Source organism: Rhinatrema bivittatum, chromosome 9 (assembly GCF_901001135.1).
Source record: "Rhinatrema bivittatum chromosome 9, aRhiBiv1.1, whole genome shotgun sequence".
Lineage (NCBI taxonomy): Eukaryota > Metazoa > Chordata > Amphibia > Gymnophiona > Rhinatrematidae > Rhinatrema > Rhinatrema bivittatum.
This window is the reverse complement of record NC_042623.1, coordinates 151,393,786-151,970,501: the sequence shown is the minus strand read 5'-3', so window position 1 is coordinate 151,970,501 and position 576,716 is coordinate 151,393,786. Positions and strand designations below refer to the sequence as shown.

The 576,716-nt window shown below is 42.9% G+C and overlaps 4 protein-coding genes and 1 long non-coding RNA gene across 7 annotated transcripts; 4 read left to right on the top strand and 1 right to left on the bottom strand.

Moving 5' to 3' along the window:
• Nucleotides 1-6,887: 6,887 nt before the first annotated feature.
• Nucleotides 6,888-43,513, bottom strand: LOC115099579 (guanylate cyclase soluble subunit beta-2-like). The gene is made up of 16 exons (XM_029617312.1): nt 43,432-43,513; nt 43,028-43,188; nt 42,130-42,229; nt 40,968-41,188; nt 39,969-39,976; nt 31,824-31,974; nt 29,119-29,230; nt 26,835-26,938; nt 24,687-24,903; nt 19,556-19,876; nt 16,645-16,793; nt 14,927-15,073; nt 14,484-14,638; nt 13,543-13,757; nt 13,332-13,454; nt 6,888-7,027 (listed from the first exon to the last, which is right to left on the bottom strand). Exons 1-16 carry the CDS (start codon nt 43,496-43,498, stop codon nt 6,888-6,890), a joined length of 2,391 nt encoding a protein of 796 aa, XP_029473172.1. The 5' UTR covers nt 43,499-43,513.
• Nucleotides 43,514-103,746: 60,233 nt separating this feature from the next.
• On the top strand, nt 103,747-337,531 carry CUL3 (cullin 3). The gene is made up of 16 exons (XM_029615271.1): nt 103,747-104,312; nt 128,553-128,750; nt 157,321-157,434; nt 205,164-205,324; nt 231,763-231,877; nt 236,553-236,781; nt 244,298-244,443; nt 244,929-245,105; nt 271,041-271,211; nt 278,266-278,373; nt 281,006-281,130; nt 281,731-281,827; nt 301,965-302,099; nt 323,069-323,255; nt 333,868-334,013; nt 335,694-337,531. The coding sequence occupies exons 1-16, from the start codon at nt 104,247-104,249 to the stop codon at nt 335,823-335,825; spliced, it is 2,307 nt and encodes a 768-aa protein (XP_029471131.1). The 5' UTR covers nt 103,747-104,246; the 3' UTR covers nt 335,826-337,531.
• Nucleotides 337,532-386,931: 49,400 nt separating this feature from the next.
• On the top strand, nt 386,932-442,697 carry FAM124B (family with sequence similarity 124 member B). Of its 2 annotated transcripts, none has more exons than XM_029616990.1 (4): nt 386,932-387,006; nt 402,549-402,580; nt 429,748-430,490; nt 440,723-442,697. In XM_029616990.1, the coding sequence occupies exons 2-4, from the start codon at nt 402,565-402,567 to the stop codon at nt 441,410-441,412; spliced, it is 1,449 nt and encodes a 482-aa protein (XP_029472850.1). In that variant the 5' UTR covers nt 386,932-387,006; nt 402,549-402,564; the 3' UTR covers nt 441,413-442,697. The 2 variants fall into 2 exon arrangements, with proteins under 2 accessions (XP_029472850.1, XP_029472851.1); XM_029616991.1 differs by lacking the exon at nt 386,932-387,006 and adding an exon at nt 387,009-387,109.
• Nucleotides 442,698-444,392: 1,695 nt separating this feature from the next.
• LOC115099404 lies at nt 444,393-447,218 on the top strand. The gene is made up of 2 exons (XR_003858767.1): nt 444,393-445,508; nt 445,709-447,218. It is a non-coding gene; the product is annotated as an uncharacterized LOC115099404 (long non-coding RNA).
• Nucleotides 447,219-457,660: 10,442 nt separating this feature from the next.
• LOC115099499 (tripartite motif-containing protein 42-like) lies at nt 457,661-547,815 on the top strand. 2 transcript variants are annotated; one of them, XM_029617172.1, is made up of 6 exons: nt 457,661-458,068; nt 485,577-486,277; nt 534,752-535,893; nt 541,025-541,258; nt 545,998-546,194; nt 547,512-547,605. In XM_029617172.1, the coding sequence occupies exons 1-6, from the start codon at nt 457,851-457,853 to the stop codon at nt 547,519-547,521; spliced, it is 2,502 nt and encodes an 833-aa protein (XP_029473032.1). In that variant the 5' UTR covers nt 457,661-457,850; the 3' UTR covers nt 547,522-547,605. The 2 variants fall into 2 exon arrangements, with proteins under 2 accessions (XP_029473032.1, XP_029473034.1); XM_029617174.1 differs by lacking the exon at nt 545,998-546,194 and having other exon boundaries at nt 547,512-547,815.
• The last annotated feature ends 28,901 nt before the right edge of the window (nt 547,816-576,716 follow it).

Here is a 576,716-nt window from a genome sequence, read left to right as displayed (position 1 = left end):
AGTAACAACCCAACCCAGCTAACCCGCGCCCCGTGCCAACACTGAAATTGGCAGAAACTCCCTCCCCCCCCCAGCAAAAACACAAGAGGTTATTTTTACAAAATATATTCAAGGAGGTCCTTATTCAGAGGCATTTAGCCCGGTAACTCAGAAGTTATCTGGCTAAATGAATATTTGGGCACTTATTTGGCTACATTTTAGCCAAACCCACCATGGGGTTTGCCTTTGAAACGAGCTTGCATTGTCATGAGTACATTGTACCTGTGGATCTGCAAGCTCCATCCAGGGTTTAAAAATTGCCCTAAGAAGTTGTAAAATAAAAAGGAGAAAATACATAATAGTGCTAGTAACATTAATTAAAATAACAGGGTACAGACAAGGAGAATAACTAGGACAATTACCAAGTTTTGTTGCTATTCTGTATTGCCCCAGGTCAGCTACATTTCCAGCCTGGTAGCAGGGTGCAACAGTTTGCTGGTATGGCCCCACCTGCCTCACTCCCCACCATGCCTCCCATCCCCTCCCTCTCTTGGCTCCCACCCTCCTCTCTCCCTGTACCCCCAATCCTTCCCTCTCCGCATGCCACCTCCACCCACCAGTACCCCAGTGCTCACTCAGCAGCAGCATCAAGAGCTTGCCCCCACACCCACGCTCAGCAGTAGGTGCAGCTTCCTCCCACTTCATCCCCCCCCCCCCCTTGTGCTCAGCAATAGGAGCTTTATCACTGTGCACCAAACCCCTTCTCCCTTCGCTTCCCATGCAGTATGACCTCCCTTTCCCAATGCAAAAAAGCCTAGCTCACAATCCAAAATTGAAAAATTGACCTTTCCCTTGGTCTTTCCTCACCCACCGAACTCATCTTTCCCCATTTGCGAGTCCCAAATGTTTAAATGGAGTAGAAGTGATCCCCAAGCGCTTCTGTCCCACCTACCAGTATTTCAAAAATGGCCCTGGCTGACTCTGTGGTTGGTGCCATTTTATCATAAGGAGGTCCATTCTATCTTCAAATACCGGCAGGCAGAGCAGACACATCAAGTAATATTCAATAATTAAAGCTAATAAGGAGAAAAAAATCCCCTGAATTCCAGTCTCCCTGAGATTGTTATGGATTAGTTGAGAAAGGGGGAGCATGCACAAACTTTCTCCTCTCTTTCTCATGCACACACTCTCGTTAACACACATGTTCATTTTCTCACATACATGCATGCTCGCTCACACAGACACAGACTCCGTCCCTCACACATACACAGAGGCTCTCTCTCACAAACACATACACACACACAAACATGCATGCCCCCTCTCTCACACATATACACACACACACACACAGATAGGCTCTCTCTCTCCCCCCTTACACAAACATATTCTGACCCTCACACACATATACACACAAGCTCTCCCTCACACACATATATCCATGAAGTTAGCATGGGGCACATTTAAAACTAATCGGAGAAAGTTCTTTTTTACTCAACGCACAATTAAACTCTGGAATTTGTTGTCAGAGAATGTGGTTCGTGCAGTTAGTATAGCTGTGTTTAAAAAAGGATTGGATAAGTTCTTGGAGGAGAAGTCCATTACCTGCTATTAAGTTCACTTAGAGAATAGCCACTGCCATTAGCAATGGTTACATGGAATAGACTTAGTTTTTGGGTACTTGCCAGGTTCTTATGCCCTGGATTGGCCACTGTTGGAAACAGGATGCTGGGCTTGATGGACCCTTGGTCTGACCCAGTATGGCATTTTCTTATGTTCTTATGTTCTTATGCACAGGCTCTCTCTCCAAGCCTTCGACCACCGGCGAGAAGGGCTCTACCTACAGCTACCTCCAGTGGTTGAAGAAGATTTCTTCTTCAACCACTGGAGTTGAAAAGTTAAAGCTCCGGAAAGAAGCAGGGCACTGAGGAAGAGATGTGGGGACATGAGCCCCATGTGCTCATAGCTAGCAATGCTGCTGCACTCCATGCAGATTACCCAATGTTTTGTTACCATCTTATTGTCTCCAGTTAATCTTTGTGTTTATCCCACGCTCTTTAAAATTCTGTTACAGTTTTTGTCTCTGCCACCTGCTCGGGGTGGGCATTCAAGGCATCCACCACCCTTTCTGTGAAAAAATATTTCTTGATGTTCCTGAGTCTTCTTCAACGGAGCTTCATCTCATGACCCCACTTTTACATCTTTCTTTCTGTTGATAAAGGTTTGCTTCATAAATTCTTAATACCTTTCAGGTATTTAAATGTCTCTGTCATATCTCTCCTTTCTCTCCTCTCTTCTAGGTATACATATCTATGTCTTTAAGTCTAATTTCATGTAGCTTTTTGTGTGGCACCATTTTGATTGCCTTTCTCTGGACTGCCTCTCGTCTATCCTTTTTGAGATATGGCCTCCAGAAATGAACACACAGTATTCTAAATGAGGTCTCAACAGTGACCCATTCAGAGGTATTATTACCTATTTTTTTTTCTAATAGCTATGCATCTTCCCATGCACCCTAGCATCTCTCCAGCTCTGGCTACCAACTTATCACACTGTTTTGCCTCTATCTCTCCAAGGTCCTTCTCCTGGTCAGTGCACATCAGATTTTCACACACACACACACACACACACACACACACTCTTTGGGGCAAATTTTAAAAGCCCTATGCACGCCGCGCCTATTTTGCATAGGCGCGGCGACATGCGCAAGCCCCAGGACGTGCGTATGTCCCGGGGCTTGAAAAAGGAGCAGGGTGGGGGCGGTCCAAGGCGGGGGCATGGCCAGAGGCCTCCATAGGGCCGCTAGGCCAGGGGATCGCGCACTGACCCGGATTTTATAACATCACGCGGTTGCCCGCACATGTTATAAAACCGGGCGTAGATTTGTGCACGCTGGGTTGCACGCACAAATCTACACCCGTGCGTAGGTACTAAAATCTGGCCCATTGTGTATCATGCCCTAAGATTTTACACCCCAAATGCATGACTGCACCTTTTTGCATTGAATTGTAATTATCAAAAATTTGACCATTCTTCAATCTTTCTTATATTAATTTTCATTCTGTCTACTCCCTCCTGGATGTAGTGGATGTCCACTGCGTTGAGAAACTTTGTATCATCTACAAAAACAAGCATTTCCTTCTAACTCCTCCGCAATGTCATTCAAAAGTTATTGAATGGAGCCAACCTCCAGACCAATCCCTGAGGCACTCCACTAATCCCCTTTCTTTCCTCAGAGTGAATTCCATTTACCACTACCTTATGTACTAAATAACAGAGTTTACAATATCACACATTAAAAGCACCAATAATGTGTATAAGATCAATAATGCACATCAACACTTTTAATGCACAATATTTAGCTTTTGTGAAACTTTGCATGAAATCTATGCAAAATAGGCAATGAGCTTAATAATTATGTAAATCAGCTCATTATCTATGAAAACATAGATAAATATCACATGTTAAAAAGTGAAAACATAAATACACAGCCCATTACTGTGAGAAACTTAAATACACCTCTGGAAAGTGTAATTATTTTCCATTAATGTTAACATTAGCATGCTACTGTTAACTCATATTTAATGTAGAATTGATTTGCATGTAATTTTTATCATGGGCCATTAATGTACAATAACAAACATTTCATCACATTTTAGTACATCTGCTTCCAAGTTTTTTTTCTTTAGACTATATTTTCTCTTATTTTATTTGTACAGGTGGATAATATGGATTGGTGGTTCTGTGCTAACTGTGTTTTGCAAAATACTACAGTAGGAATTTAACATTGTAGATATTAGCTCACAGTTTTCCCAAATATTCATCTTTATTTCAACTTCTTTTGTATTGCTTTAACATTTTTTTGACCAGCTATTGCATTAGAAACAGTTGAGAATCTACAATGGTAACACTTGCTCTTTGATTTGGGTATACCAGGTCTCCTTGCGTGGATCACTGTAAAGAAACATTATTAACAAATATTTATACAAGAATCCAGAGGGAAGACAATGAAGTGATGTTTTAATATATGCAGATTGAAACTATATGTATATACCAAATGCATCAATGCTATATTTCCAGTACCTTTTTTAAAAGTGTTTGAGCTAGTAATCTATTGTTTAAAGAACTGTACATTATCACAGTGTTATCCCTGGGGGAAAAAAACTGCTTTATATATTTTAAAACCATACATTTTGTAGAATATGGAGCATGGGAGTAAAATAGTAGAAAGATCTTCTGGACACAATCAATGTGTGCATTTAATATGACCTCATCTTAATCTAGAGCAGGGGGTGGTAGGTTTTGAGATGTTTTCCTAGCGTGCATTGCACATGTAACATTCAGTTGGTTTATTTGAGCTGATCCCTTTTCCAGCGCACGTTCGTGGTTGGACAGAAGGTGAAGAGAAGGGGAGTGGGGAGAATCTGGATGAAAGTGATGTTTCTACAACTGTAATGCTTTGGCTTTCGCTCTTTCATCAGTTGGCGAGTGCTGGTAGAGATGCCCTTTCTTGAGGAAGAGAAGACTGAGAAATGAATCTGATTACATAAACTACACAGGATGATCTTCTTCTCCGAGACACACCTCTTACCTTTGCTATTAATAGTGACATAGTTTAAACTTGGGACTCTAAAAGAGATAAAGCTTTTTTTTTAAGGCCCAATGCAGAACCTTTTTGAGGACAAGAAAGGGCTCATTCTGAACTCTCTTTCAAATGCACCGCAGCAAAAGGTACTTCTTATCAGTGGGGGTGTTTTTTTTCCCTTCTCAAAGGGGAAAGTGTTCTTCCTATGCTACAGATTAGAATACTTTGCTGCTGTGTTGATTTGGTTTATACTGAAAGTAAAGTTCATTGACAATTTTAGAGCATTTATAAAGTGCACTGTTTTTTTTCTGTCCTCTTTTTCTGGCTGTTGAAGGTTAGGCAATCATGACCCCATCGTGGTGCCTATGATCTTTTCTAGCCCGAATACTGCAGCAGTTTTCTGTTGTTTTCTGCAGCCCACATCACCTGCAGGTACCAGCCAGGCCTGACTCTGCTTAACTGCCAAGATTTAATAAGTACAGGCTCTCCCAAGACAGTGCTAAAGGGAAGGAGGAGAGGGAGTGAGAGGCAGGCAGAATGCTGTAAAAGATATTAATGGGCATACAGGCTATGATTACTTTTTGACTGAGGATCCCTATATAGCAATGATGAGCTGTAAAAAGTCCAGAATTTTATAAAACACTGCATTTTATCTAAAAAAAAATTAACAAAAATGAGGGTCAGTGTTAATGTTGAAGCTTAGGCTTTTGTACACATAGTAAAGGTTACTGACCCAGAAGCAAGGAGCTATGATTAGAGTAGGGGAGAAAGTGGAGGATTTCATAAAGAATTTATAGCATGAATAGGTCTGGTCTTATCCCAATAGCTACTCTTCCATTGCTGGTTTAATAAAGGATACTGTCTTTATATTTGAAGCATCTGTCTTATTGCAGAGGATAAAAAAAAAAAAATGAATAGCAGCAGTCTGTTAGCCAAACATTTCTGTGGCTTACTTGGAATGTCATCCTTGCTAATGGCAAAGAGTTACAGTACATCAAACATGTGACATGACTTTAAAGTTTGCAACTCTTCTTGTTTCCTATAATAATGAATATTTATATGAACGTTAAAGATCTGTGAAAATAATTTTACTACATATTTATATATATACAGAGATATAAACATGCATTTAAAAGAATGAGTGTTTCCTGTACAAAATCATTATTACTATTATGAAAAGGCAGTAGTTCAGTATAATTGCTTTATTCCTGCTGAAAAGTCAAAGTTCTAACATAGTGTCTTAGAACTAGTGATAAGACTGTAGGGGTTCATATGCAACTCACAAGTTATCCAGCTAAATGCCGACTTTTGAATATTCCAGCCACTTAGCCAGCTAAAGTTTGGTCAGACAACGCATTATCCAGCTGGTTAACAGGGGAATGCTGGGGGTGTTCCAGGGAAGAGTTGTTAGCCAAAATAAGTTATCCAGGTAACTCTGATAATCAGTGCTAATCATATAACTTATCCGGCTAACTCCAGTCATGCCAAAGAGCAGGCCTAATGTTAGGCAGATAAACTTATTTGGCTATCTTTAAGATAGTTGGATATGTTCAAAGGTGTGGATGTACCACTTAATGTCTAGTCTCCAATACCAAAAAACCGTCGCCCAGCTGCATATTTCACAGCAACAGTTTTTTTTTTCTTTTTATATATATTTTCCTATTTCTTTGTGGGACCTTCAAGAGTACAGTTTGTAATATTCGCAAACCATGTTCACTGTAAGTCCAACTTTACTTTATTATTTATTATTTCATTTTTGCTGTGAAATATACAACTGGACGATGGATTTTTGGAATTGGAGGCTGGTTGGTAAGTCCCCAGATTACAGATTTTTTTGGGCATGTAGTTTGTGATTTTTTTTGACCAATTAATATCCAGCCAAAGTTAGCCAGAAAAAAATGTATCTGGCTGACTTTGCTGGCCAGCCAGTGGGTGAAAATGGACCACTTAGAGGTCTAAATTCAGACACAGTCTGGATTAACAAAGTTAGCCGGATAAACTTATCCGGCTAACTTTGGAGGCATATTCAACAATACAGCCACGCTATTGAATATAGCCAGCTAACTTTAGAACAGCTCTTTGATTTGACCAGACTTGGCTGGCTAACTCAACTCCTCCCAGTTATTCCTCTGGACCGCCTCTAACTTATTCAGCTAAATTCTAGCCACCTAACTTATTAGCAGGCTAGAATTTAGCCAGATAAAGGCTGAATATAGACAGGTAAATCATTTAGATGGATAGCTATTACATTATCCGTCTAAATTGCTTTTGAATATGGACCTCTTAAAGTTAGGGCTCCAAAGGATTATTTTTAAACTCAAAAATATTAAAATAAATTACAAAAATTTGATCTGACTTTTCTGTTTTGCACTTCTTCAGTTTGTTCCCGTGTAAGCTGATAAGGATTGTCTCCAGTCTTCTGGTCACTATGGAGACTGCCATAGCTTTCAGAATCCCGTGTTTTACCTGTAAAGAAATGGTCTTAATGACAGCACATATGCCAAGGTGTATTTACAGTATCATATGCACCAGATTCTATACATAGAAATAGGTAAAATATGGAATAAAACACATTACTGACCAAAAATATGCATAAATACATAGAATACTATGGTATATTATGGGCAATTTTCGGATGCCATTTATTTGGGTAAATTGGCTGTTTGAAAAATGCCTACCCCAGGGAAGAATCAGCAACTTTTACCCAGGCAGAAACTAAGTGGGCTGAGGGGTGTGGTTAAGTTGGAGGGAGGGAAACAACATTCATAGATTAGATTTTTAAATCCATGTATGTTGTTTTGAAGGGAAAAAAGGTCTGCAGAAAAAGCAGGCACAAATCTCTACAGATACTTTCCCTTTGAAAATAGTCCTATGAAGAAGTTTGCTTGGCCTTTCCCTTTGAGAATTGATACATAATCCATGGGTAAAACTATCCTCAGACTTTGCATTTATGCATCTACTTTTGAAAATTGCCCCGAATGCCACAAACTATGTTGTATGGGAGGGGGGCTGTCATGATTTTGGCTGCTAAGCAGCTCCTGCCCGCCAGCAGGGGCCCTCAGTGGGCCATGCTCTGCCCTGCTCTAGATGCTGTCAAAGGTTGCATGACCCAGCAAGGCCAGGCCTATAAGAACCTTGCTCATGGATTCCTCAGTGCCTCATCAATCATCTTGGCTTCTTGCTCTGGCCAACCTTGTGCTTGTTCTTGTTACCGTGTGGCCTTTCTGGCTTTCTTGCCTTGACTTGCTTCTGCGTGGCCTTAGTGGTTTTCATGTCTGGACCTGTCGTGTCTCTGTGAATTTCCCTAGTTCCTGTCTGGGCCTCCTTGTCTTGCCATTGGTTCCTGTATGCCTGTGTTTGTATATACCTTGCCCTGTTCTTATGTTCCTATGCTGTCCTTGTCTTGTCCTGTCAGGGCCTTCCTGTGGCACTTCTGCTTCTTTTGGGTCTCCCAGTGGCCCTTCTTGCCTGTGGATCTAGATCTCCCAGTGGCCTAGTGCATGTGTGTATTTTTGCCTTGTCCATGTGTCCAGTGTGGCCTGTTTTGGCATTTTGTCTTGTTCTGTTTGCTCCTCTGTTCCTTGCTTGCCCTGTCTCCTGTGCCTCTCCCAGTGGCCCTCCTGTTTCTTGTGGGTCTTCCAGTGGGCCTTCCAGTATCCTATCTAGGTCTCCTGGTGGCCTAGCATTTGCATGCCTTGTTCCTGAGCCTTGCCTAGGCTTCCCAGTGGCCTACCCTGTTTTTGTGTTCACTGTCTTGCTCTTGTCTTATCCAGAACTCCTGATGGCCTATCTAGCCTGTCTGAACCCTGCCTTGTAGCCCTGTCACAATTTAGTCCATGTTTTACCCTGTTTCTGCTTGTATGTTTTATCCTGTTCCTGCCTTGTCTCTCCATGCTCCTGCCTTGCCTCTCCATCCAACCTTGTTCTCCTGTTCTGCTTTTGCCTTGCCTTCCCAGAGAGCTTTCCTCAGACTGATCTTTGTTGCTGACCCAGACTGTCTTTGGCCCTTGATCTCTGCCTGCTCTGGCCTCTGCCCGAACACCAACCTTGTTTGAACACAGCCTTCCCTGACCTCAGCATGACATGCACCCTGCCAGAGAAGTCCTGCTGACTGCCAAGAACTATGGGCTCAACCCAAGGGGGGGGGGGGGGGGTGTGATGGACCAGGCATAAATAATCTACCCTGTTCTGTCATAGAGCTCAGTATCGCTCCTGCTGGGGGAATACCCATATCCAGCATGCTTGACCATGACAGAAACTAAATTTAAAAAAATCAATAAGATACAGGAAAGATATGAGCCGGTCAGATAAAACCATTCTATAGTTCTGAACCTGGTCCTCAAATATCTCCTGTTCAGTTGGCTTTTTGGCATAGTCACAAAGAATATATTATGAAATTGATTGCATTACAATGGAGGCAGTGTGCACAAATCTATCTCATTCATATTCATTGTGTCTATCCTGAAACCCAGATGGACTAAGGGGTCCTTGTGAACTGAGTTGAGAACCAATGCCTTTGTTCTGATAATAAGAACATAAGAACATGCCATACTGGGTCAGACCAAGGGTCCATCAAGCCCAGCATCCTGTTTCCAACAGTGGCCAATCCAGGCCATAAGAACCCTGGCAAGTTACCCAAAACTAAGTCTGTCCCCATGTTACTGTGCTAGTAATAGCAGTGGCTATTTTCTAAGTCAACTTAATTAATAGCAGGTTATGGACTTCTTCTCCAGAGACCAATTCTTGGAATAGGTTACTCAGGGTAGTCAAGATTAAGATTCCAATGTACTAAAATATCCCTACATTCACAAAGGCAACTTTGCATGCTAATGTTGCTGCACACACATGTTAAGTGGGGTAAACATGCACTAATGGTCCATTTACAAGCAAATTTTTAAACGGCCATCCATATTTTCAGAAGGGCCTGGCCATGCACGTAACCCCCGTTACACACTGAAGTGCTGGGCCCTCAAAAGGGGCAGGCCAGGGTATGGTCTGGGCAGGGAGGGGGATGGGTGGGGCGGGACAGAGGCCGACCGGGACAGCAGAAACTACTTGTTCTCCGGAGGAGCAGTAAGTAGTATAAATAAAAAAATTGACAATAGTTAGCTTAGGTTTAGGGAGGCAGGGAGAAGAGAAGAGGGAAGAAGATTAGGTAGGGGGAAAGGGAAATTCCCTCCCAGTCCGTTCCATAATTGAGTGGACTGAGAGGGAACTGGGGGAGACCCAATTGCGTCACCCGTGCCTTATTTTGTGAAAATTCCCCCCGTGCGGGCGTTGTGCACACATGTGCACACGGATTTAAAAATCCGGTGCTCGGGCCCAAGGCCATCAGATTGTATAACATAATCAGGCGCGCATATGTATAAAATTGGTGCATCCATATTCACACACCGGGAACCACATGCACATGGACAGCTGCATGCTGCTTTTAAAATCGACCCCCCCTAAGCCTGCAAAGTTTTATTTTTTGTATAGAGCTATTTAAGCTTGCAAACTTCTTTTTACACATTTTAATGCAATTCACTGATAAAGAGTAGCTGCAATGTAAAATTCTGCAGAGCAGCTATTATGAATGCATCATCAAATCATGTGCAAAATATGCTTCACAAATGCGATTGTTGAAAACAGGTGTTTTAGTGTGCCCTTGTCCTCAGTCTGACCCCAGACGGATCCAGGCCCGAACCGAGGGTTGATGGCGTGTTCCAGCATAGCAGACGGTCTTACCCTCTGCCAGGCCTGCATGCTCCAAGGCCAACAATATGATGTTGGAAGTTGAATGGTCCTCCAACCATTCCGAGCCTTTCGGACCTGCCGCTTGGATCAGCATGGAGCAGCAGGCCTGGCCCGAGGATGAGGGCAGACGGGCCCTTGACATGAAGACATGACACCAAGGTTGATGCAATGGCATCAAAGATGAGATAGTTGAAGACATGACACCAGGGTTGTTGAAGACATGACACCAAGGTTGATGCAACGGCATCACAGATGAGGGCTAGAACAAGACATGACACCAAGATAGTTGAAGACATGACACCAAGGCTGATGCGAAGACATCACGGACCAGGGTTGATACAACGGCATCCCAGACCAGGGTCGATGTGACGACATCAGAGACAAGGAACTTGACGAAGACCAGACGAGATGAGAAATTGGGCGGAAGGACATTGGCACTGTCTCTCAGGGCGCTCTACTCAGCCCACCTTCATGGGCGGACCCAATGGGCTGGTCACGGACCACCCTGTCCCACTGCGCGCCCTACACAGCCCGAGGAGGCTGGTCACGGACCACGCGGAGAGCGGGGCAAGCGCAGGGAGAATCCAGCTGAGGCAGAAACTTCGACGACGGAGCCATAAGTCATCCGGAGCTCCGCAAAGGCTGGCAGGACATGACGGCTCAGGAGCACAGGAACGAATTCCACCTGCAGGCACTCCACGCTCGGGGAAAGACGTCATCCAAGGGAGCAGGGGCCTGACAGGACCAGAGGCTCAGGAGCGCTGAAGACAACAGGAGCAGGACATCAAGGAACCTGGGACAATCAGGAAGCAGAATTTCAAGATGAGACACCAGGACACCTGGACGGGGACCTCAGGCACGAAGACTTGACATGAACATGACATGAAGACGAAACGATGAGGAGCTCCACAAAGAAAACCTACAGAGCTCTGGCAGGCAGGAGCCTCCAGAGTGAAGTAACTCCGATGCAAGGCAAGGAACAATGACGAGACCAGTCCTTTTATAGGGCTGAACAGGAAATTAGTCCATAGGTGGGGCCCAACACACTTCCTGTGGCTGGTCCTTTAAATATTGAAGAGAAGTGCGGCTGCGCGCCTAGGAGGAACAGGAAGAAGCTGTGCAGGACTGCGGATAGCAGCCTGCACCGACGTCAGCATCACAGGCAGCAGGGCTGGGCCTGAACACAGGCCCCGAAGACGGCAGTGGCTCCAGCCGCTGCAGGAGGCCCCAAGGGTGGCTCCAGCTGCCAATCGAGCTCGGGGATGCGGCCTGTTGCCGCGAAGATGAAGACGGTGTCGGCGGCAGCTTCCAGCCGCGAAGGGAGGCAGAAGTCCGTGGCTCCACTGCGATGGAGGGATACCCGATGGGCGGCCTCCGGGCCACAGGAGAGCACAAGGTCCGTGGCTCCAGCCGCGCGGGGGGGGGGGGGGGCAACATCAACAGCATCGCGCCGCGAAGAAAAAAGCAACAAAAGGTGAGCAGGGCCTGCTCACGGGGGCTAGCTCCGCAGGCAGGGTTCCTAACAGCGATTTCACAAAAAAATTAAGTACACCTTGGAGGTGTAGTGCTTGGTAACAAAATAGCATGCAATAAAAACAAAGTAGTGCATGAAGATCAGCACATTTTAGTGCATTGTCCACCTTGTATGCTATGAAAAGGAAAGAGTAGCAAATATCATTCCCAAGTTCCATGTCAACACCTGCTTGTGAGCTAAACTAAAGTATTAGTCAAAGCACTTCAAAGGACTATGTCCTGCTGATATTCGGGCCGATACAGTACAGTGCGCTGTTAACCCACATTTGGACGTGCTTTTTCGATGCGCTAGCTTTACCCCTTATACAGTACGAAAATGTGTCCCACCCCCCCGAAACTAATAGTGCCCGCAACATGCAAATGCATGTTGATGGCTCTATTAGCTATTCCCTCGCGATACAGAAAGTAAAATGTGCAGCCAAGCCGCACATTTAATTTTCAGAAATTAACGCCCGCCCAAAGGCGGGCGTTAATTTCTGCCGGCACCAGGAAAGTGTATAGAAAAGCAGAAAAAAAAAACTGCTTTCCTGTACACCCTCCTACTTAATATCATAGCGATATTAAGTTGGAGGCCCTAAAATTTTAAAAAATTTAAAAAAAACAAATTTAAATCGGCTGGCAGCCCGTGGGTCGGAAGACGGATGCTCAATTATGCCGGCGTCTGTTTTCCCAACCCATAGCTGTCAGCGGGCTCGAGAACCGACGCCGACAAAATTGAACGTCGGCTGTCAAATCCGCTAACAGCCACTGCTCCTGTCAAAAAGTAGGCGCTAGGGATGCGCTAGTGTCCCTAGAGCCTCTTTATACCGCAGGCCCTCATTTGCATGCGGGCCGATACTAAATCGCACGCACAGGAGAGTGGCCTGTGCTCGCCGGCTCTCCCGCACTTTTTTCTGTATCGGCCCGTATGCTAGAAGTGAGAAGTGTTATGGAAAATAAATAAGATCATAGTGAAAAACTAAAGGACTACCTAATAATATTGTCCTCTTTTCATGTTCTACAGCCCTGCAATGGGGACTGTCTGGTGGGCTGTGTGTAGAATTACTGGGGTCAAACCTGATGAAAGCCAAATGGGAAACTGTAAAGACAGACTAGGTAAGGAAGTATAAATAAAAACAAGGCAAACTGGCCCTCACACATACTGACATCTATCTACTCTAATGTATGGCATTAATTCAATTTTTTGCCAGGATTCATCAGTCCTACCAGATTTTTTTTACTGAATAACATTCTCAAAGAACTGGAATACCAGAAACGAAGGTTATTTATTCCTTTACTTACACACTGTGGAATTATACCTTATTTCAAAAATTTGAAAACTACTATTCATTTTCATGTGGGCATCCCTGACTGTTTGCCACAGGAGCTGTCCAGAACTTGGATACTGAACAGCTTTAATAAATCACTGGAATTATTAGTTATTCTTGTCTTAAAGGTCATTGTACACAAATACTGCTCAGTTGTTTCTAAGTGTTGTCACTCTATAAAAGAAAGCACATACCTGTTAAACCCTTAATCCGTTGATGTTTTTTTCCTTGGTCACCAGTTCGCTTTTCTATAGGACTATCGGCATACTGCATTGCTATGGTAGAATGATAATCCTGACTTTTGCTTTCCAGGATAGCTTGGGAGGTGAAAAAGATTATTAGCTATTTTCTTGAAAAAATAAATAAATATTGAAAAAAATAAATGTCTTACTGTACTAAATTTACCTTCTTCACAAGAGCTTTGCAAGATTTCCATTTTGGAGTCATGAAGCGATTGAACAGATTCTCTGCCGGAATCGGATTCCCTCACTGGTCTTCCCATGATCTCGTTCTCACTGGCTGTTAAATTTCTGACCAGAAAATATGTGCGCATTTTCCCTTTTCCTTTCACTTCAATTTCTCCTCTCTCAGCCACCTCAAAATTCTTGTCCTTCAAGCATCTATGCCAAAATATGAGGCAAAAGACTTCACCACAGCAAGAAAGGCATCTATTTAATTTTAGTACTATTTTCAGTTATGCAGAACCAAAATTCCCTGATTCCCAGCTATGCTTTCTAGCATAAGAAAAAATGTCATAGCCTGAATATATCCAAATATATGGTACAACTGTTTATACAAGTCAAGCATTTTAAGGGTTTTCCTATGAGAAAGGAAATAGCATGGAGGAAAGCATTTGATAAATCCAGGCCACATTATAGAAGCATATTAGCCAAATACAGAGCATTTGGCTAATATGACCATAAAAAGGTTGTTGCAAACAGGTACCAGCTAGAAAAAAAAAATGTGTGCAATGATAAATGTGCAGTACTTTGTGTACTGAAGACAGATAAGGACCTCATTTTTTGCCCATGAGAAAATTCTTGGATAAATCAGTGGAATATACTTGCATTTCTGTGCATTTAATGCACTTAAATATTTTTAGCACAAACTAACCAAAAACATAGAAAAATCAGAAAAAAAAGGAAATAATATAAAATGAAAGAAACAAAAAAACATTTGTCTGCACAGCTCTGAAATTAGGTCCAAAGTATTGCACTCAAGGTTTATTCAATGCACAGGCTGTCTCTAATGTGCACTACTGCACTTATATAGTATTGCCTACATCTAGTAGCACTATAAAGATGATAAGTAATAGTAGTGGTTGTAGAATATCTGCAGCTACTCACTTGCAAGCAGTTGGACTCAGGTGAATTTTATTTGGGACGCCATGACTTTCCATCCGTGAAGCTGTATTTACTGTGTCTCCAAACAAGCAGTAGCGAGGCATCTTCTCCCCAACTACTCCAGCTAAGACAGGACCTGTGTGCACCCCAACTCTGATCTGTTCAAATATAGTGACAGCTTATTACACTGTGCTTTCTTCTTTTGCATTTATCAAACAAAGTATTAATCAGGCTCATCATGTTTGGATTAGTGCCTGCACAGGGCTCTGAGGAGGGTCAGCAAAATAGGTTACTCAGATTAGGTGGGGAGGACATGGCTAAGCAAGGTGAGCTTTAAAATCTTTAAACACTGAACTGTCCTTCAGAAGTAAATAAAGTCACAGTCATAAAGAAATGATTTGTAGACAAGTAAGGGAAAAGCATAGCATTTACCAGTGCTAACTTACTTGAATTGGATTTCCAGTCACTGGGTTCTTTACTTGTTTTGCTGCTATAATCATTCCCAATGCAAAGTTGGCAACTCGCTCAGTGTGAGTGGAAACAGGCACAGGAACCCCTCCCACTACCATGTAGGCATCTCCTATTGTCTCCACCTTTAAATACGAGGAAGATGAGGTTCAGAAGATGGAAAGATTTTGGTTTCCTTTTAGGTCTGCAGCAGCAAATGATTCTAACTGTGGTCCAGTTTCCCTAAAATTCTACATAGGGCCTATTGGATCCCACTGATTTTCAAAAAAGAAGTTCTAACTTTTCTGTAAAGAAAGAGGATGCCTTGGTACATATGGCACTCAGAACCACCCCTTTATTCAGGTGGAGGGGCTATAGGAAACAAATCACCGTGCTACACATGTTATGGGATTTCCCCTGTGTTTAAATGGATAGGCAGTGGGAAGCATCCTGGGACATACTGTGTGTTCTGGGACTGCTACTTTGTTCAGCAGTTATCATAAGGACTTGTTATACAGTTATAGACTGGTTCCCACACTCCATAAAAAGTACTGCTTTGGGTTGACATAAATTAAAGAACCATTAGGAACTTTGGATGGTACTAGTGGGACTTGACAGTAATAACAGATCAGATCATTTAACAAACAAGAATATTTATTTAAGAATGGCTGATCTTACACTCTGAAGTAAAGTGATATGAAAAGCAATAGCCCAAAAATAGGATAAAGAGAATGCCTTCCATAAAATAATACAAAATTGTATAATAATTGAAATAGCAATCATCATCATTTCCATCACAATTTTGTTTTATAGAGCATTTTCCATTAACAGGATCTCAGTCTGCCTTACATATTAGATATATGTCCACAGTCACCTCTTAAGTGGATGACTTGGTAGCATATCTCTTAGCCTGGACAGCATGACAATTGCCAAAGGAGACAGAGAAAAGGGGGAAAAAAATATTATATCAGGCCAAGTGCCTCTGAATAAGCTGAAGTACAATCTGATAAATTAATTTGTCTAAGGTTTTACAAAGAGAGGCAATCCAAAATAGCATCCTTCATAGTTCTATAACCATGAAACCATATCTCCACCATTAAAATACATCTCCAACCAATAGGCTATATCTCCTATATTAAATTACACCTTCAACTTTTAAACCATACTTTGACTATTGAATCACACCTCCCTCCATTAATCATACTTCCAGCCATATTCTCTTCTGATTTTAGATGTTTATAAATTGTAAATGTATGTATTTATTTTCCAACTAATAGGGGATTTTTTAAGGGTACAAAAATTGGTGTTTATCAGTTTTTTTGTGGTGCAGGTATTATTGTTGATTATCTTTTCTGATTGAATCAAATACATACATTTGTGCAGCTGAGGAGTCATTAGAATAGAAAAGCGGAGGATCCAGGGTAGGCAAAGGAGAGGTGAGAGAGTCCTAGAGAAAGTGATGTTTTTCTGGTGTTAATCTAATAAATACCTATTTTATTTTTTTTTGCATGGGGGGGTTTTACTGGGGGTTTATCAGTTAAAACCTATAATCAGAAGCCTTAATCATACCTCTACCTTTTAAACCATGCATCCAACCAGTGGAACATACCTCAAATCAATAAACCATACTTCCTTCACAGTATAGAAAATAATATTCCCTTTATTACTTTATGGAAACCACTTTCTGTTTGTTATTGCATTTGGAAGAAATAAGTACCTTATAAACATCATGTACTGTGGTTAATCTGTCAAACCTCAGATACATGGAATTTAACATGAAGACTATCTGAATAGGCTCACACTGGGCACAAATATTGGTAAAGGTCACAACATCACTAAACAGTATGGTGCATTCCTTGAATTCTCCTGTAAACAAAAATAGAGCATTAATATTGCATATTTTCAATCCAATGGACAATGTACAAATAATGTAAATAACTAAATTAAACAGTATGAATGTATGCACAGCAGTACAAGATGTCCACTTTCAGCAATAAAAGTAGCTTTCTCAATTTCTGGGCCATTACAGACAAGACAATATCCACTCCTTATCCAGATTGCTGAACTTCATGTTTTTCAGACTTGCCTTCATTAACTAAAATAACTCTTGCCTTTGGTCTATATGTGGGGGCTCAGTTGGAGGGGAAGAGTGTCGGGGCTCTAGGGTGGGAAAGTGCTGGGACTGTGGGGAGGTGGGTTCGCCTATGGTGGAAGAGTATTGGGGGCTGTAGGGAGCTTAATGGCCTGTGTTGGGTGTGGAATGAGTGCTTGACTATGATCAGAGAAAACATTTTAAGTAGGGCTTTTGATAATAATAAGTGTTTACAAAATGCATTGTTAATTTGATATAACCCAGAAAGCAACCCAATAATGTTAGAGCAATGCAAAATGCATTGAAAAACACTTACATTATCCTAGGTCTGAGATGTACACATTATCTCTGGTGCTCCCCTAGTCCCTATGTGCTCTCATATAGCCTTAAGAGGCCTCGCTCCTTGCAGCCCGCTTTGCTGTTTTAACTCACTCTCCACCAATACATTTGATCTGTACTTCTTTGTCTGCCTCTCTGTTATTATTATATTGTAAACTTCAACAAACAGGGACTGTCTATTATGTCTCTATAAATCGCCTGGTAGTGCTATACAAGTAACAAAAATAAAAATGTACTAAAGCGAATTAAAACATTTTTAACACATTAACACACATTATTTTGACAAGATTAATGGAATATTTAATAAAGAGCATTATTAATGTGGGGTAAAGCAGTGATCAGGCCAAACAGTGCCATTTTGAAAATCTGAACCAATGAGGCAAGTAAGGACAGCTCCTGCCTAGAAGACCCTGGTCCTTGAGGAGAGAAGAAATGAGGGAACTTCTGATGGTGATGGTGGTGGGATTCCTTGGGCTTTGGGCAAAAGGATCGTCCTCAAACGGGGGGAAGGTGATGCACTGATAATGGATGCTTCAAGCAGGGGGAGGTTTTGCTCAAGAGGGAAAGTTGGGTGAAGCTTTGAGTAGGGCCTGGGTTACTTCAGGCCAAAGATTGCCCTTTAAGTAGAGGAGGAGCTAGTTAAGGATTTGATTGTAAATCACGTTTGGCTATAAATGGAAAAGTGGTTAAGAAATTTGAAGTAAGTAAATAAATAAAATTGGCAGGTGTGTTAGCCTGCGGAACCTCTCGGCCAGTTAAGAAGCACTTCAAGTAAAAAAAAAAAAAAAGCTCCCAAGTCAGTCTGCTGGTCCAGTCCCCCACCCGCCACCCCAGTGAAATCAATGTCAGTGCTGCCAGCCAATGCCCCCTTCTCCTGGGCCCCCTCCTCCCCCTCCAAAAGTCTATATATTATTTAATTGAAGACCCCTAGCATAAGACAATCCTTCCCTTCCCCCCCACCCCCCATCAACCCCCATCTTAACCCTCCCATCCCACCTGGAAAGCCCAAATCCCTTTCGTGACCAGGAGCTCAGAACAATCATCCAGCTCATGGTGCATTCAGCATCGCTCTGACACAAAACCCTGCTAGTGCAAGCTCAGTACTCCGACAGCAACGCAGGATGGGCCGGGAGCCGATGGTATTTCTGAGCTCCCAATTTGGTAAGGAATTTGTGGGATTCCTGGTGAGACAGGAGGGTTAGGATGGGGTTGACGAGGAGGGTAGCCTTATGCTGGGGACCTTCGATTAAACATTGATTTTTAGGGGGTGAGGGGAGGGAAGCTTTTTGGGCCTTGGGTAAGTTCTAAAGCTAGCTGGATAGTGCCAGATAATGGCGTTATCCAGCTAAGTATCTGGATAAGTTTGCTCTGCCCTGACCATCCCTAAATCACCACTGACATCCTGGAAAACTTGGGGGTAGTCAAAGAGGTGGGAGATTTTAAACCCTGGGGTTTGTCTGGCTAAGTACTAAGTACTAAGTACTAAGATGATCCCGACATGTTTCAAACATGTCGGGATCATCAGCAACAGGATGGACACACCAACCATAATCGGGGAAGTCTGGTTGTATACTCTACACTAACATCTTTTAGAGTCTCATACAGTTAATGCAGAACACGCATATAAAGATATCATATTGCCACGGAAGAGTTTTCAGGTTATCTTTGGGACAATATAACTCTTAAAAAAATTACAAAAAAGAATCTAAGGAGGAGGAGGAAGGTTAATGATTATAGACCACTGAATTGTGGGGCTGGGCACCTACACAATGTATGAAACCTTTCTCTAACTCCACTTAATATTTTGGTAAATAAGTTTACATTTTTTTGATAAAATCACCACTTATTGTGTAGGTACATATTTATTCATAATAACCAGAAAACATAACATACATCATTTAGAAGTTCATTCACTTGACAGCGACAGAGCATTGCTCTTGATTGTTTTTGTTCAGATTTACCAGTTCGCTGTACCGTTTGGTGTATTTTTGATAGATTTAAGTACTAACATAGCCAGACAAACTCCTTTGAATGTGGACCTACCAGTAAAACCAGGCTCCTATATATAGACTTTCAGCCCTACTCAGACAGAGACAACCAATACAGAGAGAAAGCATAAGAATCAAATAAAATGGATCCATGTGAAATCTAAGTTCTGCTACTTGTTGTTGCTCTGATAAGCGTTGTAGTTATTCACCTGCCTCAACTCTTTTCCCTTCTTTGAGCTGGTTGGCCACATGCCTTGGCAGCATGGCATAGAGCAGAGCTTCAGTCTTCTTCTTTTCCTCCTCCAAATGCTTCGACAGGATACGCAGCTCTTCCTTCTTCCTTTCCAGCTGATTGGACAGCTCCATCTCAGCAAGCCTCTGCTGATTGAGAAGAATCAGATCCCTTGTAACGTCATGAGGCGCAATGTCGGAGATGTGCATCTGCCTCTCCTCCAGCTCATGTAAGGTACGCAATAAAGGGGAACAAAGATATAGCATACATTGCAAAGCCTCCATCCATATCATCTGGCCTAGGGGACAGAAAAGCACAGATTAACATGAGTATTCTTGTGCTGGCCATGTGACATACTGAAATTGAATAGATGTAGCCGGTGAAAATGCAGGGATTCTGTTTGGCTATTCCCAATCTTATACTGATTTCAATAACTGTACAATACACAGCATTCTGATTAGTTGAAGTTCAAGCAGCAGTTTAGAAGAATTTGTTTAGATTTAGCAGTTGAGAGTTACATAAAAGCATCAGGTTTCAAGGGATAGGTTTGATAGCTTAGTTGTTATATGCCAGTGTTGATAGCTGACTATAGTATACTAGAGACATGTTTTGAATGGTTGTACACCAAGGCTGGCTCAAGTATGGCAAAATATTGTTTGGAAGTTGAAGTATTTTTGTTTCCTTTATTGATCTGTATATGATGAAATCAATCTAAATATCGGTCAACATTCTCTCTAGCATCATTAAGATTCCTCTTGTCATCCTCCTTGTGTTAGATTTCATTCATGTGGCGGTATCAGTTTTGCAGTTTGTGACACTCCAGTAGGTCGATTTGGGTGCTGCTGTGTTGAACTTCATCAAAACCCTAGATAGAAATCACACTGATCCTTGTAAAGCATGAATGAAGCCCAAATGTCCAAAGAATAAATTTGGGGGAAGAAAAATATTTAAAACAGGAAACATGGGCATAATCAGGGATGGTGCTAGCTTTCTTGCTGCCCTGTATGAACAATTATTGTGCTGCCCCCCTCCAATTCTTTCAGTCTCTGTCCCAGGCCCATCAAAAAAAGCCCAGCTCCCTTCAGCAATCTATCAGGGTCATTTATCAAAACATGTTAAGGCGTTTTTGCATGCATTGTGGCATTTTTGCATGCAAAAACATGTCATAATGCATGGTGTGATGCAAATTTTTAAAAGGGGAGGGCCTGGAGAGGAGTCAGGAGCAGGATTTCTGTAAAGGTGGGCTGGCTTTGTGAAGCCATAACTCACAATATCACTGAAAATAACTACACCTTTTTCAATTGTGTTAAGCTGTGCAATATGCCCATGCTGCAATTTGCAATTTTTTTGCAAATTCCATTTTGGGCATTTTTAGGCTGGGGAATGGCATGAGATGAGGAGAAGGTGGGGGGGGGGGGGGGGAGAGAGCCTCTGGGTGTGGCAGCATAGTAAGCAGCTATTTTTACATGCAGAGTGAGAGGTATAAACAGAACAGTGCACTCTTGTGAAGATTTGATGTCCTTCGGAGTGAGGAAACTCACCCAAAGATGAGATTTGTGCAATGTTCTCTCAACCTATCTTGATGGACTCTCTACCTGGGTAACATGAAGCTAGGTTGAAAGAACATTGTACAAATGTCATCGTTGTGTGAGTTTCCTCACTCCGAAGGACATCAAATCTTCACAAGAGTGTACTGATCTGTTCGTACATCTCACTTTCATGTAAAAGTGGCCCCTAACCCTTATGCTACTTCCTAAACCTCACCTCAAGTTATTAGGTGGGCCTCCTATAGTAGCATAAATATCTAACTACTGCAAGGCCTATGGAGATAGTCCCTCTCAGTTGCTTTCTCATATGGGCACTTTGCAGGTAAGAAAATGCAATTATATAGGTATTAATGATATATACTGGCTCAAAAAACCTCAATTGTATAACTACAAAACAAAAACAGAACGTTACAACTTGAGGTACTGCAAATTAGCAGATGTGTCCTTCTATTGCTTTTAATGTATAATTAAAAAGACTTACCAGAGAGAGTGGTATCAGAAAGGTGTCAGTGTGTTCGCAGTCTCATGAGCTCTTGCCCTTACAGGGCTACAGCCCCTCTCTTGACTTCACCACTTATTAATCACGTCATTTACCTACTCTCTTCAGGTTTGTCAATTAATGTTATATTTTTATAAAGTGCAAATAAGCCTCCCTTAAAATCCCTAAAACCACCCGTATTTGATACCACCGTGGTATCTGATACCACTCTCTCTGGTAAGTCTTTTTAATTATACATTAAAAAGAATTATATAGGTATTACCAGAAAGTTAACACTTTTGTGGTAATGCCTATGCTAAGATAACACACATTGTAATAAATAGCATATTACCATAAAAAACACCCCTTTTCCTATCACATGTGATATTTACTGCATTCTGATAAATCTAAGCCTATATTTTTAAAAATTGATACCCCCCACAAAAGGGAAGAGTATTAGGTACCTTACAGCCTTGCACACACACACACACACGTGCACATCCTCTACAGACACACACATATACACACAGTTAAATTACACATTTATAACAGATTTTACATGAAAAAGAACATTCAAAAGTACAGTCTTCTGAGGCAAAAATATCACTTACAACGTGCATATTATACTTATATGCACTGCTATGTTTCCAACCAAAAAACTCTGCAAAAAAGACACTTGGACCTCCTATGGAATTAGACCTTTGTAATGTGTGTTGGGTGTAGGCTTGGCCCTCAGAAAGCCATGAATAAACAGAATTATTATTACAATACAGTAAACCTCCCATACCAAAACAACCTTAATTTCCAGCACTCAAACAGTAACAACCTTATCGATGAAAAGGCAACACTGCACATATTACACCAGGCCCTTCATCACCAATACTCCTCCTATTAGAAAAACAGTACAAATCAGACTGCTATAGATCCCTACAGATAAATTACTCAGTAACAGAATACCTCACCTCGGTGTCATTTGCAGAATACAGAGAGACCCTGTCCAAATACAGAATAAAGAGACCAGAAAGTATAAATAAAAACATGCTGTGAAGAACTGAACTGGAACCCACAACAAGCTATCCTCTATATGCAGAGCAACAATGGAAAAACAGAAACATTACCATTCTTCATAAAAAAAATAAAATAATAAAATAAAGAAATATAAAACATCATCATGATAGTAAACTCATATTCATAAAAAGAATAAATATTTCAAACCAGTTAACAAATAGAACATCTAAATTTTCACAAACACTAATAAAATACTTGAAAAAGAAAGGATGAATAAAAAAAATCCAATAATTAAAAAATGTTTCAATATTTCCCCCCAAAAAACAGTAAAATATTTCAAAACAGCAGAAACATCAAATTACAGCCAATAATTAAAGCTCATAAGGTTTAAAAAATCTCCTCCTCTCCATACCTGGGATCTTTTTATTTCCAAGCATCCTAAACTTTCCATGGATTGGGGGAGGTAGGGCTGCACAAACTTTATCTTCTCACACAAATTCTCTCATACACTCCCTCTCTCATATTCATGCCTATGCTATCACACACACTCCTTCTCTCACATATACAGGCTCTCTCTCCCTCACAGACACATTATGTGTTTGAATGCATGCCCGTGAGAGCCTATATGTGACACACAGGCTCTCACACGTGCACACACAGACACACAGGCTCTCACACATATGCAAACAAGCTTTGATGCAGACACTCACACATACAAGCTCTCACACAGACATAGACATGGCCTCCTCTTTTCTTCAGTCCACTGTGGGATGAACTCCATTGCATTCCCATTCGGTCTCCTCTTCACTTCGGGTTGTGGTGGGATGAGCTCCACCATGGCCCTGCAAGCTCATCTTTACTTTGGCCCCGCCGGCCTCCCTGTGATTGGGGGGGAGGGGGGGAGTTGTGCACGCATACATGCAGCTAAGAGAGAACACAGTTGCAGCCTTTCCTCATTTTTGCCCACCAGTGGGTTAAGCTCCTTTGGTGGTCCCGTAGCCTCTCCTGCTGCCACTGTCCCTCCAGGTGTGCCACTCCATGCAAATGCATGCTGTGCACAAGCTGTCGTGTTGGGCCTGAGCATAATAAAATCTATAAAACAAGTATTTATGTAAAAAATTTTAACTTTAAAAAATATAAGCAAATTAATGGTAGACAAAAAAAAGAAAAGAGGACAAGGCATAAGAATTTTTTTAAAAACCACAGTAGAGTCAAGAAATCCACAAGTTGAGATTCTGAGGAGGTCTAACTACTTCTGCTGCTTTAACTTGGTTTTGGCAACTACACAAATTGCAATTCTGTGCTCCTTGATTAACTCCCACCTTCTACATTGCACAATGTTTTTCTTCCATGCCAAATAGTTTTTGTCAAAGAGAAACCATCAGTCCTATTGGTCTCATTTCTAATATCCCAAAATACAGAGAAGATTTTATAAAATCAAATAAAATAAATACATTTCACTAGAATTATGCCAAGAAATATGATGGACCATCACAGTGATCTTGCATAGCTATTTTTCAGGCTCTTCCACTGGGTACTCATCCAGTGTTTGTAGAGCAACAAGACTATTCTATGTAGAAAAAGGAAACAAATTAAAATTATATATCAATAAGGTGCATGAATACAAGACATGCTAACACTGTGAAAATGGTACCCAATGAATCTTATACATCTTTGTGATATGCTTTTTGGGTCATGGTCTGTGCAGATATTATGCAAAACACAGACAAATGCTGCTGTGCCAACAGTTCTGAAATTAGCAGTCTGCGAGCACAGCTACAATCCCAATGAGTCAAGTAAAGCAGCTGCTACGGTGCAATGATTTGATTTCAGCATGGGCTCTGATGTGGAAGAAGTGTAAAATCCATTTGGCAGAGAATTTCACATCAGTGTCAAAAAAAAATGAAGCTGATTTTTTTCTTATGGTCTAACCCAGCAAAATCCAGTTTGGTATGCCATATCAGCATGCCTTGATGAGATCTGGCCCTATGTATGACACTCACTGATTTGCACACGTTAGACATATCTGTGTGTGTGTTTGTGTGTGACTGTGTGTGTTCCAAAGGGATGAGTACCTCTCAGTTCCAACATTGGACGGTGTTTCCAAGACTCCGGCATCATCCCTCTCTTTGTTCGGAAAACAAATTGGCTGTTAATAAATTTCCGAACACTGGATATAGTGAATGTCACTTCTGGATGTACAATGCTGAAGTACTGATCCAGACGAATGCCCATGATCTGAACTCCGGGTACAATCTTTTGAATGCTTACTCCGGCTTGTTTCACCCTGAGCTTAGAATAATAAAAAAAAAAAAAACAATGAATTACACTATATGTTTTATCTGAATCTGTTGGGAAATTAACTGAGCTTCTTCAGACTGAGACCTGAGACACAACATTGCAATCATCTATTTCAAAGCTGATTCAGCTGTCTGGTTTTGCAGTCTTATGAGTATAAGGGTGAAATAATAGGATAATCTTGGAACAAAGAAAAACAATTTTAGAAAAATTCATGCCAAATGTTCAACTCTGTGCTTATATCTAATATATTGGTTCAATCTTACGTTCTTATGTAATCTAAAAATTGCAAACTTGTTTTTAAAAGAAATCAATTTTATGACCAGAATAAGGCAAGTCAAGAAAGTCATTGTCCTGGGATACTGGCATTTCTCAAGTGGTTAAATGGATTTAGCATGTGCTAATATGCACCAATAAAGCATAGTGTACCCTTTCATGCCTTAATGCTTAAATATGGCACAGGCTGAAAAACAGCGTAGTCCATACGATCAACCTTTCTATTTTGTCTTCCAGAAAATGTTGACAAATGGTCCATAATACAATGTTTGATCAGTGGTAAGTGAAAATTGTCCCTGTCCACCACAAAGGGGAATACCCCCAAGATGTATGCAACATTTAAAGGTCAATTCACTAAAACTTTTTCCCCATTCTCTGTCTATGGGACAAGCTCTTGATGTATCAGAGCCTTTCTCTAACAGGCAGATAACTTAATAATGGGGAGATGCTGCAACCTGGAGAAAATGAGTATTCATTTTGATAGATGACAAGTTTTTGTTCTATGTAAAGGCCCTTGCCTAAATATTTCCAAGTTACTTGTAAACCGATACGATGTGCAAACGGATGTCGGTATATAAAAAAAATTCTAAATAAATAAAAGACTTTTTTTTTTTTACCTCATCAGACACTACACTGACTCTTCTACAATTTAAAATTGTTGAAGATTGGGGAGCTTTCTGACATCAGGGTATAGGCAGAAAGATATCTCCTTAGTTGGCTCTTTGTCTTCTTATTCACATCTCATTTAGTGCTGGGCAACCATTAATATTTTCTAGTGCTCTGCAGTATCCAGATTTTGAATTATTTACTATCAAGCTTTCTCCCTTGCTTGTAGAGTGCCATTTCTATGCTGATATGTATGCATTTAAAGATGTCAGTCTTCTGACTATTCCAAGGAACCTGACTATTCCATTTCCGCAGTTTTAGAGCCTGTTTTGTCATATCGTTATTTCAATTTCTGTGATCAAGGTGACTTCATTTAATTGGAGCTACTAATTGTAGGTCATAAGAAGCAGAGGACAAATTGTGAAATGTGCATTATTTCAACAGAAAAGCTACAGAGTAAATAAAAACATTACAAACATAAGCATGCATAATATAAAAGCCATTCTGTTTTAAACAAATGCAAAGATTCACAAGAAAATTAAGAGTAGCAGATTTCAAATGCTGTAAATGAATGCTCTCTAACTTGACTTATACAAACAAATATCTTGCTGGAGTGTTTGCCTTTTGCAATTTTCCTTTCTTCATTTCCTACCTTCAAAACAGCACCAGTGACATTTCCTGACTGAAAAACTGGTTTGGGGCTCAACATGTTGATGGTTTCAGAATCAGGGCACAATTTACTTGGGTTTGTTTTTTTTTACACAAGAAGACAAAGGGCATTAACCCTGTAAAATTGTATTTGATTGTTTTATTTACTTGTTATTCTTTATTTGATGAAAATGTTGAATTTCTACTTTGTATACTGTTTTCATTCAATTTTATTTATATGCTGTAAACCGGTATGATTGATATACAGCATATCGGTATACAAAATAATATAAATAAAAAATAATTAAATAATAAAAAAAATAACCAGCACAAGAAGATTACAACACGAGCTAGTATTTGGGGAGTAGAGAACAGTGACTATTCCTTTGCCTTACCTCCTCATCAAAAACAATATGGAAGGGAAGTCCATTGCAAAATGTTTTTACGTCCACCCAAAGACTTTCCGGATAAGCGGGTACGAACCCTCTTAAAATTTTACCTGTACAAAGACAAAGTTAGTACTTTGTAATGACCTCCTCACATGACAGAGTGATTCTCATTAATTTCTCATTGCTTTCATGTTCAACGCCGCCTCTGGAAGGATGCAAAGGATAACATGAAAAGGGAAATGTTGCAGACTTTTTCATCTTCCAGGTTCATAGCTTTCTTTATATAGCCTTCATAGGGAGTACTGAGGGACTCAAAGAGCACTGGCTCTTCCCCATAGGAAGACAACTCCCAGCCCAATTTGAATTTTGCCCATATATGGCATTCTTGCGACCATATTGTTTCAATTCTGAAGCAATTCAAGGGTGCTCTTTTCTCAATTAATCTCACCTATAACCCTACTATTTGTTTATTTATGTATTTATTAATCTAACACCTTGATTAGTTCTTCTCAATCAGGGCTTCATTGTTATAACTTAAAACCTCTTTCTTGGGTTTTTTTTCTGTGAGGTCAATATTCAGCAAGTCTATCAGCAGAAAGTTTCCAGGGTATTCAGTGGAACATTCAGTGGAACATACAAATTTAAAGTTATCCAGGTAACTTTAGAACATGTATTTGTCTGGTCCAGATTCACCAATCTTTTTTCTGGGTAGCACTAAATATCAGCACTAGCCAGACAAAGCAAAACTGTGCTCCAGGAATACCACCAGCACCACATCTTTGTAGCCAGGAATATTTTGTGCCAGCAATGAGTTAACTGCACAAAATTATCATGGGGATGAGGGGGAAATGCTCAGATCTCAGATTTAATCTGAGCTAACTCCACAAGTGGACAAAGCCTTTGAATATTGACCTCTGTGTATTTTATCCATCTTGACCAGATTGCAAGCTCCATGGAGAAAGGTCTGCCTCTTAAACTGCTGTGTACACCTGTTAGTACTATATAAATGACAATAAAACTTATTATCATAAATTCAGTTTTATATAAAAGCAAGATATGAGTTTTAAATGTGCTATGAAGTGGGAGAAGTCCATGTTCTTCTAATTTTCTTTAAGTGTCATAAACCATGGAACTTTTACTTGTTATTGTAGGCATTTTATTTTTTCATTCATGCATTTTTCCTCAATATTTCTTATGCTTTGTATGAACAGAAAACTAAAGTTTCCCCATATTTTGTGACTGACATTTTTGTGCAACTATACCAGTGTCATTTAATGCAGCCCAAAGAAAGCAAAGAAATAATTTAATTGACAGGTAAAACATAAATATCTTCCTTTTTTGTTCTGATGTTTATTTTAATTGCTCAGAAAATATGTCTGCAAAATCTCTTCTTACTAACCCTCTCCCACCACTATGAATCTGATTATATATGGGGAAGTATGTTGTGCTGGTCCATATCAAAACCAGGTAACAGGCTGAAAAGTTTGAACAATATAGAAAGAATGCAGGAAATGATCTTACAGAAGTACTAATTAAATCAGAGACCATCAAGAGCAGATTCCAAGGTTTAATAAAATAATGAAACAAAGAAAGAGGGGATTGTTTTATTAATGGGGTAAGGACCATCCAGGGAAATGACCAGAATGCAAGGTTGCCAATTGGCTCCAGATTTTAGGACAGGTTGATCCAGCCCTACTTTCACCCTTTTGCATACAGAGACTTGACCTTCTGATTTTCCTATTGCATTCCCTAAGAAAAGCAAGACTACAAGTCTCTGAGTGCAGTGAGACAAAACCAGGACTGAATCAGTCCTGAAAATCCAGAGCCCGCTGACAGACAGCCCTGCCAGAACAACCAGACATTAATGCAGAAATGATTAAACCATTGTGTTTTACAAGAAATTTGCAGAACTAGACCGTGTAATTACTACAGTTGTTAGAATTTCTGATTTGCTTATGCAAAGGTTAAAACACTAAAAAGTGAGGAAATAGGCATCTTGAGATGTACAAATGTATTTGGCACAAATAGACTGATAATTGCTGTCTGTTTCATGGTAGAGGTATTTTATGAATATCTGCCCAGGTATTTGCTGTGGAAATTAGCTGGAAAAGTTGACTTCAAACCACACTGCATGAAATGAGAAATAAAAATGCTGTGTAACATTTTTCAGTTTTTAGTTGGAAAGATACCAAGAGCTTTTTTGCTGTTTTTATGAAGAAATTGCTTAGCTCATTATATCAGAAATCATATTCTTTAGTTCCAATTGTATTAAATATGAAGGAATGTGTACCTTTTCCAAACTGAACAACTCCTCGAACAGTTTCCCAGTAATTCTTCTTTGCAGGACAGACAGAGACACGGCTTGATCTGTCTTTGAGTTTATTCATAGCTTTTTCCAGGTCCTATGAAATAGAAACCCAGCCTGAAAATTACATTTACTGTCATCTATATATGAAAGTGTGCACAGTCAATAGACATTCATGAATACAAATATGATACCATGTCCATCTAAGACCACCTGTCAGAGAAGGGTATTTGACTACATGCGGTGGCCTGAAAAAGTATTTGATCCCCTAAAAAGTCAGCAGATTTGTGTTGATTACAAATAACATTTACACAGATTGTTCTAGTATGTTTATTGCAAACCAATATGCTCTTAAAGTGAATTTTCAAAGTCACAATTAATTGTTTTTCTGCATTTTTTGTAAAATAGAATTAGAAACTGGGGCTGCTCCTTAGCAGACGCGCTTCCGAGCAGCTCTGACAGTTTCTTCCCTTCTCTCATTGCATGCATATTGCCTAAAACTCTTTTGTTTGATGGGGAAACGAAAAGGAGCCATCAAGAAGGGTAAGCCTGTGGAAACAATGGCTTCTCTTCATCAGACCATGATGCTGGAACACACTCACACCTTTGTACTGGCAGTTGAAGCCAGCTTGGCTGGACCTGGACATGCTAGCCTGTCAGCAGTGGAAGTTTCTCTAAGCCCCGACCGCCATTCCACTCCGCGTTTGCCAGCAAGTACCATTGCTTTTGTGGATGCTTCTCCTAGGGCTTTTGGATTCTCAGAGGGTACTTTCTCGTCTCCTAGTTCTGCTCATTCTGCCAAGCCAGGACAGTCTTGGTGGCAGAGTTTGGTGAGGGAGATGCCAGAGCCTCTGGAAACATTGGAGCAGAGGGAATGGTTTCTCACTTAACCATGCTGGCTGGATTACCTGAAGTAAGGTCTAAGGGATCAATAATGCCTCCTCTGGCCCCTTCTTTAGGTTTTCTTGACTCTGGTTCTCTGGTGAAAAGTGCAATAATAACTTTGGACAGTCTTTGGACTGTTATGATGTCCATCAACAAGTCCATTTCATCTTTAGTCTCTTTTTGAATTCTTTATTTATCAAGTTTCACTATATATTACAATACACGTTTCTCATTACATAATTATAGAAATGACAATGTATGGTTAATGCAATGCATTAATACTTATTACTAATGAGGAAAAAAAAGAAATTTAACCACCACATTTTTATTATCAACCATAATGGAGGGTTATTATTCCTATGTAAATTGGGAGCATATCAAGCAACAAATTTATAAGAATATTTGCATATCCTATACCTTTTTTCCTTTTTTAACCTTAGTTTAACTAGAAAGTGGGGTAGAGGTTTGCACCCTAGCTTGATCTAAGAACATTTTTAATTGGTCAGGAACAAAAAATATATATGTATTCTCTTGTTTTTGTATTATACATTTACACGGATAGCGTAATGTATAGGAATAACCTAGCGAAATTACTTCTTGCCTAAACACCAAGAAAGCTTTGCGTCTCGATTGAGTAGAAGGAGCTAGATCAGGGAAAATTTTAATAGATTTTTCATAATAAGTAATTGGATACTTACTAAAATATTTCTTCATTATAATGTTAATATCTGTGGTGGCATAAAAGGTAACCAACAAAGTTCCCCAACTTATTATATTTGCTGTGGAGTCCTCCAAAAAATTGGTAAGGTCTCCTTGGAAATTCTCAACTCTAGGCAATTCATTTCTTGTGGGGAGAAAATAACAATTGTTAATAGTAGGGGACCTCTCTAAGGTAAATCCTAATTGTTCAACAAAAAACTTCTTTAAGGATATTATTGGTTCTTCCCCAACAATTCTGGGGAAGTTTAAGAATCTTAAGTTGAACCTTTTTGTATTATTTTCCAACATTTCTAGTCTCCTATTAATAGCAATCCTATCCTTCACCACAGCTACATTGAACTCCAATAACTTTTTTCCCTGATCTTCCAATTGTTTTACTCTTTCATTGGTATCTTTTATTTGCTTTTGGGTCTCTAGATGTTCCTGTTCATGTTTTCCATTTAACAAATCCATTTTCCTTTCCAAATCTTTAATATTAGTTGACATGCCTACCATCAAGTCCCACAATGTTTCTAGCGTCACTTGCGCTGGGCGGGTTGGTGTACCTGGTAACTGGACATTTGGCACAATGATTTTCCCCTCCATTTCTGGAGTTGCCAAGGACAAACTTTCTTTCCCCCCTACAGCAAGTGGGGGGGTAGTTAAGATGTCTTTTTTCCCATTTGAACTATTAATGTGGGGTTGAACATTCCCCACAGTAAGCCCAAGATCTTCTTGGTCTTTCACAGTTAATCCAGGGGCAATTCCCTTTTCCCTTTGCTCCGGTGGTAGCCCGATGTTGGGGCTAAGAGAGGCCTCCTCTGTAGGCACAGTGGGCCCTCCCTGACCCACTGGCACATCAAAGTCCCTGGCCTCTCCATCTATTGGAATAGGAGAAGCCATGAAGCTGGTAATATCTTGTTGCAGCAAAGTCGGCATAGGAAGAGTAGGAAATACTCTTACTCTGCCTTTACGTTTTGGAGGCATAATTTAAAAAAGAAACAAAACAACAAACTGCAAACAGGATACAACCCAACTTCACTTTTTATGCAATTTTTTTTTGGAATAGTTGACCCCGAGAGAGAGGAGTAATAAATTGATCTTACTTTGGGCGATTCCGGCGAAGTCCGGCAAAGTCCGTTGCTTAAGTGCGCGCCCCTTGAGAGCGCGCGGCTTGTGCGACGCGCCGGCTTTGCTTCGCGCCGCAGGACGGCGGATTTTATTGCCGCTTCCGGGTCCGCCCCTCTCCACAGCCGACTTCACGAGGCAAAGCAGCTGGCCTGAGGGAGCCCTGCCGGGACCAGCTGAAGATGGTAAAACAAGCCAAACTGCGTCGCTGTATTCCTCTGCTCTCCTCTCTCTCTCCCTCAGCCAGGAGAGCAGCACGGCCGATTTTATTGCCGCTTCCGGGTCCGCCCCTCTCCACAGCCGACTTCACGAGGCAAAGCAGCTGGCCTGAGGGAGCCCTGCCGGGACCAGCTGAAGATGGTAAAACAAGCCAAACTGCGTCGCTGTATTCCTCTGCTCTCCTCTCTCTCTCCCTCAGCCAGGAGAGCAGCACGGCCGATTTTATTGCCGCTTCCGGGTCCGCCCCTCTCCACAGCCGACTTCACGAGGCAAAGCAGCTGGCCTGAGGGAGCCCTGCCGGGACCAGCTGAAGATGGTAAAACAAGCCAAACTGCGTCGCTGTATTCCTCTGCTCTCCTCTCTCTCTCCCTCAGCCAGGAGAGCAGCACGGCCGATTTTATTGCCGCTTCCGGGTCCGCCCCTCTCCACAGCCGACTTCACGAGGCAAAGCAGCTGGCCTGAGGGAGCCCTGCCGGGACCAGCTGAAGATGGTAAAACAAGCCAAACTGCGTCGCTGTATTCCTCTGCTCTCCTCTCTCTCTCCCTCCTCATCTTTAGTCTCTTTAACAACAGACTTGCATAATCATTTTCAAACTCAAGAACTTTGTTTAAGTTCAGCGAAAAAGAAAGTTTCTGAAGGAGAGACATCTTTTTCTAAGATCCAAGATGTGCAAGTTAACATAATTAAAGATCTAACATCTACCTCGCTTAGAATAGAGACCAGTGAGAATTCTCTCAGATATTTGAATCTGAGAATACTTAATTTTCCTCAGATCCTTTGAAGACACCTGCTGAGCTTTTTGTTTCTTATATGAAAGAAGTTCTGTCTATCCTACAGAATGCACTACCTCCATTTGAGAAGATCTTTTTTCTGCCTGTTTCTAAGAGATCTATGGATAATGTCTTGATGGATGTCCCTGCCAACTTGACTGATTTCCTCGAGAATTCTGAAGAGGAAAATGTTGTTGGTTGGGCTACTTTGTTGGTGACCTTTGTTTTCATGCAAGATTGAAATAATATTTTTCATCTTTATTTTCATAATAAAGATGCTTTGTTCAAAGGTCAAAAAATCTGGAAGTTTCCAGACTTATCCAGAACAACACAGGAATATAGAAAGAAGTTTCTGGCCATGAAACCTGAAATTCTTTCTTTAGGGGCAATTTGCCTCATTCATTTTCCTTCTAAATGTATAGTAACCTTAGAATCTGTGTGATTTTTTTTTTCTTTGACCCTATACAGTTAAGAAAATATTTGGATGCCAAACATGGTATTGTGACTTCCCCTACCTCTGTCAATGAGGAATTGTCTTGATTGGGTATTGATCTGCTTTGAAGCTTGCATCCTTAATGTTGGCAATTTACCTTATAGTAGGCCATTTCCCATGGCTTTTCTATTCCTCACTATATATATTGGGGTCTAATATTGGCATTATATTTTGGGAAAAGAAAAATCTGGGAATAACTAGTATACAATTAGTTTCCAACAAATAACTAGTTATAATTTGACTCTTTGCTGCCAAAAATCACTGAAATTGTTATTGCTCTAATGTGTAATTTTAGTAAAAAAAATTACACATTAGAGCAATAACAATTTCAGTGATTTTTGGCAGCAAAGAGTCAAATTATAACTAGTTATTTGTTGGATTATATTTTGGGATACTTTTTTTTTTCAAATTACCTCCTTATAATGCTTTATATAATCCATATTTGTGCCTTCTTTTCCTTGTCAAATATATTTTATTTTATATTTGATTTAAAATTATAAATAAAGTGTTAAAAAAATTAAAAAGTGAAATCATGGGCCTTAAATGTAGACACTAAAGACCAAATTTTCAAATGCTGGCGTGCGCAAATACCGGCATATATGCGCGTGGCCAGGTTGAGCTCGTGCCGAACGCATTTTCAAAATGGCCTAGCCATATGCTTATCTGCCAGTACATGCAGAAAAGCCAGCAGAGCAAAAAGGTGCAGGCTGGGGCATGGTCTAGGCGGGGCAGGGTGGAGGTCAGTTGGGACAGCAGCCATTAAGCCCTGTCCTGAGAAAGAGCGTGCCCGCAGCCGGCTGGCTCGCGGAACTTATTCCTGCTCGGAGAAGTGGGTAAGTTCATAAACAAAAAAAAAATAGGTTACTTAGGGGTGGGTTGACTTCCCCTTGTTAAAACTATGTTAACCCTTCCCTATTAAGCAATGTCTATCTATATTGGGAACAACAAGTGAAGTTATCAAACTTGCCAATGACACAAAATTATTCAAAGTTGTTAAATCACAAGAGGATTGTGACAAATTGCAAGAGGACCTTGAAAAACTGGGAGACTGGGCATGCAAATGGAAAATGAAATTTAATGTGGACAAGTGCAAAGTGATGCACTAAAGGAAGAGTAACCCAAATTATGGCTACACAATGCAAGGTTCCACAATAGGAGTCAACACTCAGAAAAAGGAATCTAAGTGTCATAGTTGTCAAATACATTGAAATATTATGCTCAGTGTGCAGCAGCAGCCAAGGAGGCCAATAGAATCCTAGGGATTATTAGGAAAGGAATAGAGAATAAAACAGAGAATATCATAATTCCTCTGTATCACTCCATGGTGTGACCTCATCTTGAGTACTGTGTTCAGTTCTGGTTACAGCATCTCACGAAAGATATAGCAGAATTAGAAAAGGTACGGAGAAGGGTGACCAAAATAATAAAGGGGATGGAACAATTCCCCTATGAAGAAAAGACTCTTCAGCTTGGAGATGAGACAGCTGAAGGGTAATGTGTAGAGGTCTATAAAATAATAATGGACTTGAGCAAGTAAATGTTAATCAGTTATTTATGTTTTCAAAAAGTACAAAGACCAGTGGACACATAATGAAGTTACTAGGTAATACATTTAAAGCTAATAAATGAAAACATTTATTTACTTAACACACAATTGCATAAGAACATAAGATATGCTATACTGGGTCAGACCAAGGGCTCATCAAGTCCAGCATCCTGATTCCAACAGTGGCCAATCCAGTCACAAGTATCTGGTAAGTACCTAAACATTAAATAGATCTCAAGCTACTATTGCTTATTAATTACTTGTAGCCTGGTTGGGCCACTGTTGGAAATAGGATGCCAGGCTTGATGGATTCTTGGACTGACCCAGTATGGCAATTTCTTATGCTCTTATGTTCTTATTAATAGCAGTTTATGGATTTTTCCTCTATGAACTTATTCAAACCTTTTTTAAACCCTGTTACTCTAACTGTCATAACCACATCCTCTGGCAATGAATTCCAGAGCTTAACTATGCACTGAGTGAAAAAGAATTTTCTTCGATTTGTTTTAAATTAGCTACTTACTAACTTCATGGAGTGCCCCCTAGTCCTTCTATTATCTGAGAGAATAAATAACTTATTTATATTAACTTGTTCAAGTCCTTTCGTGATTTTGTAGACCTCTATTATATCCCCCCTTAGTCGTCTCTTCTCCAAACGGAACAGCCCTAACTTCTTTAGCCTTTCCTCATAGGGAGCTGTTCCATGCCCCTTAACATTTTGGTCGCCCTTCTCTGCATTTTCTCCAGAATTGCACGCACACTGTTCAAGGTGTGGTTTCTGTTATGTGCACGGGGGCTTTGGCTAGATGTAGCAAGAGATGCCATGAGCAGCTGCTGCGCAAGAATAGGAGATGTGTGCCCTTGGACCTCGGTGAACCCAGAGAGGAGCTCTGGAGAAACACCATGGCTGGTGAGACAGATCCGTGTCTGGGTTGAGGCCCAGCCCAGGCTCTTGCTGGCCTGCATACCTCAGTGAGACCAACCACTGGTCTCACTGAGGTATGCAGGTCGGCAAGAGGTACGGTTGGTCTCTGAGTGGTCCTCCGACTACTCCAAGCCCTTTCAGACTTGCTGCTGGGAATGGCAATGGCAGCAGGCCGGACAGGAGACAAGGGTGGATGAAGGCTCTGGAACATGAAGACTCAGACAAGAGACTTGGGACGTGAAGACTCAGATGAGAAGCTTGCGATGTGAAGACTCAGACGAGAAGCTTGAGCACAAAGACTCAGGATCAAGGTTCAGGAACAAAGTCAAGTACTGAGTTGAGGCTGCGACGCAGCGCACCCTACACAGCCCACAGCCCATGGGCTGGTCGCAGACCACGCTTAAGTGTGAAGCAGACTCCAGACGAATACATGGTAGTTAAAGCCAGAACATGGCGAAGATTCAGTAGAAGCCTATACCAAGGCGCGCCCTACACAGCCGCCCGTGGCTGGTCATGGACCACGCTGGAATGAGTAAATAACCAATTCACATCTACCCATTCTAGACCTCTCATGATTTTAAATACCTCTATCATATCCCCCCTCAGCCGTCTCTTCTCCAAGCTGAAAAGTCCTAACCTCTTTAGTCTTTCCTCATAGGGGAGCTGTTCCACTCCCCTTATCATTTTGCTTGCCCTTCTCTGTACCTTCTCCATTGCAACTATATCTTTTTTAAGATGTGGCGACCAGAATTGTATGCAGTATTCAAGGTGCGGTCTCACCATGGAACGATACAGAGACATTATGACATTTTCCGTTTTATTCACCATTCTCTTTCTAATAATTGCCAACATTCTGTTTGCTTTTTTGACTGCCGCAGCACACTGAACCGATGATTTCAATGTATTATCTACTATGATGCCTAGATCTCTTTCTTGGGTGGTAGCATCTAATATGGAACCTAACATTGGGCCTCATTTTCTAAAGTATCGTAGGAAAGCGACAAACAGGAGGATGCCACAAGAGCGTCTTTTTCAAACTTTATTGCAGGAGACGTAAAATGAATTGCAAATGCCCGACTCTGGCCGAGTTTCGCCACATGTAGTGGCTGCCTCAGGGGCTGAATGTTTCTAGAAACGTAATCACGCGATGGTCTGGATAATGTGCACATTCCATTGTAGGGAGACGCGCGCTGCTGGTTTATAAACTACATAAATGAACGTATACTGTAGACATTATCCAGACCATCGCGTGATTACGTTTCTAGAAACATTCAGCCCCTGAGGCAGCCACTACATGTGGCAAAACTCGGCCAGAGTCGGGCATTTGCAATTCATTTTACGTCTCCTGCAATAAAGTTTGAAAAAGACTCTCTTGTGGCATCCTCCTGTTTGTCGCTTTCCTACGGTTTCACTGGATTGCCTACCCTGCTGTTTTTTGGGTCCTAAAGTATCGTAGGCCTGCGATACTTTAGAAGATGAGGGGCGGGGGGCCGAAACGGGGGGCGGGCCTGCGCTAGCCGGCAGCGATTGCACTGTCGCGGTGCGATCGCTGCCGGTTTCGCACCCAATAGCGCCACCATAGGAGGTGTAGCTATTGGGAGCGAAATAGGCAGCAAAAAGGCACTTACCTTTTCACTGTGCATGCCATCATCGCAGAGTTGGCCCCGGTGACGCCCCGTCTCCTCCTCTTCCGGGGCCGACTCCGCCCCCATTTTGGTATTGCATGCAAAAAGGGACATTTTGCGTGTGAAACGTCCCTTACCGCGTGCGATACAGTTGGAAAATAAGGCCCATTGTGTAATTATAGCATGGGTTATTTTTCCCTATATGCATCACCTTGCACTTATCCACATTAAATTTCATCTGCCATTTCGATGCCCAATTTTCCAGTCTCACAAGGTCTTCCTGAAATGTATCACAATCTGCTTGTTATTTAACTACTCTGAACAATTTTGTATCATCTGCAAATTTGATTACCTTACTCGTTGTATTTCTTTCCAGATCATTTATAAATATATTGAAAAGTAAGGGTCCCAATACAGATCCCTGAGGCACTCCACTGCCCACTCCCTTTCACTGAGAAAATTGAGATATTCTAAAAACCAGACCGGTTTGTGGCCCTCGACAACTGGAGTTGGACAACCCTGGTCCAGAGACTGGCAGCTACAATTTAATGCTACAAAATGTAGAGTAATGCATTTAGGATGCAAAAACCCAAGGTAGAAGTTGTTACGATTTCTCCTGTAGCTGTGCCACAGGAGGCATCTCACCTTTCTCTGGAGGCCGCTCCGAAGCCTAAGGATGTGAATCGGACTTCGGACGATTGAAAATATCGTCGATATTTTCAAAATCGTCAGAAATCGGGGGCTCCCCCAAAACGATAGGAAAACCCCACGATGTTGTTCGTGGGGGTTCTCTTATCATTTTGGGGGAGGGCAGTAAAAACGGCACACAAAAATAACCCCTAAACCCACCCCGACCCTTTAAAACTAATCCCTTAGCTTCCCCCACCCTCCCAACCCCCCCAAAAACTTTTTACAGGTACCTGGTGGTCCAGTGGGGATCCCAGGAGCGATCTCCTGCTCCCAGGCCGTCGGCTGCCACTAATCAAAATGGCGCCGATGGCTCTTTGCCCTTTCCATGTGACAGGGTATCCATGCCATTAGCCGGCCCCTGTCACATGGTAGGAGCACTGGACGGCCCACGCTGTCTTCTTCCCCATTATTTTCTATGGAGCTAAAGAATATCCTGTAACTGTCTGAGAGAGTATTTAAATGACACTGAGTGGTGATTAAGTGTGGGCAAATAATGTTTGCCTCTTATCCTTAGGTGCTGCTGATGTCATGCTGTGAGCATGCTCTGTGCAGTTCTTCCATTCAATTCCAGATGTTGCTGATGTTAGGAGGTTGACTTTGCATATCCAAAAAGAAATAATGAATCCCTTGCATATTGCATGGAAGTTGATAATGATATGTATGTATGCTGAAGAGCAAAGAAGGCCTAAAGTCTCAATTAAAGGAAGCTTATTTACATTTTTCTTGCTCTGAGGGTCCTCTCAATTGCCTTTTCAAAATGTAAGATACAATTATTTGTATGCTCTTTTATTGCCTAATAAATGTTTGCCAAAACATTTTCTAATTTCCAAATGGCTATGAATCGACCCCCTGGGGTTTTACTGCATCAGTGCTAGCAAAAAGAAAAAAAAATGTTGAAAGTAGTTGAGTTAACAATAAAAACAAAATCTTTAGGATTCTCATTAAATCACACTGAATTTTATTTCACTTCAGAGTAGAAGTGTTTGAAGTGAATCACTGCCACCATTATAAATCTTAATAAAAATCTGGACACTGCTGAGCTGACTCCCAAAGCCCCAGGCACATACCACATACATGCAGCCATTTGAACCTTATTTATTTATTTATTTAAATTATTTTAATATACCGATGCTCAAGACGAAGGTCTTATCGTACCGGTTTACAGTGTAACCAGGGGTATAAATAGAAGATTAAATAGAAAGATAAAGAGAAATTAAATAGAAGATAAAGAGAAATTAAATAGAAGATAAAGAGTATAAGCTTGAAAAATTTGAAAAGCAGATTCAGAAAGGAGATTTTGGTATATGTACACTAAGAAAGTAAAAAAATACATTAAAAATTAAGACAAAAGAGAAAAAACTAAAATTAAGCTAAATGGTAACACAGAACATGCATGTATTGAGCAATGTAGATTGTGCAGCTCCTGTTACCATCTATTTTCTTCCTTTCTCTAGTCAGACATGTTGCATTTTGTATATAGAGGCCAATGTACTAATGTTAAGTTAAAAAATAGGCACTAAAAATTCCATTTATCAGAGAGCACATTTTTTAGCATGGACATAAATAATTAAGTTTACTACATTTGTAGTAAACTAATGATTTGCAAAGTACAGGAGCACTATAAAGAATGTACTATGAAAAGTACTTCAAATATAGTGCTTTTGTGCTATGCATAGTGACTAAAAAATAGGAAACTCCTTCACTTGCTAATAGGCTAATCCCCCTCCTTCCAACCTGATTGCATAAATAAAAAAAAAAAAACAACCCACCTCCCTATTCTCTCCCCCATCACCCCAATGAAGGCAACCTTTATGGCTTCCATCAACTCATGTGCCGAAAACATAATCCTCTCACCCCTCACACTATGGGGAAAAAAAACCAAACCTTCAACTCTCAGTAACCTCTTCCCAAAGATTTCTAATGCCAAGCCAGCAGACGAAGCCAGTCTTATTTTTTACTGGCCTGGTATCCAGTGATGCACTAGCCTAGCCTACCAGGAACCTTGAAGCTGAGTAAGTGGACCAGAATACTGCTAGACATCAAGCCTATCAGAGGTAAACTTGACTGTTCCTAAGGGGGTCCCAGGGTAGGGGGAGAGGATATCATGATGGGAGGGTACAGAAGCTGGGATCAGAGTCAAAGGGAGGATCAAGGTGGGAGATTCTTTTTGAGATCATGGACTGGGTGGGGGGGGGGGGGGGAATTTTCAATAAACATTTTTTATGTCATTTGTTTTTGTTTTATTATTTTAGGTTATGAATTTAGTATTTAATTTTGTTTGCAATGTGTCTTTTAATTTATGTATTTGATGCTTAATGTTTTTAATTGTAAATTGCACTGGACAACTTTTATTCCACATTGTGGTATATAAATGATGTAATAAAATAATAAAAATAATAATATAAATAAATGTATTGGGGTAAGGCCAAGGATTTGCCCTCCCTGTAGTAATAAATTGCTAGTATGACTAACAAGATCATTAGCACACTATGTAGCTATTTTACATTCCCCAGCATGTTAATATTTAATGCATCAGCATATGAGAGAAAGAAAATATTTTTTAAATTATCTGTGGCTTTTGTATGTAGCAAGTTAAGTAACATGCACACTAATGGGAGTTAATGCACATATTCATTTTAACCTATGTTTAGTACATCAAGCATAGATAGAAAACACCTACATTAAATAATAGTCTTCATTACCATTAAAAGTCACAAAATGGGAAGATCTTTTGAAAAAAGGTCTATAAGGGTTTGTAGTTTCATCTAAAGCATGGTTACCTAGTTTCAAGTGCTCATAGCCAATCGTCACATATTTCCCTGCCACTTTCGTTTAGGAGAAAAATCAAAATACCTCTTTATTAACTTGTTTCTCAGTTCTTAGCCCAGAGTCAGCAAGATATTGACTTGAAGAGGACAGTTTGCCTTTTCTTGTGTGAGAAAGTACAGGTTTCTGAGTTAGAAGAAAGACGATGTGTTCTTTTTTGCCTATCCTCTCTTCCTCTTCTAGTTCATTGACGATTGCCATTGAAACCTCAGTTTTGAAAAAATCCATGGCCACTGCTCCAATGATCCCTGAGTTAAAAGAAAGTGAACGCGTATTAGATCCGAGAGCCCTGATGAGAAGGGGGATGCATGCATCATACTGTAAGTTCTTGGGAAGCCATCATTTTTGTCTTTAATGGAAGAAAATTCTCCTATTTCTCTTAAAAGCAATTAAAATGCCCCCGAATTTGGTAATTTTTTTTTTTTACCCATTCCATTATTCCAACAGGAAGTACAAGGTCCCAATGTGAAAAAAAGAATCATATTTACAAAGACAATAGCCAATTAGAGTATAAACCAGCAAAAGATCACATTTTATATGATACGCTGACGAGTTTAAATTTAATGTAATATATTATATATATAAACTCGGTGTCTTGTGAAACTGATCACATAATTCAGTTCTCTGCTTTTGGACACCTTTAAAATTGTCTAGCAAAAATGTATCCTGTGGTCTTCTGGGCTATACTTTGCACTCTACTGAGCCATGGAGGACTCCCCCCGACGACTAAGAGGAGCTCCTGTGCGCCAAGGAAGCCCCTTCAGATCCCAAGAACCAGCTCAACATCCATTCCCTATCTCCGAGTTAAAAATCCTTGTGAAGCAAAACTCATCGGCGGTATCTGAAGGTCAGCAGCAGATTTCGTGTTGCCAGCCAGCAAGGACCGCCAATAGCTGTTTAGTATCGCTGCACCTTACAAAGTCCTTTCTTTTCAACGGCAGCTCTCAAAAGGAAGAGATTCTAGCAAAAATGAACTGCATTTAGGGTATCTTGGACTTTACACCCCTTGAACTGCAGGTTCGAAGTGCTCTCTCCTCTAGCCCTACAACAGATCTTTTTCTTTCTTTCTTTTTCTTTCGCTGTCTCTAGAAACCAGGCACACAAAAAACTAGTCAAAGAGCGCTAACATAATCCACTTCGAGCGTTTTTAATTCTATTTTAGGAGCGTTGTGGTTCTGTGCGTTGTTACCTGGAACAATATGACATAGGCCTCTTCGGTCCGAGTAATAATGCAGATACATGGAGCCGTCTTCATTCCTCTCTACCCTAAAGGAAGGCGCGTTCATCTCCTAAAAGACATTAATTTTATGCTGCTTGATGAGCAATAACTCGGCTGGCCTCCAGCTGTGTGTTAAACTACTCAGCTCAGTTCTCCATAAACCTACTATTGTTATTGTTATGTATACAGTAGGGAAGGAGGTACTGCTAGACCTCAGTGGCATCTTTAGTACAGGTTCTGCCTATTAAAACTAAAGCTATTAAAATAGTGTCCAGGATAAACTCTGGTAGTCAGAGAAGACGCGCTAACCCCACCCCCGCGGATCTGGCAGAAACTACCTGACTTCTTTCATGAATTGTTTTCTCTTCACCTTCTACAGCAAGGTATCTATAGAGGCAGATAAACTACACAGCTGAGACTCCTATATGCAGTTTTCCAGTCGTTGGAATATTTATATCTAGAGTTATCAATGCCAATAACTGATTACAAGATCATTTACATACTTAGAAAGTCCCAGAAGCTTTCGGGGTGAGACTCCAACTGATACAGGGAGTGATAGAGAATCCAACAGACTCTCCAGATTTGGCAGTGCTATGCTCTAAACACTTATTCTAAAAGGGCAATAATAATAATAATTTTTAAAAAGGCCGCATTTTATTACTTTCTGAAGGAAGAACAGAATATTATGGCTGACCTTTCCTGTTTCTTGTAGCTTTCGCATTTCCCCTGGGAGAAGCGAGTCAGCCCGAGAATCCACCCCTGAGTGCATGGAAGGTTTACCAACCACCCAGCTTTAGGTCGGAGTTACGGTGTTAACATCCACAGCCCTAACACTAACAGCCGAGTTATAGACATCGTTCCAACATACCTGATAGGAGAGAGACAGGTAGCTGTGCAGTGCGTCCAGATTCTCTATGAATTCATAGAGATTGCCTCCCAGAGTCCTCAGCATATGGTCGTAGCCAGACCTTTTACAAAACTCAAAGAAATACTCTCCAAACTGCTTCAAAACCACCTCAGGTGGAACATCTGCTAGAAGAGACACCAGTTAGTTCACTACAAGGGTGCTCGTTTTCAAATTATCTGAATGCGCGGTGCACTTGGTTTTTTGGTTTTTTTTTAAAGCTGAATAAATACTGCTGAGATACTGTATATATGTTACATATTTTAGCCCCGCAGGCTTATGTTCCTCAAATTACCCAAAAAGGAAACCGAGGCTACCTGAGATCCCTGCACTTTTATACCTGTTAGGTGCAAGCTGCCGAAACCTACCTAACATTTTGCAGGCTTTCTCAACCAATTTCATTGTGATATCATCTTTGTAAACTTCAAAAGTCATGAAAGTGTCTTGAACTCCGGCTTGAATTCTGTCAAAACATATACATATATTCCCACGTTTATTATAATGCTAACAGCCTATTTAATTGGGGGGAAAAAAGAGTCTTTAAAGAATTGCTTTGATATAAATGCATGCATTTTATCAATCCGCTGGCGGCAAATTCCGCCTAGGTCTTGAAATGTCCTTGGCTGTGCTCGGAAGGCAAAATATAACAACAAAAAAGGCGTGTTTAGGATTCAGAGGATATTAATCTTTTCCTAAATGAATGCAAATTTTCTCAAAATATCATAATTCTTGGAAGACGTTTCAAAACTGTGGCGCTAGGAAGGGTACACCACTAGAATGGCAGTTTTCTTGGACGGACAAAATAGTAAATTATTTAGTCCTAATTTTTTTTTTTTTTTTACTTTCCAATAGAATGAACAATTTTGTTGATCTGTTATTCATAATTGTGCCTAGTTGTAGAAAAAAAAAAAAACAACCCTAGACCTAGGCTGTATATAAAGGTTAGCATACAATATTTCGAGACGGCATAAAGTACACTTAAGCGATTTCTGTGGTTCAAGGAGATAAAGCAGACAAAATCAAGTTCAGTAGCTGGTAAGAAATTCTCTTCCGAGAAAAGTCAAAACCCGAGAAATAGGAGCGCCATCTTTTGGCAAGATTCTACTGAATAGTAATGGGCGTTTTGTCGGGCTCACTCTTTTAACTTTACTGTTTGTAAATACTGCATCAACTAAAAGAGGCAACTACTAGCGTGAATCTTGAGAAGCACTGCCGTGTGTAACTTCTGTACCAAACAGAAGAATAGGATCATATTGGCTGCACAGAATATAATGCTGTCCTCAATATGTAGAGAAGCAGCCAGCACAATCATCATGTCCCTATGATACCTAAGGGTTCTGATTAAGTGGGCTCATCGCTTATGGCTTTCAAAACATTCGTCTCATTGGCAGAAAAACGCGAACATTTTTATGGTAAGAAATAAAAACCGGAACAGAATTCCTTAGCATAAAAAAAGATACCTTAATTCTTCCCAGGTTTCTTCGCCATATTTTTCTACTACCAGAGACTTCAAACAAGTATTTATAAATCCATACTGCAAAAGAAATCGTGTCATTACTTAAGAATAACATTACTTAATACATATGCAACTAATTCCCTGGCATCATGAGATCTTTTCTTAAACTGCAGGCAATGCGCAGGAATTAATCTGCGCCAAACTGACCTTATAGATGTATTAGTTAAAATGCAGCTCATACCCTTCGTTCTGAAAATATATCTACCAGTGCATTTGCACTGCGTAGTAGTAGTAAAAAAAATACATCCCCCTTAAATGTGTTGCATTCGGAACCTCATCTCCCCTTTAAGAGTCTCAGGGTTTATTACCTATCTTGTTTTATCCATTACTATAATCTGACTCGTTTTTCATGTTAGAACTTACCGACGTACTGAAATTCATTACATGTATGAATAATCAGCTACTGGTTTTAGGGGAAACACCATTTATTCTGTCACTATATGGTACAAAATAAGTTGTGGTTCTGTATATATATATTTTTTTTTTGCCATGTATAATTTTAGAGTAAATGCACGTAGTCTGTTGACATAGACAGAATGTGGAGGAAGAACTTACCATTCTCACAGCAATAAATCCAAATAAATGCCAGCTTCAAGGGTTGAGAGTCTGCCAAGCTTTTTTTTTTTTTTTTTTCACGTTAAAACTGAATTTCCAGCGAATAAAATCAGTTCAGCTGCATTGCTCAGTTCGACTGTTTGTTTACACGGATCCGTCTTTAGCTGAGAGAAGAGGGACTTTTCAGACAGAGGGGTAGCAGGTCACGTTAGGATCCTCAGGGACACTGGCGTGCTTTTTAAGATCGCACCGCCAGCACAGAAGCATCGGCACCGCTGGACCCTTTCTGAACGCCCCCCAGGAGGATAACGTGTGGTGCACGGGAGAGGAAGGCGTCCTCATTCTTCTCGCGCACAGCAGAACATCGTCTGGCAGAAGTCAGCGGTTTCCTTCGCTATCCTTCCTCGGCGGTGCTGAAATCTCAGTCCAAGGATGGAAACGATCACTTTTGGGGAAAGGACCTCTGGGTAAACATGACATTGGTGAGCCCTTGGAAATGCCCCCGCTTTCGTCTCGGTTCCACGTTTCAGAAACGAATGAGCTCCAGGCGAGCTGTAGGACAGCACCAGACCTGCTCGGTCTCAGATCCACAGCAAAGGCTACAGAAGGTTTGGGGTTTGGGGTTTTTTTTTTTTTTTTTCCTCTCCTATTTGCAGCTACTACGGTGCAGCCCCGTTGGATGGGGGTTCCTTAGGGTTTCTCCAGATAAGATGGGGCTCTTTATGGTTGTTCAGTAGTCCTGGTTTCGAAGGCTCCTCTTTGCATTTATAAGAGTAGTGCTATGGGATTTCTTTATGGCACCAGCTTGTAAGTTCCACTGCCTCCTTGGAAATTTCTCTGGAGCTCTGCTTGAAAGCTCACCGACAGTCGTCTGATATCCAGACGTACTGCTGCTGCTGCTGCTGTTGCTGCTCCTCGGAAGTGTGATTTCTATTTAAGGCGATTGCCCGGGTGTCTTTTGTGATCTTGTTTGTAGAAAACTTTTGCGCCCTTCTGCTGCTCCCGGTGCTGGGGGAACCTACGGGGGTCCTCTTTTGTCTAATTTTTCTCTGCCCCCACCAGGTTCCGTGGATGGAAGCGCCTCAATATTCATCTTGGGGGAAAGCTGTTGATTTTCTGTGGCCACAGTTGGCGGGCTTTCTTGGGAGTTTCCTTATGCCCACAAACGTAGGCATCTTTTTGGGAGTTTTCTGTGACCCGTAGGCTGGCAAACATTCCGGGGTCCTCCTGCAGGAGTGGGTGTGAGCTCCGCTGAATTTCTGTGCCTCGACTGCTGGGAGAGATGAAGAGAGCTGCCCTCGAAGAGGAGGTGCTGAACTCATCGAGAGGGATGAAGGGGGGGAGGATAGGAGGCACCTGATGAGTGAGAGAGGAAGAGAAGACATTTGCCAGGGAAGGTGGCGTAGGAGAAGAAAGGATAAACATAGTGAATGTGAGGGAAGAGCAAAGGAGTCAAATAATAGGGGAGGGGATAAGAGGTACTTAGAAGGAGGAAGGATAGAGGAGACAAGATATGTGGGATGGCAGGATAGGAGAAGATTCACACAATAAAAGGAAGGAAGCAAAGAGATGAGAAAAGCAACACTACTACTACTGCTTAACATTTCTATAGCGCTACACGACTGAGGGGAGAAAGAAAGGTGGGACATAGGCCATAGTGGGAGAGTGAAATGGGAGAAGGAAGGAGGAAGGCCTACCTCCTCTCACCCCTCTCCACCCCATGAGAATCCAGTGCAGAATTATTGAAAAATTCAGTCTGGATTTAAAAAAAAAAAATGCAGACCAGGGTTACCCCCACCAACATCAGGTTCACATTTATTTACTTATTTTTTGAAAATTCACTAAATCAGGGTTTCCCAAACCTCACCTGGTGACCCCCACAGCCAGTTGACTTTTCAGGATATCCATGCTGAATATGCATGGGATACATTTGCATGCATTGGAGACTCAGTACTCAAACGTATCTTATACCTATTCATTGTGGATATCCTAAAAAAAAACAAAAAACTGACTAGCTGTGGGGCACCAGGGCAAGTGTGGGAAGCACGGGTCTATCTAGATTTTCTCTCAAGGCTGAATTAATATTTTTGGAAAATCCAATCAGGGAGAAAACCTAGACCAGATTTTTTGAAATATCTGGAGTGGATCCTGAAGCAAAAAAACCTAGACCAGGTTTATTAAAAAATCCAGATAGGATCCTCAGACTAAACCTGGTACTGGATTTTTTTATTTTTTTTTAAATATCCAGACCAGATCCAAGGAGGAAATATCCAAGGAGGGATCTGGTCTGGATATTTTAAAAAATCCATTTCCAGGTTTAGTCCTAGGATCCTGTCTGGATTTTTAAATATACCTAATCTAGATTTTTTTTCCCTTCAGGATCCACTCCAGATTTTTCCAAAATTCTGGTCTAGGTTTTCTCCCAAGATTGGATTTTTCCTAAAATTGAGCCCTGGTTTGCCCTCAGGATCCAGGCCGTATCTTTCCAAGGATCTAGCCCAAGTTCCCACCACCCAGGACTTAGCCCCTAATTTCCCCAAAATGCTGCCTGGGTTTTTCTCCTTCAGGCTTTGGTCTGAATTTTGGTGACAATTTGTTCTTAATTTCCCCCCAATCCATCAAGATTTCTCTAATAGTCCAGTCTGATTCCTTGTCTGTTTTCCATCCAGAATTAGGTATTCATTTTTCCACATTTGTCTGAATAATCCAGTTTGGTTTCCTCTCTCTATGAGCTGGACCATTTATTTTCTCTAAATGTGGTCCAATTTCTCCCCTTTTGGGATCCCTGAATTTCTTCTACCATTTTAAAACATCAAGTATTGCATTATATAAGAACAATTTTAAAGTCATAGAATTGACATAGTATTTACAAGAACTGTAAGCATGATACTTTTTTTGTCTCTTTTCTGACAAATATTTTGGGATATATTTTGCAGTAAGTTGACTAACTGCAAAAGTATGTGAAAATATTTGAGCCCACATAGAACAAGCCAATTTTCAAACACAAGGTACCCATGTGCATCATATTCAATGTAACTAAAAGTATGCATACACTTACAAGTTTCAAAATGAGGGCATTAAGCATGTGTGCTAACAGCATGCCTACTACATATGCAAATTTTCTGACAATGAAGCACACACATGTCCAGGAAGTTCTCAATTTAAAGTGTTCTGCGTTACAATGATTCAGAGTTACCTTTCTAAACTGTTGCTATTTATTGTTTACTTACTGTTTAACCTATTACTTGTAAAGCCTTGTGCTAAGTTTTTGTTTAATGTAAACCGAGGTGATGTAGACCTTTACGTACCGCGGTATATAAAAATCTCCAAATAAATAAATAAATAAACTGACACTCACTTTCCAACTTACCCAAGCATCTCCCACACATTTATTTGTTTGTTTGTTTGCTTATTTGCTGACTTATTTATTTATTTGAAATCGCTTGTATCCCACATCCTCCAAAGATCGGGGCAGGTAACATAAAAGCATTCATAAAAATTCAAGGGCAAACATGACAATCAAATATACAAATTTGTCTGGACAAAGCTTGTTCAGAGTTTAAGGGGCCAACTTGAAAAGAAGTGTATTTGTTAATTAGCTGATTGGATCTATTAATAGAACTTTAAAGGCTTAAAGAAGAAGGTTTTTAGGGCTTTACAAGAATTCCTTTGGGATACTGGTGTTCCAAAGTTGAATAGGTAATGAGTTGAATAGGTAATGAGTTAGGCCCGTTCTCTGGTGGAATCAAGGTGAGAAAAATGAGGGGAGGGGATTTTGAGTAGCTGTTAGTTTGAGGAACATATTGGTGTGTTCATGACCCCGAGCACTGGCAAGATGATGTCAATAGGAAGAGTACCAAGGACTTCCTCTCTTCAAAATAGTATCAGTGCAAGGTCCTGTAGGCTTGCCTTTTCACTTTCCTCTGCATGCAAATAAAAGTAATGCTTTAAAATGAGTCCATGCTTTTTAAAGCAGTACATATTACTAAATTCCAGGTTATTTTGGTGAAAATAGGGTATTGGGTTCCATTGCTGGAATCAGTTCCCTATTTATAACATTGTTCTTGGGAGACAATCAGTTTAGACTTAACAATGTTTCAGCTTACACAGTTTTCAGGAACCAACTGAGTCTTAAGTCTGAGGGTTTCCTGTAGTTTACAAATCACCTCTGAAACACTCCCCCAGAATGCTATATTTTCTATGTGGCCAAAAGTAGTTGCATCATGAAGGCATGCACATGCTTTCAGGTGGCTAACTATACACTTACCCAGGTATGATTAACGGAGGTGCATTTCATACAAGAGTTAACCCATCTAAGTCTTTACAAATTTCCTCTTGACCAGTGCTACATATTTCTAATATCACTATAAAAATTATAAATGATTTGGTTTTATATTTTTGAGTGAATTGATGGGGGGAGATAAATTTCACTTTAGAATATGTTTTTATTTTGTTTATCATTGTTTTCCATTTTTTATTAGCTATTTTAATATTAGTTGGTCATATGTGCCATAACAATAGCTTTGTTATTCATTGTATGAGTTTGTAGAATCATGTGGTATTACGGTTGCAATTGTATTATGTTGGTTGAATGGTGTCACGTCATTGTTTTTGTAAGCCATTGAAAAATAAATAAAATAAGTGGAAAGTAATAACAATATAGTAGTGTGGGGTTCTTAGGGCTCAGTAGAGCGTTCATGTTCCCAAGCTGGTTTGGTCACATTTTGCAGTCCTGCCATGCATATAAGAAGCCTTATTTCCCCCTTTCTAGCTGCTGATTACTGAACCATGTCTGAAATTCTGTTTATCATTTGTCTTGTCAGACGTGACAGCTGAGAGGCTGCTGCCTTCCAAAATAACATTCAGTGAAGGTCTCATGGGCAATAACTAACCAGTCTCTTTTGTTTAACAAAATCTAATCCCACAAACAAACTATTTTTTTCTCTAGTAATAAGTAACTGGGAACTATATGGCCTATAGATGCATGCCACAATGTGACGTTCCCATTATTCTTTCAGTAAAGTCTTTTCTACAAAATTACATGACCACTATTGTTTGAGGGGGATGAGAAAATCCCATCACAAAGCTGGCAAGCAAGGAGGAAAAGTGGTGCTAGCAAGGCAAGCTCTGGAGTTGCGGGAGGAGCCCAGCTGTCCTCACTCCTCCATACTGATAAGGGAAGACACAGGCTGAGTCTTCTACTTACAATCAGAGGAGGGAAGGCAGAGCGGAAGTGGCTTTCTCTTTTCTGCGGACACTGATTGGTAGGTATTGGTTTTGTTGAGAGCGGAAAGAAACTGCAGAGTTTGCCTGCTTTCTCAAACAGGCTTTGGCTTGTTATACATCTGTTGCATTCCAGTTGAAGAAGGTAGCCCCAGTTTGATTTTTTTTTTTTTCTTTTCAACGAACATTTTTTGTTTCTTGCTGGGAACAAACAAGCTGTTTTTGTTTGTTGCTGTGGAGAAGCAGTTGGACCTTTAAAAACCATACAGTTCTGGTAGGAATCTGTCCTGCTCCAAGTCCTGAGGACTCGTTTTGTATTTCTGACTTCATCCAAATCCAAGAATGAAATCTGTGGAGATTCCTGTGAAATTCAACTGAGGCCCAGGACGTAAGTCATTAAGATTGTTTTGCTTTGCTTTGACTACAACAAAGGTCAAAAGAAGGTGCTTATATAAAAGTCCAGTGAATTTTGTCATTTTCAGCACTTTTCTGGCTGGTCTGTTCCACGCCTCCTCCATGCCCCCTAATCTAAGGATATATTATTTTTTGTTCCCAGGCCATATTTCAACCAAATTTTGAAACAAATCTTCCTAGTGACAGAACAATCACATACTATAGCAATTTTGTTCATTCCAAGCAGCAGCTCCCATCACATTGTTACAGATACAGGAAGGAGGCTGGAATGCAATTAAAGGTAACGTTGGCTTTTGATCTGTTTTCTTGTATGATGTATTGCAGAGGCTTGTATACTGTTTTATTTTTGGTGCATTCCTCATAATAAAAGAGATAAAGCGGAAAATATAACAGTGCAACCATGTTATAGTTAAGTTTGCCATGTATTTCTGGGTGCCTATGACACATTAAACATGTTAATAAAGATTGAGAAGTTGATTTAAATAATATATTTGATCTCTGTAGGGCAATTCGTCATAATATTTGTGAACATGTGTAAGGAAACATAGATTTCCTTAACAGGAGGTTGAACCAAAAGACTTGGGAGAGGCAGGTACACAGTGATTAGTTGGGTAGAGTTTGGGGTTTTGACGCCTCTATGTGGAGAAAACAGGTGGTGTGTTCATAGTCTTTATTGTACTGGGGATTATAACCCATACAAATATTTGTCCTAGTGGTCATCTAGGGGTTATTGAGATAGTGTTTTTGCATATCCTGCACCTCCACAGCTATTGGGCCATCCTCTTTTTGGGATGGGTCTCAGTAGTATAAACTACCACTGAGCACATGCAGTAGTCAGAGGAAAGGTCAGATTACAGAGGATTGGTGGCTTAGGATTTGTGAAATAGGTTAGTGGTGCAGTGAAGAGATCATCCCAGCAGCTCACATTTAAGAGGAGATTTTGAGTAGATCCTCAACACCTAGTCAAGTGAATATGTTTTTAGAGACTAATAGCTTTTGAGAAGTTTAAAAGTGATTTTTGGATATTTTGGATCAGCTCCTGACTGAGAGTGAGGACCCCCTGGAAGGAAGGACTGGATTGATCCCTATTTTTGTATCTAGTGCCCAATTAAAAGCAAAGTGGAAGATAATTGAAGTTTTTGAGCATTGTGAGAAGTGTTTTTGAGATTCTATCTATTTTCAAGCTGGGGAAAGCTTTTCCATTATCCCTGATATTTGTTGGAACTGGAGGATAACTTACCTACCCTTCTCAGGGAAGGCATTTTGGACCAGGACACAGTTAAGAGCAGGAGGCTCATCAAAAGAGGCACTATGGACAGAAAAACCTGTTTATTCTTGGTTATTTTCCTCATGAACACGTTTTCATATGCCACCCCTGAATTATGGAATAGTTTGCCTACAGATGTACGAGAGGAAAGCAATATTAAGGATTTTAGGAAAAAGCTAAAGGCTATGTCTTTTAGAGAAGCATTTTTATAAAATATGTTAATTTTAATTGTCATTTGTTTATGTGTGTATGTAATGTACATTTTAGATTATGGTTGTTTTAACATTGTAATCCACTCTGAACAAAATTTTGGAGATATGGAAAATGTCTTAAATAAATACATAAATATTTGGAATCATTGACTGGATATTATTTTTCAAGCTTAAGTAAACCTTTTTATTATTTGAACACAAACTTTAGTGTCAGGGCTGGGCCAACCAGTTGCAGACAATCCCCGAACAGGAACAGTACAGGACTTGAAAGTCTTCTGCCTGTCCAGCCACCTCTTCCTTAGGTTAGTGGTTCTGCTGGCTAGCAGAACTTTTCTAGCAGGAAAAAAGCAAGCCATAGCCAGGGCAGGCATCATTCAGTTAGAACTGTAGAACAGACAGGGGTCAGGGCAAGCAGCATTCAGTTAGAGTCGTAGAACAGGCAAGGGTCTGTGGCAGGATGTCATCAAATGTAGAGGAAGAGCAAGGCAGGCATGAACGGGATAAGGAAGGCTAGGAATACTCTGGTAGGATGGCCACTGGGAACCTAGATAAACAAAGAACAAGGAAAGACACACAAGCAGGAACAAGGTAAGACACACAGGCAGGAACAAGGTAAGACAAAGGCGAAACTGGAACAGGGGTGCAAGGCAGGGCACACACGAACAGGATAGGCCACCAAGAAGGCTAAACAGGACAAGAGCAAGACAGGGAACATACAGACAAGGTAGGCTACCAGCAGGCTTAAACAGAACAAGGGCAAGACAGGCAACAGGCAGGCTAGAGAGACTACCGGAAGGTCTATACAGGATAAGAGCAAGGAAAGGACCTCAGAAACAGGAGAGGCCACTGGGAGGCCTAGACAAGACAAGAACAAGGCAAGGAACACAAACAAGGCAAGGTATACACACAGGCAAGAAAAACAGGAACCTTTGGTAAGGCAAGGTAATCGCAAGGATGGTCAAAGCAAAGAGCCAGGGAAACTCAATAATGAGGCCCTGAGTTGAGAGTGAAGAAGGGTTTTATAGGCTGGCCTTGCTGCATCATGCAGTCTTCAAGGTGGAGGTTAGAGTAGGCCTGAGCATGGCCCAGTGAAGGCCTGCTGGCAGGAGGGCCACCTAGCAGCCAGCATCATTACACTTCGACTCTGAGCCTTCTTATTCAAATGTGCCCTTTTGGATCAGCAAACACCCTTATTGTGAGCATTGAGCAGAGTGAGAGTGACTATGCAGCCTGGTTTCCCCACCAGAGCATCTAGGGCCCTGGAGGCTCAGGCTTCCTCCCCACTAGAGATGCCTGGCTGAAGTTTGGGGTAAGAGAGTTTTAGAGATGTGGGAGAGTAAAAGTGTCCTGGGACTTTGCTACAGCCCTTGCCTTCGTCAGAGAGGGGGTACATTATAAACCCATGCCACCATCTCTGGGCCTGGATTCCTTAGTTTGCCCTCTTAGGGATAATCTATCTGTGCTGTCTTCACTTTTGAACAATTTTCAGAGAAAAATATCCTGGGATTCTCGTGGACAGAGGCCTGGCTAAAGAACTGGAGACAGATTGCCTTGCCCCTACCTTATGTCCTGGTTTTGGAGACCTTTTGTTTACTGAGGAGGAAGGTGTTTTCCACCCTTCCTTCATCTTATTTGGGTTCCCCTTTTTTGAGTAAGATTTTTCCTTCTTGTTATTTCCTTCTGCATGCTCAAGGTCTAGGGACTCAGATTTTGTGTCATATAGAGGAAGGGGTATCTTTCTTCTAGAAAGTAGCTATCTCATCCATGAGGAATGAATTCACATCCATTACCAGAAAGTGAAGGAGATTGAGAGAATAATTCCAGAGCAATTCACTACTGACCCAGGTAAGAAACATTTGAGAGGAGAGGAGTAAACCAGTGCCAACCTGGTGCTAACCAGAGGGAAGGAGAATGGGGAAGACTGCAAGAGAGGTATGAGAATTGGGGACCTGCTATTCATTACAAAATTGGGACTATATTCTAAACATATCACAGTGGAAAGAGTCCTGAAGTAACTTGACTGGATTAAAAGGGAAAAGAGCTTAACTCTTAAAGGAATTGGCATTATCAGTTAAAGACAGTTGCTGGAAGTAGAAGGTCATAAATTTATTTGAAATTCTGATTGTACATCAATTGGACTTCAATATCAAAGAGTTGTAAAGAACTTTTCCATTCTATCTTGTTCACCCTCAAATCTCGCTCTCATTTTGTAAACAGAAGAACTTCACCCTAATACTGTACTACTCGCTTGGGGCCGGATTTTAAGAGTTATGCGCGGGCGTAGATTTGTGCGCGCAACCCTGTATTTTTCAGACACCTTCTTACCTCCACTGTTCTGAAGAGGAATCAAATCTGCCTGTTTCCAGTCCTTTGTAACTCCCTCCCGAGGCCGGACATCAGAGCTGTCAGAACTTCCCTACATTCCCTTAATTCCCTTGAATGTATCCCATCTGACCCCCATCTTAATAAAGTGTTAGGTCTTCAGATGGAACCTGCTTAGTTCAGGTCTGGGGTACTGGGTGTAGAGCCATAGAATGGCTCTGAGAAATCCTAGCTCAGATTATTGAGCTTGATGTATGGCCCTTTCACTGAGGATCCAGTTTGGTCCTCAGAGGATTCCAAAGGTATGCTGGGATGCCAGAAAGACAGCGAGGAGGCTGTGATGGTGTGGGATCCTGGTGGAAGATCCATGGGCTCTTAATCCTATATATAATGATGTTATGTGAAGCTATTGGTGTTCATCCTGTAAGTAGAAATTGTGTCTCACGTATTGACTGTGTTTGTCCTTGAAGAGGAATTACTGTGGAAATTAACTTGAACCAGACGAGTCGACTGGATTTAAGCTTTGCCCCAACTGTGAGTGTTTAAAACCTTAATTGGAGTTACCTATTGATTTGTACCTGCAGTATATCATAAATCAGGGAATGTTTATGCTATTGCCTTATCTAATATTAATTATTTAAAACAACATCATATTATACCATCAATATTTGCCGTAGCCTGTTTGTTAGGTAATGAGACCTCATATATGCTATGGCAGGGTACTAGTGAATTAGTCCCTAAATGCCAGTAGTTCAATAGTGCGGTGATAAACTCTGCGTGCACCGTCTGACGGTGCACGCAGAGTTTATCACCGCACTATTGAACTACTGGCATTTAGGGACTAATTCACTAGTACCCTGCCATAGCATATATGAGGTCTCATTACCTAACAAACAGGCTACGGCAAATATTGATGGTATAATATGATGTTGTTTTAAATAATTGACAAAAGATTGCATCATAAATTCAACAGTCTTACATTTATCATTATCTAATATTAAACCAGCCTTGAGATACCATTCCCAGTGTGGTCTGTCCTGCATGGGCTTCCAACTAGGGGTGGGCATTCGTTTGCAACAAAATAGGAAATAAAGATAATATTTCCTATTTTATTGTATTTTGGATTAAAAAATATGATAGAAAAAAATCACAATATTTTGTATTGTTTTTCCTATCATTTTTGGGGGTGTTAACAAAAGCAAGTTAAAAAAACAAACCCCAGAATCTGCCCCAACCCTTCCCATTTATTAAAATATGGACACCCCCCCCAGCAGAGCCCCTTTCCCCCTTAGCCTACTCTCCCAATCCCCCAGGACTCACTGAAAATTTCTGAGGGTCTAGTGGAGGACCGAAGAACAACTTCCTGCTCTCAGGCTGGCAACTCCCATTAGTCAAAAAGGCACCTGCCGCCCTTTGCTCCTACCACATTACAGAGGCTACCAGTGCCATTGGGCAGCCCCTGTCACATGAAAAGGGCAAAAGGCAGTTGGCACCATTTTGACTAATGGCAGCTGCCAGCCCAGGAGCATAAGGTCAATTCCAGCCCCCCACCCCCTACAGAAATCCAGGGATTTTTGGTGAGTCCTGGGGGGAGGTCAGGAGAGTGGGCAGGGGGGCTCCACTGGTGGGTGATTCCATATTTTAATACATAGGAAGGGTTGGGGCAGATTCTGGTTTTGTTTTTGTTTTTTAAAAACAAAACAAAGGGGTGCACTCCACTTTGTGCACCCCTTCGTGCAAACCGCAGTGTCAGCAGTAATCAAACTCTTGATAACTCCCGAACAACCAAGTAATGGCAAACCATCAACCCCCAAAAGACTGCAAGATCAACAGAAATGACCCAAACGTAGACAACAATTGGAACGACAGAGGAATGAAAACAAAAATAAAACACAAATATCAACACTCAACCATTACACACAACAACAACAAATCTCTCAGCAGCTACTTAACACTTTCTTTCCTACTCTTTAATGCTCAATCCATAATTAAGAAAATACCAATTGTCGAAGACCTTCTCCAAGATGAAAAACCAGATTTCATAGCAATCACAGAAACATGGGCAAAAAACACAGACACAGTACTAATCCTCCAAATCAATAACTCTACCTACAGAACTTTTTCAATACCTAGACCCAAATGGAAAGGCGGAGGCCTTATGCTAATCATCAAAAAAAAAAACCTACAGATGAAATGAATCCCAACAAGCAATTGCTTCCCAGTGGAAATTGCACTATTTGATTCTCCACATCTACAAATTTGTCTGGTATACTGCCCCCCTAATTCTCTCGATGAGAACTGCTCCCCACTTATTGAATTCTTCCTGACCAGAATATCAATCAACAAACCCATAATTATTCTAGGTGACTTCAACTTATACATAGACACTGCCCCCTACTCTCCCACCTGCACCGCAATCATTGACGCACTCTCATCACTGGGACTCAGTCAAATCATCAATGGCCTGACGCACAAAGCAGGTCACACACTAGACCTAGTCTTCATCAACACTAACATATGGTCTAACCACCAAACTAAGATAAAGAAACTACCAAGGTCAGACCACTCTATCATCCACGCCAACTTATATTCAAATTGTAAACTCACAACAAGAAAAAACACAACTAAATCCTTCTTATACTGTCCACCTTTTTGCATCGAAACTCTTCAAGCAAATCTACAAACTGAACTAACAAACATAGATCTATCAAACACAGAAAACGCAACATCATCCTGGATTACCATAACTAAAACTGTAGCAGACAAGATAAACCCCATAATAAAGAAAACAATAAAAGAACCAAAAAATCAGAACCTTTGGTACAACGACAACATCGGAGCAGCCAAACGGAAACTCAGATAAAAAGAGAAATCACGAAGAAACAACAAAATATCCTCACTACTCAACGCCTACAGAGCACAACTAGCAGAATACAAAAAACTTATCCATAAAACAAAAAAAGACTTTTACACTAACAAAATAAACAAATACCAACATAACCCTAAGATGCTCTTCAACATAGTAAAAAGCCTAACCAAATCATCAGTCACAATCAACACCAAAGATCACTAGTACCGACTTTGCAGATTTCTTTAATGAAAAAATCAAAATCTTCATAAAGAACAACCTAAAAAATGACTCACAAAACCAGAAAATACCAAACATTCAAACAAAAAGCTGGCCCAACTTTGAGACAGCATCTTCTTTGGAAGTCCAAATGATCATTAAAAAAATGAACCCAGCTAAACACCCCATTGATGCCATACCCATTACAACGATAAAAAATCTTGAACCATCAATAACTAAGATGATAAGTGACATCGTAAACCTTTCCCTCACAGAAGGAAACTACCCAGAATGCCTAAAATCTGCAATCATCAAACCCACTATGAAAAAGAATAATCTTGATCCAGAAAACCCACTGAACTACCGACCCATATCAAACCTACTATTCATTGCCAAAATCATTGAGAAAGTCAACACACGGCTCAGTGACCACCTGGAAGAAAACAACATCCTGCTACCCACGCAATTTGGCTTCAGAAAGCAACTGAACACGGAGACTTTACTACTAGCAATGAATGACTTTGCACTCAAAGGTTTCGAAAAAGGCCACAGCTACCTTCTAGTCCTACTCGACCTATCAGCAGCTTTTGATACAGTAAACCACTCTATCATGATTGACCGTCTATCTGAAATTGGGGCAAAGGAAACAACCCTACATGGTTCTCTTCTTACCTATCACAAAGATCCTACCAAGTGCTGCTCAATGATACCCTCTCAAAGAAAATTAAACACTGGAGTTCCCCAAGAATCCGCTCTATCAGCGACACTCTTCAACATCTATCTGATTTCAATATGCCACTTCCTATCAAATCTTAATCTGACCCACTTCATCTATGCTGATGACATTCAAATATTAATCCCAATACAAAAATCACTAGAAGAAACATACAAATTAACAGCCACTTACCTAAGCAGAATAAAGGAAATACTAACCAACTTAAAACTCATCCTTAACTTTGACAAGACTGAAATAATCATATTAGACAGAAAGAATAACTCTCCTCAACTATCACCACTCAACCTAATGAACCAAAATACGGTTATATCTCCGGTCAATCATGCCCGCAATCTTGGAGTAATAATTGACAAGGAACTTTCTTACAAAACCATATCACAACAAAAATCAAAGATGGATATCATAAACTACTAACACTCCATCATTTAAAACCTTTCCTTTCCACCAACGGCTTCAGATCAGTCCTTCAGTTACTCATTTTTTCTCTAACCTAGATTACTTTAACTCATTCCTTTTCAACTTACCTCTAAACACTATCCGCCCACTCCAAATCCTACAAAACGCAGCCGCAAGAATCCTCACTGGATCTAAAAAACATGACCACATCACTCCAACACTTATCTCACTTCACTGGCTACCAATAAAATTCAGGACTGAATACAAAATACAATCCATTCTACATAAAATTATATATGAAAAACAAGAAAACTGGCTAAGTTCCTCCATAAAACTACATACCCCAAACAGAAACCTCAGATCAGCAAATAAAGGACTTCTAAAGACACCACCTACTCGTTCCATACAACTCACCTCAACCCAAAAGAGAGCAATCTCTCTAGGAAGCCCAAAACTCTGGAATTCCCTCCCAACCGAACTCAGAACTCAAGAAAACCTAAAAACTTTCAAAAAAGATCTATAAACATGGATGTTCACCAAAGCATACCAACTCATCCAATGAACAAAACAACACCAATCCCTCCAGTCTAACCTGAAGAAAAATTGAAACTCAACACAAGTATATATTATAACAAAGAATTGAAAAAACTGAACAGCAACTAACTTATATATGATATCCCTATGTTAACAATCTTTTAAACCTTTTTGAAAACCTTGCTATCCTCCTTAACCTTTTAAACCTTCGTATTTTTGTAAACCGTTATGATGGCAAAACCAAATGACAGTATATAAAACTCGATAAATAAATAAATAAATAAAATAAAAATAAATTAAATGAAATGGGAAACAAAGGGAAAAAGAACAACCTGGGGGGTGGACCCGAAATGGCCCATCCTGGAATGAAAACAAAATTGCAATGACATTTTTTAAAGCTTCCAACCAGACATAAAGTCAGCTTTCCTGAAGTCATTGCCTTTGAATGAACCTCCGCTGCCTGTGCTTTCATACTGAACCACACCATCCAGTGATCACTGACATCAGAAACACTCTCCCCATTTCTAAGCACCAGGTCCACTATAATCCTCTCATGTGTCAGTTCTGTTACCAGTTGCTGGAACAGTTTTTCCTGCAGACAATCCAGGATCTCCCTATAGCGCCCAAAGTCATAGAAAATGTATCCCAAACTAAACAAAATATTGGCCATGTAACAAAAGAAAAGGAAAAGCCTTGTAATTCTGACCTGTGCTCTTTTTATCCATGTGGCAGCTTCTTTTCAAAGCTGAATTTTCTCTTGATATTTTAGTTATGAAAATCACATAGAAAATAGTTGAATTTGTAAAAAGTTAGAATCTTGAAAATAGTAGTGACATCAAAGAGGCTTAAAAACCATATTACTATGCAGTAGCTCACCCTTCTACAGGGTTGATTTTCCTCTGTCGTTTTTGGGCCTTCACATGGTGAATAGAACAAATATTGTTCTGGGGTTTGGGTTTTGTTTTTTTTTTGCCAAATGGCAGCTATTTAAAAAAAAATAAAATTGGGGAGGCTATTTGGGACATGGTTTCTAAAAATAAATTTGGGGCTGAACAAACATAAATATTCCTTTAACCCCTCCACTTTTCCCCTGAATCAGCCCACAAGTGATTCATCCTTACACTTACACAGCTTATATTTGCTTGAATACATTTACTCCTACTCAGAGCAGGACTAAGTTTTTGGACCTCCTTGTTTGCAACACAGCTCCTCTTATTTTCACAGGGAAAAAATTTGTTACAATTGTTTTTTCTTCCTCCCATGGAAAATTCCAGGATCTGGACATGCCAACCTTCTTTCCTTTTACTCTTTCATGTTCTGTTTATCAGGAACATGAAAAAGCGTCAGGACAGAAATTGTCAGGGGCCCTGGTTCAACAGTTTTTCTTGCCACTTTCAAAGAGACAGTGCTGCTTTATCTGCTGGAGATCTTTCTATGCAAAAGTACCTTGCCAGACCCTAGCGGATACATCAGCATTCCAGCACCTTACCTAACTGCACGTGCTTCTCTCTGTTATTCATACTTCATCCTCACATTCCATCCCACATACATAAAAATATTATCTGTACCTACAATGCTTTATCTGCTGGAGATCTTTCTATGCAAAGTACCTTGCCAGACCCTAGCGGATACATCAGCATTCCAGCACCTTACCTAACTGCACGTGCTCCTCTCTGTTATTCATACTTCATCCTCACATTCCATCCCACATACATAAAAATATTATCTGTACCTACAATGTACACATGCATCGACCCATCACTCATCCTCGCACACCACTAAGCCTACCAAAAAAGGCACGTGACAATCAAGCAAAATCTAAAACATCTACTTAAAAATAAACCTTCCAAAGGCAGAGAGAGGGGAAGGATTGCAGGCATTCTGCAGCCTGTGGGGATAGCCCGCTTTACTCCTCCCTCTTGTCTCTCCTGGTCTCTTGTGGGGGGGGGGGGGGGGAGAGGCAGCGCTACTGAAGTGTACCCCTTATCTCCCTTATATGCCATACAAAAAGCCCAGGGACAGGACACCTGTTTGTCTCAGAATAAGATGACATTTTTTTTCAGACATTTCAGATTTACCACTTAGAACAAAATAACATCTTGTGCTAGGCAAGAAACTTATAATAAATCCTTAGCATAGAAAACGCTTCTGATAATTAACTTAGCAGATATGAATAAATAAGAAGAACTAGAACACATCACCTTGGCTGCAACTTGCTCATACTTTAAAACCCTCCTAACTTGCTAGCCCATAGACAATAAACCAGGAATTAAGCCATTCTCACTACTTAAGAAGATCCCTGGTCTCTGAGCTGTGAGGGAAGTGACAGTTCAGAATGTGGCCTCTGTCTCTGAAGCAGCTCCGGGTCTCGCAGCCCTGATGGAGGGAAGAGGACTTGCCTAGTTCCTTGGGAAGACCTCGGCAAGTGCGACTCTGTATACAATAGTAGGGCTAGAGAGCTCATTCATACATCACTTCAGGACACTGGATCTGGTCGGTCAGCACAGCTGCAGGGCAGGGCAGGCAGCAGTGTCTCCGACGTCTTCTCACTGGTGAGTGAAATCTGGCACTTTTTAACCAGGGATTTTAAAAACCAGTGTATGCATGTTCAGAGGCTTAATGCATAGTAATTTAGTGACGAGTCCAATTCTGAATTGATCCTTCTTCAAGTAGACTTCTTGACCCCCACCCAGCTTGACCATCAGGCAGGCATGTGACAGAGAGCTGACCAGGTCTTGTGACAGGGCTAACCTGTCTGTGATTGCTGACAGGTTGGAATCTGTTTCTGCACATACACACGTGGCTTGTATTGTCTTTCTGAGCCCCCTTTTGAAAAGTCTCCGCATGCTGCGCTGTTATTAGCGGCCCATGCAAATAGTACCTGTTTGGCAATCATATAATTCAGTCACAACTTCAGCTAGTTAGGAATTCAGCATTTCTGTGTCTCTCTCTGAAATACAGTCCACCTCTCCACTGAATCAGAGAATCCATTTTGCTGCATGTTCTGTAGTAACTTGGGGTTCTTATTCCTACAATATGCTACCTCTGCAGTGCTGGTGGATCTCTAGTGGCATGTTGTGAAGGTGGAGTTGGGATCCTGCTTCCTTCTTATGTGAGGAAAAGGATGCAAGTCCTTTTTCTGGCAGCTGCTGGAGCCAGTGCAAAGGCATGTCATGCTGGGGTTGAGAAAAAGCCAATCAGAAAAGATGCACCAGCAGCCAGAACTCTTTTCCCTCCAAAAGCAGCAGTCTTCATCAAAACAGCATGAAGAGTAAATGACAGCACTCACTCTTCAGGTTCCACATGTGCTATTTGTTTCTGAATGATATGGTTGTTGGTAGCATCTTAGATACAGGGCTGGGGCTTCCACTAGGTGAACTAGGCAGTCGCCGAGAACGCCAACCCTTAGGGGGTGTCAAAATAGCCAGTACGAGCCCCCACCGCCGCTGCCGAAAATAGAGAGAGGCCACCTGTAGAGCCCATTTGGCAGGCAGGGAAGACAAGGAGAGCAGCCCAATGCCCATGGTTGAAGATAAGGAAAGGCTCAAGGAGAGATACATCAGGCAGGGACATGGGTGGAGTCCAGCCACGGCCAAAGAAGCCCAGGAGGGCCATGGGTGGAGCCCAACCTGCCCATGGCAAAAAGGCAGAAGAATGGAGAAGGCTGCGGGAAGAGCCCAACCCACATGCACACACAAAAAGAAGAGGCCCGGGAGGGCCGCAGCTGAAGACAGAAGGGAGGGCAGTGGAAGGAGCCCATTAAAGCAAGAGGCCCATGCAGCCGCAGGTGAAATCCATCCCTCTGGCAACAGATGAAAAGCGAGGCTTGCACTCCGCTGGAAGAAGAGGGAAGTTCTTCTGTGGTTCCTCCTTGTGTGCCCATTGGCCCCGTGGTACTCAACACTTGCGGAGCTAGCACTTCTTGTTTTCTCATCTCATGCATCGCGTGAATGGGATGTGTGTGAATGGGATCCTGCTTCAGGAGGTTGTGTGAAAAAAGATTATGCTACCCCACTAATCCATGGCAAACTCAGGGTGACTTGAAATCAAAAGATTTCAGGTATGGGAAGTTGGGGATTTTACCCTTCTTGTTTTAATTATTGGGTGTTTGATGTGTCTGCTATTTCAAAATATTGTATTGCTGTTTGGAAATTTTCAAACTTTTAAATGAGTTCTTAATTATTGGATGTTATTCTATTTGTCATCTGTGTGGCAATATTCTTTTTATTAGTATGGTTTATTATGATTGATTTATATTTCTTGATTTTATTGTTTGATTTATGAGAACTGGTGATGTTTCTGTTTTTCCATTGTTGCACTGCATACAGAGTCTGGCTCATTGTGGTTTCCAGTTCAGTTTATATTTTCACATTTCTATTTATACTTTATGGTCTTTTTATTCAGTATTTAGTAAGGATTTGTCTATGTACTGCATGTGTGACTGAAGTGAGGTATTCTGGTCGCATGTAGTTTCTGTGTATAGATCTATAGCAACCTGGCTTGTTCTGTTTTCCAAATAGGAGGTGTATTTGTGTTTTAGGACCTGGTATAGTATTGCTTTTACTTTCATAGGTAAGGTTGTTACTGTTTAAGTACTGGCACTTAGTGCTGTTTTGGTATGGGAGGTGTACTATATTGTAATTCTAATTCCGTCTACTCATAGCTTTCTGAGCGCCAAGCTCACACCCGAATTTGCTTTTGCTTTTTTACAGGTTTTCTGGTTGGCACACAGCAGTGCCTATAAATATAAAATACATGGTATAAGTGATATTTTTAACTCAGAAAACTGAACTTTGAATGTTGTTTTTCTGTAAAATCTGTTATTATAAAATGCATAATTTTTAATTGTGTGTGTGGTGGGCTAGGATTGCAGATAACATTGAGGGTAGAGATGGGGGAAGGAGCATGCAAGGCTGTAAGGTTTGCCTAGTGTGCCTAATACCCTTGCACCAGCCCTGCTTAGATAATTTATAGTTACTCGGAAAAGGGCAGAAAAAGGATGATACAATAAGGACTTCCTACTGTATAGATCATTTTTCACTATGTAGGTGAGGAATGTGGTGTACAGTGTCCTACTGGCAGTGGTATCTATGATGGCAGAGTCCCTGTGTGCAGAGTCTTGTAGGATAGGTGATCCTCCACTGGAACTCTAATCTGACATAGATGAGGTGTTGCACTTGGAGGTGGACCCTTGTCCTGGAGCAGTGGAGAACAGCTCCCTGGCAGGGATCAGGAAGCACCTGCCCCCAGGGGGTGGAGCACTGGAGGAGACAGAGGCTAGGATGAGCTTCTCCACTGGAAGCCCGCAGTCCTCCGGGTGGAGCCCGTAGGGACCCGGGCTGCTTGGACTTAGATGGGCCTCGCAGGGTCTCCTGGAGAGGTAGTAGAGAGGCGTGCCCACGAACAGCAAGGGGGTGTGGTCGGATTCTAGGCTGTAGGTCTGGAGCAGCAAGGAAGACCAAAACAGTGTAGGTGATGACAAGCAAGGGACAGAGCCAGAATCAGGAGATGTGGTCAATGGCAGCCGAGGTCAGAATCCGAAGATCAGTCCGAGGACTAGCCAAGGAGGCAGGGGTCAGGTTCTGGAGGTCAGATGAGGTCACAAGGCAAGCAGAGGTCAGGATCCAGGCAGCGGACAGAATGGTCAAGGAGCAGGCTGAGGTCAGTACCAGAGAGACAGTCCGAGGGTACTACCTGGGGAGACAGGACAGACGCTGGAACAGAAGGACGCTGGACAAGGCTGGAACAGTAGGAGGCTGGAACAAGACTATGAATGCAGAGGCAAACTAGTACACTTACAGTGCTGACCCGATTGCCAAGGCAAGGAAGTGCAGGCAGGGACTTTCTTATATCGTTCGTTCAATCAGGGCGAGCCGCGGAGCTAGAACCCACCCCTGGCACTACAAGAGGCTGGATGGTCCGCGCGCACGTGGGAGAGTGGCCAACGCCACTGGAGACGCCGAACTCCAGCGTGAGGCCTGGTGCGCAGTGAAAGACCTGGCGACCGCCACCGCGGGAGGCCAACCTGTGACCTGCAGAGGAGCTAGCGAGGTGAGCAGGCCCATGCGCGGGCCGGGCGCGGACAGGGCGCGTAACATGAGGCTTCATTTCCCAGTGCTTCTACTCCTGCTGTGCAGTTCAGAAGATGACTTTTGAATGCTCTATGTAAGGGAAAGGTCTACTTTGTCAGGATACTGCCAATTCTGTGCATTTATGAGCAAGAAAGCTGTCATTATTTGAAGCAAAACAAAGTTTGTATAGATGGAAAAAGGTTCTGACATGCCATCAGTTCATGCTGTGTATCCTAGTAATCTATTGCTGCTTTTTTTGGACTGTAAAATGCATTTCCATTTATGTGCCTTACTACTATTTCTTTCCGTACTATATCCAATAGAGCACAGCCGAATAAGTGTTTGAGAGAGTATGTAAATGAGGACTTGCGATGTCTGAATTATGGACAAGTAATTTTGGCTTCTTGCCCTAGGTTCACACTGATATCATATATTGAGCATGTTTGATGCACTTTTTATTAACTTTTCTTTAGGGGTCTAACGTTAGAGGAATGAATTTCAATGGAAGGATAAAAGATAATGACGTTTTTGCAAATTGTAATGAGAATGATAGTATATTGTTTTCAACTCACAGCCATGTCTGCTTGTAAGTGCCTCATACTCTCATTAATGTCATATTTGCTACTATTCAGTTTTCTGAGGATGGAGTATTCCAATGCAGAATGGTATTAAAATTATTTGCCCAGGCTCTTCACTGTGGCCTCCTTTCTGACCTCGAAGTGGATCAGTAAACCTTATAACCTTTGGCTCCCCACACCTAACATACAGACCTGTGATATTGTGTGTCCAATGTATGCTGTGAATTTAACTGAAAAGATCCATCCTGCTTGGTGCTAGCTTGGATTCTTGCCCCTCTTCAATGATGCAAATTTCCAGTAATGCAAGGATTAGAGGCAGCAATTGCAGAGGGAACTGAAGATTATATCATTCAAAGCAGTTACAAATAATAGCAACTCCTGCTCTGCATGCAAAATAAATGTAGCTAGTTTTCTTTTTGCTTTTATTAGGATCTCCGGAAGTTATGTGCAAGCAGAAAGCGAGATTTATTGATTATTCTACAAATAATTCTTAGAATTCACATTTCACACTCCAGAAGCTTTCAACAGGCCAATCCCCAATCCCCAAGAGATAATGGTGACAATAATGATGCAGGCGAGGAGGCCAGGACCAATCTTCACCAGGAAATTCGTGTCTCTGAGGTTCTTTGTTCTTAATCATTGTTATATCTTTTGCAGTTTGTATGCCTGTCAGTTACAGGTGATATACAGATGATGGGGACTTTTCTTCTGAAACATTTCCACTGCAGATTCTTGTATTTTCTTCAGTAGCACGTGTCTTTCAGTTGTTTAGGTAAAACAGGAAAAACAAACAAACCCAGGAGTGGCCTTGTGAGCCTGCACATACTTGCAAAGCCTGCAGTTTAAACGCAGACACTGTTGATAATTGCTTTTTGCTGGTGTCAGCATTTCTTTGCAGCACAGTCACTTCAGCTTTCGCCTTTGTTCAGTTTAGCAGTTAACATTAGTGGCTGCCTCCTTGGCCTGTATGTACCTGGAGTCTTAGACTAAGCATTAAGTGCAGTAAATAATATAATAAACCAGACCAACTACTGTCACAATAGCAAGTTATACAAATTCTCTTTCCATTAACTCTGTCTCTGCAAGCCCTGAATCCTGATAGCATTACCCTGGACTATTGATACCTGTGCTTTTATTGAACACTGTGTCACATTTAAGCTAACATGAAGCAAGCATAGCACATTCTTTCTTATTCAACCTGATGACAGAACCTCTTCCATTTTTCCCACTTAGTCAGGTTTCAGCAGTTAGACTGCCACAATAAGGAGGTGATTTTCAGACTGTCTGCTTTGGGACAAAGTCTGTGGGTATTGTTTAAACATGTCCCTTCACTTTGAAATTGAAAATCCACACCTTTCTGTGTGGGTACTTTTTGCATGAAAAATAGAATGCATAGAGTTGAAACGGAAACCTACGTCTGGCTTCCCCCCCTGATCAAAACACACCCACAAGATCTCCTCTTCTAAATGCAACTAGAAGCACACACTTTGTGGAGCAATAAATGTCCTTTTGGTCACATTGAGGGAGGGCAGTTTTCAGACAGCTGATTTATACAAGTAAATTGCTATTTACTCACATAAATGGTTTTGAAAATCACCCTGCAGTTGATAGCAATAATAATTAAAGACGGGGAATATATTAACTTTCAAATAACTCTGAACTGTGACTCATATGTGCATATATGGCTACATGTAGATCTGCAATAGTACTTTATAACTCGTATGTATCGTATACGTGTGTATTATAAAATATGCATATCTTTACCCTGCAACATACGTGCCTGCATATGTGTTATGTGCGAATACATGCAATGCAATGAAAGTGAGCTTTTCAATGCGTTGAACCCGCGGACTTTTCCTACCTATTTTAAAAATGTATGCTCGTATATTTTATGAGCGAAAAAGTAGGACTTACTCACATAAAACCCAATTTATGTGCATGCCAGTATATTTTAAAACATGTGCCACATAATTGAAGTTACTAGTTTGCCATTTACTTCACCAGTTCACCCAGTCCTTCTCCAGGCCATCGAGGCCCTCCTTGTTCTTGAACTCCCTCCCAGTCAATAATACAGAAAAAACAAGTCTGCTATGCAAGATAATTATTAGCTGGTGTAAAATTACACAAGTAACTTGCAAAATGTGCATGCATAAGTCTCTTTTAAAATAGCAACTTATCAATTTAACTGTTGGCCCTGTCCCAGAATGCCCCTTTCTTCCACACGTATATATGTACGTGAAATATAAAGTATGCGTGTATTTTTTACTTTTATAAAATAGAAATTGCACAAGTACAGACTATTTATGCACATACATGCTCATTTTTACACATGCAGGTCTTTGTAAATTACCTCCATATGCTTGATCTTCAGTTGTCTGTCTAATATGCATTATTGACTATAGTACAGGATCATAGTATTTTTTGGAATAAAGGGGTTTTAAAAGGAAAAGATTTTATCACATTGCTTTGTTTGTGAATTCTTGGTATACATAGGATTTCCAACTGGCTCCAGATTTTCAGGACAGGTTGATCCAGTCCTAATTTTACCCCACTGCATGCTGGGGCTTATTCTGATTTCCCTATTGCATTCCCTAAGAAAATCAAGACAATAAGTATCTACATACAGGGGAGAAAAACCAGGACTGGATCAACCTGTCCTGAAAATCTGGCGCCGTAGGCAATATATAATTATGCAATAACTGGCGCATATCAGTGCCACCTGTTATGCATCAGTGGGTAAAGGACAAATCCTCTTGGGCATTGTAGAGTGGAGTTTTAGGGAGAAGGCTGTTCTATTTTAATGTTATAGTCTTTATTTAGTAACAATGTAAAACCCTTGTTTATTTATATACAGTACCTGAATGTAAACATTGGTTTACATTCAGGTACTGTAGGTATTTCCCTATTCCCAGAGGGTTTATAATCTAAGTTTTGTACCTGAGGCAAATGGAGGGATAAAGTGACTTACCCAAAGTCACAGGGAGCAACAGTGGGACTCAAACTCTGGTCTCCTGGTTCATAGCCCCCTGCTCTAACCACTAGGCTATTCCTCCTCCCTTTTAAAGCAGGTTTCTAGGGTGAAGTGCACTGAGAAGTCCAGTAAGTGCAAACAATCTCTTTTTAGGTTTCACTTTCCTTCTCTCTCCAAGAGCTTTATTGCAGTAGTTTCTTTTCACAATGTTGGCTATATCTTGTTAGTCATTCTTTATATCCCTTTTTTATTTATTTTCATATCCTATTTTCTTCTTATATGCTTAGGACAATTATCAGAATCTATTTGTTAAATAAAGCTTATTGAGCCAGTAATTTATAATTAAAAAAAAAATAGTTTTGTGGTATGACAAAGAGAAGTAGTGAAGTTCATTTCTGCTGACATTAAGATTGCCCTCTTTTATATTACCTTTCTCAAACACAATAGGGAACCAAAGTACGTATTAATACAGTGGGCTAATCCGTCTGAATTAGGATCCAGCAATTTAGATGCAAGACACACTTTATTTTTCTCCAGGTTCCAACAACTTCTCTCCATATGCCAATTCAGGTAGGCACAGTCTGCTTCCTAGCTACAAAAAGGGCTTAAACAGAAAACAGTTCTGGTTCCATGCCCTGCTACACAAAGCAAACCCCATGCCACAGCCAGGCCAGACTGAAGCAGACGATTTAAGCCAGGAAGAGAAACATTCCCCACACTTCAGGAGAGCCATTATTCTGGGGTAACAACTCTCTCTTAGCTCCTCCCTAAGCAGGAGTTCTTCTAAAAGGAACAATAGGATGGGGGTTCTATGACTCAGCACTTTGTTTTGGGGGGGTGAATCTGTGTATGTCCTCCTGCACAGCTTTCTGCAGGATTAGTTTCATGTTTCATGTTTTCTTCTCCTGTCTGAGTTACTTGGTAGGCACATACACTCCTTCACATACAGCAATGCAAATGTAAGGGAGCGTCAACTTCTGCCCCTTGCTAACAGTGTTGCCCTTTTCCAATGGATCTCAGCTGTGTCAGGGGTCTCAATCAGACCCGTTCCCTGTCGTGAAATCATAGTGGTGGGAGTGTTTAGGGAGATGTGCCACTCTCCAGTAGGAGGAGTCATTGGAGTTAATAAAATTCCCGCACCCATGTGATGCAAGAAAAGAGAAAGACCTGAGAATTTGACAGCAGTCGGAAGACTTGGAAAGTTTCAGATCCTAGAGTCCGGCATGCCAGCTTTTTGAGAAAGGGGCACTATTAAACCTACGTCCCTTCACAGGGAAGGCCTGGGCAAGGAGACTCTGCCAAAGGAGGATTTTTAAGAAATGTGACAGTCTGGACCAGAGAAGGTGACTGGTGCCAAAGTCAGAGGTACTGGGATCCTACGAGACAGAAAAGCTTGAAAGGAATATTTGGGAGAAATATCTCACTTATTCCATGAAAGTGTGCGAGAGAAGTGTATCCTGAGAATACAGGTCTACCCTGGGGAGTTCTTAAAGGGAGAAGCTGCCCTGCTACTGGGAAAACCATGATGTGATTGTCATATCCATATCCAATAAGACGTCCTCAGCTCAGAGGTGTACCTAGAGTATTTGGCACCTGGGGCAGATACATCTTTGGCACCCCCTCCCCAATATATCATTTTAAAATTCCCTAAACATCGATAAAATATTTCAAAACAGCAAACACACCAAATAACACCCAATAATTAAAACTAATAAGAATTTTAAAAGTCTCCTGCTCTCCATATCTGTCATCCTAAGATTGTTGTATACTGGGGCACGCATGCACACACACTTCCTCTGTCTCTCTCTCTCTCTCTCTCTCTCTCACATACACACACACACACACACACACACACACACTTCCTTTGTGTCTCTCCCCCACACAGATGTGTTTCTTCCATCTCTCTCTCACACACACACTTCCTCTTTGTCTCTCTCACACACTAACACACACACACATGCTTCCTCTATCTCTCTCTCTCTCACATGCAGACAAAAACTGAACTGGAAACCGCAAGCCAGATTCTGTATGCAGTGCAACAGTGGAAAAGCAGAACATCACTATGCCTCAAAACAATACAATCAAGAAATATAAATCAATCAGAATAGTAAAACCAACTAAAAAATTATACATTTCAAAACAGCTGATGAATAGAATAATATTCAATAATTAGAAGCTCCTGTACAAATTTTAAAAACATTTCCTAAACATCAATAACATATTTCAAAACAGCAGACATCAAATAACACCCAGTAATTAAAACTAATAAGGATTTTAAAAATCCCCCACTGTCACCCTGAGATTGTCATGAACTGGGGGTATTCATACAAACACACACAGAGATACAAACAAAATATGCTCCCTCTGTCTCTCATACATGTACACGCGCTTGGTGAGAAACAGAGGGAACTTGAGTGTGTATGTGTGTGTGTAAGAAAGAGACAGACGCACATTTTTCCTCCATCTCTTTCTCACACATGCACACACACACGCTTCCTCTGTATCTCTCACATTCGATTCCTGTCTCACCCACGCACACATCATGCTTCCTCTCTATCACCCCACCCCCGCAGACAGGCACCCTCTCATACACACGGCACCGGCAGCATTTCTGGGCCTATCTTTGCTGCCACGCCGGCTCCAGGAAATGTCGTCGGTGCCGCTGGCCTTTGCCACTACAGGTGCTTGCTTTTGCTGGCGGGGTTTCCCCTGTCACGTCACTGTTCCGTGCCACCGGCAAGACCTTCCTGCCGACAGCAGTGGCACCCCTCCCCCGCCGACAGCAGTGGCACCCCTCCCCCGTCCTGCTCGCCTCCCTTAGTATGCCTCTGCTTCAGCTACAAGTTTATTTAAGAGAAGAGTGTTGTAGAAGGAAGATAGCCTGCTTTACCAACAAGTTATTGGGGAGGGCCATGGGAGGAAGGGTGCCTTCCCCTAAGAGCTGACTATTCTTGGGAATTCTCTGGAATAGTATAGAAAGAGACTGAATCTATTTGAATGCTGGAATTTTTGACCATGCTCCTGTTGATGCACCATCAACTAGTTACTGGTTTTGCACTTTTTTACTTGCTCATCAGCAGCAATCTGAGGGCCTGATTTTAAAAAGCATTTACGCGCTTAAAAACGGGTTTTACATGTGTAAATGTACTTCCTGTGTAAGGGGGCTTTTGAAAATTGCTGCAATATATGCCATTGAATTGACCATAAGATTTACTCGTGTAAGTGCACTGTGGGGTACATTTTAAAAGGGTTACGCGATAACTTATGCGCGTAACCCTTTCAAAACCCCCCTGTGCGCGCTGAGCCTATTTTGCATAGACTCGGTAGCGTGCACAAGACTCAGGACGTGCATAAGTCCCGGGGCTTTGCTAGGGGGGCGTGTCGGGGGCGGCGCGACATTCGGGGCATTCCGAGGGGCGTGTCAGTGGCATGGTGCCGGCCCGGTGGCATTTCGGGAGCGTGGTCGAGGCCTCCAAAATTGCTCCCGGGCCGGGGAATTGCGTGGCGGCAGCCGATCGGCGCTCAAGTTACACCTGCCTGGTGCAGGCGTAACTTTCACGATAAAGGTAGGGGGTGTAGATAGGGCTGGGGGGTTGGGTTAGGGAGGGGAAGGTGGGGGGAGGCCGAAGGAAAGTTCCCTCCGAGGCTGCTCCAATTTCAGAGCGGCCTCAGAGGGAACGAGCAGTGCGCACCCCCTTGCACACGCCGACCCCGGATTTTATACAATCCAGCGTACTTTTCTTTGCGCCTGGTGCGTGAACAAAAGTACACGCGGGCGTACATTTATAAAATCTACCCCTTAATGCTCGTAAATGGCTTTTGAAAATTGCTGTGATAATAAGTTACATTTACGCGAGTAACGCCTTTGAAAATTCACCTGTTTGTGTCAGCTTGATCATTTTGGGAGTGAGTGGGAGGAGAGCAGAAGAGCCCCTGTGTGAAAAAAACCCTCAGGGCCTTGGAAGACTATTTTCTTTCCTCCAGTGCAGGAAGCCCGGGAGATCAGTTCCCCCCTCCCATGTGTCCCAAGAGCTGACTGGGACGGGGGTTGCACAACAGTTATAATAAATGTTATCTTTTAGCCATAGTTAAGGCAGTAAAACCAGAAGCTTACAAAGAATACATTTATTTTTCCTATGACACATCTTATCCCTGGTCTTCTTGTTGCTCTTGTGACATATCATACCAGCTCCGTAAACATTCGATGAACATTTAGCTTGTTTTGGGGAGGAGGGAAGGTGGGGAAGTTTCAGCTAATCTTCCTCTCTTTTGACAGAGATGGATATTTTAAAATCAATATTGACAGATCTCCCTTCTGTCCTGTCGGTATTGTTCATTTACAAATTGTGTAATTCAAAGAGCCCTCTCCAAGTTCCCAAAGGCTTGGGCTCAAATGTTGCTCAGAGCAACTTTCTACACCTGCCGCTAACAGTGCTCCATGAATGATCATCGTCTAATGCTCAAAATACACCTCCTTCTATTACGGGATCTCTCATATCATACCCACAGCACTTTCCTAAAGGCCACCCTGTGCTTTACAGGGTACCAGACAAAAGTATTGCAATGTGCTGCATACTAGGAAGAAAGAAAGTTATGTAATCTATCATATTCCAGGAAAGGAACCTCTTAGACAAGAAACCTGATTAAATGTGAGCTATCTGTAGGAAGAAGCAGGAGTTAAGTTTCCAGATCTAAAGCAGGACAGAAGTCAGAGATGTCACCCCCAAGTTCAACACATCCTTGCCTCATGACTCCTGGAAACTAAAAGGACATGGGCAGGCATCAACTGCTCGGCTAATGCGCTGCATATTATACATCACCTCTAAGTACCTTCTGCTTGCCACTGTCAGAGACAGGGTGCTGGGCTAGACGGACCTTTGATTTGACGCACTTTGGCAGTTCTTATGACAAACTAAAAATTTTCTTAAGATAAGAACATAAGAAGTTGTCATCCTAGGTCAGACCAAGGGTCTATCAAGCCCAGCATCCTGTTTCCAACAGTGGCTAATCCAGGAATCAAGTACCTGGTTACGTACCCAAACATTAAAAAGACCCCATGCTATTAATGCCAGTAATAGCAGCAGCTATTCCTTAAGTTGACTAATAGCAATGTATGGACTCCTCTAGGAACTTGCCCAAATCTTTTTTTAAATCCAGATGAGCTAACTGCCATAACCACATCCTCTGGTAACAAATTCTCCCCCTAGTCCTTGTATTATCCGAAAGAGTAAATAACCAATTCACATTTACCCGATCTAGACCTCTCATGATTTTAAAAATCTCTATCATATCCCCCCTCAGCCGTCTCTTCTCCAAGCTGAACAGCCCTAACCTCTTTAGCCTTTCCTCATAGGGGAGCTGTTCCATTCCCTTTATCATTTTGGTCGCCCTTCTCTGTACCTTTTCCATTACAAATATATCTAAATATGCAGCGACCAGAATTGTACATAGTACTCAAGGTGCGGTCTCACCATGGAGCGATACAGAGGCATTATGACATTTTCCGTTTTATTCACCATTCCATTCCTAATAATTCCTAACATTCTGTTTGCTATTTTGATGGCCGCAGCACACTGAGCTGATAATTTCACTGTGGGGTAGATTTTTTAAAAGTACACCCGTGCGTACTTTTGTTCGCGCGACCGGCGCAAACAAGAGTACGCCGGATTTTAATAGATATGCGCGTATGTTAGAAAATCGGTGCGTCCGCCAGGAAGCGCGCACACATGGATGCACGCATGCATGTCTGTTTGAAAATCTACCCCTAAATTTCATCTGCCGTTTACATGCTCAGTCTTCCAGTCTTGCAAGGTCCTCCTGCAATTTATCCGCTTGTGACTTAACTACTCTGAATAATTTTGTATCATCTGAAAATTTGATCACCTCACTCATCGTAACCCTTTCGGGATGATAGAGTGAGTGAAGTAATGATATAAATGTAATCTTCTATAATCTAAACAATTATAATAAATATTATTGCAAGAACAAGGCCAGAGACTGCCAGAAGTGTTGCTTGTATGGTTTATTCATGCTGGTTTTATCTTTTTACAGCTAGAAACAGGTAGTCTTATAGTCTCAAGTACTGTGATATTGGTTTAACAGTAGCAAAGTTTATGATAGCCAAAATTATACTAAAGTATTACAGTTTGCTAATAAAATTTTCTGATGTCATTGTGCAGAGTACTCCTTCAGAGTTCACATCTAGGAGCAATTAGATTGTGAATTATGCATCACAGCTCTTGATAGCACAACATTCTCTTTGGCACACAATACCTCATTTATTCTCATTGCTCAGACTGGGCAGCTAAACAAGGCCTCTAAAACCTTAAGGCAGCTGATGGACTAAACTTCTGAGTCCCCTCAAACAGAAGGAAAGCATAGAGACAGGATATGAGGGATCCAAAATTTCAGCCCTTGTTCAGAACAGTACTTCATGCTTTATTGTTCAGTTTAATAACTAGAAGCCAGGTGTTTCAACCATACAAAACAGAAGTCACAAGTGAATGTTTATAACTTCTGTAGCATTCTTTGTACAAATACTAATTTCCCTGTGCTAATCTACAAAGCTGGTTAATTTAGCACCTGGTAATTTAGCACATTGCTCGAACATGTGGTCTAAAACATAGAATACAAAAAAAAAAATAAAATGTCGAAGCAGACTTTTGGGTCCCTTAAGGCATTTGACATGGCAAGGTTTCCTCCTTTCAGTGCTAGATCTCTGTTCAGTTAGGCATAGTAGTAGTTTTTAAGTTTTTATTTTCTTAATAATATGGGCCAACTTGAACATGCCATGTGTCGTAGAGAGGGGAATCAGCTGGAAGGGGGATTTCCCCAGCAAGAGCTGGGCCAGAATCTAGGGCAAAGCCAGAAAGGTCCTTCCGCCTGACCAGCCACCTCCTCCTTGAGTTCAGACCGCAGATTCTGTTGGCCGGCAGAGTTTTCCAGTGGTACATAGCACACAGTGGTCTGGGCAGGCAGAGTTCAGACAAAGTCAGGATCCACACAGGAGGTCAGGTCAGGCAGCGAACCAACGAAGTCAGGGTCCAAGCAAGAGGTCAGGGCAGGGAGTGAATAAGCCAGGTCAAGGCCAGAGACAATATCAGTCAGCAATGAGATCAGCCCTAGGAATGCTAACAGGGAAGGCAGGGTGAGACAGCACAAGGGAACCAGGCAGGAGCAAGGGACTGGCACAGGAGATAGTGACTGGAATTGAAGGCAAGGCAGATGAGGGAAAAAAAAGGACTGGAACCAAAGGCCCACAGGAAGCAGGAGCCACAGAGAGGACCGGGCAGGACAAGACAAGGACAGACAAAGCAGGATAAGACTAGGACTGGAGAGGGCCATGAGAATAGGACAAGGAATATACAGACATAGGCTAACAGGAACTAACACAAAGCAAGGTACATATAAAGCAAGACAAGGGAGAAACAGACATGGAGGCCTAAGCAGACCACAAAGCAAGGCAGAGCGAGGTTAATAGGCCTGAAAGCCACAAGGCTGGGCAAGGCCAAGGAGGCCGCAAAGCTAGAAGGCACAAAGGCCACAAGCAAGGCAGAAGGCCATAGGGGCCATGCAAAAGGAAAGCAAGACAAGGTGGATCAATTCAAAGAGCCAAAGTGCCTCAATAAAGAGGCACCAAGTAGTGGGAGAGGCAAGGCTAAATAGGGCTGGCCTTACTGAGTCATAGGACTACTAAGGAGGTGGCTAGCACAGGAGGGAGGGTGGCTCTGTGAGGACCTCTGCTGGTGGGGAGGCTGTCTAGCAGCCGAATCATGACACCATGCAGTAGAAGTAAGTACTGATATCTATATTTCACTTCAGAACAAGTTCATTTGTTTCAGAATATGACATAAGCAGCAGACAGATGGGGCACCTCAAGGAATCACTAGAAGAACAGAGATAAAGTTACAGATGTATAAAACCATGGGAACTGCACATTAGTGCCCTATAAGTCTTACTAATAGATTTTTATACTACTACTAAACCCTGATATATATGTTTAACTTACTGTTCATGGAGGTCCTCCTGGTAAAGTACAAGTAAAACATGCTAGTGTTTGGAAAAAAAAAACTTTTTTGTGACATTATGTCATTTCTCCTCAGATTTATGACATGTCTAGCATATTGTTTTCTCATGTAAATCATTTTATTTGTTCATTTTATTGTAGTAATAAGCACTATATTTTTATAATGTAAGTATTAATAACAAGTGCTAAAATGCTTTAATGATATAACATGTGGTGGAATTTCATTCATTTTTGTTTATTATTTTGGAAGGGAAATGACACGGTATGATATTACTAATATTGCTGATGTCTTCATGTCATTTAAAAAAAAAAAAAAAAAGTCCTATTCGTGTTTATGTCATAGAAACTCTCTAGTTTAGCCCTCTTCCTCTGGCAATCCCTTGGCATGTTTCCATCTGTCTGTGATTGTACCTTGAGCTTTGGAGAAGCAGAACCTAGAGTTCATCCTCTCTAATTTACTATTTCAGCTATGAAAAAAAATTATACTAACAAAAATAAGGACCAGGCTAGTCACATTCAAGTCTCCTTCCCAATCCCGTTTCAAGATTTGTCATTTCTATATATAATTGTACTCCATTTACAAACTGACTTTTCTGTTCTTCTTAGTCTGAGTCTCTTCTTTCTGGTAATAATATGTCTGAGCACTTTATTTGAAATTTTTAATTTTATGCCTCAACAATTTTTCCATGGAAACACATCTCTATCAATCTGCAAATGTACATTTGAATCAGTGTTCCATAGCACTTAAGGCCATGGGCGTCCTGTTCAGAAAAAAATTATTTTGAATGCAGAGGGCTGGATAAGAGAATAGGAAAAGGTAGTGCCCACTGATGTACAAAAATGACACGTCTTAATGGACCAATGAGATACAAGTATGCAATAATTTATAAGAAGATAAGAAGTGCCATGCTGTGACAGATAAGGGTCCATTGAGCCCAGCATCCTGACTCCAACAGTGGCCAATCTAGATCTCTAGGAAGTACCTGGCACATCCCAAACAGCAGATCCATTTCTTGTTGCCCACTCCCAGGAATAAATGGTGGCTTTCCCCCCCAAGTCTACCTGGCTAATAATTATTTACAGACTTTGTTTTCATGAACTTGTCCAAACCTCTTTTAAACTCAGCTCTATTATCCTTGTTCACATCCTCCGACAACAAATTCCATTGCTTTATTATGCGTCGAGTAGAAAAATACCTTTTCTAATTTGCTTTAAATCTGCTACTTATTAGTTTTATGGAATGTCCCCTAGCCATAGTACTATCTGAAATAGTAAATAACAAGTGCCTATTTACCCATTCCATCCCACTCATGATTTTATAGATCTCTATCATAACCTTCTCAATCCCCTTCTCTAAGCTGAAGAGCCCTAACCTGTTTAGCCTCACCTCAGAGAAGCCTTTCCATCCTTTTTATCACCCTTCTTCGTAACTTTTCTAGCTCCACTAAATCTTTTTGAGATGCAGCAACCAGAATTAAATGCAATACTCAAGGATCTATACAGAGGCATTATGATATTCTTATGTTTTATTTTCTATTCCTTTCCAAATAATCCCTACCATTCTATTTGTTGTTTTACTTGCCACAGCACACTGAGTTGAGAATGTCAATGTATCAATCACAATGCCTCCAAAATCCTTTTCTTGGGTGGTGATGCTTAATATGGAACCCAGAATATGCCACAGTAGTCAACCTGGATGTGTCCAGAAGTTTAAATGGATTTTTTATTTGCTTAAAGAATAATAAAAATAACCCTTTAAAATGTTATTTACAGGTTACATAAATACATTTTCAATCAGGGTTTTACAATGATTATCTAGCTTGCCACAAGAGAACACACAGGTTATTGGTCATTGTATGCCTTTATTGGTAACACAGTTCTCATGTTTATGTACATTTATTAGCTTGTAATGACTGTTGAACAATTGTTTTTGGAGAAATTTCCTGAATAAAAACCGTTAAAACTAAAAGAAAAAAAAATTGAAAACAAAAATTGTAGAGAAGTGATAAGCATGAGTGAACTCTAAGGACTGACCAGTGATTGCAACTTTGTGTGATAATTAAGGCAATACCAGTGTCATCACCAAAGTGAATAAAAGATGCTTTTCAACTGTGGTTTTGTTACCTTATTATAGGGATTGATTGATATATTTCTGAACAATTTTGCATATTCTTAGCAGTTATTCTTCTGTCAGACAAAAAAAATTTGATTAAATAGGTACTACGTTTTAATAAAGTAAATTTTACTTTCTACACACCTAGGTTTTTGAAGTAATACTCAACTTCCAGCGTTTGAATCAGACTCAGGAAGTAATGCAAAAATCGGCACTGGCTCACTATAACATTCCATCACAGTATCCCAGCACAGACTGCATTTCAATGTATTTAAACATCTGCAGCAGGGGAACTTCAAGAGTGCAATGATTCAACCTTCACATGAACACCGGCCATTTTCTGCCACAGCGTCTGACACCACTTCCGTATGTGAATCTGGTTAAGCAGAACACAAAGTGACCCACCTGCCAAGAGAAACAGACTAGGATAATAAAGACAGCCAATCAATTGGGCAATTGAACCCAACATGATTTGCCACTGCTGTTCTGGATAGGTTAAAAGATACTAGATCACCGCTCCTTGGAGATGCAACCTCTTGGTCTATCACAGTCCTTAAATTCTATCCTTAGATTTAATATGTCTGAAAATGACATTATGGAGGGTGGCCCAATGACCCAGTGGTGGCACTTCATTCAACCAAAAGGCAAACAGGAGACTTGAATTCCTGCTTATCCAAGCAGCTTGAGCTGAATACACTGCAGAGGCAGCATTTTCACATTTTTTAGGAGGAAGGGAGTCTGAGGCAGGGATGCCAGTTGAATACATAGAATATGTACCTGAGGACAAGTTCATATGATGCCCTAGGTTGTATCTCTACGGCAGAGAGTCTGTCACTGAAACACCTCATCGATGTATTATTTATCATTATTATTTATTGGCTTTAATATACCGATGAACGTTGGGAACATCTCATCGGTTCACAGAGAACAGAAATTGCAGCTAAAAAGCTTTACATAGAACAATGAACAATGCACATAAGGTAGAACAAGAGGGGAGAACAACTGAGATAATGGGGCATAAACAATGGGTCAAAATGAACATTGAACTGAACAAGTTACAATAAATAATAGAGGCAAAAATAGAGATTAAATACATTTAGTTAAATAGTGGGATAAAATCACATCAGTTAGAGTGGCAGAGCTCTGGGGAGGAAGTAGGTAATCAAGAGTAGGCTTGTCTAAACAGGGAAGTTTTAAGGTTCTGCTTGAATTATTTTGGGCAGGGCTCTTGTCGCAGGATGGATGGGAGCTTGTTCCAAAGGACAGGTCCTGCCAATGTGAATGCCCGAGATCTGGTGGATCCAAGGGATCAATGAGAATTGATCCCTTGGATCCACCAGAATGCCCGAGATCTGGTGTATCCAAGGGAGCAATAAGAATCAGACTGGCAGAAATTAAAGCCCGTAAAATCTTGATTTCAGCCATTACCAGTGTGTGAATACAGATGATTTAGGCTCAGCTGAAAAAGCAGCATAAAAACATATAGCAGTCTGATCAAAAAAGAAAAGAAAAAAAAAAGAGATGCATCTACTATATAATGCAAATGTTAATTTTAAAGCACAAAATGTAATTCACAAAAATTTGTCTTTAGTCCCTCTTGTTTTAGCATAAAAGCAAATGGGATATTCACAGTTAACTACTTGTTTAACCACATGTCTTCAGAGTGTTGTTTGCATTACATGTCCTGAGTTAGTATAGACAAAATCTTCATGGGCTAAAAAGTCATCTCTTGGTCCTAACCTGTAGTTTCCACTTTTTTTAAAGAGCAAAAACAGAACCTGACACAAGATAACCTGAAGTCTCAGCCTAGCAACGGCTATCTTCTGTTAATGAAAGAGATGTGCAGTATCTAAATATATATTTCAAAGGAAAGGAAACGACACTCGTTATCTAATTGGTTTAAGGTACAATAATAGCAGAGGTTCATCAAGTTGAGCCTTCTTCCTTTGATTACCTAAGAGCTCTCTCTCCATGACAATGCAGGGTTCGGTGAAAAGGAAAAAACAATGTGCATCCATAGGTAATTCAGCAGCAACAACAGAAAATTCCATTTCCACGTAAATATTGGTCGTCAGCTCAGAACTGCAGGATCAGGAATTCTCACCAGTTACTGTATATCATCATATCTAGCAATAACGTTTTCTTCTAAATTTTGTTCTGCTTTCTTTATTGAATTGATTTAGGGCTCTATATACTAACAGGCATTATTGCTAACACATGTGTTAAACAGGATTGAAGGCATGTGCTGGTAATCATCCATTTACCAAAGGCCCTAACCCGGGCGTTAGTATTCTTAACCTGTTAGCGTTAGTGTTAACCCTACGTGCATTATTATTAATACTCGTGAAAATGAGGACATCAAAATAAAAATGATTGTAAAGCCCACATTTGGTATTATGGGATATTTAATCCTACAGTATTAACCCTGGATGTACCACCTAGTGTTAATACTTGCAGAAGTTAAAGCAGTCCATCTGAAGTTGGAAAATTACCCACACTTCTTGAGGTGTAGCTAAGTTTCCATATTAACACACAGCAATGGGACATATGATGACTCCTATGCTTCTTCTCCTTTCCTTGAAGCAAGAAAGGCCCTCTGGGTTCATGCCTTTTCTTACCGTAAATCTTCCCCACCACCACCAGAGTGCATGAAGTATGCAATTCAAAGTACAAGGCGCTAAAGCTGTCATTCTGTTGAACACTGACAAACCAGCAGAAGGAAGCTACACTGCTCTCTTCCTCTAGCCATTTTTTTGGACCTGAGAGGTATGGTGGGGATGAGGGTACTCCACAAGGGTGGGTGGGTGGATGGGAAGGGGACTGACCATTTTAGAAGGAGGGGGTTGGCAGAGAGGTCATGCAGTGGCATCCTTTTTCTCCTCCACAAGTCGGGTCCTCTGCAGCCCATGCTAATTAGGCCCACATCTCTGGCCCAGTTAATGCAGGCTGCAGGGTGTAATGTAGAGTGCTGCCATGGCTGCAATTAGTTCAGTGTTGTTATCGCCGCGGTCGCCGCGTCAGCGACCGGGCTCCTACCTCCTCAGCTGGGTCCGGGGGTCTGCCGCAAGCCGCGGGAGCCAGGGCCGGCCTGGCCGCATGGCGGTGATCCTCCCTCGTGGAGGACGCTGCCGAGCTCGGGAGATGGCTCCGCCCCCGAAGGGGAACGCGCGCGCGCGAGGGGCCGGCTTTTGACGGTCCAGCACCCGGATGTGCTGAACCGCCCCCTCTCTGACGTCAGCACCGGCGGGGAATTTAAGTCGCCTTCACTCCTTCCTACTTTGCCTTGCAACGAGTTCACTTCGGTGGATTAGTTGCTGCTCCAGGTGCCCCTGTTTCTGCTTGTCAGTCTCAGCATTCCAGTTTCCAGTTTCCTGTTGCCTGCTTCGATCCCGGATTGTCTTCTCGCTTCTGATTCCTGCAGCCTGCCTTGACCACGGATTGTTTCCTCGCTTCTGATTCCTGCTGCCTGCCTTGACCACGGATTGTTTTCTCGCTCCAGACTCCAGCTGCCTGCCTTGTTAACGGTGCGTCTCTCTCTCCTGCCTTCACGCCTGTTCCAGTTCCGGTCCGGGCCTTCCACGCCAGTCCTCGCCTAAGTCCCAGCGGTCCGGGTCCCTACGGGCTCCTCCTGGGGGGACCTCGGACTTCCAGGGTGAAGCCACCTAAGTCCTAGCGACCCGGGCGTTCACAGCTCCTCTGGGGGCGTCACGGGTTTCCAGGCGAAGGTTCATCTACGGCTGTGCGTGTCTGCCTCCCGACCACTTCCCAGCAGGGGTCGGCCCAAGGATCCACTTCCGGATTTCAACAAGTGTGACCATTTTACCATAGAAGCCTTCTGGATCACATTAAGGAGTTTTATCTTTAGTTTATTTCACATTAAACAGCAGTATAACATAAGAATTAGAATTGGAGTGTTAACTTCTGATTTTAATGCCTGTGAATACATGAACCTCAGAGTGTGGTAGCCACAACAAATTATGAGGGTCATTCATCAAAATGTTTTAGGGCCCTAACACCCACAATAGCGCCCTAACACATGCGATAAATAACGTATTGCGAGATGCGTATGCAAATTTTGAAAATTTAGTCAAAGGGGAGTTTATGAAAATGAGGGATGCTTAACATTGCGTAACACACGTTTTAACACCAGAAACTTTTTTCGGGATGTTATGCCTGAATCAGGATTTGCAATATTTAGCGCAAATCCCATTTTGGGCGAGAGAGAGAGAGAGTCTGAGGAGGCACACATATTAGCCAACTTTTTATAGTACTGTAGAGGGGTCAACTAGTAACTCGAGGTGAGGTTTTGTGGTGGTCTAGGGTTTGGGGGGCAGTTTTACATGCACAGAGGTACGAACAGCACAGTACACATCATTGAAGATTTGATGTGATTTGGAGTGAGGACAGGTACATAAAGATGAGATTTGTACATTGTACTCTTACCCTAGCTTGATAGCAGCTAGGTAGACAGTGCATTGAGTAGATTGATGATCCTCGGAGGACCTTCCTGCCTGCAGAATCCATCTACTCATATTGGGACCCAGCCTTGTTCAGCCTTGTGAGTATGCTATTCGTTTGTTACTATCTTGCTGACGGAACCTCCGGTGTACCCTATGCCTCGGGCCACTACAATGCTCGCCTCAGCATACCTGCTTCTATACTTCGGAGTGATTACCCTCATCTATTCTGCTCTACTGACCTCCTGCACTTCTCTTACCAACATCAGTGCTGATTCTCGGCGTACCCCGCACTGCAGGCCACTATCGGATCTACCCCTGAGAAGTGTTCATCTGGAGGAGGAGTTCCCTGGTATACCCCGCTCTGCGGGCCACTACTGGGGATATCATCACTGAGTCACCTTACTATTCTGGACGGTGGGTACTTCACCTACGTTCCAGTCTAATAAAGTCTCGTTACTGTGCCCATCTCAGCTAAGGCCACACCTATTGTGGTGAATTCCCACAGGGCTCCTCCCTGTGGGTGGAGTCAGCTCTCACTACGATCCAGGGTCCACAACCATACCAGAGTATAACAGATTGCTAACCCCATGGACCCGGCTCAGGTCTCAGCCCTGCAAGCCATTCCTGGCCTGGCCCAACGTATTGCTGAACAACAGAGGATCTTAGAGACATTGGCTAATGCTTTTAATCAGCTGAATTCCTGACTGAACATTTCTACAACGCCTGATAAAGATGCTTCGTCGCAAGTGATTTCTGTACGAACTGCAGTACCTTTACCAGCCCCCACTCGCTTCTCAGGAGATTCCCTGTTGATTAGGGGTTTTCTCAACCAGTGCTGTATACACTTCTCGCTACAACCAACCTACTTTCCTAATGTAGTAGCCAAGACTACATATATCCTGTCTCTTTTAGATGGGAAAGCCCTGGCCTGGGCTTCACCTCTCTGGGAACGCAATGATCCAATCCTCAGCGACTTGCTAGGTTTTCTTGCTCTCTTCAAGTCAGTATTTGATGACCCAGCTCGCAAGACAGTTGCTGGATCTGCTCTTTTACACCTCCAACAAAGAGCTAAGCCACTTCCGGACTATGTTATTGAATTTAAGACCCTATCTTCAGAGTTTCACTGGGACCTGGGGTGCCTACGTGTGATTTTCCTAGAGGGCCTTAACTCCTGCATTAAGGATGAATTAGCAGCACGTGAATTACCTGACACTTTGGACCCACTCATTGACCTTGCAGGGAGAATTAATAGCTGCCTGTGTGAATGTTCACAGGAGGTAAAGAGTCCTAAGAAATATCCATCAGGGAGTATGCACTCCCGAGCAACACCAGCAACCCAGACCCTGCCTTCACCTATCACTGAAGAAGATTGTAAGCCCTCTGGGGATAGAGAAGATTGTAAGCCCTCTGGGGATAGAGAAATCACTGAAGAAGATTGTAAGCCCTCTGGGGATAGAGAAATACCTACAGTACCTGAATGTAAACCGGTATGATATCTCGATTGAGATCGAATGTCGGTATATAAAAATAATAAATAAATATAAATAAATAAATAAATAAGATAAATCCATGCAATTAGGCCACAGCCACCTAACCGCCAAGGAGAGGTGCTACTGTAAGAGATTAGGTCTCTGTATGTACTGCGGACAACCTGGCCATGCGGTTCAATCCTGTCCCATCTGTCGGGGAAACATGCAGACCTAGGATCCGCTGAAGGACTCTTCCTAGGTCTTACTACCCCATCTCTTCCACTGACTCTCCCAGTCTCAATCATTTCCGGGAATCTTGAATTCCAGACTCTAGCACTTGTAGATTCCGGAGCTGGTGGTAATTTTATACTTAAAAGGTTGGTGGAAAACTTACAGATTCCTATTGTTCCGACACCTATTCCGCTGCTTCTCTCCTCTATACACGGCGAGCCACTACCTGGAGACGTTTCCTATACCACACAACCGATATGCCTGCGCACTGGTTCTCTTCATACCGAGACCATCTTGTTTTTGGTCCTTGACAAAGCATTTCATCCAGTAGTACTTGGCCTACTATGGCTGCAGGACCACACACCCCAGTTTGACTGGGGCACCCTGGAACTATCACAATGGGGAGCGGCTTGTCACAACAGATGCTTGAAGAAAGTAACACCTGTGCCGTGTATGTCTATCACTACTTCTCTCCTAGGTTTGCCGCCATAATACTCATCCTTTCAAGACGTGTTTTCAAAAAAAGCAGCTGACGTATTACCACCACACCAGTCCTTCGACTGTGCTATTAATTTAAAGCCTGACTCGGAGCCCCCTAGAGGAAGGGTATACCCACTTTCTCTATCAGAGACTGAGGCAATGTCGGCCTATATTCAAAAAAATTTGCAAAAAGGATTTATCCGGCTTTCCAAGTCACCTGCTGGAGTCGGATTCTTTTTTGTCGGCAGGAAGGATGGATCCCTTCGCCCAATTATAGACTACAGGGGACTTAACGAAATCACCATAAAGGACCGATACCCTTTACCTCTGATTTCAGAGTTATTCGACAGACTCCAGGGAGCCAAGATTTTAATGAAGCTGGACCTAAAAGGGGCATACAATCTGGTCCGCATTCATCAAGGGGACAAGTGAAAGACGGCGTTAATACTTGCGATGGCCATTTTGAGTACTTAGTCATGCCCTTTGGCCTATGTAACGCTCTAGCCGTATTCCAAAATATGAAGAATGAGATCCTGTGAGATATGCTGTACCAATGCGTGGTTGTGTATTTAGACTTCATACTAATTTTTTCCCAAGATCTACAAAGTCACGAGGTAGATGTTGCCAGAGTCATGCAGAGACTACGGGACAACTGCAGTCTGTTCTCTTTTTGGGCTACGTGGTGTCCAGGAGGGGCTTCCAAATGGATCCACAAAAGACCAAAGGTATACAGGACTGGCCTCAACCTACTGGTCTCAAAGCTCTCTGCCGATTCCTCGGCTTCACCAATTATTATCGCACATTCATCCCCCACTACTTGACCTTGACTGCACCACTTACTGCCATGACAAAGAAGGGAGCCAACCCTTCACAGTGGTTTCCAGAAGCTGTTGCTGCCTTCCAAACCCTCAAGGAGGCTTTTCTCAAAAAACCTTGCCTTCGTCACCCAGACCCTCGACGACCGTTTATAGTCGAGGTTGATGCCTCCGATGTCGGAGTAAGAGCCGTGCTGAGTCAGAACAGTGACACCCATACGCTGCACCCTTGCTCTTTTTTTCCCGTTGTTTTTCTCCAGCCGAGAGAAATTATGGTATAGGAGATAAAGAGCTGTTGGCTATCAAGCTAGCATTCGAAGAATGGTGCCCATGGCTCGAGGGGGCACATCAGATAACTGTATACACAGACCACAAAAATTTGGAATATCTGCGTCATGCACAGCAACTAAATCATAGACAAGCCCGATGGTCTTTGTTTTTTAATCGGTTTGACTTTCTGCTCAAGTACCATCCTGCTGACAAGAATACCCGTGCAGATGCCCTCTCACGCTCCTTCACTTCAGAGGATGTCCCGGATGCACCTCACCATATTATCGATCCCGATAAGGTGATTCTGGCTGCTACCCATTCCGTTCCAGCTGGAAAGACGGTGGTACCTCGGACCCTGAGAAAGAAACTTCTTAAGTTGTCTCATGATTCCCGATTAGCTGGTCACCCTGGGCAATCCCGTACGCTATCCACCTTACAGAGGTATTATTGGTGGCCTACAATGAAGGAGGACATACAAGCATACGTTGAATCTTGTGCTACCTGCGCAAGACAGAAGCTTCCGGCTGGTCATCCTTGAGGCCTTCTCCAGCCCTTGCCAGTCCCAGAGGAACCTTGGACGCACATCGTAATGGATTTCGTCGTTGACCTGCCACTGCCAGCGGAAACACCACCATATGGGTCACAGTAGACCGCTTCTTGAAATTGGCGCACTTCATGGCATTACCCAGGCTACCATCTGCCCCAGAATTGGCAAAGCTGTTTATATGGCACATATTTCGCTTGGACAGCATGCCGAAACATATCCTCTCGGATAGAGATATACAGTTCACGGCTAAATTCTGGAGAGCCCTTTGTAAGAAATGGAGAAATTACTTACCTGATAATTTTGTTTTCCTTAATGTAGACAGATGGACTCAGGACCAATGGGTATTGTGCTCTCCTGATAGCAGATGGGAGACCGAGTCAGATTTCAAAGCTGACGTCACTCTACATATTCCTGTGCAGTAAGCTTAGCTCTTCAGTATTCTCCTTGAAAAGCCATTGTGGATATGTTTGTTTAAATAACTTGATTAAACTTGAACTGGTTCAACTGATTTCCAACTGGAGACCGCCAGTTTATTCAATCAATTAACGCCGACACCAGACCAACTATGGGTATCTTGAACTGGGGGTAGGCCATGGCTTACATGTATTTGCTTAATCTCGAGGTTTGTTATCCGAGGTTCTCATTTTCTGGGGCAGCCGTGGGCGGGATGCTGAGTTCATCTGTCTATACTAAGGAAAGCTAAATGATCAGGTAAGCAATTTCTCCATTTCCTAGCTTGTAGCCAGATGGACTCAGGACCAATGGGATGAACAAAAGCTACTCCCTGCCATGGTGGAAGGCTGTCCATGGCCCACTTAGTACTGCCCTTGCAGGGCCTGAACTTCCAGGCGGTAGAACCTGGAAAAGGTGTGTATGGAGGACCACATCGCCGCTCAACAGATCTCGGCAGTCAACAACAGCTTGGTTTCCACCCAGGACACTACCTGGGCCCTCGTAGAATGAGCCTTAACTTGTAGAGGTAAGGGATTTCCTGCCTCTGTGTAGGCCGCCTGGATTACTTCTTTGATCCAGCGGACTATGGTCGCCGGTGAGGCCGCTTCCCCTTGTTTCTTCCCGCTATGAAGAATGAACAGGTTTTGTGCACAGGTTCCAATCTTTCCAGGTATCGGACTAGGAGTTTGCCGACGTTTAGCTGGCGACGAAGGAATGAGTCTTCTGAGTCCTTATGTTCATCTGGAGATGGTAACGAGATGGTTTGGTTCAAGTGAAACTGGGAAACCACTTTCGGTAAGAAGGGGGGGGACAGTGCACAGTTGTATGGTTCCAGGCGTGAAGCTAAGGAACGGTTCCCAACAGGATAGTGCCTGAAGTTCAGAGAAGCGATGAGCTGAACATATTGCCACCAAGAATGCCGTCTTCAATGTTAAGAAATGTAGTGACAGACTGCGCGTTGGTGTGAAGGAAGCCCCCGCTAGGAAGTCTTATATTAGATTGAGATTCCATAGAGGCACATCTGGATGGGTTGATAGCTTGATACCGTCCGTTTCGGCTCTGAAGCAGGCCAGCTCGGCAATTTGGACCTTGAGGGTTTTGTGCTTCCGGCAGGGAGTTGGGTGACACCCCCTTCTTTATACCGTCCTGCAGGAACTCCAGGATCATGGGAACTTTAGCTGACCGTGGGAGAGTCCCGCAGTCCTCACACCAGGCCTTGAATACTCTCCAGATCCGTATGTAAGACAGGGATGTAGAGAACTTGCGTGCTTGGAGCAGGGTATCAATCACTGCCTTTGAGTGACCGCGCTTCTTCAGGCTAGTCCTTTCAAGGGCTAGACCATAAGAGAGAATCGAGACGGATCTTCATGGAGGATTGGGCCCTGCCGGAGAAGGCGCCTGTGTGGAGGTAGGCACAGAGGTTTCCCCGCAAGTAGTCTTCGCATGTCTGTGTACCATGGTTGTCTTGGCCAGTCCAGGAAAACTAGTAGAACTAGCCCCGTGTGATGCTCTATCTTGCGGATGACCCTGCAGTAATAGCCATGGAGGGAAGGCGTGCAGAAGGTCTTCCTCTGGCCAGGTCTGGATGAGAACATAGATTCCTAGGGATGTGGTTCTTGTCTGCGGCAGAAGAACCTGGGAACTTGGGCACTGAGACGGGTGGCTAGGAGATCCATGGCTGGGAGGCCCCAGCAATTTACTATTGGTTGGAAAGCTGTGGTCAACAGCGTCCATGCCCCCGGGTCCAGGGTCTCTCTGCTGCGGTAGTCTGCTGAGACGTTGTCTTTTCCTGCAATGTGGAAGGCAGAGATCCCTTGAAGGTTTATTTCTACCCATGCCATGAGGGGTTCTATTTCCAGAGACACCTGCTGGCTGTTGGTACCTTCCTGGCTGTTGACATAAGCAACTGATGTGGCATTGTCCGACCTTATCCTGATTGATTCTCCATGGAGTTTGTGGCTGAATCGCAGGCACGCTAGTCTGACTGCTCATGCTTCAAGGCGGATTATGATCCAATCCGCCTCTTTCTTGTTCCACTGTCCCTGGGTTGCCAGTTCCTGACAGTGGGCTCCCCACCCTCGCAGACACTCATCCCTAGTGAGTAATATCCACTTCGGTGGGGACAGGCTTATTTCTCTGCTTAGGTGGTCTTCCTGTGGCCATCCTAGGAGCTGAGTCCGAACCTCTGCTGCTAGTTGGAGGTGAATTGAGTAGTCCTGGGATAATGGGTTCCATTGTGACAGTAGGTAGCGCTGGAGCGGTCGCATATGTGCCCTTGCCTACGGAACTGCCTCCAGGGTTAATGCCATGAGGCCAAGGAATTGATGTATTGGTCATCAATCGTCACAATTATGCCATCAATTTCCTTCTCCTCATAGGGGGAAGACTCTGTTCTGTTAGGCATCGAGCCGGGCTCCCAGGTACTCTAGTGACTGAAAGGGCTGTAGACTGCTTTTGCTCATGTTCACGACACACCCAAGATCCTGCAGTAGGCTCTTGACTCTGCTGGTCACCTGTTGGCTCTCCTCCGGAGAGTTTGTCCAGATCAGCCAGTCATCCAGGTAAGGATGTACCAGGATTCCTTCCTTTCTCAGTGCTGCCACCACGACCACCATAATTTTGGTGATCCTGATGGACTGGGATGTGAAGATAGGCTTCGGAGAGGTCCAGGAGGTTAGGAACTCTCTCGGTTGTACTGCCAATATAACTGAGCGCAGAGTTTCCATGCAGAAGTGTAGTATCCGCTGACAACGGTTGATGTTGTTGAGATCCAGGAAGGGCCGGAATGACCGTTCCTTCTTGGTAATGATAAAATAGATGGAATAGCGCCCAGTATTTTGTTGGTGCACAGGAACCGGAGTTTTTGCCTTCAGGCTGAGTATTCTTGTTAGAGTGGCTTCCACTGCCAGTCTTTTGATATGGGAGTGGCAGGGTGACATAATAAATTTGTCCCGAGGAATACAGCGGGACTCCAGAGAGTAACCTTCTCAAATGATGTTTAGCACCCATTTGTCCGACATGAGTGTGACACATCTTTCGTAAAAGAGAAACGTTAGCCTCCTATTTCCTCTTCCCGTGGATAGATTGGCCCCTTCTCATTGGGGGCATGGCTGGAGCCTGCTCCTGGGTCTGTTCCTCTCTTGGTCTGTCGGTGTCGAAAGGACTGGGGCCTTTCGGAAGGATGGGGTGCTTGAAAACTGTGAGTTCCTGTAGGGCCTAAAGCGTTGAGAACCTCTGTCCCTGGCTCTTCTGGGCGAGGGGTGCTGGGATCTTTAACTCCTGTCTTCTAGTAGCCGAGGCAATGGTGGTTCACCCCACTTGCTGGCTAACTTTTCCATTTCGTTTCTGGATAGGAGATCCTTTTTAAAAGAGCATTCTCATGAGATTTGCTTTAGGAGTTGCGTCAGCAGGCCAATTTCGCAGCCATAGCTGTCTTCTGGCTTTCACTACCGAGGGTACTCCTCAGGCTGAGGTACGCACTGGGTCTCAGCTTGCGTTCGTCAGGAAAGCTGCTACTGGTTCCATCATCTCGACAGTATACATTCTGGAGTTATTTGCCTCTCTTGAGAGGAGTAAGCAGGGACGTGCCACCAGTGCGCAGCAGGAAGCAGTCTGCAGTGTCATTGCTGTTGTGTCAAAGGCCTGCTTAAGGATGGTCTTCTGTCCTGAGTATCCTTTAATGCAGCCCCTCCCTCTACGGGAATGATGTTCGCTTTGAGACCGCGTACACCATGGCATCCACTTTTGGAAAGCGCAGGCATTCCTTGGCTGCTGGTTCCAGAGGGTATAAGGCTTCCAAGGCCCGACCTCCCTTAAGGCTGGCCTCAGGGCTTCACACTCCAGGTCAACCAGTTCCTGGATGACTTCCATCATCGGGAAGTAGTATGAGGCTTTACGAAGGAACACCAGGATGGGCTTCTTTGGTTCTGCCATAGGGTCCGTGCCTGGAAAACCCAGAGTCTTCAGAGTCTGGGAAACAAGGGCTGGTAATTCATCCTTGTGAGAGAAATGAAGTATGGTTCGGTATGATTCCAGGTCTGGAGGGATTTCTCCTTCTTCCAGAGAGCCGTCATCAACCTAATGCAGCCCTTTCTGAGGTATTCGGGTCCCTGCCCGGGAGACTCAGTTAGGCGAGGCATTCATTAAGACCGGGAGGGGTTGAGCCTGTGTTGCAGCCGGGGCTGATTGAGCCTGTACAAAGGCTTGCAGCCATTGGACAAGGTTCTAATCAGTGTCCATGTTAATCCCAGGGGGAGTCGGAGTAGGGGCCCCTGAGGTGCCCTCCTGTGGAGAAGTCTTCTCGTAGTTGCATAGGTCCGGGGAGCTATCGAGAGTAGTAGCTCCAGATCCTCTTCATACCGAGACGGACCAATCTTTGGTCCCCTCTGGACTTCTTTATAAGGCTGACACAGGCAGGCCTCTAGATCAGGCTGCGCAGCTCTTATGTGGCAAGACGTGCAAAGAGAGTGCCTTCTGGCCTTCTTAGACGCCGGTGCCATTGAATGTATGTCTAGGCACACAAGTTTCACTGTGTGTGAGGCTTTGTGCGCGGCCATAGTTATGCGTACGGTGATTATTTGTGCGCAGCCTGTGCTGGAAGTGCGCACCGGTGTGCACGTGGCAAACTTGTGGTCGTGCGCACGGCCCCTAACTGTCCGTCTCAGCTGAGGCCACGCCTATTGTGGTGAGTCCCCACAGGGCTCCTCCCTGTGGGTGGAATCAGCTCTCACTATGATCCAGGGTCCACAACCATACCAGAACATAACACCAGGCTACGAGACAATTTGAAAAGAAGCTGGCCATAGAGACAAAAACTCATAAGAAAATCTTTTTAAAATATATACGAAGCAGGAAGCCTATGAGGGAGTTGGTTAGATGATCAAGGAGTTAAAGGGGCACTTAGGGAAGATAAGGCAATCACAGAAAGGCTAAATAAATTCTTTGCTTCAGTGTTTACAAATGAAGATGTTGGGGAGATAGCCGTTCCAGAGACAGTTTTCAAGGTTCCGATGAACCAAACCAATGGATTGAGAGGCAAATAAGCCTTCTAAATAAATAAATAAATCACGGTGATCCTGGCCAAATTGAAAAACTGGAGTAGCAAATCATCTGGACCAGATGGTATACACCCCAGGGTTCTGAAAGAACTAAAAAATGAAATTTCAGACCTACTACTAGTAATTTGTAAGCTATCATTAAAATTGTCCATTGTATCTGAAGACTAGAAGGTGGCCAATGTAACCCCAATATTTACAAAGGGCTCCAGGGATGATCCAGGAAACTAGGTCGAAAGAATTTAAGAAACAGTTAATAACTCACTTATTTACACTTGCATATAACCTTTTCGCTCGCCTTTCTTTCCTTCCTCTGACTTATTCTACCCTTAAATGTACTTGTTGCAGCCGTCCCTTCCTGACGGCTTCACTCTGCCTACCTTTCTTTCTTTGCTCCTCCTCTGGCTGTGGCTGGACGCCTGGCTGCCATGGTGTCTACCTGCCGTCCTCTCCGGCGTCCCCGGACCGGCTTGGGCGCTGCCTCCCGCCATGCTCCACTAGTACCTTAGGGCGCGTGCGCCGCACGGCCCTCACTCTTATTTCCTACTTGGCGCGAACCTCACGGGCATCCCCCTGTGATGACATCACGCTGCCTAGAAATTTAAAGCCTACATTTTTTTGCTAGCCTTTGAGTTAGCAAGGACGGGTAATTCTTACAGATGGGATTCGTTCTCCGTGCCCAGCTACTCTGCCTCCAATCTTCCACTGGACTCTTAATTCTAACGGGGTACCCGCTCCTCGGGGGCCTCACTTGCTTTTCAGGTCGCTATCAGGAAACCGGTACTCACTCCTCGAGGGCCCATGTTCCCTGACTCGCTACCGGCTCCTACCTTCTCTTCTGCCTGGAAGGATTCGCTATCTTCAACACCAGTGAGTACTACCATCGTCACCTCAGAGCTGTTCCCTGGAACCAGGGACTCGCTCCTTGAGGGCCAGCCTCCATTCCAGCCATAGTGCCATCTCCTACGTGGAACCGCTGTGTGAGTACATCTCATTCAAGCCTCTCAGCTCTCAGGGATCAGGTACTTGCTCCTCAAGGGCCTGCTCTCCCTATCCTGGGGTTCTCCATACTGGGGCTTGTGCATATTCCACTGTACTCATTATTCTCAGTTCTTTCCACTATAGCACTGCTACCGGAGGAGTCGCTGTTCCAGTGCCTGAGGGATACTAGCCCAGCCGGGCTACTTCTACTGCTCACCACTGCCACCTCTGGTGGCTTCACCACATTGTCTAATAAAAGATAATCTCTGTGTTTGTGTGTCCTAAGCTGAGCCTGACCTGTGGACCCTCACAGGACTTCCCCCTGTGGGCGTGGTCAACTGCCCCAGTGTCTAAGGGTCCACCCAAACCTCACTAATTATAACAGATTGCTAACTCCATGGATCCGGCACAGCTCAATGCCTTGCAGGCCATTCCAGGCCTGGCTCTACGCAATGCTGAAATTCAAGACGCATTGGAGAAACTCACTTCAGTGTTTCACCAGCTACAAGCACAGAAGACCCAAGGCGCTGTTTCCAGTAATGTAGGTCAGTTACCTGGAATAACTATAAAGACTATAGTACCTCTGGCTGCTCCAGTTCGTTTCTCTGGAGAGATTCAAAGAAGTAGAGGTTTCCTAAACTAATGCTGTATGCATTTCGCATTGCAGCCTGCACACTTCCTCACAGCCTACGCCAAGACTACTTATATTCTATCTTATCTTGATGGAAGGGCCTTGTCTTGGGCTTCCACGCTGTGGGAACGTAAGGATCCAATTCTGCAGGATATTGATGGATTTCTAGAACTATTTAAATTCGTTTTTGATGATCCTGCGCCAGTGACTGTTGCTGGTTCTGACCTGGTGGACCTGAAGCAAGGCAACCGACCACTGGCTGATTTTGCAATAGAGTTTAAGACTCTTGCTACAGAATTATGCTGGGAACCTAGATGCCTGAAAACTCTCATCTTCAGAGGTCTGAATACCCGCTTGAAGGACGAGCTTGCCGCTCCTCAGACACCTGACTCGCTGGATGAACTAGTGGCTTTGGCTACTAGAATTGACCACCGGCTTCATGATTAGGTGAAAGAACTCAAGCCTACTAAAGGACCAGTTCAGAAGGAGACTTGTGCTAAACTTGCACCTCGGGTGGTTCCAGCAGTACCTGTTGCCAGTGGAGAAGAACCGATGCAACTTGGTTGCAGTCATTTGACTTCAAAAGAGAGAAGTCTTCAGAAGAGGCATGGGTTATGTATGTACTGTGGACAAGCTGGTCACGATGTCCCAACATGCCCTATTCGTTCGGAAAATGGACGGGCCTAAGTCCTGCAGGAGGACTGTTCTTAGGCCTTACCACGCCTTCTCCTCTGCTCTCTCTACCAGCCTCCCTGATTTGCGGACTGTCTACAATCCAAACTCTTGCCCTTGTGGATTCGGGGGCAGGAGGCAACTTTATACTTCGACGCCTAGTGGAACATTTGAGGATTCCCCTCGTTACTTTAAAAGCTCCACTACTCTTGTCATCCATCCATGGACAGCCTTTGCCCGGTGATGTGACTCTTCCCACCGAACCAGTGACTCTTCACACCGGAGCCTTCCATACGGAGACAATTCCCTTCTTTGTGATAGAGAAGGCCATGCACCCTATCGTTCTGGGGTTACCCTGGTTGCAGTTGCATCAGCCTCAATTCGACTGGTCCTCCTTGGAACTCTTCCGCTGGGGCCCAGGTTGCCATGGCAGTTGCCTCAAGGAAGTTTCTCCTGTTCTCTGCATGCCTACAACTCCAGTGATGGTGGGACTGTCACCTCAATACGCATCATTCAGTGATATGTTTTCTAAAGAAGCTGCTCACATCCTCCCTCTACACAGATCTTATGACTGTGCCATTCGGCTGAAACCAAACACTGAGGCTCCGAAAGGACGTGTCTATCCACTCTCTGCAATAGAGAATAAGGCTATGTCAGAGTACATCGAGGAGAACTTATAGAAAGGTTTCATTAGACCTTCAAAGTCGCCAGCAGGGGCAGAATTCTTCTTTGTGGGGAAGAAGGACGGAACCTTACGTCCTTGTATCGACTACCGAGGTCTGAACGAGATTACAATTAAAGACCGTTACCCCTTGCCTTTAATCTCAGAGCTGTTTGACCGGCTTCAGGGGGCCAAGATATTTTCGAAACTTGACCTGAAGGGAGCCTACAACTTAGTCCGGATTCGCTTTGGTGACGAGTGGAAAACGGCTTTCAACATTCGAGACGGTCATTTTGAGTACTTAGCAATGCCCTTCGGCCTGTGCAACGCACCCACTGTTTTCCAGAACATGATGAATGACAATCTGCGGGATTTGTTGTACAAGAGTGTCGTAGTGTACCTAGATGACATCCTGATATTTTCTCAGAATCTGTCTACTCATCTAGAAGACGTCAAGCAAGTTCTACTAAGACTCTGAGAATACAGACTTTACGCCAAGCTATCCAACTGCGAATTGCATAAAGACTCCATGCCTTTTCTTGGCTACATTGTGTCTAAAGATAGCTTCCAGATGGATCCCCAAAAATTAGAAAGTATCAAGAATTGGTCCCAACCTACCAGCTGGAAGGCCCTGAGACGATTTTTGGGGTTCACCAATTACTATAGAAGCTTTATAAAGAACTATTCTTCTTTAACGGTGCCCTTGACTGCTATGACCCGGAAAGAGGCCAATGCTTCTAAATGGTCTGCGGAGGCCATTTCCGCTTTCAAAGATTTAAAGACTGCCTTTTACATGGAACCATGCCTACGTCATCCGGACCCCAACAAGCCATTCATCGTAGAGGTCGATGCCTCCGATGTTGGTGTGGGGGCTGTTCTGAGCCAGACTGGAAATTCCAAGTCCTTACGTTCCTGCTCTTTCTTTTCACGACGTTTCTCTCCGGCAGAGAAGAATTATGGGATTGGTGACAAAGAGCTCCTGGCTATTAAGTTGGCATTCGAGGAATGGCAGCCTTGGTTCGAAGGCGCTCAACATCAAATTACTGTGTTTACGGACCATAAGAATGTAGAGTATCTTCGCCATGCACAACGTCTTAACCATAGACAAGCTAGATGGTCCTTATTTTTCAACCACTTTGACTTCGTGCTCAAATATCGCCCCGGAGACAATACCAGAGCTGATGCCCTTTCACGCGCCTTTCTCTCGGAGGATATTCCAGAAGAGCCGCAGCACATAATCGACCCGAAGAAAGTCGTCTTAGCGGCTACTCATTCTGTGCCTGCTGGTAAGACCATCGTGCCAAAGCATCTCAGAAAGAAAGTGCTCTATTGGGTGCACAATTCCAAGCTGGCTGGCCATCCTGGTCAACGCTGTACGCTGCTGAAGCTACAGAAGTATTATTGGTGGCCAACTATCAGGGAAGATACACTCTCCTATGTGGCATCTTGTGCCAACTGTGCCAAGCACAAACCTACTTCTGGCCAACCGTGGGGATTGCTGCAACCACTTCCAGCTCCGGAACAGCCCTGGACGCATATCGCTACTGATTTTGTAGTTGATCTACCTCTTTCTGGAAGTATGAATACCATCTGGGTCACAGTCAACTGCTTCAGCAAGATGGCCCACTTCGCAGCACTGCCTGGCTTACCCTCAGCCTCGGAACTTGCGAAGCTCTTCATAGTCCATATCTTTCGCCTCCATGGCCTACCGAAGCACATAGTCTCGGATTGAGGATCACAGTTTACGGCAAGATTCTGGCAGGCCCTGTGCAAACTCTTCGACATCTCTCTGAATTATACATCTGCCTATCATCCTCAATCTAATGGCCAAACAAAACGGATGAATAGGACCCTGAAACAGTTCATTCGGGCCTATGTGCGTTTTCGTCAGAATAACTGGGCCGAACTGCTACCATGGGCTGAATTCACCATTAATTCTCATCCAGCAACATCAACTGGATCAACACCATTTGAAGTGGTATATGGATGCTCACCATCACCGCCACTTCCACTGAAGCTCTCAGTGACGTCCCCAGCAGCTCAATCCACTGCTGAAGAAATCCATCAAGTATGGATTCAGACGAAAGCAATGCTACTCAAAGCAAGTGATCGAGCCAAAACGTTTTATGACGCTCATCATTCCAAAGCACCTGTCTTTCAACCTGGTGACAAAGTCTGGCTATCCACTAAGCATATTAGACTGAAGTTACCCTCCTCTCGATTTGCTCCTTGCTACGTTGGACCACTTCCAATCCTCCGACATCTTGGCAATGTTACCTACAGTCTAAAGTTACCACCTGGATTGAATATCCATAACGCTTTTCATGTTTCACTTCTGAAACCACTCAGCATCAGTGAATTCTCTTCCAAATCTCAGGAATCGTCTCCTATCAATGCAGAAGATGACCTAGAATACAAGGTCGAAGCCATTCTTGATGTCCGAAGACGTGGCAAAACCTGAGAGTACCTTCTTTCTTGGGAAGGTTTTGGCCCCGAAGAAAATTCTTGGGAGCCTCTGGCAAATAACCTTGACAAAGAGATGCTCCATCAGTTTCATCTCTCGCATCCTTGGAAACCAAAACCAGAGGAGACCACCATTTGAAGGGGGGTACTGTTGCAATCGTCCCTTCCCGACGGCTTCACTCTGCCTATCTTTCTTTCTTTGCTCCTCTTCTGGCTGTGGATGGACGCCTGGCTGCCGCACCGTCTACCTGCCGTCCTCTCCGGCATCCCCGGACCGGCTTGGGTGCTGTCTCCCGCCATGCTCCACTAGTACCTTAGGGTGCACGTGCCGCGTGGCCCTCACTCTTATTTCCTACTTGACACGAACCTCAGGGGCGTCCCTCTGTGATGACGTCACGCTGCCTGGATATTTAAAGCCTACATTGTTTGTTAGCCTTTGAGTTAGCAAGGACGGGTAATCCTTACGGATGGGATTCGTTCTCCATACCCAGCTACTCTGCCTCCAATCTTCCTTACCTGGTCTCAGCGTTTCCCTGTCTCGTGCCCCCTCCAGCTGAGGGGGAGAGAGGGAATTACCTTCACCACTGCACTCAATTCTGCACCCGCTGCCTCTCAGCCACCCTGGGGGCTGTCCACGCCCGGAGCCAGCTACCGGACTGAGGCTTGCCTCTGAGGGATCTCAGAAATCACCTCAGGAATTCTCGACTGGGGGAGGTACCCTTAGGTATCACCACAGGAGAGCGGGGCTCGTCTTCTTGAGGTAAATTTTCTTTCTTCTTTGGTTTAAAATTGCTAACACTATTATAGTGTGTGGCTGTGTCCCTATCTGCTTTAGGAGACGGAGAAACACTGAAGAGCAGAGCCTCCTGCATGGGTATATGTAGGTTGACGTCAGCTTTGAAATCTGACTCCTTCTCCCATCTGCTATCAGGAGTACACCGAGTCCATCTGTCTACACGCTAGGAAATTGAACATTTAGTTGCTCTGATACCATTTCTTGAACACCTATATATTGTTCTATATTAACGATTCATGAATTTCTTCCAGGGAAAACTGAAGTGTGCTAAGCAGATCTTCAAGAATCGCTGTAACATTCTTCTAAATCTTGTATTAGAGCTTCTTTGAAGTCAAATAGCAAGTTCATCCATCTCTGTCACCATCTTGGACTCAGTCAATTTACTCTTTTCTTGCAACAATCAAACCCATCATAAAAAAAAAAAAAAAGAACTTGGACCCCACTGAACTCAATAACTACCGCCCCATCTCAAACTTACCTTTCCTGGCCAAACTAATTGAAAAGATAGTCCTGAAACAACTGACTGAACATGTAGACATAAACAACATTCTATACCCATCACAACATGGATTCCGCAAATACTGCAGCACAGAAACTCTACTTCTCAACCTATCCAACACAATACTGAAAGGCTTCAACAACGGACAACAATATATCCTCATTCTACTTGACTTATCAGCAGCCTTTGACATGATCGACCACCAAACACTACTCCTAAGACTATCGGAAATCAGTCTTACCGAAAAAACTCTAAACTGGTTCAAATCATTCCTCCAAAACAGATCATTTCAAGTAAACATGTACAATTCCATATCAGAACTAACACCACTCGAAACCGGAGTTCCACAAGAATCAGCCCTATCTGCCACACTCTTTAACATCTACCTGCTCCCCCTATGTCACATACTTCCAAACCTCAACATCACATACTTTATGTACGCAGATGACATTCAACTCCTCATCCCAGTATCAAGCACCATAGAAAATGCTCTTGAACTCGCTGCCAGCCATCTCAACATAATAAAAAATACCCTAAACCATATGAATCTATGCCTTAACATGGAAAGGACCGAATGTATTTCCTCAAAAGAAAAAACCATATCACACACACAACAAACACAATACAAATTGACAAAACCATGATCAAACTAAACTAAAACGTTTAAAGACTTGGGGATTTGGCTTGACACTGAAATGAACTTCAAAAAACATATAACCATGAAAACCAAAGAAGGTTTCTACAAACTCTCATTACTGAAAAGACTAAAACCACTCCTAAACCAACCACAATTCAGAACTATTCTTCAATCCCTTATATTCTCAAAATTCGACTACTGCAACTCACTTCTAATAGGCCTTCCCAAATCTTGCACCCGCCCCCTTCAACTACTACAGAACACCACAGCGAGAATACGCACCAATCACAAAAAATCGGAACACATCACCCCAGTACTAAAGGATCTACATTGGCTGCCAATAGCGAAACGTGTGGAATACAAGCCACTCACCATAATACACAAAAACATAAACAATGAAAAAGAATGCCTAAACTCTATATTCCAGAAGCATATCATAGCGCAACACCAGATCTACCAATAAAGCCCTGCTCACCATACCATCAGTATCAACAGCTAACCTTACCTCAACTAGAGATAGAGCGGCCTCCATAGCAGGTCCTCGGCTATGGAACTGCCTTCCAGAAAAGCTCAGGCTACAACACGACTTGAAATTATTAAAAAAACCTTAAAACATTCCTATTTAAACAAACTTACAAAGACGGCATCGGTTAACACTACTACCATCCAATATTAACACCATCGCAAGAATCCATGGCAGTGTAATTACCTAGACAACTAAATTTGACTCTTACCCTCAGCAGAACAAAATTACCCAATCTGCCAATAAATCTTCCCTTGCAACAAACCCCCCTTCAAATTTAAATAAACCGAACCCACCCGTGCAAACTGATATTCACCTATGTCAATTATAATAAATTGAAATGCTTATCTAATAGACCTACTCAAACTTGAGATAACCCTGCTCAACTATGAGGTAACTAGTGGACATGTTTAACTGTTAGACAACAGACATAATAGAACAGACACGATACACTTTCTATAAAGTTGCTTTACTTTCCTATTTATTTTGTTGCTGTTTTCAGTTAATTTATGCATTATCGCTGTGGTCTGTGTTTATGAAAATCACTTTATCTAACAACCCTTTTATAATAACGTATTATTATGAAATTCTTAGTGAATGCATTATTGTTCTAACATGCATTACATTGTAATAAGTTGTTTTACTTGTAAACCGGAGTGAAGGCATGTTCCAAACTTCGGTATATAAAAACACATAAATAAATAAAAATAAATAAAAAATAAATGTGGATTTGAATGGCATTTCCCTGAATTTCTCAAAAAAAAAAAAAAAAAGAAAATGGATTGGTGAGTCTACAAGTATTTACTTATATAGAAAAGAAAAATATTAGTCCTGAGATACCAGAAGTGGTGATAATGTAGCTGATCACGAGGAGTACAACCCCTTTGTGACTTCTCAGCCAGCAGTCATTACCAGAAGTCTGATTGTTGTGCCGTACCTTGAACTTTTAATATTACAGTGATTTGTGTCATTTTAATCTTTCTGAGATGAAAATGACACAAACCTCTGCAATATTCTACGCTGCACATATCACAAGACCCCACTGTTATCCACACGGGAAAGACATTCAACCTAAGGGGATCCTTATTCATGCGTCTCCTCTAATGTAGTATATATTATTCAGTGCAGAAACTGTGAGGAGGGATGCTACACTGGCAAAGCAGGCCAGAAGCAAAGGTCAAGAATAAACTTACAAAGACAGAAAATTGCCAACATTGGGGACATTTTTTTGGAGCCAGGCCACTGCATCAATGACCAGGATATCAAAAATGGAAATTCAGAACAATCCAGGAATGTAAGAATTTAAGTTAAGATGATTAAACATTTCAGAACTAAAAGAAAAGGACTTAACAGAGATGAGGTGATTTTTTTTACTCACTACCAGAAATAATTGTAATACCTCTGTGTCACATTCTTATCACTCTAACATATTAGCCCTCTTCCCACTACCACTGACATTTGTTTTATGATTCGCTTGTATTTTCTGGCAATTGTCATCTCTTGCTTTGACCTCCTCATTGTATTTGGACTTCAGGAAGGAAGCGAACTCTTGAAAGCTAGTCAAGAAATATAGTAAGTTACTCTAATAAAAAGAAAATCACTTTTTATATTTTGTCTGTTAATCTTTATTTCCAAGTTAACAAGGATTTGGATTTTAGATTTTATTGCTTGCCTTTCCAAACCTAAGCTCAAAGCAAGTTACAGTAGGTACTTCCCTGCACCAGAAAGCATACAATTTAATTTTATACTTGAAACAATGGAGATTGAAAAGATTTGCCCAGCAGCACAAGGAGCGTCAGTAGGGATTTGAATCATGGCTTCTCTGGACTGTGCTAACCATTAGGCTCTTCCATTGAAATCAACACGATCATGATCAAGAAGAGCCAGAATTTAAGATTTAAAACCAACTTTAAAAAGGTTACTCTAGAAGAAGAGACAAAGAAAAAAGGGTTCTATTAGTGCTATATCTTGATCTCTTCGCTTTTTTCCCCCTGATTCTGCTGTTATAACCCAGAGTCTGCATACCTGTTTATATACCATATCAAGTCTGACTCAGCCATCATCTAACACAGAATAGGGAGGGGCATTTAGGTGAGAAACATATATTATGGGACGGAAGGGGGTGAAGAGATACGGAGGCTGAAACTCCATTTCAAATAGTGTTGAGAATGACGTGATCACTCATGTTTGCAAAGCATACCTACAGCTGGAGAGCTCTGGCAGACATCTCATCTAAAATGTCCAGCCTATTTTATTATAAGTAATACAAGATAAGCTGTCTATAAAAGACCAAAGTGCAATTCAATCTTTTTGCAACAGCACATTTCTCTGTCATAAGGTCACATGTTTTAGGTAACTTCTTGGCAAACAGCAGCAGATATTTAGGTTTTGCTATTTATTTGGGGGAATTCACAGTGCAATTCCTAGAGGAATCTAATCTTCTGCCACCACCACTTTGACAGTAGTTTCCTGTTGTGCAAGAGGCTGGACAGTGATAGACATGTCCAGCTGTGCAAGAAATTAGGATGTGCCAGCGTCCAGCTATTTAGGATGTCAGACTGTGGCAGCAGTATAACACACTAAGAAGCATCAGCAGTGCTGAGATGTACAAGTGGTCGAATCACTCCACCATATCCTGACGTTCTTTAAAAGAAATAAGAAATTACTATTGCTCACCGCTGAGAATTGGGAGCAGCGGGTTACAAATGTTATAAAAAATAACCCCCCCCCCCCCCCATCATAAAAATAACATCAGGTAACAGGATTGAAATACAGCCCTCCTAAGAGTCCTCATCAATAACCGTCCTTAGGGATCATAACTCTCCGATCTCCGACGTTTGGAATAGAAGCCAATAATATTTACACTAGTCACAGCTCCGCCTTTTCACTTTGTTCCAACCATGGCCTCCAACTTCCAGCCTCGCTCTGGTGCAACTATGTCCGGGCCATCCTCTGGTGACGTAGTAAGAGACTCGACTGGTTGGAAATCTCGCGAGAGGAGCTGCAGCTCTCCTCTGCTTCACCCCACCCCCCTTTCCCTTTGTGAGTCTGCGCAGTAAGAGCTGTTTGTCCGCCATCGCGGAGAGCAGTGACTGCCGACTCCGACGAGTACAAGGGAGCAGGCGAGGAGGGGGATCCGCGCTTGCTTAGCGCAGCGCCTGGGGGCCGCACGCTCTGTCTGGGAAAAAGAGAGCCAGAGAGAAGGGCGAAGGAGGGACAGCAGGAGGCGGGCAGAGAAAGGGGGGGGCAGGCGAAAGAAGAGTGAAGGTCGGGGCCTCGAAAAGCCCTCTTTCCCCCCACCCTCCCCCTGTTTCACAAAAACAAACCAAGACGGTTTCTCTGCCGCGTCGCCTCCTCCTCCTCCCAGGAGCTTCGTGTACCTCCCGCTTCACATTTTTTTTTTCTCTTTTAGTTTTTATGTAAAACTGTAAGTCAACGTTTTCGCTTTTGCTCGCGACAAAGGACGCGCAGAGTCGTAGACGGCCTCCTTCCATCCCTCCCTGCCCCCTTCCCCGACCCCCCTCCTCCAAGCCGCCGAACATGTCGAACCTCAGCAAAGGCACGGGCAGCCGGAGGGACACCAAGATGCGGATACGGGCCTTTCCTGTAAGTAGTCACCGGACTGGAGGCGGGCAGACGGGGTGTGAGGGCCGCGCTCCCGGGCGCTACATCGCCAGGGTTTGACCTGATTTTTTGAGGGGTGGTGGGAGGCTGCTGTTGGTGAGGGGGTCTGGGGGAGGCAGGCACTACATGCGTTGTCGCCTCTGCTGGGATATCCGGGCCCGGTGGTTGTTTTATGCGGTGCTGGAGAGGAGGATGTCGTGCTGTGGAGGCAGAAACAGGCCCGGCAAGAAAGGCAACCCTCTGTCTCTTGCAACCGCCTGTTTAATCAGACAGGCCCGGGACTTCACCCGCTTATTGCACATCACTCCTAGTGTTGTCCAGTAGTTTGTTTCAAAATCAAAAGAAGGTTCTGACTGCCGGGGTCATTGCGAGGGGTGGACTCTGGATGTTACTAAAGCTATTGCAACGTATTGTTTCTGAAAGCCGGCTCTGTGCTGAGATAATTGTTTCATTTGGCAGTTCCGGTTGTACAGAATGAAGAGAAAATCCTTGGCGGACTGTAGACATTTTTCAGTGCGGGTCCTAAATTCAGACATGCTCCCATGTGTACTGTTTTTAAAACTGGTTTGCTGTGCAAGGCTTAACATGTTTAAAGTGAGTGATACAACTGATGACAAACTTTAAATTGTGCGCTGTCTTGACATAACCTGTAGATCACATCGGCAAAACCAGACGTATCGTTCAGGGACTAGGTTGCTATCAAACCAAATCTACCCTGCAGGACAGAAATACTTTTCCTCAAATAAGTTATTAAGGGACAAACTTCAAGAGCTGAACTCTTTAATTCAGAGCTGTGTGAAACAGAGATTGAATGTACACATTTATACCGTCTGCCCCTAAGGATTTGGTTCTTTTTTTAACTAACACTTTTGTAAAGCATAATTTTGGTGGTTTTGATAGCGACAAAACTCTTTTCAAAGTAACAAAATAGAATTGCTCAGATCTTCAGAGGGATAGCTGTGTCGCAAAAATGACAAGAACTCATGCCTCAATAAATTGATGTCTGTAAGGTGCCACTCGCCTCTTGTCAAAATGGAATTGTGGATAACACAAACAGCAACACTAGCCTGCCTGTGGCTTGTATAGTAATTTGTGCCGGTGATGTATATGAAGTGACCAATTATTTTGGGTTAAATAGGTTTGAAGTGAAGATTATCCAAGGATACAATTACTGACTTGGGTATCATAGGCAGTGCAGTTGTAGTATGCATTCAAGGATGCTCTTGAAATTTAATTTAAACATAAAGTTGCTTTTTTGGGCATCATGAGGCTGGATTAACCATGTTCAATGAAGTTATTTGTAAGTGTGCAGAATTGCCCTTCAGATTCGCTGTTAATTTGGCATGATACTTTTTGGCCTTGGCAATTACCTAGTGATAAAGTTCACTAATATGGACAGTGTCCCTCATTAAGATGACCAGGGTTTAATGCAGAGATGTTTTAATATTATTTATCCAATTAAAGCTTTCAATGGAGTTATTACAAAAGTGTACAAAATTGATTTTAAAGATACTAGCATAAATGTTATTAAACCAACAGCAGCTTACTTCAACTGTCAGTTAATGCTTTCTGATTCCAGCTACTGTATAGTTCACAGAAATGATTCATTGTGCAATATCCTGTAAACAAGCAGTGCTGTGAAATTAGGTGTGCAAAAATAATGCATAATACACAGAGTAAGTCTGAGACAATGTTGACTTAACCTAGTCGACTGGGAGGAAGGTATTTTTTTTTCTGGGTGAGAAATACCATGGGCCAAGTTTCTGTAGATATTTGACTATGATGCTTAAGAATTAAGAGGATTTGAATTGCTTGAAAGATTTAGGAAATTGTCATACATTTATTGCAACTTTTCAATTTGCATTTACATATTTTTGTTCTTATTGTTGTGGATAAACTAGTTTGTTTCACAAAAAGTAATTTGTAGATTAATTACTCAATTCACTCTTTTTTCAGTTTTGATTTCTTTTTTCAGGAAATTGAACATTTGGATTAAGATTCTTGTAGAATGCAAACTTTTTATTATAGAAGTTTGTTATACATATACAAAAATGGAGCAAGCATTCTTCAAGGTCTGTATATGAACAAGTGCTTTACTTGTTGCAGTACAAAAGAACTTAAAAGTAGTACTGCTCCTTTGCTTATATTTTTAATTGTAGAGTATATTAGTACATATTAGAGTGTGATTTTTTTTTCTTTATAATGTATCAGCATTCTTTTATTTACTGAGTAAGCTTACGTGGCTCTAGTATTTTGGGTTGTAATCAAGGAACGTTTTGTGAGGGCCATTATTTCTTTTTAAAGAGCATACCTCTGGCATACTTGTGCCTTTTCTAGCATAAGAACATAAATTCCATGCTGCTGGGTCATGCATGGAATACATGCATATTTATTTCTTGCTGAACTCCTAAATGCTGTTCTTTCATGGGTTTTTGTCATTAAAAATCAACGTGATACTGATATTGGTGTCAGATTGTCACTTCAGTAGTAAGGGCCTTCAGTACTAGCCACTGAAAGAATCAGTTGCTAATTAGAGAGAGCTCCTGCTTTCTTTCCCTGGAGAGCAATGCTTAAAGGCAAGCCTTAACTTGGTATCTAGAAACCTGAACTGTGAGTCAACAAACTGTGCTCCTTGAGAATAGCAAGCTGGTATAAAGACAAAAAGAGCCTGAGTGATCAAAACAGTTTGATAAAAAACATCATTTAACACTATACACGTATATGTGAGTACTTTTAGCCACCTAACAGAATGTATTCAAACACAATTTTTTTTTATTTTTTTTTTTATTTTTTTATATACCAACATTTCATCTCAATTGAGATATCACACCGGTTTACATTCAGGTACTGTAGGTATTTCTCTATCCCCAGAGGGCTTACAATCTAAGTTTTTGTACCTGAGGCAATGTAGGGTAAAGTGACTTGCCCAAGGTCTTTACTTTGACATAAGATACCACAAATGATGTGGGTATCTTATGTGTTTGGATTTGTGCAGGGTGACAAAGTATGTACAATTGGAGTACATTTTCAGTAGGCTGCCTAAGAACTACGCAGTTAGGAAAACAAAGTACTTAGTTATCCCTCATGCTACTGATGATGCCAACTCTAACCAGTCTGGTAGCTGGAGTTAGGAATTACAGGCAGATTGAATTTTCCATCACAATACAAAGATACTAAAGGCAATCCAAGAATATTTAGAGGATAGGATAATTTTCAAATGCAATTCATAATCATATTTTTTAGAGGGCATAAATTAAAAAAAATGGGGACTTATCCATGTTTTACCCTAATTTTTTATTACAGTTGCAGACCAAAAGGAGTTTGGCTCCAAATTTAACAGGGCTGTTCATGCCTTTTCTTAAATTGCAGTTCTCACAATCAAAAATTTGTCAATTAACTCCTCCTGGAAATATGCTTTTTTTTCTTGCTAGCACATTTGCTGCCAGCATATGTAGCCCACTTACAAAGGATTTTCCAGCACATAGTCAAAGAGCTGATTGAAGTTGCCTCTAAATCTGAAGTTTATAGAACTCTGAAGTAGTTTGTCAGGAAGTATATTCCTGTAAACTCAACAATCCAAGACAAGCAAAACTTCCATGCAGTCTGAAACTTACTCAAATCTGGTATTTCACATTAAAGGATAAAATATTATCAATAAAATTGTCTACATTACACATTGAATGAATCAATCTGCAAAAATATGGCTTCTAAGGCACTCCTGACAAAACAATATCAAGGACCTTCACTTAATAAATCATTTCTGCTTTCTCCTAGCCACTACTGTCTGTTTAATATATTTTAACACTTCAGAATTCTTACATTGCCAAGAAAAGTCACCATTTGTAAAGAAAATTTTCTTACAATATGAAATACATTGTTGGAATTCATCACTTGCTTTATTTGAACTCTTGAAACTGCAACATTAAAAAATCTTCCTGAGTGATGAATATAAATAAACTACATATGTTTACTGGATTTTGTTACAAGACAATTCATGAACATGCCAGTCAGTATCTATGTACTAATCTAGGACCATGCAGCTTAGTGATTTTACAAGAGGGCAAACTATGTATAAAATATTTAAAATGAGTGGATTGAAACAAAATCGTACAAGCTGTACTTTGAAACTGATTAGTAAATAAAATTAGGTTTTTCAATCACAGGAGACGTAATCTTTTAAGCATTACCTCCTTTTTGTTTGGTGCATTTTGTTTCACTCAGTGAAGGTTTTGCCTTTATGAAGTTTTATAGAAAACAAATGCACAAAACCTCAAGTGTTCTAGTGGATCTACATGCTCAAATGTACTTAGGTGATAAAGCAGGATAAAATACAGGAAGACGAGGACAAAAAGTACACATGGAAAATAGATACTAACCACGCATATTGGGAGTAAAATGACTATGGTAAAGTAGAAAACAAAATGTTCAGACAATTTATAATTATACAATCTGTCAGGCAGTGAGGCAAAAACAGCTACAGTATGAGATTTTCAAGGTAATCTAGGAAAAGGCACCTTAAATATTTTTGCAAGACAAATATTTATTATATGCAAGATCTTTTCCATAATACAAGATTTTAAGGAACTGTATTATGGCCCCCAAGAGTCTAGGTTTAAAGACAAAATATAGCACCAGTATTACCTGTTTGATCCAAGCAGCATTTTCATATAAATGACTATAGTGTTGGCTCTACCAGAATAAATCTCTTATATTTTGGGATCTTAGAGGAGCAGTACTATCAATTTCTTAATATTAATTTGCTTGTGTTTTTTGTTCTCTTCTTCCCGTTATTGAGCTTGTTCTTATCTCCTTATTTACCTGAAGATTTTCTTGAGATTGTAGATCTGAATCTTTTAGTTACACTTTCTAAAATAATAATGGATACAACTATTTAGGAAGAGCTTTCAAAAATCATTTATTTTTCCTCACGAGTGAGAAAACTAAGAATCTAAAAGGGTACATTCCACAATTTGTTCTAGCTTAATATTTAAAATTTAGTTTTTCTATGTTTACATATTTATCTATACTTTCAGGTGACTGAAAATTCACTAACAGTTCATAGAATCTTCCTAAATAACTTTTATGTGCATAAATCTCAAATAACATTTTGAAAATTTAGCCATATGTATTAGTTCATTTTACTATTTAGTATGGATTGATGAGACTATAAAAAAATAATATAAATCACACATCTCATTGATGCAGAGAAGTAACAGATTGTGAGATTACTAATCAGTAGTCTTTAGACATTATTTGTTTATACAAGGTGTTTTACATCTTCAGTAACCCCCTTTGTTTAAGGTTGTTTTTTTTTGTTTTTTTTTAAATGTGAAAAAATAACTTGCTGAACTGAAAATTTGTCTGGATTGGTGGTGTTTGAAGAAAAGCTGTAAGTGCTGCTGAAGGAGTCAAATTAGCCTTATGTGTGTGTGCTTTTAAAATGTATGTAGTTCTGAGGACCAGTAGCTTGTTCGATGTAACATTTCAAATATTTTACTTATGTAGACTTCATTAGTGAAAGAGTCCAGTAATGGGATAATTTATTCAGCTTGTTTTTTTGTTTGCATCTTGGAGTCTCATTATGCTTGATAGTTTTATTTTGTTGCCTACAGATCAGGGCTGGACAGGCCTACCTATCCCTTCTACCTCTACAGATTCTAGCTTACTGATGCGCTACTACTGCCCTCCAGCAGCCTGTTTGATGTGGCATGTGAGCATGTCGTTTGCAGACCGCTAGAGGACTGTGATGGCATGGGGAGGCCATCCGCATCAATGATGTCATCTCTTATTGGCACCTTTTTATTTGCTGTAAATGCCAGACAGAGCTGCCATATGTCGTCATGCGCTAGCCTTGTTTTAATTAATTAATTTCACAATTTTTATATTCTGCAAATGTACTTTTTGCTAAGCGGATTCCTACTTGAGGCAGGCGTAACTTGGGCGCGCGCCACCTCAGCATCCCCCAGCACAGGCCGCAGTGCTGGGGGACTCGGGACCGCCCTCCCGGCCCGCCCCCGAACTGTCGCCACGCCTCCTTCCGCCTCTTTTACGAAGCCCCGGGACTTACGCGCTTCCTGGGGCTTTGCGCGCACCGGCGGCCTATGCAAAATAGGTGCGCCTGCTCGCGTAAATCCGGCAGGATTTACGTGCGCAGGGCTTTTAAAATCTACCCCTGTTTGTATCATTTTTAATGCTGCTTTATTCCATTTTCCAAGGAAGCATCTTCCACTCCCTCCCCCCCCCAAGTCAAGGAGCTCCAAAGGGGACCCTGGCCTCTGGTGCAGTCGAGAGCCATTAATGTGGCTCTGGTTAACAAAAGTTGGCCCACCTATGTGTAGCTGGTTATTAGGGTAATACAGCATTATTTTACATAAGAACATAAGAAATTGCCATGCTGGGTCAGACCAAGGGTCCATCAAGCCCAGCATCCTGTATCCAACAGAGGCCAAACCAGGCCACAAGAACCTGGTGGCCTGGTTTGAATTATCCAGACCCTAAGAAGATCCCATGTTACAGTTCTTTTGCATATTTTGTTGGAGCCTGGCAGTTTCCTCCTGTTGCTTGGGCTTCCAGCTCAGTTGGAACCAGAAACCTTTGGGCTTTGGCATTATGAGCCTTGATTCACAACTTCCCAAGTTTTGTTTTGTTTTTTCCCTTCTTGTATATCATCCTCCTCAGTTCACTTAGCCTAATCATTGCAGTGATGATCATTGGCTGGGGGCCATGCACCAGGGTTATCCCTGTATGCCCTCAGTTGTCTAGCTACAATGTTGCCCTTGTGCAACAGGTGGGGCTCTAAATCTATGGGTTGTAAACACAGTGACCCCAGCCTGCTGGTTGAGCAGAAGCCTGGTTTGGGAATCAAACTTAGGTCTTCTGCGTTGCTGAGCACAACACAGACACTGAGCCACCAATGCTGGCTCTTTTTTCCTGTTTTTACCAATCTATTAATTAACTTGTAACTTCAAGTAAAAATATATATTCACAAAATTACTGATAGCTTATGATAGCTTATTTCTTTTTTTGTAATTAAGGTTTTATTATGTTTGTCAGTTAAAAAAAAAATTACCAAGCATTCATCTGAAACATACAAATCAACACTAACATCCTTAGGAAGGTCTACAATTTCTGTCCCCCACCCTGACTGATAGCCCAAATTGTATTATGAAGATGCTTGAAAAGTGGTAGATAAGTTATTTGTATGAATGCAAATAAAGACCCAGAAAGTGTTCAGGTTTAGTATAGAAGACCAAAATTAAGTGCAAAAAAAAAAAAAAAATGGCTGTACCATGCTTCTTAAATATGACATTGAAAATGTCATCTATCCAAATAATATGCTGAGCTAGGAAGAAAGACCAAATAGCACAGGAAAATTCCCAGCTTTTCATGGTGTTTACAACTGTTCATGAGATTAAAGCTAATGAGCTCATTGTACTTATTAGATGAGAAGCCAATAGCCTGAATCCCAAGAAAATTTGGTCCACAGGCTCCAGGGAGTGAGCTAATGCATGAGATTCTCTTTTACTTATCACCTATTCTATATGCTTCGCAAGCACATTTTTAAAACAGAAATTTTATATACTTTAAATATTGTTTGTCATAGTCGATATAAAACTTCAAAAACATTAAATGTCCTAGAATTTGATTGAGTTTTTGATAGCTTGAAAATAATTTTTTTTTTTTTTTTTTTGTTACAAAACTGGAATAGCTGTGTATTTAGTGAAGGAAATAATTGAAGTCTGTGCCATTTCTATTTTATACAGTGTCATTGTTTGAACTTTAATCCAAAGTAACAATTTCAGAAAAATAAATGGTCTCTTATCTGGAAAAGGTTTTTCAGTTTAAAGATGGTTTGATATTTTATCACTTTTTTAATCTCAGCTGTCCCACTTGGTTTGGAATATAAAATCTTAATAAAGTGTCATAGAACACTATCATGCTTGTGATAATTGTCTCCCAGTTGTATACAGAGCTCTTGATACTGTGAAGTCTGCTTTTGATAGGTTATGATTGAGTCATGAAAGAGAATGACCAGGTTAACCAGTTAGACCAAATCAAATGCAGTCAAGCAGCTTCATAAAAGTATACAATTCCAGAAACAAAAACAAACTGCCAAGTCATTCAGCCCTAGGCTTCTGTATATATGCTTTTGAAAGTTTCTGTAAGGCTCATTTTGTTCTGATCAGATGCCTTATGAACGCTTCATTAAAAGTAAAATAAACCCCTTTTCACAACTTTTGATTTTTAGCCACACCCCCAGAACAGCTGTTACTTTCCTGTGCCCCACAGATACAGTGGCTTGCAAAAGTATTCAGCCCTTTAAAAAAATCTGATTTGTGTTGATTATAAATGACACTTACACAGATTGTTTCAGACAGCAAGTTTATTGCAAACCAGAATGCTCTTAAAGTAAATTTTCAAAGTAACAATTCATTATTTATCTTTTTTTTAAATGAAATTAAAAACTGAAAAATGCTGTTTGCATTAGTATTCAACCCCTGTGCTGAGGAATCTCCAAGTATACAAGAATGGAAATATATTGCCCTAACAATTGGCTTACAATTAGCCTCTACTGTGAATCATTAAAGAAAAAAGTCAGTTTTTCTGGATAAAAGACCCCTTAATTCCAGAACCTTTGGTGTCTGTGAATCTGAAGGAAAGCTGTGAAAATGAAGACCAAAGAGCATTCTGCACTGTTGGATCAATTTTTAGGAAATGGAAGCTGCATCATACCACCTAGACACTGTCTAGAAAAAGCTGTCCCTCAAAACTCTGCATTAGAGCAAGGAGGAGACTTGTGAGGGATGCCACAGAGAGGCCAACATTCACTTTGAAGGAGCTACAGAGTTCAGTGGCTGAGACTGGCGTGGAGGTGCACGAGTCAACCATATCAAGATCTCTATATACAACTGGCCTGCATGAGAGGGTGGCTAGAAGGAAGACATTACTGAAGAAAAACCATGTGAAAGCACATCTGAGATTTGCTAGAAAGCATCGCTGACCCAGCTAAAATGTGGACAAAAATGGAGCTTTTGGCCAGAATGCAAAACATGTGGCACAAACCTAACACTGCCTATTCCTCAGCAAACACCATCCCAATAGTAAAGTATGTGTGTGGCAGTATTACGTTGTGTGAATGCTTTTCATCAGCGGGGACTGGCCATCTTGTTAAAATCGGACAGGTGGATGGTGCAACCTGCTTAAAAAAAACAAACAAACAAACTTGGGAGAAAGTTTACCTTTTAGCAGGACAGTGATCCCAAGCACAAGACCAAAGTAACATAGAAGTGACTGAACGCCATTGTAGAATATTTACCTTTTTGGTGAAGTCGAAGTCCAGTATCTCAATCCAATTGAGAAACTGTGACACTATTTGAAAATTGCAGTCCATAAGCGTTATCCAACCAACCTGAACAATCTAGAGCAATTCTGCCAGGAAGAATGGTCAAAATTCACTCTCAAGTAGTGTTCAAACTTATCCCAGCAGAATTAAAGTGTTATTGCAGCAAAAGGTAGTATACCAAGTACTAGTCTGAAGGAGCTGAATATTTATGCAAGCAGCATTTTTCAGTTTATAATTTTATTTTACAAAAAATGCAGAGAAATAATGAATTGTGACTTTTGAAAATTGACTTTGAGCATTCTTGTTTGCAAAACACAGAATGCTCCAGACAGCATGTTTGTCATTTGTAATCCACACATCTGCTGACTTTTCAGGGGGTCAGATACTTTTGCAAGAAACTGTATGTGATATGAGCCATACTATACTTGAAATGTCTGTTCTATTCTCAGTCTTGCAAGTATAGCGCAGGAGTTCGGACACCAGTGCAACTAAAACTCACTGAGAGCTGTGCTGTGCCAGAAGGGAACATCTGTTTTGGGGGTGGCGTTGGCAACCCCACAGAATGCTTTTTGTTAGCTTGTAGAACCAATTTGAAATCACTGTATTACATTTTCAAATGGTAAAGAAAACATTTTGACATTGCTGTCAGTCATTGAAATTAGATGCAGTGCACCTTATTTATATCTATTATTAACTACTAGGTTTAATTCTGTCTGATCATAATTTTAAAATATGGTTCATGATAAAATAAGAACATAAGAAATTGCCATGCTGGGTCAGACCAAGGGTCCATCAAGCCCAGCATCCTGTTTCCAACAGAGGCCAAACCAGGCCACAAGAACCTGGCAATTAACCAAACACTAAGAAGATCCCATGCTACTGATGCAATTAATAGCAGTGGCTATTCCCTAACAGGTCTATCCAGTAAAGTGCGGCCGCGTTTACCCCACTCCTAACCCGCGTTCTACTCACTTTCCGGCCGCGTTAGCCCTTCCTGCGATCCACAACCCCCTTTAACCTACCCTTACCGCGTCCTAAAATCCCCGGGCAACACCTTCCGCACGCGGCATGTATATTGCATGCAAACGAGCGAATTAGCTATTCCCTAGCATCCAGTAACCCGCGCCCAGACTATCGCTATTTTACCCTGCCGTTTTGCCGCGCGTTTAACCTGCTAACTTACCGCCTACCCTTACCCTGCGTTAGAGGCAGGGGTAAGGGTAGGCGGCAAGCTTTCCCCCAGCCCCCGCTCACCTGCCCTGGCCGCGTCCATGGATGCTGGTCTCCAGGGCAGCCCCAATCCTCTCCCCTCCTCCCGAAGCAAAAAAAAAGCGAAAAAAAGGTTGCAAGAGAGCGAGGGGAGAGAGGACGGGCAATCCTACGCTCGGCGACTTACTTTTGCAGCTCCCCTCCAGACATCGTGGCTTCCCCCGTGCCAGTCCCCTCTCCCCTCCTCCCGAAGCAGGGTGTGAAAAGCAGCCTTGCTCCGGGAGGAGGGACTGGTAGTGTAAAGCGACGAAGCGGCTAAGCGACTTACTTTTTGCAGCCCCCTCCGGACATCGTGGCTTCCCCCGTGCTAGTCCCCTCTCCCCTCCTCCCAAAGCAGGGTGTGAAAAGCAGCCTTGCTCCGGGAGGAGGGAAGAAGGGACTGGCAGTGTAAAGCGACTTACTTTTTGCAGCCCCTCCGGACATCGGATGACCTCTCCTGACTCCAGCTGCTCGCGAAGATGGACGCCTGCACGGCCACTGAAGACGTGACATCACATGCCGTGACGCCAAACGTCGTGACGTCACGTCTTCAGCGGCCGTGCAGGCGTCCATCTTCGCGAGCAGCTGGAGTCAGGAGAGGTCATCCGATGTCCGGAGGGGCTGCAAAAAGTAAGTCGCTTTACACTGCCAGTCCCTTCTTCCCTCCTCCCGGAGCAAGGCTGCTTTTCGCGCCCTGCTTCTGGAAGAGGGGAGAGGAGACTGGCAATCCCGACTTCCTGGTATCTGTCAATTCAAATGACATTTGAAATGACAGATACCAGCGTGGCCGTGAAGCGTTAGGCCCGCGCACCCAGGATACTGTATAGGCGCTCTATACAGTAAAATGGGTTGCGCGGGCCTAACGCTTCACGGTCGCTTCTTAGACGCAGCTTGCATTTGCAAGCTATTTACATACAGGATCAAGCAGTAGGTGAGCTGCACTGTGCGTGCGGCAACTGCGGGTGCGCCGGGCACTAACGCAGCTCTTCCTACCGCTCGTTACTGGATAGACCTGTAAGTAAACTTGATTAATAGCCATTAATGGACTTCTCCAAGAACTTATCCAAACCTTTTTTGACCCCAGCTACACTAACTGCATTAACCACATCCTCTGGCAACAAATTCCAGAGCTTAATTGTGAGTTGAGTGAGCGAGAATTTTCTCCGATTAGTCTTAAATGTGCTACTTGCTAACTTCATGGAATGCCCCCTAGTCCTATTATCCAAAAGTGTAAATAACCGATTCACATCTATTCATTCAAGACCTCTCATGATCTTAAAGACCTCTATCATATCCCCCCTCAGCCGTCTCTTCTCCAAGCTGAACAGCCCTAACCTCTTCAGCCTTTCCTCATAGGGGAGCTGTTCCATCCCCTTTATCATTTTGGTTGCCCTTCTCTGTACCTTCTCCATCGCAACTATATCTTTTTTGAGATACGGCGACCAGGATTGTACACAGTATTCAAGGTGCGGTCTCACCATGTCATAATGCCTTTGTATCGCTACATTTTCCATTTTATTAACCATTCCCTTCCTAATAATTCCTAACATTCTGTTTGCTTTTTTGACTGCTGCAGCACACTGTGCCGACGATTTTAAAGTATTATCCACTATGATGCCTAGATCTTTTTCCTGGGTGGTAGCTCCTAATATGGAATCCTAACATCCTGTAATTATAGCAAGGGTTATTTTTCACTATATGCAACACCTTGCATTTGTCCACATTAAATTTCATCTGCCATTTGGATGCCCAATCTTCCAGTCTCACAAGTCCTCCTGTAATGTATCACAATCCGCTTGTGATTTAACTACTCTGAATAATTTTGTATCATCCGCAAATTTGATAACCTCACTCGTCTTATTCCTTCCCAGATCATTTATATATATATATATATATATATATACACACACACACCGTACTTTTCGCTCCATAAGACGCACCTAGGATTCAGAGGGGGGAAATTAAAAAAAAAAAAAATAAAAAAATTTGTGCGCTAAACCTGCTCTATCCCCGGGCGTCTGTGTGTCTTATGGAGCAAATTAGGGGAGTGCATAACATTATTTTTGTCCCCATTTTGTGTTCGGGTCTGGGGAGGGCCATTTTGGTCCACTCCTCAGATTAGAAAACTTTTATCTTTATCTTTCTGTGGAACCCCCCCCCCCCCCCCCCCCAAGACCTGCCAAAAGTCCCTGGTGGTCCAGCAGGGGTCCGGGAGCGATCTGCACTTGGGCCATCTGCTGCCAGTAATCAAAATGGCGCTGACGGCCTTTTGCCCTTACTATGTCACAGCCTCGTCCAGAAGGCTGCCGGATTCGTAATATCAGCTGCCCCACCAGTCGGTGGTGGTTGAATCCACCATCAAGAGGGCCAAGCGCTCAGATTCTTACCTCAGTGCCCCCAGGGAAGGACCATAAAGCGATTGATGCTCTTGGGAGAAAAGTATTTCAAGGTGCCATTCTTATTGCCTGCATTGCTGCCTACCAGCTCTACATGAGCCAGTGCTCGTTGGATATCTGGAAGCAGGTGCAGGAGATGGTTGAGCAGCTGCCTTGGCAGCAGCAGGCCCTTATGTACCAGCGGCATTAGGGTATCCCTCTATCCAATGCCTTCTTGGGTTGCTGCTTATGCATCCAGATGACCCCAAAGGACGTCTGCTTCAACTCAACAAGATGGAGCAGCTCTTTGGGTTGAAGTCCAAGTCATCAGCATTGAAGGACCAAGCAGCAGAAAGAAGTGGCTGTGCTGTTTTGTTGCTTGTGGAGGGAATCCTATCACATGTTTCAGTGACAACATCCAGAGCTGAAAACATTCTCAGTTTGCCACAGCATAGCTGAGAGACAACAGACGCAAGAATCGCTCATTTACAGTAGTGGAGGGGAAGCTTGCTCACTGCAGCAGCAATTACTTTCTTTTCAAGATGAGGACACGGAGTGCATGGCCGGGCATCTAGGCCCCTTCCTCACAGACAGACCATTCCAATTTTGACCTGGCTGTACAATTTTAATCACTGTACATTTTTCTTTGGGATGCCCCTCCTCGTTTCCTCCCCCAACTGCTAGTATGATTTGAAGGGAGAGGGCAGATTTAGAATCTAAAAGCAGTAGGCTTAGTTATCTCACTAGTGACTTCAGGGAAAGTATTATAGAACATGGGATCTGGCAGGAGCAGTTGCTTTCTTATGAGATCAGGGACTCCCCAGCTAATATCGATAAGGGAATTACCTGCCCTTTAGTATAGGCCTCAAGGACAAGGATATTAAGCAGCAGGGTCAGTTTCAGGTTCTTGGGCCTGTCTCTTCCTTGAAAAGAGATCAGGGTGCAATTGTATTCCATGCCGTCTAGTGAAAGTGGTGAATTCTCCTATCCTTGGGCTCATCAGGAAGAAGGACAGATCTTCCTTTTAGTAGTTATGACCAGATATTTGTCAACACCTTCTCCTGATTCCTTCATTGGCAGCACAGGCTTTCCCCTTGCTGCTAGATGGGATGCTGGACACCAGTTGGTCAAGAAGTAGTAAAGTCCTCCCTAGGCATGGGAAGGAATCTAGTTCCTCCTTTAATCAGACCTCAGACTATTTATGGCCGAGGTGAAGCCTTATGCTGACTGATGCTCTGAAATAACCAGCCATCCCCACCTTCTGTATAGGGAAGTCTTCTGGTCTCCAAAGAAGAAAAGACGACCTTGGCAGGAATGGTGCCACTGGGTGTGCAAACTGCAACTGCACAGGGTGGCACACCCAGGGGAGGTGGCGGTGAGAGAAGGTAGAGGCCCGTGCTAGTGTTGGTGGACCTGATCCCACCAGCAGAGGAAGAAGGAGGAGGCCTGTGTGACCACTGATGGACTCCATCCCACTGCTGGCAAAAGAAGCAGGAAGCCTGTGGGGCCGCCAGTGGACCCCATCCCATCGGCAGCGGAAGAAACAGAAGGCTCGTGTGGCTGCTGGCAGGCTCCATCCTGCTAGCAGTGGAAGAAGCCCATCCTACAGCTCCTCAGGTGCTAGCACCGCAAGTGTTGAATTATTGCGGACCCAGCATGCAGGAAGAGCTGCAGAATGGCTGTTCTCCCCAACAAAGATGGTACAGGTAGGTGGCAGCAGAGGAGAAATGACCTATAGATCCTGACTGCCTGGTCTGCAGGTGTGTGTGTCTGCGCCTGCGATGGGAGGGTGTGTGTGTGTGCCTGCGGGGGGGGGGGTGGTGTTTGTGAGAATGGGCTGCAGCTGAATCCCACCTGCCAGCAGCTGAAATGAAGAGGGCGGCCTGGGGCTGCTGGCATATCCCAACCAAAGAAGATCTGGTAATGTCTGAGAGGGAGTGTTTGTGTGTATAAGCTTTGTGTGTGTGTGTGTGTGTGTGTGTGTGTATATATAGTAGAGATGTGAATCGTGTCCTCGATCGTCTTAACGATCGATTTCGGCTGGGAGGGGGAGGGAATCGTATTGTTGCCGTTTGGGGGGGTAAAATATCGTGAAAAATCGTAAAAAATCGAAAAAACGTAAAATCGCAAAACCGGCACATTAAAACCCCCTAAAACCCACCCCCGACCCTTTAAATTAAATCCCCCACCCTCCCGAGCCCCCCCCCAAATGACTTAAATAACCTGCGGGTCCAGCGGCGGTCCGGAACGGCAGCGGTCCGGAACGGGCTCCTGCTACTGAATCTTGTTGTCTTCGGCCGGCGCCATTTTCCAAAATGGCGCCGAAAAATGGCGGCGGCCATAGACGAACACGATTGGACGGCAGGAGGTCCTTCCGGACCCCCGCTGGACTTTTGGCAAGTCTTGTGGGGGTCAGGAGGCCCCCCCCAAGCTAGCCAAAAGTTCCTGGAGGTCCAGCGGGGGTCAGGGAGCGATTTCCCGCCGCGAATCGTTTTCGTACGGAAAATGGCGCCGGCAGGAGATCGACTGCAGGAGGTCGTTCAGCGAGGCGCCGGAACCCTCGCTGAACGACCTCCTGCAGTCGATCTCCTGCCGGCGCCATTTTCCGTACGAAAACGATTCGCGGCGGGAAATCGCTCCCTGACCCCCGCTGGACCTCCAGGAACTTTTGGCCAGCTTGGGGGGGGCCTCCTGACCCCCACAAGACTTGCCAAAAGTCCAGCGGGGGTCCGGAAGGACCTCCTGCCGTCCAATCGTGTTCGTCTATGGCCGCCGCCATTTTTCGGCGCCATTTTGGAAAATGGCGCCGGCCGAAGACAACAAGATTCAGTAGCAGGAGCCCGTTCCGGACCGCTGCCGTTCCGGACCGCCGCTGGACCTGCAGGTTATTTAAGTCATTTGGGGGGGGGGGTTCGGGAGGGTGGGGGATTTAATTTAAAGGGTCGGGGGGGGGTTTTAGGGGGTTTTAGTGTGCCGGCTCACGATTCTAACGATTTATAACGATAAATCGTTAGAATCTCTATTGTATTGTGTTCCATAACGGTTTAAGACGATATTAAAATTATCGGACGATAATTTTAATCGTCCTAAAACGATTCACATCCCTAATATATAGATAGATATATAAAAGAAATAGAGGAGAAAGTTTGTGCATCCCACTCCCACTAATTCATGACAATCTCAGGGTGACTGTAAATCAAGTTCCCATGTATGAGTAGCGTGAATTTTTTAAATCCTTTTTAGTTTTATTTTTCAGTTGTTTAATGTCTGCTGTTTTGAAATATTTTATTGGCGTTTGGGACATTTAAAAAAACAAATTGTTTTTAATTATTCAATCTTATTTGTCAACTGTTTTTGGAATATTAATGTTTACTGAAATGATTATGTATTTTATTACTTGATTTTATTGTTTGAGGAATGGTGATTCTGGTTTTTTATTGTTGCAGTACATAGTTTGTCGCTTCTTGTGGTTTCCATTTCAGGTCTTGACACTTTTATATTTCTTCTTTATAGTTGCTCTATTCTGTATTTGGTGAGGGTCTGTTTATGTTCTGCATGTGTGACTGAGGTGAGGTATTCTCCTAATTGGAAGTGTATTAGTGATTTAGGGCTTTCGGAGGGTTAAGCCCACACACAATAAGCCTAATACCATATGGGTTCCAAATGTGATTTTTGCAGGGATTTCTGGTTGGCATCACAGCAGTGCATGTAAATGTAATTTGTAATATTTTTACCTTGGAATATGGTACTTTGCTTATTTTCATGTAAAATCTTTTTATAAATGCATAACTCTTAACTGTGTGTGTGGGGCAGGCCGAGGGGGGAGATTGGGGGCATGTGAGGGCATTGTGCAAGGCTATAAGGTTATCTGGGGGAGGGTCGGTGTCAGTTTTTAAAATTTGTATCATTGCAGGGAGCTGGGATTTATTTATTTATTTTGTGGCCCTGGGACAGACTATGAATGAACAAGGCTGGTGGGGGGAGCACAGTCATTTGCACAGGGCAGCAAAAAAGCTAGCACAGGCACTGAACCTTCCAGCTTTGAATGTCAAGGGCTCAGGACCCCCTCTTGCTGTTCAATTTTTCCTTCCTACATCTGCCCTAGCATGACTGGTTCTCTATGACCTAGGCTCTAGGGCAGTGGATCTAAAAGTAAGTATGTTGGTACAGATATTTGTGCACCTCATTCTAATTGGAGAGCACATTGAGAGATGTACAATAGTCCACAGTTGGAAGACTATTTTCTTTCATTGTAGAGTTCCAGAAATACTGGCTGCCAGCTCAAAAGAAGTTAGCCCAGGAGGTATAAGTGAATGTTTCACCTTTAGCAGTGAGGAATACAACGAGAACGTTTAGCTCTCAGGTACCCTGGTAAGTGAGTCAGATTTGGTACAGGATGGAGTTCCCCCTGCAAGGCTAAACAGCAGCTAATATAGTCAAAGTAATTATCTTGAGGGGCAAATGATTTGAGATGACACTTTTTTTTTTTTTTTTTTTGAGACCCTGAAAGGTAAGGACCGGCAGAAGTGAATTGTACCCTTCTAGGCATCAGGTGGTAAGCCTGCACAAGGAGTTTTCAGGTCAACCTCGTGAAGTTCTTAGGCTGAAAAGGGAAAGTAGGAACCAGAGGGTTCAGATATTTTGGTAGGACCACAGCAGACTTTCAGTCTGTAATGGGTATATCGTCCAGAAGGTGTGTCGCGTGCTACCGGTCTCCCGCTGCTCTTCCCTCCTCTTCCTTCACCAAGCGAGAGGGACAATCTTCCACTGCTGCCATTTGCCGCCCGGGCTATCAGCACGTTCAAGCCCAGATGGGAATGGCAACAGTGTCATTGGAAGCTGGCAACTGCGGCTGGGCATCTTCTTCCCGCCCCTGCCCCCCCCCCCCGGGCCCGGAACAGGAAGTGATGTGCAGTGAAGTGCACGGGAAGAAAGAGCCATGCTGCACGAAAAAATAGCGGTGGCCCCGAGCAGTAGCATGGGCCCAGAGCAAAATCAGAAGCAGCCAGAAATCGGTACAGGAGACAGCAGAATTAGCCTCCCTTGGCTGATGGGATTCTTCTTTCTTGGCATGCGGGGACTAGAGGAGGAGGCTGCTGCAGCTACCATTTGTGCTTGGGGGAGAGGCAGGAAGTGAGAGAGAGACAGCCAGCCTGTAAGTGAGAGAATGCATTGTATGTGTGATTGAGAGTGTGTATGGGTAACTGTGATAGAGAGCCTGTGTGTAAGTGAGAGCATTTGATTGAGATCATCTATGTAAGTGTGTGAGAGAGAAACTGGTCAGAGGTGATGTGAGTGTATATAGGAGAGACAATGGAAGTGACTGGTCAGGGAGATGACTGGAGTGAGTGTGTGTGTGTGAGAGAGAAAGTGAATTATGGGAATGAGAAGCCTGTGCATGTGGAGAGAGCTAGCATAGGAGTAAGAAACCTGGGTGTGTGTGAGACACAGCACGGGAGTGAGAAGCCTTATATATATATATATATATATATATATATATATATATATATATATATATATGATAGAACATGGGAGTGGGAAGCCTGTGTGTATGCATGAGAGAGGGAGAGACACTGTTGGGGAAGGTGATTGGTGTGTGAAAGACAGAAACTGGTCATGGAGGTGTAACGTGTGTGTGTGTGAGAGAGACACTGGTCATGAGCCCTAAGGAAGAGGACCATGAGTCAGAGCTTCAGCCACTACTGCTTCTGGTGTGTGCTACTGGCCTGCATGGAAGAGGAGTAGGAGAGCTGCTGGAGGGGATTAGTAAAGGTGGCTTTTTAAATTTTATTTTTCTTGATTGACTGCCATTTTAATTACTGTATATTATGTGATGTATGCTGTTTTGAAGTATTTTATTGGTGTTTGGAGAATTTTAAATAATTTTTATGAGTTTCTAATTGTTGGATATTATTCTGTTCATAATTGTTTTGAAACATTTATTCTGCTTATTAGTATAGTTCTGTGTTGGGATCTATAGCTGCTTGGCTAGTTCTGTTTTCCTAATAGGAGGTGTATTGGTGTTTAGGGCCTGATTTAATATTTGTAGTGTTTCCTTTTCATAGGTAGGGCTTTTACTGTTTGAGTGCATTCCATAATACAAGTGTCACTGTGTGCAGATTAGTTTATATACATAACTGCAGATCTTGGAAGCATGTTAGGTCGGTTCTGTGTATGTGACCGAGATTAGGTATTTTACTAACATGTAAGCATTTGTAGTGGTCTCTTTTGTTTTGTTTTCTCAAGAGGACATGCATTGCTGTTAAACTGCTGTCTTTTCATAAGTAGGGCTATTGAGCCTGGTAGTTGGAGATTGTGTTGCTGTTACTGAGATGACACTAGAACTAGAATATCTTTTTTGTATGGTGAGTTGTACAGGGAATGTCATAATTCTGCTTTACATCCGTAATTGTGGGTCAGGGGGGTTCCTGTAGATGCAAACTGTACTTTTACATTTAGCCCTATGATGGTCATGTGTTCAGTGTGTCACGCATGTGAGAACCATCTGTCAGGTGTGTCCCGACAGAAAAAAGGTTGAGAACCACTGGGCTAGAGGATGTATCCCACTGGTCTGGTAGTACTAAAGGAAAGGAAACTAACAAATAACAGGTAGCTTTAATTTAACCATTTTTCAGTCCCTGGATATTACAGTTGAAAATTGAAAAAAACCCTCCAAAACATAGCTCTTTAGGTTAAAAAAAAAAAAAGTATATTTATAGTTCAGCATTGATTTTTGTGGGTCAGTATAATCTTTCGGTAAGGACTTGTAATAGATACTTAGGGGCAGAATTTCAAAGCCCTATGCCCGTAAATCCAGGAGGATTTACGCATGTAGGGCCTATTTTCAAAAGCCCCAGGACGCACGTATGTCCCGGGGCTTTTCTGCATGGGCGGGATGGGGTGTGTGGCGGGGTGGTCCTGGGGCATATCTGGGCGGTCTGGAAGGCATGGCCGAGGACTCTGGCACAGTGGCCGGGGGATTGCTCTGTGCCATAGCACTCGGCTGGGACGCGCAAGTTACTCTTGCCTCTGGCAGGCGTAACTTCGAAAACAAAGGTACAGGGGTTTTTTTTTCCGGGCTGGGGGGTGGGAGAGGTAGGGGAAGGTGTGTGTGGGGGAAACGGGGAAAGCCAACTGGTCTCCCCCAGGGCCCGGCGCGCGCAAGGTGCACTAATGTGCACCCCCTTGCGCGTGCCGACCCCTGATTTTATATCATGTGCGCGGCTGTCGGGTAGCGTGCACAAATGTACCCTGCGCGTGTACCTTTTAAAATCTGCTCCTTATTCCTTGGGCTCGCTCTGTGGTAAGTGCTGTATGCTGCTATAGAGGGAGCCCGAGTTTAATTTCTGGACTAAACTTCTGTTTCCCAGACTGATCAGTGCAGAGGAAGCTGTAGAAGCAGTATTCACAGCCCTAGGGCGGAGGGGTGTCTCAGCCATTGTTAAACAGTGCTACCTAGTATTTGGATTAGCTGAGTTAAGGAGTCATTGTTCGTGGCCCCTGGCTAAGGAGTATTGTTATGGTAAGAGGGGGATATAAAAATAATGGACATTCTCAGGTAATTGTGAATGAAAGCTCACAGTGCTATAACCCAGTAGAGGCCTGTTCCAATTTAGCTAGGAGCCCAAAAGAGCAGGAGGAAACTACCATCCCCCTTTCTCTCCAAAGGGCAAGGTTTATACTTGACCTGATCAACAGAGGGAGTGTATTCAATCAACTGTACAGTTAACAACTTAGCAATATAGGTGCATTTAACACCATCATTTGGTGTTTTGACAGTTAATTAGGCATGTTTTTTTTCCCTCTGCAGATGTATGCAAGTCATATGCATACTGGAAATTTAATGTTTCTATCCTATGTTTTTTAGAGTCTCCTGTTTTATAATGCAGAGTCATCTTTAATGAGACGGCCACTAAATTTGAGTTTGGAAAAAAAAAATTGAAGGTTCACTGGTCGGCTCACTAGTAGGACTTTAGGGGCAACAGTTGTACCATGAGAACCATACAAAGGCTCAATTAAAAAGCTATTGAGCATACCCTGTGGAGAAGCTATGATTAGAAATTACAGGGACTGTTGGGACAAGGTTGCATGGATCTCTAGGGGAGTAAGAGTCACAAGTAATCACGTTTGACTATTAACATAAGTGCTAATTAGCAAGGTTACAGTGCCATGGGAGCATGAAAACTGTTATATGTACTTTATCAAGTCACTGTTTCCTGTGGACCAGGAATATTGTCGGCTCACTGACCTGATGTTTGGGGAAAAAGAAATGGCTCAAAATTAACACCTGCAAATGATCATTCGATTGCTTCAGTTTTACAATGTATTTATATACTTAAGCATATACATAAGTATGCGTATATAAAAAGTCTTCACACCCTTGTACATTTTTCATATTCTATTTTTAAAAAATACATCCCGGGGTTCTGAAAGAATTAAAAAATGAAAATTTAGACCTATTACAAGTAATTTGTAACCTATCATTAAAACTATCCATTGCACCTGAAGACTGGAAGGTGGCCAATTTAAATCTGATATATAAAAAGGACTCCAGAGGTGATCCAGGAAACTAGATTGGTGAGCCTGAATTCAGTGCTGGAAAAATCAAGGAAACTATTATAAAGAATAAAATCTCAGAATATACAGATAGGCGTGATTTAATGGGACACAGCCAACATGGATTTACCCAATGGAGACACCGTATAAATCTGCTACGTTTTTTTTTTTTATGAAGGGTTTAATAAGTATGTGGATAAAGGTGAACCAGTAGATGTGGTGTATTGGGATTTTCAGAAGGTGTTCAACAAAGTCCCTCATGAGAGACTTCTGAGAACTAAAAAGTCATGGGATAGGAGGAGATGTTCTTTTGTGGATTGCAAACTGGTTAAAAGACAGGAAACAGTAGGAGAAAATGGTTAGTTTTCACAGTGGAAAAAGGTAAACAGTGGAGTGCCTCAGGGATCTGAACCCTGGACTGCTGCTTTCTAATATAATTATAAATGATCTGGAAAGAGGTATGCGAGTGAGGTGATTAAATTTGCAGATGACAAAATTAGAGTAGTTAAATCACAAGCAGATAGTGATAAATTGCAGGAGGGCCTTGTGAGACTGGAGCAGTTTGGGGATACCACATACAGTTGAAGGACTTACACTTTAAGAACACTGAAAGATCAAGAATTTGGCAGTTAAGGTTTAGTGCATAAAAGTATAGTCATGTATTTGAGGTATAAATATCTAATAGAATATTTCATGATGATGAGTAATGTATTGATGTGCACTAGTTCTCAGGATGATCATATCCAGGATTGGAAACATATTCTTCATGACTTAACTCACCAGAGATGAAATGCACATGCCATGTACTCACATACTCCTCTGTCACCAATAATATTTTTAAGCGATGAGTGCATTTCTTACTTGGAAAATATACCCCTCTTACACCTCATCCTACAGTTCTCTCTTCCACAATCCCACCCTACTCAGGAGCAGCCCTCTCTGTCCTCCCAGGCCCCAAGAGCCAGGAGTGTTAGGTGCTACTGCCTAGTATCCTGGTGCTTCTCTTCTGAGATGAATGTGTCCTCTGCAGCTCTGATCCGCCATCCTATTTCAAAAGCCCATTTATGCATATAAATTGCATTTATGTGCAGAAAACCTTGTTTTAAGAATGTAAATCCTTTTGAAAATTACTCCCTTAGATTGTAAGCCCTCCATGGATAGGGGAAAACCTACAATACCAGAATATAATTTGCTTTGAAATGCCAAAATATAAATCAAACAAATACTTCCTATCGGTGGCGGCTGAGGTGTTCTCACAGCCCTACTCTGCCATGCTGCTGCTTCCTGTTGGCAGGGATTTTCACTGCTATACTTCAGTGTTGCCTCCTGCAGGGGTGTTCCTGCAGCCCTGCTCTTCCACGTCTTTGTTTTAGTGTGTCTACTGCATGTTGCCTTCTTGCTCTTCAGTAAGGGCAGGTTTATTGGCTGTTTTTCACCGGCAGTGTGATGCACAAGAAACAAGCATTTTCCAGTGGTAAGGATGTTGTAGAACAAGCGATCATGATATGAGTTTTTGAAAATGGAGTAGACTTTGGGGATAGAGGGTTAAAATAAGGAAATATTTCTTTGCATAGAGAAGAAAACAAAATTTAAGAAGGTATAGGATAAGAACCACAGAAGTGTGAGTAGTTTGAAACTGCATACTGGAAATACGTCATAGCAGGCCAAAACAAGCTCGCTTCTCAAATTGTGGCATCCTTTCCTCCTCTTAGTCGGTAGCTGTTTGGATCGAGTAGGATTATTTCTTTGTGTTCTGAAGATGTTGTGATTTGATATTTACTTTACTTGATCTATTTGAAAATCAATAAATTGCATACAAAAAAAAAAAGCTTGAAATTGGGTAGGCTGTGTGGTATTAACATCAGGAGCGGTCAAGAGTAGAAGGCCCATGATGTCCCTATCTGTTGGTTTTCTCTGTTGTAGTCACAATATTTTTTTTCTTACCTTTAGAAATGGATTTCTCGGTTCAGTTGTGAAATCATTTATGTAAAAAGCAATGATATCTTGTGGAAAACACTAAGAACAATTTACATTTTTGTGGCTGATGCTTCTTTAGAGGCAGGATACATCTAGTAAAGCACTTGACCAATCATATTGACTGGTTAAGTTGTTTTTTTTTTTTTTTTTTCCTGGCATGTGTGTTCCTTCTGAGAACTCAGTGTGTTTCACTAGCATGTAAATAAGATACACTTTTTTATTGCTTCATCAAATCTTCAGTCTGCAGTAAACACACACCGATGTATTCTGAGCTCTGCTTTTTTTTTTTTTTTTTAAATGATTTCTTTGAAACGGTTGCATTTTAGTGGGGTCCAAGGTTCATATTCAAATAGTATATCTAAATATTTGTCCTGGGTTGAGAGAGGAAAAGAAAATAGTTATATGATCATTAAAAAGTGTTTATATTGTACTGGTATTTTCATCTGTTTACATCTAATTGACCCATCTGTCTAATGTATTTGGGGCTTTGAAACAATACAGTACACATTTATCTAGTAAAAGCATTCATATCAAATAAAATATCTTGAAAATGATGACTCTTACTTTTTGATTTACCTAGGATTGGTTTTAAAGTAATATGACATTTGTTGCTGTATTATAAAGCTCCTAATCCACTTATTTTCTCCTTTTAACAATAAGCAGTTTTTAATTGGTAAAATACTTTAGTTTTCTTTTATACTGAGTCATTTTCTGTTCTTGCAGATGACCATGGATGAAAAATATGTGAACAGCATTTGGGATCTTCTGAAGAATGCAATCCAGGAGATCCAGCGCAAGAATAACAGTGGCCTCAGCTTTGAAGAACTTTATAGGAATGCATATACTATGGTATTGCATAAGCATGGAGAAAAACTGTACACTGGATTAAGAGAAGTTGTTACTGAACATCTTATAAACAAGGTATCTTTTTAAAAGTTTGTGAGTGCCTTTTATGGCAAGCTGAGCTTAAACAATTCAAAATACAAATGAAATTTAAAAGATTCAAGTAAATCAGTACTGAACATTTGTGGAGAGCAGGAGAGAGAGTGGTTGGCTTGTTCATATATGTGCTAAGAATATAAATTATTTGCAAAATAATGTTTCAGTCCTATATTTTCATTGTAATACATCTGTCCTAAATACATACTGTGCACCAAAGTTAAAGATGAAGAGCTTATGAAAATCCATTGCCAGTTCTTAATTTCCAGAAATAATGCATTCTTAAAATGACTATGAAATAGTTTATCTTACTATCTGTGTAACAAGTAGGTTGAGACCAGTTGTTGGTACAATTATAAAAACTATGGGTACCACACTAAGTTTCAAACGTATTAATTTGGGAGCCTAAAGTGTAGGTGTATTCCTTTTTGTGGTATACTCCTCAGTCAGTACTATGGAATATATCTGTTCTGGGAATGTAATAGAACCAGAGGCACCACTAGAGAGCAGAATTTGTGTATCTTCCTGTAGTCCAGAGCAGCACTGCTGCTTTCTGCCAGTTTTTTTTTTTTTAATTTGTTTTGGTCTCAGTAGGAAATGTTACAGTGGCAGCTATGTTTTTTCAACGTTTTTTTTTTTTCTTTCTGGATTTTATAGCAATGTTCTTACCCACGGCAGCAAGAGAGTGACTGTAGCTGAGGCGGGATTTCTACTAGCTAGTTGGCATCATCAGTTCAGTGATGCTATAGAGGTCTGACCTGACAATTGTAGAGGGAAGATTCTTTCCTCAGCCCGTGTGGTCTCCTTAGATGCTGTGGATTGCAGGATCACAGACTGGTAGGACTAGTAGTTGATTATGTGGCACAGCAGAGGTCTACTTCTCCTGAACCTTTAGGATATGAGTGGCAAGGGCTGTCCTTAAGGTCTTGAACTGGCCACTGTCCATTCCCCTCCCCCCAGGTAAAATGGCTTAGCTGAAAATTGTCCTTAAATTGGAGGAAAAGCTCTTGTGGTATAGTCTGCATTTAATTTAATTATGATTTTGTTTTCTCAGATAGTGTCATGCTGACTATAGCAATACAGCAGTTGCAAGTTTAGGGGACAGGTTCTGGGACTAAAAATCTGGTAATAGTTGAGCTGCAAATAGCCAGTGGCAAAAAATCCCATTTTTTCCCCTATAAAATGACTTTGGAGGACATGGAAACCTTTTACTGGTTGACACATGTTTAACCTTTACAAAAGTACAAATGAAATGCATTTTCTATGTGTATGTTTTGAAGCATGCTGGTCTTCTCGTTGAGGGAACTAACTGCCCTCATCTCTCAACCCAAGGACTGTAATAGTTCAGTTCACAACAGAGCCTGAGCCATTTGTAGCTGAGAAGTTTCTTGGCTCTGCACATCTTCTAGCCTGCCCTTAGACTTAAAGACTGCAAAGATGAGCAATCTGGTCACAGCTGCTTATCTGAGCAAGAAGTGCATAGATGCTGACAAACATCCAAAATCTTATGCTGGGTGAGGTTCAGCCTGTGTATATTGGCAAGTCGTATAGAAGTCTCAGTATAAAAACAGACTGGCAATGTAAAATTTCCCTAAGGCTAGGAAAATGGGACCAGAACTCAGGTTTCCAAAAAAAAAATGCTCTTGGTGGGGCATCCATGGTCAAAGTTGTTTTTATTTATTTTAAACTGCAGTGATAGTTCGTTTGGTTATAGGACAACCAGGTTGTAACCTTGGATGCAATGGCCCATTGATGGACAGGATCTCTTCTTTATATTCTCTTCATGAATGATTGGAGCAGTACATGATCAGAAGAAGCAAGGCTTAAGTGATCCTGAAGACCTCATAGTAGCCTAGTTTACCATGTTTGTGGAGTTGCTGGATCTGTCAGTTTCAGATTTTTTTTCCTTCTGGTTTAAAATGACTTGCTGAGTTGTGGTGTCATTCTGTGTCCGGAGCCAGACAGGCCTGAATTTGCTAATAGATTTACTGGCCTGTGCCTAGGGCAACAAAAATCTGAAGGGCAGTGGGCCAATTTAAGGTTTGCTGCCTCTCAGCTATGCTGAATATCACTCAGCAGAAAACCACCACTCCAGCTCTTCCTCTCCCAGTGCAGAGGCAAGGAGTGAGGCTGGAAGGGACATGGCAAAGAAAAACTGCTCTACTCTGTATTCCAGTCCTCTCTCCTGTCCTGTGCAGGGATTCAGAAGGAGAGAGGTAAGACCAGAGCACACAAGCAGGGGGCAAAGAAAAGCTATTGTACTCCCTAATCCAGGCGATATCCTCCTGTCATTCAGGGACATGAAGAGGAGCTGAATCTGGAACAGATAGAGTAGAGAATAGAAGGCTGTGCCTTATACCTTCTGCTCTGTTGTCCATGAGAGGCAGGGGGGAAACAGTGCCTAGGGCAGCAAAATTGTCACTAGACCCAGATTCTTTGAAATAGACAACTTGCAAAATGCCAAATTTTGAAAAGGATAATCAGAGAGGGTCCCTTGAAGGCAAGGTGGGACTGCCAATAAGGCTAACTTGAATGCATTATATTCTTTGATGCAGAGATAAGGTGTACCATGCTTTGTAAAAGTCTTCATACTATTGTACATTTTTCACATTCTGTATAAAAAATACAAATCAAAATATATTAAAGGAGTTTATTTTACTGATTTATACAGTGTACTGTACATATTTGCCATGCAAGAACAATTATAGAAATATTCCAGAAGTAATGAATTAAAAAAAAAAATCTTAATTATGTCTTCACACCTTTGTACTCAACACTTGCTATAGAAGCCCTTTTTGAAGCAATAATAGCCATGAAGTATCTACCAACTTTGCACAGCGGGACGATGCAGTTTTTCCCCATTCTTCTTGGCAGAATTGCTCAAGCTTTTTCAAGTTAGCTGGGCATTGTCTTTGGACTGTAGTGTTCAAGTCTTAACACAGATTTCTTTTGGATTCAGGTCTGGGCTTTGACTGGGCTATTCGAGGGTGTTCACTCTCTTCTTGCTGAGCCACTCCATTATTGCTTTTGCTTTGTGCTTAGACTCATTGTTCTGCTGAAAACAGAATCTTCTCCCCAGTCCCCAGGTCTGTGGTAGACTGGAGTACATTTTCCTCCTGGATCTGCCAGTACTTTGCACCATCCATTTTTCCCTTGATCTTCACAAGTCTCCGAATACTCGCTGCTAAAAAGCATCCCAACAACATAATGCTGCCACCACCATGCTTTACTGTAGGGATGATATTAGAAGAGTGATGTGCTGTCTTGCTTCACATATAGTTTAGCGTTGAGACCACAATATTCCAGTTTGGTCTCGTCAGACCCCAAAACCTCCCGTATGCATACATTATCCCCTTAGTGTATCTTAGCAAATGCTCTATGGCACATCATATAGCTATTCTTCAGCAGTAGTTTCCTTCTTGCCACGTTTCCATATAGACCATGTTTGTGGAGAAATCTTGAAATTGCTTGCCAGTCAACATTTTCCCCAGTCTCAGCCAGGAAACCTCTGTTCTTTTAAAGTAGTCTTGGGTCTTACTGTGATTCTCTGCAGCAATTTCCTTAATCCTCTGCTACTGACTTTGGAGAGATAGCCTGACGGTGGCTGTTACCACTTTACAGTGATGGACCTGACAGTACCCCAGGTGATATTCAAATACATAGAATTTTTCTTATAGGCTTCCCCTAATCTGAACCTTTTGAATGTTATCCCAGAGTTCTTTGGGTAGCTCCTTGTTCAGCACATTTTGAATTTTTTGGTTCAAATTCATTTCTTACAACAGAAACAGCTTGATTTATTAACCCAGGATTATTTGTCAGCTCATCTACAGTGTTGGACACAGATGAGCTCTTTTTAAATTATCATGGGCTTTATTAAGGCAGTTTTTTTAAAGCTGGAGCTAATTTGGGTATGCTCCAACAAAGAGTATAAGACTTGATTTTTGTTCTTATTTACTTTAGGAATATTTCTATAATTGTTCTTGCTGAATGTGTAGAGTATGTTGTATATATCAGTGAAACTTCTACTTTAGTGCATTTTGACTTGTACATTTTTCGCATTCTGCTGTCTAAAAAATGCAAGTGTGTGAAGACTTTTAGAAAGCATTGTATATGTTGGTCGTCTGTGCAGCACAGTCTAGAATTTCTGTTGAAGCAATTTGATCTGGGTTTGTTTAAGCCAGTGCTAGGCAAACTATGACCTGTGGGCCAAAAATAGCCCCCCTTCCTGACACAGATACTGCATCATCCTGCCCAATTAGGAGAAGATGATGGCCAGTATTTTTCTTCAATAGCAAATGCAAGCTCAAAATTTGTTAGCACAGCCAGCAGTTTGCGCAGTCCTGTAAATACAAGATTTGTAGCTCTGATTGTCCCATTGATTTTCCTAAGAAAATCAGAACTTCAAATCCATGCATGCAGTGGGGCAAAACCAGGAATGGATCAGCCTGTTTGACCTGGGGTCAGTTGACAACCTTAGACTCAGTATGTTAATGCTTCAGCCGAACCATGAGAGGATATCTTTTTTTTTTTTTTTCTTCATGATCCAGCCTGGGGACTAACCTATTGGGGGAAAGGGAAAACAGGCAGTAGCACTGTAAACTGCATCAGGGACCCCCCCGCCACCCCCCCACCCCCCCAGCTCCTGATGCAGATGAGAGCCAATAATGTGGCCTGGTTTAAAAAAAAGTGACAATTATTGATTGACCAAGGTGACCATTTTTAATTGTCAAGTTAGTAGATTGGCATTTTGTTGTGGCATTGTCGGCCGAATTTTAAAAGGGTTACGCGCATAACTTATGCACGTAACCCTTTTAAACCCCCCCCTGCGTGCGCAGAGCCTATTTTGCATAGGCTTGGCGGCGCACGCAAGTCCCGGGGCTTCGCAAGGGGGGCGTGTCGGGTGGGCGGTGTGAATTTTGGGGCGTTCCGGGGGGCGTGCCGGGGGTGTGGTGCTGGCCCCGGGGGTGTGATCGAGGCCTCCAGACCAGCCCCTGGGTCAGGGGATGGCGCGCCAGCAGCCTGCTGGCGCGCGCAGAGTTACGCCTGCCTCTGGCAGGCGCAACTTTAACAAAGGTAGGGGGAAGGTTTAGATAGGGCCGGGGGGGGAAGGGAAGGTGCGGGGGGGGGGGGGGTAGAAGGAAAGTTCCCTCCGAGGCCGCTCCGATTTCGGAGCGGCCTCGGAGGGAACAGGCAGCGCACGCAAGTTGCACAAATGTGCACCCTCTTGGGTGCGCCGACCCCGGATTTTATAAGATTCGCGTGGCTACGCGCGTGTCTTATAAAATCCGGCGTACTTTTGTTCGTGCACGCGTAGATTTATAAAATCTACCCCTGTATGTGGTGTTGGTTTTTCAAAAAAGGTTTGCCTAGCCCTGGTCATCTCTCCAATATATGGACCTGTTACAAATTATATCTCATCCAGATCTGTCAAACTTTAATGTCCCTGGATTCTAAAGCCTTTGTCTTCCTGGAATTTGAACTTTGGTTAGTGTGGTGATGGGAGCCTCTTTTTGAACTCCTGGGAGAGGCTTCCTTGTATTTCTGCACGCTGAGTTATTTTCTGTTTTGCTCAGAGTTAGCAAACTAAAAGCTATCATCAGCTTTGCCTTTTCTTTCATTTTTATTGTGCTACATAGTATTCCCAATTCTATTCTAAAGATTAACATGGGTTTTCATGTTAATCAGGACATTGTCTTGCATACTTTTAGTCTGAAGGCTTTTAATACAAAAGAAACATTCCATGCTGTGGGTATTAAGACTGCTGAAAGAAGATTTTGAAAGAGAACATTTTCAAAAAGTCAGAAACTTTCATTTAGTAATTTGTTAGAATTACCAAGCTGTAAAACTTCCATTACTAGATGGATATGTTTTATTTTATGTTTACAAGAGAAATTGCAAAACTACTATAAATGAGTCAGAATGCATTCTACTAAAGCAGTATCCAAATCTTATGCGGAGGAAGCACATGCTTCAGATGAGATCTGCAAAGTAGCCACCTGGAGCTCTGTATATCAATCAAGTATTAACATGGTGGATAAGTGAGCCTTGACAGATGCATCTTAGGCAAATGAATTCTTAAGGCTTTTGTGAACCTAGACCAATAAGGGACTGCTAAGTTACATCAGATGGTACTATTTGAGGAGTGTAATAGAAATGTTCTTATCTGCCAGTTTTCTTTCTATGAACTCTTAAAACCATTTAGCACCACTTACTGCCCTTCCCTTGTCAACAAGCAGGGGTGAATTAGCTGTGACTTGAGTAATATCATCTGATGGCACTGAATGAACCCTATCTCTCATGGCTCAGTAAAAACTAAAAACTACTAAACCAAATGGAACTAGTAATTAATATTTAAAAAACAGAATTTATACACATTGAACGAAAAAACATTGAAAGAATTCAGAATCCCATCAAACTTAAAAATGACAAGACAGTGGAATTAAATGAGAAAGCTCGTAACCTAGGAGTAATAATTGACATGGAACTCGGCCTTAAGCAACACATATCACTAAACGTTAGAGAAGGCTACGCCAAATTTTAATGGTCCTTAGGAGACTAAAACCCTTATTAACTCAAGCACACTTTCGAACAGTTCTACAAGCACTAATTTTCGCTAGTACAGACTATTGTAACACACTTTTCCTAGGATTACCTTATACAACACTCAGACCACTACAAATACTGCAGAACTCTGCTGCCAGAATACTTACTGGTAAAACCAGAAGGGATCATATCACTCAAACACTTGCCGAATTACACTGGCTGCCAATAGAACAAAGAATGCAATATAAAACGCTATGCACAATTCATAAACTAATCAATGACAAAAATGCTGACTGGCTAAACACCGCACTGCGATTGCATGTCCCCCAGATAAATCTGAGATCAGCCATTAAAGCTCTACTAACTATTCCCTCTGTCAAAACAGCAAAACTGACCCAAGTTAGAGAGAGAGCACTATCCTTAGCAGGTCCAATATTATGGAATACAATGCCACTCGAAATAAGATTGATGAAAGATTTAAAACTCTTCAAAAAAGGTTTGAAAACTTGGCTATTCAAAAAAGCCTTTCACAATGAGGTCAATGAGTAAGAACATCTACTCACAGATGAAAATCACCTAAAAGCATAACTGCTTTCTTTACTATTTTTATCATAATTATTAATTTAAGAGCGACAGTATAAAATGTATATGATTATCCAATGAATCATACAAATGGTAATTCCAATCCTCTGTCCATATAGAATAGATTATTGAAACATGTAACCGAAAAATTGATTGGCACCCCCTAGATAAATATACAAACCAAACTTATAAACGTGCCTAATTGTAAACCGTTATGATGGTGTATTACTAAAAGACGGTACAGAAAAGTTTTTAAATAAATAAACTCTAAATCCTACCCTGCTGGAATGTGGTAAATAATGCATGCATGCTACCCATTAATAGCTGTGCCCCACTTTATATGGTACAGACAGTGCACACAGTACCTCCTACTCTTCCTCTTTTGAGTCATTCCAGCCTCTGTCTTATCCCCAGGCTGACTGAGACAGGGAGAGCATTCAATGAGCACTGCATGTGACTTACTCTGAGTGTTGAGCAGCAGCAGAAGTGGAGGAGCTCTGACATCCACATGCAGCAGTCATGATAACTGATTATGCTGGCCAACTGCATCATACTGATTTCTCCCTTCTCTTGCACTTGTTTTATAGAGGCATTGTGATGGGTTCATGTGTGTGTCTGACCCCTCTCTCCCTTGTTTTAAAATTTGGAAGAGACTGATAAGGGCTTTCAGGGCTTTGTTAATTCTTCTTTTGACCATATGAGTCTTCTCCATGTTTGATTGAGATATATATAGATAGATATAGATATATAGTAACCCAAATTTTTAGGCAATATTGCACTTTCCCTAATGATTGTTCAATGTGTAACATGAACCAAAAACACTCCCTTTGGAGCGAAATACAAGCACTATTATTATAAACAAATTAATCTTTTTATTAAATTCATAGAAAAATATCAAAGTGAACAGTTCTCTTAAATAAGGGTTTACATAAAATATACAATAGACATTTGTATCTCACCAAAATGCATCATTAACTTCTATATAATGCTTGAATCAACCTTCATTCACTCTCAAACATACCCATTCACATACATACTCACTATTCAATACAACCATAAATAATCTATGCAAGCATCCACTTATCTAAAAACAATTTCAAGATTGACAATGTATATTATATAGTGTTCAATTTGCATCACTGAAACATTGTTACTTGTACCATAGAACCTGCATGTAATCTAATTCAGTAAGCCTTATACTACAATCCCTTTTTAATAATCCCAATCCTTTCTTTGAACCTCATTGATCCCAAAAATTCGGCAATGTCTAACTAGTGCTTGATTACAAGCCACAAAAACCCCTTAAAAAAAAAAAAGGGGGGGGAGGAAAAAAGCACCTGAATTATAATATTTGATACATCACTTATTTAAGATAATTCATATTTATTGAAAATTCTTTTATAAAAGTATTTTGTTTACAGACTATTCAAGATACTCATACATAAATTTAATATAAAGAATACACAATTCCAAAACTTAAAACCACTATTCATCTCTCAACTCTGGCTAATCTCTTACTATCACTAAATTTAGTCACCCTTTGAACTTAAGCACAGCACATTAATTCACCCTTTATATTTAAGCACAATACATCATCAAATGGCTATACTTGTTCATGTATGACACATTTCCATCAATGAATACATAAAAATAAAATTTATACTTCATATAATATTAATCCACTTGTCTATTATTTAGTGTTACAGTACAGTATTGAAAAAAGAGCTGTTATGCCCAACCATAACTTTTCATTTCTTAGTATCACACTGTGTAGTTTTGATGGCATAACCTCATTACTCGCTTACCCTATCCGTTTCCCCACTGTGTCCAATGATGGCGTATTCACTTATTTTGCATATCCCAACAAGGCCTCGTTTCGCCTATACGGCTTCTTCAGGGGAACTTTAATTTTCAAAAAACCATCAGCTACACATGAAACACTTCAATCTCAGTATAAACTGTATCTAATAAAGAAAAACATATATTTAAAAACACTAAATAGCGTTTGCTTTCACAATCCATTACTAACTCTGCTCACACTGTAATACCCTACAATATTAACTACTAAGCTTAATTATCCCAACCTCATTAACTACCACCCTAACACCATAAAACCGCACCATACCCAATCTTAAAATACAAATTACTTATAATTCTATGAATACATAACTATAATATTCAAATGTTGTTTAAATGTAAAAGGCATTATTGCACAAAAAGTATTTTTTATCTCTACTTACTCTCACCTAAACAACATGAGGCGAGAAAACTCCGGGTTCATTTGCGGCCCGGAAGAGGAAGTGGTGAGCAGCGGGTGCGTGCGCGGGAAGAAGAGACCATGCGAGTTTGGTCAGTATCGGCCCGAAAACAGAAGAGAGACACGGCCGGAGGAACGTCAACCCCCGCGGCCCATGGGCTCCTTTCTCTGCGCGAGGGCTGAAAATGAAGGAGGTTAGGGTTGGGAGGCGGCTGCTGCTGCCGCTAGTTCCGGGGCGGGAAGGAGAGAGTGTGAATGAGCAAGCAAGCATGTGTGTTTGAGATCCTGTGTGTGTGAGTGAGAGATTGCATGTATGTGAATGATTGAGAGCCTGTATATGTGAAAGAGAGTATGTCTGTGATTGAGAGCCTGCCTGTGAGAGAGAGCATGAATGTAAGTTTACGATTGGGAACCTGTATGTGTAAGTTTGTGATTGAAAACCTGTTTGTGTGAAAAAGTATGTGTGTATGATTAAGATCCTTTGTGTGTGAGAGAGATCATGTGTATGTATGATTAAGAGCCTGTTTGTATATGTAAGAGAGAGCATGTGTCTGTGTGTGATTGAGAGCTGGTTTAGGTGTGGGAGTATGTGATTGAGAGCCTGTGTGTAAATGAGAGAAAGAGAGCATGTTTGTAAGCATGTGAATGAGTCTGTGTGGTGAGAGAAAAAGACAGCATGTCTGTGTGTGATTGAAAGCCTGTGTGTGTAAACCTGAAAAGATAGACAGCATGTGTGTAAATGTGTAATTAAGAGCCTGTATAAGTGAGAGAAAAAGCATGTGTATATGTGAGTGACTGAGAGCATGTGTGTAATTGAGAGCCAGTGTGAGAGAGAGCACTGGTATGTGACTGATTAGTTTTAAATGTGCCACATGCTAACTTCCGGCTAAATCAGCTGCTATGTTATCATAAGTATGGATAAATAGAACCCGTTGACTCTCATATTACTTCATGGAGTGCCCCCCTAGTCTTTCTATTATCTGAAAGAGTAAATAGCTGATTCACATCTACCTGTTCTAGACTTCTCATGATTTTAAACACCTCTACCGTATCCCCCCTCAGCCATCTTTTCTCCAAGCTGAAAAGTCCTAACCTCTTTAGTCTTTCCTCATAGGGGAGCTGTTCCATTCCCCTTATCATTTTGGTAGCCCTTCTCTGTACCTTCTCCATCACAATTATATCTTTTTTGAGATGTGGCGACCAGAATTGTACACAGTATTCAAGTTGTGGTCTCACCATGGAGCGATACAGAGGCATTATGATATTTTCCGTTTTATTCACCATTCCCTCACTTCCAGAGTATACATATTCTGAACCTTCAGCCTCACCTCTTCCGATACGGACCCCACACTATTTTTGTCACCCTTCTCTTGGCTGCCTCTATCCTATGTCTATCCCTTTTGAAATACTGTTTCCAGACCTAAACACAATACTCCAGGTGAGACCTCACTAAGGACCTGTATAAGGGCATTATCACCTTTTTCTTACTAGTTATTCCTCTTTATGCAGCCCAGCATTCTTCTGGCTTTAGCTGTTGCCTTCTTACATTGGTGATCTGAAGGCAGAGAAGCAGACACTTATCATCCCTAGGTCCCTTTTCCAGTCTGTGCACATTAGTCTTTCACTCCCCATCACATAAACTGTTTTGGATTACTGCACCCCAGATGTATGACTTCTTGGCATTGAATCCCAGCTGCCAAGTTGTTGACCACATCTTTACTGATTGGTATTTTTACTGGCTGAAGAGCCTGGAAGGCATTTAACTCTTGTCCCCATCAAAATGATTTCTCAGATTGGTTCCTCTGACAGTCTCCCAGCAGAAGAAACTTCCTTTTATGGCCTTTGATAATGTTTAAGGGTTTTTGGGTAGACTGGTTGACTACATCCCTTTAGACATCACTTCATTTTCTATTGCTGGAGATTCTTGTTATCCATCGTAGAAAAGGTTTTATGTAAGGTTAATGGCTGGGAGAGTGGCATAGGTTTGTACATTCTGTTTCAGGAAATTGTCCGGATGTGTATTGAGACATTTCTCAGAGAATAGTCCTGAGGGCTATGTACTTGGCAAGTGATGAGACTGTCCTTGCAGATTATCACATCCTGGAGCCTCACGAATAGTCTCTGGATAAGGGATTAGCTAATCAGATATTCCATGAGTGGAGAACAGCCATGGTAGGTCTGTTACATCTCCTCTGAACAGAAAGATCTTGAACTTCTACTCCAAAAGAGGGATGCAAAGCAAGCTAACCTCAGACACCTTTCCCCTAAATTGGTGAGAGGTCCTTTGTTTGCTTATTGTCCACTTCCTCTGGTGGTAAGGACCTTGATGAAATTCTGACAAGGGAACCCTGATTCTCATAGTCCCTTATTGGCTAAGAGATTTTTTTTTCCATTCCTATGGAGATATCATTCTGGAATCTCACTAATCAGAGAATTTCCCATGTCTCATCACTCAGAATTGGAATGTTATGTCATCCCAACATCAGGTCCTTAGCCCTCACAGCCTGGATGTTGAGACGCAACATTTCCCCCTTGACTCACAAAGAGTCGTCTTCCTGGTTGGAATACTAGCCACTTCTGAAATAGACCCCATTTACACCAGCAAGGGTGAACGGGCCTCTAAAACTCTAAACCAAAGCATCAGTGACTGGAGTGCACGTCGACAACCTCTCTGTAAAAGGAAATTAAAATACCCAAAAGTACAGTATAACATTCCCAGAATATAAAATATTTCCCCCCCTCCTTCACCCCTCTCACCAAGGGGCAGTTCAAACTAAACTCTAAAGATAGCAAGCAAAAGCTTCAAAATCTGATGTGATTTATGTTCTACTTTTCAGCGCTTCAAAGCGGATTACGTTCAGATACTGCGGGTATTTCCCTGGAGCCAGAGAGCTCATGATCTAAGTTTGAGTGCGCACTCTAACATATAGTCCCTGGAAGGCTCTAGCATCCAAATATAATACCCAAGGCATTAGCAAATCCCCAGTCCCTCATAGCCTTCCTCGTGGCCTGCAAAGGAGCATTTCCCTATTGACGGTGATAATACCCCTGGGGGTAGGGACCAGAGAGTCCATGCCAGAAAAGGTGGATGGGGGAGGGAAACTGGCTGCAGACAAGCCCTAGATGGTCGGGGGTGTACCCTCTTTCCCTCCTCTCCCGTGAGGTCATGTGCATACGACATGATTCTTGTGCTCACGTCTCTTGATGATCTACTGTGGAGTTTGAGAATGAGCATCTATGTGAATTTAATTTTTAAAAATGAGGAAAAGATGCAGCCAGTTTATTTGCAAAGTGCAAAGGCATCCAGCGACTTGCTGGGAAATGCAGCAAATGCATAGAATATAAAGCAGTGTTGCGTGCCGCTATAGTTACCACTCTTCTTAGTGTTTGGATAATTGCCAGGTTCTTGTGGCCTGATTTGGCCTCTGTTGGAAACAGGATGCTGGGCTTGATGGACCCTTGGTCTGACCCAGCATGGCAATTTCTTATGTTCTTATGTTCTATTGGCATTGCATTCCCTTAACCTGTCTGAAGAGGTCTTGTGTTCTGACTTGTATGAGGGATTTCCTTGTGGAATCCTATGGGTTGAAATGAAAGAAGCTTGCTTTATGATGTGAGGGAAAGGCCCTAGACCCTTGCTCCTGTTCCACATAGAACTGCTTGAATTCCTTCTACATATTGCAGAATTTGGTCTGAAGACTAAAACTGTTGACAGTTTTCAGTGCAGTTGCTGCTTATCACCACTGTGTAGAACAAGGATCCCCAAATTCAGTCCTCTAGGGCTCAACCCAGTGAGGTTTTCAGTATTTCGACAATAGTCATGCATCAGATCTATTTACATACAATGGAGGCAATGTATATAAATAGATCTCATGTATATTTATTGTGGCAATCTTGAAAACCTGATTGTGCTGTGGCTATCAAGGACCAAGTTAGGTACCCCGACATAAACCCATCTCTGCAGCCTTTAGTTCAGTTTATGCAGGTCTTGTTTCAGCTGAAGCCTCCCTCACAGTGTCACTATAATATTGACCCTGCCGATGAAAGCTCCCTTTAAACCACTAGACTCTTGGGAGCTAAAGTACCTGATCTTGAAGATCATATTTTTGGTGGTATTCACGTCAACATGCAGAGTCTGTGAGCACCAGGCCCTAGTGACTTATCCACCTTTACTAAGTTTTTCAACAGGGTGGTTCTGCACATGCATCCTGCATATAGGAGTGTTGTACTTCCATCTTAATCAATCAGTTGTCCTTCCAACATACTTCCCCAAGCCATATGTCTGTGAAAGTGAGTAAATGCTGTATGGTTTGGATTGCAAGAGAGCCTTGAATTTCTGTTTGGAGCAGACTGAAGCCCTTAGTCCATTCAGCTCTTTTTTTGTTTGACACCCCCCCCCCCCCCCCCCCCCACACACACACAAATCTGAAACTGCCATTGCTAAGTACATCCTTTCTGTTTGGTTAGGAGATTGCATCTCCTTCGATTAATGTCCAAGCAGGCTTGAATCTAGTAAGGAATATTGAGGTTTATAGTGTCAGAGCTATGCCAGCTTCTGTGGCCCACCTGAGATCAGGCTGTAGAGGAGATTTGCAAAGCTGTGATGTGGAGTTCAGGCCACGAATTCATATCTCATTGTTTGAGTAGGGACTCTCAATGCTACAGTAAGTCTGATCAATCTGTCCTTATTTATTTGAGAAGTAGAACCCAACTGTGCCCCTCCCCCCAGGCTCTTTTTTTTTTTTTTCCCCTGGCTGCCCCCCCCCCCCCCCCCCAAAAAAAAAAAAAGAAAATGGCTGGTTGCCACCGAGAATTATTTTGCCTATTGCAAAGTTGTCTGGTTTTCCCCTCTTCTTCTTTTTTTTTTTTTTTTGTTAGGGGCAGCCTGGAGCTAGGGATTCCCCACATGTGAGGACTTAGCATCCTGCTTGTCCTCGGAGAAAGCCAAATTATTTACTTTTAACAATTGTTTTCAGAGCACAGTAGGATATGTCCTTAAGCTGCCTCCCTTTCGGTATCTGGTTTTTCACTTTTATAGAATAAATAACTGTTTAAGAACCGAGATATCCCAGTGTGTTGTGATGTGAGTTGTATAGAACATTCTTAGCCGAGCATGTCAAAACCTTCTAGAAATTTGAAGTAAATCATCCTCACCAGGGTCCATTAGATAACATCATCCCTCTTGTGAAGGCTTGCATTCTGCTGTCCTCAAACACCTGTTACAGGTGAGCAACTTTATTTTTACTGGTGAATGGTTTTTTTGATAATCTGTTCTGTACTGCTGGTCATAACCAGTTGTCACTAGTTGTGATTTGTCACGCCACATCTTCTTTAGGACTTATTTCAACATGGATGTTATGTTAAATTTTAATAACTTTCATGTCCCCCTTTCTTGGCACTAGTTCCTGCGTTTTCATCCTGTTGTGAGATGAAATTCTTCAGCAATAGCCAATGTCCTCTTACCATATTGGTGGTTGTTCATTGCATCTTCAATACATTAGGGTTTTCATTTTATGATGCACACTGCTGCAATAAGACTTTTCCTTTGGTTCGGATTCTAGTCTATTAGGGGGGTCATGATGTGTGTAGATTGAATGACCTAGTTCCTTTGTCTAGTTATTTCTGTTATTCTAATGAGATTTTATCTTACATTTTAGCCATAAATAATGGAAGTTAACGTGATGACTCAGTCTCATACATTTTCATCATTGCTTCTCAATATTTCATCAATACAATAACTCCATTGTTCTCTTCAATTTGGGAAAGTGTCTTGATCATATTTTCTCTGTCGCCCCCATTTTTTAGAATTCAAACTCCTTTTCTTGCCTCAAGCTTTGGATCAGTGCTCTTTAGAATTGTTTTCATTTTGGGATCATATAAGCAATATTGTTTCCTGTTTTCACAATCAATGAAGTCTGTAGGTTTGCTCTTCATATCTAACTTCCAGTACTGCTTGGGAATCCAGGAATATATGAAAATCCAAACACTTTGATGTATCCTGCGGATCGCCTCTTGCCTGTTCATATTACTTCTGGTGATTTTTTCTTTTAGTATCTTGTTTCAGCAGTTTTTCATAGGCAGCAATACTTTTTGCTTCAGCTCGAAACTTGATTGGCAGTCCAGATTTTATCAGCATTGTTCTTGCTGCTTTTAATAGTTTCAATTACCATATTCTGTAATTCCATTATGGGATGATAAATTCCACACTCCTTTATGAAATTCTCAGTTTTATTTGTGGTAAACTTCCATTGTTGGTATGGACTTGTTTCAGATTCTAGTCTCTTTGGCGTTCTGAGTATTGTTTATGGTCTGAAAATAATTGGGACTTTATCTTTGCGATTAAGGAAAAAAACATTTAACTATTTTGCAATCCTTTATGATGAGAAATATATACTGGCTACCAGGAATAAAATCCACTGGCATGGGTCCACATGAATCTACAGTTGAGCTCATAAGTTTACATAACCCTGGCAAAATTTGTAAGATGTGTAGCATTTTAAGAAAACATGAGTGATCAGACAAAACCTGTCTGTTTTTGTTTCAAATTAAACTATTATGCATCACAGAATAGCACAATCATTAAACCATAAAGTTTGTATACCCTTAGTTCTTAATATAGTGTATTGCCCCCTTTTGCATCAATGATGGCTTGTAGACTTTTGTGATAATTGTGAATGAGGTCCTTTATTTACTCATGTAGTAAAGTTGCCGCTTCCTCTTGGCAAAAAGCTTCCAGATCCTGTAAATTCTTTGGTCGTCTAGCATGACCTGCATGTTTTCCCCAAAGTGGCATAGTGATGTCGAAGTCAGGAGACTTTGGTGGTTACTCCAGAACCTTCACTTTCTTCTGTTGCAGCTACTGAAGGGTCAACTTGACCTTATGTTTTGGATCATCATCATGTTGGAAAGTCTAACTGCACCCCATGCACAGCTTCCTGGCCGATGAATGCAAATTCTCCTCCAATATTTTCTAAGATGCTGCATTCATACTGTCATCAATTTTGACTAAATTCCCTGTGCCGCTGTAGCTCACCTCCCGACCCCCCCCCCCCCCCCAAAAGAAAAAGTCCATCTTCATGCTTCACAGTAGGGATGGTGTGCTTCTCTTCATAGCATTTCATAGCATTTTTGGTTGTGATCATAACTCCAAATTATTTTGTTCTAGATATTTTGAGACTTTTCTAGGGCTATTTGGTGTATTGTATGCAGGCTGTTTTGTGGCATTGGTGCAGCAATGGCTTTTTTTCTGGTAACGCTACCATGCAGATTAATAAATCGTCCAAAATACTAAGTGAAGTACAAAATCAATCAAACACGTAGACCAATGGAATTTAGTATTCAGTAGGCATGAGGCTGCAAAATCTTAATTTTTAAGGACAGTCATAACAGATGTGGTTACTTAGTTAATTGAAACTTTTTCACCACGGAAATGGTCATATTTAATCATCGGTCCACTGATAGCATTGAAAAAATTTGTATATTTTGATCTTTGGAAAATATAAAAAATACAACAAAAACAATAGTGCTCACTTATGCTTTAAGTCCCACTGCGCCCGACATGGCACCACATTTCGAGAGAACTGCTTCAGGGGCTGAAATTAAAAAATGCTGACTTGTACTCTCTGAAAATCAGTGTGAGAAGAAATATAAAAACAGGCAGGTAAACCAACTATTATGAAAAGTTCATTAAAGCGGTTGTTGACATAAGTCTGAAATAGGAAATCGAACATCAGAAATCAAGAAGAGGCAACACAGTCTCAACCCAGCATTTCAGATCAAATAACGTAAATTGCGTGTGGCTTCTCATACCACCGTTGTTCGTACAGAATGTTAATGTTCGGCGTTCAGTTCTTGAGTTATTTCATTCTACTCATCAAGATTTTCTGCGTAGTATGGACAGATTTTGGACTGAATTAAAAAAAAATAAAAAATATGAAGATCATAAAATTCAACTAGGATGAAAATGATTACAAAAAAGGCCACATCTGTTCCATGGATAAATCATGAGCAGTAAGATAAATCACTTTCAACTTATCAGACAGCTCATCTGAGGGCAATGGAGAACAATCGTCCATTGATTTTTTTTAGGGAGCGGCCCTCATTGAGGTAGAGGGTGAGGCAGGCACAGAACATGAAATTGGGGATCGAGGAATTACTGCACAGAAGATTGGCATCGGCCGCACACATGATCCCAATTCCCGGCATGAGTCTTCATCAGGTGAATGTCTCTTCTTGCAATACATTGCCTTCTGCCGTCATTAATATTTCTGATTATATTCTAATATCTGTAGGGCTATTAAACAAAGGTTTAAACTTTGTACCTACTAACAAACATGACCCTTTACAGTTTCATTGTGATTTTTTTCAGTTTATAAGACAATTACAGCAGAAAGTATATTTTAAATGGTTTCCTCCATCATCAAAGGAAATATCTCTTGTTAAAAACAAATCTGGATTGTTTTCTTCCGCCTCCGTTAGATCCAGCTATATAGACTTTTCAGCAATTAGATTTGTGTGATTTGGAAAACACTAAATGAGTGTTTTTCAATGTCTCGCATCAGGACATCTTGGCTATTTCAAGTTTGATGATGTGCTGCTGATGTCAAAGCAGCAGAAAAGAAAGGGGCCATAGTTGTCATGAGCCATGATCAGTACAATACGGAAATATATAGACAGCTCAACAATACGGATTTCTGTTTAGAATTACCTGAAGATCCTACACCACTCATTCAGGAAGAAATTAAAATTAATACGTGGTTTTGATGAAGGCTTTTTAACTAGCAAGGGGAGAGAGTTTTTAGTATGACATCATCCCAATATTCCTGTTTTGTATATACTACCAAAGATTCACAAATCTATTCAGAACCCGCCTGGGTGGCCAATAGTGTCAGCGAGGGGCTTGGTTCTTGAACCCATTTCTATTTTTTTTGGATAAGATCCTAACAACCTCTTGTCCAACTAGCCCAGTCATACATAAAAGATACTATCAGCATGATCAATTTTCTTTGTGACTTTCCTATTGAACCTGATTGGCTTTTAGTCACCTTTGATATTGAGTCACTATATAATGTAATTCCCCAGGATAGCTTCATTGGTGGAAATTTTGAATACCAGAGGCAGTAATTCACGGATTCCAACCAAATATATGATTGAATTGGCCACTTTAGCACTAAGTAAGAATTATTTTGCCTTTGGCAAATATCTACAAGTACGTGGTACAGCTATGGTTCGGATATTGCCAATATTTATGTATCTGCCTTTGAATCTCAACATCTGCCTGAGAATGATGGAAAGATCAGATTAAATGTCGGTGACATTTGTCATGGCAAAGTTCTTCTGCATCATTAATGGGCTTCCATTCTTGGTTGAACACTCGAGGGCCCATGCTGAATTTTACAGTAAATTTTCATGAATGGGAAATTGCATTCCTGGACATTAAGATTTTTAAAGATCAATTTGGCTTAAAACCATGATTTATTGCACATCCAGTGAATGCAACTGTTGGAATCATTTTTTTTATTTTTGCTGAGGATGAATATAGAGCAGGGCTTTCCAAATGTGGGACAAAGCCTTCATATGGGGGTCACAAGCACCTCAAATGGCAGTGGTCTTCAGGTACCAGCTGCAGCATTAATTGTGGAAATAAATGTTGGGTCTGTGAGCCAGCACATGCTCACAGGCCCTACAGTGACCCCACCCTTGCATAAGTTTCTATGGTAACAGGAAGCCCTCACCCATTACACAACACATGACACCACAAGTTGGGAGACTCTGTTCAATGTTTGTACATCAATGTCTATGGCCAGAGCAAGGGTGCCCTAGAAAAACTTTACAGCCTTGCACACCCCACCCCATTGTACCCTCCTCTCACACAACTAAAAATTATGCATTTATAATAACAGATTTTACATGAAAAAGAACATTCAAAGCACAGTTTTCTGAGGTAAAAATATCTTACTATATATATTATATTTACATACACTACTGAGGTGCCAACCAGAAAATTTTGCAAACAAGCAAGAAATACTTGGAACCTAAATGGTATTAGGCCTACTGAAATGCATCATGGGCATGACCCCAGAGAGCCACTCAAACAGCAACAACCCTACCTATGAAAGGTAATACTATAAATATTGCACCAGGCCTAAAATAGTAACAACCCCCTCTATTAGGAAAACAGAACAATCCAAGCTGCTATAGATGCCTACATAGAAACTACACACTAACAGAATCACTCACTTCAGTCATACATGCAAAACACAGATTAGACCCTACAATATAAATGTACAGATAAAAGCTGAACTGGAAACCACAACTAGCCAAATTCTGTATGCACTGCAACAATGTAAAAAAACAGAAACATTACCATTCCTTATAAAACAAAATTAGTAAAACCATACCAATAAAAAGAATAATTCAAAGTAATTAATGAATAGAATAACATTTACACATTCAACAATTAAAAACTCATATAAAAATTTTCCAAACATCAATAAAATATTTCAAAATAGACACATCAAATAACATTCAACAATTAAATTAAGGATTTTAAAAAATTCCCCGTTACCCATTCCTTGGAACTTTAGATTTCTAGATGCCCTGAAATTGTCATGGATTAGCAGGCAGAGAGTAATTGGGGTAATTGTGCACACACATGCACCCTCTCATACACACATACTTTCTCTCCTCCACATGCTCTCTCTCACTCTTCCACACACAAGCACATATGCTGTCTCTCACTCACTTCCCTTGACTTAGCAGGCAGCAGCAATTTCCTTCTTCAGTCCCCAATGGCCAAGGGAACAACTTCCAGCAGGGCATGCTCCTCCTCTGAAGCAGCACCGCCCCACCAAAATCAACGGCATCATAAGTGCGGCCTTAGTAAGTGAAAAAGCAACATAGTCCTGCCAGAATCAGCAGCATTGTCAGCGGGGCTGCACTGCTTTACCACTTGCTAAGGCCGCACCGACCATGCTGGCAATTATGACGAGCCACACAGCTCTCCTTGGCGCCTTTGGCTGTGGCTATATTGGCCATAGGCACGCTACGGCTCTGGGGATTGTGCGTGAAGGAGAAATGACAGAAGATGAACTACGGGATGTAAGAGAGGAGTTGGCGATGAGAGGGTTCATTTGGGGGATGTGAGTTGGAGGGGAAGAGATGAGAGAGTGAGGACGGGTGATGGAGTGAGAAGGAGAGGGTGACATCAATTGGATGTTATTAAAATGGCTTGAAAGTGAGAGAGGATCAGCTAAGAGAATGAAAAAAGGGCCGGAGGGAGTGAGAGATGGGAGGGCAGAGAAGGTAAGAGGTTATCAACTGAAGGGAAGAGGTTGAGAGAGAAGGTTTTCTGGAGGGGATGGAGGCCAAGAGAAAGGATTGACTGGAGAGGGTAGAGGTTGATAGAGGGGATCAGCAGAAGTGCAGGAGGAGGAGAGTGGAGTGATTGTTGATGGGCGACCTTACCCCTGCTAATTTGTTTTGGTTGACCTTTGGGGGTCATGCAAATTTTTAAATACTAAAATGGAGTCATGTTGGCTAAAAGTATGGGAAGCCCTAATATAGAGGTTAGGCCGCATGGATTCAGAGTTTTCACCCAGCCACAAACTAGTTTGAAGGCCACAGGCCAACCTCTGAGTGAACTCCTGTTTACTGTCTTGCACTGTGAAATGTTTACGAACAGGCAAGAGTATTTAGTTATTCCACTAAGTCTATGATAAAACTAGCAATTAACTTGTACTAAAGCCTGAGGAGAAAGTAAAGGCCACACAGCTGTACCTGAAATCTGATAACTCAGATGGAGGGAAAGCCACTGCTTCCACAAGCATTTGTAGTGTATAAGGAGAGACAGCGAGAGAGGGAGGGGAGAGAGAGCCCTGGTCGTAATGGTACAGCTGATCCTTTGGAAATGTAAGCTTTTTAAATCTATGTGGCAATTATCTACTATTTTTACTTCTGTGTAATCTGATTTTATTTGTTCTATCCTCCTGTTGCTCAAACTCACTTTCCTAAATACCTGGAACTGTGAAGTACTGAATCAAAGTTTGTGAGTGATTCTTTGTGTAGGGAATAAGCTCCTGGGTTCAAGCCCCCCAGGTATAATCCCAGTAATTGTGTCCAAGGACAGAGCCCCTGTCTGCAGAATACTAGTCTGCACGTTCTGAACCTGTAACAGCAACAGCCTACTTTCTTTTGATAGCTTTTATCCTGTCAATTTTAAGAAGAATCTCCCATTGGGACAATTCTTGAACTTACGGAGACTTTACTCAGATATTTGGTGAATTTAAATCTCAGGCTAAGGTGATGGCTAACCATTTTCTTGATAGAGGTTATCCTCTTGTGTGAAAATCGCCTATCGATGTGCCTTATGCAGTAACCGTGACTTACTGTTACAGCTGAGAATACTTCAACAGTCTGATAGACTTTTTTTGTCTTAAGACATTCTACGCTGTCGACACTGATATGCAAATCTATTCGCAAATATTGGCTGATTTTACAACATACCCACTCTGTTTCAAGCACCAATTTGATTTGCTTTTTCAAGGGGTTGCAGTGTACATGATCACGTCATCAGAGCTTCAATTTTTCAGCCTAAGCCATTGGAGGACTTTGACACTAATTGTGCGGGATGCTTTAGGTGCACTCTTAAGATTCAAGAAGACTGTCACTTTAAAATCTGGCAAATCTTTTCCTGTGATTACTGATACCTCTTGCAGAGTATCTATTGTTGTCTACATCTTATGTTGTCCTTGTGGCCTGTTTTATGTTGGGATAAATAAATGGATGCTGACTGAACATAAAAGTTGTTTAAATACGGGAAAAATGGAAGCACCTTTAGTTGCCCATTTTCTTGAATTTCAACATTCTTTTGCAGGTATAGGGTAGTCCATCTTAGAGATTGTGTGAGAATAGTGGTGTTGAGGGTATAGGGTTCTCAATTTGGCACAAAAAGAACAAGCCTGGATTTTTCGCATTAATACAGTGGCTTCATATGGACTGAATATGGAAATAGAATGAGCTGTGTTTCTTTAAACAAAGATCCCAGTGATGTCATCCGGGCATCCACCTGATGATCACATTTAAAAGGATGCTGTACGTTATTCTGTATGAGCAACGGCGGTGTGAGAAGAAGCTATGTGCAGTTAAACTGTTTGATCTTTCTGAGATGCCGAGTTGAGACAGTAAGTGCATTGTCACCTCTTGGTTTTTCATGTTAGATTTCTTACTTTGGACATCCACTTTAATGAACTTTTAATAATAGTTGGTTATCTGCCTGTTTTTATGTTTCTCACATTGATTTTCAGAGAGCACAGGTCAGCAATTTTTAATTTAAGCCCCGAAGGAGTTCTCTCGAAACGTGGTGCCATGTGGGACTTTAGCATAAGTGAGCATTATTGTTTTTGTTGTATATTTGATATTTCATATTTGTTTTATGAGCAAAGAACAAAATATACAAATAAGTCTTTCAATGTTATTGGTGGACCGATTGATTATATGTGACCATTTCAAAGGTGAAAAAATTTGTTAACTAAGAAACCACGTTGGTGTTATGTTGGTCCTTAAAAATTAAGTTTTTGCAGCCTCTATACCTATTGAATACTAAATGCCATTGGTCTGAGTGTTTGATTAGCTCTACCATGTAGCCCATTTTTGTTCAAGTATCTCCTTATTGTGCATGCTGAAAAACTCACACCACTAGGCTTCAGAGAAGCCTGTATTTTAGTAGAAGTTACTTGTGGGTTTTTCTTTGCTTCCTGACAAAAAGGTTTTTTGGCAGTTGTCTGAAATCTTTCTTGGTCTACCTGACTCTGGCTTGGTATTAAGAGAACCCATAATTTTCCGATTTTTGATCAGTTTCAACAGTACTGATTAGATATCTTTGTAGATACCTACCCTTCATTGCTATCTCAACCTGTGTGTCAACTTGAGTGTCCATTATCAGCCCAAACATTCAAGAGTTTGCAAACTTTTGAACAGGACCTTTTTATTATTTCTTTTATTGCTATGGTTTATTTAATGATTGTGCTAATCTGTGATGCATAATAGTTTTAATTTGAAACACACTAAAAATAACATGTTTTGTCTGATCACTCATGTTTTCTTAAAATGCTGCACATCTTATAAATTTTGCCAGTTGTATGTAAACTTATGATCACAACTGTATGTGTATTAGCTCCAATGGGGTTTTGCTTGGTTCCTTGGAAATCACTTTAAATGGTTTTCTTCACTGTTTATCTTTGCAGTCTTCATGTGTATCTAGAACTCCTGTCTTCAGGATTCTTTTGATTTTTCTCATTTTAGTCTGTTCAAATGAGCAAGGCATTTGTGGCACAATGGCATTAATTGCTTGTGCAGTGGGGGGGGGGGTCAAAGAAAATGAAATAATTGCTTTTGTATTTTACTAAGCATTTGCAAGGAAATAAAAAAAAAAAAAAACTTCCCCTATTTGCTGAATCTGCGATCTCATTAGGAGAAATTGTTTACACTTTTTCTGTGTTAACTTAGAAACATCAGGAAAAAATGTAACTTTTTTAACTGCATAAACGTTTCTGTTCTGTGTCTGAAGAACAATTGCATCAACCAGTCTCTGGTTCAAAAACTAAAGTTACAATAAGTGTTGTTGGGACTGACATTTCAATGTTTGATTCCAATAAAGCACTAATATCCACTGATGGTTCCTCAACAGGCTGCAATATTTCCATATTTTCCCCTTATGCTCTATCATTCTCCCTTTTAAAAGCAGGTAAGTAATAGATTCTTGAAATAGGCGGTATAGCATTTTCAGTAACTTTAAAATTTCAATCAGATATTTCTTAAACATGTCCCTTGGAGAGATTAATGGCACTTTAGGGAAATTTATTATCCTTAGATTTCTACTTCTAACAATATTTTCAAGGTTCTCAAATTTTAGTGCCATAACGGCATTCTCTTTCACAAGAGCTTGCTGAAATTGTTGCACTGAATTTGAACTCTAATTGCAGTAATCTGTTGGCTTAAATCAATGTTGTTGTTCTCCAATACTGATACTTTTCTTTCTAGCTCCTTATAGTTTTTCACTATAGGCGAAAGTTGCTGTAAAATAGAACTCCGCATCTCGGCAATGGCATCCCATATTGAAACTAAAGATATCTCACCCAGTCTTTACACTGGATTTAAAGCTGGAAGTTGCAATAAGTCTCCTACAGGCCGATACAGAAAACTTTGCGGGAGAGCGGGCGAGCACCCGGGCCACTCTCCTGGGTGTGCGATCCAGTAAATAAATTTATGTAAATGAGGGCCTGCGGCGGCTGTCAGAAGCGGTGGCTGTCAGCGGGTTTGACAGCCGATGCTTAATTTTACCGGCATCTGTTGTCGAGCCCACTGACAGCCACGGGTTCATAAAATGGACGCCGGCAAATTGAGCATCCGTCTTACAACCTGCGGGCAGATTAAACATTTTTTTTTTTTTACTTTTGGGACCTCCGACTTAATATCTGCTTTTCTGTACACTTTCCTGGTGCCAGCCGAAATTAACGCCTGCCTTTGGGCAGGTGTTAATTTATGAAAGTAAAATGTGCGGCTTCACTGCACATTTTGCTTTCTGTATCGCGCGGGAATGACTGATAGGCCCATCAACATGCATTTGTATGTTGCGGGCGCCATTAGTTTTGGAGGGGTTGGCCGCATGTTTTCGACACGGTATTATGCCTTACTGTATAAGGGGTAAAAATAGCGCATTAAACGCGGGCTAACAGTGTGCTCCGCCGGAGCGCACTTCACTGTATCGGCCCGCTAGTGCTTCCCTGGTCTCTCTTTACAGGTTTATCCTTGCTTCGTCTTGTAAGCCTTCTCTGCCCGACTGTCCTCGAATCGTGCTTGGATTAGCTGTTGCCAGATCCACCCAGCTGCTCCCCGCTGAGCTCACCACGGTCAAACCTCGGTTAGGTGGCGTCTCTGCAGCTTCCTGGGGGGTTCCTTGCGATCGCTGGGTTTTCAGGCGGTATTCCTTGCGCCGGGCTCAATGGTGACAGAGCCAGGGAGAGAGGGGAGCTCAAATTCCCCTCCCTTACTCTCCAGCGGCTGAACCCCCAGAAGAGGGCTGCTGCGAATGACATGGGCATCCATTGGGCCAGCCTCAGACTCCCTAGGAGGAGCCGTGGGGAAAGATGCCATCCTAGGTTTTCTCTTCCGGCCCATGTGGCTGTAAAGTAATTAAACTCTTCTAAAGCCACTACAAGTAAGTCAAAGGAGACAATTTCTCAGTGCATAAACGGAGCCTCCACACCGTACAACCTAGCTGTCCGCCATCTTGAATCTTTCCCCTCTCCCTTCAGGCATTTTTTAGTTAATTTCACTTTCATTTTTTTTAATAGAGAATCTTTTCTACCCAGCCTACTGTTTAACAAGTTATCTTCACAAAAAAAACCCCCAAAACTTCCTTCATACAGATTTCTTTTTGCAGTATGCTTACCTGGCTTCTCTTTCTGACTTTTTTTTCTTGTTTGGGAGGATATCTCAGCCGTTGGATATCTTTATCTGTGCTGGCTTTCTCTTTATATTCTTTTGCATTGCCTGGATCCATAACCCTTTTTTTTTTTTTTTTAAAGATTTGTAGCACAAGGGATGGAGTTTAGGTAATGCCTTCTAAAGAAAAAAAACAAGCCAGGGAACTAGTTTCTTTGCAAGAGCAGTAAAACAGCATTGCTTTTTCAACAGGTTAAATGGAGCTGTAAACAACTAGCAACTCAACTTAGAGGGGCCTATTGTAATAAGTTTAGTGTTCACTGAAATTCAGCATACAGTTTAATGCATGCACTAAAAATTAATTCTCGATGCAGTAAGCTAATGGTATGTGCGATAGCTCACTGAAAACTACACGAGTCGCTGTGCAGAAATACATAGCTTTGAAGTTATAAAGCAGGATCTGGTTAGTTCCCAAATAGGAAAAAGAAATTAAGATAGTGATCTACATTTCTCAGCTGCCCATTAGGCTAGTTTCTGGGAGAATCTGAGGGGGGGAGCTAAGACATCAGCTGTAGACTATGAGCTATATAAATGCAGAGTAGTGGCAGCAGCAGACATAGACGTTGGGGCACAGCAGAAGATGATTAGAGACATTTTTAAAAAGCCTGCTAACACAAAAATGTAAGCAGAAAACTTTAGTGCATAAATATGATTTATACACACTTTTTGTTTTGCTCAGAAAACACATTTTATGTACACAAATAAAGGAACCAACCCATCCCCAGCTAAGGGGAGGGAAGACAACCAGGGAGATGCTCCACCTCTGGAAGAGGGAAGGAGGGAGAGACTGGGGGTGGACCAATGAGCACAATTTAAATATGGGCTAGGTGGTTTTTCCCAACCAATTTGCCCATTTGTGGACAGCTTTCATGGTTTCAGTGTTGTGTGGGTAATGCCAAACGGTTGAGGCATAGGGGCCGGGAGTTGACCACGTCCTAGGGTACATGGCAAGTGCTATCTTTGAAAGCTGGCTGGTAAAGAATACCAAGTAGAGGGGTATTCTTGTTCCTATGTTGCATCGGTAGGTGAGAGCGAGACAAGTTGCTTAAGTCTGTGGCTTTGGCCGGGCTAGGCCTCCTGACCACCCAGAAATTGCGTAGGCATGTTTATTAAGTGACTTGGCTTATTTATGGACCAGGACATCATTGCACCACAGAGAACTTTCTGTAATCAAGGATTGTATTGCATGATAATCTTAGGGCTAAGGCTTTGACAGCCTTGTGTACCCAACGAGACAATATTGCTGTAGCATGGTACTCTTGGAGCATTTGCAAATTAAAATTCAGCAGGTGAGGGCATGGCCACCCTTGGGGGATTGAGAATGTTTAATAATTGATGTTAGAAATTGAATTGTATACAATTGACCTTTACTGTGGCCATATCCATCCAAAAAGATCTTTTTGTATAATGGTATGACAGTTTACAAATTTGGTAAAATTGGAAAGAGGTAAGGAGGTAGTGTTGTGTAGGTAATTATAGGTAGGGAGAGGAGGTGGTTTGCACCTGTAAACATGGTTTTCTGTGCATAATTCATGGTTAATGTGCACAAAACATGATTTACATGCATAAATGTGCTCTAAACTCATGTTTTGTGTGTATAACATTTAGGAGCACAACTTTAATGTGTACTGCACACTAATCCTATTTTATTTGCAGAAGACATTATTTATGCACAAATTGTATGTTCTGCACATAAATATCAAGTATAGGACCCCTATGCCACCAACTCCAGATTCAACCTACTATAGGCTTAACAATAGCCATAGAAATGTTTACTCCTCTCTCCAGGTGTCAAACTTCCAGAGTTAAGACGTATCTCTCTGCATTGGAGAGTAATATTTAATGTCTTGATTTAAGATGAAATTTGGGTGGAGGAGCACAAATTTGTGCATACAGTTGTACTTATGGTTGTGGGCACAAGTTTTGGTTCTAACTCCTTGTTGCATTCTGAGTGAAGTTGTATTCACAAAAAATGTGATATGCACATAGCTGAGTACTTCTTAGAAACAGGAAGCAAATAAGTATTCATACAGAGCAGTTTGGAAGTGCTAATAGCTCAAAACTGTTCTGAGTTAGATAACTCTATATAGTCCAGCACAGTGACATGAACCACATTTCCTTGTTCTTTTCTGAAGGCTTTTACTCTTCTTAGCTCAATGAGTTTTTTACGCAAGCCTAGGTTTACACATGCCACATGGTTTAAAATTTGTTCATTCTCATCACATTAAAAGTTGCACATGCTGTGAACATATTAGAATGCACACTTGTTTGAGCAAAACTCAAGAGCTTTCTGGCAGGCCTAATATTTTTAAGCAGTTTTAAAACTGCAAATTCACTAGAATGCTAGTCTGCTTGCCCTAATTAGATTCAAGACATTTAAAAGTTTTAAGTTGTACTATGTTGCATTATTTTCTAACTTAATCGTGTATTTTAATGAAAAGGTAAAAAGTTCACTTTCCATCTAATGTCAGCATAGGCAGGTGCGTATCAAAAGAATTGTTTTCTTGTATGTACATCAAAATGAGTCGACTTATCAGTGAGCCTTAGTTTGCAAAGTGGTAAATTATAATATAAGAAAAGTACACATTTTCTTGCAGATTCAGTTATGCATAAGTACTCTGTAATGTCTGTATTTTCAACTCATGATGGTTTCCTGTTTTGTTTCAGGTTCGAGAAGATGTACTAAACTCTTTAAATAACAACTTCCTACAAACACTAAATCAAGCTTGGAATGACCATCAAACAGCTATGGTGATGATTAGAGACATTCTGATGTATATGGTGGGTGCTTGTTGCACTTTGGTCTTTTAGTGTCTTCAGTTTTTGTTGTTAAGAACGTAAGAATTGCCATACTGGGTCAGAATAAAGGTCCAAGCCCAGTATCCTGTTTCCAACAGTGGCCAATCCAGTTTACAAGTACCTGGCAGGATCCCAAACAGCACATAGATCGCATGCTGCTTAATACCCAGGGATAAGTAGTGGCTTTTCCCAAGTCTCTCTGGTTAATAACAGTTTATGGACTTCTCCAAGAAATTGTCCAAACTGTTTTTTGTTTTTTTTTAAACCCAGCTACACTAGCTGCCTTTACCACATCTTCTGGCAATAAATTCCAGAGCTTAACTGTGCATTGAGAGAGAGAATTTCTTTACAGTTTTGTTTTAAATGTGCTACTTGCTAACTTCATGGAGTGTCCCCTAGTTTTTGTATTATTTGAAAGAGTAATAACCCTGGTTTGGAGTGATTATGAGGGTCGGTGCTATAAACACCTTTTATAAAGAATACAAATGTATGGCTTTGTAAAGAAATCTTAGGAGAATAAGTTGCTTATTTCTGATGGAAGATGGTTGTACAATATGGAAATATTTGATAAAGTTTGTCTTGTTTAAACTGATGTTTGTTATTCCTGACTGTGTTTTTTATTGTAAGCTGCCACAATCTATGGAATGTTTGGCTAAGAAATGATTTTAAATGAATAGATTCACATTTACCCATTCTATTCCACACCTTTTATAGACCTTTCATAGCCCCCTTCAGCTGTCTCTTCTCCAAGCTGAACACCCCTAACCCTCTTTAGCCTTTCCTCATAGGGAAGCCATTCCATGCCCTTTATCATTTTGGTCGGCCTTCTTTGTACTTTCTCCAGTGCAACTATATCTTTTTTGAGATGTTGACCAGAATTGCACACAGTACTCTAGATGTGGACTCACCATAGAGCACTACGGAAGTGTTATGACATTCTCTTCTTTATTCTCCCTTTCCTAATAATTCCTAACATTTGTGTGTTTGCACTGCCTGCCGCTCACTGAGCTGAGAATTTCAAAGTAATGTTCATGACAACACTCAGGTCCTTTTTCTGGGCTGTAACTCCTAATATAGAACCTAACATTATGTAATTACAATGTGCATCACTTTGCACTTGTCCATATTAAATTTCATCTGCCATTTGAATGCCCAATCTCACAAGGTCTTCCAACAGTTTCTCACAATCCACTTGTGATTTCACTATTTGGAATAATTTTGTGTCATCTGCAATTTTGATTACCTCACTCGTTCTCTTTTCCAGATTATTTATAAATTATATTAAAAAGCATCGGTTCTAGTATAGATCCCTGGGGCACTCCACTGTACCTTTTCTGTACTAAGAAAACTAACCATTTAATTGTATTCCCTGTTTCCTGTCTCTTAATCAATTTGCAGTCCACAATAAGACATTGCCTCCTAATTCATGACTTTTTAAATTTTTTTCGGAATTCTCTCATGGGGGACTTTGATAAATGCCTCCTAAAAATCCAAATGCACTATATCACTGTCCTTATCCATGTTTGTTAATCCCTTCAAAAAAAATGTAGCAGATTGGTGAGGCGAGACTTCCCTTGTGTAAATCCATGCAGGCTGTGCCCCATGCATTTCTCTATTTTCTGTGATCTTATTCTTTTAGAATAGTTTATACAATTTTTCCTACCACTGAAGTCAGGCTCACCAGTCTAGTTTCCCAGATCACCCTGAGCTCTTTTTTTTTTTTTAAGATAAGGGTAGCTTTCCAATCTTCAAATACAAAAGACTACTTTAATGATTAGGTTGCAAGTTACTAAAAATAGATCTGCAATTTCATTTTTTAGTTCTTTCAGAACTCTGGAGTGGTCCAGGCAATGTGCTACTCTTTAATTTAATTTGCCTTATTACATCATCCAAGTTCACTGTGGTGTTTGTTCTTCCAAATCATCACCATTAAATACCGGTTCTGGCACGGATATCTACCCAACATCCTCTTTAGTAAACACTGAAGCAAAAAATGAATTTATTCTTTCTGCTGTGGCAGTGTCTTTCCTAAGTACCCCTTTAACCCCTTGATCATCTAATGGTCCAACTGACACTCACAGGCTTCCTGCTATGGATGTATTTTAAAAAGTTTTCGAGTTTTTTACCTCTACAGCTAGTTTCTTTTCAAATTCTTTTTGTGCCTGCCTTACTAACTTTTTACATCTAACTTGCCAGTGCTTATGCTTTTTTCTATTCTTTAGATAGATCCTTTCTTTTGGATAAAATATTTTCGTTTAGACATTTTATCTACTGTCATTCCATGTAAAGATCACAATGATGTACCATAGTAACATTCATAGCTTTAAATCAAATCATGATGGGTTACGGAGGTAGTATTCATAAACAGGCATTAATATCTATCATATGAAATGTCCAATACTTATTAACTTCAGTTTCAAGAAGTGCGTGAGGTTCCCGGCACACACACGTGGACGTGTGCCAATTTTATAACAAGCGCACACAGACGCGTGCATGTTATAAAATTGGATGGCTGCACATGTGCACCGGATTTTAAAATCTGAGTGCGCATGTGCAGGCGGCGTGCGCGGGGGTGGCAAATTTTCATAAAATGCGCACTGTGTCTCAATCAGGCCTTCCCCAGTTCCCTACTCCCCTACGTACACTTCCTCCCTCTTCCCCTCTCCTCCCCACTCCCTAAACCTAACCTACCTTTCCCTAAATTTATTTTATTACTTACTGCTCTGGAGCAGAAGCAAGTTATGTGTGCCAGCTGGATGCCGGTACGCCCTTCCCCGAAACAGCGGCTAATGGCCACTGTCTCAGCCAGCCTCTGTCCTTCCCCAACCATCCCTTGGCCCATCCCTTTTTCGGGGCCTGTCACTTGTCCGCATCCCGGGGTTTATGTGCTGCATGCGCAAAACTCGGTCACGCGCGCAAATTTCAGTTTTTATGCGCGTAGGCCTTTGAAAATTTGGCCTTAAGGATCTAGGACATAAGGTGAGAAGTACATAAAATAAAATAAATATAACAAATTTCACATATTAGTCAGTGTGTTGTATTGGGATTCTTACAATCTCTCACCTTTTAAACCATGCCGGCAGTTGTTTGGCCTTCTTTCCACCTTTTTTAGTGCATGGAATATGTCTGATCTGGGCTTCCAAGATAGTATTTTTATACAGTGTCCATTTCTGATGTAAAATTTTTACCTTTGTAGCTGCATCTTTTAGTTTTTTTCTAACTATTTTCCTCTTTTTACAGTCTTCCTTTTGAAAGTTAATTGTTACAGCAATGTTGTAATAGTTTTTGTTTTAAAAAATATATGCTGTAATTTCTTGGCATATTCTGATTCCAGACATGGATTAACTTGACTCATGAAAATAAATATCAACTAGAAATCATGAAGTGTTCTTGTGCTGATTCTGAAGAAAACTAAAATCTATAGAGGTTGAGACCTATTTTTGTTCCAATATGTTTATGAACATTTGAGACCACATTTGAGAAGGGATGCACATAGTCTCAAATGCTCCTGTACTACATTATTTTATGTTCCCAATAAAATCAAAACTATCAGTTATGATTGTGGTTTTGAAGACAATTCAGTGATAGCATTCTATTGCTTTTCATGGTTTGTGAAGGTAGATTTTGTTACCTTGAATGCATTGTGGTGGTTGCAAAATGATTCAAGCAATGCATCCAAGAACTAAAAAATAGTTTTAATAATGCAAATTGTACTTGCTTACAAGATACTTAAATAAAAAATTCAGCATGAATTGCACTGCATTAAACAGAGAAATAGACAGTGGAGGTGGTAAAAACGAGGATAGTATCTGAATTCAAGAAAGCATGAGAGAACAGGATTTCTGAGGGAATATACAGATTATAAAGCTGAATATTTGGTGTTCGTGTGTGGACTAGATAGGCCATAATGGTCTTTTTCTGGCTTCATGTTTCTGTGATGACTGATACGGTCCATGCGGCCCATACAGTCTGTCTATTAGTAACATTCGTCTTGGAAGCCAGTATCCAATCTTTATTCAATACTATTTATAATCATTTCAGTGAGGTGTTACCTGACCTATATAGGAAATTTGATATTAGGTGCTATATTACTAATGAACATAACTAGAACATCTAGCATTTTCCACCGATAAGCAGGCTGAATTAGCATTACATGTAGGTGACATCATCTGGCGATACAGCTAGTAGAGTCTTGATCTCTGCTAAGCATGTGTGGGAGTTCCTGCACAAGCCTCTTTGGTCACATTTTTTTTTAACTTTTTATTTAACAAAACGTGGCAGAGGCAGAGCAAAAACAGCAGTACCAGAACAACTATACATAGCACAGTAAAAACAATGTATATGTCCTTGCTAATTTTTCATCTCTTCACAATGGAGGACATTGCAAAGAACCATATACCTATAGTACCTGAATATAATCTTCTTTGATGTACACTTTGAAGTGACGAAAAGCGGAATATAAAAATCTAAATCATGAAACATAGAGAATTAATCATGTACTGTCTGAGAAGATATCCAATATCAAATAGGAAAATTCCTCATCTACTCCAGTAATGCTAAAAGCTATTCCATATCTTATCATACAAAAACATTTTATGCTTAAGCATGTAAGTCAGTTTTTTAATCAGTACAAGCCTCCTTGGTTATTTTTTTGTCCGAGCACAAGCACAGATGTACTTTCCTCAGACTTTTTCTATAAACTCTTAAATTCAATACTTATCCCTAAGTTTTTCTTATTTCTAGTTGCTTTGCTGCCCATAGCACCCACAACACTTTTTTTTTTTTGAGCTACAAAAAAAAAAAAAATCTCTTCCTGCAGCCTTGCCTTCTCTTCATGTTGGGCCAGATGAGAGTCTACAATGGGCTACTAGTGCCTTGGGCCGGAACTTGATCAGAAGAATCACAGCATCTGTGGACGGATGTCTCCTGCGCTCCCATTCCAGAGGGATTAGAATCGAGGAGCTGTGTAAACTTTTCCGGAGTCACAGCAGATCCTTTTCCCCACAGTGTAGCATTGTCTGCCTTGCTGGGAAAAGAGCTGAGCAGGAGCTCCTCAAAGACTCCACCAATAAGTTGTTTTCAGTTCAAAAAAATAAATATATTAATATAAGGAATGGTTATAAAAGAATAAGCTTTGCCCAAATGTCTTTATTTGCAGTGAGCAAGACAGTTGAATAGTGAACTTATAATTTATTTTTCTTCTCTTTGCCCAGTACTAAAGTAGAAAAAGATATGATCGAGCCTGTCTCTCCACACCAACTGCTCAGCTGTTTAATCCGTACCACTTCTTCAGATACCGTATGGTTATCTCTTGCTTTCTTGAATTCAGATACTGTCCTTGTCTCCACTATATTCATCTGGAGGCTGTTCATGCATCTACCACCTTCTGTAAAGAAGTATTCCTTATTACGTGTGTCTATCCCGTTTACCTTTATTCCATAATTCCTTGTTCGAAAGCCACCTCTCTATTGAAAGAGGCCCACCTTGTGTGCATTAATATCTTGGAAGTATTTAAATGTCTGTCCTATTTCTCCTCTCCTGCCTTTCCTCCAGGGTATACATATTTAGATCTTTAAGTCTGTGTATATGCTTCATAATGAAGACCACTGACTATTTTGGAAGCCACCTTCTAGCCCGACTCCATCCAGTTTATATCCTTTTGAAGGTGCGATCTCCAGAGTTGTACAGTGTATTCCAAATGATGCCTCACCAGGGACTTATATAGAGGCAATAACATCTCCTTTTTTTTCTGCTGATCTTTCCCCTTCCTATATCCTTGAGCATCTTTCTGGCTTGTTTCCATAACCTTATCCACCTCTTTGGCTGCTTTTAAGAACATCAGATATCCTACCCAGATCCTGCTCTTTCTTTCATGTACCAGACTGTACCACTGTCTTGGGTTTTTGTAAACCATTTGCATGACTGCAATTTTTAGCAAATCTTAGCTACCAGACTCTAGATCATTCCTCAAGATTTACTAGATCCCTACTTATGTTTTCTACACTTTCCTGTGTGCAAACCTTTCCTGATTAGTCCATTCTCAGTATCACTTATGAAAATGTTGAAATGAACCTGTCCAAGGACCAATTTCTGTGGCACACCACTAGTAATGCCCCGCTCCTCAAGTGAACACCATTTACCAACTGTCATTCAACCAGTTTCTAACCCAATCAGTCACATTAGGGCCCAATGCAAGGGTGCTCAGTTTATAAGTTGTGCAAAACCATGCCAAAGGCTTTACTGAAATCCAAGCATACCATATCTAGCTCTTCCTCCAAATACAACCCCGGATACCCAGTCAAAGAAATTGGTCATATTCATCTGACAAGATCTACCTCTAGTAAAACCGCCTTGGTTCTTGAAATCCTGTGGATTCCAGAAACTGCACTATCATCTGGTTTAGTAGTGAGTCCATTAATTTACTTACCTCAGAGTTCAGCCTTAACTAGCTTATAGTTTCCAGCCTCCTTCTTACTTCATCTTTTGTGAAGATGAGCCACATATGCCCATCTCCAGTTCTCCATTGAAAAAGTCAGCCAGCATAGCTCATAGATGTATCCTGTCTAGCCCCATTGTTTCATCTACTTTTAGTTTATCTTCTCATATAAACAGTCTTTTGAAAATTGTTTGAGGTTTAGGTCACTTCCAATCCTATTTGTATCTATTTTCTTTGGTCTTATTCCTGGCCCTTCCTCTGTGAACATCAAATAGAAAAATTTGTTTAGCGATTCCCCTTTTTCCTTATCAGTCTCTACATATTCTTTTTCACCTGAGTCTTACAATGCCACTTTTGCACTTCCTTCACTACTATATATAAAATAAATAAATGTTGCCCTTATTTAGCTATTTTTTCTTCCATTTGCATCTTTGCTCCCCTGACTACATTCCCAGCTTCTCTTAGCTTTTTCTGACATTATCACCTGTCCTCAGGAATTTAAGTGACAAACACTAGGACAGTGTGGGAACTTTCCTACAGTAAATAGTGGTTTGGAAGCACATGATCTTTGCAACTTTTCAGCAGACATCCCATGGGCACCAGTGTTTACATTTATTTTTTTTTCTAAAGAAAGAAACCAGGAGAAATCAAACAGATAACTTAACAAGATAAGCTTAGAATAGAAAAATAATTGCTTTCTCTACAACATGTTGAACATTCTTTTACCAGTGCTAAAATGTATGTTTGAAAAGAGTACCTTTAGAAAGCTTCTCTTAAAAGAAAAATAAAACAAAAATGGTAGACTTCTAATCATGTAAAGAAAATTACATGTGGCAAATATGCTGGCTAGATGTTTATGCTGTGAATGATCTATTTAAACAGCTTAAGTTATATGTAAAAGGAATGATCCATTTAGGGTTGTGTAACTTCTGCCTTCTCATCACTCTGAGAATAAAATCACTAACAGAGCTGGCACCAGAATGCTTCATTCTTAAAGAGCAGATCTGGGTTGAAATACATAAGGTAGAAAAGGTTGCACTTCTCACAGGTCCACAAAACATATTCCCACATAGATTTTTTTTTTTGTTCCAATCCAATGATCTAAAACCCTCTTTAAAGACACGAGGTGGTTCCTAGTCTGTCATCTGATCATACCTTTATTAAGATTATACTAGAAGGCCTACAAGAAGTTCCACAGAGAAATTGCCGAATTAATAGATTATTGCTTAATGATGTGTTTTTTAGGGATAAGCTTGTTTTGGTATGGCAAGAATACTTGCAATTAAATTATAACTATTTATTTAATGTTTGGGATGCTGCTAAGGCTTTCTTACATAGAAATAATTATTCCTTGGTAGTACACACAATGAAGTCGGAGGCATTTAAAACAGCTGATTAATTTGGAAACGGTACATAAGATGGTGCATTAAAGGGCTGATGCAATAAAGTGCACAGGTTAATGCACAGTTGGATGCGTGTTTTGGACGCGCTAGACTAGCACCTAATGCAATAAAGGGATTAGCGCATCCAAAATGCATGCCCAAACAGCTGCTCAGCCAATAGTGCTCATCAAATGTAAATTCTGTGTAGATGATGCTATCAGCCATTACCCACTGATGCAGTAAATCGCCGGGTACCCAAGGCATACTTTTCAACACTTTGTCTTTTTTTACTGCAGCAACTCATTTACATATTGCATCAAACGCCCAGGAGACGTGACTGTGTGCGTGTTAGGAAAACTGGTGTTTTACCATGTGTTTTATTGCATTGGCATGCCAGAGAGAGAATCCAAAATGAGCTTAACTTTCTAGAAGTCTCCTGAATGCTGGTATTACTTGCTGCTGATGACATTTTATGAGCATACTAATAAGAATAGTTAACTATTACTGTGACAATTAAAGAATCAAAATTAAAAGGAGTTAATCAGATTAAATCTGGTTGTGGAAAGAGTATGTTTAAATACAATGAGATCGCGTAATGTTTTGCAACCTATGAAAATTTGTATATGTGCAATTACTAGCTTCCCTAGTGGAAATATCTGGTTGGGAACTCTTAAATTATCTAACTTACAACTGCATATTAGGGAAAATATTAATCATCCTTTCAGACTAGACTAGGTCTATATACAGTGGCTTACAAAAGTATTCAACCCCCTTAAAAAATCATCAGATTTGTGTGGATTACAAATGACATATTTATTCTAGATGGTGTATTTATTGCAAATCAGTATGCTCTTAAAGTATTTTTTATTTAGATATTTTATATACCTTTTCATGTATAGATCACAACAGTTTACAAAATACATTTTCAAAGACACATCTATTTCTCTGCATTTTTTATAAAATACAATTAAAAACTGAAAAAATTCTGCTTGTATAAGTATTCTACCCCTGTGCTGTACACAGATGAAAGATATTTTCCTAACAATTGGCTTACAATTGACCTCTACCTATGAGTAACTAAAGGTCAACTTTTCTTGATAAAAGATCCCTTAATTCCAATACCATTGGTTAGATCAGTGGTTCTCAACCTTTTTCCCATCGTGACACACCTGACAGACCACGTTCACATGTGTGACACACTGCTCATTACAATTTATGGAAATAAAGGTCCAGTATTTTTATTTTTAAGAATGACACAAGGAAAAGATATATATTCTATCCTAACAGAAACTGCATAAATGGTAAACATCCCACACCAAAGCAGCACCAATTTCCAGCACTTAACAGTAACCACCTTACCTAAGAAAAGGCAACACTGAAAATATTACACCAGGCTTTAAGACACCAATACATCTCCTATTAAGAAAACGGACCAAGTCAGGCTGCTATAGAGCCCTACACAGAAACTACACGCCAGCAGAGAACCTTACCTGAATCGCACATGCTGACCCTCATCTAACAAGGAATAAAGAGACCAAAACGCATAACTAGAAACATGCAGACAAAAACTGAATTGAAAACCGCAACAAGCCAGAGTTCTCTGTATGCAGTGCAACAAAGGAAAAAAGAAACATCACCCACCCTTATAAAACAAATCAAGAAATATAAAATCAGTAGCAGTAAAACCATACTAATAAAAAGAACAGATTATTTCAAAACCGCAGATGAATGGAATATCCAATAATTAAAAACTCATAAATTTCTAGTTACCAAAAAAATATTTCAAAATAGATACAAAGACCCAGTAATGAAAAATACCTGGGAATGTTTGATATCCAGGAACCCTCACTTAAACCAGCTCTCAATCACACAGTCACACATGCTGTCTTTATCTCACTTTCACAGATGCTCTCAATCACATGCTCCCACATCTAAACCAGCTCTCAATCACACACAGACAAAAATGCTCTCTTTCTCTCATTTACACACTCTCAATCACATACTCCCTCACTTAAACCAGCTCTCAATCACACACATACTCTTTCATATGTACAGGCTCTCACACATGCTTGCTCATTCACTCACTCTCCCCCCTCCCCTGAACTAGTGGCAGCAGCAGTCTCCTCCACTTGTAACCCTAAAGGCAGCAGCAACCAACTTCATTTTCAGCCCTTGCGGAGCAAGGAGTCCCATTGGCCGCTGGGGTTCACGACGTTCTTCGTTTTTATCTGAGCCGCGCTGCTCATTCCTCAGGCCGCAGCTCTCTTCTTCGGGCCGATGCTGCCTGCACTAGCAGGGTCTCTTCTTCCCGCGCACGCACCAGCTGCTCACCATTTACTCTTCCCGGAGGGCAGGGGGGGGGGGAAGAAGAGAGCATGCCGGTGCCGCTGACTCCAGCTCTCCCGCTGCGTTCCGCCCGGGCTTTCAGAATTTTAAGCCAACACCAGGGAAAGAGCATTCACCATCGCAGGCCCTGCCCTCTGGAACTCTCTCCCCACACACCTCCGACTTGAGCCCTCCCTGCCCAAATTCAAAAAAGGCATCAAAACCTGGCTCTTCAGACAGGCCTACTCTGAAACCAACCCCCCATAGGTACCTCCCCCCCCCCCCCCCAACGCATCGCCCCATCCTTCGCATCACCTACTCCTGCCCATGGACACCTCACAAACATGCTACCTGAATATTCTTGCCATAAGTTAATTGTAACCTATACCCTCCTGTAAATAAGTTGTATTTTATAATTTATAAGTTAACTGTACCTAAGTTATAAGTTAATTGTAACCCTCTATCTTCTAAGCTGCTATCCCTTCCTCCTCAGTCTATCCCCCCTCTCCCGCCCCTCTTTCTCACCTGCTCATCACCCGCTCCCTGTTTTAATGTAATTTTTCCTCCTTTCTCAAGTTTTACTGTAAACCGGCGTGATGTGCCCTACGAACACAGGTATATTAAAAGCTGTTAAATAAATAAATCAAGAACTCTGCATATAACTGGCCTGCATGGGAGGGTGGCTAGAAGGAAGCCATTGCTGAAGAAAAACATCAAAGCACGTCTTAGTTTGCCAGAAAGCATCAGAGTGACCCAGCTAAAATGTGAGAAGGTTTTGTGGTCAGATGAGACAAAAATGGAGCTTTTTGGCTAAAATTAAAAATGCTGTGTATGGCGCAAACCTAACACTGCTATTCCTTAGCAAACACCTTCCCAACAGTAAAGTATGGGGGTGGCAGCATCATATTGTAGGGATGCTTTTCCTCGGCAGGGACTGGGCATCTTATTAAAATAGAGGGACTTATTTATGGTGCAAATACGGATAGATATACTGCAAGACAACCGGCATTAGTCTACTAAAAACCTAAAACTTGGGAGAAAGTTCACCTTTCAGCAGGACAGTGATCCCAAGTATAATGTCAAAGCAACACAGGAATGATTAAACAACCAAAAGGTGAATATTCTACAATGGCTAAGTAAAATGCCAGATCTGTAGCACTATTTGAAAATTGCTGTCCATAAGCGTTATCCAACCAACCTGAACAACTTGGAGCAAATCTACCAGGAAGAATGGACGAAAACCATTCCCGGTGTGGAAAGCTGGTAGAAACTTACCCCAGCAGACTTAAAGCTGTTATTGCAGCAAAAGGTGGTTCTTCCAAGTATTAGTCTGATGGGGTTGAATGCTTAAGCAAGCAGCATGTTTCAGTTTATAATTTTATTTTACAAAAAATGTAGAGAAATAATGAATTGTGACTTTGAAAATCTACTTTATTATTTTTGTTTTTCTATACCGACATTTGATTTGGCATATTACATCGGTTTACATATAACATGATGTCTAAAGGCAAGCCTTGTTAGGACATGGTACAGTGTAACAGGTAACTGATTAGGTACTTATAACTTGCTTAACGAAATAACTATAACGGAATATATTAAAATTCTTTTTACAGAAATATGTTCTGATTTAACTTATGTACAGTGGCTGGGAGGAGGGTTGGCAGGGGCCAGGGGAGCGGGGGCAGGGTAATTTATCTGGGGGGAAGGTTGGGAGGCGGCAGAAGATTATGTATCTGGAGGGAATGCTTTCCGGAAGAGTCAGGTTTTGAGGTTTTTTCGGAAGGAGGGTGTGGAGGGGTCGGATGTGAGAGAGTGGGGAAGGTTGTTCCAGAGGTGAGGGCCTGATATGGATGTGGCACATTCTCTTGTGGTGACTCGATGCACTTCCTTAATGGAGGGAGTGGTGAGAAGGCCTGTGTTGGTTGAGCGGAGATTTCTGGTGGAGTTGTAAGGGGTCAATGGTTTCTGTAGCCAACTGGCTTTGTCATTATGGATTGCTTTGTGTATGAGCATGAGAGTTTTGTATTGGAATCTGAAAGGGTACGGGCAGCCAATGCAGTTTGAGTGTGGGCGTGATGTGATCCGGATGATGGTGGGGTGATTGGTGTTAATGCTAGATGAGATGGTTTCGATGAGCGGACAGGGATCTTTGAGAGCACCTGGGGGAGCGTAGATCAGCAGGATTTGTAGAGTTTTGGATTTGAAGAGACTGGTTTCGATAGGTAGTGGGGTGTTGATGGGAAGGGTGCTGAATTTAAGTTTTTTGGCTGCCAGGAACAGTAGGCCACCTCCTTTTTTTTTCTTTTTGGGTCTTGGTATGGAGAAGATGTTGTAATTGCTTATTGGAAGTTGGTTGATGAGTGGAGTATCTGAGTTCTTGAGCCATGATTCAGTGATACATAGGAGATCTGGCCTTAGATTGAAAAGGAGGTAGTTTAGGATGGGGATTTTTTTTGTGATGGATTGTGCGTTCAGAAGGAAGAGGGTAAGGACTGATAGGGTGGCCATATGAGGGGCATGGAAGAGGGGAATCTGGAGGAGTCTTCTGTGGATGCCTCCTGATAAAGTTTTGTATGTGTAGTGTTGGCAGGGGATGTTGAGGCCTTGAGAGGGTAGTGTGCCTTTCGTATCCATGCTGTGGGTGGCTGGCCAGGAGGGAGGAAGTGGGGGTGGACCGGGTGGGGGAGGATGCTGCTGGTTTGGAAGGTCTGGGCTGATCGGTCGATTTGGCGACACTGGCTGGGGTTTTGGAGTGGTGTTGAAGGGGCGGCAGGTGGGGGGGGGTGAGAGGGGTAGGAAGCCGGGTGGGGGAGGGTTCAGGGGGATGAGGACTATATCTTTATTGGCTAGTGGCAATTATAAAATGCACTTTAAGGTAGGCTGGCGCCTCGGAGGGGAGTGGTGGTGCGGTATGCCCCGAATCTCTTGGGGGAGGGGGGGAATCCCTCCTTTTAACCCAGCGCTGTAGGAGGGGGAGAAGTGGGGGATGGGAGTAGTAAAGGGGGTATAGGAGAGATGGTGGTGAGAGGGGGGAGGGGTCGTGGTGCTCTTCAGTGGCTGCACGAAGAGGTGCACAAAGGGGCGGGCCCCTTTGTTGCGCTCCTTAGGCGCGCGGTCGCCTCTTTTATGAGGTCCTGAAGCGTCCCGCGTCGATGCCTAGTGAGCGTGGGTGGGTGGAGTCTCAGGAGGCCGGCGCTGGGAGGACTCAGCGGCTTCCTGTGGGTGGTTCGGTGGTTTCTTGTTGGGCCTGCGAGGGATCATGGCCTCGTTCGGGTGGGAGTGGTTGGTCGGCGGCAGGCGAGTGGTGCGGTTCCGAGGAGGTAGCCGATGGGCTGGTCCGTCTAACCGGGGCCTACCTTGTGGGTGGTTCAGAGATGGGGCCTGCATAAACATGCTGTCTGGAGCATTCTGTATACGTGTCATTTGTAATCACATCTGACTTTTTTTAGGGGGTTGAATACTTTTGCAAACCACTGTATTAAAAATCTTGAAAAATAAGTCAGCAGGTGCAGATTGGACTAGTACAATTACCTCATTCTGTTATCATAGAATCCACCCCCCCCCCCCCCCCCCCCCAAAAAAAAAAAAAAAAGCAAAGAAAACTAAGATTTATTCAAATTCGCCTCCAGGGAAAGATCCCAAGCTACTTGATCATTTTGGGAAAAAAGTTTGAGCTCAATACTAATTGGTCACCATGGTGTAAAATATGCATGACTCCATATAAAAACTAAAACCTTTTCTTCAACCAGCTGAAAGCAGGAATTGTCCTCAACCACTTTTAGATGTGAAAGAGTGCATATGATAACTTCTTAGCTCAGTCTATGAATAATTTGAACCCATTTCATGTACCTCAACTGCCACAAACTGAGCTTGACACATGGCCTAGTTGAGTCAGCAGCAACCACAATGATGTTCATGAGAAGTTGGCGGCTCTGCCTTGTATGGGGAAGCACCTCTGGAGGAAAAGTTCAGAAAAATGGTTGTTCAAATAAAAGAAGAGAATGTTGTGGTCCATTCCCTATCCATGGGGCTCGAGATGCTCCTTCTACTCTTAACAAGAAGAAATACTTTGAGATACCCTTGTAGACCTTATCATGGGACTGGCTTCCGCAACTTCTGGTTAGCTAGTGAGCATGAACATTGTCAACCTAAGGTGACGCAATAGATCCATTGAAATCCTGGGTGTAGTTTTTGATCCTTAAAATGTTCAGCAGTTGTCCTCTCCACTGGGAGGCAGAATCCAGACTTTCCTGGAGTAGAACCAGATAACCACTAGGTACTCAAGATCATGGAATCTGTTTGCATTTATCCCAGCTATCATTTTTCTCATTGTTCAACGCTCAATCCAGATGTCTCACTTGACACAATTCTGTTTGGAAGTAGAATCACTTTTTGGTAATGAGTAAGAGCCCTACGCTGCAATATGAACAGATTTTACTCCTGGTACTTTCTCATCCCCAAAAAGTCATGGGAATTGAGATCCTTTTTTGGATTTAAGAGGCCTGATCAAGCATGTACTCTGAGAGAAATTAAAAATAAATTCCTTAGCACGATTTTTGCCTACCTATAGAAGGGGGTATGAATGTGTGCGCTGAATTTGAAGGATATATTATGCTTGCATATACTCATCCATCCAACCTTTGTTTCAAAGGTAGATTCTTCCCATTATCAATAGAGTACTTCCCTTCGGCCAGTTGGCAGCTCTGAAAGACTTCACCAAATGCTTGGCTGTACTAGCAGCACACTACAGCATCAAGGAGTCCAAGTCTTTCCCATACCTGGACAGATGGCTAATCACAGCCAGCTCCTGTAAGGACATATTAGTCTCCATGCAAAAGACCATTCAGCTTATGCAGAAACTGGGTTTTCAGGTGAATTTTGAGAAATTAAATCTAGTGCTGACCCAGAAAAATGTTATCAGGGCATGAATAGATTCAGTGCAGGAGAGAGCTTTTCTACCATCAAAATGACAGAGCACTATGAGATTACTCATTCACAAGCTACTGACCTTGCAGCGCTCGACAGCCAGAGCCATTCTCATTATTTTAGGTCATATGGCAGTGTCATTCATGTAGTTCCATTAACACCCCCCCTCCTCCTCATATACATCACCTGCAGTGGGGTCTGCACTGTCAATGAGACCACTCAACTCTTAACCACAGTACATGTTTCCAGAGACATGAAATGGGAATTATGCTGGTGGTTGGAACCCCATATATTTCAAGAGAGCTGCACTTCACATTCTCCCCCATCAAGTAACCTTAGTGACAGATGTTTCCACAAAAGAATGGAGTCCACGCTGGATCTTTTTGAACCCAGGGGACTTGGTGTCTCGAAGAAAGTTACTTCCAGATCTGTTGGAACTGAGAGCAGTCTGATATATTCTGACGACTTTCATGAATCTTCTCCAAGAAAAGAGCATTGAGATTCAAACTGACAACCAAGTCACCATGTTTTTCAATAAGGTCATGGACTTTGCCAGGAAGCAATAAAGATCTAACAGAAGGCAAACAGGAATCAAACTGTCATTTAGGCCATGTAATTTTCAGGAATCAGTATGTTAGATGATTATCTCAGTTTTTTTTCCCTTTGCACAAGTGGCCTTTGACAATAACCAACATTGTTTTCAACTTATGTAGGTCTACTAATTTTGACTTACTGATATTGAAACAGAAAACTGGAGAAATTTTGCTCTGTTCTACCTAATTCTGGTCGCCACATCTCAAAAAAAGATATAGTTGCACTGGAGAAAGTGCAGAGGAGGGCGACCAAAATAAGGGGCAAGGAAAGGCTCTCCTAAGAGGACAGGCTAAAGAAGTTAAGGCTGTTCAGTTTGGAGAAGAGATAACTGAGGGGGGACATGATAGAGGTCTACAAAATCATGAAAGGATATGAACAGGTTAATGTAAATCAGTTTTTAACTCTCTCAGATAATAGGACTAGGGGGCACTCCATGAAATTAGCAAGTAGCTCATTTAACGAAGACATTTATTTTTCACTCAGAGCATAGTTAAGTTCTGGAATCCATTGTCAGAGGATAAGATTATGGCAATTAATGTAACTGGGTTTAAAAAAGGTTTGGATAACTTCCTGGAGGAAAAATCTGTAAAGTATTAATTAATAAGCAGTAATAGCTTGAGATCTATTTCATGTTTGGGTATGTGCCATGTACTTGTGATTTGGATTGGCCACTGTTGGAAACAGGATGCTGGGCTTGATGGACCCTTGGTCTGACCCAATATGGAATATCTTACGTTCTTATTTGTTTTTCAGCTGATACCATTGATTGCCAGTACAGTGCAGAAAGTACTACAGGATCAAGCTAGGTTAATCCTCATAGCTCTAGCATGGCACAGATAGATGTGGTTTGCGTATCTAGTACTATTTTCCAGCAGTCCTTTCATCTGCAGTTTTATTTAATATTTATCTATACCCATTGAGAAGAAATTTTAAGTTTGGCAATAATTATAATATATAGCTATCACATACAGTTTTTAATCTTCTGTGATAAGCATGGGGTTTTTCCATATATTCATTTTCAGAACTATAAGTGAATTGTTTAGTAATGCACTATCAGTAAATATCACTAAAACCTCTTTGTTGTGGGTGGGAAAACAAGCCCATTAGAATGGTGTGATTTCTGTGTTGTATAAAGATGTCACTCCCAGTTATTTTAGAGGTAAGAAACATAGGAGTGATAGACTCAAAATTAGCCTGGAAACCACAGTTAAGGTCATTTATTAAAGCTGCATTTTATAAGTTAAAATTAATAAGACCTATAAGGAATCTCAGGAGCTGCTTACATTTGTACTACAAGCTTTATTATTTGAGCAGCTTGATTACTGTAACAGCTTGTATGTTTGCCTAAAATTTGCATTCGGGCATTACAGTTGATACAAAACTCTGCAGTTTGTCTATTAACTGGAACTTGGTTTTCTGAGCAGTTCACCCCTATACTGTTAGGTCTTCACTGGTTACCGATAAGAGGTAGATTGCAGGTTAAGTTGTTGATGCTGATCCACAAGTTTCTTTATGCTGTCTGCCTGCTTCTTGGTGGATAAGATTTTTTTTATGTGCCATCCCAGACTCTTAAGTTCCTCTGGAACAAATCTTCTTATTCCATCTTTTAAGACTTATAGGTTACAATCTACATGAGACTGGATATCTTAATTTATAGGACCTTATCTTTGGAATGCTCTTCCTGCTGAGACTCGGGAGGAAAAAGATTTGAAGATATTTGAAAGATTAAAGCTTTTTATTTTTCTAAGGCTTTTTAGTAAAAATATCTGTTTTAAAAGGGCAGTTTTATGAAAAGGTAAACTTTTTTTTTGTATGTATACCATCTGATTGTATTTATTTTTTTCCTTTTATTGAATATTTCCATAATTAATACAAAGCAAACAGCTTCCTTTGTAATAAAAACTTGGATAAATACAAAATATTAAAAATTTACAAGTTAAATAATACAAGAAACCATTCCAATACTAGGTCAAACAACATAAGAGAAAGCAGAAATATAATGGGAGACCAAAATGAAAACTTTAAGGAAATTGCATTAGCGTCTTCTCTACTAATACTAATACATTAATATACCTCACTGTATATTATTGGGAACGGATGGATATGTTAATCTTTTGGAATCCAAAAAAGTCCAAAGCTGTTCTGGATGAAAAAAATGATATAACAATCATTATTCCATCTAACAATGTATTTACAGGGATATCTTAGCATAAACATTGCTCCTATGGCTAAGTATCTTGACTCAAAGAAAGAAAACCTTTATGCCTTTCCTGTGTAACTTGAAACATCAGGAAATATTTCATCAGCTGACCATGAAAAGGAGAATTTAAATTTCTAATGTACAATTGCATGACTTTGCTCAGGTCTGCCTTAACAAAGGAAACTAATAAAGTTCCCCTCTCAATATCAGGATCAGTGTTTTCTAAATAGTTAAATGGCAAGGAATGAGAAGGCTGATTCGCCATCAAAGCATTGTGAGAAGAAACAGGCAAAAAATAAATCCTTTTTATTGCAGTAATAAATTCAATTTCACAATGCAATATTTCAAGAAAACTTTCTTAGAATCAGCAAAGGTTGTTTCCCCATAGTTCTAGTGAAATTATGAATACAAATATTTAAATGCCTGGAGGTATTTTCCAAATACTCCAGGCATCTAGAGAAAGCATACTTATCTTTAATAAGGGAGATATTTAAGTCTTTAATCTCTTGCATATCCTTCAAGAACTTTATCTTAGATGCTTGGTCCAAAATTTGACCCCAGTGTTGTAAAACAGTTTACCAAAGAGGAAGACAAAAGATCAAGGACTGGTTTGAAACAGAAGCAACTACCACCAAAAAACAAGTTCTCAGCCATTTTATGGAGAAGCTTACCAAAAGTATTGATACAAAACTAGGGATTGTGGTGGATAAAGTTGCCCAGTTGGCCTCATCAGTTCATGAGCAGGAGGAGAGGATTGATGGCTTCGAGACACGGGTGAGTGATTTAGAAAACTGACTGTATATGGCGGAAAGATAGATTGCTTGGAACGCCATTATAAATTGCTGCATCATGCCAAGAAGATCTGGAGAACTGCAATCGAAAGAATAACTTTAGGATTTTGGGTTTATCCAAAAGATGGAAGGAAATGACATGAAAGCGTTTCTGACAAAGTGGCTGCCAGAATTATTAGAGCTCGATTTGAAGGGAAGCCGCTTAAAGCTGGATCGAGCGCATTGATCATTGGCTCCTGCCTTGGGCCCCAATACTTGGCCTCGTGCGATTATACTGCATTTACATCACTTTGGAGATAACATCGGGTTATGGAGGTGGCTCGTCGTAAGGGAGCCTGCGATTATGGCACACACAGAATTTTTATCTTTCAAGATTTCTCCCTTGCATTACCGAAAAAGCGGCAAAGCTTTGCAGATGCTAAACTTAGACTTCAAACTAAAGGCTTCCACTATGCCATGCTTTTCCCAGCCACTTCTATTGTTAATCTGGGCAGTCTTCTTATAAGTAAAACACTGTTTGAGCCTGAGGCGGCTTGCAAGTTTGCTTTGGAACATAATCCTAAACCCTTTTCACCAAATATGGAGGGACAAGACAATTGCAGGTGAGACATTTTCTAATGGCTCACCGACTAAGGATAAGTAGGGATGAGAGCAATCCTTTATCGATAACTGTATGACATTTTTAGTTTTGTTTTCTACAATTTTATTTTTATATAACTTTTTTTTTTACCTTAGCAACTTTTGTCTCTGGATTTTCTATCACTTAGGCATTGCACACCTTTGTCTTTTGTGCAGAATGGCCTTCAACAACATAACATGGAGTCTGAGGTTTTTGGTGCAATACTTCAAAGCCTGCCCTATATGATATATTCTCCCAGGACAAGCAGGATGGTAGTCCTCACATATGGGTGACATCAGGTGGAGCCCTATTACGGAACACTTTTGTCAAAGTTTCTAGAAACTTTGGCACACTGAGCATGCCATAATCCCTGTGTCCACAGGGGTCTCCCTTCAGTCTTTTTTTTTTTTTCCTGCGCTGCAGTTTGCCTCGTGTTTAGGAGCTCTGAGATTTTTCTCACAACCTTTCCTCACGGAAACCCTTGAAGTTTTATTTCACAAATAATTTCCCTACAAGGGTCTCCCTTCGCGTACGTTTCATTGATGCTCAGTGAGTACTATGTCCTGTTCTCCGGTCGGTTCCTGTCACCTCACTATTGGTTCCCCTGGGTTACCAACCGAATTGTGGCCCTCTTTTCTCCCTATGTCTACCACCTTCGGTCCGCCCCACGATGCCCATGAGTGTCCTTGCTGCGATCTTCCACTGGGTCCATCGGGGCCAAAGGGATTGGGATGTCCACGGTTCCCGTTGCGGTCGCCGTCGATACCCCCATCCATGCCCCTGTTGATGCCATCAGCTAAAGAAAATGCTTTAAAACGTCCTCCTGTTGCCAGCAACAGGACTCCGTACTAGATGGTAACCTGGCTTACGGCCCCTGATTTACGGCCCAAAGTCCAAGATAAACTAGCTGATCTGCCATGCACCGCAGATAATCTCTTCATGCACAAAGTCCAGCAGACAGTGGTTCAATTGCAAGACCACCGTGAGTCACTGCGACAGCTCTACGTTTCTTGCACAGCAAAGAGGGATGCTAGAAGGGCCTTTTACCGCTCATGCTCCCGCGTGAGACCAACTGATATCCAGATCACACCATCTCCGCCAGTCGGGCAGGCTCCTGGATTTTTCAACCTTGCCAGAGAACAGAACGGTCCATCCCTCTGAGGACCAGGGCTCAGGATCCCGTTCCCTGGGCGCAACAAGGCAGAGGATTTTAATCCCGCTATTTCCTACTTTCAAAGAAAACAGGTGCCCTCCGCCCATCCTGGATCTCAGAAATCTCAACAAATTTCTTCAGAAAGAAAAGTTAAAAATGGTGTCTCTTGGCACCATGCTTCCCTTACTACAACAAGGGGATTGCCTCTATTCTCTGGACTTTCTATATGCTTCATAGTGAGAGCATTTTCAATACCAAGTTCTGCCATTCAAACTAGCTTCGACAACTTGTGTATTTCACCAAATGCTTATCAGTGACTGCCGCTCATCTACAAAGAACAACAGCATTCACACGTTTCCTTACTTGGACGACTGCCTAATAAGGAGTCAATCCAAACAAGGAGCTCTAAATTTAAGACTTACTATAAATCTACTACATTTGGCTGAGAATTCTGATCAACTACCATAAATCCCATATGGAGCAGATCTGGGCACTACAGTTGCAATGGCCTTCCTGCCCAACAACAGCGCAGACATCCTATCAAATTGTCCACATCTCTGTGCGCATGCAACATAGCCTCAGCCCATCAATTCTTCCATTACTGGGCCACATGGTTTCCACGATCCACGTTACTCCTGTGGCCAGACTAGCCATGAGAAAAACTCAGTGGATTTTAAAATTTTAGTGGTTCTAAGCTGTTCAACCGCTTTCGTCCCTGATCCATATCACCGATCCAGTAACCAAATCCTCAGATGATCTTGGCCACGATCGCATCCAACTTGGGTTGGAGAGCTCGTATCAACACCCTCCAAACCCAAAATGCATAGACTCTGCTCCATGAAAAGTCTCAGATCAACTTCCTGGAGCTTCGAGCCATATGTTATGCCCTTTATGCTTTCAAACACTGCCTCTCACTCAAAACTTTGTGGATACAGACAGACGACATAGTGGCAATATGGTACTCGAACAACAGGGACGCACAATCTCTTATCTGCTCTGCCAGGAAGCCGCACAGTTCTTGGCTTGGGCCCTTGCACACTCCATGCATCTCCGGGCCACTTATCTAACAGGCATACCGAACATACTAACAGACCATCTCAATCGATGTCTCCATCCCCACAAGTGGTCTCTGAATCCATGTGTAGCGAGCAAAATCTTCTAGCGCTGAGGTCAACCAACCATCGACCTCTTGCGTCCAAATCGAACCACAGAGTGGACAGATTCTGCTCCCTACGCAGGCTTCGAAATGCGTTAGCCATGGACGCCTTTGCTCGCCCCTGCAACAAAAGCCTCCTATATGCGTCTCTTCCGATACCGCTCATAGCCAAAACTCTCGTGAAGCTACAGCAAGACAGGTTTTCAATGATTCTCATAACCCCGTACTGGCCTCGACAAATATGCTTCACCATACTTCTCAACCTATCACTCCAGGAACCAGTTCACCTGCCCACAGATCAACCTCATAACACAGACTCACTGATATTCTCAGGTACTTGTAGCTTCACGAAAACCTTCCACACGTAAATCTTACCATTTGAGCAAGATTTTTTACCAAATGGTGTGCACAAAAAGGTATTGGCCCCTTTTTCCTAACCCACTCCATCACTATTAGGCTATCGAGGATACCTTTTAGATTCTGGTCCCCAGACATCCTCCGCATGGGTACACCTCAGTTCCATCTCTGCGTACCACCAGGGAGTAGGGGCTGCCCTGTTAACGGCTCAACCCCTTATGAGTCAGCTTATCATGGGTTTTCTACAACTTAAGCCTCCTCTACGATCACTGGTTACGGAATGGGGCCTAAATGTAGTGCTTACAAGGCTCATGCGTTCCCCGTTCAATTCTTTGCATTCCTTTAATATTAAAATTCTAACATGGAAAATTCTTTCTTCGTAGCCATCACCTCTGCTAAAAGGGTCAGTGAGTTACAAGCCCTTGTTGCATACTCACCCGACACTAGGTTCCTCCGTGACCGAGTGGTCATCCGTACTCACTCTAAATTTCTTCTTAAAGTGGACACAGCCTCTCACCTTACTCAGTGTATAGTCTGCCCACTCTTTCCTAAGGCCTCACTTTCACCAGGGCGAGAGGGTTTTGCGCACATTGGACTGTAAGCGTGCACTTGCATTCTATCTAGACCGCACTGCACTCCATAAGAAATCCACCCAACTCTTTGCTTCTTCGACAAAGACAAGCTGCGAGTTCCAGTAGGCAAACAAGCTCTCCAGCTGGCTAGCAGACTGTACCAAATTCTGCTATGAGGAAGCAGGCCTTCCTCTCCAGGGGTGAGTGCAGGCACATTTTGTAAGGGCCATGGCAACATCGGTAGCATACTATCATTCAGTACTAATTGCCAACATCTGCTAGGCTGCGACATGGAGCTCTCTTCACACATTCTCAGCCCTCTACTGCTTATATAAGGAAATCCGTCAAGACTCTGCCTTTGGCCAATCTGTCTTGAAAAACTTTGTTCCAGTATAATCTCCAACTCCTTCCGCAACCACCTGCTGTGATTTCAGGCTTGCCTCATCATTGCCAATAGCACCCAATTATTGTGCCTGTTGCACGAGTTGTCTGCTATTGGCCTGTTGTAATATGACAAACCAAGAAAAATCAATGTGCCACTGCAACAGCGATAATTAATATAATGCAACAAATCAAGAGCGTTAGCTCAATCGCTGGAATGTTGAAACTTTTCTGATTGTTTTTAATAAGGTTTGTTGTAGAATAATTTATAAAAAAAATTTTTGATTAAGTTTTTTGAATTAAATTCTTTGTGACACCTACTCTGTGTGGATATTATTTAAATGTTGCTTTTTAGTTTAAGTATGATAAATTTATAAATATGAATGTGAATATAAATATAAAGGAATTGGAGGGAAGTTTCATATAAATTCGTAGGTGTCTCCGCACCACGAATGTGTGGTATTATAATCATTAACGATCCCCCGCCTCCTATGTGAATTTTTTAAAACATTTTTTTACTAGAGATTCCTTCACCTCTGTGAACCTCTTCCGTGTAGTGAGCACCCGGTAAATTATTTTATATACCTAAACGGTAGTAAAAAAATGTTTTAAAAAATTCACATAGGAGGCGGGGGATCGTTAATGATTATAATACCACACATTCGTGGTGCGGAGACACCTACGAATTTATATGAAACTTCCCTCCAATTCCTTTATATTTATATTCACATTCATATTTATAAATTTATCATACTTAAACTAAAAAGCAACATTTAAATAATATCCACACAGAGTAGGTGTCACAAAGAATTTAATTCAAAAAACTTAATCAAAAAATTTTTTTATAAATTATTCTACAACAAACCTTATTAAAAACAATCAGAAAAGTTTTCAACATTCCAGCGATTGAGCTAACGCTCTTGATTTGTTGCTGTTGTAATATGAGCCAGCCTGTAGCTTGCTAATCACCCATCCAGCTTGTCCTGGGAGAAAGCAGAGTTGCTTACCTGTAACAGGTGTTCTCCCAGGACAGCAGGATGTAGTCTCATGAAACCCACCCTGTGGAGTAGGGTCCACTTACGTTTATTATTTTATTTTTTCACTTGCACTTTTTGCTACAAACGAGACTGAAGGGAGACCCCTGTGGACACACAGGGATCATGGCATGCTGGGCGTGCTCAGTGTGCCACAAATATTTTCCGTAATAGGGCTCCGCCTGATGACGTCACCCATATCTGAGGACTACATCCCGCTGTCCTGGGAGAACACCTGTTACAGGTAAGCAACTCTGCTTTCCTTGTGAATAGTCCTGTATTTCTGCAATGGAAGAGTTCTTTATATTTTTATTTTGTATGTTTGAAGCGGATTTTAAGTTTATTTCTTTAGGTTCCGGATTTCCAAAACTGATTGAAAGATGCTACATTTGGAATCAGATATCAGGTCTTCCTCAAAACATTTATTTCATTTTTGCTGGGTTTTTTTTCTGTACTACTTTGGTCAGAAGATTATTCATTCAGTGTTGAAACATTTTCTCACAGGACAAGCAGGATGGTAGTCCTCACATATGGGTGACATCATCAGGATGGAGCCCAATCACGGAAAACTTCTGTCAAAGTTTCCAGAACTTTGACTGGCCCCTACTGGGCATGCCCAGCATGACACTAACCCTGCAGCCAGCAGGGGTCCCCCTTCAGTCTTCTTTTTTCCGCGCAGCAGTAGCCTCGCGGTTTAGGAGCTCTGACGAGATTCCTGACAGGAATTTTCCTCACGGAGTTAATTAAAATTAAATTGCTCCACAGGGGTCCCTCCTCTAACTTTTCTCAGGCTGCGGTACTCCGGTAAGTTTTTCACTGTTTTTCGTTGATTACCGTCAAGTTTGGCCCTCGCGGCCTACTGGCCGTCGACAGTACCGCGGCTCGATTTTTCTATGGCCATGGCGTCGGGGTTTCGTCGGTGCCCGGACTGTACTCGCACCATGTCTATCACAGACCCTCATGGAGTCTGGGTAATGTGTTTAGGCCGTGAGCATGATGTCCTGACTTGCACCAAATGTGCCCTCATGACACCAAAAGGTCGCAAAGCCAGAATGGAGAAGATGGGACTCCTTTTCCGTGCTCACACCCTGACGCCGTCCATCACATAGTCATCGGAACCGGCACCATCGAAGTCGCACCAGCATCAACAACTATCCGGTGACCGCCCGCCATCGACGTCTTCACGGCCATCGACTCCCGTTTCTCCCCCTCAAGATCAAGGGGATCGTAGGGAGAAACATCGCCGTCTGCATCGTAAGTCTCAGACCGTCGAGAGAGCGAAATCATCGACCTCCCCACCATCCGAGCCACTATCGAAGAAGCCCCATCCAGGAGCGGCACAGACCATTCCTGCGACCGGGTCACCGAGGCCACCCTCACCCGTTCGGGGTTTGGGAGTCGCGATTCCGCCTGTAAAGGTGGTCCCTCCGACTGTGCCTCAGCCTCCCTCTTCCGTCACGGAGCCGGAGCTGATTGCCCCAGGTCTCCGGGAAGAACTGGACTGGCTAGTCCAGGAGGCCATCGACAAGGCGATGCAACGAGTCCAGGTTCCTCAGGCACAGAGAGTGGAACCGGTCACCGACCCGATTCCAGCTGCGCTGGCACTGCTGCTATCCCGGATGGAGGCGCTCATGACCGCCCTTCCGCCAGTGATTCCCGGGTCTCCGATGGCTCCGGTGCGCTCCCCGATGACAGCTTCATCGATAGGAGAAACACAGTTCCGCATTCCTCCTTCGGGAGTATTGCCTCAGCCATCGATGCCATGTTGTCCCTCGCCACCGATTCATTCATCGGGGGCAATATGCACATCGGCGCCTTCGATGCCGGCACCGATACCCCCCAGGCCGTTCACGGTGCTCCTGGTGATTCCTTCGATTTTCTCGGAGCCTCAGCCGGGCCCTTCGGTTATCCAACCCCCTTCTCATCCTACAGGTCAGCCTGCCTGATCCTTATGACACCTGGGGTGATGATACTTCCACAGACACCGATGACTTACCTTCACCTCCCCCTCCTACTGAAAATAGAAAGAGTTCTCCTCCAGAGGACCTTTTTTTCATTAATTTTGTGAAGGAAATGTCGGAATTGGTCCCTTTTCAGCTTCAGACGGAGCAAGATGATAGGCACCAGATGATGGAGCTTCTCCAGTTCCTGGATGCCCCTAAAGTGATCACTTCTATTCCCATTCATCAAGTTCTTCTTGACCTCCTCAAAAAGAACTGGGAAAACCCTGGATCCATTGCCCCAGTACACAGAAAGGTTGACACTACCTATCTAGTACAGTCAGCCCCTGGCTTTCAAAAATCTCAGCTCGACCACCACTCAGTTGTGGTAGAATCAGCTCAAAAGGAAGCAAAAAGGAAGAAGCCTCACTCCTCTACCCCTCCTGTTAAGGAACACAAGTTCCTAGACAATATCGGTCGACGAGTGTTCCAAGGGGCCATGCTCATTTCCAGAATTGTTTCTTACCAGCTGTACATGACCCAATACAACAGGGTCATTTTCAAGCAAATACAGGACTTCTCTGAAACCCCGCCTGACCAATTCCAAGAACAGCTTCAAATCCTTGTCAATAAGGGCTTTGAGGCAGGAAAGCATGAGATAGAACAGCTTACGATATCTTCAACACCTCCACTAGAGTGTCTGCAACTGCCATTTCGGCAAGACGCTGGGCCTGGCTCAAGTCTTCTGAACTTCGCCCAGAAGTACAAGACAGGCTCTCTGACCTGCCCTGTATAGGAGATAATCTGTTCGGTGAACAGATTCAGCAAATAGTGGCTGAGTTAAAGGACCATCATGAGACCCTCAAACAGCTCTCATCGATACCTTCTGACTTCCTTTCTAGACAGCCCTTAATGAAGGACTCTAAGAAGTCATTCTTCCGCCCAAGGAAGTACTATCCTCCACCAGCAAGGTCCCGAATTACGAGGCCCTATCAAAAAACTCAGCCTCGCCAGCCCCGGAAACAAAAGCCACAAGCAGCTCCCCAGCCGGGGCCTGCTTCAGGTTTTTGACTTTCCCTTGGAGAGCAGCAGCCTGATTCCCTCTGCCAAGCATACCAGTGGGAGGCCGATTGTGCCACTTTCACAGCATGTGGCAATCACAACCGACCAATGGGTGCTAGCAATCATTGCTCAGGATTACCACCTAAACTTTCTTGCTTTTCCACCGGACTCACCACCTCTGCAAGCATGGAGAGTATCTGACCATTCTCTCCTTCTGGAGCAGGAGGTTTCCCTTCTTCTCCAGTTAAGAGCAATATAACCAGTCCCTCTTTCGCAACAAGGCCTAGGGTTCTATTCCCGGTACTTTTTGATTCCCAAAAAATCCGGGGGCCTTCGTCCAATTCTGGACCTACGTGCCCTCAACAAGTACCTCCAGCGGGAAAAGTTCAAGATGGTAACCTTGGGATCGCTTCTACCTCTTCTACAAAGAGGAGACTGGCTCTGCTCTCTGGACCTCAAGGATGCATACACCCACATTACGATATCTCCAGCTCATCGCAAGTACTTCAGGTTTTTAGTAGGCCCAAAGCACTATCAATACAGAGTGCTTCCATTCGGCCTAGCATCGGCACCACGAGTCTTTACCAAATGTCTCGTAGTTGTCGCAGCCTTTCTCAGGAAAGAAGGTGTTCACGTCTACCCCTATCTAAACGACTGGTTAATCAGGGCCCCAAACCAGCAAGCCGCTCGATCGTCCATGAATTTGACCCTACACACTCTAATTTCTCTAGGATTTCTCGTCAGTTACGAGAAATCCTATTTAGTCCCATCTCAAACCTTGTCGTTTATTGGGGCAGACTTGGACACCTTGCAGGCAAAAGCCTTTCTACCTCTGCAACGAGTGCAAACCCTCGTGTCTCTCGCTCACCAGTTGCAGTCTCAGCCTACAGCAACAGCTCGGCAATTCCTTGTCCTTCTCGGACACATGGCGTCCTCAGTCCATCTCACACCAATGGCCCGCCTGGCCATGAGGCTCATGCATTGGATTCAAGCGATTCAGCCTCTGTCATCCATTGTCCACATCACCGACACACTTCGTCTGTCTCTCGCCTGGTGGAAAGATCAGAACAATCTCCTCCAGGGACTGCCTTTTCACCTACCAGATCCTCAACTCATTCTCACCATCGCTTCCAACCTCGGGTGGAGAGCTCATGTGAACGATCTACAGACACAAGGATCTTGGTCTCCAGAGGAAGCCAAACACCAGATAAATTTCCTGGAGCTTTATGCTCTCTGAGCTTTTCAGGAACGCCTGTCAAATCACGTCATCCTGATTCAGACGGACAACCAGGTGGCCATGTGGTATATCAACAAGCAGGGAGGCATAGGCTCCTTCTGTCTGTGTCAGGAAGCTGCGCAGATTTGGGTGGAAGCGCTCTCCCACTCGATGTACCTCAGGGCCACCTATTTGCCAGGAGTGCACAGTGTTTTGGCAGACAAACTGAGTCGTGTATTCCAACCGCACGAGTGGTCTCTAACCCCTCTATAGCGACCTCTCTCTTCCAGCAATGGGGTTATCCCCAAATAGACCTCTTTGCGTCCCCTCAGAGCCACAAAGTGGACAATTACTGCTCCCTCATTCGGAGCGAGCGCTCTCACCCCAGAGATGCATTCTCCCTCTCGTGGGCAGCCGGTCTGCTTTATGCATTCCCTCCACTTCCTCTTCTCTCGAAGACTCTCGTGAAGCTCCGTCAGGACAAGGGAACTATGATCCTCATAGCACCTCACTGGCCACGCCAAGTGTGGTTTCCCGTACTCCAGGATCTCTCCATCCGCAGGCACATTCCCTTGGAAACGGACCCGCTTCTGATCACTCAGAATGACTGATGTCTACGCCATCCCAATCTTCAGGCCTTGTCCCTGACGGCATGGATGTTGAAAGGTTAATCCTTCAACCACTTAACCTTTCAGATTCGGTTTCTCGTGTCTTGATTGCTTCGCAGAAGCCTTCCACAAGAAAGTCTTATTCCTATAAATGGAAAAGTTATACATCATGGTGTTCTTCGCAATCCCTTGATCCTTTTTCCTGTCCAATCCCAAGGTTTTTGGACTATCTCTGATATTTGTCGGAATCAGGTCTAAAGACCTCTTCCATCAGAATGCATATCAGTGCGGTAGCCGCCTTCCAAAAACATGTCGGGGATGTCCCTATATCGGAACAACCCCTCGTAACACGTTTTCTGAAAGGCTTGGTCCATATCAAGCCACCTTTACGTCCTCCAGCCCCTTCTTGGGAACTTAATCTGGTTCTCGGGCGGCTCATAAAACCACCATTCGAACCTCTTCACTCCTGTGACCTAAAATATCTCACATGGAAAGTGATTTTCCTTTTGGCTATCACTTCAGCTGGCAGGGTTAGTGAGTTACAGGGCCCTAGTTACCTATCCACCTTACACTAAACTCCTGCAGGACCAGGCGGTACTCCGCACTCACCCTAAGTTTTTGCCTAAGGTAGTTTCGGCGTTTCACATTAATCAATCCATCATACTACCTATCTTCTTTCCCAGGCCCCACTCCAACCCAGGGGAACAGGCTCTGCATACCCTTGACTGTAAATGGGCTCTAGCATTCTACTTAGACCGTACAGTTGCCCACAGGAAGAGCACTCAGTTATTCGTCTCTTTCCATCCCAACAAATTAGGGCAACCTGTGGGTAAGCAGACTTCTCCTCCTGGTTGGCGGACTGCATATCTTTTTGCTATCAGCAAGCAGGCATTCCTTTTCAAGACCGTGTTAAAGCACACTCTGTGAAGGCCATGGCGACTTCAGTAGCACACCTACGATCGGTGCGGCTTTCTGACATTTGCAGGGCTGCCACCTGGAGTTCTTGCCACACTTTCGCAGCCCACTATTGCTTGGACAAAGCCGGAAGACAAGATTCCATCTTCAGCCAATCTGTCCTGCGTAACCTATTTCCAACGTGACGTACCAACACCCTTCCGCCTGCCCGGTGGGGTTCAGGATGCCCTCTACCAAATTCCACCCCACTTGTTGTGCCTGTTGCACGCCGTTGGGTACATTTTGTGCATGTTTGGACATCCTCAGCTCGGTACCCATATGTGAGGACTACCATCCTGCTTGTCCTGTGAGAAAGCAAGTGTTGCTTACCTGTAACAGGTTTTCTGACAGGACAGCAGGATGTTAGTCCTCACGAAACCCGCCCACCGCCCCGCGGTGTTGGGTTCGTAACGTTTTGTTGTGTTAATTTTTTTCGTCACTGCCTGTAGCTATCAAATAAGACTGAAGGGGGACCCCTGCTGGCTGCAGGGTTAGTTCCATGCTGGGCATGCCCAGTAGGGGCCAGTCAAAGTTCTGGAAACTTTGACAAGTTTTCCATTTTTGGGCTCCATCCTGATGATGTCACCCATATGTGAGGACTAACATCCTGCTGTCCTGTGAGAACACCTCTTACAGGTAAGCAACACTTGCTATATGAAGATCAATGTTATTTTTAATTTTACTTTGATTTTTCCTTTTCTTAAAGATGGCCTGAAGATGGTGGGCGTTTTTTCCTACCTGAGGCAATGAACTGAGTTGGGAGGGTGGATGCGGCTGAAGTCAGGGATGGTATGGGGTGTGAAAATAGGTATCTCACACCAATGCAGTCTATTCTGATGTATTTGGAACTTGCAGGGTGTCGATAGGTTAGGGGTGGGATTAGGGGATTCAAGATGTTTTGGCTGGGGTTTGAGAAGAATGTGGGGGTGGTATCTTCTGGGGATTTGAGGATGTTCCATATTACTAATGTGTTCTTGGGGGAATAAGGGAAGCTAATCTGCTTAGTTTGAAAAATTGGTGGATTCAGGACCTGGATGAAACATGAAAATGTGATATTTTTCCATAGTGATAGACTGCGACCCAAATATGTATTAAGTTAGCTGGTTATGGGTTTCTGTATTATCTGATATCTCAATATGGCTAGTTCCTTATACAGATTATTTCCATGAATATAAGGGGAATATCTACTCCTATAAAGTGCACCAGAATTTTGCAATATTGTAGGAAACAGCATGCACAAATTGTTCTTTTGCAGGAGACATTTATCCCCAGTTGAACATTGACCAAGGGATGGGTAGGAAAAAACTATTGTCATATAATTCAAAGAGTAGGGGAGTTTGAAGGGTAAAGTTTTTTTTATGCATAAGAATACAATGTCACTATACCTGTTTAGATCCGGAAGGATGGTTCATAATACTGGAAGGGATCTTGTATGGGCAAACTAACTTTGGCCAAGGTATACAGTCTTAATGACCACTAAAATGAGTTCTATAAAAAAAGGTTTTCACTCGATTGTTCCATTTTGACACTCATTGCTTAATTATAGGGGTGGATTTTAGTATTTGTCTTAATGCTTCTAACAGATCAGGACCCGAGGCTCATAGCACTATAGCCACTGAGTTGAGTGGAATTCAAACTTTTCATTTGAGACATCTGGCGTGAACATAATCCTACTAGTAGTACTATCCACGTCATAAAACATATGGTAGGATAGATTACTTTCTCTGTAATGCTATAGCTGTGGCCAGGGTCAGGGATAGTGATACCTTATCCAGCTGTTTGTCTGACCACCACCCAATCAGCTTATCCTTGGCTCTAATTGATTGGACTCAATCCGGTAGCAGATGGAGATTGAACTTGTTTCATCTTAAAACTTCCCAATCTGAAAAATGATTAAACAGGTTATAAAGGAGTTTAATGACATTCATTCTGCAAAGGATTATGATCCAGTTCTTTGGGAGATGCTCAGAGCAGTGGTGAGGAGTAGGATTATAACCTATACCAGTTATTTTGACAGAGGCAACAGAAACAGGATGACGTGTCTATTAAATGTCTGGAAGAACTTCAGAAAACCTGTAGTGATCGGATTTACAAAGAGCTGAGGTGTGATAGGGAAGAGCTACAGCAATTACAAATTGCTCAGATAGGAAAAAAAACAGATAGAAATATGAACATGGCAATAAAGTGGGACCTTTATTGGCTAGAATGGCCAAAGAAACTTCAGCAACAACATTTATTAGTGGTTTTAGAGATGCCACAGGTTCTGTACTCCACCATCCTGCAGAGATAAAAGTTCACCTCTTACTTTGAACAGCTTTATAAATCCTATAAGGTGAATGAGGAGGAAATATCTTGCTGTCTTGATGGGATAATTTACCTATACCTCTCAAGAGGGATCAGAGTTGTTGAGCACACCTATAACTGAGTGAAATCAATAGAGCATTAACTGGTGTGTCATAAAAATCCCAGATCTGACGGGTTTCAGCTTTAATATTACAAGCATTTTTGCACTGAATATTTACCCTTGTTTACAGAGTTATTTAATCATGTATGTGAGACTGAGGTCTCGGGTAATTTATTACAGGCAGTGCTATCTGTCTTTATCAAAAAAGATAGAGACCTAATGGACTGTTCATTTTGTCCAATTTCACTTATTAATGCTGATATTAAACTACTAGCAAAAGTGCTTCAGTTGGAGTAGAAAAAATACTCTCCATGTTAGTACACCCAGATCAGACTGGTTTTGTTAAAGACCGGTCTTCCACTAACAGTACTCAGAGATTATTAAATGTAGCGAGGCAAAAGAAAATCCCTGGGTTGGTTATATCACTAGATGCTGAGAAAGCATTTGACAGTCTGTCTTGGTCCTTTATGATGACTATGCTTCGAAAGTATGGTTTTCCTATGCAGTTTCTTGCATGGTTAAAATTTTTATATGGTACACCTGCTAGAGTTCTTTCCAGTGGAATTATATTCACCCCCTTTAAGGTTTGTAGGGGAACTAGGCAGGAGTGACCCTCACCACTTTTATTTAATTTGGTATTAGAACCCCTTGCTGTCAAGATTTGAAATGTGGATGAGGTTAAGGGATTCCGGGACTCAAATCAAATTAGCTATGTATGCAGATAATGTGCTGCTGTTTCTTGCTGAAGCAGAAAGTTCTGGTCCAGCAGTATTAAAGATATTGGTCCAATATAGTTTGTCAAGCTATAAAGTTAATTACACAATCTAATATCTTGTGCATTGGCCCAGTAGGTAGAGTACCTAGATGTTTCGAACATTTCTCAGTTCCTGCATCTGATATCAAATATTTAGGGATATATATACCGCCTAATACTAAAGATCTTTATCAGGTAAATTATCCTTAGATTTTTATCAAAAATTAAGGCTGATTTAATTAGATGGACCCCATTACCTATATCTCTATTAGGTAGAGTTAACTTGATTAAAATGTTGGTTTTACCTAAGTTTTTATATCATTCAACATCTTCCATGTACAATTCCAAGCAAGGTGTTTACCCTTCTTAGGGGACAGATTTCTTCCTTTCTTTGGCAGAATAGAGTACCTCCTATCAAATATTCAAGAGTACAGTTGCTTAAAGATAGTGGTGGACTTGAATTACCTAATCTGTTATATTATTACATTGCAGCACGTCTTGTGTGTTTGCAGGGCTGGCTAGGGGTGGATACAGCGGCCAGGTGGTGTGATATGGAAGCTGATCAGGCTGGTGGGCATAGCTTAGTTGCATTTTTACTGTCTAGTCCTCAAAGTCCTACTGTGGCGAGATTAGGTAGGAAAGCTCCCATTCTAGCACATACTTTAAAATTTTGGCATCAGTATTGTAAAATACGTAGCATAGCAGATGAGAGATTCTTCAATTTTACTATTACTAGCCAATGTACAGCGCTCTCAAGTTACATTTTCATTAGATTAGGCATGCTGTTATGGGGAAAAGTTGGTTTACGGTATTTAGGACAAATTTGGGAGGGGTTAAGGTTCAAAAGTGTTCATACATTTTGGGAGGAGTTTGGTGTTCCAAATTATACCAAATATGTTTATTTTCAGTTGAGAGATTTTCAGAGATGCCTCAGAACCCACTCTACTGAGACATAAGACGAGGGTGGAAAATGTTAACACAACATCGTCCCTAAGCTCACTACGCAACTATATTGATCATTGTTACATAATGCAGATGACCTGGTTACTAATGAGGATTTGATAAATGGAACGCAGATTTGGATACTGATTGGATATTGATTTGGTTGTCCATTTGCAATAAAAACCAAGAACTGATGTATTGATTGCTTCACTGTATGTACCATTATCCCACTTTCTTTTCAGGTTTCAGCAATTCTAGTCCTTTATGCTGGAGGTTGTGCGGTGAGCAGGGCACTTATATTCACATGTATTGGGGCTGTGACATAGTACAATCATTCTGGGAAGAAATTTGTAGTTCGATTAATATAGTAAAGGCTAACCTTGACCTCTCCCCTCAATTACGTCTATTAAACCACTGGGACGATGTCAATTTGTCAAAATCTTACAGAAGGTTATCTTATCAGCTTCAGGCTGCTCATTTTACGATTGCACACTTTTGGAAAACTTCACTGCAAGTTTCTGCATGGCGCAATAAGGTGGTTGAATTGGCTGTACTAGAACGACTCACCTTTGCCTTAAAAGGAAACTAGAACTTTATCAAACCACATGGGGGAAGTTTTGGAAATGGCATGCTGAGAATTAGTACGTTGGTTGCTATATTGTAATATGGGCCTACTTGTGGAAGATATTTTATCGCTGATGTTCTTAATTGTAGTTTCTGACATAATCCTTATTTGACCTTTCATATCATTGATGGTGTTAGTTGTATATCTCTATACACAATGTTGAATATTTGTTTCATGTCCTGGCTCTTCTAATAATATAAAGTTTAAAAAAAAAACAAAACATAAGGCTGGAGGGAGAAATGCCAAAATCGCTGGTGCCCCCGCCCACCCTCCCGGAGCTGATGTCATCAAGTAACAACTGAGCCGGCATATCATCATATTCACTTCTTTGAATCAGGTGTGGGCATCTGTCAGAAGGACTAAAGGAAACCAGCTCCCCTAGAAGCGACAACACTCTTACCGAGGACTTCTTTCCTCATGTTGGTAGTAAAGGGTCCAGGATAATGAAAAGGAGATTCTCTGCTGACCGGGAAGCAAGCTGAGGTCCTTAGGGAAGACCCTGACTTTCTCTTTGTGTTTTGGAGGCATCTAAAGGTAATTCCAACAGTCAAAAGAAACTACACTAAGCAGCCTGATCCCCAGCAATGGACAAGCCGTTATATTGCTTCCGTCTGATTTTAATTATGGTTGTATATTTTGTAATCTGCACTGAACAGATAACTTGAAAAATGCGGAATATAAGATTTGATAAAATAAATTATACTGCCTCCTCCAAATCATAGTTTGATATAAACTGCAATCCATCTGACTTCAGACCCTGCCTTGTTAATTCAAGACAAAGGAACTCTATTCTACCCAAACCTTCCATCCCTTAATCTAACAGCTTAGATGTTGAGTACTCTGTAATCATTGATCTCATTGCCCAGAGAGATTGAAAACATAAGTTTTCAGGAAGACCTAAACTATGAAAGCCTATGGTTTTAAATGGAAAAGATTCTCCATATGGTGTTAACAAAACATCTGGGCCCGTTTTCTTGTGAGCCCAAACAGTTGCTAACCAACTTGCTCTTACTTTCTGAATCAGGCAGGTACATTTCAATGCCACAGTGGCTTATGTTACAGTTGACAATAGACTCATCTCAGCTCATCCATTGAGATTTTAGAAAGGCTTATGGAATGTAAAACCTCCAGTACCATGGGACCTGAATGTTGCCGTCTCCTACTGATGAAGCCGCCTTTTCAACCATTAGAATCAGATTCTCTTAAATTCTTGACATGGAAAGTAGTTTTTCTTGTGAGGGTAACAACAGTCAGGACAGTCAGTGAATTCTAAGCACTTGCTTCAGTACACATGAAAGTCTTCCACAGTAGGATGGTGCTTGGTACTCACCTGAAGTTTCTCCCAGACTTTGTGTCTGCTTTCCATATCAATCAGTCCATTGTATTGCCTACCTTTTTTCTGAGGCCTCATGCACAAAGGAGAGAAAACACATCATTCTTTGAATTACAAAAGAGCCTTAACCCACTACAAGAAAAGAACTAATTCACATCACTAGGCTTCATAGCTCATATTTTATAATTCTAATAGTCTTGGCATACCAGTCATCAAATGTACATTGTCTAACTGGATAGCAGACTGCATTCAACTTTATTACACATTCACTGGCCTTTAAATTAGACTGTCAAATCTCATCAAGTTAAGAGAGATGGCTTCTTGTCTTGCTTATCTCCCATAGGTTCCTCTCAAAGACATTTGCAAAGCTGCAACATAGTCATCAGTATGCAATTTTACATCCCACTGTTTGGAAAATCTCTCGAGGGCTTGACCATAAATTTGAACAAACAATTTTAAGTAATTTTTTTACCCAATAGTCTCTTCTCTACGGTGGAGTCCAGGTTGCTTATTCACTAAACACTCCGCTGCAGCCCTCAGCTTGGGACTCCCTACATGTCATGGCTAATTCAGCCTGCTTATTGACAGAAAAAGCAAGTCTGCTTAACGTAAATGATGTTTTCTGTAGATATCAAGATGATTTAGCTATACTAAATACCCACCCGTCATCCTGGAGAGTCGACTACCTGGCTAGGATTAGCTCTGATATAGACTGAGGAGGCTCATGAAGAAATGCTTGTGCGGGAATTCCTGCACGTGCTTCGAAGAGCTAAAAGCTCTACTAGCTAGAAGACACGAGTCGTTCATTCCATGCTGGATGATGTCACCCATATGTCTTGGTTAATTCATTCTGCTGTTTATGGTAAGCACACTTGCTCAAGTGTTATTGAAAGGATAAATAACTGTTCTCTGTTTAACCCTTCCACCTCACTTATGATTTTATAAGTTTTTTAATCATATCCCTTCTACCTCTTTTCCAAGCTGAAAAGCCCTAATCTGTGTAGCCTTTCTTCCTGATGGAGTTTTTTCAACCCTTTATGATTTTTGTTGCCCTTCTTTGTACATTTGTCCACTGTCTTTTTTTGAGATGGGCATTCAGATTTGCACGCAATATTCAAGATATAGTCACAACATGGATCTATACAAAGGCATTATGATACTCTGTTTTGTTCTGTTCGTTTCCAAATAATCCCTAAGATGCTATTTGCTTTTTTGATCACTGCTGGATTCTGAGCCAACGATTTCAAACTTTGTCCACAAGGACACATACATCCTTCTCCTGGTTGGTGACTCTTAACATGGAACCCAGCATCATGTACATATAATTGGGATTATTTTTTTCCTATGTGCATTGCTTTGTACTTTTGCACTTGTTCACAGTCCAGTTTCCTATTCTCACAAGGTTTTGCTGCTGTTTTAAAAACTCAAAACAATTTTGTCATCTGCAGATTTGGTCATCTCATTCATCCCTTTCTCCAGATCATTTATAATTATACTAAATAGCATGGGTCCCAGTACAGAGCCCTGGGGCACACCACTATCTTTCTCCATTTGGAAAACTGACCATTTGGTCCTACCCTCTGTTTCCTGCCTTTTATCCAATTATCAATCCACAATAAAATGCTGCCTCTGATCCTATTACCTCCCAATTTCCTGAGGAGAGTCTCTCATGAAGGACTTTGTCAAATGTCTTTTTAAAATCAAAATGTTATATTAAGTGGCTTGCCTTTATCTGCACGTTTGTTTACACCTTTAAAAAAAAAATCTAATAAACTGGTAAAGCAAGACTTCCCTTTATAAAAACTGTTGATTCTCTTCCCTTTTAAACCATATCTATTTATGTGGTCAGTAATTTTGTTTTTAAGAATAGCTTCTACCCTTTTGCCCAGCACAGGCTTCAGGCTCAATGGTCTATAGATTCCCTGGTCATCCTTCAGCCCTTTTTATAAAATTAGTGTCACATTGGCCACTTCCCAGTCTTCTGGTGCCATGGCTGTTTTAAATTATAGTTTACAAATCAACAAAAACAAGTCTGCAGTTTCATTTTTTAGTTCCTTCAGAGCTCTGGAGTGAATACTATCTAGTCCCTGTGATTTGTTGTTTAGTCTGTTAATCTGAGTTGTGTTCTCATCTTTCACAGTGATTCTATCTAGACGCACAGTTGTCATCAAAAAAATGTTTCTGGTATGGGTATGACCCTTAAATCTTTAGTAAAGAGTCAGGCAAATAATTCATTTAGTTTTCTGCTATTGCGGTTTTTTTCATGACCACCACTTTTAGCCATCGGTCATCTAGCAGTATAATGGACTCTCAAGGCTTTTTGCTTTGAATGCACTTGAAAAAGATTTTCATTTCTTAGCGTACAGACTAAAGCCAGTGGATTATACACCTCTACCAGCAAATGGAGATAGAGCAAAGCTGACATCACGGTGTGTGTATATATCCAGTGACATCAGCCCACCAGTATTCTCAATCTCCAGCAGATGGTGGATGTGCATCTCCCTACTGGGGGTTGCTTAAAAAATATAAAATAAATAATTATTTGCCCCACTCTCACATGGTGATACCATATGATCCCTCCGTCAGTTGAGAATTACTGAGGTGATTTCTATGGTCCCTGAGATGAATGCCTTAATCCCCCCCCCCCTTTTTTTTTTTTTTTTTTTTTGCAGCTGACAGGCAAGCGGGTGCAGGAAGCAGAGTACTGCGGTAAATGTATATGCCCTTCTCCCCCCCCCCCCCCCCCCCTGCAGCCGGAGATTGAACTTGTACTCAACCCGGATGGGCTGAGCTCAGGTAAAGGGCAATTTAAATAAATAAAAAGGGGATTTGAGTAGGGATTTTTCTCTCCCCCGGTCTCTGTGCTCAGTGATCTGATAGTTGTTCCCTCCTCTGGAGTTCAGGGGACAGGGCAGCCTGGTGGGTTGAGCACCCCTTGGGGCTAGGCCCTGCTCTCAGGCTCGTCTGGTTCGCCACATGGTAGGCCGTGGCGGCGTTTTTGCGTACCTTGCTTGACTCTGTGCTATCCTCAACCCCTCCACCAATTTTATCTGCCTTCCTCCTTCCACCGGGTCTCCAAGATGCCTGTTTTGTCTATATTTCCTTTAGCGCTGTACATTCTAACTCTCCAGTCTTATTTTTCAGATTTCTGACATTTGCATTTAGATATTTTAGGATATGTTATGGAGGTAGTGCATGCAAACTCTCATGCATATTCATTGTGGATCTCCTGAAAACCTAATTAGGGGGTCCCCAGGATAGGGTTGGGAACCACTGATCTAGGTGGTATATGAGATCTGTACATTCGTATCCTTACGAATGTACATAAAAATGACCATATCACCCCGGTACTCAAACACTTACACTGGTTACCCATATCATCCCGGATACAATATAAAACACTTTAATTCATAAATCCCTCCACAACAATGACATGCAATGGTCCACGAAACTGGCAGACCCACCAGAAAACAACATGTAGCTACCTTACACACTCCCTCACATAAGTTGACGAAACTGAAGTCCACCGCAAACCGTGCCCTCTCCACTCCTGGCCCTTCCTTATGGAATAATATGCCTCACACTCTGCGACAGGAACCATGCTATAAGAAATTTAAACAGAACCTCAAAACATGGCTTTTCAAGCAAGTCTTCACTTGAGCCATCCTTCCCCCTTTCTTTACCATCTACTCCCCCCCCCCCCCCCCCTTTGTGAACTACCTTATCTCCCGTCACTGGTTCCCAGCTCCTTTTTCCACCAATACTGTTTCTGTTTGTCACTCTCTCAGCCACGCCTTGTATGTATTCAACTTTTATACACAATGATATTCTACATCTCTGAGTAAATATTCCTTTAAGATAGTTTAATTACTCGTTTACTAAGCTAAATGTATATGTATGTACATAGTTTGTCATATATTGACTTCCTTCTAAACATTGTTCTACATAGTAATACATAATCTCTCATATTAGTCACTTTCACTATCTTGCTATAGACTGTTTATGAATTTGTTGTTCACTAAGTTATTTGTAAAGCCTGTTGCTGAATTTGCTGTTTCGCTGTAAACCGATTAGATGTTCCAAACGATTATCGGTATATAAAAACCCACAAATAAAATAATAATAAATAAATCTTCGGACCAGGCAGGCAAGTTAGCAAGTGATCCTCATGCCTAACAGCCACCCAACTATCTTCTGTCCTAACTCTTTCCTCTTGGGCACAGACTGTCTTATTTCCTCACCAAGAAGGCCAACAACATAGTGGCCATGGTCAAAGGAGTGATTTAAAGTCAGCATAAATAAGCTTGGTCCATGTTAAGACTGGGTCTAATGATTTCCAATGTTCATGTAACTCCCATGGCATATCTCCATATGTGATGAGCCCAGTGGACCCAAGTCACTTCAGGAACGCATGTGTATCATGCATGACCTCAGCACCTTCCTGTCTTGATGGCATTCCCATATTCCGTGTTGCTGCTCTGTTCATTTAAATTAATTATAATCTTGAGACCAACTTTGGGAAATGGCAGAATATTAAATGTTCACTATTAATAAAAATAATTTGACCTATGGTTTACTCTTTCAAATCCCTCCTCATTAAATTGTCTTACCATATGCTTCCAATCTAGGTTGAGGAGCCCACCTACAAGGATTTTGCACTCAGGATCCTTGGTACCTTCAGGAAAAGAGATTCTGATTTACTGTTTTGGATCTATATAATTTAAAGGCTTCCAGAAATTAGGTGGCCAACCAAAAACTTTCCTAGTCTAGATAGGCCATCAAATAGTTCATGTTCTATCTTGACAAGCACTTTCAAGAAGGAACTGGTTCCATCCATCTGTGTCGGAAAATTATAAGGTATAGAACTGGCCACCTCTTACAGGATGATCCTAAGAGCCATATTCCTGGCAGAAAGAAACAATATCCTGATAAATACAATTACCACCTATATCATCATGAGTGATACCTGGATCAAAATGTAGCAAACATGATTTTACTTGAGTGGGACATGCCCAGGATTAATCTGTTTGGTATTGTCATGTTCTGGGTTTGTTGCAGTCTTCTCCAGGAGATCAGAAGGCAGATTAGAAATAGGTCTTCTGCTGGGTAACCTTCTGGTGACCAAGATCTTGATAAAAAAAAATTAGAAGGCACCAGGAAATTGTGTTCTTTATGCCATCCTTTTGGCCAAGACAGATTTGGTGTCTTCTGCTTCTGAATTTATCCCTAAACAAACCAGTCAATTTGAGGACTTCTCTGAATTCTGATTACAGAGTCAGAGAGCATTGCTTTACTCTAACATCCAGGCCCTCACAGCCTAGATGTTAAGTGTAACATGTTATAATACCTCAGTTTTTCCAAGAATGTGTCTAAAATCTTTGTCTTCTAGAAAACAGTCCACTAGAAGGCCATATGATTTTAAAGGGAGGAAGTTTGCTATCTGGTGCAATGTCCAAGATCCCATACAAATTCTGTTTGAATATCTTCTATCATTTAGAGTCTGGTTTCTAAATCCATTGATAGAGTTTACCTCAGTGAAATCAGTACTTATCACCTACATACAGAAGAATTCACCATTTCTGTACAGATTCATATACAGATTGCTTCAATGGAAGCCTTCCATCATGCTGTCTCATGCAATGTTATGGGAGAGCAACATGATTATCACCAGGGCTAGAAGAATCCCAGTCGGCTTGCCTAGAATTTGAAACCTGTTGCTATCTTTAGTTCAACAGGAGCTGCAGGCCTGAGCCAGTGAAAGATGGTGAGGCCGGAGAGAGGTAGAGGTGGGACTGGGTAGGGAAGCTGGCAGAAGAATAAAGCATGAAAAAAAGTGCAAAATAAGAAACAAAATGCAAAAATAAAGATGAATAAGTTTAGAGTAAAAAAAAAAACAAGCCATGGGAGGGAAATTTAAAAAGTTTTTGAAATAAAAATGTAGCTTGTGCCCAAGTTCACATAAAATATTTACACCCCTAACACATGCTTTAATCAAATGATGGAAAAACACTGGGTATCAGGACACTGGTGCTGTAAGAATGTCTGGTTGTAGATCTTATAGTAGATTATCAGACTTAACCAATAAGATACGAATTCAGTAGTTTTAGGGAGCATATTCAAAATACTTTTTAAGGTAGTCAGTTTATTAGCATACATGGAAAACAATTAAAACGATGCAGTTATTTCTTTGGTTTTTGGTTTGTTGCAATTTCAGTGTTTTAGTTTTACGTTGTGGGCACTGTCATATAAGATAAGCAAAGAATAAATGTTATCTGCTTAACTTGCAATTAAGATTACGCAATTGCCATATCTAATTCCCAGCTGTAAAGTAATTTGAGCCAGTGTTCTTACCCTTTGAAGTACTGCATTTGTTTCAGGGTCATTCCTGTAACAGGATGCTGTCTGACAACCAGGGATGGATCCATATCCCTTTTTAGTGGATGATAGATAAAAGCCCAAAAATCTCACAGATGTCTCCAGGAGGTATGATGGCAAGAAAAGGATAAGAATCACTAATTGGCTAAATATACTTCCATGGTAAATCTGGCAAACAGTTGCATGTGTTTTAATGAACAACTGTGCTGAATAAAACTGTTTTAGCTTGCAAAGTCACAATGGTAGTGACTGGCACAATCAGTTCTAGAAGCATGGCTCGCAGACCACTTCCTGAAATCTGTGAAGGAACATCACAGTAAGAAACCCTTGGACAAGGCTCTTTCAGATAAAATCTGAATAAAGCTTGTTCGAACACTGTCAGACAACAAAAATCATCTGTCTGTGTTAAAGCTCATCTGTCTGTAACTCAGTCTCTCTTGGATATCCAACTCCATAGAGTTCCAGTGCTTCTCCAGAGTGGATATTGCCACCTCCTATAGACACAGGGTTGGTGGGATGCAAATGTCATTTATGCCTCAATGCATAGGAATTTTCTCATGCTCATTACAGTTCATTGGCAAAAGCAGATGTTAAAACAATACCCGCTTCATAGCTGGTCTTCAAGCTGAAAACATAGTTTTACCAAGGACATGTTCTCAGTTCTGGTTCAAAGTTTCTTCTCATTTGGGCAGTATTCACAACTTTCTGATATGAAGAAAAAAACAGGTTTGTCTACTCTGAGAAAAAATATTATAAAATGTTTGCCAGAAATATCACATGGCCCCAAAACCGCCTATTGTCTTGCTCTTCAGGCCAATAGTTTGGTTCAGTCTCTGTGCAGTAGTAATCCTCAAAGTTCATAATGCACATTCTGTTTTGGGTCACTGGCATCCGTCTTACACTGCCTTAAATTATGTGGCTGGCACCTGGTTCGAGGCTAGTTTGAGGAGAGAAGAAACTACAATGTTTCCTTGTTTCTAAAATTGTCACCCAAGTTTCTAAATATTTTTACATACCTTGTTCTCACCCAGCTGTTAAAATCCCCCCTTCAAACCTATCTAACCTAGAAGGTTGAAATTTTGATGGCAGTCACTTCAGAATGTGAAGCCCTGGGAGTGTGGCGAGGAAGCACAGCATTTCTAATGGGTAGCGGATTGGATCTCCTTTTGTTTTTGCTCATATAGGCCTGAGCTTAAAGCATGTCAAGGCCCAAAGGTAGAGTTGTGTATATAGCTGCAAAAACCCAGGTACAATATTGGAGGTGAAATTCTTCTATGTACAAAACAAGAGCGGGATCTGGTGGTGATAGTATCTGATTTCAAGGTGGCCAGTGTGACTATAAAAACCAGGTGCATAGGGAAAAGAATGATCAGTAGAAAAAAAGGTGATACTGTCCCTGTATAAGACCCGATAAGAACCCATTTGGTAGGCCATGTACATTTGTGGAGACCATACCTTCAAATGAATATAAACTGTATGGAATTGGTCTAGAGGTGGCTACTAAAATGGTCAGTGGTTTTCCTAATAAAGCATATGGTGACAAACTTAAGGATCTAAACATTGTGATAGAATATGAGTTCCATCAATACCCACTAGCAAAGGGAACCAAATAAACTCCAGAGTAAGGCTAAAAGTAGAACATCGATGCTACATTTTCCAGAATTCCTGAGAAAGGCATAAGTAAGGGCTCTAGGAGCAGTGTCTCTGAAAATAGGGTGGATGGTGATTCCAAATATCAAGTGATACAGGAAGTGCAGTGCTTATGGGATATAAAGGTGGTAGAGGAGGAGGAAGAGGTGCAGTTCATCCCTTCCCATTTTCAGCAGGAAAGTGGGTCATGGGGCATGACCAGTGAGCTGCAAATGGTAAACAAGTGGACATAGACTATGAACTGTAAGAAAAGGGATATAAAACCTGGTGTATACAACCATTTGCACTAGATTATTGGAGAATTGTATGTGCTGCTGTAAGCAGAGAGCCACAGCAAGTGGGACTTAGAAAAGACTTTTTGGGGAATTGGTTTTCACTGCAAGCAGTGCCCAGAAAATATTGTGATTTGGCAAAGAGCATTTAAACGCTGGAATGCTACAGCATGGGAAGAAATAGAAACATCTGTGAATGTTTGCTTGTTGAACTGTTAGAGCAGGAGTAGAGAAGAACCACCTCTGGAATTGTGTATTTAAATGCTGTACTGCTACAATAATGGAGGGGCAGGAGCCTCAGGATATCTGCTTTAAATCTAGAGTGGCTTATAGCCAGGTAGGGATCTGAAGGGAAGCCTGGGACTCTTGTTTCTGTGGAAAACTACACCAGCATTATTCAGGGCTCATAACTGAGGAAGCCAGGCCTGTATTGGGAGAAAAGTGCAGCTCAGATATCCAAGCATGACCATGTATACCCTAGAGAAAAAGGTGGGTTGGGGGGAGATGATAGAAACATTTAAATACCTCTAAAGTATCAAAGCACAAGAGGCAGACATTTTTCAACTGAAAAGATGTTCAGGATAAGGAGTCGGGATGAGGGTAAAAAAGCGGTAGATTCAGGTATAATCTAAGGAAATATTTCCTTACAAAAAAGGTGATGGATGCATGGAACAGCCTTCTGGTGGAGACAAGGACGGTATCTGAATTCATGAAAGCATAAGCACAATAAGAATATAACACAAACTGCTATACTGGGTCAGACCAAGCGTCCTGTTTCCAACAATGGCCAAACCAAGCTACAAGTACCTAATGCTACCAATGCCAGTAATAGGAGTGGCTATACCCTCAGTCAGCTTGATTACTAGTTAATGGACTTCTCCAAGAACTTATCCAAACCTTTTTTAAACCCAGCTATACTAACTGCACTAACCACATCCTCTGGCAACAAGTTCCAGGGCTTAATTGTGTGTGGAGTGAAAAAAGAATTTTCTCCGATTAGTTTTAAAAGTGCTACTTGCTAACTTCATGTAGTGCCTCTATTCCTTCTATTATCCGAAAGAGTAAATAACCGATTCACTTCTATCCGTTCTAGACCTCGTGATTTTAAAGACCTCTATCATATCCCCCCCCTCAGCAGTCTCTTCTTCAAGCTGAACAGCCCTAACCTCTTTAACCTTTCCTAATAGGGGAGCTGTTCCATCCCCTTTATCATTTTGGTCGCCCTTCTCTCTACCTTTTCCAGTGCGACTACATCTATTTTGAGATGCGGTGACCAGAATTGTACACAGTACTCAAGGTGCGACATATCTGAGAATCGCTGCTCTAGACCTCAAGGTTCACTAGATTCCTATTTGTTTTCTCACTTTTCTGGCTATCTACACTGTTGCAGATTTTGGTATCATATGCAGAAAGACAAACCTTTTTTTGACAGTCCTGCTATGTTGCTCACAAAAATGTTGAAAAGAACCAGTCCCGGGACTGATCCCTGAGGCACACCACAAGTTGTCCCCCCTCCTCTGAGTAAACTCCATTTACTACAAACCTTTGTCTTCCCCACTCAGTTTCTAACCCAGTCAGTCACTCTAGGTTCCATACTAAGGGTGCTCAGTTTATTTGTAAGTCTCCTATGTGGAACCATGTCAAAGGTCTTACTGAAGTCCAAGTACATTACGTCTAAGTGCTCTCCCTTGATCCAACTCTCCGGTCACCCAATCAAAGAAATTAATCAGATTCATTTGACAAGATTTACTTCTAGTAAAACCATGGTATCTTGGACAATGCAATCCATTGGATTCCAAAAACTACACTATTCTCTGTTTTAGCAGCAATTCCATTGATTTTCTCACCACAGAATTCAGACTAACTGGCCTATTGTTTCCAGCTTCCTCCTTACTTCCACTTTTATGAATTGGAGCAACATCTGCTTCTCTCCAGACCTTCAGAATTATACCTCACATGCTACTTTTTTTCCAGGGTCCTTGCCTCACATGGCAAGATCAGCCATTCGCTGTTTGCACCTTCAGCTTTGTGGGGTGTTCTAGGTTTGGCTGCTGTCCAGGACAGCAGTAGCTGTATCTTTTCACTGGATGTGGTATGGAGAGTCAGTACTTGGTCAGTAGCCCCCCTCAGTGATCCCCGTCGTCTTCCTGCAGGCTTCCTGTTTGTAAAGGAAACCTGTGGAAGGGGACATTCCACTATGAGCCAACATTAAGTGGATGCAGCCACTACTGTCTTGGATAGTGGCTAAAACCAGGGTGTTCTGCACAGATCAGCTGGGATGACGGAGATGGATTCTTGAAGTGGTAGAATTTATGGAAGGTTTATGGAAGAGGCCATACGCAAACCACTTGTTTTGTAAGCTTGCAAGTAGTATTTTATAGGGATGTTTCCAACACCTTTTTCTCAGAGTAGATGCCTATCAGATCATTGAGTTAATGCAGTAATTCACATTGAAGCTTTGTTCAGCTAACTTAGACTCTTTTCCTTTAATTTCAAATTAAGTTGGTTTGAACTTTAATAATGGTTAAAAGTATAAATCTTTTTTATGCTATCCTTTCTGTTTGACATGGGCTTTGTATGAAACAAGCTATGATGTTACATTGCTCTTATTGGCCATGTCCACTAAATACAAAAGATAAGTACTAGCATGAAGAAAACGTGTGTGTATATACATTTTTCTTTTTCATTTTCCCAAAATTGGTTCAGCTACTGAGGCACTGTGCTACATGATCGTTCTGTATATTTCAACAGGTCAATAGCTATTTTCTAGCTGATGTGATCTGATGTTTGTATGGTGGGATCTTTTGCCCTTGTTTAGCTCTTCTTTGTTCGCCTTATAATTGTACAAAGCCTGTGTCATTTTATAAAGTGCTCTTGTATGCAATAACGCCATAAATGGAACTTCATCTTATTCAGCTATGTGAGGAGTGCAGTGTTATGTAAAAATTGTAGAAAGAAGAAACATCAAGAGCTTTAAAATGTTTGTCAGCCTTCCTGGTATATAAAATATTCCATAACAGATAACTCACAAGTGTCACCTTTGCATGTTTACTGACACTGCATCTTATGGTCCTCTAACCCAGTGTATATTAAGCTGGTCCTGGTTTTCAGGATATCCAAAATGAATATTCATATGAGATTTGCATGCAATGCAGTTAATGCAAGGAGATCTATTATATGAATATCCTGAAAACTAGATTGGCTAGGGATACTCCAGCACTGGTTTGAGAAATACTGCTTTAAAATCTGCAGAAGTGGGGCTTTGTATACTATACATTCAAAAGGCAATTGTAAAATGTATCTGCTGTCCAAAATCATTTCAGTAGTATGAATTAGTTACTAATAAATAAAAAATTTAGATCTTTCCTTCAATGCTTCAGTAAATATCTTTATAACAGAAATGAGTGCTGCTATCCTTTCAGCATATCATATACTGCAGAACTTGAGCTTTTTGAGTTTGATTCCTTATGAAGTTTACTGCATGAGTTGTGAACACAATAGCAGAAAACTATGTTCTGTTTTGATAGAATTACCTATAGTTATAATCTTGGACAGACACTTTGTAATGCAAACAAGTTAAATTACATGATTTCTATAGAATTAATGAATCACTATTAAACTTACTGTGAGATATTATATCTAAATTATAGGACCGTGTATATGTACAGCAAAATAATGTGGAGAATGTCTACAATTTGGGATTAATAATTTTTCGAGATCAAGTTGTACGCTACGGTTGTATTAGAGATCACCTGCGACAAACTTTGTTGGACATGATCGCAAGAGAACGGAAAGGAGAAGTGGTAGACAGGTATGATGGCTATCTTTCTCTTTGTTTTATTTGGGTTTACTTTTGTAAATTTAGTATTTTATAAATGTATCAAAGGGGCTGTGTATGTATTCAGACTAGTGCTCCATACAAATAAAGAATACACTTCTAATGTTTCTGAGATGAGTGTATATAAACCCTATGCAGTTAATTGGAATGTGCCATATGTGCAATGCAATACTCTGTGTGTTCTAGTGGATTCATAAAAAAAATAGCCAGCAAAGAAATTTTTCTGCTTGTGATATATGATGGAAATTTAACATCTCTCTCTATATTTAAATACTAAGAATCTTTACTTTTTTCTCTCTTGTTCACCAACTTGATTATTCATAGGGACTTCATTTTCAATTTCTATTTTCCTTGGGATATTTAACATAGTAATGATGGAAGAAAAGGAACAAATGGTCCATCCGATCTGCCCAACAAGCTGCTTATGGCAGTAATCTGCCACGCCGTGCAGGTTACACCCATGTTTCTCTTAAGGAGAGCAACTGCCGCTCTGTGCAGTTATCCCTAAGCCATATGATAACCCATTAAAAAATGTACTGCTAGCAGTATTTTTACTGGGTGATGAGCTACCTTGAAAATTCACACAGTGCTGCTTGATGTGTTTAGCTTATGGACTTAGTCATAGAAGAGGCCTGTGCTTTCTCCCTTATGTCTGAGTATCAGTTCCCAAGACTGTAAGTCAGGGCTCATGTTGGTTGTTATCTGAATCCAAGGCCTCCCCACCACCCACCCCCTCGCCGTCAAAGCGGAGAGCGATGTTGTAGTTGCATCTTTCTTCACCACCACCTCTGGAAGGAAATTCCAGGCTTCCACCCCCCTCTCTGTGAAGAAATATATCCCGACATTGTTTTTGTCGTTCCTCTGGAGTTTCATTTTTTGACCCCCAATTCTACAGTTTCCTTTCTAACGGAAAGGGTTTGAAGATTGTGCATCATGAAAACTTTTCAGATATCTGAAGATCTGTATCATATTTCCCCTGCACCTCCTCTATTCCAGGTTATACATATTCAGATCCTTCAGCCTCTCCTCATTTTTAATATTATAAAAAAAAAAAAATCAGTGAAAAAACTTTCCACTGAATTTTTTTCCTGTTATAGCAGTCATTTTTCCACTGATATTTTTTTGTTGTCACATTGAAATTCTGAAAATAAAGTAAAAACTGAAAATGAGGGTCTCTACTCATTCAGTATTCAACTGAAAAGCAAAAATAGGTGTGTGGCACATCATTAAATGTAAGTATTTTTAATGCATGTTCCTGGGAAATTCATTTTGAAAGCCTAGAGTTGTTAATATTCTGTGATTATAGTGTGTGGTTTTAAAATTGAAAAAATGATACTGCAGCAATCTGTGAAAAATGCTATTGAAAATCTTCATTGTTTTGATTTTTTTGTTTTAAAGAGATTATCTGCTAAATTTTACAACTTTATGCAGTCTTAATATTGAATATTAATGAAAAAATGAAATAATGCTTCCATGCTTAACTCTAAAGGACTGATTCACTTAAACTGTTACTTATTAGTGCACAAAGTTGTAGTATGCACTGTCAATTTACCATAGGTACAAACCTTTGCTAAATTGCTTTATTGTGATAGTGCATGTAAATAAGGAGAAATTGACCTGAGCAGCTCTTAGCCTTTGTACTAAATTGCATTGCATGAAGATAACGTTTATCTTGCCCTTGTTACCATACTAAATGTATCTTCATGTGGGTCATTCCATATCAAGTGGACCAGGGGTCCACGCCCAACCTCCTCCAAATTGAACAACATTTTGCACAGATGTTCTCAGGGTCTCAAACAAAACTGCACTAAATTTTTCACCTGGATCTCCATTGGTTGGAGAGCTAGAGGCAGTTGAATGGAGGTCACCTCTGAGTACCATGCTCCGTGCATCCTAAAATGGCTATTTTGTCCAGGTGCTGCAGCCCGACAACATCTCTGGGTCCTGAAATTTTGTGGATTAGTACAACCCCTGTTGGTAAGTCCCAGTGCAAAGTATGAAACATAATGCGAGTTTGCCTCTCTTATTTTTGGACCAGCACAGTATGTGAAAAATTTTACAAAAGTAATATAAAGCCTACTTTGATTCCTCATTGCTCCTGACCTATACTTTTGATTCAGGCCCTTACTGGACCAGTAGTTGTGACCCATGGCTTATATGTGTAAGATCTGCACTAAGAGGCTTTACATGCAACTGGAAGCAAAAATGTAATTGCATAAAGACACAATGTCACTTTTTAATGCAAATTTTTGCTGATTTTTAGATGCAAATATCTCTACTGTGTAGTTTTTAATTCTTTTTTTATGTCATTTGAAAGAGCATCTTTTTTCTACAAAAGTTACCCTGTTTCATTTTGGACTTTATCTTGCTTTGGTCAGAATTAAGGCCCCAACGATATGCATCATTAGCATGCATGGGCATGCTATATTAAAAAGAGGCATCTTTAGCTCCCTGCTGTGTTACATACAAATGAGCTAGAGATGTGAAATTTTACAGTGCAACGAAGCTTATTGTGCTTACCATGCTTGTAGCTTATGACATATCTTGCTTTGACATACTTTTATAAATGACCCATCAAAATAGACATTTTATTGTGCTGTTATTTACTGCATGCATGCCTGAGCATGCAAATGTACCACCTTCACAAGGAACTATGGTAATGTCATGTTAACAGTGTGTTGTGGCAGAGATTTTGGGAACATGCCCTGGCCTGTTATACCATTGTGCTGTTTATGGTATCAAATTTTTCTTGGTCCCAAAGGAGGACATTGAAGCAATCAGACCTTCTCAGGATGAGAGATTTAGCAAAGGTCATACAAGGGAAAATCAATTCAAGCCCATTGATGCAACTAAAATTTGCATTCGCAGAATTTTGAATGACATCACTTCATTCATTGCAAGTATTCTAGAACACAAATATTTTCCTGCCCTTCAAGTATCCAGCTTCCAACCTAGTTAGTATTTAGCTTACATCTACGATAATTCCTGGTGGATTGACCATATTTATACGAAGTCTCAATTGAGGAACGTGATGTCTTGGTCAATTTCTTGCACCCCAAGGTCCTGCCAAGTCATTTTATTGGCCGCTCCGTAGAGACACCTGTTGGATTACAGAAGAGTACATTATTGCTACCCTTGATGTATCCATAGCCACTTCATCAGGCAGGCAGTACATTTATTCACAAGCCACTTTGTCACGCATTGATGGGACATTCAAAAGCATGTGCAAGACAGGAAAAAAGACCAAGTGAATTTTTATGAAATCTGCAGTTTAAGCAATTCTCGTATGTAGTGTCTTGCCTTTTCTTGTTTTGTGCTTAAATAAAAGCTTGGGAAAACTGCGGCTGTTATCTTGTCTGGCTGTCTGGAGTGGCTCCTAAGTGATGGGGTTGTCAATTTTGCTGAATTGGCAGTGGCTCAGCCACCAATGACCAGTGCAAGGTAACTAAGCATACAAGCTTTTTTTTGCACTGACTTTGACTAATTTATGAAAATGTCTAAACAAACGTGAAAAGCTAAAAGTATAGTAAGCACAGTGGAGCTGCATTGTAAAATTTCACATCTCTAGCTCATTTGCATGTTTCACAGTTGAGTGCCAAAGATGGCTGTATTTAACATAGAGCATTCACGCATGCAAATGATGGTTGTCTTTGGTACTGTAATTCTGACCAAAGCAAGGCTGGGTCCAAGAAGAAACAGGGTGTCTTGTAGCAAAAAATTTGCTCTTTCAAATGACATTAGAAAGAAAAAAAATTAAAAACCACACAAATATTTGTGCCCAAAAAATGGCAAAAATTTGCATAAAAAATGTCTTTATGTAACTATATCTTTGCTTCCAGTTGGCTGCAAAGCCTCCTAGTGAAAATCCTAGATGTATGCCTTGGGCTATGACTATTGATCCAGTTATGGTCATCAATCGAAGCAGACATCAGGAGCAACGAGGAGTCAAAGTAGGCCTAAATTTCTTTTGTAAAATTTTTCACGTACTTTGCTGGCCCATAAAGGGTGGCAAGCTCATGTTAGGTTCCAAACTTTTGTATAGGAACTTAGGAGCAGAGATGGTTGTAATCCACAAAATTTCAGGCCCCTAACGGGTTGTTTGGCTGCAGCCCCCAAACTGGCTTTTTTGTGTTGTGCGGAGCACAGTACTCTAAGAGTGACCTTCATTCAGCTGCCTCTAGCTCTTGAACCAATAGAGATCCAGCCAAAAAATGTTGCATAGTTTTGTATGAGGCCCTAGCAAACAGCCACACAAAATTTTATTCATTTTGAAGGTCGAGTGTGGATGACTTTCCACTTCTCATGGAATGAACCATTGGGGCAAGCTTGTGTTAAATGGATTTTTTATGAAGTCTGCATGGAAGTATTCAGCCATGTCTCTTAATATTGGCTGAAGGGTATGAGATGAGATAATGTTGAGGGACAAGTAGTACTTGCACCATCTCTTTAAAAAACAAAAAACAAACGAACTACAAAGACCTTCTAGCACTGTTCCCCTATGCCCTTGAGGTACTGGGCTTTATTCCTAGGAGGGAGGGGCCAAAGAGACCCCATACTGATCCCTTCTTCCACCAGGCTGCTTTTGCCTTGCACTTGACCCAAAGTTATAGGATGTTGCAGAGTGCAGACAGTTTAAAATAGTTATGCTTGGACAAGTCAGTCATGTTAGCTTATTTGTTATCTATATTAGCTTAGAACATTTTATTTAAAAAAAATTATATTCTGCACAGTTTTGGTTCATGATGGATTACATAAAAACAGTCTAAAACAATACTCAACATAAAAGCTATACAGACAATATAGTCTCCAAAAAAAAAATCATAACTGCAAATTGTTTTGAGACGGTGCTTAATTTATAACTGGACCAATAAGATCTTAAATACTGCCCTATCCATATACAAGTACTCATATACAAACATCACTGCTAAATCAGATGTAAAAAACGTGGTCTTTCACACTAAATTTGGAAGTTCCTCCATACTAGCCTTCTAAACATAGCACAACTAAGTGTATAGCCTTCTAAATGATGTTTATGAATTTACATTTTTCTGTTTGATAAGCAGGTCGAATTAGCCATATGATGTGGAGGTCATATTATCCATTGGCACTGAACAGACTCATCTCTCCTACAGGCCGATACAGTAAGGACGCTGTAGAAAGAGTGCGGTAGTGCCGGGCGCACCCTTGTTTGCCGTGCACACAGTTCGGATCACATACCACTCGATACAGTATTTAAATAGCATGCAAATGCAAGCCGCGTCCATGAAGCGCAATCCATTTTACTGTATAGAGCGCTATACAGCGCCTATACAGTAAAATGGGTGCGCTGGTACCTGTCATTTCAAATGTCATTTCAAATGACATTTGAAATGACAGTTATCCCAGGACAAGCAGGATGTTAGTCCTCACATATGGGTGACGTCATGAACGGAGCCCTAGTGCGGGAAAACTTTGTCAAAGTTTCTAGAAACTTTTGACTGGCCTCGAGAGGCCACTGAGCATGCTTAGCATGCTATGATATTCTCTGCCACAGGTGTCTCTCTTCAGTTTTCCATGCTGCTAGTAGCATCGCGGGTCAGGAGCCGTTAAGGTGTATTTTCAAGTAATACAACTATTTGATATTCTCTCTCACATTTATCTCTTAGAGGTTTTCTTAACACCGGCCGGTGAGTACCTCTCTCATAAATTCTCATTTTCGATAATTTTTCTCTCACGAAATCCCATCACAGTCGACGGCTGTCGGCTTAAAATGGCGACCGGGTTCAAAAAATGTACCGTTTGCAGTAAAACGATGTAGATTACAGATCCACACTTAGAATGTGTGTTGTGTCTTGGCGAAAACCACAATATCAGTACCTGTGATAAGTGTGGTGAAATGTCGGCGAAAACTCGAAAATCTCGTCAAGAAAAAATGGAACACCTATTCCATTTATAATTGATGCCTTCCCCGTCTAAATCATCGAAGTAGTCTCCGGCCGGAACGACTAAACGCCTCTTAGTCAAAAAATCTCGACCGCAAGATTCCGGAGATCAACCGTCCCCGTCATCGTCCGTTGCATCGACTAAGTCGGCTGAGCATTCGAAGGCCAAACATCGACATCGTCATCGACACCCGGAAGCATCGACCTCGACATCCCCAGAGGAATCTGTCAAAGCAGCCACGTACTCAAGATACATCGGTCGCATTACCGCCTGGGCCTACTCCATCGATGGCACTGCTGCCGCATGTTCCTGCACTTCACAGCCACCGCCACCGCTTATACCTGCGTTACCAGCAGCTGTATAGCCAGAATTGTCAGAATTAATCAGACAAGCGGTACTTCAGGCGTTCAAGGAACAAGTTTTTCCGGCGATGATGCCGATGTAACCAGCATCGATGCCGGTAGAAATACCGATGCCGGTGGGATTGCCGATGTCATCGATGACATCGACTTCTCGAACACCGAGAATCATAATGACGTCGACGTCCATCTATACTCAATTACCGTCGACTTCCTCGATGCACTCTCGATGGCTGCACCATCGACATCATCGACACCGTCTCGGACACCTCGTCCGATGATTCCATCGATGCCGATAACTGAACCTTCGATGCCATCGAGACCTCTGGATCAAGAAAATCAAAATTTAGAATTTTATCGACAACTTCTGGAAAAATACCAGAAAGCCATCGATACTTTACCACCCTCAAAGCCCCAGGACACTTCTCGGGGTCTTCCCATCGATGATTCCCAGCCAGGCCCTTCAGGCCTTCACCACCCTCCCAAATCAACTACAAGGTCTCCTTACACAGAAGACCCAGAAGATTCATGGGATGACCAACAAACTGATTTCTCAGAGGATTTTCTTTCAGATCCATCCCCTCCGGATCCCAGGAAAAGATCTCCCCCTGAAGATCTTTCTTTTTCTTCATTTATTCAGGATATGGCAGACTCTATTCCATTTAAACTATCTGCTGAGCAAGACACAAGACAACAGACGCTAGAGGTGTTACAGTTTGTGGACCCACCTAAGCAAGTCTTGGCTGTTCCAATACATGAAGTCCTCTTAGATGTTCAGAGTAGAATATGGGAACATCCATCTTCAGTGTCTGCAGTAAACAAAAGAATAGATTCTACCTATTTGGTTGTCAGCCCCAGGCTACCAAAAACAACTACCACATCAATCTGTTGTGGTAGAATCTGCTCAGAAAAAATCTAAAAGAGTCCGCCCACACTCCTCCAATCCACCTGGGAAAGACCACAGTTTTCTCGATGCCTTAGGCCGAAAAATGTATCAGAGTGCAATGCTCAGTTCCAGAATTTCTGCGTATCAATTGTATATTACACAACATCAAAGAAATATGTGGAAACAAATGGAAGAGCTTATCACCTCTTTCCCTTCTCAATTACAAGAGCAAGCACAGTCTATCATCAATAAAGGATTGGAGGCTGGGAAACATGAGGTGAGGGCGGTGTATGACACTTTCGAGACATCTTCCAGGGCAGCAGCTACCGCAATTTCTGCAAGAAGATGGGGATGGTTAAAGGCCTCAGACCTCAGATCTGAGGTACAAGACAAATTAGTCGATCTACCATGCCAAGGAGACAATTTGTTTGGGGACAAAGTCCAGGAAGCAGTCCAGCAGCTAAAGGACCATTCTGAAACCCTTCATCAGCTATCTCAAACATCACAAGATACTGCCTCTCAGCCTCCTCGCCGATTCCCTTGAAGGGATACTAGACGACCCTATTACAGACCAAGAAGATACTACCCCCAGTCATCCAGGGGAAGATCTACCAGACCACTTCAACGTTCTCAGGCCAGACAGCCTAGAACAACCAGACCACAGCCGCCTCCGCAAACAGCACCGGCAACAGGTTTTTGAAATTCAATCTAGGGAACAGGCCAAGTCACCAAATCCTCGAACAGACCTACCAGTAGGTGGAAGAGTAATTTTCTTTCAGGAACATTGGCAAGCCATCACATCGGATCAGTGGGTACTCTCTATAATATCTCGAGGGTACAAACTGAACTTCCTATCACTTCCTCCACAAACTCCTCCAAGATTCTTTCCACAAACAGAATCTCAACTTCCCACATAGCAAGCAGAACTATCCACCCTTCTGAAAGCAAGAGCTATCCAATTAGTGCCTCGCTGTCAGAGGGGCAGAGGGTTCTATTCCCGCTACTTCCTCATTCCAAAGAAGACGGGAGGCCTTCGTCCTATCCTAGACCTCAGAAATCTCAACAAATGTCTAAGGAAAGAAAAATTCAGAATGATTTCTCTAGGTACCATACTTCCACTTTTTCAAAAAGGCGACTGGCTTTGTTCTCTGGATCTTCAAGATGCTTATGCTCACATTCCAATATTTCCACCTCACCGCAAATATCTACGCTTCATGGTAGACCATCAGCATTACCAATACAAGGTTCTACCTTTCGGACTAACCTCTGCCCCAAGAGTATTCACAAAATGTCTCGCAGTTATAGCTGCGCATCTGCACAAACAGGTCCATGTTTTTCCATATCTGGACGACTGGCTCATAAGAAGTCAGTCTCAACAAGGAGCTTTAACTTCCCTCAATCAGACAATCAATCTGCTTCACTCCATGGGGTTTCTCATCAATTATCAAAAATCCCATCTCACTCCATCTCCACTACTCCAATTCATAGGAGCAGAGTTGAACACCACAATCTCAAGGGCTTTTCTTCCCGAAGATCGGGCAGAAAAACTTTCCATTCTGGCAAGTTCCATACATTCCAAAACACAAGTAACAGCTCTTCAACTTCTTACTTTATTAGGCCACATGGCCTCTACAGTACACGTCACTCCTATGGCACGACTTGCCATGAGAATTACCCAGTGGACTCTAAGATCTCAATGGATCCAAGCCCTTCAACCACTGCATTCTCCGATTCAAGTCACCCACCAGCTTCGTTCCTCTCTACTATGGTGGGTGAACAAGGACAATTTGCGCAAGGGCCTACCCTTTCAACAACGAGTTCCACAAATAACTTTAACTACAGATGCGTCCACCTTGGGTTGGGGAGCTCACATAGAAAACCTCCAAACCCAAGGAACTTGGACAAGACTCGAAGCAAATTTCAAATCAATTTCTTGGAGCTTTGAGCAATACGCTATGTGCTCTATGCGTTCAAGGACTGCCTTTCACACAAGACTGTTCTAATCCAAACGGACAACACAGTGGCCATGTGGTACATCAACAAACAGGGAGGTACGGGCTCGTATCTCCTTTGTCAAGAAGCTGCACAGATTTGGGACTGGGCCCTGAGCCACTCAATGTTTCTCAGGGCCACATATCTAGCAGGCATTCACAATGTAGTGGCGGACAGACTCAGTCGTCAATTCCAACCACACGAGTGGTCCCTGGATCCTGCAGTAGCATCCAGGATATTTCAAAGTTGGGGTCAACCATCAGTGGACCTCTTTGCATCACCTCTGAATTACAAAGTGCAAACCTTCTGTTTCCTACACCAACAGAAGAACCAACCAGCCAAGGACGCCTTTGCTCACCCTTGGAACTCAGGCCTACTTTACGCGTATCCTCCGATTCCACTCATAACCAAAACTCTAGTGAAATTACAACAAGACAAAGGGTCCATGATACTCATAGCCCCTTATTGGCCTCGACAAGTCTGGTTTCCCATACTGCTAGACCTCTGTCAGGGATCCCATTCGTCTGGGAGTAGCTCCCAATCTCATAACTCAGGATCAGGGTCGGTTATGCCATCCCAATCTCCAATCCCTAGCCCTAACAGCATGGATGTTGAAAGCTTGATCTTACAACCACTCAATCTTTCATCCACTATATCTCAAGTGTTTATAGCTTCACGTAAGCCTTCCACACGAAAGAATTACTCTTCCAAATGGAAGAGATTCACTCTGTGGTGCAGGCAAAAGACTATTGATCCTTTCACTTGCCCCACAACTTCTCTTCTAGAATATTTATACCATCTTTCAGAATCTGGTCTCCAGACTTCATCTGTAAGAGTTCACTTAAGTGCAATCTCTGCTTACCATAACAAAATAGGAGATGCACCAATATCTACACAACCTCTAATTACCAGGTTCATGAGAGGTTTAACTCAACTTAAACCACCAATTCGGCCTCCAGTCACATCATGGGACCTCAACTTGGTTTTAACAAGACTCATGCATTCACCTTTCGAACCCATTGATTCTTGTGATCTTAAATTTCTCACATGGAAAACTATCTTCCTCATAGCCATTACATCAGCTAGGAGAGTAAGTGAGTTACAAGCACTGGTCACATATGAACATTACACTAGGTTTCTACATGACAGAGTGGTTCTCCGAACGCATCCAAAATTCCTTCCCAAGGTAGTTACGGAATTCCACTTGAATCAATCTATAGTTTTACCCACATTCTTTCCAAGACCCCATTCTCATCAAGGAGAAAAGGGCCTTACACACCTTGGACTGCAAACGTGCATTGTCTTTCTATATAAATCGCACAGCAGTCCACAGGAAATCTAAACAACTTTTTGTTTCTTATGATCCAAACAAACCAGGTAAAGCTGTGGGTAAACAGACTTTATCAATCTGGCTAGCAGATTGCATACAGTTTTGTTATGAACAAGCAGGCCTTTCTCTACAAGGGTGAGTAACGGCACATGCGGTCAGAGCAATGTCAACCTCAGTAGCACACTATCGTTCAGTGCCAATCCTTGACATATGTAAAGCAGCAACATGGAGTTCTCTTCACACTTTTGCAGCTCATTACTGTCTAGATAAAGAAGGACGACAAGATTCAACCTACGGACAATCTGTCTTAAAGAACTTGTTTCCAGTTTAATCCCAACTCCTTCTACATCCAACCTGCTGTGATCTTCGGCTGATTCATTTCCACAACAATACTTCACTGTTGATCCAGTACAAAATGACAGCCTATAGCTTGCTAATCACCCATATGTGAGGACTAGCATCCTGCTTGTCCTGGAATAAAGCAAAATTGCTTACCTTGTGTAATAGGTGTTATCCCAGGACAGCAGGATGTAGTCCTCACAGAACCCACCCGCCACCCCACGGAGTTGGGTCTCATACCTTTTATTATTTTATTTTTGCTAACGCTTTTGCTACACACGAGACTGAAGAGAGACACCTGTGGCAGAGAATATCATAGCATGCTGAGCATGCTCAGTGGCCTCTCGAGGCCAGTCAAAAGTTTCTAGAAACTTTGACAGAAAGTTTTCCCGCACTAAGGCTCCGTTCATGACATTACCCATATGTGAGGACTACATCCTGCTGTCCTGGGATAACACCTATTACAAGGTAAGCAATTTTGCTGTAACAGGAAGTGGATGGTTCTCCTATGCTCGGGCATCGGGGATTGCCAGTCCTCTTTGCCCCCCCCCCCTCCCGAAGCAAGGCGCAGGGAGAAAATTGACTCGACATGTTATTAAGAAAATAGAAATTGTAACTAAAGTAAACTTACTGCATGCTTCCAGCAGCCCCAGTCCTCTCTCCCTCTCTCCCTCTTTCCCCTCCTCCCGAGGCGCCCACCACGGCTCCCCTGCCTCCCGGGGGCAGCCGGCGGCGAAAGCGGCTTCCAGCAGACCCGCCGGCAAAGGTGCATGAATGCACGTCCAAATTGGGCGCTCAAGGCACCTTCGTTGGCTTGAGTGCCCAAATGGGGATGTACAGGCGGTGCGAGCTCATCATGCCAAAAAATTGCACCTGCAGGCAACTGGAAGTTTGCCAGAGCGGCGGGGCGGCTCCCCTACCTTTCCTGCATGCGGGGCAGCTCCGGCTCGCCTGCCTGCCTCCCTCCGTTCTGCCGCTCACTGCCTCCCCAGCGCCATCTTGCAGCTTGTGACGTCACCCCTGACCCTTGAGCGCCCAAACGCCGGCGAAGGTGCATGAACACACGTCCAATTTGGGCGCTCAAGCAGCGAAGGCGCATGAGCGCACCCCGTGACCTGAGCACCCGGATGGACCTCCGAGGTCACGGCCCTGGCTCCGCTGCTCTGGCAATCTTCTAGTTGCCTGCCGGTGCAATTTTTTTGGCATGATCTCGCACCGCCTGTACGTCCCATTTGGGCGCTCAAGCCAGTGAAGGTGCCTTGAGCGCCCAAATTGGAAGTACAGGCGTGCGTTCATGCATCTTCGCCGGCGGGGGCTGCTGGAAGCCACCTCGCGGAGAGTGCCCGATCCGCCCCGGGCTGCTGAAGCGGGAGAAGGAATGCTGGAGGAGAGAGTGAAGGGTTGTGAGCCAAAGCGGGAGAAGGCATGCTGAAAGAGAAAGTGAAGGGACATTTGTGAGTCAGTCCCTGTCGGCGTGGGCCCATACGGGAGACTGGCACCCATGGACGTGGCCAGGGCAGGTGAGCGGGGGCTGAGGGAAAGTGTACCTGTGAAACTTCACGGGCAAACTTTACCGCCTACCCTCTAACGCAGGGGTAAGGGTAGGTGGTAATTTAGCAGGTTAAAGACGCGGCTAAACTGCAGGTTAAAAAGGCGCACGTTACTGTATGGGAGGGAATAGCTAATCGGAGCGTTTACATATATACATGCCGCGGGCGGAAAGTTTTACCCGTCGATTTAAAGAAGCGGTTAGGATGGGTTAAAAGGGATAGTGAATCGCGGGTTGGACTTACGCGGCCAAATTGCGGGTACAAAGGGGTTAGAAACGGGGTAATCGCGGCCGCACTTTACTGTATCGGCCTGCTAGGTAGTAGAGCTTTTAGCTCTACTGAGCATGTGTGGGAATTCCTGTGCAGACATTGCCTTGTGAGCCGCCTCAATCATTTTTGTCTGAACACATGTACTCAGTCTCTCCTGATATTCTTTTCTTTAAACTTTTCAGATGTTTATTTTTTTCTTCAGTTGTTGCTTCTACTTGCTTCACTTCCTCTGCAGCATCCACAGCAGCACTTTTCAGTGCTCCGAAAATTAAAAAAAAAAACCAAAAAAAAAAAACCTATGCCTCTTCAGTATGTCAGGAAATTAAAAAAAACCAACAGTGAGCAGTTTCAGAAACTGTAGCTCCGATAAGGTAATATCTGTTGCTGACAGACATGAGTTGGGTTATTGCTTCCTCGATCTTGACCATAACCAGGTGAACTGTTATATCTGTGTTCAAATGTCCCCGCGGTCTCAGCATTCCAGGGCCTTCAGAATGGAGGAACTGCATAAGTGTCTCAAGTGTCATCTGCCTCACCAGGATAAAAGTTGAGCAAGAGCTCCTCAGACTGTCAGCATACATCATGCCACAGGCTCGGGGTTGAGTAGTGCTGATTGTCCTGCATTGAGAAAGAAGCAGCATCTTTCTGTGGAGCTGTTGACACAACAGGTACCGAAGAAGCCTAAAGCCAAAGGCAGTACATCAGCCGGCACAGCAGTGCTGTCGATACATGGCACATCGGCCTCTGTGCACTGCTACCCACCCCCCTCCCCAAAATGCATGGTGCACTAACCCCATCAACTCATGATGCATCAGCTCCACTAATGTGCAACCTATCTGCATAGTGCTTGTACCTATGGTGCCAGCAGTTCCTCCATGAGATTGTTGACACATTCTCATTTGGCAGCAATTTCGCTTTCGAGGCTAAGCTGCTTGATATATGCGAAGCAATCTTCATGAAAAGTCTTGAAGCATCTGGCACCGCCATTCATACCTCCCTGATGACATCCAAGCCAAAGCAATGGCAGTCTTATTCAACACATCAAGCCTTGAATAAGGGGAGCCATAGGGACATGCCAACACAGCTATATGCTGGTCGACCTACAGCTGGACCAGTAGAAGATCTCCTATATATATGCCACCTCCCATTACCAGAGCCTTTACCCCCAGCAAGGCCATTTGTGGAGTGGTTGTGCCTGGAAACATTAGACCCAATATGTTCCATGCTACCACTTCAAATAAGGCCATCTGTTCAGGAAAAGGAACTCATTCTAGTCTCCAAAGATGTTCCACCCCTTTGCCAACTCAAGACATGTCACTTGCTCAACCAGATAGTGAATTTGGTGAAGAATTTCTTTACCTCTAAGACTAAGGAGACTTAAGATACTTTCCAGCTTTCCTCTCAGCATTGCTATGGTTTTCCCATAGGAGGGAGTACTCCCTCATCTCTACCAGGTTGAATACTTATCAGAACCTCTCCTCTAAGGTTATTCATCATCTTTCTCAGTTGCAGTGGGAGAACCTCTAAATTTGTTACCTTCATCGTTGGGGTCCTGGGTTTTTGTATGCCTACACCCTTGGGATCTGAGGAAAGGTGGACAGAAATACCGTCTGACTCATTTCCAAATCCACCAGAGCATACATCTACTCCGGAATACCTCACTTATTCTAAATGTATAGAAAAGATGGACACCACAGTCATAGTGAATATGCACAAGGACAAATATCCCCATTTTGGAGGTCTTCGGTCTTCAACAAATCCTTGACACTATCAGAGCCAGAGGGTCTCCCAGCTCATAATCTTCTCAAACAATTGCAAATGAGAATGTGGGAAAATCCTTTCTCACAGGACAAGCAGGATGGTAGTCCTCACATATGGGTGACATCACAGGATGGAGCCCAATCATGGAACACTTTTGTCAAAGTTTCTAGAACTTTGACTGGCACCTACTGGGCATGCCCAGAATGGCACTAAACCTGTAGCCAGCAGGGGTCCCTCTTCAGTTTTCTTTTTTCCACGCAGCAGTAGCCACGCGAGTTAAGGAACTCCACAGAGATTCCTGACAGGAATTTTCCTCACGGAATTACTAAAAGCTTTCATACCCCACAGGGGTCCCTCCTTCGAATTTTTGACTCCGCTGTACTCCGGTAAGTTTTTACCCGGTTTCAATCGATTCCCGTCGAGTTTCGCTCTCTTCTCAAAGAAGAGACTGGCTCTGCACTCTCGATCTCCAAGATGCATACACGCACATTGCAATAAATCCATCTTATCACAGGTTCCTGAGATTTCTAGTAGGCCCCAAGCACCATCAATACCGCGTGCTCCCATTCGGCCTGGCATCTGCACCACGAGTCTTCACCAAGTGCCTTGTAGTAGTAGCAGCCTTCCTCAAGACTCAAGGTGTTCACATCTACCCTTATCTAGATGATTGGTTGATCAGGGCTCCCACTCAGCAAGCTGCTTTGTTGTCCCTACGTCATACTTTACACACTCTGATTTCACTAGGATTTCTCGTCAACTATGCAAAATCCTGCTTAGTCCCATCTCAAACTTTATCATTCATAGGGGCAGACTTGGACACACTGCAGGCAAAGGCATTTCTGCCTCGACAGCGAGCTCTCACTCTCATCTCCCTCGCACACCAGCTGCAGTCTCAGTGCCGCACGACTGCATGCCACTTCCTCATCCTACTGGGACACATGGCATCCTCAGAATAGGTTACCCCAGTGGCCTGCTTGGCCATGAGAGTCATGCAGTGGACTCTAAGTTCACAATGGACTCAGTCCGTCCAACCTCTATCAACCACTGTCCACATCACCGACTCACTCCGTCAGTCTCTAGCCTGGTGGAACAATCAGATCAATCTCCTCCAAGGCCTGCCCTTCCAGGCTCCAGACCCTCAAATAATTCTCACCATCGATGCTTCCACCCTCGGCTGGGTGGCCCATGTGGCCGATTTGCAAACACAAGGAACTTGGTCTCCAGAGATAGCCAAACACCAAATCAATTTCCTGGAGCTTCGAGCAATCAGATATGCTCTCAGGGTATTTCAGGATCGCCTTTCTAATCAGGTCATCCTGATTCACACGGACAACTAGGTGGCCATGTGGTACATCAACAAACAGGCAGGGACGGGCTCCTACCTACTGTGTCAGGAAGCTGCATAGATATGGGCGGAGGCCCTCTCCCACTCGATGTACCTCAGGGCCACCTATTTGCCGGGAGTGGACAATATGTTGGCGGACAACCTAAGTCGCGCTTTCCATCTACACGAGTGGTCCCTCAACCCCACAGTAGTGGAAGCAATATTCCAACGATGGGGTCACCCTCGCATATACCTCTTTGCGTCACCTCAAAACCGCAAGGTAGAGAACTTTTGCACTCTCACTCGCAGCCAACACTCACAGCCAAGAGATGCGTTCTCCCTCTCATGGGCAACTGGTCTCCTGTATGCATTCCCTCCACTTCCATTTCTCTCGAAGACTCTTGTGAAGTTACGTCAGGACAAAGGATGCATGATCCTGATAGCACCTCACTGGCCTCGCCAAGTGTGGTATCTAATACTTCAGGATCTCTCCATTTGCAGGCACATTCCCTTGGGAAAGGACCCGCTTCTGATTTCTCAGAACGGCGGGTGCCTACGCCACCCCAATCTTCAAGCTTTGTCCCTGACGGCCTGGATGTTGAAAGGTTAATTCTTCAGCCACTTAACCTTTCGGAGCCAGTTTCCCGTGTCCTGATTGCTTCACAGAAGCCTTCCACGAGAAAGTTTACCTATACAAATGGAACAGGTTTAAGTCATGGTGCTCTTCTCAATCCCTTGATCCCTTTACCTGTTCCACCACGAAGTTTCTAGACTATCTCTGGCATTTGTCAGAATTAGGTCTAAAAACGTCCTCCATCAGAATGCATATCAGTGCGGTGGCCGCCTTCCGTAAAGGTGTCAGGGATGTTCCTATTTCAGTACAACCCCTCGTAACACGTTTTCTGAAAGGCTTGCTTCACCTCAAGCCTCCACTACGCCCTCCGGTCCCTTCTTGGGACCTCAATCTGGTTTTGGGTCGGCTCATGAAACCACCATTCGAGCCTCTCCAGTCCTGTGATCTTCGCTATCTCACATGGAAAGTGATTTTTCTTTTGGCAATCACATCTGCTCGCAGAGTTAATGAGTTACAGGCCCTAGTTACCTATCCACCTTACACTAAACATCTGCAGGACCGGGCAGTACTCTGCACTCACACTAAGTTCTTACCTAAGGTAGTATCGGAGTTTCACATTAATCAATCCATTATACTACCTACCTTCTTTCCCAGGCCCCACTCCAATCCAGGAGAACAGGCACTGCATGCCCTTGACTGCAAACTGGCTCTAGCCTTCTATCTAGACCGTACAGCTGCCCACAGGAAAAGCACTCAATTGTTTCTCTTTCCATTCCATCAAATTGGGGCAGCCTGTGGGTAAGCAGACTCTCTCCTCCTGGTTAGCGGACTACATATCCTTTTGCTATTAGCAAGCAGGCATTCCACTTCAAGACCGTGTTAAAGCACACTCTGTGAGGGCCATGGCAACTTCAGTAGCACACCTACGCTCGGTGCCGCTTCCTGACATTTGTAGGGCTGCTACCTGGAGTTCTCTCCATACCTTTACAGCCCATTATTGCTTAGACAAGGCCGGAAGACAAGATTCCATCTTTGGCCAGTCTGTCTTGCGCAACCTGTTCTGTTTCCAAATCTTTCGATGGTATATCACATACCTCATCTGCCTTTATTAAGGCTTGGCGTATGGCCTGGTTGAGAGCCAGCAGCTTATGTGAAGATGATCATAAGAAATTGGCAGATGTACCATGTCTGGGAAAGCACCTTTTCAGAAACAAGCTCAGAGAAACAGTTGCTCAAATAAAAGAACAGAATGTTGTGGTTCAGTCTCTCTCAGTGGGACCTGAGCAGCCAGCTGCTTTCATGTGCTCTTTCTTCTCTTATAAGAGGCCATACTTTGAGGTGTCTTTTCCGTGCTTTTGAGCGTTACCAGCTTCCACCTCTTCCAGCTCAACATCAGCAGCAACTTCGGCTAGGCCTCGTCAGCAAGAATGATATCGGACGAAGACAGCACATCTAGCTCAGCCAAAACGTGGTCCAGTTTTTTATACTTCTGGATTTTCATCAAATACACTCTCCAGCAGGAGGCAGCAATCAGTCCTACCTGGAGAAATGGAGCAGGGTTACAAAGGACCTCTGGGTCCTTAAAATTGTGGAACCTGGGTACCATTTTGTTTCTCCCAGCTACCATCTCTTCCTCATTGTTTGACTCTCTGTCCACATCCTTCTCAGACAAATATCCAACCTGTCCTGCAAGCCATGTATCTTCCCAGGATCTCCAACATGCTGGTAGATTGACTCAGCAGAATTTTCTGTCCACATGCATGGTCTCTCTCAATCGACAGCCAACAAACTATCTGCATTGATTGTACTGATTTACCTCAGAGCAGAAGAGGTAGCTAGAAAAAAGTTCCATTCTTTTAAGCAGACTCAGATTAACTCAAGATGCTTTTCTGCTTAATTGGAACATAGTCCTTATGTATGCTTTTCTGCTGATACTGCTGATCGCCAGGACAGTGCAGAAAGTGCTTCAGGATAAAACTTATCTGATCCTCAAAGCTCAAGAATGGCCCAAGCAGTTGTGGTTTGCATATCTCAATGCGCAAAATAATTTTTACCAAATGAAACTTGAGTGGATGCAACAAATAACCGTTCCAAATAATCCACCTCAGCAATGAATTAAATGGCCATAAATTAGACTATCATACTAGGCATCATCAGAATAAATGTAATTAAACATTTCAGAAAATCTTCCGCCTTATATATAATCATAGGTCTATAACAATATCCCCAAATTTTTTAGTATTTTTGTGTTGCAAATAAAATGTTTGAAATTGTTTGTAATCATTCAATAAGAATTCAAAAGACTTATCTTATATCATATTATGCACAGCAGAAAAATGCCACACTAGCGTAATGCTTCAAACGCCTTTGTCTTCTCAGCCCGACATGGGACCGTGTTTCGAACAGCAGTTCTTCATCAGGGTGCCATCTTAAAGTAGGTTTGACATTTCCAGTCTATATACCACTGTGCAAACCTACTTTAAGATGGCACCCTGATGAAGAACTGCGGTTTGCATATCTCATACAGCTTTACAGCAGTCCATCTAGGGTCAGACCCTGCCTTGATATATTTTTTATTTAGCTGAATCTTCCTTCCATCTCTTAGCCTAACAGCTTGGATGTTGAATGCTTGATAATTGCTGATCTATCTCTTTGCCAAGGGATATTGAGTACATAATAGTTTTGGCAAGAAAGCCATCAACTAAATAAGACTAGTATTTCAAATGGAAAAGATTTTCCAGATGGTGTCAACAGAATGCGTTGAACCTGTTTTCTTGCGAGCCCAAACTACTGATCTACTTGCTTTTCTTCTTCACATCCTCTGATAGTGCATCTTAGCACAATAGTGGCTTACCATAGAGCAATTGATGATAAATTCCTGTCAACCTATCCATTAGTTTCAAAATTCATGAAGGGCCTGTGACATATTAAACTTCCAGTACAAAAACCTTCAGTTCCATGGGGCTTTAATGTTCTCTCTCAATAAGGCTGCCCTTCAAACCATTAGAATTGGCTTCTCTCAAATTCTTGACTTGGAAATTAGTTTCTTGTTGCAGCAACATCAGCCAGAAGAGTAAGTGAACTCCAAGCTCTCGTTCACTATCCACCATACCTGCAATTCTTCCACAATAGGGTGGTGCTCCACGTGCACACCCAAAGTTTCTTCCGAAAGTCCTCTCTGCTTTCCACAATAGTTCATCAATTTGCCTACCTTGAAGCCACATGTGTATGAGGGAGAGAAAACCATTCATGCTCTGGTTTGCAAAAGGACCTTAGCCTTCTATAAGAGAAGAACTCAGCCTCATTGCCACACTTTATAGCTCTTCATATCGTATGATCCCAAGAGACTTGGCATAGCAGTCACAAAACGTACAAGGTCCAACTGGATGGTGGACTATATTCAGCACTGCTACGCAACAGAGGACTGCAAATGACACTTAATTAAAGCTCATCAAGTAAGATCTATGGCATCTTCCCTTGCTCATCTCTGAGAGATATCACTTGAAGACATCTGCAATGCTGAAACTTGTTAGTCAGTACACTTCTTTACATCCCATTACTGTCTAGACAATCCCTCGAAGTGACAGTAAATTTGGGCAGGCAGATTTGCATAACCTGTTCTCTCAGTAATCTACTCTCCACGGTAGGGACCATATTGCTTACTCAATAAATGCTCTGCTGCTTGGGACTCACCATGTCATGCTTGCTTATTAACGGAGAAAACAAATTTACTTATCATAAATGGTGTTTTCCATAGGATGAATTAGCTATGCTAAATACCCACCCGCCTCCTTAGAGAATCCTCTGATATCAACTGAGAAGTCTTGTGAGGTAACGCCTGCATGGGAATTCTCACACATGCTCAGTAAAGCTAAAAAAAAAATACTAGCTAGGAGAGATGAGTCTATTTGCTGCTGCTGGATGTCACTCCCACGTGTCATGGCTAATTATCCTATCTATGGAAAACATGATTTACAGTAGGTTGATTTTCTATAACCATAAGCTTTGTTTGATGAAACTTGTATTGAATATAATGGTTATAAATAGTACAGTTCTAGCAAGCTATATAACTAGATGTTAGTCTCTCAAACTGCCTTGTATGTTCTAAATAGGGCCCTTTAATCTGCACAGGCAAGTTTATTTAAAAAAACAAAAAAAAAAGTTGCCTCCTGTTTCTAGAACCAAACTCGAGGCCGCTTGATATAAGGGGCCCAATAAGTAGCGCTGGCTGGTAAGTAACTTATTATGTTTTGTGTTTGTTTTAATAAAGTAAGTACCTACACAATAAATGGAAAATTTATAAAAATTATGTGTATAAGTTGATTTAAAAAATGATGAATGGAGTCAGAGAAAGTTTTCATACATAGTGTAGGTGCCCAGCACCTCTGTAAGGTGATCTTATAATCATTAACCTTCCTCCTCCTCCTCAGATGCTTTTAACAATTATTTTTTAAGAATTTTGTTTATAATTAGTGTTGTCCCGAAGGACGCCTGAAGACTCTTCCGTGGCAATGTAATGTTTTCAAATGCGTACCCGCAAAAATTGACTAAATGAAACTCAATGAAATGTCAATAAAGGGTATAAAAACAGACTTCCCCGATTCTAGTTGGTGTGTCCATCTTCTTGTAAATTATCCCGACATGTTTCAGACATGGATGCCTTTCCTCAGGGAGTTTGATGTTTACTGGAAACCAACTTCACGGAGTCTGTAACCCTTTGCTCAACGATTCCTCCAGAGCTCAAAGTTTTTGCCACAAGGCGATCTTCCTCTGTCGATCGCCGGGAAGAATAATCTGTCAGGCGGGCTGACTCCTTATATATGTTTCTGCTGGAGCTAAAACCACCAATGAGAGACTTCAGAGCTGCAGCGGTGTTCATGACGTCACAATCTGACTTGAAAGGAAACTCGCTTTGTGTGATGGAAGTGCGGTGCACGGACCTGAAAGAGACACTCTAATCTGTCAATGTTCAGAGCGGCATAATTCCTACGCCCTATTTGAAACTTTGAAGCAAGAGTACGATCTGGTTGAGAATTAGAACGACAGGGAAGCAAGATTGATAGCATGTCAAAAAACTTTGTCACTGTGCTCGACCAATCGTTTACAAAAGAGCATTGAAGTTGAGCTCATCATTCATGCCTCGGGGTGCAGAAGTTTTCAAAGTAAATATCCAGAAAGCTTCTCGTAAATTCAGAGACGAGCGTATGTCCCCACCGCGTGATGAGGGATTTACTCGCTCAATGATCGTCCATTTTAGATCAGAGATTTTGTGACCAGAATCTACTAGATGTTGAACCATGGGTGCGGTTAGCTTCAGTGTGGTAAATCTTGATTTGTGTTCCCCAAGTCTTACCCGGATGGGTCTGGTGGTACGTCCTATATATAACTTAGGACATGTACAGATGATTGCATACACCACATTGTGGGACTGGCAGTTAGTATTGCTCTTTCTCCAAATCTTGTATCCTGAAAGTGGGTCTTCCCATTGGACTCCTGTAATGGTTTGTGCACACCAAGTGCAATGGCCACATATTTGATGACCCACTATGGGTTCATCACTATCCAGATTGTCTATCTGAGCGTGTACCATCTGATCTCTGATATTTTTCCCCCGAGACATGGCGAATGTGGGTGGTTCCAAAAAGATATCATGCATAGACAATATGTGCCAATGTCTATGAATGGCTGCTTTTATTGTACTGGCTGCTGTGGATTGTTTCAAAACACGTCAGCCGTGTTTCCTCCTTGTGAGGTTTGTATTGTAGTAATGCTGTTCGTTCACTGAACTTTGCTCTTTTGTAAGCTCTATTAATGGCCTTCTGTGGATAACCCCGCTGTTGAAATCTACTAGCCAAAATCGCTGCTTGTGTCTCAAAGTCCTTCTCAGTGGAACAAATCCTTTTAGCTCTGAAGTACTGACTCACTGGTAGCCCCATTTTGAAGCTCTGGGGATGATGGCTTGAAAATCTTAACAAGTTATTGCGATCAGTCGGTTTACGGTGGATGGTGGTATGAAGCTCCCCATTTTCTATATTAATCAGAACGTCAAGAAATGTGATCTGACAGTTTGAAGTTTGGGATGTGAATTGCAAATTTTCATCCAGCGTATTGATCCATTCTAAAAAAGAATGCAATTGTGTTTCTGAGCCTTTCCAGATAAAGAAAATATTGTCTATGAAACGATACCAGCATAGAAGATGTTGCCACCAATTAGAAGTGTACACCCTAGTCCTTTCGAACTGGGCAACTTACAGGTTTGCCACTGATGGGGCGAGGGGTGACCCCATCGGGATGCCATGTATCTGATGATAGCAATTCTGATCGAACCAAAAAAAGTTGTTGTGCAGCACGATTTCTGCCAGCTCTAGCAATGTGTGAGTTTTAATCCTTTCTGTATTGCTGCGTTGGCCCAATACATTTTCCACAATCTCCAATGCTGAGTCTTGCGGTATGTTGGTGTATAGGGAGTTTATGTCCATGGTCACCATGATGACTGATTCCCACTGTACTTCCAATGCTTCTAAATTTTGTAAAAAGTAGGATGTGTCTGATATATGATAATGACTGTACCACATGCTGTTGCAAAAATAAGTCTAGAAAATTAGCAACAGGTTCCAAAACCGACCTATTTTGTGATACTATGGGTCTGATCGGCGGAGCAACTAAGCTCTTGTGTATTTTTGGAATGGAGTAAATCACTGGACGCCTGGGATGAAGGACCACAAGATATGCTTTTTCTTTAGTGGTAAGCCTTAAATCACTATCAACCACTTCACGAACTAGAGACTTAAGAGCCTCAGTGGGATCTTCTGGAGTTAATCTGTAGTATTTGGAATCAGTTAGATGCACCATAAGATCTTCAATGTACTTGGACCGGTCTTGTATCACCACTGCTCCCCCTTTATCGGCTGGTTTGATGATGATCTGTGATTCTTTTTTTAAACTCATTAGGGCCTCCTTCTGTGCTGGAGAAAAGGTTCTGTGATCTCCACTGTGGCTTAGATTCAAATGTTGATAAATCCTTTAGTACCAAAGCTTGAAATGTGTGAATGTGAGGGTCCAAAGGACCCGGCGGTATCCAGTTGGACTTGGGTTTTACAACGGACGGATCAACATCTCCAACTGATCTATCTGCAAAGTATAATCGTAAATTTAATTTACGTATAAAACGTTGAATGAAGATACGACTTTCAAAAGCTGAATGCTTGGAGGTCGGGACATATGACAATCCCTGGTCCAGAAGTGCTGTCTGATTATTGGTCAAGGGAAAAGAGGATATATTTATAACCGAAGAAGACTCGGGATTCGGTACCTCTGGGTTCCCTTGACAAATTGTTTATCATTTCTTTTGTCTCGTGGACCGTGTTGTTGCTGGTCCACCTCGATTGTCTTTCTTTCCTCTCCCTCGGTTGGACCAACGATTGCCCTTGCCTGTTGTACCAGTATGTTCTGTGGTATCTCCTGAGACAGCAGTGCTGGTCTGGTCATCTCCCTTATCAGACGAGAAGGTAAATCGGACCCTCTTTGATGCTGTTTTGGGACCCATCCAGTTGTACACCCTGTCTAACTTATAGTCGGTTTGATCGCGTTTTAGCTACGATACTTTACCGCTTTTTATAGATGTACGAAATTCTTCCAATGTATTCTGGAATTCTGTCAACTTGTCCTCTAATGAAATCACTAGAGGATCTGTAATGAGTTGTTCCATGATGGTTTTGGTTTGTGCTGTGAGTTCCTTGGTACTGGACTTGGCTCGAGTAATGATTAACAACATTAAGTCCAATGAACATTTGTTCAGAATGGTGTACCAGGTTTTGACAAATTCCGGATCTTCATTGAATAACATAGGGTCCTTAAGCATCCGAAGACCTCTGGGAATAATTTGCAATTTCACATACTCCACTAATGTGGCACCATGTAATTCTGATCTGTTTGGACAAGCGTAAATATTCATCCCAAGCTGCTTCTTGATTGATTGTGTTGGAGTCAGCCAACAGGGACTCTTCTTTGAGCACATCGGCTACCCATGGTTCAACATCTAGTAGATTCTGGTCACAAAATCTCTGATCTAAAATGGACGATCATTGAGCGAGTAAATCCCTCATCACGCGGTGGGGACATACGCTCGTCTCTGAATTTACGAGAAGCTTTCTGGATATTTACTTTGAAAACTTCTGCACCCCGAGGCATGAATGATGAGCTCAACTTCAATACTCTTTTGTAAACGATTGGTCGAGCACAGTGACAAAGTTTTTTGACATGCTATCAATCTTGCTTCCCTGTCGTTCTAATTCTCAACCAGATCGTACTCTTGCTTCAAAGTTTCAAATAGGGCGTAGGAATTACGCCACTCTGAACATTGACAGATTAGAGTGTCTCTTTCAGGTCCGTGCACTGCACTTCCATCACACAGAGCGAGTTTCCTTTCAAGTCCGATTGTGACGTCATGAACACCGCTGCAGCTCTGAAGTCTCTCATTGGTGGTTTTAGCTCCAGCAGAAACATATATAAGGAGTCAGCCCGCCTGACAGATTATTCTTCCCGGCGATCGACAGAGGAAGATCGCCTTGTGGCAAAAACTTTGAGCTCTGGAGGAATCGTTGAGCAAAGGGTTACAGACTCCGTGAAGTTGGTTTCCAGTAAACATCAAACTCCCTGAGGAAAGGCATCCATGTCTGAAACATGTCGGGATAATTTACAAGAAGATGGACACACCAACTAGAATCGGGGAAGTCTGTTTTTATACCCTTTATTGACATTTCATTGAGTTTCATTTAGTCAATTTTTGCAGGTACGCATTTGAAAATATTACATTGCCACGGAAGAGTCTTCAGGCGTCCTTCGGGACAACACTAATTATAAACAAAATTCTTAAAAAATAATTGTTAAAAGCATCTGAGGAGGAGGAGGAAGGTTAATGTATGTATGAAACCTTTCTCTGACTCCATTCATCATTTTTTAAGTCAACTTATACACATAATTTTTACAAATTTTCCATTTATTGTGTAGGTACTTACTTTATTAAAACAAACACAAAACATAATACATTATTCATCAAAAGTTTATTTAATGTCAGCGACAGAGCACAGCTCTTGATTGTTTTTTGTCTAGTTTAGTAGTTCGCTGTACAGGTGGTGTATTTTTTGATATTCTTTTGGTAAGTAACTTAGCCAGATATGACTTATCCAGTTAAGTTACAAGGGTTATTCAGCGGCATGGCTATGTTGCTCTATGGCTGGTCTAACTTATCCAATTAACTAGATAAGAGTGAATATCGCTACTTAGCCAGTTAGGGAAACCAGATAAGTAGCACCGCCCAGATCCGCCCATTGACTGGCTAAAAGGTAGCTGGATAAGTGATTTTTAGTGTCAGCTAATTGCCTCAAATCTAAACACCTAAATTTGCAATTTATAAAATGTATCATAAGCTTTAACTATATGTATCTGTTAATGCATTAGTTTTGAAGGATTTAATTTGTCTGTATTTGTATTATATTATTGTAACTTGAATTGTAGTCATGTTTGCCCTTGTTTTGTTTACTGTTTATATTATGTTTATAGTGCTCACCACTTTGAGCTTTATAAATTAAAGTTAGATAAATTTAATTAAACTAAACTAAAAATTGGTTTTCCACTGTAATTCTGTATATTTGTTAGAATTTAATTCATCCAGCGAGGAATCTTTTTCCATGAATGATCATATATATTTCGTAGGGGGTGGGGGGGTCACTTTTGGTGAGACATAGTGGTAAATCCAAGCATGCTAATAATGATATGATTATGCAAACTTACCTCTGAATCCTAATTTGTATTCTGATTAAACATTTTGGCTAATTTGCCACAGCTGCTGTAGGCTTGATAGATATATATATATATAGAGAGAGAGAGAGTTTTTTTATTGTAGGCAAACCTACTTAAATGTTTTTGTTCACAACAGTGGCAGACATGTTCTGTGTATATTAAATCTATTCAAAAGTGTTAAGCATTTGTAGCAATAAAACTACTCTAATTTCAGTTCTAATATAGTCCATCTCATCCTTTTCCTGACCTACAAGTAAAAAGTATGCATATATTGGTAAGCTAATATTATCATTTTTTTGGCAGAGGAGCAATAAGAAATGCATGTCAGATGTTAATGATTCTAGGCCTTGAAGGACGATCAGTCTATGAAGAAGATTTTGAGGCTCCGTTTTTAGAGATGTCTGCAGAATTCTTTCAGGTATAGAAACATTGATATAAATTTGTTAGAATTTAAATGTGATTTCCTTTTAACTCATTGACCTGGTTTTTGAAAACTTCATTTAATTTTTGGACTTCTGTTCCGTCTTTCGTGAATAGGCTGCTATTTCAAAATGGATGAAAGTTTTATATACCATCTCTTCACAAGTTAAAAATCTGAGAAACAGATAAAATTCAGTGCAAATTAAAGATCATTAAGCAGATAAATTCTTTAACCCAGTATAAATCAGCCCTACTAGAAAAAAAGAGTCAGGAGCAAAGTTGAGGGCTGAGGATCAAGGATAGGATCTAAGCCCATGGGCAAGAGTGGAGTCTGTAGTGTCTTAAGTTTTGACAGTCAGTTACTTTTCATGAGCCATCAAGAAGCTGGATGTTTAGATTCCTGAAAAACAATGTTTTCAGTTGTCATGTTTTCTGTGATGATGTGCAGGCCAGGGCAGGGGATAGAGAATTCTATAAATTAGATGCCGAGCCCATGAATGTTCTGGATCTTGTTTTCTTCAGCCAAATAACCTTGAGAGGAAGAGCAGTCAAATGTTTCTGGGAGGAGCGAAGGTTTAAGGTGGGTTGATAGTCTTTTGCCACCTCAGTTGGTAAGAAGAGCCAATACTTTCCTTTGCTTTAAGAATAAGAGCTTGCCATGCTGGGTCAGACCAAGGGTCCATCAAGTCCAGCATCCTGTTTCCAACAGAGGCCAAACCAGGCCACAAAAACATGGCAATTACCCAACCACCAAGAAGATCCCATGCTGCCGATGCAATTAATAGCAGTGACTATTCCCTAAGTAAACTTGATTAATAGTTAATGAATTTCTCCTCCAATAACTTATCCAAACCTTTTTTGAACCCAGCCTCACTAACTGCACTAACCACATCCTCTGGCAACAAATTTCAGAGCTTAATTGTACGTTGAGTGAGAGAGAATTTTCTCCGATTAGTCTTAAATGTGCTACTTACTAACTTCATGGAATGCCCCCTAGTCCTTCTATTATCCAAAGTGTAAATAACCGATTCACATCTACTCGCTCAAGACCTCTCATGATTTTAAAGACCTCTATCATATTCCCCCTCAGCCGTCTCTTCTCCAAGCTGGACAGGCCTAACCTCTTCAGCCTTTCCTCATAGGGGAGCTGTTCCATCCCCTTTATCATTTTGGTTGCCCTTCTCTTTACCTTCTCCATCGCAGCTATATCTTTTTTGAGATGCGGCAACCAGGGTTGTACACAGTATTCAAGGTGCGGTCTCACCATGAAGCGATACAGAGGCATTATGACATTTTCCATTTTATTAACTATTCCCTTCCTAATAATTCCTAACATTCTGTTTGCTTTTTTGACTACTGCAGCACACTGAGCCGATGATTTTAAAGTATTATCCACTATGATACATTGTTTGGAGAGGGTCTTTTGGGGTGAACCAGGGTAGATGGGGTTACCATAGTCAAAATGTGAGAGACTATTGATTGCATGACTGTTTTGAATCCAATGTTCATAGAAAAGGGCATAATTGCTTAACCATGCAGAAGCGCCAGAAAGCGATCTTGGTTGCTGCTGTTACCTGGTTCTCTATCAGCAAATGGGCATGAATTAGCCATAATGCATGGGTGATGTCATCCAGCGACACTGACATAGACCCAGCTTTAAGAACGCATGTGCTGTCTCAGGAGCCTATCAGTTCTTTATCCAAGCCTCTGTTTTTATTTCCAGCTTTTGGCCTTGTACTTTGTCAGGGTCTTGTTGCTTTCTATTTTTTTGCTACTGCCTCAGCAGCCTCTCAAACAGAAGTTTTCCATTCTTTAAAAAATAAATAAAGCACGGAGAAGTCCACACTCAATCGATTCAAAGCCTGTATCTGTGGGTGCCAGATGTCCATTACAGATGCATGTCCCATCTGTTGTTGCTGCCTGGACTCAGACAGTGACTTCCCTAAGTGCTACATGTGTCTAGATGTTCTCCAGAGTGCAGCTGCATCATGCCTGGAAGATGGAGGCCCTAAGGAGAGTGCCAATGGTTAAGAGCCCTAAGATTTAGCACAGGGCTGAATAGGCAGAGCTGTTCTTCATACAGTAGTGAGTTGTTTCTGGGCTCTTGACACGGCAAGTCGAGGGAGATTCCTCTCTCCCTTGTGTAAAGGAAAACTCCCCCTGCCATGACGATATCTGCCTCAGGTCAAGCATTGAATATAGTCTTGGAAGCCTGTAGTGCTGGATAAACTCTCGATAAGAGTGCCCAAACATGAGGCACCCCCTTCAAGTACATTACACAGGGCTGTGCTAGAGCAGGCCCCTCCTAGACTCTGAAGTGGGAGATAGCCTCATTGACACAGATCCCTTCATCCTTCTTGGAATGGCAAATTCCCATGGCACCAATTCATTTGTTTTATTTGGACCTGGGGCCGACCAGGGCACGGTCTTTGTTCTTGGCATGAAGCTTACAACCTAAGGCACAGTCATTCCATTTGGCATGGCATGCCAAGGTACTGCATGCCATGGTTAGTATCAGAGCCAAGCACTTAGACACATAAACCCAGGAGTCCCATTGCAGAGGTTAGGGCACAGTAGGAGGCACAACCGGTGCTGTCTGTGGCCCACAATGACGTTTAAATGGAATTGTCGATGCTTCTAGCACAGGGTGCCTCAGAACTGATTGCTGCCATGGCAGACAAGGTGTTGCAATGTAGAATTGTTCTATGGTTTTACAAGACTGCCCTAAATGTTGATAAATTGATCTGGGTTTCTGAATACTATCTCTTCTCTAGCTTTAGCTTAGAGGATTCCCCAGCCCATGTGATTTAGCTGTCAGCTAGTGAAGAATTTCCTTGCCTCTGAAGAGCAGATAGGAAAATTGAAATCTCTCCTGTCTAAGACAGGAATTTTTATCATATAGCGAGGCCATCTAAAATCCAGTATCGATGTCTCTTCACAAGAACTTACGGAGTTAAATCCTCAGTATAAAGTGATGGATTCTACTCATCTAAGAGGGTCCCCTCATAAGTTGGAAAGGGTTAAAGCAGACTCTTCTTTCTGAATTCTCACCAGATATTTCTCCTTCAGGACAATGGCAGTCTCCTCTTGAGTCATCCCCATCCTTAACATATTTGCCCTACTTAATCAGACCAAAGGTCCATCAAGCCCAGTATCCTGTTTCCAACAGTGGCCTGCCAAGTCATAAGAACCTGGCAGGATCCCAAGGAGTAATTGGATTCCTTGCTGCTTATCCAAGGAGTAAGTAGTGGATTTCTGCAACTCCATCTTAATGGTTTATGGACTTTTCCTCCAGGAACTTGTCCAAATCATTTTTAAACACAGCTACACTAATAGCTTTCACCACATCCTCTGGCAACATATTCTGGAGCTTAATTATGCATTGGGTAAAAAGAAATTTCTCTTATTAGCTTTACATGTATTACCTAGTAACTTTGTGTGTCCCCTAGTCTTTGTATGCTTTGAAAGAGTACACAACTGATTCACCTTTACTCATTCCACTCCACTCATTATTTTATAGACCTCTATCATATCTCCCCTCAGCTGTCTCTTTTCAAAGCTGAAGAGTCCTAACCTCTTTAGCTTTTCTCCATTTTGACCAGAATTACACAAAATACTCAAGATGTCACACCATGGAGCAATACATATTCTCCATTCCTTTCCTAATTATTCCTAGCATTCTATTTGCTTTCTTGGTTGCCATTGCATACTGAGCAGAATATTCAAAATATCAATGATGATGCCTAGATCCTTTTCCTGAATGATGACTACTGATATATATTTAAAAAAAAAACCAAAAAAAAAAAACCCCACAGATATAGCATGTCTCATGCTTTCCTTCTCAAGATGGAAACAGTTTGCCTGACAGCATGTGATAGGTTCAGAATCCAATATTGTTGTCATTAGTGAAGGTTTTATAAGAACATAAGTTATGCCATACTGGGTCAGTCCAAGGGTCCATCAAGCCCAGTATCCTGTTTCCAGCACTATCTGCTGTAACCACATCCTCTGGCAATGAATTCCAAAGATTAACTGTGTGCTGAGTGAAAAAGAATTTTCTTCGAATTGTTTTAAATGAGCTAATTGCTACTCACCTTGCAGTAATAGATAGTGCTACAACTGGAATCTGGGAATTTCAACATTCAAGTAAGAATTCTACCTCTAGGCTAAAAATGATAGGTAATTTAGTTAATGTCCCTCCCTTATTACATCGCACTATCCTGGGTGAGATGGAAGTAGATGATTCAATTGCGAATATGAAATAAAGCAAAGCTTTTCACAGCAACCAAGAACCTTAAACATCAGTTTAATGATGCTAGACTTATATAAATACTTGAAATGGTGATTTATGCTTTGAGTATCTGTTATAATTTTGAGAGTGATTGAACACATGCATATAATTTAACTGTTAACACGTTTTGCATATGTGAGTTCCAGCTTTGCATTTAATATTTTAAAGGTAGATGTGAGAATATTTTCTTTCTCATTCTCAAATGAAAGTGTATATATACATCTGTTGAGAGAGCACAAGGGTGCTCTTCCTGGACCTAAGTTTAACACTCCTGGCATTCATGTGAATGGCTTTCAGATACAAGTATGAATAAACAAATATTAAGTACTTTTTTGCCTCGTTTGTTTTTCTTATTAAGAAATCATCATATTTGTAATTCTAGATGGAAAGTCAGAAATTTTTAGCTGAGAACAGTGCTTCAGTATACATAAAGAAAGTGGAAGCTAGAATTAATGAAGAAATAGAGCGGGTGATGCACTGCCTCGACAAATCAACAGAGGAGCCAATAGTGAAGGTTGTTGAGAGGGAGCTTATTTCTAAACATATGAAGACCATTGTAGAAATGGAGAATTCTGGTCTAGTTCATATGCTGAAAAATGGAAAGACAGAAGGCAAGTATATAAGCATTATTACAGTTTTAGTAAATTAATAAAATTTTATTTTCAGTGCCTAGTGATCTTATTTTTGTGTGTGCTATACCATCATGGATAGGTCAAATAAGCTGTATTTGCTAGAACTGTTGGATATTTACAGAATTTTTTGTAACCTAGATGAAGCAGCAGCTGTTCCTTCTATATGTAGTAGAGGACAACTGGTGTTAAATATAACAAGTTAACCAAGTTATAAACTGGAATTTTTTTTTTTAACTGTTTTTGATAATGAATTAAACTTCTTTTTTTCTCTGGCCATGCCATTACTCTGCAAAAACGAGACTTGATTATTGTTGGTTATCTTATTGTGAATGCTTTTCAGTATTAAAATTAAAAGGCTATAGAGTGCTGCTTCTAGCAAGCTACGGTGGAGTTCAAGAAATATGAACAAGTTATTTCCTTAGATTTTGCTCACTTATGTATAGGGACCTTCATTTGTGGTTTTTATATATTTTTCTCAGGAATTTATCTGAAAATCAGTTTGAAAGACTCATTTTTTCCATGTAAATATTTGATTATTTAGGCAGACAAAAGCTAGGACAATAAAACTATATTTCCTAGCATGTAGCCAGAAGGACTCAGGGCCAATGGGTTCTGCTTCCCTGCCAGCAGATGGAGACTGAGTCAGATTTCAAAGATGACATCACCATATACATATCCCTACAGTGACCTCAGCCCTCTAGTATTTCTCCGCTCCTGCAGGGGATTGCTGTAATTTTTGGAAGGAGAAATTCTATATTCTAAATTGAAGAAAATTTACGCCCCGCTCTGCTGCAGTGATACCTCCTCCAGTTGAGAATTCATGAGATCCCTCAGAGGTGTGCCTTGGTCCAGAAGCTGGTTCTTGGCATGGACTTTGCTTCTCAAGCAGCTGAAAGGCAGCAGGTGTAGGAAGCCGAGCAATGACTGCCAAAGCCCTCTCCCCACGCAGCCGGAGACTGTCTCTGTACTCAGCCAGTAAGCGCTGAGCCCAGGTAAATTAAAAAAATAATAATAATTTAGCGATCCAGATACAATTGGAGGGATTTCTGGTAGGTTTCCTCCAGTCTCCGTGCTTGGCGCGCCTTACCGACAATGTTCCTGCTCCCGTGGGGGTAAGGGAAATTGGGCCTCCGAGCGGGTTGAGCAGCCCTCTGTGGGCTAAGCCCCGCTTTAGGCACACTGCGTGCATGACCTCGTCGGCGCCATCTTGTGTGCATTTCTGTGAGTGCAGTTAGGCCCTACATAAGACGTCTGTATGCGCAGTGGGTTCGCTCTGTGTACGCGCTGTTCTCGTAACGTCAGCGCGTACTTATGTGCACAACGTTGTGAACGAATACAGGTAAAGCTGAGTGCACGGACCAAGCTTGCACCTTGCCGTGCTCTCTAGGCGCTTTAAATTTGCGTACATTTAATTTAAGTGCTAGCCAATTGGAACACACAGTTACCTCTGCCAATGGTGCCGGCAACCAAGAAACCTAAACGCCTTGCTCTCTGCGCTGCTTGTCGTATGAGGGCTTCACAGCCTGACCTGAATTCCAACCTGTCAGCACTGTGAGGGAAGCCCAAGGAGAGTTGACTTCCTCTGACTTCGCTAATCCTGGCTCCTCCCATTCAGATGATGGGTTAGTCACAGCCTTAACTGGAAATATTCTGGACCTGAAAACCACCTTGTCTGGGTTGTCCCTGGGAGAGGGAAACTCAGCTGGGCCCACCCCAGTTCCCCCTGGACTAGGCATGGACCGGAAGGCTTTTTATTGGGTGGAATTTTTCCAGGGGCTGCAAGCCTTTGTACAGGTGCAATCTACTACCTCGCTTGCCCCTGTCTGGACGGAACCCCAGCCGGTAACCCCTCCCTCTCCCATTTCTATCGCCTGACCAAGGGTATGGCTAGTAAGGGACCCTGATGGCACAGATGAAGAGGAGAATCCGGATCCTTTGGAAAAAGGGGAAATTTCCCTCTGGTTGGAACCATATTGAACCATGTTAGTTCTTTCATAGAGACAAATTGCTGGCCCTGGTTTCTCAGACCCTGAAGATGCTGGGAGTTCCCGGGGCAGACTTTTATGATGGAATCAAAGAAGAATCCTATTCTGATTTCCCTGCGGAAAGCCTCTTGCTACTTTCCAGTACTGGAAGCCATCTAGGAGCTGATTGATCTGGAATGGGACGCCCCAGAAGAAAGTTTTAAAGGGGGCCGAACATTAGAGGCGCTATACCCGCTGGATCCAGTGGTGAGAGAGCATTTGCATTTCGCTAAAGTGGATGCCGTCTCTAAGAGCACAACTATCCCAGTGGAGGGAGGAGTGGCCTTAAAGGATGCACACGATAAATGGATGGAGTCCGTCCTTAAACAAGCCTTTGATGCAATAGCAATGACCTTACAGACTGCTTCTTGTTGTCCCCTGGTTGCTTGTTCATACCTGCTTCACTTGCAGGAGGTGGATGATGCCAGGGTGAATCCCAGAGCTGCTATGGAACCCACCGCTGCCTTTTTAGCAGACGCGGGCTCTGATTTAGTCCATACTTAAGCCAGAGGAGTGGCCTCAGTAGTAGCAGCCAGAAGACAGCTATGGTTGCAGAATTAATCAGCCAACACAACCTCCAAGGCCAACCTTACAAAGTTGCCCTTTAAAGGAGCACTCCTATTTGGAAATGATTTGGAAAAACTGGCCAATAAATGGGGTGAATCCCCAGTTCTCCGTCTCCTGGAAGATAAGAGGAAGCAGTTGCAGTGTCCCACATCTGAGGGGCCGGTCCAGAGGCTCCCAACGTTTCCGCCCCTATAGAAACTCAACATTTCAGAGATCTCGGCCTATTGGGAGCCCTCAGTCCTTTCGTAGTCGGCAGCCCAAGAGAGGGACCGGTTTTGAGTTCAGGCTCGTCCCAAACTTCCCAGTGAAAATTGGTTGACCCATCTTTGGAATGAGAAGATAAGGGGTCGACTGCCTCTCTTTTACCAATGGTGAGTCGATCACTTTAGACAAATGGGTACTGGAGGTCGTACGAGAAGGATATGCGCTGGAATTTTGCAGCACTCCTTGGGACATATTTATGTTGTCTCTTTGCCACTCCCAGCACAAAAAGCAGGCAGTGGAGATTACTCTTTTAAGGCTCCTCAGGATGAGGGCTGTAATCCCAGTACCTACGCCCCAGGAAAATACGGAGTGTTATTTCATCTATTTTATCATACCCAGGAAGAAAGGTTCTTTTCGCCCCATCCTGGACCTCGAGTGTCAACAGTCACCTACGAGTGAGTCATTTCCGCATGGAAACTTTATGCTCCGTGATAACGGCCGTACTAATGGGAGAGTTTCTAACCTCTCTGGATCTATCCGAGGCCTACCTACATATTCCAATCTGTCAAGAACACCAACGCTTCCTACGCTTGTTTGGTACTGGGGTGCCATTATTGGTTCTGGGCACTACCCTTTTGCCTCACCACTGCCTCCAGAACATTCTCCAATTATGGTGGTCGTGGTGGCAGCATTGAGAAGAGAAGGAATCCTGCTACACCCGTACTTGGGCGACTGGTTGATCCGGGCCAAGTCCGTGGAAGAGAGCCTCCGGGTGACTCCTTGCTTCAGGAACTCGTTTGGGTAGTAAACCTGGACAAGAGCAGTCTCAAGCCTTCCCAGTCGTTGGAGTATCTGTGAGTCTGGTTCGACACCAGGCTCAGCAAGGTCTTCTGAAGTTGATGTCCCAGGTGCGACAGTTGATGAACACAATACGCCCAACAGTGTAGAGCGTAGATGGTAGCAACCTTGGAAGTAATGCCATGGATGAGAGCGTACATGTGCCCCCTTCAACGCTCGCTGTTGTCATGTTGGAACCCACAGTCTCAAGACTATTCGAATCAGCTACACTTACTGATGGGAATCTGCTCTCATCTCCAGTGGTGGTTGCAGGCTCATCTGAGCAGGGGTGTGTCCCTGTTCCCCCCGAAATGGCTGGTTCTCACAATGGACGTGAGTCTCCAGGGCTGGGGAACTCACTGTCAGGAACTCACGGCCCAGAGATGTTGGACGGAGGAAGACCCCCTCTGGAGCATCAATCACCTGGAAGCCCAGGCAAGTAAGGCTGGCGAACTAACAATTCAGCCACAGACACCATGGTCAAGTGGTCCGTGTAATGTCAAACAACGCAACGACTGTAGCCTACATCAACAGGCAGGGAGGAACCAGGAGCCAGCAAGTGTGTCAGGAGATAGACCTCCTTATGGAATGGGCGGAAATACATCTACAGATGCAATTGGCCTCCCACATTGCAGGAAAAGACTGTCAGAGCAGACTTTCTAAGCAGGGAGAGTCAGGATCCAGGAGAGTGGGTGTTGTCTGACAAAGCAGTTCAACTGATAGATCGCTGGGACCTCCCATCCATCGACCTACTGGCCACATCTCAACACAAAGGTTCCCCGATTCTTCATTTGCAGAAGAGATCCACAGTCCTGGGAATTGATGCCCTCGTTCAGCTCTGGCCGGAAGAAGTTACTTTATGCCTTCCCTCAGTGGTCCCTGCTGGGCAGGGTCATTCACAGAATCGGACACCACAGGGGTTTAGTCCTACTATTAGCACCAGATTGGCCCAGCCATCTGTGGTACGTGGACATGTGGAAATTCATGGTAGAGATCCCCTGTGTCTTCCACTGCACAGGTATCCTGCTTCACGAGGATCAGAGTTTATTCTGTCTTAAGGTCTGGCCCTTGAGGGGTTCGCTTGATGAAGTGAGGACATTCAGCAGTGGTAATAGTTACCTTCACGTTTGGATGTTCTCCAAGCACCTAGTGTATGTGCGAGTCTGGAGAGTATTTGAAGCCTGGTGCGAGGAGCAGTCAAAATCCACTTATTTTGGACTTTTTACAGGAGGGCTTGAGTAAAGGTTTGGCCTCTTAACTCCTTGGAGGTACAGGTGGCAGCTCTTCCCTGTTTCAGGGGTGAGGTGAGCAGAGCCTTCCTGTCGGCTCACCCGGACATAGTCCATTTTCTAAAGGGAGTGAAGCACCTTCAGCCTCCCCTACAGTTGCTGGTTCTCTTGTGGAATCTTAATCTAGTATTGGAATTTTTGGCAGGTCTGCGCAGTCTTTCCTTGCATTTATTAACCTTGAAAACGGTGTTCATGGTGGCTATGTGCTTGGAGCGTTGCATTTCTGAATTGCAGGCATTGTTGTGTCTGGAACTGTTCCTCCACATGACTCCAGGATCATTACGTCTTCATACAGTTCCGTCCTTCTTGCCCAAAGTAGTCCTGGAGTTTCATTTGAATCAGTCCATTTCATTGCCATCCATCGATAAACTCAAGGACACGGAGGAATATTGCCTCCTCCGTCATTTGGATGTCAGTAGACGTTTGGTGCGGTATTTGGAAGTTTCAGAACCAGTCCGAAAGACGGGGACGCCTGTTTGTCCTTCATGGTGGAAGAAGCAGGACGAACCAGCTTTGCAGGCTACCATAGCTCACTGGCTTAAGAAGGTGGTCATGGGAGCCTATGTGGTGGCAGGAAAGCATTACCTTCTCAGGCTAAAGCTCATTCCATCAGGGCTCAGGCAGTCTCATGGGCGGACGTTAGTCTGCAGTCCCCTGTCGAGATCTGCCGAGCGGCGATGTGGTCCTCCTTGCACACCTTCTCCAAGTTCTATCACCTGGTCATACAGGCCTGAGAAGAAGCAACCTTTGCAAGGGCGGTATTAACTGGACCACGAGCAGCCTCCCACCCCGATCAGGAGTAGCTTTTGTACATCCCATTGATCCTGAGTCCATCTGGCTACACACTAGGAAATGGAGAAATTACTTACCTGATAATTTTGTTTTCCTTAGTGTAGACAGATAGGCTCAGCATCCTGCTCTTAGCTGCCCAAGAACAGTGCAAAGGATTTGCCCATAGAGCGGATATCGAATCCAAGAGATTACAGGTAAGCCTTCATCCAGTCATTAGATCAGGGCAGCTATATTCCTACTGAGGTTCAGTGTTTATAATTGGTTGAGTACAGTTACGGTTATCTATTTTTAATCATTTTTAAATCAAGTTTTTTCATTAGTATGTCCACAGTGGCTTTTGAAGAGAATACTGGAGGGCTGAGGTCACTGCAGGGTTAAGTATAGAGTGAGGTCAGCTTTGAAATCTGATTCCGTCTCCATCTGTTGGCAGGAGAGCATAACCCATTGGTCTGAGTCCATCTGTCTACACTAAGGAAATTAAAATTATCAGGTAAGTAATTTCTCCATTGAGCAAATTCTCCCACCCATCCGTTCAGTAGCCATCCCCATAACTCTCTCCATCCCCTGCCCTCCCCCCACACCTCCTTTGCAACAGCATTCATCCTTACCTGAGATGGCTCCAGGCTTCTCCTCTCTGCTATGGCTGCATGTTTACAGAGGCTCCCAACCTCTGTAGCACCACAAAGTGGAATATAAATAAATTTAAAAAAGAAATTGCACTTCTGCTTTTGTTCAGGGCCAGGGAGCTGGCTAGGAAATGCTTCTGGTTGACAGTGCCTGCTTCAAATGCATTCATGGCACCAAACAACAGGCCCTTTGCTTGGGGTGATGAGGTGAAACGGCATGGGCAGCACTGGAAGGGGAGCGCTCTCACTGGTGGAGTAGGGGGACAGGATTTGAAACACAACATGCACTTTGGCCCACACTGGCTTTCAGAAGTGGCTAGAGGCCTTGATGTGCTGCATCTGCAGCTTTGGAACAGATTTTTAATTATCCAAAAATTAGGGTGAGAATTGGTTTTAACCAGTTGTCACCTTTGGGACAAATCTTGGATTTTATGGTTGAAAATGTGTAAACTGAAAATGAAGGACCCTACTCGTGCATTACATTTCAGACTGGAGTATTTTGGACATTGAGGGTAACTTTTAAAGCCTTTTCCACAAGTAAAATAGTGCTTTACCTGCAGAAATGGGGTCTTTGAAAATTATCCGCCCTATGTATTGGTAAAAGTATGCAAATAGGGCCTCTGTGTGTACTTTCACCCACAGTGGCAGGAGGAGTTCCTGGGAGGGGGGTGAGACTAGGCACGTGCTTTTGCATTTTCAAAGTATGCAAGTTAAGTTTTCCTTGGAAAACTACCTGTACAAGTTAATAGGTGTAAATGGGTACGGGTAATTTTTTTCAAGTGAAAGTGTGAACAGAGTTTATGCTCATGCAGACAGTCTTAAAATTATCCTCTATATGTTTGTTGCCATCTTATGTTTAAAAGGAGGATCAAAATAATCCTATTTGCAGGTTTTAATAACATTTGAATCTTCTGGTAAATCTTGGATATACTTAAAGATAGAATTCTTTTATACTAAATTAATAGTTATGTTATTGAACATAATTCTTAAATATCTAAATTTAAGGAAATATGTTGGTTATTTCAGTGTAAACACTTTAATAAAAGCTGTAACTTGCAAGTCACTTAAATCCTTGGGTTTTTTTCTAAGTCCATTTTTTTGAAAATGTTTCACCATAAATGTTAACAAGAAAAAAATGTCACCATTTTGGTTTCAGACCTTGCTTGCATGTACAAACTATTTAGCCGCGTACCAAATGGCTTGAAGACAATGTGCGAATGTATGAGCTCTTACCTAAGAGAACAAGGCAAAGCACTTGTATCTGAAGAAGGAGAAGGAAAGAACCCTGTTGATTATATTCAAGTAGGTGGAACTTCCGTGGAATCTTTCTTCATGCACACTGTGTTCTTGATGTGCAGAGTATTAGAAGTTAATCACTGACATAATCTACATGGTATTCTTTACAACAGGGCCAAAACATTTGCTGAACTGTATTTATTTATTTGTTATTTTTATATATAGACATTTGATCTCAATTGAGTATAGTTCTAAAGTTTTAGGAGGATCTGTAAATATAATTTTAAAACCATGGATAAAGAAGAATAGATATTAAAATAGACATACATCCTGTGAGCCTTGTCTTTCATTATTGGCATCCAGGTATTGTGAATTGGTTTAGTGCACACCCTGCAATGCAATATAAACTATTCTGAACTGTTTTATCATTGGTGATTGTCTTTTATAAAGAATGTCAGTTCATGATCCCCACAATGGTATCTGGCCAATCACATTGTTAGTATTGTTCTAAAATTGTGATGTTTCTTGATTTTGTTTTCTTTATTTCTAAGGGCTTACTGGATTTAAAGAGTAGATTTGATCGTTTTCTTCAGGAATCGTTCAATAATGACCGACTTTTCAAGCAGACAATTGCAGGCGACTTTGAGTATTTTCTCAACCTCAATTCCAGGTCTCCAGAGTACCTTTCATTATTTATTGATGATAAACTGAAAAAAGGAGTCAAGGGAGTAAGTATAAGCTCAGTTATGAAAAAACATTGTGACCAAATTAGATACATTGTGTAATAACTGATTTCTTCTTTTGCAGATTTTGTAGGGTATCTTCACATAAAAGGTTCACTTGTGTTCAAAATTCAGGATGACTTGTTTTACATTGTTGCCAGTTCTTTAGCTTCTTTAAATTGAAGACATTGCATCCTTGAAATAGAATAGTTAAAATTATTGGTTTCCAGGTACTGTAAGAATGATTTCTGTCTTTCTTATGAAAGCATAAACCATTTTACTTCTAAATGAACGCTGCATATCTACAAGGAATTACAACTAATGCTTTTGTTTCTTGGGGTATGGGAATTTTTTTGGAGGGGTGGGGGTTTCTATCTTTGGCACATAAGATGCTCACTGCTATTTTGTTCTTGTGGAAGTTTTTCAGAATTTTTGACTCTTTAAAAACATGAAGCTTATGGTAGCATCATGTGCCTGGTATGACCCAGGGTCTCAGAGGGGACACTCTTCTGGACCCCTCATATCAAGTTGTAAACTGTATCTCAAGGCTCTGTGTACTGTTGTGCAAGAACTCAAAACTCTTTAGTGCTGAATAACTAATTTCGGTATACAATGTGTAAGCCTCATTAACTGGCATAAGAACATGCCATACTGGGTCAGACCAAGGGCCCATCAAGCCCAGCATCATGTTTCCAACAGTGGCCAATCCAGCCCATCAGAACTTGGCAAGTACCCAAAAACTGTCTATTCCATGGTACCGTTGCTAGTAATAGCAGTGGCTATTTTCTAGTCAACTTAATTAATAGTAGATAATGGACTTCTCCTCCAAGAACTTATCCAATCCTTTTTTTAAACACAGCTATACTAGGGATGTGCAAAGGGACGTCATACGTTGCATTCGTGATTCGGATTCATCGGGGAGCAAATGCGTTGCATGCAGCCGTATGGCACCCCGATGCATTAATACAGCGAGTTATATTCGTGTCCCAGCTAAAATTAAAATTAACAACCCCCCACCCTCCTGACCCCCCCTCAAGACTTACCAAAACTCCCTGGTGGTCCAGCGGGGAGTCCAGAAGCCATCCCCTGCACTCACACCCTCGTTTGCCGGTTTCATCATGGCGCCGATAGCCTGTGTCACAGGGGCTACCGGTGCCATTGGTCAGCCCCTGTCACATGGTCACCGGCGCCATCTTGTGCTCCTACCATGTGACAGAGGCTGACCAATGGCACAGGTAGCCCCTGTGACATAGTATGGGCAAAGGCTATCTGCGCCATTTTGAGTCCTGGCATCGGACGGCCGGCGTGCAGGAGGTCGCTCCCGGACCCCCGCTGGACTTTTGGCAAGTCTTGTGGGGGTCAGGAGGCACCCCCAAGCTGGCCAAAAGTCCCTGTGGGTCCAACGGGGGTCCCAGAGCGACCTCCTGCACGCCGGCTGTCCAATGCCAGGACTCAAAATGGCACAGATAGCCTATGTCACAGGGGCTACCGGTGCCATTGGTCAGCCCCTGTCACATGGTAGGAGCACAAGATGGCGCCGATGGACATGTGACAGGGGCTGACCAATGGCACCGGTAGCCCCTGTGACAAAGGCTATCGGCGCCATGATGAAACCAGCACCGAGGGTGTGAGTGCAGGGATGGCTCCCGGACTCCCCGCTGGACCACCAGGGAGTTTTGGTAAGTCTTTGGGCGGGGGGGGGGGGTTCAGGAGGTCTTGTTTAAATTTTTATTTAGGTGACCGAATAAAACAGAAATCCGTTAAATACGTGGGGAGTCGCGATGCGTTTCGCCTCCCCACGTATTTAACAGATAGGACAAAATACGTTGCGGATCACAAATACATGGAAAACGGATGCACACCCCTAAGCTATACTAACTTCACTAACCACATCTTCTGGCAACAAATTCCAGAATTTAATGGTTCGTTGAATTAAAAAGATCTTTCTCCGATTAGTTTTAAATGTGCCACATGCTAACTTCATGGAGTGCCCCCCTAGTCTTTCTATTATCCAAAAGCGTAAATAACCGATTCACATCTACCCATTCTAGATCTCTCATGATTTAAAAAACCTATATCATATCCCCCCTCAGCCGTCTCTTCTCCATGCTGAAAATTCCTAACCTCTTTAGTCTTTCCTCATAGGGGAGCTGTTCCATTCCCCATATCATTTTGGTAGCTCTTCTCTGTACCTTCTCCATCGCAATTATATCTTTTTTTAGATGCGGCAACCAGAAATGTACACAGTATTCAAGGTGCAGTCTCACCATGGAGCGATACAGAGACATTATGACATTTTCCGTTTTATTCACCATTCCCTTTCTAATAATTCCCAACATTCTGTTTGCTTTTTTGACTGCCGCAGCACACTAAACCGACGATTTCAATGTGTTATCCACTATGATGCCTAGATCTCTTTCTTGGGTTGTAGCACCTTACATGGAACCTAACATTGTGTAACTATGGCATGGGTTATTTTTCCCTATATGCATCACCTTGCACTTATCCACATTAAATTTCATCTGCCATTTTGATGCCCAATTTTCCAGTCTCACAAGGTCTTCCTGCAATTTATCACAATCTGCTTGTGATTTAACTACTCTGAACAATTTTGTATCATCTGCAAATTTGATTATCTCACTCGCCATAGTTCTTTCCAGATCATTTATAAATATATTGAAAAGTAAGGATCCCAATACAGATCCCTGAGGCACTCCACTGCCCATTCCCTTCCACTGAAAAATTGTCCATTTAATCCTACTGTTTCCTGTCTTTTAGCCAGCTTGTAATCCACAAAAGGACATCGCCACCTATCCTATGACTTTTTACTTTTCCTAGAAGCCTCTCATGAGGAACTTTGTCAAATGCCTTCTGAAAATCCAAGTACACTACATCTACCAGTTCACCTTTATCCACATGTTTATTAACTCCTTCAAAAAAAGTGAAGCAGATTTGTGATGCAAGATTTGCCTTGAGTAAAGCCATGCTGACTTTGTTCCATTAAACCACGTCTTTCTACATGTTCTGTGATTTTGATGTTTAGAACACTTTCCACTATTTTTCCTGGCACTGAAGTCAGGCTAACTGGTCTGTAGTTTCCCGGATCGCCCCTGGAGCCCTTTTTAAATATTGGGGTTACATTAGCTATCCTCCAGTCTTCAGGTACAATGGATGATTTTAATGATAGGTTACAAATTTTTACTAATAGGTCTGAAATTTCATTTTTTAGTTCCTTCAGAACTCTGGGGTGTATACCATCCGGTCCAGGTGACTTATTACTCTTCAGGTTGTCAATCAGGTCTTATCACATCTTCTAGGTTCACGGTGATTTGGTTCAGTCCATCTGAATCATTATCCATGAAAACCTTCTCCAGTACGGGTACCTTCCCAACATCCTCTTCAGTAAACACCGAAGCAAAGAAATCATTTAATCTTTCCGCGATGGTCTTATCTTCTCTAAGTGCTCCTTTAACCTCTCGATCATCTAATGGTCCAACTGACTTCCTCATAGGCTTTCTGCTTTGGATATATTTTAAAAAGATTTTACTGTGAGTTTTTCCCTCTACAGCCAACTTCTTTTCAAATTCTCTCTTAGCCTGTCTTATCAATGTCTTACATTTAACTTGCCAACGCTTATGCATTATCCTATTTTCTTCTGTTGGATCCTTCTTCCAATTTTTGAATGAAGATCTTTTGACTAAAATAGCTTCTTTCACCTCCCCTTTTAACCATGCCGGTAATCGTTTTGCCTTTTTCCACCTTTCTTAATGTGTGGAATACATCTGGACTGTGCTTCTAGGATGGTATTTTTTAATAATGACTACGCCTCTTGCACACTTCTTACTTTTGTAGCTGCTCCTTTCAGTTTTTTTCTAACAATTTTTCTCATTTTATCAAAGTTTCCCTTTTGAAAGTTTAGCACGAGAGCCGTGGATTTGCTTACTGTCCCCCTTCCAGTCATTAATTCAAGTTTGATCATATTATGATCACTATTGCCAAGCGGCCCCACCACCGTTACCCCTCTCACCAAATCCTGTGCTCCACTGAGAATTAGATCTAAAATTGCTCCCTCTCGTCGGGTCCTGAACCAATTGCTCCATAAAGCTATTATTTATTCCATCCAGGAGCTGTATCTCCCTAGCGTGTCCCGATGATACATTTACCCAGTCAATATTGGGGTAATTGAAGTCTAAACCAAAGACAGATCGTGCAAGGATAGAAACTTAAGTTCCACCACAAATTCAAATGTATAAATACTCAGTTTTATTCTCACAGTCAGTAAGACATAGCAACTCCACATATGTCTAAAAGAGAGTGTATCAGTCCCCCGACACGGTCCCGTGTTTCGCTGGTGGCTGCATCGGGAGGGACCACAGTAATAATAGAATCTTTTAAATGGACCATGGAGCGTAATTGAAGTCTCCCATTATTTCCCGTCGATAGCAGGGCTGAATTAGCCATGCTGTCATGGGAACTGCCAATCAGGGCGTGGGAGGCGGAGCTTAAGTAGCAGAGTGTAGAATTTTTCAGTCTCTGCTGCTGAGCGTGAGTTCCCGCGCAGGAAAGTAACAGATTCTCCTCAGTCTGTTTTTTCTGCGCGCGGGAGTGCACACGGAGCTATATTCTCCTCATACTCTTTTTGTTTTCAGGCAGAAAATGTCGAAAAAGCCTTCGGGCTTCAAACCGTGTCCCTGCGGTAGGATCATGTCTGTCACTGATGGACACGATCGCTGTTACCACTGCTTGGGACCGGATCACAATCAGTCCGATTGTGATTTTTGTGAACGGATGTCCCCGCGAGCCTGGCGTCATAGGGCCTACAGGATGCTGGAACTCAAAGTTTCAGATAGATCGTCGCCGACTCATTCTTCGCCGGGGCCGGCGTCACTGGCGACACCCCAGAAGAAAAGAGTCTTGTCGTGGAACCCGCAGGCCTCTGGGACCGGAGGTAAGGCCAAGCGGCTCATGGACCAGGACGAGACCCAGGGATCTGGGTCAGGTCACAAAGATAAACGAACCCCCGTGTCAAAACGGAGGGCTTCAAGGGAGCACTCGACTTCAACTCGGAAAAGACTGTGCCGGCGGTAATCCGATCATGTACGGGTGCACCGAGATCCATCGGTGCAGAGGGCAGATTCCCGATCAGGACCAAAAGCCCACCCGACGCACATGGCGTCGATGAAACAGCACCGCTTGACAGGCCTAAAGAGCATCGAACCAGCGCCGAGAACACTGGAGCCCGGCGTTCAAGACACAGGAGCCGGCGCCGAAAAAGCTGGCGTCATCCAGACCGGAGCCGGAACAGATGACACCGAAGCCGATGCGAACGCCGGTACAACAGGCTCCAGAGCCGGTGCCGAGCACGTCACGCCAGGAGCTGGGACCGCTTCCAAGACTGGCGCAAATACGAAGAGAGCTCATAAAGCAGATATATAACCCCTATCGAGGCACGAAAGACAGTCTTCGACAGTCAGATGCCATTGATCCCCTCTGGTTCTGCCTTTTCATGTCGCCTTCTTTCTTTCATGCTCTGTGCACTCTCCCAATCGTTCCGTTCACCCCTTTTTGCAACATGCCCAAATGGTTTTGTGCAACCTTAAGCCTATGTTCATCTTTTTGCTTTGTTATGGTTTTGTTTTTGATATTATTTAACTCTTATACCATGTTACTCAAAGTTTTCTGTTTTTGAATGTTTTTTTGTTCTATGTAATTGCTCCAGGGCAAGTATTCTGTTTGTTTCACTGTAAACCGGTTTGATTTGTATCCAGTGCAAGAAGATCGGTATATAAAAGCCAAAAATAAGTAAATAAAAATAAAAAATAAAACATCTTCAAAACGATCAATATCCGGGAGGGATTCGTCAACGGATAGTGAACATTCACATAGACGTAAGAGATCTAAACATCACAATAGGAGTTCTTCTTCCTCCTCCAGACATGTTCACGTGCATAAACGTCACCGCTCTTCATATTACACTGAGGTCAATACACCAGCTTCATCTTCCTCCCATCATGCAGGAAGGTCAGGATGTCCGGAGAGACAGATAATACCGATTTCATCTTCAACTTCATCTCGTTCCATCTCTAGGTCTACTGACAGGGAATCATCCGGACACCAATCGGGGCGTCACGCTAAAAACTTAGCAGAGGATGCTAGGTCGAGACCTCCTACCTCGCAGACTGCCCAACCAGTTTTTGCACCGGATGAACCGCCACCATTAGGCACGCTTCATAAACGCCCTCCGATGCCACCACAAACCAAAAAGGCATTCTGGGAGGATTCTTGCAGGATTCTTCGAAACTCTACATTCTTCATTTATTATGTCACCGGAATCCCTTTCTAGTCCACAGGAACCGACTGAACAGCCGCAGTTGCTCCCGGTGGAGCCAGCGCCTGCTGCAATACAACCACAGCCCTCGTCTCCAACTCGCTCTCACTCCTCACAAAGGGAGTCAGTATCGTCACAATCTTCGCCTTCCTCATCCACAGGCTACCCTTCAGATCCGCCAGAGCAACCACCTGAACCATATTCTCCCCCGGAGGATCTTTCTTACCCAAAGTTTGTAGATAAGATGGGAGCCATTATACGGTTGGAAGTGTAGAAATTGTTGGAGCCCAGGGCTGAAACATTGGGCCTCTTAAAGATCTTTGATAAGCCAGGGGAGCCTACATCGCTTCCACCACACAATGTATTACATAGTGTTCTTCAAAAGTCATGGGAGACACCGTTCACATTGTCAGCGGTGTCTAGGAAAACGGACTTGAAGTTTGTTACAAAAACCTTCTACATATTCCACTCCACAATTACCACATGACTCCATCGTCGTGGAATCAGCATTACAGAGGTCCAGAAAGTCAAAAACACATGCGTCCAATCCCCCTGGCAAGGATAATAAATTCCTAGATGATTTTGCTATGCGAATCTACCAAAACGCAATGCTAACAGCACGCATTCATCATCACCAATTCTACATGGTCCAGTACATGAATGAATGTATACAAGCAACCAAAGGAATGTTTACCTCGACTGGGGATAGCATCCCTTCGCCTATTTTAGACATGGAAGAATGTTCACGTCATCTGCTTCAGGCAGTCTATGAAGGATTTGAAAACTCCTCTCGAGCATCAGCCACAGCAGTAGCAGCACGCAGACTGGCTTGGTTAAAAGCCAGTGCTATCCGAGAGGACTTGCATGAGAAGTTAGCTAATCTTCCTTGTATGGGAGATAACTTGTTCGGCGAGCGATTCCATGATACAGTTAGTAAGTTGAAGGATCAAGCTCTCGCAATACAATCCTTAACACCAACATCTTCCAAAATAGACTATCAGACGGCTCGTAGACAACCTTTTCTAGAAGACCATATAGGAATTATCAACCTTTTCGAACGCAGTCTTATCCTACATTTCAAAGACAGCAGACTCATTCTCCTCCACAACACCAGCAGAGGAGGGGAAAACCACGGTCACAAAGACAACAACAACCGCAGCAAACAGCAGCCCCAGTAAAGTCCTCAGTCTTTTTAAGGACCAGGCCACCACCACCCCCAACAGAAGCACCTCCTGGAAGAATTACAGCTCGCTTCACTGCCTGGGAGTCCATAACATCGGATCAGTGGGTGCTAGAAATAGTGAAGAATGGATATCAACTTCAGTTTATCACCAAGCCCCAAATTCCACATCTAACACCTTGGGGATCGAAAACTCTGCACCCCCAGCTCGCCCAAGAGATAACCCTACTGCACCATCAGGGGGCTATCCGGTACGTTCCTCGAGCGGACCAGGGCAAGGGCTTTTATTCCCCATACTTCCTAATTCCAAAGAAATCCGGGGGAAACAGACCTATCCTGGACCTAAGGGACTTGAACAAATGTATAGTTCAGGAAAAATTCAAGATGGTTTCTCTGAAGTCCATCCTTCCCTTATTACAACCCAAGGACTGGATGTGTTCAATAGATCTGAAGGATGCTTACACACACATTCCAATCCACCGATCCTCTTGGCAATACCTCTGTTTTCAATACCACAATCAACATTACCAATACAAGGTCCTTCCCTTTGGTCTATCGGCAGCACCCAGGGTATTCACCAAATGTATGGTAGTGGTGGTGGCCCACCTTTAACAACAAGGTCTGACAATTTTTCCATATATGGACGATTGGTTAATAGTAGCGTCGGACCCGATTCTATTAAAGGATCATCTCACCATAGCAATCAGTTGCCTCCAGGATTGGGGTTGATCATCAGCTACCCAAAATCCACGTTACAACCTACACAACTGCTGCACTTCATAGGAGCTTACCTGGTCACCAATCGCACCAGAGCATTCCTTCCGGAGGACAGGAAGTTGACAATACGTTCTCTCCTTCGATCACTGAAGGATACGCAGCGCCCAACGGCTCGAAACATTCTGACAGCTTTGGATCACATGGCAGCAAATTTCACGGTGCTGAACATGAAACTTCACATGAGACTCTTGCAGGGGGGTCTCAAACGGCAGTGGAAACAGCACTCACAACCATTGCAAAAACGTGTAATGTTGACATTTCAGATGAAGGAGGACATCGAGTGGTGGCTCCTAGAACACACGTTAGACAAAGGAGCCTAATTCAGTCCTCCGCCACACAATGCAGCCCTCACGACAGATGCATCCCGAAGAGGTTGGGGAGCACATCTAGACCTCTGGGAAACGCAAGGTCGGTCACCTACCGAACAGAATCTGCAGATCAATCTTCTGGAACTAAGAGCGATATGCAATGCCCTAACAACCCTTCAGAAATACCTGCAAGGTCGACGAGTCATGATTTATACGGACAATCAAGTGGCAATGTTTTATATAAACAAGCAAGGCAAGTCCGGTTCATGGTCCCTCTGCAGGGAAGCCCTGCAAATCTTTCACCATGCACACAGGCATTCCATTCATCTCCAAGCGAACTACCTGCTGGGACTAGCAAACCCCAGAGTGGATAGGTTAAGTCGCATTTTTCACCCACACGAATGGTCACCCAACCCGGAAGTGACTCAGCAGATCTTCGCTCATTGGGGAACCCCCAACAATAGATCTCTTTGCAACGGAAGCGAACACGCAACTTCTACAATTTTGCTCGATTCGACCGAGCAGATCACGACTCGCTCAGGATGCATTCCTAATCCCATGGATGACAAATCTCCTATATGCCTTTCCACCGATTCCACTAATCATCAGGACACTCCAAAAATACATATTGGACAACAGCCAAATGATCCTCATTGCTCCAGCCTGGCCCAGACAACCGTTCCTTTGTCTAACGTGTGTTCTAGGAGCCACCACTCGATGTCCTCCATCTGAAATGTCAACATTACACGTTTTTGCAATGGTTGTGAGTGCTGTTGCCACTGCCGTTTGAGACCCCCCTGCAAGAGTCTCATGTGAAGTTTCATGTTCAGCACCGTGAAATTTGCTGCCATGTGATCCAAAGCTGTCAGAATGTTTCGAGCCGTTGGGCGCTGCGTATCCTTCAGTGATCGAAGGAGAGAACGTATTGTCAACTTCCTGTCCTCCAGAAGGAATGCTCTGGTGCGATTGGTGACCGGGTAAGCTCCTATGAAGTGCAGCAGTTGTGTAGGTTGTAACATGGATTTTGGGTAGTTGATGATCAGCCCCAATCCTGGAGGCAACTGATTGCTATGGTGAGATGATCCTTTAATAGAATCGGGTCTGACGCTACTATTAACCAATCGTCCAGACAACCCAGACTATACATTTGTTCAAGTCCCTTAGGTCCAGGATAGGTCTGTTTCCCCCGGATTTCTTTGGAATTAGGAAGTATGGGGAATAAAAGCCCTTGCCCTGGTTATCTCTTACGTCTGTCAATCGACAATCCAGTCCGGTTACCAGACCGACCAGATCTTCTACTTCAGGAAGGCGGAGTGCTCATCCATCCACTCCATTCCTCCCTCCATCTGACTGCATGGAGATTGAACAGGCACTACTAACGGCACAGAGAGTTTCTGCAGTAGCACAAGCGATACTTCTAGAATCAAGGAAACCATCTACTAGATGCAATTATACCTTCAAATGGAAACGCTATTCCAACTGGTGTACGGAGAACGGTATTTCACCCATCGACTGTTCATCAACCCTCTTATTAGATTATCTCCATTCCCTATATCAGGCTGGATTAGCAACCTCATCTATAAGGGTTCATCTCAGAGCGATTGCCGCATATCACCGGCTGATCAATAATCACTCTATTGCTGAGCACCCATTATTATCCAGGTTTATCAAGGGTTTACTGCATCTTCGCCCGCCAATAGCTAAAACACCGGTTCCTTGGAACCTCAATGTACTTCTTGAACAACTAATGCTACCACCATTTGAACCCATGGAGTCAGCACATCTCAAATATCTCACCTGGAAAGTAGTAGCTTTAGTAGCAGTAACATCTGCACATAGAGCGAGTGAATTACAGGTACTAGTCCATTACGAACCGTACCTACAATTCCATCACAATAAAGTCATCCTACATCCTCATCCAGCCTTCCTTTCAAAGGTGATTTTGGCTTTCCATCTCAATCAATCAATAGAGCTACCCATTTTTTTCCCAAAACCTCATTCAAACGATAGGGAACGCTTGTTGCACACCTTGGACTGTAAACGAGCGCTGGCTTATTACAAAAGAAGAACTCACTCGACGAACCGGGTATCTCAATTTGTTTCCTTCAACCCGAATGCCCCGGGATTGCCGGTAGCTAAACAAACAATCTCAAGCTGGATAGTACAGTGTATCCAGTTTTGTTACAACAAGAAAAATTTACCACTTCCCTCTCTTCCACGAGCTCATCAAGTTCGTGCCATGGCTACATCCATGGCACATCTTAAAAATGTACAACCAGTGGATATCTGCAAGGTGGCCACATGGTCCTCCCTTCACATCTTTACTTCTCATTACTGCATAGACAAGCAGTCAGCAGCAGATGCTACGCTGGGACAGGCAATTCTACACACATTGCCTACTTAAGACAAGCGACTACCACAGTTAGCCATCACGCACTAGATAATTGATTAAGCGTGATAGGGAGCTTGGGACTCCCATGACAGCATGGCTAATTCAGCCCTGCTATCGACAGGAAAAGCAAGTTGCTTACCGTAAACGGTGTTTCCGTAGATAGGATGAATTAGCCATGCTGACCCAACCATCTCCCTGGTAGTCGCATTTCCAACCGCTACGCTCAAGCTTAACTACAGACTGAGAAGAATCTGTTACTTTCCTGCGCGGGAACTCCCGCGCAGCCGCAGAGACTGAAAAAATCTACACTCTGCTACTTAAACTCCACCTCCTGGGCCCTGATTGGAATTCCCATGACAGCATGGCTAATTCATCCTGCTATCTACGGAAACACCGTTTACGGTAAGCAAACTTGCTTTTACCGCATTACCAATTTAGTTAGCTTCCCTAATTTCTCTTAGCATTTCACTGTCAGTCTCACCATCTTGACCAGGTGGACGGTAGTATACTCCTATCAGTATAGTCTTCCCCAACACACTAGGGATTTCTACCCATAAAGATTCAATTGTGCATTTAGTCTTATGCAGGATGTTTATCCTGTTGGACTGTATGCCATCTCGGACACAAAGCGCCACACCGTCTCCCGGGTGCTCCTCTGTCATTGCGATATAATTTGTACCCTGGTATAGCACGGTCACATTGGTTGTCCTTCTTCCACCATGTCTTTGAGATGCCAATTAAGTCTGTCGTCATTCACTGCTATAGATTCTAATTCTCCCATCTTACTTCTTAGACTTCTGGCATTAGCATACAAACATTTCAAAGTTTGTTTTTTGTTTGTATTTTCATTCTGCTTTTTAATTGATAGAGATGTTAGAATTTTTTAGCTCAGGTGAGTTTTTAGTTACAGGCACTTGGACTACTTTGATTATTGGAACCTCACTGTCGGGATGCCCTAATTCTAATGCATCATTAGTATCCTGTGAAGATACCTCTCTCCGAACCATGCGCTGCTGAGTGACTGTCTGCTTTCCCCTTTGTTCTAGTTTAAAAGCTGCTCTATCTCCTTTTTAAAGGTTAGCGCCAGCAGTCTGGTTCCACCCTGGTTAAGGTGGAGCCCATCCCTTCGGAAGAGACTCCCCCTTCCCCAAAAGGTTCCCCAGTTCCTAACAAAACTGAATCCCTCTTCCTTGCACCATCGTCTCATCCACGCATTGAGACTCCGAAGCTCTGCCTGCCTCTGGTGACCTGCGCGTGGAACAGGGAGCATTTCAGAAAATGCTACCCTGGAGGTTCTGGATTTAAGCTTTCTACCTAAGAGCCTAAATTTGGCTTCCAGAACCTCCCTCCCACATTTTCCTATGTTAGTGCCCACATGTACCATGACAGCTGGCATGTATAGGGAATAGCTGTGTTGGTTAATCAAGTATGCTAAATTGGATAGTTATCTGAGATCTTCTGATTCCTATTGTTTTCCCTCTCCTTTTGTCTCTTGCAATAAACAGGATGGGATGGGATGATGCTGGAGTGACCAGAGCACAGCAAAGAAAAGCTACTCTGCTCCCTAATCCAACCCATCTCTGCCATTCCTTCTGCCTCCCAAAGTGCTTTAGTTGAGTGCCATATAGTAGAGCTTTTTAATGTATGTTGTTCTTATGGTATAAGTTCTATTTTTGCCTCAATTACAGTTTAGTGGGTTGCTTTGCACATGGTTTCTGAACATCTACAACAGTCGGAAACTGTGATTGAATGTTGCAAATGTGTCTCCTTTAGGAAAATCCACAATGAATATGTGTGATATATATTTTCATATAGTGGAGTTAGTATATGCAAATATTTTATGCATATATTAGATACCCTGAAAATCAGACCTATTTTGCAGCACTTAAGGACCAGAATTGCCTACCCCAAGCTACAATGAGCCACACTGAGTTACAGTACATGACCATGTCAAGGCATTTCTTCCATGGATATCAGGGGTGGCTCAAGGCAGTCTGCTGCCTGAGGCAAGGGATAAGATGGCGCCCCCCCCAAAGCACAAAATAGGTCAAATCATTGAGAGGGTCATCGGGGGAAGGGGGCAGAGGTTTCCTTTGGAATCTGGCCCTTCCGGTGATTTGAAATGCTACAGAAAGAAGAAAGCAAGGGTCAGAATTCCCAAAGAAGTGGCAGGCAGTGCATCACTGATATTTCTTGGAAGCTGGCAACCTTGCTACACTTCCAAAAAGCTACAACCTGCCTCCCACATTTCCACAGCATTTGCCCCCTGGAGAAGTGAGAATTGATGAATGGTGGTAGTGGTGGTGGGGGGGTGTCTTTGTGTGGCACACTCTCCAGGTTGGTGCAAGGATATCAAGTGCATTAGGCAAACTTTACACACTAACCCTCACCACACCCAATTAAAAACTGCAATTATAATAGATTGTACATGAAAAAAGATATTCATAGCCTTCAGAGGTTGAAATATTACAGCGAGATGTATATTATTTTTACATGCACTGCATTGGTGCCAACCAGAAAACCCTGCAAAAAAACCATTTAGTATTAGGCCTATTGTAATGTACATTTGATGTGGGCTTGGCCCTCAGAAAGCCATGAGTAAACTGAGCAATGTTAATATAGTAAACCTATTATGATGTATTTTATGTTCAGATTATAATCTGTTTAGTACAATATGTTTGCTATAAGCGGCCTAGAAATATTTTAAATAAATAAACCTCCCATAATAAAACAGTACTAAATGCCAGCACTCAAGCAGTAACAACCCTACTTTTGAAAAGACAATACTACAAATATTGCACCAGGTTCTAAAATACAATACACCTCCTATTAGGAATAAGCCAGGTTGCTGTATCCTACACAGATACTACATGCCAGAAGAATACGTCACTTCAATCACACATGTAGATCACAGATTGATCGACACCAAATATAGAATAAAATATAAACAGAAATGTGCAGACAAAACCTGAACTGGAAACTGCATGAAGCCATCGTTGCAGTGCAATGATGTAAAAACAAAACACCATCATTCCTCAAAACAATAATCAAGAAATATAACATTAATCATAATAGTAAAATTATAGTAATAGAAAAAATATTTCAAATGACTGATGACAGGACCTCAAAATTTTTTATTAAATGTTCTTAAAAAAAAAAAAAAAAAAAAGAATTTCAAAACACACATCAAATAACATTCATCTGTTAAATCTAATAAGAATAAAAAAAAAAAAGTCCCACTCTCCATACCTGATATCTTTTGATTTCCAGTCACCCTAAAATTGTTGTGGATTGGGGGAGGGGGATAACACAAACATACAGACTCTCTCTCATATACACAGGCTTTCTCTCCCTCCTCTCACATACATAGGCTCTCATGCACCCAACACTCACACATGTACATATTCTCTCTCTCACACATGCACGCAGGTTCTCACGCACACCACCACAATCACACGTATACGGGCGCGCACTCTCATGCACACACACCCATGCACCTACATAGCCTCTCACTCTCTTGTACATACATACATACACACATACACAGGGTCTCATTCTCAGCGCACACAGGCTCGCTCGCACGCATACACACCCACACATAAGCTCACACTCTCAGGGCATCCCTGTCTCTTTAGGCCACATCAGGATGGGGTCTGCTGTGGCTCTATCAGGACTTTCTTTGGGTCGTGACAGGATAGGTGGTGATGGTGGTGCCCAGGGCAACGACTTAGCATGTTCTACCCAAAGGCTATCACTGCTCACTCTCCATTTTCTCTCACCAGTCACTGTCAGCTTTCTCCTCAGATCAGTCTCTGTTTTGCAACTGTTATCCTTCCCACCAGATTTCTTTTGTCAGTCTCCTCTCCCCCAGACTAGTCTCTCTCATCACTGTTACCCCTCCTCCAGACTAGTATGTAATCCCACCCACAAGACCAGTCTCTTGTCATTGTCACCCCCCCCCCCCCATGACCAGTCTCTTGCCACTATCATCCACTCCCCCACAAGACCAGACTCTCTCTCTCTCTCATGAGTCACTGTCACCCCCCAGGTCAGTCTGACTCTCTCCAGTCACTATCACCCCTCCCCTAAAGCAGTCTCTCAGCAGTCACTATGACCCTTGCCTAAGACTTGTCTCTTTCATTTACTGTCTTACCCCACTCACTGCAAGACCAGTGTCTCTCTCACTCCAGGAGGGGGAGGAGCTGCTGGATATTTAGTATGTTCCAGCAGAAGTATCATTGCAGGCAACACTACTTCTGGAGTGGGGCCTGCAGTTTGCCTGCTCAATGCCTTCTAGGTCTCTTGCTCTGCTCCCCCATCCCAGTAGCTGCCCTGCCCTGTCCCAGTCAAACTCCATAGTGTGTGTGAGCTGCCAGCCTGCTGCTGCCTTAAAACTGTCTCTCCTGCAGCTGTCCCATTCTACCTCGCGGCTCTCTCACTGACATCCTGGACCCTTGAGACTCAGCTTTTTTCCCACAGCATGAGTCCCCACCATACCTGGGAACTTTTGATTTCCAGTCACCCTGAAATTATCGTGAATGTGTGTTTGGAGGACCGAGGGACCTGATGTGCACACTTATTCTCCTACACATACATATTACACTCACATGTTCACAATCACTTTCCACACACACACGTTCATTCTTACATGCTAACTCTCATTCTTCATTCTCTGATACATGCTCACTTACAGCTTTATTCCTCTCATTTTCCCCACATAAACACCCCCTCACACATATGCCCACTCACCCTAACAGCTATATTCATTCATACTTTAACTTCTCTTCCTCCTACACAAACACACACTCGACATGCTCTTTCTCCTCCCTTTGATATACTCCATCCCCCATGCACATACCCATTCACACATATATATATATATATATATATATATATATATATATGCATACACACAATCCCTCACACACACCCCTCACTGACTACCTCTCCCCACCTTAAACTCCCCAGTAGCAGCAACCTCCTCTTGGGGATGATAGGAAGACTCCTTCCAGCCAATAGCAGCATCTTCTGCTGCTTTTATTGGCCTCCTCCCACAGTCAGGAAGAAGGGAGGAGGCATACCATTGGTCCATAGGTGCAAGAAGAAAACAGGGGGCCTCCGATTTGTCATAGGGCAGGGAAAAGGAAGGAGGCATTCAATGGATCAGAGTAGGCCAATAGACGCTTTCTAATCTGATTGCTTAACTAGCGCAACAACTGCAAGACACCCGGAGGTTATGGGTGTTGGCTCGGATACCCAGCAATTCTATTAGAATTCCAGAGTCTCTGGGTCAAATCCTGGATTTTGGAGGCAGGTATCACAACAGCAGAAAATGCTGAGCCTGTGCCACGTGACATGGGTCGCTGCATCTTTCTTCTTTTTTTTTTTTTTTCTTTTATTAGATCATTAGATGTGTGCCACTTTGTGAACACAGAGGGCAGCTGAGTATGAGGCAGTCGGCAGGGGCAGGCAGTGTGAGGAAGACGCCACAGCAGTGTTCTGAGAGGCGTCTTTTACTGCCTGAAGCAGCTGCCTCACCCTGCCTCATTATAGAACCACCCCTGATGGATATATTGAGAAATCTGACACTTTTAATAAACTTTTTATTTATATTACATTTCAATTAAAGTAAATTTAATATCTATAGAAACGGTAACAAAAGAAGAAAAATTAATTAGAAGAATACAGTAATACAAAATATATTCCTTTTCTTAGCATCCAGTCAGATGTCTCCAGAACAAGTGGGCTATGCACTTTTCCCAGCAGATGGAAACAGAGCAAACTGACTTCTCAATAGATATACCCCTGCAGCGACAGCCTGCCAGTATTCTCCAGCAGATGGTGGACGTGCATCTCCCCACTGGGGATTGCTTCATTATAAAGAAAATGAGAATTAAGGAAATAAATTTGCCTTGCTGTCCTGCAGTGATACTAAATGGTCGCTCCCACAGTTGAGAATTCCTGTGGTGATTTCCGTGGTCCCTCAGACAAGTGCTTTGGGTCCAGTAGCTGATTTCAGCTGGCGTGGACTTAACTGCTTGAGCAGCTGAAAGGCAACAGGTGCAGGAAGCCAAGTGATGGCACATGCCCTCTCCTCCTGCAGCCGGAGACTGTCTCTGTACTCAGCCAGGTAAGGCTGAGCTCTGGTAAGTTTAAAAAAAAATAAAAATTAGAGAGACCTAGAAGGAGCTTTTTGTTGTGTAGGGCTTCCTCCTTCACCCGATCTCTGTGCTGGGTGTGCTGGTCCGACGTTTGTCCTGCTCCATGGGAGGTTAAGAGATGTGGGCAGCCTAGTGGGTTGAGCAGACTCCTTAGGCTAGGCCCCTGCTCTAAGGCTTTTCGCTGCGCACCGTGTGGTAGGCCACAGGGGCATTTTGTGCTTTCTAAGGCTGCCATCTACAGGATTGTCGGTCTGGCATGTGCTGTGTGCCCAGGTTATGCGCCCAGTTTATGGGCCTTGTAGTCTGTGCATCCATGTTAAGTGACACCGTAGTGACCGCTTGCCTTCCTCTGCGCAGAAGTAGTACTGCGCACTTAAGTTTTTTGTGTGCTTATTTTTGGGTGCCTAGGTTGAGCGCACCTATTAAAAAAAAAAAAACCAAACCAAAAAAAACCCCAAAACAGCTAGACACACATCTCTGGCCGCCACTCGGTGCACTGTCAGCCATAATGGTTCCTGTACCTAAGAAGCCTAAGCGTCTTTCTCTTTGCACTGCTTGTCATATTCGGGTGTCTCAGCCAGGAGTACCCACTAATATGTGCCAGCGCTGTTAGGAGGCTCAGGGAGAACTGTCTTCTGATTTCACTAAGTCTGATTCTTCCCAGCCGGATGTGGGCCTAGGTAAAGATGACTCAGGTGGGGCGCCTGATTTTGGAACTCCCCTAACTGGGTTCCTCAGCAGGGCAAGGTAGCTCAGTGAGTACACCTCAGGTACCTCCTGGTCTGGATACTTCTACTTTTTCATGGGTAGGATTTTCCAGGGGTTGCAATCCTTTCTTCAGGCCCAGTCCTCAGCCCTGTCCCATGCTCCCAGAGCAGAGGTGCAAGAAAGATCCTTGCCTGGACCTTCTGTCAAGCACTGGAGTACTCCTAGAGTGGCAGCAAGACCTCTGGATAGAGATCCCCATGGCATGGATGATGATGTCTTATGTTTATTTCATTTTATTTGCCTATTTGATGTCTCCTATTTTTTATTTGACTGACTTGAATTTTATGTATGTTTTTACTGTAAACCGCATAGATCAATTAATTAATTGTATAAGCGGTATATAAGAACTTTTAAATAAAATAAATAAATGGTGCCAATCCTGACTCTCTTGAGGATGGTGAAATTCCCCTGGATTAGAACCGTATAGAACTATGTTATGGTTCTTTCATAGAGATGAACTGCCGGCTCTAATTTCCCAGACCTTGAAAATGCTTGGAGAACCAAAGAGAGATCCCATTTTGGTTTCATTGTGTAAAGCCTCTTGTTTTTTTCACCATGATGGAAGCCATTCAAAAATTGATTGATCTTGGGTGGGGTGCCTCAGAGGCTAATTTCAAAGGGAGTCTGGTTTTGGAAGGTTTGAACCCTCTAGATCCAGTAGTAAGAGAGTGCTTAGTTTCCGAAGGTAGATGCACTTGTGTGTGCAGTCTCCAAGTGGACCACTATTCCCGTGGAAGGAGGAGCGGGCTTGAGGAATGTCCATGATAAAAAGATTGAGACTATCCTTAAGCAAGCATTTGAAGCAGTGGCACTGACCTTGCAGATCGCTTCTTGTTGTTCCTTGGTGGCTCGTTCTTGTTTGCTTCTCTCTCAGGAGGTGGTTGATTCTGGGGTAAACTCCAGGAGAGTTATGGAACCACCTGCTGCCTTCTTGGCAGATGCAGGCTGTGATTTGGTCCACACTTCAGCCAGTGGGTTGGCTTCGATAGTAGCGGCCAGATGTCAGTCTTGGTTGAGAAATAGGTCGGCCGATGCGAGCTCCAAGGCTAACCTCTCCAAATTACCCTTTAATGGTTCACTTTTGTTTGACAGCGAGTTGGAGAAACTGGCCAGTAAGTGGGGTGGATCTCTGGTTCCTCGTTTGCCAGAGGATAAGCATGTGCTGCACTCCTTTAAAATGAGAGTTCGAGCTAGAGGATACAAGCATATTTGATCCTGTAGAGGAGCGACCTTTCAGAGGACTCGACCCTTTGGTAGGTCTCAGTCCTTTCATCCCCAGAAGAGGCATAAGATCAGGTAGTGGAACCTCCTGAGCCTTCTAATGGAGGTTTCACGACACCCCCTTCCCCTGCCCCCCCCCCCAGAACAGGAGATATGGGGTGCCCCTTTCTCTTTTATCAGAGTGGATCGAGATGACATTAGATCATAGGGTCCTGGGGGTGATACGAGAAGAATATGCGATGGAGTTTTGCAGTGTTCATCAGGACGTGTTCATGGATTCTCCCTACCACTCTCTGCAGAAGAAGCAGGCAGTGGAGGGTACATTGACAAGGTTCCTCAGTCTGAGGGCTGTAGTCCCAGTGCCCACATCTCAAGAAAATACGAGGCAATACTCCATTTATTTATTTGTGCCAAAGGAAGGCTCTTTTCATCCCATCCTGGACCTCAGAAGCATCAGCCGTCATATGCAAGTGAAGCATTTTTTGCATGGAAATGTTGCGCTCAGTGATAATGGTCGTGGATCTATCCGAGGTGTACCTACACATTCCAATTCAACTAGAACATCAACACTTCTTGCGGTTTGAAGTTCTGGGATGCCACTTTCAGTTTCGGGCGCTGCCCTTTGGTCTGGCCACCATTCCCAGAACCTTTTCCAAGGTAATGGTAGTAGTTGTGGCAGAGTTGAAAGAGGATGGAATCCTAGTACACCCATATTTGGATGACTGGCTGATTCCAGCCAAGTTGCTGGAAGAGAGCCGCCTGGTAACTCACAAGGTGATTTTCTTGTTGCGGAGCTCGGCTGGGTAGTGCACCTGGCCAAAAGCAGTCTTCAGCCTGCTCAGTCATTGGAATACCTCGGGGTTTGGTTTGATACGAAGCTGGACAAGGTTTTCCTGCCAGAAGCTCGAATTCAGAAGTTGCTGCCACAGCTCTGTCTGTTGATGAACACTCTGCGCCCAACCATGTGGTCTTACCTGCAGGTATTTGGCTTAATGGCAGCAACCCTGGAAGTGGTACCGTGGGCAAAGGCACGTATGTATATTTTTTTTATTATACTATCTCTACCCTAACTATACTACCTCTCTAAGTGTTTAAATTTTGATTATTTAGCATACTATTTAGTTTGCTATGTTAATTATATTATGAAATAATGTATTTACTTCTTTCTTCTTTGGAAATGCAAATAATTTTAAATGATTAATTGCTAACTACTGTAAACCGATTTGATATGCTCGCATAAAAAGTCGATATATAAATCTGCAGTGCATCCTGCTGTCTCGGTAGAATTTGCAGTCTCATGAATATTCAGTTTGGCTCCACTTGCCGATGGAGGTCTCCTCCCAACTGCATTGGTGGCTGCAGATGGATCATTTTAGGAGGGGAGTCTCCTAGCTCCACCGGACCGGCTGGTATTGACAATGGACATGAGTCTCCTTTGTTGGGGAGCTCACTATCAGGAGCTGACAGCGCAAGGATGCTGGAATGCAGAAGAGACTTTCTGGAACATCAATCGGCTGGAAGCCAGGGTGTTCCGGTTGGCATGTTTACAGTTTGGCGACAGGCTGAAAGGTCGATCGGTCTGAATGTCGGACAACATAACGACCTTAGGTTACATCAGTCAGCAGGGAGGTACCAAGAGCAACAAGTGTCACTGGAAATAGATCAACTTATGGAATGGGCAGATGTGCATCTCCAAATGATTTCAGCCTCACACACAGGAAGAGACAACATAAGGGCAGACTTTTTCAGCAGGGAGAGTCTGGATCCAGGAGTGGGCATTGTCAGACAAGGCGTTTCAGCTGATTGTGGACCGCTGGGGTCTTCTGTTCCTAGACTTCTTGGCGACTTTGTACAATGCAAATGTGCTGCGATTCTTCATCCACATGAGAGATCTGAAGTAATTCGGGATGGATGCCTTAGTGCAGGAGTGGCCGGAAGACAAGTTACTGTATGCCTTACCTCTGTGGCCCATGTTGGACATATTGGTTCAGAGGACTGAGTGCCAAAGAGGGATGGTGCTCTTGGTAGTTCCAGGCTGGCCCAGGAGACCATGGTATGCAGATCTGTGGAGGCTCCTGGTGGATTCGCCTCTTGACTTCTGGCGCACAGGACCCTGTTGCAGCAGGGATCCTATCCTTCATGAAGATCTGACTCAATTTTGTCTTATAGTATGGCCCTTGAAAGGGATCGCTTGCTGAAGCGGGGGTACTCTGTGGCAGTGATTTCCACCTTACTGAGAGGTAGAAAGTTCTCCACTTCCTTGGCCTATGTGCAGGTTTGGAGAGTGTTTGAGGCCTGGTGTGAAGATTGAGGTACTCTTCCTTTCTTAATCAAGATTCCGCTCATTTTGGAATTTTTGCAGGATGGCTTCAATAAAGGCTTGGCTCTCAGTTCCTTGAAGGTGCAAATAGCGGCTCTTGCCTGTTTCAAGGTCAGGTAAATGGTAGATTCTTGTTGGCTCATCCTGATGTGACCCATTTTCTGAAAGGAGTGAACCATCTTCGTCCTCCCTTGCGGTTTTCAGTGCCTTTTTGGAGTCTTAATTTGGTATTGGATTTCTTGGCAGGTCCTACGTTTAGACCAGCGTGTACCCTGTCCTTGAGGTTTACTGACCTCGAAAACTGTGTTTCTTGTGGCAGTTTGCTTTGTGCTTAGTTGTTTCTGAACTCCAAGCCTTGTCTTGCTGTGAGCCTTTCCTTCAGGTGACTCCAGGAGCGGTACAGCTGTATACTGTTCCTTCTTTTTTACTGAAGGTGGTCACTGAGTTTCACTTGATACTGGACAGGCTGGTGTCACTGCAGGGCTGTATGCACTGTAATGTCAGTTTGCTTCATCTCCATCTGCTGGTAGGGATGCATAACCCACTTGTTCTGGATTCCTAAAGAAAAGGAAATTCAGGTAAGTAGTAATTTCTCATTAAGTATCCCCTATCATCGAAAGTAATGGGAGGAGAACTACCATTAGGAGAATATAAGAAAACTAAGATAGGCAAATAACATAAGCAAGAACAACGATTCCTATAATAGTAAATCAAAACTACTGGTTTAACCGTAGTAGCAGGTGAAGATTTTAAACATTTCTAGCATCTATAAAGGACTTAAGTTGCTCAGAAGAAAAGAAAACAAGTCTGTACGATATTTAACAAAACATTTACAAGGATAACGTAAAATGAGAGGCACTCAATGTTAAGCCTTTCTAAGCAACAAAAAAACCCTTTCTTCTCTTCTGGGTGAGACGAGATAAGTCCAGAATAGTTCTCATTAATTGGCCTTGAAAATTAACATTCAGATTCCTAAAATATGAAGCCATATCTTTACTCAAATCATATCCGTAATGAAAGAAACCAGTAACACATAGCCTGCTCAATAATTTTGAGTCCATAAGTCTGCAGGAATTCAGTCGAATTAAGCATATGAGCTGAATTAAGAACATAAGAAATTGCCATGCTGGGTCAGACCAAGGATCCATCAAGCCCAGCATCCTGTTTCCAACAGAGGCCAAACCAGGCCACAAGAACCTGGCAAGATCCCATGCTACTGATGCAATTAACAGCAGTGGCTATTCCCTAAGTGAACTTGATTAATAGTCGTTAATGGACTTCTCCTCCAAGAACTTATCCTAACCTTTTTTGAACCCAGCTATACTAACTGCACTAACCACATCCTCTGGCAACAAATTCCAGAGCTTTGTGTGTTGAGTGAAATAATTTTCTCCGATTAGTCTTAAATGTGCTACTTGCTAACTTCATGGAATGCCCCTTAGTCCTTCTATTATTCGAAAGTGTAAATAACCGTTTCACATCTACTTGTTCAAGACCTCTCATTATCTTAAAGACCTCTATCATATCCCCCCTCAGCCGTCTCTTCTCCAAGCTGAACAGCCCTAACCTCTTCAGCCTTTCCTCATAGGGGAGCTGTTCCATCCCCTTTATCATTTTGGTTGCCCTTCTCTGTACCTTCTCCATCGCAACCATATCTTTTTTGAGATGCGGCGACCAAATTGTACACAGTATTCAAGGTGTGGTCTCACCATGGAGTGATATAGAGGCATTATTACATTTTCCGTTTTATTAACTATTCCCTTCCTAATAATTCCTAACATTGTTTGCTTTTTTGACTGTTGCAGCACACTGAGCCGACAATTTTAAAGTATTATCCATTATGATGCTTAGATCTTTTTCCTGGGTGGTAGCTCCTAATATGTAACCTAACATCGTGTAACTACAGCAAGTGTTATTTGTCCCTATATGCAACACTTTGCACTTGTCCACATTAAATTTCATCTGCCATTTGGATGCCCAATCTTCCAGTCTTGCAAGGTCCTTCTGTAATGTATCACAGTCCACTTGTGATTTAACTACTCTGAATAATTTTGTATCATCCGCAAATTTAATAACCTCACTCGTCATATTCCTTTCCAAATCATTTATATATATATATTGAAAAGCACCAGTCCAAGTACAGATCCCTGAGGCACTCCACTGTTTACCCTTTTCCACTGAGAAAATTGACCATTTAATCCTAATCTTTGTTTCCTGTCTTTTAACCAGTTTGTAATCCACGAAAGGACATCACCTCCTATCCCATGACTTTTTAGTTTTCGTAGAAGCCTCTCATGAGGGACTTTGTCAAACACCTTCTGAAAATCCAAATACACTACATCTACCGGTTCACCTTTATCCACATGTTTATTAACCCCTTTGAAAAAATGAAGCAGATTTGTTAGGCAAGACTGTGTTCCATTAAACCGTGTCTTTCTATTACTCTACGATTTTGATCTTGAGAATAGTTTCCACTATTTTTCCCGGCACTGAAGTCGGGCTCACTGGTCTATAGTTACCCGGATCACCCCTGGAGCCTTTTTTAAATATTGGGGTTACATTGGCCATCCTCCAATATTCAGTCTTTAGGACCATCATGATCAGATGAAGCAATAGGACAAGAGAACGATGGAAGAAACATAACTTTGTTGACAGAAGGAAGTGTCTCGGAAGGCATATGTAATAGTTCAATAAAGTATCTTGTAAGAGTCAACATGGGAAGCTACCCCATAATATTGGGAAAATACAAGATATGAAGGTAAGCCTCCAAAAGGCTTTTTCCAAATACTGAATCCTGCAGGAGAGGGCACCCTACTCCTGAGTCATAGAAGACTGAGCTCCTTGAAATATTTTCATATCTTCTTTGAGAGGAGAGAGAGCATTCTAATATTCCTGTATAGATAGCTCATCCATGGAGACCTGAGGCACCAATTTTGAGGAAAGGGAGTCTATTTTCATAACTGGGGCAGATATCTGGCCAAATTTAGACACAAGCTCCTACAAATTGTCCAGTGTTACCACAGCCAGTTTATTCAATAATTGAGGAAAGTCACCAACAATAGAACTATCTGGAGATCGAAAACCAGAAATGTCACCAACAGGTGCAGAATTGGAATCCACTGAAGAAACCAGGATCCGCTGCAGAGCATCTGGAACATGGGGAAACTCTTTTAAAGCCAGGGTTGCAAGTAAGAAAGATACTGAAAACATCTTGGCTCCCTCCTGCACAGATGCCGGGGATTTGTCATCCAGTGCTGATGTGATATCATGGGATGTATCATATCTAACCGCTGGCTGATAATCATGGTCCCAGAGTCTGAGGCAAACCTCTCCTGGCAGGGCCAATGCTCCTTCACAGAGCCTGGCAATGGGGATATCACCACCAATAATACCAGGAACCAAAACCATGAAAGCTGTGATTGTCTGCTGGCCAGGCAAGCGAGAAGGTTCGGCAGGGAATGCCCTCATTTTGCATTTCTGTTTACGAGCCATCTATGCAGAAATTTCTTAACAGGTAATGAAAGGGTCGGCACAACAGCTTCCATGGCTTGCTTCTTGCCGCCATCTTGCTTCTCCTCCTGCAATCTAACACTTTTGATATTTCTATGGGTGGTTGGTATGCTGGCATCAATTATTGTGCAGACTAATTGCACTGCATTGAGAGCTGGTTTGGTCACTTGTATGCAGGTTTATTAATAAGTCCATCCTTAATTCTGGATTGACTTATTAATAAACCTGTAGAAGATGCCTCTTTGACTTCAGTAGTTCCCATACCAGCCTCTTCTTATATTCCTCCTTAAAAGATGGAGGAGTCAGATGCTGAAAAGTGGTTCTAATACCTGTCCCTAGGATCCCACAGTGAATGGGTCATTATGGATTTGCTGAACTGGTTGAAAGGTCCAGAAGACAGATTTGAGAATCACTAAGCTGAGAAGTTGGTTCTGAAGAGACTTGCAGTATTTCTATAATTGTTCTTCAGTGGTGAAAATGTAGGGAATATTGTGTAGATCAGTGAAACAAACTCCTAGTTTAATGCTTTCTGATTTGTATTTTAAGGCAGCTGTGAAAAATGTTCGAGAATGAAGACTTTTATAAAGCACTGTACATAAAACTTTTTATATGGCAAAAGACTTTGATATCTAAAGAAAGAGTGGCACATTTCTCAGCATTTGTTTTCATTCATTCCTTTTAAATCCCATGATCACTGAATCTTTCCTCTCATCACTCGCAATAGGGTACTATTGTCTGATGCTTAAATGTCAACTTTCTGTCTCAAGACCAGCAGTTATTTTCTTTGTAAAGCATTTTGGAATATAGTTTGTGTGAAAAGCATTTTTAGATTTCATAGTTTCTTATGTGTTTTAAGTTAGGTGTAGTGTTGAAGCGTGATTTAATATAATACTCATTCCTGCAACTCCATGTGATTGTTTTACTAACACAGTAAGGAAATTAGTATCACTTTTTGTTTTTGTTTTTGCTTTTACAGCTGACAGAGCAAGAAGTAGAAACTATATTGGACAAAGCAATGGTCCTGTTTAGATTCATGCAGGAAAAGGATGTTTTTGAACGTTATTATAAACAGCACTTGGCAAGAAGACTGCTTACAAACAAAAGCGTATCTGATGATTCTGAGAAAAATATGATCTCCAAGTTAAAAGTAAGATAACTTTTAATGTTTTAAAGCGTGAAGTTTTGAGAGTGTGCATTTAAACTAAATTTAATTTCAAACAAGCTTTTAAGATTTAAAAAATCAGTTTGTCAGTCAATGTCAACTGAACTCATTTCTTTGTAAGCATTTTTTCTGTTGAAATTTTATTGATCATGTAATGTGCTTTTTTTTTTTGTCTTGTATGTGTTTTTTTTGTTTTTGGTTTGTTTTGTTTTTTTAAAGTTGCACATCAAGTTGAAATGCATTCCTTGGGTGTATAACACTAATAAGATGGAGAAAGGCACCATCTTAATTTTTCATCAGTATTCATCAAAATGGTTGTCCATTCCAGTAACACTCCAGCCATCTGCTGAACTTGTTGCAGTATGCCATTTCTGTTATACTCCCATCCCATTGTACACAGTGGGTTTTATATAGCTTTAAAGTGTCTGACCACTAGCTTCTTCCTGCTGCGCCCTTGTGCTAAAATCTGAATCTCTCAATGACATCATCATGACCTTTTCTGCCTCAGTATTTGTTCATTGACTAGTGCAATATGGCCATATGCGCCACACTGTTCTCACAAGATTGAAAAGAAGACTAAAACCTTCCAGCAAAAGAGGGTTTAAGGATCTTTTAGTGCTGCTTGATTTCATCAGGGCCTAATGAATTTATTTCTTGGCTTTTATATCTCTCACGCAAGTACCAGATCTGGCCGATATGGTTTACAACATAAAATGTGCAAGAAATACAAAAAATATAAAATTACATTAAAATGAAAAACATAACTAATGACTTTAAAATGGATGAATGCCTTACTTATAAAACTAAGCTATTCTACTGTGTTGGACATCCAGCCCCTTCTTGGTTGTTAATATGTAAACAGCCAAGATTTCACCCTCTTTCTGAAAACTAAATAATTTCACTCCATCTTTACATCCAGTAGTGCTGAGTTACAGAACTCATGACCCATAAAGGAAAAACTCCTCTTACAAAGAGTCACCTTAGAGACCTCCTGAGCTGATGGAACTCAGAGCCCCAGTGGCAGATCGTAGGTTCCAATTTGGCATATAACTTTTAACCAACTGCTGCAAGTGCAATGTTTCCTGTCCTCTGAGCTGCCTTAAACATTAGACTCATCATTTTGAAGTTTGCCTCTGCTGTAGTGGGAGTCCGTGCAATTGTCACAACACTGGGGTAGCACTTACTGTTCTTGGATAAACTAAAATCAACCTGGCTGCCATATTTGGCATCACTTGCAGGCGTTGAATACTCTTATTCAGCAAATCCACCAATAAAACAGTGCAGTAATCCAGCAAAGGTAAGACAAAAGCCTGAACCACCACTCAAAAAACATCAATTTCTTCAACAATCTAAGCCTAAGAGTTTTCGGAACCACCAAGGAAATGTGAAAATCAAAATTAATCATTTCATCAGCCATCACTCCCAAATAAGAACATAAGACTACATACTAGGTCAAACCAAAAGTCCATTAAGCCCAATGTTCTGTTTCCAATAGTGGCCAATCCAGGTAACAGGTACCTGGCAGGATCCTTATTCTCTGTCCATTACAGAATGTCACATTTACTTTCAATTTAAGTGAATCCCCTAGGTTGTCCACTGCTCCAGTATGTAACCAGTCTCTTTTGCCCACATTCAAAATAAGTTTATTCACAAAGAAGCACAGAAACCTGCATTAACTCTTTCCAAGGTACTCTCTGGATCAATTCCTGCTGGAACAACTAATTACACATCATCAACATACAAAAACCCCTTAAAACCCAAGAGCTCCCAGGTTCCTACTCATCATAGATAGGGACCTGCTGAGTAGGAACCTGGGAGTTGTCACTAATGTTTACTGTGATTAGAGTTTTTTCTGTTTTTCTAAGGGTTTGTTTAAAAATTCCTCACTGCCAAAACATTCAAATAGTCATATCTGAGAAGCACAAAAATACCTCTAGAAGGAGAAAACATGATTCAGACGATGCACTTGTTGAAAACAGGTTCATTTTATCTGCTGAATGAGGAGCAGAATCCTTAGAGGGGCCTCAGAACAGATGCTGCTGGTCAGGTAGGAGCGTAGGGATATGGGGGGGTGTTAATAGGACTATCCACTCACAGGATATTCAACCCCAGTTAGCTCCGCACCCTGAAGGTGTTGCATGGCTAAACAAAACTTTTACTGACTCTTGACAAAAACGAAACAAACCACAGATTTCAGAGGATTCTCTTGTGATCCATATTCAGTAGGCTCATGCTTTGCATGGATCCTCCCTAGAAAATGCTGACTCATTTGAAAAAGAAATAGAGCAATCTAAATCTGAAGGACTTTTTGATAATTCTAATACAGTACAAGTTTCCTCATGAAGACCTTAGCACTAACAAGATTTTAAGTTCAGAGTTAGTGCTAAGGTCTTCATGAGATTTTATTTGGAAAAAAAAACTATGCATTTAGTACAGCTCACTGAGCACACAGCAAAAAGCAGACATCTTGCAATTTTGGAAATGATTAAAAATGAATAAAAAAATTTGGACCATAAAAGATATATTCCAAAAGCTTTTTTTAAAATCTTAACAAAAAAGACACAGCTTTCAGTTAGTTCAATTGCCCTTATATAGATTCAGCTGTTGCCAATCTGACTTAATGTACCACAGTCCTTTTGGAAACTTCTATTATAAAAGATATGGATTGCAGAATGGCAGCATACTTAAGAGTATATGAGAGTATATGAATAGTTTCTCTCTTTAATCTGCCTTATCTATGTACACATCCAAAGCAATGATTAGATGCATTTAAATTTGTTGAACAGGAAATTGAATCAGTGACTCCCAATTTCCAGTCTCTTACCAGTTAGTACTTATTCATTTTTAATTTATCAAGATTCATAGAAGACTGTAGATAAAATGTTTGTCTACAAAAGCTATAGTAGCTAACAGCAGGCAAAAGAGTACTCTATCTTTGAAATTTGTCTGCTGAATTTTCAACTAAGCTACAGTTAGAGGCCTGTGTACTAAAGGTTAGAACATAAGATCTGCCATACTGGGTCAGACCAAAGTTCCATAAAGCCCAGCATCCTGTCTCCAACAGTGGCCAATCCAGGTCACAAGTACTTGGCAGGATCCCAAAAGATTGATAGATGCAATGCTGCTTATCGCAGGGGTACGCAGTAGATTTTCTCAAGTCCACCTTAATGGTTTATGGACTTTTCTTTCAGGAGTTTGTCCATTTTGTGTCTCTGGGATGATTGCTTAATTGGCATTCCATTTGAAGGAGAGCAGTGAGCAGTTTGAGCCACAACTGGAAAAGATACTTATGGACTTGGTTGAAGGCAAAAAAAGCTTTTCGTCCTTCTTACACAAGTATTAATATTGATTTCTTCAGAGAGTTCAAGAAAAGGAAAACTCAAACTTTCAGTTCTCTACAGGAAAGTTTACTTTAAAGGCAAGCACATTTCTAGCACCAGGTCTACTAACAGACAGCAGTGGCAGCAGTAATACTTTACCAAATACATACCTTATTGAAATTTTAAGATATCTGGGAAAAAATCAATTTCAGATGTGTGGGTTATAGATATTATAAAAATATGTATTTGATATAGGTTTTTTTTTTTTCAAAATCCCACACTTTTCCCTTACAATCCAAATGTTCAACAAACAATTCAAAAGCCTTAACAGTATTATAATAGTTCCCCACGAGGAAACATTTCCAGGGATATATTCAAATGTTTTCATTATTTTAAAGGAATCTGAGTTCTTTCTAATTGAATACCAAAACAAATTTTTCATTAGAAAATATTTTTAATGGAATCTCTGAGCCATAATTCAGGGAATCAAACAAGGTCCTGTATGTATTAAATCTTCAAGAAGAACATCTTCACATTCCCATTCACCATAAATATTGTAGATTTGTGATAATCAGTATCACTAATATGCTTCCATACCATTCGGCCTTCGCTCCAAGAATATTAGAGGTACTTGTCACACTGATTGCTGAAGTAAGAGAAAATTGTGTTCCATACCTAGACAACATGCTATCAGAGCAGATTATTTTGTGCAAACTGCAGTTCACAGGAACCAAGTCTTCACTCTTCTCTAAGCACATGAGTGATTCATAACTGAGAGAAAAGCTCCGTGGCTCCTGCATAAAAGTATCTGGGAACAAGATTCAACACATTTGACTAATTTAAAAACCATAAGAAGAGTCTTCTCATATGTAATAAATTTAGTCTCACTAAGTCAGAATATGTCTCAGCAATATAGTGTCAACAGATTGTGGATCTCATAGTATTCATATCAGATATGGATGGGCCCATGGGCAAAATTTCATGTTCAAATTTTCAGAACTGACTTATCAAAGAGCAGCCACTTTCTGAGAACAGTTTTAAACTATATTATTCAAATGTCTTTCATTATTTTGGACAGCCAAAGCAAATTTAGAAAAAGGGAAATGCCTCTTGCCACTCTGACATGGAAACTTATCTTCTCAAATGCATATGAGAAGGATTGAAGGAACTATGTTTGTGATACATTTCTCCTAGGGTCTTTGGACTCAATGGGGAAAATGTGTCCATGTCAATTTATTAGCAATAGAAGTGGTAGTTCATACCATATAAAAATCAGACCATTGTTTGACAGTCGTGGCAAAGTAAAATCTGACAACACTGTGACAATTTCATATAACAAGCAGCAGGGTGGCACCAGGTATGCTTGGATGTCCAAGATATCCAAGCTTCTCTCATAGACAGAAAAACCTCATATCGCTTCAGTTATTCATATTGCAGGCAAGCAGAATATTCAAGCATATTGGCTAAGTTTTTCTGTCTATATATTGGAGAATTGGAACACAGACATTTTCCTAAGGATCACCCCAAACTGGGGAATGCCAGTCATAGGTCTTTGTGGTCACTTTCTGGAACAAAAAGTGTGAGGTGTTATAAGTAGGCACAATGAGTATCATGCCATAACAATTCTCTAGTACTGATATGAAAGAAGAGTCCCAGGTCCCCATCACAAGGATCTTCCCTTCTCCTAACCATTCATTCTTTAACCTGATGGTATGTAAGTTGAGAGGAAGACTACTGTAAAGAAGATATTCTCAGAGTCAATGAAGGCCTTTTGGAAAAAGCAAGCAATCTGCTAAAAAGTCACATTACCACGTTTAGAAAAATACAACACAGGTATATATGAATGTCATTCCTTCAAAGCTCCTATTGAATCTATTTTAGAATTTTTGTTCAAAGACCTTACTATATAGTCCAACATTCTAGTACATTAAGGGGTAGATTTTAAAAAAATATGCACGTGCGCTACCTGACATGCCCACATTGATGTGCAATTTTATAACATGAGCACGCTGGAGCATGCATGTGTTAAAATTCTGGGTCGGCGCTCGCAAGGGGGGGTATAATTTTGCAAATTCGCATGGCGACACATTGGGGCCTTCCCCAGTTCCTTCCCAACCCCCTACCCTAACCTCCTTCCCCTATCCTACCCTCCCCCTATTCCTATCCTAGCTACCCCTATTTTTTTATTTTACTTTTTGCTCCTACAAAGGAGCAGGAGCAAGTTGCGTGCGCCAGCACAGCAGCAAATGGCTGTTGTACCAGGTGCCTCTAGCCCCAGCCCGGCACTTACATTCGTCCCGGGGTTTACGCACATGGCCGGGCCTATTTGAAAATGGGCCCGGCGCACGTAAACCCCAGGATTTTCGCATGCCAGGGTTTTAAAATCCGGCCTTAGTTCTTGTAGCAGCAACTTCAAGTAGATATGATATCAAAGGTAAACTCGCCACTCAGATTTTTGTTTATAAGGAGATTGAAGTTGACTAAGCCCATATTTTCTTTTCCAGTTTCTTTTTGGAATTTGAATGTTTTGTGGAATGCTTTAATGAAGTATCATTTTGAATCTATATAAGCTTTTTTTTTTTTTTTTTAACTCTTAAAGTTGTATTTTTGGTGACAGTTCAGCCAGAAGAACAAAGGGAACATACATCATGAGCTAAGCTCAGAAAGAGGACCAATAAGGTCTCCAAATAGCATTGCAACATTCCATTTCGCCCTGAACTAATAAAGTGATTCTGTTTATAGTAGCAATTTCTATCTCCAGGAGCTAAGCAAAGGAACACCTTTCCAAAATCTGGTCAAGGTGAACCTTGCAGCATGAATTAACCGAGAAGCTAATAGTTCAGATTATGTGCTCAGGATAATCCTCAGCTACAGACTTATTAAACGTAACTCCGGGAGTAAGGAAAGTGATGAACTGGTTTTCCCACACCTGAATATGGAACCATCATATATGCATATACAAACTTAGCATACTGCACCTTCTATAGTTTAATTAGCCTGCAGTGGAGCAGAACTTGGAAAAGAACAACGGATACCTACAAGTGCAATGCAGTAGTCCAATTTAAGAAGAATTGCACTTTTCATTAAAGTTTTTGTGTGGCGTGCCATGCAAACTACATATCTTGGTCATCCTTATCTGGATTCTGTTTAGTAATCTAACAGTATCTGTTTTTAAGGGGTTCCCTTTGTTTACACTTCAGGATGGCTACATAAAGAATGTTTATATTCCACCCAAAACTAGAATTTTTGTAATGGCATTAAGGAGACATGGACAACCATCCCTGAAACTTGCGTTTTTAATGCGGCACCCCTAGAAAAAAATGTCAGCCATACCTAATTAGGAACTCTGCTTTGGCCAGCCCAGTCCTTTTCACTGGTGCTCACATTTGTTTGACTTTGTTGGGCAGTGTGCATGAAATAGTTTGAAGCAGCCCTTGAGCATTATATGTTAATGAGATGTGAAAAGTAATTCTAACCTGAAAGTTGGAAGGTAAATAAATGTTTAACCTGAATGATCCATTTTTACAAAGTAAGCTATTAAGTTAGAGATCCTGAAGCGTACAGTTTTTTAAATGCAATGTGGTATAGTTTTAGCCAAAAACTATTTTGCATATTTTTTTTGTTTTAGAATGCTTTTCTGCATTTGTTATTGTAGACAAAAATTGAGCAAAGTTGTTACAGTAGAATGCTAAGTTGACTTTATTTATTTGGTGTTGTAGACTGAGTGTGGATGTCAGTTTACATCAAAACTGGAAGGAATGTTCAGGGACATGAGCATCTCAAATACAACCATGGATGAATTCAGGCAGCATTTACAGACCACTGGGGTAAAAATCCGATATGCATTTTCTTTCTTGTGCAAGTGTATACAATAGACCAATTAGAAAGTAAACCCATTCTTAGTCTTTGAAAAGTAATTGTAACTTGAAGCAGATTGCTTTCGGCATCTTTTCAATCTTACAAGACAGGGGGTCAGAATACTTTTTTTTTGGCTATTATGTATACTTAAATATTAACAAATTTGTTAGTAGCAATACAACAGTTGCTGTTTAGCTGTGGGTAACACAAGACATGATATTTCTGTGATGACTGTGTATTTCCCAGGTGATGATACCACTATATTTGATTTGCAAGACACTTGCACATGTCTTGCAAATCAATATACAGGAAACCTGAGTTGGTGCACCTCAGCTCCAGTAATACCACCAGAGAAATCTTTATGCTCTTTAAAAAAAAAAAAAAAAGTTATACTGACTTTGATATAAGATTACAAACCATCTACTGGTTTTTTTTTTTTTATATAGCTATACTAGTGGTGCCCTATGGTGCAGCCATGGTAAAAGTCGTTATGTTGGTTGCTTCATTCCTTATGTGAAATTCTTTTTGAGAACATGCAGTTTATGATTGGATTCTTATAGTAACATAAAACTGTGTGAAAAGTTTTATTAAATGAAGGGGGAACACATTTTTAATCTTCCTTTATAGCCAAATTCATTCTTAATAGTTATCCATAAAAGCGATGTTACACATCCAGGAACTCCTATTTGATCATTCTCAGGGGCCGATGCAATAAAACGCATGGTAAAATGGGAGCTCGTATTGAGTGCCCATTTTCCTAATGCGCGCACAGCCACCTCTCTGGGCACCTGATGCTGTGTTAAAAAGGATGCACGCATTAGGGAAAGAGTGTGCGTCCCTAATGCTCAAATGCATCGGGCGCCAGGACACGTGGCTGCGCCCACAACTACATCGGGCGGCAGCAATTGCAGTGGGTGCCAATATGAGCATCTGGTTTCTGATACTTAGATCCAGACCAGCACCAGCAGCCCCCCTCCCCCAAGGTCTGGCGTGAAGGGTCAAGCAGTCTGGGTCGGACCCAGGGGTCCTCTACCTCATACAGTGCATTCGGAAGGTCCACATCTTAAAACAAAGCTTGCCAGACTCCAAATCCCACCTCGGCAGTAAATGAAGGAGTGAAAAAATGAATATTAAGTGTCGCGCACTTAATATATTCACTCCTTCACTTACTGCTTATTGATCCATTCACTGTCGCTTGTCAGTGAAAGGGCCAATCCCCTTTGGTCAGGTTAGCCGCTAGTGCTGGTCTGGATCCTAAGTATCAGAAACGGATGCTCATAATGGCGCCTCTTACAATTGTCAATGCAGTTGTGGGCACATAGCCATGTCTCCTGGCATTTGATGCATTTGAATATTTGATTTGCCTGACACTTAATATTAATTTTTTCACTCCTTCGCTTATTGCCGAGGGGGGGATTTGGGTTCTGGCAAGCTTTGTTTTGAGTCATGGACCTTTTGAATGCACCATTTCAGGTAGAGGATCCCCGGGTCCAACCTGGACTGCTTGGGTCCATCAGGCCAGACCTTGTGTGGGGGGGGGGGGGGGGGGGAGCTTTGGTCAAGGCATCTGTGTGAAGTTTAACGCCTCACAGTAGTAGGAGATGCGCTAGGCAGTCTCTTGCTTAGCACATCTTTGTGTTGAAGGGTAATAGCTAATTAGGCTATTAACCTGTTTCTTGCTTACACCTACGCTAAGCCTGCTGTGGGTATTTTGGCGCTAAAGCCCATTTTATTTATCAAGGCTGCATTAGTGCTGAAAAACCAAGCTAAAACATGAATAAAAACCCACAATAGCTTTAGCGCCCCTTATTGCATCAGTCCCTCAGTCAGCATTTGTGGCCAGATCCAAGACTCTGAAGAATAGAAATCTTGTCTTTGTACTTTAAAGTTAAAATGTTAACACAATGAACTTCAGATTGAGTATTTGCATGCTAAGTCACTAAAGTTGAGCACCTGTTAATACATGATAATATGCATTGTTAGTGAATAGACCCCATTAGAAATGAGAGCTGTGGTAAATGCATATTAACAAAGCAGCATACTTGATTGAATCAGCCATCTGATCTTTCATAATATCCCACTATATTTAACAGTTGTCTTGTGCTGGCAAAAATGTCTCCACAAGAGCCCTACTTTCCCCTTAACATGGAAGATGAAGAGATTGAGTTAGGGGTAGGGGGCATTGAGAAGTGTTGAATGCTTCTTCTTGGAGCCAGTTAACTCCTTTTAATACTACAAAGTCCTCCTCATTTTGCTATTTTTAAGGGAAATGTGGTGTACTTTATTTCTGTGTTGTAGAATGAAATACAGAGTATATCAGATTTTGTCACAAAGCACCTTTTACCATAATACACAAAACTAGTTTGGTTCTCATGTTTGCTTTCCAGATCAAAATGCAGATCAGTAAAAACACATTCTATAGCATCAATTTATTTTAAGGTTTTATGAAGATTTTGAGTGTTTTCATTAGGAAAAAAAAAATAACCTTGCTTGATGTTGCAATTTAGTTAAACTTTAAGAAAATCAAGTCCTTCAAATTATCAATAACTGTAGTATATGTCTACTTAGAACTCACATTTTCTCCTCCTTTATTTTGCTTAGGTATCATTAGGTGGTGTTGATCTTACAGTGCGAGTTCTCACAACAGGTTATTGGCCTACTCAGTCAGCCACACCAAAGTGCAACATCCCTCCAGCACCCAGACATGCTTTTGAAATATTTAGAAGGTAAAAAGGAAAATTGGGTTTATACATATTGTCAGCTAGTCTTTGTTACTCTTCCTTCAAATAAACTCTAGCTGAAAAGGCCAATCAAAAATGACAGGCTGACACAGCCTCTCCACTTGTATAAAGAGGCCCACATTATTTCCCTCTCCTATCTCTGCCACTGCATCTCTCCTCTAGCCTGCATGGACTGTTTCATTTCATCCTGCAGCCAACATGACTTTGCTACCTTCTCTGGCTTCTGAGTGCACTGTGGGAGGCACAAATGCTTTAGTTATCAGGACCTGGGCTCTCTTTTAGCCATGGAAGTCGGTGGGGCCAGCAAATTGTGCAGTCCATAGTCCCACCCTTCTCACCCAGCACATTCAGTATAGAGTGATGTATGGCAACAGTTACATCATACAAACAACAACTTACTTTTATATATAGTGCATGATTTTCAGTGTGATTGAGATGTTGGAAAAGCATTCTATCCATTGTTTCCTTGTTGCATGAGGAATGTTTATACTATAAAGTCTGTTTTTTGAGGTGGATGCACCAGGAATGACTAGTAAGACCAGATCAGTTGTTTTCTACTGTTAAGTATATTTTTATACATTTCAGATTTTATTTAGCCAAACACAGTGGTCGACAGTTGACACTCCAACACCACATGGGTTCTGCAGACCTTAATGCCACTTTTTATGGACCTGTTAAAAAGGTATAGTGATTAAAAATGTAGTTTTCTATTTAGTTTTATGATACTTCATACTTGGAGAGACAGTTATTGTTTTGCCCTTGTTTAACAACTGTTTGTGAAGAATATTTTAGATTGATCTTGAGGCACAAAATAGATAAAACATTTACTATCAATTGCCATACAACTAAGCCCGCTCATTTTAAAATCATTTGGGGACAATCTCAGCATTTATTTTAGCATTTATAAAAGGCCTTTATCAAGAACACATTTCAGCAAAGTACATCGAGAAAATTTACAATCTGAGTACTTGAGGCAATTTTGATAAAGTGACCTTGCTTGGTCCAAGTTCTCAGCAGCAGAAGCAGGATCTGAATCTTGGTCTGGTTTCAAGTCCATTATTATAACCATTAGGCCATCTGCTGCTTAAATAACCTAATTGAATACTGAAATAAGTTTTCCTAGCATGTAGCAGATGGACTCAAAACAAATGGGTATAGTGTGCTCGTGCTAGCAGTTGGAGACGGATCTGACGTCAGCACGGGTACATATACCCCCACAGGAAGTGAAGCAATTCAGTAATTTCCGTCTCCAAAGCAATTTGGAGCTACCCACGCTCGCTGAGCGTGTTTTCCAAATTCTATCGACTAAATTCTGAGAAGAAATCTACTGAAGACGAGCCCCGCACTCCTGTGGTGATACCAGGCGGTCACTCACCCAGTTGAGTTTCCCAAGCTGACTTCCGTGGTCCCTCGGAGGTAGAAGCCTCGGTCCGGTGGCCGGTTCACGGCAGGGACCCAGCCCCCGAGTGAGAAGGGCTCGGGCGCGGCCTAGAGGCAGCCTCGGTCCCGGCGTGGACTTGGCCCCCAAGCGGTTCGGGCGAGGCCTAGAGGCAGCGGGTGCACTTCCTTAAGCGCGGCGGTGCAGGTATTCCCCTTCCCCCGCAGCCGGAAACCGCCCGGGTCGCAGCCGGGAAGCGCCGAAGACAAGGTAAGGCGTACATCTTTACTTGGTCTCCGAGGAAGTGTGGACTAACTGGGCCTGCCTACGAGGCCACCCGCCTGGGAGGTCGCCATTTTTTGCCTACCTACTTCTCTTTTCTAATTAAGCACTTTTGCTAGATAGGCGCACGTTGTGAGCGCACGCGATAGGCGCACGTTGTGAGCGCACGCGATAGGCGCACGTTGTGAGTGCACGCTACTAGGATACGCGCACATATGCTAAGACGCACGTTTATAGGCGCACGTTGTGAGCGCACGCTACTAGGATACGCGCACATATGCTAAGACGCACGTTTATAGGCGCACGTTTATATAAGACGCCCGTTTCATAGGCGCAGGCTGTTACGCGCCTGTGTTTAGGCGCACATCGTAGGACGACACCACATTTGAGGCAAATGGAGCATAAGAAGGCCACTGCGTCTGCGGAGCTGGCACCCCCAGAATCAGGCATGAACGCTCTAAGCCTCTGCTCAGCATGCAATCTTAGAGCCACACAGAGCGAGGAAGCAGACTCCCTATGTGCCCAATGTGAGGAAGCCATGGCAGTTCCAGGACAGGACCGGTCCCAGCCCAGCGGTTCCTTAGAGAACACTCCGGACTTAGCAGGCCGCAGCGAGCAGCCAGGGAATCCGAGAGACCTGGTACCCCTGCAGCCAGATCTGGCTTCGCTTTCCTGGGAGGAATTATTTAAGGGGATTCACGCCTTTGTCCAGATGCAGTCTGCTCCTCGGATGGGTCTTTCCGCCCCGGTTGATCCGGTCCCTGGACCCTCGAGACCTAGGCGCAGCCATTCACCACCCGACAGCCCCAATCATGGGGATTCGGATTATTCACAGGTAAGTGAGGAGCCCCCCCGAAGAGAATGAACTTCCCTCGGAGATAGAACCATATCGGACCATGAGACGCTTCTTTCGTAGAGAAGATCTGCCGGGCCTGATCTCACAATGCTTATCGGAGCTGGCCATTCCAGGCCAGGACCCCCCAGGGGTCCCTGTACAGAACCCTCTGCTAGAGGGCCTGCGCCAAACGGCTTACCACTTTCCCCTCCTACAAGCAGCACAGCAGCTAATCGAGCTGGAATGGAAGGCACCGGAGGCCTCATTCAAAGGGGGTCGGGCCTTGTCTGGCATGTACCCTCTAGATCCGACAGCCAAGGAACTGCTGGCATGCCCCAGGGTAGACGCCATAATTAACACAGTTGTGAAACGCACCACCATTCCGGTGGAGGGGGGACCGGCTCTCAAGGATGCGCATGACCGCATGGACACCATTCTGAAACAAGCCTTTGAGGTAGCAGCCATGTCCCTTCGAATCGCGACTTGCTGCACCGTGGTGACGCGCTCCTGTTTATCACAGGCTCTCGCATTTCTCACAGACGCAGCATCCGACCTCGTCCGTACGGCAGCCAAGGGAGTGTCCTCCTCAGTGGCAGCCAGAAGACAGCTTTGGCTACGCAATTGGGCGGCCGACTCGTCCTCCAAGACTCGACTCACAAGAATGCCCTTTAAGGGTTCCCTACTGTTCGGCAGCGACCTTGAGAATTGGGCTACTAAATGGGGTGCTTCTCCGTTACCCTGTCTACCAGAAGACAGGTCAAGGAGGAACCAGCGTTCTGTTTCTAGACCATCCAGAGGTAGAAACTCGCAGCGCTTCAACCCTTACAAGTCTCGCTATCAAGCACCTCGTTCTCAGGCCAGGAATCAGCCCTATCGGGCTAAGCACACCAAGAAGAGAACCGGCCCAGGTTCTGGCCCCGGCCGTAACCCACAATGACAATCAGCCGACCCATCCGAGGGTAGCAGCCATAGGGGGCAAGCTAACCCTCTTCTATCGCAGGTGGGTCGAGATCACTTCGGACCAGTGGGTCCTCGCCATCATCCGGGAAGGATATTACCTGGATTTCTTTCGGCTTCCGCCGAACAAGTTTGTGGAATCTCCTTGTTCGCCACTCAAGACAGTGGCACTAGAAGTGACCTTACAGAGGCTCCTGGCCCTAAAAGCCATAATCCCAGTACCTGCGGAAGAGGTAACTTCTGGGCATTATTCCATTTATTTCATAGTACCCAAGAAAGAGGGCACCTTCAGGCCCGTCCTGGACCTCAAGTCAGTCAATCGACACCTACGGGTCCCCAGCTTTCGCATGGAAACTCTACGGTCTGTCAAGAATTCAGTGCAGCCAGGGGAGTTTCTAACCTCCCTAGATCTGTCAGAAGCCTACCTGCATATCCCAATCCATCGGGATCACCAGCGCTATTTACGCTTCAAAGTCCTGAATCAGCACTTCCAGTTCCGGGCCTTACCCTTCGGGTTAGCCACCGCGCCGCGGATCTTTACCAAGGTAACAGTTGTAGTGGCAGCGGCGCTCAGGAAGGAAGGAATCCTCGTCCATCCTTACCTGGACGATTGGCTGATCAGGGCAAAGTCACTGGAAGAGAGTCACCGGGCAACCAACAGAGTTATAGCTCTTCTGGAGAGCCTAGGGATGGGTAGTCAACATAAAGAAGAGTTCCCTACAGCCATCCCAGTTGCTGGAATATGTAGGGGTCCAATTCGACACCCAAGACGACAAGGTCAGCCTGACCTCCAAGAGACAGTCAAAACTCCGGAATCATCTGCAGGTCCTGCTGAGCGCCAGCCGGCCCACAGCTCGGGATTATCTACAAGTCCTCGGCCTCATGGCATCCACTCTGGAGGTGGTGCCATGGGCGCGGGCTCATATGAGACTATTGCAACGCGCCCTTCTATCTCGATGGAGTCCACGATCACAGGACTACACCATACACCTGCCTCTACCAGCCAGAGTGCGGAAGCAACTACGCTGGTGGTTACAGCCCGGCCACTTGAGCCGGGGGTTACGAATGTCCTCCCAAACCTGGATTCTGCTCACCACAGATGCCAGCCTGAACGGATGGGGAGCGCACTGCGAAGAGCTCACCGCCCAAGGACAGTGGACCAGAGAAGAGTCAAGGTGGAATATCAACCGACTGGAGGCACGGGCAGTCAGGCTAGCGTGCCTGCGATTTGCCCATAGACTTCGCAACAGAGCAGTCAGACAACGCCACCACAGTGGCATACATCAATTGACAGGGCGGAACCAGAAGCCAACAAGTGTCCCTAGAAATAACTCCCCTGATGATTTGGGCAGAAGCCAATCTTCAGGACATCTCCACCGTACACATCGCCGGGAAGGACAACACTGCGGCAGACTTCCTCAGCAGAGAACGCCTAAACCCGGGAGAATGGCAGCTGTCACCCACAGCCTTTCAGTTAATTGTGGATCACTGGGGGACGCCAGCCATGGACCTATTAGCAGACAGGTCCAATGCTCAAGTTCCCAGATATTTCAGCCGCAGGCGGGATCCTCAAGCTCAGGGGATCGATGCCCTGGTACAGCCGTGGCCTCAGGGGATCCTGCTATACGCATTTCCTCCATGGCCCCTGTTGGGCGCCATTGTTCACAGGATTCAGCAACACAGAGGTCTAGTTCTTCTAGTGGCCCCGGACTGGCCAAGAAGACCCTGGTACGCAGACATGAGAAGACTACTGGCAGGGAATCCTCTACCTCTGCCTCCATACCGGGACCTGCTAAGGCAAGGCCCCATTCTCCACGAGGATCCAGCTCAATTCTCTCTTACGGTCTGGCCATTGAGAGGGCTAGACTGAAGAAAAGAGGATACTCTGAGCCGGTGATAGATACCCTCCTCCGAGCACGCAAGTTCTCCACATCACTAACATATATCAGGATCTGGAGAATTTTTGAAGCCTGGTGCGATTCTCACAGCACCAATTCGCATACCGCACAGATTCCTATCATTTTGGACTTCCTACAAGATGGACTTCAGAAGGGTCTCTCCCTCAGCTCCATCAAGGTACAGGTAGCAGCACTGTCTTGCTACGGTCCCAGACGTGACGGCAAATCCATTGCCCAGCACCCAGACGTTTCACGCGTCCTGAAAGGAGTTAAACACATTCGCCCGCCACTGAAGTGGCCAGTGCCCTTGTGGAACCTTAACCTAGTATTGGAATTTCTAGCGGGATCAGCCTTCAGGCCCCTTCGAGGCCTGTCTCTCCATTTGTTAACCTTAAAGATGGTGTTCTTGCTGGCTGTGTGTTCAGCACGCCGCATCTCAGAGCTACAAGCACTATCCTGTCGTGATCCATTTCTTAGAATCACTCTAGAGGCTATCCATCTTCGTACAGTTCCTTCCTTTTTACCTAAAGTGGTCTCCCACTTTCACCTCAACCAAACCATATCCTTGCCTACCATGGGAGGTTTGAAGAAATCGGAAGAAGGTCGAATACTACGTCATCTCGACATCGGCAGACTGCTGTCCAGATACCTGGAAATGTCAGAAGCAGTACGAAAGACGGACCACCTGTTCGTCCTGCACAGCGGGAAGAAGCAAGGGGAAGCGGCCTCACGGCCGACCATCGCCCGCTGGATTAAAGAAGTTATCAAGGCAGCCTACGTAGAGGCAGGAAAACCACCACCTCTACAGGTCAAGGCTCATTCTACCAGAGCACTATCGGCCTCTTGGGCAGAAGCTAAGCTGCTGTCGCCTGCAGAGATATGTAAAGTGGCGACGTGGTCCTCCCTCCATACCTTCTCCAGGTTCTACCGTCTGGACGTTCAGGCCAGGGAGGACACAGCATTCGCGAGGGCGATCCTACACGGTCCTCCGGCAGCCTCCCGCTCAGTCCGGGAGTAGCTTTTGTACATCCCATTTGTTTTGAGTCCATCTGCTACACGCTAGGAAATGTTAAGATTACTTACCTGGTAATCTCCTTTTCCTTAGTGTATGCAGATGGACTCAGCATCCCGCCCGGCTGCCGATATACATGGGGATTCGCTGACTCACTGTAAGCCATATTTTGCTTATAATAGGGCTTCCACCCTGCCGGGTGTCGACGCCTTCCGGTTGAGAACACTGGCGGTCTCCAGCTACCATCAATTGGTCAGGGTAATCATGTTGATTAATCGATCGGTCAGTACACATATGGCTATAACAGCTTTTGCAAGGAAGATTACTGAATTGCTTCACTTCCTGTGGGGGTATATGTACCCGTGCTGACGTCAGATCCGTCTCCAACTGCTAGCACGAGCACACTATACCCATTTGTTTTGAGTCCATCTGCATACACTAAGGAAAAGGAGATTACCAGGTAAGTAATCTTAACATTAAGCACACTGTGTAAGGACTGTATATAGGATTACATAGATAATGCAAGAATTAAATCATAATATCAATTACCTTTTGTTTATGAATCAAATTTGAAATTATGCCTGGCTGTACAGTGCTTTTCATTTCAAAATTTCCCTGCTTAATCTAATGGTATAACAATGTGTGCAAAAAGTTATATGCTCCATCTACAAGCAGGGCTGAATTAGCTATGACACATGGGGTGACATCATCTGACAGCGATGGAATGGACCCCCTTTTCTCTAGCTCAATAAAGCTTTTGTATTCTACTGAGCAGGTGCAGGAAATCCCATGCGTACAATACCCTGAGATTCCCCCAGTAATTTTTGTCCACCAAGCATTCAGAGGTCTAATCTGTTATTTCTGATGCATTTTTGCACTTTTTTTTCCTCTACCACTGCCTCAGCAGTCCCCACAACAGTACTTTTCAATGCTGCCAACCAAAAGAAGAAGAAAAATGCCAGGAACAAAGAAACCCACCATAAATCAATTCAAGGATTGCGGCTGCACAATGTTCGTCACAGATGGGCATGACATCTACTATGTATAATTGCCTATCATGATTCACAAACTTCTGTGGTTGCAGAAGGATGTCACCCAGGTCACCAAAATAATGGGCCCAAAAAGTGGCCGACCTCCGAGGCTATCTGTATTCCTCTTCCTCAGCTGGCTCCCTGAGAAGTGAGTGACTCTGCCAAGATGGGGCAGTCAAAGCACTCCAAGCTTGTCTGAGACTTCTCAGTTCCATTGATACAGGAACTTGATGCTTTGGTGCCCAGGACCTCTACACTGACAGCATCATCAACATTAATACATCAGACTTCAGTGTGCACGGCATTATCAATGTAGTCAATGCCATCAGGGCACCACTTCTCTCAGCACTGTAAATGCTCATCCTGGCACGATCAACAAAGACTCCTCAAAGAAGCCCAACTTCATCAGTGTAATCCATATGAAGAAAGTTTTCTGCTTCATTGATGCAAGAGAAAACAGGAGCTTCAAGGGATGGCTTGATCCAAGTCCAGTCTTCCTTCTTGGCGAAGAAAATCCCAGTGCCTCCCTTCCATTTCTACTCTGACCCCATGCAGAAGTATTCTCTTTCTTTGATGCCAGGGATGACTAAGGAGCCCAGCCCTGTAAGATTATTGTGAATAGGGGGACTGTCTCAATTCCAGGAAGTTCACTTGGGAACTTCACCATGGAGTTTGAGGGATACCTCACACAGTGATGACCTGGTTATAGTGTCAGAGGAGGATGTCTGTGCTGTTTCCCATCCAGGAGGAACAACCACCAGGCCATGTTATAGACTTCAAAGATTGGTTCATGTTTCTAGCCACTGGAAATCAAGGGACTTGGCAACCATTTATCCCTCAGTCTCAGATGGGAATCCCGACATCTAATTTCCCTTTTCTGGACAGTAACTTTCAGAAGTCATCTGCACTGAGGGTTCCACTGTTGCATACCAACAGCCAGATAGAGAGAAGCAAAGATAATTGGGCTCTGCTCAAGTCTCCCGAGACCCATCCCAGGTCACCTTGCTCATCCTTGGATTCATGGATAAGTATCCTCCCACTCAAAGTCTCTGGAAGATTTATTCTACTTTCTTAACAAGCCGGAAAGATGCTCAACATCTCCGTTCAGAGGGACAAGGATCCCGTATAGAAGTCTTCAACATCCGCATTCTGGATGCTCCATCTAAACCAGCAGCCCTGCCAGTTTCACAAAATCCACTCTGAGTTCAGAAGAAGATGTAGGAGTATCCTGCTTCATGTGCACTCCTAGTCAGAAATTGGATCTGAGGTGCAGGGTGCAAAATACCCCAGGGTTTGGAGTGCTCCAATTGTACCCCATCAGTTGGTAGTGGTGGAGTCCACCTTAAAAAGGGCAAGAAATCAAGATTCTACTCAAATGCCCCTCTGGAAAAGAACCCAAGAATCCTGAACACATTTGGAAAGAAATTCTTCAGCTGCCATGCTGAACATTGAATAGCTAACTATCAGCAGTTCAACCTCCAATTCATCTGAGATTAGATTCATTACTGTTGACACATGATGACAGCCATCCATTGCATCCAAACCTGCAGGCTGTCAAACTGACAGCCAGGATGTTGGGCGCTCAGTAGCACTTTCTAAGGAGATGGAAGGATATTCTGATTTCAGCACATAAACCAACAGTCCAGAAGAGCACAGAGCTTGAAATGGTTTTCCCTGTGGTGCCAAAGAAGTTCCCTAGATCCATTCATCTACAATCCAAAAGACTTACTGAAATACTTGCTCCATTTCGCGTCTGCAGGTCTCAGCACTTTGTCAGAATTCATCTTAATGCTATTGCTGATTATCACATACAGCTGAAAGACAAACCCATTTCTGTTCATCTGCTAATTTCCAGGTTTATACAAGATTTATTACATATTAAACCACCAGTTTTGAAATATACTGTGCTATGGAATCTCAATATCATCTTAGTGCAATTGATGAAGCTTCCATTTGAGCCACTGGAGTTGGCCTTTTTGAAGTTCCTCGCATGGAAAGTGGTGTTTCTTGTAGCCAGCAGATCAGCTAGATGTCAGCGAATTTCAGGCCTAGGTCTCTCATACTCAATATTTCCATTTCTTCTACAACAGAATGGGGCTCTGTACCCATCCAAAGTGGTTTCTGCTTTTCAAATCAGTCTGTTGTTGCCTACAATTCTTTCCAAGGCCTCAATCACATAGAGGAGAAAAAGTCCTTCTCACATTGGACTGCAAAAAGGCTTGAGCCTATTTGAAGTCACATTGACAGGCCTCTCAACTATTTGTCTCACAATCTTAATAGACTGGGAATAGCAGTTGATAAACATACTGGGGTAGATATTCAAAAGCCATTTAGATGGATAACTCACAAGTTATCCATCTAAATGGCTTATATGACATATTCAGCCTCTTAACCTCCTAAATTATAGCCCGATATGTTGTTCAGCTATAATTTAGCCAGATATAAAAGTGACGTTCTGGTGGTGTTCCGGGAAGGGGTACCATTATCTGGCTAGCACATCACATCGGTTTATAGTGAAACAGACAGTTTAACGAGATTTCAGTAACGGAGTAGGAAAAAATAGGGAAATTACATTGTAACAAAATAACATTTCAGGGTAGATAACTAACAGGTTCAGGATAAGGTACAGTTACAGGTGTAGATACACATTTCAGGGTACATTAGTTACAGGGTGCGAGTGTGAGACAAGTAACAGAGCCATATTTTGTATATATAGTGTCTTAACATAAGGGAAACTAACATGGGAGAGAACTTTGTACAAGGATTTTTAAATTATGAGACCTAGGTTTGGGTGCGTGATAGTTTGATTGGGAGGGAGCTATGGAAAGGCCAATGTAAATAGCCAGATCTTCAATTTTATTTTTTAAGTTGTGTGTTGGGTTCTCCTCCAAGGGAGAAGGGGATATATACATGCAGAGGCGTAGCAAGGGTCCAATACCCAGGAGCCAATGCATTTGTGTTGTCTCTCCTGTGCCCCCCCTTTCTCCCCCACCATCACCTGCCAGCATATCACCATCTGGCACCCCTGTGAGGGGTCTCTTTTCACAGGAGAAGGGTGGGACCCCAGCCTGCACGTCACCACAGGGTGCTGCTGGGCAGGGCCTGTGCTAACATTTTTGCAGCCCTGTATGAACAATTATGGTGCTGTCCCTTCCTCATTGTTTTTTTTTTTATATATATATATATATATATATTTTATTTGTATTCTTTTTCTAATTGGGGTCAGTGCAAGGGTATTAGGCATCCTAAGTGAATCTTATAGCTTTATGCCTAGCCTCCCCCCCTCCCCCCCTATTGATCCTCTCAACACACAATTTCAAATTATGCATTTATAATAAAAGATTTTACATGAAAAAGGACTCTCAAAGTATAATCTTTTGAAATAAAAAATATCACAGCATGTGTATTATATTTACATGCACTGCTGTGGTGTCAACCAGAAAACCCTGCATAAAAAGACGCTTGGAATACATATAATATTAGGACTATTGTATGCATATTGGGTGTGGGCTTGGTCCTCAGAAAGCCATAAATGAACAAACTAAATTACAATTACATTATGATAAACCTCACATTCCAAAACAGGACTCAAGACAGTTATGAAAAGGTGACCCTGCAAACATTACACCAGGCCAAAAACACCAATATACCTCCTATAAAGAAAACAGAACAAACCAAACTTCTATAGATCCCTACATTGAAATGACACATTAACAGAATTTTTAACCTCAATCACATATGCAGAACACAGGCAGACACTCACCAAACATAGAATAAAGTATAAATGGAAAAGTGCAGTCATAAACTGAACTGGAAACCACAAGAAGGCAGACTTTGTATGTAGTGCATCAATGGAAAAACAAAGCATCTTCATCCCTCAGAAAACATCAAACAATAAAATCAAGAAATATAAAGCATCAATCATAATAGTAAAACCATACTAATAAAAAATTATTCCAAAACAGTGGATGAACAGAATAACATCCTATAATTAAAAACTCATTTTTTTTTAAATTTCCTAAACACCAATACAATATTTCAAAACATACACATCAAATAACACCTGATTAATTAAAATCAATAGTGATAAAAAAAAAAATCATTCACTCTCCATACCTGGGAACTTTTGACTTCCAGTCAACCTGAGATTGTTGTGGCGTAGTGGGAAGGGAAGGGGGAGGTGCATAAACTTTCTCCTTCATATACACATGCGTTCATCCTCATGCTCACACTCACACAAACACTCTTTCAAAACTCTCACATGGTCACAGACTCACACAAGTTGGCTGCCTCCCTCTCTGTCAGGCTTACATACACACTGGCTTACTCTCTCAGGCACATGCATGCTGGCTCCACGCCCTCTCTTCCACACATACACCATACCTGGGAACGTTTGAGCTTGTCATGGATTAGTGGGGGGATGTGGTAGCTGTAATACACAAGTTTTCTCCTCTCTCTCATATACACACTCTCCAACACAAGCACACACGCTCTCCTCCCACATGCTCTCATACACACGCTCTCCTCCCACACTCGTGTACGTACACACACATGCTCTCTCCTCTACATGCTCTCATACACTCATACCTTCTCTCCCCCACATGCTCTCATACACACACACATGCTCTCCCCCACATGCTCATACACACACATGCTCTCCCCCGCGTGCGCTCTCTCCCCCACATTTTTCCCTCACTTGCTTTCATGCGCACACGTGCTCTCACACATGCACTCACACATGCTCACACGCATACTCTTTTTTTTTTTTTTTTTCCCTCTCCCTTCTAGGTGCAGGCAGCAGAAACAACTTCTAGGACTTCCACAAAGCAGGAGGCCTCCACTCACTTCCTTGTTAGCAAACACAGCTCTTGTCCTTGACCACAAGACGTTTGTTGTTGCTCCTCTCTTCGGCTGTCTGGCCCAGCCACCAGTGCAGCCTCTGTTCAGCTGCCAGGCAGGATGGGAACTAGGTTGCTTATTAAGTTAGTGCTCAGCTTCGGACTTCCCACATCTTGGCTAATTTAGCTCTGCTTATCAACTGAGAAAAGCTTGTTTGCTTACCATAAACAGTGTTCTCTATAGACAGCAGAAATGATTAAACATGCTTTATACGCTCCTGTCTCCGTGAAGTGTTGACCAGCTGTGTTAAGGCTAGCTCTGCAAAGAGACTGAGAGGCTCATGGGTCAGCGCATGTGCGGGATTTCCTGCACATGCTCAGAATACAAAAAGCTCTACTGAGGGGTCTATTCGGTATTATTTGATATCATCACCCCACCTGTCATCCTGCTGTCTAAGGAGAGCATCATTTACAGTAAGCAAACATGCCTTAATATGTAATCTGTATCTCAGGGGAGTGCTGTACTTGGTTTAATGGATAATGGTGTTAGAGCCACTTGGTTTTAGGAGTCATAATACATAATCACCAGGGGAAGGTTATTAAGTAATTTAACTTTAAAAACAGGGGACTACAATAAGATGAGGAAGACAGAAAAAAACAAAGTAGTAGCAAGGGTTAAGTTTGCATGGACATTGTTTAAAAATAGTCCTGGAAGCTCAAATAAAATATATTCCATACATGAAAAAAAGTTGTAGAAAGACTAGATTGCCAGCATGGTTAAATGGTGAGATAAAAGAGGCAAAGACAAAAAGACATCTCTTAAAAATGGAAGGCAGATCCAAGAGCAGAAACATTGGCAATTTAGATGCAGAGCATTATGGCTGACTAAGAGAGAATTTGAGAAGCTTTCCATAAAGAAAAAATGTAATACTATCTTTTGCAAGTATATCAGAAGTAAGAAGCCTGTGAAGAAATCAGTTGGATCACTATGTTATTAGATCGTAAAAGTAGTGCTCAGGGAGGGCAAGGCCATAGCAGAAAAACTAAATGAATTTATTTTGCTTTGGTCTTTACTGAGGAAAATATTGGAGAATTCCAGTTAATATAGTATTGGAGAGAGGCCAGTTAATATAGTACCGTCAGAAGGCATTTGACAAAATCTTTCATGAGAGACTCCTTGAAGAAATTAAAAAGTTATGAGGTAGGAGGCAATATTCTGTTGAGGATTAGTAAATAGTTAACAGGAAACAGAGTAGGACTAAATCCTCAATTTTCTTGGGAGAAAAGTGGATTATCAAGGATCTATACTAGGACTTCTGCTGTAACATATGCATAAATGATCTGAAAAATGGAGCAGCAAGTGAGTTTGATCAGATTTGCAGGTTACACAAAATTATTCAAAATTGTTAAACACAAGTGGACTGGGAGAAATTGTGGGAGGAACTTGTGAGACTGGGGAACTAGATATCTAAATACAGATTAGATTTAATGTGGACAAGGGCAAAGTGATACAGATAAGGGAAAAAAAATCTTAACATTAGGTACACAATGCTGGGTTCCATATTAGGAGTTACTGCCTAATAAATGGATCTTGTTGAAAAAGTATTGAAATCAACTCATTTTGTCAGCAGCCAAAAAAACCAAATGGAATTATTTGAAAAAGAATAGAAGAAAAAATAAGAAATAGAATAATACTTCTGTATCAATCCATGATGCAACTGCACAATGAGTAATGTGTGTGTTTCTATTTACCCCATCTCCAAAAATATATAGAAGTATTAGAAAAAGTGCAAAGAAGGGCAACATGAATGATAAAAGTGATGGAAAGGCTTAACAGGTTAGAGCACTTCAGCCTGGAAAACTGAGAGGGGGATATGATAAATATTTAGAAAATCATGAGTGGTATAGAGCAAGTTAATAGAAAGCAATTATTAGCCAGGTAGACTTGAGTGTCTCCACTTCATAATTCTGGTAATGAGCAATAGGGAATGGATGTTCCTATTAGTGTCTCCTGAGCCTCTTCCAAGTAACCAAAACTGGCCGTAGTTGGAGACAGAATACTGGGCTCAGTGAACGATTGGTTTGTCTCTGCATGTCTTCTCTTATGTTCTTTTGTTTTTATGTGAATGATTGATGATATAGCGTACATATGAGGCTGCTTATCAGCCATCCTGAAAGAACAACTGTTACAGGTAAACAAATCTGTCTTATGGGAGTATATCACATTTGGTATGTCTCTCTCTTGTAATGGTTTATTTGTTTTGAGTGTTTAAACAGCCTGTGTTAGGCAATTGTACCATGTCTGTAAGCAATGGGTTTGACTTGACTTTTTTTTAAAAATTAAAAAAAAATTACTTCCACTACTGCTGGCAGTGACTTTCACATCATTTTGTGATTAGTCTTAATGGACATATCAATCTCAGATTTATTTAAGAAATAAAGGTCAGCAAACAAGTTATAGGTGATACCATTCTTCTCACAGGACAAGCAGGATGGTTGTCCTCACAAATGGGTGACATCGAGGATGGAGCCCACCACGGAAAACTTCTGTCAAAGTTTAAACAGAACTTTGACTGGCCCCTACTGGGCATGCCCAGCAAGGCACTGACCCTGCAGCCAGCAGGGGTCTCCCTTCAGTCTTCTTTTTTCCGCGCAGCAGTTGCCACGCGGTGAAAGGAGCTCTCTAACCACGTTCCTGACAGGAATTTGGAAATTAATTTCCTAAGAAAATTTGCCCCTCAGGGGTCTCCCTTCGACAAATTTTTTAGTCATCTTAAGGAACCCGGTAAGTTTTTTGCCTTCTTCCATCGACTGCCGTCGATTTTGGCCCTCGAGGCCTGTGGGCACTTACCGATCCCCAGCCTCAATTTTGGCTTTCAGCCATGGCAACGGGGTTCCGTCGTTGTCCGGATTGTACCCGGACTATGTCCATCACAGACCCCCACAGGGTTTGTGTAATGTGTTTGGGTAGTGGGCATGATGTCCTGACTTGCACCAAATGTGCCTTAATGACACCCAAGGGTCGCAAAGCCAGGATGGAGAAGATGGGGCTCCTCTTCCATGCACCAACCCCAACGCCATCGATAGCATCGACGTCATCGGAACCGGCACCGTCGAAGTTGTACCATCATCGTCAACCCTCCGGTGACCGTCCGCCATCGATCGCTTCTCGGCCGTCGACTCCCGTCCCTTCCCCGGATGGGCGAGGGGATCGGAAAGAAAAGCACCGCCATCGACGGCATAAGTCTCGGCCTGTCGAGGATCCACAGCCATCGACCTCTGCTCAAGCCGAGCCACCGACAAAGAAGCCGCGAACAGACCGGATGCCCTACACGTCTCATTCGCCGGCATCGAGGAAACCCTCACCCTCTCGGGGTGTGGGGGCCGTGATCCCACCGGTTACGGTGGTCCCTCCGGCCCTGCCTCAGCCTCCCTCTCCCGTCAAGCCGGGTATGGTTACCCCTGGTCTCCGGGCAGAACTGGACCGGCTGGTCCAGGAGGCCATCGAGAAAGCGATGAAGAAATTACAACCTCCATCGGCACCGTCTCCGGCACCGGTTCCAGTGCCGCCACCGGCACCGGCTTCGCCACCGAGGAGGGAACCGACCACCGAGCCGTTGATACAAGCGCTAGCACCGCTACTGAGCCGCATGGAGGCACTCGTGACGGCCCTTCCATCGGTGATTCCAGTGCCATCGACAACACCACCGTCTCCGACTGGTTTCTCATCGGCAGGAGAAACACCGTTTCGAATTCCCCCTTCCGGGGTAGTTCCATCGGTACCTTCTGGTATATCTCCACCGATTTATCCTTCGGCTCCATCGATTCCGCGCCAGGCACCGATTCCATCGGCAGCACCGAAGCCATCGATGCCATTTCTGGTTCCACCTACTGCACCGATTCCACCTCGGTTTCCATCGATGCCTTCAGAGCCTCAGCCAGGTCCATCAGGGCTACAAGCCACACATGATCCCTATGATACCTGGGGTGATGATGATGATACCTCTTCTGACACAGATCTGCCTTCGCCACCATCTCCTACAGAGAGTAGAAAAAGATCTCCTCCTGAGGATCTATCTTTCATTAATTTTGTGAAAGAAATGTCAGAAGTTGTACCTTTTCAACTACAATCTGAAGCTGATGATAGACACCAGATGATGGAACTACTTCAATTTCTGGATGCTCCAAAAATCATCGCTTCCATCCCTATACACCAGGTGTTTTTGGATCTGCTCAAGAAAAACTGGGAATCTCCTTCATCGGTGTCACCAGTTAACAAGAAAGCTGACTCCACATACCTTGTCCAGTCAGCACCAGGTTTCCAAAAGCCTCAACTGGATCATCGCTCTGTTGTGGTTGAGTCCGCGCAGAAGAAGGCCAAGCGTCTTAAGCCGCACTCTTCTACCCCACCTACCAGGGACAACAAGTTCCTGGATAGTGTAGGACGGAAAGTGTATCATGGAGCTACGTTGATTTCACGCATAGCTTCATATCAACTTTACATGACTCAATACAACAGAGCCATCTTTAAGCAGATGCAAGACTATGCTGACACGTTGCCGGACCAATACCAACCACAGCTTCAAGCCCTTCTTCACAAGGGATTTGAGGCAGGGAAGCACGAGATTAGGACTGCCTATGACATATTCGATGCTTCCACGAAGGTTTCAGCCACAGCCATCTCAGCCAGACGTTGGGCTTGGTTAAAGTCATCCAACCTTCGCCCAGAAGTCCAAGATCGTCTTGCTGATTTGCCCTGCTTAGGCGACAATTTGTTTGGAGAGCAAATTCAACAGATTGTGGCGGAGTTAAAAGACCACCATGAGACGTTGAAACAACTCTCATCTGTCCCACCTGAGGTGACCTCCAAGCAACCGCAAAAGAAGGACTCTAAGAAGTCATTCTTTCGACCACGTCGCTACTACCCTCCGTCAACTAGGGCTCGTCCTGCACGGTCCTCTAACAGGCCTCAGCCTCGTCAGCCGAGAAAGCAAAGACCTACTGTAGCCCCACCTCCTGAGCCTACGGCGGGCCTTTGACTTCCCTGTATTGAGCACATGCCATCTCCCTCTTCCACACATCCCTGTGGGGGGTCGACTGTTCCACTTCTTACACCGTTGGAAACAGATCACCTCAGATCAGTGGGTGCTAGCAATTATCGCACAGGGTTACCACCTCAACTTCATAACACTTCCGCCAGACTCCCCGCCCCTTCAGGCATGGAGTCTAACCAGCCATTTTACTCAATTACATCAAGAAGTATCCCTTCTTCTACAATCAAATGCTATAGAACCCGTCCCTCCTTGTCAACAAGGGAAAGGATTCTATTCCAGATACTTCCTAATACCAAAGAAATCAGGGGGGCTACGTCCAATTCTGGACCTTCGGGCCCTCAACAAGTATCTGCAAAAAGAAAAGTTCAAGATGGTAACCCTGGGCGCCTTGCTCCCTCTGTTGCAAAAGGGGGATTGGCTGTGCTCTCTCGACCTCAAGGACGCTTATACCCACATTGCGATCACACAATCCCATTGCAAATATCTGCGGTTTCTTGTAGGCCACGACCATTATCAATACCGTGTCCTACCTTTCGGTCTGGCTTCTGCCCCACGAGTCTTTACCAAATGTCTCGTAGTGGTAGCAGCATTCCTAAGGAAGGAAGGTGTCCACGTCTACCCCTACCTGGACGATTGGCTAATCAGGGCCTCCTCCCAACACATAGCTCAATCCTCCCTAAAATTGACAATTCAAACACTCCTTTCCTTAGGGTTTCTTGTCAATTATGAGAAATCTTGCTTAGTCCCATCTCAAACCTTATCCTTCATTGGAGCAGACTTGGACACCTTGCAGGCAAAGGCTTACCTTCCTCTTCAGAGGGTCCACACCCTAATATCCCTGGCTCGCCAGCTCCAGTCTCAAAACACTGCCACGGCTCGCCAGTTCCTCATTCTCCTAGGACACATGGCATCCTCGGTTCAAGTCACTCCCATGACCCGACTAGCCATGAGAGTAACACAATGGACTCTACGACACCAATGGATTCAAGCTTTTCAGCCTCTGTCCTCCATAGTCACAGTCACACAGGCCCTGCGCCTATCCTTAACCTGGTGGACAACTCAGGTCAACCTCCTTCAGGGCTTACCTTTTCTTCCACCGGATCCACAAGTAATCCTAACCACCGACGCTTCTCACATCGGTTGGGGAGCCCATGTGGACGAATTACAAACCCAAGGGTTATGGTCCAAAGAGGAGGCCGAACACCAGATAAATTTCCTGGAACTTCGCGCAATCCGCTATGCACTCCGAACTTTCAAAGATCATCTATTCCATCAGATAATCTTAATCCAGACGGACAACCAAGTGGCCATGTGGTACATAAACAAGCAGGGAGGCACAGGCTCCTTCCTTCTGTGTCAGGAAACTGCGCAGATTTGGGCGGAAGCCCTCTCCCACTCCATGTACCTCAGGGCCACTTACCTGCCGGGAGTAGACAATGTATTGGCAGACCAGCTGAGCCGTGTCTTCAAGCCACACGAGTGGTCACTCGATCCTCTGGTAGTGACCTCTCTGTTTCACAAGTGGGGTTTTCCCCGCATAGACCTCTTTGCGTCCCCTCAGAACCACAAAGTGGACGATTACTGCTCTCTCATTCGGAGCCAACACTTTCAGCCGAGAGATGCCTTCTCCCTCAAGTGGACGACAGGTCTGCTTTATGCATTCCCTCCACTTCCTCTTCTGTCAAGGACTCTCGTGAAGCTACGCCAAGACGGAGGAACCATGATCCTGATAGCACCCCACTGGCCACGCCAAGTGTGGTTTCCCATACTCCAGGATCTCTCCATCCGCAGGCACATCCCTCTGGGAACGGATCCGCATCTGCTCACTCAAAACGACGGATGCCTCCTCCATCCCAACCTCCAGGCCTTGTCCCTGACGGCATGGATGTTGAAAGGTTAGTCCTTCAGCCTTTTAACCTTTCGGATTCGGTTTCTCGTGTCCTGATAGCTTCACAAAAGCCCTCTACCAGAAGATCCTATTCATATAAATGGAAAAGGTACACATCATGGTGCACTTCTCAGTCCCTTGATCCCCTTTCCTGTCCAATCTCTAAGTTCTTGGACTATTTATGGCACCTATCAGAATCCGGTCTAAAGACCTCTTCCATTAGGATGCATGTCAGTGCGGTAGCCGCCTTCCGTAAAGGTGTACAGGGTGTCCCTATTTCAGTACAACCCCTGGTAACACGTTTTCTTAAAGGCTTGCTCCATCTGAAGCCACCCTTACGTCCTCCGGCCCCATCTTGGGACCTTAACCTGGTTCTTGGTCGTCTAATGAAACCTCCTTTCGAACCTCTGCACTCCTGTGAATTAAAGTATCTCACATGGAAAGTGTTATTCCTTTTGGCTATCACTTCAGCTCGCAGGGTTAGTGAATTGCAGGCCCTAGTTACCTATCCGCCTTACACTAAGCTCCTGCAGGACCGGGCGGTACTCCGCACTCACCCTAAATTTTTACCTAAGGTAGTTTCTGAGTTTCATATTAATCAATCCATCATACTACCTATCTTTTTTCCCAGGCCCCACTCCAACTCCGGGGAACAGACTCTGCATACCCTAGACTGCAAACGAGCTCTAGCTTTTTATCTAGACCGTACAGTTGCTCACAGGAAGAGCACTCAATTATTTGTCTCTTTCCATCCTAACAAGTTAGGACATCCTGTGGGTAAGCAGGCTCTTTCCTCCTGGTTGGCGGACTGCATTTCTTTTTGCTATCAGCAAGCTGGCATTCCTTTTCAAGACCGTGTGAAAGCACACTCTGTGAGGGCCATGGCAACGTCAGTGGCACACCTTCGATCGGTGCCGCTTCCTGACATCTGCAAAGCTGCAACCTGGAGTTCTCTCCATACCTTTGCAGCCCACTATTGTTTGGACAAAGCTGGAAGACAGGACTCCATCTTCGGTCAATCTGTCTTGCGTAACCTTTTTCCAACGTGATGTGCCAACACCCTTCCACCTTCCCGGTAGAGTGCGGATGCCCTTTACCAAATACCACCCCAGTTGTTGTGCCTGTTGCACGTCATTGGGTGCATTTGGTGCAAGTCAGGACATCCTCAGCTCGGTACTCACCCATTTGTGAGGTCAACCATCCTGCTTGTCCTGTGAGAAAGCAAATGTTGCTTACCTGATGTAACAGGTGTTCTCACAGGACAGCAGGATGTTAGTTCTCACGAAACCCGCCCGCCACCCCGCGGTGTTGGGTTTGTTTTGTTTTTACTTTTTAGGCACTGCCTGTAGCTTTGAAAATCAGACTGAAGGGAGACCCCTGCTGGCTGCAGGGTCAGTGCCTTGCTGGGCATGCCCAGTAGGGGCCAGTCAAAGTTCTGTTTAAACTTTGACAGAAGTTTTCCGTGGTGGGCTCCATCCTCGATGTCACCCATTTGTGAGGACTAACATCCTGCTGTCCTGTGAGAACACCTGTTACATCAGGTAAGCAACATTTGCTATATCCAAGTGGACTAACATGACAACCACAGTACTTCATAATTCAAGGAATAATATTTATTTTATATGTTTATTTTTAAATGAGTACAGGAAGATGGTTCAGAAGTTGGTGTTGGAGGTGCCCAAGTAACTGGCACTAATACACGGAAGCACATACTGCAGGTCTCCACTTTCCAGATGACAATATTGATGCTCTTTAACAACAGAGAAAAGTATACATTTGAGGTAATAGTTTTATTCTAAATTAATGTTCTAATCAAACTAATCTAATTGTATTTATACTTATGTATTCTCGTTCTTAACTAGTTTTGCTTATTGTATAACATGTTTTCCTGTATCTTTAGCTATAGTAATCAACTTGGCTTTCTTGTCATTTTTCATTTTCTGTTCTACTATGTGCAAGTTTTTAATAATTTTTAAAGACTTGTGCAGTTGATTGTTTCAAGAATAGCAAAAACTTGTATATTTCAATAGTGACTTCACATATTTACATTACATTACATTCACATATTTACATTCACATATATTTATATTTATATTACATTCACATATTTACATTACATTACAGATACATTACATTACATTACAGATGGTGCAGAATGCAGCAGCAAGGCTACTCACCAACACTAATAAAAGAGCCCACATAACACCTATTCTTCACAGCCTACACTGGCTTCCTATAAAAGCTAGAATCACCTACAAGACTCTATCAATGATCCACAAGGACATAATGGGCATCGCCCACCTAAATCTAAATTCGCTTCTCCGCCTTCACACATCTCAAAGACCCATCAGGCACAACTACAAAGGTTCCTTATATGCTCCCCCGATCAAAACCACATTAACAAAACGAGCACTCTCAACAGCCGGACCCACACTCTGGAACTCACTACCGTCAGATCTACGCCAAGAGACCTGCCATCTAACTTTTAAGAAAAATCTAAAAACGTGGCTTTTCAGGCAAACATATACAGAATCACAAGTTTACTTAGACATCGGCCAAAAGAAAAATAGCTCAACACCAGATCCAGTTTCACCTTTACCCCCCATCAAGACTCAACTACGTCAGATCTGAACTTCTCACCTTAAAGACTTCTTAAAGACTTCTTAAAGACTTCTTAAAGACTTCTTAAAGACTTCTTCTCTGATTCATCTGTCTTCCTTAACTCATGGATTTCTCGCATACTTTGCACATCAACATGGTCTGTGCACCCTCAAATCCCAATTTAGTCTACCCTTTAATTTTTTTCTAGATATTTATTCGCGCTATAAACATGCCGAATATTTACCTACGTCCTGTTGACGAGTTACTATTATTATTATCTATGTAATATTTAATTTAATTTATTATTAATATCTATATGTTATAGGTTATATGCTAAATGCTATATGTTATACGTTATGGGGTAGATTTTAAAAAGCATTTACTCGAGCAAAACTGGTTTTTGCTCGAGTAAATACACTTTACTCAAGTAAGTGGGCTTTTCAAAATTGCTACAATATATGCCATTGAATTGTCCATAGGATTTACTCAAGTAAGTGCACTTTACTCGAGTAAATAGCTTTTGAAAATTGCTACGATAGTATGTCACATTTACATGCGTAACTCCTTTGAAAATGACCCCCTATATGTTAAGAAACGCTGTTCCATGTAACGCCATTTGTGCGAAAGTTTTGTTATATGTAAACTGACCTGATTCGATACTTGTATTGAGAATGTCGGTATATAAAAATCCGAAATAAATAAATAAATAAATAAATATTTGAAAGTATGGTCTGTTATGAGTTGCATGGGCATAGCGACCATGCACCACCAACTTAGGAAACTATCGTGTCTTCTCTGGCTCTCCCACACAGAGCAATAAGTGCTGCTGCCCACCACTAATGTTCCCTGTAAGCTGCACGGGAAACGTTCTGCACACTCGTGCAGCTCCTAAGCTATACGTGTGCATTTGTGCACAACTTTTCCTGAGGGCACATACAGTTCACCCCCCCCCCCCCCCCCCCCCCAAAAAATGCAGGAAGCCTAGCTTGGGCCATGGCGGAGCCCATCCCACCTCGGCCCAAAGTGAAGAAGAGGCCGGCAGGGCTGTGGCAGTACCCATCTCGCCACAGTGGGGCCATGCATATTTGTGTGTGTCTGTGTGAGAGCTTCTGTGTCTGAGAGCCTGTTTGTGTCTGTATGAGAGCATGTATGTGTAAGAGCCTATGTATGTGTGTCTGAGATTGTGTGCATGTATGTATGCTTGTCTGTGTGATAAACTGTGGGTATGTGTATGTGTATATGTCTATACGAGAGCCTGTGAGTGCACATGTTTCTGTGTGAGAGCCTGTAAGTGTGTAAATGTCTGTACGAGAAGCAGGTGAAACAAAAATAGACCAGTCGTCTTAGTTGCAGGGTTATTTTATTATGAAAAACAAAGTTGCACAACTCAAAATATTAAATGTCCAAATCACCTGACACTGGCTGTTTCACCTAATATGATGGCTGCATAAGGGGCTTTTGGTGATATTAGATTGTGATATGACTACGATCTTTCCCTTAGATATGTAAATGCCTTAGCTCATTGGCTCTGCACTTGATGCAAAGTGCATACTGTATCTATTCAAAACTAATTACATCAATCTAGCTGATTCAGTGTAGACTAACCACGGGTGGGAGAGAGAGCTAGGAGCCGCATGTGTTTTGAATTTTTAAATATATATATTAGAACATTAATTATTGGATGTCTTAGAGGTTTTGAAATATTTTATTGGTGTTTGGGAAATAGTATAATTCTATGCAAATTTTTTTTTTTTTATTTTTGGATGCTTGGCTGTTTTGACATTTATTCTTATTAGCATGATTTTAATATTATGAATGATGTTTTATATCTCCAATTTTATTGCTTGATTCTGTTTTTCCATTGTTACACTGCAAAACACAGTTGGGCTTGTGGTTTCCAGTTCAGTTTTTGTTGGCATGTTTCTATTTTGTATTTGGTGAGGTTCTGTTTTATTTTAAAGGTCCAGTTCTTCTGTAACTTTAATTCTTGTGAAAATGATGGTACTTGTCATTGGCTTTTAAGGCATTATGGTTATCTCTTCCTCATTTCTATTTTAAACATACGTTTGCTTTTTATTAATTTCACTTGCATACAGAAAGTGTTTTGAATGTTCTTGCAGAAAATATTTTTTTATTCACATTGTATTGTAACTGCTGTTAGATTAGGTGATTATTTTACGGCATTAGCTAATGTTCCCTCTAAGGATTGAGTTGCTGTGTTCATAAATTTGATAGACTTTTTGCATCAAAGAAAGTAGTGCTCACAAGATATGTAGGAGGATATGCTCTGTTGTAGAACTCATAGCAAATTTTCTGGTGCACCACCAACTTCAGTCACTCTGTGCCACTGGTGAGTAGTGTATATAAAGCTATACTTATTGCTTTCTTTTTCAAGAAATGCATGTCTAGTTTGATTTGAAAATCTTTTTGTTTGGGGAATAACATTCCTTCTCACAGGACAAGCAGGATGGTAGTCCTCACATATGGGGTGACATCATCAGGATGGAGCCCAAACACGGAAAACTTCTGTCAAAGTTTCCAGAACTTTGACTGGCTCCTACTGGGCATGCCCAGCATGGCACAAACCCTGCAGCCAGCAGGGGTCCCCCTTCAGTCTTCTTTTTTCCACGCAGCAGTAGCCTCGCGGTAAAGGAGCTCTGAAGAGATTCCTGACAGGAATTTTCCTCACGGAATTACTAAAAGTTAAATTGCCCCACAGGGGTCCCTCCTCTAACTTTTCTCAGTCCGCGGTACTCCGTTAAGTTTTTACCCATTTCCTGTCTTATTACTGTCAAGTTTGGCCGTCGACTGTACTGCGGCTCGATTTTTTTTGCCATGGCGTCGGGGTTTCGTCGGTGCCCGGGACTGTACTATCACAGACCCCCATAAAGTCTGTGTAATGTGTCTAGGACGCGAGCATGATGTCTTGACCTGCACCAAATGTGCCCTAATGACACCGAAGGGTCGCAAGGCCAGAATGGAGAAGATGGAACTTCTCTTCCGTGCTCAAACCCCGACTCCGTCCATTGCATCGATGTCATCAGAACCGGCACCGTCAACTTCGTGCCAGCATCGACGACCGACCGGCATCGACTTCTCGGCCATTGACACCCTCTACTCCCCCTCAGAATTGAGGGGATCACAGGGAGCAACATCGCCATCGACACCGTAAGACTTGGACCATCGAGGGAGCGAAATCATCAACCTCTCCATTGTCCGAGCCACTGTCGAAGAAACCCCGTCCAGGAAAGGCACAACCATTCCTGTGACCGGGTCACCGAGGCAACCCTCACCGGATCGGGAGCTGCGACTCCGCCTTTAATGGTGGTCCCTCCGGCTATGCCTCTACCTCCTTCTTCTGTTCCGGAGCCGGGGCTGCTTGCTCCAGGTCTCTGAGAAGAACTTGACCGGGATGGTTCAGGAGGCCATCGACAAGGCGATGCAACGTCTTTAGGTTCCACCGGCGCACCGCCTGTGGAACCGATCATCGACCCGATTCCAGCAGAGCTGGCACCGCTGCTTTCCAGGATGGAAGCGCTTATGGCCGCTTTTCCACAGATAGATCCCGGGTCTCCGATGGCTCCGATGCCCTCCCCACTGACAACATCATCGGGAGGAGAAGCACCGTTCCGCATCACTCCATCAGGAGTTCTGCCTCAGCCATCGATGCCAATACGTCCCTTGCCACCAACCCATCCATCGGTGCCAATACGTCCTGCGCCACAGAGTCATCCATCAATGCCCTCTATGCCTGCGATGCCATCATCTGTGCCTCCGATAATTCCTCCGATTCCTTCGGAGCCTAGACCTGGGACCTTCAGGTATCCAACCACCCTGTCCCCCTCTAGTTCCTAGAGGGACGGGTGCTGATCCTTATGATACCTGGGCTGATGATACCTCAACAGACACCGATGATTTACCTTCACCCACTGAGAGTAGGAAGCGTTCTCCTCCAGAGGACCTCTCCTTTATAAACTTTGTGAAGGAAATGTCTGAATTGGTTCCCTTCCACGAGAAAATCCTACTCTTACAAATGGAAAAGGTTCACGTCATGGTGCTCTTCTCAGTCCCTTGACCCCCTTTCCTGTCCAATCCTGAAGTTTCTGGACTATCTCTGGCATCTATCTTGAGTCAGGTCTAAAGACTTCCTCCATCAGAATGCATGTCAGTGCGGTAGCTGCCTTCCATAAAGGTATTGAGGATGTCCCTATATCAGTACAACCCCTTGTAACATGCTTTTTGAAGGGCTTGCTCCATATCAAGCCGCCACTACGTCCTCCGGCCCCTTCTTGGGACCTTAATCTGGTTTTGGGTCGGCTCATGAAACCACCATTCCAGCCTCTTCACTCCTGTGACCCTCTATCTCACATGGAAAGTGATTTTCCTTTTGGCTATCACTTCAGCTCGCAGAGTTTGTGAATTGTAGGCTCTAGTTACCTATCCGCCTTACACTAAACTTCTGCAGGATCGGGCGGTACTCCACACTCACCCTAAATTCTTACCTGAGGTAGTTTCGGATTTTCATCTTAATCAATCCATCATACTACCTACCTTTTTTCCCAGGCCCCATGCCCACCCAGGAGAACAGGCTCTGCATACCCTTGACCGTAAATGGGCTCTAGCATTTTACCTAGACCTTACAGCTGCCCACAGGGAAAGCACTCAATTTTTCGTCTCTTTCCACCCTAACAAGTTAGGGAAGCCTGTGAGTAAGCAGACTCTCTCCTCCTGGTTGGTGGACTGCATATCCTTTTGCTATCAGCAAGCGGGCATTCCATTCCAAGACCGTGTTAAAGCAAACTCTGTGAGGGCCATGGCGACTTCAGTAGCACACCTACGATCGGTGCCGCTTCCTGACATTTGCAGGGCTGCTACCTGGAGTTCTCTCCACACCTTTGCAGCTTGGGAAATATTGAGAATGTTGGGCCTAATGGCATCAACAGTACCGTTTTGTTTTTTTTTAATTCTTTATTGATTTTTCGAAATTTACAAGCAGAAAATATAAAACATTTAAAGCATGTTAAGTCACATCCTTTCTAATAAGCAAATATTACAAGGCAATTATGAATACAAACTTTTATCACATTCAATTCACAGTCATAACCCTTTTACTGCTTACATAGCCTTAAAGTAATAGGGAGATCCAATACTTTATTTAAGACATATGGTAGAATGATTCTTTTAATAGAAAAGGAAAAAAGAGAGGAACTATATTTACCTTTTCTATAGCACTAGACAGTTAAGTAACTCGAGCCTCTACTATGCAATTATCCAATAGTTGCCTTAATTGGGCAGGTTCAAAGAAAATATTTATTACTATCCAGTTTCAATATACATTTACATGGGTAACGAATATTTTGACCCCCCCCCTCCCCCCAATCGTCTGACCTCCTGCCTCATACCCAGAAAATGTTTTCTCCTAATTTGCAATTCTCTTGTCATATCTGGATATATCCAGATTTTCTATCCTAAATATAACTTGTTCTTATTTCGCAAAAATAACCTTAATACTGTATCTCTGTCTGTAGCAAACATAAAAAACTCAGTAATGTTCCATGAAACTCTATTTGGTCTTCCACAGAAGTTTCCAAAAAGAGTGTAAGATCAGTTCCAACATCTTGAGATTGCACAGGCTGAGGCTGTTCATTCATATTCCTAGACATAGGAGCAAAGTATATCCTAGAAATTGGTGGTATCGCTTCTGTAGGGATTGATAAAATATCAACCATATATTTCTTAAATTGATCCTTTGGTGATATCAACTTTATATGAGGGTAAGTCAGTAAGTAAGTCACAAATCTCTCTACTAAGGTAATAAAACATATCTGTAATGTTGTCATGTTCCATAGATGGCAGCATCTTAGAAGTGCTTATGTACATAAATAGTTATTTAAACTGTGCATGCACAGGGGCTGTGTACACAAGGAAAATGACTTCCGTGTTGACAGAATGTACGGTCGAAGAACAACCTGCTGTTGTCCGATTTTTATGGGCTAAGGGCTTAGTGGCAAAAGACATTCATAAAGAAATGTATCCAGTATATGGAGAGAAATGTCTCTCGTAAAGCAATTTATAACTGGACCGATAAATTTGCACAAGGACGTGCCAATGTGAACGACTAAACCAGACCTGGTCGACCTGTAGAGATTGCGACAGAGGCAACTGTGAAGCAGGTTGAAGAGATGGTTCGTGCTAACCGGAGGGTAACAATTGACAAAGTTGCCAAAGAAATTGGGTGTTCTCATGGATTAGCATATTCCTTAGTGCACGATGCATTGAACTTTCGCAAAGTCTGTGCAAGATGGGTTCCCAAACAGCTGACCGAAGACAATAAGAACAACCGGATGGGTGTCTGTTTGGAAAATCTCTGCCCTTATGCAAATGAAGGTGAATCAGTGATGGCACATATTGTTACTAGTGATGAGTCGTGGGTGCACCACTATCAACCAGAAGCGAAACGCGATTCCATGCAGTGGAAGCATCCACTATCACAGACACCGAGAAAGTTCAAGCTTGTGCCTTCTGCAGGAAAGGTGGTTAACTGTGTTTTGGGACAGAGATGGGATACTCTTAACCAGTTTTCAGAAGCGTGGTGAATCTGTTAATTCGGCTTCCTACTGTGCTACTCTATTAAAGCTTAAAGGAGCTATTCATAGAAAACGCCCAGATCTGGAAAAAAGAGGAGTGCTGATTCTTCACGATAATGCCAGACCACATACTTCGAATGAGACTCGTCAGACAATTGAGAACCTGCACTGGGAAGTTCTTGAACATCCACCATACAGTCCGGATTTGACACCCAGCGATTTTCACTTGTTTGGCAAACTGAAAAGCCATCTCGGTGGTAAACATTTCACCAGAGATGAAGTGGAACAAGAGGTGAAGCGCTGGTTCCGATGCCAGCCAAAAGACTTTTACACAGAAGGTTTTGACGGACTTTTCAAACGCTGGGACAAATGTATAAATGTTCGGCGATTACCTTGAAAAGTAGTTGGTTTTTCCAGAAAAACTATTTGTGACTATATTCTGTATATTTCACAGTAAATAATTATCTTTTGCATTTAAATAAATTTCATGAATATTAATCCCATGTATGTTTGTGACTGACATACTGACTTACCCTCATACTAGGAAAATTTAGAAACCTCAGGTTCAAATATCTTTGTTTATTTTCCAAATTTTCAATTTTTTTCGCGGCAATATCTTCCCCTTGGATCAATTTCACTTGTACTTCTTTAATAGATGTTACTTGTTCTGACACATCTTTTATCTTACTCTCTTGCGCTTTTATTAGCGGCTCCATCATCTGAATAGAATTCTGTGAGTTGTTCACCACGTTAACCAAGGAAGAAATAGATTTTTCTAACGCTACAATGGCATTCCAGATAGTCTAGAGTAATATTTGGTTGGGATAATTTTTGCTTAGTCAGGCTCTGCCTTACCCCACTTTGCCAGCAGATCTCTTCAATCCAAAAGGATTCATCTGTTGTGTCCTCTCGTCTCCCCTGCTTGATGGAAACACTGCTCTGGTTTGGCACGGTCACTCCTGCCGGGCTGGCAGACACAGCTCCCATGCTGCCTGCTACAACCCCCACAGGTGCAGGTAAAATATCCGCTGCCATTCCTCTGGAGCCAGCCTCCAACATCGTTCCCTCTTCGGTCATCGACTCCCATGGTTCCTGATACTGGTCCCGGTTTGTGCTTTGTTACGAAGGGGAGAGTGTCTCTGATGCTCCCGGGCTGAGAGAAGCTTGTTCGTCCATAAGGGCCTGGTCTCGTCCTAAAGCTGGCTCCTCTGCGGACTCCGTTCCCAGGGTAGAAATATTCATAGGCGTAAAGAACCCCTCGATTCCAGGTTGGGAAGGGGTTGATGTGGTGAGCATGGAGGAATCCAACCTTACCTTGCCCTTCCTTTTCGTGTGAGGCATGATTTCTTTGAAGCAAATCGTTGATTCAGGGAGCTCAAATGCCAACCTCTCCCTTCAACGCCATATTGGATCTCATCAACAATACACTTAACACCCTTGGCACATCTTCACATGAGATAAACCCAGTGGACTCTTAAAATCACAATGGCTGTAAGCTACTCTTATCTCTATACAACATTCAAGTCACTCAGCTCAGGGACTAACTGGTCTGGTGGCTAATCAATCAAAACTCACGAAAGGCATTCCCTTCCAATTTCCTCTCATACAAATTATCCTATTCATGGATGCATCCAACTTTGTATTAAGGAAACTCATGCAAAGAGGCTCCACACCCAAGGTCTTTGATATGTACAGAAAAAACTTCATGAGATTTCCTGGAGCTAAAGGTAATTCTGAATTCACTAGAGATCAGTTAGCCAACAAAGTAATTCTAGTCCAAATAAACAGCCAAGTAGCTATGTTCTACTTAAACAAGGAGGAAGGGAACAGGATAGTATTTCTTGTGTTGGGAAGTGGTAAGTATGTGGGCCATCTTACAAGGAATGATTCAGATCCATATACCTGCCAGGCAAAGAGAATGTCCTAGCAGACAAACTGAGCCGGTACCTGGAACCACATGAGTAGTTCTTGAACAGAGGAGTAGCAAACTAGATATTCTGTGAATGGGGAGTACTCACTATGGACAAGTTTGCGTTTCCTCTGAACAAGAAAGTCCTTCAGCATTGTTCGAGAAGTGGCTCAAAGAACAAACTAGCCTCAGTTACCTTCTCCCTAGACTGGAGGAGGATCTTTGGTACATATATCCTCCAATTTCTCTACTGATGAAAACTCCCCTGAAACTTGGACAGCATAGGGGAACTATTGTTTTTCATAGTTTAATATTGGCCAAATTTGGTATGGTTTCCACTTCAAAACTTGTCCATCCATCAGGGAACCAGTTCAGCTAGGGAATTCTCTCAGAATCATAACACAGAATCAGAAAATGTTACTCCATTCCAACATCAGTCCCCTATCCCTCATGTTGAGAGAGTAATACTCTCTATTTTCTGATTCTCCTAGGACAACCAGGATGGTAGTCCTCACAGATGGGTGACATCATCAGATGGAGCCCGGCATGAAAAACTTTTGTCAAGGTTTCTAGAAGCTTTGACTAGCATACTGAGCATGCCCAGCATGCCACTATCCGCGCGTCCATTCAAGGTCCCCCTTTAGTTTCTTTTGTTTTTCCGCGGTGCAGTTGCCTCGCGGTTTTTGGAACTCTGCTCTTTTTGCCTTTGGCACCTTAAATTTGCAATTTTTCTTTAAGTCCATCATCTGGTCCCCCTTCGTGGTCTGTGTATCCTCCTCTGTACGGTATGTAAACATTTTTCTTCCTTCCTTGCGGTCAATTCCTGGCGTCCCACTTCTCAGTGCCCCCCCCCCCCCCCGATCATCGACCACGCTCTGGCTGTTTTTCATGGCAACCGGCTTTCACCGGTGCTTGTGGGCCATGTCTAACAAGGATCCACATAAGGGTGTACATCCTCTGCCTGGGGGCATCGCACGACATCCAAGGTTGTCATCAGTGTGAACAAATGACCCCCAAGGGCCATTGTGCTTGCCTCGACAAAATGGAGAAACCTTTTGGTTAAAAACAAATTTGCTCCATCCACACCCACGACGGAGTCATCGACACCTGGGGGGTTGAGAGGAACCGCTCGATATGCTTCCCCTCGCCACACCGCCAATGGCATTGATTACAGACCGAGGGGCCGGTGACCAATCCCCCATGGTCTCACCGGTTTCCAGGACATTAGGATCTCTGCCTTTTTGGTGCCAGGGAAAGGCCAGGCTGAGCACCATGGGGGGATGATTATTCAGAGTCCTCTTCTGAGGTCTCTGATGACCCCCTGTCAGAGCATTCACCATCGGAAGAAAGGCGTCGGTCCCTTCCGGAGGACCTCTCTTTTGCGGGTTTTGTCGGGGCCATGGCCAAAGCTATCCCCTTCCAGCTTCTCACGGAGAAAGATACGCGACATAAAATGTTGGAGTTCCTACAATTTGTTGATGCTCCTAATGAGATCGTGGCTGTTCTCATCCATGACAGCTTTAAGGATCTTCTCCTTCGGATGTGGGAACACCAGATATCCATCTCCCCAGTGAATAAGAAGGCAAATGCCACGTAACTAGTACAGCAGACCCCTTAGGGTTTGAGAGGCGTAATCTTCCCTACTAGTCTGTAGTTGTGAAGTCTACTCTCAAAAAGGCCAAACGCGAGGCGGGAACATAGGGAACTGGATGTTCTGGGTAGGAAAGTTTTTTCAGGGCACTATGCTTATAGCCCGTATCTCTTCCTACCAGTTGTACATGACTCAGTACAACAGAAACCTGTGGAAGCAGGTCCAGAAGCTGGTAGAACACCTGCCGCTGTAGCAACAAGAGTCGTTCTCTGCTGTTGTGCAGCAGGGTCTGGAAGCTGGGAAACACGAGGGGAGATCCACCTATGAAGTTTTTGAGACAGCAGCCTGAGTGGCCGCCGTAGTTATCGGTGCCTGTAGGATGGCCTGGCTCCATGCTTCCAACCTTCGACCAGAGGTGCAGGAGAAGCTAGCTGACCTACCATGTACAGGTGAAAACCTTTTTGGGGATAAGTTCAAAGATGCGGTAGCTCAGTTGAAGTATCACCACAAAACCCTTCAACAACTCTCTGCTAGTGCTTCAGACCCTCCATTCTCTGCCAGGAAATCTTCCAACCCAGCTCCAGGAAGACCTTTTACAGGCAGAGGAAATATTAACCCCCCCTGCCTCTTGGACTCACATACCCTGCCCCAGGGGCGGTTCTAGTCAACAGCGGGTGCCCTGGCCCCAGCAGGCTCCGGCTACTGGCTTCTGACTAGAGGCAAGGAAGCATGGCCCAGCAAGATGTACCCCCCTGATGCAGGATCCCCCAATGGGAGGCAGACTTCTTCGCTTCGCCCACCACTGGGCAGCCATCACCTCAGACCACTGAGTCCTTACCATAGTTCGCCAGGGGTATCATCTCAATTTCAGAAGTATCCCAAGGGACTTTCTCCCATGTCCATCGTGGGGTTTGTCCATCCAGCAGGTTATACTTCGAACAGAACTATCCGCCCTTCTCGCGGCAGGAAACGGTAGAACCCGTTCCTCATCCTCAGCAGGGCCGAGGATTCTATTCGAAGTGTTTCCTCATACCAAAGAAGACCGGAGGCTTACTCTCCATTCTCAATCTCTGGGAGTTGAACAAGTGTCTCACAAAGGAAAAGTTCAAAATGGTTTCTCTGGGCACTTTGATTCCCCTCCTCAAAAGAGGAGACTGGCTCTGCTCCCTCAATCTCAAAGATGCAAACACCCACATTGCCATCTTCCCTGAGCACAAAAAGTACCTTCGCTTTGTGCTCGGGAAGGCTCACTACCAGTACAGGGTGCTGCCCTTTGGCTTGGCCTCAGCCCTCATGTCTTGACCAAGTGCCTGGCAGTTGAGGCAGCGCACCTCAGGCATCATGTGGTGCACGTCTTCCCCTACTTGGACGACTGGCTGGTCAAGAGCAACTCCCGCACAAGGGCACTGGATGCTTTGGCCCTGACGATGCGAACGCTGCAATCTTTGGATTTTGTCATCAACTACCCAAAATCTCATCTCTGCCTGGCTCCCCAGCTGGACTTCATAGGAGCCAGACTGCACACAGTTCAGGCGAAGGTGTTCTTGCCCCACGATCGGGCCCTGGCCCTTTCTTCTTTGGCAACCTACGTGTGCAGCAGTCTGAATGTGGGTGCAAGTGTTCTGCTTCGTTTGCAGGGCCACATGGCAGCCTCAGTCCATGTCATCCCAATAGCCCGCCTTTGCATGCGCAGTGCACAATGGACGATGTGATTGCAGTGGAAGCAGGCATCCCAGGACCTTGTCGTGTGTCTCCATCACGCAACCTCTGAAGATCTCTGTCCTGGTGGGTGAATCTCTCCAATTTAGAGCAGGGGATTCCCTTTCAGTCTACCTGCCTCAGGAAGTGCTTACCACCGATGCCTCTCCTCAGGGTTGGGGAGCCCATGTGGACGGCATCCACACACAAGGTCACTGGGCTGCTCAAGAAGCTCTCTGCCAGATAAACTTCTTAGAGCTTTGAAAGATTTGTTACACTCTGGGCATTCCAAGACCGGTTGTCCAACAAGTCAGTCCTCTTCGGCAGACAACCAAGTCGAGATGTGATATATCAACAAGCAAGGAGGCATGGGGTGGTTCCTCCTCTGTCAAGAGGCGGTACAGATCTGGTCACGGGCTCTGTCACAGGGGATGTCACTGCGAGTGAAATACCTGCCCTGGCCTCTGAATATGCTGGCAGACTGCCTAAGCCACTCTTTCCAGCCGCACGAGTGGTCCCTGAATCCAAAGGTGGTGGCCTGTATTTTCCACTGGTGGGAATCCTGGATGTGGGCCTCTTCGCCACCCCCGCACAATTGCAAGGTGAGCAATTTTTGCTCCCAGTTCGTGTGGGATGGATGTCCAGCATCCGATGCCTTCTCCCTTCATTGGATAAAGGGTCTCCTATACGTGTCTCCTCCTCTTCTGCTCCTCTTGAAGACTCTCCTGAAGCTTCAACAGGACTTGGGGATCCATGATCCTCGTAGCGCCCTACCAGGCAGGTCTGGTTCCCTCTCCTTCGGGATCTATCGATCAAGGCTCCCATCAGACTGGGGTCCGTGCCCGATCTGATAACTCAGTACCAGGGCAGCCTGTGCCATCCAAGCCTCCGGGTGCTGGCATTGTCAGCTTGGTTGTTGAACGCCTAGTCCTTCAGACCTGAAATTGTCATAGTCAAGTGCCCATTGTCTAATTGGATAGTACTTTGTGTCTCCTTCTGTTATGCACAAGCTGGTTTGTCTCTAGAAGAGCATGTCAAGGTTCATAGTGTTAGAGCCATGGCTGCATCGGTGGCCCATTTAAGATCAGCATCCATGGAAAAGGTCCTTAAAGCTGCAATCCACACATTCACATTTCCTTACTGTTTGGAAAGACTCCTATCCCTACCATCTTTCGGTGAAGAAATTCTTCTTACAGAATCTACTCTTGCATCTTCATAACTTGATCCACTTTGATCTTCAGTTCCTAATGTTATTGAAACACTCATGAGCACCTATCATTGTTGTGCACCATGCAGCTTGCATTTATCAACATCCAGAGCTTAAATTGTCCTAATATATTTCACATAACCTCCCTCTTAGTGAGAAAGTCCTCTGCTCAGCCCTGCCATGGTGGGACGACCCAGTCACAATCTGTGTGCATCTCAAAATCAGCACAGCCAGCCTGCAAAGTTTTAAAATGTTTGCTTTTAATGCTGCCATTGTTTCAAAAATATTTACTGGAGTTGAACTCTGAACAAAATTATATATTAAATCTTACCTCCTTGTTACGGATTAAATGCAAACATTGTTGACTCTGGAAACTACACAATTTCTGGGCAACGTTTTTTCTATTGGAAAGCATCCTGTTAACTGAACAGTCTTAAAGCAGCTGTGAAGTTCTGTAGACATTGGAAGGGAAATAATATATTCTGTTACAAAGTAATCTAGTATTTTTGGAGATGAACAGTACCAGAAGAAAACTTAGAATAGCTCCCCATCAGAGCCAAAATGTACTTATTGAAGGTAATTTAAAAGCCTGTTCTGCAAGTAAAAGTGTTTGTACTTTTGTTTTGAAAATTAGTGCACAAAGTTCACAGGTAAAAAGTACCTGCAGACTTTGCACTTGTACAACCAGTCTTAAAATTACCCCCTGCATGCACAGGATATATTATTCTGTTCCCTATCAGCTACTTCCTGAGAGTTTCCGGTATGTAAAGTAGCACAAGTGCTTGTATAGTATACATTTTTACTGTGCTGTAGAAGGATTTTTGCCTTGAACAAATTTCTCTTTGTAGAAGATGAATTATGGGCATGCAAAAAGATGCAGCTTATCAAGGTTTTCACAATGTCGAAAGTCTGGGCCTCATGATTGGCATTTTTATCCTTTCCGCTTTATATTTCTACTTGCATTTAAGCATTTGATATTGTGCCATCTTTGTCAAAATGATAATAGAAGATTTCATCTTTTTCTGTCCTGATTGTGATTTGTAAACGACAAAATATAATATGACAACAGACTCTTAAATTCAAGAATCCGCAGTTAATGTAAGCTTTTGAAATTGGCAGCCAGCCATTACTCAATTTATGAAAGATTAATTTACTCTTATTTGTGAACAGAAGACAGGGATATTCCCAGAGGGCATTGGAGGCAGTTAAGAAAATGAGAATTGCTTTATGGTTATTAGTAAAAAGTAGAGATGGGCATTTTGATTAGTATCCCAGAAAACAGTTCAAAATGTGATTATTAACAAATTGGTGGGAGGTGTGGATTTCTTGACCAGTATCAGATTACTTAAAAATACACTGGGGAAAATGGTGAGAAAATTGTTTCCGGCACTGTCCAAGACATGAATATTTTTTTTTCTAAATTATCTAAGTGAATAGGTACCCCAATTTTGGTCAGTTTTAATTTGAGATCTGATATCCCAATTAATTTGTTCATTTCTAGTTGAGAGGGAAACAAATTTTTCAGCATGGCTGTTAAAGTTCAGACCACATTGTTATACAGAAATATCCTAGTTGCAACTGTAATAACAATTTGAGCTACTTGATCCTTAAAGGCTCAGAGACAGCTTCTTCTTTGCCATTATCTGAAAACTGTTTCATCATAACTGAACATAAGAATTGCTATACTGGGTCAGACTGAGGCTCCATCAAGCCCAGTATTCTGTTTCCAACAGTAGCCAATCCAGGTTACAAGTACCTGATAGGATCCTAAACAGTAGATATATCACGTGCTGCTAATGCCCAGGGATAAGCAGTTGTATTTTTCCTAAATCTGTCTTGTTAATAGTTTATGGACTTTCCAAGAGCTTGTCCGTACCTTTTTTTTAAACCCATCAGTGCTAGCTGCCTTTAACACATCTTCCAGCAATGAATTCCAGAGCTTAATTGCGCATTGAATGAAAGTTTTCTCATTTGTTATAAAAGTGCTACTTACTAACTTTATAGTGTCCCCTAGTTTTTGTATTTTTTGAAAGAGTAAATAACCGATTCACATTTACCCATTCTATTCCACTCATAATATGCCCCCTCAGCCATCTTTTCTCCAAGCTGAGCAATAGCCTTTATCCCAGAACAAGCAGGATGTAGTCCTCACATATGGGTGACATCGATGGAGCCCTATCATGGAAAACTTCTGTCAAAGTTTCTAGAAACTTTTGACTGACACACTGAGCCCACTGAGCTTGCCCAGCATGTCATGATCCCTGCAGCCACAGGGGTCTCCCTTCAGTCTCTTTTTTTTTCCGTGTTGCTGTTAGCCTCGAGCTTCAGGAGCTGAGTTTTTCTCACTAATTTTCCTCATGGAAAAAATTAATATTTCTGTCATAAAATACCCTACACTGGTCTCCCTTAGACATCCCTTCCGGTGAGTACTATTTTTTTCGGTCTTTTTCATCGGTTCCTGTTACCTCACTTCGGTTATCCACGGGCCCACAGACCATTATCCGGCCTTATTTTTTTACCATGGCCACGGGTTTCAAAAAATGTCCGAGTTGTCCCCGAACAGTGTTGATAACAGACCCGCACGACATATGTGCACTTTGCCTGGGAGCAGGCCATGATATCCGTACATGTTCCACCTGCGCTCAGATGACTCCGAAGGGCAGGCGTGCCCAACTGGACAAAATGGAGGAACTTTTTAAGAAAACCACTCAGACGTCTTCACAGTCTTCACCGAAGAAAATTCCTTCCTCCACTGAAAAACATTGAGGAAAGAAAAAGTCCGGTGACTGTCCGTCTCCGTCCCCATCGGGATCTTCAATCGCATTGTCCTCTATATCTACCAAGGAGCATCGAGAGAAGCGACACCATCGTCAGCGTCCATCAGGAGAACCGGTTACCGCATCGGCATCGATGGCCATCGAGCCAATTGCGAAGCGGGTCCGGGTACAAGTGCCATCATGCTCCTCTGTAACTGAGGCGCTGCCCACTGGGATCGGTGTTAGAGTCTGTGCCACCACATCCAAATGTGGAAGAGCCATTAGTGCCAGTCTTTCCTGTGACAGTGGACCCAGTCCCAGTCTCCAGGGAAGAAGTGATGTCCATGATTCAACAGGCTGTCATTGAGGTTTTTAAAAAATTGCAGCCTACACTGATGCCAATTCCGACATCAACACCGATACCGGAGCCGTTGGTATTGGCACCTCTGCTCAGCAGACTCGATGCCTTAATCGGTGTGTTCCCACAGCCTGCACCAAAATAGTCAGACTCCATCCATACCATCGACGCCAAAGGATCTTCCGATGACTCCAGCTATACCCATTCCAGGTTCATCGGAAGAAGATGAAGGGGACTCCGATCCCTTACCAGGTCCATCGGGTTTACAAAAACCCCACAGGCCATCGATGCCTTCGATACCGCTTCCTGGTCCGCGATGCCCTCCCAGCATGGTCCCATCGGGTGATGCGGGCCGTCGATTCCCATCTGTGCTATCGATGCCAAAGCGTCCTCTTCCACAGGACACTCTGGATCCATCGGGTTCACATTGCCAACCCCACTACAGCCCATTGGGAGGATGTTGACATGGATACTGAAGACCTTGTATCTGAGCCTTCTCCACCAGAAGAAAGAAGGAAGTCCCCACCAGAGGACATTTCTTTTGCAAATTTCATCAAGGAGATGGTGGATAACATTTCTTTTGAGCTGGTGACAGAAGAGGACACCAGGCATAAGACACTGGAAGTCCTCCAGTTTGTAGATGCACCCAAGGAAGTCATGGCTATCCCAATCCATGAAGTGCTCCTAGATCTCCAGCACTGCCTATGGGAGCATCCCTGTTCTGTGCCACCTGTTAACAGATGGATGCAAAGTACCTGGTCCAACATACACCAGGTTTTCAGAAATCGCAACTGCCCCACAGTCAGTTGTGGTGGAATCAGCACAGAAAAAGGCACGGAAGCAAAAACCTCACTTTTCTGCCCCTCCAGAAAAAGATGAAAAATTTCTGGATGGATTAGGAAGAAAGGACTTTCAGGGGTCCATGCTCGTGTCCCGTATTGCTGCATATCAATTATATATGATGCAATATCAAAGAAATTTGTGGAAGCAAGTACAGGACATAGCTGATAATCTTCATCAGCAGCAGCAAGTAGCACTCAACGCCCTTATTCAGAAAGGTCTGGAGTCAGGCAAGCACGAAGTACGAGCAGCCTATGACTCTTTTGAAACTTCTTCCCATATGTCAGCTGTTGGGATCAGTGCACGAAGGTGGGCTTGGCTAAAGGCTTCGGATTTAAGATCAGAAGTACAGGAAAGACTAGCAGATCTCCAATGCACCGGAGACAATCTCTTCGGAGAGAAGATTCAAGATACTGTCTCCAATTGAAAGAACACCATGAGACCAGCTTTCCAAGTTGCCATCTGACCAGCCATCCTCTGTGCACAAGCCCGCAAGAAGGGATACCAAAAGACCCTTTTATCGGCCTCGTAGGTAATATCAACCTGCATCCAGTGCACGTCCTTTCGGACCACCTCAAAGGGGATGTCCACGTCAGCCAAAACAGACAAAAACTCAGCCACCCCCGCAAACAGGACCAGCATCTGGTTTTTGAAACATTTCCAGAGAGCAGAACTTTTTCCATCAATCCCAGACCCGACCTGCTGGTTGGAGGTCGGCTCCATTACTTCATACACCATTGGAGCCTCATTACCACAGATCAATTAGTATTAGCTATCCTGAACCGGGGATACTGTCTCAAATTCACCATGATACCCCTGGATTCCCCACCCATTTCGCTGTGTGCAGCCAAAGTCGTAACATCTCAACTTCGGCTAGAACTCTCCTCCCTACTGACTACCAGGGCTGTCGAACCCATTCCCCATTCTCAACAAGGCAGAGGGTTCTATTCCCGTTATTTCCTAATTCCAAAGAAAACAGGAGGTCTCCGTCCCATACTAGACCTCCGCAATCTATTTCTTCAAAAAGAAAAGTTCCGGAGGGTCTCCCTCGGGACCATCCTTCCCTGGATCTGATCTTCAAGACGCCTACGCTCACATACCCATTTCCCCACAACACCACAAATATCTAAGATTCGTAGTGGGACCACAGCATTTCCAATACCGAGTTCTACCATTCGGACTAGCCTCTGCACCTCGGGTGTTCACAAAATGTCTAGCAGTAGCTGCTGCACATCTAAGAAAAAGCAGCATTCATGTTTTTCCCTACCTAGACGATTGGCTAATCAGGAGTCCATCCAGACAGGAAACTCTTGCTGCCTTGGAAAGCACCATAAGACTGTTGCATTGCCTGGGGTTCCTGATCAACTATCAAAAATCACATATGAACCCATCTCAGCACTTCACTTTCATCGGAGCAGACCTCGACACCACAGTCGCAAAAGCTTTTCTTCCAAGCGACTGTGCGAGCGATCTAGTGAATCTGGCAAACTCTGTGACCAGTTGCAAGTTTGCCTCTGCCCATCAGTTTCTTACAATTCTGGGCCATGTGGTGTCTACAGTCCACGTGACCCCTATGGCAAAGGTGGCCATGAGAAGGACTCAATAGACTTTGAAATTTCAGAGGATCCAAGCTGTTCAGACTTACAGCAGGATGTAGTCTTCACGAAACCCACCCACCACACCGCGGAGGTGGGTCTGAAACGTTTTATTATTATTTTATTTTTTCGCTCACACTCATTGCTACAAATGAGACTGAAGGGAGACCCCGGTGGCTGCAGGGATCATGGCATGCTCAGTGTGCCAGTCAAAAATATCTAGAAACTTTGACAGAAGTTTTCCATGATAGGGCTCCGTCGATGTCACCCATGTGTGAGGACTACATCCTGCTGTCCTGGGATAACCCGTTACAGGTAAGCAACTCTACTTTCCTCATAAGGGAGCTATTCCATACTGTTTATCATTTTGGTTGCCTTTCTTTATAACTTTTCCAGTTCAGCTATATATTTTTTGAGATGCAGTGACTAGCATTGTACACAGTACTCTTAAGTGCAGCCATGCCTTGGAGCAATACAGAGGGATTATGGTATTCTTTGTTTTAGTCTGCATTTCTTTCCTTATAGTGCCTGACATTCTATTTGCTTTTTTGACTGCCACTGCACACTAAGCTGAAGATTTCAAAGTATTGTCCATGATGACACCCAGATCCTTTTCCTGGGTGGTAACTCCTAATATGGAACGTAACATCATGTAACTACATGGTAGGCTTTTTCTTCTGTGTATCACTTTGCACTTGTCCACATTAAATTTCATCTACCATTCGGATATGCTCTCTCTCTCTTCCTGCAATTTATCACAATCCACTTGTGATTTCTCTGCTCACTGATTTTGTGAGGAGTCCTTTCTGAACTTTATTTAAAAAATAAGAGGTTATTGCTAACTCATGTAGAATTAATTTCCAGGTTTCTTTTTAAATTACCAGTATTTTCCCAACTCCATGGCAATTAGTTTTTAAACTTAATCTAAAATGGATAATTAGTTTGTCTACTGTGAGCAGCATCCTTCAGTTGCTATTAAAATGTCACATTAAACGATATATAGACATGTTTTCATTTAATTTCTCATAATTGATCATATTGATTGATGGTCACATTAAAGCTTCTTTAGCATCAGGTTAGTGCTAGTTTTGAAGACTTGCAGTCATTTGGAAATTTGCAAATAACAGTCTTAACTATACCTTTTTATAGTGACTATATCTTATCTTTGTACCATTTCTAGTTTTTGTTGTGCTGCTTATATTTTACTTTTTCTTTAGAACTTTTTACTATTGAAATATTCTTCAGTCTTATTTCATAGTAAAGTACACTTATTGATTCTGAAGCCACAAGTTAGTTTAGTATATTTTATTTATAGGATATAAAACTGCTCTTCCAAGTGTAAACCACCTCGTTCATAAAAGCATCAAACTTGTTATCCTTATACTGATACTGGTAAAAATTTTGATTCCCGATGAAAACTTTCAGTAGTAATTCCAAAACAGTTAATGTGACAGTGTAAAGTGGCCATAAAAGTTTGAGAGATTTCTTTTGCTTTTTGAACGGAAAAAAAATGATTTTACTTGTCATTTCTGTATTGATGTGGGAGCTCTCTGCTCATAATGTTCACGCATTATAATATGTAATTTGTGTGACTCATTGATTTTTCAGGAAATTCAACAAGAGACTGATATCCCTGAAAGAGAGCTTGTTCGAGCCTTACAGTCCCTGGCGTGCGGCAAGCCAACACAGCGGGTCCTCACAAAAGAGCCCAAGTCAAAGGAAATAGAAAATGGTCATGTATTTACAGTCAATGATCAGTTCACATCTAAACTGCACAGAGTCAAAATACAAACAGGTTTGTGAATAATTACTGGAAATTTTAATTTAGGAATGAATAATCGCAGGTGATAGACATATCACATAAAAACCTATCTCAGTTTTTATTTGAAACAATATAATCCAGTTTATGCAATATTAATAGGTAGTATGGGAATATTTTAAATAGATGAAGATTACTTTTACTGATTTGGAAATTGTATGTGCCAAGGGAAATAAAATAACACTGACTTTATATTTTCAGTATAGACACTACCCTTTCTTATTGTATTGGTAAATTAAACATTAGGGTGGTTTCTCCAGGATATAGACTGAGAAGGGCTGCCAAAATGGGGAAGAATCTGCCAATAGACCCCATGAGACAAAAATATAAATATGTATAGTCAAAAAGAGCAAAGTGAGGGGGTAGCATGGAAAACTTCAAATACCTCAAAAGTATTACAAAACCATGGGATAGGGTAAAAATGGTCAGTTTTTCTACATGGAGAAAGGTAATTAGTGGAGTATCTCGGAGATCGTTTCTGGGACCTATGCTGTTTTAACATATTCATAATCTGGAAAAAGGAATGAATGGTAATGTGTGATCAGATTCGCAGATGAGACAAAATTATTCAAAGTTGTTAAAACAGTGGATTGAGAGGAACTGCAGGAGGACCATGTGAAACTAGGAGTTTGGGCAACTGAATGACAGATGAATTTTAATGTGGAAAAGTGCAAAGTGATGCATATAGGGAAAAATATTCCCAACTGTAGATACATAATGCTGAGCTCTGTATTAGAAGTCACTACCTAGGAAAAGTACTGTGGAGTCCTTGTGGGCAATACATTGAAATCTTTTGCTCCATGCATGGCAGTCACCAAAAAAGCAAATAGAATGTTAAGGATGATCGAAAAGGAATAGAGAATAAAACGGAAAATATATTGCCTCTATACATGATGTGACCCACCTTGAGTGTTATGTGCAGTTCTGGTTGCCCCATCTCAAGAAAGAGGTCGCTGAACTAGAAAAGGTGAAGAGGGCAATGATCATATGTGCTATTCCTCAACGCAGAGAATCAATTGCTAAACCCGCTATTAGAAAAATGTTCTCCACCAGTCTTGGTACCAGTTGGATACTTTTTCAGTCGCACTTCAGCCTACTGTGCCTGAGTGCCATCCCTTCATGCAAAAATTATGTTTGGAGTTTATTCATAACTATATGAAGAAGATCCCATCTACTCCTCCTCCTCCATTGATTATGGAACAAGTATTAGAAAAATGTTCATCTGAGCTACAGTCATAGTCTCCATTTCACCATATCAGAATGTTCCACAGATATGTCTCATAGCTCCATATCTTTAAAGGATAGATCATTATCAAAAGGGCATCTGTTAATTTGATTCTGACGATGATTCTCTTTCATGTCTCTTGTCTTTTCAGTCCTTTGAATAATCCATAGGGTTGCCCTCTGATTCTTCATTAGAGCCAGCTAGGTGTATTATTTTTCTGGATGACATGTTCTACTGCTTTCATACAAAAAGTGGTGTATTCTATACCTTTTAAATTAGAAGAAGAAATATAACCTGAAGACTTTCCAGAAGTCTTAAAATTAATACAGGAACCTAAGCAAGCTATTGCTGTACCAATACAAATAAGGCATGTCAAGATGTTAAATCTAAGATTTAGCAAACTTCTCTATCCACACCTCCAGTAGCTAGATTAAATCTGTAACTCGATAATCCTAATTTATCTAGTATTTCAGTTCCTTTTTCAGTTGTTAATTCATCTATTATATTGTCTTTTCTTTCAGCGCTAAAATCAATTTCTTCTATTCAATTTTCATCATTTAATAATTGCGGCAGGTGTTAATCTTCTGTTAAAAACTGTGCAATTTACAACATCTAAATTAAAGCTGATGCCTTCTAATCTGATAAATTCAGTTATAGTTTTGTCAGGGCCTATTTAGTCTATTATAAAACCATTCTACCTTCAGGAATTTTTCCTGCCCAGTTGAAAATGTCCTATGTATGTCTGTTTCTTAAAGAATCTTTGGATCCTAATGTATTATCAAGCTATAGGCCTGTTTCCAATTTAGCTGTAATTTCTAAAATTGATTGGTGTTTGACCAGCTTAGTGGCTTCATCTGCAGGTCCGATGTCTTACATCTATCACAGTCTGGTTTTCACATAACACTGAGTCAACCTTACTTTCTTTAACAAATATCAGACTTCAGTTGGATGTAGGTAAAGACACGCCAAGTACAATCTTCGATACTATCCATCATTCTGTACTTATTGCCTGTTTACAGGAGATTGGATGTCCTGATGTATTTCTGGCTTGGTTTTCTTCCTTTTGGGTCATACTTTCCAAGAGGACGGAACCAAGAGTTATCAAGCCCCATGTGTCTTCCGTTTGGTGTGCCACAGGGTGTTATATGCTCTCCTCTACTTTTCAATCTTTCTTGAACCACTGGCTACTCTCATTCAAGACTGCGGTTTTAAACCATCTTTCTATGCTGATGATATTCAGATTATCTCTTTTTTGAGGTCCAAATCTGATCTCACTGCATTTAATTTGGCTATCTCATAAATTACAAGTTAACCCAGCAAAATCAGAAACTTTTTCATCAGATACCCCATTAATAGCTCTAATTATTAATGGTACTCCCAGTCCCTCTTATAGGTGTTTCAACTTTAGGAGTACAACTTGATTTGTGTGTCTCACTGACTTAATTTCTTTCTGCTACAGTTCAGAAATAGTTTTATTTTCTTTGTTATATTTTCTCGTCTTCAACCTTAATTGGGTATACATGATTTAAAACTACTAACGTGCATTTGTTATTTCCAAGCTTAATTATTGTAATTCTCTCTTGTGGATTCTGAATTACCTCCAATGTTTACAATTGCTCCAGAATACTGCCACAAGTGTAAATTATTACTACTTGTAATTTAACTCTTTATCTAATTATCTAACCATGCCTATCTTTTGTAAATATCTCCCTCCTTTCTTCTCCCTTTATATTGTATCATATTTCCCCCTCCTTTTGTTAAACTGATGCACATTTGTAATTTAATTGAGGAATCTATCTGTTAGAAATATTATGTTCTCGTTCTTTATTGTATAGTTGGTTCAAGTTTCTCTGTAAAGCGCAGTTTGCTACACGTTGTTTCTTGTAAACCGATGAGATGTTCCCAACGTTCATCGGTATATAAAAATCCTCTAAATAAATAAATAAATTTATGGTCTTAGAAAACTTGATCATATAACTTGCACTTTGACTTCCTTTGTTTAGCACATTAGATTCAAAGCTTTGTCTCCGTACTCTTCATTCAGGTTTGCAGCTATACCTTCAAAGCTCTTAATCTCTTACCAACTCAAATTCTTCATTCTTCTCAGGTGGGTTGTCTTCATCTTCCATCTTTATCAGTTATCTGTCTTGATTCAACAAGAAAGTCCTCTCTTAGCAACCAGGCCCTTACCTTTTGGATTGCACTTCCCCCTGATATTCGTTTGGAACCATATTACTTGAAATTCAGGAAGGCAGTGAAAACCTATTTTTTTAATTAGTCCTATGATAGTTTAAATTGACACACTTAGATATTAAATCCATTCCCAACTTTGGGTTTGGCCTAGTTGGCAGTATAAGTAGTGTTGGCAATTGTTTAAATTAAAATAAACATTAAAAAAATAAAATATTTTGTTTAGTATAGTTTAATGTAAGAGAATTTTATTTTATTTAGTTTATTTGATGTAATTGTCTATTTTATTGATTATCAATTAGCTTTTTTTGTACAGCTGTTTGTATATTCTGTTTGTTAAACATGTTATCCAGTCTTAAATATATAAACAAACATTCCATGGACAATATTCTCCATTTAATAAATATAAAAAATGGGAAATGAATATAAAAAAAAAAAATCAGGTGCTCAATTTGAACTAATCCACAGGCTCTTGCCTGCAATGGGCTTCAACCAGCATCATATGCAAAGAGCACTTAGTTTACGGCATATACTCTTCCTATACAGACTGTTCATTTTCATTTCTACAGAAAATCTTTGTGTTTCAAAAAATCTGTGTTTCAAAATGTCGTCATCCTAAAAGACTGTGATTTTCTCCCACCGGTGGGAGTTGCAATAGCAGTGCTTGGTTTGATATCTTTTGAGAAGTGATTAATAGCAATAGAAAATCGCAGAACCTTTTAGGATGATGACATTTAAGATAAGTATATTCTGAAATAGATTTTTTGTAGAAATAAAAATGAATAGTCTGTATGTTAATATCCCTCAAAAGGAAGTATTAAAAATGGTGCAGGAAACAGGCTTGAGGGGAACACAATAAAGGATTCCAAATTAATCTTTGGTGGAATTAGCTTTCATAGCTCTGCAAGAAATTACTTTAGCTTTAATGGAGTTTATTACCAACAAATAAAAGTACTAGCAATGGGGGCCTCAATGGCCCCAGATTTAACTAATCTTTATGTAAGGGATTTTGAGGACCAGTGGTTATATAACTGCCCTTATAAGAATAACATTCAGCTTTGGAAGCGTTTCATTGACTATATCCTTGTGCTTTGGCTAGGAAAAGTGGAGGAACTGGAAAGGTTTCTGACATGGTTGAACATCTGCAACAAAACTCTACAGTTAACATCAACACATAGTCGAGAAAAAGTTTCTTTTTTGGATATTTAAATTATTCTTACAGATGAAGGCTTTCAATTTTCAATTTACCGAAAAAAGACAGATCGCAATACTTTACTACATTACATGAGTTTCCATCCAAGACATCTGTGAAATAACCTCCCTACCGTACAATTTTTACAACTAAGGTGACTTTGTTTCTCGAATTAAGAATTTAAGACAGACAGCGATCAATGTTTCCATCAAAGCAGATACCCTGCAAGTATCATCAAGAAAGCATGCAAAAGGGCCAGATGGACTAATAGGCAACTGTTGTTACAAGGGACTTCTAAAGAGATTGAACAGAAGATTGTATGTTTTATTCTCCACATACCAGAATTTAAAAACAGCATTAGGAGACACTGGCAAGTATTAAGTATTCACCCAGTTTTTCAACCACCATCGATATTTGTAATGACTTGAGCTAGAATCCTATAAGACATGATAGTGCTTTCATCCTATAATGCATTGGATCGAAAGACATTAAATGATCTATCACCAGGACAATACACATACAGACAGTACAATATTTGCAATCAAATATTACAAGAACTAGAATTGATATTGTAAACCTTACAGGTTTTATCAGCACCTGACTTGCACTTCGGAAGGAGTTATTTATTCCCTGTGGTGCCCCTGCAGACTAATATACATTGGAAAAACCACATTTATGTTCCGCACATGAATTCAGAAATTTCTCAGTTGTATCTGATGTCAGAAAATTGAAGCACCAGTGGTAGAACATGGGATATCAACATCACACAGTAGAAGAATTAAAAACAGCATGTCTGATGCAGTTACAATGATCATCTAAAGGAGGAGATCATGATACACATTTGCTCCAACTGGAACAATTATTTATCTATAACTAGAATACCATCATACCACAAGGACTTAATAAAGAAATTGATTGGCCCTTTTTTAATTAAAGAACGTTTATTTGGGATTACAACTTAAGAGCCTGTGACTAACAGGTTGACGCTGAATAGATTTGAACAGTGACAACATTCAGTAAAAGTTTGATTGGTCAGGTAGCCATTTAAAGATGAGAAGCTGTTGAGAACAGTTTCAAAATGGTGTTCATATGAAAGAAACAAGCAACCAGTTTTAAATTACAAGTCTATTGCATGGTGCTCTGGAAAACTTTGTTATATTTTCTATATTTAAGAACGCTCTCTAGCCACTGATAGACTCGTCAAAAAGCTGCCAGTGTCGGGTATAGCACATTAAGCAGGATTTAGCAGAGCAACACAGCTGAAGAAACAGAACATCAATATTGACAACATAAAGATAAGTCTGAAAGTTGATTCTTTCCTGCTAAGTGCTAAACAAATATTGAGAGAGTTAATATCTTGTGAATGAATTCCAATAAGGCATTATGGAATGTGGCGCCATTTTTTAAATTATCGGCTGAGACGGTGTTTGTCCGGAAGGGATTGAAGAATGTTGGCCGCTTTATGCAAAGAACTGTTGAGAAATATCCCCCGAAGAAGATTGTTTTCTACAATCGAATCATGATTCATGTCGGGAATGATTTAATTGATATTTCACAAAGCATGGGCTAAGTATTCCTCTCTCTAAATTTTGGAGTTTAAAAAATTCTTTCTTAATTTTTAATGTTGGTGGGAAGTATAGTTTTTGTTTCATATTTATACCTTTTTTAGGGAAGTTTGGAAATAAAATTGTGGCAAAAAATTAAGAGATTAAATTAAAGTTTAGCACTGATATGAGCAAAATGACAATAAATGATTAAATATTATATTCTGCTTTGTAAGCTGATTAAGGCTTGCGGCCCATTGCGAGGCGAGAGGCCGCGGATTGAAATTCCAAAGCAAAGATCTTTATGATATTGTCATTTGCCATTAATTAGTTGAAGTTTTGTGGATTGGACTGTTGATCCTTTTCCCTCTCTTTGTTTGGTTTCTGATTGTATTAGAGAGGTGTTCTGCTTCTTTGTTTGTTGATTATGTCTGTTTTACTTGCATATATAAAAGATTTAAAGTTTTTCATGCACTACTTTTGAAGATAGGTCAAAACTGTACATTAATAAGAGTTTGGGTGCAGCCAAAGAGTGGTCAGCACCTCAATTCAAGGTACCAGACACTTAACTTAGCCAACAGGCTTTAATATCCCTTTTTGGTTTTATGTATTGTGAACTGGGATTCAATGCTGAGAAGTGCAGTAATCCAAAAGAACTGATTGTGATGGAGGGATGAAAGACTAATATGCACGGATTGGGAGATGAACCTTGGGTTGATAGTGTCTGGTCATCTGATGGTGGTATTGCAATGTGACAAGGCAATAGCTAAAGCCAGAGGAATGCTGGGCCTGCATAGAGAGAGGAATAACCAGTAAGATAAAGAATGTGATGATGCCCTTATACAAGTCCTTGTTGAGGCGCCAACTGGAGTACTATTCAGTTCTCAAGATCGTATCTCAAAAAAAGGATAAAGACAGGACGGAGATGATACAGAGAAGGTCAACCAATTTGGTGTGGAGTCTGTATTGGAATGTGGAGTCTGTATTGGAAAACTTATGAGCATAGGCTGAAGGATCTGAATATATATACCATGGAAGAGAGAAGGTGCAGGGGATACAAAATGCAGACCTTCAGATACCTGAAAGTTTTTAATGATGAACAATCTTAAAACCTTTTCTGTTAGAAAGCAGGCAGTAGAGCTAAGGGTCATGATATTAAACTCCAGGGAAGATGACTCAGATCCAATATCAGGAAATATTTTTTCATGGAGAGGGTGGTGGATGCCAGAATTCCTTGCTAGAAGAGGTGGTAAAGATGAAAAAAGTAAACAAATTAAAAAAGGCATGAGATAAATACTGTGGATCCATAAAGGTTGGAGGTGGAACGAAGAAAAGTGATCATGGGGATAACCTGCAAGGAGCGGCAGCTACTTACTCCTAATCAGAAAACATGGGGATTATTACCCTTAATCAGTTAGCCTTGATATAACTGCAACATCGCTCTCCACTTGGGAGGTAGGAATTGGATTCATTTGACAGCTAATGCTGGGCCAAAACTGATACGCAGACATTAGAGAAAAAGCACAGGACTGCTTCTACGGCCAAGACCAAAGCAAAGCATGTTTAAATAAATAAAGTTAAATTCTTTGTAAACCGGTGCGATTATGTATACTATACAGGAACATCGGTATATACAAGTTAAAAATAAATAAATAAATTAATAGCATTGTCTGAATTATCAAGAAGCTGCTCACCTTGTAAAAATATTGCTAGCAGTAATTTTATGGGTTTAACAGTTGCTTGGCTTTGAATGTTAATATTACAACCCTTAACATAAAGCTTATGGATAACTACACGGAGCGGCAGTTACTACCCTAACAGAAACATGGGGGTAACCTACATAGAGCGGCAGTTATTACGATAAGAAACTTGCTGGGCAGACTGGATGGACCAGATGGTCTTTTTCTGCTGTCATTACTATGTTACTGTTCACTGTCTATACCATTCTTCCCAGTTTCCAGATGTATGATTGTGTCAACTACTAAATACTTCGACATATACAGCTACATGGATGGATATTTTGTGATGGTTTTATTTTCTTCAAGCTTTTTAGGATACACTGTAGCCAAGACTCTCGTGAAGCTACAACAGGACTGAAGCTCAATGATACTCATAGCCCCGTATTGGCCACGCCATGTATGGTTCCCCATGCTTCGCGACCTTTCTGTCCAGAAACCCATTCGCCTAGGCACGGCGCCCAACCTCATCACATAGAATCACGGCAAGCTACACCACCCAAACCTCCAGACCCTATCTCTGACAGCCTGGATGTTGACAGGTTGATTCTACAACCACTCAATCTTTCTAGTGGCATCTCTCAAGTCCTTGTAGCTTCATGAAAGCCTTCCACACGGAAATCTTACCGCTCTAAATGGAAGAGGTTACCTTGTGGTGCACGCAGAAGGGCTTTGATCCCTTTTCTTGCCCCACATCCAAGCTATTAGATTATCTCTGGCACCTCTCGGAATCTGGTCTCCAAACATCATCTATCAGAGTGCACCTTAGTGCCATTTCTGCTTACCATCAGGGAATAGGGGATGCCCCGATAACGGCTCAACCCCTGGTGAGTCACTTCATGAGAGGCTTTTAGTATAGCTTAAGCCTCTTCTACGGCCACCGGTCGAGGCATAGGACCTCAATGTTGTCCTTGCACGGCTCATGCACATTCCTTTTGAGTCCTTGCACTCCTGCGAACTCAGATACCTTACATGGAAAGTACTTTTCCTAGTAGCCATCATGTCTGCTTGCAGGGTAAGTGAGTTACAGACCCTTGTGATCTACTCACCCTACAGGAGGTTTCTCCATGACCGGATGGTTCTTCGCACGCACCCTAAACTCCTTGCTAAGGTGATAACTGATTTCCATTTAAATCAGTCCATAGTCTTGCCCACTTTCTTTCCAAGGCCTCACGCTCACCCAGGTGAGCGAGCGCTGCACACCTTGGACTGTAAGCATGCTCTTGCATTTTATTTAGCCCACAGGAAGTCCACCCAACTCTTTGTATCTTTTGATAAAAACAAACTTGGGAATGCGGTAGGCAAACAAACACTGTCAAACTGCTTAGCAGACTGCATTGCATTCTGCTACCAGAAAGCAGGCCTTCCACTACAGGGACGAATGAAGGCACACTCAGTCAGAGCAATGGCAACGTCAGTAGCACACTACCGTTCAGTACTGATTGCTGACATCTGCAGGGCTGCGACATGGGGCTCTCTCCACACCTTTGCAGCTCACTACTGCCTGGACAAGGCTAGACGACAAGATTCCATCTTTGGCCAGTCTGTCCTAAGACATTTGTTCCCAGTATAGGAACCCAACTCGTCCTACTTCAACCCACTGTGAATTTCAGGCTGCCTCATCCTTGCCAACAGCACCCAAGTTGTTGTGCCTGTTGCACATGTTGTGTGCTGGTTGGCCTATTTTGTATGATGCAGCCAGTAGCTTGCTATTCACCCATATATGAGGACTACCATCCTGCTTTCCTGGGAGAAAGCAGAGTTGCTTACCTGTACAAGTGTTCTCCCAGGACAGCAGGATGTTAGTCCTCATGAAACCTTCCCACCACCCCGCAGAGTTGGGTTCGAAACCGTTTTATTATTTTATTTTTTGCTCATACTTTTGCTACAAACAAGACTGAAGGGGGGACCCCTGGTGGCTACAGGTGTTAGTGGCATGCTGGGCATGCTCAGTGTGCCAGTCAAAGTTCTAGAAACTTTGAAAAAAGTGTTCCATGACAGGGCTCCATCTGATGATGTCACCCATATGTGAGGACTAACATCCTGCTGTCCTGGGAGAACACTTGTTACAGGTAAGCAACTCTGCTGTACTTTCAGGACTGCTTCATTAGTGAGCAGTTTCATTAGTATACTGAGGAGGCACGGTATCAGTTTTGGCATTTCAACCTTGTTTCTATTTTGCTGTCTTAAGTATTTTTTCTGTAATTTTCCCCCAGAAATGCAATGGGGGGTTGTTTACACTTCTTTAGATGGGGGGATTTGGTGGGGGTGGAACTGGATGCTGTGCATTGTGTATTGTTGGGTTTCAAGCTCTCTGTCCTCAAAGCTGAATAAATCATGGAGACTAAGACCCCAGGTATAAGGAGGTAGAGTAAATGGAGCCCTGAAACAAATTTCAGATACACTCTGAAATATGTTTAAATGAATCCTTGTAATTTATTTGAACATCAGCTGCAATTTTCCTTTGTTAATCTTGAGTGGTAGTGGGCACATGGAGAGAGGGGGAGTTTAGAATGAGACCTGAGGATTAAAGGAGGAGAGCAGGGAAACAGTCTTCATAAGGTACCAGATTAGTCCTCAATTGTCTGCTGTCTCCTTCTCTTTTGTTCCAATTATGGCTCTTCTGGGAAGTAGTGTTCTGTAATTGTATGGTGGCTGTGTGTGTACGGCAAAACAATTTTCACTTACCTTTATTTTTCAGTTGCTGCCAAGCAAGGAGAATCAGACCCAGAAAGAAAAGAAACTCGGCAGAAAGTAGATGATGACAGAAAACATGAGATTGAGGCTGCCATAGTCCGGATAATGAAATCTAGAAAGAAAATGCAACACAATGTACTAGTAGCAGAGGTAATTGATTTAACTTGAAAATATACTAATCCAAGCAACTTGGTCAAACTATAAAATGTATTTCAGAGAAAGTGTACAGTAACTGAAATTTATTTTATATTTGTATAAAATGAGTTGTAGAAGTATTTATTGCCTGTTTCTGAGCAGTGGCTAAAGGCACTCATACCAAGAATAACAGCCAAACCCCAGTGTCAAGCTAATGGATCTTTTTGCTCTGTGAGCGGCTACCTACTTGAGCTACAGTTAGTTTCTGCATTCACACAGAAAACCCTGCCTAAAAATAAGCAAATGATAGATATATAGTAGAGGTATAATGTGAGTGGCAGTTAAATATTTAATTTTAAAAAAAATTATATATATATATATATTTTTTTTTTTTTTTGGTAGAAGACTCACAGGAACTGCTCTTTTTCTAAATTAGCCCTAAGTTTTATAGCAGCAGTGCCAACTGAAATGATTTGGCTGTCATTTTTGTTTTATCTCATACCTGTACAAATATTGTATTTAAAGTATTTGAAAGTTCCTTTTACTTAGCTACTGTCACCATTCTGAATTTCAGTAACTTATGTCTGCATCAGAATTTTTGCAAAGTAGGCCATTTTTACACGTTATATTGTAAACTACCCAGAACAGAGGTCTGGTAATTGGATGGGTTATAAATTACTATAAATACATAAATGAGATGTATGAATAAATAAAGAATGAACTCAGGGAAGAAGAGTTTTAAAACTGGCATTCCCATTTGTTTATTGCAGAAGTTAAAATACAAGGAATAAAATGTTACAATATAAAAGAAACTATGTCCTAGAAATAAGGACAAAAGAGAGAACCATAGAAACAAGATAGGGACTAGTATATTGAAGAACCTAGCTAGCACTGCTGCTTTAAAGGAACAGTTCAAATACAATTAGTTGGGAGATGAAGATATGCTCCTGATTAATTGATTTAATACACCAGTTGCTCTTTAATAATTAGATTGACTACCAACTGTAACACTGTTTCTATGAGGAAATACTAGGTTAAAAGGATAGGGAGTTCCTGGAATAATCTGCCAACAGAGATGATGGTAACTAAAATTGGCTTAATTTAAAATATGCACGGGATAGATATAGAGCAGTGGTAAGAGCAGGTGAGGGAATGGTAGGGGCCTGGGTGTTGAACTAGTAATAGAAACCTAAATGCTAATCACATAAAACAGAGTTCCGAAAAGGGAAGAAGCAAAGCTAACCTGCACAGAGCCAGTGATATGGCATGGCTGGATCAGGCTCCCAAAAAAAAAGAAAGTAAGGTCAATGCACATGAAATTTTATTAAGGATTTGATGTAATCAGAGGGAGGCTGCAGGTTTCCTAGTATAGACTGCAGGCCAATGCGACTATACTTTCCATCTCAGGTGATCAAGCTTCTACTGCTGACAGCTGAGAGATATCCATAACTTAGTGAGTGGAAGGGTAATGGTAAGAAAGGATGGTGACCACAACTTTATATGTCTCACAGCTGGGAAGTAACTTCAGCTTAGAGTATTGAAGGCAGGGAGAAGCTGGATGAGCCAGTTAGTCCTTATCTGCCAACATATACTATGTTCTACTTTACCTTGTCTACCTGACCCTGTGTGGCTTTTCATGGTTTACACATGTCTCTGCAGGATTTATCTACTATTTTTTTTCCTTTTGTATGATAGGTAACTCAGCAATTGAAGGCCAGATTCTTACCAAGTCCAGTTGTTATTAAAAAACGTATTGAAGGACTTATTGAGCGAGAATATTTGGCACGAACACCTGAGGATCGCAAAGTATACACTTACGTAGCGTAAAATGTGTGTTGGCGAATTGATTTACTCTTGGACTATATTCTTCGCATGAACTGGGAAGTTCTTTTAAATCATTAAATATTAAAGACGACCATCTCCTGTTAAATTACAGTACGTGTTCTAGACCACGCAGATCAAGCCTTTTACTCCCTTTGAGAGTTTTCAACATCCGATGATTGAGCTTCAGGCTTTTCAACGTTCTCCCTGTAGAAATCATCCTTACAGTTCTTGGGAAAATGTGAATGTGCCGCATTTTGTTTTCAATACTGTACAAAAACAGACAAAAAATAAAATACAAAAATTTAGAAAATGCAGCTCATTTAAAAAAAAATAAAATAAATTTGTTGGAATTTCATTTCCCCAGATCTTCAGTGTTGATGTAAATGTGTTTCTATAGTGTTGCTTAGCACATTTTTTCATTGTATAAGTTGGGTTTTAAAAAGAAGCCGGCCAGAAGAATTGACAAACTTCCCATATATATGTTGCTCTGCTTAAGAAGTTCAACAAGTTTTGGTAAACTTACAAAAGCCCAAGAATTCAATTATAGCATGCTTCATTTCTTCAGCTGCACTCACTGTTCCAGTGAGATGACCTGCAAGCCTTCGGAAGGCTCAGCGTGGACCTTATTACCGTGAGTTGTCCCCTTTATTTTGAGTTCTTCCAGATTGCGTTCTCCATTTATTAGGTTTGTTTTATTTTTTCATTTAAAAACAAAACTATTTTAGCGTGTATAAAATGTATAATATAATTTTTGCTGTTGTACTCACTGCTGATAGTGGAATGTACAGGGCGGCATTTTTATTTCATTTAATGTAGACAAAATTAAAATAAATGGATTTAGTGTACACAAACCCCACTAATTCGAGTATCTTAGAGCCATGGGGGTGGTAATCTGAACTGTACGTAGCCCTTTGGAAAGCACGGAAGTCTACACTTTGTTTATAAATGTCTTATGTGATTTTTTTTTTTTTTTAAATTTTCAATGGGAGATTTGAGAGGGGAATTTTTTTTTGCAGCCATAAAGTTTCCCCACCTTAATTATATATTTCAGGAGGTAAAAGTGAAGCCATTGTGCACTATTAATTTACTGTTTTAAAATGCAATCTAAAAAAAAATGCAATAAATATGGTTACTCTAATATTTTTAATGATATCATTAATTTTTATGAAACTTGTCATTTTGCATGTGATGTAGCATTATGTTGTAAACACATTAACCTTGGCAGACAGGTTTAAGTATGCTGCAAAACTGAAAACATTTTGATTTAACAATATTCCTCCTTTCCATTGTATGTGAAATTATAGCCATTCCACAATTTAACTGATGCAATTTTTCTTGTGAAAAGTTATTCTTATATCAAAGAACTGTATATGTAGTTCTGTCTTAATTCAATTTTATGGGTATTTTTTTTTCTTTCATTTGGGATGCTTGATGTGTAGACCTCAGTTAAAGTGGTGGGCCAAGCAACAGCCTTAATGCTACTGACAAGTTGAAATGACTGACTTAAGTGAAGCAGGCTTTGAAATGCATGTATAATATGGATTCTATCCATATATATGGTAAAGAAGAATATTTGATTTTTTTTTAAGGATTATTTTTTCTCAATTTTGCAAAAATTAATTTTTCCTTAAAACTGCATTTTTTTTTATTTACTGCCATGGTTGAAAGTGTCTTAATTTATTGTAGTAATAAACAGTGCAGCCATTTTGTTTCTTGTCTTTCAGTTAATTTCATTTTTCATTTGAAGCAATTTTACAGTTGTGAACTTCTGGCCTTTTCAGAGTCTCTTCACAGTCAGAAGGGAATTCCCAAGCTTCATTTGCTTGGCATATCATTGAGTGATTACCATTTATTTTGCTCATTTCTTTCCCACTTTATCTACTTTTAGCTGCATCATTGTAGTAGAAGGCCTATGGTAGAAGGCAAAGGATTCAATTATAAATGTTCTCATAAATCATATGGTAGGCTTTGACTGAATGTGTGGTAATCAAGGCTTTCTCCTGTCTGGAAACTGAGCACACACTTCACAAAATCCATGATTGATTAATTTGAAGGCTTTCTCACTGGGCTAACCCTTACAAGTTCTATATAACTAAACTTTAAGGATCATTATATAAAAGAATTTTACCATGTATGTGCTGTGCAGTATTCCAGAGATTCAAGTAGCGAGTAATATTCATACTGCAAAAATTGTTAGATTGCTGTTGCTTTAAAAATTGTCTATCAAAGGCTTATAATTTCACTGTTTTCTCAAAAGGGTAACCTAGGGTAAATAATAAAGGGATTTTTTTTTTTTCAAATATTCTTTTTTAAATTTTCTTACTCCAGGCTTTGCACTATGCAGTCTCCCACTATTAGCCCTGTAGCATTATGGAGTAATTTTCCATTTGTTTGTAAATTAAACAACTTGCAAATAATTGGAGATGGCTGAAACAAATTAGCTCATAAATACATAAAATATAATATACTGTTTTTCTTATGTCCATACACTGCCTTGCACCATATCTGTATACTGCCAAGCACTTGAGAATTGTACTATATCAGATTTTCACAAGGATACTCAAAACTCCAGCAGGCAACTGATCCATGATCTAAGTTTCTCTCCAAAGATGTAGTAGCTGGATCACTGTCCAAATCTCATTGGATCCTTGCTTTACTGCATTGACCTTCCCCAATTTACAAACAGGTATTTAGGTTTCCTGTGATACATGGCATGATTGTGAGACAAATTGTTTCAATGGTATCAATACTAAGTTTTACCAAAGTTCTTGTAAAAGTTTATTTAAAAAAAGAAAATCAATAAAAGTCAAAGGACATATTACAGAGTTAAAGAATATTTTTTTCTCCAGAACTGCTTTATAAAATGTAATGATTTCCATTTTGTTCATCTAAGCAGCACAGATTTGCTTTGCTGTCTGAAATGTCATTTTGATTCTGAAGTTATTGGAAGCCATGACACATCTTTTATGGATAAATATTAAAGGCTTAACCCTGAGTCACGTGGTTGCTTTTAGTGTAAGTGGGCAGATCTAAAGTTTTCTGGAAAGGCATAAATACTTTTCATTGCTTATGCATGATAATTCCCTTACCTTGGATCCTGTCAGATGTGTATTCACTGCTACAGTCCCACAGATTGGCTGAAGAGAATTTTTCTCTTCTGGCTTCAGCTATACAAACCCTAGTTTTCCCCTAGTTAGGTTTTTGGTAATTTCTAAGTTGTATTTATTTTTCAATATGCCCACTGAGCCAGCCTGTATTTTTTTCTTTGATGCAGCTGTTGCTAGCACGCCACCCAGTTAAGAGAGTTTTCTTGTTTTTTGATTGTTGATTTGCCTTGCCAATTTTGTCCTCACTGTCCAAGAAGCAGGCCAGTGGCTTCAGGTTCGGATCTAGGTGTAAATAAAAGATGGCCATCACTAACGATCATGAATTTTGCTATAAGTGCCTTGGAAAAGACCAGTGAAGACTTACTGTGACATCTGCTAATGGTTTCACTCAACTGTCTGAACATGGAAGGTCAGCTTCTAGTATTCCTTGCCAATGTTCAAAGTCCGGCTCATCAAAGCTGACATTGAAGGCTCAACATGAAGATCATGGAGCCATACCAAGCACTGGTGGCCAGGATGCATCAAAGAGGCCTGCTTCTCAGAGGACAGGCCCAGGAAGTTGGAGACATTTTTTACACCTTTCCAGAAAGTTCTGGAAGAATGTCCATTTGGTGGCAAATGTCATATACATGGACCAAGCAACAACTGCTGTCCAGAACACATCCGTAGCAGGTAGGCAATTTCACTTAGGATGGCTGCTGTCAGAAAGATGGTATACAAATTGTATAAATCAATATATGCACAAATGTGTGCTACTTATTATTTCTCCAAACCTAAATATATACAGTGGATTCATATTGAAGGGCCATTTAATCTTTTATATGTCACTGTGTGGATCTTTTCTAACTTACAATTCTGGTATGTACAGTTTTATCTCATTATCAGCAGTCCTTTTTCACTTCAACTGTCAGTTTCTTTTATGTTGTAGCTCTGAGTAAGTTTATCCCAGGACAAGCAGGATGATAGTCCTCACATATGGGTGACATCATCGATGGAGCCCTGACATGGAAAACTTCTGTCAAAGTTTCTAGAAACTTTTGACTGGCACACAGAGTCCACTGAGTATGCCCAGCATGCCATGATATTCTCAGCCACAGGGGTCTCCCTTCAGTCTCTTTTTTTTCCATGTTGCTGTTAGCTTCGCATGATAGGAGCTCTGTGAGTTTTTTCCCTCACGGAAAATATAACTTTTCAGTCACAAAATTGTCTACTCTGGTCTCCCTTCGACATACATTCGGTGAGTACTTTTTGAGGAAGTTTTTCGGTCTATTCCGGTCACCTTTTTATTCGGTACCGCAGGCCATCGACCGTTACCCGGCCTGTTTTTTTTCATCATGGCCTCGGGATTCAAAAAATGTCCAAATTGTACCCGAACAATGTCGATAACTGACTCGCAGTTAAATTGCGTTTCATGCCTGGGATCAGGCCACGATGTCCGTGCTTGTACAACTTGTGCCCAGATGACACTGAAGGGCAGGCATGCCCATTTGGATAAAATGGAGGAGCTGTTTAAAAAAATCACTCCATCATCATCTTCGACATAGTCACCGAAGAAATCATCACCCTCTGTTGGAAAAACATCGAGGAAAGAAAAAGGCCGATGACCATCTGTCATCAGCCCCATCCGGATCTTTCATAGTGTCTTCATCGATATCCACTAGGGAACATTGTGAAAAGAGACACCATCGACACCGTTCTGTCTCCGTTCCATCGGAAGAAATGGCATCTGCATTGGCACCGAAGGACATCGAGCCAATGCCGAAGCGTGTCCGGGTACTAGAGCCACCATGCCCCTCTGTACCCAAGATACCGAGGCGCTCTCCACTGGGATCGGTGTTAGAGATTGTGCCACCACGCTTAGTCATGGAAGTGCCAGTAGCACCTGTCTTACCTTCTCCTGTGACAGTGGACCCAGTCCCATTCTCCAGGGAAGAAGTGACTTCCATGGTTCAACAAGCGATCGTCGAGGTGTTTCAAAAATTCCAGCCTCCGATGCCAGCACCGATACAATCACCGGCACCGACGCCATAACCGTCGATCTTTCAATCTCTGCTAAATAGAATTGACGCCTTAATCTGTGTTTTTCCAGCACAGATACCGATGCCACTGATGGCTCCCCCAATGCTGCCATTGACACCATTGATGCCTAAACATCAACTGGTGATTCTTTCGATTCCAGTTCCAGGCTCATCTGAGGACTATGGAAGGGACTCTGACTCCTTCCCGGGGCCATCGAGTCTTCAACACCCCCATGCACCAACATTAACTTCGATGCCACTCCCGGATCCATCGATGCCTTCACGTCCCGGTCCATCGGGCAATGCCAGCCATCGATTACCATTGATGCCTTTCGATTCCCCATCGATGCCTTTTCTGCCTCCTTCGATGCCAAAGCAGATTCCAAGTCAACCATCGAAATCTGCTTCTAAAACAAAGCATCCTCTTCCAAAAGACAACTTGTATCCCTCTGGATCACATTTTCAACCTCACTATGGTCCTTAGGAGGATGTAGACACTGACACTGATACCGAAGATTTAGAATCAGAACCTTCTCCATCAGAAGAGAGGAGGTGGTCCCCTCCTGAGGACCTATCTTTTGCAAATTTCATAAAGGAAATGGATACAATTCCCTTTGAATTGCTTACTGAAGAGGATACAAGACACAAAACTCTTGAAGTGTTACAATTTGTAGATGCACCAAAGGAGGTGATGGCCATACCCATTCATGAAGTGCTTCTGGAATTTCAGCATAGATTATAGGAACATCCTTGCTCTGTACCTGCTGTAAACAGAAGAACAGACGCAACAAACCTGGTACAACATACCCCAGATTTCCAGAAACCACAATTGCCACACCACTCAGAGGTCGTTGAATCGGCTCAGAAAAAAGCCAGAAAGCAAAAACCACACTCTTCTGCCCCACCAGGAAAAGAACAGAAGTTCTTAGATGGCTTAGGAAGAGAGGTTTTTCAGGGATCCATGCTGGTGTCTAGGATTGCGGCATACCAGCTGTATATGACGCAATATCAAAGAAACTTGTGGAAACAAGTTCAAGATATTGCTGATAATCTCCCTCAACAGCAGCTAGCACTAAACAATTTGATTGCCAAAGGCCTCGAATCTGGCAAACATGAAGTATGGGCGGCCTTCGACTCCTTTGAAACATCCGCCTGTCTGTCAGCAGCTGGAATCAGTGCACGAAGGTAGGCTTGGCTCAAGGCCTCGGACCTCGAAGATTGTCTCCAGTACATGGGAGACTAGCAGATCTCCCATGTACTGGAGACAATCTCTTCAGAGAAAAAATTCAGGCCACTGTCTCCCAACTAAAAGATAACCACGAGACACTCCGTCAGCTCTCCAGATTGCCATCGGATCAGCCATCTTCAGTACGAAAACCACCAGAAGGGATGCCAGGAAGGCCCTTCTATAGGCCTAGAAGGTACTATCCACCTACTTCTTCGGCATGTCCCTACTGTCCACCACAAAGAGGACATCCACGCCAGCCAAAGCAGACAAAAACCCAGCCACCTCCACAAACGGGTCCAGCAGCTGGTTTTTGAAGTACATCAAGAGAACAGAAGCCTCTCCATCAATCCCATGCCCCACTTACCTGTAGGAGGTCGACTCCATCATTTCAAACACCAATGGAGTCTCATCACCAAAGATCAATGGGTATTAGCCATACTGAATTGGGGATACAGTCTCAAATTCAAAACAATACCCCCGCATTCTCCACCCATCCCACTTTGGACGAGCACTGTCATCACATCTCAACTTCAAGTAGAACTCTCAACGTTGCTGACTACCAGGGCTATCGAACCAGTTCCCCGATCTCAACAAGGCAAAGGGTTCTATTCCCGCTATTTCCTAATTCCAAAGAAAACAGGCGGCCTTCGCCCTTTCCTAGACCTCCGCAATCTCAACAAATTTCTTCAAAAAGAAAAGTTTTGGATGGTATCCCTGGGAACCATCCTTCCCTTGCTTCAACAGGGAGATTGGCTCTGTTCTCTAGATCTTCAAGACGCTTATGCACACATACCCATTTCCACACAACATCGCAAGTACCTATGATTTGTCGTGAGAAAACATCATTACCAGTATCGAGTCCTGCCATTTGGACTCCTGCGCCTCGAGTATTCACAAAATGTCTAGCAGTGGCTGTTGCACATCTAAGAAAAAACAGCATTCATGTTTTTCCCTACCTAGACAATTGGCTAATCAGGAGACCATCCAGGCAGGAAACTCTGCCTTAAAAAGCACAATAATACTATTATACTCCCTGGGATTTCTAATCAACTATCAAAAATCCCACATCGAGCTGTCTCAGCTCCTCATGTTCATCGGAACAGACCTCGACACCACAGTGGCGAAAGCTTTTCTTCCAAACGACCGTGCCAACAATCTAACATGCTTGGCGAACTCAATAACCAACTGCCAGTTCACCTCTGCCCATCAACTTCTAGTACTGCTAGGACACATGGCCTCTACAGTACATGTTACCCCTATGGTGAAGTTAGCCATGCGAAGAACTCAATGGACTTTGAAATCTCAATGGCTCCAAGTTTTCCAACCATTTTCGTACACAGTTCAAATCACCCATCAATTACGCCTTTTGCTCCAATGGTGGACAAATCAAACTGCCTTGAAAGCTGGTCTCCCATTCCAGCAATCAACTCCGCAAGTCATCTTGACCACGGATTCCTCCAACTTAGGATGGGGAGTTCACGTCAACCTTCAAACGTAAGGTACGTGGACTACACTCGAGATGAAGTGTCAAATAAACTTCTTAGAATTTCGAGCAATGCGTTATGCCCTTTATACCTTCAAAGACTGCCTCTCAAACAAGACTGTGGTGATACAGATAGACAACACAGTAACAGTGTGGTACATAAACAAACAGGGAGACACGGGCTCTTATCTGCTCTGTCAAGAAGCAGTACAGATTTGGGCCTGGGCTCTCGAGCACTCTATGCATCTCCAAGCGACTTATCTGGCGGGCATACAAAACATTTTAGCGGATGATCTCAGTCGGCATTTCCATCCCCACGAATGGTCTCTGGATCCCGGTGTAGTGAGTAAAATCTTTCAACGCTGGGGTCACCCAACCATAGACTTCTTTGCATCCAAACTGAATCACAAAATGGAAAGGTTCTGCTCCCTCCACGGACGTCGACAAACGTTCCCCAGGAATGCCTTTGCTCGCCCCTGGAACACAGGACTTCTATATGCATATCCTCCGATCCCGCTCATATCCAAAACTCTCATGAAGCTACAACAGGACACAGGGACAATGATCCTCATAGCCCCATACTGGCCTCGACAAATATGGTTTCCCATTCTCCTCGACCTCTCAATCAGAGAACCGATTCGCCTGGGCACAGCGCCCACTCTCACAACTCAGAATCAGGGCAAGTTGCGTCATCCCAACCTGCCAACTCTTGCCGTAACAGCTTGGATGTTGAAAGCTTTCATTCTGCAACCACTTAATCTTTCAACTCAAGTCTCTAAAGTTCTTGTAGCTTCACGAAAGCCTTCCACACGTAAATTGTACCACTCTAAGTGGACCAGATTTACTAAGTGGTGCACGCAAAACGGTTTTGACCCTTTTCTCTTGCCCCACTCCTTTATTGGGCTACCTGTGCCACCTTTCGGATTCTGGTCTACAGACATCTTCTGTAAGGGTACACCTAAGTGCCATAGCAGCATACCACAAGGGAATAGGGGATGCACCGATAACAGCTCAGCCCCTAGTGAATCGATTTATGAAGGGCTTACTCCAGCTTAAGCCTCCCATTTGACTACCGGTTACTGAATGGGACCTAAATTTAGTGCTAGCGAGGCTCATGCAATCCCCGTTTGAGCCTCTGCACTCCTGAGATGAAAACTGTCTTACCTGAAAAGTATTTTTCCTCATAGCCATTACATCTGCTAGGAGGGTCAGTGAGTTACAAGCGCTTGTCACATACTCACCCTACACAAGGTTCCTGCATGACTGAGTAGTCCTTTGCACTCACCCCAGATTCCTACCAAAAGTGGTAACTGATTTTCACCTCAATCAATCCATGGTCTTGCCTACTTTCTTTTCAAGGCAACACTCTCACCAGGGCGAGAGAGTTTTGCACACCTTAGATTGTAAACATGCACTAGCTTTTTACCTGAACCGCACTGCAGTCCATAGAAAATCCACCCAACTCTTCGTTTCTTTTGACAAAAATAAACCTGGAGTTGCAGTGGGAAAACAAACTCTCTCCAACTGGCAAGCAGACTGTATCGAATTCTGTTATGAAAGAGCAGGCATTCCTCTCCATGGACGAGTAAAAGCACACTCAGTAAGGGCTATGTCAACATCAGTAGCACACTATCGTTCAGTGCCTATTGCTGATATCTGTAAAGCTGCAACTTGGAGTTCTCTTCACACCTTTGCAGCACATTACTGTTTGGATAAGGCAGGACGACAAGATTCAGCCTTTGGACAATCTGTCTTAAAGAATTTATTTCCAGTATAGTCCCAACTCCTTCTACATCCAACCTGCTGTGATTTCAGGCTGCCTCATTTTTTCCAACAGTACACCAGTTGTTGTGCCGTTGCACAAGATGTATGCTGTTGGTCCAATACAAAAATGACTCAGCCTGTAGCTTGCTAATCACCCATATGTGAGGACTATCATCCTGCTTGTCCTGGGATAAAGCAAAATTGCTTACCTTGTAATAGGTGTTATCCCAGGACAGCAGGATGTAGTCCTCATGAAACCCACCTGCCGCCCCGCGGAGTGGAGTCTGAAACGTTTTATTTTATTTTTTCGCTTGCACTCATTGCTACAAACAAGACTGAAGGGAGATCCCTGTGGCTGAGAATATCATGGCATGCTGAGCATGCTCAGTGGACTCAGTGTGCCAGTCAAAAGTTTCTAGAAACTTTGACAGACGTTTTCCATGTCAGGGCTCCATCGATGATGTCACCCATATGTGAGGACTACATCCTGCTGTCCTGGGATAACACCTATTACAAGGTAAGCAATTTTGCTTTCTCCAGTTTAATCTTATTTATTGGTACTTATTGAATATTTTAATCATTTTCTCTTTTCCTTCTAGAGTGAAGATTTTGTATATGTTGCTGATGACTCTATTTGGACTTGCATTCTTTCAGCTGTGCCAGTTTGGTACTTTTCCATAGAAGTTTTCTTTTCCATGGACTTATCAGCAGTCTGCTGACTGACTTTATATGAATGACTGTCTTGTGCATTGAAAAGCACTTTCCCTTTTCATAGAGGAAAGCTGCTTTCTTCCTGGGTCATATTCAGTTTTTGCTGTCACGTCCAAAGATAATTTTATGGTTTTCTTTTTACTGAATATTTAAAGTCTTGAGTGTAAGGATAAATGTGGGTTTTACAGTCTCCCTCAAAACCCCTGATAGCACTGTATGCCCCAAGATCCAAAGGTAGCCCATTTTCCAGCTGTCATGCCATAATCGTGCTTTGATCTGTCATCTCATTACAGTAGTCCTTTTCACCTGAGCTTCCTGGTAACTACAGCCTTCATATCAATATTTCTACTGACTGCATCCTTAGGTGTCATTAACCACCCGTCATGTAAGGGTCTCCTGTGCTTGGTGCTCTTTATGTTTGGGCATCTAGTTAACAGTAACACTAAGGGCCCACCTGACAGGGTGGTATTGTGCATATTTTAGGGGTTCTGGATTGCCTTGGCTTCACTCTGAAAATAAAAGCACAGTGACTGGATGATTTTTATCTTCAAAATTTCTGGAGAAGTTGTTCTCTGACGCATACTTACCTGCAAAGCCTCCTGACCATGCCTTGATTCAGTTAGTGATTTTGGAAGTTAAGCTAGGTTTTACAGCTTTTACAAGTACTTGAGTTATGCTTTTCTATGATTGTTCTCTTCAGATTATTCTCTGAATCCATTGATGGGAGTTTTGCTGTATACTCCTGTCAAAACTGATATAATGCTGGGCTTTACCTCCTGTCCTTTTTGCTCTATATTTCAACTCCTAGGATTTTTTTCCATTTTCTGTTGAGAAATGCATGAGCTATTTGTCTTTTTTTTTTCTTTTTTCTTCTTTCATCAATAAAACAGGCTGTATTAGCCATGATCTGTGGGGTGATGTCCAGCTGCACTGAACAAACATGCCGAACCAAGCCAATAGAGCAGGGGTGGCCAACCGCAGACCTCAAGGATCACAACAGGCCTAGTGTTTAGGATATCCACAATGAATAAGTATGAGAGAGGTTTTTGTATGCTCTGCCTCTGTTATATGTAGATCTGTCTCAAGCATATTTATTGTGAATATTCTGAAAAATAGGCCTCTATTGTGAATATTCTGAAAAATAGGCCTCTATTACAGCTTTGAGTTCTTCTAAGCATATGTGGGAACTCCCACTCGGTTGTTGCCACAGGATCTACATCAGGAACCTCCTCAGCCATTTTTTGTCCAAGCACAGTATGGATGTGTACTCAATCTCGCCATATTTTTTTCAAAAATCTTAAATCTTTTGTTTTTTCATTGTTTTCTTCAGTTTTCTACTTTTAGTTGTTTTGCTGCTGCTACAACAACAAAAAAAAGAGTTGCATCAGTGGTAAGATGCTTTCCCTTACCGAAGATTATCCTTGCTTCACTCTGGACCATGCTGAAGCAAACTGTTATGCCTACGGAAAATATCCCACATTCTCATTGCTCCAGGACATAGCAGAATTTTGTAAGTCTCTCAGAAGCTGCAGTAGATCCTCCTCCCACAGTGCAGCATTGACTGCTTCACTGGGGCATGAGTTGAGCAGGAACTCCTCAAAGAGTAACCCCATTAGCCCCTATCAAAGCCACAGGATCAAGTGATAACTATCATCCTGCATCAAACTGGAGCCTACATTGAAGAAACACCTGTTGGCAGCACACAATGCAACACATGATGCATTAGGGCCAACTCAGGGCATATCAAGTTTCCGATGCACAATGCAGAAGACTACTTGATGCAGATGGTAAATGTCAATGTGAGCCAGAAGTGCACAGGAAGTGTGCATTATGCATACTGGAAACATGGAAGTGTGCATTAAACTGCAATAAGCATGCAGTAGGCACACAGAAGGGCATAATAAGCTCACCAATAACAAGCAGGAAGTGCACGAAAAGTGGGCCATTGCACAGCATACAAACAAGCATGCTTGCCCGTTTGAAATCAGTCATTCAGCTACAACTGATACTTGCTTCAACAAATACATCTTCACTTTGCGCTCCATTAGAGATTCCAGCTCCAGTATGCTCCATACTGTCACTTGCCTCCACAAAATACATATAAAGAGGAAACCACCTATTGAGGTATAGGAACCTATCCTTGTCCCTAAAAAAAAAAAAAATGTTCCATCACTTATACCAAGTCAGAAGCCACATCAGTCGCTTAGCCATATTGCAGGAATACCTCTCAAGAGATGGAGGGCATAATCCAGTAGCTTCGCACCAGTATTGCTACAACAATACCTCAGATGGGAGTCCCACAGTTGTTCATTGGGGTAGATACATCAGAACCATTATGTGGTTTTTCATTTTCACTCGGCTGGGTCAGGGTTTTTTCTTGTCCCCTCTGAGGTAACTGATACAGCCCTGGTTTTCTCTTGTTACCCTTGGGGTCCTGGGTCACACTCGCAAGATTGGCTTCTACCCCATTTTCCATGTATGTTATAGAATAAAAGTGCAAACAAGTCCTTCTTGGTCTTAATTCACGTATAGTTTTTTTTATTATTATTGAAGCGGCTGCTCTTAATTCAACAGAGTGTAATACAACAATATCGCCCCAGAACATGTAGCATAATAAAAGTTAATGGAAAAGGTGGGGATAATGTGTAGTGTTGAAGGCCCTTGCTTAGAAGTCTGGGTTCCTCCACATACTGGCTGCCTGTCTGACTCGGGAACTCTCCCAGGCCACAACATTCGAAACTGAGTGTAGATTTCAATGTGAGAAACACCTATTACTTGTGTTCCTATAGCTAGGGAGTGAAAATTCAAAAACAGTGTCCAAATATCTCCAGGAGTCAGTCACCTCCCTAAAGTCTGTCCTGGACAAGGGTCCTAGATAATTTAGCCAAAATGATGCTCCAAAGCACCGTGTTTACTTTCCAGATTTCTAGGTACATTATCCTCATGTTTGTATTCAGATTATGTGGGATTCTTTTACAACCTCTGGACATTACTCTCAGCCATTTTAAAGGTGCATTTTGTCTACAAGTTTTTTTTCTTTCATTCCATTTTTATGCATCTCCTCAGTTCATTTGGAATTTGGCATGTGATGTGGCTCAGCGCAAGTAGCAGCCAAGATGAGTTCCATAGAAGGCTACCACATTGGTTTCATGAACAGAATGTAGCAGTCTATCTTCTGAAGCGCCCACAACCACCACCTACACTTACAAACATATGTTTTCACAGGAGTCCATTTAGAATTTTTCGGCAGTATTGCCTTTTTTTTTTTTTTATTCCGCTTTTTATACTTTTTTCAGCGCTTCAAAGAGGATTACATTCAGGTACTATAGGTATTTCCCTATCCCCTGAGGGCTTACAATCTAAGTTTTCCTAGCGTGTAGCAGATGGACTCAAAACAAATGGGTATAGTGTGCTCGTGCTAGCAGTTGGAGACGGATCTGACGTCAGCACGGGTACATATACCCCCACAGGAAGTGAAGCAATTCAGTAATTTCCGTCTCCAAAGCAGTTTGGAGCTACCCACGCTCGCTGAGCGTGTTTTCCAAATTCTATCGACTAAATTCTTAGAAGAAATCTATTGAAGACGAGCCCCGCACTCCTGTGGTGATACCAGGCGGTCACTCACCCAGTTAAGTTTCCCGAGCTGACTTCCGTGGTCCGTCTGAGGTAAGGAGCCTCGGTCCGGTGGCCGGTTCGCGGCAGGGACCCAGCCCCCGAGTGAGAAGGGCTCGGGCGTGGCTTGGCCCCCGAGCGGTTCGGGCGCGGCCTAGAGGCAGCCTCGGTCCCGGCGTGGACTTGGACCCCGAGCGGTTCGGGCGCGGCCTAGAGGCAGCGGGTGCACTTCCTTAAGCGCGGCGGTGAAGGTATTTCCCTTTTCCCCCCTGCAGCCGGAGACCGCCCGGGTCTCAGCCGGGAAGCGCCGAAGACAAGGTAAGGCGTACATCTTTACTTGGTCTCCGAGGAAGTGTGGACTAATTGGGCCTGCCTACGAGGCCGCCCGCCTGGGAGGTCACCATTTTTTTGCCTGCCTACTTATCCTGTCTAAGTGCTTTTGCTTGCTAAGCGCACGTTGTGAGCGCACGCGATAGGCGCACGTTGTTACCGCACGCGATAGGCGCACGTTGTTAGCGCACGCTACTAGGATACGCGCACATATGCTAAGACGCCCGATTATAGGCGCACATTTATGAGACGCCCTGTTGATAGGCGCACGTTTATAAGACGCCCGCTATAGGCGCACTGTTTATAAGACGCCCGTTGATAGGCGCACATTTATAAGATGCCCCGTTGATAGGCGCACATTTATAAAATGCCCCGTTGATAGGCGCACGTTTATATAAGACGCCCGCTATAGGCGCACGTTTATATAAGACGCCCGTTGATAGGCGCACTGTTTATAAGACGCCCGCTATAGGCGCACGTTTTTATAAGACGCCCGTTCATAGGCGCACTGTTTATAAGACACCCGTTCATAAGCGCAAGCTGTTACACGCCTGTGTTAGGCGCACATCGTAGGACGACACCGCATTTGAGGCAAATGGAGCATAAGAAGGCCTCTGCGTCTGCAGAGCCGGCACCCCCTGAATCAGGCATGAACGCTCTAAGCCTCTGCTCAGCATGCAATCTTAGAGCCACACTGAGCGAGGAAGCAGACTCCCTATGTGCCCAATGTGAGGAAGCCATGGCGGTTCCAGGACAGGACCGGTCCCAGCCCAGCGGTTCCTTAGAGAACTCTCCGGACTTAGCAGGCCGCGGCGAGCAGCCAGGCAATCCGAGAGACCTGGTACCCCTGCGGCCAGATCTGGCTTCGCTTTCCTGGGTGGAATTATTTAAGGGGATTCACGCCTTTGTCCAGATGCAGTCTGCTCCTCGGATGGGTCTTTCCGTCCCAGCGTTCTGTTTCTAGACCATCCAGAGGTAGAAACTCGCAGCGCTTCAACCCTTACAGGTCTCACTATGAAGCACCTCGTTCTCAGGCCAGGAATCAGCCCTTTCGGGCTAAGCACACCAAGAAGAGAACCGGCCCGGGTTCTGGCCCCGGCCGTAACCCACAATGACAATCAGCCGACCCATCCGAGGGTAGCAGCCATAGGGGGCCGGCTAACCCTCTTCTACCGCAGGTGGGTCGAGATCACTTCGGACCAATGGGTCCTCGCCATCATCCGGGAAGGATATTACCTGGATTTCTTTCGGCTTCCGCCGAACAAGTTTGTGAAATCTCCTTGTTCGCCACTCAAGGCAGTGGCACTAGAAGTGACCTTACAGAGGCTCCTGGCCCTAAAAGCCATAATCCCAGTAACTGCGGAAGTGGTACCTTCTGGGCATTATTCCATTTATTTCATAGTACCCAAGAAGGAGGGCACCTTCAGGCCCGTCCTGGACCTCAAGTCAGTCAACCGACACGGGTCCCCAGCTTTCGCATGGAAACTCTACGGTCGGTCAAGAATTCAGTACAGCCAGGGGAGTTTCTCACCTCCCTAGATCTGTCAGAAGCCTACCTGCATATCCCAATTCATCGGGATCATCAGCGCTATTTACGCTTCAAAGTCCTGAATCAGCACTTCCAGTTACGGGCCTTCCCTTCGGGTTAGCCACCGCGCCGCGGATCTTTACCAAGGTAACAGTTGTAGTGGCAGCGGCACTCAGGAAGGAAGGAATCCTCGTCCATCCCTACCTGGACGATTGGCTGATCAGGGCAAAGTCACTGGAAGAGAGTCACCGGGCAACCAACAGAGTTATAGCTCTTCTGGAAAGCCTAGGATGGGTAGTCAACATAAAGAAGAGTTCCCTGCAGCCATCCCAGTTGCTGGAATACCTAGGGGTCCAATTCGACACCCAAGAAGACAAGGTCAGCCTGACCTCCAAGAGAAAGTCAAAACTCAGGTCTTGCTGAGCGCCAGCCGGCCCACAGCTCGAGATTATCTCCAAGTCCTCGGCCTCATGGCATCCACCCTGGAGGTGGTGCCATGGGCGCGGGCTCATATGAGACCATTGCAACGCGCCCTTCTATCTCCCCCAACCCCTTCCTCTCTGCCTGGTAATCCATGACCATCTCTGGTCACCTGGAAATCAAACGTTCTCAGATATGGAGAGGAGAGAATTTTAAAAAAATCCTTACCAGTTTTAATTATTGGGTGGTTTTTGATGTCTGTTTTGAAATATTTTATGGGTGTTTGGAACATTTTTATATGAAATTGTTAATTGTGTTGAATAATTCTTTTTATTGGTATGGTTGAGTCTTTGATCCTCTGCGAGGTATAATTGCCAGTGTAACTGCTCCTTCCCCTCCACCTCCCCCTTCTCACAGAGACTCTGTCCCCTCCCCCCACTCACAAAGTTCTAAGGGAAACTCCCACCCCCCACTCACAAAGTTCTAAGGGAGACTCCGGCCCTCGGCTCCGATAAGCACCAGTAACATGGCCCTCTTTAAAAAAAAAAAAAAAAAAAAAGTTTGCCCATCCCTGTGCTAGATAGTGAAACATAGAGTTAAGCAACAACTGGAAAAGAAATGATACCTAGGCTTTAGGTGAAATTTCTTCCTTGATGTCTTACGAACTGAAATAACTCTAACAAGTTTAGACATGTGTAGTTCATTGAAAAATGGTGTATTTAATTCTTTTTTTTTTGCCTTCTCTTGGTGAGAGGCTGGCAATCAGAATTTAACAGCTCAGCTGCACAAAAGACTTTTGACTGTGGATGGATTAATTTTACCTCCCTGGGGCTTTTTGCTGAGTTTACTTCATTAAATCCAGTTAATATTGGGTATCACAGATTTACCTAAAAAAAAAAAGTTTTAGGTTTAAGTAAATAATATAAATTCCAAGGGTCACCTGCAGCCTTTTGGAAATTGTTTTCTTATAAAATAAGTGCTTTTATTTCCCTAAACTCTGATCACTGTATGCATTGAAGATTATGCCAAGGTTGTTGTATAACATTTTGTGTACAGCTCTTATTGGTGTTCCAAAATATTTAATTACTAGTTGAAAGGGCCTGTTAGAAATAATGGGCCAAAATGGCAGCTTTGGCCATGCACTGAATAGCCCTAATATTGAGTCCCACTGCATTTGACCTTTTCTGTACTGTGGACCCAGAAGCTGGGTATGCATTGTAGCCAGTGAGATTAGTCAGGCTGTGAGAGGGTGCATACTGTTCTCTAAGGATTGATGAGGCTTTTGGGGACTATGTAGAACACTTCTATCTCCATTCTAGTGATTCTAGTACAGGCATGAAGAAACAAGGTAGGATAAGCATCAGCCTTGCAGAACAGAAAATGATCCAGTAACAAGGACCAGCTCTGCAAGCAACAGAATATGCTGTCTTGCCAAGGTTAACTCTATTGTAGAAAGTATCCAGGAAGGCAAGGTTAAGACTGCAGTGGTCACTAGTGATTCTTCTTTTATCAGGAATATAGTTGGATGGCTTGTCGTCATGAAGATTACATAATAATTTTCCTACCTGGTGAGAGGTTAGCACATCTCTCATGACAGACATCTAGATAGAATTTTAGAAAGTGCTGGGAAGGAGATGGTGTTAGTAGGAAAAAAAAGTTCTGTAAGGCAACTTTTAGGCTCTTAGGAAGGAAATTGAAATCCAGAACTTCAATGGTCACATTCTCTGAAATGCCAACATTTATATCTGTAGGGCGACAGACAGAGTATCAATGCATGGATGAGGCATTGGTGTAAGGAAGAGGGATTTAGATTCAGAAGAAATCGGGAAACATTATGAGGAAAGGGGAAATTATTCCATCATGATAGCCTCCACCTTAATCAGAATGCATCCAGGCTGCAAGCACTAAAAATAAAATAACATAAACACAGCTTCTAAACTAAATTGTGGGGAAAAGCTGACAGTTTTCTATTTCCTAGGTTATTATTACTTTGTTTATTGAGAGGAATTTTAGAAGAGAGAGGGCTGCTTTGCTGCAGTTAGGTTTTTTTTTCCTACTTTTAGGTTTACAAGTTCAAAGGGGTAGTTTATTTTGAAGTCTTGGCAGTTTAAAAGAGCTCATTAGCTGTGATAGTGTTGGTGTATTTCCTAGAAATAAGGATCTGTTTGCAAGTCAGCCATGTAAATGCAATTTAATGTGAAAAAGTGCAGTTTTAATCTGGACAAATGCAAAGTAATGAACCTGAAGACTGGAGGATAGCTAATGTAACCCCAATATTTAAAAAGGGCTCCAGGAGCGATCCGGGAAACTACAGACCAATTAGCCTGACTTCAGTGCCAGGAAAAATAGTGGAAAGTGTTCTAAACATCAAAATCACAGAACATATAGAAAGACATGGTTTAATGGAACAAAGTCAGCATGGCTTTACCCAGGGCAAGTCTTCCCTCACAAATCTGCTTCACTTTTTTGAAGGAGTTAATAAACGTGGATAAAGGTGAACCGGTAGATGTAGGGTACTTGGATTTTCAGAAGGCGTTTGACAAAGTTCCTCAGGAGAGACTTCTAGGAAAAGTAAAAAGTTATGGGATAGGTGGCGATGTCCTTTTGAGGATTACAATCTGGCTAAAAGACAGGAAACAGAGAGTAGGATTAAATGGACAATTTTCTCAGTGAAGGGAGTGGGCAGTGGAGTACCTCAGGGATCTGTATTGGGACCCTTACTTTTCAATATATTTATAAATGATCTGGAAAGAAATACAATGAGGGGTAGATTTTTTAAAAAAGCATGATCGCATACTTTTGTTTGCGCAGCAGGCGCAAACAAAAGTACGCTGGATTTTATAAGATACGCGCATAGCTGCGCGTATCCTCTAAAATCCTGGATCGGCGCTCGCAAGGCTGCCGATTTTGGGCAGCCTGCGCGCGCTGAGCCACGCAGCCTGCCTCCGATCCTTCCGAGGCCGCTCCGAAATCGGAGCGGCCTCGGAGGGAACTTCCTTTCGCCCTCCCCTCACCTTCCCCTCCCTTCCCCTACCTAACCCACCCCCCCGGCCCTATCTAAACCCCCCTTACCTTTGTTCCTAGATTTACGCCTGCGAGAAGCAGACATAAATCTATGCGCGCCAGTGGACTGCTGTTGCGCCGTCTTCCGACCCAGGGGCTGGTCCGGAGGCCTGGACCACGCCCCCGGGCCGGCGCCATGCCCCCAGTCCCGCTCCCGAAACGCCGTGCCCCGTCCCCGAAACGCCACGTCATCCGGTCCCACCCCCGACACGCCCCCTTCGAAAAACACCGGGACCTACGCGCGTCCCGGGGCTCTGCGCGCGCCGCCGGCCTATGGAAAATAGGCGCGCAAGGCCCTGCTCGCGTAAATCCAGGCGGATTTACGTGAGCAGGGCTTTTAAAATCTGCCCGTGAGTGAGGTAATCAAATTTGCAGATGATACAAAATTGTTCAGAGTAGTTAAATCACAAGCAGATTGTGATAAATTGCAGGAAGACCTTGTGAGATTGGAAAATTGGGCATCGAAATGGCAAATGAAATTTAATGTGGATAAGTGCAAGGTGATGCACATAGGGAAAAATAACCCATGCTATAGTTAAACAATGTTAGCTTCTATAATAGGTGCTACCACCCAAGAAATAGATCTAGGCGTCATAGTGGATAACACATTGAAATTGTCAGTTCAGTGTGCTGCGGCAGTCAAAAAAGCAAACAGAATTTTGGGAATTATTAGAAAGGGAATTGTGAATAAAACGGAAAATGTCATAATGCCTCTGTATCGCTCCATGGTGAGACCGCACCTTTAATACTGTACAATTCTGGTTGCCGCATCTCAAAAAAGATATAGTTGCGATGGAGAAGGTATCGAGAAGGGCAACCAAAATGATAAGGGGAATGGAACAGCTCCCCTATGAGGAAAGACTAAAGAGGTTAGGACTTTTCAATTTGGAGAAGAGACGGCTGAGGGGGGATATGATAGAGGTGTTTAAAATCATGAGAGGTCTAGAACGGGTAGATGTGAATCGGTTATTTACTCTTTCAGATAATAGAAAGACTAGGGGGCACTCCATGAAGTTAGCATGTGTCACATTTAAAACTAATTGGAGAAAGTTCTTTTTCACTCAACGCACAATTAAACTCTGGAATTTGTTGCCAGAGGATGTGGTTAGTGCAGTCAGTATAGCTGTGTTTAAAAAAGAATTGGATAATTTCTTGGAGGAGAAGTCCATTACCTGCTATTAATTAAGTTTACTTGGAAAATAGCAACAGTAACATGGAATAGACAGTTTTTGGGTACTTGCCTGGATTGGCCACTGTTGGAAACAGGATGCTGGGCTTGATGGACCCTTGTTCTGACCCAGTATGGCATGTTCTTATGTTCTTAGTGAAAAATAATCCCAACTACAAGTACACAATTCTGGGTTATGTGTTAAGAGTCACTACCCAGGAAAAAGACTTAGTCTATCTGGATAATACTTTAAAATCTTTGGCTCAGTGTGTGGTGGCAGTCAAAAAGGCAAATAGAATGTTAGGAATTATGTGGAAAGGAATAGAGAACAAAACTGAGAATATCATAATGCCCATCCATAGTACAACTGCCCCTTGAGTATTGTGTGCAGTTCTGGTCATTCCATCTCAAAAAAGACAGTGCACATGGAAAAGGTATAGTGATGGGTGACAAAAATGACAAAGGGGATAGAAAAGCTATCCCCTTGGAAAAGAGTGGGAAAATGACAAAGGGGGATAGAAAAGCTATCCCCTTGGAAAAATCATGAGTGGGGAGGAACGGTGCCTTGGGAGCAGTTATTTACCCTTTCAAAAAACATCAGGATTAGGGGGACAATCCATGAAACTAGCATCTTGAAAGTACAGTACACTACATCATGATATTATTAGATCTCTCAGCAGCATTTGACACAGTTAACCATGAAATACTAATACTAATAGGATTACAAAACAAAACAATTGAATGGTTCAAATCCTACCTTAATAACAGATCCTTTCAGGTACAGATAAAGACAATGGGGCGGATTTTAAACCCCCTGCTCGCGTAAATCCGGCCGGATTTACGCGAGCAGGGCCCTCCCGCGCCGGCGCGCCTATTTTGCATAGGCCGCCGGCGCGCGCAGAGCCCCGGGACTCGCATAAGTCCCGGGGTTTTTGAAAGGGGGCATGTCGGGGGTGGGGCCTAATGATGCGCTGTTTCGGGGGCGTGGCACAGGCCCGGGGGCATGGTTGAGGCCTCTGGACCAGTCCCCGGGTCGGATGATGGCGCGCCAGCAGTCTGCTGGCGCGCGTTGATTTACGTCTGCTTTGGGCAGGCGTAAATCACGAAATAAAGGTAAGGGGGGGTTTAGATAGGTAAGGGGGGTGGGTTAGGCAGGGGAAGGGAGGGCAGGCGAAAAGAAAGTTCCCTCCGAGGCCGCTCCGATTTCGGAGCGGCCTCGGAGGGAACGGAGGCAGGCTGCGCAGCTCGGCGCACGCAGGCTGCCCAAAATCGGCAGCCTTGCGCGCGCCGATCCCGGATTTTATAGGATACGCGCGGCTACACGCGTATCTTATAAAATCCAGCGTACTTTTGTTGGCGCCTGGTGCGCCAACAAAAGTACGCGATCGCGTATTGTTTAAAGATCTACCTCAATATCAGATAAAATAGAACTAAACAGAGGTCCCCCAGGGTTCAGCACTTTCGGCGACTCTATTTAACATTTACATGCTGCCCCTTTGCCACCTACTGGTGGGATTAGGTATCATACATTACATATATGCTGACGACATTCAGCTAATTCTACTGGTAGAAGAAACAATTGAAAAGACATTAAACTTGGCAATGCTGTATCTAGATATAATAAGACAACTACTAAACCAAATGGAACTAGTAATTAATATTGAAAAAACAGAATTTATACACCTTGAACGAAAAAACATTGAAAGAATTCAGAATCCCATCAAACTTAAAAATGACAAGAGAGTGGAATTAAATGAGAAAGCTCGTAACCTAGGAGTAATAATTGACATGGAACTCAGTCTTAAGCAACACATATCACTAAAGGTTAGAGAAGGCTACGCCAAATTAATGGTCCTTAGGAGACTAAAACCCTTATTAACTCAAGCACACTTATGAACAGTTCTACAAGCACTACATTTTGCTAGCACAGACTATTGTAACACACTTTTCCTAGGATTACCTTATACAACACTCAGACCACTACAAATACTACAGAACTCAGCTGCCAGAATACTTACTGGTAAAACCAGAAGGGATCATATCACTCAAACACTTGCCGAATTACACTGGCTGCCAAAAGAACAAAGAGTGCAATATAAAACGCTATGCACAATTCATAAACTAATCAATGACGAAAAAGCTAACTGGCTAAACATCGCACTGCGAGTGCATGTCCCCCAGAGAAATCTCAAATCAGCCAATAAAGCTCTACTAATCATTCCCTCGGTCAAAACAGCAAAACTGACCCAAGTTAGAGAGAGAGTACTATCCTTAGCGGGTCCAATATTATGGAATACAATGCCACTCGAAATAAGATTGATGAAAGATTTAAAACTCTTCAAAAAAGGTTTGAAAACTTGGCTATTCAAAAAAGCCTTTCACAATGAGGTCAATGAGTAAGAACATCTACTCACAGATGAAAATCACCTAAAAGCATAACTGCTTTCTTTACTATTTTTATCATAATTAAGTATTAATTTAAGAGCGACAGTATAAAACGTATATGATTATCCAATGAATCATATAAATGGTGTTATGGCCGCCGGCCATGGCAAACCGCAACCGGGGCCGGTCACTCACCTGCGCGGTGGGCCGAACCGCCGACATTGAGGCCGGCGTCGGCAGGCTTTTCCTGCGGCAGCGGCTGCTGCCTCCAACATGGCCGCGGTGTCCTCTCTGCGCAGCTAGCCCCACCCCCTGGAGTTCCTTAGGGCCGAGCGCGCGGCAGTAGCCTGGATTTAAAGGAGCCTCTACAGGAAATAGGTTGGGTTCCTTCCTGTAAGCTCCATTGTCAGGGAACTATTTAAGGCAAGGTCTGTGCCTTCAGACCTTGCCTTGGCTTCTTGGCTCCTGTGGTCTTGTGTCTGTACTCCGCTCCTGTGATTGACCTCCCGTGCTTGACTTCTGGACTGGCTGCTGTTCTTCCCTGGTACCTGATCCTGGACTGGCTTCTGACTTTGTTTGGTTCCTGATCCCTGGACTGGCTGCGGAGTTTCTCTGGTTCTTGATCCATGGACTGGCTGCGGAGTATCCGGTGGTTCCTGATCCCTGGACTGGCTGCGGAGTATCCTTTGGTTCTTGATTCCTGGACTGGCTGCGGAGTATCATTGGGTTCTTGTTCTTCTGGCCAACTCTCGACTACCTGTATCGACCTGCTGGAGGTGCCAGCTCAGCCTTTGAACCGTATCGACCTGCTGGAGGCGCCAGCTCAGCCTTTGAATCGTACGACCTGCTGGAGGCATCAGCTATCTGGACCACACGACCTGCAGGAGGTGCCTGCATCCAGATTGCTCTTGTCCGCCTCTCGAGATCTTCTGAGTTGGCCTCGCCTTCCGACGATAGAACATTGACGTCGGAGCAAGGGTCCACCTCCCAAGCCATAACAAATGGTAATTCCAATCCACTGTCCATATAGAATAGATTATTGAAACATGTAACCGAAAAATTGATTGGCGCCCCCTAGATAAATGTACAAACCAAACTTATATACGTACCTAATTGTAAACCGTTGTGATGGTGTATTACTAAACGATGGTATAGAAAAGTTTTAAAACAAATAAATAAATAAATACATTTTTTCAATCAGCACACAATCAAGCTTTGGAATCTTTTGCAGGAGGACATGGTCAAAACAGCTAACATACAGGCCGATACAGTAAAGTGCGGCCATGGTTACCCTGCTTCTAACCCGCTTTCTACTCACAATTTGGCCACGTTAGTCCTACCTGCGATTCACTATCCCTTTTAACCCATCCTTACCGCCTCTTTAAATCTACGGGTAACCCTTTCCACCCGCGGCATGTATATGAGATGTAAACGATCGGATTAGCTATTCCCTCCCATACAGTAACGTGTGCGCCCCGATTATCGCTTTTTAAACCTGCAGTTTTGCCGCGCATTTAACCTGCTAATTTACTGCCTACCCCTACCCCTGCGTTAGTGTGGAGCGTCAGGCAAGCCGAGACGAAATTTCACGGGCCACGGAGCAGCCCCAGCCAGCCCTGCTTCACTGCCTGACCCCCTAACTCCCCGGGACAAGACCGAAGTGAATCGGGCAAACTTTCCGCCAGCCCCCGCTCACCTGCCCTGGCCGCATCCATCTCCCGCGCTGAAGCTCCGGAGCAGCCCCAGTCCTCTCTCCCCTCCTCCCGGGGACAGCCAGCGGTGAGAGCGGCTTCAGCAGCCTGGGGCGGATCGGGCGCTCCCCATGGCTCCCTATTCTCTAAAACATAATGAGTGCATGCCGTGACCTCGGACGTCGCACGCCGTGACCTGAGCGCCTGGCTGGACATCCGAGGTCATGGCGTGCACTCATTACGTTTTAGAGAATAGGGGAGCCATGGGGAGCTCCCGATCCGCCCCGGGCTGCTGAAGCTGCTCTCGCCGCCAGCTATCCCCGGGAGGAGGGGAGAGAGGACTGGGGCTGCTCAGGAGCTGTCAGCGCGGGAGATGGATGCTGCCAGGGCAGGTGAGCGGGGGCTGGCGGAAAGTTTGGGGGGAGTTAGGGGGTCAGTCAGCCCTTCTCCTGTATCCACTTCCTGGTACTTGTCATTTCAAATGTCATTTGAAATGACAGGTACCAGCACACCCAGGATACTGTATAGGTGCTGTATAGCGCCTATACAGTAAAATGGATTGCGCTTCCTGGACGCGCGTTGGACGCGGCTTGTATTTGCATGCCATTTAAATACAGTATCGAGCGGTATGTGTTTCAAACTGTGCGTGTGGCAAATGCGGGTGTGCCCGGCACTAATGCACCCCTTTCTACCGCACCTTACTGTATCGGCCCGTTAGTGGGTTCAAATGAGGATTGGACAAGTTCCTGAAGGAAAAGTTAACCAGTTATTAGCCAGGTAGAAATGATCCCTGGGAATGAAATAAAAGAAATAGATCATCTATTGGGGATCTGATGGGTACATTTGTCATGGACTGGCCACTATATGAGACCCTGCATGACACTTCTTATGTTCTTAAGCTAAAAGAGATCTGCCATTGAAAGGGCAACTACATTTTTTTTTGGAAAAAAAATAAAAGTAAGAGGAAAAAGAAGCCACTGTGGTTTTCCAAAGAAGTAGCTGAAAAGGTAAGGAAAAAAAAGTTAGCATTCATAAACTACTAGAGATCACAGAAAGAGGAAGATAGGTTACAATATCTAGAGTAGCTAAGAGAAGCTGGGAAAATAGGAGAACAAAAATACAAATAAATAGCAACTATGGTAAAATGGGGGAAGAGTGACAAGTCATTTTTTGTTTTATTTTTAAACTTATATTAGTGATAGGAAGAAGTGCGAAAGAGGCATCGTGAAACAGGTAAAGATGATGAGGAAAAAGCTGTTTGGTGTTCACTGAAAAGGTGTCATAAGTAGGACACAGAAAATGGAAACGCATAGGACTAAAAGTGAGGTAAATCTGAACTGATTGTAGAGAATTGTTTAAGGAACTATCTAAACTTAAAAGTACACAAAGTAATGGGGCTGGATGGGAGACATCTGAGGGTATTAAGAAAACTGGCCTTTCCAATGCTTCTTTAGAGTCCGGAGTAATTCTGGAGGACTGGAGACAGATGGATGTGGTTCCTCTTATAAAACGTGGAAAGGAAGAGGCTGGGAACTAGGCTGTTTAGTTAGACTTCAGTCTGAAAAAATTAATGGAATTGCTGTGTTTCATTTCCCTTGGACTGTAATGTAACTAGTGATGTTCAACTCTGTTTAAGACAATTATTGTATTGTTTTGGGATAGGTTTTTTTCCCCCCACTGATTGTTCATTTTCATGGGATTGCCATGCAATGAGTGGAAGTATTTGAATTCTCTTTCAGATAAGTACTGTTTCTTTAAGAGACTCATTTGTTGGGAGATTTGATTGCTTCCTGGTCACATTTGTTTGGATTTTGAACACTTTATAGCAATGGTACATGGATTTGATTAAAGGTGCTTTCGACATTCTCTGTGGCTTTAAACCTGAGACAGTGCCTAAATGCATCATATATATGATATCAATTATATCACTAGTGTTGCACATATTGGGGTAGATTTTCAAAGCAGCACACATCCATATGTGTAGTTCCTGGCATGCACACATGGACGTTCCAATTTTATAACATGCACTGGCTGCATGCACATGTGCGCCGGATTTTAAAATCCACGCGTGCATGTGCGGGTGGCGTGTGCAGGGGTGGGGGTGAATTTTAGTAAATTATGCGTGGTGACACAATTAGGCCTCCCCCAGTTCCCTCCCAGTCTGCTCCAATTAAGGAGCGGACTGGGAGGAACTTTCCTATCCCTAACCCTACTCTTCCTACCTCTTATTTATTTATTTATTTATTTAAAGTTTCTTTTATACCGATGACCGTTTACACATCGCATCGGTTTACAGTTAAAAAGGAACAAATGGGCAGAACCCTTACATATAACATTGAAAAAACAGGTTAACTTTTGGGCAGGGCCCTTACATGTAACTGAGAACAAGGTGGTTAAAAGTGGGATAGGGTATAGAGCTGACTATGCCGCGAGCGTCCGTGATATCAATAAATAGATACAGCAAAATCAGTAAAATCACAACTATTTACAAAAGCTAATTACATAATTAGCCGAGTCAAAGTACAAAATCGATGGGCATGAGACATATTCCGAGAAATAGATTCCAAGTCATGTAGCAAATTCTTAGTTACTCAATTTTTAGTTAAACAGTGGGGGTTTATGTAATGGCAGGTGATGTGTGGTAAGCTTGCTGGAAGAGCCATGTTTTCAGTTTTTTTCTTGAAAGTGGGTGTGTATGTTTCCAGGCGTATATCGGGAGGCAGGGAGTTCCATATGGAGGGGCCAGCGAGAGAGAAAGCTCTGCTTATGGTAGATGATAATTTGAAAGATTTGATGGGTTGGGCACGTAGGGTTCCTTGGAGGGCTGTACGTGTGGGTCTATTCGAGGTACGGGGGAGGAGTGGGGGGTTAATCCAATTGAGGTTAGAGTTAATCCAATTGAGGTTAGAGTTCAACAGACTTTTGTGGATGATGGAAAGGGCTTTATAGAGAATTCGGGAGTGTATAGGGAGCCAATGAAGTTCGATAAGTGTGGGGGTGATGTGATCTCTTTTTTTTGAATTTGATAGTATCCTAGCGGCAGCGTTTTGTAGTAGTTGTAAGGGTTTGGTATAGGTGGCGGGAATGCCTAGAAGGAGTGCATTACAATAGTCTACCTTAGATAAAATGATAGACTGGAGTACAGTGCGGAAATCAGAAAAGTGTAGCAGTGGTCTGAGTTTTTTTATGGTTTGGAGCTTGAAATAGCATTCCTTGATGATAGATTTGATGAAGGGTTTGAAAGTAAGATGGTTATCAATAAGGACACCAAGGTTGCGAACGTGTGATGGGAAAGATGTGGATGAGTATGCAGGTGGGATGTCTGGGAGCGGTGGCCTATTAGATATGATTAAGAGTTCAGTCTTGCTGGGATTTAGAGCTAGTTGCATGTCATTTAGTAATTTGTTGATAGAGGAAAGACAGGCTTCCCAGTTAAGCAGAGCAGTATGGAGAGAGTCAGAGAATGGGAAGATGAGTTGCACATCGTCGGCATAAATGAAATGCTTGATGTGGAGGTTAGTGAGGAGGGTAGTGAGGGGAAGCATGTAAATATTAAATAGGGTAGAGGAGAGGGAGGAACCTTGGGGAACACCTTGGGGAAGATTAATGGGGTCAGATTCATTGTTATCTACTAATACAGTGAAAAGGCGATCCTGGAGATATGATCGTATCCAGGATAGGGCATTGCCAGTGATCCCGATACTCCTGAGTATGTTGAGGAGGACATCGTGATTGACTGTGTCGAATGCCGCCGAGATGTCAAGCATGGCAATAAGATAAGAGGTACCTGAGTCGGTTCCTTTAATGAGGGTATCGTGTAGGGAGAGCAGCAGGGTTTCAGTACTTAAGTGCTTTCTGAAACCGTGTTGTGTAGATGGGAGAATGTTGTTTTGTTCCAGGTGATCGGAGAGACGGGAGTTGACAACTTTTTCAATAACTTTAGCTAGGAGGGGTAGGTTAGAGACAGGTCTGTAATTGGATAAGGTGTCTGGGTCAAGATTGGGTTTTTTGAGTAGGGGTTTTACTACTGCTTGTTTAAGAACTTTAGGGACTGTGCCATGCTCTAGGGAACAGTTAAGGATATTTGAGAGGGGTTTGGCAATCACCTCGGGGATAGCTAGCAGGAGTTTTGTGGGGATGGTTTCGGAGGGATGAGATGATGGTTTTAATTTTTTAAGGATGTTTTGTACTTCAAGGGAGGATGAAGAGTCAAAAGATGAGAGGGAGACTGGAGAGTTGATGGTGGGCAGACAGATATTGCTGTTATTCTGTGAAAATTGTGCAGTGATGGAAGAGACCTTGTTTTTGAAAAATTGGGCTAATTCATTGCCCTCTCAACCCCGACCCCTAAATCTTTCCTATCTATCCCTTTTTTTTTTTTGTTTGTTCGGAACTTACTTCATGCCCGGAGCTGAATTAAGTTGCGTACGCCGGCCAGCTGCTAGCGCGCGGGTCATCGAGACAGCGCAAAATGGCACTGTCCCAGCCTGCGCCCTGCCCCACTTCTCCAGCCAAGCCTATTAGACTTTATGTGCATGGCTGGGCCCGTTTTAAAATGTGCATAGTGCACGCAAGGCCTGGGCCTCTGAAAATCTGGGCCATGATGCTCAATTTTTTGTGAAATGTTTAACTTCATACTATCGAGAGATTGTATCAGCTTCTGTTCACTTAGAGATTCATTGAAACATACAATTTGACCAGGGATGCCTAAACATTTGCACACAACTGTATTTGGACTTTAAAAGGCATACGACAAAGTACCACATAAAAAATTGCTCACGAAACAAGCTGTGAGATAGGGGCAATGTACATTTATAGAGCAGTAACTGCTTAAAGAGAAGGAGACAGTGAGTAGGATTGAATGACCAGTTCTGAAAATCGAGGGGGAAGGCATAGCGTTATTCTCTCAAGGGTTAGTTCTAGGACCAGTACTATTTGTTTATAAATGATCTAGAGGATGGAGTGACAAGTAAGGTTGCAAAATTTACATGTGATACCAAACTATGGCACCCCAAACTAATAAGATATACTCAGCTGTTTGTGTTAGCGTATTATTGTGCATACATTTTTATGCACACTTTAGTCCAGATTTAATAACCTAGTTTAGCATACAAACCTGAGCAAAAAATGTGTGTGCAAACTAGTTGTCCTCTATACAAACCCCATGTTAATAAAAGTATTAGCTATTACTCTCCATTGTAAAAAAGAATTAAAAAGTGTGTACACATAATTCATGTTTTCTTGATGCTGGAAATTTAAGTCCTAGTCAGAGGTGGGGTGAAGTTTATTCACATCTCTGGGGCTAGTGTTAGTGTATGGGACTGAACCTGGTGTTACTGGTACAGGGGTCATGTACTTGAGTCACAGGCCCACAAATCATGTTACAAGCATAGAGAACATGCTTTGTGCACAGATTTTTATGTATGCATGACATACTTTTGTGAGCACATTTTCAAGTTAGCAGCATGCTTTTTTTTTTTTTTTTAACTCCCAATGTATTAGCATATTGCAGTGGGAGTTAATGGGGTTTTTTTTGGAGGTTGTGAGTAATGAAAATGTGTTTTTCCCTTGGGCATAACTGATTGTGCAAAACTGCAGGAGGCTTTAGAAAGGTTGAGAGTATAGGTGTACAAGTGCTGATCAGAATTTAATATAGACAAGTTCAAAGTGATGCAAGCCGGAAGAAACAAATCCAGCCATGTAGTAAAAGGTATAGCGCTAGGTCCTAGGGATCCAAGATGGCGGTGTAAAGGGAAGACGGAGTTAGAGCTCGCTCTTTGAAATTGCCTTTTCTTCATTCCTACATGCCGCATACTAAGAGGAAGGTTAGGATTCGGCTTGAATCCTCCGCGCCTGCCCTATCCACCTCTTCTCAGCCTACAAGTGAGAGGGGGAGGTCCGCTGCGGAGCCGGGGGAGGAACACACCCTGGCTCTGCTGGATACACAAACATCTTTGAGTGCCAGGGCTCCTGAGACTCCTTTCCCCCTGTTCCATGTCCCTGCACGGGCCCTGGGTTGGGCTTCACGGCAGCCACAGACTGAAGTGAAGCCGACTGCAGAGGCAGGATACGGAGCACTCGGTGTGGGTTTTTCACCCGATGGTTCTATCTGCGGTGAGGTGGGCTGACTTGGAGGAGCAGGCCCAACCGGGCCTGAGCGGCTCAGTAACCATGCGAAGGGGGAGAGAAGGACAGACAGATGAATCTGCAAAGATTCCAGAAGTCTGCAGGGACGGTGGGGCAAGCACAGCTTTCAACTCTAAAATGCCTAAACCTCAAGTAATTACATTAGAAGCTGTTTGGAACGCTTTAATTTCCTTGGAAAAGTCTATTTCTTCACTTACTGTGGCTATATCTGAATCACAAAAAAGTATTCAAGTTATGGAACCATTACTTAATTCCCATGATATTAAAATTAAGGACTTGGACACACAAGTTTCACATTTACAAGAAGTTCAAACAAATTTATTACAAGAAGTAATAACTATGAAAAGAATGGAGAATATGGAAAATGCTCTCAGATATTTAAATCTTAGTGTTAAATTTTCCTCATGTTAAATTAATATCTCCGAGGGACCAATTCAAAAAATACCTGATGGATATACTACATTTTCCTGTGGATACTATTCCGCCACTATCCAATATATATTTTTGCATCTTCAGAAAAGAAATGAAATCAAGATGCTTCTGCTGACTCGCCTCGGAATATGGGCACGGACCTCACAGCCTTTCTGGAAACATCAGGGGAGGATCAAGTAGATTTTCAAGGAACACTACTAGTAACTTTTGTTTTCCCAGCAGATAGAGATTCTATTTTGAGACTTTTTCTTCGTAATAGAGAAAAATTATATTACGGTCAGAAGATATGGGTTTATCCCGATATTACCAGATCCACCCAGACCTGTAGGAAGAAGCTGCTAGGAATGTGCCAGGAAGCTAGGCAACTAGGAGCACAGATCACAATTAGATACCTTTGTAAATGTGTAATGAAACTTAATAATATTCGGTATATTTTCTTTGAACCATCCCAGCTCCATTTCTTCTTAGATAATCATAGAGTTGAGAACAATGTTTGTTTGTTTGTTTGTTTTATTTATTTATTTATTTAACTAACAGCTTTTCTATATTGACATTAAAATACACATCATATCGGTTTACATTGTAACAAAGAGGTAGAAAATACAATAAACAGGGACGGGGGAGGGGGGGATAACAAAACAATAGAAAGACTTCTCTAATGGGGAGCTTGAGAGAGAGGAACTACATAGTGCGGGCAACTAAGGTTAGTGGGAAAAACTGTTTACAGTGGTAGGGAACTGCACGGATGGGGGGGGGTGGAGGGGGGGGGAGAGGTATAATTATATTATAAATATAATATAATGTTACCCAGCCAGATCAGCGTATAAAATATGTATGATACTGTCTCCCTCTATTTCTTTTTTCCTTTTACCTATTTCAAGAGTGTGTTCTTGTAACCCTTGGATCTCCCAAATTACTGTTTAAAGGGTCTAATAACTACCTAGAAATAGATGTCTAGATTTGTATATTCTAATTTGGAATTTTCTTTTAAATTCTTTGTAAATGACCCATACTAGATTGAAATGATTTCTGTCTAAAGTTGTTAATAAATTAATAAATTTAAAAAAAAAAAAAGTATAGCACTAAGTTTCCACATTTTTATTCATAGCACAGAGGAAAATTTTGCCTACCCCCCCCCCCCCCCCCCCCCGACACGAACTGAGTTTTGCCACAAGGGCTGTTTTGGGAGGGACAGAAGTCCAAGAAGTTCAACTATCAACACAAAACAGTAAAGAAATGTTATTTGTTGACAGTTGAACTTCTTGGGTTTCTGTCCCTCCAAATGCAGCCCTTCTGGTGAAACTAATTTCGGGGGACCAAAATTTTCCTGTTTGCTAAGAATACAAATTTGGAAATGCTTGGAGAGTATCTCTAGTGACTGTGTGATTTGACCACTTTCACAAGGACCCTAAAACCTTTAGAACTATACCTTTTACTACATGGTTGGTTACCACCCAGTATACTGCTCATCGTCTCCACCCCACTATTTGCAGAAAAAAAAAATACAAACCATCAGTACACACTGCTGGGATCCATTATGGGGAAACTACTATCAAGAAAAGGACCTTAGAATTAGGGTGGACCATCTGCTGAAACCATCAGCACAGTGTGCAGCAATGGTCAAATAATTAAACTGTCAGGAAACGTATCAAAAAATCTGAAGCCATCTTGCCTCTATCTAGAAGTCTGATGAAATCGCACCTGGAGTACTGTGTCCAATTCTATTCATCTCATCTAAAAAAAAAAAAAAGGATGTGGCAGAGCTTTTGAAGATACAGAGAAGGGTGACCAGAATGGTGAAAGGATTGGGGCATCTTTCATATGAAAAAAGGCTGAAAATATTAGTTTTTTAGAACGGAGAAGACTGAGGGGATGGGAAACATGATAGAGGTCTGCAAGATCATGAATGGAAAAGAACAAACCAGAAACAAACAGTAGTCTACCCTTTCTAAAAATGCTAAGAGCAGGAGCCATTTAATGAAACTGTATGTTAGCATTTTCAAGAGGAACACCACAAAAAAAAAATCTCTTTAGTCAGTGGATAGTTAAACTGTGGAATCCGCTTTTGCAGGATGTGGTCACAGCAAGCATTTACAGAAAAGAATGTATGGGAAGAACTGAGAAAACTGAAAGTGAACAAGGTCATAAGAAGTTAAGAACATAAGAAATTGTCATGCTGGGTCAGACCAAGGGTCCATCAAGCCCAGCATCCTGTTTCCAACAATGGCCAATCCAGGCTACAAGTACCTGGCAAGTATGGGGCTGGTTGGGGTACATCCCAGGATACTAAGAGAGCTCAGATATGAGTTGGTAGGTCTGCTGAAAGACCTGTTCAATAGATCACCGGAAATGGAAGTGGTGCTACAAGATTGGAGAGAAACGATTGTGGTCCCGCTTCACAGGGTTTTAATGGATTAGCTCAAGAAATGTTTAATGCTGTGTTAAAAATCTATCAACCAGCATGGAGTTTGAGATCATCATCTCAGAACCTTCTATGTGTGCCCTCATTCAAGCACATAAGACTTGATGAATTCTGTGATCATCTTCTATGGTTTCAAGGTCCACTACTATGGAATAGTTTGTCTGGAGTCATTAAGGAGGCAGTGTCCCTATTGAAATTCAGAAAATTGTTAATTGATTTATTCCAGGAAGCCTTCAGCATTTGAGAGTTTTTCGAACTTGTCAGGAATAATGACATTCACAACTTTCTTGAAGTTCTGAGGCACATGTTTTATTTCGAACAAGGGGGTTTTGTTATTGTTTTTATTATCCTAATTGTATTGTTGTTTTGGTGTTTGATGTTTCTGTTTGTTTGTTTTATGTTTATACGCTTTGTTTATGCTTTTAAGTTTTATTATTATTTAATGTTTTTTGTTTAAATTATGGATATTGTTGATGTAAACCGCTTAGAAATTTTGATAGGCAGTTAAAAAAAAAAAAAAAACTATTTAAAATAAATAAATACAGGCTGGTTAGCCTCACCTCTGTGGTGGGAAAATTAATGGAGATTTTGCTGAAGGAGAGGATAGTGAACTAACTACAATGTGGTGGGTTGCAGGAGCCGAGGCAGCATTGATTCACTAGGAGGTAGATCTTAAATAAGTACGCGCGCGCGTACTTTTGTTCGCCGGATTTTCTAAGAAACGCGCGTATCTTATAAAATCCGGGGTCGGTGCGAGCAAGGCTGCGCAAAATCGGCAGCCTGCCTCCGTTCCCTCCGAGGCCGCTCCGAAATCAGAGCGGCCTCGGAGGGAACTTTCCATCCACGTCCCCTTTTACGAAGGCCCGGGACTTACGTGCGTCCCAGGGCTTTGCGTGCGCCAGCGGCCTATGCAAAATAGGCACGCCGGTGCGCGCAGGGCTTTTAAAATCTAGCCCTAGGGGAAGGTCCTGTCAGACAAATTTGATTAATTTTTTTGATTGGGTGACTAGAGAATTGGATCAGGAAAGAGAGCTCAATGTGATTTACTTGGATTTCAGCAATGCTTTTGATACGGTCCTGCATAGGAAGCTCGTGAATAAGATGAGAAATTTGGGTATGGGCACCAAGGTGGTGGAGTGGATTACAATCTGGTTGACTCACAGACAATGTGTAATGGTAAATGGAACCTGCTTTGAAGAGAGAATGGTGGTACATGGGGTCAGTTCTGATCAATATCCTCATGAGCAACATTGCAGAGATATTAGAAGGAAAAGTTTGTCTTTTTGCAGATGATTCTAAGGTATGCAACAGGACATGCCTGAAGGAGTAGAGAGAATGAAAAATGATTTAAGTAAATTTGAAGAGTGGTGGAAGATTTTGCAGCTGAGATTCAATGCAAAGAAGTACAAAGTCATGCACTTGGGGTGTGGTAATCCAAAAGCGCTGAATGTAATGGGGGGGGGGGGGGGGGGGAGGGAAAGACTAATGGGCATGGACTGGGAGAGGGACCTTGGGGTAATAATGTCTGGTGATCTGAAGGCAGCAAAGCACTGTGACAAGGTGATAGCTAAAGCCAGAAGAATGCTGGGCTGCATCAACAGAGGAATAGTCATCAGAAAAAAGGTGTTATTGCCCTTATACAGGTCCTTGGTAAGACCTCACCTAGAGTACTGAATTCAGTGCTGGAGAGTGAATCTCAAAGGGATTAGAGACTAGAGTGAAAGAGTCTAGAGCAGGGGTGGGCAATTCCGGTCCTCGAGGGCTGCAAACCAGTTGGGTTTTCAGGATATCCTTAATGAATATGCATGAGAGAGACCTGCATACACACTGCCTCAGTTGTATGCAAATCTATTTCATGCATATTCATTAGGGGTATCCTGAAAACCCGACTGGTTTGCAGCCCTCGAGGGCCGGAATTGCCCACTCCTGGTCTAGAGAAAGGTGACCAAAATGATTTGGGATCTGTTGCGGAAGAACTATGAGAAGAAGGTGAAAGATCTAAATTTTCATACCTTGGAGGAACAAGGGAACTATGATATATGCCATCAGATACCTGAAAGGTATTAATGATGAACAAACATCAAACATTTTCCCTTGGAAAGGAAACTGTATGACTTGGGGTCATTATATAAAACTCCAGGGGCGATGACTCAGACCCAATATCAGGAAATATTTCTTCATGGAGAGAGTGGTGGATGCCTGACATGCCCTCCAGAAAGAGGTGGTGAGGATGAGAACAGTGGGTGAATTTAAAAGGGAGTGGGATAAACATTGTGGATCCTGTAAGGCTTGAGGTTGGTAATGAAGAAAAGGGTAACCTATGTTAACTTTAGGTGTAACATTTCTGTAGGGGGAGTAACCTGCACAGCATAGTAGCTATTGCTCTTAACAGAATGCATGGAAGTAACCTGCATGATGAGGCAGTTACTACTATAAGCCACTTGCAGGGCAGACTGGAAGCATCATTTGATCTTTATCTGCCATCATTGCTTTATTTTTTTATTCTGCTATTTGCACTTTTTTCAGCACTTCAAAGTGGATTACATTCAGGTAGTGTAGGTATTTCCCTATCCCCAGAGGCCTTACAATCTAAGGGGTTCATTTATCAAAATGCGGTAAGTACCGCATGTGTTACCAAAAGGGGCGTGGTGTATGCTAATGTACTGTTTATCGCATTTGCGAAACTTACCTGTGCGAAGAGCTAAGTTAGTGCACATTGCGATACCACTTCATATTCTGCGATAAGTGCCAAACCTGATGTATTGCCTGCATTCAACCACAGGGGGGGGGAGGAGAGAGAGAGAGAGCACGAGCGAGCCTAGCCATGATAGCATGTCCCATGCATAAGTTTTTATATCCCTAGGATAGGCCCACCTAGTAACTCGAGGTGGGGATTAGATAAGGGTGTAGGGGGTTAGGGGCCACTGTCACATTCTACATGAGACGTACGAACAGAACAGTGGTCTCTTGTGAAGATTAGCTGGCCTTCGGAGTGAGGAAACTCCCTCCAAGATGGGATTTGGGCAAGGGTAATCAGCTAATCATCACAAGAGACCACTGTTCTGTTCGTACGTCTCATGTAGAATGTGACAGTGGCCCCTAACCCCCTACACCCTTATCTAATCCCCACCTCGAGTTACTAGGTGGGCCTATCCTAGGGATATAAAAACGTATGCATGGGACATGCTATCATGGCCAGGCGCGCTCTCTCTCTCTCACACCATACGATATGGTGCAATCGCATGCGGTAACCACATTTTCGCATGTCTAAAAAGCCTATCGCATGCGAAAACGGGGCTTTTTCGCATGCGATAAGCCCTTAACGCATGCGAAAACACCTTACCGCATTTTGATAAATGACCCCTAAGTTTGTACCTGAGGCAATGGAGGGTAAAGTGACTTGCCTAAGGTCACAAGGAGCAACAATGGGACTCAAACGCTGGTCTAGTGGTTCATAGCCCACTGCTCTAACCACTAGGCTACTCCTCCACTCCAGAAATGGTCTGGATGCATCAATAAAAAGGACATAAACAGATATTGGGTGAGGACTGAGCTGCTACACACATATATTTACAGGAAGTGCTTAGACAAACTCTGGGGTTAGGTCTGTTGGGTATTATTAGTAACTCTGCAGCCACTGTCTGAGAGAGGATGCTGGCTTAGATGGACCATTGGTCTGACCCAGCTTGGCCATTCTTATGTTGTTAACAGCATCCATAATTGTGCCCAAGACTGCATGTACAATTTTTCATTAACACATGTACATGTCTCCATCTACATGATTTTTGCTAGCAATGCATGCTCCTTTGTCCCACAGCATTCATACTTTTGCTCCATAGCACATGTTCTACTTTAGGGATGAAAACACTATGGGGTAGATTTTTAAAAATTGCGCGATTGCGTACTTTTGTTCGCGCACCAGGCGCGAACAAAAGTACGTTGGATTTTATAAGATACGCGCGTATCTTATAAAATCCGGGGTCGGCGCACGCAAGGGGGTGCACTTTTGTGCGACCTGCGTGGGCCGAGCCCAGCGCGCGCTGCCTGTTCCCTCCGAGGCCGCTCCGATTTTGGAGCGGCCTCGGAGGGAACTTTCCTTCGCCCTCCCCCCACCTTCCCTTCCCTTCCCTTCCCCTACCTAACCCCCCCCTACCTTTGTCGGCAAAGGCGCGCGCCAGCCGGCAGCCCCGCTCCTTGTTCCGGTCCCGGGGGCTGGTCCAGAGGCCGCGGCCATGCCCCCGGAACACCCCCGGGCCGAAACCACGCCCGCGTCGCCGCCCCCGAAACACTGCGTCACATGACATGCCCCCAAAACGCTGCGTTGCTCCGGGCAAGCCCCCGACATGCCCCTTTTAGAAAACCCCGGGACTTACGCGCGTGCACGCGTAAATCCGGTCGGATTTACGCGTGCAGGGCATTTAAAATCCGCCCCTATAATAAGTCAATCAATTGGATCCTATCAAAAAATCAATATAAAAAGGAAAGAATGCAATTCATAATATTTCATATAAATTTTAATTGCAACCTCTTCAAAATACTTCAAAAAATACTTCCCAAAACACAAAATATTTAAAAAAAATCTTTAACAACCAATACAAACATAATTTTCAAAGAATAATAAAGCTACATAAGAATGGGCTATTAGTCACAAAAAAATATTATAAACATAAAAAACATTGTATATGTAATACTTCTCAAACTGCAGCCTTCAGAGCTTCATAAGGACCTTGCAACTTATTAAATAATTCACATTATCCATAAGCTAATCTCTCATAATGTAACAATAAAAATGGTGGAGGACTTCAAGCAAGGGAATATATAGCCACAGCCACAGTCATTTTATGTAGCGAGCTTCTTATCCCAACATTTGCAGTGAATATCTCATCCCAAAATATTTTGCATGGTGAGCTTCACCGCTGTAGCCATTCACTTGCTCAAATGCTGCAATAATCTACTTGAGCTTTTTTCAGGGAAAATATCACCTTAACATCTTGTATACCCTGAATATGTATACAAGATGAACATAACTAAACAGCAGCAGGATAGGAGACAATAATGAAGCAGCATAAAGTCATTAGACTATGTTAAATTAAGTAAATTTCTCTACTATAAGGGTGTCAGCAAGCTGGGAAGCCAGTGTAAGACCACCTTTCAGATGGTTGCCCGGTCTACTCAATCATCCACCCAGAGAAAACACTGAAGAAAGATTGGAAAAAATGTTCTTTTTATATGTTTTTTCTTGCAATTAAAATACACTGTTCAAAGACAAAGTCATAATATTCACATATCTGTCCCCCGCTTCATAACCAAATGTGTGCATAGTAATGCCTCAAATAGAATGAGCCCCTATCCTGCTGTTGTTTGGTAATTGGCTTGAGCACAGGATTGTTGGGATCGTTGTTTCTTACAAGATGAACATAAACATCTCAATATGTAAACCCTGGAAGAGAGGAGGTGCAATAGAAATATGATACAGACTTTCAGATACCTGAAAGGTTTTAATGATGCACGATCCTCGAACCTTTTCTGTTGGAAAGCAAGCAATAAAACTAGGGGTTATGAAATGAAACTCCAGGGAGGATGACTTAGAACCAACATCAAGAAATATTTCTTCATGGAGAGCATGGTGGATGCCTGGAATGCCATTCCGGAAGAAGTGGTGAAGATGAAAACTGTAAACAAAATTTTAAAAAAAGGCATGGGATAAACACTGTGGATGAAGAAAAAGGGGCAAGGGAGTAATCTGCATGGAGCAGCAGCTACGACCCCTAACAGAAGGCATAGGAATTATTGCTCTTAACTAATTAGCTTTCATGATTTTGAAACAACTGCAACATCGCTCGCCACTTCGATGACCGACTGTTAAGGTCTGGGGTACTAATACACAGAAATTAGGGAAAACATTGAGCCTGCTTCTATGGCCAAGTCTAAAAACATAGCACATTCAAGCAGCATTGTCTGAATTATCAAGAAGGTTGCTCACGCTGTAAAAATGTTGATAGTAATTTGATATGGGTTTGACAGTGCTTGGTTTTGTTTGTTAATATTGCTATCCTTAATATAAGGTTGGGGGGTAATCTGCACCAAGCATTTACTTCCATAAGAAACTGGGCAGACTGGATGGACCATTTGATCTTTTTATTTTTTACTGTCAATACTTTGTTACTGTGTTTGTCCCAAGGGGGTCATTTATATGATATGGTGCCCTTGTTACCACCAGGATGATTAAAGTCTATTTTCAAGAACATTTGAGTTGTATTAAACATGAACAAATGGATGAACCTTTAGTCTCACATTGAATCAGGGCACACCATTCAATAGAAGACCTCACTTTTCCTATTTTAGAGAAAACTTTCAACGATCTTGGGGAGGTGATTTTTTTTAAATTCCTTCTACGGAGGGAATGAATGTACATTTAAAAGTGGAATACAGTGATACCCAATGGTGGAAGTAGAATGGTCAACTTTTTCTATGAATGAATGTCCTAGTATGCTGTGGTTGGACAGCACATAATCATGTATCTGTTTTCACTGAGTGATGATTAGGTGAAAAAGATTTAAATAGTCCTATCTAGTGCCAACATTTGTGACTGCCATTTTTGAAAACAGATACCAAGATTGCTTATAGAATATCATGTGAATGATGTTATACACTTGTAATTTATCTCTTGCTTAGAAATATTAAGTTTGTTTTAGATATTTTTAGATATCCATCGCATGCCCCTGAGAAAGGTGTAGTATTGCTGAAACACTGCAGTGTCTGGCCAGAGCATATTGGACCAAAGTATACCATCAAGTGCCACACTGAGAAACGAGTCACACAGCGGTGCACAACAGACAGTTTTAGCCATCTTCTGACATTTGGTAGTTGCATGACATAAAAGGAGCATTAACATTTATGTTAATGAATAGCAGTGGCTTTTGAAGTAACAACAGCTTAAATAGCTCACTTACGCATTGGACATAAGTTCTTTCATTTGAAAATTTAATTTCATTACACAAATTTTTAAAAAACATAGATACAGTGGTGATAACCTGTTCAAGAATACTGGAATATGATTACAAATGTGGTACTTAGCCAATGCAAATGGCGGTTTACCACCCTGGCTAAGTAAGGAGATTTTGGTCGGGGGGGGGGGTGAATAAATGAATTGGGGATCGCCGGGGGAGGGAGAAAGAGTGTAAATGAACTGGGGATCACCATGAGTGCAGTGCTGGTGCATCCCAATAGGCAAACTAGGCAGTCACTGAAGGAACCAGCCATTAGGGGGGCAGCAAAGAGCAGCCATGTGGGGCTGCAAGCGGAGCCCATCCCACTCACGACTGAGAGGAGTTGAGACTCAACGAGCTGGGAGCAGCCCCCATCCTCACGGCCGAGAAAAGCAAACACTTGGTGGGCTACGAGTAGTGTCCATCCTGCTCGCATCCGAGAGAAGCAGAGTCTCGGCAGGCCGCAAGCTGCACCTGTGTTTGTGTGTGTGTGTCTATGTGTGTATGTATGAATGAATGAGAAGGATTGTGTGTGTACAAGAGAGCAATGGTGTTTGTGAGAGAGAGGGAGGAAGCCTGTGTAAGGGTACGTGTATGAATGAGACAAGGAACCTAAGTGTGTGTAAGAGAGGGGGGCCTGTCTGAGTGAATGAGGTCAGTTTTAGAGCCAGGATCTGGATGGGGGGGGGGAGGCATGGAGCAGCAAGACAGAAGGTTCACCTAGGGAGCCTAAATACCTTTGCACCGGCCCTGCATGGGGGTGAGGGGCGAGGAGGAAGGTAGGGGATGATTGAATCAGGGATTGCTGGGGGGGGGGGGGGGGGGGAAGGAGTGAATGAACTGGGGATTGCCTGGTGGAGGGCGAAGGGAGGGACTCTTGATGACTCTGTTAATTACAGGTCTATCCTGCCCCACACATGATCAGCCCAACCAGGAGCCAATCACCAAATCAGTCTGCCTGCAGAGATAGGCTGTTTATGCAGCATACTGTGCATGTACTAGCCAAGGAGCCTTATCAAGTACTGCCAGGGCCTTTGCCCTGTGCAGCTGAAAGAGTTGTGGAACCGCTGCTCCTCAATCTCTACTTTCCTCTCCTAGGCTGTCCAGCGCCTGTTTATTGTGTTGCTGAAACTTGCAGCACTTGTCAGTCCCTTTAAGCTTCTCCAAACTCAGGGTGCTGCAGCTCAATCGGGAGGGAGAGGAGGGGTCCATGAGAAGAAGCAGGGCTACCGAGTGCCTGCAATTTTTCTTGGGCAGCAACCTGCTCATCCCTCTCCCTGAGCTCTTGTGTGCTGAAGCAAACTGGCCCACACTTAGGGAAACAGCATCTATGTGAATGAGCCAGAGAGTATGTGTGTGTGTGAAAGAGAGATAGAGAAAAATCAGACAGAAAGAAACAGTGGGTGTGCAAAAGTTACTGTCACTCTCTGCCTCACTCTATATGGGAGAGTGAGACAGAGAGAGAGAGTCTGTGAGAATGAGAGAATATATATGTGAGAGAGGAGATGGTTTGTGCCCGGGCACCCTTCCCCCCATACACACACACACATACATATATACTAATCCATGACAAGCTCAGAATAACTGGAAATCAAAAGCTAACAGATGGAGAGCAGAGGATGTTTTTATTCTCATTAATTACTGGGTGGTGTCTGATATTTTTTTCTTTAATGTTTTATTATTGTTTTTAATTATTGGATGTTATTTAATCATCAGCTGTTTTGAAATATTCTATTTATTAGTATACTTTGTTATATATTTCTTGATTTTGTTTGAGGTTTTATGAGGAATGGTGGTTTCTGTTTTTCCATTGTTGCACTGCACACAGTCTGGCTTGTTGTGCTTTCTAGTTCAGTATTTGTCTTCACATTTCTACTTATACTTCATTTTATAGTCACTTTTTTCTGTATTTCGTGAGGGTCTGTCTGTGTTTTGCGTGTGTGACCAAGGTGAGGTATTCAGCTACCTAGTGTATCTAGTTAACCCATCCACACCAACTTAATTTTAAAAAAGTATCAATGGCACACAGATCTATAAAGAAATGTGAATATGCATGAGATATATTTCCATGCACCATCTCCATTTACTGCATTCAAATGAATCTCATGCATATTCATTGTGAATATCATGAAAAGTCCCATTGGCTTATGGCGCTCGGAGTTGCTTACCCTCATTTTAAATCTTGGCACACCACTTCAAAAAGGTTGCCTACTACTGATATAGCAGAACTGGAAAAGGTTCAGTGAAGGGTGACCAAAATGATAAAGGGAATGAAATGGGTTCTCTATGAGAAAAAAGGCTCTAGAGATTAAGGCTCTTCAGCTTGGAGAAGAGATGGATGATGGGATGATGATAGAGGTCTATAAAATCATGTGGAGATGAATGGGTACTCTTTCAAAAAATAAAAGGACTAGGGGTATTCTATGAAGTTACCATGTAGCATGCTGAATAACACACTTCATTGAATTCCCAGTCAGACATTGTTTCAAGGCTCCTTTTGTAAATGGTTACATTCTTTCAGCTTCTTAATGCGTACTACCTGACATCCTATGTATAAATAACTTCAATGTGATTTGTTCCTCCTGATGAAGCTTCGGCGAAACACGAAATTGACCATTTAGCCCTATTCTTTGTTTTCTATCTTTTAACCAGTTCTCAATACACAACAGAACATTGTCTCATATCCCATGATTTTTTAAGTTCCTCAAGACTATCATGAGGGACTTTGTCAAATGCTTTCTGAAAATCCAGATACACTATATCAACTGGCTTACCTTTATCCACGTGTTTGTTCACACCTTCAAAAGAATGTAGCAAATTGGTGAGGCAAGACTTCCCTTGGCTAAATCCATGTTGACTTTGTCACATTAAACTAGGTTTTTCTATATGTTCAGTATCTTGTTCTTTAGAATAGTGTCAACCATGTTTCCCAACGCTGATTTCAGGCTCACCAGTCTGTATTTTCCCAGATCATCCCTGAAATCTTTTTTAAAAACAGACATTACATTGGCCACCCTCCAATCTTCAGGTACTGTAGCTGATTTTAATGATAGTTAACAAATTACTAACAGTAAGTCTACAATATAATTTTTCAATTCTTCCAGAAAAATGCATCTTCCAGGTTCACTGAGATTTCAGTTCCTCTGAATTATCTCTTTTAAATATCACTTCTGGCATAGGTATCTGCCTTACAACTTCCTCAGTAAAGATTATTCAATCTCTCCGCTATGGCCTTGTCTTCCCTTAGTGTCCCTTTTTCCCATTGATCATCTTATGATCACAGGCATTTTGCTTCAAATATACCTGAAAAAGTTTTTATTATGAGTTTTGGCTTCCACAACAAGCTTCTTTCAAATACCATCTTTGTTTCCTGTTATGATCACTATTGCAAAGTGGTCCTAACACCATTACCTCTTTCACCAAATCATGTGTTCTACTAAGTATTAGGTCTAAAATACTCCCTCCCTTTATTTTTTGTACCAGCTGTTCCATAAAGCAGTTATTTATTTCATCTAGAAACTTTATCTCCTTAGCATATCCTGATGTGAAATTTACCCAGTCAATACTGGGGTAATTGAAATTACCCATTATTACTGTGTTGCAATTTTTCTTAGCTTCCCTAATTTCTGCTAGCATTTCATCATCTGTCTTTTCATTCTGACCAGGTGGATGGTAGTACACTTCCACTCTTATTCTATTCCGCTTCTCACATGGAATTTCTATCCATAAAGATTGTAGAGTGCATTTTGTTTCTGTAGAACTTTTATCCTATTTGACTCTATGCTCTCTTTAATATATAGTACCACCCGTCCACCAGTTTGATCCATCCTATCATTGTGATATAATTTGTAACCTGGTATCACAGTGCCCCATTGGTTATCCTCCTTCCACCAGATCTCTGAGATGCCAATTATATCTACCTATTCATTCAGTGCTTTACATTCTATCTCTCCCATCTTATTTTTTAGACTTCTAGCATTTGTGTACAGACATTTCAAAATATGTATTTTGTTTGTATTAACAACCTGATTATCAGCTGATAGCGGTAATTTGGAATATTTCTGATCTGTCTGCTCAGGCTTTTTTTTTTTTAATCATTTAGTGCAATCTCTCTAGCAGGATGCCATAACATCCCTGTTTTGTTAGTATCCTTCAGAGATATAACATTCCAAATCATGTGTTTCAGAGTGATGTTGGCTTTTTCCCATCATCTAGTTTAAAAGCTGCCCTATCTCCTTTTTAAATTAGTGTCAGCAGCCTGGTTCTGCTCAGGTTAAGGTGAAGCCCATTTCCCAGAATGTTCCCCAGTTCCTAACAAATCTAAAACCCTCTTTCTTGCACTGTCTCATCTATGCATTGAGATTCTAGACCTCTGCCTGCCTTTGGGGTCCTGCAATTGGAACAGGAATCATTTCTGAGAATGCAACCCTGGAGGTTCTGGATTTCAGTTTCCTACCCAAGCGTCTAAATTTAGCCTCCACAACCTCCCTTCTGCACTCTTCTATGTCATTGGTACCCATATGTACCACAACAGTTGGCTTCTCCCCAGCGCTCTCTAATATCTTATCGAGGTGGTACGTGAGGTCTGCTACCTTCATTCACCCCAGGCAAGTTACCAAGTAATCCTCATGCCCAGCAGTTACCTGGCTGTCTACATTTCTAATGATTGAATTACTAACAGTAAGGGCCGTTCTAACCTTTCTCTCCTGGGCACGTGGCTCTGGAGACACATCCTTGGTGCGAGGGGATAAGGCATCACCTGGAGGACAGATCCTAGCTACAAAATAATTTTCTGCCAACCAAGGTGATGGTCTCCTGATAGGCGACCATGTTTCTCCAAAGAAGCAAAAGGAATAGAGGTAGGATCGATCTAGTATATCCCTGAAGGTCTCTATATACCTTTCTGTCTGCCTCAGCTCCTCCAGGGCTGCCACTCTGGCCATCAGGCTTCTAGAACTTAGGGCCCTAAATTAAGGCCTATTATTCTGATGCCAAGCGTTAGGCTCCTAAATTAGGTGCTTATACCACCACACGCGAACAAAAGTACGCTGGATTTTATGATACGAGCATAGCCGCGCGTATCTTATAAAATCCGGGGTTGGCGCACGCAAGGGGCTGCACATTTGTGCAACCTGCGCATGCCGAGCCCGGCACGCGCTGCCTGTTCCCTCCGCCTCCCCTCACCTTCCCCTCCCTAACCCACCCCCCGGCCCTATCTAAACCCTCCCCTAGCTTTGTCGGCAGATTTACGCCTACCCGAGGCAGGTGTAAATCTGCGCGCACCAGTGGGCTGCTGGCGCGCCATCACCCGACCCGGGGGCTGGTCCAGAGGCCTTGGCCACGCCCCTGGGCCGGCACCACAGCCCCAGACGTGCCCCTCCCGCCCCCTGACCCCCGGACACACCCCCTCCCGCCCCTTTTACGAAGCCCTGGGACTTACGCGCGTCCTGGGGCTATGTGCACGCCGGCGGCCTATGCCCTGCGAGCGTAAATCCGGCTGGATTTACGCGCGCAGGGCTTTTAAAATCTGGTCCATAGTGTATATGTTTGTTTTCCCCATGTCTTTGCTACAAACATGTTTTGATGAAAACATAAACTTAAATAGCTATTGGCTATAGGATCTGCTTTAGGGGGAGGGGTGGCAAGGGGTAGAGGGGTGTTGAAATGTGAGTGAAGACTCTTTAGTCTCACTGTCATATGAATGACTTCATTTTGGCATATCCTTGATTGATATGGTAACATAAGTGTAACAGAAAGGAACAAATCAATTGCTATGTTTATTCTATTCCTTTGTTTAAAACATTTTGGCTGTAGTGAACTGAAAAGATAAAGGATATCTGAGTTGAAATTTATTTATTTATTTATTTATTTAACACTTTTTTATACCGACCTTCATAGTAAATAAACCATATCGGATCGGTTTACATAAAACAAGGGTATAACAGAAGCAATAAATAAAAGTAATTAACAAGAGAAGAGAATAAGATAAAGTTACATTTAACAAGGAGTAAAAAAACTTGGGAAGCTTAAGAGCTAGAAGGAAGTTAAAGGCCAAAAAATAATTAAAGAAGCATAGTCCAAAAGGAATTTGGATTAATGCAAAAGATGCTTTATTCAGTAAGTGCCAGAGTTCTTCGTTTGAATGGTTGTAGGACTTTAATCTTCTACATCCAAGTGAGGAAAAAGAAGACTAAGGGTTGTCTGGAGGATCATCGAAGGCTTGGTGGAATAGCCACGTCTTAAGTTTTTTTCTGAACGTAATGAGACAGGGTTCTAATCAGAGGCTTGAAGGGATGTTGTTCCAAATAGATGGACCTGCTATTGAAAAAGCTTGGTCTTTGGTCGAGGAAAGGCGTGAGGCTTTAGTTGGGGGGGTAATTCAAAGTACCTTTATGATTATCTCTAATTGGCCTATTGGAGGAATGAAGTTTGAAGGGTATTTCAAGGCTGAGATGGAGTTGGTGATGGATGGATTTATGTATTAGGGTAATTGCTTTGTAAAGGATTCTGAAATTTACAGGTAGCCAATGTAGGTTTCTGAGGATGGGTGAAATGTGATCACCGCGGCTGGTGTTGGTCAGTAATCTCGCTGCAGCATTTTGAATCATCTGAAGTGGTTTAATGGTCGATTTGGGTAGGCCAAGGAGGAGGGCACTGCAATAGTCAATCTTGGAGAATAACAACGCCTGGAGTACTGTTCTGAAATCTTTGAAAAAAAGAAGTGGCTTGAGTCGTTTCAGAACCTGGAGTCTGTAAAAACAGTCTTTGGATGTAGTATTAACCATTTTCTTAAGGTTTAGTCTATTATCGAGAATTACTCCTAGATCTCTCACCTGCTTATGAGTGATGAATGTGTTGTGAGGGAATGGTATGGGAATATTTTCTTCATTTGCTGAGATGAGGAGGAGCTCCGTCTTTGAAGAGTTAAAGACTAGATTTAATCTATTGAGGAGGTTAGTGATAGATATAAGGCAGTTATTCCAGTGGGAAAGTGCTTTTGAAATAGATTCTGAAATAGGAATAAGAATCTGTACATCGTCTGCATACAGATAATGAATTAAATTAAGGTCAGATAGCAATTGGCAAAGGGGTAGGGAGGTAAATATTAAAAAGGGTTGGGGAAAGGGAAGATCCTTGTGGAACTCCTAAATTGGATTTTGTTAATGGCGATTCTTTGTTGTTGATTTTAACTTTGAAGGATCTATTGTAGAGGAAAGATTTGAACCAACTATGGGCAGATCCTGAGATACCAATGTCTGTTAGGCGATCCAGACATTGGTATATGATGCTCATAGATGTTCTATCCCTTCTTGTGGAATAGGGGGCTGGAGGTGGGGAGGCAAACTTTGTAATAGTAACGTTTGCTGTAATGTGCAGAATGTATTACCTGGCAGTGCTCTTACCACAGTCCTCTGATTCCCTTAAGAGTCAATTGGAGAACTGCCCTGAGCACAAGTTCCTTGATAAGTCACAGCAAGGGATTTAATATGGCTAAAAAGCAGAGATCCTTGAACACTGAAATGAAGAAAATTACTTTTTATTAAAAAAAAAAAAAAAAAAAAGTTTCTTGGAAGAATGTTCAGTGCTGCATACTCATGGAGAGTATTTCTACCCCATCAATTCTTTGGCATATTACTAAAATGTAACTTGCCAAAGCTTTAACCACCAGTAAACCCTCTGTGATTGGTAGCTGAGACAACAAGCTGATAGTAAAACCATACTTTTACAGAGAAAGGCAAACTGAACATGAGAATCCACAAGGAAATACATTGCACAATGATGTAGCATTTCTTTTTACAGTGAAGGTCTTACTTAAAAGAATAAAGAATTACAGAGCAATTTGCATGAGTGCTTTTTTTTTCTAAATCTTTTCTGCTAGATCCATAGCTTAATGAGGAAAATATTTTTTGTAATCCATGTTTTGCAATAAATCCATAAGTTTTATGAGAAAACATTTTTGTTTCTAGCTTTTTTTTTTTTTTGTTTTAATGGATAACCCTTTATCTGAAACTGTGGGTGCTGTTGGGTGGATGGCTCAGAACAATGGGTAGACAAAATGAATAACTTAAGTGATTTTTTTAAAAGAGAAAAAAGGCTTCAAATTTATTTTTGACATAATATTACTGTCTAGGGATGTGAATCGTGTGATCGATCGTCTTAACGATCGATTTTGGCTGAGGGGGGGGGGGAATCTGATCGTCTTAGTTTTTTAGGTTAAAAATCATTTTATCGGGGGAGGGGGAGGGTGGGAAAACCGGCACACCAAAACAACCCTACAACCCACCCGACCCTTTAAAATAAATCCTCCACCCTCCCGACCCCCCAAATGTTTTAAATTACCTGGGGTCCAGTGGGGGGGGGGGGGTCCCGGTGCGATCTCCCGCTCTCTGGCCACGGCTGCTGTTAAGAGAAATGGCGCCGGTGGCCCTTTGCCCTTATCATATGACAGGGCAAAGGTAGCACCGGCGCCATTTTGGTTCCTGTGACCCAACGTCACGAGTGCAGGAGATCGCTCCGGGACCCCCGCTGGACCCCCAGGGACTTTTGGCCAGCTTGGGGGGGCCTCCTGAACCCCACAAGACTTGCCAAAAGTCCAGCGGGGGTCCGGGAGCAATCTCCTGCACTCGTGACGTCGGGTCACAGGAACCAAAATGGCGCCGGCGCTACCTTTGCCCTGTCATATGGTAAGGGCAAAGGGCTTGTCTTTTCCTAATCATGTTGGCCTTGATCTTTTTTCGGCCGTCAGTGACTTCCTCTTCTCCATTTTTCTTTTCCAGGCATCATTTCCATTTTCTGTTTCTTCTCTCTCCTGTTTGTTCACTTCCTTCCCTTCATCTGTCTCTGACTTTGATATTTTCCGTTCATCTCATTTCTATGGCCTACTGTTCACTTGTAACTAGATTTCACTCTTTCTGCCCCTCCAGTTCTCACTACTCCAACTTTTCACCTCCCTAACTCTCCCTGTGATTTCCTCCCCTCACCAGTCTCCAGATCTCTGGCTCCATTATGCTTTCCTGGTATATTGCTGGCTTCTTTCTGATTCCCTCACCCCCCCCCCCCCCCCCCCACCCCTCACTAGCCCTAAGCTGACATGCTCTCCCCTTCAAGCTCTCCTGGTACCCATCTCTACCTCTCTCTTCCTTGCCAGTTTTCTGCATCTTTTACTGTTTGTGCATCTTTGCCTTTCCTCTCCTCTCCCAGATTCTACCTCTTTTATCCCATTGCTCTTCCTAGTACTCACTAACTCCCTATTTTCATCTCTTGCCTACTTACCTGTGTACTGTCTCCCAATCTTATGCCCTTCTTCCCCTCTATCACCTTCTCCCTATTCTGACTTCTTTCCTATGTCTCATAATCCCCCCTTTCTTTCACCCTTTCCCTATTCCTCCATTTCCTCCTTATGTTCTCACCCCATCCTCGCCCATATTCTTTCTGCTCTCATCCTTGGTGCCTTCGCCCTCGTGCACACCTTTCCCCGGACATCCCAAAACCATTATTCTTTGCTATCTCATTTTCTTTCCTCCTTCCAGCCCACATATCCCTCTCTCTCTCTCTCTCTCTATCACCCCCTTCCTTTCCAGATTTGGTTATTCTACCTCTAATCCCCTCTACCCACTCAATCTCCCTTCACCCAAGTATCTTATTTTATTCATTTAATGAATCTTCTAGCCCACATCCTCTTGCATTCTTGGTGGGTTCTTTTGTTTTCCCACATTCCTCCCCACTCCAGTTTGACAGGAATGGTACTTAATAGCACATCATCTGCCTGTGCTGCACAGGGCCACTCTTACAGTTTGAGCTGTACAATTCCATAATTTCACAGTTGTACTGAGAGGACTAGATCCATGCAGTAGAGAAATCAATTGTGCTATTAAACACTGCCAGATCCAATAGGCATGCATATAGTGGGAGTGAGCCATGGAGTCAGAGCCAGCCTTCCACACTTTCTGAAGGCTTAGCTTCCTCAAGCTTAGACCTATAGTGAGTACCTCTGCTTACCACTGCTGTTAGGCCTACCATCTAGCAAACCTAATGCAAGACCCTGGCAGTGCCCCAATGTGTTCCATCTCTCATAGTTCCCCTGTTGCCTGTCTAGCTTGCCCTAGCCACAGACTCACCCTGCAACCACACTACTTTAATCAAATTCCTTGTGTATTAGGTCACCATGTGTAAAGGGCATTGCAGTTAGGGTGGTATAGTGTGCATAGTGGAAATTTATTTTCACAGTTAGGTTCACATAAATAAGAAAAATGTACTGCTCTTATGAGTACTGAACCTATTCTAATAGCACTGGCTGCACTAATAGTCCTTCCCGTGTCGTACAGTTACAATATAGGGAAAAAGACAGACCCTTCCCTGGTATCCAATTTCCCCTTGTCTTTATTGGAAAGGCTAGGGGAGAGGAAGGGTGATGTCCCCACCGGTGTCAGGGATGGTGAAGAGTACTCCTAGCGCTTCCAGTAGTAGCCGAGCATGCGCACGTAGTTGAGCTCCGCGGCGCGCGGCGGAGCCAGGGCGAGCCCACAAGCCGAGCCGCGCGCTCTGACCGGCAAAGGGGGGGGGGGGGGGGGCTAGGCGCGCGCACATGCGCAGACTGGAAGCGCGGTGTCTGTCATGCAGAAGGGGAAAGGCATCCTCCCCGTCCCGAAGGAGGACTTCGTGGACTCCGGCGCTGAAAACCGCCGGGTAGGTACTCAGCTGTCTGAGCGGAAAGCTACTGTAAAAGACATGGAGCTAAAAGCAAGTTTCTCAGTGGCTGCAATGTGCTGTTCGGTATCCAGGAGACACAGTAAGGCGCTCTGCGGCAGCAGTGCAATGTGTGTGTGTGTGTCAGTGAAGTGCTATGCCCGGGCCGGGGAATGCCGAGCGACACCGTCCAGTGGGACTCCGCTTTAATAAGGCTGACCCGTGTTGTAGATCCTTAATTTAACAGAAAAGAACTATATCGTAGGCACCTGTGAGCGGCCCATATTTAAAAAGCACTCATTTTTCAAGGATGCATTTAATTCCTCTTTTTTTTTTTTTTTGGCAAATTTTTCGATCGCCGTAGAATTACGTGCAGGGAACAGAGCCACATGTAGGTGCAGCAAAAGAGGACCTTAGGGCGCAGCTGCCTCTGTAGCCACTTGCTGAAAAGGTCTGTTGGCAATCCCTTTTTAATTTATGAAAAAATAAAATGTCACCCAATGGAGTAGAGAAGAGTGGATCTTCGGGCTTAACAAGTGACAGCACTTCACTGAATGACATTTAAAATGGTATACGATAAATAAGAATGTAAAAAATGCTCCTGAAATTAAATACACTTATTAGAAAATTGTTGAAACATTCACAAAAAGGGGTTGAATTAGCGCAGGTTTGAAACTTTGGAACAGTAGCAATGCGGTAGCATATACAATTAGTTTATTGCAGCCGGAGTTACTTTTTTTTGTGCCCTGAATTTCAGTGCATAGTTTCGAGGCTCAGCTTATTACATCGGCTCCTTTTGTGTCCGTTACCATGTGTCCAAAATATACTCGTGCATTTTTCTGTTTTTAAACTTCATAAAGTCGAGCATGCGTTGGGGATAACTTCTAATCCAAAAATGATATTTCTGAACTGTCTGAAAACATGCAGAGGTCTTTTGTAGTCTCGTTTTATCTGTAGGCAACAGAATACATGACGCACATTTTATTTTCGATTTTACAGCAGATATTTGTAGGACTGATCTGCTTTCCCCCGAAAGCCTGGAAGTCGTGGTGCCTATTCCTTTATGTGCTTTATTTCCTGGAAGCCCTCCCATTGCAGGAATAAATACAACTTCATTTAAGCGTGTCCCTTTCAGCACAGTTCTGTTTTGCCAGTGTGAGAAATGGGCACTTTTTATTTAAAAGATATATTTGTTTTTGTTCAGCCTTTCTACATGAAATCATACATCATTAAGCTGCTGTCCGGGCTGCAGTTATTTAGTAGCTATGAAGAGGAGCTTGCTGGAGAGGATGAGTAGCTGTGGTATCCTGCACTTATTCTTTCCAGAGTATTTTAAGAAATTTGCCCTTTGACCTTTTTTGGTGTTTCCTTTATTTCAAGATTTATTTTACTTGCTTGAAGTTGATGCTTTCAGAGTGAAAATCGTTTAGTAAGAGCAAACAAAACATTGATGTTTCAAGTTTTCTTTTTTTCTATAAAATGCATGTACTTTGGATTAAAAGTTCTGAAAAGTAGGTCAGTGATAGTCAGGAAATCAACAAAACATCTAAGCAAATGAACTGAAAAAAAAAAACAAAACCCAACCCTCACCGCTATTGTTTAATGAAAATGAGGATAAGCATCTTAGCAAATTTCAATTGAAATAAGAACCATTCTGAAAGAGGAAGGCATTTTTAAGATCCTCAGAAAGGGCACTAGGAGCAAAGTTGGCAGGGAATAGTCTTTGAAAGAGAAGAAAATATTTTATTCCCAATTTATTACTGTTAAATTGCTAAAGGCTCTGTTGAACTCATATGCCACAAGGAGGTGGTAAGTGTTAAATTCTCTTAGTAAACATACTAACATTTATGTTCAGCATGATTGCAGTTTCCATGACATTGTATTTTATGAATTCCATATATAGGAAGGAATGGTTGTATGCGATAAGCTTGTGTTATACAATTGAGCAGAACTTCATTTTACAAGTACGTCTATGAATGGGTAAGTGGAAGAGACATCAGAAAGGGAGAAAAAAAAAGCTGGGAAAAAGAAGTGGACAATTGGTTTTGAATTGAGGGATGGCGAGAGAGGAGATGAGAAGAAATAGATAAGCATAAGAGAACTCATGGGAAGTGGCCTGCTGTGGTCCTCCAGTGGCAGATCACAAGCTTCTCTTCTAAAAAGTATCATAAGATATCTGAGTTTAATTTTAACACCATTTACAATGTTCAATGGTCCCTTGGTTTGGTTACAAATAGTTAGTGTTCCATATTTTAATATTCAATGCCTCACAAAATATCCAAGCCCTGCCCCCATGTAATTGCCCATAAGGTACAAAAGATGACAGTTTTACTGCTCCAGCTCTTCTCAAATCTGTCTCATCTTTCACACAGGCTATCAGGCTCTGGTACACAAGGCTGGTGCCAAGTTGAATTAATTAAACATAGTTGCTGGCCAGGATTTCCTCCATATTGTGTACTGTATAGTACGTCCAATGGAAATAATGGTAAGGAATGAAAAAAAAAAAAAAAAAAGCACCAGATAGTGTAACTTTCATGGCATCCTACAGTTGGGGAAATTTTAAGTTTGGTTTCAGCAGAAACAAAACATCGTTCTCTAAAAAGCTTAGGTTTGCCTCAGTGAATGTGGTTTAAAATCCCGAGTCTTTGAAAAATTGCCAGTGGCAGGAGGAAAGAGAGTTCTCTGTGAACGCCTTACTTTTAGTTGCTTATAATGTATAGGTCTGATCTAGTTAGTCATGTTCCTTGAAGAGGTATTTTACACACAAAATGTCATTGAGAAACTGGAGCCATGCCTGGGCCATGAAATGAATATTTGTAAAATTAAAAACTGGGGGAGGGGGGAGAATCCCACCTTTTCAAAAAGATTTATCAAGTGTCCCCAAAACACTGCAGAACTTACTTCAGCAAGGGCTGGCTACGTCATCCATTCAAGTGCATCTCAGTGCTATAGCAGCATATCACAGACCACACAAAGGTCAACCCATATCTTTACATCCGATAGTCTCCAAATTCCTCAGAGGTCTCATGTGCTTACGACCACCAATTTTCAAGCCACCAATACCATGGGATATAAACATCGTTTGGAGCAACTCATGTTACCTCCATTCGAACCCATCAAATCCGCTCACGTAATATATCTCACGTGGAAAGTTGTCTTCCTCATTGCAGTAACATCGGCACGCAGAGTCAGCGAACTGCAAGCCTTAGTACATTACAGCCCGTACTTGCAGTTTTACCATGACAAAGTGGTATTACGGACTCATCCATTTTTTCTCCCAAAGGTAGTGTCTCCATTCCATTTGAATCAGTCCATGGAGCTGCCGATATTTTTTCCTAAACCACACCAGAATGACCGACAAAAGTTATTACATACATTAGACTGTAAAAGAGTGTTGGCATATTACAAGTCTAGAACACAGTCGACATCCAGATCATCACAATTATTTGTCTCGTTTAATCCGAATGCACCAGCACTTCCAGTGGCAAAGAGGACTCTTTCAAGTTGGATTGCACAATGTATCCAATTCTGTTACCAAAAACGGAAAATAATCCTGACATCGACTCCGAATGCACATCAAGTACGAGCGATGGCAACATCTATAGCACATCTCCATCACGTACAACCTATTGACATTTGTAAGGCAGCAACATGGTCTTCCTTATACACGTTTACTTCTCATTATTGTTTAGATCAACAAGCTGGAGATGACGCAAAAGTAGGCAGCGCTGTCCTACACTCTATCATTTCTTAATCCTTATTTAGACTATCCACCACCTACATCACGCAAAAAAAAAAAAGAGAAACAATAGATGATTAATCAATCAAGAGACATGGCATAAAAAACAGAAACCATGACTCCTAAACCATTATACAGTGGACAGCGTGATCGGGAGCTGGGGACTCCCATGACAGCATGGCTAATACAGCCCTGCTATCAATGGGAAAAAGCAAGTTTGCTTACCATAAATGGTGTTTCCGTAGATAGCAGGATGAATTAGCCATGCTGACCCACCCACCTCCCTGGATAGTCGGACATTACACTTCTATTTAATCACAGACTGAAGAGAATCTCTTCTGCTGTGCGGGAAGGCATGCGCAGCCGCACAGAGCAAAGCTCTGTATTCCACTACTGAAGCTCCGCCTCCTGGGCCTTGATGGACAGTTCCCATGACAGCATGGCTAATTCATCCTGCTATTTACAGAAGCACCATTTACGGTAAGCAAACTTGCTTATTTACTTGCACAAATTTGAAATGCATCTTTTGTCCAAGGTTATAATTTCATGCAGCTTCTGGAATAAAACAATTCCATAGGAAACTGATAGAAAAAAAATACATTGCAGAATACTTGTCATTAAGGGCTTTTGTCAAAATGTTTTCTGTAGAATTTTTGTCCAAAGGGAAAAAAAAATAGGCTTATGAGATCACCATGTATGTGTCCTCCTAATAACTTCTCTGTCTAGCGTCTTGTCCACAATTTTTCAGGACATGACTGGGTCCAAGAGGAACCTGAAAACTGCATTTTTTGTTTCTCTGTTTGTTTGAGGGGGGAGGGGGAAGGTGGATCTTGATAGAAGTGGAAATGCATGCATACATCCCAGAAAGTAAGCTCCAATTAGTTCTGTGTGCAGTGTCGTCGTTCTCTTTTAGCAGATGAGGAAATGAAAACCTTGAATGATAGACGGCACTATTGCAGGCTTTAAGTCCTGGGGAAAGAAGGGTTACCCTATTTTTGTATAATTCTTAAATTTGACTCCTAGTCTTGTAGAGTCTTTGTTAGCAAGGATTCTCTCTCATATGGTGCCTGTGGTAAGCATTTTCATTGACAAGCATCCCAAAGTATTTCAACTGCTTCTCTTTTAACAACAACAAAAGCTGAAATGCTTCTCAGTTTCATTCAATTTGCTTCTCTGAGGCTGATGTATAAAGTGCAGTAACATAGGTTATTAACACATGATAATTATTTTGCACTAACAGCGTATGTTAATATATACTGTTCATTTATCTGGGGCTGCATACCCAGAGAGTTCAAAGAGAAGGCCGGCACTTCATAAATAATTAACACTTTAAACCTTAATTTTTCTATCTTATTATAGAAAACACTCACAGTCTTTGTATTTCTCAATAATACTGTTTATTATAGTAAGCCAAGTAAAGCCAGAAGAAGAATACAGGAAAAGATACAAGTTTTCCTGGGAGTGACTTAGAGCGTCTAATGGTGACGTATCAAAGCCTTCTCTCCCTCTTAGTTACACATTACAGTCTTATATACAGAATTTCGCTGACAGTGTTCTCTGAGATGGCCCCCCTTTCTTGGAGTGGAGAATTACTGAACTTACTGTTACTGGGAAATACTAGAAAATACCAGGTGTCGTTATCTCAGTAACTAGACCAGAGCTTTCCAAACTTTTCATGTTGGTGACACACTTTTTAGACAAACATAATTTCGGGGCACAGTAATTCAGTCTACTAGCAAACCAGAAGTTAAAGGTTAAACGAACGAAATGTATTTCGACAATTTACGTATGTTTCCTTAAATATATACATAATAAAATGTTTCACGACACAACCTATCTTGTGAAAACCTTTCATTTATATTAAAAATATATAATATTCCAAGATTAATATTATTGTTATAATTTATGAATAACAATAATAAAACAAAATTATTGTGTTATTCAATTTACCTCTTTAATGAGATATATGAGCTTGATGGGATGAACACAGCTTTTGAATATTTGGTGTTAATAAAGTCCAAAGGGTCTTCTGCGTAATTTTAAAAAGCTGGCCAGTTTCACACTATAAAATTATTGATAGCCTCATTCAACTAATTATATATGGCTATGAGAGTGAAGTCTGGAATTTATAGGAAGGGACAGAATGTCAATATAAATCCTGCACCTCCAGTTCTGTAACTCTGTGCATCCACTGAAATTCCCCCAAACAATGGAGCTTGGATGTTTCCCTTACAGCTCATCATACTAAAAGATATTTTCAAATGCTGGTGTCACCTCACAGTAACAGCAGCACAAACACCTTCCACTGCCAGGCACATTGTGAACTAAAATAAAACCTCGCAAAAAAGACACTCAAAATCTATACTGCAATCCCATTGTAACATAACAGTAATAACACCAAGGACTCAAACAACAATAACCCTACCTGTGAAAAAGCAAGGGTAAATATTACACTGGGTCCTAGAATACCAATACACCACCTACTGAGGAAACAAAACAAACCAGATTGCTATAGATCCCTATGCTAGCAGAATCTCTCATAATGGTCACACACATAGAGCAGAGACAGACCCTCACCAAATACAGAATACAAAATAAAGGAGCACAAATTAGACAAAAACTGAAATGGAAACCCCAAGAAGCCAGACTCTGTGTATTAACAATGGAAAAACAGAACCACCATTATTTATGAGGATAAAACAAATAAAATCAAGAAACATAAAGCATCAGTTATAATAGTAAAACCATACTAATAAAATAATATTTTAAAACTACTGATAAATAGAATTTCTATTAATTAAAATCATATACATTTTTTACAATTTCCCAAACACCAATAAAATATTTCAAAACAGCACATATATCAAATAACACCCAATAATTAAAACTAATAAGGATTTTAAAAAGCCCCTGCTGTCCATACGTGGGAGCTCTTGATTTCCAGTCACCCTGATATTGTCCAGGATTAGGAGGTTATCCTCTCTCACACAGACTCACATGTCCATTCTCTTTCACACATAAACTGTCACATACATACACATTTATGCTCTTATACCCACCATAACCTCTCGCTCTCACAGACACTGACACACTCTCAGGCTCTAAGACACTCTCTCCCCCTCCACACACACCCCCCACACGCAAACTCTTACTCCCCTGGATTTTCTCATACACACTCTCTCTGGCTCCCTCACATACACACAAACACACATACCCAGGCAAGTTCCCAATCATTCTCACACAAACACACACACCCAGGCAAGCTTCCAGTCATTCTCACACACTGAAACTGACCCCCAGGCAGGCTCCCATTCATTTTCACACCACTCCCTCACCATCCCCCAGGCATGCACACATTCATTCTCACACACACAGACCCCCAGGCAGGCACCAATTCATTCTCACACACACAATATACAACACACAGGCCGGCACCTATTCTCACACATACAAACCCCAGGAAGACACCCATACATTCTCATACACAGACACACCCTCAGGCAGGCACCCATGCATTCACACACATACACCCCCAGGCAGACTCCCATTCATACACATGCACACACTAAAGGCAGACCCCCTTTCTTTCTTTTGCCAGCAACCTCGGAGCCTCTCTCATTCCTCTGCTGCCACTGTCACTGATGCCGCATGGCTATTGGGAAGGCGCTGATTGCTACTATTGGCACTGAAGCCCATTCTGCTGCCTCCTCTGTGCAGGCCCCGTGGGTTTCCACTTCCTCCATGTTGATCTCGTACATTGTGAGATCCGCATAGAGAAAGTGCTACTCTTGCACATTACCAAAGATTACATGTGCCAATCAGTAAAAAGTAATTTCTTTCTTTTTTTTTTTACCTTTGCTGTCTGAACTTAGTTTTCTAATCGGTTGGTCACAGGCTTTTTTGTTTCACCTCCCCTTTCTTATTTTTTTTTGCCAATTCCTTTCGTATTGTCTTTTTTTCTATTTCTTTTCTCGCCATATGTCTTCTTCCCTCAAACATTCAGTCAGGATCTCATTCTCACATGCTTTCTCTCTCTCTCTCTCACACACACACAGGCTCTCACTCTCACATGCTCTCTCTCATACAATCATTCATACAGTCTCTCTCTTGCACATGCTGTCTGACTCTCACACACCCAGTCTCTCTCCCACTCCCACAGGCTCTTACTCAAGCACAGGCTCTCACTGTCACATGCTCTCTCTCATACAATCATTCACACACAGTCTCTCTCTTGCACATGCTGTCTGACTCTCACATACCCAGGCTCTCTCTCACTCCCACATGCTGTCTTGCTCAAGCACAGGCTCTCACTATCACATGCTCTCTCTCATACAATCATTCATACAGTCTCTCTCTTGCACATGCTGTCTGACTCTCACACACCCAGGCTGTCTCTCACTCCCACATGCTGTCTTGCTCAAGCACAGGCTCTCACTATCACATGCTCTCTCTCATACAATCATTCATACACACAGGCTCTCACTGTCACATGCTGTCTCTCTCACACACACATACAGGTTCTCACATGCTGTCTCTACAAACATTCAGGTCCTCACTCCCACACCCAATCTCTCAACGCACCTCATACACGCACCCAATCTCTCAATTCACCTCATATGCGCACACAATCTCTCAACTCACCTCATACACGCACACAATCTCTCAACTCATCTCATACACACTCTGCGGGCCCTCAGCCTCTCTCTTACCTCTGGGCCTCCTCTTCACGGGTCGCTGCAGGACGGGCTCTGCAGCGGCTCTGATCTTCTCGGGCCGATCGTGGCGGCGGCGGCCCTGATCTTTTTGGACCGATCCGCGGTGGGGGCCCTGATCTTTTCGGACCGATCCGTGGTGGGGGCCCTGCTACCGGGCCTCCTCCTCTTCTCGCACGCTGTAACAACGCTGCTCCTCTTCTGCACGCGGCTGATGCTCCTCCCCCTTTCTGCCCGTGCGGCTCCGGCAACATTTTTCTTCCGGGGCCACGTGGGCAGGAAGGAGGAGGAGCATCTGCATGTTTCGACGTGACCTTGTTCTTCGGGCCGTGGTGAGGTGAGCTCTACCACGGCCCTGCCGATCTTCCTGCTGTGTGTCTGCGGCACACAGCACAGCGATTCTTTACTGCTCAGCCGCTAGTGGGATGAGGTCCACCGGCGGCTGCATTGGCTCCCATTTGCCAGTGTGTCACGTGCACCGGGCTTGCGCGACACACCAGCACACTGCAGGCGACACACTAAAGTGTCGCGACACACACTTTGGAAAGCTCTGAACTAGACCTTGAGTTGCAGACAGTTCACGACGCAAAACAGCTTCTGTTTCTCTTACCATGGTTTGTTTTGCCTGCTAATAAAGACAAATACATTCCTTTCTCTTGGGCAAAACTGTTTCATTAATTTCATCTTTAATTATTATAATCCTTATTTAACTATTTAAATCCAGATTATTATCAATACATATCAGTTTGGAGTAAATTTCTCAAATTAAATTTTAAAGTTAGCATGTCAACGCTGACATTAAATGCATTAATTCCCTCCACCACCTGCACCACTACCAAACTACCTCCTCTGAGATAAGTTTCTTGTAGAAATTGGTCTGCAATAACCCACATACATTTTAATTAACTTTATTTTACTGTGCTTTTATAGGTAATAGACTGATTTGCATGTATTTTTTTGATTGTTGTAAGCCACCTTGGACTGCTTTCTGGTTTGGATTTGGCAGCATATATATAAGAATAAATAGAAAATGGAATGGAAATGGAAATAATTATTCAGTTCATTGCCTGTTTTCCACAGATATTATGCTTATGTTTGCCCTGTCTAAATAACACTACTATTATCAAAAGAGATCTCCCCCCAAGTTTATGCTTAATATCATTCTTAAAACGCACCTGGTGGAGGCAAGGGGACTTTTCTGTTACCTGATTTGGAAGGTGTAAAGCCTTATTTCCTGACTTCCTGCTGCCTCGGGGGAACGTCTGCATACTGTGAGAACTCTGGACTTTCCGGAGGTAGGCAGGAGCCTGCCCCGACGCAGGGGAAGACCAATCAGAGTGAATTACATCATTGGGAGGAGCTGGAGGTGATCTCTTAACCAGCCCTCTCACGGCACGCAGCTCTGACCGGCTCTGACTGGATCCAACTGGTCCTATAGATAATTTAATATCGTTCCCCTCAGGTAGGAAAAGTAATTACTAGTATTTTTAATTCTTCATGTCCTCCATTTAGGGAAGCATTGTTGGAAGAGGTAGGAACAATTAGTCACATCTGTTCTTTAGCTCTTTGTTTTGTTTATATAAAATAAATGCCTCACACTAAGCGGAAGGCAAAACTAAAGCCTTCCACAAGTACTCCTACTTTAGAGCTAGGACAGAGGACTGTGGCTGACTGGTTGAGTTCCCCACAAATAACTCCTGTTGAGGAGGCCGTTATAGGGACAGATATGGAGCTAAATCTGTCCCTATTGGCCGATAACATCTCTCTGAGTCCAGGAGCTCCAGATATTCCACTACCTCCCGGAAAGGAAGGGGTAGTACTTCCCAACTTACCAGAAAGTCCCCAGGATGGGTTAGAAATGGAGGAAGTCAGTGAAATTCAAAATGGAAAAGAAATATCAGGTGAAATGACCCTTCTCTTAATAATGACTAAACAAGAGATTAAAGAGAGTAAATCTTTGCCATCCTCAAAGTCTTCCAAGGAAATAATGAAACAAACAAAGGAAAACTCAATATTCAAGAAATTATAGTGAGACCTACATCTATAACCATGGATACTTTGTGGAATGTTCTAACGAAATTAGATTCTTCTATTAAAAATTTAATTAAAGTTGTTAATGAAACAAATGAAATAGTTAAAAGTAATTCAGCAGCTTTAATTAATTTACAAAAGCAGAATAATATTGTTGATCAACGCCTCATGCAGGTGGAAAAATTTCAAGTTCAACAAATCAAAGCGGAAGCTGAAATACAAAGGAAAATTGAAAATATTGAGAATTACTCAGAGTTTTAAATTTGAGAGTGGTCAAGTTTCCTTTTATCAGTAAGGTTTCGCCTATAAAATTGATTAGGATGTATATTATGAAAATACTGAATATTCCAGAACAGAGTATGCCAACTATTGTTAGAGCATTTTATATAAGTAACACTGTCAAGATCAAGGAGCAGGCTCTTGCGAAGCAGGATACTGACGTAGTAGGAGAGCATAAAGAAAACAATGGATCAACTTTAGATTTCTCTGATTTTTTTAGAAAAATCACAAGATGAAGTAGTTATTGAAAAAACAGGTACTATGTTAATAACCTTTGCATTTATTTCAGATAGAGACACAGTTTTAAAAAATTTTTTCCGTAATAGGATGAAAACTTTTTACGGGAACAAAATTTGGATCTATCCAGATGTAGTAAAGACTACACAAATTAGGAGGAAACATTTCCTTGAGTTAAGATCGAAAGTGACTGAGGGGTGGTCAGTTCATCCTTCGCTATCCATGTAAATGTGCTATTAAATTGGATGGGAAAAATTATCAGTTCACTGAGCCCGAACATCTCAAAACACTCCTGGGAGATTGAAGGAATACTAGATTAATAAGGAAAGGGGTATGAAACCTACATTTCTTATATTTTATTACTTTTGCTCACAAGTTTAAATGCTTCTCTAAAGTTTACTTTTAAAAATCAGATGGATGTATGGAATTATATGTGATATGAATTAGTTTGATATTTCAATCTGTATTACAATCATCTGTAAAAGTCTTTTGGCAAGTAATTTATGTATTACATGTTAAAATTATAAATAAAGATTACAAAAAAAAACCCCCGCACCTGGTACATGTGACTTTTTAGGTATACACTGTTGCCATACTCAAAATTAATGTGCCAATTGGCACGTCAATAAATTTATTAAGAGGGCAGAGGATGGTTTCATACATTTATCAATAGGCAACCCCCTCAGTGCCTTACTTTTTAATTGTATTTATTTATTTATTTAGATTTTTTTCTATACTGGCATTCGTGAAAATGTCACATCAAGCCGGTTTACAATAAACAATGGGGTGATAACCGTAACAGAGAACGAGATAATATGTATTAAACATAGTATAGATGCAGTTACAATAAAACAAGGAGTTGTACAACTAGGAGCAAGAAGAAGAAAAGATAGTAACTTTAACATAGTATATTAACCCATAGTATATTAATCATTAACTCACCCTCCGACCTCCCTTTCTTTTATTTCAAATGTATGTTTAAAAACTTTGAGAGATAGGCAAAAGGGTTACCCCTGTTTCTTTGTTTGAGCTTGCCTTTTATTCGAACTTATATCCATGTATATCTTCTTGTGCTACCGCACTTCCTGTTTATTAAACCGTCACGCACAACAGAAGACTAAGAAACCTTATAGTACGGGGCATCATAGCAAATGTGGGAAATGCACGGTCTGTGGTACCACAATTGAAGGAGATATATGGATTCATCCAGTGACTGAATATAAAGCATACAGAAAATCCATAACAGATTGCACCATTAAAGCAGTGATATATGTTATAGTATGCCCCTGTCCGAAGGTATATGTTGGCCGTACTAGTAGAGCTATTAAAGTACGGATGGCGGAGCACCGTTCCCAATTAAACACTACTATGGTAACAGCACCGATAGTACTCCATTGTGTAGAGAAGAGCCACACATATGACCAATTGAGATGGACGGTGATTGACAGCGTTGAAGAGAAACAAGGGAGCCTGTCTCTGTTGAATTATCGCGAGCAAGCATGTATTTTCAAATTACGCTTTGAACAGCCCGCAGGGATCAATTGGATTGGTTGTCTCTGATATAATGCCCTGTGATAGGTCAAGTTGGTATCCTGGATGTCCTTTAAATAGGAAACAGGAAGTGAAGGTCTGAACACCGTCGGATTCAACATTGCACGGAGGCTCGTTGAGCACCGAGTTGAGAAGAGAAAGCTGTGGCAGAATGCGTAAAACACTGCTTGTGGATTTTATAAAAAAAGAAAAAGAAAAAAGGGGGAGATAATCCCTGAAGAAGGCATTCGGTGCCGAAACTTGCGCTAGTCGGATTCTTCAAACGGATGTAAGGACGAACATTGGGACATTTTAAAGCTAAGTAAAATGCGGTTAGTTTTCTGTCGGTTTAATAAACAGGAAGTGCAGTAGCACAAGAAGATATACATGGATATAAATTTGAATAAAAGGCAAGCTCAAACAAAGAAACAGGGGTAACCCTGTTGCCTATCTCTCAAAGTTTTTAAACATACATTTGAAATAAAAGAAAGGGAGGTCGGAGGGTGAGTTAATGATTAAAAAGTAAGGCACTGAGGGGGGTGCCTATTGATAAATGTATGAAACCATCCTCTGCCCTCTTAACAAATTTATTGACGTGCCATGTACCAGGTGCGTTTTAGGACTGTCTAAATAGCATGCATTAAAAGGGCTGATAGTGAGCATAGTTGACCTAATGCACATTAATAGCACTTTTAACATGTTAACACCATCCTAAATATCAGCACAGTTTAGTGCATTGGCCTCTGAGGCTGACCTTTTCATATTCCACATGCAGTCCTTATTTTTCTGGTGGTAGTGGTGGTGGTGGTGAGGGGGTTTAGAAGTAGATGTGTTGATTGATGGTAGATGTGACATCTGAAACACCATGAAAGTTATTTCGTGCTAATAGGTTTAACAGAGAAGTTGTGTTCTTATCCAGCTGCTCTGGTCTACTTTCCTTGATAGCACTCCAGGAGGTTTTAGTTTCTAGGTCAGAAGTAAATTATTTATTTTGAGCAGTAAGAAAAAAAAAAAGATCAGTTGTGGCACAGAGAGAAGCTCTGGGCAGCCTTGGTCCGGTTGATGTTCGGTGTCTGGTGAGCTCGGGTGGTGAAAAGGAACAGTTGCAACTTGGGTTCTCTTTCAGTTTCAAATTATTTTGACTTCTTTGAATTCCATCAGCCGATGTGCTAGCTATGCGACGAATTGGGGAGAGAGAGGATTATACTGAAAGCAACAAAACAGAGCATATAACATTCACAACAGGTATGAGCACAGAAAGGGTGACCATGTGTAGCAAAACGAATGTGAGTTAATTGGGGTTTTACAGTGCCTTGTGCAGAGTTTATTGGAACCGATGCCTCAGACTACTGACATATGTTGTATGTTTTTATCTTCTGGGGGTTTGGTGCCCCTGCTTTACTACTTCCATTTTTATTTGACAGGAATAAAATATAATATACCTTCCATTTTTGTCCCTATTCCCAATAATGTTTTATGTTTTGGACCAGTTTGGGAATTGCTGTTGTTCCCTCCCACTTTCTTTTCAACATGGCTCTCTAGGCCATATACTGGAAGTGATGCAAATTTGTCTTCAGTGAGTCATCTGAGTTTTGTCTACACATTTGCGCACAAATGTCAAATTAGTTCAAAAGAAATCTGTCTTGCATTTCCCAAAAAAGTGAACAAGTACTCAACTATTATCAATTAAAAACACCTTTTATTTAAATTCTTTAAGCAGCTCCACTTCAGTTTTCGGGCCTGCTATACCAGCAAGTAAATTTTCAAAGGGCCACATGCGTAAAAACTGGAGTTTATGTGCGTGGCCGGGCCTTGCGCGTGCCGTGCAGATTTTACTACAGGCGTGGCCATGCGCGTAAACCCCCTGTATGCGCAGAAGTGCCGGCCGAGGGAAAAGGGGCAGCCCGGGGGCATGGTATGGGTGGGCCGGGAAAGCGCCATTAGCCGCTGACCTGGGGAAGTGCTTGCCAGCAGCTGGGGGGGCAGTAAGTAACAAAAAAAAATTAGGGATAGGTAGGGTTAGGTTAGGGGTCGGGGAGGAGAGGGGAAGAAGTAGAAAGGGTAGGGTTAGGGATAGGAAAGATCCCTCCCAAGCACTCCTTTATTGGAGCGGACTGGGAGGGAACTGGGGGGAGGTCCGATTGCATCACCGTGCGTAGGTTATAATATCCTCCCCTGCACGCCCGAGTCACAGGTGCGCGTAGCCATCACATTTTATAACATGCGCGCGCCAGCACGCACGTTATAAATTTGGTGTGTCCATGTGCACGCGCGGACTTTTTAAAATCGACCCCCTAAGACTTTTCTTCCATTCCGTCTATGATACAACTGCTTGGTAAATGAAGTCCTTAGTTAGTTCCTGGGAGCAGCCTTGTTTGGATCAGTACCATCAAATGAAATTTAATTGGTTTATGTACTGTTTGTCATTTTGGATTGGAGTTTAGATGTAATTTGCCTTTCCAAATCCAAGCTCAAGGCAAGTTACAGTTCAGATCCGAAAGTATTTCCCTTCCCCAGAAGGCTTACAATCTATATTTGTACCTGAGACAATGAAGTGACCTATCAAGGGTCCCGAGGAGAGTCAGTGGTAGACGTGGGATTTGAACCCTGGCTTCCCTAGTACTTGGTTTTCTACTCTAACCACTAAAGTACTCCTCCGCTCCTCTGTTGCACCTAGAGGTTCAGGGGATTTCTGGGGACCAGCTTAAAATATTAAAAAATCAGTATATGGTAAATTTTTTAATTGAAGCAGAATATTATTACTAGATACATTTTTTAAATGATATGCAGAAAGATGGTACAGCTTACTTCAAAATGTTCAAAGGCATAGTGATGTCAATAAATTGGGTGTGAGTTTGAAACCGGTACATGAATATACAGTAACAGGGATCAACTATTACCTTTAGGGTTAGTAGCTCTAGGACCTTGTTTAGATATGTTTGTATAGCTGAGACTTATGGAAACATTTAACATTTAGTTAAAAAATATTGACTGACAGTGATTTTTTTTCACAGGTCTGATTTCAGCAGAATGTCATCAGTGAGTAGTAAGTAATGTTTGTTTTCTAAACACATTACTAACATTAACAACGGGATTATTTTTTATTGTGTTCTAAATAGCAGAAAGACTATGATATGAAATTAATTGCTATATGGTGACATTTTAACTATGCTTTATAATCTTTGAATGAATTTAATATCTTTGCTATTTGATGCATAGCATCACCTGATCAGAGTACATAGTTCTTACCTTTTTGTCTTCTGGCTCAGCAGCTTCCTCGGGCTTCCAGCTCAATCAGGACTGGTCTCTTCAGCTATAGTGCCATGGGTCTACATTCACAATTACCCATGATTCTTTCCCTCTTCAACTCAGCTCTCCTGTCCTTGCCAGGAGCCTCAAATTGCAGCCCCTTCCAGAACTCTAAATTGGGCCACTGGGTCATAGCGTGGCGAATGAGATTCCTTCTCCCTACCCCATCCATCCAAATCCCCCGCACAAGAGGCTGTGAATGCTGTCCCTGCAGCATGCATGGCCCCTGACCACCCAGGGAGCAGAAGACTTGACCCAGGAATTCAACCCAAGGATCCTCTGCATGGCAGTGTGCTGTGTTACCACAAAGTCGCCAGGCTGGCCCTTAGTTCTGATTTCTTTGTTGGCTTTAATTATGCCAAACACAAAACTACTTCACCAAAAATGTGCTAAGTGCTGATACACACAGAAAAGGAGAAAAAGACCACATAATCTTTTCGTGATGCAGTTTAGCTCAGCAAGAGTCTCTGCAAACACACAGATTCACTCATCGGTCAAAAAACTCTATCAATTCTTTAATAAACAAAAAAAGTTTTCTCTTTTTTTATTTTTATTTAAAAAATCTAATAAATTGCCAAAAACAAAGATGACTTGTTCAGATGAGTGATTAAGAAACTTTTACTTATCTGAGATTGGAAGTATTTGTAGAACTGTGAGAAGATGATAAAACGTATCCCATGCTGATGTTTGCCAGTGTTTCACAGCTGCTTCAGAGCACACTATATTGCATATTAATGCACAGCCAAACAAAAATCCTTCCACGTTTAATAGCACTTAAATAGTTTTAATTATGCAGCAGCATGTCACTGGTGTTAGGCAAGGGCCCAGTCAGGGCTGGTGCAAAGGGATTAGACGCCCTAGGCACCTTCTCCCTTGCGCCGCCCTCCTGTTCGCGTAAACACAACCCCTCACCCCCACCCCGCCCCTAGTCGATGCCCCCTACTCCTGCTTCCAGGGGCGGGGACTACATACACACATTCCCCCACTCCCTGTGCCACCCCCCCAAATTTAAATAAAATAACCCCCCCACCCCCCCCAAGACTCACGAAAACCCCTAGTGGTCCAGCGGGGGTCCCAGAAGCGATCTGCCACTTCCGGGCCATCAGCTGCCACTAACCAAAATGGCGCCGGTGGCCTTTAGCCCTTACCATATGACAGGGGCTGCCAGTGCCATTGGCCAGCCCATGTCACATGGTAGGGGCAATGGATGACTAGCACCATTTAAAAAATGGCACCGTTCATCCATTAAAAAGTCTTATGGACATTCCAATGGCATATATTGTAGCAGTTTTCAAAAGCCCACTTATTCGAATAAAGTGCATTTACACATGTAAAACCCAATTTTAAGCAAGCAAATGCTTTTCAAATTCAGGCCTTTTGTGTATTTCTGCTGCATTGTGTAGCTCATCTCCAGTACATTTCAAAACTCAAAAGCATATGTCAGAAAGACATCTACCTGCTTCACTCAAGGAAGCTTCAATCTGTCCTAGTTTTAAAAATCCCAATTTATATCTAACAGAACTTGAAAATAACTGTCCTATTTCATCATTGTTTTCTAGCTAAACTTATAGAAAGAGTAGTCCTAAAAGCAATACAGCATTTCATCACTTCAGCAATTATTTGGATAATTATCAGTTTGGATTTTGAGCTTGTCACTGAATCTCTGCTATTATCTAGCCTTGATGCTTCACACTACGACTCTGACTAAGTCACAGACATTTTTTCTGAACCTTCTTGATATAGCCTAAGCATTTGGCAACTTAAATCATAAAATTTTACTCAGGTGTCCCTGTTCCATGGTCATCTCATCCACTACTCTTAACTGGTTTTCATCATTCCTACAGAACAGAGTACAGAAGATCTTTCTCAATAGTGCAAGCTCTATGCCTTTTCCATTATTGATAGGCGTGCCAAAAGGCTTTCAGCCACATTATTTAACATTTATATCTTTCCTTTGTGCCAGGTGCTAAAAATTCTTGATGTAGGATGTAAACTATGCTAATGATATTCAGTTTCCTCTTCAGTGAATGATGCCCTCTTCAAGATTAGTTTGTGCTTGACTGCTATTAAACCTTAGCTGTCTACTAATAAACTTGCTTTAAATTTGCATAAAACTGAAATAGTACAACTTGTCTGTTGTCCTTCAGACAATGAACCCGGATCCCTATTGCTTGAGGGTATTGCCATCTCAATTCATGACCAGGCCTGTAATCTTGGGGTACTGCTTGACTCCCCTCTCATCTGCACGTAAATGCTATGTTGACAAGTGCATTTTTCAAGTTACATCTCCTTGGTGACCATGATTTTCAGCTGGTTTTATAATCAGAATACCATCAGGGCATTACAAATTATTCAAAATGCTGCAGCTCATATTAAGAACATAAGAACATAAGAAAATGCCATACTGGGTCAGACCAAGGGTCCATCAAGCCCAGCATCCTGTTTCCAACAGTGGCCAATCCAGGCCATAAGAACCTGGCAAGTACCCAAAAACTAAGTCTATTCCATGTAACCATTGCTAATGGCAGTAGCAATTATCTAAGTGAACTTAATAGCAGGTAATGGACTTCTCCTCCAAGAACTTATCCAATCCTTTTTTAAACACAGCTATACTAACTGCACGAACCACATTCTCTGGCAACAAATTCCAGAGTTTAATTGTGCGTTGAGTAAAAAGAACTTTCTCCGATTAGTTTTAAATGTGCCCCATGCTAACTTCATGGAGTGTCCCCTAGTCTTTCTACTATCCGAAAGAGTAAATAACCGATTCACATCTACCCGTTCTAGACCTCTCATGATTTTAAACACCTCTATCATATCCCCCCTCAGTCGTCTCTTCTCCAAGCTGAAAAGTCCTAACCTCTTTTAGTCTTTCCTCATGGGGGAGTTGCTCCATTCCCCTTATCATTTTGGTAGCCCTTCTCTGTACCTTCTCCATCGCAATTATATCTTTTTTGAGATGCGGCGACCAGAATTGTACACAGTATTCAAGGTGTGGTCTCACCATGGAGCGATACAGAGGCATTATGACATTTTCCGTTTTATTCAAAATTCCTTTTCTAATAATTCCCAACATTCTGTTTGCTTTTTTGACTGCCGCAGCACACTGAACCGACGATTTCAATGTGTTATCCACTATGACACCTAGATCTCTTTCTTGGGTTGTAGCACCTAATATGGAACCCAACATCGTGTAATTATAGCATGGGTTATTTTTCCCTATATGCATCACCTTGCACTTATCCACATTAAATTTCATCTGCCATTTGGATGCCCAATTTTCCAGTCTCACAAGGTCTTCCTGCAATTTATCACAATCTGTTTGTGATTTAACTACTCTGAACAATTTTGTGTCATCTGCAAATTTGATTATCTCACTCGTCGTATTTCTTTCCAGATCATTTATAAATATATTGAATAGTAAGGGTCCCAATACAGATCCCTGAGGCACTCCACTGTCCACTCCCTTCCACTGAGAAAATTGCCCATTTAATCCTACTCTCTGTTTCCTGTCTTTTAGCCAGTTTGCAATCCACGAAAGGACATCGCCACCTATCCCATGACTTTTTACTTTTCCTAGAAGTTTGACAAAGTTCCTCTCATGAGGAACTTTGTCAAACGCCTTCTGAAAATCCAAGTATACTATATCTACCGGTTCACCTTTATCCACATGTTTATTAACTCCTTCAAAAAAGTGAAGCAGATTTGTGAGGCAAGACTTGCCCTGGGTAAAGCCATGCTGACTTTGTTCCATTAAACCATGTCTTTCTATATGTTCTGTGATTTTGATGTTTAGAACACTTTCCACTATTTTTCCTGGCACTGAAGTCAGGCTAACCGGTCTGTAGTTTCCCGGATCGCCCCTGGAGCCCTTTTTAAATATTGGGGTTACATTTGCTATCCTCCAGTCTTCAGGTACAATGGATGATTTTAATGATAAGTTACAAATTTTTACTAATAGGACTGAAATTTCATTTTTTAGTTCCTTCAGAACTCTGGGGTGTATACCATCCGGTCCAGGTGATTTACTACTCTTCAGTTTGTCAATCAGGCCTAGCACATCTTCTAGGTTCACCGTGATTTGATTCAGTCCATCTGAATCATTACCCATGAAAACCTTCTCCATTACGGGTACCTCCCCAACATCCTCTTCAGTAAACACCGAAGCAAAGAAATCATTTAATCTTTCCGCGATGGCCTTATCTTCTCTAAGTGCCCCCTTTAACCCCTCGATCATCTAACGGTCCAACTGACTCCCTCACAGGCTTTCTGCTTCGGATATATTTAAAAAAGTTTTTACTGTGAGTTTTTGCCTCTACAGCCAACTTCTTTTCAAATTCTCTCTTAGCCTGTCTTATCAATGTCTTATATTTAACTTGCCAATGTTTATGCTTTATCCTATTTTCTTCTGTTGGATCCTTCTTCCAATTTTTGAATGAAGATCTTTTGGCTAAAATAGCTTCTTTCACCTCCCCTTTTAACCATGCTGGTAATCGTTTTGCCTTCTTTCCACCTTTCTTAATGTGTGGAATACATCTGGACTGTGCTTCTAGAATGGTATTTTTTAACAATGACCACGCCTCTTGGACATTTTTTACTTTTGTAGCTGCTCCTTTCAGTTTTTTTCTAACAATTTTTCTCATTTATCAAAGTTTCCCTTTTGAAAGTTTAGCACGAGAGCCTTGGATTTGCACACTGTTCCTTTTCCAGTCATTAAATCAAATTTGATCATATTATGATCACTATTGCCAAGCGGCCCCACCACCGTTACCTCTCTCACCAAGTCCTGTGCTCCACTGAGAATTAGATCTAAAATTGCTCCCTCTCTCGTCGGTTCCTGAACCAATTGCTCCATAAAGCTATCATTTATTCCATCCAGGAACGTTATCTCTCTAGCGTGACCCGATGATACATTTACCCAGTCTATATTGGGGTAATTGAAGTCTCCCATTATTACTGCACTACCAATTTGGTTAGCTTCCCTAATTTCTCTTAGCATTTCACTGTCCATCTCACCATCTTGACCAGGTGGACGGTAGTATACCCCTATCACTGTAGTCTTCCCTGATACACAAGGGATTTCTACCCATAAAGATTCAATTTTGTATTTAGTCTCAATGCAGGATGTTTATCCTGTTGGACTCTATGCCATCCCGGACATAAAGCGCCACACCTCCTCCCGACTGCTCCTCTCTGTCATTGCGATATAATTTGTACCCCGGTATAGCACTGTCCCATTGGTTATCCTCTTTCCACCATGTCTCTGAGATGCCAATTAAGTCTATGTCATCATTTACTGCTATACATTCTAATTCTCCCATCTTACTTCTTAGACTTCTGGCATTAGCATACAAACATTTCAAAGTTTGTTTTTTGTTTGTATTTTTATTCTGCTTTTAATTGATAGGGATAAGTTAGGAATTTTTTAGCTCAGGTGAGTTTTTAGTTACAGGCACTTGGACTACTTTTCTAATTATTGGAACCTCACTGTCAGGATGCCCTAATTCTAATGCATCATTAGTATCCTTTAAAGATACATCTCTCCGAACCATGCGCTGCTGAGCGACTGTCGGCTTTCCCCTTTGTTCTAGTTTAAAGCTGCTCTATCTCCTTTTTAAAGGTTAGCGCCAGCAGTCTGGTTCCACCCTGGTTAAGGTGGAGCCCATCCCTTCGGAAGAGACTCCCCCTTCCCCAAAAGGTTCCCCAGTTCCTAACAAAACTGAATCCCTCTTCCTTGCACCATCGTCTCATCCACGCATTGGATTATGGTTGGTGCTCCTGTAAGAGAGCACATATTACATAGACTCCATTGGTTGCCAGTGACCTAGAGCAGGGGTGAGCAAACGTTTTGAGCTGTGGCACCCCCCGCCCCTTCCATTCATGCAGTTGACTGGGACCCCAAGAGGGTTTAATATACGCACGCACGCACACACGCACACACACACACAGTACATTCATGAAGAATATTCACCAGGCAGCCACACTGCCCAACAGTGTTGCTCAAAGCTCCCATTTTGTTTTCCTTCAAGTTGCTATTAAAAGGAGTAAGCTCACACATACACACACACACAGGCACAGAGAGGTAAACGCCCTGTACACAGACAGATGCAAAGAGAAACAGAACAGATCAGACACACAGACACCCTACCCCAAGACAGTCAGAGAGTAGTGTTGGTAGCTGTATTGATGAAGATCCCGGGCAGGCAGAAGTAGTTGGATTGCAGGCAACCAGGCAGGGAGAGCAGGCCCTTGAGGAGTGAGTAACTGGTCCCAGATAGGCACCCTGAAAGAAAGCAAAGGGCCCCCAAGGAGCGGGTACCCAGGTTAGGTGAATAATCCCGAAGGGCAGAGAGAGAGCTTCCAGCGGCAGCATGGAAGCGGGCAGAGTAGCATAGACTGGAGGCATTCCAATCTTGCTAACTCGAGTTGTTAGCAAATGAAGGGCAGGCTAAATACCCCCGGATGGCGTCACGTCACTCGAGGGGGATGCCCCCGAGGTTCCCACCATGACGTGGATAAAGACGTGGGTGGCGTGCGCCGCGCGCACTCTAGGAGGCACTCTGGAGAAACATGGCGGATTAGCCTTGCAATTGCCGTTCTGGGGATGCCAGAGAGAGCGGCATGAAAACGCGGTGGGCAGCCCATCTTCCCAAGGCTAGAGGAGAGAGCAGGAAAGAAAGGTGAGGCACAGAGGGTCGAAGCCGTCTGAGACCGACGGACGCAACACTAATACTCTGCACTGGCCATGGGCATTGCTGTACAAACATTTAACAGAATCTCCCGACTTGGGGTGTCATGTCTTGTGGTAACGGGGGAGGGCGCAGATTTTTCACTTGGCCATAGGCGCCAAATTGCCTAGCTACAGCTCTGCTGCCTACGTGATCCGTCCCACTCGTGAAGATGAAGGCCCAGTGAAAATGAGTGTGTTTAGAGGGGTGTGTGTGTGTGTGAGAGATTGCGAGCCTGGGGGGGGGGGGGGCAGATGAGAGTGCATGTGTGAGGGTGCTTGGTGGTGTATGAGAGATCATGGGTGAGGGTGCTTGGAGGGGTGAGAGAGAGCATGTGTGAGGGTGCTTGGGGGGGAGAGAGCATGTGCGAGGGTGCTTGAATGTAGGTGCCAGAGAGAGGGAGCCCTATGGGGGGGCAGAGGGGGTGGGGGTGCCATCTCAACCCTCATCTCAGCAGCAGGTTTGCCTTGAGCTGCCCCTGCCTGTTGGGTGTGTGTGAGTGGGGGGGTGAGAATAAAGGCCTGGGCATGTGTGCATGTGAGAATGGGAGCCAGTGTGGGTAACAATGGGAGCCTGAGTGTGTGTCTGTGTGTATAAGAATGAAGCCTGGGGGGGGGGGGGGTGAGAAACTGAGAACTTGTGTGTGTGTGTGTGTGTGTGTGTGTGTGTGTGTGTGTGTGTGTGTAGAGAATGTGAGCTTGTGTTTGTGAGGGTAGAGGATATGAAAGAGAGATCTTATGTGTGTGAGGTAGTCTGTGAGAGAAAGCAAGAGCCTCTGTGTGTGTGTGTGTGTGTGTGTGTGTGTGAGAGAGGGAGGAAGGGAAGAAGACAGTAGGAGAAGAGAGACCCTGAAAAGGAATTAGGATTCACCAACAAGGGAAAAGTGGGGAAAAAAGAAGCCGGGATCAACTGATTAGAAAAATACAAAGATCAGACAACAAAGGTTAAAAAAAAAAAGAATTTTTTTTCAGAATTTAGCAATTTGAATATGTTATCTTTGGGAATGTGCATTGCTTATAATTTTATATTTTGCTCTCTCTTCAATATTCCACTGTTCAGAGTCTAGTTTCTCGGGAATTCTATTTCGGTTTTGTCTAAGAACATAAGAAATTGCCATGCTGGGTCAGACCAAGGGTCCATCAAGCCCAGCATCCTGTTTCCAACAGAGGCCAAACCAGGCCACAAGAACCTGGCAATTACCCAAACACTAAGAAGATCCCATGCCACTGATGCAATTAATAGCAGTGGCTATTCCCTAAGTAAATTTGATTAATAGCCGTTAATGGACTTCTCCTCCAAGAACTTATCCAAACCTTTTTTGAACCCAGCTACACTAACTGCACTAACCACATCCTCTGGTAACAAATTCCAGAGCTTTATTGTGCGTTGAGTGAAAAAGAATTTTCTCCGATTAGTCTTAAATGTGCTGCTTGCTAACTTCATGGAATGCTCCCTAGTCCTTCTATTATTCGAAAGTGTAAATAACCGATTCACATCTACCTGTTCAAGTCCTCTCATGATCTTAAGACCTCTATGATATCCCCCCTCAGCCGTCTCTTCTCCAAGCTGAACAGCCCTAACCTCTTCAGCCTTTCCTCTTAGGGGAGCTGTTCCATCCCCCTTTATCATTTTAGTTGCCCTTCTCTGTACCTTCTCCAACTTCAATTCAAATTCTCTCTTCACCTGTCTTATCAATGTTTTACTTGACAATGCTTATGTTTTATCCTATTTTCTTCAGATGGATCCTTCTTCCAATTTTTGAAGGATATTTTTTGGCTAAAATAGCCTCTTTCACCTCACCTTTTAACCATGATGGTAATCGTTTTGCCTTCCTTCCACCTTTCTTAATGTGTGGAATACATATGGACTGTGCCTCTAGGATTGTATTTTAATAATGTCCATGCCTGTTGAACATTTTTAACCTTTTGCAGCTTCATCTTTCAGTTTTTTTTTCTATTTTCCTCATTTTATCAAAGTTTCCCTTTTGAAAGTTTAATGTTTGAGCTGCAGATTTACTTATTGTCCCCCTTCCAGTTATTAGTTTAAATTTGATCATGTTATGATCACTGTTGCCAAGTGGCCCCACCACCATTATCTCTCTCTCTCTCTCTGCATGTTTTTGTTTCTAATTTGTAGTTCGTTTCTGTTTTGCCTGTGTGTGTGTGACTGAAGTGCAGTATTTCTGCTAGCATGTAGTTTCTCAGAAGTAGTCCAACTTGTTCGGTTATTCCATTAGGTGATATATTAATGTTCTAGAGCCTGGTGTCATATTTTCATTGCTGTTTTTTCATAAGTTTGCTGTTATTTGAGTCCTGAGAGTCAGTGCTGTGGCTTATGGTATGTCTAGGTTCTAGAAGTCTCTTTCTTTGTAGGAGTTTGTGTTACCTCACAAACTAGCAGTGGAGGGATATTTTTTTGACTAGGTGACACCTGAATTTAAATTTTCTTTTTCATATTGGTTGTAATGTGAATTGTCCTAGCTCTGCTCTGCACCTGTTCTGATGATTAATGCTATTTTATTGCAGTTACGATGATTTCCAGCTTTCTGCAAAGAGAATTTATGAAAGAATACATTAATTTTTGTTTGATTTGATCTGTTTGTTTTCTTTGCTTTTTACATGATATATTTATGCAGTTATCAACTGCAATAAATATAAAATACATTTAATACAGATTAATAAGGAATTTTTAATTCTGGTAAGTGCTTGAAATAATTGAAGAAAATATTTAAATATTTTAAAGTTTCACACATGGTGCATAATGGCTGTTACAAACTACTTAGAAAAGCCATTGTAGGGTGCAGTATATGACATTATTTAGCAATAAGAATACAACTAGTAGGTGTCAGACCTGCATGCCTACAGCCCACGCATGTTAACTTTGTGCCCACCCAAAAAAATTAGTTCTGTCTATGCCCCTGGTAGAGATAGCCAAGCTATGCCCCTAATTCAGACCCAGGATTCCATGGTCTACTGGGTTTAAACAATTGCAAATGCTGACTCTTTCAAAAGATAATGTTGCAAGATTTTAGTGATCATTAAGGCATTTAAAAAAAAATGTCAAAAGATACCAGTTTTAAAGGCTCAACCGTTCAGATTTCTACTGTTTCTCACAGCCTTCTTTGAGCGTGAGCTTCCTGGTATGTCCCCAGGACGGGAAAAACAAAGAGAGGAAGCAGTAGGTTCTTCCTGTTAAATCTGCCACAAATCCTGACAATTCACTTGGCAGGGCTATCAGGAAATTTAACTTACAAAAATGCTTTGTGTTATTTATTGCCTTGTAGTAAGGCCTCTCCCTTTTCTCCCAGGAATACGTGTCACCTTTCTTTCAGTTAATTTGCTGGTTATTTCACAGATTAGAAAATGGTTCAGCATCATTTATAAAATAAGAAAACACATTCCAAATATGAGGAGCCAGAAGAGGAAACAACAAACAAAACTTTAAAATTCTCCAAATGAGAATAGGCTAATTTATCTGGGTTATGGCCACAGTTTTGCAAACCATAGTAATATCTGAGAATCAGTGGTTAAAACACAGAGCTGAGAGGCGGATGTATTAAGGTGTGCACGGTTTAACCCACAGTTGTGTGCGCAAACTCTACTGCTGACACAGCAAGGAGTTTTGCGTATAATGGAGTGAATTTTCAAAGAACATAAAGGTAGCAATGAACATAAAAGTAGCATATATAGTAACAATTTTTAAAAGGCCATTTTCGCATGTAAAAACATTTGAAAATTCAGCCCTATAGAGTGAATTTTCAAAGGAATCACACACATAAAAGTAGCAGTTTTCAAAAGAGCATTCACACATGTAAAGTCCATTTTTACGTATGCAAATCCTTTTGAAAATTACCTCCAGTGTGTATAACAATTAGTGCTCTCTCGTGCAATTCCAGTGCTAATGATGGCATTAGCTATTACCCCCCAGTGCAGGGAGGCGCACTGCCTTAACTTGTGTTTTCATAGCATTGGAAACTTAACTCCCAGTCAGAGGTGGAGTAAAGTTTCCTTAGCTAATGTTAGTCAATTGGTGGAAGTTAGAGTTCCGGTGCCAGGACTCGTCATTGGGATTTTATGCACAAAAAACATGATTTCTGTGTATAAAATTTGATATATGAGCATAAAATGTTTTAGTTGAAAGAGCGTATTTCAATGTATTGAATGCATGTACTTTTCTACCTATTTTATAAACATATGTGCATATATTTTACATGCGAAAACAATATGACTTACATAAATCCATGATTTACACACGTAAATTGGTATATTTTAAAAACTTGCATGCATAATTGAAATTACCAGATATCCGATTCTTCCACCTTTTCACCCAGCCCTCCAGATCATCAACACCCTCCTAGTTCTTCAATCTCAACACTCCCCGGCTCTAGAAAGCCCCCTAAACCACCACTTTTTTACATGTATAAATGTGCATGTGAAAGGGAAATATGGGCATACATTTGATGTTTGTAAAACAGCGGGTACGTGAGCACAGGCCTCTTGTATGCTCATTTTTATGCATGTAACTCTGAAAATTCACCCCACTGTGTTTAAAACTTTAAACAGGCTCTCAAACTGTTGGAGATGACCAGTCATGTTCATAGGATAATTAAGCAGGGCTTTAATTACATTGCAGTAGATGCCAGAGTGTATCATTGCCAGTCTGCAGTAATACATGTTACAGCTGAAATCTATTTTTCAGATCCAAGAATACAGATCTACCTCTTTCCTTTTTGCTTATTCTCTAAAATTTGCTGTTTGCTCTCCTACAACTGGTCACAAGTAGGCTCTTTCTTAGCTATATAATTTTTTCACTTTATAATGAAGTATTCTTTCTAGTTTGTATATAGTGGAATGTCTTATGTGCCTGACTATTTCCTCCTGTGTTGTTTTCCAACTGTGAATGTGCAGTAACTTATGCATGGAACCAATGAAGAATTTAGGATTTTGGCACCCCTAGGCCCTGATGGTGCTGTTGCCCCCCTATTACCTTCTCTCCACTTCCCTCCCTTCCCCCACCCACCAAGGTTGGACAACAGGGAGCAGCAGGTCTGAATCCCCTGGTTTCCTGGGGCAGCTCCTGGCAAAAATGTAAAAATTCTGAAGCAAATTGGCAAACATTTCCATCTTTTACATTGCAATATAAAAATAGTCATTTTACACTACAATTACCAGTATAACCCGGGCACTCCTCAGTTTACCAGTAAGCCTTGGTGTTTCGTGACAATGTCAGTTAGAGAGAGAATAGGTTAGAGCAGTGGTTCTCAACCTTTTTCCCACCGTGTCACACCTGACGGACCACGCTCACATGTGTGACACACTGCTCATTACAATCCATGGTAGAAATTTTAAAAAAAGACCTAGTATTACTTTTATGTTAAGCATGACACAAGGGAAAGATAAGTACTCTCGCTGAACAGAAATTACATAAATAGTACAAACTCCCATTTCAGAACAGCACCAGAATCCAGCACTTAAACAGTTAACCACTTAAGAAAAGGCAACACGGAAAATATTACACCAGGCCTTAAAACATCAGTACTCCTCCTGTTAGGAAAACAGAATGAACCAGGAACACAGAAACTACATGCCAGCAGTCACATGTGCAGACCCTCACCTGACAAAGAATAAAGAGGTCATAAAGCATAACTAGAAACATGCAGACAAAAACTGAACTGGAAACCGCAACAAGCCAGAGACTCAATATGCAGTACAACAATGGACAAACAGAAACGTCACCAGTTGTTATAAAATAAATCGAAGGATATAAAATCAATAGCAGTAAAACTATACTAATAAAAGGAACAAACAATTTTTAAAAAGCCGATGAATGGAATACCCAATAATTAAAAACTCATCTAAAAAATTTCCAGACACTAATAAAATATTTCAAAACCGCAAACACAAAGACCCAATAATTAAAAATAAAAAGGATAAAAACATGTTCTGTTCTCCACACCTGGAAAGGTTGGCTTTCCATGCCCTGAGATTGTTGTGAATTAGCAGGAGGAGGATAGAGGAGGGGAGGAGGGGTTTGCTTGCAGCTTTCCCCTCTCTCTCAATCACACACACACACACACACACACACATCACATTCACTCTCTCTCTCTCTCTTTCTCTCACTTACACACAGGCTTCTCAATCTCACACACACACATGCTCTCTCTCTCACACTTATACACACATGTTCTTAATTATACATACACACACTCTCTCAAACATACAGGCTCTCAATTACACACTTACGTGCTGTGTCTCTCACACACAAACGATCTCAATCACACGCAGACATATAGGCTGTCAATCACTCACATACATGCTCTCACACAAACAGGTTCTGAATCACATGCACTCATGCTCTCTTCCTCTCTCACACACACAAAGGCTCTCAATCACACAGTTACACACATGCTGTCTCTCACATACACAGGGTCTCAAACACACATGCTCACTCATTCACTCTCCCTCACCAAAAAACAACTGATGGCAGTAGCCGCCTCCTCCTCTTCCAGCCGTTGCGGTCTTGAGAAAGTCCCATCGGCTGCAGGGACTGACGTTGCTCCTCTTTTTGCTCTGGGACGCGCTGCTCTTCTCCTTCAGGCTGATGCTGCATGCCCTTGTAACTTAGCATGGTCTCTTCTTCCTGCGCACGTGGCCACTGCACTCCACTTCCTCTTCCAGGCCGTGGGGGTGGGAAGAGGAGACCATGCTGCTAGTGCTGCTGACTGAGTGCTTTTCGCAGCTCATCTGCTGTGTTCTGCCTGAGCTATCAGCATTTCAAGCCTGGGCAGAGGAAGAGGTTGCATATCGCCGGGACAGGTGGAGCAGGTGGGCCAGCGGTGGATCGGGCAGTGTGGCGACACGCCGGTTGAGAACTGCTGGGTTAGAGTAGAGGGGAAGTTCCATCCAAAAGCAGCTCCTCCCTTTGAGGAGTCTGGGGCGGCCATCCCCCTGTGAGTCTATTTAGGAGCTCTCCACATTGAGCTCGGGGAGCAGTCCTTTAGCTGGTCAAAGAGTAAGGAGCTAGAGAGATTTTATCTTTTGTTATTTTTCAGTAAAGGCAGGTTAAACCCCGCTTGCTGATCCTGACCAGGGTCGGGAGGGATTTCTCCTTTCGGTACACAACCTGTCTGGTTGAGTTCCCTCTGGGTCTAATTTAAGGGATTTTAAAAATATTTTTATTAAGGAGCCTCACTGGACACCTGGGCTTGTCTTGCACGCAGGGATTGGGGAACCCTGCGGGTGAGCTGCCCAGGGATAGGGAAGATACACCCCTGACATGGTGGTGACCTGCTGTGAGGAGGAGACTCCGCTGCTAGTTTTTGTTCCAATTTGGGGAAAGAGCCTTTTGTTAGAAGATCCAGGTGGAGGGTTTTTGGCTGCCCCTTCCTTCCTGCTAGAAGCAAGGGTCCCTCATATTTAGCATCCAGAGAGAGTACTAAAGAGACTGTGTAAGATCAAGGAGACCTTGAAGATCTGCTATTGGTGAGTAAAGGAAATAACATCGCTGGGGACATCCATCCGGTGTTCACCACCCTGGGGAGAGAAAGAGAGGATCTGCTCTCTGTGCCATAGACTTTGCTATTTTCATCAGTTTGGAAGGGGTTTTGACCATCCTAAGGACTCTGCCCATCGGGGAACTCCACTTAATTAAACCGAGAGAGTGGATGTTTCCCCTTACTCTGGCAAAAGTGAATCCTGCACAGATAGAGGAAAGAGACTATAGAGGAACTGAAGAGGGATTTCTGTGCTGCTGCAGTTTGAGTTTTGTGATATTCACCATCAGTATTTAAAAGTAAAGGCTTTCATTTTGGACACTAACCCAGCGGCTCCGGAGTATTCATTTCTGCACTCACTGCCCCCACATCAAGGATTACCATCCTCCCCAGGGGAAACTACTTACATCTGGGAATGTGTAAGGAAGCCACCACTGTCACAACAGGACCTGAGAGGATTCCTTTCTTACCCCCAGTTCATCAAATCCACACCTTGGGAAGTAAAGGAGTACAAGAGCTGGTCAGGGTCCCTGCCCTGAAGAGTATAAATAACTTTATAGCCTCACATGTGCTGGACCTGCACACTGGAGTGGGGTTACACTAGTAACCCCACTCCAGTGTGCAGGAAAGTGATTTCGGATATCAGTATGGGGAGGAGACCTCAGGGTTGGGGAGAGGAAGGGAGGAGGATCAGGAATGGGGTGAGGAGAAAGGTGTGAGGAAGGAGGACTAGGGATGGGGAGGATTGAGAAGATTGGGGTGAGAAGAAGGGGGAGGGTGAGGGAGGTTCTTGGATTGAGGAAGGGGAGGAAGGGAGTAGGATGGGCTGGGGAAGTGGGTTCCAGGATCTTGGGAGAAGGAAGAGGTAGGAAGGAAGGAAGTGAGGTGCCAGAATCTGGGGATAGAATTTAAGATCAAGGGAGGGAAGATTTGAAGAAGTGGGTGGGGAAGAAAGGAGGGAGGTGTCCCTACCATGCCCATGTTCTGCTTTTCCTCGCCTCCCCTCATTTGGCACCAATCCCTTTTCTCTCACACACACAAACATTGCCCTCCTGCCCTTGTTCCCCTCTATTTCACACATAACTATCTGCTCCCCATCCCCAGATGAAATCCTCTCATCTCACCCTCCGATGATCTCTGCTCAGCCCCTCCTAATCTCCCCAGAATGATCCCCGTCTGTTCTGCCTGCCACAGGCTGCCCTGCTCCCTGGATGCTGCCAGGAGGAAACAGAGGGCAGTTCTCTGCTGATTCAGCTCAGCTGAAAGGCAACAAATCTTCAGCCAGGCTGCTTCCCTCCAGATTTCTGCTGCCCTAGGCCCAGGCCTAGAGTGCCTATTGACAAATCCAGGCCTGCCTGTAACTCTAAACATTACATGGATGGCTGTGCCTGCAGAAACAGGAAGCCCAGAGCAGCCAAATGTAGCAGACTAAGGATTTCCCCATTCTTCCAGCAGACTTCCCCTCAAGTTCCACAGACCTATAATTGATTTCTCCCCCCCATGGACATCTTCTTTTTCCCCATACCCTCCCCACCTGGTCTCTGATCCTTACCCTCCAACTCTCACAGACTTCAAGGCTCCCTCTGGTTCTAGTGGTGCTGCTTGCAGAAGGCTGTGAGAGTAGGGACTGAGTCAGCCCGTGGCTTCATAATCACAGACCACTTGTCTGGCACGTCAGCTAAGAGGGGTGGGGACCTTGTAGTGCCTTTGTAAATGCAGAGACGTTTAGCTGCCTCACATCTCTGTGCTCACTGCTTTCTGGTATTGGGGTTTTTACTGAAGTGGAGGTCGCACTTGAGATCTGTGGCCCAGTGCGTGCAGGTGGTAAGGACCAGAAGCCAGGCCAGAGGAAGGGAATGGCGGTTCGGGTGGTAAGTGTAAGGTTTTAAATTGAAGATCAATAGGTGGTGGTAGGGTTGCCAACTGGGTCCAGATTCACCTTGTCAGGGTTGATTTCCCGTCCTGGATTTACTCCCCATTTCATGCAGGGATTTGTAATTCTAATTTCCGTATGCATTGCTTAAGAAAAATAAGAAAATGTTACTACAAATCCCCGCATACAATGGGATAAATCCTGGATTGGATCAACCTTGTCAGGCAAATCTGGAGCATTCTGACAATCCTAGGGAGTGGAAGGCTTAGAGGTGTGATGGTGGGTGGAGTTCTTGGAGAAAATTGGAGGTCTCCATGGGGGGGGGGGGGGGAGGATCTTGGAGGCCCAGGGGATCAGGGGGAATTGGAGGTCTTCCAATTCCAGTTGGTGAGGAATGTGGGGGTGCAAGATTAAATCAGAGAGGGAAAAAGGGAATGACTATGGAGGGCTGGGGGGGCACTTTAAGGAGATGATTGAGACGTAGTAGGGAAGACTCTGAGGGAATGGAGGAGGAGAGAATGAGGATTCAGTGGCAGAAGAAATAAAGGAATGGATATTAAACAGGCACAGAAACATAAAAGTATGCAATGTACAGAACACCTTTGGAAATGTAGGGTTCTCCATGGAATACACCTCTCTAATCTTGCTTTTCTTTTTCTTTTATTTTCCAAACCTCTCTCAATTAAGTATCCAATTCACTGAAGTGTTTTTCCCAATTTGATGAATCATGCCCTAAAAGACTCATTTTCAAACAGCCAGCCTGCATAGTCTAAAGTCCTTGGGTACTTTTTGCCTGCAGACTTTAGCCCGAATTATAAAGTGGATTTATGCACATAAGTTTGCCTTGATAATTCACAGGTTGTGGTGGGTACACACAAGGACATACACAATTGATTACACTGGCTTGGGAACACATGTAATTTAACATGCATACTTTTGCATGCATAGTTTTGAAATTCAAAAGGATCCATTGTTGCACTGGGTATCGTCTGGCTTGTTATAGTTTCCAGTTCAGTTTTTGTCTACATGTTTGTTTATGCTTTATGTTCTCACAGGACAAGCAGGATGGTAGTCCTCACATATGGGTGACATCACAGGATGGAGCCCAGTCACGGAACATTTTTGTCAAAGTTTCTAGAACTTTCACTGGCCCCTACTGGGCATGCCCAGCATGGCACTAACCCTGCAGCCAGCAGGGGTCCCTCTTCAGTCTTCTTTTTTCCGCGCAGCAGTAGCCATGCGGTAAGGAGCTCTACAAGGATTCCTGACAGGAATTTTCCTCATGGAATTATTTTAAAATTAATTGCCCCACAGGGGTCTTTCCGTTAACTTTTTTCAGTCCGCGGTACTCCGGTAAGTTTTTACCCTTTTTTTCCGTCGATTACCATCGAATTTGGCCCTCGCAGCCTACTGGCCCGTTGACAGTACTGCTGCTTGATTTTTTCTATGGCCATGGCGTCGGGGTTCCGTCGGTGTCCGGACTGTACTCGTACCATGTCCATTACAGACCCGCATAAGTCTGTGTAATGTGTCTTGGACGAGAGCACGATTGTCTTGACCTGCACCAAATGTGCCCTAATAACACCAAAAGGTTGCAAGGCCAGAATGGAGGAAGATGTGGCTTCTCTTCCGTGCTCAAACCCCGACTCCGTCCATTGCATCGACGTCATCGAACGGCACCGTCAACGTCGCGTCAGGATCGACCACCGACCGGTGACCGCCCGGCGTCGATCACTTCCCGGCCTTCAACACCCTCTTCTCCCCCTGAAGGACTGAGGGGATCGTAAGGAAGAACACATCGCCATCGGCACCGAAAAGTCTCGGACCATCGACCTCGCCATTGTCTCGAGCCGCCCGCCGAAGAAAACCCCGTCCAGAAAAGCACCAACCTTTTCGGCGACAGGTCACCGAGGCAATCCTCCACCCGACAGGGCTTCAGGAGCCGCGACTCCGCCTCTAACGGGTGGTCCCTCCGGCTATGCCTCTGCCTCCTCTTCTGTTCCGGAGCTGCTTGCTTCAGGTCTCCGAGAAGAATTGGGACTGGATGGTTCAGGAGGGCCATCGACAAGGCGATGCATTGACTCCAGGTTCCCCCAGCACCGATAGCGTACCGATAGTGGAACCGAGCACCGACCCGATTCCAGCAGCACTGGCACCGCTGCTATCGAGGATGGAAGCGTCTTATTGCCACTTTTCCACCGGTGGACCCCGGGTCACCGATGGCTCCGGCTGCCCTCCCCGGCTGACTCTTTATCATCGGGAGGAGAAAAACACTGTTCCGCATCCCTCCTTCAGGAGTTCTGCCCTCAGCCATCGAGATCGATGCTGATACCTCCATCGGCGCCATCGAGCCATCCACTGATGCCATCGATGCCTGCGTCAGGGCCTTCAGTACTTTCATCGGTGCCTCCGATTTATTCCTCCGATGCCTTCAGAGCCTAAACCTGGACCTTCAGGTATCCAACTACCCCGTCCCTCTACAGTTCCTAGAGCGACAGGTGCTGATCCTTATGATACCTGGACTGATGATTTTTTCACCAGACACCGATGATTTGCCTTCACAACCTTTACCCACTGAAAGTAGAAAGCGTTCTCCTCCAGAGGACCTTTCTTTCATAAATTGTTGTGAAGGACATGTCTAAATTGGTCCTCTTTCCAGTTACTGACGGAACAGGACGACAGACATCAAATGATGGAGTTGCTTCAATTCCTGGACGCGCCAAGGAAATCACCTCCATCCCCATCCATCAAGTCTTCTTGACCTTCTCAAAAAGAACTGGGAACATCCTGGCTCCATTGCACCAGTCCACAGGAAAACTGACTCTACCTGTTTGGTACAGTCAGCTCCAGGCTTTCAAAAGCCTCAGTTGGATCACCAGTCTGTGGTGGTTGAATCTGCGCAAAAAGAAAGCAAAAAGGTTCGAAAACTTATGCCTCCTTTCCCCCCCTGGCAAGGAACAGAAGTTTTTGGATACCATTGGTCGCCGAGTCTTTCAAGGATCAATGCTGATCCTCCGAATTGCTGCCTTACCAACTATATATGACCCAATATAATAGGGTCATTTTTAAGCAACTACAAGACTTGACAACCTCCATGCCTCAGTCACTTCAAGAAAACTTCCACACCCTACTTAATAAAGGTTTGGAGGCAGGTAAACATGAGATTAGATCATGTTACGATATCTTTGACACTGCAACCAGAGTGTCTGCAGCCGCTATTTCAGCAAGACGATGGGCTGGCTCAGTCTTCAGACCTTCGTCCAGAAGTGCAAGAACGTTTGTCCGACCTCCCCTGCATAGGAGGACAATCTCTTTGGCGAGCAGATTCAAGACAGTGGCTAACTAAAGGACCATCATCATGAAACTCTCAGACAGCTCTCCCAGATTCCTTCAGATTATCCTTCTAAACAGCCTTTCCGGAAGGACTCTAAAAGTCTTTTTATAGACCAAAGAAGTCCTACCCGCCAGCAGCCCAGATGCGGTCTGCGAGACCATTCCTCAGATCACAGTCTTGTCAAACCTGAAAGCAAAAGCCACAGATAGTCCCCCAACCGGGCCCTGCTTCTGGTTTTTTGACTCTCGCATAGAGAGCAGCAGCCAGAGTCCATTACCAAATGTCCAGTGGGAGGCCGCTTGTGCCATTTCAAACAACATATGGCAATCATCACCTCGGACCACTGAGTCCTAGCAATAATTGCTCAAGGCTATCTCAATTTTCTCTCCATTCCTCCGGATTCCCCACCTTTAATGACGTGGAAAACATCCGACCATTCATTGCTCTGGAGCAGGAGGCCTCCCTCCTACTATCTAGTCCAGAGCAATAGAACCAGTACCATTGCCTCAGCAAAGCCTCGGGTTCTATTCCCAGTACTTTCTAATCCCCAAAAGATCGGGAGGCCGTCCATCCAATTTTGGACCTACGAGCCTTCAACAAGTACCTTCAGAGAGAAAAGTTCAAGATGGTAACTTTAGGGCTCCCTGCTTACCTCTTCTTCAAAGAGGACACTAGCTCTGCTCTCTCGACCTCCAGGACGCATACACTCATATTGCGATAACTCCATCTCATCGCAAATTCCTGAGGTTTCTCGTAGGCCCCAAGCACTATCAATACTGAGTGCTTCCATTTGGCCTAGCATCTGCACCACAAGTCTTTACAAAATGCCTCGTCGTAGTTGCCGCCTTCCTCAGGACTCAAGGTGTTCACGTCTACCCCTATCTGGACGACTGGTTAATCAGGGCTCCGACTCAGCAATCCGCTCTGTCATCCCTACATCTCATCTTAAACACTCTACTTTCACTGGGATTTCTCGTTAACTACGACACAATCCTCCTTAGTCCCATCTCAAAACCTTATCGTTCATTGGGGCAGACTTGGACACCTTACAGGCAACGGCTTTCCTGCCTCGACAACGAGCCTTCACTCTCGTGTGTCTCTGGCGCATCAGCTGCCGGCTCAACGCGGCGCAGACTGCTCATCATTTTCTCATCCTTCTAGGATGGCCCGCCTGGCCATGAGAATCATGCAGTGGACTCTAAGGTCGCAATGGACCACAGTCCCTTCAGCCCCTGTCAACCATTTCCGCGTCACCGACTCACTCCGTCTGTCCTGGTCGCCTGGTGGAACGAATCACATCAATCTTCTACAGGGCTTGCCCTTTCAGGCGCCAAACCCTCAAATAACTCTAACCACCGATGCTTAACAACTTCGGGTGGGGAGCCCATGTGGCCGATCTCCAGACACAAGGTTTCCTGGTCTCCAGAGGAAGCCAAACACCAAAATAATTTCCTGGAGTTACGAGCAATTCAGTACTACGCTCTCAGAGTATTTCAGGATCGCCTGTCCAATCATGTCATCCTGATCCAGACGGACACCAGGTGGCCATATGGTACATCAACAAGCAGGGAGGGACAGGATCCTACCTTCTGTGTCAGGAAGCTGCACAGATATGGGCGGAGGCCCCTCTCCCCACTCATGATACCTCAGGGCCACCTACTTGCCGGAAGGGACAATGTGTTGGCAGACAAGTTGAGTCGCACTTCCAACCACACCAAGTGGTCTCTAAACCCCTCAGTAGCGAACTCCATCTTCCAACATGGGGTTATCCTCAAATAGACCTATTTGCGTCACCCCAGAATCGCAAAGTAGGCAATTTCTGCTCTCTCACTCGCAGCCAACATTATCCACCAAGAGACGCGTTCTCCCTATCATGGTCAACCAGTCTCTTATATGCATTCCTTCCACTTCCACTGCTCTTGAAGACTCTCGTGAAGTTACGTCAGGACAAGGGAACCATGATCCTGATAGCACCCCACTGGCCCCTACAAGTGTGGTTTCCAATTCTTCAGGATCTTTCCATTCGCAGGCACATTCCTCTGGGAACAGACCCGCTTTCCTAATCACTCAAAACAACGGGTTGCCTTCGCCACCCCAATCTTCAGGCCTTGTCCCTGACAGCATGATGTTGAAAGGTTAATCCTTCAGCCGCTTAACCTTTCTGATCCAGTCTCTCCCGTGTCTGATTGCTTCATGGAAGCCTTCCATGAGAAAATCGTTATTCCTACAAATGGAGCAGGTTCACGTCATGGTGCTCTTCTCAGGCCTTGATCCCTTTACCTGTCCAATCCCGAAGTTTCTGGACTACTTCTGGCATTTGTCAAAGTCAGGTCTTAAAACTTCCCTCCATTAGAATGCATGTCAGTGCGGTAGCCGCCTTCCATAAAGGTATCGGGATGTCCCTATCTCAGTACAACCCCCTTGTTACACGATTTCTGAAAGGCTTGCTTCACCTCAAGCATCCACCTCAACCTGGAGGTCCCCCAAGAAGGGGACCTCCAGGTTGAGGTCCCCTTCTTGGACCTCAACCTGGTTTTGGGTCGGCTCATGAAACCACCATTTGAGCCTTTCCAATCTGTGAACTTCGCTTTCTCACATGGAAAGTGATTTTCCTTTTGGCAATCACTTCGGCTTCGCACACAGGAAGTCGGATGGTTCTCCTACACTCAGGTATCGGGGATTGCCAGTCTCTCTCACCCCCCCCTCCTGAAGCAAGGCGCAGGGCGAAAATCGACTCAACATGTTATGAAAGCAAATCGAAATTGTACAAAGTAAACTTACTGCATGCTTCCAGCAGCCCCAGTCCTCTCTCCCCTCCTCCCGAGGCGCCCACCGCGGCTCCCCTGCCTCCCGGGGGCAGCCGGCGGCGAAAGCGGCTTCCAGCAGCCCCGCCGGCGAAGGTGCATGAACGCACGTCCAATTTGGGCGCTCAAGCAGCGAAGGCGCATGAGCGCACGCCGTGACCTGAGCGCCCGGATGGACGTCCGAGGTCACGGCGTGCGCTCATGTGCCTTCGCTGCTTGAGCGCCCAAATTGGACGTGCATGCATCTCCCCTCCTCCCGAGGCGCCCACCGCGGCTCCCCTGCCTCCCGGGGGCAGCCGGCGGCGAAAGCGGCTTCCAGCAGCCCCGCCGGCGAAGGTGCATGAACGCACGTCCAATTTGGGCGCTCAAGCAGCGAAGGCGCATGCGCACGCCGTGACCTGAGCGCGACGGATGGACGTCCGAGGTCACGGCGTGCGCTCATGCGCCTTCGCTGCTTGGGCACCAAATTGGACGTGTGTTCATGCACCTTCACCGGTGGGGCTGCTGGAAGCCGCTTTCGCCGCCGGCTGCCCCCGGGAGGCAGGGGAGCCGCGGTGGCGCCTCAGGAGGAAGGAGAGAGGACTGGGGCTGCTGGAAGCATGCAGTAAGTTTACTTTTGTTACAATTTCAATTTGCTTTAATAACATGTCGAGTCGATTTTCACCCTGCGCCTTGCTTCGGGAGGGGGGGAGAGAGGACTGGCAATCCCCGATGCCCGAACGTAGGAGAACCAGGCCCGAGCGTAGGAGAACCAGGCCCCACCATGTTACTCGCTTGCTCCAACCCACCCACTTATTTGACCGGAGCCTGCCTATTGCTGTCACATCCCTCTAACGCCAGGGTCAGGGTAGGCGGTAAATTAGCGGGTTAAAGACGCGGCAAAACAGTTAAAAAGGCGATAATCGGGCTGCACGTTACTGTATGGGAGGGAATAGCTAATCCGATCATTTACATATCATATACATGCCGCGGGCGGAAAGGGATACACGTCGATTTAAGGAAGCGGTAAAGATGGGTAAAAACAGATAGAGAATCGCGGGTTAGACTTACGCGGCCAAATTGTGGGTAGAAAGCGGGTTAGAAAGAGAGTAACCGCGGCCGCGCTTTACTGTATCGGCCTGTATGTTACTAGGTATATGGTATTAGGCCGATTACAAAATGTGTTAGATGTGAGCTTGGCCTTCAGAAAGCCATAAGTAAACTGAATTACAAGTTTTAAATCAGTAAACTTTCCATACCAAACAACACTAATTCCCAGCACTCAAACAGTATCAACCATGCTCATGAAAAGCAACACTGCAAATATTACACAAGGTCCTAAAACACCAATACACCTCCTGTTAGGAAAACAGAGCAAGTCAGGCTGCTAAACATCACTACACAGAAACTGCACACTAGCAGAATACCTCATCTTGGTCGCACATGCAGAATACAACCAGACTGTCAACCAAATGCAGAATAAAGAGACCATAAACAGAAACATCCAGACAAAAACTGAACTGGAAACTGCAACAAGCCAGATTCCATTTATAGTGCAACAGTGGGAAAACAGAATCATCACCATTCCTCAAAAAACAAATACAAGCAAGAAATATAAAACATCATTACATTAAAAACATATTAAAATTAATATTTAAAAACAGCAGACAAACTGAACATTCAGTAAACTCATAAAACTTGTTAAAACTTTCCCAAAAAATCAATACAATATTTAAAAAGAGCAGACACATCAAACACCCAATAATTAAAACTAATAAGGATATCCATACTATCCATACCTGTGAACTTTTGATTTCCAGTCGCACTGAGATTTTCGTGGAAGAGTGGGAGGAGGGAAACTGCACACAAACTTTGACCTCTCTTTTATTAACATACATGCTTGCTCACACTCGCTCACATTCTTCTCCCCCTCTGGGATGCACAAGCTGCAGCAGCCTCCACCTAGAGCCTGCACAGTCGATGAGACTACACTTTTCCCTTGGGACTTGGGCAGAGGCTGTGCCTGCTTTCTTCTGGCCAAATGGGCAAATGCTGCTCATGCTCCTTCTGGCTACAGTGATTGTGTTGCCTCCTTCCCACCCACTTGGGCCCATGCTTCAACTTCCTATGCTGGGCACACATGGACAGGTAGAACAAGGAGCTGCAATGGTCGCAGTCCTGCCCCTGCTGTATCACCCCTAATACTGTGGTGCTCTAGGTAGCCACCTACTTCTATTGGCCCTAAACTCAGTCTCATTCACATCCCCCACAATATATTTTTGCTGTTCCTGTCTTCCCCCCCCCCCCCTCACTCACCCCTATGCCCCTTTCCCCTTCCTTCTCTCACTCATCTGCTATTCCTTTCCTCTCTCTTTCTCCTTCCCCCTCACTCACCCCTTTCCCTCTCTCCCTCATTCCTCACCCCTCTCCTCTCTCACCTCACCCCTTCCCTCTTAGTCAATCCCCTTCCTTCCCTCCTATTCACTCATCTTCCATTCCCTTCTCTCTCTATCCCCTCCCCTTTCACTAATTCAACTCAGCTCAGCTCTCTTTCCCGTCCCTCCTCTCTCATTGAGAAGGGAAGGGGAGTTGAGCTAAGTGAGAGGAACCATAGCTGTTGAGGGGTGGAAGTTAAGCTTGGGAATGAAATGAAGTTTTCCTACAAAATATCATGCAGTACTGCAACTGAGCCATCAGCTACCCTCCATCCCTCCCCTCAAAAATGTTTTTAAATCTGATTTAAACCTCAAGTGTAATAGCTTAAATGAGATAGCAGTTCACATAATACATTCACTACTAAAACATAAGCATTGATAATGCCAAAAAAAATGTTGATTGACATGCCTGCGGGTCGTGTCCCCCCCCCCCCCCCGCGGGTAAGAAGAAAGGGAGCTGTTGGTAACATGCTCCTGGGCCGGAGTAGAGCTGTGCGGCCCCAAAGATGACTGCCCGCAGGATTCCTACCCTCCCGCTGGCAGTTAGAATTTCACGGAGAGGAGGACAGACGATGCACTAGCAGAAAAGGGAAGGGAAAGTGAGAGATAACTTCCCCTTGCTGGTCAAAATCAGGGTGCACTAATATCGGCTTCCAGAGGGAGGTGAAATCTGTGGCCTCTGGCTAAGGATTGTGGCTGTGCCAAACAGGAGGAGGGTAAAGAAAATTTGGGTTGGAAACACCAAGTAGTTGCAAATGAAGGCCTCAGGAACTGTAGCACCAGTGGAGTCTGGTTCTGATCGAGCTGGAAGTCCAAAGATCAGGAGGAAGCTGTTGTGTTTCCCCCTCTCAACCCACCCCCCAAAAATAATTAATTTTTGAATGTTAAAAAATGTAAATATTAATTCAGAAGTATTTCTCGTCTTTGCTAATCAAAATTATTTTTTAATGATAAATTATATCCACACTTGTTTTTGGAGGTGTTTAAAAGGAAAACACCTCCAAACTGAATTTACCGTAATTGAAATGATAACATTGCTGTATTTTCTGGCCTGCTGAATCCAAAATTTGATGGACCTGCACACTGATGTATTTATGGCACTGAAGTGTAATCACGAATTAAAAAAAGTTTTAGCTTTTTGAGCATTGTATAATACTACATTTTAGCATTATAGGCTCTCAGGGTGTTTTAGATGCTTTAAATAACTAATATTTATTCCAGAGACAATTTATTAAATCTACCCTCAATGAATGTGATAAAATAAGAGACTTAAAAGATAACCTTCAAAGATCTCGCTGCTGCCCTATATACGCATGTATATGGACAGAAGGAGATCTTCTATAGTATTTTACAATCTACATGTATCTGGTCCATGCAGACTATAAGTGCACGAATATCTGCCTGCAACATACACGTGCATGTTTTAGTATGCTCTAATATTTGCAATGCATTTAAAGTAATCGCTTTCTCTACCTATTTTATAAACATACATGCAGTTTTACAACTGGTATGCATAAAACCCTGTTTTACATGCAGAAGTACGTTTATGTTAAAATATGCTCATCAGTTCTTAAAATCAGTTTGCCAATACCTCCACCAGTTCACCCAATCATCTCCTGTTCACCAAGACCCTCCTACTACTTCACCCTAAACTTCCCCATTTCACCTAGACCTCCCACCCAAAAGTAGCAGACAACAGATGCCTGCTATCAATTGCGCTAGTTAATTAGCAGGTGTAAAATTGTGCAAATAAGTTGCCTAATCTCTTATAAAATAATCATCTTACACGTGAACCTTTTGGACCTATCTTGGAATGCCTCAGACTGCCCCTTTTTTTGCGCCGGTAAATGTATGCATGAAACTAAAAATACCCGTGTACTTTTGATGTTCATAAAATAGCATATGGTCATATATGCAAATTTTACACATGTAACTGCTTTGAAAATTAACTTGTTACTGTTTAAAGTTTAATAACACCCTGAAGATTTTCTGACACTTGAACTGTGTACATTTTTAAAAAATGGAATGGAAAATCCAGAGTCTCCTAGGTTGAATATGCTGATAAATTGGGGACCCTGATCCCCAACACACATACATCTGCAAGTGTAGACATCACTGAGGTTGATTAATTAATGTTAACCCTGGATGTTGAGAAGTGAAACTCTGCACATGCATGATGTTTTGTTGATTTCTGAAACTGTAAAAACATTTTTTTTTATATTTTATGTATAATGTGATTTTCCAAAAAATATTTTTAAGGTGACTTTCCGTTGGATGAAAGACAAGAGTCCCTGAACATGACTGTTCATCTTCTTGCCAGCTCAGGAGATTCATTGCTTCTACAGCAAACAGTCAATCATCTTTTGCACTGGATATGTCCAGGTATTCAACTTTTCCTTGTGTCGGAGCAGGCTCCTACATTTAAGTACTATGAAAGACATCATAAAAAGAGGTCTGGCTTTCCAGGGATATCAGTTTTACTTTTTCTTCACGAAGACTTGGGTGAAGAGCGAATTGTGCAAGTGCATAATTTTTTCCAGCATCCGCCATGGCAGTACCACCACACTGAAAAAGCCAATGGTAGACTTTGCCCCTTCATGCTTGCCAATCAGGACTTTTATAGTCTGGATACCCATATGCCTGTCTGGGGTGTAAGGCAGGTTCATTATGGTATGGAAATCCTGCGTGTGACCTTGTATTGTAATTTTGACAACTATGAGGATGCAGTTAGACTGTATGAAATGATCTTACAGAGGGAGGCAACTACGCAGAAAAGCAACTTTTGTTTTTTTGTGCTGCATTCCACAAATAGTGTTTCTGTGCAGCTCTCCTTAAAGCAGCTGCCCCCTGGGGTACCCGTGGAGTTGAAGGAGTCATCTGTGCTGCAGTTCAAGGTGCAAGAGATTGGACGGCTCGTACCTCTCTTACCCAATCAATGCATTCCCATCAGCAGAACACGGTGGCAAACTCAGGACTATGATGGAAATAAAATTCTGCTTCAGGTACAGTTTTTGGGGGTTTTCTTTTTTTTCATTTGCATTTTAAATTTACATCAAGTACATCTTGACCAAGAAAAGAGGTGAATACAGAAATGGTACATTTCAGGGTAAACAAAAAAAAAAATAATAATAATAATAAGAAATGATTTCCCATACTTCAAGTCTACATTCAGGTACAGTTTTGATGTTGGTGTTTTCCAAACTCAGATACATTTTTGTAGTATGGTGTGTTGTACAGGGCTTTTTATAGCACCAAAATTATTGTTGTCATTATCATCATTTGTGTAACACATGCAATTGTCAGCAGTGCTGTATAGCCCCACATAATAGACAATATCTGCTTCGTGGAGTTCACGATCTAGTCAGGCAGATAGGGCACACAACAAGGAGAGGCTTTTGAGTGAGGGCAGCAAGACTGTGACTGCAAAGGAGTAAAGTGAATTCGACTGAGGATATGGACTATCATCAGATCTGATGTTGGGGCCATTAACTATTTAAATGAGGAGCATGTTTACCTACTGTGTGTATTTATTATGACTGTAGAAACACTAGCTTCTATTCTGTGATATTTCTGAGACTCATAAATAATTGAACATCTGGAGATTACCAGCTTTTATATTTTTCTTCTCAGGCTGTGAATGATTCCAGTTCAGGCACATTTGGCCCTGTCCCATAGAAATTAACTCTTGTACGTAAAGTTTTTGCACACCTCTCCATTTCGTGAACTAGATCTCCCTGCTTACCAGAAATCTTTGTAAATGTTTGACCCAGTTCGTCAGACCAGGGCTGCCAGATGGCTGCATGTCATCACGGACAGGCTGAGACAGGGCTGGTATGCTTTTGCATGTTTAAACACATACTTCTAATTGTACTTATTAAAAAAAAACCAAAACAAAAAAAAGAAACATGACAACAGCTCACTGTAGGCAGTTGGATGGCTTGCAGCCCTTTTCTGGTGTGAAAAGTAAGTTTGAAGTTAATTTTTAAATCATAGACCAGTTTGGTGAATTTTTTGAAAGAGGCTAAGATGCAATAAAATTTAAAGGATAACACATGTAAAAGAATTATTTGATGTGGGTTGTGTAGTGTGATTGTGATTTTGATTACCCCCATTTTTTGTGGATTGGTAGTGTTACGTGTTATATAGTGCCCTTTAGGTAACGGCAGACAAGGGGCAAGGTATGATTCTGAGAATGCAACCCAAAGACAGATGTGTTTCCCTATCAAAACTCCCATTCCACTTTGCAAGCAGGCTCACAATAAACAGTAAGTCACCAAAAGGTGAAATTCTTGTGTCATTACTTGCTGTGACAAATCTTCTTTTACACTAGAACAGAGTACTTTTAATGGAAAGTGAATATTTGTTTTCAAGGCTTATTTACTTTCCATTTTCTCAGAATGTGATGCTTTACTAATATCTGCTTAGATGTGATAAGGAAATGTCAGCTCTGATTACACAATATCACTGTAATAATTGCATGCACATTAGTGCAGATGATAAAGCTAAGAGTATAAACTGTAATTTTATTAATTTCATCAGTATCTCTGTCTGTTCTTCTGAGCCATCTCTAATTTTCTCACATTCATGCCGATGCAATAAATGGCTTTACACGCACTTGGATGCGTGTTTTGGATGTGCATCCAAAACATCTCATGCAATAAGGGGATTAGTGCATCCAAACCAGCGCATAGCTAATTGCGCTCATCACATGTAAATTCATGTTGATGAGGCTATTACTCCCACTGATGCAAAAAATTGCCACGTGGCCACGGCACCCATTTTAATGCTTCAAATTTAATGCCTGCCCAAGGTCTACCCAATCGGAACCCCTGCCCGCAGTCAGTGAAGGAAGTGACTACATTAATATTTATTTTTTTTTTGTCAAAATAATTTTTATTGAGTCAAGAGCAAACGATCAGGCCACAAAACAAGCAAAACAGCTCCACACTAGCCGCAGAGGTACAAGGGAAAATACCAAGCATAAACAAAACCCTCTCAAAACAGCATTTTCCCAAAAATGGTAAACAGATTACACAAACAATAACGTATTGACCGCTGACCCGTGACCCCTGTTGTCTTTTCCTTATTTTCCCCCACCACAGACCCCGAATCAGCAGTAGCAAGACCCCCCTCCCTCCTGAACAAAGCCCGCCGTGTAGAGCTTACTCTGCTCCCTACACGACTCCCGCCACCTATCCCCCCCTCCCATCCATCTCCACCCCATACACACATTTACCCACCCGTCCCCACCCCACCCCCCCTTCCCGACCCAAGGTCCATGGAATGGATTAAGTCCAATCGTTAGAATAGCCTGAGATGAGCAAGTTAGCTTGAGCCCCGCCTGGGAGTCCTTGAAAGAAGGCCTGCCAACAGTCTTCATACGTCTGGTCCCGTGTACGGTGCCCCGAAATGCAATCCAAACGCTCCATCTGGAGCCGTAAATCCCCCGACAAAGGTAAGGGGGGGGGTTTAGACAGGGCCGGGGGGGGGGGGGGGGTTAGGTAGGGGAAGGGAGGGGAAGGTGAGGGGAGGGCAAAAGAAAGTTCCCTCCGAGGCCGCTCCGATTTCGGAGCGGCCTCAGAGGGAACGGAGGTAGGCTGCGCGGCTCGGCGCGCGCCGGCTATACGGAATCGGTAGCCTTGCACGCGCCAATCCAGGATTTTAGCGGATACGCGCGGCTACACGCTTTTCTACTAAAATCCAGCGTACTTTTGTTGGCGCCTGATGCGCCAACAAAAGTATGCCAAATCGCGCTGTTTGAAAATCTACCCGTAAGTGTTCGGCACTTCCTGCTGATTGGTCCATTCACTGTCACATGTCAGTAAAAGGACCAAGCCCCTTTCAGAAGGCTGACCTGAAAGGGGATTGGTCCTTTCACTGACAAGTGAAAAGAACCAGTCAGGAACAGCCCTGCCAGTAATGGGGTGGGAGCTCTGGCCAGGCTGTTCTAGACGCACAGCCATTTCTCCTGGGCACGAATGCAGAGAGCTAGGAATGCACAAATTATCCATTGCACATCCCCTTTAGCGCTGCAGCTCATTTGCCTATTGCATCAAGCGCCCAGGATAGGAGGATGTGCATGCGTTCAAAAAACATGCGCCCAGTTTGGACGCATGTTTTTTATGTGCTGATAATCCATCAGCCTGATTATTTTTCCAGCTTTATCTATTCTGCCCTAAATCTGTTTGCCTTTCCCATCCCTTTTTAACACTCCCCACATCCTCAAATCCTTTTCATATGATACTATGAGGAAAGTAGCAAGACAGTTATCAAGTGAGCCTTCTTGGGCAGAGGGTAAATAAAACTATTCCATAACATCACATATAGCCCAGAAAGAATGTTCTGCTAAGCAGATGCGACTTCCTTTGTTTGTTTAAAATATTTCTGTTCTGATATTTACAGTGGGATTGTTCAGTGTATATTACAATAATTCACATAAAACAGCAAGATAAAACATAAAACAAACTATATAACTAACAAATAAAATCAACTGGTAAAAGGTTAGCAAGTTGCCTCTCCCCATGACCCTTTCACAAAGAGGTCAGATACCATAAGGACACCCAGTGAAGCTGTCACCGTAAGACTGTCTTTACTTCTAATCCTCTCTGAGAATTTTTGACAGGTCTTCCCAATCAGATCATGTTGCCTCCCCTTTCATGTGGGCTATCAGGATATCCACAATGCATGAGATAAATTTTGCAGAAACTGTTCCCAATGTATGCAAATTTATCTCAGAGTCATGCATATTCACTGTGAATATCCTAAAAACTCGATTAACTGTGGGGTCACCAGAGCATGTTTGGGAAGCACTGGTCTATAAGCATTATTTCTCCTAGGACAAGCAGGATGGTAGTCCTCACATGTAGGTGATGTCATCCGATGGAGCCCATCATGGAAAACTTTTGTCAAAGTTTCTAAAAGCTTTGACTGGCCCACTGAGCATGCCCAGCATGCCACTATCTGCCTGTCCATGTGAGGTCCCCCTTCAGTCTCTCTTTTTCCACAGTGCAGTTGCCTCGCGGTTCTGGAGCTCTAATTCTACTTAATTTTTGTCTTTTTGAATTGGGATTTTCTTCAGTCCCATCGCTGGGTCCCCCTTCACGGTCAGTTCCTCTCCTCAGCGGGGTAGGTACAAAATATTTTTCTGTCCCTTTCACAGTCAATTCCCGGTATCCCACTCTCGGTGGCCCTGGTCTTCGATCGCGCGCCAGTTATTTTTTCATGGCGTCGTCTGGTTTTCACCGGTGCCCCCAGTGCCCGTGGACCATGTCCATCATGGATCCACATGAGGTTTGCATCCTCTGCCTGGGGGCCTCGCACAACATCTGAAGGTGTCAGCTATGTGACCAGATGACCCCCAAAGGCCGTCGTGCATGCCTGGAGAAAAAGGAGAAACTTTTCGGTTCCAAAAAGTCCACTCCATCCACACCCACATCGATGTCCTCGACACCCGGCACTCAGGGGGAGCCTCATGACATGCTCCCCCTCGCTACTCCTCCAACTGCATCTTCAAAGGACTGAGGGAGCGTGAGTGTTCTTCTATAATCTCGCTAGTTTCCAGGACATTGGGATCCTCCGCTTCCTTGGTGTCGGAGAAAGACCGGGCTGAGCACCGTTGGAGATCCCGCAAGCATCGACACCAGTTGCCGTTGGCATGCAGCTCTGGTTTGGGTTCAATACCAGTGGCTGATATACCACCACCAAAGAGACCCCTTGGCCCGAAGGCCCCGTCCTTCGATATACCTGGGAGTCCGTATTGCTTGATGTTGATTCCCCTAGAGTAGTGGTTCTCAACCCTGTTCTGGGGACCCCACAGCCAGTCGGGTTTTCAAGATATCCACAATGAATATGCATGAGAGAACATTTGCATGCACTGCCTCCATAGCATGCAAATTTTCTCTCATGCATATTCATTGTGGATATCTTGAAAACCCGACTGGCTGTGGGGTCCCCAGGACAGGGTTGAGAACCACTGCCCTAGAGTATGCAAACATAGGGGGGGATTGAGCTCACTTTAGTTGTTTTTGCCTTATAGAAAACCTTTGCTCTTCGCATTTTTTTTCATGGTTTTCCCTTTGATCTATTGCCGGATCCTTCTTGGTGCCTTACCGAAATGTCTCAAATCAGGGTTTTCGGCATCTCAGGTAAGTTTCCTTTCGCAGTCGATTCCCCCTGTGGTGGTGGTGCCTCAGTGCCTGCTGGCCATTGATGCCTGCCACAATCGCTTTCAACTAATGCCCTTTTGTTTCACCCAGTCATGGCCATGTACAGTTTTAGCTGATGCCCCCAGTGCCCGAGAAGTGTGTCTTTCACTGATCCTCATGAGGTGTGCATCCTCTGCCTGGGGATTGCATGACATCCGGGGTTGCCACTTGTGCACCCAGATGACCCCGAAGGGACATCGGCTTCAACTTGACAAGATGGATCAGCTCTTCGGGTCGAGGATTTCTGAGCCATTGGCATCTAAGGACCTCATAGCCACAGTGATGGATACCATGCCATCGATATTGGCAGGACCGTTGGTTCCATTGAGGTCGCCAATAGATAGGGGCGCTGGAGACCAACTATTGTCAATCTCCTCTGGGCCGAGGATGCCAGGTTCATCATCTTCAACCTCGGTACCGGGGAAAGACTGGGCCGAGCATCGAGGGAAACCTAAGAAGCTTTGGCACCAGTTTCTGTCGATGCACAGTCCCAGCACGGGAATGCACCAGCTTTTGCCAAGATGTCCCCGAAGTGGCCCTGTGGTGAGGAGTGCCCATCCTCTATCAATGCCCAGGGTTCGCAATGGGCTCCACTGGTCCTGATGCCAGTTGCCAATCCCCCTCGTGTGTCTGAGGAAGATCTGGCCACCCCTCCTTCCTCCCAGTCAGTGTTGGCATTGGCAATGTTCGAGGAGGAGCAGGAGCACCGAATCCAACTGGCAGTGGAGCAGGCACTGCAGGGCTTCAATCCTGTGACACCTATAGCACCAGAGCCAGTGCCGCCCATCCTCGTACCACTTCTGGAGAAGCTCAATGTGTTCATCAGTGCATTACCAGCCCAACTGGCATCGGTTCCCGGGGCGGCATCGGTGCTTCTACTCTGGGGTGGGGGTCTTTGGTCTGCTCAGGAATGTTCTTGGCAAATCAGCTTCCTGGAGCTTTGGGCGATCTGGTACATGCTATGGGCTTTCAGAGATCAGCTGTCCAACAAAGTTGTCCTGATCCAGACCAACAACCAGGTAGCCATGTGGTATGTCAACAAGCAGGGAGGCTAAGATCATACCTTCTGTATCAGGAAGTGGTCCAGATCTGGTCGTGGACCCTGTCCCACGGTATGGTGCTCAGGGCCATGTACCTAGTTGGGATGGAGAACATGGAATAGGACAGGCTGAGTAGAGACTTCAGACCCCATGAGTGGTCCCTGGATCAGGGGGTAGCAAATCAGATATTCCACCTCTGGGGGAACCCAGGCATAGATCTGTTTGTGTCCGCCTGCATCAGGAAGGTGCCTCTGTTCTGCTCCCTGTACAGGTCAGACAGCAAATCAGCCTTGGATGCCCTTGCCCATCATTGGGGCAAGGGTCTTCTGTATGCATATCCTCTTATTTCCTTAGTGATGAAGACTCTCTTGAAGCTTTTCAAGGACAGAGGGACTATGATCCTCATAGCCCCTCATTAGCCGAGACAGGTCTGGTTTCCACTCCTTCAGGAGTTGTCCATTCGGAAACCGATCAGTCTGGGGTCTTCCCCAGATCTCATCATGCAAGATCATGGCAAGCTGCGGCATCCCAACCTCCAGGCCCTGTCTGCAGCCACTTGTTTTTTCAGAAGATGTGTCTAGGGTCCTAGTGACTTCTAGAAAGCCTTCCATTAGAAAGTCCTATGGACTGAAGTGGAGGAGGTTTTCCGTGTGGTGTGAGCAGAAGGCCCTCTATCTGTTCTCTTATCCCACACAAAAACTGCTTGATTACCTTCTACACATATTGGAGGCTAGCTTGAAAACCAACTCCATTAGAGTTCATCTAAGTGCAATTGGTGCATACCAGCAAGGTATAAATGGTATGCACATCTCTGTACTGTCTATAGTTGTATGTTTCATGTGGGGCCTGCTTCCATTGAAGCCTCTCTTAAGGCCTCCTGCTGTGTCTTGGGACCTCAGTGTGGTGTATCTCAACTGATGAAAGCTCCTTTTGAGCTGCTGTGTGCCTGTGACCTGAAGGACCTGGTCTTTAAGGTCATAATTTTGGTGTCGGTCACTTCAGTGCGCAAGGTCAGCAAGCTTCAGGCCTTAGTAGCTTATCTACCTTATACTAAATTTTATTATGACAGGGTGGTCTTGCGTATGCACCCTAAGTTCCTGCCTAAGTGATGATGGATTTCCACCTTAACCAGTCAATCATCCTGCCAATATTCTTTCCTAGCCACCATTCGCACCAAGGCGAACGAGCACTGCACAGTTTAGACTGCAAGCGAGCCTTAGCCTTCTATCTAGAGCGGACAGAAGCCCATAGACATTCCAGCCAACTTTTTATTTCTTTTGATAGGAATAAGTTGGGTATTGACATTGCCAAACAGACAATATCCAATTGGATAGCAGATTGCTTCTCCTTCTGTTATGCCCAGGAAGGACTGCATCTTGGGGGTCATATCAAGGTTCATTCTGTCAGAGCCATGGCATCGTCAGTGGCCCACTTGCGAGCAGTTCCCATGGAGGAGATCTGCAAGGCTGCGACATGGAGTTCTCTCCATACATTCACATCCCATTACTGTCTGGATAGGGTTGGCCGACGCAGCAGTAGGTTCAGCAAGTCTGTACTTTAGAACATGTTTGAGGTGTAGAACCCAAGTCTTCCAACCTAGGGCCCATTGTTTGGATTCAGGCTGTCTCCCCCTCTGTTACAAACAACACCAGTGTTGTGCCCTTTGGCACCTGGTAAGGTGTCTGTTGGTCCCCTTTTTGTGCCGAGGAGCAGCTTGTAGCTAGGGATTCACCCATATGTGAGGCTTATATCTTGCTTGTCCTCAGAGAAAGCTGAGTTGCTTTTTGGACAGCAGGTTGTAAATCCTCACGAAACCCGCCCGCTACTCCGCGTAGTTGGGTTTCTCCTATTATTTTATTTTAATCTTAATTCTATGTTACAAGATTGAAGGGGGACTCCGCATAGACGCATGATATAGGGCATGCTGGGCATGCTCAGTGTGCCTAGTTAAAGTTCTAGAAACTTTGATACGTTTTCCACATCCATGCTCCATCTGATGATGTCACCCATGTGAGGGGACTAACATCATGCTGTCCTCGGAGAATACCTGTTACAGGTAAGCAACTGCTATTTGTCCAAAACCATGTAAAAAATAACTGGGTGGTTATTGATGGATAGCTTTAAAATTAACATCAACATATGCCTACAGGTTTCAAAAAAAGCTCACATAATCATTTTTCTGGGGAAAAAAGGCTCTTGAAAGGTTTGAGTCTCTTTTCTGACCCAGTCAGTGGGGTTTGGTTATACTGAAGAAATGATCTGTTACACCTCTGAAGAGAAGTTGACTATCACTATTGTAGCAATCTTGTGCTAGTGCAAGAGCAATAGCAAGGGAGGAGAAGACATCCCTTCAGGCTTTGGCCAGGCATGCCATCTAGGAAGAAGGGCTTAAAATAGGATAAAGGATGGTGAAGGAGAATGGGAAGGACTTTACCATGTAGAGTCCTCAGCTCTGGAATTCACTACCAGAACACCCAAGTTCACAAAACAACACCAAAACATTTAAAAAAGAACTCAAAACATGGCTCTTCAGGCAAGCCTTCAAAGATGGAATCGGCTAAACACACTTACCATAAATAACCCCTAATACTATTACGGATAGTTAAATACTATTACAGATAATTATATTACGGATGACGATAAACCATTTATTGCTACTTAAAATGTTGGCTATTTAATGTTAGCTATTTATTATGCTTCTATTTATTAAGTTTGGCTATTTAATGTTAGCTATTTATTAAGTTTGGCTATAAACAATTTGCTTCCGTATACTGTTATACCAGTTGTTACTTCACTTGTAATATGTTGTTCTACCTGTAAACCGGAGTGAAGTCCTCTAGCTAAACTTCGGTATATAAAAGCCTATAAATAAATAAATAAAAATAGTAAAGAAGATGACATCATAGACACATTCTTTAAGGATGTGATGTAGTAAGACTGGAGTAAAAAAATGTGTACTGTATATCAGGGCACATTTTCTTAATGTGTTTGCTAAATTAACTCCAGATGTTGTATGCTAATAGTATGTAAATGCATCATCAGTTTAAAAAAGACACATAAACCTAAAAATGTGCTAAAAAATTAATATCACAAATCAATTATGTTTAATGTGCACAACTCATGGTTTATACCTAGGAACATGATTTATGCACACAGACCAAGATTTAGAGGCACAAAACATGTTTTGAGTACATAAATCATGGCTAATGCGCACTGTTAGGGAACTAATCTTGTTTTGTTCGCATCATGCAGAAACTATTATTTGTGCGCGTAAAAGTTGTACCCCTACGTTGTGCACACAAACATGAGTTAAGAGCACAATTTATGTGCTTAAGTTTTCTGTACCAGCCATGCGTTAGGATCACAAGTTGTATGCATGAAACTTGAGTTAAAAGCATACATTTTTGCTCATAGGTCATGCACGGAAAACCTGCATAAAACATGTTTTACACCGTAAATCCTGAGTCCAAGGCCTTGGCTCTGTGAACTCCATATTCAGTCCCATAGACTAACACTAGCCTCAAAAACGTTACTCCAGCTCTGCCCAGGAGTTACATTTCCAGCTTTAAGAAAACATGAGTTAGGCCTTGATTAACATGGGATTTGCATGGAGGAGTGCTAAACTGTGCACATATGTTTTTTTGTGCACAAAACACTTTGCTACATCAAAAGTAAAGTTGTATGCACAAAATGTGTGCAGCACTATGCACTAACATGCATGCACAGCCTAGTGCACCTTATTACATTGGGGCCACAGTAACAGAATTATATTTCCTATGTTTATGGGTTTAATTTTTGCTTTTTAAAGAAACAGTAAATTCAAGTCAGTTTAACCCATCCACAGAAATAATTAAAAAAATGGTTCATCCTGTTTATTCATTTAATTAACCTACACGTTGACCTTTGGCAGTAGAAGAAGGTAAGAGCATTACTACATTTGAAGGCATGATGATTTCTTTTTCTCTTAATTATTTTTGTTTATGTGAACAGGTTCAGGGCAGTTCAAGCAACAGGCATGGCTTGCTTTCCCCTCAACAGGAAAACGCGGGTGAAGAAAAGGACCTGCACAACTTAACACACCCTAGTCGAGAAACATTTCCAAACAGAAGGGCAACAGGTGAGAATACAGAAGAGCTGCTGCCAGTCACCGCAGATCAGAAAAACAGATATAGTCGAAGTGAGAAGCATGGGGACAATTTTGGTGAGACTTCGGAGCAGAGCGAAAGTCTGGCTTCTGGAAGCTCTTGTAGCACACCCCGAAGTGGCTCCTGCTGTTCCTCGCAGGGCGGCAGCTCAGCAGTGACCTCAGAGCTGGACGTATCATTTAAGTCCAGTAGAACTAGCCAGGAGCCCAGCTATCAAACCCGGGAAGCAGAGACCAATGTCGACACAGGATTTACAGTGGTAAACTCCAGTTGCAGCCTGTCATGTCTTAGTAGGTTTTCAAGAGATTTACAGTCTAGCCTTCTTTCTCATCCCAGTCAACAAACCTATTTATCAACTGCTTCTGGCACAAGAACCAACTTGCCCTCTGCGGAGAGAGCCCATCACTCTTTATTAGCTGTGAAAAGGAATAAAGGGCCTGTGAAAGCAGACTCAAAGCTTGACTTGTACCTAATGGGGATATCGCAGACACATCTTGGTAATGGAAAAGCGGAGGAGGAAGAATTTTATATATGAGTTGAGGGTGTATGTGCCCTACAGACTTATTTTAAAACTAAGAAATCAAATGCTTTGAAATTGGCTCATAAGAGGCTGGCTGCGTATGTCTTACAAATTTTATGCTGTAATCTTATACACAGCACATTCCTTTCCCTCTTATTGACCTTCCTTTGTAATTAAATGGAACACTGTGCTGCCTTTGTCAAGACTGTGGGAACAAGAAAAGAAACTTGGAGATTCCGGAATGTAATCATTTTGTTGAATGAAAAATGAATCAAAGCACTGGAAAATGGTGCTTTCATGCACTTTAGGCATAGATGCATTGTAGTTTAGTGTACAGATCTTCAAGAGTCTCATGTTTATTCAGTTCAGCATGATGTTTAATTTGTGCAGTTTATAGTGGTTGCCTGCAAAGACTCTGCTGTTGTCTGGATCATCCAGTAATTTCATATGTTGGTGCTTAAGTAGCATAATTCCCTGTTGCAGTTGAAATGTCACCCAACCATCGCACACTGTGTGCCCTGCTCCTAGCAGAATGACACTCGTAGCCCTTATGATACTATAAAGAGTCAAATCTAAGATAAAATGTGAACATATTCTGCATATTTGCACTTAAAGGTGCAGTGGCTTTATCTGTTAAGAATACCCTCTAAAGCTCCTTAAATTCAGTGTTCTTAAGAGCAGTATTCTCATGACACAAATTATGTCCATAGGAAGGCATTCACTGCATTTTGGAAAAGATGTCGTGAATGCATCTGTTCTAATGCACTCTGTCCTGTGCATTAGGTGAAACCTTTAGATAGCAAGTTATCTCACCCTGCTTACAGCTGACACTTTCACTTTAAAGAGGTCACCATGTGCGCCACTGATCAGCTCCAATTTCTCTACAGATTCACAAATTGCATTCTAGACTGGAACTATACTAGCCATGATGTTACAGATCAGGCACTGGATCAGTATATATATGTATGATGGAATACCTGACAGTGTTATCAATACAGCTATTTCTGGGACAACTGGAGATTTGAGGGAGAGCTGCAGAAAGCACTTTAAAATTAAATGTTGTATTGGTTCCATTAAACACCCCATTGTTGGCTTTTGAAGCACTGCAAGGCAAAGCAGAGCGTTCTTTTAAATATGAGACTCACTGTACAGCGTGTGCATTTTTGTCAGGATCTTAAATGTGCATATACCAGCTGAAGCAACTGTGACTGTATGTAGTTAGTGCAGTTAGTGTAGCTGGGTTTAAAAAAGATTTGGAAAAGCTCCTGGAGGAGAAGTCCATAAAGGGCCATTAATCAATAGGGAATAGCCACTTCTTGTCGCTGGCATTAGCAGCATGGGATCATTTTACTGTTTGGGTATTTACCAGGAACTTGTGACCTGGATTGGTCACTGTTGGAGTCAGGATGCTGGGCTTGATGGACCCTTGGTCTGACTCAGTATGGCAGATCTTATGTACTTATGTATTACGCTCCATCAGGGGCAGAGATCAAACCTAGGACTTCAGAGTTTGTATCAGTTTTGGAGCTCTAGAAATTCCATGCATTCAAATCTGGAAATATTCTCATATTTTAGAACGTCTGTGTTGTAATCATATCCCCCATGCTCCCATGCTTTTAATGTGGGGAGGCCTTAGAAATAAAAAACAAACAAAATCTCTTCCTCCAAACTGAATAAGACCTGGATCTTGGTACCACCGTGCACTTAAATATGCAGCCCTCATGATAATGGCTGGAGAGTAAAGATGAAAAATTCAGACTTTCTGTCTCCCTGCTGTCTGATTCCATTTGATATCTAATTAGCTTAGTAGTTAAATCCCCCTTTTTTTTTTTTTTTTACTTGCTTGATAACAGCACAGAGAAAAGGTGGATAGTCATTATTTAATGATATGTTCTGCAGAAAAGAGAAGACAGCCTGAGCCTTCTCTTCTCTCTCTAGAGCAACTGAATGTAAAATGATTTTTACCCGGTAAACTCAGGAGGCACAACAGAAATCACAAAGCATTCATCCTATAAAGCCGCCCGAAGGACTCGGTAATGATAACGCACTTTTTTTTTTTTTGGCCAAGGGACACTCTTCATTTGGAACTGTTTCCCAGGAACCAGGTAATAAACTCAGCCCATTCCTTGGTGCAGAAGGGCCTTTTAAATCCAATTAGATCATGAGGCGAAGCAGGGGGTGAGATGGGCAGCATTCTTTTTTACGTGGCCTCTTCAGCAGTTTTGGTGCTGAAACTTAATTCGTAAAAGATTTAAAAAAGCAAGAATAGCCGCCTCTTAGGGCCTAAAGCATCTTCGCCGTTTCCTAGCAGTTCATTTGCTGCTACGTGAGGATGCACAACTGAAGTACTGGGAAAGACTGGAGGAGTCCTGCCGGGACTGCAGGGGAAAGGAGTAGCTTTAGAGACTGGAAGCAAAATGGAAAGACTGTAATGTTAATTGCGGTAATTACTTTGATAATTAGACAAAAAGGGGTAGATTTTCAAAGGGGTACGCGCATACCCCCCGAAAACCTACCCCAAACCCCCCCCCTGCGCACGCCGAGCCTATCTTGCATAGGCTCGGCGGCGCGCGCAAGCCCCGGGACGCACGTAAGTCCCAGGGCTTGTAAAAAGGGGCGGTCAGGGGCGTGGGCAGGGGGCGCGGTTAGGGATCGGGGGCTTGTCCGGGGGGCGTGTGGGCGGTCCGGGGGCATGTCTGAGTGCCCCGACACAGCGGCCTGTGTTGGGGCCTGTCGCGCCGGCGCTCGTAAGTTACTACTGCCCGGAGGCAGTAGTAACTTCTTCGATAAAGGTAGGGGGGGGGGTCTAGATAGGGCCAGGGGGGTGGGTTAGGTAGGGGAAGGGAAGGTGCGGGGGGGGGGGGGGTAGAAAGAAAGTTCCCTCCGAGGCCGCTCCGATTTCAGAGCGGCCTCGGAGGGAACGGGCAGCGCGCGCAGGGCTCGGCGCGCGCAAGTTGCACAAATGTGCACCCCCTTGCGCGCGCCGACCCCGGGTTTTATAAGATACGCGCGGCTACGCACATATCTTATAAAATCCAGCCTACTTTTGTTCGCGCGTGCATATGTTTTAAAAATCTACCTCAAAGGTTGCAGCTCTCTTGGATCTTTGGGGGTCATGGAACTGCTTTGCTCTCTTTTGTGTGCCTTTGCTTCTCTTGACCTTATTCTCTCACTTCTTTTTCCAAGCCTTTAACTCCTGGGGTTTTTTTTCCCTTTTCCCTCATGTGTATTTCTTTTTACTTCTTTCGCTTCTCTTTCTCTCCTGTAGCCCTCCTCTCGCTATTATCACTTTTCTCTCCTGTCCTTCTGTTTCTCTTCTCTGTGCCTCTCTTCTCCGTGTATTTCCCCTTCTTTCCTGTACAGGCTTCCTAAGGAAAGAAGGGAATGTGCTACTCAAGATGGAACATAGAACAGTTCAAATATTTCCTTAAGTCAGGATGTTAGTTTGATATATCAACCTCATCTTAATTTAATTACAAATAAATTCCAAAACAGTTCCTTGAAGTGGGTCTTTAAAGACGTATTTAAAATGTAGCCATAGAGCTAAATCTTCCTTTCAGGATTGGAAAATATCTGTAATGAGAAGTCATGTCATAATCCAGCTGCTTTTCTTTGATACTGTGGTAATGCTATATCCCTCTGTTTATGATGCCACTAACTATTACCAGTGAAAATTATTGTGATATTCTATAGCTTCACTGTAGGCTTAACTAAAAGGAGAGAATAGGTTAAAAAGTTGAAAAATATTGTCTGAATTCCAAGATTGGCAAATTTCAGAAGTGGCCAGGAAAACATGAAAAGCTCCAACCCAGTAGTCCTTCCCTATCAAGCTTTCCCCTCCCCCAGCCTGAGGCCCCATCACGCTCCCTCCTGCTACCTCATTTTCTTCTCTCACCCCCAGCAAGGATGCTGATTCCCATGCTGTCTAATGAAAAACAGAACAGTGCAAGATCATGGGCAGCTCATGGAGCCCTGAAACACAGATCCAAGTGACTGGAGAGGCCCAGAACAGCTTAAGAGAGCAGGAATGGTCCCAAGGCAGGCACCAGAAACCAGAAAAAACAGAGCCAGCATCCTAGATAGGAGTGAGGGGGTCCTGGGTGATTATCAGGTAAACACTGGTTTCATTTTTTTTTTTTCATTGGAGGGAATTTTATCTGCCTTTTTCAATTTAGACCGAAAACAGTATGAAACTTAAGTATTATTCTGGTGATGCCATTTTATTAAAGACCAATCTCTGGCTCTGCTATTGAGTTTTATTCCATATTTGTATAGCTTATTAGTGAATATATTTTTCTCTTACACCATTAGGGGGGAGGTGCAATAATTTCCATGGTGTGTTATTATAATGACATCAACCTTCTGCTGGTGACTGTCCCTTATTACCAAGGTCACATAAAGTTTCATGAACCATCACCCACTGAAGGGAAACTGGAAACATAAGCAAACAGATTTTAACTTTTGGCAAACCAGATAAATTTGGAAAAAGAAGACAAGAATATGTACATTCAACATGTAAACATTTGCCTGTAAGTGCCTTAAAATGTGATGTAAAAGATTTTATGCCAGAGAATCTTCTTCCCTCTTTGCTTTTGGATGCTCTGCCTGCTAGTTGGAAATCATGCTGTATTCTCAAGTGACACATAACTATGAATAAAGAAAATTACTTGAATGCACTACTGAAATAACAGTTCTAGCAGGATACTGAAAATATAACATTTGCTGTCTCTCTGTGCACTGTAAGTAGCTAATTCGCTGGATCAAAGAAAGAGAGGCTCATCTTCCAAAATGAGTTTTTCTGATTTATTTTTCCTTCTTGTAACTGGATTCACAGGTAAAGAGTGGTCTTTCAAAGAAGTACCAGAGCGCAGTCTCACACAGACTTCAGGAGGTCATAACTTATGCCAATTGTGGCAGGGCTTCCCAAATCTGTTATGGGAAACTTCTCCCCCCCACACACACATATACACAGGCAGTCAGGTTTTCAGGATGTCCACAATCAATATACATCAGATAGTTTTGCATACACTGGAGACAATATATGCAAATTATATCTCATACATATTCATTGTGGATATCCTAAATCCCTACTGGCTGCAGAGTCTCAGGACATGGTTGGAAAGCCCTGGCCTATGGTAAATCTGCGGAGAATGATCCAAGACAACTGGCCCTTGAAAGCTTGTGTCTTTCCATCTGATAGTCACTATAGAATTGGATGGCAATTTTTTATTCATTTTTCTCCTTTTTTACATTTTTTAAATTTGATGTTTTTGTATACTACATTTGCCTTAAAATGTATCAGTTATTTTGCTTTTTTTATGATAACAGTGCTGCCAAGCTGTATAGTATAAAAGGAGGAGTTGTATGAAATTGATTTGTTCAGAGAAGAAACTCCATCATACCTTAACTTTTTTTTTGTGGTGCAATCCTGGTTTATTCTGTAAAGAAGCTGCTGCAGTGATCCTGTGCCCCACATTAGTTAAACAAAAGGCACATACTTTTAATTCATAGGCAGTGGAACAAGGTGGGCCACAGTGGCCATAACCCCACCAACATTTTGCCCCACATGGCATCAGAAATTAGGGCGCTGAGTGAGTAGGTGTGAGACCTTGATTTGTTCCCCCCCCCCCAATTAAAAAGGTGTTCTACTCCCCCTATTTTATTTTCTGTAAAGATAGATCTCATTTGAAATACCTATCACCAGAGGTGGCTGACTTTTTACTTTTATATTGAAACAACAAAATGCACAACTTTTTTTGTTATTACATGCAACAATATGTCTTGCTAATAAAATGTACAATTAAATGTTTTTGTCCTTGTTGATTAAAATATTTTTTTCTCTGCTCTCAGGTATCCTATTCAAAAGAACTTCTTTCATATGAATGTATTTAATTTCATTTTTTCTGATTGGATGCATGTAGTTTTCAAGCAAATATTCAAGATAAATTGTATACATCAAATTAATGTTTTAATGTTGTCAATATTTAAAAAGTACAATGGCATTCCTAGTCCTGATCTGAGGACAACTGGCTTTACTAGTTATTTTTTAACTTAAGGGTCTTGATTTCTGAAAGGGTTTGACTTTGTTACTAGATAAACAATTTTTAAATAGAAACTTGAATCTTTGCTCGCTCTCAGATACATAGGATGCCTTACACAACTATAACGATTAATAACAGGATGAACATTCCTTCTCCCAAAGGGAGACTCAAGTAAAATATCCCCAAAAACCAATAACCTACCTGCCTACAATCTGTATACTAATAGAAATGCAGATAAAATGTATGAATTGACACCAACAGCATCATGTTTATAGAACAGAAAGGCAATAAGAGATGTTCACATGGAACCATAAATCATTTAACACTGAATAAAGCTATCATGATTAGCTGTAAGAAAAGCCAAAATCTTAGTATAGCATGGATTGAAAGGATTTTAGCATCTCAGGAGTCTTAAATCATAAACTATAGAGACATGTACAACATGAACTCGGGCTTTATAGCATACATCAAATTCACCATGAAAATTTAGCAGAATAAGTTTGAGTAGTGAAGATCTTCTCAAATGAGACCAGGATGCCATATGACTTTGTCAAATGGGCCAAAATAACCATCATTAGAAGAAAACTAACCAAAAATGTCTCTTTAATGGAAGACTATAGTATAAAAGAATACAAACAGAAAGACATTTATAAATGTCTAGGAGTAAATCAATAGGCAACAATCAATCATAAATCATTGGGACAAAACACAAACTAATACTGAAAAGTGCTTTAACAGCACAGATCTATCAATTAACTTGACATAGAGCCTTGGACTCATAGACTGACAACAACCAGTTGGAGATAAGCATAAAAAAGCTCCCATCAGCCAATCTACAAGAACCAGTATGTGCCAAAATTGTATATTCCAAGAGCTGAAGGAGGTATAGATCTTATAGATGTAGAGCTACTATGGTAGACCTCCAAGCATACTTAATTGCATTGACAGATTCAAATGCTCCTTAACAAAAACCACAAATAGCAAAGCCCCCTTCATCCCAGACTTAATTGAATAATTCAAGCTACACATCCTATACCTCACAGAGACCTAGCTAGGTGAAACATAATATAGTAACATAGTAATGACAGCAGATAAAGACCAAATGGTCCATTGAGTCTGTTCAACAATTTGCTTATGGTAGTAACTGCCATTTATGTAGGTTACCTCCATGCTTCTGGTAAGGGTAGTAACTGCCATTCCATGCAGGTTACTCCCATGTGTTCTGTTAAGGGTAGTATCTGCTGTTCTATGCAGATTACTCTTATGCATTCTGTTAAGGTTAGTAACTGCTGTTCCATGCATTGTTACTTCCATGCATTCTGATAAGCCAATCTGTGCAGGTTACCTCCAGCAGAAATGTTACACCACCCCTTTCTTCAAGCCTTTAGGAGTCCACAGTGTTTGTCCCATGTCCTTTTGAATTCGTTAACAGTTCTTGTCTTCACTACCTCCTCTGGAAGGGCATTCTAGGCATCCAGCATGCTCTCCATGAAGAAAAATCCACCCCCCCCCCCACCCCCCGGAGCTTCATTACATGACCCCTAGTTCTACTGTTTCCTTTCCAAGGGAAAAGGTTCAAAGTTTGTGCATCCTGACGGGCAGAGGAGTGAGGGTGAAGGTGACACCATCACCCTCATTCAACTCTGCCCATCAGGATACCAAATATATCACTCAACCCAACTCATGGACCATGGTGGAGATGTTGCTATCATTTCTCACCACTCCCTAGCGCTTGAACCAGTTGCAACCAAACAAATTTACAAATCTAAATTCCTTTTGTGGACTGCAAACTGGCTAAAAGACAGGAAACAGAGAGTAGGATTAAATGGACAATTTTCTCAGTGGAAGGGAGTGGACAGTGGAGTGCCTCAGGGATCTGTATTGGGACCCTTACTTTTCAATATATTTATAAATGATCTGGAAAGAAATATGACGAGTGAGATAATCAAATTTGCAGATGACACAAAATTGTTCAGAGTAGTTAAATAACAAGCAGATTGTGATACCTTGTGAGACTGGAAAATTGGGCATCCAAATGGCAGATGAAATTTAATGTGGATAAGTGCAAGGTGATGCATATAGGGAAAAATAACCCATGCTATAATTACACAATGTTGGGTTCCATATTAGGTGCTACAACCCAAGAAAGAGATCTAGGCGTCATAGTGGATAACACATTGAAATCGTCGGTTCAGTGTGCTGCGGCAGTCAAAAAAGTAAACAATGTTGGGAATTATTAGAAAGGGAATGGTGAATAAAACGGAAAATGTCATAATGCCTCTGTATCGCTCCATGGTGAGACCGCACCTTGAATACTGTGTACAATTCTGGTTGCCGCATCTCAAAAAAGATATAATTGCGATGGAGAAGGTACAGAGAAGGGCTACCAAAATGGTAAGGGGAATAGAACAGCTCCCCTATGAGGAAAGACTAAAGAGGTTAGGACTTTTCAGCTTGGAGAAGAGATGGCTGAGGGGGGATATGATAGAGATGTTTAAAATTATGAGAGGTGTAGAACGGGTAGATGTGAATCGGTTATTTACTCTTTCAGATAGTAGAAAGACTAGGGGGCACTCCATGAAGTTAGCATGGGGCACATTTAAAACTAATCGGAGAAAGTTCTTTTTTATTCAACGCACAATTAAACTCTGGAATTTGTTGCCAGAGGATGTGGTTAGTGCAGTTAGTATAGCGGTGTTTAAAAAAGGATTGGATGAGTTCTTGGAGGAGAAGTCCATTACCTGCTATTAAGTTCACTTAGAGAATAGCCATTGCCATTAGCAATGGTAACATGGAATAGACTTAGTTTTTGGTTACTTGCCAGGTTCTTATGGCCTGGATTGGCCACTGTTGAAAACAGGATGCTGGGCTTGATGGACCCTTGGTCTGACCCAGTATGGCATTTTCTTATGTTCTTATGTTCCTATGTTCAAGGTGACAAGGGTTCTGAACTTGACTTAAGAACCCCAAAAAAGAGACCGTATTGAATAAGCTTATATTAAGAGACAAAGGTTATGAGAGACGATAGTGTATCAGCAAGCCAATGTCTCTTTAGATCTATATAAAGTGCCTGGTCTTCTCACTCATTCACCCTTTAACAAAATACTGTCCATTTTTAATCATTTAATTTGCTTATAAAAACCCTACTGTCCAAGAAGCTCAAACTCAACCCATCAAAATTGGAACTCTTTTGGCTAAGCCATCAAGGGCACCCTCAACTAGCTCTGCCCTCCATGTCAGGTATTCTTTTATAACCTAAAGACTCAGTGCAGAGTCTGAGGATTCAACTTAACCACAACCTTACAATAGAAGCACACATCTTAAAGATGATAAAGACCTCCTTTATGTTTCTGTATCAGATACAGCAACTGTACAACTATTTCAATATATAACCTGCTACTATGATACATGTGTTAATCACCAGTTGCAGGAACTATTGTAATTCTCTATTCCCTGAAATATCACAATATAATCAATCTTACATGTCTCCAATTCCTACAAAGTCTAGCCTCCAAAAGTTTTGTTGAGGAAAAAGCAACTGACCACATAAGGCAATCTTAAGTCAGCTGCACTGACTCCAGTTAAAAACAGAATTCAAATCAAAACTCTTTGTTTTCAAGTAGTAAACATGTCTCCTGAGTATCTATCCCAGCTGCTGTTCTACACCCATAGAATGGAACTTCAGTCCTCCCAAATAGCCCTCTTATCCTCTTTTCCACTGGCTTCTGCCAGATACTTTTACAGGACTTCATGCATTCAGCTGCCGTGCCCCAAAATTATGGAACAAGATACAATTACCTCTATGCCATGAGGTATCCTAGCTTACCTTCAGGAGAAAAGTCAAAGCTTGTTTATTTGACCATACTTTCTACCAGATCCCATTATGACAAAGACAACAACAGAGACTCCTTTTATCACTTTACTTAACCATGAGACTGATTCATCATCCACCACCTGGCTAATTTACTTCAATACACTTATTTTTGTTATCCTGGCTCCCTAACCCTTCTAGCAGACCTGTGATTGTTACCACATCTTCTGTTAATCTAAAATGACCAATTACAAACTCTTTTGTACCTCTATGTATCCCTTTATGTTTGTCCCTATGCTACTATGATGCAAATGTAATGAATATGTATTAAGTATTTCGTAGTGGAAAGAGCTCACAGAATTGGTCAAAGCTCTCAGAATTCCTTCAAACGGAGTCCAATTGTCACAAGAATCTTGAATTTTGTGGACAAAGTAAAGATCTTAAATGCATATAAAAAGAAATATAACTCAAATCCACTGAAATAAAATGATTCAAAGATTTTGCTGTTCAACAATTATTCCGCAAAGGTCTCTGAGAGCAGGCAGGACTTCTCTCCCATTTACAGTGAATTATTTCACAGAGGAGTGAAATTCTCACTTCAATATCCTGCAAAGCTTAAAGTTTTTTTTATGATGGTCATACTACTGTTTTGCTTACCAAGGAACAAGCACTTAAGTTTCTGGATGCGATGAAAAATTCAGCAAAGACCTAAATGAAACACAGAGGGGCTTTGTGTTGCTATTTTCAGTTTGGTGCAGAGATGCCTTTGGAGGCCTACGTGGTACTCACTGTTATGTTAGTTATGTTGATGACCTGCTACAATACAAAGTATGATGCTCGTTTCCTTTTGTTGATTTTTTATGTGTATGAGATTTTCATGGTGGCCATCTTTTTTGTTCCTTCTCCCTCTCAAATCAGTGGTCCTTTACAATGTGAGTAGTGCAACGACGGATCTGGCACAGAAAGGATAACAAACAAGTGATGCCTTGTGTCTACAATTTGGTTCCATACTGTGGCATCACAGACTTTTTTTGGAAGACAAGTTGTAGTTTCAAGTGTACTGTGCTGTTTTATATCCACGATAAGCTGACTCTGAATACGGTTCAATTTTTTATTGACATCACTAGTGCTTTAACCACCGTTACTTTTGTTTTGGTTTAATGTCTGACGCTTAGATAAAGACAATTGCTGTCACCATAAACTAGTACGAGCTGGATCACTTGGTTTTTGGTTTCCAGATTCCTGGAACTAGGACATTACAGAGACCTTAATGCGAAGTCACAGAGAGTACAGAGTTTATTTTATTTTTCTTTCTCCCTCTTTCCTTGTTGTTCCTACTGTTTCCCTTATTTTTTTATTTCCTTTCTACAGCAAAGGTCCTAGAACGAATATTTTAAATAGGCTGGGTTGCATATACACAGATTTGCTGGTCGTAGCCACATAATGGAGGAGGAAAAGCAGGAAAAGCCTGTGAAATACATGACTCCATCTAATAATAATCTGATTTTAATGACTCTGACACTGGGACCGTTCTTTATTCTTTGCTACTGCTTATATTTAATTGTTTTTGGGGGGTTTTTTTTACTTCTTATTCTTAGACCTACTGATTCTATGTGCAACATTGGTAACAGGAATCAAAGGGCATATTCAAGCCTGGTGGGAGTATCTTCATGAAAAATATGAAGATTCAGATCTTTGGAGCAAGAATGATGTGTGCGATATTTTTTTGTTGGGATGTTGTTGGAAACTGGTGGACTGTAAGATTAGGAATGCAGAACGTGATTATGTGTTGTAATGTTTGAATGGAAGCATGCAAGTGTGTCTGAAAATGTCTCCTTGGCCGTTTTGTGAAGTTTTGGCAATGAAAGAAGAGATTACTGCAAATGACCATTCCTAGTGTGCTTGGGATGTTGAGGCTGGGCAGCATCCCGGTTTTATCTCAGAACCAACTATTTGGAATAATCCAATATCAATTTATTTACCAGAATATGGCTACATGTAAGATAATCTCTTTAAATGGAAATCACTCCTCAATTAAAAGAAAAAAAAATTAAATTTGTTTAAGAAAGCTAAAGCCCAAATTGCATTCCTTCAGGAAACCCATCTTTCTGATAAAGAGCATGGAAAGCTGAGACAGGATTGGGTAGAACAGTGCCATTATGTGACATTCTAGTAGACAAAGGGGCATTGCTATTGTGATTCACAAGAATTGTCAGTTTGTTCTGGAGAAAAAAAAATTGGTTAATAAAGAAGGTCATTATCTCATTCTGTGTGGATCTAGTGCAAGCCAGAAATTTGTGGAGGAGTAGCCTAGTGGTTCGAGCAGTGCGCTACTAATAGAGGAGATCAGGATTCAAGTCCCACTGTTGCTCCTTGTGACCTTGGGCAAGTCACTTTGCCCTCCTTTGCCTCAGATATAAACTTAGATTCTTCCCCCTCTGGGGAGAGGGCATTGTCTATAGTACCTGAATGTAATCTGCTTTGAAGTGCTGAAAAGCAAAATATAAAAATCTTAATAAATGTACTTAATCAGACCTTTTTCTCTGGCCTGGTGGTAAAGCTGGGACAATTAATACATAATAAATTAATGATAGGGGAAGATTTCAACTTACTGATACACCCAGAAGTAGATACCAAGCTCAACCGTTCAAAAGTAACATGCAAGCAGACTGAAGGAGTGCGCTTTATGATGAAAGAGCTGCATGGAGATCCTTGTGTCCCACCGAGGTAGATTTTTCATTTTTTTCCCAAAGTGCATAATTTCTACTCAAGAATTGATTATTTCTTGGATTTCTGTGGATTATTTCTTGGATTTCTGTGGCTCTATTCCCTAGACTCCGATCGGCCTCCATAGATGTTTTTACCATTTCTGATCATGCACCTATTTCAAAAGATTTAGTCATTTCTAATTGTAAAGCATCTAGTTTTCAATGGAGGTTGCAACCAGCACTATATTATGATAAGGACTTCTATGTGTACTTAAAAAATAAATGGAAAGTGTATGCAGAATTTAACTATACATAAAATGTTCAGGGGGATGTCTTCTGAAACGCAGGAAAAGCAGAAATTTCATGGGCATATAATACCATCATACACAGCCCACAAAATTAAAGTTAGTGATAAAAGAAATTTTGCATTTACATGAGCAGCTGCAATCTTTGAAGAAACATCATATTATTAAGTGTCACCAGGTTAACTTACAGGGTCAAATTGATACTGTGATAAAAACCTTAAATCACTCACTATATCAGAGAGAAATTCAACATATATTACATCATAAAACCCAACTTTATAGATAAGGAAACTCATGGAATTGATCAAGGAGCAACTAACAGCATGGAAAGATCTTCCTTTGCTTTTATTAGGGCAAAGTGCTTTGTTCAAAATGGCCCTCCAATAAAGGAGCGGACTAGGAGGGAATTTCCCTAACCCTAATCCTATCCTTCTTCCCTCTTCCCCTCTCCTACCTGCTCCATAATCCTACCTTAACTATCCCCCAATTTTTTATTTTCATACTTACTATCCCGGCCCGCCCCCCACCCCTCCCCTCCCCATCCGGACCACAACCCCTGGCCTGCCCCTTTTATCTGGCCTGGCACTTCTGCGTGTACCAGGGGGTTACGTGCGTGGCCAGGCCCTTTGGAAAACGCGCGCGGCACACACACAGCCCTGGCCACGCGCGTAACCCCCGAAATTTATGTGTGCAAGGCTTTTAAAATTTGGGCTTTAGTCTATTATGATAGTCCAGATTTTGTGATCTTGCTTTGAACTTGTTTAAATCTTTAAGCTTAAATAACATGTTAAAAAAAAAAGACTTATGAGGTCAGGTGACAGCTGTATGTCAGGAGGGAGCTGCTTCCTGTGATAGAGCTTGTGACACAACGGCTGCCTGTGGGGCTTATGTAACCATAAGGATAGAACTGCAGAAAATTATTACGAGTGCTCCTCTGCGTCACACAGCTGCTATGCTAAATAATATTCTGTTAATAAGAGAAGTTTAGTTAGTGTTGGTTTGTCAGACAGCTTTTTCTGTGATTGCTCCTACTATCTGAATTGACTGAAGAATTGCATGTTGTGCAAGATCTGTTGATGTGGTTATTTTTACAGGCACTCTGAGTTATGAGTTGGATAGTCACGGTTTTATTTTTGTTTTATTTATTACGTTTTAGATTGTGTTTTTAACTTATTCGCTGTTATTTTTTTATTTATTGTTGTCAATGTGGGTATTTATATATTGGGCTTGAGGATTAGGGATGTGCCTTTGTATGAAACTAAAATGGGGCACATGAGTATGTTTTCATTTCATTTCAAACTGAAAAATTAAAAAAACAAAAAGAAAATGTATTTTATTTTTGGGGGGTAAATGGTGCGCACTTTTTGCCAAACCCCCAAACTCCTGGGAATGCAATAGGATCATAGCATTCCCAGCAATGTTGTAAACTACTAACGTTGCTGTCGGGTAATACACAACACTTCTATCAGAAAATACACTGTGACAGCAGCTGTGGATGCCACAGAGAGCGCTACAATCCTACCGCACTTTGAGCACTGGGGGGATTTTAGAGGGTGCCAAGTGGGGCAGGAAGGTTCCTGTTCGTCTTGAAGGTGAAAGGGTGGGTTTTTGAAGGGGGCAGTAGGTCGCTAATAAAATTCAGAATTTGGGATCAGGGTGGGAGGAAGTTCCTCTGGCTAATAGGCCTGCAACGTTTAACATCTTTTGAGGGCTGGGGGTGGGGGGGAGCTTTGAGTACTAATATACCAGAAGTAAGTTGAAGTTTTTCATCAGGATGGGGGGATCGAGTCTACAGTGCCATCTGGTAAGTTTAAGCCCTGCTGCCAGGATGCCTATTATTTTTATCTGAATAAGTTCTAGCTAGATAATGACTTATCTAGTTAAAAATTTGCTAGACGGCCAGGGGAAAATATTTAAACCACAGATCTGTCATGCTAAGCTACAAACGGCCAGACAAATCCTTTTGAATGTTGACCTCTATATTTTTAACAAGTCTTCAAATGACACTATGCAGTTGGTATTCCAAGGGAGATGAGATTACATAAACTTTCATATTCATAAAAGCAGTACAGACCTCTGTTTTGCAGACTTTGAATGCTGCTACTTTTTGATACAGTAGCTTTTGTCCTGAAGAACGTATGACATTTATAACAAAGTTCAGTTCTGAGGTGCTTTATTGTTTTTATTATCTAAAGTATTTTTCAATCCAGTCCTGGCAGCACGCTGAACCAGTCTTGCAGGCCGATACAGTACAGTGCACTCCGTTGGAGCAGGTTAACAGTGCGCTCCGTTGGAGCGCACTGTTAACCTGCGATTGGACGCGAGTTTTCAACACGCTAGCGTTACCCCTTATTCAGTAAGGGGTAATAGCGCGTCCAAAACGCGCGTCCAACCCCCCGAACCTAATAGCGCCCGCAACATGCAAATGCATGTTGATGGCCCTATTAGTTATTCCCGCGCGATACAGAAAGTAAAATGTGCAGCCAAGCCGCACATTTTACTTTCAGAAATTAGCACCTACCCAAAGGTAGGCGCTAATTTCTCCGGGCACCGGGAAAGTGCACAGAAAAGCAGTAAAAACTGCTTTTCTGTGCACCCTCTGACTTAATATCATGGCGATATTAAGTCGGAGGTCCCGAAAGTTAAAAAAAAGTAAAAAAATAGAAAAAAAAATTTGAGATTGGCCCGCTGCTTGCGGGTCGAAAACCGGACCCTCAATTTTGCCGGCGTCCGGTTTCCGAACCCGTGGCTGTCAGTGGGCTTGAGAACCGACGCCGGCAAAATTGAGCGTCGGCTGTCAAACCCGCTGACAGCCGCTGCTCCTGTCAAAAAAGAGGTGTTAGGGACGCACTGGTGTCCCTAGCACCTCTTTTTACCGCCGGCCCTAATTTTAATAAATTAAAATACTGTATCGCACGCACAGGAGAGTGTCCTGTGCGCGCCAGGAGAGTGGGCGCTCGCCCGCTCTCCCGCCATTTTACTGTATCGGCCCATTGGTTTTTTAGATAGCTGCAGTGAATATGCATGAGATTGATTTGCATACACTGGGTCTTCAATGTGTGCAAATGTGTCACATTCATTGTGGCTATCCTGAAAAACAGACTAGCCTTATGTCTCTCTAGGACAGGGTTGGAAAACACAGATCTAGATTCCTGAAACAGCTTTAAAGGAAAGAGTAAAATGATTATATTTTTCCCATACAACATATGAATACTAATTGTTTGGCAAACTACAGTTAGAATGTTCAGTTCTGAACAATGATTTTATTCTCAATAATGGAATTCAGGGCTTAGAGCCAATCAGATTAGTGAATATTGGCCATACAACTCACATAACATCATCATAATAGCATTGTGACATCATCTTAGTACTGCAGTACTTGCTGGTCATGTCATCCTTGCACTGTTAAAGAGCAAGCAGGCTCTTGGGAATACTTTCTTAATGTTCAATGGGGTAATCTTAAGGCACATGGGGTCTATGGGTAGGGACCACGGGTTTTCCTGAATATGCCAGTATTCAGTTGAATTATCATTACAGTTCAAATGCAGGAGGAGAGCATAGAAAGCCAGACATTGCCACATTCTCAAAATGTCTTTCTTTAGATGGAAAAAAAATGAAAGTGACAAAGGCAAAGACAAAGGCAAAGACAAAGGCAAAGAGAAAGGCAAAGACAAAGATAAAGACAAAGACACAGATAAAGATAAAGATAAAGTCGAAGATAATGACAAAGACAAAGATAACAGCAAAGACAAAGATAACAACAAAGACAAAGAGAAGTTACAGGTGAAATTTAAAGAAAAAGATGGGTATGTTAATTTAAGTCATTAAGTATATGTTTATTTTTGCAGGATGATATGGAGTAAATATTCTCTGCTTTCATTTGTCTGTATGAACTAATATTCGAAAAACATTCATCATCATGTTTATTATTTTACAGTACAATAGAGCAATGACGTTTTTTAAGTGAAGGGCGGATGGGGGGAGGGGATTCTGTGAGGCACCCATATTTCTACTTGATATTAAATTGTGTTATGATCGTTAAAGCAGCATTCTAATGTAGTCAATAGAAATTTGGCCTTCTTGAAATATACTATCTTAAGTGTCTAGCAATATGCATAACACTATATCTTATGCTGAGTATAAGTTTTAAAAGTCATAGGCTCTCTAAATTTCAAGCAACTCCAGTGTATTGTATTGCAATGCTTTCTGCCTTTTGATCTCTATTTGGGCCAATTAGGAAACTGCTTAGGGCTGCAAGGATAGGGGAGACAAGAAATCCATTGCTGGCATCATTGTTATTATTAATAATCATTTGTATAGCACATACCAGACCATATGCAGCACTATACAGAAACACCTAGTTGACAGTCTCTTTACCTTGGAGCTTATAAGCCAGTCAAGACACACAATAAAGAACAAATAAGAGGCTTTAAGACAGCGAGACCATGACTGAGAAGATTTCATATGGAAGCAATATGTTGGGAAGGTGTGACAGAGTATATATAACCAAAAACCCCGGAACATCTTAAGAATAGGGCTTAGCTATCTGGACCGGGTCCACCTTAAGACAGGGTGCTCTGGGTACAGGCTGTCTCCTATGGCCTGGGGAGGGACACCAAAACTGAGAAAAGAAAAGACTCTGGGAGATACCACTCCACCTGGGTGTGATGGTCCAGATCCTTTTTTTTGTACCCTCTGTATGGGGAATGGGTGTTAAGAAGACTGTTGCCCCATGATAAGGCAAACAATTAGATCTATGAGCAAAGCAATGAAGGTAACGTGAAAGAAGGCCTCTGGGAATGCTCCTACTGTAAGACTACAGACCATACAAATGAGTGCCTATGGCTGGAAGGTCTGGAATGAGAGTACCACCTAGCAGAGCAGAACAAAAGAGACTGCAATCAACCAAGGGAATGGAAAAATTAACCCTTTGTGGGGATGGATGATATATAAAGAAGATAAGCAGGTTGGCAAGGACAACTCCCAACCTGAGAATGAGAAGGAGGAACGGGAGTGGGCCTGTTTTTCTTTACCAACCAGCAAAGCTGCAACCTGATGGATGGCCCATGTTTAAGGCTGGCAAGCTTAGTGATCCCACTTGAATTGAACAAAGTCCCCACCTAAGCTTTGATAGATTGAGGGTGTGGCAAAACACTTGTGAGGAAAGACTTAAATAGATGAGAGGTAAAGCCAGAAGAGAAGGGCAACCCTTGCATGTGTCCAGGGGGGGGTCAACAACAGCAACCCCTCTGGGCAGGTGTATTACTGATGACAACCGCAGGTCAGGCCTGTAGGGAGGTCGGAATACTGACTCAACCCCCGTAGCCAGTGATAATAGGTCGTGATTACCCGCAATTTGAGGCACGTTGAGACCACTCCAGGACTAGCCTGAACAGAACAGACTATAAGGGACATATTAAGCGAACTAAGGTGGGCAGACCATGAAAGGACCAAGATAGGAGGAACCCCAATCTAGTCCAGAGTTCAAGATCTGTGGGGAATAGGAAACTCAACACGAGGGAAAAAGAGGCTTTCTTTGATAGGGATAGGGTGTCAGCAGCGGTTAAGGCAACCTCTAGACTCACAGGTAGTGGAAGAGGGCTTTCTTACCCCAGGGAGGTGGCCCTGGCATAGGCAAGAGCTCAATCCTGTAAGGGTGAGCTGAAGGAGAGGATATGAGACAGGTTATATACCCAGAAACATCTTAAGAACAGGGCTTAGCTATTTAGAATTGGTCCATCTTAAGACAGGGAATTCTGGGTCAGACTGTTTCCTCTGGCGAATGGACATAATGTAGGCTGAGAGGAGAACAAGAGGGGAGGCCCAGACTTGAGGAGAGAACAGCTTGAGGATTGAATAAGAGTTAAAAAAGAAAGGCAGCCCCATCAAGATAACTGACCTGTTTGTGTTACTGAAAAGTTATCTGTCTAAATGGCTTACCTGGCTATATTCAACTTTTATTTGGCTAAATTCTAGCCAGCTAATGTTAGGAGGCCAGAATTTATCCAGATAAGTTGGGGGCGTTCTGGGGGCATAACTGGGAGAAATTAAATTAGCTGGCTAAGTCTGGTCGAGACAAAGAACTGTCCTATAGTTATCCAGCTAACTACTTAAGATAGCCAGCTATATTCAATTGTACGGCAGCATTTATAGGCCTAACTTTGGTATCCGGACTGTGTCTAAATATAGACCACCAGATTTCTAAATATCACAATCAATAACAGATATTAGATCACACAATAAAGTAACATAGAATAACTTTCTCTTATCTGAAAAGCAGTTTCTTGCCTAAGACGAACTTCCAGTGCCCATAGTGGTAACGCAGAGATCAGGGGTTTCACGACTTTGCTTCTAAAACTGGTAAATTCTAAAGGAGAGCTGCAACTGGTGACTTTTTAACATATATTTTTAGATCCCACTGGTATATCACATTCATAATAGCACTGTACTGAGCTGATCCAATGGCTGGGTATCAAGTTTTATGCAGAAGGCATGGGCTCTGTTGGGAATGTGGACCCTTGAGCTGAAAGAAGGTTGGTTCTACCACCAGGAGTGAACCCCCGTTGGTCCTTGTTGTCGGGAGGCGGTACGGGCGGAGAAGACCCAACTGGAGCTTCACCCATACCAGCCCTCATTCCCCGCAGGTTGAGCCCTTGGGTACCGGGGCCAGCAGAACTTAGGTGGGGGTCTCTCAACGCATGGAACCAGAGGGAGAGGCTGAAGCGGCATTGGACAGGCAGAAGTCGAGGCAGGAGGCAGACAGGCAGAACCAAGAACAGGCCAGAGGTCAGGATGGGCAGCAAACAAGCGGAAATGCAGAAACAGGCCGGAGGTCAGGGCAGGCGGAGGTCAAGCAGAGTCAGGTTACCGAGCAGAGGTCAGGAAGGCAGAAATCAAGCAGAGTCAGGCAGGCAGGGTCAGAACCAGAAGATCAATCTGAAGGGATGAGGAGCAGGAACGTTGGAATCAGGAATCAGGAACAGGAAGCAAAGCTGGAACTGAATCAGGAACAGGGAACAAGGCAGGAACGCTGGAACAGGCAGGAATCAGGAACGCAGAACTCACACTCAAGACTGAGCTGGACCCGTTGCTGAGGCAAAGTGCTAGTGGCAGGGCAGGGTATATATATATATCCATCCTGTCTGATGTCATCTTCACTAGCCACAGGGAACTTTCCCACCATGAGCCCTTTAAATTGACAGTAGCGGCACGTGCTTGCGCCTAGGGGGGCCGGACATGGAGCTCGGCATGGCGGCGTGCAGGAACCCCGTGAGAGCAGGCTGCTGTAGTGGTGGTTGGTGTCGGCTGCGAGAAGCGGCAACGGAGAGGAGCTGGAATGGGTTGCCTGCCTGCGGAGGTAAGGGGACCCGGCCGCAGCTTTACGCGGCCGGGGATCCTAACAGGTTCAAGCCCCAGGTCAAGTCTTCTGCACCTTGGGCTGGCCAGGGGTGGGGAAACACTGGAGAACAGTGTTTCCAGCACCTGGAGGGAGGGACTCTCTGTCACTGCTCAGTAGTGACAGGGTTGATGTTTAGAATTTAAGATCTATGTAATTGCACCTGAACACAAGGCATACCCTTCCTTATGCTGCCTGGCAGACCCATGGTATTGCTGCCGTTAGCCTCTTTCATCTTCCTTCTAGATGTGATCCTCCCCTAATCCCATCACAAAAATGATCATTTTTTTTTTATCTGTCTCAGCAATAGGCCCCATCTCACAGCCTAACTCTGGGTGATATTCAGAGCCTACAAAGAGTAGGAGTCATGGAGGCCTCTGCTTTCATCAAACATAGCTAATGCAGGCTTCAGCAGCTAAGTCAGCATCAACTTTCTGGACCTCCTGGGTCCCCCGCTTGGCTGTCTCCTGTTATTCTCTGATACTCCTCTGGTATGATTTGGGTCTTTGTAGAAGGGATCATCCGTCTCTGGCATGGAGCATTATCTCTGAACATATATCTCTTCATAGAAAATGATGTAATGGTGCCTTTGTCAATAATGTTAATATTTAAGGCACTGTCTCTATGTGAGATATAAATAGCCATTGTACAGTAACATAGTAAAGTATTAGATGACAGCAGATAAAGAGAAAAATGACCTATCCGGTCTGTCCAGCTGACATTTTTTACACTTTGGGTATTTTTGTTTATTGGTAATTGTATACCACCTATGCTAAGCTCTGGGCAGTGTACAGAAAAACATACATAATAAAAGAAACTAACAGAACACAACCAGAGTCCTTGACAGTAAATTTCAACTAAGTATGGGTAGGTAAGCACATAAATTTCCATACGCAACCCAACATTAACTCTCCCCCGACCTAGCCTTTTTCCTGACCTCTCAACCCTTTACCCACCAATGTGCTCCATATCTGTCTCAAGCATATCCAAAATCTTTCAAAAGGGCTGATCTCCTTCACCATTTCAGGCCTTATCATCCTCAGCTGTGATTCTTACAAAACGTAGGCCAAGACAACCAGTTTTTTAACCATTGGTAGATATAGTGTATTTGGATTTTCAGAAGGCATTTGACAAAGTTCCTCATGAGAGGCTTCTAAGAAAACAAAAAAGTCATGGGAAGGGGGTGATGTCCTTTCATGGATTACAAACTGGTTAAAAGACAGGAAACAGAGAGTAGGATTAAATGGTCAATTTTCTAAGTGGAAAAGAGTAAACATTGGAGTGCCTCAGGGATCTATACTTGCACCGGTGCTTTTCAATATATATATAAATGATCTGGAAAGGAATACGACGAGTGAGGTAATCAAATTTGCAGATGATACAAAATTATTCAGAGTAGTTAAATCACAAGTGGATTGTAATAAATTGCAGGAGGATCTTGCGAGTCTGGAAAATTGGACTTCCAAATGGCAGATGAAATTTAATGTGAACAAGTGCAAGGTGATGCATAATAGGAAAAAATAATCCATAATGTAGTTAGAAGATGTTAGGTTCCATATTAGGAGCTACCTCCCAGGAAAAGGATCTAGGCATCATAGTGGATAATACATTGAAATAGTTGGCTCAGTGTGCTGCGGCAGTCAAAAAAGCAAACCGAATGTTAGGAATTATTAGGAAGAGAATGGTGAATAAAATGGAAAATATCATAATGCCTCTGTATCACTCCATGGTGAGACTGCAGCTTGAGTACTGTATACAATTCTGGTAACTGCATTTCAAAAAAGATATAGTTGCAATGGAGAAGGTACAGAGAAAGGCAACCAAAATGATAAAGGGGATGGAACAACTCCCCTATGAGGAAAGACTAAAGAGGTTAGGGCTGTTCAGCTTGGAGAAGAGACGGATGAGGGGGGATATGATAGAGGTCTTTAAAATCATGAGAGGTCTAGAACAGGTAAATGTGAATCGGTTATTTACTTTTTCGGATAATAGAAGGATTAGGGGGCATTCCATGAAGTTAGCAAGTAGCACATTTAAAACTAATCGGAGAAAATTCTTTTTAAATAAAATGTACAATTAAGCTCTGGAATTTGTTGCCAGAGGATGTGGTTAGTGCAGTTATTGTAGCTGGGTTTCAAAAAAGGTTTGGATAAGGTCCTGGAGGAGAAATCCATTAACTGCTATTAATCAAGTTGACTTAGGGAATAGCCACTGCTATTACTGGCATCAGTAGCATGGGATCTACTTAGTGTTCGGGTATTTGCCAAGTACTTGTAGCCTGGATTGGCCACTGTTGGAAACAGGATGCTGGGCTTGATGGACCCTTGGTCTGACCCAGTATGGCAATTTCTTTTGTTCTTATGTTCTTATGTTGGAAGTCATTTGAAGTCATCTGAAGCTGGCCTTTTAGTGTGGTCTGACAGTTGGACGCAAGGTAAGCTGGATTTGAGAACAAGTTCTCATGACTCCTTTTTTAGCATTTATTGCACTTATAAGTAAATGTATTAGCATATTTTGCACCTAGAAGTACGTTTGTTTAAAATATTTTCACAGTGAAGGGTTTTTCACTTATAATTGAGAAGTGCTTAGTTCTTTTGTAACATATTGGTATGGAAGAGCTCCTTGAGATTTTTCCCTTTTGTTCCTTTTTTTTTTATTAAAAACAACACTCTTAAATTAATTGCCACATAAGTATTGATCAGTGCTGTTTCTTTTGAATGTATTATTTTACTGATTATTGATTCCTTCTTTATTTTTATTTGATAAAATCTCACATGAGAGACCCCTTAGGAAATTACAAAGTCATGGGATAGGAGGCAAGGTACTAGTATTGTGGGCTGGTAACTGATTAAGAGAGACCTCTAAATGGTCAGTTCTTCCAATGAAGACAAGCAAGCAGTGGAGTGTCCTCTGGATTTGTACTGGGACCAGTGTTTAACATATTCATAAATGATCTAGAAAAAGAAGCAATAAATAAAGTGATCAAATTTGCAGATCACTGAAAATTATTCAAAGTAGTTAAAAAAAACATGAGCTGATTGTGAGGAATTGCGGAAGGACACTGAATGACTGGGGGAATGGGTATTTAAATGGCAGATGAAATATAATGTTGACGAGTATAAAGTGATACATAAAAGGAAAATAATCTTAACTACGTATACATAATATTGGGTTCCTTATTAAAAGCTGCCACCCAGAAAAAGGGCCTTGGGATCACTGAGGACCAGGCGTTGAAATTCTCAACTCAGTCAAAAAGCAAATTAGAAATCAAAAAAACTGGGAATATAATAAAATTCCTCTCTATTGATCCATGGTGTGGCCACACCTTGAGTATTGTGGGCATTTCTGGTTGCCGCATCTCAAAAAAAGATATAGCAAGACTAGAAAAAGTACAGAGAAAAGTAACAAAAATTATGATGGGGATGGATTGGCTCCATTATGCAGAAAAGCTAAAAGAAAAAAAAAAAGTTAGGGCTTGTCAACTTGGAGAAGAGACAACTTAGAATATAATAAGAGGTTTATAAAAATAAGTGTGGTATGGGACAGGTTAAACTGTTATTTGCACTATCAAATAGTACTAGGACTAGGGAATGCTCCCTGAAACTAACAAGCAGCAGATTTAAAACAAAGTTAAGAAGTATTTTTTTTCAGTCAATGCACAATTAAGCTATGGAACTTGTTGCTAGAAATGTGGCTAAGGGTAGTCGTATTAGTGAGTTTAAAAAACGATTAAACAAGTTTCTGGAGCTCAGGTCCATAAATAATTATTAGCTAGATAAACTTTTGTTTCTCCACATCTAAATTCTTGGAAAGAGCAACATGAAACACTTTCATGTTGGGATTTGCCGGATACTTCCCTGTGACCCCCAACTGGCCACTACCGGAGACAGACTGCTGCTTGGCTCAATGGACCATTGGTCTGATCGAGAATGACATTTCTTATTTTCTTAATTTTCATACCATGCCACCAAGAGTTGGAAAATGAATACATGTTAGCAAAAATGTAAGCTCAGAATGCTTTTCCTTTAAAACTGCTAAACAGTTTTATTTGAGGATATTTATGAAACTATGTTTTCACAGTCTTAAATAAAGTTCAAGATTTATTTGTGCACATGGGGACAGAAAGAAAGGCACATTAATCATAAGGAAATAGCTATCACTTTCATATTAAACCAAGAACTTTGTAAAATTCATCATACCATTTCTTTATTAAACCATATAATATCACCTGCCAGTTCTGATTGTAAGAGCAAAGTGAGAAAATCACTTTCTGTCTTGACCACTACTGTTAGAGTCACTGGAAAGGCCTTTGCATCTTAATTTCAGAAAAGTGCTTGTGAGGAGCTAGCTAAACTTAAAAATAGATAAAGTGATGGGAGCAGCAGGATACATGCAACAGATTTAAGGGAACCTGGAGAATTGCTGACAGCTCCACTGGTGAGTAGTTCCGGAGGACTGGAGACAGGCAGATGTGATTACTCATCATAAAATTGAAAGTAAAAAGTAGGCCAGTTAGTCTGACCGCTGTGGTGAGCAGATTAATGGAATCACTGCCAAAAGAGAAAACAGCCCAGTTTGTGGAATCCAATGTATTATAAGATAAAAGGCAGCAGGGTTTTTACCAGAGTTAGGTCTCATCAGATAAATCTCATCAATTTTATTGATTGGATGACCAGGTTGTTGGATCAGGGGATGGTGTTAGATGTAGTGTACTTGAGTTTCAGCGAGGCCTTCGACATGATTCTGTGTAAGCAACTTACAAATACATTGAGCATCCTTGATATGGGCCCTAAAGTGACTGACTGGGTTAGAAACTCTTTTGAGTGGGAGGCAACAAATGGTGGTGGTAAATAGAGTTCAGTCCGAGGAGAGAGACATTACCTAGTGGGGTGCCACAGGAATCGGTCCTTGGACCAGTTCTTTTCAGCATTTTTGTAAGTGACATAACAGAAGGATTGTCGGGAAAGATTTATTTTTATTTTTTTACAGATGATACCAAAATCTGCATCAAGATAGAAAGCCAGGAAGGTATGGAAGACATGAGGCAGAATTTAGCAAAGCTTGAGGCACCAGGGGTGATCTGGGTAACTATAGACCAGTGAGCCTGACTTCAGTGCTGGGAAAAATAGTGGAAACTATTCTCAAGATCAAAATCGTAGAGCATATAGACGTGGTTTAATGGAACACAGTCAACATGGATTTACCCAAGGGAAGGCTTGCCTAACAAATCTGCTTCATTTTTTTGAAGGGGTTAATAAACACGTGGATAAAGGTAGATGTACTCTATTTGGATAGAGTACATCTATCCAAATAGAGTAAAGGTAGATGTACTCTATTTGGATTTTCAGAAAGCGTTTGCCAAAGTCCCTCATGAGAGGCTTCTAAGAAAACTAAAAAGTCATGGGATAGGAGGCGATGTCCTTTCATGGATTACAAACTGGTTAAAAGACAGGAAACAGAAAGTAGGATTAAATGGTCAATTTTCTCAGTGGAAAAGGGTAAACACAGTGGAGTGCCTCCGGGATCTGTACTTGGACCAGTGCTTTTCAATATATTTATAAATGATCTGGAAATGAACACGACGAGTGAGGTTATCAAATTTGTGGATGATACAAAATTATTCAGAGTAGTTAAATCACAAGCGGATTGTGATACATTACAGGAGGACCTTGCAAGACTGGAAGATTGGGCATCCAAATGGCAGATGAAATTTAATGTGGACAAGTGGAAGGTGTTGCATATAAGGAAAAATAACCCTTCTGTAGTTACACGATGTTAGGTTCCATATTAGGAACTACCACCCAGGAAAAAGATCAAAGCATCATAGTGGATAATACTTTAAAATCGTCGGATCAGTGTGCTGCAGCAGTCAAAAAAGCAAACAGAATGTTAGGAATTATTAGGAAGGGAATGGTTAATAAAACGGAAAATGTCATAATGCCTCTATATCACTCCATGGTGAGACCGCACCTTGAAAACTGTGTACAATTCTGGTCGCCGCATCTCAAAAAAGATATAGTTGCGATAGAGAAGGTACAGAGAAGGGCAACCAAAATGATAAAGGGGATGGAACAGCTCCCCTATGAGGAAAGGCTGAAGAGGTTAGGGCTGTTCAGCTTGGAGAAGAGACGGCTGAGGGGGGAAATGTTAGAGGTCTTTAATATCATGAGAGGTCTTGAACGAGTAGATGTGAATCAGTTATTTACACTTTCAAATAATAGAAGGACTAGGGGGCATTCCATGAAGTTAGCAAGTAACACATTTAAGACTAATCGGAGAAAATTCTTTTTCACTCAACGCACAATAAAGCTCTTGAATTTGTTGCCAGAGGATGTGGTTAGTGCAGTTAGTGTAGCTGGGTTCAAAAAAGGTTTGGATAAGTTCTTGGAGAAGTCCATTAACGGCTATTAATCAAGTTTACTTAGGGAATAGCCACTGCTATTAATTGCATCAGTAGCTTGGGATCTTCTTAGTGTTTGGGTAATTGCCAGGTTCTTGTGGCCTGGTTTGGCCTCTGTTGGAAACAGGATGCTGGGCTTGATGGACCCTTGGTCTGACCCAGCATGGCAATTTCTTATGTTCTTATGTTCTTATGGTCTAGAACAGGGGTGGCTAACTCTGGTTTTCAAGAGCCATAAATAATCAGGTTTTCAGGATATCCACAATTAATATGCATGAGACAGTATGCAAATCTATCTCACTCATATTAATTGTGGGTATCTTGAAAACCAGATTTATTTGTGGATCATGAGAACCAGAGTTGGCCACTCATGGTCTGGAGTCTAGCAGCTAAGATTTAATACTAAAAAATTCAGTCATGGATTTGGGTGCATAAGCACAACAGGCCGATTTTAAAAATGTTGCTCGCATGAAAATGGCCACATATGCACATATGTGAGCCACGTGTGAGCAGTGCAGATTTTAAAAGACACAAAGTACGTGCATATATGCACGTGTTTGAGTAATGGTACGCACATAAAAAAGAGGCATGTTAGGGACATGGTCTGGGTGTGACAATATGTAACTGCGTAAAGATGTATTTTAAAACTGACCTATGTGCTCACATGTGCACATTTATGCACACAAATTTGCTACAACAGTTTACACCCACGGCTGTCAGAGAGACTTTCAATTAGCTGCTTTGCCAGGTTACCTTCTCCCATCAAGAGGAAGCAGGATTGCCAGTGAGGGGGAGGTAGGACCTCCAGTGCCTACTGGGACCCACTGGGGAACACTGGGAAAACCTTGCCCTTGCCTTTGCCAGAGGATGTGGTTAGTGCAGTTAGTGTAGCTGGGTTTAAAAAAGGTTTGGATAAGTTCTTGGAGAAGTCCATTAACTGCTATTAATCAAGTTGACATAGGGAATAGCCACTGGTATTACTGGCATCAGTAGCATGGGATCTATTTAGTGTTTTGGGTACTTGCCAGGTTCTTACGGCCTGGATTGGCCACTGTTGGAAACAGGATGCTGGGCTTAATGGACCCTTGGTCTGACCCAGTATGGCAACTTCTTATGTTCTTATGTTTATCGTGGGAACAGGGAGAAGCAAAGTCACACAGGGAATGCCCTCAGGAATACACCAGCTGATCAGGTTGCTAATTGCACCCTCCTGCATTTGACTGGGCCTTAGAGGAACAAATTACATCAAAAAGGGATCTTTTGGGCCATGGGGGGGGGGGGGGCAGTTGGAGAGGGAGTAGCAGTCACACATTGAGGGGTTTGAGACACTGGGTGACACTCTTATTTCAAAATGACTCCAGTCACTATATGGGTACTCATGGCTTTAAGATGGAGGAGAGAGAGAGAGGAAAGGAGGAGGGGAAGGCTTTAAGGTAGATGAGAGAGAGAGAGAGGAAAGGAGGAGGAGGAGGAGCAGGGACCGCACACACAGAGTCTAAAGGACAAGGGCTCAGTTTTTAGATTTGTCAGAGGAGGAAGTCATGCGCAGTTTCAGGTTTAATAAGGAAACCATACAGTATCTGTGCCACCAGTTAGAGCTGGATCTACAACCCACCAGCGAGAGGGGCCATGCCTTGCCTGCACATCTCAAGATCACCTCTGTCCTAGCTTATTTTGCACCTTCCAAATTCCTGTTGGGGTCACGGCCGGCATAAGCCAGTCCACCACCTCCATGTGCATCGATCAGATGCTGGCCGCCTTGCTAAGGAGAACATGCCAGTATTTATCCTTCCCTCATTGCAGATGGCAGCAAGAACAAATCATGCAGGATTTCTATTAAGTGGCATGCTTTCCCTCTGTCTTGGGGGTGATTGATTGTACACACATCCTTATAAGGGCAGCAGGGGGAGATGAGGCCACCTACCGCAATTGCAAGGACTTCCTCTCCCTCAATATGCAGGTGGTCTGTGACGCTAAGGGCCTCATCCTGGACATTGTACCCAAGTTTCCTGGATCCGCTCACGATGCCTACACCTCTCGCAATCAGAATTTATAACTGCTTCCAGGAAGGACACATCACTGGGGGCTGGCTACTAGGTAGGAAAGCATCCATTGACAACATCATATCACAAAGAACCTCCTCTGTGGGTCTCCTACATCTCTCGCTGGCCTGCTTGCCCAGGAGCACAGCTCGGACCCAGCCTAAACCCCTAATGTTCAGTCTTAACCTCAAAGCCTATCCTAAAGTTCTCCTCTGGTTTCTCCCTTACAGGTGACAGAGGCTATCCACTCAAAACCTGACTCATGATCACTGTGGCCACCCCACAGAGCACCGCAGAGGTGCGATACAACAGGGCCCAAAGTATGACCAGAGCAGTCATCGAGAGAACCTTCAGCCTACTGAAAATATGCTTCCACTGTCTAGACAGATCTGGGGGATGCCTCCTCTACAACCCACCTAAAGTCTGTGAGGTCTATATGCTACAAAGCTTGGCCAAAACCAGATGCATGCCACCTCCAGAGGGACTGTGTGAGAATGCAGATGAAGCAGAGGAGTAACAAGAGATCAATCAGGAGGAATTGCAAGTGATACATCACCACAATCAAAGACAGGCTACAGAGGAATGGAACACTCTAATACAAAGATATTTTCATTGGTGACAGTGCATTTATTAATATGTGCTTAAAGAAGTGCTGTAAGAAAATAAAGATAATGGCTCTTTCTGCCTAGTTTTCTCTTTGCTGGGCCCAGGGCATGGGGCTGCCCTTGTCTAGAGTTCCTCCACAGAGCAGGTCCCTCAGAGGGCACAGGGCCTGGCTCCTGTGGAATGTGGCCTGCAGAAGGGTCTGCCAGGTGGGGAAAATGCAGTTGTTGTCACTAGCGGTGGCTGCGGCTACCAAGGGGATATTTGTTGGAGCATCTCCTTCCATTCCTCTTGCCTCTTTAAAATGTTAGGATATGAAAGAGATGCTGTCAATTAGACTCCACATCAACCTCCAGCTGTAAGGCTTGCTGTCAGGATTGCCTTCAGTCTGGAAACTTGGCCCCTCCTTGCTTTTAACCATATATGGAAGAGCTTCAGGTATGCATGTCATAAGATCAGCAAGGAATGACTGCTATAAAGGCCAACAAAAGCTCCAAATACTGCATAATGTGCTCCTCCAGTATGGTACAAGTGGACTGGAATGATAGGTTTTTCACAGCTATTGTTTTAGTTGTTCTCTGAAGGGATTTATTGTTGTCATCTGTCTGCTGTATTGTTAGGCCTTTGCATGAAAGCAAGCCTTTTTCAGGCAAGAGAGAGGCAGACTGCATACTGTTCTTTTATAGCTACTAGGCCAAGCTACTGAATGGAAACCAAACTCTTGTATTGATTTGGTGTCACATGTATCACTCAGGGGACATTGACTGTACTTTATAGACCTCTACTAATACACTTACACATGCAGCACAGTAAGACTGCTGGTGGATGGGAATGCAGAATGCATGGGTTCAGGGGGAGAAGAGAAAGGTGCTGTGTGTTTTCTACCATGCTTCCTCCTCTAATACCTATTGAGCATTCATCTGCCTTCACAGCCTTCACCACTTATAATTGCTAGTGCATCAGCTTTCCATCATCTCAATAGTGGGTTTATGGCCCCTAAGTGTGGTTCCATATCCCTGGACTGGGGTCCCATACTCTCCCTTCTTTGCTTAATCTGTCTACTTGACCAATTGACCACCAAACTACAATCACTCCCATGACCTAAAGCACAGCAAATACCCTACCTGGTGTTCTTCTTCACATGAATAATTGCAATATGCCTTTGGTGGAAAATATTAAGAATCTAGTAATCTATTTGAATCAATCTTTATCTATGAATAAACAGGCGTCTACTCTTTCTAGGTCAGATTTTTTCAACCTTCGTATAGCACAGTTGCTTATCTGTAACAGGTGTTCTAGGACAGCAGGATGTTAGTCCTCACATGTGGGTGACATCATCCGATGGAGCCCGGCATGGAAAACTTTTGTCAAAGTTTCTAGAAGTTTTGACTAGCACATTGAGCATGCCTAGCATGCCACTATCCGCGCATCCACACAAGGTCTCCCTTCAGTCTCGTAACATATGTAAAAAGATGAACAAAAAAATAAACAACAAACCAGAAGGAGAACCCAACTCCATAGGGTGGCGGGCGGGATTCCTGAGGACTACCATCCTGCTGTCCTAGGAGAACACCTGTTACAGGTAAGCAACTGCACTTTCTCCTAGGACAAGCAGGATGGTAGTCCTCACATATGGGTGAATACCAAGCTCCAGGCTGTCTCCGGTAACAGGTGAGACCAACAGGTGCTGAACAAAGTGCCAAACGGGACAACACAGCTGTGGCGCCACTGGTCAGTAAGAGACTGCCTGGCTTCAACCAGGGATACTAGGCAGGAAGAGTTGGGTTCAAGCTTGAAAACGATTGTTCAGGATGGACTGACCAAAGGTACTGACCTGTCACCCATCTTTGTCTAAGCAATAGTGAACCGCAAACGTGTGAAGAGAACTCCACATTACAGCACGGCAAATTTTGATGACGGGGACCGCTCAGAGATGAGCTATCAGTGTTGCCATGGCCCTCACAGAGTGAGCTTTGATTTGGCCTGCCAGCTGAAGGCCCACTTGCACATAGCAGAAGACAATGCAATCCGCTAGCCAGTTGGATAGAGTCTGTTTACCCACCGCCACTTCCAGCCTATTGATATCGAAGGACACAAAGAGCTGAGTGGACTGCCTGTGGCCAGCTGTGTGTTCTAAATAGAAAGTCAAGGCCCTCTTACAGACCAAAGTATGAAGGACCCATTCCCTTGGATGGGAATGAGGCCTGGGAAAGAAGGTGGGTAAAACAATGGATTGATTGATGTGGAAATCGGTCACAATCTTAGGTAAGAACGCAGGGTGTGTACGCAAGAGCCCAAGATCATGTAAAAACCTCATGTAGGGCAGGTACATAACCAAGGCCTGAAGCTCACTGACCCTGCAAGCCAAAGTAATTGCCACTGGGAATATAACTTTCTAGGTGAGGAACTTCAGGTCGCAGGAACGCAATGGCTTGAAGGTAGGACACATGAGTCATGTCAGGACAATGTTGAGGTCCCAGGATACAACAGGAGGCCAAAGAGGGGGCTTTAACTGGAGCAGGCCCCTCATAAAGTGACCCACTAAAGGCTGCATCGATATAGGTGTGCCAGCGACACCCCAATGGTACGCACTAACAGCGCTAAGATGGACCCTGACCGAGCTGGTCTGAAGCCCAGACTCGGAAAGGTGTCACAAGCAGTCCAACAGTTTGGGAAGGGGGCAGGTGAATGGATCCAAGTTATGCCCCACACACAAGGTGGAGAATCTTTTCCATTTCAAACTATAGGACTTCCTGGTGGAAGGCTTTCTGGAAGCCACCAGTACATGGGAGACAATGTCCGAGAGGTCTAGGGGTTGAAGAACTAGGCGCTCAACATCCACGCTGTAAGGGTTAATGCCCGAAGGTTCAGATGGCACAAGATACCACGGTTTTGAGTTATCGGATCGGGCATGGTCCCCAGCCGAATGGGGTCCCTGACCAACAGATCCTGAAGGAGAAGGAACCAGACCTGTCGGGATCAATAAGGCACCACGAGGATCGTGGTCCCTCCATTCTGTTGAAGTTTCAGCAGGATCTTCAAGAGGAGCGGGACAGAAGGGTATGTGTACAGCAGATCCTTCCCCTAGTGAAGGGAGAAGGTGTCACAGGCCAGATGTCCATTCCCCGGTGACAGGGAGCAAAAGCTGCTCACCTTGTAGTTGTATGGGGAGGCGAAGAGATCCACATCTGGGGTATCCCACTGATGGAAAATCCTGGCTGCCACCTATGGATTAAGGGACAACATTCAGAGTCCCTGGCAGGTAAATCGCTTGTAGTGACATCCCCTGTGCCAGAACCCAGGACCACACCTGCACCACCTAGTGACAGAGGAGGAATGTTCCCGTGCCTCCATGTTTGTTGATATTCCACATCGCAACTTGGTTGTCCATCCAGATCAGGACTTCCTTGTGCGACAACCAGTCCCTGAATGCTTAGAGGGCATAACGGATTACCCGAAGCTCCAAGACGTTTATTTGACAGTGGGCTTCGTGAGCGGTCCAGAGACCCTGCGTGTGGAGGCCGTCCACATGGGCTCCCCAGCCCTGAGTAGAGGCATCGGTGGTGAGGACCACCTGAGGTGGGGCAGCCTGGAAAGAAATTCCCCACTTCAAATCGGAGAGGCTTTCCCACCAGGATAAGAGACACTGTCAGAGGTTCCATGACTAAGAGATGGGTCTTGAGGTCCTGGGAGGCCTGTTGTGCCACTGCAACCTCAAGGTCCATTATGCCCTTTGCATACACAAGCAGGCGAGAGGGGTAACATCAACCGAAGCTGCCATGTGGCCCAACAAACAGAGCAGAAGGTGGGCCATCACTTGCCGGCTGCTGCGCACGAAGGTTGCCAACAAGGTGAGAACCAGAGCCTGATCTCAGGGCAGAAACACCTTTGCCTGCGCCATGTCCAGCCTGGCTCCTATAAAGTCCAGCTGAGGAGATGGGCAGAGGTGAGACTTCAGGTAGTTGATTACAAACGCCAAAGACTGCAAAGCCTTCACTGTTAGGCCTAAAGCACTCATCGCCTCTACATAGGAGTTGCTCTTGATCAACCAGTCATCTAGGTTCAGGAAAATGTGCACTATACAACACCTGAGGTATGCAGCCACCACCACTAAGCATTTGGTGAAGTCGTGAGGGGGCTGAGGCCAACCCAAAAGGCAGCACCTTGTACTGATGATAATAAGCTTTCCTCACAACAAATTGGAGGTATTTTCTGTGGCTGGGGAAGATAGCTATGTGAGCATAAGCCTCCTTGAGATTGAGGGAGCAGAGCCAGTCTCTTCTTTTGAGGAAGGGGATCAGAGTGCCCAGAGAAACCGTCTTGAACTTTTCTTTTAAGAGAAATTTGTTCAACGCCCTGAGGTCAAGAATGGGGCCCAAGCCTCCGTTTCTTTTTGGTATGAGAAAATACCTCAACTAGAACCCTTGGCTTTGCTGAGGGCGAGGAACAGGCTCTACCACTCCTGCCACGAGAAGAGCAGAGAGTTCTGTCTGAAGTATGACCTGCTGGATGGATGAACCCCACAACGGACATGGGGGAGAGTTCTCTGGAAGCTGTCTGAAATTGAGCTGGTACCCCTGACGGACTATGGTAAGGACCCATTGGTCCGAAGTGATGGTCCTCCAGTGGTGGGTAAAGCCAATAAGCCTGACTCCTACTGGGGGATCCGGTGCCGGGGGTACAGTTTTCTGACTCATGCTCTCTCGCCGCCAGTGAAAAGCCCGTGGCCAGGGCCTGCTGGGGTGCTGACTGGGGCCTAGGCACCTGCTGCTGATGGGGGCAGCCCCTAGAGCTAGTACACGGTGTGCGAGCTCAAGAGGCGGGTGGATAATATTTCCTCTACTTGTAAAAGGGCTTCTTGGAACTTGGCCGGGAAGATTTCCTGACAGAGGAAGGAGCATCTGAAGTGCTAGTCAAGAGCTGTTGAAGTGTTGTCTCGTGGTGGTCCTTCAACTGAGCCACCGCATCCCTGACCTTAACCCCAAAGAGGTTGTCACCTGTGCATGGGAGGTCAGCCAGCTTTCTCCTGCACCTCTGGGTGGAAGTGAGAAGCCCGAAGCCAGGCCATTCTGTGGGCACCAATGCCCACGGCGGCCACTCAGACCAGGGTCTCAAACATGTCATAGGTGGACCTCACCTCATGTTTGCCAGCCTCTAACCCTTGCAGGACAATAGCCTGAGTGACTCCTGCTGCTGCTGGGGTAAGCTCTTCACGACATCCTGGACCTGTTTCCAGAGGTTAAAGTTGTATTGGATCATATACATCTGGTAGGCAGCAATATGGGCGATGAGCATAGATCCTGAAAAATCTTTCTGCCCAGAGCATCCAGCTCCCTGTGTTCTCTTCCAGGAGGGGCAAAGGCATGAGTGCGGGAGCTTTTAGCCTTTTTGAGGGTGGACTCTACAACCACTGACTGGTTGGGGAGATGACGCTTTTCAAATCCCAAGGCCTGCTGTACCTGATAGATGGCATCCGCCTTCCTATTAACTGGAGAGATGGAGATCAGGTGTTCCCACATCCAAAGGAGAAGGTCCTTAATGATGTTGTGGTTGGGAACCACCACGATTTCCTTGGGAGCATCGACAAACTGGAGCACCTCCAGCATCTTATGCCGCACATCTTCCTCCTTAAGAAGTTGGAAGGGAATATCCTCAGCCATGGTCTTGACGAACCCCGCAAAGGAGAGATCCTCTGGGGGCAGGGGGGGGGGACGACCAACACCTTTCTTCTGGCGGGGAAGGCACGGAGAGGGGGGGGTCATCTGAAAATTTGGAGGAAGACTCTGAGGAATCATCACCCCATGGGTCATAAGGGCCTTCCTCCTCAGTGAGGCCCTTGTGGGGTTGTCGCAGGTGAGGATTGTGGAGGATCCTAGCCCTGGATCAGAGGCACTGAGGGCCCCATGGGAATTGATGGATCCCCCGACAACGGGGGAACCGAGGGTCACGGGAGGCCAGAGGGCCTGGGCAAATGTTCAGGGAACCGAGGCCTCGGAAACGCACATCTTCCTCCTTGAAGGATCCAATGATAGGGATTACTCCCAAAGGGGGCATCAGTGGCTGCTGGGGAACCAAAGGTCCTTCGGGCATTGTTGCATCGGGAGGGCACCGAGAAGGACATCCAGACGCTCGAGCAGAGGTGCTAGAATTGATGGTGGAGGCTCTGGCACTGGTATGGGGGTCGATGGGAGCAGCTCAACACTCTGCAGAACTCTAAGCACAGTGGTCTGCACCCTGCGGTCCAACTCCTCCTGAAAGTCTGGTGAGACCAGGAGTGAGGAAGGGGGAAGAGGCATCACCAGCTCTTCCTGGGTTTCCGAGGTGGCATGGTGCCCAGCACTGATGTCAGTGGGGAACACCTGGGACTTCCAGGTATATCGGAGGATGGGGCCTCCGAGGGACAGGGTTGCTTCAGTGGCAGTATGGCAGCTGCTGTACCACACCAGAACCAGAGTCACGCGCTTATGGCAACCGGTGTCAATGCTTGCGGGATCTTCCACGCTGCTTGGCCTGGTATTTCCCCAGCACAATGGAGGCGGAGGATCCCAATGTCCTGGAAACCGGTGAGATCATGGAGGACTGATCACCGTTCCCTTGATCTTTCAAAGAAGAGGACAGAGGAGTGGTGAGAGGAAGCATATCAAGGGGCTTCCCTCAAACTCCCCCCCCCCCCCCCCAGTGTCGATGACTCCGACTTGGGTGTGGATGGAGTGGACTTTGTAGAACTGTAAAGTTTCTCCATCTTGTCAGGGCATGCACGACGGCCTTTGAGGGTCATCTGGTCACACAACTGACACCCTTGGACCAATGCAAAGCCCCCAGGCAGAGGATACAAACCTCATGCGGATCCGTGATGCACAATGTCCGCAGGCTCTGGGGGCACTGACAAAAGCCGGATATTGTCATAAAAATACTCGACGTATTATCGATGACCGGCGGTCACCGAGAAGCCGGGAATCGACCGCAAAGAAGCAGAAAAACAGGGACTTTTAACCTACCATGCCGAGGAGGCACTGACCGCGAAGTGGGTCCTGAAGATGGAACTAGGAAAAAACACTTTACTTTCAAGCAAAAACAAGAAAGGACAGACCTCCACAAACCGCGAGGCAACTGCACCGCGGAAAAAGAAAGACTGAAGGGGGACCTCGTGTGGATGCACGGATAGTGGCATGCTGGGATGCTCAGTGTGGTGGTCAAAGCTTCTAGAAACTTTGACAAAAGTTTTCCGTGCTGGGCTCCATTGGATGATGTCACCATATGTGAGGACTACCATCCTGCTTGTCCTAGGAGAAGATTTGTTGACTCAATGCATATTTGTCAGGATCTGGTCTGCCCCTGCTTTCTTGTGCATTAGTACATTAAGAACATAAGAACATAAGAAAATGCCATACTGGGTCAGACCAAGGGTCCATCAAGCCCAGCATCCTGTTTCCAACATTGGCCAATCCAGGCCACAAGAACCTGGCAAGTACCCAAAAACTAAGTCTATTCCATGTAACCATTGCTAATGGCAGTGGCTATTCTCTAAGTGAACTTAATAGCAGGTAATGGACTTTTCCTCCAAGAACTTATCCAATCCTTTTTTAAACACAGCTATATTAACTGCACTAACCACATCCTCGGGCAACAAATTCCAGAGTCTAATTGTGCGTTGAGTAAAAAAGAACTTTCTCCGATTTGTTTTAAATGTGCCCCAAGCTAACTTCATGGAGTGCCCCCTAGTCTTTCTACTATCCGAAAGAGTAAATAACTGATTCACATCTACCCGTTCTAGACCTCTCATGATTTTAAACACCTCTATCATATCCCCCCTCAGTCGTCTCTTCTCCAAGCTGAAAAGTCCTAACCTCTTTAGTCTTTCCACTAGGGGAGCTGTTCCATTCCCCTTATCATTTTGGTAGCCCTTCTCTGTACCTTCTCCATCGCAATTATATCTTTTTTTAGATGCGGCAACCAGAATTGTACACAGTATTCAAGGTGCAGTCTCACCATGGAGCGATACAGAGACATTATGACATTTTCCGTTTTATTCACCATTCCCTTTCTAATAATTCCCAACATTCTGTTTGCTTTTTTGACTGCCGCAGCACACTGAACCGACGATTTCAATGTGTTATCCACTATGATGCCTAGATCTCTTTCTTGGGTTGTAGTACCTAATATGGAACCTAACATTGTATAACTATAGCATGGGTTATTTTTCCCTATATGCATCACCTTGCTCTTACCTACATTAAATTTCATCTGCCATTTGGATGCCCAAGTTTCCAGTCTTACAAGGTCTTCCTGCAATTTATCACAATCTGCTTGTGATTTAACTACTCTGAACAATTTTGTATCATCTGCAAATTTGATTACCTCACTCGTTGTATTTCTTTCCAGATCATTTATAAATATATTGAAAAGTAAGGGTCCCAGTACAGATCCCTGAGTCATTCCACTGCCCACTCCCTTCCACTGAGAAAATTGTCCATTTAATCCTACTCTCTGTTTCCTGTCTTTTAGCCAGTTTGCAATCCACAAAAGCACATTGCCACCTATCCCATGATTTTTTACTTTTCCTAGAAGCCTCTCATGAGGAACTTTGTCAAACGCCTTCTGAAAATCCAGTACATCTACCAGTTCACCTTTATCCACATGTTTATTAACTCCTTCAAAAAAGTGAAGCAGATTTGTGTGGCAAGACTTGCCTTGGGTAAAGCCATGCTGACTTTGTTCCATTAAACCATGTCTTTCTATATGTTCTGTGATTTTGATGTTTAGAACACTTTCCACTATTTTTCCTGGCACTGTCAGGCTAACCGGTCTATAGTTTCCTAGATCGCCCCTGGATCCCTTTTTAAATATTGGGGTTACATTAGCTATCCTCCAGTCTTCAGGTACAATGGATGATTTTAATGATAGGTTACAAATTTTTACTAATAGGTCTGAAATTTCATTTTTTAGTTCCTTCAGAACTCTGGGGTGTATACCATCCGGTCCAGGTGATTTACTACTCTTCAGTTTGTCAATCAGGTCTACCACATCTTCTAGGTTCACCGTGATTTGATTCAGTCCATCAGAATCATTACCCATGAAAACCTTCTCCAGTACGGGTACCTCCCCAACATCCTCTTCAGTAAACACCGAAGCAAAGAAATCATTTAATCTTTCCACGATGGCCTTATCTTCTCTAAGTGCTTCTTTAACCTCTCGATCATCTAACGGTCCAACTGACTCCCTCACAGGCTTTCTGCTTCGGATATATTTTAAAAAGTTTTTACAGTGAGTTTTTGCCCCTACAGCCAACTTCTTTTCAAATTCTCTCTTAGCCTATCTTATCAATGTCTTACATTTAACTTGCCAACGTTTATGCTTTATCCTATTTTCTTCTGTTATATCCTTCTTCCAATTTTTGAATGAAGATCTTTTGGCTAAAATAGCTTGTTTCACCTCCCCTTTTAACCATGCCAGTAATCGTTTTGCCTTCTTTCCACCTTTCTTAATGTGTGGAATACATCTGGACTGTGCTTCTAGAATGGTATTTTTTAACAATGACCATGCCTCTTGCACACGTTTTACTTTTGTAGCTACTCCTTTCAGTTTTTTTTCTAACAATTTTTCTCATTTTATCAAAGTTTCCCTTTTGAAAATTTAGCACGAGAGCCGTGGATTTGCATACCGTTCCTCTTCCAGTCATTAATTCAAATTTGATCATATTATGATCACTATTGCCAAGTGGCCCCACCACCATTACCTCTCTCACCAAATCCTGTACTCCACTGAGAATTAGATCTAAAATTGCTCCCTCCCTTTTGGTTCCTGAACCAATTGCTCCATAAAGCTATCATTTATTACATCCAGGAACGTTATCTCTCTAGCGTGTCCTGATGATACATTTAACCAGTCAATATTGGGGTAATTGAAGTCTCACACCAGAAAATAACAGTTAATCTTAATACACAACAAGGTACAATATCTCACTCTAAGACGTTATGAAATCCCGGTTTTTTCTTCAAGGTGCAATATTTCAATGTATAGTGTTTGATGTATATTACTTTATATAGAGGACCATCATAACACCCGTGGGCATACAATCAGTTTTCGCTTTATGTATTGCCACACCGGATCACATTTAATCATAGGTCCATGTCCTTTATTATTAATTATATCTTATTTTTATGAGCTTTTCTTTAGTTTTTTTCTTTAAAAATGAATGTGGAATGATACCTTCCTTATACGGTGCTCAGAGATTGCTTCTTTCAAGGGCGCTACTGCGCTCCAAGGAGCTGTTTCATTCGGAAGACAGTCCGTAGGTCCAGTCCGACGTACGTTTCGCTTTGCTGCTTCAGGGACTGTAACAAACGTGAGTTCTTCCATATTGTTCACTGAAAGGTTATACTCATCATATCCACTTGCTTGACTTTTAATTAATTTTCAAACCTTGCCGCCTTTCCTTCTTGTCGGTGTGGCAATACATAAAGCGAAAACTGCTTGTATGCCCACGGGTGTTATGATGGTCCTCTATATAAAGTAATATACAGCAAACACTGTACATTAAATATTGCACATTGAAGAAAAAACTGGTAATTGAAGTCTCCCATTATTACCGCACTACCAATTTGGTTAGCTTCCCTAATTTCTCTTAGCATTTCACTGTCCATCTCACCATCTTGACCAGGTGGATGGTAGTATACCCCTATCACTATAGTCTTCTCCGACACACAAGGGATTTCTACCCATAAAGATTCAATTTTGCATTTAGTCTCATGCAGGATGTTTATCCTGTTGGACTCTATGCCATCCCGGACATAAAGCACCACACCGCCTCCCGGGTGCTCCTCTCTGTCATTGCGATATAATTTGTACCCCGGTATAGCACTGTCCCATTGGTTGTCCTCCTTCCACCATGTCTCTGAGATGTGAATTAAGTCTATGTCATCATTCACTGCTATACATTCTAATTCTCCCATCTTACTTCTTAGACTTCTGGCATTAGCATACAAACATTTCAAAGTTTGTTTTTTGTTTGTATTTTCATTCTGCTTTTTAATTGATAGGGATAAGTTAGAATTATTTTTAGCTCAGGTGAGTTTTTAGTTACAGGTGAGTTTTTAGTGACAGGCACTTGGACTGCTTTTCTTATTATTGGAACCTCACATGTGGGATGCCCTAATTCTAATGCATCATTAGTATCCTTTGAAGATACCTCTCTCCGAACCATGCGCTGCTGAGCAACTGTCGGCTTTCCCCTTTGTTCTAGTTTAAAAGCTGCTCTATCTCCTTTTTAAAGGTTAGCGCCAGCAGTCTGGTTCCACCCTGGTTAAGATGGAGCCCATCCCTTTGGAAGAGACTCCCCCTTCCCCAAAAGGGGAATCCCTCTTCCTTGCACCATCGTCTCATCCACGCATTGAGACTCCAGAGCTCTGCCTGCCTCTGACCTGCGTGTGGAACAGGGAGCATTTCAGAGAATGCTACCTTGGAGGTTCTGGATTTAATCTTTCTACCTAAGAGCCTAAATATGGCTTCAAGAACCTCCCTCCCACATTTTCCTATGTCGTTGGTGCCCACATGTGCCATGACAGCCGGCTCCTCCCCAGCACTGTCTAAAATCCTATCTAGGTGACGCGTGAGGTCCGCCACCTTCGCACCAGGTAGGCATATTACCAGGCGATCCTCAAGTCCACCAGCCACCCAGCTATCTACATTCCTAATAATCGAATCACTAACTATGACGGCCGACCTAACCCTTCCCTCCTGGGCAGTAGGCCTTGAGGAGATATCCTCTGTGCGAAAGGACATTGCATCACCTGGAGAGCAGGTCCTTGCTACAGGATCCTTTCCTGCTACACCCGGTTGATGCTGTCCAATCATGAGACCTTCTTCCTCCAAGGCAGCACCAGGGCTGCCAGTCTGAAGTTGGGACTTGGCTACTATGTCCCTGAAGGTCTCATCTATATACCTCTCTGCCTCAGCTCCTCCAGGTCTGCCACTCTAGCCTCCAGAGATCGGACTTGTTCTCTGAGAGCCAGGAGCTCTTTGCATCGCATGCACATGTACAACTTCTCACCGGCAGGCAAAAAATCATACATGTGACACTCGATGCAAAAGACTGGGAAGCCCCCCTCTTGCTGCTGGGCTGCTGCCTTTTGCATAGGCTCGGCGGTGCGCACAAGCTCCGGGACGCGCGTAAGTCCCGGGGCTTGCATGGAGGGGCATGTCGGTGGTGTGTCAGGGGGCGTGCCGCGAGTGATGCGGCATTTCGGGGGCGGGCCGCCAGTGACGTGGCGTTTCGGGGGCGGGCCCGGGGGCGTGGTGCTGGCCCGGGGGTGAGGTCGAGGCCTCCGGACCAGCCCCCGGGTTGGGTGATGGCGCGCCAGCAGGTTGCTGGCGCGCGCAGATTTACACCTGCTTTCCACAGGCGTAAATCTGCCAACAAAGGTAGGGGGGGGGGTTTAGATAGGGCCGGGGGGGGGGTGGATTAGGTAGGGGAAGGGAGGGGAAAGTGAGGGGAGGCGGAAGGAAAGTTCCCTCCGAGGCCGCTCCGATTTCGGAGCGGCCTCGGAGGGAACAGGCAGCGTGCACTGTGCTCGGCGCTCACAGGTTGCACAAATGTGCACCCCCTTGCGCGCGCCGACCCCGGATTTTATAAGATACGTGCGGCTATGCGCGTATCTTATAAAATCCAGCGTACTTTTGTTCGCGCCTGGTGCACGAACAAAAGTATGCCCGCGCGTACATTTATAAAATCTACCCCTTTATGTCTGGTAGTGGCCTACAAGGGACTGATCAAACTCTCAATAAAGTTTTTGTTTTTTTTTGTGAAACTGGCACCTGCCTATAAATTAAAGGATGAACTAGGGGTGGGAGGGTTGGAAAATTCAAACAGTCTAACTTCAGTTAGTCAGCCAGAGTGACTCACTGCTCTCTTGATTATCAAATGTTGGTACCTAATCAAACCAAATCACACTACCTCAACACCTTTCCAAGGTGAGTAACTGAACTGAACTTTTCAACCTTTTTACTTAGGTAAACACTGTTCCTAGTTTATTTCTAGCTTCTGGCTTTTTTTTTTTTTTTTTAAATACTAACACTCAGTTCTGCTTACTAGCTGCCTTACTGACTGACCATTAAAAAATACAAACAGTCTAACTTGTTTATTCACTGCCTTACTGACTATTAAAAGCACAAACACACAAACACACTAAATAATATTCCCAAATAGTTAACTTTGCCCCAATACTTTTGAAAAAGACAATGTCCCAAGCAAAAACTTACTGATTCCTTTCAGCCACCAGCAAGGTGATCCTATCCTCTCAGTGCTCCCAAGTGACTCCCAAGTGCTCCCAAGTGACATTATTATTGTAAAATGAGTTATGAATGATTGATAATATTTTATATTGTGCTCTGTATTTGATGGGTAACCAATGTAATAATTGTAATATAGGAGAGATATGTTCAAATTTGCTTGTGCCCATTAGTAGTCTTGCAGTAGCATTTTGTAATGTCTGTAATGAGTGAATTGTTGATTGAGATAAGCCCAGCAGTAGTGAATTACAGTAGTCAAAGTCGCTGAAGATTAGCATTTGTAGTGCGGTCCCGTAATCATCTTGGTGCAGTAGTGGTTTTAACCTTTTCAAGATATTTAATTTGTGATATCCATTTTTTAGCTTTAAGTTTATATGTTTTTTAATGAATAGTTCACTGTCGATGATTATGCCTAAATCTTGTTTTAAAATTCACCTTCAAGGAAGCAGTACTTAAAATGGCCAAAAAGGCAGATAAGGTGATGGCAAAAGCCAGAAAGATGCTTGGGAGCATAGGGAGAAGAATGGTCAGCTGAAGCTGTTTGACCATTTTAAGTTCATCAGATATGATGTCTCCCAGATGCCACTCTCCTCTCATGCATAGAAGAATTTTACCACCTACACTGTACTTCTCCCTTGAAGGTGAATTTTAAAACAAGCACACGTGAGCTCACATACGCACTTATGTGGCCGCATGTGGCCAAAGGAAAGAATTTTATATAGCCCACCAAATTATGCACATACTTTTGAAAATATACAGCTAGACATACAAAAGGATATGCGCAGAGCCTCCATGCAAAACACATTTTGCGCGCTTGTGCGCACAAACTAGTTTTGTGCCCGCTTCAACTCTCAGGGCTTCCAGATCCACAAGGGTGTGGGACCGAAAAAATGCCATGACCTGCACAACAGCCAAATTTTACTGCCAAGGACATCCAATGGCTGGTATCCCTGGGTGTGGCTAATGAAGCCAGTCTCTATTTTGTTCTGGGTGTCCCTGCAATAATTCTCTGGTGAGGCCTCATTTGCAATACTGTATACAATTCTGCAGACCACACTTTCAAAAAGATATAAATCAGTTGGAATTATCTAGAGGGTGGCCACTATAATGGTCTATGTTCTAAAGCATATGAGGACAGACTTAAAGATCAAAACATGTATACCCTAGAGGTAAAGTAATGTTAGGGAGATATGATAAAGACAAGGTTTGCGTGTATAGGAAGTGGGCCTCTTTCAATGGAAAGGAAACACTAGAATAAGAAGTCAAGGGAAAAGGGTAAAAGCGGGTAGACTCAGTAGTAATCTAAGGAAATATTCTTTTACAGAGAGGGTGGTGAATGCAACCAATGCATTGAACAGCCTCCTTATGGAGGTGGTAGAAACAAGGACAGTATCTGCATTCAAGAAAGCATGGGACAAGCACAGGGGATCTCTGAGGGGTGGTAGAGAAGATTGCAAAGCTGAGTAATTGGTAAGGCTAGGCAGATTAGATAGGCCATATGATCTTTTTCTTTCATCACGTTTCTATATTTCAGTGTTTCTAATTGTAGTTGTGTCCTGACAGTGTTTTATGTCTTTGGATTGCAGGAAGGATGCTGAAACATCTACCCTTCACAACTTCAAAGATTTTGAAACATTTTTTGGACCTATATATCCAGAGCTGGTATGCTTTGGATGTAATAAATTTTTTCTGAACCCTTTCTTGTTGCCATGTGATGACTCAGTGTGTGAAATATGCCTGCAGAAAATGAAGAGTGATCTAAAAATAGACCGGAGGGGCATGGTGGCTGTAAATTGTCCAGTCTGCAAGTCTGAATTCCAGTTTGACAGCCCCGAGGATATAAAATTCCCAGTTAACTACCTCCTGCAGATCATCATTACCGATCAAAGAAAAAAAATCGATGCAACAAAGCTGCAATCCATAGACGGAATTCCCGAGGAAAGCAAAATGTTCTGCCAGCTCTGTGAAAGAAAGTTCAATCGCAGCTCCATCAGACGGTGCATCACCTGCAACTTAAATTACTGCAAAACGTGTCTCGAGACCATCCACGGCAACAAAGCCTTCATGTCCCATACACTGGCAGAGGCCACTCTTGATGATGGCCTGCATTTAAAGTGCTTTCTTCACCCTGAGAAGGACATCATCCTGTATTGCTTTACAGACAATGTACTGCTGTGTGAGAACTGCTTCAATGGCACCCATGAAACACATGCCACCCGCTGCATTCAGGAGGCCTTCCAGAGTGAAAGCAAAGAAATACGTGCACTGATAGCTAACTTTCATAAAGGTTGGTAATGTTAAGACAAACCCCTCTTCTTTCCACTTGCTCCCCCCCCAAAAAACAAACAACCCCAAAACGTTGGTTTCATTTTTAGTATACCACAATGGATATTCATGAAAGAAAGAAAAATAGCAACATAGTAGATGACAGCAGATAAAGGCCAAATTGACTTATCCATTCTGGCCAGCTGAGACTCTACCGTATGTTGCATAAATGAGCTCTCTACCCTTTTCCAGTCACTGCCCTCCATATCTGTCTCAAGAAAGTCCAAACTTCACCAAAGGTGCTGTCCTCCATTGCTTCCACTGATATGGCCTTTCCCCATTCTGTGCCTGTAGAAAAAAATTCTTTATTGAAGAGAAATGATTAGCCTGAAAACCTGACCTCCTGGAGAGGGTAGAGGTGGGAGGAGGTCAAACAACAATAGTTTAGTATCATTGCTGTCATTGTGCTCAAAAGTTGAACTCTCATGCTATGATAAAAGAATAGACTCTCCATAGCTAATGACCTCAAAGCTGAGGGGGTTTTGACCTGACAGTTTCCTACTGTTCTTTATCAGAATAAGGCTGGAATCCCAATAAGGATATGCAACACCATTTTTTTTTTCTTTTCCATTCTTTTTCTCTTTGTAGTGTGCACTAAATTTTTTACTGCACATTAAAAAAAATGAAATCAAAATAAAACAAAACAAAAAAAAAATCCATCCACATTCCTAGGTCCTAGTACCATGAACCTTCATTTGCAACTACCCAGGGAATTTTCCCTTATTTTATTGCTCCCCACCTCAATGTGAACCTAGCCTGGTCAATGCAGCAATGGTTCTGGGCCAGGGACCATGCAGCAGGATTCCTTCCGAATCTCTGAAATCATAGGTCCTTTGAGTGATGACTACTAGGGATGTGCATTTGTTTAAAACAAATTGTTAAAATGCGATGAATAAGGTAATTTTCAGTTTGTTTCAAATGAAATTTTGGGGCATTTTGATTTTTGTGTATTTTAAAAAAAGAAAAAGAAAAAAAAAGGTCTTCAGCGGGCCCAGCCCTCAGCCTTGTCTCAAGGCCAGGTCCTGTTGCCAGGCCTAGGTCAGATGCCAAAGACTGGCTTGAGGCCAGGTCTCAACACCATAGCCTAGACCCAATGCCAAAGCCAAGTCCATGGAGGTATCCCATTGCTGAGGTCTAGATGCAGGCCCAACACCGGGACCTGGCCGAGGCCCATTGCCTAGGCCAAGGCTTGAGGCCGGGTCCAGTTGCTGAGGCCCTGGCCTAGGCCCAACTTCGGGGACTTGCGGGTCCTGTTGCTGAGGCCTAGGCATGAAACCTGGATCTGACCTAGGCCTAGACCTGATGATGGAGCCCAAACCAAGGCTGGATCCTATTACCAAGGCCTAGGCTTGATGCTAGGGTCTGGCCCGATGCTGGGTCCTGTTCACCAGGCATGATGCTGGAGTTGATTGCCTAGGCCCAAGCCAGGCTCTGGCGTTGGGCCTAGGCCTCAGCAATGGAACCCAGCCTTGGCTGACCTCTGGCATCATGCCTCAGCCTCAGTGACAGTACTCAGCTAGTCCTCAGCTTCAGACTTTGCTCTAAGCCTGGGCCTTGATGACAGGGCGCAGCCTCAGGCCTGACACCAGTGTCGGGCCTGGGCCTAGGCCCAGCTTTTGGTGATTGGATCCAGCCTCAGCATCAGGCCTGAGCCTAGGCCTCATTGACAGGACCTAGTCTCGAGCCTGGCCCTGGCATCATTCCTAGGCCTTGATGATGGGACTCTGCTTCAGGTCAGGCACTGGTGCTAGGCCTAGCCTTAGTTCTATAACTTGATTTCAGGTCCAGGCCTTTCGGCCGGACCCTGACCCTGGCCTATTTTTTTTGTTTTACATTGAATTTTCTCTAATTCACCTCAATGGAAAACAAAAAATAAATGGAAGAAATGAACAAATGAAGGTAGGTGACCTACAAAATGATTGGACACACCGAAATGAAAATTTTGCCTCTGCATATTCCTACTGGACCCCCCCACCACCCCCAACCCCAGCCAGGGGCTGTGAATACTGCCTCCACAGCATTCCCAGCCTCAGCTGCCCTGGAAGCAGTAGACTCAATTCTGGGATGAAAATGTGGACCTTCTGCATGAACCTCAAAGCTGTTTTTTCTACATTGGATTTTCATATCCTCAAAACAATGATATCACCAGTATGGGACAGTTCCTTCCTTTTGAGAGATTGAAGCGTAATGATGTCATTTTATTATTAAATTTAAAATTATTTCAGGATTTTAAAACTGATGTGGTACTCAGGGAAAAACAGATTTTGACATACAAGCACAAGCATTTTCTTTTAATAGAACTGTCATTCTTGTTTCTTAGCAAATTTATTTTATTATCTTTGACACCTTGTGCACATTCATAAATATCTTAGATAAATTATCAAAATGGCAATAACATTTTACCAGTCAACCCGCGATTCTCAAAAAGAAAGAAATTGATCGTCATGTCTTTATATCAGGCTGCTAATCAGTTCTGGTTTTTAAATGTTTTTAAGCGGTATCATATTTATTTTTTCTTCTTCCTCCAAATAGCACAGAGTACCATTGTGGTAATAGGATGTGGTGCTGAGCAAATTACAGCAACTCCCAAGATGAAGAACAGGCAGAATGCAGTAAAGCACACCTGGAAGGGTTATTTTTCAGTAGTCCATATTGCTGCAAAGTCAATTACCCACAAATGTTGCATACTTTCACTTTGGAAATGCTCTCCGGAAAACATTTACACCTACTAAGTTGTGCAGGCAGTTTTTCTGAGAGAACTTATGTGCATACTTTAGCAAATTCAAAAGCATTTACATACAGTAAATGCAAACCCCTGCCCAACCTTGTCTCCGAGGAATGCCCCCTCTTACTGAAGGGGAGAGCAATTTTCTAAAAGCCCATTTCCGAATGTAAAGTACTGTTCTCCATCAACAAACAGCAACGAATCAACCATAATGCGTGAGTGATGTTATCCAGTGCTGCCGATAAGGACCCAGCTCTCAGAGCTCAGGTGAAGCCTTTTTAAGCATGCACGTGAGTTCCCACGCACAGAGGCAGCTTCGTGAGTCCCTCGATCTTTCTTCATCTGAGCTACCACATGGTTGTGTTTTCCCAGTCTCTCTGTTTTCACTTATTTTTTGCCTTGGGTTTTGCAAGTTTACATTACTATCTCCTTTTACATTGCTCCCTCAGAATCCCTTCAACAGAACTTCCAAGTTCTACTCAAAAGAAAAAAGAAACATGGAGAAATCCAAGGCTAAAAAGCCCACAGTCAGCAAGTTTAAGGCCTGTGGGTGTGGGAATCACATGTCTATTACAAATTCCCACTTGCTTTGCTATTTTGTTGCCTGGCCCTGGACCATGATGCTTCCAGCTGCCCTTGCTGTGGCCCGATGTCCCCTTGGGTGCAACAGTACTTTGCCTGGAAGATAAAAGCTCTGCAGAAGGTGCCATCAGGTTAGGTCCCATAGCCTCAGTGCAAGGGCAGGCAGCATAACTGCTCCACTTCCCAGAGCAAGGCCTCTTCTGAATCTTGGTGCCATAGAAAATATCTGTCATGCTGGGACTTTGCTCCCTCCTCATCCTATAAGTTTGCTGGGAAGGTATGGAATCAGAAAGCACCAGGACAGAGAAGAGGACCTAAGTGGTATGAGGGATCCTCTTTGGGGGCCCCATCTCTCTCGATAACAAAGATGTTGGTGCCATTAGTGTGTAGCTCCTCTGGGGTGGACCCCTCCTCAATGCTGAGAAGAACATCTGCCCCCTCAGTCTTTTCAGCTTGGAGTGTCAAGGCACTGTTGGTTTCATCAGAGCCCAGCACATTAGTACAAAGACAACACCTATCTACAAGGGAGAGCAGAGCCTTGGCACAGAAAGCTGATCTCAAAACACTTTGGTAGAAAGTGTCCTTGCCGGTGACAACAGTGAGACTGAGGGTTGGCCAGCGCAACAATAGTAAGATAGTAATGATGGCAGAAAAGGACCAGATGGCCCATCCATTCTGCCCAACAAGCTGCTTATGGTAGCACCTTCTGCTCCGTGCAGGATACCACATGTTTCTCTCAAGGATAGTAACTGCCGCTCCGTGCAGTTACCTCCAACCCTTATAAGGTAGTAACTTTTACAATCAAAACCAAGCAACTGTCAAACCATAAATTACTGCTAGCAACATTTTTACTGGGTGTGGAGCTTTCTTGATAATGCAAACATTATTGCTTGATATTCTTGGCTGTGGGACGGCCACAGAAGCCATCCTGTGCTTTTTCCTTTATGTCTGCGTGTCAGTACCCCAGAATGTAAAAGTCAGGGCCCATGTTGGTTGTTGTCGGTATCCAGTTCCCCTCCTCCCCCACTGCCAAAGTGGGGAGCAATGTTTCAGTTGCATCAAAAGCATCAAAGCTGTTGATTGATGGTAGTAATTCCCAAGCCTTCTGTTAAGGGTAGTAACTGCCGCTTCATGCAGGTTATGCCATGAACACTCTTCTTCATTGCTGTCCTCTAGCACTTAGGAGTCCACAGTGTTTATGCCATGGCCCTTTGAGTTAGTTGAATGTTTTTCTTCTTCCCCACCTTCTCCAAAAATGCATTGCAATCATCCACCACCCTTTCTGTGAAGAAATTTCCTGATGTTGGTTCTGAGTTGTCCCCCCGAGAGTTTTATTTTGTGACCCCTGGTTCTACTGTTTTCTTTCCGACAGTAAAGATTCAAAGTTTGTGCATCATTAAAACCTTTCAGGTATCTGAAGGTCTGTATCAAAACTCCCCTGCACCTCCTCTCTTCCAAGGTATATATATTTAGATCATTCAGCTTCCCCTCATAAGTCTTCCAACTCAGACTCCACACAATTTTGGCTGCCCTTCTCTGGATTGCCTCTATCCTGTCTCTATCCTGTCTGAGATACAGTCTCCAGAACTGAACATGATACTCCAGGTGAGGCCTCATCAAGGACCTGTACAAGGGCATTATCATCCTTTATTACCTCCTTTTTCCTGCTGTTTATTCCTCTCGCTGTACAGCCCAGAATTCTTCTGGCTTTAGCTCTCGCTTTGTTATGTTGCTTTTCCATCGATAGCAGGGCTGAATTAGCCATGCTGTCATGGGATCCGTCAATCAGGTCTGGGAGGCGGAGCTTGTCAAAGCAGAGATCAGAGCTTTGCTCTCTGCAGCTGTGCGTGCGTTCCTGCGCAGGAAAGTAACGGAATCTCCTCAGTCTGTTCTTTCCGCACGCGGAGCTGTTCTTCTCCTCAGTGTTAATATAATAAACATGTCAAAATCGGGGTTTAAATCCTGTAGTTGTGGCAAGGTAATGTCGGTCATGGATGGCCATGACCGATGTTACCGATGCCTAGGACCAGATCACAATCAGGAAGATTGTGAATTTTGCTCAAGGATCACCCAGAGCACTGAAGCAAAGGGCCTACAGGCTTCAAGAACTTTTTGCCTCACCGGAGCCATTGGAGGCTCATTTGTCGCCTGGCCCTGTGATTTTATTGGCTCCCTCAAAAAAGAGGGCATCATCGTGGGATCCTCAGTCCTCCAAATTGGGAGGTAAGAAGGTGGCAAGCCGACAAAGAAATACGACGAGTGAGATAATCAAATTTGCAGATGACACAAAATTGTTCAGAGTAGTTAAATCACAAGCAGATTGTAATAAATTGCAGGAAGACCTTGTGAGACTGGAAAATTGGGCATCCAAATGGCAGATGAAATTTAATGTGGATAAGTGCAAGGTGATGCATATCGGGAAAAATAACCCATGCTATAATTACACAATGTTGGGTTCCATATTAGGTGCTACAACCCAAGAAAGAGATCTAGGTGTCATAGTGGATAACACATTGAAATCGCCGGTTCAGTATGCTGCAGCAGTCAAAAAAGCAAACAGAATGTTGGGAATTAGAAAGGGAATGGTGAATAAAACGGAAAATGTCATAATGCCTCTGTATTGCTCCATGGTGAGACCGCACTTTGAATACTGTGTACAATTCTGGTCGCCGCATCTCAAAAAAGATATAATTGCGATGGAGACGGTACAGTGAAGGGCTACCAAAATGATAAGGGGAATGGAACAACTCTCCTATGAGGAAAGACTAAAGAGGTTAGGACTTTTCAGCTTGGAGAAGAGACTACTGAGGGGGGTATGATAGAGGTGTTTAAAATCATGAGAGGTCTAGAACGGGTAGATGTGAATCGGTTATTTACTCTTTTGGATAGTAGAAAGACTAGGGGGCACTCCATGAAGTTAGCATGGGGCACATTTAAAACTAATCGGAGAAAGTTCTTTTTTATTCAACGCACAATTAAACTCTTGAATTTGTTGCCAGAGGATGTGGTTAGTGCAGTTAGTATAGCTGTGTTTAAAAAAGGATTGGATAAGTTCTTGGAGGAGAAGTCCATTACCTGCTATTAAGTTCACTTAGAGAATAGCCATTGCCATTAGCATGGAATAGACTTAGTTTTTGGGTACTTGCCAGGTTCTTATGGCCTGGATTGGCCACTGTTGGAAACAGGATGCTGGGCTTGATGGACCCTTGGTCTGACCCAGTATGGCATTTTCTTATGTTCTTATGTTCTTATCGGATTTTCAAAAATCTAAAGAGCCAGAATCGCTGGTGCAGGACACAGTGGCGCCAAAAATCTCGGTGCCTAAAACTTCTGCGCCTAAGGTGCCTTATGCGCTTACAAAAGTGTCGGCGCATAACACTTCAGAGCCTGAAGAAGTATTGGCGCACAACATTTCTATGCGCATAGCACCGAAGACACTTGCGCGCATGATGCCAAAGGACCCTGTGCACACGGCGCAGAAGATTTCTGCGCACAGGGCGCCGAAGACATTGGCACGCACGGCGCCAAAGTCAACTGCGTGCAAGGGGCTAAAGCAGTCCGTGCGCACAACCAAAGGAAATTCAATGCTCACAGCGCCATCGACATCTGCGTGCATGGCGTCGACACCACCTGTGCGCCCAGTGCCAACCATCTCTATGCGCACGGCGTGGAAACATTGGCGCCGATCATTCTTGTGCGTATGGAAACAGAAAGATATGTGCACAAGTCTAGATCCGTGCATAAATCCAAATCCGCGCAAAAGACACATGAGCACCCATCTCATGTATTACAAAATGAGTTGAAACGAAGACGTGGACCCTCACACAGGTCTTCTTCAGCCTCTTCATCAATAACCTCACCTCGTTCGGGTACTTCCCTTTCTTCGAGAGATAATTTGACAGAGTTTACAATAAAACGTAGAAAACGATCACCGTCTTCTTGGAGAATTCATACAGACTCGTCGTCACACTATTATCATAAGCACTCACGACACTCCCACCACAAAAAGTCGGCATCTCATATACCAACTTAAAATACCTTCTCTCACAGAGAGGTAATACAAGTTGCTTCCTCTACCGCTTCTATAGCTTCAGAGGATTCGAGGGACATCATATGCGACAAAAAACAGAAAGACCATAAAGTATACACTACGTTACCTCAGAACACACCAATGCACCCTAAAGCATGTGAGTCACAAGAACCAGATGATCGTACAATATTGCCCCCTCGTACAAAAGAGGCATTTTTTCAATTGTCCCAATCCTTGGCAGGTTTTTATGAAACTCTTCAGTCATCATTCAAAATGACTAATATTGCTGCTGACAGTTCTCCGGAACATAAGACGCAGACTAATAGAGAACAGTCGGTGGAGCCTCCGACATCTCCCATAGCAAACCGACCAGCTTCACCAAATTATAAACAGGATACCTCTTTGATTCTCCTTCACCGTATACATCCCCATCATCATCTACGGGATTCTCATCTGATCCGCAGGAACAACCTCAGGAGCCGTATTCCCCTCCGGAAGACCTTACATACCCAAAATTTCTAGAAAAATTGGGTACAATACTGCATCTAGAGGTCCAAAAAGAGACAGACCCTAGGTCAGAAACCCTTGGTCTCCTAAAATGTTTTGAGACTCCAGGGGAACCAACATCTCTTCCACCACAAGAGCTCCTGCATTCAGTCTTACAGAAATCCTGGGAAACACCTTACGCAATCGCAGCAGTTTCCAGGAAAACGGACATAAAATTCCGTATGAGGAAAACATCACTGTACTCTGTACCACAATTACCTCATGCTTCAATTGTAGTAGAGTTGGCAATGCAAAGATTTAAGAAAACAAAGTCACATTCCTCATACCCACCAGGCAAAGACAACAAATATTTGGATGAGTTTGGCAGGAAAATATACCGTAACTCAATGTTGAAACCCGAATTATGCACCATCAAATCTACATGGTACAATACCTATATGAGTGCATACAAGCTATAAAAGGTATGCTTTCCTTGACTGAGGATCAGATACCTCTGCCTCTTCATGACATGGAAGAGTGTTCTCGTCACCTTTTGAGGTCAATCTATGAAGCATATGAAACATCATCTAGGGCATCGGCAACAGCCATCGCAGCCCGCAGACTAGCATGGTTACGCTCAAGTTCCATATGTGAAGATTTGCACAAGAAACTAACGAACCTCCCATGTACAGGAGATAACCTGTTCGGAGAACGATTTCAGGACACAGTGGGTAAACTGAAGGAAGAAGCTCTAGCAGTACAATCATTAACATCACACCCTAACTATTCGACCACACATCATTATATTGGATCTACTTGTAGGCAATCATATGCCAGGAGACCCTACAGATCTTACCAGTCCTTTCGTACACAGGTTTACCCTGCGTACCAGTGTCCTGCTCCACAACAGAATACCTCAAACCAACGTAGAGGTAAACCACGTAACCAGAGACAGCAGGCACAACAGCCGACTACTGCAGTGAAAGCGACTTCCTCTTTTTAGTTACCCAGCCACCACCACAACATCAAGCACCACCCGGCAGGATTCATTCCTGCCTGACAGCCTGGGAGAGAATAACATCCGATCAATGGGTTTTGGAGATAGTACGTCATGGCTACCAACTCCGATTTGTCACAAAACCCATATTACAGGGGTCAGGAACCTTTTTGGCTGAGAGAGCCATAAACGCCACATATTTTAAAATGTAATTCCATGAGAGCCATACAATATGTTTAAAACTAAATACAAGTAAATGTGTGCATTTTATGTAAGATCACACTTTTAAAGTACAATAAGTCTCTGAAAATATTACACCAGGCCTTAAGACACCAATACATCTCCTATTAGGAAAACGGACCAAGACAGGCTGCTATAGAGTCCTACACAGAAACTACACGCCAGCAGAAAACCTCACCTGAATCACGTGCTGTCCCTCACCTAACATAGAATAAAGAGACCAAAACGCATAACAAGAAGCATGCAGAAAAAACTGAATTGGAAACTGCAACAAGCCAGAGTCTCTGTATGCAGTGTAACAAAGGAAAAAAGAAACATCACCCATCCTTATAAAACAAATCAAGAAATATAAAATCATCAGCAGTAAAACTGTACTAACAAAAAGAACATATTTCGAAACAGCTGATGAGTGGAATATCCAATAATTAAAAACTCATATAAAACATTTCCAGATACCAACAAAATATTTCAAAATAGCAGACACAAAGACCCAGTAATGAAAAATAATGATACAAAAATTTTTTTGCTCTGCATACCTGGGAACGTTTGATATCCAGGTGTCCTGAGATTGTTCTGAATTAGCAGGAGGTGGGGTGGTTTGCTTGGAATTTTCTCCTCTCTCAGTCACATAACAGCGCTCTCTCTCACACTGGCTCTCAGTGACACATCTATACACACATGCTCTCAGTACTCACATATACACATGTTTTTTCTCTCTCACTTATATAGGCTCTTAATTACACATTTACACACATGCTGTCTATCTTTTCACGCTTACACACACACACAGGCTTTCAATCACATAAATACATGCTGTCTTTCTCTCTCACACACAGACTCTCATTCACATGCTTACAAACATGTCCTCTCTTTCTCTCATTTACACACAGGCTCTCAATCACATACTCACATGCTCCCTCACCTAAATCAGCTCTCAATCACACACAGACACACATGGTCTCTCTCTCTCATTTAAACACAGGCTCTCAATCACATACTCACATGCTCCATCACCTAAACCAGCTCCCAATCACACACAGACACACATGATCTCTCTCTTACTTATACACACAGGCTCTTAATCATACATACACATGATTTCTCTCACACACAAAGGATCTCAATCATACACACATAGGGGCGGATTTTAAAAGGAGCGCAAATAGCCTACTTTTGTTTGCGCTCCAGGCGCAAACAAAAGTACGCTGGATTTTAGTAGATACGCGCGGAGCCGCGCATATCTGCTAAAAACCTGGATCGGCGCGCGCAAGGCTATGGATTTTGTATAGCCGGCGCGCGCCGAGCCGCGCAGCCTACCCCCGTCCCCTCGGAAGGACGGGGGTAGGCAGCCTACCCCCGTCCCCTCGGAGGGAACTTTCCTTTGCCCTCCCCTCACCTTCCCCTCCCTTCCCCTACCTAACCCACCCGCCCGGCCCTGTCTAAACCCCCCCCTTACCTTTGTCAGGGGATTTACGCCTCCCAGAGGGAGGCGTAAATCCCCGCGCGTCAGCGGGCCTCCTGCGCGCCGGGCCGTGACCTGGGGGCGGGTCCGGAGGGCGCGGCCACGCCCCCGGGCTGCCCCGGGCCGTAGCCATGCCCCCGGACCCGCCCCCGGAACGCTCCCGACACGCCCCGAAAACGCCGCACGGTTCGGGCCCGCCCCCGACACGCCCCCGACACGCCCCCTCCGAAAATCCCGGGACTTACGCTCTGCGCGCGCCGGGAGGCCTATGTAAAAAAGGCTTCCCGGCGCGCAGGGCCCTACTCGCGTAAATCCGCCCAAAACCGGGCGGATTTACGCGAGCAGGGCTCTTAAAATCCGCCCCATACTCTTTCACACAAACAGGTTTTCAATCACAAACTTACACATACAGGTTCCCAATGGTAAACTTACATTCATGCTCTCTCTCTCTCACAGGCAGGCTCTCAATCACAGACATACTCTCTTTCACATATACAGGCTCTCAATCACAGACATACTCTCTTTCACATGTACAGGCTCTCAATCATTCACATACATGCAATCTCACACACACACACATACACACACACACACAGAGGCCCCCCCCCGGGGAGGCGGAGTCCCATCGGCCGCGGTTGAAGCTCTTCAGTTTCCTCCGAGCCGCGCTGCAGTCTTCTTTTCTTCGGGCCGATGCCGAGCGCACTAGCGTGGCCTCTTCTTGCCGCGCAGGCACCCGATACTCTCCACTTCCTCTTCCGGGCCGCGGGGGGGGTGCGGGAAGAAGAGAGCACGCCGGTGCCGCTGACTCCAGCTGTCCTGCCGCGTTCCGCCCGGGCTGACAGCATTTTAAGCCCGGGCGGAGGAGGACCGGGGAGCAGCTGGGTCAGCGGGAAAGTGTGGCGACACTTGTCTGCGAGCCAGATGCAGCCCTCAAAAGAGCCATATCTGGCTCGCGAGCCATGGGTTCCCGACCCCTGCCATATTACCTCATCTTTCCACTTTCAAGATTCACAATTTCCAACCACAACTGGGGGAGGAAATTGCTTTGCTTCGCAAACAACAAGCAATTCGACAAATTCACTCAGGGATCCAATCAGTAGGATTTTATTCCCCATACTTCCTCATACCCAAGAAGTCGGGTGGCCTTCACCCCATCCTAGACCTAAGGGAATTGAACAAATTTCTCACCAAAGAGAAATTCAAAATGGTATCATTGAAATCAGTCCTTCCTCTGATTCAAACCGACTGGATGTGTTCCATCGACCTGAAGGATGCTTACACACACATTCTAATCCATCCATCCTCGTTGCGTTACCTATGTTTTCGCTACAGGCATCAACACTACCAGTACAAAGTTCTCCCCTTTGGACTATCGGCTGCACCCAGGGTTTTCACCAAATGCATGGTTGTGGTGGTGGCTCATCTCAGACAACAAGGTATAACCATTTTCCCATTTCTGGACGATTGGCTCATAATCACCCCAACTCCAAACATCTTACTCAAGCACCTCCATCGAGTGATACAATGCTTGCAAGAATTAGGATTGGTGATCAATTTTCAGAAATCACACCTACAACCAACACAACAGTTACAGTTCATAGGAGCATGCCTGGACACTACATGCAACAGGGCATACCTACCAAACGACAGAATATCACAATTCTGTCTTCTGTTACATCCCTTGAACCATACTCAGAGACCTTCAGCGAGACAGGTTTTAGTAGTCCTCGGCCACATGGCAGCGGCAAATTTCATGGTTCCCAACACCAGGCTACACATGAGATGCCTGCAATGGGGCTTGAAACATCAATGGAAACAGCACTCGCTACCATTGACACAGAAGTTATCATTGACCGCCGAAATGAGAAAAGACATAACATGGTGGCACCTAGACTCCACCCTATCCAAGGGAGAATTGTTCAGTTCCCCTCCTCACAACGCAGTCTTAACCACAGATGCGTCTCGCAAGGGTTGGGGTGCACACCTCGAGATTTACGAAACACAAGGGTTATGGACAATTTCGGAACAGAACCTGCAAATAAATTTATTAGAACTCAGAGCGATTCGCAATGCATTATGAGTGTTCCAAGACCACCTGAAAGGACGCAGGGTCATGATCTACACGGACAACCAAGTCGCGATGTTCTACATCAACAAACAAAGTGGGTCAGATTCATGGTCCCTTTGCAAGGAGACCTTGACAATCTTCGAACATGCTCACCGAAATTGCATACATCTCCAGGCAACTTACCTACCAGGAGTTGCAAACACAAGAGCGGACAAGCTAAGCCGCATCTTTCATCCTCACGAATGGGCACTCAATACAGAAATAGCCCAAGACATATTCATGCAGTGGGGAACACCTTCAATAGATCTCTTTGCAACAGAGATCAATGCTCAAGTTCCCAAATTCTGCTCGATAAGACCAAGCCAATTCAGGATCGCGCAAGATGCCTTCCTCATTCCGTGGAAGACAGGCCTCCTATACACTTTTCCTCCCATACCATTTATAACAAGGATAATTCAAATGTGCATAGCAGACAAAGCTCAATTGATACTCATCGCCCTGGCCTGGCCGAGAAAACCATGGTACAGTTTCCTTCTCCGACTATCCATCATGGATCCAATTCAGTTACCGAATCGCCAAGATCTTCTCTGCCAAGATCAAGGGACGCTCCTACAGCCACTACACTCATCTCTCCATTTGACAGCATGGAGATTGAGAGGCTCCTTTTAATAGAACAGGGAGTTTCCACTTCGGCACAATTCATTTTGTTAGAATCCAGGAAGCTCTCAACGAGGAAAAATTATAGCTATAAATGGAAACGTTACTCTACCTGGTGTACGTCCAAAGGTGTACCACCATTGGACTGCTCACCTGAATTGCTCATTGATTATCTTCATACACTATATACAGCTGGTCTAGCAACGTCATCCATTAGAGTTCATCTCAGTGCCATAGGGGCATATCATAGACCAGTTAACAATATTCCTATATCCAATCATCCCTTACTATCTCATTTCATTAAGGGGTTAACTCACCTTCATCCTCTGATCTCTAAGCTTCCAGTTCCATGGAACCTCAACATAGTTCTGGAATAGCTCATGCTTTTCCCGTTCAAACCTATGGACTCGGCACATATTAAATACCTCACATGGAAGGTTGTGTTCCTGGTTGCAGTAACATCAGCACGAAGAGTCAGTGAATTGCAGGCCTTGGTCCATTATTCTCCATACTTGCAATTTCATCACCAGAAGGTAGTTCTCCGAACTCACCCATCTTTCCTACCAAAGTGGTTTCTCAATTCCATCTCAATTAGACCATGGAATTACCAACCTTTTTCCCTAAACCTCACGCAAATGATAGGGAAAAACTACTGCACACACTAGATTGTAAACGAGCTTTAGCATACTACAAAGAAAGGACAAACTCGGACTCCCGTGTTTCTCAACTCTTTGTCTCTTTTGACCCAAAGGCACCTGGACTACCAGTGACTAAACTCACCATCTCCAGCTGGATAGCACAGTGCATCAAATTCTGTTACAATAAGCAGAAACTACAACTACATTCAGAGCCGAAAGCTCATCAAGTTAGAGCAGTAGCAGCCTCATTGGCACACCTGAAGAATGTACAGCCCATAGACATTTGTAAGGCAGCTACATGGTCATCGCTCCATACCTTCACATTTCACTACTGCCGTGATCAACAACCAGCCACTTATGCGAAGATAGGGCACGCAATCCTGCAATCTCTATCCTCCTGTCCACGGTGACTGCCACACTGTCAAAGACCACGTACAAACATATATATCATAAACAACGTGATCGGGAGCGTGGGACTCCCATGACAGCATGGCTAATTCAGCCCTGCTATCGACGGGAAAAAGCAAGTTTGCTTACCGTAAACGGTGTTTCCTTAGATAGCAGGATGAATTAGCCATGCTGACCCACCTTCCTCCCTGGCAGTCACCAAGTCTTCGACTACACTAAGGCTTAATCACAGACTGAGGAGATTCCGTTACTTTCCTGCGCGGGAACACACGCGTAGCCGCAGAGAGCAAAGCTCTGATCTCTGCTTTGACAAGCTCTGCCTCCCGGACCTGATTGACAGATCCCATGACAGCATGGCTAATTCATCCTGCTATCTATGGAAACACCGTTTACGGTAAGCAAACTTGCTTTTCGCCGTCTTCAGATCACCAGATACTATTACCCTAAGGTCTCTCTCTCTTTGTCCCTGCACATCACCATTTCACTCCCTATCATATACAGCTCTTTTGAATTACCACACCCCAGATACATGAATCTGTACTTCTTGACATTGAATCCTAACTGCCAAATATGTGACCAATCTTCAAGCTTCCTTAAATCACTTTTCATTCTCTCTACTGATGAGAAATCATGGCTCTGTTACCTCCAAGCTCATATTTAGTACAACCTGCTGCTGCAGTGCTCAGTGAATATGAACTCATCTGGATATTGGAAGAGGATGTGTCTCCTCCCACTCCAGCATAGAGAGTTTCTTCTGTAGAGAGAGCCCAGCTGTTAGACATGGTGAAGAATTTCCTTGCCTCCCTGAGTCCAGAAGACCAAAGAAAGAAATTAGAGCCTCTTCTATCCAGAATAGAGGAATTTCCAGGCTCAGCGATGCTCAAGAGAATCTCCAGGAGATCAAGAGCTCTAAAAACATACCTCTTTAGAGAAGCATTCAGAATCAATGAATAAGAGACCAGGCAGTTTCTTTGTTATGTTATTATGTTGTGCCTGTTATGATTTCATTTTTTATTTTTTTCTTATCTTTCACTTTTGTTAAATTTAAAGTTAATTTAAATTTTATTTTAATATCTTTATGTACAAATATATTAGTAATATTGATATTGATATGTTACCTTGTAATTTTATTCAATATACTATTTATTTTATTTATTTTTACTTTCACTTTATGAAAGTTTAGTATTTTATTATTTTTATGTTTCAACTGTTGTAAACCATTTTGTTCAAATTTATTTGCCAAAGATGGTATATAAAAAGTTTTAAATAAATAAATAAATAAATGCATGGATTATCACAGGTGGGAGTAAGTCCTCTGAGTGCCTCAGCTGATTCTCCTCCCTTGAGGTAGTTTCCCCCCCCCCCCCCCATGAGGGTGAAGAGATGAAAACAATTCATTTGCGAGTTCCTACTAGTCTCCCTCAGATCATTAGAGGTCTCTTCCTCAGTCTTCTTTATCTTTGTCAGGTCCTGGTTGAGTGTCTTTCCGTGGTCAGGTGAGGAAGAGTCCACATGGATTCTTTTAGATCAACTTCTGGACTTACTGGACTTACTTCACCTCTACAAGATCTTAATTATTCTCAATTTTTTAACAAACTTGCAAAAATATTGCCTATCACCCTGAGAAAGGAACAGCACCCAAAACGAGATGTTTTTGGCTTGTTACAATTTCTTCAGCCTCCTGCGGATTCTGCGTCTATCCCGGTGCAGAGTCTCCTGATAGATCTTCAGATGTGAATGCACTAGGCTTCCATGTCATGCAAAATCAACTTGAAGTACAGAATTTAGGCTTCCACAGGATTTGGAGTGGTCCAGTTGCTGCATCACTCTATTATGGTGGAGTCAATATTGAACAGGTGAAATGCCTTGATAACACTCTAATGCATTTCCTATGAAGGATCCAAAGGTGCTGGTTGCATTGAAGAGAGTCTTTCAAGGATCCATACTTAGCACTCAAATTGTGACCCACCAGCTGTTTGTGGTGCAATATTTGCACAAGTATGCAAAAGCTGAAGCATTTGATGGAAGCTAATGATCCTAGGCAGGCAGAATTAGGTCATGCCAAGGAGGATGCAGAGGAGTGTGGGGAAACATCTCTTTAGTACCACGTAGGAGGACTTTGAGACAGCATCTATGGCCTCAGCAGTATCCATAAGAGCCAGGAGGCTTGCATGGTTGTGAGCAAGTAGGCTTTGAGAAGATTTTCATGACCACCTTGCATATGTGCTTTGTTCAAGGGAGAATTTGTTCAGTGACAAGATGCAAGAGACAGAGACTGTGATCAAGAAGCAACTGTCCACTTTATGGTTATTGTCTATAGTGTGAGAAGACCAACCTGGTCCCTCCAAATCACAGTAATTTGTATATAAATGTCCATTTTTCCCCAAAGGTGCCCCTTCTATACTTTTCACTATCATTGACCACCTCTTGCACTGCCACAAAAGCAGCCCGCCAGAAGTCAGCAGAGAGGTGGCAGATGAAAGCCCAGCAGCTGTTGCAGTAAAAGCCAGGGGCCAGTTTTTTATGTACCTGATACCTGCCTCCAGTATTCCCTCTAATTTTTGACAGACTATTGGGCCGATACAGTAGTCTGTGGGAGAGTGGGCGAATGCCTGCTCTCCCGGCGCGCGCACAGGCCACTCTCCTGTGCGCGCAATTCACTATTCAAATTAGGCCCAGTGGTAAAAACAGGTAAAAGGAGGAGCTAGGGACACTAGTGCGTCCCTAGGGCCTCCTTTTGGACCAGAGCAGTGGCTGTCAGGGGGTTTGACAGCCAACGCTCAATTTTGCCGGTGTCGGTTCTTGAGCCCGCTGACAGCCACGGGCTTGGAAACCGGACGCCAGCAAAATTGAGTGTCCAGTTTTCAACCCGACAGCCGCGGGCCGACTTCAAAAAATTTTTTTTTTTTTTTTTTACTTTTGGAAACTTTCGGGACCTCCGACTTAATATCGCCATGATATTAAGTCAGAGGGTGCACAGAAAAGCAGTTTTTACTGCTTTTCTGTGCACTTTCCCGGTGCCCGAAGAAATTAGTGCCTACCTTTGGGTAGGCGCTAATTTCTGAAAGCAAAATATGCGGCTTGGCTGCACATTTTGATCGCGCGGGAATACCTAATAGGGCCATCAACATGCATTTGCATGTTGCGGGCGCTATTAGGTTCGGGGGGTTGGATGCGCGTTTTCACCCCCTTACTGAATAAGGGGTAATGCTAGCGCGTCGAAAATGCACGTCCAATAGAGGGTTAACAGTGCGCTCCATCGATATCACCTTAAGCACTGAGCAAGCCTTCCCCACCGTACCATGTTGGTTTGGTCAACCCAACACCCGCAGAGATTCCCCCGGAAGCGAATCAGGGAGGTTCGGAGTCAGAGCGCCGGGTGGAGGACCTAGAGGTGACTTTGGGGACCCAGGCGGTGAATGGGTGGACGCCTGGGATTGCTGGAGGTGGCATGGATCGAACTTCCCCACAGGCCTCACATTCCACAGAATTTTTTGCAGTGGTGAAAGGTACAGATATGGGGGTAGGCGCTGTTTCGGGTGAAGGTGTGGCTCAGATAAATGTTCTAAAAACTAGGCTTAAAATACAGCGTCCAACTGTTATGTCTCTTGAAGCTATATGGACTGTGTTAAAGTTGATAGAAACATCAATAACCTCAATGTCTCAAGCTATTTCGGATACAAAAAGTCAAGTAATTGTTAATACTAATCTGATTTCATCTTTCAACCATAAAGTTGAAACTATGGAGCAATGGATATCTGTGACAGAAAAGATACAACAGAAGTTGGTTCAATCTGAGATAATCAACAATAGGAAATTGGAAAATATAGAAAACATCTTAAGGTCTCACAATTTGAGAATATTGGATTTCCCAGTGATTGATTTAATATCTCCACTTGACCTGTTTAAAACATACATAACCCAGGTACTAAAAATTCCTGAAGCAGCAATATTAGTAATTACAAAAGCATATTATTTGCCTCAAGCTGTAGTGCCTGGTGAGGATGTAACTAGAATAAATCCATTGTTGGAGATTTCAGAAATATTGAAAATGTCTCAAGAAACAGAGGTTGTGAGAAGAAGACCTTTATTGATCACATTTGCCTTCCTAATGGATAGAAATAATGTTTTGAGGTTATTTTTTCGGAACAGACAAGAGTCTATTTTATGGCCAAAAGCTTTGTTGATATGACAAAGTCCACTCAGATTCGAAGGAAACGTATCCTTGCCAAGTGTATGGAAGCACTTTATTGGGAGTTAGATTCCTACTTCGTTATCCATGCAAGTGTTCCATCAGATACCAAAATGTGAACTATGTGTTTTTGAGCCCACTCAACTCAGAACATTTCTGGATACACACACCCAAGGGACACCCCCAACCAGCTCGGCATAATATAATGGATGTTGATTAATCTACTCAGCGCCTTAGTTCTTTTTAAGTAAACTAATGTGATTTCTGTTAAGTATCGCTCTTAATCTTAAAGTAGAGTCTCCCGCTTATTTCCTTTATTTTAGTACATATATGCCAGTTCTTTTTTCCATAAATAAGGATTGTAATAATGTTATTTCTTATATATTGTACCGTAATTGCTTAACAAGGTATCCTTGTGTATGTTTGAAAATTCATGAAAATAAAAAATTATAAAAAAAAAAAAAAGAAGTACATGATTTGGCATGATTTGGAATGATGTATCTTTGAAGGATACTACAAAATAGGGATGTTAGGGCATCCTGATAAAGAGGTTGTAATAAAGTATAAAGTAGACTTGGTGCCTTTAAGTAAAGAGCAGACAGAGCAGAAAGATTCTAACTCATAAGCAGGTTGTTAATACAAACATAAAACATACTTTTAAATGTCTATATACAAATGCTAGAAGTCTAAAAAATAAGATGGGAGACTTAGAATTTATAGCAATGAATAAAGAGATATAATTGGAATCTCAGAGACCTGGTGGAAGGGGGATAACCAATGGAACATTGTGATACCAGGATGCAAATTATATTGCAAGAATAGGATGAATAAAATTGGCGGTGGGGTGATGCTATATGCCAAAGAGCGCATAGAGTCAGCTTTATAGGAAATAAAATGCACTCTAGAATCTTTATGTATAAAAATTCCATGTGAAAAAGGGAATAGAATAACAGTGGGGATGTACTACTGTCTACCTGGCCAGAATGAACAGACAGTTGATGAAATGCTAATAGAAATTAGGGAAGATAGAAAAATTAGCAACACAAAAATAACGGTCTATTTTAAATTACTCCAGTATTGACTGGATACATTTCACATGAGGATATTCTAATGAGGTACAGATTTTAGATGAAATAAATGACTGTATTATGGAGGAGCTCGTACAAGAATTGACAAAAGGGGGAGCTATTTTAGACCTAATCCTTAGTGGAACACACTATTTGGTGCAAGAGGCAATAGTATTGGGGCTGCTTGGCAATAGTGATCATAACATGATCAAAGTTGGCTTGATAATTGGAAGAAGGACACAAAGGAAATCTATTATGATAGTAGCAGCATAGTCAAAAGGGAGACTATGATAAAATGAGGAAAATTGTTAGGAAAAATATGAAAAGACCAAATGCATTTGTTAAGAATTTACATCAGGCATGACATTGTTTAAAAATAGCATCTTGGAAGCCTAGACCAGATGTATCTGGTCTAGGCTTCCAAGGAAGGAAGACCAAACTGTCAGTATGGTTAAAAGGAAGGAAGAGAGGCTATTCTAGCCAAAAATACATCTTTTAAAAAATAGAAAAGGGATCTGAATGAAGAAATCAGGAAACAGCATAAGCACTGGCAAATTAAATGCAAAGCATTGATAAAGAAGGCAAAGAAAGAATTTGAAAAGAAGCTTGCTGTGGAAGCAAAAACTCATAATTAAAATGTTTTCCAGGTATGTTCAAAGCAAAAAGCCTGAGTCAGTTAGAGATGAAATGAATTCTCTATTTCGGTCATTACTGAGGAAGATATAAAGCAGAAACCCATAAACAATAACAAAGTGGTGAAAAATACACTTAAAACAAGAAATACATTTTAAAAAATTATTTTTTCAACCAGTGATTTAAATTTTTTTTTCAATGAAAATTGATATCAAACCAGTGAAGTGGATTTAAGTGGAGGTGTTTTGCCTTTGTTTTTTTTATTTAGATAGCATCTGGATTAGTGAACTATTTCAAATATGGTGTCAAATTGAGAAAATGTTTTTAACTATCCCAGGCACATTTAGGGGAGGTTTTTCAAACTACTCTTTTGTTTAGCTCCTTGACATCCAACACAGGTAGCACTAATTGGGTAAATGCGATATGTTTGTTCAAACATTTGATCAGGATCAAGTTACATGCTGGGACATTAATCAAGTATTGTAGGGTCCAGCGGATACCTCATGGCCTGCGCTTGAATAAATAACTTTTATTGTATGCAGCAGATTCTGAATTTCTTTTGAAATGGAACAATATTTTAAATAAGTACTCATTAGACTTAATGTTGTTAATTATTAAGCAAGCTAGAACAACAGCTAGCAGCATCAAAAGAGAAGTCGATGAAGCATTGTGTAATATACAAAAGCTATACCTTCCAAAATGTATGATCAACGTCAATGGCTATTTTTATGTCTGATTTGAAACAACTGAAATATGAAAAATATCTATGCGATGGAAAAAGATTACCAATATGGGCCAATTTATTTTTGGATGATTACTTAAAGATGTCATAAACTGACAGACTTGCTCTTTTGATTTATCAGGCTTATCCTCTGATTCATCTGGGGACGAGATTCTGCATTCATATCATCGGGTTTCTTTTTTATCTGCTTGTCAAAGCTGGAGAGTCTGATTTTCAGCTCACCCACTTTCAGAGAGACCTACGTCCATTCCAGTAACCAATGATTGTCAATGGAAATGCTCATTCATGAGGTTTCTGCAACAGAGTCATCTTCAACAGTAATTAATCTGTCTTCTATGAATTTGACCATAGATCAGGTCAGCCTCCTTAAAAAAGAACTTGCTTTTGTTCCGAGTTTCAAATTTTATACTTTTCAGATTGAAGCTCATTTTCTGAATTTCACATGACAATTGTGTTTGAAATTATTTTTTTTTCTACACAGGTTACACACAATTTTGAGTCTTCAGTGGTAAGTCCAAGGTCCACCTGGACCTATTGATCTGATGTGGTACAATTGTAGTGATGAATAAAATTGAACATAAAGATGACATTTTTAGACAATTGTCAGATGCCACAAATTATTCTTCTTTGACTGAAGATTCTACATCAGCTTTGAAAAATGGATTGATGTGATATTAGAGGAAATATCTCTCCAGTCATGGATTACAACTAGGGAGTTTCATATGACAGTGGCACATCCGGTGACCCCGCTATTGTACATCTTACCGAAAATCCATAAAACTTTACAAAACTCACATGGTCGTCAGATTATCTCTGTTTGGGAATCTCTGTTAGAGCTTTTATCTGTTGTACTGATACATTTTTAGTTCCATTAGTGCATCATTTACCTTCACATGTGAGAGACTCAGCAAACATTCTACAAGTTTTGGAAAAGATGACGATACCATTAAACTTGTTTTCATTGGCTACTATTGTCTTTATATGCCAATATTGCAAAAGACACTGCCCTCTCAATTATTAAAGATGAACTACATGATCAACTTTTACAAGACGGATCCTGGCATTCTTTATCTGTGATTTGGCATCGGTGGCCCTTAAGAAGAATTTTTTTCATATTGGTTTTATTAAACTGACCAAGAGGGTAGCCATGGGAGTCACCATGGCACCAGATGTGGCTAATGAGGATTCAGAGGAACTGAAACAAATCTCAGTGAACCTGGAAGATGTACTAGGACAAATTGACAAACTAAAGAGTAGCAAATCACCTGGACCAGATGGTATACATCCCAGAGTGCTGAAAGAACTGAGTAATGAAATTGCAGACCTGTTATTGGAAATTTGTAAACTATCAATAACATCATATATGGTACCTGAAGACTAGAAGGTTGCCAATGTAATGCCAATTTTTAAAAAGGGATTAAGGGTTGATCCAGTAAATTACAGACTAGTGAGTCTGAAATCTGTGCCAGGCAAAATGGTAGAAACTATCATAAAGAACAAAATTGCTGAACATATAGATAAGCATAGTTTAATGGGACAAAGCCAACATGGATTTAGCCAAGGGAAGTCTTGCCTCACAAATTTGCTGCATTTTTTTGAGGATGTAAATACATGTGGATAAAGGTGAGCCAGTTGATATAGTGTATCTGGATTTCCAGAAAGCATTTGACAAAGTCCCTCATGAGAGACTTCTTTGGAAATTAGAAAGTCATGGAATAGGTGGCAATGTCCTATTGTGGACTGCCAACAAGTTAAAAGAAAACAGAGACTAGAGCTAAATGGTAAATTTTCCCAATGGAGAAAGGTGAATAGTGGAGTGCCTCAGGGATCTGTTCTGGGACCGCTGCTTTTTAATATATATAGCAACAACCTGGAAATGGGAACAAGTGAGATGATCAAATTTCCGATGACACAAAATTATTCAAGGTTGTCAAATCACAAGAGGATTGTGATAAATTGCAAGAGGACATTGCAAAACTGGGAGACTGGGCATGGAAATGGCAAATAAAATGTAATGACAAGTGCAAAGTGATGTGCTCAGGGAAGAGTAACCCAAATTATAGTTACAAAATGCAAGGTTCCACATTAGGAGTCACCACTCTGGAACAGGATCTAGGTGTCATCATTGAAATACGTTGAAATCTTCTGCTCAGTGTGCAGCAGCAGTCAAGAAAGCAAATAGAATGCTAGGGATTATTAGAAAAGGAGTGGAGAATAAAACAGAGAATATCATAATACCTTTGTATCGCTCCATGGTGCAATCTGATCATGAGTATTGTGTTCAGTTCTGGCCACCACATTTCAAAAAAGATATAGCAGAATTAGAAAAGGTACAGAGAAGGGCAACCAAGATGATAAAGGAAATGGGATAGAACAATTCCCCTATGAAGAAAGGATAAAGAGGTTAGGACTCTTCAGCTTGGAGAAGAGACAGTTGAGGGGAAATATGATAGTGGTCTATAAAATATTGGAGTGGAACGAGTAAACGTTAATCAGTTGTTTACTCTTTCAAAAAAGTACAAAGAGCAAGGGACACACAATGAAGTTACTAGGTAATACATTTAAAACTAATAAGAGATAAAAAATTTTTACTCAATGCATAATTAAGCTCTGGAATTTGTTGCCAGAGGATGCTGTGAAAGCTTTAGCATAGCTGCATTTAAAAAAGGTTTAGACAAGTTCCTGGAGGCAAGGTCCATTAGCAATTATTAAGGTAGAGCTGCAGAAATCCACTGCTTATTCTTGGGATAAGCAGCTTGGAATCTATCTACCCCTTGGGATCCTGCCAGGTACTTGTAGCCTGCATTGGCCACTGTTGGAAACAGAATACTGGGCTTGATGGAGTCTTGGTCTGAACCACTATGGCAAGCCTTATGTTCTTATGTTAATGGGTCATTTTGAGTCAAGTTTTCTGGCAACATGTCCTTTTGCTCCACATATTAAACTATGGTGTCGATTTATAGATAATATCTTGATTTTGTGGGAGGGAGAAAGTCATTTTTTAAAATTTCAAGACATAGCTGAATCAGTGTGATATTAATTTGAAATTCACTACTTTTTTCATCTGGCAAGGTTTTCCTTTTCTAGCCATTTTTATTTCCATATATGACCATAAATTTGAGTTTACTATTTATAGGAAGCTGACTGACAGGAATGGGTAGCTGCAATTTTCTAGCTGTCATCATTTTAGAGACTATTCCTGACAGTCAATTCCTGCAGTTGTGCTCCAGTTTGAGGAATATAAAATGAAGGCCCATGAAATGCATGAAACATTTTTACAGTAGGGTTACCCCAACTAGTGTATCAGAAAGGCATACAAGAGAGTATGTTGGGTAGATCACCATCTTCTGCAATCTTCTTGAAAGCACAATGAGCATGATTTGTGTGCTTCCCTATTCACCACAAATTTACCAGGTTCAGCGCAGTATCCAGAAACCCTGGAGGGTATTACAATTGCACTAAGTCTTTGAATTAGTGCAATTGTAATACCCTCCAGGGTCTCAGATAAGTTCAAGGCTATCGGGGCAAGGTCCACCCTGCTGCCATTAACATGGTGGCAAGTGGGCATTTGCCCGTCTCCTCCCCAAGGGGTTAGTGGGGTAGGTGAGAGGTTCTAAGATGTGGAGTCTCCCGGCTGTTTAGTTTTGGAATGATGGGGTAGGTGCCTGATTGGAACAGGCAGGGATGGTGTGATGTGTGGATAAGGAGGTAGGGGGCACGGGTTTGTCGCCTTTTTCCTCTGGTGCCCTGGAAAGCCGTTGCTTTCCTTCCCTTGGTGGTACAGGTCTTGTCTGGCACTTTTTTCTCCCACTCTCTTTCCCCTTTTTTCATTGTGTCTTGTTGGGGGGAGTGTGCTGTTCTGTCACAGTCGTGGTAAACCCCAGCCCACATTTGACAATTGTTAAAGGAAGAGCTTACGACCTGGGGGGGGGGGCATGTGCAGATGGGGAGGCTGCTACATGAGGCAGCTTATGACAGTGTGGTCACGGGTCAGGCTACGGATTTTCCCTCCTAGGGTTGTGGTGGAAAGGGTCAGTCAGTGGCATCAGGCTGTTGGCATCTCCGGGGAGTGGGAGGGTTGCTGTATACCACTGAGGTGGTGGTATACAGCTATGGTGTCATCAGTGGGGGGTGGAGGGGGGAATGGCATAGAAGAGTTATCACATTTGTTTTAGTTGGGCTTGGGTTTGAAGGGAATGAATAAATTGCAGCCTTGTTAAACCCAAATGTTTTGTGTCCGTGTCTTTTGTTTGAAGAGAAGGGGAAGAATGCCGGATGCTGCCTGCCTACCCATATTATTAGAATTGGACATTATCTTGTGGGATGTGTTCAGTTTTTGATCAATCCTTTTCAGGCAATACATTACCTTTTCAACGGGGGTTATCGCTACAGACTTAAACCGCAAGTCTTACGAAGGGGATTGTATACGCAATTTGGTGCCTTTGCCATTTATTTTATATTGGAAAAACGAATCTTTCTCTACGTATAAAGATGATTGAACATTATAGCGTTATTGCGCAGGCATGAACAAAAACACCCATTGTACAGCATTGAATAACTATGTCTCATTCTTTTGAAGACCCAACATTTGTAGTAGTTGAATGGATTATTCCACAGCCATAGGGTGGTGGTTTTGATTCATTTCTATTGAGACAAAAATAGAAATGGATTCACTGTTTTGACTCTGTTGAACCCCATGGTCTAAATAAAGAAATTGATTGGTCTTTCTTCTTCTGATACTCTTGTATTGGGTAGAATTGTCACGGGTGCTGATATAGAGTGAGCCATTGGTGTTCATAGCAGTTTAAAGGGAACACAAACTGATCTAACATTTCATTAGACAAGTTGAAATTTTGTTTAAATTTATGAGTGTGTTAGAATTTGCATCTTGATGAGTAAGATTGCACATATATTTTTAAAGGTTTTGATGTTTGTTTGGGGATAGTTTAATTTTTATTTTGATGGTTTTCTCATAGAAGTGATGGAAGCCACCCCACTGATGAAGGCATTGTTTATTGCTGAAACATGGACCATGCCGGGTCATTTGTTGGCTAATTCCATTTTTTTTTAATATTACACATATGTTTCAACATTTCACATTTTGCCCTTGAGGAAAACATTAATAGCAACTGAAAAATATAAATGAATGATAAGAACTGTCTGCTGGTTGGGTGATACTGTTTATAACCCATAGCAGCAAGCGACAATGGATTATAATAACAGGCACTTCATTGGTTTGATACCAATTTCCTGGAAAGAAATAAATTTTAAATCACAAATTGAAAAAAAAAATTAAATATATTTTTCAGCCATCCAGTAACATTATTTGATAGCATTATTCAACCAATATTTCTATACAGCAGTGATTTGTACAGTATGTTACAGAACCTCATTATAAGCTGCACTTCTAGCTCTGTAACACACATTCCGTATCCACAGAAATTCCTCTAACAATGGGTGCAGAGCAGAACTAGGGTATTTCCCCTTACAACACATTATACAAAAGAATGTACTCAAATTCTGGTGCCTCTTCAGTAACAGTAACACAAACCCCCTGCGCTGCAAGACACTTTGTGAAGTAATACAACGCCTGAAAAATAGACTCTTAATCTGCCACGCCAAAACAGCACTATCTCCCAGAAACAACAATAATTACAGCTATGAAAATGCAACATTTCAAATATTACTGCAAGCCCTAGAACACGAATACACCTCCTATTGGGGAACTAGAACAAGCTGGATTGCTACAAACCCCTACACAGACACTACTTGTTAGCAGACACACAGAATACATACCTGCACCAAATACAGAATAAGGGACCACAAATTAGGAACAGAAACATGTAGACAAAACCTAAAATGGAAACTCAGAGAAGCCAAATTCTGTATGCAGTGCATCACTGGAAAAAAAGAAAGAAAGAACTACATTTCCTCCCTGTGGGAATTCTTACTGGATTTTCCCTGTTTCTTTCTTTTCCTCACACCAGGACAGGGTTTGCTTCCTTTAACAATAACTCTCCAGAGACAGACTTCACTTTCAAATATTTATTGAAGCCTCTTCTCTTTCTCTTTCTCTCTTCCAGAAAGTCAAAAGTTTGATTCAGTTCCTCCTGTTGGCTGCCTTCAGACTGCAGCTTTTTCAGAAGCGCCAAAGTCTGAATAAAAGAAAAGAGTTCCAGCTGCTGACTTGCTTCACGCTGCCGTTTTTCCTCCGGTCTGGTTCCCTGGGTAGGAATCCTGGATCTTAATCAGGCTTCCTTCCTTGTGGTTTGCTTGCTGCATGGTCCCCACTGGTTCTTGGTGCCTACTTCAGGAGTCCTGGGCTGCTCTTCTTCCATTGCAGTTCATCTCCCTGTTTCTTCCCAGCCTGTTAACCTCTAGGAGAGAGGACCTGCCCAGTGAGTCAGCGAGTTTATGTTTTGTTTTTAAATGTGCCTCAGTCTACTTCTTGGGGGGGTTTTAAAGGGGGGGGCACCTTCCCTTCCCCTTTTCCCCTTACACATCCTTCCCCTTAGCTCCTTCTTCCATGGAGAAGGGCTTGCTTCTTTGGCTTTTTCTCCTTTAGATAGGAAATCTGCACTGATGTTTTCTCGTCCTTGTCCGTGCTCTGTCTGGAAAGAGAAAGGATGTAGAGAGCCACTTGAGGAGGTTGATGATTAGAGTGAACCTTCATCCCAGCAGATAGTATTTCAAAGCTTCCACTGTCCATTTTATAGCAAGTGCTTTCTTCTCAACCACTGAATAGTTGTTTTCGGCTTATATATTCTATTGGGTGTTCTCCATCTTCCTTCCTTTGTATAGAACTGCTCCTAGGCCCATATCTGAGGCATCTGTATGTATGGCAAAAGGCTTATCAAAGTCCAGGCTGTTTAAAACTGGCTTGGAGCAGATCCTGTCTTTCAGGGTTTGGAATGCTGAATCTGCCTCATCTGTCCTTTGAACTTTATTGGGAGTATTCTTGTTAGAAGTACAACATTTGGTATAAACCTCCTGTAAAAGCCCACTAGGCTCAGGAATGACTTGACTTCTTTCTTGCTTTGTGAGAATTCCACCTTAGCTATTGCCTCTACCACAGTCCCCACTCACTCTCTCACTGATGCCTACCCAATCTGAGCCCATGCTCTTCCACTTTCCCACCTAATCCCCGAGTTCTGGATCTTTGCCATCCTTGAGAACCCACCTAAACCCAAAGTCCGTGCAGTCCCCTTGGAGCTCCAAGTTTGTTCCTCCTGACTGCAATTCAGGTCCTTCTCTCCCTCACCCAGAGTTGACTCTAGGGAATATGGTATGTGTGGCCTGGGACAAATCAGTTGGTGAGGGCCCTCCATAACATTTTTACATGTAACACTTTGGCCTCCCTCCCCCCAAATGCAATTGTGACTTTTATTCTCCCTTCCCTACACATTCATCCCTTTCTGTCATCCCCACTTTCTCACTAACACCCACATCCCTGTTTTGTTGTCCCAAATTCCCACTCAATCTTCCAATTCCTGCTTTCCTCTGACCTAATCCTTGATTTCCCTCTAGCCCCCATACACTTAATCCACAAGTATTAATTCCGCCACTCCCCTGCACTATCCTCCAAGTCCAGAACTGCCAAGTTACCCTGGAGGGAGATTTTAGGATAGTCCTGGATTTCTGACAACCCTGTTGTGATGCATTATGGAACCTGAGCACTGCTTTCAATGGGTAGAATGAAAGACTACAAATCCCACATTGCACTGGAATTTAAGTTCAAAACCAGGTCTAGCCATAATCTCCCTCCTGGAACTGGGTAATTTGGCAGCTCTGCAACCCCACTCTCTTACCAGAGGAGCAGCACATGGGTGCAATGCTGCCTGTCATAGCCTTGGCCCCAGCAAACAGCAGTTTGCAGGGAACAGTCATGAGCAATGTTTCTTCTTCAGTCCTTGACATGGCACAACCTGCACTGGGGTGGGGAAGAGGGGATGGTAGTGTCAACTAGCACTAGATTTTCAGAACAGGTTGATCAAGACCTAGCTTTACCCCATTGCCTGCCCATATGGATTGGTAGTTCTGGTATCCCTATTGATTTTCTTAAGACAAGGAAGACTACATGACCTTGGAGACAGTGGGGAAAAACCAGGACAGGATCAGCCTGTCCTGAAAATCTGGCAGAAGAGAGGCATCCACAGTTTGATGCTTCTAATTTGTGCCTCTTCCTAGCCCACTGTTCAAATAGTTGATTGCAAGCATAGGAAGAGCAGGCAGGGACTGCAGCAGGAGGAGCAGGTTAGACGTGCTGCAGGCACATTAACTACACTCCTGCTGCTGACCATACCGGAAGGCGGTTGCCGTGGCAAAAAAAGCAGCAAGAGTGGGGGAGGGGGCATTTGTAACCCTACCCCCTTTCTCCCTCCCTCGTGTAGAGAACCTACAGGATCTCTATCAGCGGTATAATCCATTTAGTGGGGGAGAAACATAGCTAGTTTTAATGTGAGTTTTCATCTCCCCCCATGTGGGAGAATGAAAATGCTGTGCTGCCATGATATATAAACCCTTGCCCTCATTGTACTGTGTGGAATTATAAGTTGACCCTTTTTAGGGTACTGTGTTTTGCTTTTTCCCTTTTGTTGTTTACCAGGGAAGAGCCTTTGGATCTCTGGAGTAAGATCCGGGTGTAGCAAAGTCAATACACCTTTACCTGTTCACCATGGTTTGCAAACCTTTTTGTTTCTGAGGAGGAAGTTTTTTTTCCATTTCTCCTGCTTCTTATTTCGGTTTCCCTTTTTAGAGTAAGATTTTTCCTTTTTGTGTGTTAACTGAGTACCCTAGAGCCCAGGAATTCAGATTTAGTAATCAACATAGGAAGTGGTGTCTTTCATACCTCTGAGGACATAGATGGTCCAAGAGACCGTCTATGTCCTTAGAGGTAGAGTTTAAAAGCGTTGCGTGTGGAAAAATGGCCACAGACATGCGTATGCGAGCTGCGTGCGAGCAATGTGGATTTTCAGGAGCCGCGGCGTATGCGTGTACATACCCATGTGCGCATCAAGAAGGGGGCCAAGACTGACGCGCATAAGCCCGCATTCTAAAAAGCTTGACCATAGCGCACGTCGGCTAGTTATCTGTGTAACTTTATTTCTGTTCCTGATGATGAGCAAGCCTGGAGATTTCAAATTTTAGGGCGTTTAGCACAGGGTGAGAGTTTAGGGTCAAGTGGGGGGCTTGCAGGATGAAGAACCAGAGGGAACATGACCTCGATATGAACTGGGCAAACTGGTGGAATACTTGGAAAAACTGTTTTTTCCCATGCGTGAGCATGTTTTAAAATCCACTTGCATACTTGCATAAAAGTCGCTAAAGCAGTAGCTGAAATACGCGTGCAAGGGACACTTTAAATGATGCACACATACCTGCGCACATGATTTAAAATTACATATCTCCACTCGCATGCTGATATGCACATTTATGGGCACATGCTCATTACTAGCCAGTTAAGGAGGAGAAGGAGTTTGGAAGAAAATAATCCCCTGATTGAGATCACCTATAACATCTAAGTGAAGAAGAGTCTAGAGAGTACCCTTCAGGGATTGGGAGAGGGAAGAGATGAAATTGCTGAAGAATAGGACAGAGGTATGAAATGGTGACTGGATACCAACATGAAACTGTAACCCACTCATTATCCTTAAATGGGAAGACAGCTTAACTACTACTTTACTGGGGGAATTGGAACAGATTCAATGGTGATTAACTGGCTTTATTCATCCACTTAAGCAATTTAGAGACGAAGAGTCACAGATTTATCAAATTCCTAATTTTGTGAATTTGGACTGTTTGAATGTTCCAAGTTGCAAAAAATCTATCAGTAAAATTGAGTTAGAAACCATTCTTTGAATCCAGTGTGCTTATTACTGCCTGTGAAGGTGAATACAGAAGAAAACCTTAGGACCGGCTCCAGAAATCTGGCTTGATCCATTTTAAACCCTATAGCAGCATAGAATCCTGGTCTGGGGCAGTTTTCTAAGGAGAGGGAATAATTAGCCAGGCCCAGGAACAGAGAGGAGGCCCTGAGGGAAGAGAAGGAGCCTAGGGAAGGTCCAGATTGATGAGTTCTGAATTCCGTTGCTGTCTTTTGTTTTGAGACCTGCTAAGGTAAGCAGAGTTGTTTTTGTTTGTTTTCTTAGATTTAATAAAAAGTTTTTGAAAAATAAGCCAGAGTCTAGCCGGGGTCTATTCTCTGGCCAGCCACAGACCGCTCATGGTGCCATATATGGTGTTAGCAGTGGGAGTTTTGCGCTAAGCCTTGCACAGGCAGAGAACCATGTCAAAAAGAGAAGGAAAAGAAGGGATTTTTTTTTCATTCCTGGGGCCTGGCTACAACTGTGGCTGGAGATTTTGCAGCAGGCTAAGGAGGGTAGCTCCACTTGGAGAAAGGGACTTCTATAGTGAGTCAGAGCTGAACTATGTTTTGGTTCCTCCTTAAGGGAAAGTTTTGTTTTATATGTATTTCTGAACAGGGCAGAGCACTTCAAGAAAGCTTTTGTGCTACTGGAGCTAGTTTCCTAACATTGAACAATTACTACATGCCCTCATGGAGGGACAGCAGCAGCTCCAGAAATGGGTTTAAACCCTACACAAACAGCAAGGTCAGCAGCTGGGAGCATTGACACAGATGGCTTGAGAATGCAAACTGCCACAAAATGGACAATCCCAGTGCCTCCATTGTTATTTAAGATGAAGGCTAGTGAAGACCCGGATGTATTCTTAAAAACTTTTGAAGGAATCGTCCGCGTGACTAGTTGGCCAGAAGCCACCTGGACCATATACCTAGCAAATTTATTTACTAGCAAGAGCCAAGTAGCCTTTCAAATTGCCTATCTCAATTTAAGATCCAACTATTCTGATGTTAAAACCGCCATCCTTGAAAGAGTGGGTTACATAGCCACAGTTCCAAAGGAGTACCATACAAACTGGGGAAACTCCACATAGCTTTTTTCATTAGCTAAAAGATGATGGATGGAAATGGCTACAGCCAGAGGCAAAGACCAGCCTTGAGGTGGCCAATCGGGTCATCCTGGAGCAGTTCCTGGCTCATGCAGAATTGGGTATATCTGCACCAGGGCTCACTCTGAAGAAAGCATGGGAAGTGGTGGATGCCTTCCAGTAAGCTCAATTGATGCCAGAATTAATACAGAGGTTGGAAAGACAACCCATACAGGCTTCCTGTCATGGAAGTGAGACTGCAGGACCCCAGCAATAGTCACCGGAGCAGGACAGCTCTGCTTCTATACTCAGGGACAGCCACCAGGCTCCTCAGCTTTGTTTAAACTATGGAAGGAGAGGTGATTTGGCTAGAGATTTCCAATACCAAGGAAGCAAGGCCACAGATGTTATCCTGGTAACTCAACCAGCACTAGAGGCTAAAGCATAAACTGACAAGGGAAGACCTTCAAAGAAAGGATGACCATGGAGTCAAAAGCGAAAAGGAGTCTCTGAAGTACCTGCCCACTTGAGTAGCAAGGGTCTGGACACTTTGTCCTTTTGCTCACATTGTGCCAAGAATGGACAGGACAAGGAGTGTTGTGCAATGATAAAAAAGAGAATGAAGAACCCCTTGTAGGAAGCAGTAAAGTTAAAGCAGAGCAGGCCCTGCAGGCATGCTCCTACTGTGTGGCAAAAGATCATGCTTTTGAGGATTTTTCATAGCTTGAGGAACCTAGAATGGGAGTGCAAGCTAGCAAAGATCCAAAAGGGGGAGTGCACTCAAATGAAAGAAACGAACAACAAATCCTTTGTGGGAACTGTTGGAGTTAAGGTGGAGCAAATCCCACAACCATGTTGTCGTTTTGGAATAAAAGAGCATGTTGTCAAAGAATGCCCCCCACTTAAGAATGATGAATGGGAGTACAAGTGGGCATGCACTATTGCGAAGATGCAAAGCCGAAATTTGGTGGAGGGTCCATTTCTGGGATTTTTGGATTTCATGATCCCAGTTGAGCTGAATGAGATTCTCACCCAAGTTTTTGTAGATTCAAGGTGTGGCAGGACAGGACACTCATTAGGAAGAAACCAGCTCAGAGACTGTTTATCAGCTTTAAAAAGTAGGTGACACTTGTTTGCATACAAGGGAATCAACAACAGTACCTGTCAGATGATACTGACAACTGCGGCAGGGCAAGCCATTGTAGAGGTGGGAGTGCTCCCTAAGCTCTTTTACCCAGTTGTTCTGGGGTAGGATTATCATCCCTTTGAGACTCTGTGGGTCCAATTTGATGCTGGGTTAACTAATTGTAAAGAAAACCAATTTCCAGAGAATTCCCCAGAATTAGGAGGGAAGAACTCAGACACCGAAAACACAATGGTAACACCACCAAAGGAAGGTGGGGTATTCCACCTACCCAGAAGGCAAAGTAGAGGAGCTTACCGAGGCAAAAGCAAAACAGCTGGCACCCCATGACCCATCCTTGACTGGTTCCCCAGAAAGGGTAGGGAAAAGAATACCAAAAGAGTTAGACAATCCCAACATAGGATGGAGAAGGAAAATAGGAACATCAGTTTTTTCAAGAGTAAGGGTAAGTGCTCCACCTGAGAAGTTTGAGCTAAGGGGGAAGATATGTGAAGGAGTATACAGGAGAAAACCTCAGGCAACCTTAAAGGACCAACTCCAGAGATCTAGCCTGGTCCGTCTTAAGCCCTATAACAGCAGGGAATCCGGGTCCAGGGGCAGGTCCCTAGGAAGAGAAAATTACTAGCCAGGCTTGGGAGAAGAGAGGAGGCCCAGAGGAAAGAGAAGGCGTCAAGAGAAAGCCCATATTGAGGAGTTGTGAATTACATTGCTGTGTTTTGTTTTGAGAACTGCTAATGTAAGCAGAGCTACTTTTGATTGTTTCCTGTGATTTAATAAAATGTTTATGAAAGATAAGCCAGAATCTATTCTGAGTCTATTCTCTGGCAAGCTGCAGACCGCACTGCCATTTACACAGAGGGATTTAAACGAGTAATCCGATCTATAACAATGCTAAGGACCTTGCAAGAGATCTTCCTCCCCCCCCCCCCCCCCCCCCCCCCCCCCCCCCCCCCCCCCCCCCCCGGTCAGGGAATCATGAACACTCAGTTTAAATTCTTGTGAAAATGGTAAATCGGTAATGAGGTCCATTGATACCCATTTGAATGGTCTCGTGTTGGTAATGGTCATAGTAATCTGTGAGGGTGATGATGTGGTATCTTGTTACGGGCTAATACCTCACAAGAGGTGACATACTCTGTTTCATCTCGGCTCCATCCTAGTCACAGAATTTGCAAGCAACTACTTCCTTAGTTTTGTGGCAACCAGGATAACCTGCCAATGAGAAGTCATGGCAGCTTTGAAGGATCTCCAAATGTGAAATGCCTCTGGGTTCAGAAAGTCGATCCTTTCTATAAAGGAAGACTTCCCGCTGGCTCCATACGGTGTCCCTTTCTTCCTTTTCCAGTTCTTGCAACTAGCCTGTGCAAACTCATTTTTTTCAGGTTTCCATGTATTACCTCCATCAGGTCAGGATTCCTGATTCTGAGGGTCAACTTCTCTGGTTGGAGGATCATGGCAGGGAGCGTCAGATACTGCAGATTCTTCTCCTTTCCTCCAAGAGAGAGTATCTGCCTTACTGTTCATGGAGTCTTGTCAGTATGTTAATACAAAATCAAACTGAGAGAAGAAAAGATACCTCCACGCTTGCTTGGAATTCATGTTGCTCATGGTCTTAAGGAAGTCTAAATTTTTGTGATCTGTGAAAATCTGGACTTGAGGGGTCCCATACCTGAAAGGTGGTTTTTATGGCCAGGAGTTTCTTGTCATAGACATGATAGTTGTTCTCTACAGCTACATGCTTATGAGAGTAGAAGGCGCACAGATGGAGGAGATCTTTAGGTTCCCTTCTTTGAAATAGGACACCCCCATTAGCTACCCTAGATGTGTCGGCCTCTACCATAAATGATTGCTGTTGGTCTGGAGGTACCAGGATGAAGGCCATCATAAAGGTCTTCTTCAGATGATCAAAAGCCAATTGCTGCTAATGGATTCACTTGAAAGAAGTTCCCTTCTTAAGGATCTCCATTGGTGGAGCTGCCAATTTGGAAAACCTAAGATAAAATCTTGGTAAAAGTTTGCAAATCCCAGGAAGTGTTGCATTTCTTTAATGTTTTTTGGGACAGACCATAGAGCTACTACATGGACTTGGGTCCAGCTGTATTCCTTCAGGAAATATTATGTGTCCCAGGAATTCCATTAATCACTTGTCATACAATGTGTGTTTCTGGTCCAGGACCTGATAGACCTATTGATCATGTTCTGCCAGATCTTCAGAAAATATCAAGATATTATCCAGATATATAATTATGTTCTGATTCAGTATATCATAAAATACTTCATTCATCAGGTTTTGAAAAATAGCAGAAGCAATCTTAGTCCAAACAACATCACTAGATATTCAAAATGGCTGAAGCACGTTGGAAACACTACAGTTTACTCATTTCTTTCCCTGATCCAGACAAGGTTATATGCTCCCCTCAAATTGAGCTTAGTGAATGTTTGAGCTTCCTGGAGGCATTTGAAAAGCTCATTAATAAGAGGAAAGGGGTAGTGATTATTAATAGTTACAGCATTAAGGGCCTGATAGTAAATAAAAAGTCTGAGGGTACCATCCTTCTTTCTCACAGGTTTTCTGTTGGTTTTCCTTTAAGTATTCACTGGGAGCCTTCAGTTCAATACAATTCTTCCAAAAGGGATTTCTGCTCTTGGCTATAAATCTATGAGCAATTAAATGGTCTACAATGAAGGAGAGCATCAGCTAGTGGTAAACCTAAGTATTTGGCACCCGGGGCAGATACTTCCTTTGGCACCTCCCCCCCCCCCCCCCCCCCCACCATATATAATTTTAAAATTCACTAAATATCGATAAAATATTTCAAAACAGGAGACACATTAAATAATACCCAATAATTAAAACTAATAAGTATTTTAAAAATCTCCCGCTCTCTATATCGGTCATCCTAAGATTGGGTAAACTGGGGGCACGCATGCACATACACAATATGCGTCCTCTTTCTCACACACACACACACACACACACACACACAATTGGTGAGAGACAGAGAGAGCCTGTGTGTGTGTGTGAGAGACACATGCTTCCTCTCCTTCCCCTACACATATGCTTCCTCTCTCTATCTCACACACTAACACACACACATGCAGACAAAAACTGAAGAGGAAACCACAAGAAGTCAGATTCTGTATGCAGTACAATAATGGAAAAGCAGAATATCACTGTTCCTCAAAAAATACAATCAAGAAATATACAGCAATCAGAATAGTAAAACCATGGTAAAAAAAATATACATATCAAAACAGTTGATGAACAGAATTACCAAACACTAATAAAATATTTCAAAATAACAGACACATCACATCTAATAAATAAAACTAACAAGGATGAAACAAATCTCTCACTCTTCATACCTGGGAACTTTAGATTTCTAGTCATTTTGAGAGAGCACAGACATTAACCCCTCTCACACATATATATACAGGCACATATGCACAGACACTCTCTCATACATGCACATTCAAAGGCTCTCTGTCACAGACATCTGCGCAGGCACAGGCATGCTGTCTCACAGAAACCCACACAGGCACTCACAGACACACACACAGGCCCCCTCACACACACACACACACACACACACACACACACACACGTCCCCTCCTATACACACACACACACAGGTACCCTCTCATACACACACAGATGCATAGGCACCCTCACATACACAGACACACAGGCACCCTCTCATATACAGGCAATCACTCTCATGGGGCCAATCTCTCGCTCTCTCACACACATTTTTGGCCTCTTCTTCTCTGCCAGCTCCGGGGAAAGGCCGGCAGCACCGCAGGGCCTCTTCATATGCTGCAGGACCTTGATTTTGCTGGCGGGGAGTAGGAGCCCCACTAGCACGTTACTTCTCTGCGTCACTGCGGGAACTTTGTAAATGCTAGCGGAAATGGCACCCCTCCCCCTGTTATCACCCAGGGTGGACTAATCCCTTGCCCCCTCTTAGTACGCCACTGGTGTCAGCTCTTTTTAATCAAAGACATCTCAGTACTTTGAGTGCCAAACAACGTAGATTGCCCTGATTCCCATTTTCGATCCCTACTTCCTGAGCCTCTTTATTAAGCATGCAGTTCTGCTGGCAATATACTGATGGGTCGCAAACCATATTATTTCTTCTAATGCAAGTTATAAATATCTACTGTGGGCATCATAATAAGCACTCCCTGTATTGATATACCTTCTTTGCCTTCTCTTTAATCATAGGCCAATGTTCAAAATTTTTTGAAATTTTATGCAAATTAAAAAAGTCTCTTATCTTTTGTCAAAATTAGAGATGTGAATCAGAACCGGAATTGGTTCTTTTCCGGTTCCGATTCAAATCGTGCATTTTTTTTCGTCTGGCCCGATCGTTTTTTTTTTATCGGCTGCGCCCGATCCGATAAACAAAAACCCACCCCGACCCTTTAAAACCGCTTCCTTAGCCTCCACCACCCTCCCGACCCCCCCAAAAATGTTTTAAAATTACCTGGTGATCCAGTGGGCCCCGGGAGCGATCTCCCGCTCTCGGGCTGTCGGCTGCCACTAATAAAAATGGCGCTGATGGCCCTTTGCCCTTACCATGTGACAGGGTAACCGTGCCATTGGCCGGCCCCTGTCACATGATAGGAGCACTGGACTGCCGGCACCATCTTTAAAAATGGCCAGATCGTTTTTTTTTTATCAGCTGCACCCGATCCGATAAACAAAAAACCCACCCCGACCCTTTAAAATCGCTCCCTTAGCGGGCCATCTTAAAAAATTGGCGCCGGCCGTCCAGTGCTCCTACCATGTGACAGGGGTCGGCCAATGGCACGGTTACCCTGTCACATGGTAAGGGCAAAGGGCCATCGGTGCCATTTTTATTAGTGGCAGCCGACGGCCCGAGAGCGGGAGATCACTCCTGGGGCCCACTGGACCACCAGGTAATTTTAAAACGTTTTTGGGGGGGTCAGGAGGGTGGTGGAGGCTAAGGGAGCGGTTTTAAAGGGTTGGGGTGAGTTTTGAGGTTGTGTCCTAACTCCCGTTAGTGTGCACTAACCCGATTAACGATTTTTTCACGATAAATCGGTGGAATTTCTATTGTATCGCACTCTTTAACGATTAATGACGATTTAAAAAATATCGGACTATATTTTAAATCATCAAAAAACGATTCACATCCCTAGTCAAAATAACACTTCCCTTCTGACATGGGACCGTATTTCGAGCATCGATCTGCATCAGGGGAACTATGTCTTTCACTGCAATATCTTCTCCACTTAGATTTTCTTGTATTTTTTTACTGCAAAGATAACCAAAGCTTATCATAAAAGGTCTCCAAAATTGAAAGTGCCTAACCTACAATATATATTGAATTTAAATTTATGTACAAGCAATCAAACCAGCGTACACTGACTTTTTAAATAAAATAGCTTAAATCCTGCTTGTACAAATTACCCTCTTTTGCCATTACTTGCTTTTGGCATCAAAATGTAATCTGGAAGCTGAAAGTGGTTACCAGCTGACTCTTTTTATAACATACTACCAACGCTACCTGTTCTATGCCCGGGCGGCGAGCCTTTTTATTGGCACATCTGCTCTTGTTTTGAGCAGAATTTCCCTAGAAATTCACTGTAAGAGTGTCCCTTCCACATACACACACCCTCATACAGGCTCCCTCACTCTCTGGCACACACACACATTCCCTCATATAGGATCCCTCTCTGAAACCCACTCTCAAGCATCCCGCGCACTCCCCCTCTTAGCAACCAAACTGTCTCTCACAATCCCCCACACCCCCTCTCCTCTCTCACACACACATTCTCTTTCACCGGCATCCCCTTCCCCTCATATAAGCTTCCTCTCTCTGAAACCCACACTCAAGCATCCCCCCACCCACCCTCTCTTACCTCCCATGCTCTCTCTCACACCCTCCCCACCCCCCTCTCACCAACCATGCTCTATGTCACCCTCCTCTCTCACATACACACATTCTCTCTCACCGGCATCCCCTCCCCCATGCTCTCTCTCACACCCTCCTCCTCTCTCTCACCCTCCACTCCCCGACACACATTTTCTTTCAATGGCATGCCGCAGGGTCACGGCGAAGATGAAGGCCCGGCGCGCCATTCGCGGCACAAGCCATTTTCGCCTTGAGCAGAAAATAGAAGCGGAGACCCCGGCATGCCGCAAAAGGCGTGCGTCCCGCAGCACAAGCTCCATTCATGACGAAGATGAAGGCCCGGGCGCGCCAATTGCAGCACACATGAGCCTTCCCTTTTTGCCACTAACAGTGCGCCGGGCCTTCATCCTCGCCGCAAACGGAGCGTGTGCCACGGGACTCGCTCCATTCACGGCATGCCAGGGTCTCCTCTGCTATATTCTGCCTGTCCCGCCTGTTCTGTGCAAAACAAATCTTAAATTCTACATAGTTTATATTGATCAAAATAACACAATATGGGGCAGATTTTATAAATCTGCGCACACGCGTACTTTTGTTCGCGCACCAGGCGCGAACAAGAGTACGCAGGATTTCAATAGATACGCGCGTAGCCATTAAAATCCAGGGTCGGCGCGCGCAAGGCTGGCCAAAATCAGCAGCCTGCGCGCGCCGAGCCTCGCAGCCTGCCTCCGTTCCCTCCGAGGCCGCTCTGAAATCGGAGCGGCCTCGGAGGGAACTTTCCTTCCACCCCCCGCACCTTCCCTTCCCTTCCCCTACCTAACCCACCCCCCCCCCCGGCCCTATCTAAACCCCCCCTAACTTTGCGCGCGCCAGGCCAGCTGCCGCGCTCCATGTTCCGGTCCGGGGGCTGGTCCGGAGGCCGCGGCCACGCCCCCAGAATGCCCCCGGGCCGAAACCACGTCCACGGCAAGCCCCGGGACACGCGCAAGCCCCGGGACTTACGCGTGTCCCGGGGCTTGCGCGCGCTGCCGAGCCAATGCAAAATAGGCTCGGCGCGTGCAGGGGGGGGGTTGGGGTAGCTTTTCGGGGGGTACGCGCGTATCTTATGCCCGTACCCCTTTGAAAATCTACCCCTATATGTGACAATCTTTAACTAATTAATTTAAAATATAATACAGAAAAATGTATTGCTTAAAGATGCAAAGTTTTAAATATTTTGAGCAGAATTTCCCTAGAAGTTCACTGTAAGAGTGTCTCTTCCACCCTTTCCCTATTCCCCTGGCCAATCTCCTTTCACTTTGCCCTCTCAGGCCCCAGCTCCTCGACCTGCCACTTTCTCTCCCTTCCCCCTCTAGGCTCAACCCCTTCCTCTGTCTCCATTCCCAGAGTTTTACCCCTCTCTCAGTTTTGCCTCTCACACAGGCTCCCTCTGTCCCTCACACACATACATGCCCTCATACAGGATCCCTCTCTCACACACACATCCCCTCATACAGGCTCCCTCTCTCACAAACAAGAACCCTCACATACACACAATCCCTTTTTCACACACACCAGCTCCCAATCTCTCACACATATACACACTCTTTCACAATCTCCTCATATAGGCTTCCTCTCTCTGGCATCCATACCCACACACTCTCACATCTGCTCTCTCTCTCACTCCCCAACTCCTCGACCTTCCACTTTCTCTCCCCTCCCTCTCTAGGCTCAACCCCTTCCACTGTCTCCATTCCCAGAGTTTGACCCCTCTCTCAGTTCTGCTTCTCACACAGGCTCCCTCTGTCCCTCCCACACACACATGCCCTCATACAGGATCCCTCTCTCGCACACACACATCTCCTCATACAGGCTCCCTCTCTCACAAACAAGCACCCTCACATACACACAATCCCTTTTTCACACACACCAGCTCCCAATCTCTCACAAGTATACACACTCCTTCACAATCTCCTCATATAGGCCATCTCTCTCTGGCACCCATACCCCCCCCCCCCCCACACACACACACATGCTCTCTCTCTCACTCCCCAAGGCTTGAAATCTTACACACACACACACACACAGACTCACTGTCACTGGGGCCTGCTCCATCTTTGCTGCGAGCAGGACCTGTGGGAGGGGATTCCCATGCTCAGTTAGAGTGCCAGGAAGAGGCTGGAGAAGCCCTTTACTCTGGCTGACCTCACTGCTGCGCTAGGTCAGATGCCCAATAATAAAACACCAGGCATTGATAGACTGACTGTTGAGTTCTTTGATCATTTTTTCAATCTCCTAGGACCTGATCTCCTGCCAGTCCTAGAGGAAGCCTGGGAAACTGGCGACATACCTCTTACCTGTCATTGCGCGGAATTGATCCTCTCACCCAAGGGGGGAGATCCATGTGACATTCAGAACTGGTGTCCAGTTTCCTGGACTATAAGATCTTGGCCAAGGCAATGTTGCAATGCCTAAGGTCTGTGCCGAAATGTGTGATTCATCCTGACCAGTCCTACACTGTCCCAGATTAGACCATCTTCGACAACATTCTATTGGTTCGGGACCTTATTTATTATTGTCGCAGGACTGGTCTCTTGGTTGGCTTGTTGTCCCTTGATCAGGAGAAGGCTTTTGACTGGGTGGATCATGCATAATTCATGGGAACCCTCCAGACATTCAGATTTGACCCCCGTTTCATGGCTCTTCTCTGTGGCCTGTATTCCTGTGCAGAATGCCTCGTGAAGGTGAACTGGTCTTTGACGGCGACTCTGGCATTCAGTTGAGGAGTGCGTCAAGGGTGTCCGCTCTCTGGACAATTGTATGTGCTGGCCATTGAGCCATTTCTGTGCCTCTTGTGCAGACAGCTTATTGGACCAGCACTGCAAGCACCGGAGATGGAGATTATCCTGTCAGCTTATACTGACAACATAATCATGATGGTCCAAGACCTGATTTGGAGAGGATGTGAGCCTACGGTTTTATTCATTTGCATCTCAGCCCGAATCAACTGGGCCAAATGCTCTGGATTTTGGGTAGGGCTACAACAGGTGGACAGTCTCCTTAGTCAGATTGGTAACTTTTCATGGAGCAGAGACACTCTAAAATATCTGGGTATCCACCTAACCACTGTGAAGATTGCGACCCCGGTGAACTGGAAGGAGATGGAGGAGAAGGTCATAGTTTGTCTTAGGGTGTGGAAGGATCTAGTCCATCTGATGTCCTTCAGGGGGAGGGCCTTGGTGGTGAACCAGCTGGTATCCAGTATGCTGTGGCATCAGCTAGCCACCCTGAGGCCTTCTTTGGAGTTCATTGCCTGGATCCAGAGGAAGTTGCTGGACTTCTTCTGGGCCAGGAAGTGGCATTGGTTCTCCATGGATGTCCTGGGCCTCCCCTAAAGGAGAGAGGGAAGGGGGTTATGGACATCAGATGCAGAGTCCACATCCTGTGTCTCCAGGCCCTGCGGAGATTTCTGAACGCAGACCCACCTCTGCAGTGGTGCCCACTGGAGAATACTTCCTCCAACAAATGGGTGGGTCGCGGTACAACTGGCAACTTTTGATGATCAAAACAGAAGGGTATGCATGCGACTTCTTGTTGCTGCCAGCCTTCTACCAAGATATTTTCAAAGCCTGGAGCATGGTCGCTGGAATAAGAGACCCCTCGATGCCTCTAAGCCTGGACAATCCAGAAGAGCCCCTTCTTCACAACCCCTCTTTGGTTGTGAAGACCCTGGAGTCCCCTCAGATGCACTGATGGCCCACAGAGTCTGGGACTACATGTGTTGGCAATCTCCAGAGCAATGACCGGCTGTATTGGGTTTCCTCTGACGTGCTGGCCCAGCGCATGGGCATGAGGCACCTGTACGTGGCCGATCAATTGCTCAGCAAGATAAGGGGCCTTTTTATGTCCCAACCCTTCCAACTCGCTCAAGGGGGTCCTTTAGTCCATGAGTCTCCTCCCCCACCTTCCCCTCCCCCTCATCTCCCTGACCTGATCATCAGCCCCCCAAAACATCAAAGAATCCTCGATCCCCCTGTTTCCTTCCCCATCCCCATAGCCTGAGCAGGCTGGAGGATGTCCATTTGGTGCATTTCTGTGCTGCCCCAAGGAAGGCAATAGCCGATCTGGTGTACCATTCTATATATCGAGCCACCCTTGCTTCCCAAATTGATACACCCTGGTGGGGAGTACTGGGTGGCAAGATGAGTCCCCAGTGGGATGTATTCTTTTCAGAGTAAATCCCAAAAACCACCGGGGACCTATGTTGGCACATTGCCCATGGCACCATAGCAACCGGCAGTTTTCTATATCACATGAACCAGACTGGAAGAGAATGCAGGTTTTGCGGGATGGAGGACACACTGGCTCATATTGTTCTTTATTGTCCTCACCTAACTCCTTTTTTTGCACTCCTAAAAGCCCTCTTCCTATGGTTCTGGCTACTTTGCTGCCCACACGTCTTCATGTATGGACGCACCACAGCTAAGAACCCCAAAAGATGAGCCAGGGACCATCTAACAAATTTCCTCATAGCCTCTGCAAAGCTGACCATCCATCAGACCAGAATAGAGAAGCTTGATGGAGGCAACAAGGAGGAATGCGGGGTTCACTTTAGATCACTGGTCCGCTATCGGATCCAGACAAAGTGCCATTATGCGGCGTCCTCTGACTGTATTGAAGAGTTTACAAGCAAGTGGGTGATAGAAGAGCTGCTCTGTTCTATGCCTTTCCTACCCACCCTTTTCTTGTCAAGCTTATTTAAGCAACAAAGTTAGTAGGATATTGTTTTCAGGGCAGTGGCACATGTCCGTCAGGGCATGTACGGGTGCTCCCACCCTTAGTTAGCCATAGCCTTGGGGTCTCACTTGAGCAGGTGGGCGAAGCCTCAAAACCTCCCTTGCCAGGGTTATGGACCCTAACCCTTTTTCTGGTCTATGAAGAAGGCCAACTCAAATCTCCCGATGCCAATGCAACAAGGCATCATAACGACAGGCCTAACAGTGGTGTGACCCTTCCTTCTACTCCCCTTCCCTTCTGCACTCAGGAGACAAAAGGAATACTCCCCTTGCAGTTACCCCTTCCTGTCTGTTAAATAAGTCACAATAAGATCTTTGATATTAGTTTAAGGCATTTTCAGTGCGGCCACTTGCGAGATGCAGTGGCCACAAAGGATTTTAAGTTAGTTTCTGCATGTGAGGGAGGCTGCTGCAGATTTTTGGGAACAATGCTTTGAAATAGGTAGCTTCAGCTCCTGCTCTTAAACAAATCCTGCCTCAGAGCTTTAAATTTTCTCTTTTGCACAGAAACTCAATATAGAAATCATCACATGAGTCATTGTCTCAAGGGTAAATATCAAAATTGTTCTTTCAAAGTCAGTCACTCCATGCGATTTCCTCCTCTTGGTGCTACTGCGATCTGCTCTAAGATTTCCCACTTGAGATCACTGAATTGATGACCATACTCTAAGCAATGAGTGATGGGGCTTGGACTTTACTGGGGTTGACACAACTTTTATGTTCCATTTCTTTTTGTCTGTCCAACATATACTTTGTTGCATGGACATTGCAAGAAATAAACAGCATAAGATGACAAACATTTAGTAGAACCATACAAATTTGTTACTTTTCCTGAACCTGGATTCATCCAGTGTATGCCTTTTAAATAGCCTGTGCACAAAAGTTATACTTGTCACAATTATTGTGACCAGGTGACAAAGAGGATTCCGATGGTGTTTAATTTAGTTAGTTTAGTTTATTAAAATTTCTTGATCGCTTAATGTGGAGCAGTAAACACAGGATAGAATGATAAAACATTCCAGTGTTTAAAAATAATGGATGCAATTGCTGCTGCTAGATGTGAATATTGCAATACACATACTAATGTTGTGTCTTCAGTATCCTTTCTATCCAATATGATACCATGTTCCATTGGCATGCAAGGCCCTTTTTAAAGCTCTTTTTATAGTGTGAAAAGGATACCCCTGAGTCAGCAACCATGCACTGAGATCCTGTGTATGGGTGTAAAAATCATCTTTAAAAGAACAAATCCAGCCTATTCAAAGGAATTGTCCCACTGGAAGGTTCATTTATAATCCAGTGGGATGGAAGCTAGAGAAGCGCAGTAAATTATTTTGCTTAGGAGGCTTTTGGTTCAGAGACTTGCCAATTCTGCCGCCTTCTTTGAAAATCAAAGAGGTACATATTCAGACACAGTCCAGATAGCAAAGTTAGCTGAATAAAGTTATCTGGCTAATTTTAGAGGTATTTTCAATAGTGCAGCCACAGTATTGAATATAACCGGCTATGCTAAAGTTAGTCGGCTAACTATAGCCACCTAACTTTAGGACAGCGCTTTGGCCTGACCAGATTTAGTTGGTTAAGATATCCAGCTAACTCTGAATATTGGAGTTAGCCAGTTAACTTACAGGGCCATTCTTTATTGTGCAATGTGCCGGTATCCTGTGCAGTAGGGCCTTATTGTACGCGATAGGCCCTACTGCACATGATACCGGTGATGTCACGGTGGTATTATTAAAATTAGGGGAAGGGGAGGAGTGTGGGCGGGGTTTGGGAGTAGTTATCTCCCGGCAGCGCTGCGGGCAATAATGTTTTTTCGCATTATCACTGGCAGCACCTTGGGAAATAACTACACCTTTTCCCGTGGCACTATGGGAGTGATAGTGTTCAGTGCGGCCGCATCGTGGCGGGCAAAACCACACTGCCGTGATGCAGCCGACTGTCCACTATCACCCCCCTGCCCCTTTTTTTTCACGAATCTAGGGGTTAGTCAGCTAACTCCATTCCTCCCAGTTATGCCCCCAGAGCGCTTCTAACTTAGCCAGTTAAATTCTAGTTCCCTATCTTATTAGGAAGTTAAAATTTAGCCGGATATGTGCCCAAATATTCATTTAACTGGTTAACTTCTGAGTTAGCTGGCTAAATTCTTTTGAATATGGACTTCAAAATGTCCAAGAAAGGGATGCTTTTTTGGTCATACTCTATGACAAACTGCAAATCATGGTCTAACTTATTTAGCCATTCAATAAACTTGGGCAGATGATTTTTAGTGGATGTGTATAGCTAGAAACAATGTTGATATTTCTGCCTGAAGAATTTCGATGTATATAAGAATTAATCTTCAAACTGTGCCACATATAGATTGGCAATGTTTGGTGCTATTGTGGTTCCCATTGAAGTATCATGCTGCTGTAAGTGTTGGAGAGTATTAATTTGACATAAGTGATTTTTTAAATTTGCATAAAAATGCAAAACAATTGAACACTGGCCTACGATTAAAGAGAAGGCAAAAAAGGTATATTGATACCTGGTGTGCCTGTTTGATAGCCTCAGTAGATGGTCATAACTTGCATTAGAAGAAATAAGCTGGTTTGCGCTTCATTCTTCGATAATTGCACTGTTATTGTGTCAATATATTAATGAGAACATCATCTGCTGGATCTTCCAGTTGATAAGCAGTTCATGTCATTCCAGTCAGACCTAGAATGACGGGGAAGTGTGGTGCTTTGATAAGGTCAAAATGAAGAAACTCCTGGTGGTTTATATTGTGGTTAAAATGAGAGGGTTAGTTTTGCTGGTTGTTAGGCATGACAACTATGGGGAGCCATCGATTGTTTCTATCTGGATGCTTAATCTCTTCTGTCATATAAGAGCCTGGTGTTGCTGAGTGAATGTGAGGTCCAGGAAAAAATAGATGTTCCAGAGTCAATCATGGTTACAGTAGAGATTCCATTATTTCCCCAGGAAAGTTGTACTGGAATAATAACTTGAGAGAGATGTGTCCCCAGTTATGACACTCGGAAGAATAGTTACCTCCTGACCCATTCCTTTTATTAAGGCCAGGAGTCTGCATTTCCCTGCTACTTTAGCTGGGTCTACTTTGGCAGGTATTACGGAAGTGTTCTGAGAACCTGCAGTAAAGGCAGAGATCCTCTTGTTGATGCCACTCCTTTTCTTCTTCAGAAAGGTGGCATTTCATGCTGTTGACTGGCATGGGTTCCTCAGAGGTTAGTGGTTTGTTGGTGGGGCCGAACTGCCCCTTAATGATTCATAACACTCTTTTTCTTTCTTGATATCATTCTTCCAAGTGTCTCAATCTAGGAATGGCATTACACATGTCAGGCAGCACCTTCTTGGTGAGCATGCTAATCATAAACCCCATTTTGAGTGGTTCCAATGGATACAAGTGTGGGTGTAGGTGAAACCATAACTTGCATTGATGAAAGAAACCCTCAACTCATTTCAATTTCCACCAAACTTTTTGGAAAGTGGCAATCGGGTTTCTGGAAGTGGTGGACTCATTTGGGACTGCTCTCTCTGACAGGCAGTAGAACCCTGGAAGTAGTCCACCTTCAGCTATAAGGCATGAAGCTGAGCCTACATCCCTTGAACTGCTTCCAAAAGATCCTTCAGATATTTTAGGTCTGCAGGGAGCTGCTGTATTTTAACTGTGCCTCTGTTTGGGCTGGTCCAAACTGTCATGGTATGCTCCATTGATGGCAGAGAGGAGGCACCACACTGAGCAAGGGCGTATCTTGGAGATACTGGGTGCTCCGGTGCAGATGTTCTTCTGCCTGAAGCAGACACCGTTCCCCCACAGGTTGGGCCCATAGGTGCAGGTGGCCACCAGGACTTACCAGGCAGAAGCAGGAACCAGAAAGGAGCTGGGGACAAAGAGAAAGAGCAAGGAGTGGAGTCAAGGACCAGAAACAAAGAAGGAATCAGGAACAGGCCAGGAAAACAGTAATATCATGGAGCAAACTCTGTGAGGACTGTTGGACCAGAAAAGGTGTGTCAGGCTAAGGCTCCTTATATACAGCCCTCAATTTAGGACACCTAATGCTGGTCCAATAGGGAGCCTCTGGAGGTAGGTCTCCCTACTTCAGTTTAGTTTGATAGTTTCCATAGGATTCTTGCTGGCCAAGAGTCCCTGTGGCCATAAATACCCACAGGTTTGATCCTCGCTGCCCTTGGCATCACCTTTGAAGCCAAATATTGTTGTTGAAATGGCTGCTCCCCCCCCACCCAGTTTAGATTAAATTTATGGTACACTTCAAGTACTGTTACTTACAGATAAACTCAATACCACATTTAAAAGAACTTTCCATTTTCTTTTTGTCATAAGGAGTTGGGGGGGGGGGGAGGGGGGGGGCACAGATCACTAAGGCTCTCCTTTAAGTCAATGAAAGTTTGGTTAATCATTAACTCAAATAGCTGCATAAAAGCTCTTGGAAAGTTTATCTGTTGATGTTATTTCTGGTTTTAGCAAGCAATATGTGCAAGCAAGTAATCATTTTTTTTCTTTGCTACTGCTTTGAGCAGTAATTTTATTTAAAAGATGGTTTATAAATCAAAATGAAACTGATTCATAGGACTTTACTTAAAAATGTTTTTCTCCCATATGCACAGAGTAGGTAAAAGTCCTTTTTCAAACAAGGCCCATAAAATCTCCTCTTATTCTCTGCTTCTCAGAATATTATCGGTACTTTTACTTCCAACACAAAGTTTTCCATTAGTAAATAATATTTTACTGTGTTTCAGGAAAGGAAAGGTTTGAGAGGAACATTCTAAGACTCAATGGACTAAAGGTTGAGCTGGATGACACTTCAGTAGAAATGGAACAAAACTTCTTTAAACAGTTTCTTAATTTATATCAAGAAATACATCAACAGCAGAACAAAATCAAAGAAAGTATTCAAAATGAAAAGCTGAAAAGGCAAACAGATATAGAGCACTTTGTCGACTCGGCCTCAAGGTCTATTCACAAGATGGAAGGGTTGGACTATTTTATCTCCGAGGCCTTACGGCAGAACAACCCCACAGTGTTTCTCCAGATGTGCCGGCCAATAAAAAATCGTATTAAGAAAACTATGGCCAGTATTCCTGAGCCTACTGATATTCTACTCGTCAATCCAATGAAGGATTTTCAAATAGATTTTGCTCCTGTTAGAGCACAAATTAGCAATCTCCATTTAATAATCAAACAACCTATGCCCATTTCAGATCAGTCAAATGAAGTGACGTTGTTGACTAATAAAGAAAAGGACAATGTTTTTGTTGGACCCTGTAGTGCAAATCTTTGCCCCATAGACAAAACAGATGAGAGTAAACAGAATTATGATGCAGTATGCCCCCCATATCAACCTTTTGTCTGCCAGGAAATATGTAGTCCAGCAGAAGCAAAAGAAGGCCAGAAACCCTTGAGAAGTGCACGTACTGATTCTGTTTTTTGCAGGAATGAAGTCTCTTCTTTTGAGGACAAAGGTATTCAGTGTGATATCTCATTAAGTGAAGATCCAGTATGTCAGGAACCATACAAGGCGAAAAGCTCACCGATCTCCACCTCTAGTACTACCTGTAGTCCTGCTTCAATTGCAGCCTCTTACTGCACAGACTATGAAGACAGAAGCTGCCTATCTACAAAACGCAGCTCAACAAACCTCTACTGCAAGCCATACAGGCAGAAGGAAGGATCCTGTAGGAATAACATGTCATGTGAAGTCAAATCTGAGAAACGGCCAAGCAGCACACCCGCTTTAAAGGGACTTCAGTTCGGAAAGCGGCATATGAGAGATAATGAGAACTTGAAACTTGGTTCTGTAAATGAAACATCTCCAAACCTATTGGGTTTACCTGGCAAACCTGTAATATATGAACATATGATGGATGGCAATTCTGTCAAGGTATGATACTAGCTCTGTTATTGATCTAATACTTGTAATCAAACAAGTATAATGTCAGAAATTAACAGTTGCTGTAAGTCTTTAACAGTCACATGCATCTTAAATCCAGAAATATTTATGAAAACAGAGATATAGGTACAAATAATTTCTGTTAAATATATGATAGAATGGAAGAAACTAAGAAATACTACTGGTCATTACAATAGCGTTTCATTTCTCCCTAAATTCTCTTCTGACTGTGAGAGAAAAGGCTGAAAGGAGGCTATGAATTACAAATCTACAGAGGATATATCCCACAGTGCCATAGCGTCAGTTGTATGGTACGACACAGGTTTTCAGGAAGCTTTTACATTAATCACCAGAAGGAGCAGTGTGGCAATCTTTTTTCCCCTAAATGCCATTTCCGGGTGCACGCCGAATCTCTCCTCTGCACTTTCTTGTATATTGAAGGGAGTGAGGTTTTAGGAAAGAGTGAGGCATTTTAATGCATGACTGATTTCATTATATTTCTAATAGTACTTGTAAGAAATCACAAGAACATCAGAGCTTAAGTTAATGGTAAAAATATATTCTCTGTAAAAGTGGTCCCTGTCCCATTTTGGTCCTGGGCACAGGGAGCACATGGGGTGGGCTGTGGGAGACATAAGGCCCTATCACTGTCCCAGGGTGTCCGCATGGGGAGAAAACAAGGTTTTAAGGCCCTTAGGGTTTTTGTTCTCTCGCGGGATCTTTTGCACACCAGTCAGTCACCCCCAAAATATCCCTCTTCATTCGCAGTTTGCTGCTCAAAATAAAGTCTTTACTCAAAGAAACTGGTGGAAAAACAGCAGTCCATACATCGGCACACATAAGGACAGTTTCACAGCACAAAAGAAATGTCACAGTCTCCACCTCTCCTCCAAGTAGGTCAGCTCTTTGGAGAAGAAGGCCCTTCTGCACCCTGGCCCCTCCCGGTGCCTGTTTGCCAGATGCAATCGGTTTCCCCAGGGTCCCTTTCTCTTCCTCTCTCTCTTCTGTGAGACTGATTTTAGCCAAAACAGCCTCTGCCTCTGGGGAACTTTCCCAGGCAGGTTACCTCCAAAACCTAGAAGTGAGCCAAAGCTCGAAAGTCTATTTGCAAGAGAACGATATGATTCACAAAGATAAGTACTGCTACTTCTCTTGCAAGTAGACCTTTCTAGCTTTGGCTCATTTCTATTTTTTGGCCAATAGCAGTACCAAATTAGATGGACTCAGAACTCAAACATTTTATATGAAGCTAACTAAAAAAAAAATAGAGCAATCAATAAAGCAGACCTGTTCCAATTCAGTCTGTAGTCATTCTATTAGGTTGATTAAGTGGCGGTCCCACACATACATACAAATCATTTTTTTAGGATTCGAATTTCGTACATTGCTACCGAGAATTCTTGAATTTTGTACATTGACTTGCGTAGTCTATGAATTTGTTGTTACAAGTTGTGGGCTTCATACCAGGATTTACATAACTTATGAGTTATTTATCTAAATGACTTTGAATAATGATCTCAATATTTTTAAAGCATAACAAGACAGTTTACAGTTCACTTTTCCACAGGTGCATTGTGACATTCTTTCCTAATGCTTATGTTTGAAGCAACTTATTTTGCACCCTGCAAAGAGGGTACATGGATTTTCCTAAACTCCCCTGCAAGGATATTACAAGCTAAGCTTAGCTATAAATGCATTAACTCATATTATTTATAACTCTGTTATTCTACTCCAAAATCTCATGTGAAGTAAAATTTTCATTGTTAAAAGAATTCTTTAGGGTTCAACAATTTTCTGATATTTTCCTATTAATTACTTTTATACTATATATATATTTTCATTCTTGGCAGTAACGGGGGGGGCGGGCCTGCAAAAGCCCCGACTCCTCCCCTTCCAGTGCGGACTCCACCCCGATTTAGCTATCGCACACGAAAAATCCCTTTTTGCGTGCGAAAGCTTTCGAAAATGACCCCCTTAGCAGGTTTGTTTTAGGTTCAGTCTAAGCTCTGATTGGTTAATTAAATTGCTATCCACTCAATCTCAGTTTCAATTGGTCAGTTGTGGATTGCCAGATTTGGTTTGTTTTTTCCCTTCAAAACGATTGATAGTTTTTCAGTCAATCAATCAATCAGAATTTTCTCAATGGCAAGAAATGAAATGAACCCAACTTCCACCTAGAATAGTCTTTCCTCACAGCTCCCCTATGAGGAAAGACTAAAGAGGTTAGGACTTTTCAGCTTGGAGAAGAGACGGCTGAGGGGGGATATGATAGAGGTGTTTGAAATCATGAGAGGTCTAGAACGGGTAGATGTGAATCGGTTATTTACTTTTTTGGATAATAGAAAGACTAGGGGGCACTCCATGAAGTTAGCATGGGGCACATTTAAAACTAATCGGAGAAAGTTGTTTTTCACTCAACGCACAATTAAACTCTGTAATTTGTTGCCAGAGGATGTGGTTAGTGCAGTTAGTATAGCTGCGTTTAAAAAAGGATTGGATAAGTTCTTGGAGGAGAAGTCCATTACCTGCTATTAAGTTCACTTAGAGAATAGCCACTGCCATTAGCAATGGTAACATGGAATAGACTTAGTTTTTGGGTACTTGCCAGGTTCTTAAGGCCTGGATTGGCCACTGTTGGAAACAGGATGCTGGGCTTGATGGACCCTTGGTCTGACCCAGTATGGCATTTTCTTATGTTCTTATGTTCTTATAATACAAATTCCCATTTTCATTTTTTCATTAGATATTAAATTGTCTCCACTAAGATATTTTATCTAATTTATATTCTTCTAAACAAAAAGACATAAAATACCATTCACTGGTTGATAAAATCTTTCCATTTCAAATATGATACTTAGAGCTCATTTTGTCTGCAAATTCTCATATATGGTATGTCACATTTCTTCAAAACTCACTAAGAAAACTTTGAATATAAATTTTCTTTATTTTGCTCCATATCTCCTTTAAAATCAATGAGAATTTCCAAATGGATCATTTAATTCTACTGTCTTACATTTTTACAAGTATACCCTCTATCGCATCTGACTCACCTGATTCTTCTGATATATTTCAATTTATTTTCTTCATTAAGTTTTAATTATAAGAGACTTTGCCCTTCATTTCAGGATTAACATGGAAGTCTATGGGAGTATTTTATACAGAGTATCCTAGATTGGTCAGTTTACATCTGTTTAGCATAAGTAATACATCATTTGAAAAAGAAAACATTACTCTCTCACATATGAATAAAGTTGCAAAGAAAATATTTTTTTTTTTACCAGATCCTGACTAGACTAGCCACTTTCCTTCTTTAAGGTATCTGGGGACACCTACAGTTGTTGCCATCCATGACACCATAAGGTTGCCATCACACTTGTCAGCAAATGGTGGCCCCCATACAGGGCTAGTGCAAGGGTATTATGCACCCTAGGTGAACCTTACAATTTTGTGCTTCACCTCTCCCTGGCCCCATCCTCCCCAGACACAATGAAAATTTATGCATTTATAATAACAGATTTTACATGAAAAAGGACATTCAAAGTACAGTCTTCCAACAACATGTATATTATATTTCCATGCACTACTGTGGTGCCAACCAGAGACCCCTGCAAAAAAGAATCATGGAACCCTTATGGTATTAGGCCTGTTGTGATGCTTGCTCGTTGTGGGTTTGGTCCTCAGGAAGTCATAAATATACTCAATTACAATATAGTGAACCTCCCATACCAAAACAGCACTAGCTGTCAGCATTTAAACAGCAACATCCTGCCTATGGAAAGGCAATACTGCAAATATGACACCAGGTCCTAAAATACAAATCCATATTCTATTAGGAAATGAGAACAAGATAGGCTGCTGTGGATCCCATTTCCTACACAGAAACTATTCTCTAGCACATCTTGGTCATTTATACAGAACAACACTTACCTATTAAAAAGACCATACAGTATAAATAGAAATGTGCATACAAAAACTGAACTGAAAATCGCAACAAGCCATAAAACAATAAAACATCAAACAAGAAAATCAAGAAATATAAAACAGCAATAATAGTAAAAGCGTACTAATAAAAAGAATAAATATTTCAAAACAGCTGATGAATAGAATAACATCCAATAATTTAAAACTCATAAAACATTTTAAAACATTTCCAAACAACAATAAAATATTTCATAACATCCAATAATTAAAAATAAAAAAGGATTTTAAAAAATTCCCACTCTCCATACCTAGGAACTAGGGGTTGTTGCACATAAACTTCTCTCTTCCTCTTCACATATATGCTCTCTCACATGGTTTCTCTCTCCTTCACATATACTTACTCACACTCACCCATGTTTTATCACACACTCACTCTCACGCACACATGTTGTCTCTCTCGCTCTCTCACTCTCATATACTTCTTCTCTCACTCACTCTTCTCCCCAGCTCCTCTGAAAGCACAAGCAGCAGCAGCAGCCTCTTCCTTCAGCCCCTTGCAGCGCATGGGATTCTGCCTCTTTCTTAAGGGCCATGAAGCTGACACTGCTCCAGCTCCTGCTCCTGATGACAGTGCTCTAGCTCCTGGTCCTCTTTTAATTTCTGCTGCATGGGCCAAAGCTGCTCTGCTTCCTGCTATTTCTGGTTCGGCCGATGCTGCTCTGCCTCCTTCTGCTCAGTGTTAGTGGCACTGGCAGGAATGGCATTTCCTTCTTTCTACTTGTAGTGAGTGGCCAAGAAGAGGAAATAGTGCTGCTGGGCCTGCACAGGAAGGGAGGCCAACCCAGCACCGCTCCCAAAACCGTGGCACTACAGACAGCTGCATAGACCACCTAGTGCTTCCACCAGCCTTGCCCCCATATTTCAGGACTGCTGATGCCAAATGCCAGCCCTGAAATAATATAAATATCTCAAGCCTAACTTGAGGCCCAGTCAATGGCAGCAGCAGCCCCTGCCTCTAGATACAGCAAGATTGAGATTTAGGCTTGTGCCAAATGAGCACATGGTTTGAAATGTTCTAATGTGTGACATGATTAACAGGGGGGGAAATAAAAATCACATCTGTATAGATTGATTAATTAGACAAAAAAAAGTCAATTTGCTTATGTGTGTTTTCATTACTATCTGCCTTTTGTCTTTTCAGATTTTTTGGGCGCTCATTATACAAGATGCGATAGTGAAATTTTATGAAGTGCAGATGCAAGAGATTGTTTCCACCACTCAATGCCATGCTGTTGCTCGGAGTCAGTCAGGACTCTTCTCAGGCGTCAAACAAGAATCTTTTAAGATTACTGACCTCAACCCAGATTCGGAGTACTTATTCAGAGTGCGTGCTGTGAATAAAGCTGGACCAGGGGAATGGAGTGAGCCATATAAGGTAGCCAGACTGATTTTCATTAGGAAGAAGAGAGCTACAAATTGTTGAGAAACTAAATAGGGGTCGGCCAGGTGACCCATTCTCAGTGCTGCATGGTGTACCCTGCCGTACAGAGGTCCTGGATTCGATTCCCAGGTCAGGCCCTCTATTCTCCAGGTCAGCTGGAATAGGGATGCCACGGGGGAGGGAGTCTCAGCCATCACCCATCACTTGGGTTGCCAGCTGCCTAGTTTTGGACCAGATAGCATGGTTTTTAAATATGCTGTGCAGTGGTCAGAAGCACTGACCTGACACTGAGAATCTAATTTGTGCAGGCAGCTCCTTCACTCCCCCACAGCAGCTTCCTGGTGATAGGGAGAGAGGCAGGGCCAGCTCATCTCAGAAGACAGCTGTGCTGTGTCATCGCCCCCACCTCCGAATCTCTGCTGTGATTGGATAGCATGGGGAGAGGAGACAAGGCATAACACAGTCCTCAGCTTCCAGGCCCTCCACAGATCTCCACAGCAATGGCCCTCTGGGTCAAGTCCCCTCCCACACGGTGAGCTGGGCTGAGACCCTAGAGAGCTGCTGCAGTGAAGCGGATAGAGAGGGGGAGAAACAGTCAGAGAGATGGTACAGGGTGGCGGAAGGGGAGAGAAACACAGCGGGGGCACAGACAAAAGAGGAAAGAGGAGACACACATGGGGGACATGGGAAGGGAGACACAGTGAGGGGGCACGGAGGGAGGGACTGGGATAGTAGGAGGAAAGGGAAGGGAAGGGAGAGAGACCTGCATGAAGTGACAGTTACAACCCTGAAAACCTTGCTGGGTAGATTGGATGGACCATTTTGGTCTTTATCTGCCATCATTTGCTATGTTACCATGGATGGCATGGGAATGGAAAAAAAACCAGAGGGGGGATGGAGGGAAGGAGGAGGCCCAGGGAAGGGGAGAGACACAGAGGAAGCATAGAGCTAAGGAGAGAGAGAGAGAGGAGAAGCAGGGAAAGAAGAGGCACGAGGAAGGGAGAAGGGGAAAATGGGAGGGAAAAGATAGAGAAAGAGGGAAGCACTGGAGAGGAAATGGAGAGATAAACAGGAGGGCACAGGATGGGAGAGAAAGATGAAAGCATGGGGAGGGGCTTAGAAACAGGAGGACAGCACTGGAGAGGAGAGCACAGAGGAGAAGGAGAGAGAAGGAGGAGGCCTGTTGAGAGACAGGTGGCACAAACGAGGTGGAGGTTAAAGGATGGGAAGTGGGAGAGAGCCAGTTGGGGGACAGAGTGAGGGAGAAAAGGAGAGACTAGAGAAGGAGGGCTGAGAGAAGGTGATAGAAGAATAAGATAAGAAGTACAGGGATGAAAGGTAAAAATATAGATGAGATACAATAGAATGAGAAGAGTGAAGTGATGAATGGAAGAGGAGACGGGGAGAAGTGGCATGTGAGGGGCAAGCTGGAGACAGGAGGAGAGTCAGAGAAGGGAAAAGAGAAAAATGGAGAGGAGTCGAGGAAAGCCAGAGTAGAAAAGTAGCAGAGAGAGAACAGTATGATATGGGCAAAAAGGTTAAAAGTTAGTGCCTTTTATTTTCAAATTCATTATCTGATTACATGACTGAAAAGGTTTTAATGATTTTACTGTAAATGTGTTTTTTAAAATCTTAGCTGTAATGTCCAGCAGATGACATTGGCAGTGATCGACTCTTTTTAGCTGTGTGTCCTGTCATTAGAGTGAGGGGTGGTGCCCACACTTTCGCTTTTCCCTCCATTACCCACAACCCCATCTTCCCGATATCTGTAACCCACCCTTGGGGAGCTTTGGAAGGCAGAGGGAGAGAAAAGCCAGTGTGAGGGGGGAGAGAAACATGCTGGATGTTCCTGTGTCTGTAGGAGGGAGGAGGATGTGTGTTTAGGGAGTGTGCGCGTGTATATGAAACAGAAGGGAGTGTGTGTGGGTGGGTGAGAAGGAGGCTGCATGTTGATGGGTGTCTCTATGTGTTAGAAAGGCTTTAGTTGTCACAGAGAGGAAGGTGGTGCAAGAGAGAGAGAGTGTGTGGTTGATGAGGGGATAAGGGTGGTTGAAACAATAACGTTTAATAAAACAAAGGGTATGGATGGAGGTGCCTGGAAGCCAGTGTTGAGAGGACTGTACATCAACAACTGACAGCAGGTCTTCCCCCTCCCGCCAGGCCTCAGGGTTTTGTGGAGCGTCCAGTCGCAGTCCATGGGAAAGTTGGCCACCCTACCCTCCCCCATCACCCAACAGCGACACTCACTGACCGGACTCGAGGTGCACAGGGCTCCAGAGGCAGCCAAGGTCCGTGGCCTCTGCTCCAGGACCCATCATCACAAAGGGGCAAAAAAAAAAAAGGGGGGGGGGGGGGGGAGGGAAAACCCTGATGTAATTGTAAATGAAGGTCCACGGCACTGTCTCCTGAGCAGAGGTCACTTCCGATCAAGCGGGAAGCCAAAGGAACAGAAGGAATTGGCCAGACCAAAAAATATGATACAAAGGAAAAGAAATGAGGAGAACACATTGTAAACTGTAAGGCATACACAGACAGGAAGAGATGGGAAGATTAGTGATCCCATGAATAATGCCTACACTTGAGCAGAACACAGCCATTGTGCAAGCACGGGAGGGGTGGGATTCATCTGTGATCTTCTGCTGGCTGTGATTACCAGGGAAGGAACAGAGAGAGGCTGAGAAACGAATGACAGAGCTCAGAGAAAAGTTGCTATTAATGCACCAATGATATGACTCTGCTTTGCAACAAAGCTTTTGCCAGGAATTTCTTTTATTTTTTTGCAGTAATTAATTTATATGAGGTCAATATTCAAAGGCATTTTATTTGGATAACTTTTGAGTTAGCCGGATAAATGCCACGTTTTGAGTATCACCGCACGTGTCCGGATACATTTTATCCAGATAAGCCATTATCTGAATATGTTTTATCTGGATAACTTGTAGGCTTTTTGGGGGGGTCCCGGGGAGGAGTTGAGTTATTTGGAGTTAGCCAAATTTGGCTAAACATAAGATATGGCAAACAGCAAGGTTTATGTTCCCAGATAACTTTAACTTAACTGGCTATATTCAGTGAATATAGCCAGTTAAATAGTGTTTACCATTATATAAAACAAACCTGAGCAGGCCTGCCAGCCCAGTCCCTCACCCCTTAACCTAGTGCAACAAATGTGGGCCCTGTCAGCTGTTCACCCCTCCCTCCTCAAAATATTTCCAAATTGTTGTGGGTCTATGGGACTGAAAAGCCTTCTTCTTCTCCTCCTCCTCCTCCTCCCTCCTGCCCCCAATTTGCCAAAATGTTTTCCAAATTAGAGGTCCCATGAGGTAGCCCATGCTCTCACTTTGCCTTCATCAACCCAACCCCCAAACCCCTTACAGCAATCCTGGATATGCTGGGAGCCAGCAACTCTTCCAAGGCCCCCTTGGGTTGGATTGATGGGCTACTGCAGGGGATCTGTGTCTGGAGAATGATTTCACTATTCAGGGAGAGAAGCTTTGGGGCCCATAGGCCCACTACAATTTTGAAATATTTGAAGGGGGGGGGGGGGGGAATCGGCCAGCAGAACAGACATTTGTTGCACTGGGGTGAAGGTGGGGGGATCGAGCCTGCAGCTATACTTGAGGTTTTTTTAATTTTTGCAATGGTAATCACTTCTTAGCAGACTATATTCTTTGAAATATGGCCGGCTAAGGTTCAGGTTATCTCAGTACATGCATCTGGATAACATTGAAACCTTACTGTGATATTCAAACATGGCTGGTTAGGTTTCAAAGCTATCCAGGTAGATTTACCTGGATAGCTTTGATCAAGGATATTCAGAAGGAAGCTTATCCTATTGAATATCTCTGATAATTATTTGGCTAACTTTAGTTGGATAACTTATCCAGTTTAGGGTTTTTTGAAAATTGACTTCTATATCTTTACTTTGCCCATAACAGGTCGATTTTATACATGCTAATCAGCTCATTTAAAGCCTAAAAAAATGCAAATCAAACAATGTGACTTGCCTGAAAAATTGAAAGCCTCATTATTTGATTTGAAATTACCTCCAACTATAGCATGTCCTAACGCTCTTGGGCACCAGCCACCACTGTGTAAGTCCTGGGGGGGGGGGGGGGGGTCTGGAGGGTGGGGATCCTTCTGGGAAAAATACTGATGCTTAGTAAATGAGCCCCTAAGTTTGTACCTGAGACAACGAAGAGTAACGTGGCTTGTACAAGGTCATAGAGAGTGGTAGCAGGATTTGAACGTTGGCTTCCCTGGTTCACAGCCTGCTGCTTTAACTCTAGGCTACTCTTTCATTGGCATTAACTGGAGCTGTCTTGGGAAACAAACTCTGGTTTTCGTTAATGTAGCTCCCCACCCCTTCCCTCAGCTGGGGATCACCTTCCTAGCCCTGGAGAGCACTGGTTTTGTTCAATCAGGGTGGGGGGAATACAGTGTCTGGATCCCATGGAATGGGGGCAAGGCCAAACTAGGCAGAGGTTCCCTTCCAAAAATATGACAGTCTACACAGTAGTTGGTGCTCCAAGCAGAAAGACAGTTTACTTGTAAAATAACCAGTTCATCAAGTACAAAATCAAAATCCAGAGCAAAAAAAACCAAAACCCAGTAGAAACAAATTCAGAAATTCACCCCTCCTTCAGAAAGTACCGAGCTTCACCCCTCCCTCAGAATTCAGATCTCATGCATTGTAAGTCAGTCTCAAGGTCAGCCTTCTGCTCTTCCTTCCCCAGGTCCTCTGTGGTCCCCGTAAAAATTACAGAGCCTCTCCTGATCTTGAGCACAGCACTACTTCAGTAGATGGACCTGCAAGAGTCCCTCCACCCTCTCCTAGTGGCAAACTTCTCAGGACCAGATTCCAGAGAAAGGTTCATTTTCCTTGCAAGGACTATCTCAGTGATGGCAAGTCAGGCAAGGGCAGCTTCTTCCGGTAGGTCTCCCTTCCTTCCAGCTCTTCACGCTTCACACTACACAGGCCTCTTATCAGACCAAATCTTCAGAATGACTCCCAACCCCCAGTGCTTGGGGGAATACCAGTTCCCAAAGGACTCTACTCACTCTTTCTGGTAAAGCTCCTGCTTGTGCCTTGCGGGAGGCAATTTTATACTCCTTTAGCTTGTCCCATTCTCTTTAGGGCAGGAACTACCCTGACACATTATCAGTTTGCATGCACACTCCCTTGAGCTCCCTCTGGCCTCCCTTTGCCAGACAGAACACATTCCATAGAACGTTTAGTGCACCCTCCACGGCTGCAAGATTCTCTGCTTTAACACAGAGGCCCCAACCCAGTAAACTGCAGGTTCACTTCTAGTAGCCAAGCATGGCCCACATCTATATATCATTAGTATGGCATGCGCTATGCAGGAAGTATATCTGTATCTTTCTTTAAACATCATCTTAGCTTAGCTAGGTCATAGGCTATAAAAAGCTACATTTCTCCTCAGTCTCTCTGAAGCAAATTTAGGTAATTGTGAGCAGTTTTTATACTCAGAGACCTGCAGGATGCACTGTATCTAGAAGTGAAACAATGAGATATACTGGATTGAAGCTCTGTATTTGTGGTACTAAGATACTTTGACATTAGGTTCCACTCAAGCATTTTATTCTGATGGTACAATAGAGAAATAAGTAGAATAATTGGTTTGATTGATTAGGCAATGATTATTCATTTTCCATCTCTGTGCTTGTGTAAGATTTGAAGACCTGTTTCATTTTCTAAACTTAGATTAGTTCAAAGTTTTTTTTTGTACATCAACTGGTTCACCTTGTTTGGTGAAAAAACATATGAGAAGCATGGTTGGAGCTCACTCAGGAAAGAATTGTATTTAAAATAATCCATACTTGCAAGAAGATAAAAAATAAATGTACCGTCTTTTGGCTTTGATTGTAAATAATTATATTTGAGATCATTGCATTTTGACACACTTGCATCAATTTTGTTGTAATACAAATCCAGCATCAATATTCATTAGACTTACTACTACTACTACTACTACTATTACTACGTATTTCTATAGCGCTACATGTCATATGCAGTGCAGTGCAATAACACGCAAAAAAGAGACAGACCCTGCTCAATAGAGCTTACAATCTAATAAGACAAACATACAGGGCAAGAGATTTGGGCTGTTTCATAAAGCAAGAAAATGGTTTAAAAAGTTATTTAATCAGGCTAAAAGCAGACAATCAGGCCTAAGATTTAAAAGACGTCTAGACTGACTTCCTAAAACATTCCTTTCTCTTTCAGGTCTCTATGATGAAATGCACAAATGCTCCCACTGAAGAGGATCTACCTCAAAATATACCCCAGAAATCCCTTAAACACATATCCCGTAGACGTAGCTCAGCAGTTAAGTAAATGCAATGCAAGCTGTTCTTCAGACATTTTTCCTTATGGATCTGCAGCAAAGAAATCATGCGGAGAGCCTCACAGACCACAACAATTGTTGTCCTTCAGTTCCCAACACTCAAGCCATTCTTCCAAACCTTACCTTTGTGGAGGTCTATGGGAATGTGATGCTTTCAATTAAACCAAGGCATTTGAGCTTTCAGATTCTGAAACACGTGTCCTTCTAGAAAAGTAGTGGATATGTCTGCATTATAATTATCCCATGGAAGGTAGTCACTTAGCGAGCAAGAACTAAAACGGTACTGTTTTGTATTGAATATGAGCTCTTAGTTGTAGCAGACAGGGTCTAGTAGTTGGTGAAAGCATTGCGTTACAGCTCAAGAGAGGTCTTGGGATATGAATTAAAAGCTTCTGGTCTGCATAATCTTACATAAATCATTATGTTTTGCTTTTCCTAAATTTACTCGGCTCTAAATAAGTAACAATATTGCCCCTATCCTCTTTGGAAGCTGTCCTGTAGAGGAGACAGAGAAGGACCCGTTTATTAATGTGCACTAACATTGGCTATTAACATGCATAGATGTGGTATTAATCGTGTGAACCAGTGGCCAATGTTAATCACATACAAATGAGGTGGGTGGTAAAATATGTACATACTTTACCCAAAGATGGTATTACAAAAGCATCTACACCTCCCTGAGGTGTAGATATGTTTTTATGCATTGATGGGTCTGCAAAGCAGTTTATGCATGTGCTTTGTCACTGTGCTAATATATAATGAGATATTTTGCATCTCATAACCTCATTAGCACAGATTGTGCATTAAAACTTGCAAAAGCTCATTTACATGCATTAAAAATACTGTTAATGCATGTGAATTGGATTGTATGCACCAACAGTGCTTTTAATGCACATTAATACTTGCAAAATCATTAGTACACTTTAGTACATTGGCCTCTAAAATTGGTAACCAGACTTTCCACACCAGAGATGGTTGGCTGTATATTTTGGAAGTACTGAATACAAAGCTTGCTGGGATTTTAGTCAGACAAAATGTGCTATAAAACTGCCACCTATATACATTTCTCAGAAGATATATCCTTTAATAGCTTAGCCCTACTGACCAAACAAGGTGCGTTTTAGCAGGACTCAGCACCCACTCAGGTATCTGTCCTGCCCCCACCCCAGCTCACAAAGGTTCACAAACAGGTTCCTCGTTAACCCCCAGATCATTTATCTATTAATGTCCAGATGCATGCAGATTTGATACAAGGAAAGATTATATGTATATTTATTTAAAAACTCTTCTATACTGTCGTTAAGTTAATTCACCATCACAATGGTTTACAGAAAGGCACAATAAGGAAAAACTATAATTGGTATAGATTACAAATTATACATGTGCCAACAAAGAACGGTAACATATTTTAATAAGAAAGGACTATGTGTTAATTAAGGCTTATATGTCGGTTGAAAAACTGTCAAGCGGTTCAAATCTAGCGTTAATAGGCGCATGTCCTTTATTTTGTCACATGCCTGAAATACAAACAATTGAACAATTAATCATGAGACAAACTGAATTTCCTAATAAATTATTTTTCTCTATTAACTCTATTGGTCATTTTATATAGTGATCAGGGATTCTGTGAGGTCAGTTCCTGATGATCTAAGGGTTCTATAGATTAGAAAGTGGTCATTCAGGTGGTGTAGTGGATTGGGGGTGAAACCATTCAAATGAAGGGTGATCAAATCCTCTCCCTGGCAGTACTCATAGCTGGAGCCAGTACCAGATACAACTGTGGGAAAACTCCCAAGCTGTGGTTCCAACTGGCCTGACTTTTATATTTGCACAGAAAAATATTTGTAATGCTGCTCCACAGGTTTGATATGAGTGTACCCACTTCTAGATTTTTCTGTGCTGACCAAGTGGGTCAATTTCAAAGTTCCAGGACAGCGATCAAATAGTTTTATATCACACAGGCCTGGATGTAGGCATAAGCAACACAGGCACGTGCCTCGGGTGCCAAACCTGGAAGGTGCCCACGCACTGGGACTCTTCCTGCAGCTCTTTGGTTTCCGTAGGTAAAAACCCCTTGCTTATTCCTCTGCCCGTGGGTGCCCTGATATCACACCCTCTCTAGATGGGGTACCCAGGGAAAGCGTGAGGATACCAAAGCATGTAGCTTCTTCCAGATTTCCTGAGATAGATCTCCAGTACAAACCTCCTCCTTCTGATAGTTTTGGCTTAGAGGGTTCAGGATCGTGGTTTTCAGCTCGGAGGTAAAATCAATGATACAGCTTACTCCAGTTTCAGATAGGCTACTCAGAGTGGCTTCTCTCCAGTTCTTCTGACTTATTCACTTACAGAATCCTTTCCTTTTAAGCAGCTGCTACCTTGTGAATCATTTCTTTTCCAGGAGTACCAGAAGATAGGTCCAGGGCGAATGTGTTGTGAGGGTTCCTTCTACTCGTTTTTCCAGATCCTTTCTGATCAGACACTCTTACAAGTAGGATTGCAGTCTCGGGAGCTCTGGATTTCATTAACAGAGAGACTTCCAATTTACTGTCACCTCTTCTGCAAGTCTGTCTCAGGGATGTACTCACCTCCAGGGCATGGAGATGTAAGCCTTCCCAGACAGACAGGGATTTCTAGTTATGGGCAGATTGAAATCCTCTTCCAAAAGACTGGCAAAAACACTAAGCACACTGGCAAAAACACTATGCACACTGCATGGTTCCCCAGTGAACTTCCTCTCGCCAAGGTGAAGACTCTAGATGATGGTGGGGACTCTCAGTGTATCAAAAAGGTCATACTCACAGTTCTCTCTTCAGATGACAAATGGGATCTTTTGGATAAAAGGTCTAGACAGCAGGGAGCAATCCAACTTTCCCCGCTCTAGGACAGGAAAGGTGGCAGCAAAACCTTCCTCTCAGATCCACAAAAACAAAATCTTTACCCAAATGTCCAAACCATTAGAATTCTCCTGTAGCAGGCCAGCGCCAGCTTTCATGCACGGATTGTGAGATGGAATAGGCAGAGTCTTCCCTCCCCTGACCACTGCAGGAAAGGGACTTCCCTGTAATCCCCGGGGTCTCACAAGAAACTCCCAAAACCCAGCAAAATCTCAGTACACCAGACAGGTGGTGTACTGGAAGAGGCTAAGTCTCCTACCCATCCTGGATTACAGACCATCAGGGCTGGTCCTTGAAGTAGACCAAAACCACAAACAATAAAAAAGCTCCTACTCTCTCCAAACTCCACAAAAGAAATCTGCCACTGCCGCACACAACTATGATGCAACCTGCTTTTGTACAGCCGGGGGGGCTGACACTCCAGCAGCCTCACTAGAGGTGCTGTTCCAGAAATGGTGCGCCCCTCTCTCCTCTTCCTAAATCCTAACTCCTAACCTAGGTTAGAAACTAGGGCCATCTAGTGACCATCCCAAAGGTTCGCCACACACAAATTACAAATGTGCACTCCAAATCTGAAATGCAACCCCAAAGAAGCCACTCTGTACTATGCAATGCAAAATTGGACCACTAGAAACAAAAGACATTTTCTCTTATACTAAACCAAGCCCCAGTCATTGCTCTTGTAGGGAGTGAGGCTTTTATGTAATGTAGCCCCCTTTTTGGTGAGAACCTGGAATCTAGGCATATACTATGTCCTAGAACCACAAACTCTCAGTCCACAGGCCCTGGGATGCTGGGGTTCTTGCTGGCGGGGAGAGGATGAATGTCCAAGGCCCACAGCACACAGGAAAAACAGTCTCTCATACTCCTTCATTCACTGGTGTACTCACATTGGATGTCCTGGATTTAGGACCACCTTCAGCACTCAGTAACACACTGGGCACTCTAATGGTGTGTTTCATCATAATATTTACTATAACCAAAGGTCTCCAAAGAGCAAGCAGCAGATGGTATCCAATTTATCTTCACAAAAAAAAAAAAAAATCTATATGTCTTTTTGTCTTAGACCTGCTCCTCTGAATGAGTATCCTTTAGCTAGCAGGCACCAGGGAAAACCCTTCCTTCCAGAGAATGGAAGTCGGGCCCCTTATGCTGGGTATTTGGGTTCTCCTATCCTCCTCTGGTGTTCCCAAGGGCCTTTCTGGCAGAGAATCCCAAGAAACAGAAAAACAGTGTCCATCTCAATCTCACCTCCCCAGGCAAAAATTCCATCTCAATCTCACCTCCCCAGGCAAAAATTCCTCCCAACCAAAAGCTTCCAAAACTCTCAGGAAAATTCTCTACTGAGGCAAAAACTGCTGCCCCTCCACTTCCTTCAGATCGGAGACCCCATGGGGTGAAAATGTAAACTGATTAAACAGTATTGGAGAGAAGTCTGAATGGCAGAAATTCCTTATGTGGAAGCTAAGTTATTTCCAGAGGGTTATGCTTATTTGTTAATAACGTTGGGTACACTTGTGATATTGTGGTGTTTTCCATGATCTTCTGTGGGCTTAAGAGAGTATGGAACTGGTGAAGTCCTCTGGTTTTTAACAGGACTGAAGTTTTCTTACTTTTCTTTACAGTGGGCACATTCCTCGTATATTTTTTTGATGGCGTCTCCCATCGATAACAACGTATGAGTTTTCAGCAAATCCCTTTCACTAAGTTTATCTGTCCGTTGTAACAAATCAATCTGTGACTTTCAAATAAGACTGCAGATTGTGTAGGTGAAACTTGCAGTTGATGAAGTTGCGGAGTTGGTCTTTCTTTTCTTGGTCATTTGTGTTCACTTGATTGCCAAGCTTTGGATGGCCAAGGTGACAGCTGCCTCCATCTGACCTGTCCAAGGCAATTAAGGCTGTTAAGGTCTATCTTGTAGATTTTATGGTTGTACTTGAGAGCAATGTTCACTCTAAGGATTGGGTTGCTGTGTGCAAAAGCTTTTGGTTTCATTACCCCGTGAGCACTACTTTCTTTGATGCAAAAAGCCCATTACTTTTATGCTCACAGCAACCCAGTCCTTAGAGGAAACATTGGTAGCAGCATGACACAAACTTTCTCACATACACATACACTTGCATATTCACTTTCATACTCTTTCCCACATATACATGTTCATGCTTACAAACCCATGCACTCACCCTCATTCCTTTCATTCAGACTCTCATGCACATTCACTCAGTTCTCCTCCTCTTACACACACGTGCCGTGTTTTACTAAAGTAACTGCACTTTACTCAAGTAATTGGGCTTCTGAAAATTGCTACATTATATGCCATTGGAATGCCCATAGGACTTACTTGTGTAAGTGCACTTTACACACGTAAATGGCTTTTGAAAATTGCTATAATAGTAGTTACATTTACGTGTGTAACTCCTTTTGAAAATTCACCTGTTTGAGAAGAAACACAAATCCCTGCAAAAACAAAGACATCTAGAATCTTGCCATACCATATCAGCACTATCTCAGGACTCAAATAGCAGCAGCCTTGCATGGTGACACAGCAGCAATGAAAATATAATACCATTCCCTTGAACATAATACACCACCTACTGGGGTAAACAGAACAAGCCATACTGCTTCAAAGCCCTACAGAAAAAGTACATGCCAGCAGAAATACTGCATCTCGCTTGCACGTGCAGAACACAGACAGAGCCTTACCTAATACGGAATAAGGGACTACAAATAAGAAATGGAAACATGTAGACAAAAATAAAATAGAAAGCTCAAGAAACTAGACTGCAGTGGAATACTGAAGAAAGAACAAAATACAAATATGTAAAGCACATTCCCAAAGATAGCATATGCCAATCACTAAAAGTTCAAAATATTATATATTTTTTTTCATCTTTGTTGACTGATTTTAGTTTCTAATCAGTTGGTCCCAGATTTTTTTTTTCCACATTCCCTTCTTGGTCTTTTCCTAATTCCTTTTACAGGGTCTCTTTTTCCCTTTCAGTTTCTTCTCTCACTACCTGTCTTCTTCCTTTCCTCCTCCAAACACACACTCAGGCTCTCATTCTCACACGCTATCTCTCTTTCACACACACATGTTCTCATTCTCCTGGGTACTTGCCAGGTTCTTATGACCTGGATTGGCCACTGTTGGAAACAGGATGCTGGGCTTGATGGACCCTTGGTCTGACCCGGTATGGCATGTTCTTATGTTCTTATTCTCACATGCTCTCTCACACACAGGCTCCTACTCTCTGTTACGACTGTCGCTGCCCGATGTCTCCATTCCGCCCACCTTACCTTTTTTGCGACTCCTCCCGCGGTTGATGGACATCTGGCTGCCGTGACGTCTGCCTGACGTCCTCTCCAGTGTCCCCGGTCCAGCTTGGGCGCTGCATCCTGCCATGTTGTTCAGCTGCCATAGGGCGCACGCGCCACGTGGCCCTGCTTCTTATTTCTCTTTGGCGCGAGCCTCAGGGGCGTCCCCCCTGTGATGACGTCATGCATCCCGGATACAAAAGCCTACACTTTTTGCTAGCTAATCAAGTTAGCAAGGGAATCCTTACGGATGGGATTCACTCTCCGTACCTAGCTACTCTGCCTCTCCAACTTTTGGACTTATCCAATGGGGTGCCCGCTCCTTGGGGGCCTCTCTCATTTCTTGCAGGTTGCTATCAGGAACCGGTACTCGCTGCCTGAACTTATCTCTTCTGCTTGGAAGTAACCGCTGCCTACATCATCAGTGAGTTATCAACTTTATTTCCTCAGAGCTGTTCCCTGGAACCAGGTACTCGCTCCTCGAGGGCCTGCCTCTATTCCAGCTTCTGTGTCACCTTCCGGGAGAAACCGCTGTGTGAGTAACTTTACCAACGAGGCTCTATCCCAGAACTCTGTGTATGCTCCACTGTACTCACTATCTCAGTTTTCTCCACTACAGCACAGCCATAGAGGGAATCGCTGTTCCAGTATCCTGAGGAACCCTAGCCCAGCCGGGCTTCATCTCTACTCACTACTGCCACCTCTGGTGGCTTATCAACTCTGTCTAATAAAAGATATAACTCTGTGATGTGTGTCCCAAAGCTGAGCCTGACCTGTGACCCCTCACGGGACTTCCCCCCATGGGCGTGGTCAGCTGCCACAGTGTCCAAGGGTCCACCCAAAACCTTACAAACAATAACACTCTCACATGCTGTCTCTCTCTCTAACACACACGGCTCTCACTTTCACATGCTGTCTTTCATTCATACATACACACCGGCTCTCACATGCTGTCTCACTCACACATTCAACACACAGGCTGTTTCTCTCACATGGTATCTCACACACTCACAGGCTGACTCTCACATACAATCTCACACACACACACACACACACACACACACACACAGGCTCTCACTCACATGCTGTCTCACATACACACACAGATGCTCTCACTCACATACTGTCTCACTCACACAACACAAAGGCTATCTATCACATGCTGTCACACACACACACATACACACACACACACAGGCTCCCACTCTCACACGCTGTCTTACAGAAACACACATGCTGTGTCTCATACACACACAGGCTCTCATTCTTACATACTGTCTTTCACACACACAGGCTCTCAACTCTCTCTCACACACACACACACACACACTCACTCTCTCTCTACAATGGCTTAGTCTCCCTCTCCCCTCTGGGCCTCCTCTTCTTGGACTGCCACTAGATGGAATCTGTGCACCCCCGCCACTGACGCTGCTTTTCTGCACATGGGCCGATGCTCCTCCTTCTTTCTGTGACGCTGGCAACCTTTTTCTTCCAGGGCCGCATGGGTAGAAAGAAGGAGGATCACCTGGAGTTTTGGGGTCTTTATTTTCGGGCTGTGGTGGGATGGGTTCCACCATGGCCTGCCGGTCTTCTTGCGCAGAGGTGGGGGGGTTAAAGCTGTGTACGACCATGAGGACAGTTGTGCACGGCTGCACACACGCGCAGCTTAAAGGGAGCAGTGCTTGAATGTGTCCTTAAATCTAAGGCTTAATCTTCCTAGTGGTCTGTGCCCACTCTTCATTTGGTCACAGAACACAAATTAGGGATTTATGTCTTCCATCCCTATGACATGTCCCTGCACACTAGAAACTGAGCACCTTTCAATAAAATGTTTAAAACCAAATGGTCAACCCTTACATACAAAAGATACCTATTCACTAGCTTCTGCGTACTGGGGGACAGGAGTGAAATATTTCCCACCCACAGAAATAAGCAGAATAAGGGCTTAATCTGTAAAAGGGAGATATCAAGTCCCACTAAACAAATAAATACACTTTCCACGAGTGAGGAAAACTGCAGAAAAGAGTCCTGTTTTCATACTTTGTCCTCTTTGGCTCTAGTGGTGCCCAAAGGGCTGCCGTTTCGAAAAGCCCACCCAGCAGGTTAGATAACTGGGTAGGGATGTGAATCGTTTTAGGACGATTAAAATTATCGTCCGATAATTTTAATATCGTCTTAAACCGTTATGGAACACAATACAATAGAGATTCTAACGATTTATCGTTATAAATCGTTAGAATCGTGAGCCGGCACACTAAAACCCCCTAAAACCCACCCCCGACCCTTTAAATTAAATCCCCCACCCTCCCGAACCCCCCCCAAATGAGTTAAATAACCTGCGGGTCCAGCGGCGGTCCGGAACGGCAGCGGTCCGGAACGGGCTCCTGCTCCTGAATCTTGTCTTCAGCCGGCGCCATTTTCCAAAATGGCGCTGAAAAATGGCAGCGGCCATAGACGAACACGATTGGACGGCAGGAGGTCCTTCCGGACCCCCGCTGGACTTTTGGCAAGTCTCGTGGGGGTCAGGAGGCCCCCCACAAGCTGGCCAAAAGTTCCTGGAGGTCCAGCGGGGGTCAGGGAGCGATTTCCCGCCGCGAATCGTTTTCGTACGGAAAATGGCGCCGGCAGGAGATCGACTGCAGGAGGTCGTTCAGCGAGGCGCCGGAACCCTCGCTGAACGACCTCCTGCAGTCGATCTCCTGCCGGCGCCATTTTCCGTACGAAAACGATTCGCGGCGGGAAATCGCTCCCTGACCCCCGCTGGACCTCCAGGAACTTTTGGCCAGCTTGTGGGGGGCCTCCTGACCCCCACGAGACTTGCCAAAAGTCCAGCGGGGGTCCGGAAGGACCTCCTGCCGTCCAATCATGTTCGTCTATGGCCGCCGCCATTTTTCGGCGCCATTTTGGAAAATGGCGCCGGCTGAAGACAACAAGATTCAGGAGCAGGAGCCCGTTCCGGACTGCTGCCGTTCCGGACCGCCGCTGAACCCGCAGGTTATTTAACTCATTTGGGGGGGGTTCGGGAGGGTGGGGGATTTAATTTAAAGGGTCGGGGGTGGGTTTTAGGGGGTTTTAATGTGCCGGTTTTGCGATTTTTAGATTTTTAGGTTTTTCACGATTTTTCACGATTTTTCACGATATTTTACCCCCCCAAACGGCAACAATACAATTCCCTCCCCCTCCCAGCCGAAATTGATCGTTAAGACGATCGAGGACACGATTCACATCCCTATAACTGGGTACATTAAGCCGACTATCTCCGAATGGATTCTCAGTCACAATTTTCCGGCTAATCATGTGGCTGAATATTTACCTAAGTCTACTTTTAATTTGTTAAGCTGGGGTATTGCATGGCTGGATTTTGCTGATTTTCACTGAAGATTGCCCTAACAGGCTCCAAACTTTGCCCCTTTTCTATCCGGCTAAATTTAAGGTGAATTTTAAAAGCCAAAGCGCACGCATCAATAAGGGGATGTTCGAAGAAGTCGGGCTTGCGCGTGCCGACCATATTTTAAAAAGCGCCCACATACCCACGTAAATGCCGCAGCACACACAATCTAAAATATTTCCAAAAAGGGGTGGGGTGTGGGTGTTTTGGAGCCTGGCCAAGAGATGCGCGCATAAATACTTGCGCGCCCCAGCATGCAGCAAGATCCCCTGCCGTGTAACTTTACTTCTCCTTTACTTCTCCCTTGTGTGTCAGGGAAGACTACAGTGATAGGGGTATACTACCGTCCACCTGGTCAAGATGGTGAGATGGACAGTGAAATGCTAAGAGAAATTAGGGAAGCTAACCAAATTGGTAGTGCAGTAATAATGGGAGACTTCAATTATCACTATATAAGAACAGTTAATTATTAAGTGCAACGAACTACACTTGTCTCACAAAATAAACGTCGCATAGATTATAATTTTTTAGATTTTTTTATGTGCATAGAATTTATCTGGAACAGTGGACCATCATAACACCCTTGGTTTTTTAGGCAGTAAGCCACACTTTCAACCTTACAGGGTCATGTTTAATCATCGGTCCATTAAATGTCTTTTGTCTTCTTTATTCAAATGTTCTCTTACTCCTTCTTTTTTATCTTTTTTATAATTAGTAAAATCCTTTGTAATAAATTCAAAGACGGAATTGCCTTACTTGTGCGGAGCGCCGCTGCGCTTCCGACCTTTATCTCCTGTGCCGCCGCGCTATTATCTCCAGCGCTGTCGTGCTTTACTTTGCAATAAATTTAAGACGGAATTGCCTTACTTGTGCGGAGCGCCGCTGCGCTTCCGACCTTTATCTCCTGTGCCGCCGCGCTATTATCTCCAGCGCTGTCGTGCTTTATAGGCGAAAAATACTTCTGGGTTTTTTGTTGAACTTCCGATTGAATGTGCTCACACACTTTAGAGCTCCTGCAGTCCGACGTACGTTTCGCGATTTGCGCTGCTTCAGGGACTGATCGGGAAGTTGTAGAGTCTAGGCTTGAAAAAATGCAAGGTTAATTCCCGCCAAGATAGCTTCGATATTTAAATGCTACTATCCAGTTCATATGGTATTTAATACCTATGGAGATAATAATAGAACTAGTACCACACATATATTACTTTTGCACAAGTACTGCTTAGCAAAAAAAGGCACTTTTCCCCATGGATTACATTTCCTTCTTACCGCATTCAGCCGCCTAATCCTCTTGTCGGCGTTGTACTGAATTGCCGCGAGATCTGGCATGATTTTATAGGATCACCATACTGCACCTGTGTGTGTTGATTTGACAGGTGTGGATTCACATAAAGTGAATCCACTCGATTTCTTTATTAAGACCACCAGGGGTCACTGTGCGCAGTTGAAAAATCCAACGTTGTTCACATTGGCGTAGTTTCTTGATTCGATCTCCCTTTCTCCAGTGTGGGTGAGGGTGTTATGATGGTCCACTGTTCCAGATAAATTCTATGCACATAAAAAAATCTAAAAAATTATAATCTATGCGACGTTTATTTTGTGAGACTTCAATTATCCCAATATAGACTGGGTAAATGTATCATCGGGTCACACTAGAGAGATAACGTTCCTGGATGGAATAAATGATAGCTTTATGGAGCAATTGGTTCAGGAACCGACGAGAGAGGGAGCAATTTTAGATCTAATTCTCAGTGGAGCACAGGACTTGGTGAGAGAGGTAACGGTGGTGGGGCCGCTTGGCAATAGTGATCATAATATGATCAAATTTGATTTAATGACTGGAAAAGGAACAGTGTGCAAATCCAAGGCTCTCGTGCTAAACTTTCAAAAGGGAAACTTTGATAAAATGAGAAAAATTGTTAGAAAAAAACTGAAAGGAGCAGCTACAAAAGTAAAAAATGTCCAAGAGGCGTGGTCATTGTTAAAAAATACCATTCTAGAAGCACAGTCCAGATGTATTCCACACATTAAGAAAGGTGGAAAGAAGGCAAAACGATTACCAGCATGGTTAAAAGGGGAGGTGAAAGAAGCTATTTTAGCCAAAAGATCTTCATTCAAAAATTGGAAGAAGGATCCAACAGAAGAAAATAGGATAAAGCATAAACATTGGCAAGTTAAATGTAAGACATTGATAAGACAGGCTAAGAGAGAATTTGAAAAGAAGTTGGCTGTAGAGGCAAAAACTCACTGTAAAAACTTTTTTAAATATATCCGAAGCAGAAAGCCTGTGAGGGAGTCAGTTGGACCGTTAGATGATCGAGGGGTTAAAGGGGCACCTAGAGAAGATAAGGCCATCACGGAAAGATTAAATGATTTCTTTGCTTCGGTGTTTACTGAAAAGGATGTTGGGGAGGTACCCGTAATGGAGAAGGTTTTCATGGGTAATGATTCAGATGGACTGAATCAAATCACGGTGAACCTAGAAGATGTGGTAGGCCTGATTAGCAAACTGAAGAGTAGTAAATCACCTGGACCGGATGGTATACACCCCAGAGTTCTGAAGGAACTAAAAAATGAAATTTCAGACCTATTAGTAAAAATTTGTAACTTATCATTAAAATCATCCATTGTACCTGAAGACTGGAGGATAGCAAATGTAACCCCAATATTTAAAAAGGGCTCAAGGGGCGATCCGGGAAACTACAGACCGGTTAGCCTGACTTCAGTGCCAGGAAAAATAGTGGAAAGTGTTCTAAACATCAAAATCACAGAACATATAGAAAGACATGGTTTAATGGAACAAAGTCAGCATGGTTTTACCCAGGGCAAGTCTTGCCTCACAAATCTGCTTCACTTTTTTGAAGGAGTTAATAAACATGTGGACAAAGGTGAACCGGTAGATATAGTATACTTGGATTTTCAGAAGGCGTTTGACAAAGTTCCTCATGAGAGGCTTCTAGGAAAAGTAAAAAGTCATGGGATAGGTGGTGATGTCCTTTCGTGGATTGCAAACTGGCTAAAAGACAGGAAACAGAGAGTAGGATTAAATGGGCAATTTTCTCAGTGGAAGGGAGTGGACAGTGGAGTGCCTGTATTGGGACCCTTACTGTTCAATATATTTATAAATGATCTGGAAAAAAATACGACGAGTGAGATAATCAAATTTGCAGATGACACAAAATTGTTCAGAGTAGTTAAATCACAAGCAGATTGTGATAAATTGCAGGAAGACCTTGTGAGACTGGAAAATTGGGCATCCAAATGGCAGATGAAATTTAATGTGGATAAGTGCAAGGTGATGCATATAGGGAAAAATAACCCATGCTATAATTACACCATGTTGGGTTCCATATTAGGTGCTACAACCCAAGAAAGAGATCTAGGTGTCATAGTGGATAACACATTGAAATCGTCGGTGCAGTGTGCTGCGGCAGTCAAAAAAGCAAACAGAATGTTGGGAATTATTAGAAAAGGAATGATGAATAAAACGGAAAATGTCATAATGCCTCTGTATCGCTCCATGGTGAGACCGCACCTTGAATACTGTGTACAATTCTGGTCGCCGCATCTCAAAAAAGATATAATTGCGATGGAGAAGGTACAGAGAAGGGCTACCAAAATGATAAGGGGAATGGAACAACTCCTCTATGAGGAAAGACTAAAGAGGTTAGGACTTTTCAGCTTGGAGAAGAGACGACTGAGGGGGGATATGATAGAGGTGTTTAAAATCATGAGAGGTCTAGAACGGGTAGATGTGAATCGGTTATTTACTCTTTCGGATAGTAGAAAGACTAGGGGGCACTCCATGAAGTTAGCATGGGGCACATTTAAAACTAATCGGAGAAAGTTCTTTTTTACTCAATGCACAATTAAACTCTGGAATTTGTTGCCAGAGAATGTGGTTCGTGCAGTTAGTATAGCTGTGTTTAAAAAAGGATTGGATAAGTTCTTGGAGGAGAAGTCCATTACCTGCTATTAAGTTCACTTAGAGAATAGCCCCTGCCATTAGCAATGGTTACATGGAATAGACTTAGTTTTTGGGTACTTGCCAGGTTCTTATGGCCTGGAATGGCCACTGTTGGAAACAGGATGCTGGGCTTGATGGACCCTTGGTCTGACCCAGTATGGCATTTTCTTATGTTCTTATGTTCCTATGGATGATGTGTAAGTCATAAATAAAAGCATCAAGCCATTTTTGATGGCTTTAAAGGGTCTGGAGGAACTGGGGGGGGGGGGGGGGGGGGGGGGAGTGTAGGCTATCAAACCAGGGGTATTGGAGCACCTAACTGTTAACTGGGCGAACTGGTGGATGAACTGGTGATAAATTAGGAATGGTGCGGCCCTTTTAAAATCCCCTGACTTAGGCAGTAGAAGTGGGTTTTGTGAGCCCGTGTGTACGCCCACTTAAAATTTGTTGCTCTGGCACACGACCTAGCTGGTTTATAACAGGTGCACATATACATGTGCAAGTTATAAAATAGCCGCGTCCCTGGGCATGGGCTGACGTAAGCAAGCAAATGTGCACCCGCATGCCGATTTGAAAGTTACCAGCCCTGAATTTAACTTTACGAACTCAGCCAGTTGGAGAGGGGGATATTTTCAACCAATTTAGAATCTCAATGCCTATCTTTTCTCAGTGATCAGCACTTTGCTGTTTTCCCTTTCTGACCCCATCTTTCCCCTCCGCTAGTCCTGCACCAGGCTGAACGGCACAGCTGTCTGCCGCTGAACTGGGGCACAGCATGTGCCCACCTGCATGGAAACACGTCGTAAAGACGAAGAAGAAGAACAGGTGAGCCGGGCAGGTCGAGGCAGAGAGAGAGAGAGAGAAAGGACACAAAATCCTCTGCTTATCACTACTGCATGTGAAAAGTAGGCATGAGAATATTCACAAAACGAAAACACTGATTGCTTTGTCTATCCTGAGTCACCAGCAGAATTTTTCACCATTCTTTTGTTCTTAGCTTTTGTCTCCAGGCATGGGAATTAGTGACATACACGGAGAGACACAGAGAGAATTGGGGGAGGGGAGGGAGAAGGCTACAGATATTGATAAAACTGTCTCCAAGCTTTTGAAAAGTTGTCCTGCTTATAGACACTCAAAGAATGTCTGTCATAAATGACAAGATTTGAGAGTTCATATAGGTCATGGGATGTGAAATGTTCATTCCCTCTCAAGACCGGAAAGGTGTGCGCCCAGCAGCACACACAGTTTCCATAGGTGTTCTTTACATTGTGTCTCCGTGTGTACATTTGGGTCATGTGTCTGCTTAATGCCTATTCCTTTATTTCCTCCCTCCTACCTTGTTCAATCCACACTCCTTTCTCCCCCTTCCCTGCTCGACCCATCCTTCTGTAAGTGCTACCTGCCCACACGAAAACTCCTGGGCCTCAGCTTCCCCTCTTCTCAGCCTTAACATTGTCTCCACGTTGTCTCTTCCCCCCTCAGCAGAATGCATTGACAGCACCCACACCCACACCCCCAGCCTCAACTCCCTCTCTCGGTTTCAGCAGCCCCCTTACCAGCCTTACTCTGCCCCTCAGCAGCTCCCCAGCCTCAATTCCTGTTTGTTTTGTGTGTATCTGTGCTTGGGTATGCCTTTGTATATGTCCGGGTGATGACTAAACACCAATGGGGCCATAAAACAATGTATATATACCTTGGGGCCAATTCCAGCATCAATCTCCCTCACCCAAGCCTCTAGCTCCAGGGCCAGGCTCCTCTCCTGGCAGGAGAAAGGAAGTTCTCCTCCAAGTCCGGGGTGGCAGGAGTGACACTGTTTCTTGTACCTGGAACTGGGATGCCTTCTCTTTCCCTTATGTGGATGTGAATGCCAACAAACAATGCAGGAGTCTCAGAGAGTCCAAAAGTACATTTTACAGGAAGTGTTCATTGATAAGCAAGTGGCACCATTCACATCAGGTCTCATCACCACAGGTGACAGGAACAGGTCTCCATCTTTATCTGTGGAAGGGTCTCTTTCTTTAGCAGGGCAAGGGAAACTCTCACATTCCACGGCTTGGATAAGTAAGGCTCCCAAGTGGCCAGGGGAATCCTTGTTTGGGTGGAAAAATACCTCTCCAATGGTGAGAAAAAACATGGTAAAACTCAGTCTCTGCAATGAGTCCCAATTTTAACTCTTCCCCAGGGTGAAGACCAGGCCCGGTGCCACCAGATGTGCAAACCGTGTAATTGCATGAGATGAGAATACAGGAAGTGCTAGCACTGCGAGTGTTGAATTACCATGGGCCAGGCACATGAAGAGGTGCTCCAGAAAAGCTGCTCTCCACAAAGAAGAAGGTACAGGCTGGCAGCTGCAGAGGAGGACCTTGACTGCCTGGTCTGCAAATGTGTGTGTGAGTGAATGGGAGGCTGCCTGGATGAGTGGGTGTGTGAATGGGAGCCTTCCTGGGTTGTGTGTGTATGAATAGGAACCTGTCTGGGTTGTGGTGTGTGTGTGTGTATTTCTGTGTGCATGAGAACCTGACTGGGATGTGTGTGTGTGTGTGTGTGTGTGTGTGGAGGGGTAGGAATCTGGAGTGTGTGTGTGTGTGTGTAGGGGTAGGAATATGGAGAGTGTGTGTGTGTGTGTGTGTGTATGGGAACCTGTTTGGAGTGTATATGTGTGTGTGTCTGTATGGGAACCTGTCTGGGGTGTGGGGGATGTGTGTATTTCTGTGTGCATGAGAACCTGACTGGGATGTGTGTGTGTGTGTATGTGTGGAGGGGTAGGAATCTGTCTGGAGTGTATGTGTGTGTGTGTGTGTGTATGGGAACTTGTTTGGAGTGTGTATGTGTGTGTATCTGTATGGGAACCTGTCTGGGGTGTGGTGTGTGTACGGGAACCTGTTTGGAGTGTGTATCTGTGTGTATCTGTATGGGAACCTGTCTGGGGTGTGTGTGTGTGTGTGTGAATGGGAGCCTACCTGGGTGTGTGTGTGTGTGTGTGTGTATGTGAAGAAACTTTGTGCTGCCTCACTAATCCATGCCTTATTCAGGATGACTGTAAATAAAATGTTTTCAAGTATAGAGAGCGGTGAATTTTCCATCCTTATTAGTTTTACTTATAGGATGTGTCTGCCATTTTGAAATAATTTATTGTTGTTTGGGAAATTTTTAAAATTTTGTATGAGCTCAATTATTGGGGTTATTCTATTCCTTAGATCATTATAAAAAAATATTTCCAAGTATGATTTTACTAATATGATTGATTTATATTCCTTGATTTGATTGTTTGATGAATTACACTGCTCTATATCAATTTTGCTGACTACAAGATAACATGTGATCTTTATGTATTTTAGTGTGCTGAATCAAAAAATCACATCCATTTCCTCCAGTCACGCCTGGTTTTTCCGCAAAACGTTGTCTACTCATAAACTCTTATAGCAATAACGTAACATTATTATTTAGATATGCTGAATAAGCAAAAAGATGATTAATGCACAGAAAGACATGCTGAACACACAAAAAGAACTGCTGAATATGCAATCGGTATAACCAATAGGAAGACTGCTTATTAAACAGTTTAAAACTGCTGACGTTGGCATTTTATGGCTATATAAGCAGCGTGAAAACTGACGGCAGCATTCAGTCGTTCAAGAGGCTTAGAAGTCGCAGCAAATTTAACTCTGTTAAACCTGTTTTTGTTGAATATGTCATCCAACACGCGAATAGTTCGTGGACGGTGCCAGAATGAACCTGATATATTCTGTTACATTTGTGGTTGTTTTACAACACCTAAACAAAGGACAAATATATATGACTTTGTACAAAAAGCTTATCATGCATATTTCAGGGTTAAACTGGGTGACCACATAAAGTATGCAGGACATGTGTTGAGGACTGGTGAAGTTTCTGTTTCTGCATTGCTGCATTGCAAACAGAGTCATAAGAACATAAGAACATAACAAAATGCCATACTGGGTCAGACCAAGGGTCCATCAAGCCCAGCATCCTGTTTCCAACAGTGGCCAATCCAGGCCATAAGAATCTGGCAAGTACCCAAAAACTAAGTCTATTCCATGTAACCATTGCTAATGGTAGTGGCTATTCTCTAAGTGAACTTAATAGCAGGTAATGGACTTCTCCTCCAAGAACTTATCCAATCCTTTTTTAAACACAGCTATACTAACTGCACGAACCACATTCTCCGGCAACAAATTCCAGAGTTTAATTGTGCGTTGAGTAAAAAAGAACTTTCTCCGATTAGTTTTAAATGTGCCCCAAGCTAACTTCATGGAGTGCCCCCTAGTCTTTCTACTATCCGAAAGAGTAAATAACCGATTCACATCTACCCGTTCTAGACCTCTCATGATTTTAAACACCTCTATCATATTCCCCCTCAGTCGTCTCTTCTCCAAGCTGAAAAGTCCTAACCTCTTTAGTCTTTCCTCATAGGGGAGTTGTTCCATTCCCCTTATCATTTTGGTAGCCCTTCTCTGTACCTTCTCCATCGCAATTATATCTTTTTTGAGATGCGGCGACCAGAATTGTACACAGTATTCAAGGTGCGGTCTCACCATGGAGCGATACAGAGGCATTATGACATTTTCTGTTTTATTCACCATTCCTTTTCTAATAATTCCCAACATTCTGTTTGCTTTTTTGACTGCCGCAGCACACTGCACCGACGATTTCAATGTGTTATCCACTATGACACCTAGATCTCTTTCTTGGGTTGTAGCACCTAATATGGAACCCAACATTGTGTAACTATAGCATGGGTTATTTTTCCCTATATGCATCACCTTGCACTTATCCACATTAAATTTCATCTGCCATTTGGATGCCCAATTTCCAGTCTCACAAGGTCTTCCTGCAATTTATCACAATCTGCTTGTGATTTAACTACTCTGAACAATTTTGTGTCATCTGCAAATTTGATTATCTCACTTGTCGTATTTCTTTCCAGATCATTTATAAATATATTGAACAGTAAGGGTCCCAATACAGATCCCTGAGGCACTCCACTGTCCACTCCCTTCCACTGAGAAAATTGCCCATTTAATCCTACTCTCTGTTTCCTGTCTTTTAGCCAGTTTGCAATCCACGAAAGGACATCGCCACCTATCCCATGACTTTTTACTTTTCCTAGAAGCCTCTCATCTGGTGTTTGTAGGGGGAACACCTGCTCTGGTTTGCGGTTTCTGGTTCAGTTTCTATTTATAGTTTATAGTCTCTTTTTTCTGAATTTTGTGAGAGTGAGTCTATGTTCTGCATGTTTAACTGAGGTGGGGTATTCTGTGTTAAAAAAAAAAAAAAAACGAGGAAGGGGACAGCACAGTAATTGTTCCCACAGGGCAGCGAAAATGCTAGCGCCAGCCCTGTTTCTACAGGTCCTTGGTGAGGCCTCACCTGGAGTATTGTATTCGGTTCTGGAGGCCGAATCTCAAAAGGGACAGAGATTCTGGCTTGTTGTGGTTTGCTGGCAAATCTGCTGGGTCACTTCCTTCTTCAAGTTGGGTGTGTGCTGCCTCTGATAATAAAGCAACGAGAATGACTATACCCAACTTGGAGAAAGAAGTGACTCAGTAGATTTGATACATTTTTTCCCTTCCTCCTTGCTTTCCTCTGCTTCACACGTTGCTTCCATTTTCCAGAACTGCCAAGTGACCCAGTCTCTGGAGAGAGACTGGCGGCCAGTTTTGGCTTGTTAGCACTTCCTCCTGATGCATTGTGGTACTTGTAGTGCTCTTTGATTTCCAATAAAAGAAACAGGTCTGCCAATACCACAGTGCACTGGGAAGTAAATTTCAAAAACCTCGGTCTGGCCTGGATTCTCCTTCCAGAAGATGGGATTACATGGCAACTCTGATTTCCAGGAAAGCAGTGAAAGGGCAGCACTTCATAGTTCACCAATGGTTTCAACAAAAGAAAAAAGCCAGCAAACTTTATTTTTAGCTGCAAAATTACAAGTGCAAAACATGGCAGGTAGGTAAAAAATGAGGTGAGCCAGGCATTGAAGCTTTTGAAGGAAAACTGCTTTTTTGTTACCCCCTTGTATCCTTCTTTTGCACTGTAAATTGTCATCACTTTAGAGATGAGCTCAATATGCTTAAAGCAGCAGCTGCACAATAGTGAATGAAAGAATTCAAAAAAGTGCCCCAGTCATCAGTACTTCCCATTTGGTGAGTACATGAAAATTTCCTTTGTGGATTACTGCTACCAGCCCAGCTAAACTAAGGCTTGGGAATTCATGCTTTTCTTGTTTCTGTGGGCAGCATGTCTTACATCTGGTGTTTGTAGGGGGAACACCTGCTCTGGTTTGCAGTTTCTGGTTCAGTTTCTATTTATAGTTTATAGTCTCTTTTTTCTGAATTTTGTGAGAGTGAGTCTGTGTTCTGCATGTTTAACTGAGGTGGGGTATTCTGTGTTAAAAAAAAAAAAACGAGGAAGGGGACAGCACAGTAATTGTTCCCACAGGGCAGCGAAAATGCTAGCGCCAGCCCTGTTTCTACAGGTCCTTGGTGAGGCCTCACCTGGAGTATTGTATTCGGTTCTGGAGGCCGAATCTCAAAAGGGACAGAGACAGGTTGGAGGCGGCCCAGAGAAGGGCAACAAAAATGATGGGAGGTCTCCATCAAAAGACTTGTGAGGAGAGGTTGAAGGAACTACATATGTACACCCTGGTGGAGAAGAGGTGCACGGGAGATATGATGCAGACCTTCAGATACCTGAAAGGTTTTAATGATGCACAATCATCAAACCTTCTCCGCTGGAAAGAAATCAGTAGAACTAGGGGTCATGAAATGAAACTCCAGGGAGGACGACTCAGAACCAACATCAGGAAATATTTCTTCATGGAGAGGGTGGTTGATGCCTGGAATGCCCTTCTGGAGGAGGTGGTGAAAACAAAAATGGTGAAAGATTTCAAAGGGACATGGGATAAACACTGTGGATCCCTAAAGGCTGGAGGATGGAAATGAGAAAAAGAGCACATGGGGATCACTTGCTGGTGGGGCGGTTACTACCCTTAACCAATAAGCCTTCATACTGTTGATGCAACTCATTATTGCTCTCTGCTTTAACGGCCGGGGGAAAAGGGGAATTCGTTTCAGACAGCAACCAACAAGGACATTCAATTTTACGGTCTGGGAAAACAAATAAGCATGGGAGTAACTTGCTGATGCAACTATTACTACTCTTAAACTTGTGATGTAACTCCAACATTGCTCTCTGCTTCAACATCAAGAGATAAGAGATAACGGGGAATTAGACTCAGACAGTTACCAACAAGGGCCTGACTTTAATGGCTTGGGAAACTAAGAATGGGGATAACTTGTATGCCACAGCAGATGCCTCTCCCTGATGCTACCATTATAGGAGAGACCTGGATGGTGAGGCTGATGGTACCATAAGCTTGCTGGGCAGACTGGATGGACCAGTTGGTCCTTTTCTGCCATCATTTCTATGTATGTATATAAGAAAGAGAGGAGAAAGTTTGCGCATCCCTCTTCTACTAATCCATAACAATCTCGGGGTGAATGGAAATGTGTTAGCATGCCAACGTGCATTGCTGTGTGTTGTTATTAAATAGTCTATGTTGATTTCAGTAGGGCCTATTTAATGATGTTAGCACATTTAGGTAAATAGGCCCCTACACCAGCTGTAAAAAAGATTTACTAGATACTGGTTTTTCCAACAGCAGGAGGATTCTCAAAATGTATTTGGATACTTATTTGTTTTCCATAATTTGATTTTTAGATATTCTTGTACTAAGTATAGAAATAATGCCTAGAGGATATGTCATGACTGTCTATCTGTCTCTCTGTGACATAGTCTCATTGCCTAAATCAGTGTAGGTCCCGGCTCCTGCTTTTCGGTATGTCATCTCTTTCCTGCCCCACTTGAAATATTGAAGGTTTCAGGTTTGGCTGCAGTCCTCATCAGCTGCGTGGCACCAGAAATGACCAGGAGAAAAAACAGCAGGTAGCCAGAGACAGATGCATTGGGAGAGAGCCCAGCAAGTACATGACAGCAGTGGCACAGAGGCCTGCTGTTGGAGGGACAGAAAAGGAGGTGTGTACTCTGCAATTGAGGCTAAAATAACCTGTGTACAAGCATGCCACTCCTACATATGTATACCAATAGGTATACACAGTTTCTACTTGTTTATAATGTTGATCTGCAGTGCTCTGTAGCTCTTTTACAGTTTGAGAGAAAATGAAAAACAGCCCTTGGTGCTATCAGGATTCCCCTTCTAAAATTAAAAAAATGAATTAATTCATATTTCTTTCTTTCTTTCTTTTTTAATAAAACTCCACAGGTAGGACCCTGCATGGTTCCTGATTTAGATGAAATTGGAGAGGTTATAGAAATCAGCATTGCAATAATGGTACACCATCGCCACCTCATGGTCTAAAGTGAGAAGTGTCAAAGTCTTTATGGTCTTTTTAGTTATTCAGTATCTGTGCCATTTGTAAAATATTACTGACCATGCATGGAGAACTATGGAAACCATGATTATAAATGGAGGGTCCCTATTTCTGAAAGAGAATCTATCTTTGAAATGTGAGATGATGAAAACATTGATATTTCAATAGTAGTTCATATGTGCCATGACATCAAATGTTGATTAGATTTTTCTCGAAATTTACTGCTTTAATCTCACACAGATTTTAAACAAAACAAAATAAGATCCACCCAACTCCCCCCTCCCCCCTCTAAGGATTTAAAATATATATTTAACTCATAAGGGGACTCCCTAGGCATTCTGGGTTTGAAAAACAGGCAACATACTCAGATGAGTGTTAAATATATGACCATAAGACTCAGTCACAATATTCAGGAACTTTTATTTACTAATAATGTGTTGAGTTCTTAATCTATAACACTGGTATACAGCAATAAAATGTGCCATTTATTATTGATGTTGATATGCTGAATTCAAATATGACAATTAAACCAGCTGATTGGCTACTGTTTCCATGATATTTAAGTTTTTACATTATGGGCCAGATTCTAATAGTTATGCGCGGGCGTAGATTTGTGCGCGCAACCCGGCGCGCACAAATCTACGCCTGATTTTATAACATGCGCACGCAGTTGCGCGCATGTTATAAAATCCAGGGTCGGCGCTCGCAAGGGGGTGCACACTTGTGCACCTTGCGCGCGCCGAGCCCTAGGGGAGCCCCGATGGCTTTCCCCGTTCCCTCCGAGGCCGCTCCAAAATTGGAGCGGCCTCGAAGGGAACTTTCCTTCCACCCTCCCCACCTTCCCTTCCCTTCCCCTACCTAACCCGTCCCCCAGCCCTACCTAAATCCCCCCCTACCTTTATTTTATAAGTTGCGTCTGCCTCTGGGCAGGCATAGGTTGTGTGCGCCGGCCGAATGGCCGCACACGATCCCCCGGCACAGCCACTGTGCCGGAGGCCTCGGTCCTGCCCCCACCCCGCCCACTCCCCGCCCCTTTTTTCAAGCCCCGGGACATACGCGCGTCCCGGGGCTTGCGTGCATCGCCGGGCCTATGCAAAATAGGTTCGGCGCACGCAGGAGCGGGTTTAAAAGGGTTACGCGCGTATATTACGCGCGTAACCCTTTTAAAATCCACCCCTTTATGTCTATGTCTATTGTGTAGATATCAGAATTTTATTCATAAATGGTAAACTAACCTAAGTTTTTCGTGTATTTATATTTACATAATATTTCACCTGTCCTTTTTATGTAACACTTTAAAAATTAAATCAACAAAAGGATTATAGAAAAAACAATTTACTATAAAGCCAAAAGCCCAAACTATTATGTATATGTATGTACATAGTTTAGTCCTTATTCAGTGGCTATTTGGCTCTTCTTGACTTGTCTCTTGTATTCATTAAATGGAACAGCTCTTGTCACTGTCCAGCAATAGTCTGTAAGCATTGATGGGCTCCATTTGTCTGATAATGTTTGTCCATTGCTGCAATGTCCTGGTGAAAATCGCTCACCTTGCTCATCACTCACTGCTCCGCAGTTTGCTGGAAACAAATCTAGATGAGAGTGCAAAAAATGTATCTTTAGTGACATATTGCAGCCAAGGCTTTTGTATGCCTGGAGGAGGTTTTCCACCAACTCTTTGTAGTTGTCTGCCTTGTTGTTTCCGAGAAGGCTTTCCACACTGTCTTTTCCTTGCCACGGCATGTATGGTTAAATGCATCATCTCGAAGAAGTTCACAAATCTGAGGGCCAACAAAGACACCTTCCTTTATCTTAGCTGCATTGGCAGTATGGTTTATGCATACAAAATGTGCATTTAAGTGTGGGGAAAACTGTGCGCTCTGCTGAATGCACCTTATTGCATTCTAATGTATTCTTCTGGGCTGCCAGCAGTAAAATCAGCAGTAATCACAAACAGGGATGAGTTACAGGAGTCTAACAGCAGAGAAACTAACAGATAGCCTTGGATAAACAGATCCCAAGTCTCGATAGCAGATTAGCAACTAGAGCACCATCAGCTCTGGAAAAACACAAAGAAAATCTCTATGTTGATCCCTTGGGTTCTGAGTCATCCAGTATAGGATGTTTCCCCAACAGGAAACTTGTTCTTGCAGATAACTGTGTCCATTCTTCCTCCTAGAATTCTTGATAAGAGACTAGGCATCAGTGCTTTGCAGTCCTTTATCACAATCAGCCTCCATTGTAACAGGTGAAGCCATTTCTGGGCTGAAACAAAACAAAACCCCCCCCAAAAAGCCCAGAAAGCCTTAAAGGATATACTTGGAAACCTAAGGACAGATCCTGGTCCTTCTTACTACAACTCTAGGCTCTAGACCACTCAACTACTTTTCTACTCTCACACTCAAAAAATCAGACTAATATATACAAGGTCATACCCCCCTCTAGGGGTTCTCTCTCCCCACACACTTAAAGGCATAGGAAAAGAACTACTATCCAGTACCATAGAACAACCTACTTATAAAGAATAATGGTAGAGGTTTAGCAGTAGAGGTTAAGTGCAATTAAGTTAAACCTGCAGCATCCAAATTTGGACCAGGGCTACATGGTTCAATTAGGTTCTCACATGTTGTCTTTTCTTGAGTCTGTTGCGCAGGAGGTGGATCCTTGGGCCGAGGTGGGGTTGACGCTACCCGCAGGGCAAGCCCTACGGATCCCCACCGTCTGCAGGCGGAGCTGGCTGACTGACAGAGGCAGGCTGGAGCTTTGCCAATACCAGCCCTCATTCTCTGCAGGTTGAGCCCTTGGATACCGGGACTGGCTGGACTTAGGTGGGCCTCCATCCAAGATCTTCTCTGGGACGACGAGGAGGTCAGCCAGGGGCCAGCAGCGGTAGTAGGAATAGGTGGTCCGATCTGGATGAGGCAGAGTCCTGGAGACCCGGGCACCAATGGGAACAGGAGGCAGACAGAGGGCGCCCGAGTAAGAACAGGCTGAAGCCTGAGTGGCCAAGGCCAGAATGAAGACAGGAGGAGCGTCACAGAGCAAGCTGAAGTCAGGGCAGGCAGCCGGCAAGGAAGAGTCGTAAGGCAAGCATGGGTCAATACCAGAAGTCAGCAGTAGAATAGTCAGGTAAGGCAAAGGTCAAACCAGGAGACGGGCAGTAGTGTGGTCAGACAAAGCAGAGGTCAGTACCAGGAGACAAGCAGTAGCATGGTCAGATGAAGCAGTGGTCAATACCAGGAGACAGGCAGTAGCATGGTCAGACAAAGCAATGGTCAATACCAGGAGACAAGCAGTAGTGTGGTCAGATGAAGAAGTAGTCAAAGCCAGGAAGTCAGTCAATTGGAACAAGCAAGGTAGACATGGAACACAGGAGCAAGAACAGGTACCAGGATCTGGAACAGGAACACAGACGAATCAGGAACCAGAGACACGGAGGAGACGCAGAAACAGCAACTAAGGACACAACCAGCGTGGAGACCTGTTGCCAAGGCAAGGAAGCACTGGCTGGACCCGGCCTTATATACCGGGACCCAGTGACGTCATCATCCAGGCCCATGGGTGAGATTCTCGCCGCGGACCCTTTAAAAGTACAGGTGATGTGTACTCACATGCCTAGGGAGGGGCGCGGTTCGAGACGGCGGCGTCTCTCCACGGACCGCGTGGGGAGGCCCACCGCGGACCAGAGACATCCACTGCGGAGCTGGGAGCACAAGGAATGGCCCGGGGTCAAAGGTGGTGGCCACCGGCCACAAGAGCAGCAGAACCAGGCGCTGGAGCAGGCAAACGGGGGTAAGAGGGCCTGGCTGCGGGCCTGCCATGGCTGGCACATGCAACAGAGTCCTGACAGACAAGTCCAAACAAGAGGGATAGTCTTCTGGCCAGCAGATGGAGGTAGAGACAGAGCTGACATTCACTCTCTTTATAAGGGTCTGGTGCTGCCCTCAGCTCTTCAGTATTCTATGACTAAGCTAAAACCACCGAAGACAATTGTTAGTTTTTGTTTTCAAGTCACCATTATAACCAAAAATTGATACTGTCACAAAGTTCACTCCCTGATTACTAACCCAGGAACAAGAATCCCTACACTGAGCTCACAATTAGGCCAGCTGCTTTCAGTGTGGACAGCAATATACTCGTTGTGAGATTTCTGAGTGCAAGGCTCCCCTGGAGCACATTAGAAGATATTACCCCCTCCCCCGCCCCTCCCCCCTCACAAAAAAAAAATAATTTCAGCAACAAAAAAATTGGTAAGGGATTGAGTATCACATCTGCTCTCCTCTTCTTGTGCTGCATTTCTCTACTGGGAAAAAGGCACACCTTTTGTTAATCTCTCTATATGTATGTCTACATATAGAGTATATATCTTTTTTTAACCACTGTTCTCTTCCCAGGGTGGGCGCTGGACTAGTCTGTCAGGATTCAAGGAATGACAATTAGCAGTTAAGGACCTAACTGAACCTTCTTTATCATCCTGCAGAGAGTTCAGATAAGTGGGATGTAACTAAGCATTATCTATCCCATTAGGGAGTAATTTAGAAATGCTTCCAGGCCTCCCATGGCAAAGGCTATGTCCTCTCTGTCTTGAAGGTTCAGCCTATAATTCTTTTGTAAATGAATGCAGAGATGCCCATTCAGCTGCTCTGTAGATTTTTACTGGGGTCACGAGTCTGTGCTTTGCCCTGGATGCTGCCTGAGCCCTTATGGAGTCTGCTTTTAGGCCCGTGGGCACCAGCCTCCTCATCAATATGTACGCTGCTGCAATTGCTGCCTTAATCCATTGTGCAATTGCTGTCTTAGAGGCTGCTTCCCCTTTTTTGTGATGTTTGCAGGGGCCCTTTGTGGGCCCCTGCAAACATCACAAAAAAATCTGTCTGACTTCCTGAACTCATTTTGTGACTTCCAGATATCTCAAAAGAGCCCTACATGCATCTAGCAATCTGATCACCCACTTATAGAAACATAGAAACATAGAAATGACGGCAGAAGAAGACCAACCGGTCCATCCAGTCTGCCCAGCAAGCTTCACACATTTGTTCTCATACTTAACTGTTTCTCTTGGCTCTTAGTAACCTTATGTTCTAATTCCCTTTTCACCCCCACCATTAATGTAGAGAGCAGTGCTGGAGCTGCTTCCAAGTGAAATATTAAGTTTGATTAGTTGGGTAAGCGGCAGCATAGCTCTCTGCCATGAAGCAGAGGGCAATGCTGGAAATGTGTGAAGTATCAGTTTTTCTTTTCCCCTGTCATTGAAGCAAGGAGTCATGCCGGACATGCACCGAAAGTGAAGAATGCCTTGAAAGTCACATTAACTATCATCAAATATTGAAAAGCCTAATAATTGGTAATACCTATAAGCCCATGAACCCATCCCTGTTTTTTTTTCTTTTTTTCTTTTCTTTTTTTAATTGGGAGATGGATGCCCTTCATCCTTCTACTCTGTGAAGGTGGACACCTACCACCGGCCACTGGCATCCCGCTCCGTTAATGCCTCTGTGGCTACTGCCGCTCCATGCAGTGTTTTACTACCTGCTCTTTATATGCGTCCTCTAGAACTGATGGATCCCATCCCTGGGTTTTTTTATTATTTATTTAATTGGGAGATGACAGCCCTCCATCCTTCCGCTCCGTGAAGGTGGACACCTACCACTGGCCACTGGCATCCCGCTCCGTGAATGCCTCTGTGGCTACTGCCGCTCTGTGCAGTATTTTACTACCTGCTCTTTATATGGACACCTACCACTGGCCACTGGCATCCCGCTCCGTGAATGCCTCTGTGGCTACTGCCGCTCCGTGCAGTATTTTACTACCTGCTCTTTATATGTGTCCTCTAGACCTGATGGATCCCATCCCTGTTTTGTTTTTTGTTTTTGTTTTTTATTTAATTGGGAGATGACAGCCCTACATCCTTCCGCTCCATGATCTTGACATTCTGCTTTACTAAAAGCCCGGCAAGGAAACCACTTGATTCTCATGCAACACTACCCTCGTGACAAAGGGAGCGTATTGGGCACAGTGATACCCTGTCCTTTTAATATTATCTAAGGCAACCAAGGAGGCAGGACTTCCATAACATCCTACTGGTCTCTCAACCTATTCAGTTCATACTAATGGCACAAAGAACCCTGAAAGAGTCTCAACTTCCATTTCCTTCTATAGGCAACTGAAAAACCACCTGTTCAGGCTCCTTACAAGCTCCCTAAAGAAAGGGAAAAATAATTGGCCTTATGATTCTGGGCTACTGTATATCACCCTGAGAGAAGAGCCTGTTGAGTAAAATGCACATGGGTCTGCACCTAAGGTACTATGTTCAGATCCATTGCCCGAGAATCTAGGACCTGGAGAACTGCTACACCGGTGTGGATGTTAGATGCAGGAGGCTCTGAACCCATGACATTCAAAGCCCTAAGGTCTCCTTTCTTCTTCAGAGACATGAGGACCTCCTTATACAGAAACTGGGGAAGACTGGTTTCTATTTGAGATCAACATTGATCAGCATCACCTTGGCTCTAGTTTGACATCTGATTAAAGGAGGAAACACATTCCCTCCAAGCATAGTAAGGCTTTACTACTCCTTGACCAACAGAAGCCTGGAGTCTCGGCTAGCACAGGGGAGAGCCTTGTTGCTGTCTTCAAGTCTGAGGAATATCTGGTTGCAACCCTCAGAAGGAATAAGTGGAAATGCCCTTTATATATCTATATGTGGGAAACTCCCTGTTATGGTTTTGAGGTGTTGGAGTGGATTCTTGGGTACTGCGGTGATGGTCACGCCCACTTGGAGGAGCCCCATGAGGAGCTGCCGAACTAGGCTAGACTCTATACACGCAAACACAGAGAATTTGTATTTATTATAGAGCTCAGTGATACTGCCTAGGAGGGGCAGCAGTGAGGTAACTTAGTAGAAGCAGTCCAGGGGTCCTCAGCAGAGTAGACCAGTCCCACACTCGAATAGATGGTAGGCAGTGCAGGGTAGTAGAGGAAAGTCCCGGATGCAGACTCTGAGTGCTGAAGCTGGAGGTGAGACAGACTGATAAGGTTAGTTACTCACTGAAGTAGATAGCTGTATTGATGAAGATCCTGGCAGGCAGAAGTAGATCAGTAAGGCACCA

Excerpts from the sequence above, each read along its gene's own strand:
- LOC115099579 (XM_029617312.1), bottom strand. The coding sequence starts at position 43,498 with ATGACTTTTGAAGTTTACAAAGATGATATCACAATGAAATTGGTTGAG. Across the intron at positions 24,904-26,834 it reads ATATTGTTTTTGATGAGGAG|CTCAGGGTGAAACAAGCCGG; the intron begins GTAAGGCAAAGG and ends TATTATTCTAAG. Across the intron at positions 7,028-13,331 it reads ACGGATTAAGGGTTTAACAG|GTAAAACACGGGATTCTGAA; the intron begins GTATGTGCTTTC and ends ATTTCTTTACAG.
- CUL3 (XM_029615271.1), top strand. The coding sequence starts at position 104,247 with ATGTCGAACCTCAGCAAAGGCACGGGCAGCCGGAGGGACACCAAGATG. Across the intron at positions 128,751-157,320 it reads CTGAACATCTTATAAACAAG|GTTCGAGAAGATGTACTAAA; the intron begins GTATCTTTTTAA and ends GTTTTGTTTCAG. Across the intron at positions 323,256-333,867 it reads CAGAGTCAAAATACAAACAG|TTGCTGCCAAGCAAGGAGAA; the intron begins GTTTGTGAATAA and ends TTTATTTTTCAG.
- FAM124B (XM_029616990.1), top strand. Across the intron at positions 430,491-440,722 it reads GAAATAAAATTCTGCTTCAG|GTTCAGGGCAGTTCAAGCAA; the intron begins GTACAGTTTTTG and ends TTATGTGAACAG.
- LOC115099499 (XM_029617172.1), top strand. The coding sequence starts at position 457,851 with ATGTCTTTCTTTAGATGGAAAAAAAATGAAAGTGACAAAGGCAAAGAC. Across the intron at positions 486,278-534,751 it reads GATAGCTAACTTTCATAAAG|GAAAGGAAAGGTTTGAGAGG; the intron begins GTTGGTAATGTT and ends ACTGTGTTTCAG. Across the intron at positions 541,259-545,997 it reads AATGGAGTGAGCCATATAAG|GTCCTCTGTGGTCCCCGTAA; the intron begins GTAGCCAGACTG and ends TTCCTTCCCCAG.